The sequence below is a fragment of the Cnephaeus nilssonii genome (assembly GCF_951640355.1).
Source record: "Cnephaeus nilssonii genome assembly, chromosome: 15".
Taxonomy (NCBI): domain Eukaryota; kingdom Metazoa; phylum Chordata; class Mammalia; order Chiroptera; family Vespertilionidae; genus Cnephaeus; species Cnephaeus nilssonii.
The window spans coordinates 53,843,985-54,372,056 of record NC_137086.1 but is presented as its reverse complement, the minus strand read 5'-3'; the positions used below and the strand labels follow the sequence as shown (position 1 = coordinate 54,372,056).

At 45.1% G+C, this 528,072-nt stretch overlaps 7 protein-coding genes and 2 pseudogenes across 22 annotated transcripts; 4 read left to right on the top strand and 5 right to left on the bottom strand.

The window, feature by feature from the left end:
* Positions 1 to 7,431: 7,431 nt before the first annotated feature.
* Positions 7,432 to 57,044, top strand: CHMP3 (charged multivesicular body protein 3). Of its 2 annotated transcripts, XM_079791847.1 has the most exons (6): positions 7,432 to 7,580; positions 24,776 to 24,836; positions 30,919 to 31,098; positions 47,700 to 47,821; positions 49,361 to 49,475; positions 56,524 to 57,044. In XM_079791847.1, exons 1-6 carry the CDS (start codon positions 7,536 to 7,538, stop codon positions 56,670 to 56,672), a joined length of 672 nt encoding a protein of 223 aa, XP_079647973.1. In that variant the 5' UTR covers positions 7,432 to 7,535; the 3' UTR covers positions 56,673 to 57,044. The 2 variants fall into 2 exon arrangements, with proteins under 2 accessions (XP_079647973.1, XP_079647974.1); XM_079791848.1 differs by lacking the exon at positions 24,776 to 24,836 and having other exon boundaries at positions 7,470 to 7,580.
* LOC307111764 (ankyrin repeat and SOCS box protein 16-like) lies at positions 14,281 to 17,767 on the bottom strand (annotated as a pseudogene). The gene has a single exon. The product of its transcript is annotated as an ankyrin repeat and SOCS box protein 16-like (transcript).
* Positions 57,045 to 81,699: 24,655 nt separating the features above from the next.
* KDM3A (lysine demethylase 3A) lies at positions 81,700 to 140,940 on the bottom strand. Of its 4 annotated transcripts, none has more exons than XM_079792039.1 (26): positions 140,823 to 140,940; positions 139,757 to 139,972; positions 133,353 to 133,508; positions 131,822 to 131,932; positions 128,172 to 128,274; positions 127,108 to 127,232; positions 126,796 to 126,868; positions 126,597 to 126,685; positions 119,812 to 119,975; positions 117,570 to 118,087; positions 113,586 to 113,790; positions 110,013 to 110,227; positions 106,658 to 106,810; positions 106,426 to 106,521; positions 105,941 to 106,068; positions 104,127 to 104,295; positions 102,011 to 102,183; positions 101,395 to 101,631; positions 99,506 to 99,677; positions 97,239 to 97,326; positions 96,445 to 96,575; positions 88,235 to 88,354; positions 88,017 to 88,156; positions 86,152 to 86,328; positions 85,939 to 86,073; positions 81,700 to 85,217 (listed from the first exon to the last, which is right to left on the bottom strand). In XM_079792039.1, the coding sequence occupies exons 1-26, from the start codon at positions 140,853 to 140,855 to the stop codon at positions 85,119 to 85,121; spliced, it is 4,026 nt and encodes a 1,341-aa protein (XP_079648165.1). In that variant the 5' UTR covers positions 140,856 to 140,940; the 3' UTR covers positions 81,700 to 85,118. The 4 variants fall into 4 exon arrangements, with proteins under 4 accessions (XP_079648165.1, XP_079648164.1, XP_079648167.1 ...); XM_079792038.1 differs by having other exon boundaries at positions 81,704 to 85,217; positions 104,100 to 104,295; positions 140,823 to 140,937; XM_079792040.1 differs by lacking the exon at positions 140,823 to 140,940 and adding an exon at positions 140,472 to 140,602 and having other exon boundaries at positions 81,705 to 85,217; positions 104,100 to 104,295.
* Positions 140,941 to 207,024: 66,084 nt separating this feature from the next.
* Positions 207,025 to 295,597, top strand: REEP1 (receptor accessory protein 1). 3 transcript variants are annotated; one of them, XM_079791844.1, is made up of 9 exons: positions 207,025 to 207,151; positions 252,662 to 252,734; positions 261,686 to 261,762; positions 262,610 to 262,730; positions 266,000 to 266,113; positions 283,233 to 283,407; positions 287,352 to 287,387; positions 292,691 to 292,842; positions 294,742 to 295,597. In XM_079791844.1, exons 1-9 carry the CDS (start codon positions 207,120 to 207,122, stop codon positions 294,811 to 294,813), a joined length of 852 nt encoding a protein of 283 aa, XP_079647970.1. In that variant the 5' UTR covers positions 207,025 to 207,119; the 3' UTR covers positions 294,814 to 295,597. The 3 variants fall into 3 exon arrangements, with proteins under 3 accessions (XP_079647970.1, XP_079647971.1, XP_079647972.1); XM_079791845.1 differs by lacking the exons at positions 287,352 to 287,387; positions 292,691 to 292,842 and having other exon boundaries at positions 294,742 to 294,881; XM_079791846.1 differs by lacking the exons at positions 262,610 to 262,730; positions 266,000 to 266,113; positions 287,352 to 287,387; positions 292,691 to 292,842.
* A 5,275-nt stretch (positions 295,598 to 300,872) lies between these two features.
* MRPL35 (mitochondrial ribosomal protein L35) lies at positions 300,873 to 309,084 on the bottom strand. Its single transcript, XM_079792572.1, has 4 exons — positions 308,999 to 309,084; positions 305,151 to 305,340; positions 304,341 to 304,485; positions 300,873 to 301,202 (listed from the first exon to the last, which is right to left on the bottom strand). Exons 1-4 carry the CDS (start codon positions 309,039 to 309,041, stop codon positions 301,014 to 301,016), a joined length of 567 nt encoding a protein of 188 aa, XP_079648698.1. The 5' UTR covers positions 309,042 to 309,084; the 3' UTR covers positions 300,873 to 301,013.
* Positions 309,085 to 313,726: 4,642 nt separating this feature from the next.
* Positions 313,727 to 368,504, top strand: IMMT (inner membrane mitochondrial protein). Of its 7 annotated transcripts, none has more exons than XM_079791833.1 (15): positions 313,727 to 313,909; positions 330,259 to 330,332; positions 331,070 to 331,259; positions 337,411 to 337,519; positions 339,406 to 339,507; positions 339,839 to 339,934; positions 344,436 to 344,572; positions 350,513 to 350,616; positions 352,258 to 352,393; positions 352,933 to 353,062; positions 360,786 to 360,800; positions 361,892 to 362,115; positions 365,079 to 365,210; positions 366,549 to 366,678; positions 367,574 to 368,504. In XM_079791833.1, the coding sequence occupies exons 1-15, from the start codon at positions 313,865 to 313,867 to the stop codon at positions 368,185 to 368,187; spliced, it is 2,238 nt and encodes a 745-aa protein (XP_079647959.1). In that variant the 5' UTR covers positions 313,727 to 313,864; the 3' UTR covers positions 368,188 to 368,504. The 7 variants fall into 7 exon arrangements, with proteins under 7 accessions (XP_079647959.1, XP_079647958.1, XP_079647957.1 ...); XM_079791832.1 differs by having other exon boundaries at positions 339,403 to 339,507; XM_079791831.1 differs by having other exon boundaries at positions 339,370 to 339,507.
* Positions 328,266 to 328,595, bottom strand: LOC307112167 (pancreatic progenitor cell differentiation and proliferation factor-like; annotated as a pseudogene). Its single transcript has one exon. The product of its transcript is annotated as a pancreatic progenitor cell differentiation and proliferation factor-like (transcript).
* A 156-nt stretch (positions 368,505 to 368,660) lies between the features above and the next one.
* Positions 368,661 to 408,115, bottom strand: PTCD3 (pentatricopeptide repeat domain 3). The gene is made up of 24 exons (XM_079791841.1): positions 407,985 to 408,115; positions 405,943 to 405,995; positions 405,799 to 405,835; positions 401,209 to 401,254; positions 396,627 to 396,695; positions 396,088 to 396,192; positions 389,946 to 390,069; positions 389,196 to 389,311; positions 387,632 to 387,702; positions 385,620 to 385,707; positions 384,895 to 384,955; positions 384,342 to 384,424; positions 381,093 to 381,237; positions 379,662 to 379,712; positions 376,989 to 377,078; positions 376,699 to 376,727; positions 375,490 to 375,596; positions 374,541 to 374,619; positions 374,352 to 374,442; positions 373,375 to 373,460; positions 372,757 to 372,905; positions 371,427 to 371,468; positions 370,857 to 371,015; positions 368,661 to 370,557 (listed from the first exon to the last, which is right to left on the bottom strand). Exons 1-24 carry the CDS (start codon positions 408,086 to 408,088, stop codon positions 370,473 to 370,475), a joined length of 2,070 nt encoding a protein of 689 aa, XP_079647967.1. The 5' UTR covers positions 408,089 to 408,115; the 3' UTR covers positions 368,661 to 370,472.
* A 357-nt stretch (positions 408,116 to 408,472) lies between these two features.
* POLR1A (RNA polymerase I subunit A) lies at positions 408,473 to 476,845 on the top strand. 2 transcript variants are annotated; one of them, XM_079792431.1, is made up of 34 exons: positions 408,473 to 408,650; positions 409,445 to 409,649; positions 410,777 to 410,926; positions 415,163 to 415,270; positions 416,233 to 416,318; positions 416,445 to 416,543; positions 421,463 to 421,554; positions 423,043 to 423,148; positions 423,446 to 423,608; positions 426,064 to 426,234; positions 426,369 to 426,491; positions 429,357 to 429,587; positions 434,691 to 434,945; positions 441,843 to 442,034; positions 449,211 to 449,360; positions 450,416 to 450,599; positions 451,992 to 452,074; positions 452,187 to 452,345; positions 454,072 to 454,170; positions 455,362 to 455,514; positions 456,881 to 456,963; positions 459,131 to 459,296; positions 460,131 to 460,352; positions 461,124 to 461,338; positions 462,725 to 462,892; positions 463,788 to 463,923; positions 464,366 to 464,523; positions 469,525 to 469,651; positions 470,858 to 470,968; positions 471,479 to 471,778; positions 472,625 to 472,825; positions 474,268 to 474,385; positions 475,201 to 475,365; positions 475,671 to 476,845. In XM_079792431.1, exons 1-34 carry the CDS (start codon positions 408,574 to 408,576, stop codon positions 475,769 to 475,771), a joined length of 5,157 nt encoding a protein of 1,718 aa, XP_079648557.1. In that variant the 5' UTR covers positions 408,473 to 408,573; the 3' UTR covers positions 475,772 to 476,845. The 2 variants fall into 2 exon arrangements, with proteins under 2 accessions (XP_079648557.1, XP_079648556.1); XM_079792430.1 differs by having other exon boundaries at positions 416,445 to 416,548; positions 421,468 to 421,554.
* Positions 476,846 to 528,072: the final 51,227 nt, after the last annotated feature.

Here is a 528,072-nt window from a genome sequence, read left to right as displayed (position 1 = left end):
CCTGATTGCTCCTAGTCGCCTCTGCCTCGGCTCTGCCACCATGGCTTTATTCAGAAGGTCTCCCAGCCTAATTAGCATATTACCCTTTTATTAGTATAGATTTATTAGTATAGATTGTATTAAATCCAATTGTGTTAATAATTGAATTTACTGAATATATTTTTGTACTTATATTACCTGAGCTCTCTGCATGTGGTGATTCTGTTGACTAACTACTCCTTCTTGAAATACCTTTCCCATAGGCTTCTCTAGTATTGCTCTACCTGGTTTTCCCTGCTACTTCTCTTATCCTTCCTTCATAATTTCCTTTCTGGAATCTTCTTCATACCTTGCTTCTTCAGAGTTATTCTTCCACCAGAGTTCTGTTTCAGTGCTCAATTCGTGTGGGTGGTTAATCCTTACCAGAGAGTATTTTTTTCCATTGATTTTTTTTTTTTTAAGAGAAAGAGTGGAAGGGAGGGGGAGAGATAGAGAGAGACACACATCCATTAGTTGTATCCACACATGCCCTAACCGAGGACTGGGGATCAAACCTGTGAACCTTCTGTTCTAAGGCCAGGACTCTAACCACTGAGCCAAATTGGCTAGGGCCATGTGAGTGATTTTATCAGTACTCTTGTTCATGCTGATGGCTTCTGAGTCCACATCTCCAGACCAGAACACACTATTCAATACCAGATTCCTATATAAAGCTATCTGCTAGGCATTTCACCTGGATGACCCAAAAGCATCCATGGCAGACTTGCTGATTGTCACCCTCCCAAACCCACCACCAATTTATTCTTCCATTAATAATACAATTTTAGCTGAACAAATACCCAGCTATCATCTATATGTCTCAGCCCACATTGTAGTGAGATGTGAACAATGCCAATTCTTGCCAATGCAATGTAAGCAAAAGTGATGCATGCCACTTCCAGATCTTGACTTAAAACATGGGTTATGTATATTACTACTCTCTCTTCTCTACTTCCAACCTGCAAGGTATGGTGATAACTGAAGCAACCTTGAAAGTTAGGTGTGACCAATACACAAAGCTACTTCACCAGCTTAGGTCCCTGCATGACCTCATCGAGCAGAACAGCCTGACTATGGAGATCACTATACTATTCTAAATAAATAAATAAACACACTTTTATTTTATTTAAATTATTGCATTTTGGGAGTCTGTTACAGCACGTTATTCTTTAACTATTATAGCATCTCAATCATATGATACCCAAACTTTACTAACCATCCATCCACCTAAATGTCCTCCATCAACAGTCCCAGCATGAGTAAAGATTCCTGCAGTTACCTCCTCATCTTTACTCTCTCAGCTCCTACATCCAGTTTTCCCAAGTGCAGTTCATATGACTTCCTAAAAATGATTCACGACTTCTACTTCTGGCCACGGAGGGGTAACTGGTACTAGACCCACTCTCTTGTCACAAATAACTGTAAAACTAAACAAATATATATGAAGACATTGTTTTCAGGCAGTGGACAACAGGCAGTACAAGGCTGACCCCTGAAAGAAGGGAAATTAACCTAGTAAGCCAATGTTTACCCAGCCCTCTGCATGCATAGGGCAATTTCCTGATTGTGGTGCAGAGAGCTCAAGTCCAAGCAAAGCAAAGTGATCTCCCCACTGAGGTTCAGCCATGATGATGCATGTACCTATCATTTATTTTTTGTATTACTGTGTAGTATATCATTGTATGAATATCCCACAATGTATTTATTCATTTGGTTACTGATGGACATTTGTTTCTAGTTTTTGCTGTTGTGAATAAGCTGCTTTGAATATTACTGTAGCCCACCTGGGGTGGCTCAGTAGTCAAGCATCTATCTATGAACCAGGAGGTCACAGTTCGATTCCCAGTCACACCATATGCCCAGGGTTGCAGGCTTGATCCCCAGTGAGGGGCATGCAGGAAGCAGCCAATCAATGATTCTCTCATCATTGATGTTTCTATTTTTCTCTCCCTCTCCCTTACTCTCTCCGAAATCAATAAAATATATTTTTAAAAAAGAGACTACCCAGTCTACCATAATATTGAATGTGTAAATTGCATGCTAATCTTCTAGTTCTGATGGTGTTTGGAGACTTTAGTAAAGTATTGCTTAAATATTCCAATTGAATTTTTTTTTTTTTAAATTCAGGCTTTGTCTCTGCTGTGCTCTGGGAAAATACAGGAAGATGTGTAAATTCCCCCATGAGAAGAGTCTTCAGTGGTAGAAATAGTGCTCTAAATGGCAATGTGGGTGGCTGCAGTGATTTCTGTGATTTCTCAGGGAAGGTATGCCTCTAAGCTAGCATCAGGCCTCAGGTATCTACTTCACCCTCCCAAGTGGAAACTGTCTCTACTTTGGGGCCACTCATGGAGGATAGAGATTAGTTTATTTTCCAAGGATTCAGCTAACCAATCTCCCTCCACCCTCTATCACCTTCTTTCTTCTCTAAAATGGGGGACCCATGTATATGGATGAGGGTTGTAACAGGTTGAATTTATACTCCTTCAGAAGACATGTTGAAGTCCAGAAAGTGACCTTATCTGGATATAGGGTAATTGCAGAGGTAATTAGAGAAGATGAGGTCATACTGGATTTAGGGTGGTGTGCTTATTATGGTGTCCTTATTATGACTGGTGTGATTATAAGAAGAGGAAGAGAGACACGGGGCAGAACATTGCTACTGACTGAACTGTGTCCTCCCAATATTCCTATGTAAAAGCCCTAAACCCCAATGTGACGGTATTTGGAGATAAGACCCATGGGAGATAATTAGGTTTAGATGAGGTCATGAGGGTGGGACCCTCATGATGGGATTAGTGTCCTCATAAGAGGAAGTGATACCAGGTGAGGACACAGTGAGATGGCCAAGCCAGAGAGAGCGGTCTCACTACAGCCTGACCATGCTGGCACTCTGATCTCAGATATCCAGCCTCCAGAACTGTGAGGAATTAAATTTCTATTGTTTAGCCACCAGGTCTATGGTATTTTGTTATGGCAGCCCAGGCTGAGTAATACAAATACCCTCTGATTATAGAGGCAGAGGATGGAGTGATGCCTCTGCGAGCTGAGGAATGCCAATGATGGATGGCCACCACCAGAAGCTAGCCTGAGGCAGAGAGGATTCCAACCAGAGTCTAAGAGGGAGCACTGCCCTGCTGACACCTTCTTTTGGACTAATAGCTTCCAGAATGATAAGAGGATAAACTTATCCTGGGTTGTCATACTTTATCACCACACGCTAGGAAACTAATACAAGTATCATTGTAAGGTTGGAGGAGGAAGGTTGGAAATGGGTAGGAGATAGCTGAAGGTCTTTTTTTTTTTTTGCCTTATCTCAAGTCATAACTGTGGTTAGGAGCCTGTGGGATCTGCAGGTTAGTCAGAAGTGAAGATAAATCCACTCCAAAATTATAAGTTATGGGAAGGAATTCAACTTTCCAAAGGTTACTTTTATGTAACATTTTAAGAATCTGTTATAAAAAATAAAGTGTATTGCCCAGCCTGTGTGGCTCAGTGGTTGAGCGTCAACCTAAGAACCAGGAGGTCACAGTTCTATTCCCAGTCAGAGCACATGCCGGGATTGTGGGCTTGATCCCCAGTAGGGGGCGGGCAGGAGGCAGCCAATCAATGATTCTCTCTCATCATTGGTGTTTCTCTCTCTCCCTCTTCCTTCCTCTCTGAAATCAATAAAAATAAATAAGTAAGTAAATAAATAAAATAAGGAATTTTAGGGAATAAAGTATATCTTGGTCTTATTGGGCCAAAATTCCTGCCAGGAATTGGGTTGTGATTTTCCTGCCCAAAGCATTTCATTTAATAATCTACCTGGTAAATGGGGAATAGTTGTGAGACAGGAAGCTCCCTAAAATTGGAAATTTAACTGAAATAAGCAAGGACAACCTGGGGTATGGAGGAAACACAGTCCTATTTTTCATGTTAAAATCAGGGAAAGATTTAAAGCATCAGGCATTGCAGGACTTCTCAAGGATATCATGCATTTACAATATTTTTCATGGATCAGGAAGAGAATGCACATACAGCCTTTAAAAATGTGTGTGAATAATAAACATCTATGTGACATATGGCAGGGAATTGTGATCCTGTTAAACACTTGCTGTGCTTGGCAGGAGCAAAGAGCTAGCATGCCTGCTCACTTAGTTCTTCCCACCCCCTCAGATGTGAGTCTTAGCAGGTGGGAGGACCTGGTGCATGCTTCATGAGGTCCATATAGGAAGAAAGCATTGCCCACAGCTTAAGCTTTGTCCAACACCAACACAATGTCAGGACATGAATAGAGGGTATACGTTCCTCTGAGGTTGGAGCCCAGAAAATGTGGAAGATGTACAGTGCCCTTCTAGTTGCTGAGGAGCAACTACATTGATGTGTTTACTAGTAGAGGGCTCTGTATTTCAGTGAGATGCCTCATGCCAAATTAAACCCTCCTCCACACTCTGGCCTCTGTCCTTGATGACCAACTTCAGAACAAGTCACCTTTAGGGACTGAAATGTCTGGGGCCCAAAATCCCCACACGGAGACTGGGAAGGCTCTTGGGGCGCATGCTCTTTCTTTTGCACTGGATACTCTTCATCTCCCTGCTAGCTCATCTTTCCGGTCCCAGCTTACACATCACCTGCTCAGGAAAGATTCACTGATCACCATGTTCTTCTTCTTAATATTTAGAGTTTTGCACACTTGTAGTAATTTACTCAATTTTGTTTATTACCATCATTTTTATTTATCACCACTGTTTTTCTCACAGGATTGTATGAGTTTCTTTTTTGTTCACTGCAGTTTTCCTAGTCTGTAGCATGTCTGAAACATAGTAAACATTCAATAAATACCATTGACTAATTTGGAAGTCCAGTGGCTTATAGTTCATTCTCAAAAAAAAAAAAAAAAAAAAGGATAAGGTGAAGAAGTTCTTAAAACATTCCACAGAACCCTCATTTTCAAAGAGCTCCTTCCCATTTAAAAAAAGAGAGAGAGAGAGAGAGAGAGAGAGAGAGAGAGAGAGAGAGAGAAGGTAGGAAGGAAAGTGGGGAAGGTGGCAGGAAGAGAGACAATTCTATGGAAAATGAACAAAGGATACAAAGAGACAATTCACAGAAGAAATTAAAGTAGCCAATAAATATACAAAAAGGTGCTCATTTAGAAATGAAAATTAAAAATAATACTTATAGTAATAATTGTTAGCAAGGATTTAGGTAATAGGATGCACTTATATACTGTTGGTATTTCAAACTGTGTCTATAATTATAATTTAACTAGGGGCCCAGTGCATGAATTCGTGCACCTTGAAACGAACTGTGGGCCGCGAGGCTGCAGTGGGCACAGGGGCGGGTCATGGCCCCTCCCGCCGCGGCCCCCCCATCCCCTATCCCATCTGCTGGTAGCCCCGCTCCTGCCACCGCTCCCACACACTGACGGCACCAGCCCCACTCAAACCCGCTGATGGTGCAGAGCAATTAGGGCTGGCGCTGTCAGCGAGTGCAAGCGGTAGCTGCTGCCCCGATCGCCTCTCAGGAGCAGGGGGAGGTGGAGTAGCCCTGAGGGGCAATCAGGGCCAGTGCCAGGCACTGGCAGCGGGTGTGAGAGGCAGCTCTGGTGCTGGCAGCAGGTGCGAGTGCCCAGTGGGACCGCAGTGCGCGGGAGCAAAGAATTTTCAGTAATCACCAGAGGCTTGCTCCAATGACAGCACCCAGTGCCCAGCCTTGGTCTGGCATCCCCGCTCACCAGCTCCACCATCCCATCGCGGTCAGCGCCTGCCATGTTCTGCGTGCGCCCCCTAGTAGTCAGCGCACATCATAGTGACTGGTCAAATGGTCAGAGGGGCAATTAGCATATTAGGCTTTTATATGTATAGATTGACACTAGTTGGTGTGAATCCTTTGTGACCTTTACCCATAAGGAAGTATAAATGGGGGGTTTATTTTTTACAATAAATATATACTGCTATTTTGAAAAGAACTTTATTGAGTATGATTGACATTAACTGAACATATTAAGGGTCCAGTTTGTTTTGACATCATATACAACTGTGAAACCAACACCACAATTAAGATAATTTATATAATCTGTAAAAGTTCCCTTTTGTCTCTTTGTAATTCCTCCTCCTTTTCCAAGCCAACCCATCTCCTAGCAACCACTGATTTACTTTCTGTCACTATAGTTTCCATTTTCTGGAATACTATATAAATGAAATCATACACATTATAGACTTTTTTTTCTGGCTTCTTTCACTCAACATAATTACTTTGAGGTTCATCCATGTTGATGCACATATCAAAAGCTTGGTCTTTTTATTGCTGAGTAGTATTCCATTGTATGAATCTATCATAATTGGTTTTATCCATTCACCTGTTGATGGACATTTGAATTATTTTTAGTTCTTGTCTATTACAAATAAAGAAGCTATGAACACTGTGTACAAGTCTTTGTAAGGCCATATAATTTTTCTCCTCTTGGGTAAATAGCTAGCAGTGAAATGACTTAAGTTAGGTTTATGTTTAGTATTTTAAGAAGTTCCAATATGTTTTCAAAGTAGTTGTACCATGTTATATTCCCACTAGAGGCCCGGTGCATGAATTTGAGCACGGGTTGGGTCCGCCCTGCCTCGATCCAGGGGGAGGGGACACGGGAGGTTGGCCGGCCAGCCCCCGCCCTCTGGTCGAACTCCCAATAGAGGGGACAATTTGCATATCAGCCTTTTACTATATAGGAGGATGAAATGGTATGGGGTTGCCGCACTAAATGAGTGGTCTCTTCACCATCATGAAGTGAGGTGACTAACCACCAGCTTACCCGTGTAGTTCAACCATCGACTGGCCAACTAAAAGGGGTCTAGAAGACCTTTTTAGTCTCGGATTCTTCTGAGAATCTGATAAAGGTCACAGTCCATTTGGAGCGTAGGAACACACACACAAATATCACCCACGTTTGAAATGGCTACGGCCTGAGTAAAAGCTGGGATACTTGGGATGGAAAACAAAAGGCTGGAGTTCAGTGTATTGAAAAGTTTACAATCGCTGGCAACTGGTAAGAAGATGATGCTCAGGTTTTAGGGACCAGGTGATGGCGGTGACAAATAGGGGAGGAGCAACTCATCTGGTTGCTGCCTGTGAGTCGCCTAAAGGACTCAGGTGAAGCTGTTTGCAAAGTGGTTGTAATTGTATCTTGTCTGGGCGGAGATTCAGATTTCCGGCAAAAACATCCAGGAAGTACCAGGAGCAGCTGTAATCACCAGGTGTAGTCAATAAATTCCTACCTTTCAGATGACTCCCTTCTATATCGCACGGAAAAACACCTACTTCGCCGCCTCCCTTAAGAAATCCCCTCCCAGAATATGCGCGATTGCGTCAATCTTCCGGACAAAGCTCCGCCTGACCGTGTTGCGCATGCGTATTGCCCTAACTGCGGCCGCTCCCTTCTCTGGGCGTCGGACTCCTTCCCTCTCACGGCCCCGCCCAGGCGGCTGCCCGGGACCTGCCTGGGCGCAGGGAACGAAAAGCCGGAAGGGGCAAGGCGAGTTCAATAAGCCATGGGGCTGTTTGGAAAAACCCAGGAGAAGCCGCCCAAAGAGCTGGTAAGGGCTACGGTGGCGGCGAAGGAATGGGTGGATTTGCGTGGGGCGCAGTGGAGTTGGTAAAGCGACTGGACACTCTTCCACCCCGACTGGCCAGGTACCGCTGGGCCGCCATTTCCGGGGCTTCCCACTCGACTGAGGGGCGGGAGGAAGCGTCTCTAAGGAGACGGTTGTGACCTAAGAGAGCCCCGCTACTCAGCACGCACAACTCAAGAGAGCCGAGTGCTGGAGTGAGGATTGCTCAGCCTCGGCACAGGGCGCGGAAGCAGCCACGTAGTCCTAACCCTAAACCCCCTTCCCGGCGCACGTTGGTACAGTCCCGCCCGGAACCTTTCCCTGGCGCAGGCCCCGCCCTCTCACTTCCGCCGATAGCCAGCCCTCGGACCTCTCGCGCGAAGATCCAGGACACTGCCGCCCCTTCCCCACCTGCTCTGCTGAGAGGAAGGCTCTGTTTTCTCTTTTCCCTGCCCTATGGCATCATGTGGTCCCGACACAATCGTTATAGCAGAACTAGGCCTGGAAGGTTGGTACCGAAGATCACTGACCCTGGCTTTGAATTCTGATGTGTTAACTTAGATATAAGTGTAATGGTTAATAGTGCCCTGCAGGGTCCAGTCTACCTACGTTTGAATCCTGGTTCCCCACATATCAGACTTGCGATCTATTAAAAGTTCACTTTTCTGTGCCTTAGTCTTGTTGGTCAAGTAGAAATGATAATAGTATTCAGAGTCATTGAAGGTGAAAGGGATGTGAGAGAGGCCCGGCACATCAGCACTCTAATGCCTGTTATTTTAGTAGTGCTAGCTAGGGTTCATTCTTCATAAATTTTACAACTTACACTAAGTGCAGACTAATAGCACCAGCGTCACCTAAGAGCTTCTTAGGAAACTCGGGTCCTACCCAAGACCTGATGAGTAATAATTTGAATTCTGACAAGATCCCTAAAATCTTTTATTTAATAAATAATCTCACCTATTCCTCTCTGGCAGGCACATTTTAAAAACCAGTGTGCATCATGAAGTTGCTGGCATATAATGTGTTAAATTTTTTATATTTGTTCATCATCGATCATAGAACAGTAGGTACTCAATAAATATTAATTCCCTCAGGAATTACTCCCTGTAAATACTGTTTTACTCCCTGTAAAATAAACATTGTGGAGCTTAAATAAGGTAAGAGTGTATGACACTTGCCAATATAGAGCACTATATAGATGCCCATTTTGTGGCATGTATGTATTATAAGATGCTTGTTATTTTAGAAGTGTATTTTTTATTTTAGGAAAAGGTCATTACCTTCATTGTTTGGCCTTAGCTTTGCCATTCATAAAATGAGATACAACCCTGGGGAAACAGTCTCATTACTATTAAACTGATCTTGAGCTTATGTATTATTTGTATAACACTTAAGACTGTTTTTAGGCGATAAATATAATTGCTGAGAACATGATGTTAGTATACTGTTCCAGTGAGTTAACCTACCTTGGAAAATAAATTAACACTAGAAAAATATCAAAATTGATGCATGAGATTGTGTGTTTTTTTAAATTTTGCCTGCCAGAGGGAGATTATAAAGATGAAATAGACAGCCAAGGAAATTACCAAGCAAGTAAGATAAGCATTATAAGAACAAGTCTGGATTGGGTACCACATATATAGTTATAGGAATTGGAGTGATCAGCCCCACACTGGGGTAATCAGAAATGATTTGGCTCTCCACTATCATGTTTTCCACACACCTCTTGTCTGTGTGAGTTGGTTCTTGAGTATTTAGTATTGGATTTTTAAAAAATATGTTTTTATTGATTTCAGAGAGGAAGGGAGAGGGAGAGAGTGAGAGAAACATCAATGATGAGAGAGAATCATTGATCGGCTGCCTCCTGCACATCCCCTACTGGGGATTGAGCCCACAACCCAGGCATGTGCCCTTGACCTGAATCTAACCTGGGGCCCTTTAGTCCACAGGCCGTCACTCTATCCACTGAGCCAAACCAGCTAGGGCAAGTATTAGATTTTTTACTTTAACTGGTGCTGGACCTACCTTGCCCAGCGTTTTCTTCAAATTCCCCCTCACAGTACTCCAAGCTTCCCTTTCAGTTCTGATTATATCTTCTTCGAATTTGTCAGAAGAATGTCTGTGTTTACTTTAGGTTCAGCTTCTACCAAGCCCTCTTTCTACCTTGTGATTTATGACCAAGCAAAGTGTTTTGTCACCTGCCACAATTATTTAACATAGAGTTTGTAATTCCGGAAAGTGCCAGTAGAGCAGAGATGAGAAACGCTTTTTTCTCTGTAGAACTGCTGACACACAGACACTGTATTGGGAGCTGTATATGAATAAGAAAACAGGTAATGTCTGATGTTTTAGTTTTCGGTTGTTGGTGTTTTTTTAAGAGGGAGAATGAAAATATTATATGTTCAACTTTATAAAAGAAGCTAGGTGCCCGGCTGGTGTGGCTCAGTGGTTGAGCATTGACCCATGAACCAGGAAGTCACGGTTCGATTCCCGGTGTGGGGCATGTAGGAGGCAGCTGAACAAATGATTCTCTCTCAAAATTGATGTTTCTATGTCTCTATCCTTCTCCCTTCCTCTCTGAAATCAATAAAAAAATATATTTTTTAAAAAATAGAAGCTAGGTAAAAATTTTAAAACAAAATAAGAATATTGACAGAGAGAGCAGAAAAATTAGAGAAAAAAGGTGATAATTTATTAAATGCTGTAGTCTCAGCTGGGCACCTTTTGAGTTAGTATAAATTTATGGTACCCTTTCCACTGGGGACTGGAAGATGAGGGCTTGCGGGTCTTGGTCCCAGCACAGGATAAACAGGGGTCAAGTGTAGCCATGCCACACCATCCTGGTTGTCATTTAGGCCATAAGTCAGGTAACAAGTTAGGACAGGCAAGTAAAATTATGGGTGATGGTCCCAGAGCTCTGGTATAGTGTGCAGCACAGACTAGGTGCTAAATAAATATCAAGTGATGAATGAGTATCAGAATAAGAGAAAGTAAGGTTTAAAGTCAAGCAGTCCTAAAATGAGTAGTGTTCAAGAGACACTCAGAGAAACATTAGCTACACAAGAAGCCTTACAGACTAACGTCTTTGCCCCCAGGCATCTCAGACTCTGATGAAGACATCCCAGTAGTGAAACTTGTTTTATCTTAAACAAAAAAATGTTCAAACTGATTAGATTGGGCCTGCTGAGGATGAAGGAACCTTGTAATTCATTTAGAAACCTGTCACTCTTTTGGGATGGGAAGCAAGAAGACACAAGTTTGTACTGGAAAGAGATATTTCTCTTGGAGTTGAGGTTCTGTTGGAAAATTGCTGTTTTTACTTAGGGACTTCACTGATTTAGCCTTTGGGTAGAGTTGTCTCTTTCCATGGCATCAGAATTCTGAAATCATCTTACTAACTTATAACTTAGACAGGGTCGTGATTCATGGTTGTGGGGCACTAATCATAAAAGTGAAGAAAAGAAGAAGGGAATATGGAGAAAAAGATAAAGCTTCACTCAGTTATACAACAAACATTTATTTTGTTTTGTGTTTGTTTTTCCTCCTTTTTAAATGTTTGTTTTGGTATGCATTGGGTTGGATACCAAGTTTATAAAACTGTATGAGGACTTCAAAGAATACCACATTTACTTATATTTTAGGTTAAATACAGCAACAGCAAGGAATAATAGAATAGAAGTATGTACTAGTACAAGATCTGTGATGTCACAGTGGAGGGAGTGATTAACAGTTCAGAGTGGGGAAGTGATGAACTGGTCAGGGAGGGTATCAGGTCTTGTTAGTGGATGGGTTGGTATAGGATTAGGAAAAGGAAGGCAATCCAAGTAAAGTTAACTGCATTTACAAGGTGTGGAACATAGGTGGAGGTACCTGAAAAAAGTTCAGAGTGGTTGGAAGAAGAGATACTGTTATATCGGAGTGGGATGCAGGAGTGAGGGAGAGGTAAGTTAGAGGGCAGATTAGCAAAGGGCCGTGTGCCATGCCTATGGGGAGCATTCAGAATAGTGATTTGGAGTAAGAATTGGAGGGAAGGGACTTAGGTATGGAGGCCAGTTAATGACCCTGATGAGAGATGATGTGGATTTACAACTAAGTGGAAATGGGGATAGAGAGGATAAGGATGATTTTAGACATATTTAGGATATACAGTTAGAATTTGCTCATCTATTGGATGTGGGATGAATGTAAAAATTACTGGTAGGTTTTTATTTAACCCCACCCCTGAGTGTCGGTACCTTGAACTGAACTTGAGAAAATTCAGGGAAAAAGCAGATTTGATGGGATGGTGATGGTGGAGGGGAGGGGGAGGAGCCACAAAGCTCAATTTTAGGCAGAATTCAGGAGATCAGGGAAGACATTAGAGAGTGGGTTATCCTGGGAAAATATATATATTTTTTCTACTTTGCCTACTCAGCAAAAGTATAAGCTTGAGAGAAAGGATCATGTTTTTCTTTGTTGTCCACTGGGCCAGTCTAGTGTTGAACTCCCTTAATAAGAATAAAGTGCCTATCAAATATTGGCTTGAACAGAAGTAGAGTTGGTGAGAGAACATGCGTACACATTTGAATTACAGCCTAGTTGACCATCTCCTATATACCCATCTGAGTTATCAGAATAGGCAAATTTTGGCCTGAGTTCACTTGTGTTTGTTGCTTTGGGCTAATTCCTAGTTTTACATATGCTTTAAATCTTGAAGGATACCAAAATCCTAGTTTACAGAGATTGCCTTTAGGGAGAGGAGCTGGATAGCTGAGGGTCAAAAGTGGGAGAAAAACTTAATTGTCACTGTATACTCTCATAGTCCCCTGCTGTAACAAAATACCATAGGCTGGGTAGTTTATTCACAGCATAAATTTATGACAGTTCTGGAGGCTGGGAAGTTCAAGATCAAGGCACCCAGAGATTTTGTGACTATTGAAGACCCCATTCCTAGTTGATAGACCACCATCTTTTCACTGTATAAAGAGGCAGAAGGAGGGGAGCCAGGCTTCTGGGGTCTCTTTCCTAAGGGCACTAAACCTGTTCATGAGGGTTCTGTTGTGGCCTAATTACTTCCCAAAGGCCCTCCTCCAAATACCATCACATTTGGGAGTTAGGTTTCTTTTTTTTTTCTATTTTAAAATAATTTTTTTTATTTCAATTACAGTTGTCATACAATATATTACTTTCAAGTGGGGGAGTATGTTTCAACATAGGAACTTTGGTGTGACAAAAATTCTGTTGATAGCAAGGTGATTTGTATCTCCCAACCTGAGACCTGGAATCAGCCATTTCTCCAAGGAGTACTGGTTTGTTTTAATGGGAATGGCATTTAGAAACCAAAATTTTTGTGCTTTTGGTGCTTACTGCTACTGGAGTGTTCTTGCTTCTAGAACAGGGTGGGGAACATCTGGCCCGCAGGTTGTATAAGGCCCCAAAATCATTTGGTCTAGCCATGCCAAGGCATTAGGGGTGAGTTAATTAAAAGTTTGACCAAATATAGCAGGCTAGTTTTTAAATTGATAATTTTGTATGGCCCAGGGATGATGTTATAATCACCCAAATGGCCCTTGGCAGAAAAAAGGTCCCTCACCCCTTTTCTAGACCTTTCAATTGAATAATGATATATACTATTTAAAAAAACTCACAAGGGTGATTAGTAACTAGGTTGTTTTGTATCAACTCTCCTGCTGAAAATACTAGAAGAGCTAGATAAAAAGTATAACTATTTGAAATCACTGAAAGCTACCAAGGCAGTGAAGTATTTCAAAATCAAGATCCTAGAAAAGAGGGAAGCTCAATTATACGAGACAATTATTTGGGACCACTTTACCCCTAAAGAGATCCTCTAATTCCTAATGTAGTGGTTGAGAAACTGAGAATTTGAGTAGAGCTTTTGACAAACCCTGTGGTTAGGGGATTCAAAAATTAGAGTTCAAGGATAAAGGACTCAGGTAAATCCCAGGGTTTTGGTTGAGACTATGGTACACCTTAGCAGTAACAGTGAGCAGGAAATAAACCGACCTTCACAAAGACTGAAGTCCAGTTTCAAATGATCTCTATCCCTGATTGGATTCATTAAGCTTAATTATGAACCAGTTGCCAGTGCTCTTAGGTTAGATGTTTACCAGAAGCAAATGTAAGTCTTGTCTGGAAGAAGAATGACATCATCCAGAGACAGATTAGCCAGCCAATTTTTATATACAATGTTTAGAATTCAATTTTAAAGAAAAGAAAAAGAGACGTTGATTCATAGGAAGTCTTTATATATTCTGGATGCTGTTAGGGCCGCTGAAGGAAGAATGCATGAGGCCAAAGTGGTAAGGACTTATAAATTTACTAGTGGCCTGGTACACAAAATTTGTGCACGGTGAAGGGGTGTTCCTCAGCCGGCCTGCACACTCTCCAATCTGGGACCCCTCGAAGGATGTCCTACTGCCGGTTTACAGGGATCAGGCCTAAACTGGCAGTCAGACATCCATCTCACAATCTGGGACTGCTGGCTACAGCCGCTCACCTGCCTGATTGCCTGATTGCCCCTAACCACTCTGCCTGCTGGCTGCTAGCCCACAACTGCCCCCCCCCCCCTGTGCCAGCCTGCTCACCCCCTGCTGGCCTGCTTGCCCCCATCTTCCCTCCCCATTGGCCTGCTCACCCCCAACTGCCCCCCTCCTGGCCTGCTCACTCTAAACTGCCCCCCCCCTGCTGTCCTGATCACCTCCAACTGACCCCCACTGATGGCCTGCTCACCCCTAACTGGCCCCCCTGCTGGTCTGCTTACCCCCAACGGCCCCTGCCATCCCATCCTGGCCTGATCACCCCCGCCTCCCAACTCCCGCCCCCCGGTGACCCAAGGTCCCAGCCCCTCCTTTTTTTCTTTTTCTTTTTTTTTTTTCAGTGCCTCCTTGAGTGGAGGCCAGGGCTGGCCAAAAGCAAGTATCTAGGATTTATTTATCTTCTATAATTGAAACTTTGTAGCCTTGAGCGGAGGCCAGGGCTGGCCAGGACGGGCAGGAAGCTTGGCTTCCTCCATTGCTGGGGCAACCCAAGCCTCTTGCTTGCTCCAGCTCAGTGGCTGGCGCCATCTTGGTTGTGTTGATTTGCATACTCGCTCCTGATTGGCTTGTGGGCGTGGCTTGTGTACGGATCAGAGTGGTGGTTAATTTGCATGTTTCTCTTTTATTAGTGTAGATTAGATCATCTGGATACCAGATGGGCTGAGCCCCAAAAGGGTGGGGGAGTCAGAGGTTTTTAAAGGACTCTAGGCGGGCTTTTTCTGGGCGGCGAATTCTCTGCAGGTCCAGATCCTGGGAAGATCTGGAGGGGAGAGATAATGGCATAGCAAGTGGAATGTGGTTTTAGCAAGTGGAATGTGGTCTAAGCAAAAGGGAATGTCTATTGTGAAGTGGCCTAAAGGTCAGTTCCCAGGGGAGGGGGTATCGATTCAATTATTTGATCAGACCTAACAGATACAAGTCTTTATAAATGCTTATTTGTTACCATTCATGTGGTTATAAATATCTTCTCCAAATTTGTAACCTTTTTCCTTCCTTTAAATGGTGTATTATGATGAATAAAAGATTTAATTTCAACATAAATAAAAAATATCAGTCTTTTCCTTTGTGCTTATTGACTTTTGGTCTAGTTTAAGAAATCCTTTGCTAATATGAAATCATAAAGGTCTTCTCCTATACTGTCTTTTTAAAGTAACACAGTTTTGCAATCTCTAGTTAAGCCTTCAATCCACTTGGAATTAATTCCAGTGAATGATGATGAGAGTCATTTTGTTTTCCATTTGGCTTACCATTTGTCTCCATGCTATTTATGGAAAATGCTGTCTTGTTTCGTTTCTGTGCCTAGTTTTCTTGGCATGTAGAGACTCTGTGAATTAATTTGAATAAAGTATACATCTTGATAGTGTGAATGTCTCTGTAGATTCCTTATGGTTTTCACAGTATATTATCTAATTTATAAATTGATTTTGTATACTGTACTCCTTGTTTATGTTCTGTTTTACTTATCCAATATAATAAAAGGCTAATATGCAAATTGACCGAATGGAGGAATGACTGGTCGCTATGATGTGCACTGACCGCCAGGGGGCAGATGCTCAACACAGGAGCGCCACTCAGCTAGAAGCTGGAGCGCCACTTAGCCAGAAGCTGAGTTCATGGCTGGCGAGTGCAGCGACGGTGGCGGAAGCCTTTCCAGCCTCTGTGGCAGCGATAGGATGTACATCAGCGCTAAGCTGTCAGTTGGACATCCCCAAGGGCTCCCGGACTGCAAGAAGGTGCAGGCAGGGCTGAGGGACCTCCCCCTCCCCAAGTGCTTGAATTTCGTGCACCGGGCCTCTAGTCAATTATAAATGTCTCTAATTTATTACGAAACTTACTGGTTTTAGATAAATGTTTGTCCAGTTTCCTTTTTATCTTTTTTTTTCTCTCAACATTTTATTTTTTTTTTAGTTTCTGAAATACAAATCAAAGTACATTTTTTGTAATAAAGCATGTTAACAAACGTTACGTTCTTTTCAATACAGGATGACTTAATATAGGTACTTTAAAACTTCCTTTTTAAAAACAACACATTTTATGGAGGGAAACAGCTTATTAAAAAGACACATGGGTACACAGGCTACCATTTTTTTCATTATTTTAGTGCTTCTGAATACCAAACTTGGAATAAAAGGCCCTCCAACTGAAAATTTGGTCCTCTAAAATATGTAAGTATTCCTCCCATAACAAAAATAAATTAAACGTACTGCTAAAAAAACAGCAATTTTTGGTATAGGCCTCTGAGTGAGCTTGCAAAACAAGTTAGGATGTGTTTCAACTAGACAGAAGGAACATTCTAGAATCCACCTTAAAACTTTTGGCAGAACAACTGGCCTGAGGCTACTGGGGTTGTTCTGCCTCAGAGGGTATGTGGGAGAGTGCTAAAGTCTCACAATAGCCACAGAATCACTCAAAATTAACCAAAATTCTATATAGACTATACAACAACAGTAGAACAATTTCAACAGTTATTAAATGCCTGGAAAGCAAATTGTAAACTCAGAAGAACAAATATCTCAGGAACAATATTCAAAATGTTTATAAGACTTTGAAGGTGAAAAAAACTTCATCATTCATGGATGATGTCTTATGCACAAAGTACATTTGTTTCCAGGACACTGGGGACAACCACAGAACATACAAAGTAAGAATAAATCCAAGCCGTTTAACCTTCCACCGTTCCCTTGAGTGTTAAACCCAGACCACCTTTGGCCACTTGCAGGGGTGTCTTTTCTTCTTTATTCTCAATGTAAATACTTGCTCCATGGGACACCAGCAGTTCTGCTGCTTCCACTCTCTCCCCATCACAGGCTGAGTGTAGAGGAGTGTTACCCTCAGTGTCTTGGATGTTTGTGGATGCTTTGTAGCACAGAGGGATATGAATCATCTTCAGGTTACCCTTGGCTGCCGCCCGGTGCATTGCTGTAGCCTCATAATGGGCCTTAGCATCTGGATTAGACCCGCCTTCCAGTAACATGATAGCGATCATCATCATCTTTATCATTCACTGGCATTCCAAGTTGCAGCAAGAATTCAACAATTTCTGTATGTCCTGCTGAGCACGCCCAATGCAATGCAGTTCTGCTATCCTGGTCAGTTCTAGTAGCCAGGGATTTATCGGCCAGGATCTCCTCAACTCCTGCAGCTTTCCGCTGTAGGCCAGATTGCAGACCAGGTTAGACACAAACCCCTCCATTTCGCTTTCCCCTCCTTTTTGTTTTTAATATCCTGCTGTTTATTGTAGTGATCTTGATAGTTATGAAACTTGATATAGTTTCTTGAGTTTTTTGTCTTAGGCTGTATTTCACCCTAACGGAACATTAGAATCACCTGGAGAGATTTTAAGTACTATCAATCATCTGGGCTTTACTTCCAGCCTAATTTCCCAGGTGACAGTGTGCAATCAGGTTGAGAACCATTGGTCTGGGACCTGGCTGCATAATTTTGGTTATTCCCATTTCTCTTAGGTAAGTTTTTCTTTTGCAAAAATCCCTTTTGATTTGTGTAAATTAAAAAAATTTTTGACAGATTTTATGAAACTTTTTCTGTCTGACATTTAAAAACATATAGAAAGTTTCTGTAGATTTTTGTTTGTGTTACTGATGTCTAAAATTTTATGTTCCTTCTGCACAACACATATTCCATGCAGTTAAATTCAACAGATAGTTATTGAACATCTGCTTTGTGCCAGACGTTGTGCAAGGGCTTAGTGAATAAGAAAAGCCTTTGACTTTCTGGAGCATGGAGTCTGTAAGTAATTAAGTATAATATAGTTTACAGAAGGGAGGAGGTATAAGGCTCTGTGTTTATACTGCAAGGGAATTTAACATATCCTGGGGGTGAAGGAAGCCCTCCCTGAAGTAACATTTAAGCTGAGACTTGAAGAACAAATTCAGAAAACATGCTCTTTATTTTCCTGACTATTGCTAACATTTAGGGAAAGAAATATTCTCTGTTGGTTATGTGAAATTGTTCTATCAGCTAGTTGCCACCTCCGACATGTTATTAAATTGCTACAATTCATGCCTCAGTGCTTCTAATAGAAATACTTCAAGTATAAGCATAAGGTAGAATTTGTTATTTTCAGATGTTAATAAAATGGAGATTGTTGGAGAAAAAGGAACCACGGTGCACTGCTGGTGGGAATGCAGACTGGTACAGCCACAGTGGAAAACAGTATGGCGTTATTTAGATGTGTGTGGTTTAATCTCCAAATATTTGGGGATTTTCCAACTATCTTTCTGTTACTGATATCTAGTTTAACTCCATTGTGGTCTCAAAACATATTTTGTATGGCCCTAGCCGGTTTGGCTCAGTGGATAGAGTGTCAGCCTGAGGACTTGAAGGGTCCTGGGTTCGATTCCAGTCAAGGGCACATGTCCAGGTTTCGGGCTCAATCCCCAGTGAGGGGCATGCAGGAGGCAGCGGATCAATGGTTCTCTCATCATTGATGTTTTTGTCTCTCTCTCCCTCTTCCTTCCTCTCTGAAATCAATAAAAATATATTAAAAAAAGAAAAGAAAAAGTTTATAAAAAAACAAAACAAAACATTTTGTATGATTTCTATTCTTGTAAGTTGGTTAGGGTATATGTGTTATGGCCCAGAAAGTCGTCTGTTTTGAGGAGTGCTCCATTTGAGCTTCAAAAGTATATGTATTCTGTTGTTGGACAGTGTGAGTATTCTATAAATGCCAATTAGAACTAGTTGATTGATGGTACTATTCAAGTCAGCTGTGTCCTTACTGATTTTCTGCCTATTTCATTTGTTAATTACCTAGAGAGAGGTGTTGAAGTCTCCAGATATAATAGTGGATTCATCCATTTCCCCTTTCAGTTTTATCAGTTTTTGCCTCATATATTTCAATACTCTGTTGTAGGTGCATATACATTAAGGATTGTATGTATTTTTGTTGAATTGTGTATCGTTATGTAATGTTCCTCTTCAGCAAAGTTTCCTTGTTCTGAAGTCTGCTTTGTCTTAATAGCTACCTCTCCCTCCCTCCTTTCTGTTTTCTTTCTTTACTTCTTTCTTCTTTATTGAGGTGAAAGTCATTTAACATAAAATGAACTATTTGACCCTAAACAATTTAGTGCAATGGTTGCCAACCGGTGGTCCATGGACCACTGGTGGTCCATGAGGTCTGAAAGGTTGGCGACAGCTGATTTAGTGGCATATGATACATTCCTGACATTGTTCAGCCACACCCTCTATCTAGTTCCAAAACATTTCATCACTCCAAAATAAACCCCTGTACCCTCTAAGCAGTTACACTTCATTCTCTTGTCCCCTCAGTACCTGGCAACTAACCGTCTGCTTTCCTGGTCTGGATATCCTATATAATAAAGAGCTAGTATACAAATGGTCAACACCTTCATGCTGTAATGGTTCAGACACCCAACACTGGGGAGAGAGGAATTGGGGACCAGCCAGGCACAAATGAGCTTGCGAGAGAGTGGGAATCAGCCAGGCTGCAGCCCAGGAGAGGGACAAGCCGCCCGCCCCGCGGTGTCAGGTGCCAATGCCTATGCCTGCGACCCAGAAGCAGGACAAGCTGCCTGCCCTGCGGTCCCAGGTGCCAGTGCTTGCGCCTGCAGCTTGGGAGAGGGACAAGCTGCCCGCCCCGCGGTCGTGGGCGCCTGCAGCTGCAGCCCAGACGAAGCCGCCCACCCATGGTCCCCTGTGGCTGCGGCCGGCCCGGGTCCTGGGTGCCTGTGGCCAACCAGAGGGAGGGAAGCCCGGATCCAGGGTACCTGTGACCAGCTGGAGGAAGGAATCCTGGGTCCTGTGTGCGGGGCAAGGCAGAGGTGGTTGGGGCAATCAGGCCAGCAAGGGAGCAGTTAGGGGCAATCAGGCTGGTAGGGGAGCAGTTACGGGTGATCAGGCAGGCAGAGGTGGTTAGGGGCGATCAGGCAGGCAGGCAGGCGAGCGGTTAGGAGCCAGCGGTCCTGGATTGTGAGAGGCAGTTGGACATCCCCCGAGGGGTTCTGGATTGGAGAGGGTGCAGGCCAGGCTGAGGGACCCCCCCCCCTCTGTGCACAAATTTCATGCACTGGGCCTCTGGTCTATATATATAAAAGCCAAGCAACTGGAATGCTGGAACAACCAGGACGACCGGTGGCTTTGATGTGCACTGCGGCTCCGATTGGTGCTCCCAACCCCAATCAGGGGTGGGGCCTGCCAGCCAACCTCTCACATCCCCTACCGCGCTCCCCTGCCCCCGGCCTGCCCGGCCCCGATCGGCCCCAATTGGGGCAGGCTGGCCGGACCCCACCTGTGCACAAATTCATGCACTGGGCCTCTAGTTTCTTATAAATGGAATAATCTTTTGGCTATTGTCAGTATGCTACTGTGGACATTAGTGTACAGGTATTTGTTTGAGTACCTATTGTCAGTTCTTTCGGGTATATCTCTAAGAGTAGAATTGTTGGGTCCTGTGATAAAAAAAAATTGTTTTTGTAAGAGTTTGAGCCAACTGATGATATATGCCAGAAAATAAGATGCTCTAGAGAATAACAGCAAAATACCCATATTTAAAACCAAAATTCTCTTAAAAATTTTTTAATGTTTAATAATAATAACTCAAATTTTTCAGTCTCAGTGTTTTTTTTGTTTGTTTTTTTAATTTTTTTTAAACTCCACCCTTAAACTATTCAATTAACTGGTATTCATATATATATATATATATATATATATATATATATATGAATGAATCACTGCCCTAGGGTATAATTTTAATTACTACTTCCTAAGCTATGCAGCATTACTTTGTATTTCTTTGCATTAGAGGTGACTGAGATATCTGAACAGTTTTAGAAAATCCAATTTGCTATTTGAAAAATCTATTTATATATTTATATGTACATACCTAATCCATCTCACTTATTTATGTAGATACTTGATGCATATTAATGATTTACACTAAAAATATGAATTTATTTTTTCTAATCTTAAATAGTCATGTAATCAAATTATGTATTTTATAGTCTGAGAAAACAGTATGCAATTTCTTTAGAATTTTTATTTTTATTATCTTTTTAAATTTTATTTTATTGTTTTAAGAATTACACATAGTAGTACATATATCTCTTTATTTTTCCCCATTGACCTTCTCCCAGCCTCCCCTACCCCCTGTTTTTTACAGAGAGGAAGGGAGAGGGATAGAAAGTTAGAAACATTGATGAGAGAGAAACATCGATCAGCTGCCTCCTGCACACCCCCTACTGGGGATGTGCCCGCAACCAAGGTACATGCCCTTGACCGGAATCGAACCTGGGACCCTTCAGTCTGCAGGCCGATGCTCTATCCACTGAGCCAAACCGGTTAGGGCAAAGTGTTGTTTTTTGTTGTGTTTTTTTTTTTTTTAATACGTTTTTATTGGTTTCAGAGAGGAAGGGAGAGGGAAAGAGAGATAGAAACATCAATGATGAGAGAGTCATTGGTCAGCTGCCTCCTGCATGCCCCACACTGGGGATTCAGCCCAAAACTCAGGCATGTGCCCTGACCAGGAATCAAACCGTGACCTCCTGGTTCATACGTTGAAGCTCAACCACTGAACCATGCTGGCCGGGCTCAGAAGTTTTTGTTTCAAAGATGAAAGTTATTTTAAAAATCCTCATAGTCCAGCTGGCATGGCTCAGTGGTTGTGAACCAGGAGGTCACAGTTTGATTTCTGATTCCCAGTCAGGGCATATGCTCAGGTTGTGGGCTCTATCCCCATTGAGTGTGTGCAGGAGGCAGCCAATCAATGATTCTCTCTCATCATTGATGTTTCTATCTCTCTCTCCCCCTCCTTTCCTCTCTGAAATCAATAATTTTTTTTTAAATCCTCATATAAACCAATCAGATTGATAAGAGTTAGCTAGCTAGCTTAATTAGGCAAACAGGAAGCGGGTGGCAGAAAGGATGGAGACATTTCTGACTGAGCAATTAAAACAGACATAAACCAAGGACAGAGGTATCTCTGGCCTGAGTAATCAAAGCAACCATAAGGTAGATCAAAAGCAGCCCTAACCTGAGCAGCTGAGAGAGCCATAAGGTAGATCAAAAGCAACTCCAACTTGAACAGATAAGATGGATATGTGAAGGGCAGAAACAGCTCCAAGAGAACAGAATGCTTTAACAGAGGATAAAGAAATGTTGCAGGATGAGGAGGAGATAAAGTGAGAGGCACCACAAGCTTTGAAACTAATACTATGTAGCAGAGTGACTGATGAGGAAAGCATGGGATCCTAAATTAAGGAAGGGTCCAATTACAAAAGGTCAGGTTCAGATAAAGAACTGCAGCCTTTATAAACCCAGAGACAGACTCAGCAGATTTCAGATTTTTGCATTGATTTTTTTTCCCATTAGAGAGAAAGCAGGCTTTTCCCATTTGGGGGCCCCTCCCCAGGGGGGCCCCTTTGGGGACAGCCCTGCCCAGATGGAGTTTGTATATGCTTCCAGTAAACTTACACATTTTTATTAAAGAAGCCTTTAGTCTGCAAGTTATTCTTCAAACCTCATAGGGCAAGGGCCCACTGAAGAAAAGTCTGCACCCCGAACCCCACGTTTCAAGATGTAAATAAACTTTTATAATGAACTCTCAAATCTTTTTAATATCTTTTTCTTGGTATGAAAATAGCAATACTATGATAGTATTGGTTTTTTAAAATTTAAATCAATTGTAATATTAATGGTTATTAGCAAATCTTGATTTTTATTACTCTGTTAAAGCAAGATAGAAATGTGATACTTTAAATATTCTTTTCAATTTTCTATGAGCTATTTTATAGTAAACTAGAGGTCTGGTGCACAAAATTCGTGCATGGGGGGAGGAGGCAGTCCCCTCAGCCCAGCCTGCATCCTCTCCAATCCGGGACCCCTTGGGGGATGTCCCTCTCACAATCCTGGACCACTGGTAACCGGTCGTTCTGCCATCGGGCCGAATGTGAGAGGGCACAGGCCAGGCCAAGGGACCCCACCAGTGCACGATGAGAGCGGGGAGGGATGTGGGAGGTTGACCAACCAGGGAGGGCTCCAGGGCGTGTCCTGATCGGCCAGACCCCAGAAGCCAGCTAACCTACCAATTGGAGCATCTGCCCCCTGGTGGTCAGTGCACATCATAGTAAGTGGTTGAGCAGCGTTTAGCATATCATTAGCATATTATGCTTTGATTGGTTGAATGGCCAACTGGACACTTAGCATATTAGGCTTTTATTATATAGGATTATTTTTAACCTTAACTCTCACAACCATTGTTTACTAGAAAGGTGAATCCTGATCTTCATGATGGGCTTTTTGATAGAATTTCTGGTAGTGATCATGGGCACCAGGGTCACTTAACTCTTGGGGTTTGCTGTGGAGGCAGGCAGCTACCAGAATGGTATGGTCATACTGGATGAGAATGTCTTTGATCTCCTTCTTGGGAGCCTATCCACATATTTTTGGTACTAGGTCACCAGGGTTTTGGAGGTGGACTTGCAGATTGCGTAAATCTGGGCCACGTGACCACCACCCTTCACATGGACACAGCCAGCTCATTGTTCCTTGCCCAGAGGCAGAGCAGGCTCCAGGAGCTTGTGTTGCAGTGTGTAGTTGGATCATGTTCAGGGAGCACCCATTCATCTAATGAGGCAGTTGCCCCGTTTGCCATGTGCCACAGCTCTGGCAGTTTTCTTGTGTCCTAAGACCTGCCCCAACTGCAGAGGACCCTCGGATGGCATGGCTGCAGGTGTACATGAGATATCCTCATTGTGAGGCACTGCAAGCAGAAAAAAAGTCCTATTTTATGTTTTGTTAGCCATAAGAGCTGAGAAACATTGTTATTATAAATAAGTAGATTGTAATGGACATTTTGTTATGTCTGTGTCACTCAGTTCTTTGAATTTCTATGTCATATGCCAAAAAACACAGTGTTGTTTACTGTAAAATTTAGTTGTAGTGATTTATCAGTTGATGATTCAGATTTTCCTTCAGTTTTTTTGAAACTGAAGAATTGGAAAACACTTTATACTTGCATAAGAATTTGATAATCATTAGAGTCCATCATTTTCACTACTGCCTCAGCACTTACACCAGTACTTCCAGTTGCCCTTATATTTACAGCTTTAGAGATTTTGCCTCTCAGGGAAATATATTCAAGGTAATAAGAGACATAGGTTAGAGGACTATCTTTCTTTTTTTCTTTTTTTTCCAATTTTTTTATTAAGGTATTATATGTGTACATATCTTACCATTTATCTTTCTTTTGTGAAATGAAAAAGCATTGTTAAAAGGGAAAAGGAAAAGGTGAACTCTCGTGACATAGGCAGAGCAGTGTTTGAAATAATTATCTGTAGTAGTTGAAAATCTGATACCCTTAAAACCTATCTGTACCCATGCAACTCTTGAAAAATCTTTATGTACCTGCAGGGTACTGAACTCTCTCTGAGATCTTGTATAAAATGCTTTTTACTGCCTACCTTCAGATAAGAATCTTTGAATAACTTGGGACTTCTATGTACTGTGATTAAATAGATGAAAAATGGAATTTGCCCTAAAACTCTTTTTTGAAAATGGCTTTATTTATATTGTACTGGAATAAATATAGAATTAATATAAAATTCTTTAAAATTTGGTGAGTTAGAAGGTTGGCTTCTCTTATAATTCCTTTTCTAAAATCTTTCCCAGGTCAATGAGTGGTCATTGAAGATAAGAAAGGAAATGAGAGTTGTTGACAGGCAAATAAGAGGTAAATTATCATTTTATGTCTCCTGTTCCCTCACTCCCTTAGTGTATTTTGCATTAGTTCATAAAAATAAGCTGCTTCAAAACATAGTTGATTCTTAAATTATTTATAATTGTTCTAACTATTCTATTTTGCTTTCTAATAATTATAAGAAGAACTAACTCTGATGAACTCAAAGAAACTTTATATTTTGTTAGAACTAAATCTTCCTCTGGCCTGGAATTCAGCTATTCAAGGGAGAGGGGTCATGTTCATTCATTTCTGATTTTCTAGAGCTCAGTGTTGGAAACAAAGCAGATGCTCACATACTGTGGTAGACAGAATAATGTCCTCCCAAAGATGTCCACATTTTAATCCCCACAACCTGGGAATATGTTACCTTACATGGCAAAAGGGAATGTGCAGATGTGCTTAAATTAAGGCTCTTGAAGTGGGGATATAATCCAGGGCTATCTGGGTGGGCCCAATGTAATCACAAAGGTCCTTATAAGAGGGAGGCAATATGTTGAGGAAAGTGAGGGGAAAGGAGATGTGACCACAGTACCAGGTGTTGGAGTGATGTATTTGAACATGGAGGAACAGGCCATGCGCCAAAGAACACAGTTGGCCTCTGGAAGCTAGAAAAGACAGGGAAGTGGATTCTCCCATGAAACTTCCAGAAGAAACACAATCCTTCCAACACATTGATTTTTTTTAGACTCCTAACCACCAGAATTATAGAAGAATAAATGCATTGTTTTAAGCCATTAATAATAAAGAACTAAACTCTACTTTAAAGAAATGATTTTATGGAATGCAAATTAAATAAACTTACATAAGTAAGGAATGCAATTTCATTTTCACTACTACAAGCATGGCTGTAAATTGAGGAAAATATATTTATAAGTAAATTGTTGTTAAGTACCACTTAAAAGTAAGGTGACTTGCAAAGAAATAATGACATTTAAAACTTTTATGATTTTTAACACTTTCATGATTGGAGTAAAATTAATACCATAAAGATATCCCAATATCTTTCTTTAAAAAAAGAATCGGAGAGGGGAATTTCATTCCCAGCCACGATGGAGTGAGGGATTCAGACTTGCACTCATTGTAAATAAAGAACAGGAAGTCTATGAAATGTCTGTTTGCAAACATTGGACAACTGGCAATGCAGAATTTTGATCACTGATAGAAGGGAAACAAAGAGAGAGCGCCCTGATAGGTACTAGTATGTCCCTGATTTTCTGCCTGGAGCAACTTTCTGGATCATACATAGTACATGGAAGGGGGTTCTAAACAGAGCATGGTGGTCTCACTGAGTTGGGGAAACAGATCAGGGATCAGGGAAGCTGCAGTGGCTGGACTTTGTGGGCCAGTGTATCAGAGAGAAGGGCATTGTCCAGATAAAGAGCCCCAAACATCTGCATGGGGTCTCATTGAGTCTCTAGCTGAATACTGTTCCCTGCATACTTAGAATGAGATTTCAAGTGGTTGGTCAAAGAAAATTACTGAGAACAGAACAAACTACTAGGAAGCTATAGGCTAAACAAGTCCCAGCACTAACAAAGAATTGAGAGATGGTAGAGTTCTGATCCCACACAATAATGAGACCTTTTTGAACATCTAGTACAGTTAATAGAGACCCCAGAAGGGCCATGCCTTAAAATTAAGGCTAAATAGCCCTAGATTAAAGGCCACCATAAGTCCATACCAACAGAGCTTAGATTCAAGTCTTGAAAGCTGATCTGCAGGCAATTTAAGTGTCTTCCAAGTGAGGCTGCTCTTTAAAAGAAGAACAAAAAATTTAGACACTTAGCAATTTCTGGGAAGAAGCAGGAAAGTGGGAATCAAAATCAAGAAATATAAATAGATCCCTAACCGGTTTGGCTCAGTGGATGGAGCGTCGGCCTGTGGACTGAGGGGTCCCGGGTTCGATTCCGGTCAAGGGCATGTGCCTTGGTTGCGGGCACATCCCCTGTAGGGGGTGTGCAGGAGGTAGCTGATCGATGTTTCTCTCTCATCAATGTTTCTAACTCTCTATCCCTCTCCCTTCCTCTCTGTAAAAAATCAATAAAATATTTTTTAAAAAGAAATATAAATAGACTAAAAAAAACACAGTAATGATCGAAAGCAGACAAGAATTTTATTCAGCTATTATAAATTTGTTGAGGAACTTAAAGGAAAGCGTGAACATAATGAGATAAATAGAAAAGAGCAAAGTGTGCCCTAGCTGGATTGGCTCAGTGGATAGAGCGTTGGCCTGTGGACTGAAGGGTCCTGGGTTCGATTCCAGTCAAAGGCATATGCCTGGGTTGCTGGCTTGATCCCCAGTGGGGGGTGTTTAGGAGGCAGCCAATCAATGATTCTCATCATTGATGCTTCTATCTCTCTTCTTCCTTTCTCTCTGAAATAAATACAAATATATATATATAAAATAAGAAAAGAAAGAAAAGAGCAAAGTGGAACTTCTAAAAATAAAAGATCCTATATAATAAAAGGCTAATATGCAAATCAACTGAACGGCAGAACGACTGGTCGCTATGACACGCACTGACCACCAGGGGGAAGATGCTCAATGCAGGAGCTGCCCCCTGGTAATCAGTGTGCTCAGCCAGAAGCCCTGAGCTGGGCTCACATCTAGTGAGTGCAGCAGTGGTGGCGGGAGCCTCTCCTGCCTCCGTGGCAGCGCTAAGGATGTCTGACTGCTGGCTTAGGCCTGCTCCCCTAAGCCTGCAGTTGGACATCCCCAAGGGCTCCCAGACTGCGAGAGGGTGCAGGCCAGGCTGAGGAACACCCTCACCCCCTAAAGTGCACGAATTTCATGCACCGGGCCTCTAGTCTGAAATAAAGAAAAATAAAATAAAAATGTCACTGAACAGGTTTAATAAGCAGATTAGACACTACAGAAAACAAGATCAGTGAAATTGAAGATACCAGTGCAAACTTTCAAAACTATAGTACAGCTAGATCCCGGGTCCGGGTGAGGCCATGTGCCCCTGGATCCGGGTGAGGCCACGCGCCCCTGGGTCTGGGAGAGGCCACACGCCCCTGGGTCCAGGTGAGGCCACGCGCCCCTGGGTCCGGGTGAGGCCATGCGCCCCTGGGTCCGGGTGAAGCTGGAACCCGGGTCCGGGGGAAGCCGCGCGCACCTGGGTCCAGGTGAGGCCATGTGCCCCTGGATCCGGGTGAGGCTGGAACCCGGGTCCGGGGGAAGCCGCGCGCACCTGGGTCCAGGTGAGGCCACGCACCCCCTGGGTCCGGGTGAGGCCACGTGCCCCTGGGTCCGGATGAAGCCGTGACCCTGGGTCCGGCCGAGACCAAACCAGAGGGAATCGAACCTGCATTGCCACCATTTGTCCACCATCCAGAGCTGAGGGGTCAGTGCCGACATGTACACATAAGGAACTGGTGGACATTGATATTGGGTCTCAAAAGAACTGTTGGTCCAGAAAGAAACTCACTACAGACTGATTCATTTGCCTGTCAGCATAACTATTATTGCTCATCTCACATTTAGTTCATATAAGTATATCTCTAGTGACACATGATCTCGCTCATCTAGGGGAAATGATGAACAACATAGACTGATGAACAAGAACAGAACCAGAAACAAAGAGGCATCGATAGGACTATCGGGCCTCAGAGGGAGGGTAAGGGAGGGTGGGGGGAGGGGGGAGAGATCAACCAAAGGACTTGTGTGCATGCATATGAGCCTAACCAATGGTTAAGTTCAACAGGGGGTTGGGGCATCCGTGGGGAGGGGTGTGGGATGGGAATGGGGGGATGAGGACAAATATGTGACACCTTAATCAATAAAGAAATTAAAAAACAAAAAAAACACTATAGTACAGAGAGGAAAAAAAAAATTTTTTTTTAAATGTATTTTTATTGATTTCAGAGAAGAAAAGAGAGAGAGATAGAAGCATCAATGATGAGAGAGAATCATCAACCAGCTGCCTTCTGCACACCCCACACTGGGGACCAAGCCTGCAACCCAGGCATGTGCCTTGACCGGGAATCAAACCATGACCTCCTGGTTCATAGGAAGATGCTAAACCACTGAGCTATGCTGGCTGGACGAGAGGAAAACGTTTTTTAAAAAAAACGAACCTGTGGAACAATATCAAGTGGTCCAACATGTAATTTGAGTCTCAGAAGGAGAGCAGTTAGGAAAGGATCAGATAAATGATAACTGATGAATACTGCAAACACAGAAACAAGCAGTTCTTCAAACAGGATCAATACAAAACCGTACCAAGGCATATCGCAATTTAGATCATTCATGTTGCCTCTCTCAGATGAACACAGCCTGCCCCCCCCCACCAGACAGGTTATAATATACATATTATTATTATTGAGGCAGAAAAGTATAAATAAGAAAGTTAAAACCACCCTGAAATCCTACCATCTAGAGAGAGCATGTTGGTGATCATCTCTTCCAGATATGTTTCTGTCTATAGTTGCAGCTATACACAAGCACTTGTTTATAAATGGATCATAATACTCTTGTTGCTGCTTTATTTCTTACAGTAAAATATACATAACATAAAATTGACCATTTTAACTATTAAGTATACAGTTCAGTAACCTTAAGTCTATTCACATTGCTGTGTAACCATCACCACTGTTTATCTCCGGAACTAATCTTTCATCCCATACCGAACTCTGTACCATTAAGCGATAACTCTCCATTTCCCCCTCTCCGACATTCCCTCGTAATCACTGTTCTATCTTCTGTCTCTATAATTTGACTGTTATGTTACCTCATAAAAGTAGAATCAAACAATACTTTTCTTTGAATCTGGGTTATTTTATTTACCATAAGGCTTTTAAGATTCATCCATGTAATAACATATATCAGAATTTCCTTTTTAAAACTGAATAATATTCTATTGTATGTCTATACTTCACTTTGTTTATTGATCTGTCAATGGACATCTGGGTTATTTCTACCTTTTGGCTGTCGTGAATATGCTGTTATGAACATGTGTGTACAATTATTTGTTTGAGTCCCTGCTTTAAATTCTTTTGTGTATATACTTCAGAAATGGGTCAAATAGTAATTCTGTATTGAGATTTTGAAGAAGATAGTGTTTTGAAGAATTTGAAGAATTTTGTAGTGTTTTCCACAGGACTCTACCATTTTACATTTTAACATCAATGACTAAGATTCAAAGCAACCACATAAAAAGGAGGATATAGAAGAAAGTCACTGTGCATGCCCAGGGAAGGATGCAGGCTCTGAAAAGACCTGAGAAGTCTTAAGTTTACACCTCAAGCTGAATCTCAGCACAGGCATCCTAATACAATAAAAATTTAAAAAAATAGCAAATCCTGGGGAAGTGGGAGCACCTGATTTTCAGAGTTATGTGATGATTCAAATGTCCCATTTTCAACACCACCACCAACAAAAAAAATCACAAGGCATACAAAGAAACCTAAAGTATTGTCCATTCAACAGTAAGTAAATGAGCAGAAAATGTTCATGAGAAAGACTAGATGACATATTTACTAAACAAAGACTAAAACAGCTGTCTTAACGAGGTATAAAATAAGATGTGGACAAAATTAAGAAAAGTATGTATGGACAAAATGGGAATATCACTAAAAAGATAGAAAACAATGAAAAGAAACCAAAAAGAAATGCAGCAGCTTAAAGGAATAATAATTGAAATGAAAAATTTGCTAGACTTTTTAAAATATGTTTTTATTGATTTTAGAGAGGAAGGGAGAAGGATAGACAGAAACACCAATGATGAGAGAGAATCATTGATCAGCTGCCTCCTGCATGCCCCACACTGAGGATTGAACCCACAACCTGGGCATGTGCGGGTATCAAACCGTAACCTCTGGTTCACAGGTTGACACTCAACTACTGAGCCACACTGGCCGGGCAACTTTTACTTTTACTCTTAAATTACTGTAACGTTGTATCTGGAAATAACAAATGCCCATCACATTAATTAGCTTACTTTTGTTTATATTCTCCTGTTTTCCTATTTAACAGACATATTTAGATCACAGTAAGAACAGATTTGAGTACCAATAAATCTCCTGGTTTACCCTTAATTTTTTGTTGTTTTGTGTTGTGCTTTAAATTTAGATATTCAAAGAGAAGAAGAAAAAGTGAAACGATCTGTGAAAGATGCTGCCAAGAAGGGTCAGAAAGACGTCTGTGTGGTCCTGGCCAAGGAAATGATCAGGTCAAGGAAGGCTGTAAGCAAGCTCTATGCATCCAAAGCTCACATGAACTCTGTGCTCATGGGGATGAAGAACCAGCTCGGTAAGAAGGCCATTACCTACCGCTACCTAGTTAATGCTGATGCTCTTGGAGTTATCAGTACTGGTTTCCATGAATAGGAAGAACAGTCTCAGCTCTGATTTTTTTTTTCATGTTATTTTTATTTTTTTGTCCTCACCTGAGGATATGTGCATTGACTTTAGAGAAAGAGGAAGAAAGCGAGCGAGAGAGAGAAACATTTATTTGTTTCCTCCTGTATACCCCCCAACTAGGATCGAACCCACAACCCAGGCATGTACCCTGACCGGGAATTGAACCTGCAACCTTTGGGTGTATGGGATGAAGCTCCAACTAACTTAGCCACCCAGCCAGGGCTTTGATATTTACTTTTTATCATTGTCTTAGTTTGGGTGTTATATAAAATGCAAAATATTACTATCATTATTTTATTGTTACTTTTCTTTTTGCTAGTGTTGTTGAAGTAATGGCAGTCTACACATAAAACTGCTTTGTTTAAAAGTTAGAATGTGCCCGGCCGGTGTGGCTCAGTGGTTGAGCATCGACCTATGAACCAGGAGGTCACGGTTCAATTCCTGATCAGGGCACATGCTTGGGTTTCGGGCTCAGCTTCCGGTAGGGGGAGTGCAGGAGGCAGCCAATCAATGATTCTCTCTCATCTTTGATGTGTCTATCTCTCCCTTTCTCTCTGAAATCAATAAAGATATATTAAAAAGAAAGTTAGAATGTATTTCCTCATGTGAACAGTGTTATAGAGTGACCTGAGAGTCGAGTCATAGTTAAACTTTGCATCCAGTTGGTTTCTGTTCTTACTTAATTTCTGTTAAATGAAGACATCCTAATGCAAAATTATAGTTGCTGAGAATGACAGCAAGTGACTGTCAGAGATTTATACTTAGTATGGGCTCAGAAATTATGGAGAAATTTTTCACTAAAGAGCATTGTCAGCTCTCTATCAGATACTACATTGAAGAGCGCATCACACTCAAAAGTTAGAAGACTGAATTTTCACTGTAAAGGCTGGTTCCAAATTAGTACCTAATCCATTATTTGATTGTATTTAGTTCTGAAGGTATTTCTTTACATTCAATTTTAATTTAACACTTGGATGTAGCTTTTAAATATGCATAATGTCTACATCATCAATTTCTTTCTCCAGATACTGAGAAAAATAATCATGGGTTGGGAAAGAGTAAAAATATGACAAACTCATTGCACCACATCTTCTTAACTTTTTTTTTTATAATATATTTTATTGATTTTTTACAGAGAGGAAGGGAGAGAGATAGAGAGTTAGAAACATCGATGAGAGAGAAACATCAATCAGCTGCCTCCTGCACACTCCCTAGTGGGTATGTGCCCGCAACCAAGGTACATGCCCTTGACCGGAATCGAACCTGGGACCCTTCAGTCTGCAGGCCGATGCTCTATCCACTGAGCCAAACCAGTCAGGGTACATCTTCTTAGCTTTTAAAAACTGTTATTTCAACCCTAGAGTAATGTATTTAGGCCCTTTAAATACTGGATATATCACTTCTCTCTATGCCTTTGAATGAGCCAAGTGTTCAGTACCATGAAGAAATAGTTTAATCTTATGTCATTTTTTAAAATATATATTTTTATTGATTTCAGAGAGGAAGGGAGAGGGAGAGAGAGATGGAAACTTCAATGGTGAGAGAGAATCACCGATTGGCTGCCTCCTGCAACCCCTTACTGGGGATTGAGCCCATAAACTAGGCATGTACCCTGGCCAGGAATCGAACTGTGACCTCCTGGTTTATAGGTCAGTGCTCACCACTGAGCCACACAGGTTGGGCTTATCTGTCATTTTGAAAACGCAAGTAAATACTCTTGCCTTTTACAGCCAGCTTTGAAAGTTTCATGTTTATTCCCTATTTTCATATTTCCTATTTTTATGCAACATGCTGAAAAGATGCATGTTCAGTTGACCATGAGAAACTTATTTTTCATTATTTTCGTTACTGAATCAACATCAGAAAACATTTTGCTTATTGTGCCTTCTCTCCTCTACCCCATTCTCAGCTCTACCCCACCTAGGAATAGAGCACTGTATGCATGGCCTCTTTTTTTCCCCAATTGCAAAGTTAAAAGTACACAGGATAATATAGTAGAGACTATGTACCTATTGCCTAGAACCAATAAAATTTGATATTTTGTTATATTTGCCTCAGTTTTTATATTATAAAATATTATTACTAAACTTGAATCTCCTTTAACATACCTTTCCAATTCCATTCCCTTCTCTCTCAACCTCCCTAGAGGAAACCAATATCATGAATCTTAAAATTTGTATAAATGGTATTATATTATATACACCATTCAGTATCTTTGTACCATGTATCGTTGTACTTTTGAAATATACTCAATGATAAATATGTACTTTAACTAGTGGATGGTATTCCATTATATGGATGTATCATATTTTATTTTTGTTTCCCCCATTGATGAGCATTTAGGCTATTTCCAGTTTTTGCTGTTACTAACAGTACCTTCACTCTTGCACATGTCAAGTGGTTTCTTTAGGACAGTTATATATGCAGAGTGGAATAGCTGGATTTAAGTTATTCTAGAATTGCAAAATTGCTCTCTACAGAGGTTTTACTAATTTATATTCAGCAGCAGAGGAGAGTTCTTTTTATAGTCAAACTTTTTAAGCTTTAAGAAGTGTTACCTTGCCGAAACCGGTTTGGCTCAGTGGATAGAGCATCCGCCTGCGGACTCAAGGGTCCCAGGTTCGATTCCGGTCAAGGGCATGTACCTTGGTTGCGGGCACATCCCCAGTAGGGGGTGTGCAAGAGGCAGCTGATCGATGTTTCTCTCTCATCGATGTTTCTAACTATCCCTCTCTCTTCCTCTCTATAAAAAATCAATAAAATATATTTAAAAAAAAAAAAAAAGAAGTGTTACCTTGTTTAACATCTCTGGGAACTAGTGAACTTGATCACTCTCTTCTGTCACCTTTTCTCCCTGTGTACTGAGTCAAAAAAAATCTTTTCAAGCAATTATAACTCACAGATCACCATTAATTTACGTGAAAAAAAAAATTTTCTCCCGTAGCATGTACTTTCAGTGGTAAACATGACAAAAGCTTTCTCAGGTACTGCACATAAGTCAAGAGCTCGTTATCCTTTAAATATACATTCCTAACAATATATTGTTTTTTAAAATGTATATTACCCTGTGGTTCTATCACAACTGAAAAGTAAAATATCTGCTCTTCGATCTTTAAATGTTAAAGGGCTATAAGGCCCTGTTTTGGTCCTCTGCTCTCTTCAATCTTCTAACCTCATGATCTCATCTAGCCTCATGCCTTTAAATGCTGTTGATATTTGAAGTTTTGTCTTCAGCCTGACTTCATCACTAAGTGTATAGTTGGCATCTCCACTCATGAATTAATGAGTATATCAAAATTAATATGCCATACAAAAATCCTGGCTGGTCTTACTTCATCTGCCTCCCCACCTACGCCCTATATTCTCCTCTAGGAATCCAAGACATCATATAATTTCAGTTGTAAATGTTTGCACATGGATTTCTAAAAGATAAGAGTTTTATCCCTTATGTTCCTTGATCTTTCATTTCTGGGATTTGTGATCCTTTCTTTTCCACTCACTGCATTATTCTGTTTGTTGTGTGGGGTTTTTTTTAATGAAAATAAAAGATTTTAGTCAGTTGTTAAATTTTCTAGATTGGTCCTTTAATTTGTTAGGTTTCCTATTTTCTATTTTGAGAATAATAATAGTACCTTCCTCATAGGGTAGTGTGAGGCTTAATTTAGTGCCTGGCACGTGGTAATTGCTAGATATTGTAGGTTCTAAATATTATTATCATTGTTATCAATTTAGTCTTTTTTTCTACTTTCTGAGAGATTTCCTCAACTTTATATTCCATTTATTCTCTTGAATTTTTTGTTTTGGCTAGCTTAATTTTTATTTACAGGAAAGAGTTCTGTGATAGTTTCCTTAAAAAAAAATCCTATTCTTATTTCATGAATGCAGTATTGTCCCTTACTTTTGACAGTTTTCTTTAAAAAAATTTTTTTTTTGTTCCTTGCATTGGTTCTCAGAGCTCCTTCTTCCCTATCTCTCTCTCCTTTTTTAAGAAAGAAAGAGAACCCGGCGGGCATGGCCCAGTGGTTGAGCGTTGACCTATGAACCAGGTCATGCACGGGTTGTGCGCTCGGTCCCCAGTGGGGTGTGCAGGAGGCAGCTGATTAATGATTCTCTCGCATCATTGATGTTTTTATCTCTCTCTCCCTCTCCCTTCCTCTCTGCAATAAATAAAAATGTGTTTTTTAAAAAAAGAGAAGAAGAGAGAGGGGGGCAGAGAGGGGAAATGGGGGAGGTTGGATTAAGTGTAAGCTTCATGAGAACCTTCTCCAGTCTCTTCAGCAAATAGACTAAGCTACAAAGAGCAAAATGTTTTAATAAATTTAATAAATACATTCTTTTAGCCTCTATTATGTACCATATATATTGCTGGGCACTGGAGATAAAATAGTGAACATTACAGGCACAGTATTGCCCTCTAGGTATGGGGTGAAGAGCAAATAATTGGATAAGTTTAATAAAATAATAAAATACATGTATATTTATAATTGTGTTAAGCACTAGGAGACTGTAAAAGGGAAATGCAGTCAAAGGTGGCTCCTTAAGGCTCCTTAAGGAGGAGGAGCAATTAAGTGTATGTGTTGGTGGGATGTTCCAGCTAGAGTGTCAGTATGTGTAATGGTCATGGGGCAAAAACAATAGTGTACTCCACGCTGAAGGAAGGTCTGGGAGGTTGGGTACCTCAGCTCTCAAGTTGATGGCCAGTAAGGATGAGCAGGGAAGTGAAAAAGACGGGGGGTTTTTTGGTGTTTTTTATTTTTTGTTAATCTTCACTCAAGGATATTTTTCCATTGATTTTTAGAGAGAGTGGAAGGGAGGGGAAGAGACAGAAACATTAATGTGAGAGAGACACATCGATTAGTTGCCTTCTTTATGCACCCTGACCAGGGCTGGGGATCGATCCTACAATCCAGGTACGTGCCCTTGGATGGAATCAAACCTGGAACCCTTCAGTCTGCGGGCCCACGCTCTATCCACTGAGCCAAACCGGCTAGGGTAAGAAGGCAGTTTTTACAGCTATTAAAAGCAAGAGTTCTTAGAGACACGTTCAAATTGAGATGCCCTGTGGCTACGGAGCAGATAAAATGCAATGGGAGTTCAGGGGAAAAGTATTTGGGGGAGAATCAGGGAGGCAGCTGAGTAGAGGAACTAGGGTGCACAAAGGCTCAGGTGAAGTATTTCAAGCTGTGTTCAGCCAACTAAACTTGATTCAGTTTGATGAGAGTGCATTAAGGGGAGCAGTGGGAGGTAAAGCTGTAAAGGTAATTTGGAGTCAAGCTGAGAGTTAAGCTGAGGAATTGTCATTTCATTTCGTAGGCAGTGGAGAACCTTGGCACACTTAAGCACAGACTGCAGATGCAGCAAGTGGGGCAGTGGGACCTGGTAGGTAGTGGGCAGGCCTGAGTACGTCAGTCCCCTGGGATGGCGTGGAAGAGGGGACTAGAGGAGGAACTGTTCGGCATGCAGAGTACTAGGTGTACCGGTTAATAATGCGGACTTTGTAATCAAAGAAAACATGATGATTTCAAGAGAAACATCAAAAGTGCTTTATTCAAAGTAATGCCCATCGCTAGCTACACATTTCCCCATCTTTCAGGTCATTTGTGGATACTGTCCCAATAGAACTTTGCTTGTTTGAGGCAAACCATTCAGAGACCCAATTTTCCACTTCTTTGTATGTTTTGAAGTGCTGCTCAGAAAGTGCGTGTGCCATCAATCAGAACAAGTGGTAATCTGAAGGAGCAAGGTCTGGTGAATACAGCGGGTGGGTTAATACTTCCCAGGCAAGATCTTTTAATGTGTCTTTAACTGGTTTTGAAGTGTGTGATGGTGCATTATCATGAAGCAAAATTACTTTGCCGTGTCTTCTGGCACATTCTGGTCATTTCACAATCAAAGAGTGGTTCAAGTTGATTATTTGTTGTCGGTAGTGAAAGTATTAATGGTTTCACCTGGTTTTAGAAGCTCATAATACACTACACCTTCCTGATCCCAACAAACGCAGAGCATTGTCTTCTTTCCGAAGCCATTTGGCCTTGCAGTCGATGTTGATGGTTCACCTGGATCAACCCATGATTTTGTGCTTTTGGGATTCTCAAAATAAATCCACTTTTCATCGCCAGTCACAATTTGATGCAAAAAACACTTTCTTTCATGCCATTGAAGCAACATTTTACTGATGACATTTTGGTTTTCCATTTGTCTTTCGTTCAGTTGATGTGGCACCCATTTTCCTTCCTTTAAAATATTTCCCATTGCTTGTAAACCATCGGATATTGTTTGCTGAGCAACGTTTAATCTTTCTGCAAGTTGTATTTGAGTTTGACACGCATCTTCATCCAATAATGCTTGTAATTGTTGGTCTTCGAACTTTTTCGGTTGACCTGGATGTTCTTTGTCTTTCACAATGAAATTATCACTTTTAAAGCGTTTAAGCCAGCATTCACAAGTATCTTGAGATGGAGCATGTTCACCATAAGTTTCCCGAAGTATACGATAACTTTTTCTTCAAAATAAAGTAATGAATTAAAACTTCCCACAAATGCTCTTTTTTTGGCATGAAATTCGACATTTTTAAGCGTAAAAGTATCTATGATGTTAACACCTTCAGCAAATTTGACATATGAAGGTTTGAAGCTTGCTGTCAATACAACAAAATAGCATACATATCAAATTGCATATATATCAACATATGTGTAACTCCATCTATTGAAAAAAATCCGCATTATTAACTGGTACACCTAGTAAGTGGGACTTGGTGAAGGTATAAACAAGCTGGAGATGCGCCAAACCCTTGAACATGGAAAGACTGCAGGGCCATAAAGACACTGGAAACCTAGGGAGAGGAAGAGGCCTAGGAGAGAAAGGAGATTCTGTTGTGTGATCCAGATCGCTGGATGAGGATCACCTGGCTTCCCTGCCTGGTGAGAGGAACCCCCCTGGGAGAGAATTGAGGGGGTTTACAATAGGGTGTTGCTTGTTGATAAATTAAATACAGCAGAAGAAGGTATGTGAGGACAGGGCGTGGGACAGGCAAGAGGGAGGAGTCTACATTTAGGGAGTGAGAAAGGAGAAAACGAGAAATCGTGTAATGAGAGTTCCTGAGAGGTCTTGCTTCAGATGTGCCCCATCCCACCCCCTGGCCTGTTGCTGCTTTGAAAACCCACCATTTGATGCAGTCATTCCTTTTTCTAAAATGCAGATGTCCCTGGGAGGGGTGATATGCTAAGCTTTGTTATCTGTGAATACATTGTCATGATCAGATGCTTTCCAAGTGAAACTTTCTGACAGCAGCTTCCCACAGAATAAGAGATGATGAGTATGTTTTGATTGAGGGGAAAAAGTGAAGAGAGAGGTTCAAAGGTGGGGCAGGAAATAGAATTACCATATAATCTAGCAATTCCACTGCTGGGTGTACACTCAAAAGAACTGAAAGCAGGGATTCAAACAGGTAATTGTGCACCCATATTCCTAGCAGCGTATTCACAATGGGCAAAAGGTAAAGGCAGCCCCAGTGTCCATTGAAGGATGAAGAGATAAAATGTAGTTTATACACAAAATGGAATATTCTCCAGCTTTAACACACGTTACAAATGGCTAGACCTTGAAGGCATTATGTGACGTGAAATACACCTGTCACAAAAGGACAAATACTATAATTCCACTCCGATCAGGTACCTAAGATAGTCAAATTCATAAAGACAGAAAGTGTAATGGTGGTGCCAGGAGTTGGAGGGAGGAGGGAGATAGGAAGTTAAAAGTTAATGGTACAGAATTTCTGTTCGGGAAGCTTGAGAAACGTTCTGGACAGATAGTGGTGATGATGCACAACGTGAATGTACTTAATGCCACCGAACTGTACATTTAAAACTGTAAAAGTTACGTTATAAATGTTTTGCCACAATAAAAACAAAAAGGTAGGGCAGGCCTGGGTGCTCAGCCATGGTGGGCCCTGGCGGCAGGGACTGAGTGGAGCTCTAAGCCCGTGAGTGCTGGGGGCAGAGTGTCTCGAGGGGCAGTAAAGGGAGGGCCAGACAGGGCAGTACCTCGCCAAGGCACCTGTTGTGGTTTCTTCTCTCTTCCTTTGTTTCATTCCATGCTTTGATTGGAGTACTTGGAAGTGAGTGTACAAAGTATGGATCTTTGAGGTGAAACATCACATTATAAAATTTAAGCTGATTTATTAATCAAAGCACATTTTAAATAATTTATTAGTATTTTTAACTTAAAAGTGATGTAGGCTTGCTGTAACTTGAATTCCAGTTGCAGTAGCTCTTCTGCTTAGTCAGTGATTCCCAGCGGGCGGCAGTTTTGCCCTTCAGGGGACATTGGCAGATTTGAGACATTTTTGGTTGTCAGAACTGGGAAAGGAGGAGTGTTGCTGTTGGCATTTAGTGAGGAGAAGCCAGGGATGCTGCTAAACATCCTAGAATATATAAAGCAGCCAATACAATAAACAAATACACAAAATCAAGAGTGAATGTTCACCAGTTCCCCTGTCTTGGCTTCTTACCCACCAGTAACCACTGGGACTGTTATGCAGTTTGCTTTTTTCAGTCTAACAGTATGTCATTTTATATATATACCAGAGGCCCGGTGCACGAAATTCGTGCACGGGGGGTGGGGGTGGGGGTGTCCCTCAGCCCAGCCTGCACCCTCTCTAATCTGGGACCCCTCAGGGGATGTCCGACTGCCGTTGCCCCTAACTGCTCACCCTTGCCAGCCCAGTCACCCCTAACTGCCCTCCCCTGCAGGCCTGGCCGCTCCTAACTGCCCTCCCCTGCCAGCCTCGTTCCCCCCCAACTTCCCTCCCCTGCCGACCTGGTCAACCCCAACTGCCCTCCCCTGCAGGCTTTGTTGCCCCCAGCTGCCCTCCCCTGCTGGCCTGATCACCCACAACTGCCCTCCCCTGCCGGCCATCTTGTGACAATGCAAGGGCGAGGACCACCTAGGCTTTTATTAGTATACTAGAGGCCCGGTGCACGAAATTCATGCACAGGGAGGGGGGGTCCCCTCAGCCCAGCCTGCACCCTCTCCAATCCAGGATCCCTCAGGGCATGTCTGACTGCTGGTTTAGGCCAGATTCCTGGCAGTTGGACATCCCTCTCACAATCCTGGACTGCTGGCTCCTAATCGCTCACCTCCCTGCTGGCCTGGTCATTCCTAACTGCTCCCCTCGCTGGTCTGGTCCCCCTTACTGCCCCTCCCCCCCTGCCGCCCTGGTTGCCCCTAACTGCCCCCCCCCCCCCGCCGGCCTGGTCACCTCTTACTGCCCCCCCCCCCTGCTGGTTTGGTCGCCCCAACCCCTCCCCCCCCACCGGCTTGGTCACCCCTAACTGCCCCCCTCTGCCGGCCTGGTCACCTCCAACTGCCCCCCCCTGCTGGCCTGGCTGCCCCCAACTGCCCTCCCTGCCAGCCTGGTTGCCTCTCACAGCTGGCCTGGTCGCCGCATGCAGCCTGCTGTTCAGTCATTTGGTCGTCCCTCACTAACCCCCCTGCCGGCCTGGTCGTAGGCAGCCATCTTGTGAGGGTGTAAGGGTTAATTTGCATATTACCTCTTTATTATATAGGAGTATACACACACACACACACACATACACGTACAGTATTTATTACCCAGGTCTACAACTCCAAGCCCTTAAATAAGCAAATAGGAACAGACTTTTCTCTTTATTTGGCATTAAACATTTAACTGTCTTCTAGCATATGAAAGATTAAAATTCAGTTTTTTTAAGGCTTGCTAGGCAATAATCTTCTAAAATAAATATATATCTGTGTTATGTATTGTCTATAGTAGTGTTTAGTGGTTTTAAATGTTTTTCTTCAAAACTTTGACAAATTCAAATTTTATAGTGCATAATTATCTTTTTCCAATAGAATATTTTTCCCTTGCACAAACAAAATACAACACTAAAATGTTTTAAAGGGTGAAAAACATCCACCTCCCTTGATTGTTCTCATTTGTTTCATGTTCAGTTTTAGTTGTTACTCTTATGAATGCTGCTTTTATTCAGCTGTAAATAGAGTGTAAGAACACACAGCTGGCATTGAAGTGAGAGTGGCACAAGAAGGTCATTCCTCTAGAAGTTTAAAGTCCTGTCCTTTTAGCACCTAGATAATCAGAAAGCTACACCCCTCCCACCTTAGCTTTGATTCCCACAGAAATGCCTTTACTGAGCTATGTTTTGATAGTATTCCTTTGCTTTATTTAATAGATAATAGCCATATTAAGAATATTTCTATAACTTCTATACAGTTGCTGGTACAGTCAGTAAAGATTGTGATCAGAAGATCATTTTAGAACCTAGTGCTGGGAAAAATTATCTTTCCCAGTGAAGCATATGCTTCTATCAGTGAGGGTCCTTCTGCCCAAACATTATTCATCTTGTGCTCAAAGCTAAATTTAATCCCAGTGGCAGTAGCTCTTCCAGCCTAGATCAATGCAGTTTTGCCCTTAAGGGAAATTTGGCAGTGTTTGGAGACATTTTTAGTTGTCACAACTGGGGTAGGGAGATGTTGTCATTGGCATCTCATGAGTAGGAGCCAAGGATACTGGTAAACATCCAAAAATACATAAAACAGCCACCTACAACAAAGAGCTACCAGCCCAAACCATCAATCTTGCCATTGATGAGAAACTCAGGCCTGCATTTATGGCTTCAACTCACCCTTTTGAGCTTTTGCATAAACTGCTTCAGATTATTTTTTTCAAGTTGTAGCATATCTATCTATCTATCTATCTATCTATCTATCTATCTATCTGGCTAATATGTAATATTCAAAGTGTCCTCTCGGGAGTTCGACTGGGAGACCGGGAGTTCGATTGCTTGCTATGATGTGCGCTGACCACCAGGGGGTGGTGCGGAATGAAGGAAGGCCCTGGCCAGCAGCCAGAGTAAGGCCCTGGCCAGCAGCTGGAAGGCCCCGATCAGCCCTGATCGCTGGCCAGGTCTAGGAACCCTAACCGTGTATGAATTTCGTGCACCATGCCTCTAGTAAATTTAAATTTTGAAAGTTTTTCAAATGTGCAAGGTTCTAGTATTTTGTATGACAGTAAATCCCTTTTATGGCCTTTGGTTTGGGTTCCCCATATTACAGAATGTTTATACTATCTTCTTTTTCTTTTACTTTTTATCTTTATTCTTTATTGGATATTTCCTTGTATATCATTTATCGTTTAATTGTTTTTCTTAACTTTGTTATAAGGAAGAACTATCTTTATTGTTCAAATGATGTTAATACTGCTTCTCTTAGCTTTCACTTGTCATTATTGTGAAATGTTATTGTAAGATTCCATATTTTCTTAAAACTTTATTCCTCTGTTTGTAATTGCCATGTTTAAGTTGGCTTTTAAAGAGCCAACTTAAAAAGTCTAGTTTGAGTGTGTTGCTCTGTTGGATGCTTGCTACCAAGGAGCTGCATTTTTACTGTTGATGCCACTTTTAAAAATATATATATTTTTATTGATTTCAGAGAGGAAGGGAGAGAGAGAGAGAAACATAGAAACATCAATGATGATAATCATTGATTGGCTGCTTCCTGCATGCCCTCTACTGGGGATCGAGCCCACAACCTGGGCATGTGCTCTGGCTGGGAATCAACTCCATGACCTCTTGGTTCATGGGTCGATGCTTAATCCTTTGCACTCGTTTGCTTTTTTCTCGATTTCTTTATTCTAATGCTAACCATGTCGAGTCACACTTAACATCCGAGTGCAAAAGGTTAACCACTGAGCCACACCAACAAGGCAAAAGTGGTTATTGTTTTATTTATTTCTATAAAGAAACATTTTAGAATTTTTATGGTCAGTACAAAAAAAGGAAAAACCTATTTCTAACCTAATACTAAATATATCATTATATCTAGGAGCCTTTGAGTCTCTATAAAACCACCTCAGTGTTGTTTGCTATTAAGACACTAATAAGTTTAACTTTTTTTTTTTTTTTTGCCAATTTGAATATGATAGTTTTTCCTATTGGCTTTTAAATTCATTCCTTGGTTTATTTAACAAAAATTTGGATGTCAGCTGTCTCCGGCACAATGCTAGGCACCAAAACTAAAATCCTAAGTCCACCTCCAAATAAAAAAAAGAGATCTAGTGCTCTCTTCGGCAGCATATACACAAAAGTTGGAACTGTACCTGGAAGATTAGCATGACCCCTGCACAAGGGTGACCTGTAAATTTATGAGTCATACTGTATTTTTGTAAAAAAAAAATCTCTATCAGGTCCCCCCTGTAGAGCTGTCAGTTGGGCCCTGACTGCACACGGAGGGAGGGAGGAACATGTGGAGAGATGCTGAGTTGGAGAGCCTGGAACACGAAGACCCAGAGAAAGGCTGGGAGTGGGTAGAAGAGAGGCTTAGTAGAAAGAGCTGTAACCATGAAGCTCTGCTTATTTTATTTCATGATTCCTTTTGTGTAATTTTTAATTTTAATTGTTAGCTATTTTTTAAAAAATATATTTCTTTATTATTTCAGAGAGGAAGGGAGAAGGAGAGAGAGATAGACACATCAATGATGAGAGAGAACCATTGATCGGCTGCCTCCTGCACACCCCCCTGCAACCCAGGCATGTGCCCTTGGCCAGAATCGAACCTGGGACCCTTCAGTCCGCAGGCTCATGCTCTATCCACTGAGCCAAGCCAGCCAGGGTGTTAGCTATTTTCTATAATTCTATTTAATGTTTTCTTTTTATTTTGAAGATACTTTTTTATTGTGAAATATATAGTATAACATTTTTCATTGTATTCATTTTTAAGTATATAATTAATAGTTCACATTTTGATAAAATATAAGACAATACTTTGAATACTTTGGTTTTTGGCAATTTTATATAGAAATTTCTATTTCAAACTAACATGCTTTCTGTGACTATCTGCCAATAAATAACTCTTTTTTTCTTAGTAGATTGATTGCTTTTCATTTTTTAAATATATTTTTATTGATTTCAGAGAGGGGGAGAGAGATAGAAACATCAATGGTGAGAGAGAATCATTGATCGGCCCTCTCCTGCATGCCCCCTACTGGGGATCGAGCCTGAAACCCAGGCATGTGCTCTGACCGGAAGTCCAAACCTCAACTCCTGGTTCATAAGTAGACGCTCAACCACTGTGCCACACTGGCCGGGTGATTGATTGCTTTTTAAGCTCATTTAACAAGTACAGTATTTATTGTTCATATTCTGTGTGCCACTTATTTTCTAGTATATAATGTTTATTTTTAAAATATAATATTCTAATTGACCCAAACCACTATGCTCAATTAATATTTGACAAAGGAGGCAAGAACCTACAATGGAGTCAAAACAGTCTCTTCAATAAATGGTCTTGGGAAAATTGGACAGATACATGCCAAAAAAATGAAACTAGACCACCAACTTACACCATACACAAAAATAAACTCAAAATGGATAAAGGACTTACACATTAGACAGGGAAAATATCCTTGGGTGAGGATTAACAACAACAAAAAATCTCTGACATTAACTATAATATCTTTTATGTCTCCTCAGGCAATGGCAACAATAGAAAAAAAAAACAAATGGGGCTACACCAAACTAAAAAGTTTTTACACAGCAAAGGAAACCATCAACAAAACAAAAAGACAGGCAACTGAATGAGAAGATATTTGCAAATGATACATCCAGTGAGGAGTTAATATCCAACATCTATAAGGAACTCGTACGAGTTAACAGCAAAAAAAGTCCAATTTAAAAATGGGCAGATGACCTGAATAGACATTTCTCCAAAGAGCACATACAGATAGCCAACAGACATGAAAAGATGCTCAGCATAACTCGTTGTCAGGAAAATACACATTAGTGAGCGATCACCTCACACCTGTCAGAATGGCTATAAAAAAAATCAACAAATAGCCCTCGCTGGTTTGGCTCAGTGGATAGAGTATCAGCCAGTGGACTGAAGGGTCCAGGGTTCAATTCCAGTCAGGGACACATACCCAGGTTGCGTGCTCGATCTCCAGTAGGGGCTTGCAGGAGCCAGCTGATCAACGATTCTCTCTTATCATTGATGTTTGTATCTCTCTCCCTCTCCCTTCCTCTCTGAAATCAATAAAAAAATATTTAAAAAAAAATTTTTAAACAGCAAATACATGCTGAGGAGGATGCGGAGAAAAGCAAACTCTTGTGTAAATTTGTGCAGCCACTGTGGTTAACTGTGGAAGTCCCTCGAAATACTAAAAATAGAGCTGCCATCCACCCAGCAATTCCAATTCTTGATATATCCTACATAATAAAATGGTAATATGTAAATTACCATCACTCCGCTACGCCCACGATTGGGCCAGCAGGAGGCGCAGGGGGCGGGACTCAGGGTGGCCGGGGTAGCTGATTGGGCCAGCAGGATGCTGAGCCAGAGGCTTTCGGAAGGCCTGGTGCACCGGCGGACAGCCGGCCAGCTCCCCCGCCATCAAAAGCCAAAGCGGGGGAGCTGGCCGGCTGTCTGCTCCGGCACAAGGCCTTTCGAAAGCCTCCGCCGCGCCGGAGGCTTTCGGAAGGCCTGGGGCACCGGCGGACAGCCAGCCAGCTCCCCCGCGATCAAAAGCCAAAGCGGGGGAGCTGGCCGGCTGTCTACTCCGGCACAAGGCCTTTCGAAAGCCTCCGCCGCGCCGGAGGCTTTCGGAAGGCCTGGGGCACCCGCGGACAGCTGGCCAGGTCCCCCGCGATCAAAAGCCAAAGCGGGGGAGCTGGCCGGCTGTCTGCTCCGGCACAAGGCCTTTCGAAGCCTCCGCCGCGCCGGAGGCTTTCGGAAGGCCTGGGGCACCCGCGGACAGCCGGCCAGGTCCCCCGCGATCAAAAGCCAAAGCGCGGGAGCTGGCCGGCTGTCTACTCCGGCACAAGGCCTTTCGAAAGCCTCCGCCGCGCAGGAGGCTTTCGGAAGGCCTGGTGCGCCGGCGGACAGCCAGCCCGCTGGTGCACCAGGTGCATGATTAAATCATGCACTGGGCCTCTAGTATATATATATGTGTGTGTACATACACACACACACACACACACACACACACACACACACACATACACACAAAGAAAACAAAAACACTAATTTGAAAAGATATATACAGCCCTGTGTTCATTGCAGTATCCTATATAATAAAGAGGTAATATGCAAATTGATCCTCACACCATCGCACAAGATGGCTGCCCTCATGTGGACACAAGATGGCTGCCACAAGATGGCCGGCAGGGGATGGTAGTTGTGGGTGACCAGGCCAGCAGGAGAGGGCAGTTGGGGGGGGACCAGGCCTACAGGGGAGGGCAGTTGGGGGGGACCAGGCCAGCAGGGGAGAGCAGTTTGGGGGGGACCAAGCCTGCAGGGGAGGGCAGTTGGGGGGGGCCAGGCCAGCAGAGGAGGGCAGTTGGGGGCGACCAGACCAGCAGGGGAGGGCAGTTGGGCCGGCAGGGGAGCTGTTAGGCGTCAATAAGGATGGCAGGGGAGTGGTTAGGAGGTGATCAGGCTGGCAGGCAGGCAAGTGGTTGGGAGCCAGCAGTCCTGGATTGTGAGAGGGATGTCCGACTGCCGGTTTAGGGATTGGGCCTAAACCAGCAGTCGGACATCCCCCAAGGGGTCCCAGATTGAAGAGGGTGCAGGCTAGGCTGAGGGACAACCCCCCAGTGCATGAATTTCATGCTCCAGGCCTCTAGTTATTTATAATAGCCAAGATATCTAAGCAACCTAGGTATCAGTAGGTGATTGGATAAAAAAATATTGGTATGTGATACACACACACACACACACACACACACTGAGTGGCCAGATTATTATGATCTTTGAACGCATAATAATCTGGCCACTCGGTGTATATCCTATATAATAAAAGGCTAATATGCAAATTGTCCCCTTGACTAGGAGTTTGACCAGCAGACAGGCCAGCCAACTGCCCATGTCCCCTCCCCCTGGCCAGGCTGGCCGGACCCCACCCATGCACGAATTCATGCACCGGGCCTCTAGTATGTATATACAGGTTTTCCCTAGCAAGGAACTGTAACCATCTTACGTTGACACGCACATATACTCACTGCCTCTTACCCTGATTTCTCTCATTTTCCTGACAGCCAGCAGCAGGTTCCTCACAGAGTGGCTATAGTCCACAGGCTGGTTTGTAAAGAGCACTATGTGGGTAGCCTAAAGCCTTGTTTTCCAGTGTGGCCCTGGCCAGGTCCAGAGCTGTTCCTCACACGTGTGACTCACATGGATGCCATGGTTATTCCTGGCCAGCTTCCTTCCCTAAGGTCAGCCACAGGCCTTCGGGTCCCTCTCCGCATTGGCCCGTTGATGTGCATGCTCAGTGTTGGCAAAGTAGCACCCAGTTTAGAAAAGTCAGTTTCTTGGTCACCTAGTGCAGTAGTGTATTCTACAGATGCATTAATGGCTTTGGAAATTCACAGACTACTATTTCCTTTTCTTAGAATGGCTTGTAATTTTACTCTCTTTTTTTCATCCTGTGGTCCCTTCTATTGAGCAGTCTTTCTCTTTCAGCGGTTTTGCGAGTGGCTGGTTCCCTGCAGAAGAGCACAGAAGTGATGAAGGCCATGCAGACTCTCGTGAAGATCCCAGAAATCCAGGCCACCATGCGGGAGCTGTCCAAAGAGATGATGAAGGTGACCTTGGGCTAGCCCTGCATCCTGCCAAGTGTCACGCTCAGCAAGTGGCAAAGGCTAGAGCTGGGTTGGGCAGGAATGGACGGACCACTGTGGCCAGACAACGAGGACAGAGGAGCAGTAGTAAATATCGGTTAAAACCACCTGAGCTGAGCATGGCAGAGGCTGGGTCAGATTGCCAGAGTGCCCCTTAGAGGAAGTGGAAGTGTACCCAGAACTCTAGGGGAGGTTGGGATCCAGGGAACGAGTGTTTTGGATTCGGGAAGCTGGAGTTTACAGGCTCCGACAGGAGTACAGAGACAGAAAGAGCCTAGGTTCCTCTGTCTGCTCCAGGGGGATGTTAGAGAAGCTGGCATGGGGGTCGTTCTCCCTCCCTCGCCAGCAAACTTTTGGTAACTTTTTTTTCCTGTGAAGGGCCAGATATTAAATGTAATTTCTATTTTGTGGGCCATACAACTTTGTTATAACTACTCAACACTGCTTTGTAGTGTAAAAGCAGCCATACATAATTTTCTTTTTTTTCTTGAATATATTTTATTGATTTTTTTACAGAGAGGAAGGGAGAGGGATAGAGAGTTAGAAACATCGATGAGAGAGAAACATCGATCAGCTGCCTCCTGAACACCCCCTACTGGGGATGTGCCTGCAACCAAGTACATGCCCTTGACCGGAGTCGAACCTGGGACCCTTCAGTCCACAGGCTGACGCTCTATCCACTGAGCCAAACCAGTCAGGGCAAACAGCCATACATAATACGTCAACAACTGAGAGTTACTGTGTTCCAATAAAACTTTATTTACAAAAGCAGGGAGTGGACTGATTGGATCCTAAGGGCTATGGTGGCTGGTGCCTGTTAGACTAGAGAAGGAGAGGCTGAAAACCAAATAGAAAGCAGTAAACACCTGCCATACCAGGACTGGGCCTTTCAAGGACCTTGCTGCTGGTCAGGGCTCAGGAGGATATTGTTACTGAGCCCTCTGCCAGCCACTGGTGCATCCCACATTCTGTCCTATCAAGTCCACCCAGTGACCCTGTGAGGTAGGTGTTTTCATCCCCATTTTACACAGTAGGAACCTGAATTTTGAAGTTGCCAAGTAACCTACAAGTAATGTTGGTAGTAAGTGACAGATCTGGGGTTGTCTGACCTTATTACCTGAGCTGCCCAGAGGAAGTGGTGTAGGAAGTGCCTTGTGCCGGTGCTTGCCAAGACAGCTCGGGACACTCAGTCATCTGTCAGCAAGTTGTTCCCCAAGCACTGCCGTTGTAGTGGGGGGTACTTTGTGAAGCTCTGCTGATAGCCATGAGAGGCCCACCTCCAGGCTTGGTGCTAAATTTGGAGAAGAGTTTCCTTTTATCCCTTTGCCTTTCTGCAGAGAGGGCAGCATCCAGGGTTTCCTGTGGCCAACGGTCTTGTGTGTTAACCCGCAAAAGGGTGGACTGGCCTGGGAGACGCTGAAGTTCACTGGGCACTCGCCCTTAAAGGTGTCTTTTAAGAACAGATTTAACTGTTGGAAGTGACCTGGTTTATTCTGTGTTTAGGCAGGGATCATAGAAGAGATGTTGGAGGACACTTTTGAAAGCATGGAAGACCAGGAAGAAATGGAAGAAGCAGCAGAAATGGAAATTGACAAAATTCTGTTTGAAATTACAGCAGGTATGACCCTGACATTCATCCCTTCTCACCTCCTTTTATGGCCATTTTTCCTGCATTCACTAAATTAGCTAATAGCTTTTTCTTTAGGCTATAACTTCCTCACTTATACATTTTTAATTTTAGATTGTGCAAGTTATTTCTTGAAAAATAAGCACATTATCTATAAACATCTTCTTTAGGACACAGAAATAAAGAGGTTTTTTTAATTCCTATAGTTTTCAAGTTGAAAGGTGAAGTATTGGTGTCACAACTGCATTTGGGAGTTTGAATTGGTGTAGAATTTCTGGAAAGTAATTTGGCAATAGCTATCAAAAGCCCTTGACCTAAAAGATTGACTTCTGGTAGTTTACCCTAGTAATTAAAGATGGCTGAATGATTTAACTCAAGGATGTCTGTAGTAGTCTTGTTTATAATATTGAAAAGTTCTAAACAAGTTAAATGCCTAATAACAGAATATTGGTTAAGTCAAGTATGTTATATATGTTTTAATGGAATACATTATAGTTGTGATAGGTAATGTAGATATAAATATATTAGTGACATGTAAATATGTTCATAACGTATTATGTGAAAAAAGCCTTTGGAAATACACATTTTTATGTAAAAGTCACATCTATAGAAAAATAGTAGTTATCTCTGAGTGATGGTTAATGAGGTTTATTTGGTTTTTTCCCCTGTTCTTTTTTAAAGTTATTTTTCATTTACAGTTGACATACAATATTATATTAGTTTCAGGTATACAACATAGTGATTAGATAATTATATCCTTATGAAGTGATTACCCTGATAAGTTTAGTACCCATCTGACACAATACATACATATATACATTTTTTTAAAATTTCACTTAATGATATTGTTAGTGAGAGAGGAAAGGAGAAAGAGAAACATTGATTTGTTGTTCCATCTATTTAGGCATTCATTGATTAATTCTTGTATGTGTCCTGACTAGGGATCAAACCCATAACCTTGGTGTATTGGGATGATGTGCTAACTAACTGAGCTACTCAGCCAGGGCACATATATATATTATTGACTATATTCCCTATGCTGTACTTTATATTCCTGTGACTATTTTTATAACTGGTAATTTGTACTTCATAATGACTTTCACCCATCTGCCCAACCCTTCTCTCATCTGTATCTATGAGTTTGTTTCTGTTTTGTTTGTTCATGTACTTTGTTTTTTACATTCTACACATAAATGGAATCATGTGGTATTTGTCTTTCTCTGTATGACTTATTTCACTTAGTATAATACCCTCCAGGTCCATCCATGTTGTTGTGAATAGTAAGATTTCGTTCTTTTTTATGACCATTGTACTAGCATATATGTACCACATCTTCTTTATCCAGTCATGTATTGATGGACACTTAGGTTGCTTCCATATCTTGGCTATTGTATACGAAATGACCTTCTTTGTCTTTTGTGATAGCCTTGGTTTTAAAGTCTTATTTTGTCTGATATAAGTATTGCTACCCCCAGCTTTATTTAAATTTACATTTGCATGAAATACGTTTATCCTTCCCTTTATTTTCAGTCTGTGTGTGTCTTTCCATCTAAAGTGGGTCTCTTTTGGCAACATATGTTGCCTTGTCTTCCAGAACACTGATTTGATCCTCTGCTTCATCTAATGTGCTGTAGATTCTCACTAATATATTCTTCTTCTGCTTCATCTAATCTGCTGTAGATTCTCACTAGTATATTCTTCCTCTGCTTCATCTAATCTGCTGTAGATTCTCACTAGTATATTCGTTTCAGTTACTGTATTTTTCAGTTCTGACTTTTTAAATATATTTTCAATCTATATCCTTTTTTCTGTTTTCTATCTCTTTGTTGAAGTTCTCAATGAGTTCATCTATTTTTTCTCCCAAATTCATTGAGCATTTTTATAACCAATGTTTTGTACTCTGTATCTTGTAGATTTCTTGTCTCCATTTCTTTTAATTCTTTTTCTGAACTTTTGTCCTAGTGTTTCCTTGGGGGCATGTTTTTTGTCTCCTCATTTTGGCTGACTCCCTGTGTTTGTTTCTATGTATTATGTAGATCTGCTATGTCTCCCAGTCTTGAAGAGTGAAGTTATATAGAAAGTGCCCTGTGTGGCTCATTGACACAGTCTCCTTGGTCTTCTACGCCAGGTGCTCCAGGGGTGTCCCCTTCGTGGGTTGTAGTTGAGCCCCGAACGCTGCCAGCATGTCAGCGGTTTGGTTTGACCCTCAGGCTGACTGGCTGTGAGTGCTGGCCGACAGTATAATCGACAAAGTGGTGCAGGGCTGATCCCACAGAGCTGGAGTCACTTTGGTGGGCTCTGGTGCCAGCCAAGTCTGACCTTAGGTTGTGTCAGTTGTGGAGCTGTTTGGTTCAGGCTCTGGTCTGATCTGAAGCTGGCCACTACGTTTGTTGGGTCTGAGGCCTCTTGGGAGTGGCTCTGGTGCAGGCTAAGGTCAGCCACCACTTGTGCCAGGCTTGTGACCCTTTGCTGGGCACTACGAGGTGAGCTCAGGCCAGCTGCGACTCGTGCCTGCCTGGCTTATGGCTGCTTAGTTGGAGCTACTCTATAGGCCGCAACTGGCTCCACTTATGTCAGGCTTGGGGCCACCTGATAGGAGTTACAGTGTATGTTGAGACTGTTACCACGTGTGCTGGTCTTAGGAGCTACAATGCATGCTGAGGCCAGCCATCACATGTGTGGGATTTGTGGATCTTTGAAAAAGTCTGCAGTACAAGTCTAGGGTGCCCACCATTCATGTGAGGTGTACAGATTTTGGGGAAAGTTTGTAGCTTGAGCCAAGGTGGGCTGCTTGTGTGAAAGAGCTGCTGTAAGAGGCTCAGGCCAGGCAAGGGACTTGGGTGGGGCAGGGTTTTGGTATCACCAAGGCAGGATGAGTGGTGTTAGCCAATTTAAACGAGAGAACAAATTTGATACCTTCCAGTACTTCGACCCCTGGAGAGAGTTGCCTTCTCCCCTATCCCTCCAGCTCTTTCCCTGAAATTAGTCAATTTAGTTCCTCCCCACATGCCCCTCCTTCCCATATGCCCCTGATGCTTTTAAAGCTACTGCCCCTGTGCTGGAACTTAGAGCCAGTGAGTTTGTGAATGAGTGAGTCTGTGTGGGCCCCATATAATCAGCACCTCAGTCTCTAGTGGCCCTTCGTATTTCTCACAAGCAATCCCTGCTAATCTTCACAGCCAGATATTACGGGCACTTCCCTTCCCAGCACTGGAAAGTGGTTTGTGGCTGAGATCCCTCACTCTCCAGGGGACCTCTGCAGCCGAGATACCCCTCCCACTTCTTTTCTTTTTTTTAAATATGTTTTTAGAGAGAGAGGGAGAGAGGGATAGAAACATCGATGAGAGAGAAACATCAACATCCATCGGCAGCTGCTCCTGCACACTCCACACTGGGGATCAAGCCTGCAACCTGGGCATGTGCCCTGACTGGGAATCAAACCGGTGACCTTTTAGTGCATGGGTCAATGCTCAACCTCTGAGCCACACAGGCTAGGTTCCCTCCCATTTCTTTTTTTTTTAATTTAAATAAATCTTTATTGTTCAGATTATTACAATTGTTTCTCCTTTCTCCCCCCCAGATCTCCCCATCACCCAGTTCCCTCCCCGCCCCCCCGTTGTCCTTATCCATAGGTGTATGATTTTTGTCCAGTCTCTTCCCATACCCCCCACACAGACACCCCTTTCCCCCTGAGAATTATCAATCCACTCCCATTCTATGCCTCTGATTCTATTATGTTCACCAGTTTATTCTGTTCCTCAGATTTTGAATTCACTTGATTTTTAGAATCACTTGTTGATAGATATTTGTTGTTCATAATTTTTATCTTTACTTTTTTCTTCTTTTTCCTCTTTTTAAAGAATACCTTTCAGCATTTCATATAATACTGGTTTGGTGGTGATGAACTCCTTTAGCTTTTTCTTATCTGTGAAGCTCTTTTTTTTTTTTAATATATTTTTTATTGATTTTTTACAGAGAGGAAGAGAGAGGGATAGAGAGTTAGAAACATCGATCAGCTGCCTCCTGCACACCCCCTACTGGGGATGTGCCCGCAACCAAGGCACATGCCCTTGACCGGAATCGAACCTGGGACCTTTCAGTCCGCAGGCCGACGCTCTATCCACTGAGCCAAACCAGTTTCGGCTCTGTGAAGCTCTTTATCTGCCCTTCAATTCTGAATGATAACTTTGCTGGGTAGAGTAGTCTTGGTTGTAGGTTCTTGCTATTCATCACTTTGAATATTTCTTGCCATTCCCATCTGGCCTGCATAGTTTCTGTTGAGAAATCAGCTGACAGTCGTATGGGTGCTCCCTTGTAGGTAACTAACTGTTTTTCTCTTGCTGCTTGTAAGATTCTCTCTTTGTCTTTTGCCCTTGGCATTTTAATTATGATGTGTCTTGGTGTGGTCCTCTTTGGATTCCTCTTGTTTGGGGTTCTGTGCGCTTCCTGAACTTGTATGTCTATTTCTTTCACCAGGTGGGGGACGTTTTCTGTCATTATTTCTTCAAATAGGTTTTCAGTATCTTGCTCTCTCTCTTCTGGCACCCCAAAAATTCGGATATTGGTACGCTTAAAGCCATCCCAGAGGCTCCTTATGCTATCCTCACACTTTTGGATTCTTCTTTCTTTCCGCCTCTCTGGTTGGGTGTTTTTTTCTTCCTCATATTCCAGATCTTTGGTTTGACTCTTCGGGTGCGGTGGTCTACTCTGTATATTCTTTATTTCAGACAGTGTATGCATAATTTCTGACTGGTCCTTTTCCATTTTTTTGGTATTCTCATTAAGGTCCTTGAAGGTCTCTTCAAGTTTATCAGCGGTTTTTAGAAGATTCTTGAGTAACCTTATAAATATGGTTCTGAACACTGTGTCGTCCATTAGTTTGCTTTCATCTATCTCTCCTACTTGTGACATACTGCGATGTCTCCACATTTTGGCTGCCTCCCTGTGTTGATGGAGTGGCTTTGTGTGGTCGGTGACCTATAGGGGCCGGTAGCTCAGCTTCCCCTATCACCCTAGGTGGTTGCTCTTGGTACTCCCCTTTGTGGGCTGAGTGGAAAGTCTTGGTGTAGTTAAAAGCCCTGATTGCTGTTGGTACACTGGGAGGAATTACCCTCCGGTCCAGTTGGTTGTGAGGGCCTGCTTTGTCTATAACGGAAGAATTGCTGTGCTGGAGACACAGTAGGGCTTTGGTGCTCACTGAGTCTGCCTCTTGAATGTGTCCCTTATGAGAGTGGTTGAAGTCTGGTGTCGTCCACACCGACAGAAAAGTCACTCTCACTCTCCAACCGATGGCCGAGAGTCCCATAAGCGTCTGGGTCCCCCGCGTGTCCCCAGAAACTAGAGTTCAGAGTGGTTGGGATTGTTGGTTTCACTGGTGGGAATTGATCTCCAAGCCAGTTGGCTGTGAGGATCAGCAGTGTCTCCGCTGGGAGAGCTTCTGTGCTCAATTTGGATGGGGCGGAGTCTCAGGGTGGCGCAGACAAGCTTTGGTTTCCCGTCTGCTCCGCCCTTAGAGGGGCGGGTTCTCCGTGCCCGAATTAATGGCTGCGCGCCTCTGAGAGAAGGCAGCTTTCGAGCCTCTCCCGCTGCCTAACAGACCAGTTTCTCCCCAGCTGGGGCTGGATTTCAGTGCAGACCGGAGGTTTTGTTTTTATCCCGAACAAGAAATCCAGTCACTGGGAAGGCTGTGCTCAGCTTGGATGGGGCGGAGTCTCAGAATGGCGCAGACAAACTTGGTTTCCGTCCGCGCTGCCCTAAGAGGGCAGGTTTCTCCGTGCCCGCTTTCGAGCCTCGCCTGCTGCTAAACAGACCAGTTTCTCCCCGACCGCAGCTGGATTTCAGTGCAGTCGGCAGGTTTTGTTTTTCTCCCAAATGAGAAAGCTAGCCACGCAGCGTCTGCTGCCCTCCCTCTCCGCGTGCTGCGAGCAAGCCTGCCGCGTATTCAGCTGCCCGCACTTTCCGCGCTCACGGATCTCCGCACCTCCACAGCTCCTGAGGCTCAGCGTCCCCCTCTCTTTTTTTCTCTAGTTGTAGGTTGTCCACTCTGCCAGCTTTCCAGTGGTTCTGGACGGTGTGCGTTCTGTTTTCCAGTTGTAGTTTCAAAATTGTTGTGGTAGGCAACAGTTAGGTGTTTACCTTATGTCGCCATCTTGGTTTCTCTTCCCTCCCATTTCTTAATTGCCACACCGTGGTTGTGAGGTCTGTTCAGCTAGATGTGAATTCTGTTCAGCTAGTCTTCAGGGGGTTCTCAGTGATGGTTCTATAATCCACTTGTAGTTTTGATGTGATTGTGGGAGAAGGCGAGTGCAGCATCTACTCTGCCATCTTGATCAGAAGTTGAGTTTTTAATCTTTATTTTTACTTCTGGATTTTCTGAGTTTTATGTTTGATAAAATATATATAATTGGTGAGATTTAATTATTGTTTTTTTATTTGTTTTAATTTGTTGGGGGAGAGAGGAGTAGTTACTCCACATTCCAGAAAAACATTTTTTAAAGATTTAGAAACAATTTAGTTAGATTTGAAATCTTCATGAATCTTAAAAATTAAGTATTCAATAGTGTTTAGGAATTTAGATCAAGAGCTTCAGAATCAAAATTCTTTTTTTTTATTTCATTTTTCCCATCACCATTTATTCCCTCTGTGCCCTCTCCCACCCCCTCCCCCCACAATCGCCACACTGGTGTCCATGTCCAAGGGGTCTCTCTTTCTCTTTTTTTTTGCTTAGTCCCTCCACGCCTCTGCCCCTGCCACCAGATCTGTCTGCCTGCTCTTATGAGTCTGTCCCTATTGTGCTTGGTAGTTCAGTTTGTTCATTCACAACCAAAATTCTTAAAATCAAAATCTTTATGGTTATTATGACTTTGGTGTCATTACAAGTTGGTATTTGCACATTTGTCATCATGAGCAAAACCTCAACCAAAACAGCTTGTTTTATTGCCCTTTCTCTGTCAGACTGACCCTGGCCTGAAAGGCGGGACGAGGATGGACCATGTCCTTAAGCCAATGTGTTGTTGATCTGTTCACTGTTTCTTTTCAGGGGCCTTAGGCAAAGCACCTAGTAAAGTGACTGATGCCCTTCCAGAGCCTGAACCTCCAGGAGCCACGGCCGCCTCAGAGGAGGAAGAGGAGGAGGAGGAGGAGGTGCTGGAGGCCATGCAGTCAAGGCTGGCCACACTCCGCAGCTAGGCCCGCCCAGCTGCGCCCTGAAGCTCTTCCATGGCCAGCCCGCCAGGTGTGCGCACACTCCGCTGAATGGCCGCTATTTATGTATCTCTTGCACTACACCTCTGCGAGGAAGCTTTGCATTCTGGAGAAGGTTTTCTTCACTCTCTGCAGAGGTTTTGGGGTCTCAAAGGATTGTTCTGGGGACGTGATGTAATAAATGCATCATTTACAGAAGTAGAAATGGAAGAATCTTTTTGGAGGGAGGGCAAGAATTTGGTCTTCTCGCAAAACACTTCTGAGAATAGAGTTCATTGCCTGATGTTGAGGACTCTGTACATTTTTTTCTCTGTAAAACACTATATGAATGGATTTTAATAAATTTCTGCTTTAACACTTGGTCTCCTTTTAGGTTGTCATGTGCAATGAACTTGCCAAGTGTTTGCTCTTCCAAATTATTTCATAATGGAAATAATTTGGAAAGAGAGTGTAAGACTTGGAAGCTCAGGAGAAGGGCTTCTCCCCTGTTGATGCTTCTCCCCTGCAGATGCTTCTCCCCAGCCTTCACAGACGTAGCATGGGAGCCTCTGTGCGCTTTTTGCCATCTGTTTAACTAAAAGGATGCTTGGGAATTATGACCCTTTGTCCTGTTTCAATGGCTGTTTTAACATCCTGAAGGGTATGTAGAGGGAGGATAGGTGGGCTTTTCTTCCCTTCCTTCCCATTGCAAGTTGTATCCAGAGCAGAGAGCTATGAGATGAGGACCTTTTCGGATTGCCTGTCCCTGCTTTGAGCTGGTTGTCTTGGGTGCATGGGATATGGGTCTACCCATAAGTGCTTTCTCTAAGCCAGGGCTGACCAGTGAGAGGCATGGTGTGGCCATGCATTGTAATCAACTCTCACACATCTGAAATATTCCTACGTCACATTTATAAATAATTCAGTAGCAATTTATATTTGTGTTTGACAGTTTATAAAGCTCTTCGTTTGACACGTGATCTCACTCAATCTTCACAAATAAGAAAAAGAGCTCACCTTGCACAGGATGCAACCCAGATCCCTGTGGTCCAAGTCCTGTGTACAGTAAACCGGACAGGGAAAACCCAGCCACTCATCACAGGTGGGTTTTTGTAGATTGCACAGAGAAATCCGCAAGTTTCAGGTGTCGCCGCAGTGAGGCCGTTCTAGTCTCGTCATGCAAAATGGAAATCTTGAATCCAGGGACCGTCCTATTCTAGATTTTATCTTCAGAATCCACTTTGTTTTTTAAGTAAACATTTTTTAGAGCAGTTTCAGGTTCGTATCACAATGACTGGGAAATACAGAGTTCCCAGGTACCTCCTGCCCCAACACATGCACAGACTTCCCACTTTGCGTATTCACCTCCCACACCACAGAAGTACATTTGCTACATTAGTAATGGCCTCTTTCCATTACTAATATGCATGTAAGTTTTCTCTGTGTCCTTTGGTGGTTTGGTAGGTCATTTCTTTTTATTGCTGAATTTCCATTGTTTGGATGTATCACTCTATCCATTCATCTACTGAAGGACATCTTGGTTGCTTTCGAGTTTTGGCAACTATGAATAAAGCTGTAAATGTCCGTGTGCAGGTTTTTGTGTGGATGTTTCAACTCATTTGGGGTAAATACCAAGGAGCACAACTTCTGGATCACATGGTAAGAGTATGTTTAGTTTTATAAGAAACTGCCAAACTGTCTATACCATTTTGCATTCCTACCAGCGATGTATGAGAGTTCCTGCTGCTCTACATGCTTAGCCGCTTTGGTGGTAGTGTTTTGGATTTTGACCATTCTAACAGCTGTGTAGTGGTATCTCACCTTTAATTTGCAATTCTCTAATGACATGATGTTGAATATCTTTTCATGTTTTTTTGTTTGTTTTTTGCCATCTGTAGATCTTCTTTGGAGAGGGATCTGTTAATCTTTTGCTCATTTTTATTTTATTTTTCTCCATAACCATTTATTCCCCCTATAACGTCTTCCACCTTCACCCCTCTCTCTACCCCCCTCCCACCCCCCAATTACCACCTGTTGTCCATGTCCATGAATTCTTTCTCCCTCTCTTTTTTTTTTCTTTTTTGCTCGAACCCTCTGCCCATTTTTGAATTGGGTTGTTTGTTTCCTTATTATTGAGTTTTAAGAGTTCTTTGTGTACTTGGGGTAATAGTTCTTTATCAGATGTGTGTTTTGCCAGTATTTTCTCCCAATCTGTGGCTTCTCTTCTCATTCTCTTCACATTATCTTTCATAGAGCAGAAGTTCTTCATTTTACTGAAGTCCAACTTAGCAATTATTTGTTTCATGATTGTGCCTTTGGTGTTGGATCATAAAAGTCCTCACCACACCCAGGGTCACCTACATTTTCTCCTATGTTATATTCTAGGAGTTTTATAGTTTTGTGTTTTACATTTAGGTCTGTGATCCATTTTGACTTAATATTTACGAATCATTTAAGGTCTTTATCTAGATTTTTATTTTTGCACATGGACGTCCAGTTGTTCCAGTACCATTTGTTGAAAAGACTGTGCTGCATTTTATTATCCTTGCTCCTTTGTCAAAGATCAGTTTACTATATTTATGTGGGCCTATTTAAGGCTCTATTTTGCTTCATTGATGTATTTGCCTATTCTTTTACCAATACCACACTGTCTTTTTACTTTCCACTCTGTTGATTCATGTAGCTTTACAGTAAATGTTGAAGTCAGATCAAGTGCTCCAGCTTTGTTTTTTCCCCTTCAGTATTGTGTCGGGTATTCTGTCTTTTACCTCTTCATACAAACAGTAGAATTGATCTGTCAACATCCACAAATTTACTTGCTGGGATTGTGGTTGGGATTGCATTGAGTCCATAAATCAAGTTGAGAAGCATTGCCTTGTTGACAAGATATCGTTTTATGATTGCATTTATCTGGCTAGTTTACACACAGCATGATATTGGAATTGAATGTTCATAATCCCTGGGCATTTTGGATCTTATGTGGATAGTCAGAATTTATCCAGGTGGGTGGATGGACAGTCAAAATAAATAATTACCACTGTTCCAGCCATTTAAGTAAAAGGGTCTAAATGTAGGGCTTGTTTTAATTGTTTAGAGGGAGTTCTATATTCCTCATTCCTGCTTTGAGGCCAGGGAAAGAACAGTGTTGGCTCAGTATCATGTTTATATTGCATTTCCCCTCAAACCTCTATTGGACATATTGGAAATAAAGATGAGTCAGATCCTCTCCTGGCCCTGGAAGGATCCACAAGCTGGGAAGGGAAAGAGTGGTGTAAACAACTGCAATAAAAGTGTTCCTCTATGCTCAGGCCCTCCCGGTAGGTCCAGCCCTGGGGGCACCAGCCCCCACTCTTCCCACATTAACTACAGATGCAATCTATCTGGTGCCCTAAAATAACGTCAAGGGTACTCAGAACAGCATTCCACAGCACCCACTCATTTGTTTTGTTTTTAAACACAGCTTACTTTGTAGAAATCGCTGTCCAGCTTGTGGTAGTCACTCAGCAGCAGTTCACTCTAAGTAGATTGTAACCTCTCCCCATGTCATCTATCAGCAATGATAGCTGTTAGCACCCACGGCTCACATGGCCTTAGGCCCCTTGTCTTGCATATTTCCAGGTGTGTCTCATTACTCCTGGAGAGAAGGGGTTATGACTCATATTTGTTCTCAATTAGTACTCTTCACCTGCCTCTTCACCGCTCCCTGACACCCAGCTATGAAAACAGCTGTAAAACATAAAGCTTTCAAAGCTCTGAAGCACTGGGACTGTTTTCCTTGTCCTACCCTAGTGACAGATGCCCTTCAAATGCTAATACATGTTACCAGTTAGCAAGGCTCTTAAGTGAAATAAACTTGGGAAATGTTTGGTTAAAGTAAACATAAATAGGTTCCTTTACAACTTCTCGGTGCCTTTCATATGCTTTTTCCAAATGTATTTGACCAAAACAGTTTCTTTTGAGATAGCAGAATTAACATTTTATAGCTCCTGAGCCATTTAAAAAATGCAAGTCTTTAAACCACAGTAGGGAAATATCTATTTTTAAGCTAAGAAAATTCTACACATAATTAATTATAGTTTTAAAAAATATGTTTACAGAGTGATGTCAGCAAAATTGTGGAGTAGACAGCTCCAAACACTCAGCCCTCCAAAGAAACATTGAGAAAAAAAAAAAAGTCAACCAACTTTGTCAGAACTCTGGAAAGCAAAAAATGTACACTATCCAAATGAATACTGTATGAAGAAAAAAAGAAACTTAAAAACAAAGCCTGTGGCATCTTTACTTGTCCTTGCCTCATCTGTTTCCAAGCTTGGCAGCAGGCTTGGAGCAGCCCACATTGTCAGCATGGAGCCCTTGTTCCTAATTGCAGAGCACGGAGCAGACCTTATTCACACATTATGTTTGCCTACCCTAACCTGCCCGGGGGTCATTCTGAACAACTACCATAAGGTGCTCATCTTTGGTTTGTCTATCTTGGAACTTAATGGTGGAAAACCAGCAGTCATTGCTTTAAAACATGTTAAGGAGATTTTTAAAATGTGCTCCCTCAGGGGAGCATGTCCTTGCCATCCCCTACCCCCTTCCCCCACAAGCACACATCTCCTAAACTCCCAAGGACCCCAAAAACTTGCAACCAGGGGAGCAATGGGCAGTGGCAGCTCATCCTAAGCTAACCCCCTACACCGGTCTCCAAGGCCCCCTTTTCTCTGACTTCCCTGTTGCTTCTATGCTAATAAGCTTTAATAAGCATTCAATCTGAGTATGCTTTTGCTGTGGCCAGTTAGTTTTTTGCTGAAAAAAACCCCACGCAAACAAAAATATACTGGGAAGAAAAGCCAGGCAGAGGGTTTCTTTGGGATACTAAAGTATTCAAAAGCATCAGTGTATACTGGGGAATTTAGAAAGCCACATGCATGCCCATGACAGGAAATATGCTCAGAAAAACCTGACAAGTCCCTAAACATTCACCATGGCTAATCTACAGGCTGTGAGGTAGAATCATAAATGTCTGGTTAAGTGTTTAAAGATTGCCTCAGCAAGGAGTCCATAAAGACAGGGACAGGTGGTATTGATTGTTTTTTTAAGGTCCTGGCATTCAAGGAAGTCTCAAAACACTAGCTGGCTGAACACAGCTAGTCCTTTAATAGCAGACCCTGGTGAGGGGGGAGAGTCTAAATTATGGAATCTTCAATTGTCCAGTTTTCAACAAGAAATATCACAAATCATACAAAGAGACTGGAAAGTGTGGTTCATTCAAAAGAAACCATGCCTGAGGAAGCCCACACATTGTACTTCCTAGACAAAGACTTGAAACCATCTGTTTTCAATATGCGCAAGAGGTACAGAAAATCAGGAAAACAATGTATGAACAAAATGAGAATACCAATTGAAAATTTTAGAAAGGAACCACAGAGCCCTGGCCAAGTGGCTCAGTTGGTTGGCGTGTCGGCCCATACACCAAAAAGTTGTAGGTTTGATCCCTGATCAGGACGTGTACAGGAGGCAGCTCATCAATGTTTCTCTTTCTCTCTCTCTCAAAATCAATGGAAACATTGTGCAGATTTAAAAAAAAAACACCACACACACAGAAATTCTGGAACGAAAACATACAATAACTGAAATGAAGAAAAAAAATTCACTAGCCCTAGCTGCTTTGGCTCAATGGATAGAGCGTCAGCCTGTGGACTGAAGGGTCCCAGGTTTGATTCTGGTCAAGGGCACATGTCTGGGTTGGAGGCTCGATCCCTAGTAGGAGGTGTACAGGGGGCAGCCTATCAATGATTCTCTCTCATCATTGATGTGTCTATCTCTCCCTCTCCCTTCCTCTCTGAAATCAATAAAATGTATTTCTTTAAAAGAAAAAATACACTAGAGGGGCTCACCATCAGATTTGAGTAGGCAGAAGAAAGGATCAGTGAACTTGAATGTATAATAATTTAAATGATCCAGACCAAGGAGCAGAAAGAAAAATGAAGAGTGAGCATAGCCTAAAGGACTTGTGGGAGACCATAAAGCTCACCAATATATGCATTATGGGAGTTCCAGAAGAAGATGAGAGAGAAAGGAGCAGAAATAGTACTTGAAGACACAATGGCTAAAAAACCTCCCATATCTGAAAGATATGAATCTACAAATCCAAGAAACTCAACAAATTCCAAGCAGGATAAAATAAAAGGGATCCACACTGAGACAAGTATAGTCAAGTTGTCGAACAATAGAGACAAAGAGAAAATCTTGAAAGCAGAAGAGAAGCAACTTCTCATGTACAAGGGATCCTTAATAAGATTAACTGCTATTTTAAGAAAGATTTATTAAATTGATTGGGGTGACATTGGTCAACATGAATATATAGGTCTCAGGTGTGGGTTTCTATGTTATGAGATCTGCATATTGTACCATGTGCCCACCACCCAAAGTCAAATCTTCTGTCATCTTATATTAGGACCCCCTTCTCCTCCAACCCCCTTCCCTCTGGCAACCACCACACTGCTGTTTGTGTTTACAAGTTTCAGTTTTATATCCCAGCTATGAGTGAAATCATATGGTTCTTAGCTTTTTTTGTTTTTTAAATATATATTTTATTGATTTTTTTTACAGAGAGGAAGGGAGAGGGAGAGTTAGAAACATTGATGAGAGAGAAATCTGCCTCCTGCACACCCCCTACTGGGGATGTGCCCACAACCAAGTTACATGCCCTTGACCAGAATTGAATCTGGGACCCTTCAGTCCGCAGGCCAACGCTCTATCCACTGAACCAAATCGGCTAGGGCTGGTTCTTAGCTTTTTCTGATTGACTTATTTCACTTAGCATAATGTTCTCAAGGTCCATCCATGTTGTTGCAAATGGTGCTGTTCCATCCTTTCTTATGGTTTAGTAGTATTCCATTCTGTTTATGTACTACATCTTTATCCAGTCCTCTATCATGGGACAATTTGGTTGTTTCCATGTCTTGGCCACCATGAATAATGCTGCAATGAACATAGGGGTGCATATCTCTTTGTGAATACATGATTTCAGGTTTTTCAGGTATATAACCAGGAGAGGGATTGCTGGGTCATATGGTAGTTCTATTCTTAATTTTTTGAGGAATCACCAGACTGCTATCCATGGTGGTTATACTAGTCTACATTCCCACCTGCAGTGAGTAAAGGTTCCCATTTTTCCACAACCTCTCCAACACTTGTTATTGCTTGTCTTGTTGATAATGGCCACTCTAACAGGTGTAAGGTGGTATCTCATTGTAGTTTTGATTTGCATTTCCCTGATTTCCAGTTGCCGGAAGCCAATTCCAGCATGTCATAATTGCAATAGTTTCATCGAAAGGTTGATGGAACTTGGGGACTCAACAAGGGCTGAGTCACATATGTTATCACCTGTTGGGAATGGCTGACAGCATTTCCCCAAACCTGAAAAGGATGACTGTTTGCTGCCAGACAGCTCAGGGCATCTTCATCTACATGTTATTGCCTCCTACTGGCCAAACACCTGAACAGCCGTAGGCTAGTCCCCATTCTGACAATGGACTCTGTATGAAACCCTACCCTTTGAAGTGTATATCTCCACCTTGCCTTAGGACAAATTGTGTTAATAAAAAGCAAGGGGTTCTGAGACAAAGAGAACCTGGTTTTCTTCAGCCAGGCTCCTCTGACCCCCAATGCCTTTCAAAATTATCTTTCTTCTCTGGACTCTTAAGTTACACACAGCCTTTCTCCAGATTGCTGAACCCTTCTTAATGCCGGAACAAGAACCCCCGGCAGCCGGTGAGGTTGAACAATTTTTCATATATCTATTGGCTGTTCACATGTCTTCTTGGGAGAGGTGTATTTTCAGGAAAATACTCTTGTTCACATATCCTTGGAGAGAATAAAGTAGACAGCAAGGTCAGGCAGGGTGTGGTGGAGGAGAGCCCAGACCTGAGGAGGAAGTGGGGAAGTGGGATGGGCTGGCTGCAAGAAGAGAAAAGAGGAGCCTTGGCCCAAGGTTTCCCTGATGAGCCTGGAGGGCCTCCGTGGCACCGCCTTTCCCTCCGCGTTCTCACTGCCACACGTGCACACTTCCTATTGCTAACTTCGAAATTCTGGAAACCGGGGCCTTGGGCCACCCACAGTTGTCTGGGTGGTAATAATGACAGCAGCCGCATTTCTAACTGCAGCCGCCGATGCTATTTCCATATACTTGGTCCAGTGGGGCAGGAGAAGTGCTCAACTAGGAATGCTGGGCTTTAAGGAGTTTTGCACAGAAATAGCATGTATTTCGCAATTTCTGGCCTTCTGGAATTGGTAACTATCAGCTAACTCCCACCTACAACTTAATATGCTTGGAATCTGCCTACAGCCTCAATCTGACATTTTAAATAAAGTTAAAGAAGGGCATTAGGTTGTTAGGTTTAGCAAAGGGGCTGGTGCTCGGAGGCCAGGAACACTGCTGGCTTCGGTTTTTCCCCGTGGCTGAAGATCAGCTTAGATAATCAGCCGCTCCCCAATACTTTCTAGGGTCTCTCTTGACAACGTAGAGGTCTGTCAGTACCATTTTTGCTCTCCCTATGGGACCAGTATGTGGTGCATCTGATAATGGTATCTGTGTAACGCTTCACAGACCTCTGTGCTCGAAGTAGCCATTCAACATGTGCTTATCAAAGAAGTAAATCCCGCTACTGTCAGCGACAGTGGGAGCACTGCTTGAGCACTGCTCAGCTCTGCTGCTCTGAGTTGTTCTGAGTCCATATATTCTCCTCAATTCTTCCCGACCACGCCAGGGCTGGTCCCTTCTCGAGTCCCGCCCACTGTTCTAACTGTTGGGAACGTAGTCCAAGCTCCTCCTTTATCCTCTGCTCACTAGTTACAGATGTTGGGTCCGAGCCCCTCTGCCTAGGGCTGGACTTCCTTGGATGCCGGGTCTTAGACGGAGAAGCCACGAGAGTGGGTGTAGAAGAATGAGTCTTCATTGCAGGAGCCAGTGGCACAACAGTCTTAAACAGGCAAACCAGTTCTTTACAGCAAAGTCCATACAGGCAGGCAGCCGTCCACCAACTAGCGAACAGACACATCTTTCCCACAAAAGCAGCATTAGTCTCTGTACCCACAGCTATTATCGGAGCAGCCACGCGTTGCCCCCTAGACCAGTGGTCGGCAAACTCATTAGTCCACAGAGCCAAATATCAACAGTACAACGATTGAAATTTCTTTTGAGAGCCCAGTTTTTTAAACTTAAACTTCTTCTAATGCCACTTCTTCAAAATAGACTCGCCCAGGCCGTGGTATTTTGTGGAAGAGCCACACTCAAGGGGCCAAAGAGCCGCATGTGGCTCGTGAGCTGCAGTTTGCCGACCACGGCCCTAGACTCACCACCTCACATCGTAGTGGTACCTAAGCTCTCTGGCTCAGCGCACTCCTGTCTCCTTGCCCAGCACACGCTAGCTGGTTAACGTGGTAGCTTTATCTGAGCTCTCTACGAGCTCTTAGCCTTACATCGTGGCAGTACCCGCCCTCAGCTCCGTCTGAGCTCTCTTGCCTCTCCTGCACACGTAGGAGCTACATTCTCTGTGTCTACCGGCTCCGCTTCTCTGAGCTCTCTAGCCTCTGCTCTGCTGCGCTCTCTCTCCTCTCTCTGGTCAGTAACCTGTACATTACTCCAGAGACAAAGAAGGCTAGCTGCCAAGTGACATCATCCATTTGTTACAGAAGGGCACAGTGTACCTGTGTCCTTGCTCCCGCTCATGGTGTCTTGGCCTTGGGCACCCCGCTTAGGCTCATGCTCAGAGCAGCCCTGGCCATTCTGGTGTACTGACAATAAGGCCTCTGTGCTCCCATTGGCCTTGACTATCTGGGGACCCTGGCGTGGTTTCCGCAGTTACCACACATGTAATCACGACACCACCATAACTCACCCCCTTAACTAAGCTAAAATAGATACATTCAACAAATTCGGGTGAGACACACATGATGGATGACATGTCAGTGTTTTTTTTTTAGGCAAAGGCAGCATGATTTCATCCTTTCCTGTTCCTGGTTTGTCCTAATTACACCATCAGCATCACTTTTCTATAATAATAAACCTTTTATTTTTAAAAGACATCTCAGTCGATCATAGCACAGAAAAATGCATAGGGTTTTGACTTTAGCAATGTGTCAGGGATTAATAATTTTCTCTGCTGCTACTGTAACTAAAGAAGCCAACAAAAACAGCCGAGAGAACTAGCCAATTTTCTGAGGAGAGGCCTTCAAAGAACTTAAAAGACATGGCCAAATTTGGCACAAGTATTTCTTTTCATGGCAACGTCTGACTGCCCACCAGATGGCACCTGGTGGGTTTGTTACAGGATTCAGGGCAGGAGGAATAGGGAAACAGAGAGAGACAGGAAAGTTAAAACAAGGCCAAACACTGGCGGTAATTTGTAGCCAGCTTTAAACTTACAAGCCATTATCTTCCCCAGTCAGGGACACAAAGCACATGGTTTAAAAAAAATCTCCCCAAGGAGAGCATGCAGAAAGGGAGGGGAAAGGGGAAAGGAAAAAAGGCAGTTTTACTCCCTAAGCAGCGAAGCCAGCAGTCTCAAGGCTTGGCAAGATAAAGTTGCCAGGTGCTTCTCATGAATTCTGGGAAGGCCACAACAAAGTAAAAAAAAAAAAAAAAGGACCTTGAGACTTAATCTGTACCAAAATATTCAGCAGAGGAATTTTGAGACCTATAGACAGGAGGGTATATAACACCTTGTAACACCTCCCCACCGCCCCCCCCCCCAAAAAAAAACAACAAAAAAAACAATCCCCCAAAACCTGGCTCTTCAGATGAGCTGAGAGCCCGTTTGTGCTTCATAAGCTAGATGTATAGATTGGCTTGCTTTTTCTTTTCTTTCTTTTTTTTTTTTTTAATATATCTTTATTGATTTCAGAGAGGGAGAGAGAGATAGAAACATCAATGATGAGAATCATTGATTGGCTGCCTCCTGCACGCCCCCTACTGGGGAACGAGCCCGCAACCCCAGGCATGCGCCCTTGACTGAACCGAACCTGGGACCCTTTGGTCCCCAGGCCAACGCTCTATCCACTGAGCCAAACCAGCTAGGGCAGCTTGCTTGCTTTTTCAATAAAGGTGCATGCTTTAATTGCTTTAATAAATTGGCTTTTCACAACTCAAAGTCTCTCGTATAAATTCATTTATGTGAGAAGACAAGGATGGAGGTTGGGAACAGCTCTCTCCCACTGACTCAGAGGGCTGTCCTTACCGGTCACACCCCTCTGGTGCCTGTGAGAGGTGCCTGCGGCAGGTTGGGTTCAGAGACCTGGCGTCTCCATCCCGCCCTCCGGAATCCAGCTGCAATTCGGGAAAACACGCCCTGCGGGCGGGCGCGGGCGCTGCGCGCCCCCCTCCCCAACTACATTCTTGGAAACTGTGTGAGAGCCCGCGCAGGTTCCAGGCTGAGTGGCACGAGGCTGGGGGGGGGGGGGGGGGGGGGGGGGGACGGACTCGCGCGTGCGCAGTGGTGCGCCGGCTGGAAACCCAGCGCGCGGAGGCGGGGCCTCCGGCGTCGGGGTCCGGCTGCGCGGCGTGGCTTGGCCCTGGACGGCGCGCTCCCCGAGTGGTGAGCCAGGTGCTGCTGCGCCTCGTGTCCGCCGTCAAGCACCGGAGGACGAAGCTTCTGCTGGGCATCGCGCTGCTCGCCTGCCTCCTGTGAGTGAGCGCGGCGGCCGAGGGAGCCTCACTCGTTCCCGGGGGCGGCGGGGGGCGGCGGGGTGTGTGCGTCCCGGGTGGTGGCCCTGCAGCCCGGTCTCCCTCCCCGCCGGGACCTGCGCTTCCTGCGCCCACCCTTTCCCGGGGGCTTCGGACTCTCGCCCTTTCCACTTTTGCGGCAAAGCAGCCGTCTAACTTGGGCGAAGACGCTCGGCCGGTTAGGTGCGGCGCGGAGACCGGGGGTCCCGGTGCAGGGGCCCTTGCCCCGGAGCGCAGTGACCGCGGGGCCCCGCGCGGCCGAGCGCTGCCGTCCTTGGCCGGCCCCGCGCCCCGCGGCCTCAGCCCACTGCCCCTCATGCCCTTCCCCGACGCGCGGGACTGCTGTCCACGTCGCTCCGGGAGCGGCCGGGGACACCCCGGGGGCAGGCCGCCGTGCCGTTGGTTAATAGGATAAAACTGCTGTTGCCGCTGGCGGAGACCCCGCTTCACCTATTTGCTCCGCAGGACAATTACTCAGCATTTAACTGTTGGGGAGCCAAGTGCTGCCGGCCCCGCCGACCACGGCAGCTCCCAGGGGTGCGGGCGCGGGGTTCCAGTCCTGGCCCAGTGGGCAGGCGCTTCCTTCCGTGTGTGCGGTTTGGGATGCTTAGGAGTGTATTCATGTACTACCGGAATGAAATTCGTATTACTAAAACTAGGTTGCTATAAGTTTAAGGTGTTAAGTATAATCACTAAGGTAACTACTAAAAATGTAACTAAAAATACACAGAAAAGGAAAGAAAAAGGGAAGCAAAATGGCACAGTACAAACTTTTAACTAAATGTTAACTAAGTTTGAAAAGAGGTAGTAATGAAGGAATTGAACATACAGCATATACAGAAAACAAGCAGCTAAGCAGGAGAAGTAAGTCCTTCTTTATTGAGAAATTAAATATAAATTGATTGAGCTCCCCAATTAAAAGGCAGAGATTGGGAGAATGAATAAGTAAAACAAAATCCAGCCATATGCTGACTCAATTTAGATTCAAAGACACAAAAGACTGAAAGTAACAAAAATGGAAAAAGATATTCCATGGGAATAATAATCAAAACAGAGCCAGGGTGTTTACATTATTATCAGACAAAATCTGTTTTAAATAAAAAAGATTACAACAAATAAAGGAGATGAAGTATTGACTAAAGGGCGGATCCATCAAGAGGACATGATATATGCACCTAACAACAGAGCCCCAGGATATATAAGGCAAAGATGGTCAGAACTGGAGAGGGAAATAGTCCTACAATCATAGGACTTTCAGTAATTAACAGAATAGCGAAGCACACAATTAATAAGGAAAGTGAGGACTTGAAGAACACTAGCTACTCAGAACACAGCAGATTACACATTGTTCTCAAATGTAATATTCTCCAGGATAAACTAACTATATGTACAACCAAAAAACAAGTCTCAAGAAATTTTAAAAGATTGAAATCATACTAAATATCTTTTCTGACCACACACACACACACACACACACACACACACACACACACACAGAAACTAGAAATCAGTAACATGGGAACTGGAAAACTCACAAATATGTGAAATTAAAAAACATGAAGGGAGGAAAAATAGAGGAAATACACACACATACACACACACACACACACACACACACAATCCCAAGGATCAAGGAAAAGAAATTACAATGAAAATTAGAAATGTTTAGAGAAGAATGAAAATGAAAAGACAAGCCAAAATATAGGGATGCAGCAAAAATAGCTGTAAATGCCTACATGAAAAAAGACCTCAAATCAGTAACCTAACTGTACACTTTAAGGAAGTAAATAAAGAAGATAAGCGAGAAGGAAGAAAATAAAAACATTAGAGTGTAAATAAATGAAATTGGAAATAGAAAAATAGAGAAAGTCAACAAAACCAAAAGATGGTTTATGAAAAGTTCAACAAAACTTACCTTTAGCTAGATTGATTATAAGGAGGAGGAGAGACAGAGAGAACAAGAAGATTGAAATTACAAAAAGCAGAGGGGACATTACTACCAACTTTATACGGATTTAAAGGATTGTAAGAAATGACACTATGAACAACTATATGCCAAAAACTTGAATAACGTAGGTGAAATGGGCAAATCCCTAGATACACACCAACTACCAAAAGCGAAAAACTGAAACTCTGAATAGACCTATACCAAGTAAGGAGACAATTAGTAATAAAAAAAAAACCAACAACTTCCCAACAAAGAAAATGTCAGGATCAGATGACTTCCCTGGTAAATTCCACCAAGTGTTGAAATAGTGCCAATCTTTCTTAAACTCCCCCCCCCAAAAAAAAAAAACTGAGTAAGAGGGAACATTGCCTAATCCATTCTGTAGCACCAGCAAATATCTCAATACCAAAGTCAAAGGTACTACAAGAAAATAAGACTATAAATATCCCTTTATGGGTATGGCTGCAAAAAATCCTCAACAAAATACCAGAAAACTAAATCCAGTGGCATATTAAAAGGATTGTATACCATGACCCAGTGAGATTTATCCCGGGAATGCACGGGTGTTTCGCCATATGAAAATCAAGCACAGTACTATATCATATGATAGAACAAAGGAGGGAAACACGGGGCATTCTCAGTTGATGCGAAAGAGGCATGTCACATAATCCAACGCCCTTTTAGGAAAGAAGACACTGAACTTCCTCAACATGATACAGGACATATGGAAAACAAGCAGCTAACATCTCAACGGTGAAAAACTGGAAGCTTTTCCCCTGAGGGTCACAACACAAGGATGTCTGCTTTCACTACTTTTACTCAACATGGAACTTGAAGTTCTAGCCAGGGCAGTTAGGCAAGGTAAAGGAATTAAAGGCACTCAGATTGAAAAGGAAGATACAAAATTATCTCTTTTCACAGATGACATGATTTTACGTTGAAAACTCTAAAGTTTACGTGCATGTGTGTATGCGGGCGTGCGTACACACACACACACACAGCTGTTGGAAGTGATAAATTCAGCGAAGTTGCAGGATACAAAATCATGCAAAAATCAATTGCATTTCTATAGCAATGAATGATCTGAAAAAATTAAGAAAGCAATTCCACTTCCCAAACAATATAATGCTTAGGAGCAAATTTAACCAAGGAGGCACAAGACTTGATCACTGAAAATTAAAAATTATTTTTGAAAGAAACTAGGGAAGATACCAGTAGGTGAATTTTAACAATATATAAATGTATCAAGTCACACACATCTTAAACATATACTATGCTATATCTCCATGAAGGGGGGTGGGCAGACAGACACCAATAAATGGAAAGATATGTTCATGGATTACAGGACTTAATTTTAATATTGGTAAGATGACAATACCATTGGAAGCAATATATATATAGTTTCAGTGTAATCTATGTCAAGAGCCAGATGACTTTTTTTTTCAGAAATAGAAACACCAAACATGAATATGGAATTTAAAGGGACCCTGAATTCAAAACAATCCAAAAAAGAAGAACAAAGAGGACTCCATTCTTGATTTCAAAAGAATCAAAACAGTGCTGTGCTGTCAGAGGATAGATGTATATACTAATGAAGTAAACCCTCACATCTATGGCCAGTCGTTTCTGACTATCTGACTAGGGTGACAAGACTGTTCAATGGGAAAGAACAATATGTTCACCTGGAAAATGGTATATCCATATTTTTAAAAAAGGAAGTTTGACTCTTTACACCACATATACAAATTAATTCAAAGTGGATCAAACCTAAATTTAAGAGTTAAACTATAAAACTCAGAATAAAACATAACAGCAAACCTCATTAACTTGGATTTGGCAATGGTTTCTTAAATATAACACCAAAAAGCACAGTCAAAAAAATAAAAAGGAAAATTAGACCATTAAAATGAAAAATTTAAGAATTTTTTTGCAACAAAAACAGTATGAAGAGAATGAAAAGACAACCCACAGAATGGGAGAAAATACTTGAAAATGGCTTACTATCCAGAAAAGAAAAAGAACACATATACTTCAATAACAAAAAGACAAACTTCACAGTTAAGAAATGGGCTAAGGAGACTTGAACAGATATTTCTCCAAAGAAGATAGTTAAGTGGCCAATATCCACATGAAAGAAGGTCAACATCATTAGGGTAATGCAAATTAAACCATGATGACATTTCACACCTATTAGGATGGTTATATTTTTAAGAAATGGAAAATAGCACGTTGGTAATAACATGGAAAATTGGAACCATTATGCATCGCTGGTGGCAATATAAAATAGTACTGCCACTGTGGAAAACAGTTTGGTGGTTCCTCCAAAAATAAATATACAATTTTGTAACCCAGAAATTCTGCTCCCAGGTATATTCCCAATGGGATTGAGAACAAGGATTCAAACAGATGCGAGTACATCAGTGTTCATAGCAGCATTATTCACAGTAGCTAAAAGTATAAACAACCCGTGTCCATCAGCAGGTTACTGGAGTAATGAAATGTGGTGCATACACACAATGGAATATTATTCAGCCACAAAAGAACGAAGTTCTGACATATGTTTAAATATGGGTGAAACTTAAAAGCATTATGCTAAGTGAAGGAACCCAAACAAAGATAAAGATTGTATGATCCCACTTATATGAAAAATCTAGAATTTGTAAATTTGTAGAAATGGATTAGAGGCTACCAGGATTTGTGGGTAAAGGGGGTTATTGTTTAATGGGTACAGAGTTTCTATTTGGGATAAAAAATTTTGGAAATAGAAAATTTTGGAAATAGATAATGGTGATGGTTAATGGACTTGTGAATGCCACTTAATTGTACACTCAAATATGGTTAAAATAGCATTTTATGCTAAATATATTTACAACAAAAATAGTAAAATAATACTTAAAATCTATTTTTACTTTTCTTTTTTTATTTAATTTCTTTATTGATTAAGGTATCACATATTTGTCCTCGTCCCCCCATTCCCATCCCACACCCCTCCCCACACGTGCCCCCACCCCCCTGTTGTCCTTAACCGCTGGTTAGGCTCATATGCTTGCACACAAGTCCCTTGGTTGATCTCCCCCTTTACCCCCACCCTTCCCTACCCTCCCCCTGAGGCCCGACAGTCTGATCCATGCCTCCTTGTTTCTGGGTCTGTTCTTGTTCATCAGTCTATGTTGTTCATTATTTCCCCTAGATGAGTGAGATCATGTGCTATTAGAAATACACTTATAAGAACCGAAAATGAGACAAGCAATAATGGTTATGGTTACAGGCAAATGAATTGGTGTGTAGTGAGTTTCTTTCTGGGCCAACAGTTCTTTTGAGACCCAATTTCAATGTCCAACAGTTCCTTATGTGTACATGTCAGCACTGACATTTCAGTTCTGGATGGTGGACAAATGGTGGTAATGCAGGTCCGACTCTGTCTGGTTTGGTCCTGGGCAATCTGCAGTGATGCACAGCTGCTAACTGCTAGTATGGGAAGGCCACATCAGCGTCTTCCATCTCTGGACTGCTTCTCTTCTGTCTTCGTGGCTGGAGTAGTCCTGTCAATTACTCTCTTGCTGGAATCCACATAGTCTCGGAGTTGTTTTCTGAAAATATACAAACATATTCTCGACCAAAAGTTAATAAAGGAATATTTTCTATAAATTTGACTGGGGATCCTTTTTCAATTTTTGCCCAAATGATTTTCCTCTGGCTTGTTTTGTCACCTTGTGTGTTTTTCATGGGTGTCTTGCTTTTAGCCTTACAATTAATTTTCTAAAGTATTAATTTTCTAGATGTAATTTACTTACAGGATATTTTTCCTTACATGATATTCCTCTACTATCCCCTCCTTTTTTTTATTTAAATGTTAGGAGGCTTTTGAAAATTTTATAATGTAGTCTTGATGGCTTTTACATTTTAATTTTTTGCATTATAATATTACTGTTTTAGGTTCATTATATGGTGCACAATTTTATCATGAGATGAAGTACCAATAAAAATTTTAGTTGACACTTTAGGAACACCTTTTTGTCCAGTACAATTAATTTTTCTAGAATATTCGCTTGTTTCAACTAGCCAATTTAAATTTGCCTGAAAACTTGACTACTATTTTACTGTCAAATTTATTACTCTGACAATAATCTTGTTTTACCCTGTAAATATTGGTGGAAGGGATTATTTGCCTTCTTGAGTAGGTCCTGAGCATTTATTTTTACTTTTCTAAATAAACTTTTTGGCATATTTGAGATGGTCACATGGATTTTTAACCTTTTAATATGTAAATATTCTGATACTAAGCTAGCTTTATATTTTTTAATTATTTTTTACCATAACATACCATTTTTTATACACTGCTGCATTTGAACTTGCCAATATTTTATCTAGGATTTTGCAAGTATGTTTATAAGTAATATTGGCCTATAGGTTCTTTTTTGTACTTATGTAAAGACTCTGTTATGTAAGTTTAGTACAAACTCATTTGTAAAATTGTCTGTGGCTGGTGCTTTTTGGGGGATAAGGATGGTGCAGATATTTTTGATTAACAATTCAGTTATTTTAATAACTAGAGGCCCAGTGTGTGAAATCAAGCAAGACCCAGACCCGCCGCCCTGGAGGGACCCAGACCCCCACCGCGCCACGAGACCCATCAATGCACCTCCTGGTGACCGGTCGTTTGGTCGTTATGGCATTACAGCATTACGGCCACTGGCCTTTTACAATATAGATATCTAGATTTCAGATTCGATTTTAATAATTATTTTCCTAGAATAATGTCCACTTTGTTTGTTTTAAAATTGATGTAAATAACATTAAAATAATTCTCTACCATATTTATAGTTTCATTCCTAATATTGCTCATTTGTGTTTTTCCCTTTTCTTAGTAAGTCTTGGAGAAGTTTACCTAGTTTACTAATTTTTTTCAAACTCAGCTTTTGATATTGATAATTTCCATTGTTTAATTTCTGCTTTTTAAAAAATTAAGTCTTTTATTATTAAAAGTATTACATATGTCCCCTTTTCCCCCTCATTACCCCTTCTGGCCCGCCTCTGCCTCCTGCCCCAGCCCTTCACCACCCTATTGTCTGTGTCCATGGGTTATGCATATATGCATACAAGTTTTTTGGTTGATCTCTTCCCACCCACCTACGCTTCTCCACATTCCCTATGAAATTTTGCAGTCTGTTCTGCGATTCTATGTCTCTGAAATTATTTTGTTCATCAGTTTATTTTCTTCAATAGATTCCACATATGAGTGAGATCATGTGATACTTGTCTTTCTCTTGACTGGCTTATTTTGCCCAGCATAACACTCTCCAGGTCCCTCCATGCTGTCTCAAAGGGTAAGATATCCTTTTTTATTACTGCTGCATAGTATTCCATGGTATATATGTACCATAGCTTTTTTATCCTTTCATCTACTGGTGGGCACTGGGCTGTTTCCAGATCTTAGCTATTGTAAATTGTGCCATTATGAACTTAGGGGTGCATACATTTTTTCTGATTGATTCCTAGAAGTGGGATCACTGGGTCAAATGGCAGTTCCATATTTAATTTTTTGAGGAAACGCCATACTGTTTTCTATAATGGCTGCACCAACCTGCATTTCCACCAGTGTACTAAGGTTCCCTTTTCTCCACATCCTCTCCAGCACTTGTTTGTTGATGGTAGTCATTCTGACAGGTGTGAGGTGATACCTTATTGTCGTTTTAATTTGCATCTCTCAGATGATCAGTGACATTAAGCATTTTTTCATATGTCTTTTGGCCATCTGTATGTCCATTTTGGAGAAGTGTCTATTTAGATCATTTGCCCATTTTTTAATTGGGTTGTTTGTCTTCCTTTTGTTAAGTTGTATGAGTTCCTTATATATTTTGGATATTAACCCTTTATCAGATGTATCATTGCCAAATATGTTCTCCCATACAGTGGGCTCCCTTTTCATTTTGTTGATGGTTTCTTTTGCTCTGCAGAAGCTTTTACTTATGATGTAGTCCCATTTGTTTATTTTCTCCTTAGTTTCCTTGCCTTAGGAGATATACTAGTATCTGTAAACATACTGCTACGAGAGATGTCTGAGATTTTGCTGTCTATGTTTTTTTCTAGGATTTTTATGGTTTCATGACTTCAATAGATTCCACAGTTAAGTCTTTTAACCATTTTGAGTTTATTCTTGTATATGGTGTAAGTTGGTAGTCTAGTTTCATTTTTTTTTGCATGTATCTGTCCAGTTTTCCCAACACTATTTATTGAAGAGACTGTCTTGACTCCATTGTATGTTTTTGCCTCCTTTGTCAAATATTAATTGAGTGTAATGGCTTGGGTTGGTTTCTGGGGTCTCTGTTCTGTTCCTTTGATCTATATGCCTGTTCTTGTGCCAGTACCAGTCTGTTTTTTGTTTGTGTGTTGTTGTTTTTTGTTTTTGTTTTGTTTTTTAAATATATTTTATTGATTTTTTACAGAGAGGAAGAGAGAGGGATAGAGAGCCAGAAACAGCGATGAGACAGAAACATCGATCAGCTGCCTCTTGCACACCCCCTACTGGGGATGTGCCTGCAACCAAGGTACATGCCTTGACCGGAATCGAACCCGGGACCCTTGAGTCCGCAGGCCGATGCTCTATCCACTGAGCCAAACCGGTTTCAGCTGTTTGTGTGTTTTTAAAAAATATATTTTTATGGATTTCAGAGAAGAAGGGAGAAGGAGAGATAGAAACATCAATAATGAGAGAGAATCATTGATCGGCTGCCTCCTGCATGCACGTCCCCCACTGGGGACTGAGCCCTCAACCTGGGCATGTGCCCTTGACCGGAATCGAATCCAGGACCTTTCAGTCCGTAGGCCGATGCTCTATCCACTGAGCCAAACTAGCTGGGCTTTGAAGTATAACTTGATATCTGGTATAGTGATTCTCCAACTTTGTTCTTTTTTTCTTAAGATTGATGCGGGCTCCTTTTTGGTTCCATATAAATTTTTGGAGTATTTGTTCTAGATCTGTGAAATATGCTGTTGGTATTTTAATAGAGATTGCATTGACACTGTAGATTGCCTTGGGTGGTATGGACATTTTAATGTTAATTCTACCAATCCATGAACATGATATACTGTTCCACTTGTTTATATCTTCTTCTGTCTCTTTTTACAACGTCCTGTAGTTTTTCGAGTACAAGTTTTTACCTCCTTGGTTAAGTTTATTCCTTAGGTATCTTAACTTTTTTTTCTTTTCCGTTCTTTCTTTTTTATATATATATATCTTTTTGATGCCAGAGGAAGGGAGAGGAAGAGATAGAAACATCAATGATGAGAGGAAATAATTAATTGGCTGCCTCCTGCAGGCCCCCTACTGGGGATCGAGCCTGCAACCTGGACATGTGCCCTTGGCGGGAATCAAACCCTGGATACTTCAGACGACAGGCTGATGGCTCTATCCACTGAGCAAAACAAGCTAGGGCTACGTACATTAACTTTTTTGTTGCAGTGGTAAATGGGATTTTTTTTTTTTAGTTCTCTTTCTGAGAATTAATTATTGGTGTATGGAAATGCCATTGATTTCTGGGTGTTGATTTTATATCCTGCTACATTACCAAAATCATTTATTAAATCTAGGTTTTTTTGGTGGAGTCTTTAGAGTTTTCTATGTACAATATCATATCATCTGCGAATAATGAGAGTTTTACTTCCTCCTTTCCAATTTGTGTGCCTTATATATTTTCTTCTTGTCTGATCTCTGTTGTAAGGACTTCCAATACTGTGTTGAATAAGAGTGGTGAAAGTGGACATCCCTGTCTTATTTCTGTTCTTACAGGAAATGGTTTTAGTTTTTGCCCATTGAGTATGATGTTGGCGGTAGGTTTGTCATATATGGCCTTAAATATGTTGAGGTATGATCCCTCTATTCCCACTCTGTTGAGTTTTTATAAAAAACTAGAGGCCCGGTGGACAAAATTTGTGCATGGGTAGGGCCCTAGGCCTGGCCAGTAATCAGGGCTGATGGGGCCTTCCAGCTGCCTGCTGGGGCCTTCCTTCCCCAGCTGCTGGCTGCTGACCAGGGCCTTCCTTCATTCTGCGCTGCCCCCTGGTGGTCTGCACATGTCATAGCGAGCTATTGGTCTCCCAGTTGAACTCCCATGGGGACAATTTGCATATTAGGCTTTTATATATATACTAGCGTTCCTGTTGCAGGAAAAATCCTGCAATAGGGTTTCCTGCTGCCGTCTACCCCACCCTGCCTGCTCTCCTCCCTTGTCCCCCGCCCCGCGATCTCCGCCAGCCCCCCTGCTTTTCTAACTTCTCCGCCAGCCCGCTCTCCTTCCTTCTTCCCTGGCCCCGCCTCCGCTCCTCCCTTCTCCCCCGGCCCGCCTTCTCTGCCAGCCCTTCTACTTTTCCCTTCTCCCCCGGCCCCGCCTCCGCTCCTCCCTTCTCCCCCGCCCCGCCTTCTCCGCCAGCCCGCTCTCCTCCCTTCTCCCCCGGCCCCGCCTCTGCTCCTCCCTTCTCCCCCGGCCCCGCCTCCGCTCCTCCCTTCTCCCCTGGCCCCGCCTCCGCTCCGCCCTTCTCCCCCGGCCCCGCCTCTGCTCCTTCCTTCTCCCCCGGCCCCGCCTCCGCTCCTCCCTTCTCTCCCGGCCCCGCCCCTTCTCCCCCGGCCCTGCCTGCTCAACTTCCTTCTCCTCCGGCCCCGCCTCCGCTCCTCCCTTCTCCTCCCCCCGGCTGGCTTGCTTCTCTGCAGCTTTGCTCCCTTCTGCAGCTCTTGGCTTCTTTCTAAGCTGTCACGATATGCAAATTAGCCACCATCTTTGTTTGGATAATTTGCATATTCATCCTGATTGGTTGGTGGGCGTGGCTTGGCTGGTGGGCGTGGCTTGGGTGTAGCAAAGGTGCGGTCAATTTGCATATTTGTCTATTATTAGATTAGATATATATACTAGAGGCCCGGTGCATGAAATTCATGCATGGGGCGGGGGAGGTCGCTCAGCCCAGCCTGCACCCTCTTCATTCCGGGACCCCTCAGGGGATGTCCGACTGCCGGTTTAGGCCCGATCCCATAAACAGGCAGTTGGACATCCCTCTCATAATCTGGGCCAGGCTGTCAGGCCGTTGGGATCACCAGCTCATCCCCGGCTGCTCCGGGCTCAGGCCTGCGGGAAAGTGGGCACCAGAGACTTCACCTCCATGTACGTGCACTGGGCCAGCCGCTGATGGAACGCACTGCCTGCTCGGGACCGCTCATGTGGGCACCAGCACTACTGCTGCCACTGCTGCTGGGGCTTAAGGCGCTGACAGAGGCTGCGAGGTGCGCCCGTGACCTACCCGTCCCGGCATGAGCAGATAGATGGTGGTGATGGTTGAACAGTGTACACTGTAAATGTACTACCACTGAATTATATACAAACAAAAACTCTGTACCCATTAAAAAATAATTCCCAGTCCCCCTTCCTCCTGCTCCAGTAACCATCATTCTACTTTTTTTAATTTTTTTTTTATTGATTTCAGAGAGGAATGGAGAGTGATATAGAAATATCAATGATGAGCCAGGAATAATTGATCAGCTGCATCCTGCACGCCCCCTACTGGGGATTGAGCCCATCACTGGGCATGTGCCCTTGACTAGAATTGAACCCGGGACCCTTAAGTCCATAGGCTGACGCTCTACCAACTGAGCAAAACCGGCTAGGGCCATCATTCTACTTTCTGTCTCTATGAAACTTGACTATTCTAGGAATATGATTATTACTTACTAGAAGCCCGGTGCACGAAATTCGTGCACGGCGGGGGGTTGTCCCTCAACCCAGCCTGTACCCTCTCCAATCTGGGACTCCTGGAGGGATGTCCGACTGCCCGTTTAGGCCCGATCCTGGTGGGATCGGGCCTAAACGGGCAGTCGGACATCCCTCTCACAATCTAGGACTGCTGGCTCCCAACTGCTTGCCTGCCTGCCTTCCTGATTGCCCCTAACTGCTTCTGCCTGCCAGCCTGATCACCCCCTAACCACTCCGCTGCCAGCCTGGTTGATGCTTAACTGCTCCCCTGCCAGCCTGTTTGCCCCCAACTTCCCTCCTCTGCCAGCCTGGTCACCCCTAACTGCCCTCTCCTGCAGGGTTGATCACCTCCAATCGCCCTCCCTTGCAAGCCTGGTCCCTCTCAACTGCCCTCCCTTGCAGGCCGGGTGCCTCCCAACTGCCCTCTCCTGCTGGCCATCTTGTGGTGGCCATCTTGTGTCCACATGGGGGCAGGATCTTTGATCACATGGGGGCAGCTATATTGTGTGTTGCAGTGATGATCAATCTGTATATTACTCTTTTATTAGATAAGATAGAGGCCTGGTGCACGGGTGGGGGCCAGCTGGTTTGCCCTGAAGGGTGTCCCAGATCAGGGTGGGGTTCCCTTGGGGCGTGGGGCGGCCTGAGCAAGGGGCCTGTGGTGGTTTGGAGGCCGGCCACGCCCCCTGGCGACCCAAGAGGAGGCCCTGGTATCTGGGATTTATTTTCCTTCTACAATTGAAACTTTGTAGCCTGGAGCAGAGCCAAGCCTACTGTTCCCTCCGGGGCGGCAGCCATCTCTGTGGCAGTTAATTCACTTTCTACAGTTGAAACTTTGTTGCCTTAAGCGGGTGGGCCCGGCCAGGGTGTGCGGAAAGCTTTGCTTCCCCTGTTGCCGCCGGCAACCCTGGCCTGCTCTCTCAAGCTCCATTCTGTTGCCATTTGTTTGAATTTGTTTACCTTCTATAATTGAAACTTTGTAGCTTGAGTGGAGGCTTAGGCCTGCAATGGCTATGGAAAGCTTGGCTTCCTCTGTCACCTGGGAAACCTTGCTCTCTGTGGCTGTAGCCATCTTGGATTGGGTTAATTTGCATACTCGCCCTGATTGGCTGGTGGGTGTGGCTTGGCTGGTGAGCATGGCTTATGTAGCAGAGTGATGGTTAATTTGCATATTACAATTTTATTAGAGAAGATAGAAGAGTCATACAATACTTGTCCTTTTGTATGGGGCATACTTCACATATTTTCAAGATTCATCCAATTTTGTATCCTTAGTCAGAATTGCCTTCTTTTTTGAAAAATATTCCATTGTATGTATTATGATATTTTGCTTTTTCATTCATCTCTTTTTTTAAAATATATTTTATTGATTTTTTATTACAGAGAGGAAGAGAGAGGGATAGAGAGTTAGAAACATCGATGATAGAGAAACATTGATCAGCTGTCTCCTGCACACCCCCCACTGGGGACGTGCCCGCAACCAAGGTACATGCCCCTGACCAGATTTGAACCCGGGACCCCTCAGTCCGCAGGCCGACGCTCTATCCACTGAGCCAAACCGGTTTCGGCTTTCATTCATCTCTTGATGGACATTTGTGTTGTTTCCATCTTTTGGCTCTTGTTCATAAAGCTACTATCAACAAAGGTGTACAAGTATCTGTTTGAATTCTTGCATTGTTCTTTTTAGTGTATACCTAGGAGTGAAACTACTGGGTCATATGTTAATCCTGTTTAACTTTTGGAGGAGCTTTACCTAGACTGCTTCTTTTAAAAATATATTTTATTGATTTTTTACAGGGAGGGAGAGGGAGAGAAACATCGATGAGAGAGAAACATCGATCAGCTGCCTCCTGCACACCCCCTAGTGGGTATGTGCCCGCAACCAAGGTACATGCCTTTGACCAGAATCGAACCTGGGACCCTTGAGTCCAGAGGCCGAAACTCTATCCACTGAGCCAAGTATATCATTTTTAAAAAAATGTTTTTATTGGTTTCAGAGAGAGGGAGAGATAAATATCCATGAGAAGAATCACCGATCCGCCGTCTCCGGCATGCCCCCTACTGGGGATCGAACCCAGCAACGCATACATGTGCCCTGATCAGGAATCGAACCATAACCTCCTGATTCATGGGTTGACACTTTTTTTTTTTTTTTTAACTGTCTGTAAAAAACAGGGAAGAGAATTTTGCCGTGTCTAGACTTTTGTTTTCAGATATGCTCTGAATAGATCTGAAAATTAAGAATGGCATCTACTTTCTTCTGGTTTCCACTGTTGCTGTTGAAAGTCGTGTTAAGCTGTCATTTGTTTGGAGATCATGTTTTTCTCCCTCCGGCTGCTTTTAAGAACCTATTTCGTGAAGTATTTATTACTATACATCACATAGGTGTGAGTTTTTTTTATTTATTTTGCTTTATTTAGTCATCCAGCCAGCCAGCCAGCCAGCCAGCTTGGGCTTCTTCATTCTGATGAGGTGTCTGTCATCAATACTGCAAAGTTTCAGTCTCTGAACATCACCCCCACCATTCTCTTGGCTCTTTGTCACAGATTACCAAACCTATATTGTGTCTTGCTTACAAGTTAACATCTCTTCCTGGTTTTCAGTGATATATTGTGTATTTTACCACTCTTCCAATTTGTAAAAGATTTTTCTGTTAATTCATCTGCTAAATTTCCATTTTAACCATCATGCCAGCATTTATATGAACAGAATTCACTCTGTAAATTCTGTTTATTGACTTTCCAACTCAGATCATTTCAGGCAATTTCATTCTTTCATCATATTTCCTATACTCTCATTTTTTAAAACAACATTTCAGAATATAAAATAAATATTGGATCATTCCAGAATCTGCAAACTTTGCAAATTTAATGATACATATGAAGAGTCTTTTGATTCTTGCTCATGGTGGCTTTCTGTCTTTATATTTGTTATTACAAAGTATTTGATTATGAATAACTAGCAGCCCGTTTGCACGAAAGATTCGTGCAATAGACCTTCATTCACCTGGCTGCCTGCACCAGTTTTCTGCCAGCACCAGGGACCCAGGCCTTGGCTGTGGCCACCGCCTTCTGCCTTCTTTCAGGGTCGGGGCTTGGCCCCAGCCGGCAGCCTTGGGCTCTGCTGCACCCCAGTGTCCCTGCTAAGGATCATAGGAGCCGAGCCCCGGTGGTTGCCTGCGATCCGTGCAGGCTCCCCGCTGGAGGCTTTCCTGGCCTTGGGCTCCGCTGCACCCCAACGTCCCTGCGACAGTTTCCTGGTGGGCGTGGCTGGTGGGTGTAGCAAAGGTACGGTCAATTTGCATATTACTCTATTATTAGGTAGGATAAGTCCTTGGACTTCTGACTCTTTTGAGATCTGACTTGAAGGGGGTTTACTCTAAAGAAGATCCAAGCTTTCTTTGACTTAGGGAGATTTCTAAGCGATGGTGCCAATTCTAGATGTAACCCTATATAGAAGAGCTTCTTACTACCACTGAATTGTATACTAGTACTTAAAAGGGGAATACTTTTTCTACTGAGTTAGGCAGATATATCTACTTATTCTTTTCAGGGAATTTTGTGTATATTTGACCTCCCAAAGGTAAAAATCCAGGCTCTAAGTCTTGTCTATACTACTTGATTTCAATGTAATTTCTTTTAGTATAGACAGAGCTACGAGAACCTGTGAGCTATAAAAAGGTGACTTCCTGAATTCTGTCCCTTCAGAGATAAATATTTTAGGTACTAGAGGCCTGGTGCACGGATTTGTGCACCAGTGGGGTCCCTTGGCATGGCCTGCAGGATTGGGCTAAAACCAGCTCTCCAACATCCCCTGAGGGGTCCCAGATTGTGAGAGGGTGCTTTGCTGAGGGACCCCATCAGGGCCAGGGAGGGATGCGGGATGTTGGCCAGCCGGGGAGAGCTCCAGGGCATGTCCAGCCCATCTCACTCAGTCCTGACTGGTCGGACTCCAGCAGCAAGCTAACCTACCAATTGGTGCATCTGCCCCCTGGTGGTCAGTGCATGTTATAGCATGTGGTTGAGCGGCCTTAGCATATCATTAGCATATTATTATTTGATTGGTTGAACAGACAACCGGACAGTTATCATATTAGGCTTTTATTATATAGGATTACTGTTCTAAAACTTCTAATCATTTCATTTTTTTTTAAACTCTTGCATTATGAAGGGCCAGAAGAGAGTCAAAAGCATTTTGATCATCTTTACAGAATCATTTAACCAGTCACGATTTGTTTTGTTGTTAATCACCACTTCTAAATTTAGTTTGTTGGTGGTGTTTCTTTGCAAAATTGTGACAGGGTTTTCCACTGAGGTGGGGAGAAACTTATTTCCATGTTAGCATTGTAATAATCATGGAAAACCATTACAGCATCTAATTTCTTTGCTTTTAGAATGAATTCCTGGAGCAATCTTTTACATCTATGACATTTGATGAAAGGTATGTAGAATGCCAATAAACAGTCAAAACATTATATGAATACTTTAATGCAAAATGCTCAACACTTAAAATTAGCAAAGCTTCATTTAAATTAAAATTCCATTTAACTAAAGATGGTTAACCCCAAGAATTGTACAGTAGTTGATTTGTTACAGAATGCCAGTCCTGATTGGAAAGAGCAAGAATGGCATCATTAGCTGTCATTTCCTCCGTTACTTTTCTAAACCCTAAGGGTTGGGGGAGGGGATACTCAGACAGACACAGAACAAAATACAACCCAAATAAACTGCACAGTTTTAACCCATTTTGACTAAGCTGTCCAAGAAAACAGCTAGAGTCATAACTGGAGTATTGTTCCAGAGCTGAGGAGAGGTTTTTATTTTTATAGCTTGGTAGTTCTGCACTAAGTGAGAAGTCACAGTTGAAGGATGCATGTTCTGTAAATAGTAACTACATATACACATTTAGTGTCTGTAAACACTAGAAATATACATTAGACAGAGTACCCTCACCAGGTACAGTTTAAAAAAGATGAGGTAACATGAATCTCAAAGTCCACAGGAATCCTGCCTGAAGAGTTTGAACAGCTGCCAGTATTCACCTCCAATGTACAGGGCTCAAGGCGTCTCGAGGACCCTCGGTTTGCCAAAGCTGGATTCCCCAGCTTTCAGCATAGCAACTGCATCTTTGACTGCATGGTAGATAACATTCTTCACCTAAAGGAACAGAGGAGGTATGGTTAGTTTGCTGTTAAATCTAAAACCTGTTATTAAAAATAAACCTTTCCTGCCTGTTTTCATACCATTCTCTCGGAATTTAAAACTCAATATTCACTATGAAATGTCAGTACCTGAAAGGTCCCTGGGCTCTTTTAAGCCCGTATTTCATACACATTTTAAACCTATGCCTCCTTTGAAGAACTTTAAAGACCCCTTCTGTAGCCTTTGATGCCACGTGGCCCTGCCCCTGGCAAGTGCACAGAGAGGCAAGTCCAAAGGTACAGTTTTATTTTTCAGTTTATATTTTCCCCTAGTTTTCAAACATAAAATTATGTTACTTGGTTGACTATTAAAAGTCCCTAAAAAACCTACCCACTCAGGCCCTCTTTGGGTCCCAGAGATTCTGTTCTGCTCTACCCAAGGGTGAGACTACTGCAACACTAAAGGTCTGTGTTCAAGACCCCCGCCTGGCAGCTCAGCCAGGATCCTCAGTCAGATCTATTCACTTTTAACACTCAAGACTTTCTCTCCAGATAGTCCCTTACAGACCAAGGTGAGATTTCCTGCTTGCTCCTCCTTTGTCTAAGTAGACAATGAAATTCAAAATAAAGCAGTTCATCAAATCACTGGACCAAGAGTGAGTTCACTGACTTTATAAGGTAAGTAATGGGCCATGAAGCCAGAGTCAGCCAATGCCAGGAATCAGTGCTATTTTTACCTGTAATTTGTCTTCATGATTAGTATGAGTCTGTGACAGGTAACGGAATTCCTGAGTAAGCCAGAAGCAGTGTTTCACATGCTCTGGGGAAACAAAATCTTCAGCCACTTTGATACAGCTATATAAGTTATGAACCTGAAAAATACCAAGTCACATCAGTAATACAGAAGTTCTTAGTAAAGCCAGAAAAAAGGACAAAGTACTGGTTCTTGCCTGATGTGGAGCTCCTGCTGGGATAAACACCACATCCCCAAGAAACTGTACAATAGCCCAGCCTTGAACTCCATACTCTTGATGAAGACGCTTCCTTAGGGATCTGTCTAAATACCAACTCTGATCATGAATGGGATCGTGGTCTGCTGGGTTTTCTTGACCTTGCTCTTCTGATACCTAGAATATATTAAAAATATTATGAAACTGAGCAATATGCTAAGGCCTAATGAAGGCATTCCTCCCCGCGAATCGTGTGGGCAGCCAGTAACTGCCATATAGGCCTTCTTTATATAAGTGCCTTATTAGCAAAGATGAGTAGCCCTCAAAGACATTACGTAAAGGAATGAAGGAAAGACTGAAAGAAATGAGGCTTCCCTTTTATCATTTCCTCTAAACAGACTGGTAGCTTCTGTATATGTATATGTGTATGTGTATATGTATATGTATGTGTACATATAGTTAATCTCCACCTGAGGATATTTTTCCACTGATTTTTAGAGAGAGTGGAAGGGGAAGAGACATAGACACATTGGTTGGTTGCCTCCCACTTGCTCCCCAACCAGGGATGGGGATCGAGCCTGCAACTGAGGTACATGTCGTGGACAGGAATCAAACCCAGGACTCTCAGTCCACTGAACCAAACCAGCTAGGGCAGCCTGTATACTTTTGTAAATACAAATTTGGACAGTATTTTGGTCTCTAGACTTTTAAGTATTAGTTGGCCCAAGCTCCATTTTGCATATAATAAACACCTGTATAATCTGAATTATGAAATAGTCACCAAGATTAAATTTGTTTATTCTAGACCCAGTATCAGACAGCACAGACTCAGGGTGACACTATTAAAAGAAACAATATGGTGATTAGCAGGTTTTCTTGAGTCAAATGACCCTTAGCCAGAAACACTTGGATTCAAAGAAATATTGTTCAGGGCTAGGTGTATTCATATCCATTGCTCATGAATAGCTGGAGGATATCAACCACAGGTATCTAAGCTGCCACCAGCAGCCTCATGGCCAACCATGTTAAAAACTGAATACACTCATCTTTCCAGCTGCCTAGAACTTCCACAGACAGCCCTTTGCGAGTAGCTGCCAAGTAGACTCAGAATCTTCAAAACCACTCCCATCTCTTTCCAGTGACCCTTCACAAGCTAACAGCCACAAGCAGGGCTGGAGGCCTTCCTGACCTGCTTCTGTGTGAGGGCAGACAAGACCAACAGTCTTTTGTAACTCACTCAGAACATGGTATCAAGGGCCAGGAATGATACACAACTTATGAAGTGCTTAGATTTTCAAGTCAATAAAAAAACAAATTACATGCTATGAGATGGTCAGAGGAAGTAACTTATAAAAGAGCATAAAAAATTGCAAATGCACTATAATATAAAACACTATACTATAAGAGACAAGGGCTCTTTTCAGAGGTGTGAACCTAATCATTTAAAAATCCTGTTTCTTAGCAACCAGCTTCAGCCTATCCAATCTGACAGGCAGAGATTTAAACTTTGAGGTTGTGATAATTCCCCAGTAACCCAGTCAGTTCTTGAATATGTAGTAATTTATATTGCTACTAGAGGCCCGGTACACACAATTCATGCACAGGTAGGGTCCCTAGGCCTGGCCGGCAGTCAGGGCCCATCTGTGGACAACTGGCAAGGCGGATCAGGGGGCCCCTGCTGGCACCCGCCTTGGCTGGCCTGGGGCCAGCTCCTGCATTGAGTGTTTGCCCAGTGATGGTCAGTGCGCGTCATAGCGACCAGTCGTTCTGCCATTCAGTTGATTTGCATATCAGGCTTTTATTATATTATACAGGATAGGATTTCCCCATGCCTCTCTCCATATGCCATAGGGTAAGGAGCACACCTTTTTAAGGAATTCTCGTATCTTCTCCGTGTCCTTAGCAGCATATATGTGCCAGAGAGCCCCTGGTTTCTCTTTTCCTTCAATAAATCGCTTTATTGTGAGTTCATCAGAGTCTCCATCTTGAATAGTTTTAAGGACTTCTGGAGCAGGAGAAAGCAAACATCAGCACACAGTCTCCAGATAGGAGAGTGAGCCCCACTTTTACCTCAGCACCCTACCTTCTTCTTGGTCATACTGTCCTTTTGGAATTCCCACATAGACCATGACATTAGCTGCATCAGATACATCTAAGTGAAGATTTGTTGTTCCATATTTCCGATCTTCTGGAGTAATTAATCCTGCAAACAGAAAATGCCTTAAATATACTAAAGGTAACAAAGGCTGACAGTCTTTCCTACTCCCTGGAGGGTACCTGGTCATATAATTGAAGAGATGCTTCTCTAATCATGTAAAAATAAGAGAACAATATTTAACACTAGAGCCCAGGTGCACGGATTCATGCACCGGTGGGGTCCCTCAGCCTGGCCTGTGCCCTCTCGCAATCTGGGAACCCTCAGGGGATGTTGGACTGCCAGTTTCGGCCTGATCCCCATAGGCCAAGGCCGACATCCTCCAAGGGATGTAGTAATGCACAAAGCAGCTGGTAGCTGGGGAGGAGCCAGGGCTGGACACCATGCCGCTTCCACTCACCCGGCCCCGCTGTGCCTGCTGCTGCTCCGTAGCACACTGCCATGGAGGTAGGTGAGGTTCGTGCCGCTGCAGCAGTGCTTGCCAGCCATGAACCCAGCGTCTGACGCCCCTTAGTCAGCTGAGCAGCACTCCTGCTATGGGAGCGCACTGACCACCAGGGGGCAGCTCCTGCATCGAGAGTCTGCCCCCTGGTGGTCAGTGCACATCATAGCAACCAGTCAAACGGTCATTTGGTCGCTTAGGCTTTTATATATATAAACTAGAGGCCCAGTGCACGAATTTGTGCATGAGTGGGGTACAGCCAGCGCACCCAGATCAGGGCCGATTGGGCTGGGCCAGCTGGGGGGAGGGGCCGCAGGCAGTTGGCCAGTGGCTCCGCTCCCTGGTTGAACTCCCGATCGAGGGGACAATGTGCATATTAGCCTTTTATATAGGATTATTTTATCCTTTCAACTATTAAAATCATCTTATTTAATATTTAATCATAAATATAATAAAAGAAGTATAATAAACCATCTCCTAATATGAGGGCTTTGGTTTTTAGTGATAGGCAAAAGGTCCCTGACAGACCCTTCTGCTGAGAATAACTAAAAATCCTGGATCAAATAATTGGGAAAATAATTTAAAAAAAAAAAAAAGAATCACTGTGCTCACAAGAAAAGATAAGAAGCCAAAACTAGGAAGCAGGGCACGGCCAATGCTAGCAGGGGAGTGGAGCCACAAGAGCACACTGAGGAGCCATGGTTCTGACACCCAATCGTTAACAAATGACCACTCTTTAATGATGTTTGTGGTAAGGTATAAGGTGTCTGAAAGTGAACACATTTTTATTTTCTTCAATCCCTAACTGCTTACTCTGGATGGAAACAAGTTTGTCACAGGAAAAGCTTTTCTAGAATAATGCTGCCATCTACTGGAATCTAGATCTGCTGCCACCTATTTCAGCAAGCAGAAAATTTACAATCAAACCTTGAATCGACCTTCTCCCATCTGAACAATTTGGTTCTCCACCAAGTTGTTCACAGAAAAAAGTCTTGGTTGTCAAACAAGTTTCAACGTTCTCCACCTGACAACCCTGTCTTGCTGATACATCAACATGACGAAAAGCAACTCTAAGGCCACAAAGGACAGAATGTGAGTCAGTCTACCGTGCTGTGAATATTTTCCTGCTTGTTGGTTTTTGCTTTTGTTGCTGGTAAAATGGACACTTAGCAAGATTTTAAAATATAAAGAGGCCATCAAGTGTGCTGATGTTGCTAAGGGTGTGAAAGTGCTCACAAAACAAGGGATCACAGGCAACTAAAGAGGTAGAAAAACTTTTGTTGATTTGGCCAAAGAAAGCAGTTAGCTAGTGACCGCATTTTGGAGGCAGTGATATGTGAACCAGCAAAGATGCTGCACCCCTGGAACAAGTGCTGAAAGTGATTCATTTAAGGCCAGGAGAGAGTGATTCAATAAATTAAGAAGTGCTTGTATATAGATTAAACAGTACATTAGACATGTACTGTATATAAGAAAGGTTAAAACGGGGAATCATTTGGGGGTCTGGAATGAATTCAATTTACACTCTTTCTAAATGAATTGGTTTTCAAACAAATTGACTTCTCAAATAGCCTTTTGGAACAAATGAAGTTTGAGAACCAAGGTTCCACTGTATTTGAAAACTCAGATGACCACTTCTACCCTTTGAAGCTTCATTTCAATAAAACATGGATATTCACATTATGCAACATTATACCCTTTACTTCTGTGGAAAAATGCTTCATTTACATAAACCCCTACTGTGAGCAGATTATCTGAGATCCTGACTATCCAGCTACTTTGAAGGGCTTGAGTGAAGTGAACTCACTTAGGGAACATGATATGGGCTTCAGGTATATTCAGAGCTCTCTAATCTGAGACCTGAGAAGCAAAGGGGACCTCTCCCTGTGTGTCCTCTCTCCCACAGACCATCCTCACCCCAGGCTGGCAGAACTATCTTAGGCATCTAGTCAGTGGGAGTTCCCCAACCCTGCTCCTGGTGGTGCTCTGGGCTGACTCTACCATAAAAGAATGGTGGTACTGAGGTCCAAACACTTGCTCCCCCAAAAAATGTCTCTGAAGAACATGGCAAAGATGCCAAAGACTTTACTTTCTTCTAGAGGACTGCCATCCCATCCTCAAGTCAGAGATTAGAGTTGGAAGTAATTATGGAAGAAATAAAACCAAGTAACTTATTAAAAAACCTAAAAAATGGGAGTCAAATAGTATAAACTATATCAAATTCACTGAATGATTCAAACAACTGAAATTTCATTCAACAATAAATTGGTAAACAACCCTTTCAAAATGGCCAACTATAATCCAAACCTGAACAAAGATCCTACATAAAACAGGTCAACAGAAGCAGCTGAAATTGTAGAAACCAATCTCAATCCTGAGCAATCTTTATTGAACAGTTTATCAAGTCATGGCCAAAGAATAAAAACCCAATTCAAAGGGTACTTTAACTACTAACTTAACCTTTTGCACTCGGATGTCCAGTGTGACTCGACACGGTTAGCATTGGTAGCAGCTCGTATGTATTTGAAATATAAAAAAATCCAAATAAATAAGTTTGTATGAAAAGAAACTCCAGTTTTTTATTCTACTGCCACGCTTTGTAAAATCTGGGGTATTTAAAAAATTAAATCCCAAGTAGAATAAAGGAATCGAGAAAAAAGCGAGTGCAAAGGGTTAAGTAACTAGTACTACCCATTGACAAAGAACATTACATTTAAGAGTAGATGTTAAAACAGCTGGAATGCTTGTAGAATGACTTGAATGTCCAGCAACACTGAAATGACTAATAAAATGCCATTGATTCAACAATGTACAATACAACTATTAAATGTTATCTTACCAAAGATGACTAAGGACTAATTTGATAGAGTGAAGTCAGCATCATGGTGGAGTGAGAAGACACCTTTGTTTCTCCCCTTAAATTTACAAGTAGCATGACTATAACTCAACAACAGATACTCACCCCCTTCACGCTCAACACACAAACACACCTGAAAGATCCACCCATTGAAACATCTCAAGATGGGGCAGATTGGAATGAGAAGGGGAGACAAGATTGGTGGAACGGATAGCAAGAGTGGTTGCACATAGAGTTGAGTGCCTACCATGGTTCCAGTGAGTTCAGAAGCCAAAATGGGGACAGGGAGGGAGTCAGACTGAAACCCTCACACTATAGCCTGGATTGTAAGAGGGGCAAAAGCAGTAGAACCCTGAGAAAAATTACCTCCCTTCTCCCTTTCCCATCCTAGCAGACCCTGGTAGAGGTGGTTGGGAAGCTTAACCTTTTGCACTCGGATGTCGAGTGTGACTTGACACGGTTAGCATTAAATCCCGAGTAGAATAAAGGAATTGAGAAAAAAGCAAGCGAGTGCAAAGGGTTAAAGCAGCGCAGCACTGCCGACAGCCATTACTGGAATGAGGACAGAGCCACGCATGTTAAATTTGTCTTCACATGCCCACCCATCTAGACAGAGACTGGTGAAGAAAGATGAGAAGCCCAGACAGTGGGAGTACCCACAGCAGATGCTGGCATGGGGGCGAAGCCAAAGATCACACACTTGTCTTCCTATGCCCAGTTCATCCAGCAGAGCCCATTAGAGGCAGTGGAGACACCTCCAACAAAACAACACAGTGGGGCCAGTGATCATTAGTAAGAAGTTAGTGCTAGGAGCTCACTGAACCAGTTCTATACCACCCACCATAAACCCACACCACAGTGGTAGTGCCCCATAACCAAGGTGAGCTGGTCACAGTAAATATGTAGCATTTTTCTTAACCAAAGTGGCGCTGCTTCACCTCAAGAGGAAAAATAAAACAACACATAACAAAAACACCTTGTACTGTAACACCATCTATTGGAAAAAAATAGAAGTAACCCTACCCATCAAGTCTCTAAATTGTTGAGAATAAAACAGCATCTAAACAAAAGAACTCATATCTCAAATGCACAGGCAGATAAATAATCTGTCAAATACCTTGAACCATCACAGTAACATGGAAGTACAGAAAGAAAATGAAATGTCTCCTGACATAAAACTCAAAGTCCTGGGAGAATGTGACTTAAATGACAGAGATAAGCTCAATGAGATACAAGAGAACTCAGAAAGGCAGTTCCATGAACTCAGGAAGGAAATTAATGAACAAAAGCAGCACTTTACCAAAGAGATTGAAACTATAAAAGAACCAAATAGAAATTCTGGAACTGAAAAACTCAATAAATAAGATGAAGAATACATTAGAGAGCACTGGAAACAAAGCAAACCAGATGGAAGAGAAATTTAGTGAGCTCAAAGGAACGCAGAAATGACCCAGGAGGAAGAAGAAGAGAACTAAAAGTTAAAAAAAGAAAAAAAGAACTTGCCCTGATCAGTATGGCTCAGTTGGTTGAATGTCGACCTATGTACCAAGAGGTCATCGATTCAATTCCCAGTCAGGGCACGTGCCTGTGTTGTGGGCTCGATCCTCAGTAGGGACATGAAGAAGGCAGCCTATCGATGTTTCTCTCTCATCAATGTTTCTCTCTCCCCCTTCCTCTCTCTCTCAAACCAAAAAAGAAACCATAATAAAAACTATCTGATTCCATAGAAAGAGCAACATAAGGATAATGGGTATACCAGATGGAGAAAAGGAGAAAGGAACACAGAATCTACTCAAAGAAATAGTTAATCAGAACTTCCCAAGCCTTAGGAAACATATGCCAAATAGCCAAAACAATCTTCTCTGAAAACAGACAAAGTTGGAATTATCACACTACCTGATATCAAACTATAGTACAAGTCAGACAGAGAAAGACAAATATCATATGGTTTCACTTAAATGTGAAATCTAAAAAACAAAATAAATGAGCAAAGAAAACAAACTCATAGGTACAAAGTGATGGTTGTCATACCATACTTTAGGAAGCAGACAAAATTTTTTTTTTCATGAATGGAAGAGGATTGGGGGCTAGGTAAAAAAGGTGAAAGGGCCGGCTGGTGTGGCTCAGTGCTTGAATGTCAACAAATGAGCCAGGAGGCTGTGGTTCGATTCCCTGGTTGGTGCACATGTCCAGGTTGTGAGCTCAATTCCCAGTGTGGGGTGTGCAGGAGGCAGCAGATCGATGATCCTCTCTCATCATTGATGTTTCTATCACTCTCTCCCTCTCCCTACTTCTCTAAAATAAAATAAAAAGGTGAAAGGATTAAGAAGTACAAATTTGTAGTTACAAAATAGTTATGGATATTAAAGCACAGCATAGGGAATATAGTCAGTAATTTATATATAATTATATATATATAAAAGCCTAAGTGACTGGCTGACCAGCTGGAGCTCATGAAGGAACTGCCCCTGGTGGTCAGTGCCCTCCCACAGCAGAAGCACCGCTCAGCTAACATATGGGCACCAGACGCCGGGCTCACGGCTGGCGAGCGCAGCTGGGGCGGTGTGAGCCTCTTCTGTGGATCCCCTGGGCGCCAGAGTGGTGGCGGTGGCAGGCGCAGTGGGGCCAGGATGAGCAGGAGCAATGCGGACATTGGGCTGGAGCCCAATGAGCTGGCGGGTAAGGCCAGGCTGTGGTGGCACAGAAGTCCACTGATCCCCATGGGTGTAGGGCTGAGGGACCCTACTGGTGCATGAATCCATGCACCAGGCCTCTAGTCCTCTCTTATAAAATGGCAATATGCAAATTAACCATCACTCCGCTATATAAGCCACACCCACCAGCCAAGCCGGGTGAGTATGCAAATTAACCCCATCCAAGATGGCTACAGCCACAGAGAGCAAGGTTTCCCAGGTAACAGAGGAAGCCAAGCTTTCCCATAGTGGTTGCAGGCCTAAGCCTCCACTCAAGCTACAAAGTTTCAATTATAGAAGGTAAACAAATTCAAACAAATGGCGGCAGAATGGAGCTTGAGAGAGCAGGCCAGGGTTGCCAGCGGCAACAGGGGAAGCAAAGCTTTCCGTACACCCTGGACGGGCTCACCCACTTAAGGCTACAAAGTTTCAATTGTAGAAGGTGAATTAACTGCCACAGAAATGGCTACCGCCCGGGAGGGAACAGCAGGCTTGGTTCTGCCCCAGGTTACAAAGTTTCAATTGTAGAAGGAAAATAAATTCCAGATACCAGGCCTCCGCTTGGGTTGCCAGGGGGCGTGGCCGGCCTGCAAACCACCACAGGCCCCTCCCTCAGGCCGCCCCACGCCCCAAGGGAACACCACCCTGATCAGGGACACCTTTCAGGGCAAACCAGCTGGCCCCCACCCCTGAATCAGGCCTCTATCCTATCTAATAAAAGAGTAATATACAGATCGATCATCACTGCAACACACAATATAGCTGCCCCCATGTGGTCAAAGATCCTGCCCCCATGTGGACACAAGATGGCCACCACAAGATGGCCAGCAGGAGAGGGCAGTTGGGAGGCACCCGGCCTGAAAGGGAGGGCAGTTGAGAGGGACCAGGCTTGCAAGGGAGGGCAGTTGGAGGTGATCAACCCTGCAGGAGAGGGCAGTTAGGGGTAACCAGGCCGGCAGAGGAGGGAAGTTGGGGGCAAACAGGCTGGCAGCGGAGTGGTTAGAGGGTGGGAGTGGTTAGAGGGTGATCAGGCTGGCAGGCAGAAGCGGTTAGGGGCAATCAGGAAGGCAGGCAGGCAGGCAGTTGGGAGCCAGCAGTCCTGGATTGTGAGAGGGATGTCCGACTGCCCGTTTAGGCCCGATCCCACCAGGATCGGGCCTAAACGGGCAGTCGGACATCCCTCCAGGAGTCCCAGATTGGAGAGGGTACAGGCTGGGCTGAGGGACAACCCCCCACCGTGCACGAATTTCGTGCACCGGGCTTCTAGTATTATAATAACTATGTATGGTGTCAGGTGGGTAGTACATAAACTTATCAAGAGGATCACCTTGTAAGTTATATAAAACTGGAGGCCCAGTGCATAAAATTTGTGCACTGGGGGGTGGGGGGAGGGTCCTTTAGCCCAGCCTACACGCTCTCACAGTCTGGGAGCCCTCACGGGATGTCCGACTGATGGCTTAGGCCCACGCCCCAGGGAGTGGGCCTAAGCCATCAGTTGGATATCCTTAGCACTGCCGCCTCGGCGGGAGAGGCTCCTGCCACTGTGCTTGCCATCCGTGAGCCCGGCTTCTGGTTGAGCAGCACTCCCCTGTGGGAGCGCACTGACCACCAGGGGGCAGTTCCTGCATTGAGTGTCTGCCCCCTGGTAGTCAGTGCGCATCATAGCAACTGGTCGTTCCACCGTTCAGTCAATTTGCATATTAGTCTTTTATTACATAGGCTATCTAACCACTGTGCCGTACATCTGAAATTAATATAATATGGAATGTCAATTGAATTTGAAAAAAATAATAAAGTTGTACACGTGAAGTATGTTTTTAACCTATGTTACCCCAATAAACTTAATTTTAAAAATTTGGAAAGGGCTATTAAACTACATGTAAAGACTTTACAATGTATTAGATATAGAAGAGAGAAAAATAAAAAATTGCATATGCCCAACAACTACAACTATGAAAGTAAATACACAAACATCTGGCCAGGACTGAAAGGAAATATGCAAAAATGAAGCCTACTGCTGTGTTAAGTGTTGGGGTTATACATATTTTTCATCCCCTCAACCAAAAAAAAAAAAAAAAAAATCAGTTTTCCAACATTTTAATTTGCTCTATCCTATTGTAATTTTTTCAAGTAATTTCCTCCTTACCGTAAGCATTATACATCTTGGGGCCCAGATCTGGCCTAACAAAGTAGTTTGGCAGCCTAGAGGCCAAGTTCAGTTTGCCATCTCTCCGTGTGTACTCGGGCAGTGGAATGTTGGCCATCAGGTCATCAAACCTGGTACAAAACAAAGAATTTGAAAAATAAAGTTGGCTTTCTAATTCATTATTATATGATTTGTTCCTTCTACACAAGAGGAACAAACAAAAATACCTAGCTCATGAAGATGGAGACAGCTGAACATTAACAATATTCAAAAATCAGAATTATAGAGGTTATAATCCTTCCTTCACCACAAAAAATGTATCAAAATGATCTGGAATATTTCAGACAAAAGATATGAACAATGAATTTTCTGGACACTCGGATTTATTCATTAGTTCTGAGGATACTTTTCAAGGTTCAAGCTCAAATCAGGAAAATTAATCTACCAATCTAGCGGTCTCATTGTCTAACACAAGACTGACTATATCACACGGAACCCTGGCAGTTCAGATCCCACTACTGCCTCAAATTCAGCACCTGCACACCTCAGCCGCCTCTTCTCTGGCAGAGCACTGCAGGGAAAACACGCAGAGCCAGATCTAAACCTCAGTAACTTATCTCACTTGGAAACACACATCTCCAAAGTTTAGAGAGTAGAAAGGAAAAATCAGCCCCAGTAAAACCATGGCAACTTTCATATTTCCCTGAGAACTATTTTCTCACACCATCTCAAAAAAGAATTTATTCTACCAAGTCAAGAACTGAACCATCTACCCCCCCAACCCCCCATCATACCTGGAAGGCATCATATCTCTAAAATCTTCTCCTGGTGGCCAGTCCTTAAGTTTCAACACCATTGGTTCTTTTTCATTTTTTAATCGGTCTGAAAAACAACCAGAATAACTGAATTGCTCCTATTAACTCAAAAATAGACCAAAATAAATGGCAAATTAGCATTTTATGCGTAACAATGCAAATAAAATTTATTTATCAATGTAAAATTTCATAGCCTGATACATTTTGTATATAAATATTTTTCTTTAATATTCCCGTCCATCAATTGCTAACTTCTACAGTGCAAAGAAATCCATCCATACCCAGGAGGCAGTAAGAGGTAGCAAAATAAAGATCACCAACTCATTTGTATCGGGGCCCTATCTTTTCTAGATGCTTATTAAACTACTACTCATTCTTTGAGATTTCAGCCACTCCTTTTGCCCATTATCTAGGTGGTGTTTGACAGTTGTCCCTCTCACTCTTATCCAGTCTCCTCTTGCATACCGAGTTCTGGAAGGAGTGAGCAGCTCCGCAGTGAATAAACAGCAATGCAAGTTAACAATCAAAGACCACAGGGGGAACAACAAACCATTTTCTGAGGCTAACATGAAATAGAAATGACTTGTCCAGCTGGGTGTCTGAGTGGTTGAGTGTTGACCTATGAACCAGGAGGTCACAGTTTGATTCCTGGTCAGGGCACATGCCCAGGTTGCAGGCTTGATCCCTAGTAGGGGATGTGCAGGAGGCAGCCTACCAATGATTCTCTCCCATCATTGATGTTTCTCTTTCTTTCCCTTCCTCTCTGAAATCAATAAAAATATATTTTTAAAAAAGAACTAGAAATGACTTGTTTTACTCAGAGAGACAGAAACTGATGTTCTGTCTAGGGAGACCTAGGGCCAACAGGGCTCACTCTGCCCCACCCTGGCAGATACAGATTTTAATGAACACTGTTTTTGTATGATAGAACTACTACCTATTGCAGGTAATGCCAAGGAATCAAGACCCAAGGAGCTCTCATTGGAAAAGATATATTGATAATTATGGTTAACAGCAATGACAACCACTTTTGCACCTCTCATTGGAAAAGATATATTGATAATTATGATTAACAGCAATGACAACCACTTTTGTACTTCTTGCTGTGTTCTAGTCTCTGCTAAGTGTTTTAATGATTTAATCCTTGCAACCAAACCAATATCCCAATGAGATGAAGCCCTTTTTAATATTCTCAATTTTAGATGAGGAAATTGACAGATGTCCAAGGGCATCCAGCAGAATTGGAACTGCAATCCAGGTTTGACTTCAGAGAATGAGGAGGAGGGGGTACAGGGTAGTGTTGAAGGCCCTGACATCTCCCACTTCAGCCCAATCTGTGACAATGAGGGGCAATAATAACTCCAGGACTTCCTGCCATACTGGCTGAAGCTTTGTTGAGTCTGCCTTGCAGTTGACTCCTTCTCATGCCAGTTCTGCTTCCCACCTCTCTCTTCATTTCGGATAAATATTTTCCGTCTGAAACTCCATCTTGGCATCTACCTATGGAAAACCCCATCATGTCTTATGTAAGGATTAAGTATAACTTTATTATAAAGTCTGTGAAAGTATGGGCCATGACCTATAAATGTGGGTAACGGGATAAGGAAGCAGGAGAGTAAAATGTGAAAGTATGTCTAAAAAGAATGAGTGGTGAATGAGCATATTTGAATTACTGAGTTTGAGGAATGAACTGGCTGAACCTTCCAGCAGAGATGGGGGCCTGGGGACCCACTGCTGTGCTGATGGGAACCACAGGGCCCAGTGTGCACTTCATGTTCTTAGAAACAGTTTACTGATTGGCCAATCACAGACAGGGCCAAACCTTAGCACAGGCCACTCTAGCCTTCTTTTAGCTACAATCCCTGCTCATCCACATGGAGTAGACAGTGACCAGGAGACCCTGTATTAAATGAATCCACATTCCCTGGCACCTTCAGGTCTATTTACCTTAAGCAATTAAAAAAACAGATAGATGAAGATGAGACACATAACCACCAGCCTCGTTTCATAAGCCCTGGCTCTGTGGTACCCTCCTGCTGGGCACAAGTGGAAGCACCTGAAGGATAGACACTACAAAATGAACTTGTCTTAGTTCAAAAACACAAACTTTGAAGAAGAAATGGGAAGAGAAGACACTAATTTTAAACTCTAAATCCTGGAAAATGCTGCTGTTGCCACTGAAGTGTCTCAGATTCCTGTCCCTCCTTTCAAATCCTCAACACCCATGAAAGATCTTTAATACGTACTTGGAACATCTTCAAATCCATCCCAGAAATCTCCTACTGTGGCTCCTGTGATGATTTCATTGGTCCTGCAATTAACTAGGTCGACTTCCTGACCTCCAAATTCTTTCCTGAAGGATTCAGGTTTCCAAAGTTCAGTGTTCAATTTGTGATGCACTCCTGACACCATTACTGGCTAAAGAAGAGAACAAAGACTTTAGTTTGAACTCCTCCCGCTCTGACCCCACACCTGTGGCAGCTACTGGCTTGTTTGTCTATAGGTCATCTTATCTCAGATCCCAAAGTGCCAGCTTACACTTCTGTGCACCCACAGCATTTCCTGTCTTCATCATATCTGTTACAAACATCCCTTGCTCTCAAACTACCTTAGTAAGCTTCTAGGAGCAAGAACTCCACTCCCAGTATTCACAGAATACCAGTGCCAAAACTCAGGGTAGGCAGAAGATGTGGTAAGACAAAGGCCAGCAGGAGAGTCCTGTCTAAACAGGGCACTGCCACTGGCCTCCAACCTGTTGTTGCTAGGCAGAAATATGGACCTGAGGTTGCCAAGTCCTTTAGTTCTCTAAGACAAGCCAGAAATGCTGAACTTTGTGAAATCTGACTAAAATATTGGCAATCAGTTCAATTAAAAAAATTATGTTATTCATGCTCTTGGTCTAAATTCCGTCTGTTACTGTCGTCATGAGCAAATCTTAGTACACAGGGCTGAAAAAAAATTTTTTAGAATTTTTTTTGTTAAATATATACATTTTTCTGTATGGCAATTCCCTAGCCTTGTCCAAGAGGAAAGTATTCCTTTAGTGAGGACTCCATTTAGCCCGGAAGAAAAGCCAAAGATTCAGACAACACAAACCAAAACAAGAAAGCAGAGGAGCAGGTGTACATAGCCATTCATCTCCTAAACTATCAACCAAAACTTAAGATGCAGTGCATTGACTGGTGTTTCTCAGTGGTTAGAATATCGGCCTGGCACTGAACGGTCTTGGGTTCGATTCCTGGTCAAGGGTATGTACCTGGGTTGTACGCTCTGCCCCCGGTCGGGGTGCAAGTGGGAGGCAACTAGTCAATGTGTCTCTCTCACATCGTTCTCTCTCTCTCTTTGTCCCACCCTTCTTTCCAATCTCTCTGAAAAAAGCAATGGAAAAAGAAATCCTTGGATGAGAATTAAAAAAAAAAAATTTTTTTTAAGCTTAAGATGAAGCAATGCTGCCTTGTAAAGCAGACCCCCTGGGAGACTACACATCAATTACAAGATAAACCACCTGGCTCTGGCCCACCTAAAACTGCCTTCAGCACAAGGTTTTAATTCATGAAAGAGGGATACATGATCATCATATTTTGTCTAATCCCACAAATCCCATAAGCCTCATTGTCATACTCCACTTTTGTTGAGATTTATCACATAAAAATAAATGAGTCCAGGTGCTCTCATCAAAAATCCAGTGACTAGCCTTAGCCAGTTTGGCTCAGTGGATAGAGCATTGCCCCAAGGACTAAAGGGTCCTGTTTTCAATTCCGGTGCAGGCTGGATCCTCAACCCCAGTCAGAGCATGTGGGGGAGGGCAACCAATCGATGTCTCTCTCACATTGATGTTTCTCTCTCTGTGTCTCTCCCCTTCCCTTCCACTTTTAAAAATCAATGGAAACATACCTTCAGGTGAGGATTAAGAACATAAAATCCAATAACTAGTCAAAAGCAATCAAAATCTCACAAGCCATACTCTGCCTTAATTACATTCACTCTAAATAAAAAAGTACAAAAATAGGAGATAAAGTATACAGTTATGCTACTTATAATTGGGGGGAGGGATGGCAGAAGGAGGGGATGTCAGTCTGCCAAAGGTACCAAGAAGGGGGATCTGAACTGGGCTGGGAGAGCAGAGGATTCTTACCTGCCCTTGTTTCCAGCACTCCCTAAACACATTCCAGTTGCTCTTGTTATTGGGATCTTGCAGGCACAGTAAGCGATTGTCACACAGCCAGTAGTGAGGAGTGTCAAAGCCCAGAATGCTGGGCTTGATCGTCAGTCCTTGAGGCCTCTTAGATAAATCAGAGGAAGTTTTATTTTGCACTAAAGAGGCAAAGATATCATCAAGGATTTTTGGTGTATTCTTGAGTCCATTTTCTGCCTGAATTTGAGAAAGAATACAAGTCTTAAATGTCATTCCCTACCATCAAAATGTACACAATATACATTTCATTCCTATAATGGTAGGACAAGTCTAGATCACATATCCAGTAAACAGTCCAAGCCAGGACTCCGAGACAAAAGGTAAGTCTCCTCCCCCCACTTGACATCACAACTCACAGAAGTGGGTACAGGAGAAAGTATAACGGGAAAATTGCCCAGCCCAGTACTATAACCCTGTGAAGCCCACCTGCCAATCACACGGCCTTCTGTACCCATGAATGAAAGCCTAGGATTCATTTCTACTTTCTGTTTCAAATTTTCTAGTGTCATCTATTCACCTTTACTAGGCGGAGTACAAAAGCAAAATAAATGCATACCTTTCCTGTAGAGGAATTCAAGAGATTTCGGAGGAAACCAGAACTGTTGTTGCTTACAGGTGTCAAAATCGTGCTGTTAAAGGTATGGAGGACTGTGCTGGACTTGCTCAAAGGGGGCAGGGGTGGAAGGCATTTGATTTCATTCTTTAAAATTGGCATCATTGGTTGTTTTTCTGAAAATAAAAAACATCCAAATGGAAAAGCATTCTGAAAATAAAATCCCTTAGTAGTCCTCTATTAAATTACTTTGGAACCTGCTTTCATTTATTAGAACAAAAAAACTTAACAGGATAAATACTAATGACATTATTTAGACAAGGATTCCCAACTGGTATTAAATAACAAAGATCCAATATCCAGGGGATACATGGTAAATTATACACACACACACACACACACACACACACACAGATATTTATTTGAGTTTTAGAGGACAATAAAGCTGGAGACAATGAAACAGGGAAGAGCTGGGGAAATGAGCCTAGGCTGGTCTGCTCTGGCTCACTAATAAGTCAGAGAAAAGGGGGCCTTGGGAACAGGCTCAGGGGGTTTGCCCGGGATGAACTGCCACTGCCCATTGCTGCCCTGGTTGCAAGCCTTGTAGGGACCCTCAAGAGTTTAGGAGATGCACGCCTGTGGGGAAAGAAGGAGAGAAGACAAGACGGTGCTTCTGAGGAGGAGGAAGGGAGGCTAAACGGTATTTTTTTAAACTTCTGTTTTCTATTTGTTTGTTCCTAGTATACAAAATACAATTGATTTTTATAAATTAACAATGTAACTAGCAACCATGTTTATTAAATATATGCTTTTTAATTTTTCACATGTATAATTAGATTGTCTGCAGATATCAACAACTTTATTTTTTAAAATATATTTTATTGATTTTTTACAGAGAAGAAGGGAGAGGGATAGAGAGTTAGAAACATCGATTCAGCTGCCTCTTGCACACTCCCTACTAGGGATGTGCCCACAACCAAGGTACATGCCCTTGACCGGAATCAAACCTTGGACCCTTCAGTCCGCAGGCCGACGCTCTATCCACTGAGCCAAACCGGTTAGGGCAGATATCAACAACTTTATCTCTTTCCTTCCAATTCTAATATCTTCTTGTTTGTTTGTTTGCCTTAACACCAGGATTTCCAGTACAATGTTTAATAAACTAGTGATAGCAGGTATGCTTGTCTCTTTCCTGAACATAAGAGGAACACTGTAAAAAAAACACCTATTCAACCAATTAAAAAAATTCAATCACTATTTATGATGACTGATGTCAGTTTTATTGTAGAAACTATATTCAGTAAGTACTAGAGGCCCGATGCACGAAATTCGTGCAAGAGTAGGCGTTCCTTCCCCTGGCTGCCAGTACCGGCTTCACCCGGGAACCAGGCTTCCCTTGCAGCCCCAGCTTCGCCCGGTCTAATTAGCATATTACACTTTTATTATTATATATATTCCCTTCTGTTCCTAAGATTAAAAAAAAAAAAATGAACAAGTATTGAATTTTCCAACTTTTCTGTGTCTCATAATTTTTGAATGTTAAACTACACCTGCATTTCTGATGCCCTTGTTCATGCTGTATAAGTCTTTTATTGATAGTACTGAATTCTATCCACTTAAATTTTGTTTAGGATCTTTGCATGAAAGAAACTTACCATGCAATTTTTCTTTTAACATAAACAGAAAGAGGAATCATGTAAATTCTAATCTAACTTCCTGATTCCAAAGGCCATATTCTTTACACTATCATTGAGCATAGATGAAACAAAAGCACAGATAAAGAAAAATAAAACTGAAGCCAGGACACTGAACATTAGACAAACAAGAACTGTATATAGGATAAGAACAGGAAGGCAAAAAAGTCTCAATCTTCACCTAACTTACCGTCTATCATCAGCAATAGCTGTCCTTGCTGGTGCTGCATTTTGAAAACACTTGCACTTGTGTCAGGTCTCACGGTGACTACAGGGAACCACTTTCCCTTCTACACGACCTCTAACTACTCTGTTCTCACAGCAGCTAAGGCTGTCCAGTCCCTCCCCCAAATGGACTAAAGCTCCCAGGAACCCACAGGAAAGGAGGGAAAGCTCACCCTTATTTTCCTTGTTGACATTCCCACCTGTCAGGTCTGTCAGCCAGTTGAAAGGAGAAGTGCTGCCTGGACAGGCTGGCTTGATGCTGCTGGCTGGCTTGGAGGCGGCTCCCCCACCCATGGCCACCGGCTCCAGCACTGAGGGGTTCTGTTGGAGCGTGGTTCCGAGAGTCGGTTTTTCTCCAGCTAAGGAAATCTGAGTATAAAAAGAGAATTTTACAAAAGCTGAAAAATTATGTTTTCCTTTTCTTACCTTCCTCCTAACAGCTCACCAGTAAGAGAGACAAATACCCAAAACAAAGCCCAGTAACAGCCCTAGACATCACCATGGCTGCAGTAATCTTACAGTAACAGAACAGGATTATAAGGTAGGGGAGACTTTAATTTTTTAGCTTTTATGTATTACTAGTGAAACGTTAAGATATGCTAAGAATTTAAATACAGCAAAATATTCCACCCACACCCCTTTATCTCCCATCTCACTCTTATACATATCCAGAGCACTCCATCTACCATGTTGTTTTAAAATGACCAGTTTGTGCCTATATCCCCAGTGAACTCACCCTAGTATCTGAAATAGACACTCAAAACAGGGGTGCTGAATGAATGAATAAAGGAGGCAGGGTAGGAAAGGTATAGCTGTGATTTCAGAAGGAAACAGGAAGTAGAGAAAACGCCCTTGATTTAGCATAGTGGAATGGGTTTTTAAATGTAGTGATCATTAAAAGAAGTCAAACAAACTGAGAAGAAAAAAAACGTGGAAAAGAGCACACCACTTATCTTTCCGTTACTTAAAAAAGTGCCTTGACAACTGGGGAGGTTATACATACATATATGGAGAAGGAAAAGGATAGTCAAATTCCTGTTTGATCCCGGCCCACCCTTTACATGTGATATGATTTCTGTGATGTCCAATTATTGGTATTGTTCATTATTTCTCGACTAGAGGCCCGGTGCACGAGCGGGCGGGGTCCCTCAGCCTGGCCTGTGCCCTCTTGCAGTCTGGGAGTCCTCGGGGATGTCAGACTTAAGCTGCAGTCTGGCCTCCCTCTGCGGGAGGCGACTGGGCAGGCAGATCAGGGGACTGACCAGTCGTTCCACTGTTTGGTTGATTTGCATATTACACTTTATTATATAGGATTACTGATGAGGAAGCTAAAGCACATATAAACCAGTTAATTTGAGCCACAGTTATGCAACTAGAAAGTGGCAGGGGGAAAAAATTCAAATTCAATTCTGACTCCAGAATCACAACTCTTCTACCCATGCTGCCTTTTATGTAAATGTAAAAACCTCTGATTATTAAACACGATGTGGAATAATGGGCTGAGGGAGCAGAAGGGAGATGTGGGAGAGAGGACGTGATGGTGGAGATGAAGGGTATGACTAGGAAGAGCACCAGCACCAAGGAAATGTACATTCATGTTGAGTGATGGGTACATAAAGATTCATTTCAATATTATTTCCTTCAACTCTTCACATATATTACAGGTAAAATATACTTAGTAATTTAAAACATTTTAGAGCTTAGCTGAATCTCTTTAACTCTGCAAAGTATGAGAAGTTTTTAAAAACCCATATAAATTTGACAGCAACTTATTAGGTAGATTATAATAGAAGAGTTTTTTCCTTTTTCAAGAAACAAAAATTTAAAACCTACTAAAAGTTCCATGATAATAATGTGAAAAGTGAGAATGGGTCTATGAAGTGGCACATGAAACATGAATTCTCTTTCCACAGACAGTGTCCCCATATTTCTTTCAAATATACAGAAGTCATTGGGTTATTTGAAAGCAGACAGACAACAATAAGGATGGTGAATCTAGCATAAACAGTAATACCTGTTTTATGTCTTCCTTTGAGGCTGGCTTGGAAAAGAGTTTGAATTGCCTGTTTGAACAGGGACAATTTGCCTTTATTCCCCATTTTGCTCTTACAGAATGAACAATGTCTCCAACTTCATAGAGGGCTAAAAAAAAGGGCACAGGCAAACATCTGAACATGGATGTCACGTATTTTCAATCTCAACATGACAAAGCAGAAGCTGACGTTTCTGGCAGGATAACTATTTTTTATCAGCATGGTGCTTACAAGTCCTCCTTTTCTTCCTGCTAAGTATGTTTCCCCCCAAATGTACCATTTCCTTTCCTTCCACAAAACTGTTTACAAGACCTTAATCACAAAGTTTTAGGAACATTATTTTACAAATTTCTGGACAATCCACTAAAATAAAGTTAGCCCGTAATATACTATACAAAGTAAAATGAAATCACCTTTGAGCTAACCAAAACAAGGTGAAAAGAAATCATTACACCATGTGAAATACCTTTTCCAGGGATGATCTGTGTAGGCATCAGGTTCTCTGGTTCATGGATCTGACTCTTCACACACCTTATCCAAGAGAAAGTCTTGTAGGCAGAACCTGCAAATAACCAATTTGTAGTAACTGAACTCATGGACTCTGGCCCCAAATACCTCAAGAATCCATCACCACAAACTAATAAAAGGCTTAATCTAAGTGTGTTAAGGGGTCTAGAGGAGAATCAAGTCATCCTCACCCTGCTGGCAATTCTTCCTCTTCATCCGGTAGCAATCCACACATACTCCAAACCCACACCGAGGACACACCCAGTGCAGGTTGAAGATGGTGGTGTCACACACATCGCACATTTCTCGAACACCTTTGACAGCTCGCTTCCAAGCAACCTGTCCTACAAAAATCAATAAATCACTTAGTTTTGGGAGAAGAGGGCTTATGAAATATAACTTGAAGGGGGAAGGGAGCTGATGTTACTCCTCCCTCTGACTGGAGTTCCCATTAGTTCTGTTCAACACCCAGAGCTCATCTCAACTCCACCCCACCCACAGGCCTCTTCACACCATAAGCAGTTGGGGGGTGTAGTTTTACCCCTAGGAAATACTCAGGCTCTGCACCCCTGCCCCTCCCACCCTCCAAAGAGTTCTGCACACCACTGATGTGGGTTAAGTGCCACTGAATAAATCAATAAAAAAAGAAAACAGCAGCGGTTACACTGGAGTTCAGACACAGGTATCACACCACAGTGGTTCTTCACGCTTAGGGTTATGAGACCCTTTGAGAATCTGAAGGCAGCATGGACCATGCTTTCTCCAAAGGAAAAACAAGTTGACTCAGATACACACACACAACATTTGACATAATCTCAGGTTAGTCACAGATGTCCTCAATCCACACAGACTGCCCATTAAAAACCCCAGGGTGCTTAGGGAAATGGGAGGGAGATGCACATTAATTTAGTGGGGGCACAATAGTCCATAGTTCCTTCATGGGACAGTCAGAACTCGATTTTGTTAGTGCCAGGAGTGATGTGGAAACCCAAGACTGACTCATACTAACCAAATATCCAATAGATCTATATATATATAAGAGCCCAGCTACTGGAATGGCAGAACAACCAGAACAACTGGTGGCTATGACGTGCACTGCAGCAGCCAACCAGCCTGATCTGGGCCTTGATTGGCCCCCACCACCCCCTTGGCTGGCCCTGCCCCCAATTGGCCCCCAACTCCGATTGGGGGCAGGGCCAGCTGGCCAACCACCCAAAGCCCCTCCCCCCCCTGCAGGCCCAGCCCAATGGGCCCCCATTGGGGCAGGCTGGCTGGACCCCACCCATGCACAAATTCGTGCACCAGGTCTCTAGTTAAGGCATAATCTAGAATTTTACAAAGTAGAATTTCCCATTCCAATGGCCAAGCCCTGATAACGGGGGAAGGGCCTTCCAGAAATGGGCAGGACATATAACCCACTCCCCCACCTATGCAGAAATGCCAGATCAGATGCTCAAATCAAGTATTAGAAAGTTTCAAGGAGTATGAGCAGAGAAAGGACATTTCCTGGGTCAGAGAAAAGCCCAATGTCTGCTGATAAGAACACTCTTTTCTGTGTGTCTCCCTCTCCTGAACAAGACTGGATCAATACTGCCACATTCTTGTTCTATGGAGAGTTCATGGTTATTTCATTCATTCTTCAGACTGACCACAATGCAAATGACCAACTTCATTTTGCACTGAATTAATCCAATTGCTGAGTGAACTTCTGCCATTTCATTATAATGCAATAGCTCACTGTAGAATACACAGAGCTTTAAGCAGTTTGCAAATGAGATTTTATGAACTTCACCTTGGTCACTTGCATTAGACTGTTTTATTAGAGAACATTTTTGGATCTCTGAGCCACCATTTAATGATTTTTTTTGTCACTGAAAAGACAAAGTATAAACGTTGAGATCAGCCTCCTAATCTCAGGATGAGAGTAATCCCTCTGGAAACATCTTGTGGCATCTTTCACTATCACTCAAAGTGAATTCCTCTCTCCAACTGACCAGCTGGTTAGAGGAAGTAAAAAGGAACAGAGGACTCAAACAGACAAAGAGGAAAGGTTAATCACATTTAAATCTTCAAGGTCAGAGTTGCTTAATTATGCCTATTTCTGTATGAAAAAAAAAAAGCATTTTTCAGATGACCCACCAACAGCAAAGAAAAAACATCAGTTGCTTTAAACAGCCCTGCTGATTTGGGAATGAAGTACTAATATGTTCCAAAGAAGTGTTTCTATATTCTGATCATTATGTGCCACCTTCTAGATCAGCAGTCGCCAACCTTTCGGACTGCACGGACCCGGTTGGCGACCACTTAAAAATTTTTTCTTTAAATCTATTACTTTTACTTAAATGTATATAATAAAGGCACTTTGTATCTCTACCGAAAAGAGAAAACCATCATCACATGTCTTAAATAGAAGATTATGAGAAAACAACGATTCTTTATTAGAGTCTCTGCTACCCAAACAGAATAGAGTGATTGATTCTACAGCTGTTCTTCTCTTCAGTATGACTTTGGCTGTTCCAGGGCTCACAATTCCATCTCCCCACCTGAATTCCTGCTCCTCAGAATGCTGCCCCATTCCTTGGGCTCTGAGATGCAACAGTGTCCATACCTGTCCAATAAATTATTTTTATTCTTAAGCTAGCTTCAGCTAGTTTCTGGTACCTACAACTAAAAACCTTAAGGCTGTATGGGTAGATGCTTGCATTGAAACATTATTTGCCTATGCAAAGTCTGAAAAGCTACCCACCAGAGGAAAGGAAAGATTTCACCTGAAATTTTCAACCTCTTGGGAAAGAAAAAATAATGGAAGAAAATTGAGACTTAACAGACAGATGCCCCTTGGTGCTTCTGGCTGGACACCTCTGTTTTACAGAGGTACATAGACAGACAGAGGTGTGCTGTCCTCCCAGATGTCATGCCCTGAGATGTTATGAAGGAGCTGTGGCTTTAATGTGTCACCACACTGATTGATTCCTATGGTTCATTGGGCTGACCAATGAATGTGAGAGTGGAGGACACCTGCACACACCCATATGGTACCTCCACCTATTTCCTTAAAACCTTGCCTCTAACAGAAGCATTTTCATCTGAGTTTGTTCCCATTCTCATTATTGGGACCCAGCTCCCCAGACTGATTCAACAGGTCTTGGGTAGAGCCTGTCCATTCTAATTTTCTTTGAAATGTATTCATACTTAAGAACCTTTGTCTTAAAATAAACCAACCTGAGGTTTCAACCCCTTTTGGTAAGCCCACACTGCTGGTAACATTGTGCAAATTCCAAAACCACCTCATCTTTGCCTTTCTTAACTAAAAATGAGTTCTACTCCTTTGGTAATCACCCCCAAGTAAACCCCACAGATAGGTAACTGGCTCTCATGAAACCACCAGGTAAAATCTGTTACAAAAGAAAAAATACAACCTCATTATGCCAACGTCATCTAAACTTTGGGGTGAAAATGAAACCTAAGCAATAAGGACTTCGGTGCCATTCAGGAACAAAAATCAAGTTGGACTTAAAAATCCTACCCACTAAGAGATGTTCTTACTGTGTGGCTCAATAGTTGACATAGCTTCCTTTTCAGAAATCACCATTTGACAGAAGTGGTCTCCAATGTTGGCCAGGATATACTTTGCTGTGTCCAAATCGATCCCCACCACGTTTTTGTTTATAGGCAACCACAAGCCAATTGCTTCACTGTCATACTTGTTTGGAGTTAAGAAACCTTCTACTCGCAACACACCATGTTTGTTGAATTTTAACCTAGAAGAAGTAGGGAAAAAACAGGTGCATTTCATACACACAAAATTAATTTACAACTTATAGTTACCAATTAAAATCAATAAATTCCTTCCCAGTTTTTTATAACCTTCATAGCTAATTACAGCCAATTGTTATTTGGCAATGTCAGTAGAAAGATAAGAAAAATATTTCCAAAAGACATGGTGGGGAACACCTGCCAGACTTGGGGGCAAGAATAATCACAAGTCACCAGAGAAGTAAAATGACAAACAGAAGGTGGTAAATTATCTGATCAGATCTGAATACAAATATTGCTTCAAGAAAAATGCTCAGCAAGGGAAGGCTAATGCTAGACAGTCACTGAAGCCATGACCACATAGGTATTTAGCACCCATATGAATCGTAGCTGCAAATTAGGGTGTAAGCTCCTGGAATGAGTGGCAGTGTTAAGATGGGCCTCAGTACATAAGAGAGAAGAGTAAAAGGCAGAATACTTTCTCAGTATTCTCGTTCAATATTTTTGACACCTGAATGTTTTTTCTAAGCTATGTGTTGGTTTTTAATTTATTTTAAATACAACATTATTATGTCAATCTATTTGGAGACACATAGTAGCTAGATAACCATAGTGAAATAGAATATGATAGGTAAAATAATCATTAAATTTTATAGGAACCAGAGGAGGTTTGTGGGGCTAATGTAAAGATAAAAATAGTAACTAAACTTGACCTGGCAATAAAAAGGTAGACACTAGGTAAAGAAAGGCATGGCAAGGAAACAGGGACCTTGATTACTTCACTAGTCACTGGCAGTTACGAAAACTCAAGTCTATGAGACACATGAAGTTGTATTTTAGAAAAACTATTTGTCTAGAAGAGCATAGAATGAACTGAAAATACACTGAAAGTTGAATAAGAGATGCCAGCTTATTTTTAAGCAGTCCAAAGGAGATATGCAAGTTTTTAACTGATAGATTAAATTAGAGATAGTCATTATACTAAAAAATGAACCATTTCAAAGGGGAAGGAGATGGCAAACTGGGCTTTATCACTGAGAAACTACCCTACCCCCTCCTATTTTGTCTGCAGAAGAAATTAATGAGAAACAAACTTGACGAGAAAGCTTGTGTAGCCTCAATCTTCACTCTAAACATTTGGGGTGTGGGGAGAATGTTTTATAAATTATTATGTTCTTTTTAACCAAAGAAATTAGTTTGTTTTACTAGGTTGGCTTCTACTATGTAACATTAAATAAAAGCATTTTCCCCTTCAAAGAGGTCAAAAATGGAAAAAACAGCCGGTCAGTGTGGCTCAGTGGATGAGCACTGACCTATATTAACCAGGAGGTCAAGATTCGATTCCCTGTCGGAGCACATGCCCAGGTTGTGGGCTTGATCCCCGTGGGGGGTGTGCAGGAGGCAGCCAATCAATGATCCTCTCTCATCATTAATGTTTCTCTTTCTCCCTGTCCCTTCCTCTCTCTGAAATCAATAAAAATATATTAAAGGTCATCTATAGCCAGAACAAACTGCTCATTTATATATATATTAATAAACCAAAAATAAGACATGGCTGCCTTTCTTCACTCAGGATCAAAAGTTAAAGAAAATTAATATATAAAAATGAAAGTTTTTGTCTATAAAATTTGAGATTTTTTAAGAAAAGATATGCCTCTTCTTACTGACAAAGGTACACAGAGACAGGCATGCTCAAACCCTACCAGTAGGCATGGATGCAGGTGTAGTCTCTTCCTGCAGGGCAATGTGGCAGAACACATGTATCAAAGCCTTAAAATACGCACACCTGGCCTGGTATTACCACTTTCAGTAATCCTTCCAAAGTAAATAATCAGAGATGTGAACAAGGAAATGATCATTTCTACATTATTTTTAGTGGCAAAAAATATAAAATAATCTTAATACCAACAAGGGAATTGGCTAAGTGAATTACCAAACAATGTTATTATGGGTTCTTACATAGCTATTCAAAAATATTATTAGAAAAATGTTAACATGATTAAGTTGTTCCTACTATGGAAAGTATTGGGAAAGATTCAACATAGTATATAGAAGCACACCTTGGAGATATTATGGGTTCTATTCCAGACCACCATGCTAAAGCAAATATTGCAATAAAGCAAGTCACACAATTTTTTCCCCAGTGCACATAAAAGGTATGTTTACATTATACTGAAGTCTATTAAGTGTCCAACAACATTTTGTCTAAAATATATGCACCCTTATGTTCATAGCAGCATTATTTACAATAGCTAAGATCTGGAAACAGCCCAAGTGTCCATCATTAGATGAGTGGATAAAAAAGCTGTGGTACACTTACACAATGGAATACTATGCGACTGTAAAAAAGAAGTATCTCTTACCCTTTGAGACAGCCTGGATGGACCTGGAGATTATTATGCTAAGCAAAATAAGCCAGTCAGAGAAAGACAAATATCACATGATCTCACTTATATGTGGAATCTAATGAAAAAAATAGGTCTAGAGGTCTGGAAACATGAAACAGACTGACAGATCTCAAAGGGGAGAGGGGTGAAGGGGATGGAAGAGATTAACCAAAGAACTTACTGCATATATGCATTGCCCATTGACACAAACAACAGTGTGGAGAAGGCCTGGAGTGGGGCAGGGGCTGGGTGGAGGGGGACAAAGCAAGGGAAATGGGGCACATATGTAATACTGTCAACAATTTAAAAAAATACTTTATTTCTAAAAATGCTAACCATCATCAGAGCCTGTTGGAAAAATGGTGCCAATATACTTGCTCAACTTAGGGTTGCCACAAACCTTCAATTTGTAAAAAAAAAAAAAAAGAAAGAAAGAAAAAGAATGAAAGGAAGAAAGAAAAGAAAAAAAGGGCAAAATCTGTGAAGCGCAATAAAATGAGGTAGGCCTGTACAATAGGTACGCTTAAGTGTATTTTATGAACCTATGAATATTAAAATGCATTGAAAAGTTAACAGTAGTTATTTGTAGTGGTTTTCCAGAACCTTCAGCACTTTTCTGTTTGTTACTTTTAAAAACAGAAGTTTGGCCGAAACCGGTTTGGCTCAGTGGATAGAGCGTCGGCCTGCGGACTGAAGGGTCCCGGGTTCGATTCCGGTCAAGGGCATGTACCTTGGTTGCGGGCACATCCCCAGTGAGGGGTGTGCAGGAGGCAGCTGATCGATGTTTCTCTCTCATCGATGTTTCTAGCTCTCTATCCCTCCCTTCCTCTCTGTATAAAAATCAATAAAATATATTTTAAAAAGGAATAGTATCTCTACTTTTTTTTAGTTCTAGATTTACTACTGATAGACGAGGAGGGCGGGAGGGATATGCTATAGAGCCCAGATTACCTGAGCTTCCCCCCAGATGACTCACCTTCTAAAGTGAAAGAAGCGACAAAACACAGGCGAATCTTTCTGTTGTTCTTTATCCTTGCGGAGACTGTCCAAGCGACACTCCCGGCACTTGGGCAGCTGAGCGACAATGTTCATGCAGGAGTCATCCTGTACGAAGGCCTCACCGCTCTGCTGCAGCTTCTTGACTTTGGCTGGGTCTGTCAAAACGGACTTCCTGGATGGCGCTAGCAAAACAAAAGATTAAGAAAATGGGACTTCATATTTTTAAAAAATCACATCAATATGCTACTGAATTCTGTTCAAAAGGCCAGTTTTCCCAAAGGGAGAACTCCTCAATAACTGGTTCAACTCTCATTTCTAAAAATGGCTTAACAGAAGACAACTATCAAAACAATTAGAAAAGTTTTACCCACTTTATAATACTCATTTGGTGAACCAATTTGGCCAACTAAAACCCCAAATTTAACAACCAGATTCACAGTTCCAAGCAGTGTATACTTTTATTCACCATCCTAGGTAAGAGAAATATTTCAGGAAGATTTTTCCAAATCAGATACTTAATTCAAACTCACTGCAATATTAGCAAGGCACAGAGATAGGTCCACCTCAACAAACACAACACTGTATGGAAGTCACTTTTACACACCCAAAAAAAGTCCTTATTTCAGGGCCCGAGGGAACTGAGAAAAGGTAGGTAGATTCTTAGACAAACAAATAAATGAAAACCAAAAAACCCCAGAAACTCCTCTTAGGGAATCAGTCCACAGATGGGTGGGAGAGAGTAGTAGTCTTGAGAGGAAATTGAAAGATCTCAAACCAAAGGCGGCTTTAAATAAATAAGCATCTTTAATAATTACCCTAGAAGTGATCTAACCCTACCTCACTTTTAAAGCAGACCTAGAGCACACAGTAAGACTAAAGGGATGTTGTCAGGCCTAAATTCCTTGGACACTATTGGGAAGATAAAGTAAGAAAGGAAATAAAGAGATCAGTAGTTCAAGAGTGGAATTTTAATTACTTAGGTATTGAAATGGCATCATCCTTTGAATTGGACCAGGTTTTCACAAACCATGGGCAAAGAGCCCAAAGGTTATCTTATCTGTTCTGTCCTGGCTTAAAAGAGGAAATATCTAGAAGTAAGAAAGTTGAACTATCTAAATCTAGCTCTCTATTGAGGAAAGCAATAGTTGATCCTATCAGTGATTCTCAGTTCAAAGCAAAGCCAAGGAGAGAGAAGAAAACCAAGGCCAGCTTTAGAGGACCCAGACATCTATCTGACAGAAGAAAAGGCAGCTCTTCACCCCCCGTTTGCTTTAGCTCCTAAGCAGAACAAGGGTGCAAGAGAGAGGAACAGTTTCTAAATGAGTCTTTCCATACCCACAAGCAACACAAATGAAAACAGAGATTCTGGTAGGCTTCTGATCACACTCAGGCCTCAGCCAGAGTCCCAGTAGTTGGGATGCACTAGGATATGACTAGGTTTTTCTTTTTCTTTTTTTAATATATTTTATTGATTTTTCACAGAGAAGAAGGAAGAGGGATAGAGAGCTAGAAACATCGATGAGAGAGAGACATCAACCAGCTGACCAATGTACATGCCCTTGACCGGAATCGAACCCGGGACCTTCCAGTCCACAGACCGACGCTCTATCCACTGAGCCAAACCGGTTTCGGCTAGGTTTTTCATTCTCTTAAAATCACTTTAGCTCCGACCTGTGTACTCGGTGGTTAGAGCGTCAGTTTGCATACCCAAGGGTCACAGGTTTGATTCTCAGTCATGGGTACATACATACCTGGGTTGCTGTTCCATCCCGCCCCGGTGGAGAGGCAACCAACTTATGTGTCTCTCTCATACTGATGTTTCTATTTTTCCCCTCCCGCCCTCTCATCCATGCTCTCTAAAATAAAAATCAATGGAAAAAATATCCTCAGATGAGGATTAACAACTAAAATCCTATATAATAAAAGCGTAGTATGCAAATTGTCCCCTTGACCAGGAGGTCGTCAGGGAGTTCGTCCAGGTGGTGGGGCCAGCTGAGGGGAAGGGAAGGAGGCCCCGCTGGCGGCAGCGGGAAGGGAGGTAGTATCCGGCTGGCAGCCGGCAGCCACTAGGGAACCTACCAGTACATGAATTTCATGTACTGGGCCTCTAGTAATAAAATAAAATCACTTTAGGTGGGGCACAGTTGCACAACATACTGAGTAAGACAAAGCTGGATTCCTAATTCACTTATGTACCTATAATTCTGCTTACCAATGCTGAATTTTTTAAAAAAATATTTTATTGATTTTTTACAGAGAGGAAGGGAGAGGGATAGAGAGCTAGAAACATTGATGAGAGAGAAACATCGACCAGCTGCCTCCCGCACACCCCCCACCGGGGATGTGCCCGCAACCAATGTACATGCCCCTGACCGGAATCGAACCTGGGACCCTTCAGTCCGCAGACCAACGCTCTATCCACTGAGCCAAACCAGTTTCGGCCCAATGCTGAATTTTTATTGTCTGTTCATAGTATTAAAATACTTTGCCTCAAAAACTAGATAAATATGAGAGCTGATGACTCAAAAAGAATAGAGAGTCCTAGCCAGTTTGGCTCAGTGGATAGAGTATCAGCCTGAGGACTGAAGGCTCCCCAGTTCAATGCCGATCAAGGACACATACCTCCATTGCAGGCTCAATCCTCAGCCCTGGTCGGGGTATGTGCATGAGGCAACCAATCGATGTATCTCTCTCACATCGATGTTTCTTTGTCTCTTCTCCTCCCTTCCACTCTCTCTAAAAATCAATGGAAAAATATCCTCGGGTGAGGATTAACAACGAAACAAAAAAGGAATAAAGAAATAGAACAAGGATGTGGTTATAAATACGAACTTTCTTTTGGGAATTACACAACTCCTGAGAACAGTATACTCTTATGCAATTAATTTTATGCAAATTAATAATTATATTAACTTCCACCTCAAGAATGAAGATGGTTTAGAAGTATCACAGGCAAAGGAAGTTCTTTTTCTAGTCCTCCAATTCTATATCAAAAAGATCCACAGTTCAATCCATCCATCTTGCCTTGTAGTTTCAGAGGCCTGCAGTAAAAGCTAGAGTGTGGATATACTCATTTTTTATGTATCCAAATGAATAGTTTTTTAAAAGTTATAAAAACCCACACTAATTTTCCCACACAGCTGACAATTATCAAAGGCATTTTTAAGTTGTAATAGCTCTGAACCTTTGACACACTGAAGCCATTTAGTTCTCTTATAAGAGAGCTTCTGATAAACCATCATTGAAATGCATCCTCAATATAAGTAATGACATACAATGTGCCATTTTCTCTATAATAAGAGTTTTCAGTTTTAAAGTGTGGGTGCAGCAGGGCATTGTTCTTAAGCCAACAGACTCTGCAGGGTGGTTTGGCCTTGTTCTTAGCATCTTTAACTAAACATCCCTTTTGTAGAGGTAGTGATGCAATTCTCTATCTTTTAAAAAAATTTCAGATCTGAACTACCTATGTGAACATAAAGTATCAATCACCCCTTCCACTTTCACCTGGATGTCATAGAAAGATGTGTTGGGTTGAAGATAAAATCATTAGAGTACTTTAGATTTTGTTCCAAATTATTTTCTTACAACCAATTGGAAACCACCTCATTACCCATATAAAGGATCCAGTTAAGTCATATGATAAGTGCCTAAAATGGAGTCCTTACAGCCTTTAAGATGTTGATAAACACCTACACTAATCCACAGGGTAAAGTTGTTAGTATAAAGCCATGTAATAGTTTATCTTGTATTTTTACATACATGGAACCAGGTCCAACAATAAATTATAGTAATCATTTCTGAGATGATTTTAGAATTTCACTTCTTTGGACTTTTCTGATTGCATGAACTTTTTTTACAATAATTTTCATATTTTTCCTTGTAAGGCAAGATGAAATTATATACAGTATATCTACTACCATCTCTTACCCTCGACCAATGAAGATATGGAGAAAACACTCACCATTCTGGGTTTTATTGTTGCTTCTTGTACAGTAGCTTTCATTATTTACTCCTACTGAAGATTCCTTTAAATTCTGTGACTGGCAACCTAAAGTTGAAGGTTCTACCTTTTTCTCCACACAACCATTAGGGCTATCACCATTGATAACTGCTTTCTTTTCTAGCTTAGCTGAAATGAATTTAGATGTGCAAGGGGCAGGTTCTAGGTGCTTCTGCAGTTCAGGAGCCTTGGCACTTTCCACTTCTGCCACAGAAGCAGCTTTTGTAGGTAAGCTTGCCTTCAGAAGGCTGGTTGATGCTTGTGGAACAGAGTCCAGCCTGTGTTCCTGATCAGCGCTGGTCTTCAGCTGGGTACCGCTACCTTTCGCTTCATTCAGGGTTTCCGAGTCTCCGGTTCCAACCTGTGAGGACTCTGAAGAGAGCATCCCTAATGCGCAGACATCAGGTTTTGTTTGCAGTGCATCAGGCTTCGTATTTAGACAGGAAGAAACTACTTCTGGCAAACTCTGTTTATGGCATCTGAAAACATAATATGGAAAACCAACATCTTAGGCCCTTTTTATCTGTCCCCTACCAAAAACAATTCTGTGGTTCCCTAAGGCAACTAAATGAAAGATAGAACTACTTATATTAGAAAATTCAAGATAGGTTTCTGTGATCTAGAGTTAAAAGTAATCGGTCAATGGCTCTGCAAAAATATCTTAAACATTAAGAAAAATACAACCTTAAATCCTATCTGCATGTTCTCATGAGTCCTGAAGTACTTCAAGTTAGTTCTGCTTCTTACAGCATAATGAATCTGAGCTGTCCCTTTAAACCACCAGCAGCACAAAACCCTATCCTGCTATGAACATTTAACCAGCCCCAACACTGGATAATTTCTTTTTTTTAAAAAAATGTTTTTATGCCCTAACCAGTTTGGCTCAGTGGATAGAGCGTCAGCCTGCGGACTGAAGGGTCCCAGGTTCGATTCCGGTCAAGGGCATGTACCTTGGTTGAGGGCAGGAGGCAGCTGATTGATGTTTTTCTCTCTCATCTATGTTTCTAACTCTCTATCCCTCTCCCTTCCTCTCTGTAAAAAATTAATAAAATATAATTTTAAAAAATGTTTTTATTAATTTTTAGATAGAGAAGGGAGAGAGAGAGAGAAAGAAACATCGATGAGAGACACACATCGATTGGCTGCCTTCTGCACGACTGCCTACTGGGAATCGAGCCCACAACCCAGGCATGTGCCCTGACTAGGAATCAAACCTGGGGCCTCTTGGTCCATGGACAACACTCAATCCCACTGAGCCACACAAGCTGGGCAACACTGGGTAATTTCACTGTTGTGTGACCCATATTCAGGACCCAAAGTGAATAGAAGAGCCCATTGATTATTTCCTCCTTGTTCACAGATGATTTGGCAATCCTCCACCCCCAATCTTTATAGGGGTACCCTTAAAGAACTTTTTGTTTCTCTGAAATTCACATTAAAGTGCTTAGTATTTCCTCCTTCTACTTGGAAGACTGCTCCCCCTTCCATCTAACTGTTACATGGTCATCCTCCAAGCTCTAGGCCATGGAGCCCTCTCTCCTCCCAGTGAATGATGTGCTCAAACACTCACCCACCTTTTTGCAGTGGTCTTCCAAACCTACCACTGTCTTTCTGACCCGAATCTTAAGTCTTTACCGACTGCCTGCACTCCACCACTCTTACTAAAAGAGATCCTTCCCTTAAAACGCTTCTCTGTGTTAACCCATTGTCACATCTCACCCATACCTGGGGTATGGGCCGATGAGAACCATTCACTGGAAGCATGTCTCCCTCTTCTCCACACTCCCGTGGACCCCAGATTTCCACATGAACGAATCTGCTCTTTTCCTTGAAAGCAGACATCTAGTCTACTACTATCTGTACTATTTCAGTTGACCATTCTCACTGTATCAAGTCAAGAAAACTGCTCATTCTTTACACCCCTTCATTTCTGTAATGTTTTCTATGTTGTTCTGCATGCCTGATACCTTTTCACTTCTGAAGGCATCTGACAAATTAGGAAAGTCTAATGAAAAACCTCTCTGGACAACCTAAATGTAATGAATGGCAGGCCAAATTTTAGCTATACTAATTTTCTGTCTATGAAGCACTGATGTGGAAAAGGCTTTTCACCTGAGCAATGTAAGCTCAGGTAGGAAAACCATGGCTAAAATAGTTTTTCTTCTTATGATTAAACATCTTTCACAGATAACAGGTCACTCACCCTGGAGGAAGTTTGGCTCCAAGGTTAGGTGGAGAACTGGCAGCGTGGGGAGCACTCTGCTGTCTTGGGTCCTTACTAGGCGGAGTTGCTGCAGTACAGCCGAGTAGTATGTCCTTAAAAACTGCTGTGTGAACAGACTGTATAGGACACACACTGGGAGAAGCCTAAAAGATACCAAACCAACAGATATTAAAAGGAAAAGTCCCTAGTTGGGGAAATACAAAGTGCTAGCAAGATTCAAGTTTACTTGTTTGATTTAGTATTAACCAGTGTAATACCTACACCAGATAAACAGCACAGGAGAACAAGTGATAAATCACAAAATTAAGGATTTATATCTGAAGGCTATTAATTAAATCACTCGGTTTTTTCACAACACTGGTCTTCCTATAAAACATTAAGGACAGAACTTTTTTCACAGACCTCTGACTCATTATGTGAAGAAAATGCAGCCGTGTGGCAATTACTTCAATAATGCAATGCACAGAAGTGAGCTTTTAACAGTCTTCAAATGGTGGCAGCTTCACATGCGTTCAGTTTAATATTATTTGAGTGCCCACCACCCACTTACTGTGTAGACTGGCAGGAGACCAGACCACATAGGACTCTTGCAGGCAGTGTGCCTATTGGATAACAATATAAGCCTTTACAACGCAGTAAAGGTTGAGGACATGATTCTTGTTGTTATGTGGCTCATCAACTCACAAAGGTCATCCCATGCTGCAAAAAATACCAAGTCAGGCTGTGGGACAGGCTGGGACATCCATCTCCTTCCCTTCCCATGTAGTGTTTAATCTTTACAAAACTGTAAGTAATGAACCCACTTCTTCTTAGTTTGTACTATCCACAAAAATAAACTTCCCACCATGAGAAGAGAAGGAAGAAATGAAACTCAACTCCAGACAACTAAATAGTCTATGGCTAACCCAGGTGAAACCCATTCACCATCTTCACTAGCCTCAAGTCATGTGCCCTCTCAATCCTGTCTCTTTCACACCAGTGACCTTCATGTTTACCTCACCCCAAACCTTAACTCTGACGATTCTTCCGAGTTTCATCTTCTAGTCTTTAACCTCTAAATGTAGAACTTTCCTTAGTAAGTTTTTTAACCCTCACAATCCTGAGTAGATTTATTTAATGTAGTCTAGTCATGAATCCTTTTCTCAGACATTTACTCTGGAGACCTTGAAAAGACTGTCTAGTAAATGCTAAACAGGAATATTAAAAAATAAGAATGTACTTAATCACTATTGAAGTTTGGCATACCGTCAGACTATTTTAAAGTACTAAATTATCTGATCAGATACTGTACTATTTAGTCCAATCAATTCTGGTTAACTATTAGTTTAGTGTTCCCCAGAAGGATTTTGGGGGGAAGCTTTGTCTGTTATAAGAATATCCTTGGGTCAGTCAACTTTACCTCTTATAGACCTCAGTTCCTAATCCTTAAAATGAGGAAATTAAATAGTTTATTCCTAAAGTCCTTTTCAACTCTACTTTATAATTTTCCTATTAAAGATCAGCCTCCCAGAGTTTAACTGCCAAGTCATTTCAAAATGCTTATTCAAGCCCAGCTGGCATGGCTCAGTGGTTGAGCACTGACCTATTAACCACAAGGTTACAGTTTGATTCCCAGTCAGGGCACATGCCCGGGTTGCAGGCTCCATCCCCAGTGTGGGGCATAAAAAGGAGGCAACTGATCAATGATTCTCTTCATTAATGTTTCTCTCTCTCTCTCTCTCTCTCTCTCTCTCTATACCTCTCCCTTCCTCTGAAATCAGTAAAAATATATACATATTTTTTAAAATGCTATTCAAGGTTCACTTTTATTAAGCATCTTCCCTCATATCATGTTCCTTATTCTCAATTATGTTTTAGTTGATGCACTAATACAATCAATACCTTTTCTTAAATTACTCTCCCGAGAGTAACATACTTAAGCGATTTATATTATAAACCTAGGCATAATTTTTTATTTTGTATATCCACTGAACTGCTCTAGTCAAAAAACCCTCTGCCTAATTTCCCATATCCAACCAATGAACCAGTAAATGCTGCCTCTATTTCTAAAATATCTGTGGAATCTATCCATTCCTTTCCATGCCACCACTACCACCATCTTTCCCCCGGATTCCATGTCTCCTAACTGGTCTGACTTCCTTCCATTTTTGCCTGAACCTTCTGCCCCAAATTTATTCAACTACAGAACAATCCTTATAAAACATCCATCAACCAGAATATGGCACTCTACTGACTACAAGAATTCTATGTGGTCTGGTCTCTACCAACCCCCTTCACTCATCTCATATTCCACTTGTCCACACTGCTCCAACTACACCACCTTATTTTCTGGTTTTCAAATGTCCTAAGGTCTTTCTTGCCTGCGCCTTTGTACTTGCTACTCCACCTGTCTGCATAGTTTTCATGTGGCTGGCTGGTTCCATCCTTTTGCCCCATCTGCTCAATTGTCACCTCCTCAGAATCTCTGATCACCCTTTCCATAATAGTGCCTCACAAGTCACTCCATTACTCTTTATCATATCACCATGTTTGTGTTTCTCACTGCATTATCACACTGTGAAAGTACCTTTATTTAAATTACCTTTTTACTGTCAGTTTCCTTGCAATGTAATGTACACTCCTATGGGCAGAGACCCTGCTTATATCCACTGTTATAGCTCATAAAGCCGGCCACATAGCAGATGCTCAATGAATAAATCTGGTGTAATGCATGAGTGAATGAATGCTGCTATCATTTAGTATTTCAAAATAGCTATAAATAATTCTTATGAGTTACCTCAAGAACCAGGCATTTAGCACATATTAAATACTCAATAAATATTTGTTGAAAAGAGGGATGGAGGAATGGAGGGAAGGAAGGAGAAATCTGCTGTAACTCACCACACCAAGAAAAAGATTTGGAGAGGAGTGGCAACAGCAGCACAGTGGTAAAGGGTACTAGGTTTTGGTACTGGACCTCGGTTTGAATTCAGCCTGTGACCACTTCTTGGCACATTATTTAACCTAAGTTTCAGTTTCCTCAATAGTAAAATGAGAGCAATGAAATTTACTCTGTAGGGCTGTGCTTTATTGCAGTGCCTGGCACACAGATCAGCTGTCTAAAAGTAGAGCAACATCCTAAAACCTGTCTCAGTTCAGTCACCATGGTTAGAGTTAGCATAACTCAGGATGCTTTTCCTTAAAGAAACAGACGTACATCACTCTACAACTTTCCTAAGGGTTAGCTCAAAAGGAATAGGGCTTCAGTTCCAAAGCCCATCTTAACATGCACACCACTGCACTGGCCTGACTTGACAAGGGTCAAAGTTTCTTCTTACCTGAAGAGTTTTCCCTGAAGGTCTTCTATACCAGTCATGGCAATAGTTCCTCCCTGCCAGCAGACGAAGATAATATAATTGAGTGTTTGATGGTACTCTAAAAAGGACACTGCTGGCTCACACTCCTTAGCAGACTCTCCCAATTAACCAAGCAACTCTGAGGAACAGTCTGCTAGGCAGAGAAGACCTTCAAGGAGCCAGATGCTACTGGCAAACAAGTTTATCTTATTCAAAAGTACTCATCAAAGCAACCAAGAGCCTCCTCTATCTATTCCCAAACTTCTGTCATCCAAAGACCACCCTAAAAGTAACCTTTGTGCCAGTCCACACATCTGGGAAGTGCAAACACAGTGAGGCGTGTGCCATGTGTGTTACTGTGCTCATCTTTCACTCCATTAAATGAACTCTCTTTCCCCACTTCTTCCACTATCTCTCCAGCTCTCTTGAAATCTCAGCCAGGCCAATGTTACCAAAACTTGCCTGATGACAAGAATCACCCAGAATAAAGAAGAGTATTTACTGACATTCACAATATAATGTAAAGGAATCAAGGAGGCTAAAAAGGGTATGATTTTTTAATTTTAAAAAGGAGGGTGAACATCCATGAATAGACAGGGGGGCGGGGGGAAGAGAGGAGGAAGACAGGTATCCCAAAATGTAAATAGTGAGATCTCTGAGAAGTATGATTATATGATGTTTCTTTTTCTTACTATGCTTTTTTTAAGTTAACAAAAAAATTTTTAATGAGAATACTTTTTAAAAATGTGATCATCTTTATTTTGACAAATAAGTGCAGTAAAAAAGAGAATAACTGTTATAATTTTTAAGAAATTTCTAAGAATGTCAATACCCAGATAAATCTCTACCACCTCCAACTTCCTTTAGAATGAAATGGCTAACATGGGCTCAACAGCTGAAACATATTTTTAAAACATCAAATTCAGTTTCTCATTTTAGATGAAGAAGTTAAGACACAAATAGGTTAAGGGAGGACTTAACCCACAGCCAAAGTGCAGGCTTTAAAACAAAACAGCCCCAGCCGGTTTGTCTTAGTGGATAGTGTTGGCCTGCGGACCAAAGGGTCCTGGGTTCGATTCCAGACAAGGGTGCATACCTTGGTTGCAGGCTCCTCCCTGGCCCAGCCCTGGTTAGACACTTACAGGAGGCAACCAATCGATGTGTTTCTCTCATATCAATGTTTCTCTCTGTCTTTCCCTGTCTTTAAAAATCAATGGAAAATATCTTCGGTGAGGATTAACTAACACACACACACACACACACACACACACACACACACACAAACCAAACCAAACCAAACCAAACCAAACCACACCAAACCAAAAAAAGCTTCTATGGTGCCCAACAATTTAGTAGCATACAAACCTACTGAGGTGAACAATATGCTGAGAGAGATAAAAAAAGACATGCTCCCTGCCTTAAAAATATGAACCTGGTAGAGAGGATCACTTATTTTACACACACACACACACACACACTAGAGGCCCGGGGCTGAACGGGTAGGGTCCCCTAGGCCTGGCTAGTATCAGGGCCAATTGGGGCCTTCCGGCTGCCAGCTGCCAGCCAGGGCCTTCCTTCACTCCGCGCCGCCCCCTGGTGGTCAGTGCACGTCATAGCGAGTGATAGAACTCCAGGTCTCCTGGTGGAACTCTGGAGGGGACACTTTGCATACTAGGCGTTTATATATATAGATTACCACATTCCACAAGTAACTCCTTGAAGGTTATAAATTGACTTGCTCAACTACCTGTCCGAAGACTAATAAACTTGACACTTTGAAGAACTGGTACCTTCCCCCACAGGAGGTCCCCACTGACCCCAGTCCTACCTATATCCCAGGTTGCTTCCTCCAGGATCTGTCAGGATGCCATTTGCTATTCCTTGGCCCCCTCCCCACCACAACATCATGTGGCTCTCCTTTTCATCACACCAACATTTATACTGATACATTCTGTGACAGGCAACACCCAATCAACTTCTTCAAACTGGCCTGTATTACCTCTATCCAAGATCACTAACAATTTATCAATGTCAAAACCTTTCTCTTTCAGCTTCTAATGCTGTGGATTACTTGACAATATCCTCTGTGAGCTTAACTCTAAAAGGCAATAATCACTTCCTTGACATCCTTACTATAGTAGTTCCTCTTTATCTGCTGTTTCACCTCCCATGGTTTCAGTTATCCGCTATCAACCATGATCCAAAAATATTATATGGAAAATTCCAGAAACAATTCATAAATTTTAAATTGTGCACAGTTTGAGAAGTATAATAAAATCTTTCCCCATCCTACCCAGGGTGTGAAGCAGCCCATTGTCCAGTGTATGCACTCTGTACATGCTACCCAAATGCTAGTCACTTAGGAGTGAGGTAGGTTATCAAATCTACTGCCATTATATTGTAGTGTTTGTGTTCAAGTTACTCTATTTTACTTAATAATGCGCCAAAATGCAAGAGTAGTAACCCTAGCAATTTGGCTATGCCCAAGACCAGCCATAAACTTTATCATAATTATCTGTAGAGGAAAAACATTGTATATGTATGGTTTGATATAACCCGTGGTTACGGGCATCCACTGGGGGGGGGGGGTGTCTTAGGATGTATCTTTCTCATAGAAAGGGAGGGGGGAACTACTGTACATTACTTCACCCTTGTAAACTTTAAGGCAAAAATGAAAGGTAGTAATACTAATTTCCATAATTACCTCTTCAATCTTTCCTGAACAACCTGATCAGGCCTATACACATGGAAGGAAGATAGTGGTATTAGATACTTTGGTTTACAAAGTTGTTAGTCAAGTATCAAAGTTCCTGTTGCCTATATAAAGGTTTGAGATTCAGGAAAGCCAATCATCCCAGATGCTCAGATTCTTAAGTATTTGTGTAACATAGGAATATGTCCTAACTATTTCAGAACAGAATTAAATCCAATACTTGAACTCACAATGAACTTTATAGAAGCCTATACTTTTTGGGGCAGAAATTATAATGACAAACCAACCACTTCCTTCAAAAAATGAGTATCCAATCATAAATGACCAATAAAACCTTATTATTGAGGAGGTATGAGTCCTATTTCAGTACCAAATCTACTCAGAAATCTAAGGTTCTTGCCCTCTTCTCATTCCAGGAGTTCTTCCCAATTTCATACACAACAACTCAATTTACCTTCATAAACACCTCCATATTGTGAAATTTTCAAATCTATTGAGAATTTTCAGAAAACATCAAACAAAAAATTTCTGCCCAAAAATAGTGAACCAGAAACTTCTATTATCTCCACCTGCTTGAGGGTAGAAATTATGGCCAGGCTCTGAAATAGCAAAGAATAGCAGAGAAAGAAGACAGCTTTACAACCACTAAGCAAGCTAGCCATGCACTGCTAGAGTTAAAGAACACTCCAGGCAAGTGACAAAATAAATCAAGTTACCTCAGAGCAAGATTTTGCTTGTTTGGAAAGTACACTTCCGCTATTCTCAGAAGACTTGCGTTTCACAGCTCCAGTTCTTGTAGAATTACCTAAAATATTTAAAAAATAATTAAGTTGGCTTCCCTATTTCCCTTAACATGAGGATAAAGGGGAAAGACAGGAAGAAAAAGAAAGATTTTAAACAAACAATATATCTTACCACATGTCACAAAGTTATCATGTACAACTTCAACATGAATCAGTGATGGATCGACAATTTTCAGTGCTGGAATCTTAAAAATAAATAAAACAAAGATAATGAAAAATTAGAAAATGCTCTGGAACATACCAGAAATTAGCTTTTTTAACATAATAGGAGCTTCTTACAAATAATTTCTTTTAAGACAATTGTGATATTTCCCTTTCTACTCTAATATTTTAACATAATAAAGGTGTTTAGCTCCTTTAGATATAATTCCTTTTAATAATTACCTTCCCCTGTCATATTGCATGCCATTATCATCATCTTTACCTCCTCACAGTTGACTTGAAGAGTTTTGGATGCGGGGTTTCCATTTATAACGGTTGCGGAAAACCACTGAGTTGATGGGTCCAAGCTATAAATTTTTACTTCAGAACCAACTAAGTTTTTGTCACCTTAAAAGAAATAAAAATTTTTAGAGCAATTTGGATTATCTTTCAACAGCACCATCATCCAGAATAATCTTTTCCGAAATCTTTTTAAAATGTAGTAAACAAAAGTAAACATTAACAGGTATTTCATAAACAAGAGAAGACATTTCCGTAAAGCTAGAAGAAAATTTAAAACTTTTTATTTTAAAGCTCCATTCTTCTGATTTATCTTAGAGTGGCAATATATTTACTTTAGCATTTGTATCAGATCAAATAGTATCAGAAAACTCATTGAGATCTAACTCATTGTCCTAGAGTCTTTAGAGGATCCAAAAATTCAGGAACCCCAACAGAACTGCTAAGTCTGATTAAAAAAGACTTTGATTGTGCCTGATCAGCATGGCTCAGTAGTGTGTTGACTTATGAACCAGGAGGTCACGGTTTGATTCCCGGTCAGGTCACATGGCTGGTTTAGCAGGCTTGATTCCCAGTGTGGGGCGTGTAGGAGGCAGCCTATCAATGATTCACTCTCATCACTGATGTTTCTCTCTCTCTCTCTCCCTCTTCCTTCCTCTCTGAAATAAATTTTAAAAATGTATATTTAAAAAAGACTGATTGTAAAACTGACCAAGAAAGTCAGTAACAGTAAATGGGAAGCTCAGGATTACCAAATTAATGTTTCCTCAATTTAATTTAATATCAAATCCCAGGACTAAATATAGCTGAACTTTTAAGATATCTAGTTTACTTTTATAGTTTTCACATAATCCCTGAACCGTCCAAATTTCAGAGGCTTTAGAATATATTATAGAATACAAAATCCTTCAATCATCTAGTTGCATGGGAGAAAGCAGCAAAGGAATTTCTAAAAAATTAGAAACTGCAATGAAAGGAGTGAAAAGGGCTAAAACATAGCTTTTCTTAGAAGTTAATCATTGATCAACTCATGAACTATCCACATACCTTGTAAAAGATGGCTTTCATCCAAATGTTTCACAATCAAAGCTTGAAATTCTTTACTAACATCATGGTTATCCATAAGGGAAAGTCGAAGACGGTTTACATCCTGAGAAATGGAGGATCATTACATTTTAATGTAACAAGAAGAGTTGTTGAAATGCCAGTGGATATTTCAATCAGTTTAATCAGAAAGGTTAAAGTATTGTCAATTAGCCATTTGATGGCACCAATGAACTGGACAGGTCATAGCAGGAAACCAAATGAGCACAGGTCTAAGGCAGACTGAAGAGAAGTCACCCCAAGATAAGAGCAAGACAAACACCAAGAGTGGCTCAAAGCATAATTTTAAATAAGACATAACTTTAGTTATGGGAAACATAATAAGCAAACAAATGAACAGGTGAATCCATATCCAAAACACCAAGGCAAAAGACACAGAAACAGAGATCCATACTGTCAGCTCACTGACATTGCTGTTTTTATTTTTTAACAAATCATTTCACACAGAATCATTTAACCTAACTAGAATTCCAAATACATTCAATAGTAAAGGGGTGGAGGGTGATGATGACAAAATTTGAATGAACAGCCTAAATCTTCAGTGAGCCAGTTTTGAAACACTAAATTCTTGGCAGTGGTTCCATTTTGGGCACTATTCCAGTCTTCTGGCTTTGTGCATACACTCAGTTATGATAAATGTATACAGAAACTGTCGATAGGAATAAACTGCCAACCCAAACTATATTGCACAGAAGCCCTTCCAGTATCAGGTTGTCATACTTTTCTGCCACTGTGAAATGGCCAAAAATAAGTTATCCATTTCTCCCATTAGAAGAGATAACTAGTCTTTTAGAGGCCATTCTGGGAAAATGCAAGTAACATTAGACTTAACCTAGAGTCTTCATAAGAGCTCAACATTAATTACCAGAATGTGTCATCTGTGAGGGTTTTTTCCCCCCTCATGCTACTGCAATTTCAAAAAATCTAAGTGTGTTCCTACTACTATGAGACAAAACAGCACAATAATGGGAAAAGCCACAAAAGGCTCTTAAATAAGTTAAAATAATTCTACTAGGCTTAGGAGAGTTTTAGGCTCATTAGAAGTGCCAGAGAATTGACCTGGACACTTTGTTTTTTTTCTTAACCACAGATAACTGAGCCAAATTCAATCCAAAAGGCAGACCTTAAGTTTCAATCCCAACCTTTACATAGACTAAATGATTTTCAGGTTCTCTGTGCATTACTTAAACAAGCATCGTACTGCGGTGATCACATCCCCCAACCTAGAGTTTCACACAGTAGAAGCCTGATGTGACCATATCTACAAGGGAATGCCCTGAAGCACCAAACTTTGACAACTGTTGTCATCAATAAAAGTCAAGAGCAGGTCACAATCTCTCTCAATTAATGTTATACAAAACAGCATTCACACTGATGGCCACAGTACATCTCCCTGAGAACAAATAAACTTGCTATCAAGATTTTTCTTTTTCAATCTCAATAGACAAAATTATGAGTTCTATTTAATTGAAAAACTTGAACACCTGCAAGATATAAAACAGAACTATCTGGGGAAAAATAAAGCTAACAAGTAAAATATACTCTATCACTACGTAAAGCAAGATATATCTACAGCCCTCCTGTATGTTCCTGTCCTTAAGAGCAAGTCATTCTTTCTTTTAAGGCAGGAAAAATATCAAGATGCCTTATCTAATATACGAAGGTAACTGGCACCTGAAGTTAAGTAAAAGCATCTCCCCCTGTTCCACTTACTTAAACATTATAAAATAAGCAAGTGAACCTTGTTTTCACTCACTTCTAAGATGTGGAAGTAAAAGTGAGACTTGAGTAGAGGAAAAAGCCAGTGTTCTGGGTTTTCCTATTCAGGGCCAGCAATGGCAATGCCCATTGGCTCTAGATTGCCTTTAAGCAAAATGAACACGGTGAATTGTTCTACAGGCCACTGAATAGAAATAAAGGAGATTATTAAGCTTTATAAGTGACATCTAAAAGATGAGTGTTATTATAAGACCATTATTCCCAAGGTAATGATCTGTGGAGATAAATTAATCTGTGTGTTCTTCCCCTCCTAACATTTTCGTAATAAAGAAAACAATCACATATGAAGAAGATCCAGGAGCCTAAATGTTGTGAAGAAAAAGGTGGGAATTTTACAAGCTAATTGGAAAGCACACACACACTCATATTCACACTCGGTTCTCATCATTCATGGTAGTTATGTTCTATTAAGTCACCACAAACACTGAATTAGTGAATACTGAACCACTGCTCCTAGGGAAAAGATAGGGTTAGGTTCTTTCAAGCCTCTGGTCACAACATTTTCATCAACTGATCAATATATAACCTTGTTTTATGTATGTTTCTGTTGTAAGATACATTATTTAGTATATATTACTGCATTATTAGCCTTGAACTCAAGACCAACAACTTATTTAACACATGTATCTTCTCCCTAAGGCAAATCACAACCTTCCTGTATTTAGGAACACTAGACAAAACTTTAGCACTTTTTTTTTTTTAATTCTCACCTGAGGATATGTTTCTTGATTTCAGTGAAAGAAAGGAAGGGACAGAGATAAAAAAAAATAAAATAATAATAACAACATCCAGGTGAGAGAGAAATATTCATCAGGATGAAACCTGCAACCCTTTGGTGTATAGGATGGTGCTCCAACAAACTGTGCCACCTGACCAGGGCCAGCACTACTTTTGAGGGCCATTTTAAACAGTGAAATCATCAACAAAAAGCACCAAAATTCAGCACAAAGTTATGTCTCAAAAAATAGACTTTTTTACAATACAAGAGATGAAACAAGAAGGCAGAATGCCACCTTATTTGACCTCAGCTGAGAACATGTGTCAGACAAAATTTTTTGTCACTCTGGACATGTCTGTGAAAGCACCAAAACACTGACTTTGGGGTTACAAATATATTTTAGCAAACAGGCAAATTCACAAATATAGAATCCATAGCTAATGAGGGCTAACATATATGTGTATATAGATACATGTACACATAGAATGATAGTCAATCTTTTAAAAATTATTGTCCTATTGCCTAGGTGTTTCCACACACACACACACACACACACACACACACACACACACACCATTAATTATAGTACCTTTGGTACCTTTGTCCTTCCAATTTCATACAGTCGGCACCAACCCAATGACTATCACTGAGGGATAATGCCTAACAATTATCTGTTGATGGGATGGGTTCTTTTCTCTGTTGAGATATCTGCATTAGCCTTAGCTGGTTTGGCTGTGTAGTGAGAGCGTCAACTGGCAGACCAAAGGGTCTCTCTCAGGTTTGATTCCCGGTCAAGGGCACGTACCTCACAGTTTCAGGCTAGATTCCCAGCCCCAGGTGGGGCATGTACAGAAGGCAACCAATCAATGTGTCTCTCTCACATCAATGTTTCTCTCTCTTTCTCTCTGTCGCCCCTCCCTTCCACTCTCTCTAAAAAAAAAAAAAAAATCAATGGAAAAAATATCCTCGGTTAGAATTAACAACAACAAAAAAGATACCTGAATTAGAGCAATCAACATCAGTATTTTAGTTCTCATGTTAAAAGACAATTTTATAAATTCTGTTTTTAGCGTTTAATATTGTATATGTGTTATACCTGTATAGGCTTCAAAAGGTCTTTAGAAAGAAATACTCTCTGTTGATCTCCTAGAAAGCGAATAGAAGTTATGGATCCCAAACCAGCTTTGTCCAACAGAGATTTGTATACCTAAAACAAAACAAAAGAAAATTACTTTGGCATCATAACTGCTGTCAGCATAATTCTGAAAATGGGGACTGGTAATATTGCACTCATGCAGGAAGAGAGAAAGCCATTAAGTTTTTTATTCACTGCAAGTATCTCGTTAACAACTATTTATGCAACCACAAGAGCACACGATTTTTATCCAATCAATAATTTAAACCACATACATATTTGGGAGTTAACATACAAGTCTGGGCCCAGAGACACATGGCTTCCCCAAATCTTATGCAAAAAATTATGTGTACATATGTTTTCCTAGAGAGACAGGACCATATTTTTAGCAAATTCTTAATAGTTGGGAGGAAAAAAAATAAAAAAGCAAAAGAGCAAAATACAACTTTAACCAAAATTCTGCATCTCTCAAAAATCTCTAAAAGCTATTCTGACTCATGGGCAAACCTTCAATTTGACAGCACAGCACACAAGGCCCTTCACAATCTAGTCAGCCTTTCAGTCATCCTCCGAGTCTTTCCAACTACCCAAATCTGCCCCTTCCACCTCACGCCCCAGCTCATGTCTCATAAAACCTCAAATGGCCTCTCCAAACATAGTGATAACTCTTTTCCTCTAACTTAATGATGTGGAAATGGCACAATCATATCCTGACTGTATCTTTAGAGCCAAAGAATATTATGACCCAGGGGGAAACTTAGAGGCCACGATATCAAGACCGGAAACCCTTCCAGGAGCCAGGCAATAGCCATTATTCAGTTCTAGCCAACTGTTGTGATAAAGAACTGCCACAAGGCTGCAGTTTTGCCATATCTTATAGTTTTTTCAAAAGAAACTGGAAATCTAGATTTTTAAGTGAGTACTCCATATTCTTTTTCTTTTTCTTTTAATGTTTTTACTGATTTTTAGAGAGAGAGAGAGGAAGGGAGACAGAGAAATAGAAACATCAATGAGAAACATCAATTGGCTGCCTCCTGCATACCCCATACTGGGGATCAAGCCCACAACCTGGCATGTGCCCTGACCAAGAATTGAACCAGGGACCTCCTGGTTCACAGGTCAAGGGTAAACCACTCCACATTCTTATGAGTAGATAGCTAATTTAAATTTTCTTAAAACACTGTGAAGGTCAAATGAAACAGATCTCTATGTCTGTGTATGTCTACTAATTCCTGACCTCTGAGCTTTGACATTCCCCACATTACTTCCATCCCTAGTTTTCAAGTGAAGAAAGTTAAGGGCCCAGAGCTCCTAGCAGGACTAAAAGAAGATCCAGGGTGCTCTTGTGACTCAGCTACATTGACATATGTTTGTGGTATTATTTTCCAGAGGGCTGAATATAGGTATCACATATATATTTTTCTTGTTTCACTCATAATGGATGAAATGCCCTTTTTTTCATTGAGTTCAATAAGCTCAAGTTTTTACTCACAATCGCAGGCCACTGTAGAGTTCGTTCAGAAATTTCAGGACACTTTCGTTCCGCCAAAACCAAGTTATGCTCTACTAAAAATGCTCTCCTCAGAAGGCCGTAGACTTCTATCCATCTTCTCTTCCTCCAAGATTCCCCATCAAACTCCACACACACCTAGATAAATAGAATGGGGGGAAAGTAGATTTGATTAACAAAAATAAACAGGAAAAAATGCTCAAGTTGAATTATACCCTTTTTATTGTACTCAAATATCTGAATGTACTGTTCCCCTTTCCTGCTCTTCTCTTCACACAATAAACTATCCAGACATGGATCAAGCTCTGGCTCCCAAACCACTTTGGGAAGCAGAAATCAAGGGCTTTGAGGGCCAGTCTCTGCCCCCAAAGTTACCTCTCAGAAGCCCACAAAGCACAGAACCCCCGGGTAGAAGGTTCTTACATATGTTAATTAGACACCAGAGCTTAGAGAATTAAAGATAAATTTAAAAGAAGTACTAATTGCTTGGCACTGTAACTCTGTTGACATTGTGAGCTTAAGATGACTCCCCATGACCACAATCCACCACATGCTTTTGAATTCCCCTGGTATCAGTGGGATTTAGCACAAGGCCTAATAGATGGCAGTCTCAGAAATCCCTTTCAATTGAATAAGCTGGGAAATTTACTCTAGCATCTAAGACTACTTTGCTAACTAGACAAACAAGTAATTGATAAATGACCCCCCAAGTTTCCCAGAACTACCTCTAGCTTCTTATATGAAAGTTAAACTACAATGGAAATACCATTTTCCAAGTAATTGTCAAAATTTCTGCCTCAGACCTGCAAAATATGTTTTAACCTAAAGCTAAAACTCTTACAATTTGTATAAATATTTTAAGACATAAAAAAACTCACTCCAAAAGTGGGTCTCTCACCCAGAAAAAGAAACATTCACAGACCTTTAATTTGATATAAATATATCAAAACACCTAGCTTATTTATTAAGCCATTATGAACATGCTATCCCTTAACCTAAACCTTTTAAAATAGGTTGGGGATTTTTTTGTATTTTAATTTATATACAATAGATGTCCTCAATATTTGATGTAATAGTCACTATTTCTATTTGACTTAAAATTCTTCCTTACTAAAAAGGCCTTTCATTTTTTATTTCAAATAATTAGTTAATAATTCTATAGCACTGTTCATAATTTCATAGGTAATATCTCCCTTTTTAACTTTTCACTTAAAAAAAGTTTAGATAACTTCCATTTATCTGTCAGAACCAAATTTAAAAATCCTTTTCTCAAAGTAGAGAGGCTTCCTTGCTAACTGTACTCAAAACACTGTACTTTTCCTTCCCAGCACTTACCCACATTTTGAATTATTTATTTGTGGTTACCTGATTGACATGTTATAAATTCTAATAGGCCAAAGTCTGTGTCAGCTTTTACTTACCACTGTGTTTCACTGGTATGAGTCCCAAGTCACTATTCAAAGACTTGTTGAATAAATTTCTCTCTGAATTAGGTTCTCACCTTCTGTTTCTCTCACCCATTTAGAAGGGAGGAAGTTCCTAAAAGTCCCGATCCCAAACCTCCTCCAGTTTTATGGTTATCAATGAAATTGAAGACCTAACCCAACCCCATCCCCCACCCCTCAACAACAAAATGTGTATCCCTAACTTCCCAAGCAACTTCCCCCAAGAAGCTGCATATCTTCTTCATATGGCAGGCTTTTAACTTTGTAGTTATTAGAGAATAAGTGCAAATATGTGAATACTTATTATGTGACAAGGCTCCATGGACTCTCTTTGGTTCTACGTATTCCATCCATCACTATAACCAACCAAATGATCCTTTCACAGAGGTGGTCAAAGACTGCCCATCTTCCTTTATTTCTATTTCCCTAGCCACAGAATCCAGGTCTTCTGATATCTCCTCTTCTGACCCATATCACATCAACCTCAAACCCAAGCTAGCTTTGGATGACAGTTTTCCCATCACAGTGGTACAAATTTCAGAAACATGGAGCTCTGGTTTGAATCCCAGCTATACTGAATTTTTCTTAGAATGAATTTTGGAGCATAAAATAAAATGCACAGGATTACAAAGGAAACCAATTAACCTACACCCCAGGTTAAGAACCCTTGCTTAGAGCAGATTTTTGTGTATGACCTGCTGCTCTCCCATACTGCCGGCAGTATTGGAATAAATGCTTATATGATTTAAACAAACCTTGCTTAAATCAAAGCTCTCTGAATCATGTTTTACTAGCTTAAAAATGAAAGTATAGCCGAGACCGGTTTGGCTCAGTGGATAGAGCGTCTGCCTGCGGACTCGGGGGTCCCAGGTTCGATTCCGGTCAAGGGCATGTACCTTGGTTGCGGGCACATCCCCAGTGGGGGGTGTGCAGGAGGCAGCTGATCAATGTTTCTAACTCTCTATCCCTCTCTCTTCCTCTCTGTAAAAAAATCAATAAAATATATTAAAAAGAACAAAAACCAACACTCTAAAAAAAAAAAAATGAAAGTATAACACCTACCCCTTACTGCATTGCTAGGTAGATTTTAAAGACAATTTATATAAAGTATAGGGCAAGGAGACGAGGTAGTTTGAAGACCCCTCTGGCAATTCAAATCTTAACTTATCTTAATTAATCTTAATGCCTTCAGTTAGGAATGGAGGAGAGAGGATCTTCAATATGATTATCTAACATATATACAGCAAAAAAAAGGTAAAGAAGGTCTTAAAGGGATTCACAAAATTTAAGGAATATCACAATTCTTATTAGATCGCTATCTATAAAGCTTACCATTAACCCTCAACCAAAATTTAGACAGGGTCTCTTTACATCCTAATTTTTGAATTATTTGAAAATTAAGTTTAGTTCCTTAAAAATAATTTAGTTTATGACTTTGGAAGTATTAGGTTGCATTGGTCAAAAATTCACATTAACTCTAGTTTGAAAAAAAGATGACTTTAAAATATATATATATATATATATATATATATATATATATATATATATATATAAAATGGTGTGGGGGGAGTGTAGTTATAGAGGGTTCGGTGAGGGTGGAAGAGACATCTGTAATGCTTTCAACAATAAAGAGAAGTTAATTTATATGTGTGTGTATTTGTGTATAAATGTGTGTATTTATATACATATAAAATGAACCCAACAGATTGTGAGCTTTCTTCAACATTCTTTCAAAAGTTTCCTATTAAAACCACATATGTCTTTTATTTGTGTCTGAGGACTGAGTTATATATACATCACCCCACCTCCAAAACACCTCTTCTGCATAAATTAATATAAAATGACATACCAGTAAGAATTCAAATCCAGGGGGAACTAAAGTGTCTGGATCAAGCTCCTACAAGCTGGCAGATGTAACTAGTTTTCGTTCCAAATTGTGTTATTTCCTCCATGTTCCCTTGGTGTATCTACAAAAAATGTTATTTATGCTGTCTGATTCCAAAGGCCAAAAAGAGGCCTATTAATTATAATTCTCAACCTATCATTTCCAATATTGCTATTCCAGATAAAGACAATGTCACTGCTTCATTGTTAGATTATTTCTCTAAACTGCTTTTCCATGTAGAGATAATAATTTTATAATTCCTTCATTTACTCATTCAAATATTTTGACAAACACTACATGCCAAGCAGTGTTCTAGGTACTAAGGATATAAAGGCCAGTAAAATAAAGTGTTCTAACTTCACTGTACCTGAATATTAAAATCTAATGTTTAAGATCTGGAGACAAACTTGGGCAAGTTATTTAACTTCTTTAAGAGTCAAATTCTAACACTAAAATAATGTGGTTTTACCATCTAGAATACTTGTGAGGGTTAAATAAAGTAGTATTTGCCATATAATAAGCATTTAACATTATTGCATCTTCACCTGAACTTATTTGTAATGAACTAGTTACATTGTATCTGAGTGACTTTGTTACAAAGTCTCTCTCAAGGTAAAACAATGTTACTAAGCCTTGACCACAATAGTATCATCCTAACTAACTAAGCAAGTCATAGACAGACCTGTACTTCTACTATTACTAAAAAGTTGGGTCAGTGCTTGAATTTCATTCATTCATATTCATTTCAGGCCCCAGTCCCACCCCAGCCCCCAAAATGAAATATCCCTAAACCCAGGTGTAAGTAAGGATGGTCAGTGACTTAGTTTAATTACTGCCTACATCTGACCAAGTACAATTCCATTCTATTGTTTTAAAATTCTGTTTTTAAAGTTGGCTCTAAACTTAAGCCAATTATTTCCTCTTCTATCAACTAAGGAAGGTAGCAATAAGTCATTATTAGCATAAAGACATCAACTAGATTTGTATCTTACATGAGACTCAGTTGTAAGGTCTGCAGGTAAAGCAAAAATTCAATATAAGTCAAAATTGTTCTTAAATTAAAATTCCCTGCTGTCTCCAGGTTAGGCACCTTAGTTCAGTGGAAAAGACACATAGCATAACCTAGATTCAAATCCTCCTCCCTCCATCACTTAGTAACTCATTATGAAAGTCTAGACAAGACTTGTTTTCCTAATTCTATTTCCTCATTCTGAAAATGATATTACCACCACCTCAAAGGTTGGAGGGCAGGGAGATGTGGAGATTTATAAGTATACTCATAAAGGACCCTCCGAGATTGCCTTCCCAACCCAACAGGTACTCAAACACCCCAACACCTAGTCTCATCATCTTTAGAAAGAACTAAAAACTATAAAGTTTAAATAAAACCTGTGTCCATTCAAATCACAGGTAAACAAATGCACATGAGAAAGTTTTATTTGGCAGGTGAAATAAACCACAACAACTATGACTGAAATCTAGAACACAAAGCCCATTTTATGGAGAAATACTATTAGCTTAAAGCCAACGGTTGACAATCTCTGCACCTCACTACATTAGTTCTGTAACATCAAAACCTGGTTTGCTAGGAGTGAAACAGAGGAGAAAATCAGGGAGTATGATAATTAAGAGGGTGAGCTCAGAAGGCAAAACTTCCTGGTTTAGAGCACAGGCTGTCAACTCCTAGGTGTGTGACCTTAGGCAAGATACTTAATCTCCCCCAGCCCCAGAATTTTTATTTGTAAAATGGAGCAGTATCAGTACCTACCTCCAAAGAACTGCTGTAAGGGCTCAATAAAATCATGGCTATGAAGTGCTCAGCATGATTCCTGGCACGTGGTTAAATGCTCACTGGCCACTCCTCCTTTTCAACACGAGACGAGACAAGTCTCACTACATAAACTTTAAAAATATATAACCACACACCCTTTTCCCACAACCCTTCGCAGAGTAATTCAGGTTTGGGCATGCATGGTCACCTTGAGAGTATTCAAATGAACGGTTTCAGAAACCAAAACATAGTCAACTGTCAATGCTAAAACTCGCTTCCCTTGTTTGAGCAGTTTCAAGAACCAGCAGAGATAATGACCACGATACTGAAATACCCATGACCCAAGTTTAGAAATACCTTCTGTTCTGACAGTGCTTCTTCCTTCACATCATCAACACTTTGAAGTCTTTGTTAGGGACCTTTTTTCAGTTATTTTTGCACAAAGGAGTCTTTGTTGGTGCAAAGTATTCACACCAATACTTCTATTAGGGAGTACAATCAGAATTCATCGCTTTTTGAAAAGATCTAACTGATAACGGTTCTGACTGTTGTGTTCTGATGAAAAACCCCTGGCCGCACTTGTTGTCAACTCATCTCCCTCCCCCGAAACACCAAGGTGGACTATTTCTAAACCATTCCTCCAGCACACCATATCAGGGGCAGCTAGCTCCACCCACCCCTCCATATATGGTCTCTCCCACACCCACCCGCAGGCTAATCAGCACAACCAGGAACCCGCTCCTCCCCGGATCCACCATATAGGGACAGATACCCACCCTCATATGCATAACAGAACCAAGCTCCTCCACCCCCCGCCCACCCCCGCACTCACAGGCAGGCACACTTCTCGTTTACAACAGGATTAAAAGTTTAAGGAGTTGGGTGAAGAAATTAAGAGGAACAAATAAACAAGCAAAAACCCACTGAAAGCACCTCCAAACAACTAGCTTTAAATTCTTGATTCCAAACGTCACCCACTTGCCAACTTCACACTAACAACACCACTCCCCCTCCGGAGAGACACTCGCACAGCCCTAATGGGGCCCAGCGTTGGCAACGCCGAAACATGTCTGGACAACCCTAAAGCCCAAGTTCAGACACCAGCAACTGTGGGCGAAACAGACCTCGGCTCCACGCAGCCATTTCAAACTTTTAAGGTCTCGTTCTCTGCACCTTCCGATGCCAACTTTCTGATCGCCCTTTCCACAAAAGGGCAGCGGGGTGCTGGCAGTCTCGAGACGGGGGGGTAGCTACGAAACGTCCGACCGCCGAGGCCCAGTCTTACCTTCAGATCCTTCTTGGTGACGTCCGTGTGGGAGACGGCGCGGATGGTCCCGGAGAGCCAGGGCCACTCGGCGACGCGCCCCACGTCCCAGCCGTCGTGGCCGCCGTCGCCGCGGTCGGCTGCGGACAGGCTGAGGAATCGCTTCCCCACCAGCACGGGCCAACTTTCTGCGAGCGTGAGCACCATGGTTTCCACGCCTGCAGGAAGGGCTCCTCCCTGCAAAAGCACAAAAACAAAATGCAATGGGGGCGGCAGGTGGTAGGGGGCCGGTGAGAGACAGGCGGGGACCGCGGGAGGGGTCCTAACCCCCGCTCGGAGGGCCAGACCCCAGACGGCGGCGGAGCGAAGGACCCCCTCACCCCAGCGCCCCAACCGCACCCTCTCCGCCCCCCCATTCCTCCCCCACAGCAAACACGGGCCCAAGCGCCGCGTGACCCTCGTTCTCCCAAGTTTCGCTTTCCTAAAACCTTAAACCTCAACGCGGAGAGAGTATGGGGAGAAATGCTGGCGGCTTCAGTGGGTCTTTTAAAGTGATCGTCCCTCTCCCAGAAAGGAAAAGGCCCCGATGCCGAGAGCCTGTCCCAGCCGGCCGAGTCCCCCACGGTTCCGCACTTGCCCCGCCCCGACACCCCGCTTCCCGGACGCCCATCCCCGGGTGCCCCTCGCCCCCGCCCGCGGCGCACGGGCGGCAGGGCCGCGGGGTCGGCCCCCTCACCTTTCTCCCTCTGCTGCTCCTCGCAGCCGAGGCCGCGGCACCCTCACCCCGCCTCCCTGAGTCACCCGCGGCGGCCGCTGTTTCCAACCAGCCAGCCGACTCCGGCTCTGACTTGGTTCAAGAGCTCTCACAAGACACGCACTGCCTCCCCGGCCCGCCCCCTCGGAGCCGCTGCCGCCGCTGATTGGCTCAGCCCGCGGAGCTGAGCGAGGCTCGTGGGGACAGAGCCGATCGCTATTGGTCCGCATGGCCGGGGCGGGGCGAGAGGAAAAAACAATTCCTTGGCTGACTCCTCCCTCTGCCCTCCCCCTTCCGACTCCCGGACGACCCCCATTCGGTTAAAGTACACACAACGTAAGCGAGAGATCCCTCCGCCACAGCCATTCTTCTTAGTTGTTGCCTCACGGAACGCAAAAAAGTCCAGCGAAACCGATTATCAACTTTAGAGCCCAGAGGAACATTGCAGTGGTGCACAGATAAGACCGAATGGCGAACCCGGGCTATAAGCGCCTATTGTATGTGCTCCTCAAGTGCACAGGCTGTCGACCAAAGGTGGGCTTTCTACTTGGCGGAAGAATCTCACAGGAAAGGGGTGAAGGCGGTGCAGAGCCCGTGGGGGAGGAAAGAGACGGGAACGTGCGGTTTCAGGCGTACTCAACTAGAGGGTGGAGCGACAGTGCTCTGGGGGCTCCTGCGCAGGCGCCTCGCGGAGCAGAGGCCGGAGCTGGGGCTGCTGGGCGAAATGGCCGCCGGAGGCGCAGGCGCACGTGGTGCTCCTCATGGAATGTCTAAAGTCCGCCATTTTGAAAGAAAAATGAAGAAAGGCCTGGAGTCACTAGGAAATGACCTTCCTTAAACCTGGAGCAAAGGAGGCCATTCAGTACAATGCAGAATGGGATTTTTTCTTTTTTAATGTAAAGGAAGAATGAAAAGATATTCTGAGACTTACAAGTTGAAAGACTAGATTAAGACCATAAGTTATGAAGAGACTGTGACTTTGAAGGACAAAGGAGGTGAGAAGTGATTGTGTGATTTGGAAGTTAAGTTTTTTTGGTTGAATGAAGAAGAAATAAAATGAAGGAATTGAAGATCTCTTCCTTTATAAAGGCTGGTACTTGACATGGCATCCCATCTAATCCTTAAACTAATGAGTGAAAAATTTATGAAGTGTGAAAACTGAGAATCAGAAAAACTTCGGAAATGTATTCAGAGATTATAGATGCAAGTTAACTCCAGGTATTGCTTTTAAACGTTTAAGTTCAGAATGGTTTTATATTCGTTTTTTTAACGAAGAACAAACACTGAAGAATTAAATTGGATTTATAATTTGCAGACCATTCAAAAGGAAGATAGGGAGCAAAGACAACCTATCCAGTCCAACACAAGTAAAAAAATGGAAACAAGAAAAGGAAAACAGAAGTATGGTAAATAGAAGAAAATAAAATTAGAGGAATAAGTCCAAGCATTATTCACAATAAATATAAATTGGTTAATTTTACTCATAAGTTAAAAGACAATGGATTAAAAAACAATCAGCTACAAATTAACTCCAAGCAAACTCCAACAGCACAGAAAACTTGAAAATTTTGGGTTAAAATATTTTCTAATCAAATGATAATAAAAGGAAAGCAATATCGTGATATTAACATAATTGAAAAAAAGAGAAAATAATTTGTATTAAGAAAGGATAAAGTCCATGAAGATAACTCTTGAACTATTATGACTCTGAAAACATAGCCTAGCATAAGCTAAGACTAAACTATTAGAACTATGAGGAAATTTTGACAATATGTAGTCAGAGTAGAAAATATAAATATATCTATCCCAGAAATAGGCACTTCAGATATATTTTTAAAATAAATGAGAGTAGCCTTAACCGGTTTGCTCAGTGGATAGAGCGTTGGCCTAAAGGGTCCCAGGTTCGATTCTGGTCAAGGGCATGTACCTTGGTTGCGGGCACATCCTCAGGAGCGAGTGTGCAGGAGGCAGCTGATCGACGTTTCTCTCTCATTGATGTTTCTAACTATCCCTCTCCCTTCCCCTCTGTAAAAAATCAATAAAATATATTTTAAAAAATAAATAAAATAAATGAGAGTATAGAGACCTTAGATTACATAATTAATTATTCATTTGAAAAAAAAGTCGCTAGGGACAAATTCTACCAAACTTCACAGAACATATAATTCCTATGTTATATTCATGGTTCCAGAGTTTAGGAAAGATGTGAAGATATCCAATGCATCTTATAAAACTTGCAAAACTCTTACCAAATCTGAACTAGGAAAATGCAAAAAAAGGACAACTATATTTCAATGACTCTTAGGAATTAAGATGGCAAATTCTTATATAAATTATCAGCAAATTAAACCTAGCAGTATATTTTTAAAGCAATCACCATGATTAAGATTATCATATGAATACAAGGATACTTCAAGATTAGAAAATTACTATAATTTACCACAACAGCTTAAAATAGAAAAATATGATCATTTTAGTAGAGGCTACAAAGAGCATGCAATTATATTGAACATTGAGCTACCTATGAAACATGCCCTTGACCAGAATTGAACTTGGGACCCTTTAGCCCAAGGGCCGACCCTCAATCCACTGAGCCAAAATGGCTAAGGTCATATGTTACTTTTGAAATTTAAAGTTAATGCTAAAATCCTATGAATTAAATAAACTACACTAACACTCAAGAGCATTCAAAACAATTTACTAGAACTAATACAAGAGCCAAGAAAGTGGTACAATACAAGATCAACAAACAAAAGTCAAAAGAATTCCTGTTCCATAACTTCAATTCGAGCACCTATTAAATGTTAAAAATATGGAAGCACAATAGAAAAAAGAAACCATTTATGATCATAAAACTACAGAAACTACCTAAGAAAAAACCATATAATAAAATGTATATGAAGAATACTATAAGACTTTACTGACAGGCATAAAAGAAAAATTTAAAATTCCGTCTCCTTATAAAAGATATCATTTCTTCTCAAATTAAACTACAATTTCAATGAGTGAAAAATCAAAATATAAATATATAAATAGGTAAGAGAATACAGGATCATGTATATATAAAAATAAGTTTATGCTTAACACACCATTTGAATAATAAACTATTCAGTATATACTATGGGGTCTATTGGTTATCTATTAGGGAAAAAATAACCAAGTAAGATCCCTACATCAACATTCACAATAATAAGTTATGGGTGGATCAAAGAATTAAATATAAACTATCTGGTAAAATACTTTAAGGTTCCTTTCCCCTTTCCTTCCTCTTTCGCTTTCCCTTCCTCTTCCTGAGCATTTCAGTCCTAAAGCCATTAGGAGTACAGAGCAAAATATGTTTTCATCAGGAGATGCTGCCTGGCATGGAATGTTTGAGCTCAAAAAAGGAGTAGTAGCCTGGCATGGAGAGTCAGAGCCCAAGTGAGGTAAGAAGGGCATCTGTGAATGGCAACTGCCTACTGTGGTATGTTAGAGATGGACCAGAGTGAAGACACTGCCCACATAGGAGGTATGGGAGGAACCCTGGCATGGGGTATATGAGCTTGAGGAATATGAGGAGAGTAGTCATGCAGGGACCAACAGAGGACACTGAAAAGACCAAGATAGATCTTAAAAGCAGAAGGAGAATTAGGAGAGAGGTGCATCCTAGAAACAAAGCAGCAGAGAATTTCAATTTGGAGAAGTCAAAGGATACACTGAGGTCAATTTGGAGAAGTCAAAGGATACACTGAGAATTTCAATTTGGAGAAGTCAAAGGATACACTGAGGCAGATAGAGGACTGAGCAGCAGGATATTGACTCTTCCAACAAATATATGTTAGCCTGGAGGTATCACCAGAACTCATTTCTACTGGATAGTAAAAACTGTTATCCAAGCTCCAGCATATACATTCCAGTCAAAGTCCTGCCACTAACTGAGTTTCCTTTTATCCCAAGGGACCTCAGAAGTTTCCAAAGTCTTTAAGAAAGTTAGCAACTAGAAATTTGGAATAATTTTGGATCTTTGGTTCCTCAACTGCAAAACAATTCAAATACAATATTTTCTGTCTAAATCTGCTTCCCTTAAATAGCACAAAATGGTGTGAAAATTTAAATGTCTTACGCTATTTCTGTTAATGCTGTGCACCTGTGACAATGAAGCAAGCAGAGCATCGGCTTCTTGCTTCTTTTTCGTTATACAGTTTTTCTGTTGAAAGTAATTAACATTCAGAGAAAAGCACGGATCTTAAGTGAACAGTTTCATCAGTTTTATAAGACCATACATCCCCCAAAATCCACACCCATAAAAAGACATAGAACAGGGCCCTAGCCCGTTTGGCTCAGTGGATAGAGCATCAGTCCACAGACTGAAGGGTGCTGGGTTTGATTCTGGTCAAGGGCACATACCTCAGTTTCAGGCTTTGATAACTGGCCTTGGTCAGGGCAACCAATCGATGTGACTCTCGCACATGGATGTTTCTCTCTCTGTCTCTCCCCACCCCTCCACTCTCTCTAAAAATCAATGGAAAAGTATCTGCAGGTGGGGACAAACAAAAAAGATATAGAACAGGGATTAGCCATAGCCCACAGGCCAAATCTGGCCCAGCACCTAATTTTCTTCAGCATATGAAGGATGGTTTTTACATTTTTTAATGTTTGAAAAGAAACCCAGAAGAATAATACTTTGTGACTATAAAAATTATACAAAATTCAAATTTCAGTGCCTATAAATAAAATTAGAACACAGCTACACCCGTTTATATTTTATCTCTGGATAATTTCATATTACAATGGTAAAGTTGAGTAGTTATAACAGGGATAGTATGTCCCTCAAAGCCTAAAATATTTACTCTCCATCCTCTTACAGAAAAGGTTTGCCAAACCCTGGTAGAGAACCTTCCATCATGCCTGAAAGTTCCTGCTTCTTTCTAGTTAATACCATTGCCCACAGTAATCTTTTTTTTCCATTTCTATCACCATAAATTGGCTTTGCCTGCTCTTGCATTTTATTTAAACGACACAATACAGGTTTTACTCTTTTGTATTTAGTTTTCTTTACTCAGCATGTTTTCAAGATTCATCTGTGTGATTATATCTTAAATATATTTATTCGCTTTCATTGCTAGGTAGTATTCCATTGCCTAAATGTGCCATAGTTTGTATATCTATGCTCTGTTGATGGGTACCTGAACTGTTTTTCAGTTCTTGACTATTATGAATAATATGATTATGAATATATTTGAATTTGTCTACTATCTTAGTGTTTGACTTGTTTGTCTTATTTGTTCTGTCTTTATATTTTTAACATTTTAACTCTTTTGCTAGTTTTCATTCCTTTCTATAAAGCCAGATTTCTATACAATTTAATTTCCCTTCAGCTTATTAAACTTTTAAAAGTGGATTAACAATGTATTCAGTAATTAGATGGCATAAACACCAATAAAAGGAATAACCTGATAATGCTCAATGAGCAATTCTGCCCATTGATAACACTAAGCCAAGACTTTGATATTTGTATTACAGTTGTAATACAAATAAATGATACAATAATTAATTTTATATATATATATATATATATATATATATATATATATATATATATATATATATATATATGGCTGATATGCAAAGTGTCCCCTCAGGAGTTCAACCGGGAGACCAGGAATTCGAATGCTTGCTGACCAGAAGCGGGGAGCACAGAACAAAGGAAGGCCCTGGCCAGCAGCCAGAAGGCCCAAATTGGCCCTGATCGTCGGCCAGGCCTAGGGGCCTTACCAGTGCACGAATTTCATGCACCAGGCCTCTAGTACAAGAATAAACTCTGTTTCACATACTCACAACTGTAAACCTACTTTTGCCAACCCCTATATATTCCACTCAGATGCATGTGTGTGATTTGATCAACAAAAAGAAAATGTGTGCACAATGTCAAGCTGCTTTATTTTTTGTTTTTAAGAGCAGCTCAATGATTTGGGGAGGTTATTATACAATACAGAGAAAAATAGGGGAAAAATATAAAATGGCATGTAGCACCAATGTCAGGACTCATCTCATTATGCTTTTAACTAAGGATATCATTAATTTTTGTGTTATTCACTTTGCTTTAGAGCATACATTAAGCCATCAATTTAACTTGAGATATAAGCACAATACACATACAATTGTATGAAAAAGAACACTTTTCATAAGTAACATTACATTTTTAAATATTGGAAACTGAATATCAGATGCTGATTTCTATTTTGACTTAATGGAACCAGAGAAGAGCATTCAACTACTAGTAGTTACACTAATGATAAAGCTCTTAAATACATATGTGTTCCTCTCCCTTTGTGCTTACACAGGCTACACAATGTCCTGAGAGGATTCATTATGAGAAAAATGTCAATCACAGCTTTAAGACCTTACTGTGGAAGAAATGAATGAGAAAGCAAATTGGAAGGCAAGACTTCATCTTTGTTTTTAAATAAGTGATCTTAATTTTTCTTATTAAAAAGTTCAGTTTATTATAAACTTATCTAAACCATTAATTTTCACAGCTTTCCAGTAGAGTTCAGCATGTCTTTTATACTAATTAATTTCTTTTAGTAAATCTTGCAATCAAGTCTGCTGGGGATAAATTCTTTCCGTTTTCACCCATATAAAGTCTCAGTTTTACCTTCACTTTTAAATGATACTTTTGCTACATATAGAATTATAGATTGGCAGGTTTTTTTCCCTTTATCTTTAAAGATGATAGCACATTATCTTTTGGTCTCTATTATTCCTGATGATAAGTCAGACATTATCTTTATCATTGTTCTCCTATATGTAATGTGTCTAAGTCATTGCTTTGAAAATATTTTCTTTATCTTTGGTTGTTAGCAATTTGACTCTGATGTGCCCAGGTGTGATTTTCTTTGTGGTTAACCTATTGTAGGATTATTGAGCTTCTTAGGTCTGTAGACTAATGTCATTAATTAATTTTAGAAAACTTCTCAGCTATTATCTGTTCAAATGTTTTCTGCTCCACTTAATCTATCTTCTCCTTATGGAACTCCATTCACACATATATGAAACTGTTCAGTATTGTTCTACAAAACTCAGATACTTTGTCCTTTTTTTATTTTTTCTCTTTTTCCTATTTTTATTTTGGTTAGGGTAATTTCTAATGACTTATCTGATGCTTGTGTCTGACCTGCCCTTTAAAATAATTATTTGTCTCATATATCATGTTTTTAATTTCTAGCATTGGCTCCTTTTTATAGTTTTATTCTCTCCAGAGAAATTTCTTGTCTGTTAACATATATTGTCCACTTTTTCCATGAAATATTTTACATATTTATTTTAAATTATGGAGTCTGATTATGTTAATAAATGGTACAGTTCTGTGTCTTGTTTTACTGCCTGCTTTCTCTCTCTCTTTTTTAATGTTTTTATTGATTTCAGAGAGAGGAAGGGAGAGGGAGAGAGAGATGAAAACATCAATGATGAGCGAATTATTGATCAGCTGCCTCCTGCATGCCCCCTACTGGGGATTGAGCCCAAACCAAGGCATGTGTCCTGACTGGAAATCGAACAGGTGACATCCTGCTTCACGGGTAGATGCTCAACCATTGAGCCACACTGGCTGGGCATGCCTGCTTTTTCTCTTGACAATGGATTTAATTTTCTTGCTTTAAAAAATCTGTTTTTCTAAACTTGATTTTATTTATTTTCAATCTTTATTTCCTTTCTTCCGTTAGCTTTGGATTTAGTTTGTTCCCCTTTCCTAGTTTTTTAAAGTGTATAGTTAAGTTATTGATTTGAGATCTTTTCTTTTTTTTTTTTAATATATTTTATTGATTTTTTACAGAGAGGAAGAGAGAGGGACAGAAAGTCAGAAACATCGATGAGAGAGAAACATCGATCAGCTGCCTCCTGCACACCCCCTACTGGGGATGTGCCCGCAACCAAGGTACATGCCCTTGACCGGAATCGAACCTGGGACCTTACAGTCCGCAAGCCGACGCTCTATCCACTGAGCCAAACCGGTCTCGGCTGATTTGAGATCTTTTCTTTTTCTCTGAGCACTGTTTTTGCTGCATCCCATGAATTTTGGTATGTTGTGTTTTGTTTTCATTTGTTTCAAGATTATTTTCTAATTTCTCCTGTGATTTCTCCTTTGACTCATTGATTATTTGAGTGTTGTTTAATTTACACTTTGTGAATTGTCCCATTCTCCTTCTGTTAATGATTTATAGTTTTATTCTATTGTGATCAACCAAGATACTTGGTATGGTTTCAATCTTTTAAAATTTATTGAGACTTGTTTTGTGGCTGCTGCTGATCTAGGGGATGGGGGATGGGAGGTGGGTAAGTTAAAATGCCACAATGCTCTATTACAAAAATTTAACAGCCTTTTCAGTTAGCATTCCCAGCTTATTGTAAATTTTTATTATGTTTTGAAGTTCTGTAAAAGTTGATTCAGACAGTTTTTGCTAACTTAATCATTTGAAGGAGGAACATAGTTTTAAACTTCCCAACTCTACCATTTTCATTCTTTTGTGATGCTTCTATTTTCATGCATTTTACTTTTATATTTGTCATAACACCCCCAAATACATTTTTATTATTTTGGTTTAAAGTCAATTATCTACTAAAAAGATTAAGAGGATAAGAAAAAAGTCTTACATGTTTACCCATGTAGTTACCATTTCTGGGCATTTTCAGTTCCTTGTTTCCAACTGGTATCACTTTCTTTCTCCTGCCTATAGCGATTCCTTTAGTGTGAGTATGCTGGTGAATTTAAGCAATTTGATTAGGATAGTTTTCTTCTTGTTCTTATTCTAGAAATTGTTGAGTTTCTTGAATCTGCAGGTTTATAATTTCAAATAACTTGAAAAAACTTTAGCTATTACCTCAAATATATATTTTTTACTTTTTATTGGTTTTATTTTAGAGAGAGAGGAAGGGAGAGAGAGAGAGAAACATTAGTGTGAGAAAGATCAGTTGCCTCCCACATGAACCCTAATCTGGGATGGAACCTGAAACCTGGGTATATGCCCTGACCAGGACTCAAACCCATGACCTTCCAGTGTATGGGACGATGCTCCAACCAACTAAGCTACCCCAACTGGGCTACTTCAAATATTTTTGTGTTTTCTTCTATCTCCTCTCATTCTGATACTCTAATTGCACATGTACTGGGCCACCTGATGTTGTCTCACAGTTCTCTGAAGCTCTTTTAAATTTTTTTCCGTCTTTTTATTCTCTGTGTGTTTTATTTTGGATAATTTTTATTGCTTTGTCTTTAAGTTTAATAATTTCTTCCACATTGTCTAATCTGCTGCTAATCTGTTTCATGATATTTTTCACTTTAGACATTGTTTTTTATATCTCCAGAAGTTTAATTTATTTTGGTATATTTTCCATGTCTCTCCTTCACATCTTCCTGCCTTTGTCTACCTTCCTGATCATATGGATATATTGATAATAACTGTTTTAATGTCCTTGTCTACTAATTCTATCATCTATGAAATGTCTGGGTCTCAATTAATTAGCTTTTCTCCTTTCTATGGGTAGTATGTCTGGTAGTTTTTTTTTATCAGATGCCTGAAATTATGATTTTGCTGTGCTGGGTGTGGGTATTTTTATATTCCTATAAATATTGGTGAACTTTGTTATGAAATGCAATTACTTAACAACAGTTTTATCCTTTTGAATCTCGCTTGTGAACTTGTTAAGTAGAAACAAGCAGCGCTTACACAAGGGTAAATTTTACCACACTGTTGAAGCAATTAGTCTCAGGCTTATTTTGCCTTCTGAGGACTCTACCCAATGCCCCATGTATTCTATTTTTCCTGGTACAACCATGGACTGTTCCTGGCTCTCTGTGAGCGCTGGTGACTGTGTTCCTAGTAGATAGTTATCTTCCTAGCTTTGGGTAGTTTACGTACTCATATGTGCTAATCACCATTTAGCCAACCACATTTATCCCGAACTTTTTCTTTGTGTAGCTCTTTCCCCTCTGGTACTCTGCCTTGTGATCTCTAACTTCCATGACCTCCCAGTCTCCCAACTCTATCTGTTCAACTCAGGGAGACCTCCAAGCTCTGCCTGGGTTCCTGCTCTCTGTACTATAACCTGAAAACTCTCGGCTGGAGTAGCTCAGTTGGTTAAGCGTTGTCCTGTGCACTGAATGGTTGCCAGTTTGATTCCTGGTCAGGACACATACCTGGGTTTCAGGTTCTATTCTCCCTGGTCAGGGTGGGTATGGAGGGCAACTGATTGATGTTTCTTTTCCCCGTTGCCTTCCCCTTCCCCTTCCCCTTCCCCTTCCCCTTCCCCTTCCCCTTCCCCTTCCCCTTCTCCTTCCCCTTTTCCTTTGCCTTTTCCTTCGCCTTTGTCCCCCCCCCCCCCCCCCCCGCCATTCCTCTCTGAAATCATGTCCTTGGGTTAGGATAAAAAGATAAAAAGAAAGGCCCTAACTGGTTTGGCTCAGTGGATAGAGTGTTGGACTGTGGACTGGAAGGTCCTGGGTTTGATTCCGGTCAAGGGCACATGCTTGGGTTGCAGGCTCAATCCCCATTGGGGGGCTTGCAGGAGGCAGCCCATCAATGATTCTCTCTCATCATTGATGTTTCTATCTCTCTCTCCCTCTCCCTTCCTCTCTGAAATCAACAAAAATATATTTTAAAAAAAGAAAGAAAGAAAAGAAAACTATGAAAGTAACCTGGGGCAATTGTAGGGCTCATGTTTCCCCTCTCTCGGTGATCCAGTCCTGTATCACCTAATGTTATATGTCTGTGACACATTGTTTCATATATTTTGTCTGCTTTAAAATTTGTTTTAGGCAGGGGGTAAGTCTGGTCCCTAATACTCCATCTTTCCAGAAGCAGAATTTTACCAAAGGTACAATTCAGATCAGTAGAGGAAAAGATGAATTATTCAATAAATGGTATCAGCTCATGTATTAATCAGGGTTCTAATTTGCAATTATAGAATCTGATTGAGATAGTTTTAACAGAAATGTATTAATCAATATTAAGTAGAATAACATTTCTAGAAGGGTCAGAGTTTGGCTTTGAGACGAAGCATTTGGAAACTAAATTAGCCTGTCCAATCACTCAAAGAACGATGATACCATTTCTGGTGCTGGCACCACTCTTGAAGTTATAGATGTGCTTTGCTGCTGCTGGCTTCTCCACATGTCTCTGCTGTGCCTCATCACCCTCTTCAGGAACTACATTTGGACAGTATCTGTCTCCTCATGATGCTTTTTTCCAAATCAAGACCTCACTTGTTGGAGGTTTTGCCTGTGTGATGAAGCCACAAGAGAAGGGAGGAATTGAGTTTTGGCTCATAGCTTGAGGAGGCAGAGTACATAACATGAGAGTATCCCCAAGTAGAGAAATGAGATTCAAATGACACTAGGTTGCCACAAATAAGATAAATTTTCCCACAACAAAAACTGGACAGTCATCTGAAAAAGAATAAAATAGAATTCCTACTTCCCACCTCACACCAGGTCAAAGACTTAATCAGGAAAAAATAAAACTGTAAAGGTACTAAAAGAAAACTAAGAACAATTTTAAAATACTTCTATTTTTTTTTTCATCTCTGTCTTCTAATCAAGTATCTAAGAGCTTACAGATCTAAAATAAACAACATTAAAATAGGCAGGGGGTAAGTCTGGTCCCTAATACTCCATCTTTCCAGAAACAGAATTTCACCAAATGAAAAGCTAATAACCTGTAAAGTAAACATAAATCCAACTCATTGGCTCTGCCTTGGGTGTAGGCTGTACTAGTCGGATCTATCTGGAGGTGTTTCAGAGTCTACAAAGCTTTCGCATTTATATGATAAAATATCCACAACTAATCAGCTGTGCTTCTGGGTCCTACCCCCTAAGGTCTCTACTTTTGTCATTAGGTACATCTTCTAAGAGCCCCTTTCACCTCTAAAGGGATGACAGTGTTGCTGGAGGTTCTTAATTGCATTGATGGAACAACAGACACAGGAGAGTACAGTGGAAAGGAAAAGGTCTTTGCCCATGAGTTCTGATTAGTGCCTGGTTCCATCACTTACTAAATGATTGGGCACTTCATGGGGCACATAGTCTTCATTGGGCTCAGTTCGTCACCGATAATATGGCTATATTCTCCATGCTGTATGTACTTTACATCCCTATGAATATTGTGTACTACCAATTTGCACTTCTTAATCTCTTCACCTTTTTTACCCAGCCCCTCAGCCCCCTCCCCTCTGGCAACCATTTGTCAGTTCTCTGCATCTGGAGCTTACATGCTCATAGAGAGATGGTGGAAAATAAGTTAGTAAAGTATGCAGAATCTCAAAAGATGGTAAGTGCTCTGGAGAAAAAGAAAGCTAGACTAGGGTCCCAAGTAAGAAGGTGATATCTGGACAAAGACCTGAGGATGTGAGGGAACAAGCCATGTGGGTAACTGGGGAAAGACCTTTCCTGGCAGAGAGGTCAGCAAGCACCATAAAGGAAGGAGGCCTGTGCTTGACGTGTCCCGTGACGGCCAGAGAGGCTGCAGAGGGTGAGCGAAGAGGAATGAGGCCGACAGGTAACAGAAGGCCAGCGCCGGTCCTTGCAGGCCCTGTGAGCACCTTGGATTTTCATCTAAGTGTAAAGCGAAGCCACTGGAAGGTTTTCAGACAAGACGAAGATGGTCTGACATATGTTTGTCCAGGATCCTCCTCGGAGTAAGAGCAGAATTCAGGGTCCCAGTTAGGAGGCTGTTGCAGTGATTCAGGTGAGCAATGGAGGTGGCCGTGGAGGTGGAGCCAGGCAGTCAGATTATAGATGTATTTTGAAGGCTTTGCTGATGGATTGGATGTGAGGTGTGAGAGAAAGGGAAGAGTCAGGGACGGAACTATGCTGATATAACACCCCCAATTCACCCAGTGACCTTACTTGAAGATGCTCTTCATGAGTGGCTTGCCCTTAGTGGCTGTGCTCACTTGTGTGGTTCACCACGAAGTCTAGTTCCATGAGAATCTGAGCCTGACAGTGCCGACTGTGACAGCTTTCAATCAGCACAAAATAACTGAGCCATGCTTTGTACCCTCTTAGCACGACCCCCAAGAAGCACGTGCTTTTGGTGCTTATGTGCTACAAACTATTTTGAAATACATAACTCTTTTATTCTCCCTGAGATTCCCCCCACCCCACCCCCGTTCTCCTTCCTTTATGACAGCCCCCACTTGCACACTGTTGAACTCAGGAGTAACATATGTTGGCAGAAGTGAATGGTCACTTTGAACTAGAAGCTTTAAGAACTAGCAAATGAGTCTGCACAGGTCCTATTCCATAGAGGCTGCTCCATCAGCATGGTCCTGATGTGAAAACGACACGGAGTAGGGCGCTGCTTACTCCTCAATAAACAAGTTGCATGAGGGAGGGGGAAAAAAGCCACCCACCTCTGCTACTATCAGCTATTGAGATGTGGGGGTTATTTGTTACCACAGCGTAATCTAGCCTATCCTGTCTGATGCACTCGTCTAAGGATATATCACCAATAAGCAGGGTTGCTGGGATTCTGGGGCTCAAACCTAGGCAGTCTGGCAGCAATACATAACAATTGCCTCTTTATACAAGCAACAGGTATTAACTTTTTTGGTAATTCAACCTCATTTCTCTTTCAAGCTTCTGCTGCATCAGGGTTGGATCTATAACACTATTTTGTGGACATGCAGTCTGCCCTCCATATCCGCAGGTGCCACATCTGTGGATCCAACTGACTGTGGATTGAAAATATTTGAAAAAAAATGTTACATTTTACTGACGTGTGCTATGTAGTTAGATCTATAATGAACACGTACAGACTTCTTTTTCTGTCATTATTCCCTAAACAATACAGCATAACAACTACATATATAGCATTTACATTGTAATAGGTATAAGTAATTTGGGGATGATTTAAAGTATATGGAAGAATTTGTGTTGGTTATATACAAATACTACACCATTTTATATAAGGGACTTAAGTAGCCACAGATTTTGGTATTCTGTGGCAGGGGGAGTCATGGAACTAATCCTCTAAGGAAACTGAGGGATGATTGTGCTTGTAAGCTAGTAGATACAGATAACAGAGTGATCTTCCTAAATTCTATCACTTCCCTGTTTAAAATTCTCCAGTGGCTTCCATCATATTCAGAATAAAACCCAAACCCTCACCATGGCATTCACCATCCACACAGGCCTTCAATCACTTCCTAGGTTCTAGACTAGTTCCCACCTAGGCCCATGCCACTTGCAGTCAAGGCTGGAACTCTCTGCTCCCAGATCTTCCCAGGACTGGCTTTTCCCATTCATGAGATCTCAAGTCACCATTTATTTCTTTAAAGGGGCCTTCCCCAAAAAGCCTCTCTGTGTTCCCTCCCCTTTCCCCCCACTCCCCACTAACACACTTATTTTCTGGGATTTATGAAACCTAAATTATCTTGTTGATTTATTTACCTGTTTATTATTCATTTCCACCTTCATTCACACACCAGAGAGAAACGGGGCGTGTTTTGTTAACTGCAGAAAACCCTACAGGAAAAGGACCTAGTACATGGTAAATGCTCAATTGTGGAAATGTTTTTAACATTTTAGAGTCTTCATACATATTGTCAAAATGCTTTCCAAAAAATCAGACAACTTACATTCTTTTCCTGCACCCTTGGTAGTATTGAATAAGAAACACAAAAATTCTGTCTTTGCTAATTTGCTAGCAACCAAATTTGAATCTGATTGTTTTAAAACGGCTTTTATTTGATTGTTAGTAAAGCTGAATATTTCTTAACTCTTTCCCCCAAAATTGTTAATCATATCTTTTGTCCATTGATCAGTTAGGGAGTTCATATTTATATTACTGATTTATATGTCTTCTTTCTAAGGAAAGGTATTATTTTAACCTTTTGCACTCGGATGTCGAGTGTGACGGTTATTGAATGTATCAATAATTTGAAATATAAAAAAATCCAAATAAATAAGTTTGTATGAAAAGAAACTTCAGTTTTTTATTCTACTGCCGCGCTTTGTAAAATCTGGGGTATTTAAAAAATTAAATCCCGAGTAGAATAAAGGAATCGAGAAAAAAGCAAGCGAGTGCAAAGGGTTAAAGCCTACTGAGAGCTTGGAACTTATTTTAAAACATCTCATTGGAAGCCTAGGATAAACCTATGCTCAGAAAGATGGTTTGTTTTGTTTTTGTTTGTCATTATTGGAGGGGAAATGCATTTCTAAATTAATACGCCACATCAAGGGGATAATCGTAGGGGTAAGCAAAATGCTTTTCACAATATGGTAAAAACACCTCACTGGAAACAGAGACAGAAACTTACAAAGTGATCAGGCCTCAGAATAAGATTCAAGGTGAGTTCCAAAGGGAATTGCAAACTGAGGCCTCCTTATGAGACCAGGATTAAATTAAATGTGAATGGTAACTCCTTCTATTTAATGTTCATTAATTCATTTAAACATAATTACCACTTAATCCTGGAATTCAGCTCCTAGGTATACCCTCAAAAGAATGAAAAACAAGTAGATGAATGTTCATAGCAGCAACATTCAAAATAGCCAAAAGTTGGAAATAATCCAATGTCCACCAACTGATAAATGGATAAGCCCATGTGGTATATCTATGCAATGGAATATTACTTGCTCACAAAAAACATTGAAACACTGATACATGCTACAACATGTATGCACCTTGAAAACACTGTGCTAAGTGAAGGAAGACAGACAAAAGGTCACATATTATATAATTGCATTTATATGAAATACCTAGAATATGACATTCTATAGAGATTTCTATACCAAAGTAGATTTGTGGTTGTCAGGGGTTAGGGAAGGGGGAAGTGGGAGTGACTAATAGGTATGAGTTTCCTTTTATAATGATTAAAATGTTCTGGAACTAGATTGTGGTGATGGTTTAAGAGCATCATAGATGTACTAATGCCACTGAATTGTAAACTTTAAGATGGTTGAGATGGTGAATTTTATGTTATGTGAAATTTGCCCCTTTCTTCCCTCCACCTCTCTCTCTCTCTCTCTCTCTCTCTCTCTCTCTCTCTCTCTCTCACACACACACACACACACACACACACACACACACACACACACACACACACACATCCCTATGTAAGTGAAGCTGAAAAAGTGCAGGAAGCTGGTTGAGTTTTCTTTTTCCTTCCAATGGGCTCTTCTCCCTGTTTTACCTGTGTTGTGACTTCCTGGAGAGCTGGGGCAGTTACATGCCCAGGGCATAGTGTCCCCTTGGTCTTCACAACAAATCACTGGTCCTCACTCCTCTATCCTCTTTGGGAGGAAGGTTCTCTGTTTGCCATTGGACTGAGCATTAGGTCAAAAATCAGGGACAGCATTCTCAACTGCAGAAGGCTGTCGTGACAGATGGTCCTCTGAGGCAGATCCGAATAATTTCCCCCTAGAAGGAGTTAGGGCTTAAAGACATAGTGCACTTTAGCATGGATACTTGGCTAATCCTTATAGAAGATGTGGTAGATAGAATGACTTCCTAAAGAGGTTCTTGTCCTAATCCCCAGAACCTGTAAATATGTTACCGCACATAGCAAAGGGACTTTGCAGATATGATTAAATTAAGGATTTTGAGATGAGATTATCCTGGATTATTTGAGTGGACCTGATATGATCACAAGAGTTCTTAGATGGAGGCAGGAGGGTCAGAGAGATGTAATGACAGAAATGAGAGAGAGAAAGAAAGAGGAGAGTGAGAGAGAAAAATATTTTTAAGCGCTATCCTGCTGCTTTTGAAAATGGAGCAGGAAGGGGCACAAGCCAAGGAATTTGGGTGGCCTTTAGAAGCTGGCAAGGAAAGGAAACGGATTCTCCCGTACAGCCTTCAGAAAGAATTTAGCTCTGCTGACAGTTTGATTTCAGGACTGTGAGCTCCAGAACTACAAAATAGGAAATGTGTTGTTTTAAGCCAAAAATAAAAAGCATGGCATGTTTGAACCTTTTCTGGCTCTCCTTCAAGAATATAATGACACCTTTAAAAATGTCTTTCCCTGCCTCGACCAGTGTTGCTCAGTGGTTAGAGCGTCGGCCCATGCACTGAAGGGTCATGGGTTCGATTCCCTGTCAAGGGTACATACCTGTGTTGCAGGTGTGATCCCCAGCCCTGGTTGGGGCACATGTGGGAGGCAACCAATACCTGTGTCTCTCTCACATCTATGTTTCTCGCTCTCTCTCTTCTCTCTCTCTCTCCCCTTCCCTCCCTTCCTTCTACTCTCTCTGGAAAGCAATGGAAAAAATATCCTCAGGTGAGGATTAACAATAACAACAATTTTTTTTTCCTGTGCAGCTATAATGAAAATGGACTTTTTTCTCCTAGTGAGCTAATAATAAAGACTATCCTTTGTTGATTTCTTATAACGTAATCTGTAAGCTTTATCTTGTGGTATCTTCAAAATAGCCTAATAAGGTAGATATTCCTACTTTTCTCCTGAGAACCTTGAAGCTTTGACATGCCTTAGAACATGTAGCTAAGACGGTGTGTCAGTCTGTCTTCAAAGCTGGTGTGTCCATTTGCCCCTGTCCTATACTGTTCGTGAACGTCAGTGTGAAAGGGTGCCGGCCCCTGCCATAGCCCACTGTGGACTGCTGCAGCTGCAGCTGCACGTACAGGGGGTGTGAGGGGCCTCCCGGCAGCCCAGTTGGTTTGACAGATTTGGCTGCCAGCTGCTTATTATCGCAGTGTGGGTGTCTCCCTGGAACAGCCTTCAGGGGGCTCCCACAGGGGCTGAGGCCAGAGGACAGGGGTACTGCTCCCTTTCTCGGCCTTGGTCCTGGATCCCCTTTCTCCTCCCCGTGAAGCTGCTGCAGCCCTAAATTCCTTCTTAAACACTCACCCTTGACTATTTTTCACGAGTACATTTTTCCTTAATAAGGTTAGTCTGAAATATTTTTTTAACAATATATTTTGATTTCAGAGAGGAAGGGAGAGGGAGAGAGAGAGATAGAAACATCAATAATGAGAGAGAATCATTGATAGACTGCCTCCCGCATGCCCCACACTGGGGATCGAGCCCACAACCTGGGCATGTGCCCCTGACCAGAATCGAACCCGGGACCCTTCAGTCCATAGGCCGACGCTCTATCCCCTGAGCCAAACTGGCTAGTGCCTGGTACATACATAGTAAGCATATGGCCCATGAGTTAAGAGTGGCTTCTATATTTTTTAATGCAAATAGATGATACAATGCAAAATTTGACTTTTGTATTGTCTTAGTATACTTTCTATTCTGATTTATGTTACTTTGAATTATTTTAAACAGTATTCTTAGTTTTATACCCTTCAAATCTTTGTCAGTTTTGTAATTTTATCTTTTTAATATTTTCATATGTTTTGCTTTACATGTTTCCTTTTAAACTTTTATTTTTGTACAATTATTTTTATTGATGAAGAGTAGTCCATTGTATGGATGTATTGTTAGGTCTGGGAAGTTCTCAATGCTATTACTGTTATTCTTGCTAAATGTTTCTTAGATGCAACTGTAAACAGGATTAGCTGGACAATAACTCAACTGATAAGTGTAGCCAACTGCAAAGAAGAAATCAACATGTAATTGACCAAACAGTGTATATGAGCCATATGGCTAAGCTCCCTTGGGGAGGCAGAGCTTTGGATATGAATCCTGTGACTGCAAGCAAATGAAACTACTTTGCACTCATTTTTGAGTAGAACACCACAAGCTGTGAAACCCTTGAGGTTCAGTAACAGTATCAGAGTTTGTTTTTCCATTTTCCTATTGACAGACATCTGAGTAATGTCCAGATGGGGCTATTGTGAATAAAGTGACTATGAACATTCATGTACAAGTCTTTCCATAAACAGACACTTTGTCATCTCTCTTGTTAAACCTAGGAGCAGATGACTGAGTTGTTGCTAGGTGTGTGTTTTGCTTTATAAGTAACTTTTCTTTTGAATGCAATTTTAAAATATTTTATTTTTCTAACATTGTGTTTGATTTTTAATCTTTTGTTTCTGTTTTTCTCCCTTTAATCTTTTTCTTTTTTAGTAGTAACTATTTTGTCTTCAATGTTTTTGATCTTCTGGTTTTACTTGTTTCAATCATTTTAAAATGCTTTACATTTTAAATTAATTAGCTTCCTTATTTTACTTATTTATAATTTCTATTCTTAAGCTTTTAGTTTCTCTTATTATCTGAACACATTATATTGGCTTTGGGATTTATTCATGCTTAAAGGACATTTGGTGCTTTTTTGTTGGTATTTATTTTCATGTGTGAATTTGTTTAATTCGTGTGAACCATGATTCTTTTCCTCTCTTTTTCATTTTAGTCCTTATCCCCTTAAAAAGAAGCTTCATCTGATCCATTTCTTCTTATTCGTCTACTTTTCACTCTTTGTTTTCAAAATGGTTATCGGGGAATTGGTGGGACTTTGAAAGCTTTGGCCAAAACTCTCACCATAAACTGGAGACATTTCTATCTGCTCTGGCTACAGCTGTCCCTCTGGTTTCTCTTTATAGATTTCACATGCTCCTGGCACTCAAAAGATTTTAAAAAATAAAAGTAAGAGAAACAAATTGCCCCTGAAATGAATGCCCTTCTGGCTGTGCATCAGCTGAGGGGCATGGATGTATCAGACACGTCACTGAGGTCGGGGAGCAGCATGGCAGATGAAGTCAGAGGCAGAGCCAGAGCTGCACAAGGAGGCAAGTGGTGGGAGCGCACCGGGATCATAGGCCCCCTCATTCACAGGTGTAAATATGTCTCTCTTTTCCGCGTCCAGCGCGGCTAGAGAGCGGGTCCAGTTCCTGAGTAGAGGCGGCTGGGGATTGAGAAAAATAAAGAAAAAGACAGACACAGAGATAGAAGGAAAAAGCTGGGACTGGGTGGACTGCTGCCTTCTTCTGATGGAGAGACAGTGACCCAGAGCCGATGCAACGTGTTTATTTTATACTCCCAAATATCAGGAAGTTTTCCTATTCGTTCCTGGTGCTTGGCTGGATTTACATAATAAACCCCCACCCCCACCCCCACACCCGCACCTGGGCTGAAATGAAGGTCAAGCTGATAACACTTCTGCCTTTCGGCAGAATGTGTTTCCAGGGCTTGGCTTTGCCGATTGCCCTGGATTCAGCTGACAATGTAAAGAAATGCCCATGTGCCTTCCCAGGCGCTCTCTACACACAGGGGTATATCCAAGACCCTGAGTGGATGCCTAAAACTTTGTGGAGTACCAAACCCTATATATACTGCTTCTCCTATACATACACACCTATGATGAAGCTTAATGTATAAGTTAGGCACAGCAAGAGTTTATCAATAATAATAAAATAGAACAATTATAATTATATACTATAATAAAAGTTATGTGAATGTGGTTGCTCTCAAAATATCTTGTACTATACTCACCTTCCTTGTGATGATGTGAGATGATACAATGCTTACGTGATAAGATGAAGCACCTGAATGACATAGGCATTGTAATGTAGCATTAGGCAACCATATCACCATCACAGTAGATCTGATAACCAGATGGCTACTAAGTAACTAATGGGGTGGGGAACATACACATGAATTTCTCTTCCTACTGGAATCCATGGCAGACACTGGGATAATTCTGGATCTACTCCAGAACAAGACAAGGAAGTGAGTTGCTTAGTATCTCTATGCCTAAGTTTTATTATTTGTAAAATGGAAACAAAATGGCATATATCTACTAGTAAAAAGACTTGTAAGAACAAAACAGAGTCCAGATAGTGCCTGGTACATACATAGTAAGCACATGGCCCATGAGCTAAGAGTGGCTTCTATATTTTTTAAATGGTTGAAAACAAATCAAAGAAAGAACAAATGGCACATGGAAATTACACAAAATTCAAATTTCACTACCCATAAATAAAGTTTTGTTGGAACATGATCATGCTCATTTGTTTATGGGCTACATGTTTGTTGCTATTGCACTGCAGCAGCAGGACTAATTGTGACAGGGGTGTTTGGCCCACAAAGCCTAGAATATTTCCGGTCTGGCCTATAGAAATTGTTTTCTGACCTCTATGTAGACTGAAGTCAGAGAAGGATTACCTGAGGGTAGTCGAGCAATGCTTACCTTCTGTAGGGGCCCCCTTCCACGGGGTCTGGGCCAGAGAGGGTGATCTGAGAGTCCACTTTGCATTCAGAGCTTAAACTAAGAAGCAGGTAGGTTCTGAGAAGAATGGGGACTCCAGGATACAAAAACATAATGCTCAGCCATATTGACCCACAGTGGAAGTCCGGGAAAACTGGCTTAGCATGCTACCTGGTACTTGGTTTGAGGGACCAGAAGGAGGTTGGAGCCTAGATGGCCTATCTGATGTTCAACCAAGTTCATCTTTAGCAACAAGGTCAGAAATCTGCATTCTAGAATTTTAGTATTGTGTTTTCTTCAATTTCTTAGTATAGTACTTTTTTTTTTTTTTGTATGGAGAGTTTTCTTTTTTCCTGACAAATGACCTGGGAAAATTTTTTTTATGCATAGATTGTTCCTGCCTGCTAAATGCCGGTGGCCTTCCCAGTCACACTAACAAGAAAAACGAAAACAAAAAGCAACCCAGTTTCTGAACCTGCAAATTGTGCTGGAGTAGGATGACAGCACACTTCCAGGCCCTGGAAGAGCTTGAGCGCTGGCTGTAGACTCAGAAGGGAAAACATTTCTTTGGTCCTGTAACTTGTTTTGATTTTGACTGCTTTGAATACTGTGGAAGTGACACAATGTGGCTTCCAAGGTCAGGTTTCAGGGCATTTTCCCTTTTAAAAAATTTTTATTTCTAAAAAAATTTTAATTCTCCCAAGGATATGTTTGTTAAATTGATTTTGAGAGAGAGAGAGAGAAAGATATCAATGTGAGAGAGAAAACATCTATCAGTTGCCTCCTGTATGCACCCTGACCAGGGTATCAACCCCACAACCTTTTGGTGTATTTCCAATGGGATACTGCCTTGAGTCCACTGTGCTCTGAGGAAGTCAAGCTAGCCACCTGAAATGGTCACATGGAGAAGAACCAAGATAGCCCAGCTGACAAGCCCAGCTGAGCATGGCCCCCAACTCACTCACCAGGCCATGCCTATATCACAATCCTATATAATAAAAGGCTAATATATGCAAATTGTCCCCTCGACCAGGAGCAGAAAATTTACCCAGCCAGCCTATGCCTTACAATCACCATGGCAAGTCATTAAAAAATGTCAGAATTAATACATTAGTGTTTTAAGCATGAAGTTTGGGGGTGATTGTTACACGGAAATAGGTATCTGATATACCCTTGTACTCTCAAATGCTAGAGAGATTAGAGCCACTGCATTCCATCTGTATATCCTGACCTAGTTCACCCCCAGTGAGTGTCTTAGCAATGACCTTCCTTAGGGTCTGCTTCCTAGAACTGATTTTGATACCAATTATCTGATGTCAAGTTTCCTGGAAGCAGAGCCTGAGACAGGGATTCAGGTGCGTGTAATTTACTATGGCATGCTCTCAGAAGAGAGTGAGGGAAGCTAGATAACATCGGGTGAAGGAGCTAAGCAAGAATGTGGTCTCATCTGATCAGCCTGATCACAGAGGGACCTCTAAAGCATGAACTCGACACCATGCTGGTCCTACCTTCAGGCAGGAAGCTGAAGGTAGGACCAGCTTTATTGAGATATAATTCACATACTATAGAATTCACCCATTTAAGTGGGTATGATATATCCATAGACGTGTAACAATCACCATGGTCAATTTTTAAATACTTTAGTCATGACCAAGGGAAACCTATGCCCTTTAGTTATCTCCTCCCTAAGTTTCATCCCTGCCTCCCTGCCTTTTAAATAACCATTAATCTATTTTCCTGTTTCTATACACTTTCTTATTGTGACCATTTCACGTAAGTGGAATCAAACAATGTATGGTCTTTTGCAAGTGGCTTCTTTCACTTAGCATAATGCTTTCAAGATTCATCCATGGTTATAGCATGCATTAGTATTGCATTCATTTTTATAAGATGAATAATGCTCCATTGTATGAATAGACCACATTTAGTTCATCCATTCATTGATAGTGTTACCTGACAGGGGCCTGGCCCAGAGCAGGTCAGCCTCATGCCGGCCTGTAGTGTGTGGGTCCTTGGCTTCATGTAAGAAAGATTTCACAACATGAGTCCAGATGGGTTTGAGAGTATGTTTATTAATGCTGAGGACAATGAAATAACGGAAGAAATTGGGGTGGAAGAACACAGGAGAGAGCGTAGGTGGTGCTCTGCTTTGGTTCTCTAGAAATGTTATAGGAAAGAAGTGAGCCAAGGGGCCTTGGAGGCAGGATCCGGGGGTGAGCCGGGTGGAGCTGCCACTGCCCACTGCTCCCCTGGCTGCATGTCTTGTGGGGACCCTTATAAATAAAAAGCTCACGCCCAGGAAGGGGCCTATGTGTGCTCTAGAGCAAGCTTGTATTGAGTCTTTGTCCTAGGGGCTTTTTACCCTTCCTTTTTTTCTGCAGGTGAGAATCTTAAAAGAGGATTTCAGTAGAATATTCATCAGCTTTTCAGGTGCATTTTTAATATGCTGATGCATCAAAATGAGTTTATAGGGGAGTTTGGGATTATTCTTTGGTCTGTTTTACTGTTATCTTAGGTCTGTCTGGCTTTAATGGGGTTTTTGTTATTTATTCCCCAATTTCATCTGTCCTTGGGTTTAGCGGGCACACATGGCATTAATTGGGTCTTTGTTCTCTATTTACCCAGGCCAGGGTGATTTAAGCTAAGTATTCTCTGACTAGGGAGGGGAGATATAAATCATTTGCTCTTAGGTGTCCTTGGTTGGGGAAGATAAGGTCTTGCAATTCACAAGCTGGCTGCAAGCTGCCCAAACTGTTTGTCTTTGTTTAAATTTCTTGTCTCAGTTTCCCCATTCCTCTTGCCTGGTAATTTTCCTAGTTTCTTACTATTCTGCCACAATTGAAACTTGGGTTGCTTACATCTTTTGGCTATTATGAATGGTGGTACTATGAATATTTGTATATAAGTCTTTATCTAGACATGTTTTCATTTCTCTTGGATATATAACTAGATATGGAATTGCTGGGCCTTATAGTAACTGTATGTGTAATTGTTTGAAGAATTGCCAGACTCTTTTCCAAAATGGTGGTACCATTTTATATTTCTACTAGTAATGCATGAGGGTTTGATTTCTCAGGCTTCTTGACAACACTTGTTTTCTCTGACTTTTTGATTCAGTATCTTACTGTGATTTTGACTTGCCTTTTCCCGATAACTGATATTGTTAAGCATATTTCCAAGTTCATTGGCCATTTGTATAGCTTCTTAGGAGAAATGTGTATTCAGTTTTGTTGCCCATTTTAGATTGGGTTATTTGTCTTTTTATTATTGAGTCATATAAATGCTGTATACATTCTAGTAGAAGCTCCTTATCAGATACATGATTTGTAAATATTTTCTTTCATTCTGTGGGGTTTCTTTTCACTTTATCAATGGAGTCCTTTGAAGTACAAATGTTTTACATTTTAATGAAGCCCAATTTATTTATTTTTTATTTTATTGCTCACACTTTTGGTGTCATAACTAAATATTCATTGCCAAATCCAAGGTCACAAAGTTTTATTCTATGTTTTCTTCTAAAAGTATTATATTTAAATATTTTATCTATTTTGAATTAATTTGGTATGTGGTATAAGTTCGGGTCCAACTTCATCCTTTCACATGTGTATATCCAGTTGATACAGAATTTTTGGACTGGAACCCAGATTCTTTGTCCACCGGAATCAAAGAATGAATCCATAGACAGAAAGTGGTATAGCAAAGGTGGGGATTTATTGAAGAACAAGTACAGACTCCCTCGTGGGGAGGGGGAAAGAGTCCCCCTGAGTTCATTTTTCCTATGGCTTATAAAGGCTACAGATCCTGTTGCCTTGATATCCCCTCTGATTGGTCACTATTCCCTTAGATTGGTTACTATAATAACTCCTGGCCTCAAAGTTTGAACCTCACATGGGACATGTGAGTTTCTTCCCCACTCCTTCGTTATTGTTTTTCTATTCCCTTTGGGCTTTCTTCTCCTTCTGGATGAGGGGCTTCCTTCTCTTTATTTTGTAAATATAGACCTTTTGCAGTTTCCCACTTCCTCATTCTATGGAAATGTACCTGTTGCAGCTTTCCAGCTCCCCCATTCTATGGAAATATAATTCTATGGAAATAAACCTTCTGCTGCTCTGCAGCCCACAGGTCCCCTTAATTTCCAAAATTTCTTAAACCTGTCCTATTTTACCCCCAAAATTCCTGTTTCACAGTTTTCCTAGCACCATTTGTTGAAAAGACTTTTTTTTCCCCCCATTAAATGATCTTGGTATTCTTATAAAAAAAATTCGTTGATAAGGGTTTTATTTCTGGACTCTCAATTACATTTCATTAGTCTCTATATCTATCCACCTGCCAGTACCATGCTGTCTTTATTACTGTTGTTTTATAGTAACTTTTGAAATTGAGAGGTTTGAGTCCTCCTACTTTTGTTCTTTTTCAAGATTGGGCTATTCTGATTCCCTTAAACTGTCTTAGAATCAGCTTGTCAATTTCTACCAAGAAGTCCACTGACAGAGATTGTATTGAATCCATACAATCCATAGATAACTTTGGGGAATATTGTCATCTTAACAATATTAAGTCTTTCAATCCAGGAACATGAGATGTTTGTCCATTTATTTAGATCTTTTAATTTCTTTCAACAATGTTTTTATAGTTTTCAGGGTATAAGTTTTACACTTATTTTGTTAAACTAATTCCTAAGTTTTATTCTTGTTGATGCTATTGAAGTGGAATTGTTTTCTTAATTCCATTTTTGGATTGTTCATTGCAACTATATAGAAATATAATTTATTTTTTATATTGGTCTTATATGCTACAATCATGCTGAATTTGTTTATTAGTTCTAATAGGATTGTTGCTTTTTAGTGGATTTCTTAGGATTTCCTAAATATAAATTCATGTCATTTGTAAATAGAGATAATTTTACTTCTTTCTTTTTTATCTGCATTCTTTTATTTACTTTTCTTGTCCAATTGTTCTAAAAGCTCCTGTACAATGTTGACTAGAAGTGGTGAAAGTGGGCGTCCCTATCTTGCTCCTTATCATAGGAGGAAAGCATCCAGTTTTTCACCATTTAGTATGATGTTACCTGTAGGAGTTTTTGTAGATACCCTTTACCAGATTGAAGAGTTTTCTCCTATTCCTAGTTTATTTAGTGTTTTTACCATGAAATGGTGTTAGATTTTTGTCAAATACTTTTTCTGTGTCCATTGAGACTGAAACAGGAATTTTAGGGGTAAAATAGGACAGGTTTGGGAAATTTTAGAAATTTTGGAAATTAAGGGGACCATGGAGGAAGCACAGGGCTGCAGAGCAGCAGAAAGTATTTATTTCCATAGAATAGGGAAGCTGGAAAGTTGCAACAGGTACATTTCCATAGAATGAGGGAGCTGGGAACAGCAAAAGGTCTATATTTACAAAATAAAGGGAAGGAAGACCTTCATTCAGAAGGAGAAGAAGAAAGCCCAGAGGGAACGAAAAAACAATAAGGAAGGTGGGGGGAGGACCTTACATGTCCAATGTGAGGTTTGACCTTGGAGTTCAGGAGCAGGGTCCTCAAACTTTTTAAACAGGGGGCCAGTTCACTGTCCCTCAGACCGTTGGAGGGCTGGACTATAGTTTAAAAAAAAACTATGAACAAATTCCTATGCACACTGCACATATCTTATTTTGAAGTAAAAAAACAAAACGGCAAAAACACCCGCATTTGGCCCGCGGGCCGTAGTTTGAGGATGCCTGTAACCAGTCTAAGGGAATAGTGACCAATCAGAGGGGATATCAAGGCACCAGGGTCTGCAGCCTTTATAAGCCATAGGGATAAGGAACTCAGGGGGACCCTTTCCCCCTCTCCATGTGGGAGTCCATTCTGTGGGACTCTTTCCCTCTCCCCACGTGGAAGTCTGTACTTGTTCTTCAATAAATTTCCACCTTTGCTATACCACTTTCTGTCTATGGATTCATTCTTCGATTCCGGCGGACAAAGAATCTGGGTTCCAGTCCAAAAATTCTGTTTCAAGACGATCATGTGGTTTTTCTTTTTTCTATTAATATGGTATATTACATTAATTGACTTTTGGAATAAATCCCACTTGATCATGGTATATAATTTTCTTTATATATTTTGATACTGTCTGGTATTCTTTTTTGGAAACTTTTGTGCCCATGTTCGTAAGAGATATTGCTCTATAGTGATGTATTGTCTGGTTTTGGTATAAAATTAATACTGGCCTCATAGAATGAGTTGGGAAGTGTTTCCTCCTCTTCTATTTTTTGGAAGAGTTTGTAAAGAATTAGTATTATCTTTTAAATGTTTGGTGCAATTCAACTGAGAAGCTATCTGGGCCTTTGTGTGTAGTTTTTCCCCTGTTTTTTAAAAAATTATTATGAATTCAATCTCTTTACTTGTTATAGGCCTATTCAGGTTGTCTTCTTGAGGCTATTTTGGTAGTTTGTATCTTTCTAAGTATTTTTTCATTTCATCTTAGTCATCTAATTTATTGGCATATTGACTAATATTTACTTGTAATCCTTTTGACTTTTGTATGGTGAGTAAATATGTCCCCTCTTTAATTTTGGATTTGAGTCTTCTCTCTTTTTTTCTTGATAAGTCAGCTAAAATTTTGTTGAGATTTCATAGGACCAAGTTTTGGGTTAATTAATTTTGTATATATTTTTCCAATTCTCTATTTCATTAATTTCTGCTCGCCTCTTCAATATTTCCTTTCTTCTGGTTTAGTTTGCTTTAGGTTTAGTTTGATTTTCCTTTTCTGGCGTCTAACATAGAATATGAGGTTACAATTTGAGATCTTCTTTCTTAATATAGGTATTTACAACTATAAATTTCTCTGTAAGCACTACTTTAACTGCATCCCATAAGTTTTGGAATATTGTATCAGTGTTTTCATTCATCTCAAAGTATTGTCTAATTCCCCTTTCATACCTTCTTTGATCCATTGGTTATTTAGAAATGTGTTCTTTAATCTCCAAATTCTTTCTGTTTTTTTATTTTCAATGTCATTCCATCATAGTAGGAGAACATACTTTGTATTATTTCTATCTTTTATATTTTATTTGGGTTTGTTTTGTGGCCTAGCAAAAGGTCTCTCCTGGAGAATGTTCTACATGCTCTTGAGAAGAATGTATATTCTGGTGTTGGGCTGTATTTTTTCCGTTACAAAATTTAGTGTGCACATGTATGGTAACTGTTATTTGAATAATCTTCCCATAATAGCAATCTTCTTCTTCTGGGAAACTGAACCTCATTCCCAGCCACATGAGTCTGCTATTCTTGATACCTTACACTTCTGGCCAATAGTGAGGGTATGTAGCACAAGGCAGACATTAATTACTCAAGCATAAGAATTAGTAATGGACACATGACCTAAACCTAAACAATCAGAGTTTCCTGTGGGATTTGTCTCATTAGAACTTGGAAAAGAGCTCTGATTCCTCTCTGGTTGTATGCCCTGTGGATGTGGGGTTGAGACTGTTCATGGCCCCCTCCCTTCTCCATGGAGGAGCCAAAACTAGCATGGAGAGGAGAAAAGAGACAAGCACAGGAAAAGAGTCCTGGCAGGGTTTAAGCCCTGGACCAGCTGAACCTGAGTCTAAGTCTATTCCTGCACTTTTCTGCAGTCTTTCTACTTGAGCCAATACATTTCCCCTGTGTGCCTAAGCTAATTTGAAGAATCTTGGCCATTAAACCCCTGTAGGCAAAAACCATATCTTATATCGATTTATGTCTCATGGCATCTAGAGTAAGCACAGAGTGAGGGCTTAATGAAAACTTGCTTTAAAAACTAACACAATTTTCTGAATCAAATTTAATGGATTCATTTTCTTGAAATCTCCAAGGCAGGCATGCAAATACACACAAGCATACACAGAGTTACTTTGGCACTCTCCCTCTAGCGGACCTGAAGAGTATACATGTGTGTACATGTGCACACACACACACACACACACTACTCACACCCAAATACTAGTTTCTGAAAACACAGAAATAATCAAAGGCCAAATTTCTCAAAGCAAAAAGTTTTAAGGAATATATCTAGTATTATGTACAAGATTTAGAAGAAAAAAGGGAAGTTTTGAGCTCGTATTTTCCATGTACTGTGCCTTGTGTTGTTTGATATGCCCTGGTATTTGCTTTTCATAGAATCTTATCTGGTAGATCTCATCATCTTTATTTCACAGACTAGTGGACTGGTGCACGAAATTTGTGTGTGTGTGTGTGTGTGTGTGTGTGTTCCTCAGCCCGGCCTACACCCTCTCCAATCTGAGGCCCTTCCGGGAATGTCCAACTGGAGGCTAAACCGGCAGTCAGACATCCCTCTCAATCCGGGACCACTGGCTCCTAACCACTCACCTGCCTGCCTGCCTGCCTGATTGCACCTAACCACTCTGCTTGCCAGCCTGCTTGCCCCCAACTGCCTCCCCCGCCGGCCTGATCACCATCCCCAACTGCCCTCCCCTCCTGTCCTGATCGCCCCTAACTGCCTCGGCCTCAGCCCCACCACCACGGCTTTGTCCAGAAGGATCTCTGGAAGGTCTCCCAGTCTAATTAGCATATTACCCTTTTATTAGTATAGATGAGTTGGCTGGAGGTTTAGAGAAGTGAAGCTCAAGACCACACAGCTAATACCTACATCTGGGATTCACAAACAAGCCTGGATCCAGGCTGCTTTTACCATACCTTGTGAACAGTGGATGGCTCCTGAGTCAGAACAAAACAATAGTCCACTCCTGAGAACACACCTCATGTTTCCCATAATCAAGAAAGATACATAGTGAGGTATTTAAATCCAATTTCTTGGAGCTCATCTGTGTGGAGAGAGGTGAGCACCCTATTTACAAGTATAGGATGGTGTTTGGGATTGCTCTGTGAAGACTGTGGAAGTTTCAATCACAAGGAACATGAAAAGGAAGAAAGTGTGGAAAACAATAGCACGACCAGAGTTATAAAGGGGAAGTGGGTGAAGGCAAAGATGGGGGAGGGCAGAGAACCAGACCTTGTCACCAGTCTTCTAATCTTGTTCTTTGCAAGTTGATTGTTCTTTCCAATTCATTAACCATTGATTACAAATTGGTATAGTTTCATGCCCCAGGCTACCTTCCCTTCTGCACTCAGTGGACAACAGATGTACCAACTGCCTATTGGAAAAATTTCCCATCACCCCTGTCTTTCAGACTTACTCCTGAGAGAAAATGTAAAATACCAGCTGTTCCCTTGTGGTTATATCATACAAACCCACCTGCAACTAAGCCTGCACTTTTTCTTCCCCTGTGAAATAGTCATAATTTCCCATGAGACTACAGATGTGGGTTGAGAAAGAGCTGATAAGGCAATAGGAGCAACTGTGGGAGTGTGGGTCACCTGTTCATGTAATGTTATTGAGTTTTTAGACTGGCTTTTTTGAGCCTTATGCTGCTCCAACTTTATGACTCAATAAATAATACCCAGATCATGATGGACAGTTTGGGTTGCCTAGTATCTCATGTTTGAGATTCAATCTCTGTCAGGACCTAAACTTAGCCTTGTTCTGAGAATTGGTGCCCAGGGACTTGTGGATTCATGGAAGGTTCTGGATTCTCTTCTCTTAAAGAAGGCACAGGGTTTCCCGTGTGCAAACGAGGCCCTGCACTAAAGCCTAACTGAACATCTTCTCTAACATGGTTTAGTTGCTGCATACACCAGGATAATGAGGACAACATGGTTTTCACTTCTACTATCTTAGTTAAGTTTCACAACAATTTGATCAAGTGGTTTTTATGATCTCCTTTTAATCAGAGAGAAAAACCTAGATATGACTCTAGAAGTTCAATGCCTTGATCAAATTTACATGGCTATCAAGTGGCGACAGCTGGTCTCAGACTGCCAACTGCAACACAGTCTCTTTGCTCACCCAAATAGCTGCCTGAAGGCATGTTTACATCACAGCCCATGGAATCTCAGTGCTCAGGAACAATTTAGATTTATCTACCTTTGGTCAAGGGAAAGGGCACGGGGTGTGGTGGGTGAAGGCAGGATGCCAGTGGGTCTGGGTGCAAGCTGATTTTATTGAGCTCCAAAGGACCACATTCACTAACATGATGGCTTCATTGTAATATATATGTAACTATTTATGAATAAAATTATATTGGTCTAAAATTTGCTTTAAAATGGCTGGGAAGAGAGACATCAGTAATGAAATAAGATTAGGCATCCTATATAATAAAAGAGTAGTATGCAAATTGTCCCCTCGACCAGGGAGGTCATCTGAGAGGTCGACCAGGGGGCGGGGCCAGCGGGGAAAGGAAGGGAGGCAGCCGCTGGGGACCCTGCACTGGTAGGGCCTCTAGTGTGTTAATAATTGTTGAAGCTGAGTGATGAGTATATAACTCATTATACAATTTTCTCCACATAATAAAAAGTAAAAACTGTATTCAAGTCATCAAGATAGACCAAATCCTGGACCATAAAATACACCTTAACAAGTTTAAAAGAATAGAAACTGCTCTTAGACAATGATAGCATTAACCTAGAAATCAGAAACAGAAAGATAGCTGGAAAATTCCAAAATACTTGGAGATCAAACAACATACTTCTAAATAACACATGGGTCAAAAGTAAGGTGACCAGACATCCCGCTTTTGGCGGGACAGTCCCGATTTTTAACAATTTGTCCCGCGTCCCGCGGCGTTTTAAAAAAGTCCCAATTTTTGGAAAGAATGCACGACAAGCTAGGGAACAGCGGGAGAACGGGAAGGGAATATACGGTTTTCGGCGGCCATGTGGCTATTTAGCCAGGATATGAGTTTTATATTATTTTTGTTAATGTTATAATGTTAAACTTTAATAATAACAAATAATTGTTGAGAACTGATTATCGAGAACTACTTATCAAAGTTCGCATTGTTGATCAGTTGTTAGAATTCGACCACCATTGTTTGGACTTAATGAACAATGGCATTTTTTGGGATTGGCAACGACGAAAACATTTTATAACTGTCTCTCAGACGATACACATCGTACTGCGTGCTAGTAAGCTAGTTAAACAAGTGATGTCATTACAAATCAGCTATTCAGATAATTTAGGTAAGTAATTTATTTACTTATTTCATAAATACATAAATTTTCTTGAATTTAGCAGACAGTACTCGTATTATTTATATTTTATAGTGGTGGCAAAAAGTCTAGCGCCGGCCTTGAAAGTGACACTTACGACTTACATTACGGCAAATTCATGACCTTTTAAACAACAATAGCAATCTACTAAAAAAAATTCACTCAAATGAGAAATATGCCAAAGAATAAAATAATACTATACATAATTTTTTATTTATTATATTTGTAAATTGTACTTATGTTGAAATTTTAAAAAATATATTACAATACTATTTTTGCGTTCTATGAAAATTTTTGTTGCTCCATATAGACCAAATTTTTAATCAAGAACCGCCCCCCTCCCCCCCCCCCCCCGCCCCCCGTTCAATGATGTCCCGCTTTACCAATGTTAAAATCTGGTCACCTTAGTCAAAACAGGAATCTCAAGAAACATTAGAAGTATTTTGAACTAAATGAAATGACAAGCTTGAATTTGTTAAAATTTAAAAATTTTCTTTGCCCTGGCAGTGTGGCTCAGTTGGTTGAGCATCACCCCATGTACTGAAAGGTTGCCAGTTCTATTCCTGGTTGGGGTACATGCAGGAGGGGGCCAATCAATGGTTCTCTTTCACACCGATGTTTCTCTCTCTCTCTCTCTCTCTCTCTCTCTCTCTCTCTCTCTCTTCTTTCCTTTTTCTCTCTCTCTAAAAATCAACAAAAACAGCCCTAACCACTTTAGCTCAGTGGATAGAACGTCAGCCTGCGGACTGAAGGGTCCCGGGTTCGATTCTCAAGGGCATATACCCTGGTTTCGGGCACATCCCCAGTAGGGCGTGTGCAGGAGGCAGCTGGTGGATGTTTCTCTCTCATCGATGTTTCTGGCTCTCTATCCCTCTCCCTTCCTCTCTGTAAAAAAATCAATTAAAAAAATATAGATAGATAGATAGATAGATAAATAGATAGATAGAAAAAAATCAATAAAAATTTTTTTTAAAAAATTTAATTGATCTTTATTGTTCAGATTATTACAATTGTTTCTCTTTTTCCCCCCCATAGCTCCCCTCCACCCAGTTCCCACCCCACCCTCTGCCCTTACCTCCCCACCACTGTCCTCACCCATAGGTGTACGATTTTTGTCCAGTCTCTTTCCACACCCCACATACCCCTTTCCCCCCTGAGAATTGTCAGTCCACTCCCTTTCTTAAAAAATTAAAAAATCTCAGTGAAACACAATATCAGTGAGAACACAAGCCACAGATTGAAATAATATATTTGCAAGACACATCAGTTAAAGAAGTATTATCCAAAATATACAAAGCACTCTTAAAAGTAAGCAATAAGAACATGAACTTGATTTAAAAATGGGCCAAAGACCTGATCTGACATCTCACCAAAGAAGATATATACAGATAATAAGTAAGCATATGAAAGATGTTCACAAGAAATCAGAAACACCAGTCAGAAAGGATATGTGCACCCCTATGTTCATAGCAGCACAATTTACAATAGCTAAGATCTGGAAACAGCCTAAGTGCCCATCAGCAGATAAGTGAATTAAAAAACTGTGGTACATCTACACAATGGAATACTACACTGCTGTAAAAAAGAAAGAACTCTTACCATTCGAAACAGCATGGATGGACCTGGAGAGCATTATGTGAATTGAAATAAGTCAGTCAGAGAAAGATAAATATCACATAATCTCACTAATTTGTGGAATATAATGAACAACATAAACTGATGAACAAAAATAGATCCAAAGACATAGAAGCATCAAACAGACTGTCAAACCTCAGAGGGAAGGCAGGGGATGGTGGAGGGGGGTAGGGATAAGAGATCAACCAAAGGACTTGTATGCATGCATATAAGCATAACCAATGGGGTGAAGGCATGTGCTGGGGTGGTGTGGGAGAGGTCAATGGGGAGAAAAGGAGACATATGTATTGTTTAAATACTTTAAACAATAAAGAATCAAAATTAAAAAAAAAGATATTTAACATCATGTTATCAGAAAATTGCAAATTTAAAACAATGAGATACCACTACACACCTATTAGAATGATCAAAATCCAGAATGATGATGACACCAAATGCTGGTACACATGTGGAACAACAGGAACTCACTCATTGCTGGTGGGGATGCAAAATTGTACAGCCACTTTGGAGGACAGTTTGGCAGTTTCTTACAAAACTAAACATATTTTTAACATATCATCAAGTAATGACATGCTCCTTGCTATTTACCCAAAGGAACTGGAAACTTACATTTACATCAAAACCTGCACATGGATGTTAATAACAATTTATTCATAATTGCCCAAACTTGGAAGCAACCAAGATGTCTTTTCATAGGTGAATGTGCAAATAAACTGTGGCACATCCAGACATTGGAATATTATCCAGTACTAAAAAGAAATGAATTATCAACCTTAAAAACACATGGAAGAAACTTAAATGCATATACTAAGAGAAAGAAGCAAATCTGAAAAGCCTTCATATTGTGTGATTCTGACTATATGACATTTTGGAAATGGTAAAACTATGGAGACAGTGAAAAGATATGTGGTTGCAAGGGAAGTGGTGGTGTGGGGAGGGAAGAGTAGGCAAAGCACCAAAGACTTTTGAGGCAGTGAAATTATTCTGTACTAGAGGTCCGGTGCACAACATTTGTGCACTTGTGGGGGAGGGGGTGTGTGTCCCTCAGCCTGGCCTGTGACCTTTAGCAGTCCGGGGGCCCTTGGGGGATGTCTGACTGTGGGGAGCGGGCCTAAGTCACAGTCAGGCATCCTTAGTGCTGCTGTACTTGCCAGCCCTCAGCCCAGCTTCTGGCTGAGCAGCGCTCCCCCTGTGGGAGCGCACTGACCACCAGGGGGATGCATTGAGCATCTGGCCCCTGGTGGTCATTATGTGTCATAGTGACCGGTTGTTCTGCTGTTCAGTTGATTTGCATATTACCCTTTTATTATATAGGATGGTTCGACAGTGGAAAATACATTTCATTATATATTTGCCAAAACCCATTGAACATAGAACAAGAGTGAATCCTAATGTGAACTATGGACTTTGGGTAATAATGGCAAGTTAGTGTACGTTCATGAATTTTACCAAACATGCCACTCACTCTTGCAGGATGTGGAGAGTAGAGTTGGGGTGAGGGACAGAGGTATATGGGAACTCTCTGTGCTTTCCATTCAATCTTATTGTGAATCTAGAACTGCTCTAAAAAAACAGTTGATTAATTAGGAAATATATATATATATATATATATATATATATATATATATATATATATGTGTGTGTGTGTGTGTGTGTGTGTGTGTGTGTATACATTTGTTTATACAAATGATAGTCCATTTTTAAGAGGGCTGAGGTAGAAAAGAGGAAGCTACACAATCAAATACAATGTGTATGAATCTCAGTCTGCTAACTTTATTTTCTTTAAACCAACTCCAATTCTAACTCCAAGAACTAGTCCTTCTTATAAGATGCCCCATGGACACTGTTGGGCCCTGCACCTGCGGGGGGTCATGGCCCTCCAGAATGCTAATACAGAGCCCTAAGAATCAGAGAAGGGTCTCTACTCCCGTTCATCACAGTTGCCTCTGACCTCCTCACTGTTCAGGCCTCTAGTGTTTCTAGATATGATACCTTTCACTTTGTGGGACCCGTGGATCTTTTTTAAGGTTGGAAACTCCCTACTGGGGTCTCAGCTTCCCTCTTTTTCATACTCAGTCCTCCTCCTGAGGCCTGGCTACCATCTCTTGGAAGCTGGAGCAGAGCAAGAGTGACATCTCACAGATCCCCACACCTCCTTCCCTTCCCATTCCATTGAGTGTGGCAAAGGAGGGGGCGTCCTCCGATTCTCCAAGGCCCTGCCTCTCATGCACACTCATAATCCCTGCAGTGGTGACCTATGTTATGACAGCAGACACACCTCCCTCTAAAGACTGGGCTCCTCTGGGGGATGAGGGCATGTATGGGAGTGGGGGGGGGGGCAATGGTAAGATATGTACACATATAATACCTTAATAAAAATGAATAAAATTAAAAAAAAATAATAAAATAAAGACTGTCTGGGCTCTCTGCTTCAAGAAAAGTTCAGGCGGGAAGGACCCCACAGCTTGGCGACTTGGGATTCAAAGGAAAAGGGTGGGGATGATGGGGGGAGAAGAGAAACAATCACTTCTACTTTTCCAACAGCTGATAGTGCCAGGTGAGAACCAGCATGGGCCCTGGGGGTGCTGCCATGAGAACCAGGGGAGCAAACCCAATCTGCCTCTTCTCAAATTTCCTCACCCGAAGCTGCCCAGGAGGCCTCAGGTGCAGAGGGAGGAACGGGCATTTCCCCTGACACTGCTGCCTTGCCACACTCTTTCCTTTTTTTTTTTTTTTTTTTAATTGACTTCAGAGAGGAAGGGAGAGGGAGAGATAGAAAGATAGAAACATCAATGATGAGAGAGAATCATTAATCGGCTGCCTCCTGCACACCCCACGCTGTGGATTGAGCCTGCAACCCCAGCAGGAATCGAATCATGACCTCCTGATTCAATGCTCAACCACTGAGCTACAGCAGCCGGGCCCATCTTTCCTTTTGATCCACTCTGTGAAATTCCCTATTCCTGCCCCCCCACCCCCACCCCGCACACACCCAGAGCAGCAGGAGCCATGTGCTGCAGAGGAAGAGGTGTCCCCAGGCTAAAACTCAGCCTCCTAGAGCTTTCTGCAGTCATACCTACCTGCAGGTGCACCCTGGCAGGTGGCTCACTGGAGCCCACCAGGGGAGTGTGGCCCCATGAACACTCAGGATGCACTGAAACCCCAGACCTCGCCTGCTGCTCTGCAGAGTTGCTGGCCTGGCATTCCTGAAGGGCCCCTGAGTGTAATGCCCCAGGCCCACAGTCATGGGAAAGAGGTGGGGAGTTACACATTCTGGCCTTGAGGAGACTTCACTCAGATTCTGCAAACCAGACCTGATGGGACACAGTTATACACACATTAACTGTGTGGTCGTTTATTGCTGGGTCAGGGTGGCCAGCCTGAACTGCTCACCCCCATCTACCCAAGAGGGCTTTGATGGTCCAGGGACAGCTCTCCCAGGATGTCTCCACAGATTCACCCACTCCTTTATCTCTTCACTATTATACTCACCCCAGGGATTATGCCTGCATGTGAAATAGAAATATGGGAGGTTATAATGCAGTGCTGTCACCCCTCATGCATGCACCACCTCTATGATTTTTCCATACATGCCTTCTTATGATTTGCTCATTTTTCCTTATCATGACTTACTTTTATTTCTTTTACCTAAATAAATGCAAGCATACCTGTTTATTGTGCTTCACTTTGTTGAGCTTTACAGATATTGCTTTTTTTTTTTTTTAACAAATTGAAGGCAAAACTTTCCACCAGCAAAAAGATTATAACTTGCTTTGTGGTGATACTCATTTTATTGCAGTGGGCTGGCCCACGCACACAATATCTCTAAGGCTTGCCTGTATGTAATTCTCATAAACAGAAGAGATATAATAATAAATGCATACCTGGCAATACCATCATCTTCAACATAGAACTGCCAAAGTCAGTCAGGGTGGAGGAGAGAGAATTAGATGACACACAAGCAGTCAGGTCTGGAAGTGGAGACACTATTTCTGTCCATGGCCCATTGTCCAGAACTCCATCATAAGGCTCCAACCGAAGGGCAAGTGGCCTGGGACATGTGGTTTAGTTGTGTGCCCAGGCCACTTGCCCTTCGGAGCAGAAAGCAACTGCATCGGTGGCCATAAGCCAGACTCGGCCTCCCTAATGAGAAAAGCAGTAGAGTAGGTGTCAGAGGTCCCAGATTAGTCGTTCTCTTCGTATTCATAGCTCTACCATCCTCTGTTACCTCATTTGAAGAATGCGAAAAATAACACCAGCCTTGCTCATCTCACTGGGTGTATTTAGGGCCAAGTAACATCAGGATGTCATTTATAAAAATTCTTTTTTTAAAAAAAATATATTTTATTGATTTTTTTTACAGAGAGGGAGAGGGATAGAGAGTTAGAAACATCGCTGAGAGAGAAACATCGATCAACTGCCTCTTGCACACCCCCTACTGGGGATGTGCCCGCAACCAAGGTACATGCCCTTGACCTGAATCGAACCTGGGACCCTTTAGTCCACAGGCCAACGCTCTATCCACTGAGACAAACCGGTTTCGGCCATTTATAAAAATTCTTGTTAGCCGGGGGTTATTGCCACTTCTGCAAAGTATTCAGGGGAATCTGAATATGCAGAGTTCTCAGCTGTGTCTACCCAAATGTTCCCAGCTAGGTATCAGAATTCCACTCCTTTCCTTGCGGGGACCTGCCTATAGACGCCTTCTAGAAGGCCACCACAAATGAGAATCCAGCCTTCCCTGGTGCTCCACAAAGATGATTAAGTCCTGAGCAGCTCCTCTGCTCTGTCTGCCCTTCAGCGACAGTCTCCTTAAATACTGCCACAGAGGTCTCTGGCTTTCACATTTTGCCATGAGTTGGTGAATGACCCACTGGGCTGGCCATTATCTCCTTCAATGATTCAACGGCTCTTAGCAATGGTCATCCAATTTCATAGTCCTTCCAGTCAGCTCTCCATGGGATTATTGTACCTGCCACTGTGTCCCCTTCTATGGGTATCCCATTCCAGTTTAGCACCAGTGCAAGTTTTAACAGTTGTATAGCTACATCATGCCAGGGGCTATTTTTATCCCACCAATGACTAGTTACGGGGTCCTCATTGCCAGCTAACCAGCAAATGATCCATTTCCCAAATCCTTTTTTAGAGCTGGCTTCCTAGGACCCTCCTAGCACTGACTACCCTAGAATGAGCTCCCATTCTGACATGGAGAATTGCACACTGTCCACCCGTCCAGGGCTCATTGGAAACTGTGGGAAATGCACCCATAAGGGAATGAGAAAGGCAGGCCTGGGAGAGAGAGAGAAGCTGGCCTGTGATGTGGTGGCAACTGAGGCCTCAGCACAACCTAGTAGGACCTCTGGAGTTGGAATGACCCTTTAGAATTGTCCCAAAGTGAAGCGAGGGAAGCTGGCCTTTGCATCCCCATATCAGCAATGTGGGCTTCTCCCACCCAGCGGGTTTCCCACAGCCAGGGCAATCCCCACGGAATTCTGGTCAGCAGCTGGGGGATGGGTGCACCCCCTAGAGAGAGAACATGGGGGGAACGCCACAGTCTCTGCATAGGGAGGCTTCCTGCTCTTGGTCCATCTCCTCGTGGCCACAGTCCTGGAGCTCATGCCACTTTCTACAGCTGTGTCCCCCCCTTATGACCAAGAGAGCCTGGAGGTTACTGTTTCTCTTTTAAAATCTAATTTCTGTACTTTTCTGGGGGGAGGGGGTCTTAGGAAAATGTGGCTGGCTATTGCCCCATGCCACTTCGGAGCCATGGGGAGTTAAATGAGGCTGTCCAGACCTCTGTGTCCCTGGGATCCCATGCTGCCGTTTTTACTCAGTGGCTCCCACTTGAGAAACTCCTGCGCATTCCCAGAGTTCTGGAGGGACAGAGGGAACAGAGCTCCCCTGCTCTCAGGTCTCCTAACTTACTGCGTCTCTCTCTGTGCTGCCCAAATGGTAGCCATTAGCCACATGTGGGCATTTAAATTTAAATTAAATGTAATTGTATTTAAAACTCAGTTCCTTGGTCTCAGTAGCCACACTTTGGGGGCTCAACAGCCACAGGTGGCTAGTGGCTACTGTGTGGGATGGTGCAGGTATAGAATGTGTCCTTCGTTGCAGAAAGTTCCACTGGACAACACTCACCTATTGTTTTCCATTCATTCGGATCTAACATGGGTGGGAAAAGAGACCCTCTCCTCTGAGACCCCCAGCAGCCTCCAGTTTTCTTACTTTTCTCCAGCTGTCTTCTATTCCATAAGCCAGAGAAAATTTCCATCTCCTCTCTCTCCTCTCGTGTGTGTGTGTGTGTGTGTGTGTGTGTGTGTGTGTGTGTGTGAGAGAGAGAGAGAGAGAGAGAGAGAGAGAGAGAGAGAGAGATGGGGAGGGGGGAATTGGTTAATTGTTTATTTAATTTATTTATCCTCACCCCAGAAATTTTTTTTTCAATTGATTTTTAGTGGGAGTAGAAAGGAGGAAGGGACAGGGGGAGAGAGAAACATTGATGTGAGAGAGACACATTGATAGGCCACCTCCTGCACTTGCCCCTCAGGGCCTGGGATCCAACCTACAACCCAGGCATATGCCCCTAACCAGGAATTGAACCCAAGACCCTCCAGTGCACCAACGCTCTAACCACATAGCAACACTGGCCAGGGTTGATTAATAGTTAAACACCTCTTCCCTCAGCTTTGCCACCATTCTTCCTCTCCATCATTTTCTGTGACATGTCATTAAACTGCTGGCCTTTCATCAGCCTCATGAGAAGAGGAAGGGTTGGTCACACAGTGATTTATTAAAGTGTCCTAGGAAAATGCAATTCCTTCTATTATATAGGAAGCTATTAATGGATACTGATCAATATTCTTTATTATTTGACATGAACATTAGATTTTATTGTTATGTAGCATGCAAATCTTTACCATAACTGAGTTCTGTTAAAAAACAGGATTCTGGAATGCTATTCTGGCAAGTGAAAATCTGGGGGGGGGGGGGGTCCTCACCTTATCCCCAGTGATTGTTCCAAAGGGAACATCCGCTACAAATAAATTGGTGAGTGTTTAGCAGAGCCGGAGGGAGGTTTTGAGGAGGAGGAGGGAGGTGCTGCGGTCTGTAGGTGAACTGGAAGGCCCTGCTGCCAGCTGGCAGGGGCAGTTCTGTGAAGACCACGCCGTCACACCGCTGCATGTTTTCGCTCTCTCTCCTCTGGCACAAACAGGAACGATTCGAGAGAGACATGAAGAGGAAATGAGGAGGGCAGAAATAGACCCCCCACCCCAGTGGAGCTGTAAGTAGGCAGTTAAATGTCTGCTCCTGGAGAGAAATCAGACCTTGAATGTAGGCTCCCAGGAGGAATTGTGATGTCCAGCCTCCCTCCTGCTTCTGAATGCTGGAGATGTTCATATTCCTTAAGGTGTACCATGCATTTCCTTTTAACGATCAAAGTAACGTAGAAAATGTAGATAAATGTGAAAAAGAAAAGCAAAATTAATCTCTATGCAGACATAAACACTATAATTTCCTTTTGTTTCATTATATATATACACACACACACTTTTTTATTTTAAAATAATTGGGAATATACTACAAATGCATTATTTTGGTCCTTTCCCATTTTACATTACATCATGAGTATTTTACCATTTCATTAAAAATTATTTTAAAATATCTTGTTTAATGACCACATAATGTTGCGTTTTGTCAACACACCATAATTTATTTAACCGTTCTCCTGTTATCAGACTTATAAGCACATTTTCTCTTATAAATAACAAGGCAATGAACATTTTTTTTCAGCCACTTATCATAGGCCTTTATGAGTGGAAATCCTAGATTAAAGAATGTGAATTTTTATACAGTTTTTGATGCAACAAAACTCTAGTTGTACACAAGTTTAAGGTGTTTTCCTACAGGTAATGTGAGCCCCATGCTAATCAAAGGATACCATTTTTCAGTGTCCTGAACACACTAAGATAGTTGCAGAGTGTGCCGTTTATCATTTTATTGCTTTTTCGACTCCAAATTCACCCTTTTTGACTGCTCTGTGAAAATGGGCTGGGACCTTTAAGCATTTTTTTTCTTTTCCACCTGGCATTAAAGCTTTGTCAGTAGAGGGCGCTGGAGAGACACTGCAGAAGGAAAGTGTGGCTCCCAGGTTCCAGGGTGCCTGTAGACAGGTTCCTGCGGCAGGCACAGCTTCTCCTTGCCAAGGCCCCACCCAAGGCCACCCGCTTACCCTGGCACCCTACTCTGGCAGTTTCGTAACAGAGTGCCTGCAGTGACAGCTCCCTGTGGGCAGCTTTCCCCAGCGCCACGGAAGGTGATTCCTGGCAAGTTCTGCGGCTGCAGTGTCTCAGGACCCTGCCATCCGGTGCCCCAGGCAGCCTTCGGGGTAGCAGCTGTTCCTTGTATCTCTGTTCCTATATTCTTTAGAGTTCTCTTTGCTTCTTACTAGCCAGTCCCTTTTTACTCCAATCCACTATCATGGTTCATAACTCATTATAGTAAACTTCGCCTGTTCAAACTGCTGTGTGCCTTCCCTTTTCTGATCCAACCCTGCTGATCCGGGGGCTGAACTACCCTGATCTCTCCCATCAGTAATGCAGCCTGACTCCTCAAGCCAGCCTGGATCTCAGCTCTGACCCAGCCCCACCTATTCTATGTTGTCCGATTAAAACGTGGAAACTCTGACCTAAATTTCATTTTAAGCTTTGAGGTTGAAAGCCTTATTGGCATTTAATTTAGGAGGCAAAGTATAGGCACTGCTGAACGATTGCTCCTTCCTCTTTTTTGATGGCCTCTACTCAGCAGCCACCAAGTTCAGTCCATTACTCCTCCGTTTCTTCTCTCCTTGTCTCTGTTGATGTCTCTCAACTCCCCTCTCCCCACTTCAGGCATCTAATCCTCGGCACACAGCAATGCATTCTTGCTGTCACCCGGTGATTCTCCTTGCTGCACTTTGCTCCTCTACTCAAAATCAGTGGCATCTGAGTCAACATCCTCAGCCTTGACCTTGGTGGTTAGTGACCTGTGGACTAATGGAGGTCATTTATTTTCCCTCTGTTATCATCCACAGCCACCAGCAAATGAGGCTGCCACACTTGCTGGGTAAATAAGAGATACCAAGGATAACAGTTATTCTGCTCCGTTGAGTGTGAAAAGAAAATCCCGTTTAAGGATACTTGAACTGTTATTAATAATAAATTCCTCCTCCTCTGCTTGCTGGAAATCACACACATCCTTCACGGTCCGAATTTTGTGTCACTGTGTCCGGAGTGCTTTCCCTCACTCGTCAGTGGGGACGAGTCCCTTCTTTCCTCTGTGCCCTGATTCTGTTTATCACTCGTCTGCTGATCAGGTCGCAGTATGTCTGGGTTAAAATCAAGGTTCCCATCAGATATGAATTCCCACTGAGAAGGTACCATATCTTGTTCACTTTTGTGTTGATTCATAAGCACCAAATTAATGAATGCTATAGTGTTATATCAACAATCATAACATCCATACTCTGTATGAAACATACAGATGGCAAGAACAACCAGAATATGATGAACACTAGACAAGTGGTTCTCAAACCTTAGCCTCATCAAAATCCCTGGGCGAGGGGAGGGAGGCTGAACACAGATTCCTGGGCCTCACCCACGGACTTTCTAGTTCAGTAAGGAGGTCCCTAAATATGCATTTTTAACAAGTTCCAAGATGAGGCTGACGCTACTGTTCAGGGACCACATTTTGAGACCCACTAGGCTAGCCCGCCCCCATCTTTTTCAATATTCCCTCCAAATGTGCTTCTGTGCGGCTCAGATCAGCCCCGGGTGTGAGGAGACTCCCAAGGTGCACTTTCCCCGGAGCAGCACCTGCCACAGAATCAGATTCTTGACACAGAACTTCAATGAGACACTTCCGAGTTTTCTCTTCATTCCAATTTTGTATCTAAAGCAGGAACCCTTTTGACCATCACGTACTCCCCTCCCTCCCCGCTCTCCCCCTCCACACACACACACACACACACACTTGCAGTTTCCCCCTCTGTAACAGCCCTACGGCCCTCAAGTTGTGGCGCTCTCTGAGTTGGACATGAACACCCTGCGGCCTCCAACCAGCTGGATGAAGATGACGTCAGCTGACCAGCACCGGGACTGTCGCCTGGGAAGCGGGCTCCTCTGGGGAGCCGCCCTTGTTTTGAAATCCTCACTCACCTATTCCCTAGTCATTCTATATCCCCAAAGGCGTAGTATGCTAACAGTCCGGGTTTGAACTTGGGTTTGATTTGCGGACGTAAATGAATTGTGGTCCCTCGGGCAGTGCCGAGAGCCTCCCCCTTCCTCCCCAGACCCTGGTAGCTCCCCCCCTCCCCTCCGGTCCTCCGGGCTGGCTCCTACAAGGGTCGCACCCCACCCCGCAAGTCAGTCCCGGAGAGTTCGTTCTCTGGGCGGCAGAACCTGGGCCTCCTCTTGGCTAGACAGGCCTCGCTGGGGGAGAAATCGGGTTGCCCACACTTGCTTCTCAGCGGGACAGACAGGACAGACGCACGGGGGGGCGGGGCCCTCTGCCTGGGCTTGGGAATCCGATTGCTGGGTCCTGACCTGACACTATGTTCCTGCGTGACCTCGGGCAAGTTACTCCGCCATCTATTAGTGTGGCGATTTAACAAGAAAATACATTTAAAGCACTTCCACCAGCCTGGTACCAACAGTGTTCTAAATGATCGCTGCTAGTCTTAAGTTTGGGTCCATGGACTTCCGTTTGAGTTAAGCATTTTCTCACCTGATGGAAGGATGTTTGCAGGAAAGAGCCAGGGCTGGGATTCTGCGATGAGAGGGAAGATGTGGGCACATGAGGAGGGGGCTTAGCAGGCTGGGGGTCGGGGAGGAAGCAACAGGCATTGAGTGAATACTGTGTGCCTCTTGCTTTACAGACACTGTTTGCTGTAATCCTCAGAGTAAAGCACAGGAAATACAAGGAAACCATTCCTCTACTACAGCTGGGGAATGAGGTGCGGGGAGGTGAAATAACCCGCCCATGGCCAGCACATGGCAGAGGTGACGTTTGAACCCAGGAGCTGAAATGCTCTTCAGAGCGGCATTCCGTGGAAGCCAGGACACTGAGGGAGCACAGTGTGAGCGGCACCTGGGGACCAGCAACGGGGACTCAGCAAGGGGACTTGGGTCTTGGAGGACATTTACCAACTGGGCTGCTTCCCAGACAAAGGCAGCCCAAAGGCTTCCTGTTCCACACAGTGCCCAGCAAGCCGCCTCCCTCTGCCCCTGAAAGGGTATGCCAGCCCTCCCGATGATAACAAATGGATGTTACTTGATTGAGGCAAAGTTTAACAGTGCGGTGCCAGGCTGCCTGAGTTTGCACCCCGGCTCTGCCACTAACCACCTCTGAGCCCTTGGACAAGTTACTCACTGCTCTGGGCCTCAGTTGCCTTGTCTGTTAAATAGGAGAATAAGAATACTCACCTCCTGGGATTGCCATGAGCTTACGTGAGTTGTATTTGTGAGGCCCGTAGCACAGTGTTGGCATGGAGGAAACATAGGCCAGGGTTATGGGAGTGTATCTGACAGGTCGAAGCTTGGTTTGGCTTGGCTTTGCTACTAGCCAGCCTGGCAACCTTGAAGAGTCCTTTCCTGTCTCTGGTCAGCAGTTTCTTCCTCTGTAAGGTGGCACCAGGATCCTTTTGCTAGTACCGGGCATCAGCACTGTTCTATGCTCTTGACATACAATCATCTATTGCTTCTACCCACACTGGAAGATGGCCCTGTGTTACAGTGGAGACACTGAAGCTCTGAGGTGAAGTGATGTGCTCAACATCTCAGGACTAGAAGGGGAAAAGCTAGGACCAGAGTCCTTTCCTCAGACATAATCCCATGATGACATGCTGTGAGTAAAATAAGTTTGGCTCACAGTGGAGGAGGAGGTAGGGAAGGGCCTGGAGCCTGTGGCGTCTGCCTTCTACCCACCTGTCCCCCAGCGACTCTAAGGACCCTCTGGCCCAGGAGACCATGGAAAACTTTCCCAATACATTTTATTTTATTTAGCCACACATATGTCTGTTGTTTTTGTGTTTGTTTGTTTGTTTGTTTCCATCTCTATGCTCAGTGTAGACCCCTGGCTTGGAAATAAAATATACCCACTCCCGAATTACTGCTTAGATAATCTTTCCATTTGGAAGGCTCTGGCTCTGGGCCCCACCCATTTGAATAATCAGAATACCTAATATTTATTGGGAGTTCACTCTATGCTAGACACTTAAGAAAGAAATCCTTTGAGACATTAGCTCATTTAGGCTCCAGAGCACACTATGAGATTGGAACTGTTTTTGTCTCTCTCTCACGGATTTTTCTACACTGCATGTTGCTTCTTTTGCTAAATCACATCCTAAGCACATATCTTCAGCTCTGTTGTTTCCTCCTTTCTTTCTTCTTTTTTTCATGTGTCTTATGTGCCCTTCTCTGTTACTTACTAGCTTTTTCACTCTGGCCACGCTAATTTTCCAAAGGTCTAATGTGAGGCTACAATGACAATGCTTGTAAAGTACTTAGCATGGTGCCTGGCATTCTAAGTGCTCAATAATTAAATTACCCCACACACTTGGGTAGCTCCAGTGATTAATGTTGATCTTATATAGAAGTAACCATTTTATTTATTTTTAAATATATTTTATTGATTTTTCACAGAGAGGAAGCGAGAGGGATAGAGAGAAACATTGATGAGAAAGAAACATTGATCAGCTGCCTCTTGCACATCCCCCACTGGGGATGTGCCCACAACCAAGGTACATGCCCTTGACCAGAATTGAACCTGGGACCCTTCAGTCCGCAGACCGACGCTCTATCCACTGAGCCAAACTGGTCAGGGCTAGAAGTAACCATTTTAAAGTAAACCAATCCTATATAATAAAAGGCTAATATGCAAATCAACCAAACAGTGGAATGACCAGTTCCTATGCTGTGCACTAACCACCAGGGAGCAGATGCTCAATGCAGGAGCTGCCCCCTGGTGGTCAGTGCGCTCTCACAGGGGGAGTGCCGCTCAGCCAGAAACCTGGCTCACAGCTGGTGAGCACAGCTGTGGTGGCGGCAGCACTAAGGATGTCCAACTGATGGCTTAGGCCCGCCCCATGGCGGCATCGCTAAGGATGTCCCTTGAGGGCTCCCAGACTGCGAACAGGACAGGCTGAACCCTTCCTCCATCCCCCCCCCCCCCCCCCCCGCTCAGTGCATGAATTTCATGCACCCGGCCTCTAGTTAAAATATAAAAGCAAAATATTATTTTGTTAGAATAATAATACCTGATCATTGAATTAAAAGAATATAAAGAGCCAGAATAAATATGTGTGTGTACTCATTTAAGCTATCCACTGCGAGGGGATAGAGGCTGTGGTGGCAGAGAAGCAGCGGAAATTTAGGGAGCACTTCCTCTGTGTCCACCCAGGTACCTGCTGCATATGTGTTACTTCACTTGCTGTTATCATATAAACAACCCTGTGGGAGATTCCCAATTTGTGGATAAGAAACTGAGTTTCCAAAAGCTACAATTTATCATTATAATTATTGTTATCATCATCATCATTTCTACCGAGATAGAGTTTCTTTCCTGGATAGTTTAGAATTTATGTTTCCTGAAGGCTGGGGCATGAACCAGGTTTTTATCTATTCTAGAAATTTTCTGCTTGATAATCCACACAGTTCTCACGTTTGAAGGGAAAGCTACATACTTGTTTTTCCGGACTTGTCAGCCAGGTCTTCTGGAACAATGGCATTGAAGGAAGCGTGAACTTCCTTTACATTTCTCAGTGGGACATTACTGAAATCGAATCAGCTCTCATTAGGGCTTCGACCAGAGGACCCTGGCACCCTTTGGAAAGGAAGGGTGTGCAGTGAGCTCCGCTCAGCATTTGTCCAGCCAGATGTTCTACGTTGTCTGAGAAGGTAAAAACAGCAAACATACCTTCTCACAGTTCTGGAGGCTGAGAAGTCCAAGATCAAGATGCCAGCAGATTCCATGTCTTTTGGGAAACCCACATCTTAGTTCATAGTCAGCTGTCATTTTGCTGTGTCCTCACATTATGGAAAGGTGGAGGATCTCTCTGGGGTCTCTCTTTTTTTAAGTTTTTCTTTTTCTTTTTTAATTTTTCCATTAAAGTTGTCATTCAGTATTATTTTATATTAGTTTCAGGTGTAGAGCATCGTGGTTAGACATTTATATAACTTACAAAGTAATCCCCCTGGTAAATCTAGTATCTATCTGGCACTGTACATATTTATTACACTATTATTGACTGTACTAGAGGTCTGGTGCATGAAATTCCTGCATGGGGGCGGGGGTCCCTCAGCCCAGCCTGCACCCTCTCACAATCCAGTACCCGTCGGGGGATGTCAGCCTGCCTGTTTAGGCCCAATCCCACAGGAATTCCTTTGGGATTGGGCCTAAACTGGCAGTCAGACATCCTTCTTGCAATCCGGGACCACTGGCTCCTAACTGCTCACCTGCCTGCCTGATCACCCCTAACCACTGGCCTGCCTGCCTGATTGCCCCTAACTGCCTCTGCCTTGGCCCCCGCCATGGCGGCTTTGTCCAGATGGTCATTTGGAATGATGTCCAGAGGTCGTTCGGCAGTTCAGTCTAATTAGCATATTATGCTTTTATTATTATAGATTCTCCATGCTGTACTTTATATCCCTGTGACTATTTGATAACTACCAATTTGTACTTCTTAATCCCTTCACCTTTTTCACCCATTCCCCTAACCCTCTATAGCAACCATAAGTTTGTTCTCTGTATTTATGAGTCTGTTTATGATTTGTTTTTTTCATTTAGTTTGTTCTTTAGATTCCACATATAAGAGAAATTGTATGGTATTTTGTCTTTCTCAGTCTGACTTATTTCACTTAGCTTAATACCCTCTAGGTCCAGCCATGTTGTCACAAATGGTAAGATTTCATTCTTCTTTTATAGCTGTGTAATATTCCATTATATATATGTACCACATCTTCTTTATCCAATAGTCTATTGATGGGCACTTGGCTTGCTTCCATAGCTTGGTTATCCTATCTAATAAAAGGGTAATATGCAAATTAACCATCACTCTGTCACAAATATGGCAGTGCCCATAGCCACAAGATGGCAGCGCCCAGTCCTCTCAGCCCCGCCGGAGTCCCCCAGTCCTGGGGGGCAGCCGCTGAGAGCAGGCAGCGTGAGCAGCCTGGCGGAATGCTTGCTTCATTGCCACGGCAACGAGGCAAGCATTCTGCGCCGGTTGTGGATGGGCCTCTGGCCAGGCCAGGGCGTTCCACTCCCGGCAACCGATGGGCCTCTGGGCTATGGAGAGCCTCTGGGCAGTGGGCGCGGAGCAGCCAGGCCCTGCAGAGAGCTACTGGCACATGGATTTGTGCACAGGGCTACTAGTTGTAAATAATGCTGCAATGAACATGTGGATGTGTATATATTTTCAAATTAGTGTTTGGATTTTTTCAGACAAATACATAAAAGTGGCATTGCTGGGTCATAAAGTAATTCTATTTTTAATGTTTTGAGGAACCTCTATACTTTTTTCCATAGCGGCTGCACCAATCTGCATTTCCACCAACAGTGCATGAGGGTTCCCTTTTCTCCACATCCTCGTCAACACTTTTTTGTTGATTTATTGATGATATTTATCCTGACAGGTGTGAGATGATATCTCATTGTGATTTTAATTTGCATTTTTCTGATGATTTGTGATGTTGAGAATCTTTTCATATGTCTAATGGTCATCTGCATGTTCTCTTTGAATATCTACTCAGGTCCTCTGTACATTTTTTTTTTAAAATATATTTTATTGATTTTTCACAGAGAGGAAGGGAGAGGGATAGAGAGCTAGAAACATCGATGAGAGAGAAACACCGACCAGCTGCCTCCTGCACAGCCCCCACCAGGGGTGTGCCCGCAACCAAGGTACATGCCCTTGACCGGAATCGAACCTGGGACCTTTCAGTCCGCAGGCTGACGCTCTATCCACTGAGCCAAACCGGTTTCGGCCCTCTGTACATTTTTAATTGCACTGTTTGTTTTCTTGATATTAAGTTGTATACGTTCTTTATATTAACCTCCATCAGATATATCACTGGCCAGTATCTTCTCCCAATTGGTAGGTTGTCTTTTTGTTTTGTTGATGGTTTCCTTTGCTGTGAAACAACTTTTAGTTTGATGTAGTCCCATTTGATTATTCTTTCTTTTGTTTCTCTTTCCTGAGGAGATATATCAGAAAAACTATTTTTCAATCCCTTTACTTTAGTCTCTGTGTGTCTTTCAATCTAAAGTGGGTTGCTGCATATGTATAGGTCTTGTTTTCTTTCTTTTTTGGATGGGGGGAGGGAGGGGGGAGGTGTCTTGTTTTCTTATCCATTCAGCTACCCTATGTCTTTTTTTTATTTTTAGATTACTCCTTACATGAGGATATTTTTTCCGTTGCTTTTCAAAGAGAGTGGGAGGAGAGTGGGGAGAATGAGACACACACACAGCAACTGGTTGCCTCCCACACACACCCTGACCAGGGGCGGGGATCGAACTCACATCGCCTTGACTGGAAATTGAACCCATGACCCTTCAGAGTTTGAGCCAATGCTCTAACCACTGAGCACACCAGCCAGGGCTACCCTTTGTTAATCCTTACCTGAGAATATTTTTTCCCCCATGATTTTTAGAGAGAGTGGACGGGAGGGGGAGAGACACAGAGAGAGAAACATCAATGTGAGAGAGACACATTGATTAGTTGCCTCCACACGTGTCATGATTGGGACCAGGGATCAAGCCTGCAACCAAGGTATGTGACTGGAATCAAACCTGTGACCCTTCAGTCCCCAGGGCTGATACCCTAACCACTGAACAAAACTGGCTAGGGCCATCCTACATCTTTTGATAAGAGCATTTAGTTCATTTACATTAAAACAATTATTGATAGGTATGGAGCCATTGCCATTTTATTATTCATATTTATGTTCTTTCTTCTCATTTTTCTTCTTAAAGAAGTCCCTTTAATATTTCTTGTAATACTGGCTTAGTGGTGATGAACCCTTTTAGCTTTTTCTTGTCTGGGAAGCTCTTTACTTTTAAATGATAGCTTTCCTGTGTATAATAATCTTGGTTGTAGGTTCTTGATTTTCATCACTTTGAATATTTCTTGCCAATCCTTTTTGACCTGCAAAGTTTCTGTTGAGAAATCAGTTGACAGTCTACTAGGAGCATCCTTACATGCAACTAACTGTCTTTCTCTTGCTGCTTTTAAGATTCTCTCTTTATGTTTAACCTTTGCCATTTTAATTACGGTGTGACTTGGTGTGGGTCTCCTTGGGTTCATCTTGTATGGGACTCTGCACTTCCTGAACTTGTATGTCTATTTCCTTTGACAGGTTAAGGAAGTTTTCAGTCATTATTTCTTCAAATAGGTTTTCAATTTTTGCTTTCTCTCTCCTCCTCCTGCTTTTAGAATTCAGAACAATTGTTTCATCAAACATGGTAGATTTACTTTTGGAATACATTTCTAAAAACTATATAACCTTTATTAGGGCTTTTTGCATAGTGAATTATTTGCACCAGGCTACTAACAGTGATTTTCAAACTGTTCATTTTTTAAAATAATTATGAAATAAATATATTTTCAAATTCAACATTTTCTTAGAAAATCTTACATTCTATAAGATTTTTTTCATTTTTCTCTCTGTATTTTAATGAAGCATTTGTTGTACATTTATAAAAATTGTGATCAAAGAGTAAAAAGAGTTCCAGTTGCTCCTTATGCTTGTCAGCACTTGATAGTGTCAGTCTTTTTAATTTTAGTCTTCTTATGGATAGGAAGGATATCTCATTTTGGTTTTAAGTTGTCTTTCCCTTGCACTATTTTAAATTCTTTATTAATTTACTTCTTACAACAACCTTATGAAGCATGTACTATTTTTTAAAAATACATTTTTATTGATTTCAGAGAGGAAGGGAGAGGGAGAGAGAGATAGAAACATCAATGATGATAGAGAATCATTGATTGGCTGCCTCCTGCATGCCCCCCACTGGGCATCGAGCCCACAACTCGGGCATGTGCCCTTGACCAGATTTGAACCCAGGATCTATTGAGCCAAACCAGCGAGGGCTGTATTATTATTATTATCCCCATTTTATGTATGGGGGAAAGGAGACACAGAAATGTTAACTAGTTTGCCCAAGGTCACGACATACTTATTAAGCGGCAGTATGAGGGTTCGATCCAGGCGTTCTGCCTCCAGAGGTCAGACTCTGAATCCCTTTGCTGTGCTAGCATCCCACGAAGTTCTTGGGTCCCACCACGGTGGTCATTTATATGGAGGGTTGGAAACAGCAGCCGGTCACCCGAAGAGAAGAGGTGTTGCGTGAGACAAAGCTCGATAGCCTAAAGATAGAAGTAGGAGGAGCCATACACAAGGAAATAGAAGAAGCGGCAGCTGCCAGCCCACAGTTGGGGCTGGGCCAGGATGAGGGCCAAGGGCCCCTGGTTACCATCTCTGTGCTTCCCTGCTGAGCCCTACCAAAGGGTAACGTGGCAGCTCTGCTTTCAACAGAGAGTGCAAGATCACCCCTCATTCACCCCCTTCCACTGTTCAAATACTGTTGGGCCTAGGGAAGGGCCCTGTCTCACTCAGTAGCAGCAATGCTGTAAGAATCTGTAGTGTGCCAGGGAAATGCTATCCTGCAGCCTTGAATCTTTTTTCTGGAAACAGGTGGGGTATAAATTATAAATGAACACATGTGCTGGTCCTATAAGGGAGTAAGGGACAACTAAAGAAAACACAAAACCCTGCAATAATATCAAGTTTCCAATGCATCCACCCCTGATTCAATGATACTCCAGGAACAGGCTCCTGGACTTCTGCTTTTCAACACAAGTGAAGCTTTTAAAAAAAGTAAGCGAAGGAAATGACATAGTTTGGTAGCGTTTTACTTTGCCAAGAAGGTCATTAATAAAACAATAATCAATAATTTCTAGCACCATTATGTCATAAACGAAAGGACATAGTAATAACTTCAAAAGTGAAAAAGACAATCTCAGAATGAGCTGGTCTTTTAGATGGAATACATTCGCTTATGAAAAATTCAGTACATTGTCCTAATTTTTCTCACCGGAAATGCTACCATTGCCAGGTGCTGGTTCCCAGAAACTACTGGTAAAGTAGGAAGTTTATGGTCTAAAAGCAAGCATGTCAAACTCCAAGGCTAACATGGGCCAAATGAACAAGGTTTAAGTTTATGTGGGCCGCAAAAAAACAAAAGCTTCAATTTTCATTGAAACGTAGGTTTATTTCGATAGAGACATGCTGACTACAAAGGGCTGAAATAAATGAGTCATCGTTAACATAAAATAATAGAACACTTTAATAAAAATTAATATTTTTTCTTGAACATTAACTTATCAGACACTGAATAACTGCACAAATTAATAAGTGTAACACAAATAAACCTATTTTTCTTGTTCTCTGAAAGCGAAATTTCCTGTTGCACACACCAAACAAGTCAGTCCAAGACTAATGACGTGGCCATTGGCTGCTAGAATATTCGCTGCTAGTATTAGTGGAGAGAAATGGTGCGCCTGTGTGTAAGGCACGTAAGGGAAATGAATGTAACATGATTATAGTAATCAGTCATTAGAGAACATTGCAGTTCATTAATAATAATTATGTATAACAGGATATTGTAAAAATTAAGTTACAAAATTTTTATTAAAACGTTTCTTACATACCATTATATTGGCTGGGCCACAAAAATATTCGTTGTGGGCCGCATGCAGCCTGCAGGCCTCGAGTTTGACATGCTTGGTCTAAAGAATCAGAGAAGTAAGTTTAAATCCCATCTCTGTTACTATACCTGGAGCTTTGCCTATCTATTACTGTCTAACAAACTACCCCAAAACTTAGTGGGCAAACAACAACCATTTTATTACACTTATACAGTCTCTGGGTCAGGAATTTGGACAGGACACAGTGCAGCGGCATGTCCAGTTCAGTATTTATGAGAACTCAGCTGGGGAGACTCAAATGGCTGGGAGTGACTCTAGTGACCAGGATCTAGAGTCACCTGGACGCTTCTTCACTGGCATGCCTGGTGCCTGGGCTGGGATGGCTTGAAGGCTGGGCTCCACTGGGACTGTCAACTGGAGTGCCTACCTGTGGCCTCTCCACATAATTTGGCTTTGCTTATAGCATGGCAGCCTCAGTATAGTCACACTTCTTTTGTTTTTAAATATATATATTTTATTGATTTTACAAAGAGGAAGGGAGAGGGATAGAGAGTTAGAAACATCAATCAGCTGCCTCCTGCGTGCCCCCTACTAGGGATCGAGCACGCGACCAAGGTACATGCCCTTAACCAGAATCGAACCTGGGACCCTTCCGTCCGCGGGCTGATGCTCTATCCACTGAGCCAAACTGGTTAAAGCGTCACACTTCTTTTATTAAGCCAGTTGGCTCAGTGCTCCAAGAATGAGTAACAGATAAGGCAGAAACTACATAGCCTTTTAAGACATGGCTTTGGAAGTCATATGATATCACTTCTTATGTAAAATGGTGGAATCATTCACACCTTCACCCGGATTCAACAGGATGGGACATAGACCACACCTCTTAATAAGAGACATATCAAAGAATTTGCAACCACTTAAAAATATTTTTAAAATTAAATTTATTGGGGGTAACATCCTATATAATAAAAGGCTAATATGCAAATCGACCGAATGGTGGGAACGACCAGTCGCTGTGACACTCACTGACCACCGGGGGGCAGATGCTTAATGCAGGAGCTGCCCCCTGGTGGTCAGTGCACTCCCACAGGGGGAGCGCTGCTCAGCTGGAAGCTGGGCTTATAGCTGGCGAGCGCAGAGACGGTGGCGGGAGCCTCTTCCACCTCCATGGCAGCGCTAAGGACCCCTTGGGGGATGTTGTCTGCTGGCTTAGGCCCGTTCCCCATGGGGACTAAGCCAGCAGGCAGACATCCCCCAAGGGGTCCCGGACTGTGAGAGGGCGCAGGCCAGGCTGAGGGACCCCCCCACCACCAGTGCACAAATATCATGCACTGGGCCTCTAGTTGGTTAATAACATTATAAAATTTTCAGCTGTACGAGATTATAATTTGGCGTTTGTACCCTATGGCATGTTCTTTACCCAAAGTCTAGTTTCCTTCTGTTACCATATATTTGACCCCTTTACCCACTTTGCCCATGCCCTTTCCACTTTGGTAAGCACTATTCTGTTGTCTGTATATATGAGTTTGTTTTGTTTTGTTTCTTTTTGTTTCATATTCCACATGAGTAGAATCATGGCATTTTTGTTCTTTTCCATCTGATTTATTTCACTTAGCGTAATATTCTCAAGAACCATCCATCTTATCTCAAATGGCAACATTTCAACTTTTTATGGTTGAGTAGTATTTCATTGTATATATGTACCACATTTAAAAAAATATATTTTTATTGATTTCAGAGAGGAAGGGAGAAGGGAGAGAAACATCAATGATGAGAGCGAATCATTGATTGGCCGCCTCCTGCACACCCCCTGCTGGGGGGGCAAGCCCACAACTGGGCATGTGCCCTGATCAGGAATTGAATGGTGACCTCCTTGTTCATAGGTCAATGCTCAACCATTAAGCCACACTGGCCAGGCCACATCTTTTTTATCCAATTATCTGTCACAGGCAGTTAGGTTGTTTGATTTTCTTGGCTCTCCTATATAATCAAAGGCTAATATGCAAATAAACCAAAAGGCAGAACAACTGGGACAACCAACCAACCAAACAACTGGTTGCTATGACATGCGCTGGCCACCAGGGGGCGTGTGAGGAACATGGCCAGCATTGGCCACGGTGGGATGGTGGAGCAGGTGAGCGGGGGTACCCGACCAAGGTGGGCAGCCTGAGGCTGTCATTGGGGCGAGCCTCTGGTGGTTACTGAAAATTCTTTGCTCCCATGCACCATGGTCCCGCCCAGCACTTGCACCTGCTGTCAGTGCCCAGCACCGGTCCTGATCGCCCCTGAGGGCTTCTACACCTCCCCCTGCTCCTGAGGGGTGATCAGGGCAGCAGCAAGCCCCACTGGCATCTGCTGCTAGTGCTGACCCCAATCACTCCGCGCCATCAGCAGGTGCAAGCGGGGCCAGCACCTTCAGCACATGGGAGCAGTGGCAGCAGGAGTGGGGCTGCCGGCATATAGGGGACCGGGGGCCTGGGCGGGAAGGGCCGGGAGGTGGTGTGGAGGATAGGCCGAGACCCGCCCCTATGCCTACCTCAGCCTCACGGCCCACAGTTCCTTTCAAGGTGCATGAATTCATGCACAATTAGTTGTAAATAATGCTGCAATAAACATACGGGTGCATATATCTTTACAAATAAGTGTTTTCATATTTTCAGGTAAATACCCAGGAGAGAAATTGCTGGATCATATGGTAGTTGTATTTTGAATTTTATGAGAAACTTCCATACTGTTTTGCATAGTTGTAGCCATGTTTTTAAAAACACCGCTTTGAGGTTATCACATTTGATCCTCACATGAACAACACAAGTTATGTATCATTATCCCCATTTTATAGAAGAAAAAACTGAGGCTCATAATGACCATAAAATTCACCCCAAACTAGTAAAGTACTGAACTAATATCTGGCTTCCTACATTTTCCTATGCTCATGGCCTCTCCAGTGAACCTTTAAGCCAGCAGACCATACCAAGCAAGGGAAGGAATCGCAGGTGCCTAACACTGCCCGAGGAGGGGCCGGGTCCTGCCTTTCACTTTGGCTGATTTATTCCCATAAATTAGCCTTGCAGGCCAGGCTCCGAGCTCTGCCTCTTGTTCTTTGGTTCCCATGCTGCCCTTTGGGCTCAGTGTTGGGTTTTGCCTTGCTTGAGGTTTTTTTTTTTTTTTTTTTTTTAATATATATTATTGATTTTTTACAGAGAGGAAGGGAGAGGGAGAGAGAGTTAGAAACATTGATGAGAGAGAAACATCGATCGGCTGCCTCCTGCACATTCCCTACTGGGTATGTGCCCGCAACCAAGGTACATGCCCTTGACCGGAATCGAACCTGGGACCCTTGAGTCCGCAGGCCGATGCTCTATCCATTGAGCCAAACCGGTTAGGGCTCGCTTGAGTTTTAACTATCTGTTTGCCTTCAGGGACTTTGCTCTGACTTGTCCTCTGCCTTCAGCAGGCTGAAGCATGGGGATTGACCCACTTGGCTGGCACCTGTTGCCAGGGGATTTGGACACCATAAGATATTCAACAGCGATGACACAGGTATGATAAGAGTTAGCAGTGACAGCTGAGCCATTCCTCGCTGAGGTCTCTAAGGAGTTGGGTTGGCCAAGGGCCCAGGGCCCTATAGTCAGAGTAATTTATTTATTTCTCTTGCTTGCAAATGCCAGAAGCCCATCCCATGTCCAAAGGACTAGGAGAGGGCTGCAGCAGCATCAGACAATATGTTCTTGCACATATTGTCCAAAGGCAAGAAAGAAAGAGCAGGACTTCTGGCATTCTTTTTTATCCTGACCCGAGGATATTTTTTGTATTCATTTTTAGAGAGAGAGAGTGAGAGCGAGAGCGAGAGCGAGAGCGAGAGCGAGAGAGAGAGAGAGAGAGAGAGAGAGAGAGAAAGAAACATCAATGTGAGAGACACATCAATCGGTTGCCTCCTGCACTGGCCCCATTTGGGGCCAGGGATCAAACCTACTACGGAGGTACATGCCCTTGACTGGGAATTGAACCCACAGCCCTTTGACCTGCTGGCCAATACTCTAACTACTGAGCAAAACCGACCAGGGCAAACAAGGATGAACTATTTCCCAGAAGCTCCCCACCCCTAGACTTCCCCTGGCATTTCAGAGGCCAGAACAGGGTCAGATGGTCACCCTAACCAATTCCTGGCAAAGGGAAATGAGTTATTATACATACATAAAGTTTTAAAAGAGACTTTACTTATATTCTAATGACTATGTATGGTGTCAGGGTGGGGGGTGGGTGTGGGTATTAGACTTATTGGGGAGATTACTTCATAAGTGATGTAAATGGCTAATGATTATGCTGTACACCTGAAACTAATATCATATTGAATGTTAACTTTATTTTTTTCCTTTTTATTGAATTTACTGGGGTGACATTGGTTAACAAAATTATACAGGTTTCAAGTGCTCAATTCCACAACACATCACCTGTACACTATATTATGTGTTTGCTACCGCAAGTCAAGTTTCCTTCCATTTATCCCCCTATACCCTCCCCCATCTCCCCAACCCCCACCTTCCCCCAACAGTCACTACACTATTGAACATCAACTTTAATTGAAAAATTTAAAGAAAATTTTAAAAAGCTTAATGCCAACATCCTCAATGAAATGAATATATTGTCGGAGTAAGTTGTAAAATAAATGAGGGAACTCATTTAAAAATAAGTGTTTTTAATGTAAGGAAGGCCAGTATAAGCATAATTACAAACCTCAGAAGCCATAGAAAATACATAAATATGACCATTTAAAATTTTTGAACAGTGTGAAAAGAAGAAAGTACCATGAACAATCTCCAAAGGGGGAAAAATGGCAAATTGGGGAAAAAAACATTTTCAACTTGGATTGAAAGGCTTATTTTCTGAATATATATATATATATATAATTTAAATCAATCAATAAGAAGACCAATTAAAAAACATAGTTACTGAAGTGGGATTCACATAATATCTTACCTTATAATAGACAAATATGCAAATTGACCGCACCTTTGCTACGCCCAAGCCACGCCCACCAACCAAGCCACGCCCACCTGGAAACCGTTGCAGGGATGTTGGGGTGTGGCGGAGCCTAAGGCCGGGAAAGCCTCGGGCGGAGGCTTTCCCGGCCTTGGGCACCAGCGGGGAGCCTGCACGGATCGCAGGAAACCACTGGGGGTCGGCTCCTGCGATCCTTAGCAGGGATGTTGGGTGCGGCGGAGCCCAAGGCCACCGCCCGGGGCTAAGCCCCAACCCTGAAAGAAGGCAGAAGGTGGTGGCCACAGCCAAGGCCTGAGTCCCTGGTGGTGGCAGAAAACTGGTGCAGGCAGCCAGGTGAATGAAGGTCTATTGCACGAATCTTCGTGCAAACAGGCTACTAGTATCATAATATTTTCTTCTAGTTTTTAAAATTAATTTTATTGAAATATAATGTACATACAATAAAATCCACCAATTTTAAGTGTAAAGTTTTGTGACTTTTGACAAATGTAAATGATTATGCAATCAGGACATAGAAATTTCCCTCTTAACATTTTGCAGTCATTTCTCTTTTCCCATACCTTGCATCTGAGAACCACTGATGTGCTTTCTATCACTATGATAGAATTCAGAGAGGCAAAAGCAGTTAGAATTTGTAGAGCAAAACATTTTGCTATGTTTAGACTATCATGGAAATGGGATTATACAAGATGAGTCTTTTGTATCTGGCTTCTTACACTTAGCATAACGCTTTTGAGATTCATCCATGTTGTTGCAATTATCAATAGTTTGTTCCTTTTCATTGCTGTGTAGTATTCCATTGAGTGGATACTCTAGAGCCCTTTATCTTCAGGAGATACACTCCAAGACACCCAGTGGATGCCTGAAACCATGTACTCAAACCTGTGTATACTTTGTTTTTTCCTATCTATACTAATAAAAGGGAAATATGCTAATTAGACCGGGAGACCTTCCAGACGTCCTTCAGGACAAAGCCATGGTGGTGGGGCTGAGGCAGAGGCGGTTAGGGGCGATCAGGCCAGGAGGGGAGGGCAGTTGGGGGTGATCAGGCCGGCAAGGGGGGCCAGGTGGGGGTGAGAAGGCCAGCAGGCAGAGTGGTTAAGGGGAATCAGGCAGGCAGGCAGGTGAGCGGTTAGGAGCCAGCGGTCCCAGATTGTGAGAGGGATGTCCAACTGCTGGTTTAGGCCGGATTGGGCCTAAACCGGCAGCCGGACATCCCCTGAGGGGTCCCAGATTGGAGAGGGTGCAGACTGGGCTGAGGGACACTCCCCCTTCCATGCATGAATTTCGTGCACCAGGCCACTAGTACGTACATACATACATACATACATACATACATACATGCCTTACTTGAAGGAAGCATTTTATGGCTTCTCTTTGGCATATTTAAATTTTGCCAGCATCACTACTCTTGCACTTTAGGGTCACTATTAAGTAAAATTAGGGTAACTTGAACATAAGTCCTGTGATACAATGACAGTACATCTGATAACTGAGATGGCTACTAAGTGACTAATGAGGGTGGGTAGCATATACAGCCTGGCTCTCCTGGACAAAGGGATGAATCACGTCTCTGACGGGATGAAGCAAGTTAGCTGGAGATTTATTACACTGCTCAGGATGGCACATAACTTACAACTATGAATTATTTATTTCTGAAATTTTCCATTTAATATTTTTCAGATCAAGGCTGACCACAGGTAGTTGAAAACAAAACCCTAACATGCGGCAGAGGGTAGGGGAGGTTGGGGGAAGATCAATGGGAGAAAAAAAGGAGATATATGTACTACTATATGTAATACTTTAAACAATAAAAAAAAGAAAGAAAGAAAAAAGAAAACAAAACCCTGGATAAAGGGAACTAATGTATCACAATTTGTATATCCATTCAATAGTTGAACATTTTTTCCAGTTTATGCACTTATAAATAAAGCTGCTATGAACCTGTCTTTATATGGATGGGTGTATTCGTTTTCCTTGGCCGAATATCTAAAAAGTGGAATTTCTAAGTCATACATAACTATATGTTTAAAAGAAATTGCCAAACCACATTTCCAAAATTGTTGTACCATTTTACATTCCCTCCAGCAGTGTGTATGAGAGTTCTAGTTGCTCCACATCCTTGTCAGAACTGAGTATGGTCAGTCTTTTTGATTTTAGACATTCTTATAGATGTGTAGTGGTATCTCATTCTGGTTTCAAGTTGTATTTTCCTAATGATGTTGAGCATCTTTTCATGTCTTTTTTTTTTTGTATTTATATATTGTCTTTGGTGAATATTTGTTGAAATATTATATATTTTAAGGTCTTTGTTAATTACATTATGTCTGTCATTTCTTGGTCCATTTCTATTGATTTATCCCCCCTGACCCCCATCTTATGAATCATGCTCTTTTCATACCTGATCATTTTTGTTTGCATGTTGAACATTGTGAATTTTACCTCATTGAATATTGGATTTTGTTGTTTTTCACTAAATAGTGTTGAACTGTTTTTTGCATTTTTTTTTCTTGGAGCACAGTTAAATTATTTGGGATAAGCTTGGTTCTTTTGAGTCTTTTTTTTTTTTTCCTTTATTGATTAAGATATTACATATGTGTCCTCATCCCTCCATTAACCCCCCAACCCCTCCCCACTCATGCCCTCACTCCCTGGTGTTTGTGTCCATTGGTTAGGCTTATATGCATGCATACAAGTCTTTTAGTTGATCTCTCCCCCTTACCCCCACCCTCCCCTACCTTTCCTCTGAGGTTACAGCAGCATAGTATTCCATTGTATAGATGTACCAAAGTTTTTTAATCCACTCATCTGCTGATGGGCACTTAGGCTGTTTCCAAATCTTAGCTATGGTGAATTGTGCTGCTATGAACATAGGGGTGCATATATCCTTTCTGATTGATGTTTCTAGTTTCTTGGGATATAGTCCTAGAAGTGGGATTAATGGGTCAAAAGGGAGTTCCACTTTTAGTTTTTTGAGGAAACTCCATACTGTTCTCTACAATGGCTGCACCAGTCTACATTCCCACCAGCAGTGCACGAGGGTTCCTTTTTCTCTGCATCTTCGCCAGCACTTGTCGTTTGTTGATTTGCTGATGATAGCCATTCTGACAGGTGTGAGATGGTAACTCATTCTTGTTTTGATTTGCATCTCTCGAATGATTAGTGACTTTGAGCATGTTTTCATATGTCTCTTGGCCTTCCTTATGTCCTCTTTTGAAAAGTATCTATTTAGGTCCGTTGCCCATTTTTTGATTGGGTTGTTTATCTTTCTTGTGTTAAGCTGTATGAGTTCCCTATAAATGTTGGAGATTAAACCCTTATCGGTGATAACATTGGCAAATATGTTTTCCCGTGCAGTGGGCTTTCTTGCTGTTTTGTTGATGGTTTCTTTTGCTGTGCAGAAGCTTTTTATTTTGATGTAGTCCTATTTGTTTATTTTCTCTTTAGTTTCCATTGCCCTAGGAGCTGTATCGGTGAAGAAATTGCTTTGGCATATGTCTGAGATTTTGCTGCCTGTGGATTCCTGTAATATTTTTATGGTTTCTCATCTTACGTTTAAGTCCTTTATCCATTTTGAGTTTATTTTTGTGTATGGTGTAAGTTGGTGGTCTAGTTTCATTTTTTTTTTTTTTTTTTGCATGTATCTGTCCAATTTTCCCAACACCATTTATTGGAGAGATTGTCTTGACTCCATTGTATGTTTGACAAAGGAGGCAAGGTCCTTTTGAGTCTTGCTTTTAAGCTGTGTTGAGGTAGGCCCAGATCAGTTTGTTATTTTTATTATTTTTAATCTTCACCCAAGGATATTTTTCTATTTACTTTTTTTTATTAAATATATTTTATTGATTTTTTACAGAGAGGAAGAGAGAGGGATAGAGAGTTAGAAACATCGATGAGAGAGAAACATCGACCAGCTGCCTCCTGCACACCCACTACTGGGGATGTGCCCGCAACCAAGGTACATGCCCCTGACCGGAATCGAACCTGGGACCCTTGAGTCCGCAGGCCGACGCTCTATCCACTGAGCCAAACCGGTCTTGGCTTTCCATTTACTTTTTAAAAATTAATTATTTATTTATTCATTTTAATATAGTTTTATTGATTTCAGAGAGGCAGGGAGAGGGAGAGAGAGATAGAAACATCAATGATGAGAGAGAATCATTGATTGGCTGTCCCCTGCACACCCCCTACACTAGGGGATTGAGCCTGCAATCCAGGCAACTCTGTCCATTGAAGCTCGCATGTGCCCTGACCAGGAATTGAAACCCTCCTGGTTCATAGGTTGACGCTCAACCACGGCTGGGCTCCGTTGATTTTTAAAGAGAGAGTGGAAGGGAGAGAGGAGAGAGAGAAAGACAGAGAGACAGAGAGAAACATCAACATGAGAGAGACACATCGATTGGTTGCCTCCCACGCATGCCCCAAGCAGGGCCAGAGATTCAACCTGAGGTACGTTCCCTTGACCAGGAATCGAACCTGGGACCCTTCAGTCCAAGGGCCAACACTCTAATCACTGAGCCAAATTAGCTAGGGCCCAGATCAGTTTTTAATCTAGAGCAAATTTTGCCCCAATACTAAGTTTGCTTTTGAGGACTCTGTCCAATGCTTAATATTTTAAGAAGTCTCTCCATTTTGGCTGGTGTGAAGACAAAATATGCCCAGCCCTGTGTGAGCTCCAGGAAATGTTTGGTGTGCTGCTCTCTGTGGTTCCCTCCCTGGCCTCCTAGAATATCACCCATGCAGGCTCTGAACAGTACTCAGCTAAAGACTTGAGGGGCTCCCTCTGCAGATGTCTGGAGCTCTCTCTATGCCCTCCTCTCTGATAATCCGCTCCACAAATTCTAGCTGCTTCAGTTTTCCTGAACTCTGATTTCTGTCTCCTGAACTCTGTGAGGTTGCTGGGCTCTGTCTGGGTTCTCCTTCCTGCAATGATACCTGGAAACTGTTTTTGAGACAGCAACCTGGGGCAATTGTAGGCCCCACATCATTCATTTCCCTTTTGACTGTCATCACAATCCAGTGCTGCCTGTTGTCCGATGCTTGAAAACAGTTGCTGGATGTATTTTTGTTTGTTTTTCTGGTTGTTTACAATGGAGGGAAATGCCCCTGGCAGCTAGTACTTCATGGATGCAAGTAGAAGTCTCTTTTTTCTATTTTCAACTTTAAAAATCCTAGGGGAAAACTTTGGCTCATCGTATGTCTAGTGATCACTCAGGAACCAATCAAGGTGATAAGAACATGTGAGAAAAGGACACCTTGTAAGACTGGAGTTCAGGAAGAATCATTCCCCAATACAAAATGGAGAGGGCTTCCCAGAAGGAAGGGGAAAGGGTGCAGGCAAAACCAGATATCAAGCATCCATTACAAACAACAGTTCATGTGAAAAAGAACGTCAAGTGAACCAACGAATAGAGCTGTAAGAAGCTCATTGTCTAGAAGGCTGTATCTATTTTCCTGGCCTCATGTTTTCCAGAGTCAAGGACAAACTGGAGGGGGGCTCAGATGGAGAGAAGCAATATGTGTAACAGTTACACTGAAAGAGATAAAGTGAAATAAAAAAGCAAGTTTCTTCTCTGTTTGTTCTTTCCCCAACTCTGTCCGTTGAAGCTTGCTCTGTGGAACACACTTTTTATTCCCAACCCTGAGTGACCTCTGGGGTTGGTCCCACTAATTTTCTGTTCCTCTTCAGATAACAGAAAGACCTCCAGACACTTTAATCCCATGAATAGTCTCATTTCATTAATTTAAATGTCCAGTTCTGTGTAATAGACAAACCTGAGGATTCCATGTATAGAAACAGGGGACATGCTCAGGAGAGAAACAGCATGTATAGGGCTTCTCCTCCATTTTTCCACCAAGAGGATCTCTTTGAATCACAATATTCCACTCCCCTAGATTGTTAACAGCATTTTCTGACCTCTCCAGGAAATGGGGTGGAGGGAGGGGGAGGTCCCAGGAAGGTCCCCTTGGCTTGGTACTGTGCTGCTCTGCCTGGCAGGTGCCCAAGCTTTTTCCTGTGGGACATTGTCTTAACCATATTACCTTGGGAAAGGTATGGTGAGGTTAGACACAGATCAAGAGAAAGACACCAGAAAGTTCTACATTCTTCTTACACTCACAGTTCCCTGGACAGAACACCGCATGCCATGCAGGGCCACTCAGGGTAAACACGGGTGGGTTGCAAGGCAGAGGGAGAGAGTGTAACTGTGGTTTCTGCAGGAGAAAAGGACGAGGCAGGACAAACAGTCTGATTGGCTGGTCTGAATAATTTCTGTGGGCTCTCAGGCACGGGGCTGCCCCTGGTTGTCTCGTACCTGGTCCTGGGGTGATTAGGGCAGGTATATAGAGACCTGGATTTGACAACCTGATAAGAGAGGTGGTTGGGGACGTGGACTTAACTGGCTGCCTAAGAAGCAAAACTGACCCACCTCTAGCCAGGGCCTCAAAACTGGGTCAAGACAGCATTTAAACAAATATTACAGCTGGCCAGTGTTGCCAAGGGGTTAGAGCGTTGGCCCCGTGCACCAAGGGGTCTCAGGTTTGATTCCTGGTCAAGGGTATGCGCCTGGGTTGCAGGTTCAATCCCCTGCCCTGGTCAGGGAGCGTAGGGGAGGCAACCAGTGGAGGTGTCTCTTTTGCATCTGTTTCTCTCTTTTTTTCTCTCTCCCCTTCCTCCCTCCCTTCCACTCTCTCTAGAAAGCAATGGGAAAATATCCCCGTGTGATGATTAACAAAAAAAACCCACAAAACCACACACACACACACACACACACACACACACACACACAACAGGTATTTTATGGGTTCTTTGGAGACCCTTGTCATAGAAGATGTCCCTTTATTGTGGTACATTTCCAGCCCCCTTTTGCCAAAGCTTGAGGTTTCCTTGCCTCTGCCAGCTCTCTCCTGCGCCTCTCATATCTGACACTGAATTATACATCACTTGAGCATCAGCAAAGGAGAGCAGTGCTCTTAGGGAGCACCAGAGCAGGAGGCGAGGAAGGCAGCAGCAGAGCTGAGGAGCAGGGGACAAAGATTTTCCAAGCATAAGGGAACAGTGTGCAAGGACCTACATGATAAGGGCCAGGACTAGGGTGAGGAGAGAGAGGCACTTGCCCTAGGGGCAAAATTTAAGGGAGTGCCATAAAATGCAGTAATCAAGATAAATAAATGCAATATGTATTTTTAAATAAATAAAAAAGTGTGTACAGAATGCACATTTTCCCTTTTGCCTAAGGCTCCAAATGGCTCAGCAGGACAGCGGTGCTATGCAATAGCAGCTCTAGCTTCCTCCTGGCCAGGTTGTACCTCTGAGCAATTCCACGCCAAATGCTGGGCAGCCCCCTATGAAAGGCCTTCCCCAGGAAGCAACCTTCCAGCTGAGCCTTGGAAAAGCGGGGGCGTATGTACAGCATGAACAGGGATTAAGTTCAAAACGTCTCAAGTAAAGAGAGCTCCGCGGATGTTTGGGGAACGGTGGTGGCAGTGAGTCCGTAGGCAGAGATTGCATCAGGTAGGGACTCAAACATTTCCATTAGGGGAGATATATGCCCAGATGTGGGGGCAGATGGGAAGGGTAGGTGTGAGCCCCTCCGGAGGCTAGCGCTGTATCTGAGGCAGGGATGCCTGAATCCCAACCGGAACAGGTAGACAGATTCCCAAGGTCCAGGTCCACGCCTCCGCGTCCCCACCATAGCACGGAGGGTGGGGCGACAGCCAGCTCTCTGCCCAGCCAGCGGGGCCACCTCAGGGTGCCACCCGAGCGGCTGGTGCCCAGGGCGCACGGAGGAACTGCCCGAAACCGGCGGCGGGCCGGGGCGAACGGGCGGGGCGGGTCAAGCTGGTGCCCGACCCGCTCGCCGCCCAATCGCCGCGGGCCCCCCGAGCCCCAGGGGCTGGGGCCGCCGCAACGTGCCGCGGCTGCGCCGACGCGCGGGCGCAGGGCAGCGGGCGAGCGCGCTCAGTCTGGCGGCGGCGGCCGTGCGCGAACGGACGTGCCTGCAGCGCCGCAGCCGCCCCGCCGCCCCGCGCCCGCAGCCGCCCGCCCGCCCGGGCCGTGCTGCCCGCCCGCCGCCCGCCATGGTGTCATGGATCATCTCCAGGCTCGTGGTGTAAGTGGCCTTCTTCCCCGCGCCCCTTCCTTCCCCTCCTTCTCCGCGCGCGGCCCTCGGCCGCGTCCGCCGGGCGCTGCGGCTATTAATACGCGGCGGCCGCTAATTTTAGCAGGTACAGTAGCGGCCGAGGTCGCTGGCGAGCGGGCGCAGGACGCGACTGCTGCCCTGCCGGCTCCGGGGACCGCCGGGCGGGGCCGCGAGCGCGGAGGCGCCCTGACGCTTTGTTCCCCCGGCTGGTGGGATTTGCGGAGGCCCCGAACGGGCGCGCCGCGGGGACACGCGTCCCCCCTTTGGGAGAAGTGCTGGCTGGGGTCGCCCGTCGCCGCGCCCCGCGGGCCGCCAGGCTTTGGTCAAACGAAAATGACAGAAAGAGCCCAGATGAGCCTGGGGCGCTGCCTGGAGGGGTCCGCGCGGAGAAGGGTGGAGAGATGGAGGCGGGGCTCCCAGTGGGGTTGAAAACACTCCTTTTTAGGTTTCTCAAATTGACAGCAGCCCAGGCGAGTCCTCCGTGTCCGATTCCTTTGGCGGGGGCATTGAGAGAGGTAGGGGCAGACATCTCCAGGCATTTACGGGAAATGTCCAAGTGACAGCCACCTGGGCCGCTGCGATGGCATCTCCCAGGCCTTCAGAGCAGAGTCATCTGGGGTGAGGCCTGTGTGAAGTCACTGGGTGTGGGCGTGGGGGTCGTTTTTCTCTGTCAAGCCCCAGAGCTGAGTAGACATTTGAAGAGCTTCCCTCCTGGATTTATTCCCCTTTGGAGATAGACATGGCTGTCCCAGGTCTTCTCTTTCCCTACATTCTCGCCGGAGTCAGGACAGATTTTGATGCCTGCTCGGTAGAACCAGGGCTGACATTGGTGGTGGGGGTGGGGTGGGGGTGGTGTGTGTGTGGGGGGGGGGGGTAGACTGGGAGGTGTCCCTCAGGCTTTTCCTTTGTCTGGACTCTCTTGATCAGGCACCATCCTCTCCCTACATTTGGGAACATCTCCCATTTCCTGCAGTTCTTTACTGGTTTTCAAAGAAGCAGTCAGGGGCAGCCTTCTGAAGTCTCTCTCAGCATTGTCTCCTGGCCACCATTGTGGGCTTTCCTACCAAAGCCAGAGAGTGTGCCTCAGCCCCAGGTCCCTCCTTCCCTGCAGGCCCCTCCACAGCTGTTGCTACTGCTGGGGGTTTGTGCTGTACCTCGAGGTGGCATGTTAAATATTTAAGAGCTTTCTGCGGGCAGGACTGGCATGAATAATACAGGGAAGAAGCTGGCACGCCTTGCCCCACCTCATGCCTGACCAAAGCCGGCTTTGCCTTCAGGGTGGTAATTGCTCTCCTGAAGGAGTGCTGTGATCTTCATCCTTGCCTGTGGCTTCTGGGCGGGCTTCAGGTGGGGCCAGAGAATGTCCGTCAGCCTGGCTGGGGGCTCACTCTCTGTAGATACTATTGGGCTGGGGAGTGTGGGCTTCTGGTCTGGGGTCGTCCATGTGACCATTTTTTATTTTATTCACGTACCCCCAACTACACAAGGCAATTGAAGGGCTGGAGAGGAAGGTATCTATTTGGGAGGGGTACCGGGGACTTGCTTTTACTTTCTAAAACTAACACACTTCCCAGTGGTAGAGCTTCAGAGACCTTAAATGACTATGAGAACTGCCCCTCAAGTCAGCCTAGGACCCTCTTAAGTGAGAGTTTGTGGGGTTCAGATTGTTATTCCCACTGTCAGCTCCAGAAGGTCAGAGATATCACCTGCCCCCCCCCCCCAGTCCCTAGTTCTCCATAGAAACCCAACATGGCGTATCAGTGGGGAATTAGTAAAACCGCTTTAGCCCTGGCCAGTAATCTCAGTGGTTAGAGCTCTGGCCCATACATAGAAGGGTTTTGGGTTTGATTCCCTGTCAAGGGCACGTACCTGGGTTGTAGGTTCGATAGGGAGGTAACTGGTTGATGTGTCTCGTTCACATCCATGTTTCTCTCTCTATTGCTCCCTCCCTTCCACTCTCTCTAAAGATCAATGGAAAAAATAGCCTCCATGAGCATTAACAACAACAAAAACCACTTTCATAAGCAGTAGCTGTTTTTTGTAAATAATACCTGTTCATTATAGGAAAATTAGAAAATAGCTCAGAGATAGCTAATGATCATTTAGAGAGGTATAATCTTCAAGATCTTTTTCTCTATGTATATATGTACATTATATTTATAATTGAAGGAAATCATGGACTTAGCCTAAATTTCACCATACCTCTTAGCAAGGAGTAGGAATACTGCATTGGGAGTCACAAAACCCTTGGTTCAAGTCCCAGTCCTGCTTCTTGCCAACAAATCGCAGTTTACAATAGATCCTGGTTCATAGGCTAGTCCACCTGATGTTTCTGTGCAAAGATTTCAATGACATAATATATATAAATGGCCAAGCACCACGAAGAGCAGTAAATAAATGATGATTTCTTCTTCCTGCCCTGCCGGGTACCTAAGAGGGTGCAAGAGTTCTGGAAGGGGCTCTGGCCGGTTTGACTCAGTGCATAGAGCCTGTGGACTGAAAGGTCCCAGGTTCGATTCTGGTCAAGGGCACGTGCCCAGGTTGGGGCTCGATCTCCAGTGTGGGGCATGCAGGAGGCAGCTGATCAATGATTCTCATCATTGATTCTCTCTCTCTCCCTCTCCCTTCCTCTCTGGGAAAAAAAAAAAAAAGAGTTCTGGAAGGGGCTCTCTGACTTAATCTATTCCTGTGCTTTTCAAACTGGCTTTCCTGAGGGCACCCAGATCTGGGCTCCCCAGCCCTAAGTCAGCACAAGCACCTCCCCTTTTGTTTTATATATTGGGGTTTTAGATAAAATAGAACATGCAGAGTATACAGGTTTTACTACTAATAAAATCCATTGCTCCTGTCCTCCCCTCTCATCTGTAAAACTGCAGAGGGAATGTGCCTTGCCCAAGGACATGAGGTGAGCTGGTAAAGAAACAGGCTCTGGAGTTTTGGTCCGATACCCTCTCCGCTTCTGTCCGGCTTGACTGTGACCCTAAAAATTGATCTCTTTCAAGCTCCCACAACCTCTGGTATGAAGCGCTATGATTTTTGTTCACAAGCCCCATTTTCTATAAGCAATTTTTTCATGGTTTTATAAGCCTCTGTCACATCAAAGAACATTTCAGGAAAACCTAGTACTATGTTCTGAGGATGGAGAGGCGTCTTCCTTCTAACCGGAGGCCTCAGGACGGGCTGATGGCACCTAGGGACAGCCAGCTGGTGCTCTGGAGTCTGTGTCGCCATTGGCTGTGAGTGTTTTGAGGTCAGTGATTGTGGCTCATTTCCCTCTCCAACCTGTTGCCCCCTTACACGGCTCTTCTTTGAAGTACCTAGCACCTGAGCGCACTCCGTAAAGGGTGGTTGTGTTGAAGGAAATCAGAGGTCCTGGGCTAAGCAGATGAGTCTGCCGGCATTATCCCCAGGAGACGGAAGTCAATGGAAATATCCCTGGGATATTTTTTCCATTGATTTTTAGAGAGAGTAGGAGAGAGGGAGGAGGGGGAGAGAGAGAAAACATCTACATGAGAGAGGCAGGTGGACTGGTTGCCTCCCGCACGTGCCCCAGGCACTGCACCCGTGGTATGTGCTCTTGACCGGGAACTGAACCCTCGACCATTCAATCCCTGGCTGACACTCTAACCACTGAGCAAACCAGCCATTTTGTTATCTTTACAAACAACTCAAGACTTAGGCAGGAAAGAATTTCAACTGGGGAGAGTATGTTCATGTGCACTGGAGGGGCACACAGAGGTTGCCCTCTGCCTTCTTGGGAGAATGCTCTGTTTTAAAGCATTTATTCTAAAGAGTAAGTGTTGCCTCATTGTCTCCAGACAGAAATTTGACTGATGGCCAGAATGTTAGATCCAGAGCATCCCACCATTGCTGGGGTTAGTGGACAAAAACTCCAGGTTACACCATGGGGAAAAAGAGAGTCCTACTTCAACAAATTTTCTAAATTACTGATAGATGTGCAGAAAAAAACCTTATTTCCACATTGATATTTTTTTTTTAAATGTTAGTTTTTAGAAAGTACAGTGTGATATTTAAAATAGAATCTTAGTTTGTGGCTGAAAATTTGGCCAAGTGCTGGGACTGTGATTGAAATATGAAGTCCGTGGGTCAGCGATGCACAAATGGGGCGGAGTAGAAGGAATGTGGGTCATCCCCAAGATGTTCCCCAACTGTTGCAAAACAAGTGGGAAAGAAGAGAAAGACCATAAATTCTTAAACATAAGCTTGCCTTTCCTTGGGGCCTGCTTTTAAAAAGTGGAATGCCGAAAAATGATCCTGTTAATGGAGGGTTCAGGCTGGTTGAGGAGTTATTTCCTGGCACTGTGTTGTGATACAGGGCAGGAGCTGGGTAAATATTTAAATTGAATTGTGAGAGGAAAGATGCTGGGGCTGGAAGCATATTTGGGTTCTATCCCTAGCGCTGGTCTGACTCAATGTCAGAGTCCTAAGGCCAAACTGCCCCAGGGCCCAGTTGCCCATCTGTAAGTCAAGTGTTGGCCAGCACTACCTTGGAGGTTTTCTTAAGACATTAGCTTTAAGAGCAGTGCTCCTGCAGACCCCTTCCCCACCCTTCCCCCCAGCTGGCCCAGGGCTCCGTGTTTATTTATAAGCAGGAGTATCCTCAAGGAAGTGAAAAATACCAGTTTAGATTTCGCTGCTGTTCTGCTGCCTTGTCCTTTGTTTAGGAATCCCGCCTGCCTATTGAGAAGTAGCTTTTACGTACTTCTTCCAGCTGTGTCTTATTTGAAGGTTAGCTGACGAGTGAGGGTCTCACCTGGTTATTACTGGCTCAGTCCTCCCCTTCCTGCTGAAGTGGGATCCATCTTCTTTGGGAAGAAGAGGGTGTGTTCTCATTTATGGATAATAAAGAACATTATAAAATTGAACAAAAAGATAGATACAGAGACAGTAAAGCATCAAACAGACTGTCAAATTACAGGGGGAAGGTTAGGGAGAGATGGGGGAGATAAAAGATCAATCAAAGGACTTGTATGCATGCATATAAGCATAACCAATGGACGCAAAACTCTGGGGGGTGAGGGCATATATGGGATTGGGGTGGGGGGGGCAATGGTAAGATATGTACACATATAATACCTTAATAAAAAAATTGGAAAAAAAAAGAAAAAAAGAAGAGGGTGTGTTTATTAAGTGGTGGGAGGAAGAGCCCTGGGAAGAATGGGAGAAGGGTGTCAGGCCCTCGGTTGCCACCTAGTGAATCTGTCACTTTGTGTTGTATTTGTGTGTTTTCCCAGGAGGTTCAAGGGGCTGGGGCAAGGGAAGACTTGGCCACATAGTAGTCAGTGTATATGGTGGCACCAAGGATGAGCCACACACATGCCCATCCTGTTACCAGGATTCTTGGTGTCTGTGGGAATTTTTCTGAGAACCAATAAGAACTAAGGGCGTTTGTAGTGTGTCTATGGGGATGTTTTCTTTTCATTTCTGGGCATGGCAAGGCCCTGATGGAATGGAAGATGAGTAGTTATATACATACTAGAGGCCCGGTGCATGGATTTGTGCACTAGTGGGGTTCCTCAGCCTGGCCTGCAGGGATCCGGCTGAAACCAGTAGTCCGATATCCCCTGAGGGGTCCCGGATTGCGAGAGGGTGCAGGCTAGGCAGAGGGACCCCACTGATGCATGATCGGCCGGGAAGGGACCACGGGAGGGCTGCAGGGCGTGTCCAGCCCATCTTGCCCAGCCCCAATCGTCTGGACCCGAGCAGCAAGCTAACCTACTGGTCGGAGTGTCTGCCCCTTAGTGGTCAGTACACATCATAGCGACTGGTCAAACAGTCGAACAGTTGGACACTTAGCATATTAGGCTTCTATGTATATAGATAGCTTGTTCTGAACTTTTACATCTCATCTATCTTCACACAGAAGCACATTGTTTTCCCTTTTGGTTTTTCAGTCATACCCAGGGGCTTTCCTGGGATTACAGAGGAAAAAGAAATACAGATAAAGGACCAAATATCTAGCACACAATAAGGGTGTCTGAAGGAATCTTGACAAGTAATCCTATCTAATAAAGAGGGAATATGTTAATTGACCCTCACACCATCACAAAGATGGCAGCACCCACAGCCAATAAGGAGGGAGTATGCTGATTAACTGTCCTGCCCTCCAAGATGGCAGTGCCCACAGCCAATAAGGAGGGAATATGCTAATTGACTGTCACACCCTAAATATGGCGATGCCCACAGCCAATAAGGAGGGAATATGCTAATTGACTGCCATGCCCTCAAAGATGGCGGTGCCCAGTCCCCTCACCCCTGCCGGGGTGGCAGGTGCGTGGCAAGGCCGGGCCCGCTCCGTGTGCCTACCTCCAGAGTCCCCCAGTCTCCTCAGCCCCCCAGCCGCCCAGGGCCAGCCCAAGGTGCAGGCAAGCCTCGGATGGCTCAGGTAACCAGGGCTGGCTGAGGCTTGCACTGCTGGCAGTGGCAGCAGCAGAGGTGTGATGGGGCGTTGCCTTCCCCTGATCGCCGGGTCACCTCCTGCCCCTAAAAGCTCCCGGACTGTGAGAGGGGGCAAGCCAGGCTGAAGGACCCCCCCTCCAGTGCATGAATTTTCATTCACTGGGCCTCTAGTCTGGTATAATAGGCCTTCAAGCATGGAGTGCCTACCTAGACCAGGGATGGCAAGTGAGTTTCATCTCTCATGATTGGGTGGAGGCTACCTCGGACACTATCTTGAGGAGGAGGAGGAAGCTGGGTTGGGCTCTCTAGGGAATGAGTCCCTTGAGTGATTCGTGTAGGGAAGATGGTCATGGGGTACACATGTTGGTTCAGTAGTTGCTCTCCCAGACTTAGCCTGCTCCCAGTCAGAGGAGGTCTGTGCCTCTGGCAGAGTTCTATGCACTTTCCTAAATTGGTAAACAGAGAGCAGCATCCTTTACCTGAGTTAACACCTCCTCCTAACTTTCGCTCCCACCAGGCCTTATTCATCACCTGGCAGCTCTAAGCCAAAGGTGCCTCCTTGATGCCTGCACAGGGCATCTAGTCTGCCTCTTTTAGGACACTCCCGCACATACCCCATTTTCCCTTTTTCCTTTGCCTTTCACCAATCACCAATCACAGCTCAGTTAAAGTCTTCCTTGGCTTTGTCTTGTGTAGTAACGCATTCACATCCTTTCTACCTCCTTGTATGGGTCCTCAGATGGTACTTTGGGCTTCAAAATGAGTTTCCCATTTCCTTCTGGTGACATACCCCATCCTGCCTCCTGCCACTGAGCCAAAGGAGTGGGCACATGACCCAGGCCTGGCTACCCATTTCTCTGGGCACAGAGATTGGTCCAGAGGTGGATATGTGGCCCAGACTGAGTCACTAGATCTTTCTCGATTTGAAGCTGGGAGAGGATAGCTTTGCCTACAGAGCCCAGAACTGGAAAGATGTGAAGGTGGGGTTGCTGGTGGCTAAATTCCCTGGCACATGGAGAAGGCCTGTAGACAAAAGGGATGAGTATGACAAAGCGGAGATAAACAGATGAGAGATGGGCAGAGAGAGAAGAAAGCTGGCACAAGTCTTGATTCTAGCTACTCAGGCCCCAGTTCCTGCCACTTCTCCTTTGATGCCTTGAGCTGTTCCATATTCTAGAAGGAAAGCCTTGAGTAGTGCATATATTATTAAATATGTATTATATAGTTGTTACTGGGTTATACTACAGTAGCAACTCCCAAATCCCAGTGACTGAAGACAGCAAAGGTTTATTTCTTTGTTGTTGTTGTTGTTAAATATATTTTTATTGATTTCAGAGAGGAAGAGGGAGGGAGAAGAGATAGAAACATCAATGATGAGAGAGAATCATTGATTGACTGCCTCCTGCATGCTCCCTGCACTGGGGATCAAGCCTGCAAACTGGGCATGTTCCCTAACCAGGAATCGAACCATGACCTCCTGCTTCATGGGTCGACATTCAACCACGGAGCCACACCAGCTGGGCCAAAGGTTTTTTTCTCCCTTTACCTGCCTGCTCACTGTGGTTCCACAGAGGCACTCTGCTCATTGTAATCCTTAGAGTCCCATGCTGACTGCGTCTCCTTTGTCGTAGGGTGCTATCATTGCCACACAAGGCAGCAGGATTCACTGGGGTAGAGAAAGAAAAATGGGAATCATGCACTGCCTCTTAAGTACTCTAACTAGGAGTGACACGTGTCACTTCTGCTCACATTTCATTGGCCAAAGAAAATCATATGGCCAAGCCTGGACTAACGTGGTTGGATAATTACAGTTTTACTAAACATCTGTGGACAGCCCCAGTGACTACCATATACACTGAGTGGCCAGATTATTATGATCTCTGAATGCATAATAATCTGGCCACTCAGTGTATATCCTATATAATAAAAGGCTAATATGCAAATTGTCCCCTCGACCAGGAGTTCAACCAGCAGGCAGGCCAGCAACCTCCCATGTCCCCTCCCCCTGGCCAGGCTGGCCGGACCCCACCCATGCACGAATTCATGCACCAGGCCTCATATATATATATTCATATATATACACACACACTGAGTGGCCAGATTATTATGCGGTCAGAGATCATAATAATCTGGACACTCAGTGTATGTTGAATGAATGAATCCTAGCCAGCTTTTCAAATCTAAATGTCTTTTTTTGTTGCTAAAGTTGGAGTAAAATGGGATTTTCCCCCCTCTTGCAACTGGAAAAGTCCTAACACACTCTTTTTTACTTTAGAAAAATTTCTCACTCCCCTTTGACCCCTTTTCTTTATTCTGTTTGTGAGTTTAAAAAGGTCTGACTTTTGCCCCGGCTGGTTTGGCTCAGTGGATAGAGCGTATGCCTGCGGACTGAATGGTCCCGGGTTTGATTCCAGACAAGGGCACATGCCCGGGTTGTGGGCTTGATTCCCAGTAGGGGGTGTGCAGGAGGCCGCCAATCAATGATCCTCTAATCATTGATGTTTCTATCTCTCTCTCCCTCTCCCTCTCCCTTCCTCTCTTAAATCAATAAAAAATTTATATTAAAAAAACAAAGGTCTTACTTTTGGGGAGAAATTAGCAGTTGTAAAGAACTGGTGGCTGTTCTGTGGCTAAGCCCTCGAAGGTGCCCTGTGATTTTCATTGTGCTCTATGTGTTTGTCTCATCTGTCTTTCTCCATGGCGGCGTGGGCCCCTAACTGAAGAATGACTTCTGTCCTCTGGGTCTCCCAAGTGGCACATTCACATTGTACCTGATGAGTGGTAGTTTGTGCATTTTACCTCCCCTTAAGGACCACATCTGTTTGTCTCCCTCACAGTCCTTCAGGTGTAGTAGGTGCCCACTAAGTACACATTGGGTCACGAATGAGTCAGGACCTTGCTACTCAAATTGTAGCCTGCATACCACCAACACCGGCATCACCAGCAGCTAGCCAGGCATGCAGAGTCCCAGGTCCCACTTGTGACCTACAAGATCCCTATGAAGCTTGAGAAGTGCTGAGTCAGGTACCACATCGCCCTAGTGAAATGAAAACACACGGACTTGCCTACGGTTCCCATTATTGGCTGTAGAGCCTCTCTGTTCTGAGAGATTCCAACCCTTATTTTTTATGAGTTATGAATGGCATAATTGGACTCCCCCCACCCATTGTCCAGCCACGAGCCTTTCACAGATGGGCTGCCTAATTGGGATCTGTGTAAAATGTTGGGGTTTTGACTGTCAAGGTGAAACCTGTCAGACAGAATATTGAACTGAGAGGCACTGTGAAACAGTCAGCTGATGCTGGGACGCCTGGTGGATTTACAGAAAAGCGAAAGGACTTTTACTCATGAGAGCGTGAGGCTGAGCACCAGTGGTCCCCATGTGTCCATCTGAGGACGTCTCAGTATTCAGCAGGCTCTGCATCCTCTTCAGGCCAGGCCCTGTAAGCTGTGGAATTCAATCTTACCAGTGAGCCCACTTAGCTCCACCTTCAAAATCCTCCCTATCCAATCGACTCCCACCTCCACTACCACCACCCTGTTCCAATCCCAAATTATTGCTCTCTGCACCATTTCAAAACCCTCCTAATTGTTCTCCCTGCTCCTCGCCTGTGCCTCCAGTGATTTGTTTAAAATGTAATATAAATCATTTCTTTCACCTGCTATATAAAAGCTGTCCAGAGACTTTGAGTCACACTAAGAGTAAAATTCAAACTCCTTACCATCCTCAACAAGATTGAGCAAGGCCTGGGGCCCCTGCCTCCTGCTCTGACTTCACTTTATATTGCTCTCCCCTCCCTCACTCGGGAGCATCCTCCTCATTGTTCCTAGAATATGACCAACTTGTTGTTTTCTCTGCTGGAACACCACTCCTCTCTCCCTCTTTCCGTGATGGGTCTCTGCTCACGTGTCACCTTTGCGGGAGAGGCCTTTTCTGACCACCTTCTCCAAAATACACCCCACCCACTCTCTCCTCTCACCACTCCCTGAAACGATGCTTTTTAATTCACTTGCTTACTTGTTTGTGGTCTGTCTCTCCACTAGGGTTTGATCTCCTTGACTTTAGAGACTTGATCCTGTTCACAGCTGTTTTCTCAGTGCCTAGAGCAGTTCTAAGTTCACAGTAGGTGTTTAAAAATTTTTTTGTGGAATGATTGATAACTTAGTATTCCCTTTGAGGTTAGAAGATTCTTTTTAAACAATAAATTTATAGAAACTTGATTTGTGACCATGACAAATAACCTAACATCTCTAAGCCTCAATTTTCTCATCTGTAAAATGAAACATTTGATTTCTATTTCTGACAATATAATCTGAAAGCCCTCCCATAATAAGACGGAATTTTAAAACCTCAAATTTTTGAGTAAAATGAAACAGCAGTCCCCTTAAAATGTATAGTTGAGCTTTTAAGTATAAGAGAATTTGCCAGAAGACAAAACAGAGGTAGAATCATTTTGCAAGGATGTAAACTAGTGCTGTAGCAGCTGCCTACCAGAATACCCTGAATTTTAGCTAAAACAAAGCCATTTTGTTTTTTGTTTTTTTAATTTCTTTATTGATTAAGGTGTCACATATTTGTTCTCATCCCCCATTCCCATCCCACACCCCTCCCCACGGATGCCCCCACCCCCCTGTTGTCCTTAACCATTGGTTAGGCTCTTATGCATGCACACAAGTCCTTTGGTTGATCTCTCCCCCCTACCCCCACCCTCCCCTCCCCTCCCTCTGAGGCCCGACAGTCCGATCGATGCCTCCTTAAAACAAAGCCATTTTGTTATCATCTCCCCTGGTTCTGTGGGTCAGGAATTTGGACCCATAACTCACCTCTGCTCCATGATGTCTGGGTCTCAACTAGGATGAGGCAAATGGCAGTGGCAGGCTGGGCATAGCTTTCTTTTCATGGGTTCCAAGGGCTTCTCCTATGATCTTTCCATGTGATTTCCTCAGCTTTGAGGCCTCAGGACAGTCACATTTGTGGTGTCTCAGGGCCCTAAGAGTGAGTGTCCAAAAGCATCAGTAGAAACTGCAAGACTTTTTATGACCTGGTCTCAGAAGTCCCAGGATGAAACTGACGCTGCATTCTATTGGCCAAGCAGGTCACTAAGGCCATCTTAGATCTGAGAGGAGGGAGACCTTATCTGTCAATGGGAGGGGTAGCAAATAATTTGCAGCCATCTTTAGAATACCACGCTGGAGACTACGCCTTTAAAATGAAAAAGGTAAATAAAGGAAAGAATTGAAAATATAAGATGACTGTAGATCTTGGGGTGAACTGGGCAGAGGAATGGGCCCATTAGGAAAAGAAGCAATTCTAAAAGTAAAAAATAAAGTATTGAAATTAAAATCCCATTGGATAGTTTAAAATGATGAGGAATTGAACACCGAGGGAATGATGTTTCCCATGCTGCATCTTGAAGCTAGAAGGGATCTTAGTGATCTCGGGCTGTTGTTTGACAGACAAGGAAGACAGGACCAGAGAGGAGGTCATTCATCAAGGTCACTAGCCTCATGGGCTAGGCCAAGACTTGAGGCCAAGTCTCCAGTTTCTGAAAGTGTTAGGATGTGGAAGAAAGAGGAGCTTTGCTTATGTGGTTAGAGGGTTGGGCTAGGACCAGTGGGTGGCTAGAACACAATTTTTTGGCTTGATAGAAGGAAAGGTTTCCAGTAATTGGTGCTAATGGGAGGCAATGAGCTCCTGGCTTCAAACCCTAAGACTCATGATTTTAATCTTTTCCCTCGTAGTGGTTGAGGAAGAGAGGTAAGTGATATTGGAAAGTTTCTCTTTTTCAGTGGGTAGGCCTTCCATCCTTGTTCAAGATCAATTGATTTCATTTATTTATTCACTGTCCACTTATTGACCATTTGCTTTGTGCCAGGTACTACACTGGGCACCAGGGGTATAAAGATGAATGAGTTTCAGTTACATCTTTGAGACATTTATTAGGTTACCTAGCCAGTCAGTGGGAAACTTGGACTTGAAGTCAAGTTTTTTCCTGCCTGGCCAGTGCTCTTTCCATTGGGTGGGTATTTTGTGGGTGTGTGTGAAGGACTTTCTTGGCTTAAACATGGTATTTATCTCTATTTAGGCCTTCTTTAATGATTTTAATAAAATTTTGTCAATTTGCTGTAAATTTCTTGTGCATTATGTTAGACTTGATATTTGTTGGTGCCATTATATTTAGTATCTTATTAAAATTTTTAGAAGAATGCAATCTTGCCAAATTGTAGATTCTTTTGGGCTTTCCAGACAAAGAGTTATGTCATCGGAGAATAGCATAGTGTTGTGTCTTTCCGGTAACTATTCCTTTTTGCCCCCTTACCCTTACTGTCCTGGTTATGATGTCTAGTTAGTGTAAAATGACTAAAAGTGGCAAAGGCAAACATTCTTGCCTTATTCCTGATTTAAAAAGGAATGCTTCAACATTTTCCCATAAAGTATTGTGCTTGCTGTAGGATTTTGAGAAATGTTCTTTATCACTCTAAGTTTTCTTCTCTTCCTAATCTGCTAAGAGTTTTTATAATGAATGATGTTATACTTTATCTAATGCCACCATTGAGATTATAACTTTTTTTTTGTCTTTAAACTTATTAAGTGGCAAATTGTATTAGTTAGTTTACCATGAACTAACTTTGCTTTCCTGGAGAAACCCAGTGTGGTCATATAGTTAGGTTTATTTTTGTTGTTGTTGGAACAATTCTAGATTCAATTTGTTAACTTTTTTAAAGCCATGTTTGTGAGGGGTATTGGCTGTATTGTCCTAGTCTGGTTTTTGTATAAAGATTATGCTTGTCTATTAAGCTAAGATGGGGTATATCCTCTTTTCCTGTACTCTGGAATAGTTTGTGTAAGATGGGATATCTTTCTTGCATGTAAAATAGATTAATTTGTCAGTAAAATCATCAGATCCAGGTGCTTTCTCTTGGCAAGATTTTAAACTACTGATTGATTTGATTTCTTCAATGGTTATATATTTTCTGTTTCCTTGAGTCAATATTAGCTTAGGAGTTCATTTATTTTAGTAATTTCCCAAATTTGTTGGGTTCCCCATTAAATTGTTTACGTACAAGTACACAGTTTTTATACTAATGGTTCGTGTTTAAGTCTTGTAAAGTTAATGTCTTTCACTCAGATGTATCCAATGTCAGTGGAAGACCAGTGTGACTTCATTAGATGCTTATGACTTCATTAGATGCTTAGTGTATTGATTGCTTTTTTTTAGAGACTGGGGAGGGAGGGGGAGGAGGAGGGAGAGATGGGGGGGGGGAGAGAGAGAGAGAGAGAAAGAGAGAGAGAGAGAGAGACATCGATTTGTTGTTCCACTTATTTATGTATTCATTGGTTGATTCTTGTATGTGCCCTGACTGGGGGTTGATCCTGAAACCTTGGCATATCAGGACAATACTCTAACAAACTGAGCTATCCACCAGGGCCTGTTTAGTGTATTTAGAATGTGTAAATTTGTGCTTTGAACTGTCGTTTAATAAATGTAAAATGGCATCATTTAAAAAATTTGTTGATAGTTTTAACATCACGTCTGTATCCCATTCCTTTTTTCCTCTTTTTGTAGCCCTCTCATTAGATAATGTTAGATGTTCTTACTCTGTCTTCCATATCTCTTCATTTCTTATTTCTGATTCCTTTTTCTGTTTCTACTGTAAAATATTCATAACTTTCATGTCTGTCTTCTTAGCCATATCTAATCAGCTGCTGAAAATAGTCATTGGTTTTAAAATTCCAATTATATTTTGGAAATTTTATTTAGTTCTGTTTTAAAACCAGCCATATTTTGTGGTCTCTATTCCTTCTACATAGTTTATTTTATATTTTAAAAATATTTTTTATTGATTTCTGAGAGGGAGAGAGATAGAAGCATCAATGATGAGAGAGAATCATTGATCGGCTGCCTCCTGCACGCCCCACACTGGGGATAAAGCCTGCAACCCAGGCATATGCCCTGACTGGGAATCAAACCATGACCTCCGGGTTCATAGGTTGACACTCAACCACTGAGCCATGCTGGCCAGGCTCTTTCTATATATTTTAAATTAACTTTTATTCCTTTAACATATTAAACATTTATTTTATATTCTGAGTGTGTATATCTAGTATCTAAACTCTCTTTGAAGGTCTAAATCAATGGTCTCTTGCTTCTGTTGCTGTCAATCAAGGTATATTTAATGCTTTCCAATTTAAAGATTATATACTTATTTATTTATTTATTTATTTTACAATGAGTTTATATTCTTTGAGACCTGTGGTAAAGATAGATTCCTTCAGAGATTTACATTGGCTTCTGCTGGGTGTCTAGAGGCACTACTAATACTAGACTACTAGAACGTAATCATTGATTGGCTGCCTCTTACACGCCCCCTATTGGGGATTGAGCCTGCAACCCAGGCATGTCCCCTGACGGGAAATGGAACCCAGACCTCCTGGTTCATAGGTCGACGCTCAAACACTGACCCACATTGCCTGGGCTCTTGTGATTTTTTTACTTGACCATTTGGGTAGTGTAAATTTAGACTGCAAACTGGTGTGAGGGAAAGCTAGTGGTTACAGAATCGCAGGGGAAATATTGTTTTCTCCCCCCCCCCCCCCCCCCCCCCGCCCCGTTCTCATGGCTAAAGAATGAGCATTTTCCTTTTCTGTACCTTCGGGTGTGGCAGCAGGTTTATCTCTAGGTTACTTTTTTACTGATGGTGTACTTCTTTGGGGTCTGTATTAGGTTTCTAGGGCTGCTGTAACAAAGTACCACAAACTGGGTAGCTAAAAACAACAAATTTATTTCTCACAGTTTGAAGGCTAACAAGTCCAGAATCAATGCATTGGCAAAGCTATGTTCACTCTGAAGTTTCTACAGGAGAATATATTCCTTGGTTCTGGCGGTTGTTGGCAATCCTTGGCCTTCCTTGAGTTGTAGATGCATCCTTACAGTTTCTCCTTATGTTGTCATATGGTTTTCTCCCTGTGTCTGTCTCTTTTCCTCTCCCCTTAAGGACACTAGTTATACTGGGTTAGGACCCACTGTAATGGCCTCATCTTAACTTGATTACAATCACAAAGCCCTATTTCCAAGTAAGTAAGGTGACATCCACAGGTATTGGGGATCAGAACTTCAGTGTATCTTCTTAAGGGACACAATTCAATCCGTAACAGAATCCAGGCTTTACAGAGGGATGCCCTGTGCTAGTGTTACTCACAATGTGATCTGAGGACCCCAGCATCACATCACTTGGGAATTTATTAGAACTCTAAATTTTCAGCCCCTGCCCCTGCCCTCAATGAAAATACCCGCAGGTGGGACCGGGAATCTGTGTCCTGATGAGCACTCCAGGCTTTCTTATGCAGCTGCAGTTGCAGAAGCATTGCCTCAGACTTTGCTCCTGTAGTTGACACCCCAAACCTTGTAATCTGAAGCTCAGTGCTTCAGTTCAGCAAGTGCCCTTAATTTACCTTTCTGAGGATCACGTTTTACTTGGATTTTGGCGTATAAGGTACCCTTACATAGATATAGTATAGCAATATGTCTTTTAAAATACTTTAAATTTATTACATTTTTTATTTGAAACCCACAGAAATAGTCAAAAGGGAAATAACAATGAATACCTGCATTATTCTGACCTTGCATACCCACTCCATCTCTTTCACCATAAATGCACATGTTTCCCTCTTGCTTTAACCATCTGAAAGTAGGTTGCATTCATCATGCCACTTCACCCCGAATACTCAAGGACAAGATTATTTGCCTACACTAGTGGTCCTCAAACTTGTTAGTTTCAGGTTCCCTTTACACTCTGAAAAAATGGAGGATCCCAAAAAACTTTTGTTTATGTGGCTTAATATCTTTCAATATTTACCCTATTAAAAATTAAAATGAAGACATTTTGAAATATGTATTTGTTAATTTAAATAACAATAAAACCTCATTACATGTTAAAATAAATACCACATGTTTTACTAAAAATAACCGTATATTACAGAACAACAAAAAACGGTGAGAAGTAGGCATCATGAATTTTTGCAAGTCTCTTTCTCTTTTTTCTTTTTGTTAATCCTCACCCGAGGATATTTTTCCATTGATTTTTAGAGAGAGTGGAAGGGAGGGAGGACGAAGGGATGGGGAGAGAGAGAAACAGAGACATTGATGTAAAAGAAACACATCAATTGGTTGCCTCTTGCACTTGCTCTGGTGGGGGTGGGCGAGATAGGGCAAGGATCAAACCTGCAACCCTTTCGTATATGGGCCAGTGCTCCAACCACTGAGCAGTACTGGCCAGGGTGCAAGTCTCTTTTATGTCAAGACTAGAGGCCCAGTGCACGAAATTTGTGCACTGGGTGGGAGTTATCCCTCAGCCCAGCCTGCACCCTCTCCAATCTGGGACCGCTCGGGGAATATCCGACTACCGGTTTAGGCCAGATACTAGGATTGGGCCTAAACTGGCAGTCAGACATCCCTCTCACAATCCGAGACTGCTGGCTCCCAACCGCTCGCCTGACTGCCAGCCTGATCACCCCCTAACCACTCCCCTGCCAGCCTTATTGATGCCTAACTGCTCCCCTGCTGGCCCGATTGCCCCCAACTGCTCTCCCCTGCTGGCTTGGTAGCCCCCAACTGCCCTCCCCTGCAGGCCCAGCCACCCCCAACTGCTCTCCCCTGCAGGCCTGGTCGCCCCCAACTGCCCTTCCCTGCTGGCCTGGTCCTCTCCCAACTGCCCTCCCCTGACAGCCATCTTGTGGTGGCTATCTTTGACCACATGGGGGCGGCCATCTTGTGCGAGGGCGTGAGGGTCAATTTGCATATTACCTCTTTATTATATAGGATTAATTGCAATGTGGAATCTGAAATCTAATTAAAAAGGTTGATCTATCTTACACTTTGAATAGATCTTTTATCCATGTATGATTTTGTAGCATCATGCATTAGTTATTTGGAAATGATTGGTTCTGTACCAAATTAAATATAAGTGTTGACATATTTCATTACACATTATCCAAAAATCACATTCACTAATATCGGCATCACTAAATGTTGGGACACTGTCAAGTTCATGATGGTGGATACAGCTTTTCCAAAATTCTAATTGTTGCTTGTAATCTCAAATTTTGTCATTGGCAACAAACACTATTTGATTTTCCTGAAGTAATGGGCTCATTTCATTAATTTTCTAGAAAATTCTTGCCAGATACCCAAGTAGAAGAACTATAGTTTGGCATTCATTCAAGTAACAGTGGTGTTCCATGGGAAAAAAGTGGGTAATCAGCACACAGCTCAATGACACAATTGCTTTTCCTCAAGACAATTGTCATACTTAGGTGCAGCAGTACTGTATGCATACTTCCTATTTCATCACAGAATATTAAAAACACCTTTCCTCAAGGGTTGATTTTTTTTTTTAAGTTGATGATTTTCACTGCATCATCAATGACATTCTTAAACAAGACAGGCATTTTCCCTACTGCATTATGGTGAAGAGTAAATACAGTGGCTACTGGTGAGCTTGGTGCTGGAGCCTTGATTTGTACAAAGGCACCAGCAGCAGTTACCTTCCTTGTTTTTTGCACCATCAGTGCAAATTCCACACAATGAAAAAGGCACATGTCTTAGTATTATTACTATTAAAATAGTTTTGACCTCATGGACCCTCTTAAAGGCTTCCAGGAAACCCCTGAACAGGTTTTGGAGTCTGATATCATATTCTGAGAACTACTCACTAGTCTGTACAGTCAAAAACCTTTACCACACCTAAGAAAATCACTTCTCATTCCCTAGCTTCATCCAACATGTGGTCCATACTCAACCACAATTTTTAAAAGATCCTTTGTTGTTTTTTCTTTTCTTGTTTTTACTTGGATCTGAATAAAGGTCACACATTGAATTTGGCTACCCTAGAACAGCTCCCTCCCTCCCTGGAGTTTGTGAAGAGTCTAGACCAGCTGTGATGCAAGACAGTCTAGATTTGTCAGACTTGTCCTTAGGATTAGATTCAGACCAAGCATCGTGCTGCCTTTTGTCAGGAGAACAGAATGCCAGGCTGTCCCACAACTGGTAATACTAAACCTGACCACTGGGCTCAAGGTTTGCTGTTTCTTTAAATCAGAATTTTTAGTTTTAATGGGAGGGTAATTTGGACTATCTTGTCTGATATTGTTGGAAACTGTGGTCTTTTGATTCTTCATTGTCAAGGTTTGAAGGTATATCAGTTAGCATTCTTTTGGTTCCAAGAAAAAAAAAATACAACTCATGTCCTTGTTCTCCCAAGCTAAAACCAAAAGTTAAATTCATTTTACCATAATACAAATAAGTACTTTATTAACACATATCTATACTATCTGTCAGATGTTGCATCGGCAGTTTGTATTCATCGTTTCACTTAACCCCCACAGTTTCCGGTGGGATAGGTACGTAGTATGACTTGCATTTTACAGATGAGCAATATGAGGTTTAGGAGAGTTAAGGAACTTGCCCAGCTCTTAAATGTTAGAGCCAGATTTCACAGCCTTTGCTCTGTCTGTGTTGAGTGTTGCTGAGTCCCCTATCCCCTGAAAGCACCATTAATAGTGGAAGGTGATGAGAGTGAGGGTCCAGTGCTTCTGCCAACAGTGAGACTCATGGAAGCTCAGATGTTCTGTGGTCTGGACTGGCTGGTGCAGAGCGGCTGCATGAAAGAGGAGTAAATGCTCTTCGAAATGCAGCTTGGATTCCCTTCTGCGGGGAGGGAGGCATGTTCCCAACAGCATGAGGTCAGGTGGAAGGGTGAGAATGTGCCAGTTGTGTTTGAAGGACCCGACGGGCTTGAGTTGAGAATTAGTGTAGTGATATCTTGGGAGTTCAGGTGGGAACGGTAGATTTCAGGTCAAATTACAGAGCTTTGATTTTAGGCAGGGGTGAACCAATGGAGGTTTTAGTAAGGGGGAGCCATGTGAAAGCAGTGTATTGATGTCACGTATGAAGCAACAGAGGTGGAAACAAAGTCTTGGCAGTGAGAATGGAAAGAAAGGACTGAATTGGTAAGTCAGTAGAACAGAAATAATTGACAGAACCTTGAACTGTGCACGTGTGGAATCGGAAGGAATTTTGGAAATCCTCTGTCCCACCTTATCCTGGTGCAGGGACTCCTTCTTTGGGGATATCTGTGACAGCTGTGCACAGAGTCACTTCCAGTGCAGGATGGCAGAACTGTTTATTATATGGCCGTTAGCTTCAACACATAATGGTGACAGTTACTTAGCATCTGCACTGGGGTGAATAGTGTCCCCCCCAAAATTCATGGTTACCTCAGAATGTGACCTTCTTTGGAAATAAGGTCTTTGCAAATGTAATCAAGTTACAATGAGATCATACTGGACTAGCGTTTGTTCTAATCCAGTGGCGGGTGTCCTTGTAGGAGGAAGAAAGGTTGGACACACACGGAAACATACAGGGGCATTCCCATGTGCCAACTAGGCATTTTGGAGTGATGCTGCTGCAGGCCAGGGAGCACCAAGGATGGCTGAAATCACTAGAAACTAGGAAAAGGAGAGGAAGGGTCCTCCCTTAGAGCCTTTGGAGGGAGCATGGCTCTGTTCACACATGGATGTCAATATAGCCTCTATAGCCTCTAGTACTGTGAAAGAATAAATTTCTGTTGTTTTAAGCCATCAAGTTTGTGTACTTTATTACAGCAGCCCCAGGGAACTAATGCAATTCCTGTCACCTTGAAAAAGTCATAGCCTCCTGCTGGCCTCCCTGTCATTAAGAGGAAATAAGGCTTCCCTGGCAGGATTTGTGCTTAGAGAACCTGTGCAGGCTTCAGGTACTTGTCTCTTTCCTTCCTAGTCTCACAGTCATTTTAACAATTCTATCTAGAATTTTACATTGATGGTCAGGGCCCTCCATGTACACTGAGTGGCCAGATTATTATGATCTCTGAACGCATAATAATCTGGCCACTCAGTGTGTGTGTGTGTGTGTGTGTGTGTGTGTGTGTGTGTGTGTGTGTGTGTGTGTTAGAGGCCCGGTGCATGAATTTGTGCATGGGTGGGGTCCAGCCAGCCTGGCCAGGGGGAGAGGACATGGATGGTTGGCCAGCCTGCCTGCTGGTCGAACTCCTGGTCGAGGGGACAATTTGCGTATTAGCCTTTTATTATATAGGATATACACTGAGTGGCCAGATTATTATGCGTTCAGAGATAATAATAATCTGGCCACTCACTGTATAGTTCTTTTTTAAAAAAATTTACTTTATTTTTCAATTACATTTGGCATTCAATATATATTTTAAATATTATTAAACTTATTGGGATGACTTGGATAATAAGATTACATATGTTTCAATTGTACAATTCTATAATGCATCATCTGTATATTATATTGTGTGTTCCCCAACCAAAGTCAAATTTCCTTCTGTCACCATATATTTGACTCTCTTTACCCTCTTTTACCCTCCCGACCCCCTTCCTCTCAGGTAACTTTCATTCTGTTGTCTATGTCTGCGAGTTTTTTGTTTTATTTTGTTATTTGTTGCTTTCTGTTTTATATCCCACATAGAAATAAAATCCTAAGGTTCTTGTCTTTTTCCATCTGAATTATTTTGCTTAACCTGGTATTCTCAAGATCCATCACTGTTGTCAATAATAGCAGTATTTCATCTTCCCTTATTGCTGTGTAGTATTCCATTGTATATATGTACCATATCTTCTTTATCCAATCATCCACCGAAGGACATTTTATGTTGCTTCCATGTCTTGGCTATCATGAATAATGGCTACAATGAACATAGAGGTACATATGTCTTTATGAATAAATGTTTTCAAAGTTTTCTGGTAGATACCCAGAAGAGGGATTGCTGGGTCATGTGATAGCCCTATTCTTAATTGTTTGCGGAACCTCCATACTGTTTTCCACAGTGGCTGTACCAATTTATTTTCCCATCAGTAGTGTATGAGGGGTCCCTTTTCTCCGCAACCTCTTCAACACTTGTTATTTCTTGTCTTGTTGATAATAGCCATTCTAACAGGTCTGAGATGGTATCTCATTTGGCTTTGATTTGCATTTCCCTTATAGTTAGTGAAGTTGAGCATCTTCGCATATATCTGTTGGCCCTCTGTATGTCTTCATTTTTAAATTGGGGTTGTTTGCTTTTTGTTGTTGAGTTCTGTGACTTCTTTATATATTTTGGATATTAGCCCCTTATCAGAGGTAATGCTTACAAATCTCTTCTCCCATTTGGTCGGTTGCCTTTTTGTTTTGTTGATGGTTTGTTTTGCTGTGCAGAAGCTTTTTAGTTTGATATAGTCTCATTTTGCTTTTCTCTTGCATTTGTGGGAAAATTAATAAATCCTCTCTAAAAACAAGATCTATAAGTTTATTACCTATGTTTTCTTCTAAGTATTTTATTGTTTTAGGTATTATATTTAGATTTTTAACCCTTTGCACTCACTTGCTTTTTTCTCGATTCCTTTATTCTACTCGGGATTTAATGCTAACCGTGTGGAGTCACACTCGACATCTGAGTGCAAAAGGTTAAATTTATTTTTAGTTAATTTTTGTGAATGGTAACAAATAGCAGTCTCATTTCATTCTTTTGCATGGGGCTTTCCAATATTCTCAGCACCATTTAATGAAGAAACTTTTTCTTCAAAGTATGTTTTTGGCTCCTTTGTAAAAAATTATTTGCCTTTGTAAAAAATATATGTGGTTTATTTCCAGGCTTCATGTCATTGATCTGTGTGTCTTTTTTTCTGCCAGTATTATGCTGTTTTGATTGTTATTGCTTTGTAGTATAATTTGAAGTCAGTTGGTATGATACCTCCAGGATTGCTGTGTCTATTCAGGGTCCTTTATGGTTCTGTACAAATTTGATGATTTTTTGTTTTATTTCTTTTTTTAAAATATATTTTTATTGATTTCAGAGAGGAAAGGAGAGGGAGAGAGAGATAGAAACATCGGTGATGGGGGCTTCCTGCACGCCCCCCACTGGGGATTGAACTTGCAACCTGGGCATGTGCCTTTGACTAGAATTGAACCTGGGACCCTTCAGTCCGCAGGCTGACACTCCATCTATCCATTGAGCCAAACTGGCTAGGACTGTTTTATTTCTTTGAGAAATGCCACTGGGATTTTTAGGGGTATTGCATTAAATCTGTATATTGCTTTAGCTAAAATGACCATTTTAACTATGTTGGTTCTTCCAATCCTTGAACTCCGAATATCTTTCTATTTCTTTGTGTCTTCCTCATGTCTTTTAATTATGTCTTATACTTTTCAGTATATAGGTCCTTCACATCATTTGTTAAGTTTATTTTTAGGTATTTTATTATTTTGGTTACAATTGCAAATGGAATTGTTTTTGTTTTGTTTTGCTTTTCATTTCTTTTTCTGAAATTTCATTGTTAGAACATAGGAACACAAAGGATATTTATACATTGACTTCATATCCTGCAACTTTACTGTATTTGTTTATTATTTCTAATAGTTTTTTTATCCTCACCCGAGGAAATGTTTTTTTTTATTATTTTTTTTAGAGAGAGAAGGGGTATATGTGTGTGTGTGTGTGTGTGTGTGTAAACATTTACATATATATATATGTGTATATATATATATATATATATATATACACACACATATATATATATATATATATATATATATATATATATATATATAGAGAGAGAGAGAGAGAGAGAGAGAGAGAGAAACATCGGTGTGAGAGAGAAACATCAATTAATTCCCTCCTGTATGTGCCCTGACTGGGGATCGAACCCACAACCTTTTAGTGTATGGGACAATACTCCAACCGATTGAGCCACCTGGCCAGGGCCTAATAGTCTTTAAGGTTTTCTATATAAAGAATCATATCATCTGCAAAAAGTGACAATTTTACTTCTTCATTTCCAATTTGGATGCCTTTTATTTATTTCTCTTTTCTGATTGCTCTGGCTAGATCTTCTAGTACTATGTTGAATAACATGTGTGAGAGTAGGCATCCTTGTCTTTTTGCTGATCTTAGAGAAAAAGCTTTCATTTTTTCACTATTGAGTATGATATTAGCTGAGGGTTTGTCATATACCACCTTTATTTTGTTGTGGCACTTTCCTTCTATACCTATTTTATTGAGTGTTTTAATCATAAATAGAAGTTGTATCTCATAAAATACTTTTTCTGCATCTGTTGATATGATCATATGATTTTATTCTTTATTTTGTTAATGTGGTATATCATATTGATCGATTTGTGTATGTTGAACCAATGGAATGATTTTATGTGAAATAAAATCCATACGGAAGGGAATTGATTGATGTTTCTCTCTCACACTGATGTCTCTCTCTCTCTCTCTCTCTCTCTCTCTATATATATATATATATATATACACACACACACACACACACACACACACATACATATATATATATACCCCTTCCTCTCTCTCTAAAAAAATAATAAAAAAAAACATTTCCTCGGGTGAGGATAAAAAAACTATTAGAAATAATAAACAAATACAGTAAAGTTGCAGGATATGAAGTCAATGTATAAATATCCTTTGTGTGATATGGAATGATTTTATTGATCGATTTGTGTATGTTGAACCAATGGAATGATATTATTGATCAAGAAGATTGATCAAGATGTATTATCTTTTTATGTATTGTATTTGATTTTCTAGTTGTTTTGTTTAGGATTTTTGCATCTGTATTCATCAGAGATATTGGTCTGTAATTTTCTTCTTTTGTGTTGTTCTTGCCAGGTTTTGGTATTAAGGTAATGTTGGCCTTATTATGAGTTAGGAAGTATTGCCTCCCCTTCAATTTTTTGTAAGAGTTTTAGAAGGATAGGTATATTTAATACCTGTCTTCTTTGACTGTTTGGTAGAATTCACCAGTGAAGTCATCTGGTCATGGACTTTTACTTTTTGGGAGGTTTTTGATAATTGTTTCAATTTCCTTACTGTTGATTGGTCTGTTTAGATATTATGATTTTTTGTGACTCAGTCTAGAAAGATTGTATATTTCTAAGAACTTGTCCATTTCTTCTAGGTTATTGGTGGCATATATTCTTCATAGTGTACTCGTATAGTCCTTTGTATTTTTGTGATGGCCATTGTAATGTCTCTTCTTACATTTCTGATTTTATTTATTTGAGTCTTTTTTTTTCCTTAGTTAGTGTAGCCAGATGTTTGTCAATTTATCTTTTTCAAAGAACCAGCTCTTTGTTACATTAATTTTTCTATTGTTTTTCTTCTCTATTTCATTCAATTCTGCTCTAATTTTTATTATTTCCTTCCTTCTACTGACTTTGGGCTTCATTTCTTCTTTTTCTATTTTTTTAACGTGAAATGTTAGATTGTTTGAGATTTTTCTTGTTTCTTGAGGTAGGCTGTAATGCTGTAAACTTACCTCTTATTACCGCTTTTGCTGTATCCTCAAAATTTTGATGTCATATTGTCATTCTCATTTGTCTCTATGTATCTTTTGGTCTCTTATTTCTTCTTTGACCCAGTTATTGTTTAATAGTGTGTTGTTTAATCTCCATATATTTGTGGGTTTTCCCACTTGCTTTTTGTTGTTGACTTCCAATTTCAAAGCACTGGGGTAGAGAATATGCTTGGTATGATTTTAATCTTTTAAATTTGTTGAGGCTAGTTTTATGTCCCAGCATATAGTCTGTCCTTGAGAATGTTACATGTACCCTGGAGAAGAATGTGTAATCTGGTGTTCCGGGGTGAAAAGCTCTGTAAATATGGATTATGTCCATTTGGTATGATGTGTCACTTAAAGCCAATATTTCCTTATTGAATTTCTGTTTGGATGACCATATCCATTGCTGTCAATGGGGTATTTAGTCCCCTACTATAATTGTTGTGTGTTTTTTGTTTTTTGTTTGGCAGTTTCTTCCCTTAGTTCTGTTAATGGTTGCTTTATATATTTTGGTGTTCCCAGGTTTGGTGCATATGTATTAATGTGTTATGTCTCCTTGATGTAGTGTCCTCTTTATCATTATAAAATGACCATCTATGTCTGTTGTTACCTTTTTTATCTTGAAATCTACTTTGTTACTTACAAGTAAGATTACACCTGCTTTTTTCTGGATGCCGTTTGCTTGGAGTATCATTTTCCACCCCATCTACTGTGAGTCTATGTTTGTCCTTGCAGCTGAGATGTGTCTCCTGAGGGCAGCATATTGTTGGGTTTTTTTTTTTTTTCTGATCCAACCCACTACTCTGTGCATCTTACTAGTATTTTGTGAGTTCAGCTCATTTACATTTAGGGTGAGTGTTGATATAGGAGGACTTCCTATAGCCATTTTCCCCCCTGAGAGCTCTTAAGTCTCCAGGTTTCTTTTCTCTTGTTTTTTCTGTTATTTGAATTTGGTGGTATTGTATGAGTTTTTCCCGTTTCCTCCTTTTTTTATGTTCTGTGTCTCAGTTCTAGATTTTTGTGTGTGGTTACCATCAGGAATATGTAAGTTTCATATACAGGGTGGGACAGAAGTAGATTTTCAGTTGTTCGTATGGAAAATAATACAATAATGCCCAGCCGGCATGGCTCAGTGGTTGAGTGTCAACCTATGAATCATGAGATCACAGTTTGATTCTGGTCAGGACACATGCCTAGGTTGTAGGCTCGATCCCCAGTGGGGGGCATGCAGTAAGCAGCTGATCAATGATTCTCTCTCATCATTGATGTTTCTATCTTTCCCTCTCCCTTCCTCCCTGAAATCAATAAAAATATATTTTTAAAAAGAAAATAATACAATAATGAATAAAAAATAATACAAGAATAAACTGTGTTTTGTGTTTTCACAACCCTAGACCTACTATTGCCCCACCCTGTATACATTAGTCCTTTTTCTTCTGATTGCATCTTATCTCCTTCCCTGTGCATGTTCAGTCTTTCACGCCCTCCCCTTTTGTGTTGTAGTTGTCACAAGTTATCCCTTTTATGTTCAATACGAGTGGCCCGGTGTACGAATTCGTGCACATTAAAAGGAAATTAATTAGAAGAAATATTTTAATATTGCTACTCCCCCATTCTCTATAATAGAAGTGTCAACCAAATTCACGATCAACAATGACAGATGGAAACACACGCATGCGATTGGTGCCAGCGAGAGCTTTATATGTATTGTGCATGCCCAAGTCAACTTAGCCTTTTATATATGTAGGATAAACTTGCTTAATTAGACCTGCTTTCTGATTTAGCTAAACTTTTTCCAGCCCAGTGAAGCACCCCAACTTCTCTTTCAGGTAATTGTCAGCAACATAGCAGTAAATATCAACATGAACCAGATTATTGTTGTAGATCATGCAAAGAGAACAAAGGGTAACATATTTAACTGCAGCAGTGTTTGACTATATTCTGCACAGTGAGAAAACCTGAAGTAATTTTCAAAGTCCACCATTTCTTACTTCTTTTCAGTCGGGTCAAGTTTCTAAACTTTCTAAATCTCTGTTTTCCGGCTAATGAAAAGAAAATAGTATTCTACCGAGTCTCCTATCTACCTACTCCAGGACTTCTGTGAGGATCAAATGAGATAAGGCACAGAAAAACATTTCACAAACATTTGGTTAAAGTGTAAACTATTTGCACCTGGCTGTAAAGCAAGTTGGGCTGAAGAAACTCCAAGGTGGCTAGTCGCTAGGGAGAGGAAGCTGGGCGTTGCTATGTAGGGTCATTACCTGGTGCCCTACGGGTCCTGGAGTGCAAGAGGGCACTCTGCAAAGTTGCTGTCCTACAGGGTGTGGCACGCAAACGCAAGTGTGCAGTAAACCAGATTTGGGGCCAACAATGCCCCAGCAACAACGTAATCCACGGCCGAAGATGGAATCACTCAGCCCCGCGAGGATCAGGCTCCCTCCTCTCTAGTTTCGGGGTGCATCACCCGAGAACTGCCGCTGCCAAGTCATTGCAGCTTGGCAGCTCCTGCGTTGAGCATCTGTCCCCTGGTGGTTAGTGCTCATCATAGCGACTAACCAGAGAGGAAGGGAGAAGGAGAGAAATAGAAAAATCAGTGATGAGAGAGAATCATTAATCAACTGCCTCCTGCATACCCTCCCACACTGTGGATGGAACCCACAACCCGGGCATATGCCCTGACTGGGAATTGAACCATGACCTCTTACTTCATAGGTCAACACTCAATCCCTGACCCACACCGGCTGGGCCATAAGTGAGATTCAGAGCTAGCCAGTTGCTATGGACTGAATTGTGTTCCCCAAAATTCATTAGCTGAAGCCCTAACCCCAACGTGATGGTATTTGAAGAGGGGGCCTTTTGGGAGGTAAGTAGGTTTAGATCAGGTCATGAAGGTAGAGCCCTCGTAATGAGATTAGTGCCCTTATAAGAAGAGACAGGAGAGCTTTCTCTTTCTGCCGCATGAGGACATAGAGAGGAGGCAGCTGTAAGTCCTCACCAGGACCCAACCGTGCCAGCTCTGATCTTGGGTTTCCAGCCTCCAGAACTGTGGGAGAATAAATTTCTGTTGCTTCAGCCACCCAGTCTGTAGTAGCCTAAGCTGAGACACCAGTTACGCAAGGGGCAGGAGCTCTAAAGAGCAAAGAGTGAGAGTTGTGGAGGGCTGTGTTCGGCCATGAAGAGCAGGTGGAAGGTGGGCCAGCTCAGAAGGAAGATGAGAGCGATTCAGAGAGCACTGAGTTGGCAGAAATGCTGCATGGCTTTCCCAGGACTCCGCAGTCCCTGGTTCCAGACGCTTACAAGCCCCTACTGCCCTGGGGTTCTTGCACTGCCCCCGTGTCCTCCCCACAAATCCCCTGTATTGCTTACACCAGCCCCAGGCCGTTTCTGTTACTGACACCCAGAAGAACCTCTACAGGACCCTCCGCTTTCCACAGAGGAGGACAACCAGAGCAGAGGGGCCGGCTCGGCCAGGGCTGCACTCGCGAGTGGCAGGGCTCAGGCTGCAGGTCCGGTCTTCGGACCAGCTCTCTCCCATCCCTGCCCTTCCAGGCTCTCAGCGTGAACTTGGTGATCAGACCAGGGAGGTTCTGAAACCAGCAGAAATGCTGTTACTCCTCTGCCGCCAGCCTTTTAAAACAGGATGTGTTCTGTCTTACTTGGAAGTGCCTGTCCAGCATCACAAGGGTTTGCCCCCTTTTCTGCCATCCTGTCAACTTGAGTAGCAGGGCTGTCACCACTCGCGTGTTGACCTTTGAATCGTACATATAAGCGATTCTCAACCAGCGTGCACTGGCTGACAACAGAGGGCTTCCTGACCCTTCTTTCATCCTCCTCACCTGTCTTCCTTGTGTTATGGTAATCTGATACACATTTCTATCAAGAACAGGTGATCTTCTCTGAGCTGTATGATAGGGAACACCTGATACCCATGCCTGTTTAGTTTCTATATTTACTTTAAGATATATTTTTAAATGATCTCATCATTAATTGGAAAATATATCACAATAGAAAGGAGAAGTTATTACTATTCCCCTTCCCCATCCCACCACGACTGCCTATAGCATTATAGAGAATCTTTCCAGGAGCTTTCTACTTGCAAACTTAATTTGAAAAAAATATATATAGTTGTGCCTGGTTGGTGTGGCTCAGTTGGTTGGACATTGTCCTGCGCACTGAAAGGTTGCCGGTTCGATTCCTGGTTAGAGCACATGCCCAGGTTGCGGGCTTGATCCCTGTTGGGGGACATGCAGGAGACAGCCGATCGACTTTTTACTCTTACATCAGTCTCTCTCTCTCTCTCTCTCTCTCTCTCTCTCTCTCTCTCTCTCTCTTCCTCCCTCCCTTCCTCCCTCCTTTCCTTCCTTCCTTCTTCCTTCCTTCCTCCCTCCCTTCCCCCTTCCTTTCTCTCTCAAAATCAATTTTAAAAATTAGAACTATACATACATGTACTAATAATCTTGTGATCACTTTGTGCTGTTTCACACATTTTGTCAATATCAGTGTTAATATCTAGTAAGTTGAGCACAATTAACATAAGTGTATAGTGAATCCTTTTGGGCATGAATGGACAATAAATGAATACATGAAATGTGAGAGCCGTGCCTCTATGAGACATTTTGTTTGTTTCTGATTGACTGTAGGTAATGGCACGGTCTTTGCCTTTGTGTTTCAGATGTTTTCCTTATGCTAGATTCCATAAACTGGATGGCATTTGATACATGTCACCATGTCACTTTTCACAGAGTAGTGTCAATTTACACCTGCTAGCCAGCACTGAGCAAGGCCCTCTCAGAATGCCACTGTACATCTCTCAGCCCTGGGCTCTGAATCAATACACGGGTAGGAATCAACACCTGTTTCTATTGGTGTTCTTTGAGGTCTGTTAGGAGAACTCCCAGCTACCAGTTTGTAGATCAAATGACACTTACCAAGGGGGAGGGATATGCATTTTGTCCTTTCACTTGATAAAGTTACACTAACTGTGTGTCCCCAGTGTGTGGGGACATGTTGCCAATGTGATACTGTAGACAATTTTACATAAAAATCCTTCAGTTGTCTTTTTTTTTTTTTTTTTTTTGGTGGATAAAGATAACCATTGAAGCAAACTGTAAATATTTTATTACTATCACACTTTTTCAAGCAAAAGGTGGGGAAATAGGGAACTGGATTGTCTTTACTCAACTATTTTTGCTGTATTCTGTGTTTTGGGAAGAGAGGCTACAGTGCATTAGACTAGGGTGGGGGGTTGGGAGGGAAGTGTCACAGAAGAAGTAGGACTTGATTTAGAGGGACGCTAGTGATGACCGAGTTAGAACTTCTGTGGTATGTAGTTTGGTTGGATCGGCAGGTGTGAGCCAGATGGTAGGATGCTGGAAAACCAAACCCAGGATTCTGGAAAATTGTTAATACTCTAGATGGAATCATCGAAAGGTTATGAGCAGGCAGGAGCTACAAAATGGTACAGCCACCTAGAAAAGTTTGTCAGCTTTTTATTTATATTAAAGCTATACTTAACATGTGTCACAGCAATTCCACTCCTAAGTATTACCCAGATGAATGAAAACAAATGTCCACACACAGACTTTACTCAGCTGTCCACGCAGCTTTATCCATAATAGCCAGAGGTTATGAACAGGAAGTGGCCTGAGGAGAACTGCCCCGGCAGGGGAATCTGGCCGTGGTGTGCAAGGTGGGCCACTTGTGGTCAGAGCGAAGGGAAGGAAAACTGGTTAGAAGGTTCTCACAGTCCTCCAGGAACGAGATGAGGAGGCCAGTGTTGTGAGAGGCATAGGAAAGAGCTGAGTAGCAAAGTCACTACAGAAGAAAAGTCCAAAGCTTGGAGCCTGCTAGATGTGGGTACCAAAGTGTGGTCCCTGGGCCAGCCGCACCACCACCCTGGGAACTTGTTAGAAATGCAGACTCCCATGCCAGTGTGCTCAGTGGTTAGAGTGTCGGCCCACAAACCAAAGGGTCTAGGGTTCAATTCCAGTCAAGGGCATGTACCTGGGTTGCTGCAGGAGGCAACCAGTTGATGTGACTCACATTGATGTTTCTCTCTCTCTCCTCTCCCCCACTCCCCTGCCATCTACTCTCTCTAAAATCAATGGAAAAAATATCCTCCAGGGAGGATTAACAACAAATAATAATAATAAATAAAAATTATATAGAAAAAGAAATGCAGACTCCCAGACCCTACCCACGACCTACTGAATCAGACACTCTGGGGTAGCCTGGCAGGCTGTGCTTTACCAAGCCCACCGGGGAATTCTGATGCACCCCCAAGTTTAAGAGCCACTGAAATAGGGACACTGAGTGAGGTTATCTGATACAAGAGGAAATATCCAGCAGGCTGTGGGAGATGGAGAGTGGGAGTCCAGGGAGGGGAACAGGCTGATGTGGACCCTGGGGCTCGCCCGACAGGTGCACAGAGAGTAAGTTATGCTTTGAGGGAGGAAGTGGGCACAGGCCCCAGGAAGTCTTGGGGTGCCTGAGTGAGGCTTCTTTGGTTGCAAGTAGCAGAAGTCTGCTCTGGATCAGCTTAAGCAAGAGGCATTGAGGGGAAGGACGCAGGGGCAGCTTCTGGGGTGCAAGGGTAGAGGTCCACCCGACCTCCTGGAGAAACGAACCAGGACAGCTTCTCTCTGAGTGTCTCTCCCCCTCTCCATCTCTCTGTCCCCTTCTCTAAGTCTCTCTTTCTTGATGCCTTGAACCAGTATCTGTTCAACCCCTAACCATGTGCCTGTTTTAAGCAACAATGATGGATTAAAAAACAAAAAAAAGACCCTGCTCTGCCTTCATACATGCCTGTCTGTCTCTCTTAGCTTGAAGTATTCCATTTTTTCCATCTCTGCAGACATCATTTCTGCTTTAGTGAGCATTTGGCCAGATGTGACCACCCCGTGGCTGCTGATGTACAGTCTTCATTTTAAGTAACCTGCAGGTGTCTCTGCCCTGATTCTGAATTCCCAGGAGAGGCAGAAATCTGAGAGGCCCCGCTTGGGCCCAGCGTTGGGCAAATCAGCTCTGGCAGGAGGCAGGGTTCTTGTACACCCCCTGGGGGTGGTCCTCATGAGAGAGGGGACCGGCAGCACGGCGGTGCCAGACCCTCTTCCAGAGTGCACTGCTTTCATCTTTAGTAGTTGCAATCTGTGGGGGAAATGGTTCTTGTTTTCCTTCATAATGAGCTTCTTAACAGAGGACTCCAGCAACGATGCGGCTGCTTCCGGAGGGAGGGAGGGTGGCTGGGAGGGCCCCATGGTGCATTTGAGTGCAATAATTATTAGACACTATTGTTGTTGGGGAGGAGCCTGTTGGTACAGAAAGGATGGCTGCAATTCTCTTTTTCTTTTGGGGATGGGTAGATAGCCTTTAAAGTCGTTCCTCCTACCCCAAGAGCCTGTGATTACAAATGAAACAACAGGGTTTGGGCATCCAGGCCTGAAGGACGGGTCCTTGGCTGGGAGGGGAGAGAAGGAGATCACAGTGGCTTCTAGGTTCCTTTTTCTTAGCCGGAGGAGACTTGCCTTTCATGTAGGTGGTACTGCTGTGGTGACTTTATGTACGTTCATCTTTCTTTGCCATGAAACGTAGGGCTTGGTTGCTAATGGTTTTATAGGAATTGTGCCTTATGTGCCTTGGTTATCCTACCTAATAAAAGAGTAATATGCAAATTAACCATCACTCCGCCACACCAACCAGCCATACCCACCAGCCAATCAGAGTGAGTATGCAAATAAACCCAACCAAGATGGCTACAGCCACAGAGAGCAGGAGGGAGGCTTGGGTTTCCCAGGCAACAGAAGAAGCCAAGCTTTCCTCCTGCCCTTGCTGGCCTAAGCCTCCACTTAAGGCTACGAAGTTTCAATTATAGAAGGTAAACAAATCCAAACAGAAATGGCGGCAGCCACGGAGTTGGAAAGAGCGGGAGGCGAGGGTTGCCCCTGGCAATGGAGGAAACCAAGCTTTCCGCACACTCCGCTTAAGGCTACAAAGTTTCAATTATAGAAGGTACATAAACCCCAACAGAAATGGCTGCCAGCCACGGAGCAAGCAGGAGGCTTGGCTCCGCTCCAGGCTACAAAGTTTCAATTGTAGAAGGCAAATAAATTCCAGATACCAGGGCCTCCGCTTGGGTTGCCAGGGGGCATGGCCAGCCTGCAAACCACCACAGGCCCCTTGCTCAGGCCGTCCCATGCTCCAAGGAAACCCCCACCCTGATCCAGGACACCCTTCAGGGCAAACCAGCTGGCCTCCACCCATGCACCAGGCCTCTATCCTATCTAATAAAAGAGTAATATGCAGATTGACCATCACTCCAACACACAATATGGCTGCCCCCATATGGTCAAAGATCCTGCCCCTTTGTGGACACAAGGTGGCCACCACAAGATGGCCAGCAGGGGAGGGCAGTTGGGAGGGACCAGGCCTGCAATGGAGGGCAGTTGTGGGCAATCAGACAAGCAGGGGAGGGCAGTTGGGAGGCACCAGGCCTGCAAGGGAGGGCAGTTGAGAGGGACCAGGCCTGTAAGGGAGGGCAGTTGGAGGTGATCAACCCTACAAGGGAGGGCAGTTAGGGGTGGCCAGGCCGGCAGAGGAGGGAAGTTGGGGGCAAACAGGCTGGCAGGGGAGCAGTTAGGCATCAATCAGGCTGGCAGTGGAGTGGTTAGGGGGTGATCAGGCTGGCAGGCAAAAGCGGTTAGGGGCAATCAAGAAGGCAGGCAGGCCCCCTCGAGGGGTCCCAGATTGGAGAGGATGCAGGCTGGGCTGATGGATAACCCCCTGCCCCCGTGCACGAATTTCGTGCACCAGGCCTCTAGTGTTGGAATAATAATGAGACACCCCAGGGCATTTGTGTGAATGGATCTTTACATACCTTCCTTGGAGGGGGACCTTCAACTTGCTAGTTCCCTTCACAGTCTTGGTTGTAAATTGCTTCTCTAATCTCCTTTCACCCTGAGCCATTCATTCATTCAGTCATTCACTCACTCATTCATATTTAGCACACACCCGCTATGTGTCAAGCGTGGTGCTGGGAGGTAGAGTTCCTCATACTTTCAGTTGCCAGCCTCCACTTTCCTCTTTAGCTGTCCCTCCTGCCCTCAGCCCTTGGGTGGGTGCTGGCAGAATGTGCTCAGGGGAGTGATAGCAGGTCTGCGCATGCTGCTCTCCCTGCCTGGAATGCTTCCTGGCCTCCCTTCCTCCCCAGTCTGCTAACCCATGGCTGGAGCATCCCCTGCGTGGAGACATTGCTGATTTAGAAGCCCTGGCCTGGCTCACAGGGTGTAGTTTGGGTGAGATGGTCTGCCTGAGAGTTGTCCAGCTAGACTTGAACTTGGTGGTGTTGGGGATTGTCCCACTCGCCTTTATATCATGACAGTGATGGATAAAGGATTGATGCTGCTGTGGGCGATAGGATGGGGGGAGAAAAGGAAAGGATAAAGAAGAAAATAAAAACCACTCATCATTCCATCACCCAGAGATGCATTCTGGAGGGATCTAAGACTTTCTGAATACAAAAGTTTTATATGGTTGAAGTTTCTGTGCCTTTTGCTTTCCCATTAACATTAATATATCAGTATTTTCTTGTGTCCAAAATATTTCTAAACAGGATTTTAGTGACCTTTTTAAATTATATAGTCAATTTTTTGGTGGATATTTATTTCAAAAATTTTTACATAATAAAAAGCCATGAAATGCATGTGTGCCTTCATCTTTGCCTCTGGGATTTCTTCTGGATGGATTCCCAAGAGTGCAGAGAGTTGTTTGGGTGGGATGGACTGCCTGAGTACAGGCGTGCAGTTACTAGGCCAGAGGGCATCGATGCTGTGAGGATTTGAGAAATAACGGCAACTTGCCTCCCAGGAAGATTGTACCAATCTCTACTCCCATCAGCAGCTTTTTGGCAGTTGGGTTTATAAATTCTAAAAGGAGATGGAGACAAAGAGCAAGGCCCTGCTGATCTCCTCATTGGCTGCGGCTTCCATTTGTAGGGAGTGGCAGCTTTCCCTGTGTTAGGAGCCGGGGTGGGTGGGGGAAGTGGCGGGGGGAGGGGGTAGGAGTGTGTGGGGAGGGAATGCCTGTTGCTGCTGAGGCTGTTAGCTTGGCCTTGAATGACAAGGGCCAGCGCTACAGGCACAGCCACCTTTTCCAGGCAGGACTCGATGACTCAGGGAGCCTTCCTGAGAGACTGCAGCTTTCTGAAGCAGGGAGGGAAAGGCGCTGCTCTCCATTAGCCACACACCCATTAATGAGGAGTTCAAGCTTTGGGAAGAGCGTCTGGCGCTGTAAAGCCTAACGGGAATTAAAGGCCAACAGAGCCTGGGGGAGCATCTGTTGCTGTCACTGTCCAGGGAGGTCACTACTCTGGCTTCGTGCATGGGGTCTCCTGGCCAGTTAAGCTCAGGAGCAAATGTGGGTTCCAAGAGGTCATCAGTTGCTTGATAGGGAATCGGACCTGCCTGGGAGCTGAACTTGCAGCCTCGTGTTTCTCTCTCATCGATGTTTCTAACTCTCTCTCTCCCTCTCCCTTCCTCTCTGTAAAAAATCAATAAAATATATTTAAAATAAAAACAAAATAAAATAAGATGATCCTGAATCAAGTGCTTATTTTCCAGCTGGATTGAGTATACTTGAGAATCATAAATTATGTTTTAAAATTGACTTTAGATGGTGACTTAGTAAATTGAAAATTTTAATTAGGATATTTAATATGAACTAGATGGGAGACGAGAAACTAATACCTGGTAAATTTGAAACATTTTAATACTCTGGTCTCTTTAAAATTACCTTGTTTTATTTAATCCTTACCATAGGAGCTGTTGTTGTTTCTTATTTTTATAGACGAGGAAACTGAAACTTAGAGAAATTAAGTAACTTAATTGAAGTCATAAAGCCAGTCAGAGGCAGAAATGAGATGCCAATCTGTCTGTCTGCCCCAGAGCCCTGCCCTCGCAGTGTTCAGGGCGCTGTTGCCTCTGGCTCTGGCAGGAGTTGGGCGAGGTGCTGTGAGCTGCTGCATTGTCTGCTGGAGGGGAAGGCAGGGCTGTGGCTCCTGGGGAGCCTGCTGTGCTTTCTGCTGGGCCGGAGTCTGCTCTGAGGAACACGGTGAGCTGGCTTCAGAGGAGACACAGATAGAGATGTTGGACAGCTTCCAGCTTCTCCGAGCACTGGGGGTGCTTGTGCTTGGTTGGGGTGATGTGAGTTCTTACACCATCGTGGCCACCTTCTTCACTCCTGGTGCTGCACGACGGGGTTTCTGGTTGTCTCCGCTCAGGAACTAGATCCTAACCTTTCGGTGCCATCACAAATTGGGTTGTTGGTGGTACTGCGGTGCCAAGGGCTTTGTGCCCATAGATGCATAAGCTGCTGTCAGCGAGGCCTCCGCCAGCCCCAGGGGACAGTTCAGGTTTGGAGAGGAGAAGGCTAAGGGGACCTGAGCTTTCGGGCATCAGTGGTCAGAGGTCTGAAGGCTGTTTCTTAGTCAAGGCATCTTCCCCTTTTTGTTGCTGCTGTTGCATGAACCAGGATAGATAAAACCAACTGGACTTTGCATGAGCCAAAGCGGAATTCTTCATTATAAAGAGGCAGGGATTTGCAGCTGGATTCCATGGGTGCTCGAACCCAGGGTGGGAAGCTGTTGAGAAGCCTGCTGTTCTCACTCCTTCTTCAGTCCCTCCCCTCCGCCCCCTGCTCCCCCAGGCCCTGGTCTCACTTCTCAGCTTCTCTAGTCACACCTGCTTTATTCTCTCTCTCTCTCTCTCTCTCTCTCTCTCTCTCTCTCTCTCTCTCTCTCTCTCTCCTTCTGTTGTATGTGTTTCTCTCTCTGATTCTGTCTCTACACTCCTACTTTTCTTTCATATAGGATATAGGGCCAAACATAGGCACCCAGAGTAGCAGCCCCTACTCCCGAGTCTATATCTCTTCAGGCCACCTACCCAGCAGGAACTACTAACTCAAGTTTCTCAGCCCCAGTGCCAACCTCTGGGACCAGACTGCTTTGGGTGACAGCGAATTCCTGTGCATGCAAGGTTCAGACAAAGTCAGCAGTAGCATCCTGATGGGATGCGGGGATGGTGGATGCTGAGGCCTTCAGGGCCCCTTGTGGCCATGACAGTCTGAGCTGGGCTGCTACCTCTGCTGCAGATACTGCCCCTAGACTCTGCATGCATGGGGAAGGTTGGAGGGACATATGCAAGTACTTATTGGTGTCCCAGGATTGGAGGGACATATCCAGCATAGCAGTATTTTAACTACTATTATTGCTGAGTGCTTGGATTGTGGGTGATTTTGATTTTTGTTTAATTATTTTCTGTTCAGTAGCCCTCTCTTATCCATGATTTTGCTTTCTGCAGTTTCAATTATCCCCATTCAACTGCAGTCCAAATATTTTAAATGGAAAATTCCAGAAATAAACGATTCTCAAGTTTTAACTCAAGCATGTCCAACTCGTGGCCCACGGGCTGCATGCAGCCCACAACAAATATTTTTGCAGCCCAGCCAATATAACAGTATGTAAGAAATGTTTTAATAAAAATTTTGTAACTTAATTTTTACAATATCCTGTTATACATAATTATTAATAACAAACTACAACGTTCGCTAATAACTGATTAATCGTGTTGCATTCATTTCCCTTACGTGCTTTACGTGCAGGTGCACCATTTCTCTCCACTAATACTAGCAGCCGATTGACACCTCATTAGTCTTGAACTAACTTGTTTGGTGTGCGCAACAGGAAATATTTCGCTTTCGGAGAACGAGAAAAATAGGTTTATTTGCGTTACACTTATTAATTTGTTCAGTTATTTGGTGTCTGGTAAGTTAATGTTCAAGAAAAAATATTAATTTTTATTAAAATGTTCTATTATTTTATGTTAACAATTACTCATTTATTTCAACCCTTTGTAGTCAGCATGTCTCTATCGAAATAAACCTACATTTCTATAAAAATTGCAGCTTTTGTTTTTTTGCGGCCCACGTAAACTTAAACCTTGTTTATTTGGCCTGCGTTAGCCTTTGAGTTTGACATGCTTGTTTTAACTTGTGTGCTGTTCTGAGTAGTGTGATGAAATCTCGTACTGTCCCGTTCACTCCCACCGGAATATGAACATTTCTTTGTCCAGTGTATATGCTGTGCATATACACTAATGTCGCAGTATCACAGTGTTTGTGTAACCCTTATTCTACTTAATAACGGCCCCAAAGTGCAAGAGCAGTGATATTGGTGATTCAGATATGCCAAAGAGAAGCCACAAAGTGCTTCCTTTAAGCAAAAAGGTATGTATGTGTAGGACAAAAACATAGTACCTGTGCAGTTTGGTACTGTCCACAATTTCAGGCATCCACTGTGGATCTTGGAACATCTCTCCTGCGGGTAAGGGAGACTACTGTCTTTAAAATATTTTCTACAGCAAACATAAACAAGGAACATTCCCAGCTCCTGAATGATGGCAGGGCACAGTGGCAGAAACGCACGAGGTGTGCACAGGAATTAATGAAGGGCGTGTGAAGCTGGTGGGCTGGGCTGTGGCTAGATGGTGGAAGCCCGCCTTCAAAGGTAAGCAGTCTGGATGTTTTTCTTTGGGCCGTAGGGAGCTACGGAAGTCTTTTGAGCAGTGGAATTTCTCCATCAAGAATGGTGTCAGTTCTTGTCACCCTGGCTTCGCGTCATTGCTTGCTTGTTTGTACGTCCACAGAGATTAAAACACACCCATATTTTCCTGTTTTCCAGTCCATCCATTCTTTGTTTTCTACCCTCCCAAAGGACAGCTGTCAGCACTCTGCCTTGCTGACCCATGATTCCCACCTGCTGGTGACAAGAGATACAGCAAAAAATAATGACCCCCTTTGACTCCTCTCCTGCTGCTGCAGTTCCCAGGAATACACCAGAGCTACCGGTGACTGTCCATGTCTGGCCTGATGGCCTTGTTACAGCTTTGCTTGTTTTGCTTATCACCACCATTTGGGTGTTTGCTAACATCCTCATGCTATCGCAGGATGTGGAGTGTGTGTGAGGTGGGATAGTGCATGCTCAGCAGTATCCACACAGTTCACGCAGCTGAGCAGAGGCCAGGGCCGGACCTGGGTGAGACCGAAGTCCTGGGAAGAAAGAATGCCTGAGCTGGGGGAGGGGGTGCTCCACCCACCTGTTCACTGCTGGCTCACCAGCGACTATCCCAGGTCGGTACAATATTTACCAGGTCAGTAGGTCAGTATTTCCTGAATGAAAAATGAGATTGCCAAGCCCAGCCACCAGAGTGGCTCGGTTGATTGAGTGTTGTCCTATGCACCGAAAGGTTGTCAGTTCAATTCCCAGTCAGGGCACATACCTGGGTTGTGGGTTTGATCCCTGGTCGAGGCATGTGCAGAGAACAGCCGATCTCTCTCTCTCTCTCCCTTCCTCTCTTTAAGCATGCCCCCGGGTAAGGATTTAAAAAGAGAGAGAGAGCCAAAACCGGTTTGGCTCAGTGGATGGAGCGTCGGTCTGGCATGTACCTTGGTTGCGGGCACATCCCGGGTAGGGGGTGTACAGGAGGCAGCTGGTCGATGTTTCTCTCTCATCGATGTTTCTAGCTCTCTATCCCTCTCCCTTCCTCTCTGTAAAAAATCAATAAAATATATTTTAAAAAAATAAAAAGAGAGAGAGAGAGGCTGCCTAGCTTAGGAGTGGTGGTTGGGGGGGTGGTCCAAGATCACCCCACCAGTTCAGATCAGAGCTGAGCCTAGAACCAGGTTCCTGACCTTCAGTTGGGACTCCTTCCCCAGTGCCACATCCCCCCTTCACTACACAGGAACCCAGAGATGTCATTCTGGGCCCTAGCTGATACTTCTCCCAGACCAGGCACCTTTCCCCAGGGCCCTGTGCTCTAGTCCCTCCTGTTCCTTGAATTCAACCACTTCCCAAACCAACCAGCCAGCTCTTCTTCTCTACCTGCTGCCATGGCAAAGGCACTGTAGAGCTAGCTACACTAAAATGTGGGAGACTTTCAGTTACTTTAGTTATACCCCCAGGGGTATCTCCAGAGATGCCTCAGCCCATGCATTTCTCCACAGACCAGTCAGGGTTGAGGTGGGAGGTAAGATCCTAGAGTTGAAGTTTGCGCCAAACTATGCCATTTATAGTACAGTTTTCTTGGGTCAAATGCACATAAGGCCAAGGGAGTAGTATGAACTTGTCAGTCATCTTCTCTCTCTATCCAGAACCTTCTGGAAAAAGGCATTTCCCTGATGTCACACACCCAGAACCAAGGAGCGAATCACGGAGTAGGATACTTTTATGATTCTGCTGAGACAGTGGAACCACTTCCCACACCTCTGAAAGTCATCTGTGTTCTCCCCCCCCCCCCCCAGGGGGACTGCCTTGCAGGCAGTGTCCGTCCTGGGTCTCCCAGCCCCCGGGCATTCCTGGGTCTTATGGACACAAGTGCTGGACCCAGCCTTACCCCGGGACTGAGTAAATGACTCGCACGGAGGCGTTGCCCCTCCTGGTGGTGGGACACCACAGACCGGGTCCTCAGCTTAGAGCCTCCACTGGGGCGGGGGGGGGGGGGGGGATAATTTCACAGATCTGTGCAGCCTTTTCCTCTTCAACATTTTTTATTGTATGTCATCGCACTTGACCTTCCCACCAGCACCTGTGGGGACACCCCAATGGGCAGAGGAAATAAAAACGGGGAGGCTCCTGGGCACTTATCCAAGGACTCTTGTGTGTTGAATGGTGCAGCACAGACTAGCACCAAGGCCCCCCAGCTCCCGGGCCTCCGAGGTTGTCCCTCCTTCTGTGTGTAGCTTAGGGTTCACGTGGCTTTACAGCCAGGCCATGTCCCCCATTCACAGGAGCTGAGCAGCTCTGTGGACAGGGAAAGGCTCGGGGTGTTCTGAATGTGGAAGGAGATCAAGGGAGTGTTAGGCATGTAGGGGATTCTGGGGGACAAGGGGGAGTCCGCAACACACGGGTATTGTCAGAGTCCCTCACTTTTTCATTTGTTTTCAGCAGAACCCAAGCTGTGTTCCAGTTTGCATGAGCCTCGGTAGGCGGGCTTATGTGTTAGACAATTTCATTTTAAATGAGTTGCTTCTCACGATGACTTAAAAAAAAATTTCCTCAGCAAAGCCAAAGATTCGTGGTAATACAAATAATGGGTGATTAAAATATGTTACTGATTTTGTTCCATCAAACAAGTGGGAGCGTCACTGACTTAGCGCCCACACTGTGAAATCTCACGTTCTTGTCCAGCCTTGCCTTGGACTTCTGTGTGACCTGAGCCCAGTCATTTACATTCTCTGGTTTTCATTTGGATCTGTGAAATGGAGATGATAATCATGCCCACGTCACAGAGTTTCTGTACATGCAAAACGCAGGTAAAGCACCTAAAGCCGTGCCCGGCACCCGGCGAGAGCAACCATTGCACCAGTTATTATGGGATGCTAACTCTTTTTTTTGGTCAAACTGTGACGCTTTCACTTTTGGTGTTGGCTTCCTGGACATCCCCCACGAGGACAATTCTTTCCATAGCCCCCCTGTGATCATGGCCTTGTGGCACGCACAGATGGAAAGAATGCATATTGTTTTCATTCTGAAGCAGACATTCTGAAGGCCCCTAACTTGGAGGAAGAGGAAGAAGGAGGGGGCAAACATAGGAGAAACGTGACAGGCAGATAAATGGGGCCAGTAAGTTAGGGGTGGCAGGCTTCAAGGTCACAGTAAGTGACTGTGGAGAAGGGAGGGTGTGCAGAGCTCTGAGGCTGTGAAGTGCAGTGCAAGACTCCGTCACAGGTAACTGGGAGGAGTGGGTTGGCACAGAGCCCGGCCTCCTCTCTAGAGGCACACACGCCTTCTTCCTCCCCTCTGCTGGGGCTGACCATGAGCACTTAAGTAGCTGTAGATCCTCCTAAGTATTTCCTCTTGACCTTGTAGAGAGAGTTTTGTGAATCTATCAAGTGGGTTAAGTTCCCCAGAGAGACATTTCAATTCTTTGTTCTTTATTCACTCAACAGACATTTTTCAAGTACCCACTTCAGCAGGGGCTGTGCCAGGCACTAGAGACCCCCCTGATCACCTAGGACTGTGGTTTGGATGGGGACACTGAGTCAGCCAGCACAGTTAGCCCAGGAGGACACAGACAGGCCCTGTTGTCAGGCTGCCCAGGTCCTCATCCCCGCTCTGCTCCTGGCTGTGGTCTCCCGGGGCCTTAGTGTCCTCGTCTGTAAAATGGAGTAGACTTGGTGAACGGAGTGGATCCAGAGACATGGAAGCATGGAACAGAGTGCGAAATCTCAGAGGGAAGGTGGGAGAGGGAGGGTGGGTGAGAGGTAATCAACAAAAGGCCTTGTATGCATATATGCATAACCCATAGACACAGACAATAGGGTGGTGAAGGCCTGGGTGGGGAGGGGATCAGTAGGGAAAAAAGACATATGTAATACTTTCAACAATAAAGATTAAAAAACAACAAAACAAAAAAATAAAATAAAATGGAGTGGAATTCTTATCCCATATGGGCGTTGAGGGTTAAGTGAGGCATGTATACAACCTATAGAGCAGTGCCTGGCAGTAGTGCTCAGCGATATTGATATCATAATTTTAAGTGTCTTATTAATATGACAGCATAAGGGCTGTAATGGACTTAAATAATATCAAGAAAATTCTGAGGGACAAGTGATCAAAGACTCACAGAAGTGGCTTTTTTGAGATGGATCTTAAAGGATTAGTGGGACTTTATCAGGAAAAACAGTTGTGAGGCTGTGGGAAGATCCTGCACTAAGATTTAGGCAGGATGGAGAGCAGGCGGGAAGTCACAGTTGTGAGTGATGAGCATGGCTCATTCCGGGGACAGCTGCTGCCCGTGAGATCCGGAGGCCGAGGGAGGGCTGGGGCGGGGGGGGGGGGGGGGGAGTTGCAGGGGCACTTGGTCTGCATGGACGTAGATCCCAACCGCTTTTGGCTTGGACCTGCTTCATTTGTTACTTCTTGTCTCCAAAGTAGATTTAGAAGTGCTCAGCATTTTAATCCCATCCTCCCTTCCCTGGGCAGTGAAATGCCAAGTGTACTCCTCCACCTGCCAGGGCTATTGAGATTTTAGGGACTGAAGAAGCAAGTGTGTCTTGCTGTCCCCATGCTGTCAGGTGGGGGGACACTGGCCACCACTTCCCATCAGGAGCCCAGCAGACGGAGCACAGGCCTCCGCACCACCGAGGGTCCCAGTTCTGTGACCGGAGGTGCCGCTGCTCGTGGGAGCTCACAGAGGAGCAGCAGCGGCGGTTGAGTTTGCACTTGTCTCTCTTCCGCCAGTCGCACACTGCCCCAGGGCAGGGCTGGGAACCCTCCTGGCAGACCTGGCTAAACCGGGGCATCTGTGCCAGCGGAGCCAGTGGCGCGTTGCCCGAGGCTCTGCTGAATCAGCCATTGCCATCTGGCATTCCCTTGCTGTCGAGAGCTCAGTCCCAACGTCATGGATGTGCCCTGGATGGCTCCGCCCTTTAGTTCACCAGACAGAGAACACCGGGTACTTACCGAGCACTTGCCAGGCCCTGGGGCGCGGTTATGAATGAGACAGATACCAGCCTTGGCTCTGTGGGGCATATAAGGTGGCAGATAGACACTGAATAAACCACCGCAAGTGTATGCACCGGGGCTAAGAAAGAGGGATGTTGCTGCGTGTAGGGGCCAGAGAAGAACCTAATCTTCAGGGGGTGATAAGGTCAGGAAAGGCCTCATGGAGGGAAGCAGACTCTCTGGTATTTGAGAATGCTTGGGAGGGGGGCAGGGGGGGATGGCTGGGGAGTCCTCCCTCACCAAGCTGGCTCATTCCTGGACCCGGTGAGCTTCCCCAGGCCATGCCGCCTCCCTGCCCCCCCCCCACTCCCCTCCGGGCATGCCTGGTGCCTTTGCTCTCTGCCTTAAATTTCTTCCCACCCACCTGAGTCCTACCTTTTCTCCTCCCCTTCGGACACTCGTTGTCCCCTCTGCGGGCTTATCTTGCTCCCCGCACACAATCCCAGCCCTCACAGAGGATAGCCTTGTTCTCCAAGCCAGAGGACAGTGTTAGTAAAAGGCCAGGCTGGGAGGAGGCCGCCCTGGCCAGGGCCCCAGCCGACATCAACCAGTCTTCAGAGGCTTTACTCCGTAACGGTCCTGGGACCTTAGACACGCAAGCGACTGCCCGCTCTGTGCGCTGGTGTCCCGTCCGAGAAAGAGGTTCCTTTAGCTGAGGCGGCCTGAGGACTGAGGCGATGCCTGTGTAGCATGTAGGGCCAGGCCTGTGTGAGGCAAGGGTGCGAAAACCCTTTCCCTGTCAGCATCTTAGAAACGGACTCTGTTCAGTTAACTGGTTTTCCCTGGTAACCTGAGGCAGTAGAATGTCAGGGTGCTGCCTGGCCACAGCGCTGTGGGAACGCTGACCACGGCGTGCTAAATTGCATCTGGATTCCGAGTTTTCTGTACGACCTCTAAATACTGATGAGGGCGCCAGGGCTTTGGGGTTCCCAAATGAGGAGCCTCCTGGTAGCTCTGTCTGTGGGTGCTCACAGATGTTGGCTCCTGTGGGGTGGGGAGCCAGTGCGCCTCCTGTGCCCACACAGTTTGCATCTGAATTGACACCTGGGTGACCTTATCTGTCAGGTGAAAGGAATAAACTCAGCACCAACATTCTGTCAGGTCATACATTTAAAAATATCCCTTGCGAGCCTACTATGTGGCAGGTGCTAGAAACACATTGTTGAAATAAAATACATTTACAGTCCAATGGGGAGATCCTGTCAATCAAAAGTCTCACCCAAACACTAGTGAAAGAGCATCCTGATAATATGCACATTGGCTGTGAAGGGGGGTGTGGGGGTGGTACAAGAGTGGGTAGGGACTGACCTAGCTGGAGGTGAGGGAAGGCTTCTGTGACCAAGTCATGATGGAGCTGGGACCTGGTGAACAGGCATGGGAACCAGACACAGAAGGGGAGGAAGATTCCAGAAGGAGACCACAGCCCAGGCAAAGGCTTGTGGGGGGAGGGAGAGGAGCGAGGTGAAGAGAATGAGGTCGGGTGGGGCTCTGCCAGGCAGGCGCTCAGAGGCAGGGCTGAGAGTCAGATTCCTTAATGACCCGGTGCAGCCCTGCGCGCGGGCTGTGAGAGCTGCTGCCCAACAGTCACGCTGGTGTTATTTTTGCTTCTTCGCCTTAAGAGCAGCGAGAAGCAGGTTAATGCGGGTGGGGATGCCTGTGGCGTGGCTTGAGTGGATTTACAATTGGAAAGCTGATTCCGGCCGCAGGATGCTGAAATCAAGCAGGAGAGGCGTGAAATTAGAAGGAGCTTTTAGTGAACGGGTTTCAGTGGTGAAGGAAGCCCACCGTGCCAGCCGCAAGCTCAGAGAGCATCTCGGGGGTTGGCAGCAGGAGAGGAACGGTTGACCTTTAATTTCAGGGGTCTTACTGTTCAGGTTGGCTTCCCACCCCACCCCATTTTTGGCTTCCATGACCCCAAATCACCCTTGTAGGTTGTAACAGGAGGTTCCTAAGCACCTCCCAGCCAGGAGCAGACCTTCAGGGCATTCGGAAACAATAAGTCCAGCCCACAGCAGCACTTTCTGTAGCTGAGAGAACTTTCCTGCCACTGAAGACAGACATTTCCCATCATGAATGAGAGTCACATTTCTGCTTTTCTCTCTCTTCCCTCCAGGCTTATATTTGGCACCCTTTATCCTGCATATTATTCCTACAAGGCCGTGAAGTCAAAGGACATTAAAGAATATGTGAGTAGCACTTTGGGGAGTGAACTGGGTGTGAACTGGTGGGAGGAGGTGGGCGCTCTCTGCTGTGGGCACTGGCAGCAGGCAGAGGAGACCCTTCATCACTCTCCTCATGAGACTCACGTGGTGTGGCCCAGGGATCCTCTCCCATCTACACTTCCTGTTTAGAACTAAAGTGCAGAAGGGGGGAATGCAGGGAGGTACAGCGAGAGGAACCGAGGTCCCCAGTCCTCCACAGGCCACTGTGTGGCCTGGGATGAGTGACTTCACCTCGAGGAGCCTCAGTTTCTTTGTCTGGAAAACACTGTGTGACCAGAACGCACTGTTATTGGGACCCTGGGGCAGGAACAGGGGTCCTGGGAGCAGCAGACCTGGTCTGCGACTCGGGCTCTGTCCCACCCCAATTCTGTGATTCACATGCCCCAGGATGTAAGCCCTATCTACACAAATAAAAGAGTAAGATGCAAATTGATCGTACCTTCGCCATGCCCACCAGCCAATCAGGAGTGAGTATGCAAATTAACCCAAAAAGATGGTGGGCTAATTTGCATATACAGGCGCCAAGTGGCCGGGGTGGAGTGGGACGCTTTGCGTCATTGCCATGGTGATGACGCAGGCATTCTGCACCACCCCAGCCGCTCCGGGCCTCTGGGCGGCATGGGAAGGCAGAAAGGTGGCTCCGGCCGGAGCGAAGGTGGTGCCGGTAGCCAGGGGAAGGAAGGCCCATTCTTGCACGAATCTTCGTGCATCGGGCCTCTAGTTGCTTTATAAGCTTTTAGAGGGCAGGAGTTGTTCATTATTCTGCGGCTATTACCCCACAGCACCTAGCAGAGGGCTGAGCACGTGCGAAGGGGCTCCTTGGTTTGGAGGATGTAGTACTGTTGAGTGATTTGGGAGCCGTGGTCACGGCGCTAGATGTGCTGGGCACCTCTAGACAGAACCACCAGACCACCCCTGATTGACAAACACCTGCAGGGGCCGGGTTGAGGGAAGGAGAGATACCCAGGTCAAAGTTCAAGGATGTGGATTTTGTCATCAGGAGCCTGAAGTCAAGTCCTGGCTCTGGCATTTGCTTGATGCAACGCGGGGCGAGAAGCTGGCTTCCAAGAGCCTCCTTTTCTTCACCTGAGCTGTGGGGTGAAGAGCAACAGCCCTGACCCCCCCCCCCCCACCGTGTAGTGAGGGACGGAGGGTCTTCGCTCTCCCTCTTTGACTCAGAGGTGTCCCTTGGCAAGTCTGGCAGGTAGAGAAATAACTCAGAGAGGGTTGAAAACATCATCATTTCCTTTCCAAGATTTCCCAGGACATCTTTATGATGAAACCAGCCCTCCAAGTCAACTGCATTTACCTCCCTCACCTCTCGGTTTCCTAGAACTGCTCGCCCAGGCTTGCCTTTGCTACTAAGCCGGGGGTCCAGACAGGGCTGGGTTCTCCCCAGAGACTGGGAACCTCAGAGCATGAGCTGTAAAGAGCTGTTAAGTTATAAGCGCAGAGCCTCCTGAGTCTCCGTTGACCTGGCACAGGGGTGAAGCATGAGGCAGCCTCTTCCAGGTCTCCCTTCCAGCCCAGGGCGCAGGGCAGCTGTGCCAGGTGAGGAGGCAAAGCTGGGGTCACCGTGGTTCAAGGCCTGATCTGCTTTGCAGGGGCAGAAACTCAGCTCTGTCAGCTCTTCTGGGAGAGATCAAAGCCTGGTAAATTGTTTTGCTCTGACCAATCTCACAGGAGCCTGCTTTGTAACTAGAAGGGCAATTCATAAATTTAGAGTGAAACATATAACTGACAAGCAGAGCAGCTGTGTGTGTTGGCTGGTGAACATGTGTTTTTCCCGAAAGGAAAGCTTATGAGTAAAGATGAGACGGTTTCTTGGTAAAAATGGAATTGGAAGAAAGGAGCTGACTAGTATTAGGGAGACTGGCACGCTCACACGTGCGCACTCCCTTCTCTTCTCCTTTTGACCATGGATCCATTTGTCCAAGAGGGAAACCTGGGAATTTCCTTGCACCCCTGCCTCTCCCTCACCACCCAGCCATGCACACACCTGATTGGCAACCACGTCCCTCGTCCCCTAATGATCTTTCAGACCTGGCCTCTCCTTCTCTGCAGCCACTCTCTTAAACGAGGTTGTCATCATTTCCTCCCTGGAATGTTGCAATAGCCTCCCGTTAGTTTTTATTGCTGCTGTAACACATTGCCATGAATTTAGGGGCTTAACACAGGCAAGGCTCTAGGGGAGAATCCACTTCCTTGCCTTTTTCAGTCCCTGGAGGCTGGTCACCTGCATTCCTGGGCTGGAGCCACTTTCTCCCTCTTTCAAGTCAGCAGTGTTTCATCCCTGAACATTCTTCCATAGTCACATCTCCCTGTGGCCACGCCCGGCCAGGGTCTCCGCCTTGAAGTACTCATTGACACAGTGGGCCACCTGACTAGTCCAGGATGGTCTTCCCATCTGAAAGTTCTTAGGTTAACGACTCTGCAAAGGCCCATTTGCTGTAGACATTTTCATGGGTTCTGGAGACTAGGATGAGGACATCATTTGGGGGCGGGCAGGGGCTGGTATTTTGCCTACCACACTTCCTAATTGGTTCTCCTGCCTCCTGTCCCTCATCTCACACTCTGTTGTCTATAATATAGACTCTATATAACTTCTAGAAGCCTTTTAACAGTGGAAATACTCATTTCACTCCCCCAGGATCCTTGAATGACTGCTTCTCGCCTGCGAGATCGAGTGCAGACCCATTATACAGGCTTGAACACCCTCTGTCTTGCTCCTCCCTACTTCCCAGCCCCTTCTCTACAAGCATTGAGTGCTCTCCGGCCCATACTCAGTGTGGCCTGTGGACTAGAATGAGCAACATTACCTGGGAGCTTGTTAGAAACAAAGACTCTAGCGTCCTGCCCAGACTTCCGGAATGAAAATCAGACTTTTTATAGGATCCTCAGTTTGAGAAACACTGCTCTCAATATTCATAGCTTCTTATGTCTTTCCAAACACACTGCACTTAAACAGAAAGGAATTTATGGGAATTCCTAGAACTAACTAGAAGGCTGGGGGGAAGATACTCAGAAATTGGGGAGGATCCCAGAAACCTGGTGACAGGTAAGCTTATGCCACAGGAAAGGTCTGGTTAGGAAGCTGCTGCCAGTGTCGTCACCATGGACACTGGCTTCTGGCTGCCCTGTGCCTTTGGAACAGTCCGTGAAGATTCAAAATCCCCGATAAGGGCATTTGATTTTTTCCAAGCCTAGATAATAGGCCTTGCCGCCCAAAAAGACAATCTCAGAATTAGAAGGCTTTGGATACTGGTAATAAACATATTTTTTTATATATTATATGTCATTATATTTAATAAAATTTATGATATTTAATAAAATTAAAGTATAGTATATAATATGACAGTATTTTATACATATATAAAACATATGTATATCCATTACAATTACTTGTTTGGCTGCCCAACATTGATATCCACTCTTTTACCCAAGTTTTGGCTTTTAAAAAACCTTCCAACAAGAATTCTGTGCAACTCATTTACTTGTTAAATCCAAATTTCTTCAGCTGAGTCCAGCTGCAGGTCCAGTACTTCTCTTCCTCTGGCTCTGACAGGTTCTAACCTTAATATTCAGCACTCTAAAATATTGAATTCTCAAGTGAACCATCCATATACTCTATTAGGGGGAGAAGGAGAATAAATAAAAATAAGATTAGTTAAAATATTTAAATCTATACATAACAAAAAAATGAAGAAAATATTGGTAGAAACTACAGTCCTTAATCATGCAAGTGGTCATAAGTTCATAACTTGTATTTATGTCTTTTGTTAAAAGATAATCTTTAAAGGGTAAAATCATGACTCTTGTACAAATATCAAATTAACACATATAAAAATTTTACATAACTCATTGATTAATGAGGGAACCAGTAAGGTGCTAAAAATACATCAAAGGAGATTCCAAAGAGCAGACACATAACCAATCAGGAGGGATGAAATGAATTTTTAAAAAATATTCAACTGATTCTTGGGAAAATGGGGAAATCAAAGTTGTAAAATAGCTCAAAAGACATTGAAAAACATGACACCTGCAGAACCAGGATAATTCAGAAGGTGCTCTGGACACCTACAGTTCCATAGCACATCCAGCGTTTTTTTCCTATTGCTTCCTTCTTCCACCATCTAAGCATGCTCCCTTTGCCTTCAGTCAGCTTTGGTTCAGTTAGAGCTTGAGGTTCCTTATCCAGGGTGTGGCCTGAATCTTCATTCCTGAGGAATATGAGGCCTTAGTAATCCTGCCTCTGTGAGTCATTGACTTGTACCTCTGAATGAGACTGTGGTAGGAGATCCCCCGAGGACCGTTAACTTCCTCCCCCTGCCACTTTGTGTAGCAGCAACCCTGGTTCCCTTGATCATCAGGATCAGTCACCCCATTGAAGCCCCTAAGTCCCTTTATTACCTGCTTCCTAGTGGCATGGTGGTCCTGAAGTGGTCAGGTGACAGTCTAGTCTCTGCTTCTATTTCATTGGAACCAGGTGTATCCCTGCTAGAAGCACCTGTCCTTCAGGCACTAAAATTATTAAAAAATAGAACTCAGAAGTTTAGGGTTGAGAAGCAGAAAGATTGTGAGTCAGACTGTTACAGGCACCTCTCACAGACTCTACAGAGAGGTACGTTATCCGACAGCCCCCTGAGTCAGAGGGAGAGGGCTGTCCCCATCTCAGTTCTTATCTGCTCATATAAATGAATCCAAACAAGTGACTCCAGATAACTGTGTTGTGTTAAAGTGAATTTATTAAGGAAGTAAAACATGCAAATTTATTAAAGGAACAAGGCAAGCAATCATCCAGCAAAAAGTGCCGATGGGCTCTCTCGGCTAATCTGAGGAGCGAGTGGGGTGGAGATTTCTGCCTTATATTTTTCTGTCTATAGATTTTAAAATTTCTCTGCCAGATATCTTGGGTACAGATTAGTTTTCAAGGTCCCCCTTTCACTTTGTTGTGGCTTTTCCAGAATTTGTGAGAAGCACCTGGCAATTTTATCTTGCCAAGCCCCAAGACTGATGGCTTTTCTGTTTAGGGAGTGAAATAAACGGCTCTTTTTTCCTCCCCCTTCCCCTCTCCTTTCCTGCATTCTCTACTTAGAGAGGCTTTTAACCATTTGCTCTCAAGTGTCTTTGGTTGGGGGAAGATAATGGCTTGTTATTTACAAGCCAGCTGCAAGTTGTCCAAACTGCTTGGCCTTGTTTAATTTTCTTGTCTCAGTTTCCCTATTCCTCCTGCCCTGGAATGTTCCTAGCTTCTTTCTACCCTGTAGTAAGACCAGTGAATCTCAAACTTTAACATGAGTATGAATGAACAGAGGATTTCATTAAAATACAGGTTCTGATCCATAGGGTCTCAGGTGGGGCCTGAGACTCTGTATTTCTAACGAGCTCCTCCATGATTCCGATGGTGCTGGTCAGGCACGGACTTTTAACAAATGTCTGCAATCTGGGGGTCCATCCACATCATTTCAAAATGTGATCACGGCCCAGTACCAGTCTCAGCCATCCTTCCATTTACCTCATGGTATTGCCAAATCCTTACCTTGTATTTTAAAATGTACTTGGGATTTGCTTTAATCAGGTATGGTAAGGCATGCAGACACAGAAATGACTGTCATGAAGAAAGACGTTATTACCCACAGCTCCTTAAAAGTGGGAGGCCCAGCATACCACCCAGGGCCACATGGAGAAGCACCAGGATTGGTCAGGAGTCAGGAAGAGGCGGGCAGGTGGGCCACAACCTCTACTGGTTTCTGCAGGGAAGTCGGGTAGGGCAGGGTATCAGGTTTAGGGTTGGCTAGTTGGAATAAGTTCAGCAGGCTGTGGGGTGTGGGGGCTGCCCTAGTTGCCTTGGTACCTGGCCTGGGGTTATTAGGGCTGGGGAATATTGGCCCAACCTATGGGCTCTGGATAGTTCAGTTTGCATATGGAAAGTCCACCCTGGGGCAAGTCTTTTTCTAAGAATTGGCTGGTCCTGGGAAGGGAAGTCTCTCCCCAGTCAGCAAGGCCTCAGATGCCAAGCATCAAGAATACAGAAAATAGCCGAAACCGGTTTGGCTCAGTGGATAGAGCGTCGGCCTGCGGACTCAAGGGTCCCAGGTTCGATCCCGGTCAAGGGCATGTACCTTGGTTGCGGGCACATCCCCAGTAGGGGGTGTGCAAGAGGCAGCTGATCGATGTTTCTAACTCTCTATCCCTCTCTCTTCCTCTCTGTAAAAAATCAATAAAATATATATTTTTAAAAAATACAGAAAATAAGAAAATAGTACACCTGGTGGCAGTGTAGGTGCATGACCTCAGGACATTTCTCCTTCCGGCTAAGCGCGCTGCTCAGAGTGCTGCCTGTGAGGGAATTTCACTTCCTCATTCTCTCAGGACTACCCCGGCTATGCAGCTGTCCACTGTGAGCTCCTGCCAGCAGATGGTGCCGAGTCAGCTGTAAACCAGGCTCAAATTGTTGCTTTCTCGGTCATTAGGCATAGGGAATTCCCTGGGCGGCTGAAGCAGGGTCCAGATGCAAGAGGGAGTGTGAAATACTCAAGAAATAGGGTGACTGATGTAGAGGAGGATCCAAAGGTGAGATGAGGCTACAGAGGTGGCTAAGCCTTCTGCCTGCACAGCCCATGGGGCGGGCTCTTGCAGGCTGCCAGGAGCCTTGGAGGCTTGGTGTTATGGGTCCTGGTGTCTCAGCCCATCTCTGTGGCTCATGGAAGGTCTCTAGGCTCTGCTTCCCACCCTCCTGCTGTGACCTAGGATCACACCTTCTCCAGTGTCTTCACTGCTGGGTCCTGCCCCTGATCAGTCCAGAGGGACTCCCAAGCCCTGCTGTCAACTATCCATTCCAGAGTTGCTCCTGGTCATCACCTCTCAAATTGGCCATAGCTCCCTCTCTCTATTCTGGACACCATCCTGCCCATGCTCTCCACATCTTGCAGGGAATTTTGGATAGAATCCCTCAAACCTGGCAACTTCTCTTTCGTACCTTGGAAAAAATAGCCATCATTTGGTTACTATGTGGTTTGATGGGGGGAAACATTTCCTGTTAATTTATTTATGGTTTCCATCTCTGAGCCACCAGTATTCCATTTACCTTTTGAGGCTCAGTGAATCATTCTCAGACCGTCCTTTCCGCATGAAAGCATTTTAAAGTGAAGGCGTTCATGATGGAAACTTCTTTAGGCTAACACTTCAGGCCCCCTCTCCCCCATGCCTCCTTCATCTTTGGCCATAGCCCCACTCTCCCTCCTGAGATTCAGTCTTGCCTTTCTAGAGGCCTATTGGGCATTCTTCTTAGATGTCTCCTGGGCCCTCAGACTGCCCTCAGGTTCTTGGAGCTCAGCCTCTTCTCCCTAAATTTACCCTTCATTTACTTTCTTGCTGGTGTGAGTGGCTCCATGTCACACCATGCCCTGACTTCAACAGGCCCCTTTCCTCCCATGTATACCCATCATCTATTCAGCAGGTACTCATGGGGAGCAACTGTTACCTTGAAACCATCCTGATTTTCTATTTTCTTCTCAAAAAGCCATGTAGACCAGTATTTCTCAAAGTATATTCCTTCTCAGTCTTTAAACCACCCTTTCTTTCCCATTGACAATGCCAACATCCTAATCCTGTCATTCAAAACATATTTACTGAGCACATACTATGTGCCAGGAACTGTTTTTTGGGTACTAGAGCTACAGTGTTGTGCAAAAATAACTGGCCTCCACTCTCAGGGAGCTTGTAATCTAGTCAGAAAAGCATAGCGATAAACAGGTGCTTTCAAAGCAGTATGTTCAGTGTTACAACGGGAGCATGTATGACCCTGTGAGAGAGAGAAAGGAAAGTGTACTTACCCCAACTTTGGACACTTCCTAGAGGAAATGACATTTAGGCTTCGATCTGAGGGCTGAAATATGGAGGCAAAGGAAGATGCACTGTTCAGGTTCATTATAACGAGTGGAAAATTCAAAAAAGTTTGAGTGAGAAGGAGGGCTTTCTATGAAGGTAATTAGGATCCAGTTCATGCAAGGACGTTTATAACACTTTAAGGAATTTGGATTTATCTTAACAACAATAAGGAACTACTGTATTGAAGACTTTAAAAGCTTGGAAATAGAATCATCAAGTTTGGATTTAACAAGATCATTCTGACTAGAATATGGAGGACAGATTGGGAAGGAGACAGACGTATAGACACCAAGCAAAAGATGGTATTAGTCTGATGAGTTCATGCTTTTGGAAGATTATAGGGGGGTGGTTTGTAGCAGTAGTCGCCAACCGGTGGTCCGTGGACCACTTGTGGTCCATGAGGTCTGAAAGGTTGGCGACCGCTGGTTTGTAGGATGGGTTGGTGAGGGGAAAGCCAAGAGACAAGGGAAATGGGGGAGAGAGGGGACCACTACCTCAACTCGGGGAGAGAGGCAGTGGAATGGATGCTCATGTGGGAGAGACTTTTAAAAAGATCCAGTTTCTGCAAGGGACTGCGGGTGAGGGGCTTCTCACAGGAGAGAGTCTTAGGTGGCCAGTGAGGATTATCACTACTCCATCCCAGAGAGACTGGCCTTGCTACAGTTCATTCCCGGGTGTGTCTCTGTGATGGCCTGGAGAGTTTACTTGGAAAAATAACCTGAGTGAATCCTGAGTCACTCCTGTCCCGCAGGCCTCCCTGGCTCACCTGAGGGCTAGTGAAGGTCACCTAGGGTCCACATTGACCTTGAGCCTGGGTCAATTGTGGAAACAGCCCGTTTGCCTCCAGCCCCAAGGTTTGGAGTGGAACTAGACATGAGCTTGGGAAAGATAGGGAGAGTGGGCTAGAAATGCAGCAGCGCTGCCTGGACGTGCCCCAGCATCTGGGCCTTTTCTTCTCCGTGTTGGGCAGCCAGCCATTCACCCTTGACCTTCTCTACTAGCTTTGTTACTTTTTCGTTCAACAGGTAAAATGGATGATGTACTGGATTATATTTGCACTTTTCACCACAGCAGAGACTTTCACCGACATCTTCCTTTGTTGGTGAGTACTCCAAGAACTGGGACTTTTCCCTCCTAACCATGTTCTCTTCTGGCACTGGCTGGCCTCCTGCTGTCTTCCTGCTCCTTCTCAGGAACATCAGGGCGGGTAGTGTTTGTCTTATGAACTCTTTCCCAGGAACATCGGTATTTCAGTCTTGCTAAATGGAAATCCTGTCTGCTATGGGGTGAATAAATGAATGGTATGCAGGATTCAAACTCCAGAATTGTATGTTACCTGTGCCCTGAACACTTCTTTCTTTGGGCACCAAAAACATAAGCTCTGTTTGCCTGCCCTTGACTGGAGTAGGGTGAGTAGCACCCTCTTTCCTGACAACACTTAGGCTCCCGTCCCTCCCTCTTTGGGGGCTGAGAAGACTGCCACGGAGGGGAAGCTTTTATTCTCCTAAAAGGTTCTTTGTCTGCTCCGCCCTGCTGTATATCCTGCAGGTGCGTGTGCCTTCTTGGCTGCCAGTGACAGTGTCTGGGTGAGTGGCACCCGTGTGGCCTGAGCCTGCAGGCTGGGGCTGGAGCGCCGGCTCCAACAGAAATGAGCGCAGCCAGGCAGGGGTGCCAGCTGTTGCCAGGCATGGCATGGGGTTTGCTGAGAGAACCTGGGACCTGGCTTGCTTTGGCAACAAAAGGAAACACAAACCAGCTGTCAGAAGAGGCCGTGGGCTCGAGCCGGGTGTGCATGTGTGTGCACACCTTCATGGGTGGGGAAAGGAGGGAGGTGGGCCTTGCAGCCCCGTGCAGGCAGGACAGGTGTCTGTGCCGGGTCCGGCCCTTCCCAGGCCCAGGGCAGCATTGCCAAGAACCTAATGGAATGTGTATTTCTCATTTCTCTCCAGGTTTCCATTCTATTACGAACTAAAAATAGCCTTCGTAGCCTGGCTGCTATCTCCCTACACAAAAGGCTCCAGCCTCCTGTACAGGAAGTTTGTCCATCCCACGCTGTCTTCAAAAGAAAAGGTAATTCATGCTGCTGTGCCTTTCACTCCTTCCAGCGAGTGAAAACTCTGAAAAGTGATAAATAAAAAGGGCAGATTATTTTATTGCAGAAGACCCTTGATTGGCTCTTATTTATCCCTGACAAGTTGTTCCATCTGGTCTTTTTTTTTAAGTCTATTTTTCTTTTTTTAAATATATTTTATTGATTTTTTACAGAGAGGAAGGGAGAGGGATAGAGAGTTAGAAACATCGATGAGAGAGAAACATCGATCAGCTGCCTCTTGCACACCCCCTACTGGGGATGTGCCCGCAACCAAGGTACATGCCCTTGACCGGAATCGAACCCGGGACCCTTCAGTCCGCAGGCCGATGCTCTATCCACTGAGCCAAACCGGTCAGGGCTAAAGTCTATTTTTCTGACATGTTTAGAAATAGTTGTGAAATTCTCAGAAAGATATTGTTTGTCATTATTTATTGTAAAACATTTTCATAAATTGAAACAAAAGACAGAAAAGATTCACTCAAAATTCCACTCCCCAAACTGAATTTCCTTCCTTTTTTCATGCTTAGCCTTTTGCAGACATGATTTTTGTTTGTTTGTTTGTTTGTTTGTTTTTTAATCCTCACCCGAGGGTATTTTTCCATTGATTTAGAGAGCGTGGAAGAGAGAGGGAAAGACAGAAATATCAATGTGAGAGAAACACATTGATTGATTGCCTCCTGCATGAGCCTGGAGGGCCTGGGCCAGTGAGGAGCCTGCAACCAATGTATATGCCCTTGACGAGAATCAAACCCGGGACCTTTCGGTCCCCAGGCTGACGCTCTATCCACTGAGCCAAACTGGCTAGGGCCAGACATGATTTTCACATAGACTATTAAAATTACTTTTAAAACTTAACATAGGGAGGAAAACAGAAGCATTGAGAGGTTAAAAGACTTTGACTTGTACCCAGGTAGCTTCTAATAGAGACTGGAATATAAAACTTTCTAGTACAATGTTTGCTTTATTCAATGATGAAATGTATGCTATCAATGAAATACCTGTTATTTTGGTAATTATCAGTTGGTAAATATTCATGAGAACAATCATCATAATTTGTTTCATGATCTTTACCTGTTGTGTTTGTTTTGCTTCAAAGTACTTTACAAACATCCTTAAAATAAAAATGTAAAATTTTTCTAATGTCAGAGATGGGGAAAAATAGGTTTGATCCCTGGCCCTGGTCAGGATGTGTGCAGAAGGCAACCAATCGATGTGTCTCTCTCACACTGATGTTTCTCTCTCTGTGTCTCTCCCCCTCCTTCCCACTCTCTCTAAAAATCAATGGAAAAAATATCCTCAGGTGAGGATTAACAATAACAACAAAAAATTAAAGAATTACAACTTATATCTTTTGAAAAGTAACATAATTGTGGGCTACTTATAAGATAATGTCATTATTTATAAAATTACTTTTATTTAACATCTCCACTGAACATAATTTGCCGAATTTGCTTTCAATGGATTGTTCTATTGTTTTTTTAGTATTTCATACCATAATGAATGCAAAGTCCATTAAAATAAACATTGATTTATCTTGCTAACTTGTTTGATAACTTATTTTTTATGCATACCAGGCTTTATAACCTTTCTTTAAAATAAAATTTTAAGTGCACCAAAAAAACCCAAAAACCAAACAAGTTAACATAGGTACGGCATTTGTATTCTGAGATCATAAGCGTGTTTTTGCATGTAATTCATTTTCACTTGGTCTTCATAATGACCAAGTGAACACCACCATGCGTGGAGTTTAGTTTCTTCTTTTGACTTTTTTGTTTTACTTAGAATAAATTCCCAAGAGTGACATTATTGGTTCCAAATTGTATAATTCATTACTTATATTATGTGATGTTCTAAACTGATTATGTGATAGGCTTCTTTAGCATAAAACAGGAGCACTGTAGGTGGCTTTCTATGTTAATCTGTATTATTATGAAAGTGGAATTCTTTGGACTTCTAGGGGAGGCTTTGGGGAACATGTCAGTGGGGTGAGCAGGCTACTGTAGACATGTCTGAGAATCCCTCTAGAAGCGATGACATGGCACTTCTTACCTCACAGGGTGGATGTTGAGGAATGGCGAGCCCTCTCTTGACCTGGTTATCCAATCCCTCTTCTTCTACCTTCCTTTCCCCGAAGGCTGTCCCGCCCTGAAGCTGCCACTGTGATTTCCATTGAGGTGAAGGCGGCTGACTCCTGAGAACTGCCCAGAATCACTTCCAGGCAGTCAGGTCACAGGAAAACTTACTGTGGTGACTTCCTGGGGAAGCCAAACAAGGAAGGAGCAGGGGTCCACTGCCCACCTGCACCTCCGAGCAAACGACATGCTCGAATGTGCTGAACCGCAAAGGAGACAGGCCACTGTCCCTCTCTCACTGGACTCTGTAATGAGCTAGTGATTACTCAGCAGCTGCTGTATGAAACAGAACAACTGCAAACACACACACAACTGGAAGGAATGAGCCAGAGTTGATTCCAGTGGGAACGAAACCAGTATTTTACTTTGTTTTAGTCATGAAGGCAACCTCGTCCTCTATCCCACCTTACCTTTACCTTGGGGTATGATGCTGAGGTGACTTCTGATTTCTGCCTTTATTTCATTACCTGCAAAATGACCTGCCTTATCAACAGAAATAACACCTATCTTTTTCTATGTCCTAATCCCTCCCGACGATAAACACGTGAGGGGCTGTTAGGATATAGTATGAAATAGCCATACAGTCATAGGATTTTAGAGCTGCAAGGGCCCAGCGCCCGAGGTAAGGAAGGTCTCAGTGTCCTCACTGATGGAAACCGCCCTGTGTCAGACGCTTCATGGGGATGACCTCATGCAATCCTGACTGTGCTCCCCGAGTTAGGTGCTATCGCTGCCCCCGCTTTTCAGAAGACAGAACTGTGTAGAGGCTACGTACTTGCCAGGGTCTGACAGCCAACTAGTGGCAGGTCTGAGATTAGACACTTTATTCTCTGCACCCCAGGGTCCTTCCGTGGCTCAGAAGAGTGGCTGTGTGTAGAAGGGTCAGTCAGTGAGTGGCTGTGTTTCAAAATTCCCTTTTCCATTCCCCTGCACCTCCTCTGTCTCTCCCCCGCCCCCCTTATATTTACTCACACACCCAAGGTGCCCATGACTTCAGTCCCAGGGAGAATCATGACTGGGCAAGGTGCCAAGCCCAGGCCTCAAGGAGAATGGAGAAAGAACAGAGATTCGTCGGAACCTTCCCGCTCAGTGTGTCTCTGTTTTTCCTTTGACAGGAAATCGATGATTGCCTGGTCCAAGCAAAAGACCGGAGTTATGATGCCCTTGTGCACTTCGGGAAGCGAGGCTTGAACGTGGCGGCCACAGCGGCGGTGATGGCTGCCTCCAAGGTACCGTGCTAGGCCCTGACCTCCATGCCACACGAGTGTCTCCATCCCTCCAGCTTGCCCTGCTTATACCTGTGCAACCTGCACAGGATAAGCCGAGGACCAGTCAGTGGATCCTTATCCTTTTGGGGGGTCCCTTGAAAATCTAATAGAAAAAATGGTGAACCTTGCCCCCAGAAAATTGCTGACACGCGCACACACACAACGTACACAATGTTAAGAGGTTCCCAGAGCCCCTGTAGCTCCTCTGAGGGTCCCAGGTCAATATCCTCTAAATTACTTGGAGCTCCGGCCTTGGAGAAATAGAGGAGGGAAGGGAGGGAGGGAGAGCTTCTCTGCAGCTTCCCAGGGTGCACTGGGAGAGTCACCTAAACGCAAGCTAGACAGGCGGAGGCTCCCTGAGTGATGGGCTCCACATGCACGTCAGGTGCTGGTCTGATGTCACTCGCCCCTCTCTGTTCCGTGCTGACCCGTGAAGACCCAGGCTCCCAGAGGAAGTTGAGCGGCTCAGACTGTAGGGCGAGCATACGTGTAACAGCAGCAACGAGAGGTGGAGGAGGTTTGAAATAAACACTGGTCCTGTGGGCTGTTGTGGTGTAAGCTTTACTTCCCTCTCTTTTCTATCCAGCCTGTTCGCAGGTCCTCTGTGTTCCTTCCTAGTTTCTTCTCACATCACTTTCTCCCTGTCATTGTGTCAGTTCCTCATCACGTGTTCAGCCCTGAGAAATTAAATTGGTAGATGTTTCCTCTCAGAATAAGTTCAGCAGATTGTCCTAGTTTTCCTGGTGACTACCCCTTGCCCCAAATCCACGTGTGGGGACGTGAGTTGTACTAGCAAAAGGAAGCTAGTCCTGGGTGGCGATGTGAGGGCTCCTGGCAAAAGGAAGTAGAGCTACGAAAGGGTTTGGAAGAGGGCGATGAGTGCGGATCTTGGTGCTCTGGGGGCTTTGAGAGGAAGGTGTGGCAGAGGGTGCTGACAGCCAGCTGGATCAGCAGACTGAGCGGGATTTTCTGTGCCCTGGTTCAGAGGGAAGCCCATTAGCAACAATTCTGGGAGAAAGACTCAGCACCCAGGACTGAATGTCTGTTTGAAAAGCACCTTCCACCTGAAGTCAAGGAGTTCTGCACACAAAGGCCGGGAGAGACGGAGAACCAAAAGGGGATGGTTCCTATGTCCGAGGATTGGCTCCTCTGTGACAGAACTTTGTCCCACTGGTACCCGCGGGGGCTCGCCCACCTTGGTACAGAAGCTGCTGCCGGGTGGTGGGGCCCAGTGAGAATCTTTGGAGGGAACATTCCGCTTTGGTGTCGCAAGGAGATGTTTCAGGATTTATAAAGAATTCCAAGGTCTTTTCTGTTTGCGATACAACCATTTTACACTTTTATTTTTGAGCTGAAAGAAAAGAGAATTACTGAATTTTGAATTCATCAGGCCAACTTTACAACATAAAGCTACAGAAACCTTCCTTCAGCTCTTCTCTCTGCCCCATCTCCTCTGCTTCGGAAGCCTGAAGGAGGATGCGTTACTGCTCCTCACCCCGCTCGGAGCATAGATGTGGTCCATTCATCAGGGTGGCTCAGTACGGGCCACCTGTCCATTCAGCCGCTGTGCATACATTTTCTCCTGGTGGTGATTCTGTAGGGCCATCCTTTTCCAGGTCTGCTCCACTGGAGCTGCCAGTGTCTTGATTCCATCTTGGCCAGTCCCCGCCCGCCACTCTGACCTCCTGGGGAAGCCCTGAGCCCAGGCCTCCTGCCAGGCACCTGCCGATAACTAACCGGCAGGAAGCTCCAGACGGTCGGAAACTTGTCTCTGGAAGTAACTTCTCCTAGTTCTTTCCAGATGGACTAACGTAAGGAGGGATGCCTGCTTCCTGCGGAATTGGGCTTCAGGGGAGAAAGTTTTCTGCCTTTGGGAGACTTTGTTTTTTGTCTCTAAATATAAATGTCTTGAGAGAAGAGACAAATCTTCTCTTCCAAAAATAGTGCCCTCTATTTCTGAAACAGTTTACTTTTATTTTTTTACTAAAAAAAGAAGTAAACTCCAATTTGGCTGAGAGGCACATCAATGGTTTCCATAGCAGCAATGGATCACTCCAAGCAGGGGTCAAAGGACAAAGACTCATTAAGGGGTGGAATTCAGCTTTCCTGTCCATACCACCTGGGAAGCTTTATTTTTCATTTTTTAATAGGTTCTCAGATATGCTGAATCTGAATCTCAGGCAGTTGGCTCATAAACCTCTATTTTTAACAACTTCCCCAGATGATGTTTTAAATAGCCAGCTCTGTATGGGTCTCTGCTTGAGGCCCCATCCAGAACCATAAATGCACAGGTGACTTGGGTTAAAACCGTTAACCTCTTTAACATTCCTGGGATGCACTCTTAGCTCCTTAGAAGCATTAACCTTGAGAATGAGAAAGCCAAGCGTGAACAACCCTGTTGATTCCCCCAGGGGAAGAGTCACAGCAATCAGTGGTTGAGCATGGACCTGTGAACCAGGAGGTCACGGTTGATTCTCGGTCAGGGCACGTGCCTGGGTTTCGGCTCAAGCCCCAGTAGTGGGCATGCGGAAGGCAGCCAATCAATGAATCTCTTTCATCATTGATGTTTGTAACTCTCTCTCCCTCGGCCTTCCTCTCTGAAATCAATAAAAATATATTTTTTAAAAAGACACCCTGCCTAGTCACCCATGGCTAGGATGACCACGTAATTTATTGTCCAAACCAGGACACATCTGAGAGTGGAAGGGGTGCTATAAGAATGATGCTGGACAACAGGTATAGCTCAGCCTGTCCCAAGCAAACAGGGGTTGATGGTCACCCTGCTCATGGTTCCATTTTACATCTCTTCGACCCTGCCTGTCTTTCCAGAAAGCACTCTCAACTCACAAATCAGTTCTCACTCTAAATACCAACTGTATTTAGCCACACGGATGCAGGAGAGAGTGTGAGGTAAGCGAAAGACTCTTAGTTTGAAGGGATTAAAAGGAGGCTGGGACTAGGTTACTGGGTGAGGGTCACCCCTTCCTTATCCTTTGATGGTTCCCTCCGAGGAAACTGCCCTGCTTACCTGGAAAAATAAAGGTCTTTTGGCTATCCTCCCAGTTAAATTTTTTTCCCCTTATAACTTTGAGCCCTGAACCCTTCCACTAAAAAAAAAAAAAAAAAAAAAAGAATGTTTGCAGGGTTTTTGTTTGCATCACCGTGAAGTGTGAAGAAGTTTTTTTAAAACCATATCATTGTACAAATATAAGTTGTTATTCTTGTTAATATCACATTAGAACTGGAAATGCTAAAACAAAAAAATTACACACGGGAAATTTCTCCTCAGGCCTATGACCCCTCATCTCATCCCAAGCTTTCCCTCGGTGGAACCCCTGTCCCTGGAAGTGTTGTACCTTTTCTGTGTCCTCCCTGGGGACACCCTTCTCCAGCACCTTCTAAGTGTCCCGTCTCGGACTGCCTCCTTCCTGGACATTAGCTGTTTCCCAGCCTGTAATTGTTCCCCCAGGGAAATGGAGCCCCCAGGTCTCGTGGAGACCAGACTTGGATATCTCTCTCCCTTTTTAAAAATAATGCTCTGGAAATTCACTTATTAAGCAAAACACATTCTCTCACAGAAAATCATAGTGAAACCAATGGATCAAGGCCATGAGGTTTCCAGGCCCCTTAGTCCCCCTTGAAACTTGAACCACATCTGAGGTCTCCTCCACCTGCCCAAGTCTCAGACCTGGTAGACCGACCTTGCTTTCCACTTGTCTCAGAACTTGAAAGTAGGCTTTGTTCCTGCCCCCGGGGATCCCATCTCCAGAGCAGTTGCATTGGTAGCAATCCCGTTATTAAAGTCACGTGTTGAAGGCAGCGGCTCTAAGTTAAGCGGGCGATCTGGGAATCAGGGATTCTTCTTCCCCAGAGTGTGTGAGCGTTTCCCCCCCCAGAATCAAATATTTCCCGTTGGGTTGCCAGCTTCTGGAGGTGAGGGGCTCTGGATTCTTTTCCTTTTTTCTTACTTAGAAAACAAAACAAAACAGTGCCCACTTGTTTAGTGTTTTACTGCATAGCTGCTTGTTAAACCTTGATGATTGATTTGAAGAACAAACCTTTTTTATTTCTCCAATCCTGCTCTGTTCAACGTGGTGACCACTTGCCACCTCTGACTATTTACATTCAAATTAATTATTATAAGTAAGTAAGTGTAAAATCCAATTCCTCAGTCCTAGGACCCCATTGCATGTCCTCAGCAGGCGCCATGTCTGGGGCTGGCACAGATGTGGACGTTTCCACCCTCGCAGATGGCTGTCCTGGAAGCACTGCTCCCAGCCCTCTGTTAAGCCTCTTGGTTCTCTTTGCCTCACCTTCACCCCTTCGCCTGCAGTGCTCTGTCCTGACAAGGACCCCCGCTTATCCACTCAGCACTTTGGGGTTCTGTATATGAGGTTCACTAGGAAAACAGGAGATAGAAACTCAGCTGTGGTGTAGCTTTCCTTTCTTCCTCCTCTCCCTGGGCTGGTCCTGCTTTCTTCAGCACCTTGACCATGACCTCCACTGCTCTGACCTTGCCATCCAACTCAGGCACTTTGCCTGCAGTAAAGTCGGCAGCCACCAGGGGGTAGCCAAGTTTTGGTTGTAGCCCTAGCATCTGAACAGCTAGGTCCACGGAGAAGTGTTTTCTCACTCATTGTCTTATTCCTCCTCAATTTTGCTTTAAACATAAAACAAATTCTACAGAACACTCAATTCACAAATCAGTTATCACTCTAAGAAAAGAGAACTGTCTAAGGAAAGAGAACTCAGAATTACTCAGCAACAAAGGATTAAACATTTTTAAAAATCCCCTCCCTCGTATCCTTCTCTCATATCCATCACTGCTTTAGCTAAACCTCTTGCTTGAATAAAATGCTGCTGTGACTTTATTTTTGGAATTAGAAGCTCGTTCTGGGAAGGTCTTGAGCGTAGTGATTGAGGCTCTGGCTGGGCGGACTCACTTGCCCTGGCCCTTGCTTTCTTCCTACAGAAAACCACCTATGTGTGCAGGTCACCAGAGGGGAGGTGTCGCTTTTCTTTTTACAAAACCTCCCTCGTGCTTAGAAGGTATTTTCAAGGAAGAAGAGAAGACAGCTGTCCCCTCCAGATCCCCGGGTCTCACTGCTGTGGCTGCACACCCTCAAGTGACCAAGGACTATAGGAAGCCTTGCGCTTGTCCCTTCACCCCGAGGACCGTGTCCAGCCACTGGCTAGCTCCCATCAAGTTAGCTGCCTTCTGTTGTAGCTGAAGACCGTGTGCCATAAAATTAATATTTGGAATTCACCACGGCAACCGGTTTTAAACACCAAGATTATCTAAACTGTCATGGAAAACCTGCTGAAAATTTTTGGAAGTATTCCCTACCCTCTAGCCTCCCACACAAATGAGCTTCCACCCAGCTTAGCTTTCCTAAACATGCTGAAGTGGAACCAGCCGGACCTCGGACAAGTACGGTTCTGCCACACTCCCCTTGTCATTCAACGCCCCATCATTCTGGATCCCTTTCCCTAAATGTTTCTCCTGGGAATGTCACCTCTCCTCACTCCACTCGGCAGGTGGCAGGTGGACTAACACGCACACAGCCCAGCATCCCAGGCCGCTGAGATGGGAGGGCTGGAACTCAGACACAGGTGCTGGTCTGACGTCACTCGCCCCTCTCTGTTCCGTGCTGACCCGTGGAGATTATATGTAGCCGTGTGCATCAGGGGTCCTAGAGGAAAGAGAGAAGCCTGCCTGCCTGACCTCGGAGAAGAGGCTGGTTGAGCCTCAGGGGTCTGAGAAAGCATTTTTAGGATCACATGTGAGGGGAAGAGCTGTCTCTTGGCTGTGATGATGCGGCAACTTCTTGTTACCTTGTCCTTCCTTGAACTTCTCTCCCTGGGTGTTGGGTAGGATTTCTCCCCTGGCTCTCCCCTCCCTCCCAGGGCCATCAGCTGTCACCTGATGCACCTGCTTCCTCCCTTCTCCTCCTCCCCCTCCCTTCTAGCTATTGCAGTAGCCACCCACGTGGTCGACTGCTCCTCTCCCTCCCCGTTTGAGGCCTGTGCAGTCAGAGCCTGCTCCCAGCCTCCTGTGTTTCCCGCCTTACCTTCGGTTCTTCTTGTGCTGACTCACAGCACCACTGTGCACTATTTCTAGAATTTTCTCTTTCCTGCTCATATTGGTTCTTCATCTGCCCCAGTTTCTGCCCGTTTGAAATTCAGTCCACCTTCAAGGTCAAATGCTGCTGCCTCACAAAACCTCCCCTGATTCCAGGTGGAACTGGCCTCTCTTACTCTTGTAGTCATTTATATTCGTGCCTTATCATCCCCAGTAGGTGTCAGTAAACGTTAAAGGAATGAAGGACTGTCCCGGCCAATAGAGCAATTCTTAGCATTGAGTAGCTTTGGAGATAAGCAGACTGGGGTTAAAAACCCCTGCTCCCCACGTACTGATGAACCACCGAGCCGCAGCCTCTTCACCCGCAGAATGGGCATGCGAGTGGTGCCTCCCCAGGACAGCTGAGACGAAGCACATAGATTTCACAGGAGGTAGAGCTCATAGCGAGGGGTCAATAAGGTTACCTGTTACTCACGTCTGCTCAGGTTGGTTTGCTCTCTGAGACTGATCATGGTCTTCTCTTCACTGTTGGACAGAATAAAAGAAATAAGTCAGGTGCTGCCATGGGGAAGGTGTTTGCAATTCAGAAGAGTTTCCCACTCTGTGGGTAGCCCCTCTTCTCCTGTCCCGGTCTGCCCGGCCTGTGCCGTGTCTCCATGGGCAAGCCACTCTCCCGCCCAGGGCTTGGTCCCACTTGGCTCTGGGCCCAACTTCCCATGCAGTTGCTTCTTTCTCCTCTCAGCCTCGAGGTGAGTGGGTCCCCGTGGGGCAGCTTACAACACATGAGCACCTGTCCCCTTCTCTCCCCCTCCTGTCCCCTCCTGCCCCAGGAGAGAACGACCGTCACACCATGGGTTGCTAGGGCAGGAAGGAACCTTGGATGCCATCTTCCGTAGCCCCTTGCTTCACAGGGGAGGACACTGAGGCGGGGATGTGGAGTGCTTGCCCAAGGTCATACCGCCGAGCTGGGCCAGAGCGAGAATTTCTAGTTTCCAGTCCAGCGTTCCTTGCATCACTCCAAGCACCCCTGACCCCACTCCCCTCCACACACGCTGGACTGATGGTTCCTGACCACTTTCTACTTAGATCACACCACCAGACCCCAAGGACCTGAGCTGAGGGCCTGAGAAATGGGGGTCTTCCCCTGGGAATTTAGAGTCAGCCACAGCCCTGGGTACTTTTAAGGTTGTTTTCCTGCCTTCTGACCATTTTATATCAAACCCCTCTGGGAGTTTAGAAGGTGCATTAATACGCAGAGCCAGCCAGCAAGTGCTGCCAAGGCGGCTCCCTCTTGGCCTCGAGGCTAGGCTGGGCAGCACGTCAGTGCAGGAGGGGGTCCGCACACACCTGTTACCATGAGATCCGGTTCTTTAGCCCTTAGGATAACGTGGGCACGTGTGTAAGTCTCACCACAGCTCCACTTTCACTAACAGCTGAGCAGGCTCACCTGGTGGATGCTCTCTCAGTCCCTCCGTCCTTCTCACTGTCCCTTCCAGCAGGTGCTTGTGCCACCTTTCCCTGCAATGAAGAGATCTGCTGGACATTAACCTCCCCCAGGGCCTCCTCTCCAAGGAGGAAGCGCGGAGCAGGCAGCAGGCGAAGCTCCCAGCTGAGACAGTTCACCTCAGTGGGGGCGTCTCCCTGCAAGGGCAGGGATACCCCCGAAATCCCAGCACCTAGGTGCTGGCCTGACTCAGATGACCAGGCCCTGGTCTGGTTTCCAGGGACCTGACTCATCTCTGCGTATCATTATTCAGCACAGCCCTGCCTCACCTCCCCGCCCCGCTGCTGAGCTCAGCAGCCTTCTCTCAGCCCCTGTGTCCAGCCTGTTCCAAACCAGCTGTCTCTCAGCGGTTCGTCTCCTGTTCAGGGCACTTCCCAGAAGGGAGGCTAGGAAACAGTCTTGCTTCCAGACATCCATGTGCCCCGCTGTAGCCTGAGGGAGGAGGAGAGAGCAGGTATCCTCGGCTCTCCCGGTGCGCCAGACGGTGCCTCCAGGATGTTCTCCTTATTCTAAAGTCCTGCTTCCTTCACATCGCTCACTGCTCAGACCTTCAGTGGGCTCTCATCAGAGCTCACACACAGGCAGCCCCGAACACGTTTCCCAGGCTTCTCTCTCATTACTCACTGGCCTCAGACCCTCTTCTCAGACTGGTTCAGTCCCAGTTTCCCACGTGCACCTCAGCTTTCCTCTCCTGTGTTGGCCCACACCACTCACCAGCCACAGTCTCCTTCCCTTTCTGTCTGATCATGCAGTTCTTGCCTTGCTCAAGCTGGAGCTCCCGTAAGAGGCCTCCCTGGGGGCGTTTCAAACAACAGTGCGTCTCTCCCTCCCCTGGATTTCCCTCACGCACTTTGTCATCTTTGTCATTTGCCGGCCTGTGTGCATTTATGTCCTGATGCCCCAGCTAGACTGTGAGCTCCTTGGGAGTAGAAACCATATCATGTTTCATATTCATTTTGTTTCTCTGCAGAACTTCACACAGAGCTTTGTAAACATCACTGTTTCCTGCAAATAAATGAGTGAGTGAATGAATGAGTGAGTGAATTAGTGAGTCAGTGAACGAATGAGTGAGTGAGTGAATGAGTGAGTGAGTGAATAAATTAGTGAGTGAATGAGTGAGTGAATAAATTAGTGTATGAATGAGTGAGTGAGTGAGTGAATAAATTAGTGAATGAATGAGTGAGTGAGTGAATAGATTAGTGAGTTCTTAATTTATTCACTCATGAATAAATGAGTGAATGAAGAAATGTGTCAGTGTAGGAGGCGAGGGTACCATAGCTCCCTCCAATCCCGTTTTGTAGGCTTGGTGCCCATGGCATTTTTTCTTTTCCCCTTTATCAGGTGGCTGGACTCTTTCATTTTGTCTACTCTTTGGACCTCAGAGAAGGGCAGGTAACCCCGTTGAGAGGTGTGACTAACTCCAGACTGATCCAGTGGGGTAGAGAGGCCAGCAGCCCCCACAACCCACCCGCGCATGATCTGGATCAGAGCCAGGTGCCTCCCGCTGACACCTGTGTGTGTGCATATGCCTTAATCCCAGGGCCAGGCCCCACTTCTCCGACCCTCCGGAGCCTCTCACTGTATTAATTGGGTAGCGCCTAACTTACCCACCTTTCTTTCTTTTTCTTCTCTCTGATGCCTGGGACGTGAATTCAGTTTGATGATTGCTGCTCTGGTGGGAAGAAAGCCTCTCTCTCTCTCTCTCTCTTGTTTATTAATCCCTGTTATGTCACAAACACAGCGGTCTGCACGCAGCATGTGGTGAGGAGTCCGCCTGGCCCGCTGTGGAGCATGTGGGGCTGTGAGGGAACTGCCAGTGAGGTGGCTGCACCGGGGTCCCAGAAGGAACTACTAACTCTGAATTGCTAGTGGGGAGTGTGGCTGTGCTGGTGGCTCTGCTGTCCATTGCCCGTCGCACTAAAACCTCTTGTCTGTATTCTCCTTGTTGACAGTTGAGGGGATTAGACACGCATGAGGTGAGACGGGCTAAAATGTGTGCTCGGCAGCAGAACCCCGACACCCTCCTCTCCCGTGGCGCCGTCTCCCTCTGGAAGAGGGGACCTCAGCAGGGGCTTGCAGACAAGCTCAACTGCTGTGCTGAGTCAGGGCTCGGTGGGCCAGCCTGCAGGCATGCTATTGGCAGTAAACTGTCTCACTTGGAATACCCGGTCACAAGGGTCTGGGTCTTCTCTGACCCTCCCTCCCCTGACTAAGACAACATTGAAACATACAGAATTGGCTGTGTGTTGGCTACATAGCTTTCTTATCCTTTACAAACTGGGGGAAGGATTAGAAATTAAAGCTCTCAGGTTAATAGAAAACTTAGTGGCACACTTTACCTCTTGAAGTTCCATTTTCCAAGAGTTTTACCTAGGAAAAAAAGATTTGTCAGGAATAGCCCTAGCTGGTTTGGCTCAGTGGATGGAATGTCAGCCTGCAGACCAAAGGGCCTGGGTTCGATTCTGGTCAAGGGCATGTACCTTGGTTGCAGGCTCCTCCCCAGCCCAGGCCCTGTCAGGGCTCATGCAGGAGGAACCAGTCAATGTGTTTCTCTCACATTGGTGTTTCTTTCTGTGTTTCCTTCTCTCTTCTACACTCCCTAAAAGTCAATGGAAAAATATCCTCGGGTGAGGGTTAACAACAACAATAATGATGATCATCAGGAATATCATTGCCTTTGCCCCCACGATACTTCTGTGGAGTTTCTGCCGTTCTGTGGAGCACCACTGGGAGAACCACTGGGCCTCATGTGCTGTCCTGCCCGAAAGCAGCAGGTTGGCCAGTTAAAGCGACAGCACGTGAACTGAGGGGAGCAAAGAGCTCAAGAGGAGGTGCTTCCAGGAGGGGGTGCTGAGGACAGTGCTGACTTGTGCTGTGACAGCCCCCGGGGCAGGTGCTCAGAGGTGCCTGGAGTAGGCTGACCTGAGTTCATTAAATGGCCCCCAAATTATTTTCTTAGCTTTTCCTGTGGCTCCTATTCTGAATTCAGTGTTGACGGGGGAATTTATACAAGACATTTAAAAAACACACACACATGTCCTCGCTGGCATGGTTCGGTGGTTGAGCATTGACCTATGAACCAGGAGGTTACAGTTCGATTCCCGGTCTGGGCACATGCCTGAGTTGTGGGCTCAATCCCCAGTGTGGGGCGTGCAGGAGGCCGCCAATCAGTGATTCTCTTCCATCATTGATGTTTCTGTCTCTCCCTTTCCTTTCCTCTCTGAAATCAATAAAGATATTTAAACACACACACGCACACATGCAGGAACTTTTTCACCCTTCCTCAGAGTTACCTTTGGGGGGGGGGAGCAACATGTATTCTAGAGATTTTCAAAGAATTTTATTTTTATTCACTTTTTAAATATGTTTTTATTGAGTTGAGGCGGGGGGTGGGGGCGAGAGAGAGAGAGAGAGAGAGAGACATTGATGTGAGAGGGAAACATGGCTTGGCTGCCTCCTGCACACCCCCTACTGGGGATGGAGTCCAGACTGGGAATCTAGCCGGTGACTTCTCGCTGCACGTGCATGGGACAATACCCAGCCAACTGAGCCACACTGGTCAGGGCTCAAAGCATTTTAGAAACTCTCCTTTTAGGATTGCAGTCAGATTCAGATAGTGAGCCATAGGAGAGGGTTATACATGCTTGATCTCAGAAATCTCCAGTTGGGAGGGAATCTTGTTCCGCCCTTTAGTTTCCCAATGAAACTGCGAGGCTGAGAAGACCCCGTCCTGTGGGCTTTGCTGAGGTGAGGCGCTCAGGGCTGCAGGCCAGTGCATCGCAGTTTCTGAAGGTGCCACTTCTCCTCGGTTGTTTTTGTTTTGTTTTGTTTTTTAGTTTGTTCTTTCTTTTCTTTTTTGATGGCATTTCTCAGCATCATGCAAGCTCTGTGTTCACCAAATGGGGTCCTCCAGGTGATCTTGAGAGAGTGCTGTGGGAGTTGTTAAAAGTGAAATCATAATGACTCCTTAATGGTTAATGCAAGTTCGTGGTACAGAATTCTGAAAGCACAGAAGAGGGCATGCAGTGAGAGTAAGCTCATTCCCGTTACTGCCCTCCACTGACGTGGCTGCTTTATTTTATTTTAGTTTTTGTTAATCTTCACATGAGGATTTCCCCCCTCCCTATTTATTTATTTATTTATTTATTTATTTATTTTTAGAGAGAATGGAAGGGAGGGGAGAGAGAGAGAGAGAGAGAGAGAGAGAGAGAGAGAGAGAGAGAGAAACATCAATGTTAGGGACACATTGATTGATTGCCTCCCGCACCTGCCCTGACAGGGGCGGGGGATCAAACCTGCGATCCAGGAATGTGCCCTTGACCAGGAATTGAACCCATGACCATTTGGTCTGTGGGCTGATTCTCTAACCACTGAGCAACACCAGCCAGGGAACCCTGTAACCTTTCAGCAGGCACTTTCACTAGTCCCTTCATTTGGCCATTAGCGCAGTGTCACTTGGATCCCCATCTCCTTAGCAGACAAAACTTCAAAGACCTCATGTGGGATGGACTGCAGTGGCAGCTCTGAGTGGTGACAGCTCCCACCTGGTTCCCATCTTCACCTGCACCCCCACCCCAAGTCCTCCAAGGCCAGGTCAAGTGCAGTCTGCTCTGGACACCTTGCCTCTCAGGTGTGTGCCCTGTGTCCTGGGCACCTGTAGACCTCTGGCATCTTTCAGACATTCCTGTGGGCAAAGCCTGGGGTGCAAGGCTGCAATAGTGAGTAAACAATCTGGAGGGGAAGGCAAAACAATGAACAATGCTAACAGTTCAATACAATTGTGTGGAGTACAGCAAATACATACAGACTGCGCTGAGGGCATGGCCGGGAGCTGAGCTGGTTAGAGAACGCTCCTCTGAGAAAAGCAGCCATTTTGCATTGAATCTGAAGTGCATTGAATCTAAAGATAATCATCTTAAGGTACCACTAAGGAAGAAAATAGTGCCAATTAAATTAGGACATAATGCTTTTTCATTTAAATGTTTACTTCTCCTTATTAAAAAGACTCTTGGACTTGTTTAGACATCGATTTTTCTGTGTGTCACTTTTGTACACACATTGAAGGGAACATGTAAACACAGTGTATTGGCTGAGGTCTTCCTAACCTCACGTCTTCGCTTTCAGAGTCTGACTCTTCTGCATCACTTGTCAGCTCAGCTGATCGGTACCATTTATGGCCTTGCTGCTGGGCTCGCTGGCCTCCCTGTGTGAGGGTGACGCAGGGCCATCCTCTGGCCGCGGGAGTCAGTGCAGCTGCTGATTCCCCTGCCAGCTGGGATGCCGCCACTTTCTTGATCCTACCAGAAGGTGTCAGTGAAGTGCTTTAGAGCTTAACGACCTGGCCTCATTTTCCTTCTCCACGTGGTTCTTACTTGGTTTGTTAATTGAACACGCAGGCGTGTCGGTCGGTCCGGCCATGGGGAATAACAACCAAGGGCATTTGTGTGCGGGCAAGGACAGCGATGTCACGGCAACAGCAATTGTAAGGCCCACCCCAGTTTCAGATGAAGACTATGTCTTAGAATTGAGGAAATCAATTTAAAAATCTGTAAAAAAACAAAACAAAACCAAAAACATCATTTCCAAGAAGTCTAGGAGTAAGTGGGTGCCGTCATTATTCCAGCGACTTAGTGATGTCAGGGCTCTGGGTGGATATCTCTGTGCATCTCCTCGTCACAAGGTGGCAGTTCTACCCACTGGAAGGCAGAAGCAGGAAGCAGGGAGCCGGGTCAGGCCTTTCCCCTGCGTATCAGGAAGAGACCTACCTCCCCCAGAAATCCCTTAGCAGATTCCCCTTCCCTCCCCTTGGCCAGGACTGCCTCACATGGCCATCCATGGCTACATGGGAGGTTGGGAAAGCTGTTTTTTCCTCATCATTTCAAGAATGGGGTTGGGAATGACGTTTCGATGGTCAACTGCTAGTAACAGTATATCCCACTGCCGTCAGATACATTTGGGATTTCTGAGTTAATCCAAAATACTGTAGGACTATCAAAGCTTTTAATATGGTAATGCGGCTCATTGAATTATGGAGAATATGCTATTCAGCTTTGCCAAACTTGGGGAATCCAAATTTATTTTTCTGAAATGGAGAACCCAGCCCTAACCGGTTTGGCTCAGTGGATAGAGCATTGGCCTGCAGACTCAAGGGTCCCAGGTTCGATTCCGGTCAAGGGCATGTACCTTGGTTGCGGGCACATCTCCAGTAGGGGGTATGCAGGAGGCAGCTGATCGATGTTTCTCTCTCATCGGTGTTTCTAACTCTCTCTCCCTCTCCCTTCCTCTCTGTAAAAAAATCAATAAAATATATTTTAAAAATAAAATAAAATAAAAATAAAATGGAGAACCCAACTTTGCATAATGCCAGTGAACAACTCTTGCTTGTTCCCAGAATGAGGAAGTGAAGGTTCCCTGGAGCGGAGCTGAAGTGGCCCCACTGGAGGGATGGGTTTGTGGAGAGGGAATAGAAATGGGGCTTTGAGTAGAGGCAGGGCAGGGCTGAGAGGCTTAGAGATTAGTGTTGACCATCTCGGCTTCTTTGACGGGTACAGCTAATTTGTTTTCAAGAGCCTTGTGGCCCTGCCGCTGGGATTTCCTCAGAGTCAGGACTAGGTTGGTACCGAGCTATTATTATCTCCTCCTCTTTCCTAACCTCTGCCACTTCCAGTCTTCATGATGCCGGTGATATTGGGGCCAGGCTGGCTGGCTTCTGGGAGTGGATCGAGGCCTTTGTGAAATGGACATGTGTGATGCCTGCTGCCGCTGTCTCTCAGACACTGCTGAGCATTGCGAGAGCTGGCAGACACATTGATGGTTAGTTTCTGGTCACCTGTTTGGGCTTGGGATCATGAAGCCCCTTCTGATCCTTTGGCCAGAAGTGATCTTTCTTTCTTTCTTTCTTTCTTTCTTTCTTTCTTTCTTTCTTTCTTTCTTCCTTTTCTTTTCTTTCTTTCTTTATTTTTAAATTCCCACAGCAATTGGTGTGTCTTAGGCACAGCAGTTACCATCACAGTAGGTGACAGTTGTTGTTAATCCTCACCTGAGGATATTTTTCCCATTGATTTTTAGAGAGAGTGGAAGGGAAGGGGAGAGACAGAGAGAAACATTGATGTGAGAGACACATCGCTTGGTTGCCTCCTGAATGCTCCGTGCCCCCAGCTGGGGCTAGGGAACGAGCCTGCAGCTGAGGTGTGTGCCCTTGACTGGAATCGAACCCAGGACTCTTCAGTCCCAGAGCCGACGCTCTATCCACTGAGCCAAGTGGGCTAGGGCTCCAACAGTTACTATGCATTGGGCTTTGTGGTGGGTTCTTTTATGGGCATAATCTCGTTTAGTCCTCACTGCCATCCTGCCGCGAGAACGTAGTGAAGCGGAGAGTTTCAGGTCCCCCAGCTGTTGGGGATAAGGCTGCGTTTGAATCCAGGGTTGACCCTAGAACTGTTGTTCTTCAGCCTCGCTCTCTGTAGCTTCTGGTCTGGCACCTTTGTCTTACTTGGACATTGGTCTTTCCACATTTCTTCAGAAATCAAGCTGTGTTTTGGGTATTTCCTAACAACACCTACACAGTGCCTTGCCCTCGGTAGGAGATTACGGACCAGGTAAATGAATAAATAAATGGGAGGGTAAATGAAAGAGCGAGTCAGGAGCGGTTTTCCTGAATGTTAAGCTCACATTGAATTACTCCTTTGTAATGATCAGAGTATTTTCTCTCTTTTCAGAATCAGTTTTTGTTCTTTAGCCATCTAATCTCTTCTAAATCCTAGATATCCAGATTCTAGAATGTTCTGAGTAAAATAATCATGGCTCATTGCTGATAGATTTGGAGGGCACTACACTGGGCAGCGGGTCCTCCCTCGTGTTCTTGGCAGAGACCACCCAGCGTTCATGTCTGGACGGTGAGGCCTCGGACCCCGTGTCCCTGGTTCCAGAGCAGGTCTGAGGCGACTGGGGTTACTGCTGCCTTTTTTCACATGACGTCCTCCCAAACCCCTTCACCTGGATTTATCGTTCTGATTGTATATACTTGATTATTTAAACAGGTTTCTTTCCGTTGTTCATTTCTTGGAGGCGTTGTCTTCGTATCTTTGGGAGGTGGAGGACTTACTTACCTTTTCATGTTAATGCATCTCTTTTATTCCGACATTTCTTCTAAACCTGTCCACAGCCCCTGTGTCCCTCCCCTCTCAGGAGCTCAGGCGCACTTGCTCCTTTGACAGCGGCTCTCTCTGAGGTCAGCCGGTGACCTGCTGTGCTCTGGCCCGTTTTCATTACTATTTTCTTATTAAGTAAAATGAAAGAATTCCCCAAACCCTTCTGCCGCCTCTGAAGCCTCTGACAAAGCTTGTTTGTTTCATCAGCACCCGCGCCCCCCCCACCCCCTCCGCAGCCCAGCCCAGGGCACTCCTGTTAGCCTCTCATTGACTTTGTGCTGATGTGTTGTTTCTGTTGTTTGTAGTGCTTTATTGTCCCCAAGCCCTTCAGCCCTCCAGAGCCACTCTTTCCTCGTTATGCAAATGCATGTCCCCTTCCTATCCCCACCCTCCCATGTACCTGTGGGAAGGCAGACGCCCCCCAGTATTTCTGAAGCCCAGAGTTCATTCCTTTGCTTGGTGGTTACTTGCCTGTCACCTTTCATTCAAATCTCAACCCAATTCTCAACAATCCCAGTCTCCTACCAGCCTCCCCCCCCCCCCCCCGCCCCCCAGCTCTCCTTCTCCCCCAAACACGGTCCCTCTGCAGCCCGAGGCACTAAAGCACCGCCCTGTCCCTGTCCGACACCCATTCTCTCATGCAGGCAGCCAGGACCTTCCCTTCAGAGCTGTAGTGGATTGATCTTGCTTCCTGAACGAAAGAAGTTTCCCCCTGAGCTGAACTCCGTGGCTCCCTCCCAATGTGCAGTGGGTACAGCCAGCAGGGGTTTTCCACATCCTATTTTCCTTCCTGATTCATCCCCTTCCGGTATTTCATGAAGCTCAATGCCACCGTGGGAGTAAATGTGCTCATAAACAGTGCCGGGAGCAGAGAAAAGAAATGCTGTTGTCACACAATTAGAAGTACTGTCTGTATTTCCTTTCCTGTGAAAAGGGTACAGATGGAACACGCATATTACTAGGTTTTGCTTTTCTGACCAAATACTAGAGTACTGAGAGCTGAAGAAGAGGCCTCGGTCTATAAACCTGAGAAGCAGCGGTCAGGCCCTGGGAGCAGAGCTGCAGGCCATGGCCACATCCTCAGCCCGGGTCTGAGTCTGTCTGAGGCTCCTAGAGGCGGCCGAGGGGGAGGAAGGAGCCGGAGCTGGAGCCGGAGGAGCAATTGCTGAGCCCACAGTGACCCTGGCATAGTCCCCACCTTGACCTTCAGTGTTTCCAGCAAGTCCCTCCGGGTCTCTATTCCCCACTTGCTGACAGCAGAGCTTCCTGTTGGCTTTGTCTTAGCTTTGGCCCCGGGTCCGTGGGTCTGGCCTCTGACGTGTGCCCCTCCTATGTTGTACCCAGGGACAGGGTGCCTTATCGGAGAGACTCCGGAGCTTCAGCATGCAGGACCTCACCACCATCAGGGGAGACGGTGCCCCTGCTCCCTCAGGCCCCCCTCCCGCGGGGTCTGGGCGGGCCGGCAAACACGGCCAGCCCAAGATGTCCAGGAGTGCTTCTGAGAGCGCTGGCAGCTCAGGTAAGTGTCGTCCCTTCCCCCCGCCCCCCACCTCCCCAGCCTCACTCACTCTGAGGGGCCCATCCAGGGACTTGCCACCAACACAGAGTTCATCAGACCATGCCAGGCCGACCACGGGCAGAGCACTCCCGCGGCCAGGACAGGAAGCTGCCTCTGGACTCTGACTGGGGGCAGGTGTAGGTCCCCTGCACCACATGTGATTGTCTGGGGACTGGGGTGGTTGGGTCGCAGTGCCTGGGCCAAACCTAAAGGCAGCAGGCACAGCTCGCCTGGGCCCAGGCAGCCCTCTCTGCTCTCTTCCTCTCTGACCTCCCGCCCAGGAGGGCTTACCTGTCTCCAGCACCTGAGGGCTTCTCCCACCTACCCAGGACGTAGGGCTCCGTGGTTCCTTTTACCTGCATGATTACTTCCTGTCCTCTCTCCTCTGAGCTCTAAGTCCTGTGGCGGCTCGGGCTTTACGGAAATTGTGCCTCTGCCCCTGCTGTCTGCCTCTGGTTGTCAGACTCCGGGCACAAGGTTGCCGTATTAGGACTGACCTGGGGACCTGGCAGCTGGGCCCATCTGCAGAGATTCGTGAGGTCAGGGTGAGACCCAGAGGCGGTGCAGCGTGCGGGGACATCTGGCCCATCGCTGGGTTTCAGGCTTGTGGAGGGCGGGGGCATGGGTCAGGGTAGGGAGCTGGGCCAGGACTCACGATTTCCCGGGCTGTTCCTTGGGGGGACGCAGGGACCTTGGTCCCCAGGAGCTGAGCACGGCCACTGCCAGCAGAGGGTGCTGGTGAAGGGGGAGGAGACAGGTCTGGATGGCCGCCTCTGCCCTCGCCCTGTGGGAAATGGAGCTTCGGTGGGAATTGGGCCACTTCTTTGGAATCTGTGGCTGTGCTGTGTGCCCGGTGGCTGCCGTGCTCTTACATGTAGCAACGGGGACGCCCAGGCCACCTGGGCCCTGAGGGCGAGGTGCAGCCTGCGGGTGGCACCTTGGCCGAGCCCCAGGGAGCCCTCCTGCCTTTGGGAGGTCTCAGGCGTGGCTGGAAGGAGCCCTGTGGCCTCCCAGCGAATGCCAGCCAGGCGCCCTCCAGGGAAGGCCGGCCAGCCCGGAGCCAGCCCGAGTCCACCAGGCTCCTCGCCTCTAGAATAACCCTCCGCCGGCCCCAGGTGGAAGACTGTGGCTTTCCTGCTGGAGAGGGGTGTTTATTTTAACCCTGGCAGGGCTGGGAGGCGAGGCGTGGCCATGGCAGGGCGGGCCCCCTAAGGGAGAGGTTACCTCCTGGGGAACCCACCCCAGGAGAAGTTAGAATGCAGTCCCAAAGGCCAGGCAGGGAGGGACTCAGGGACCATTTAATCTAACCTCTGATTTTACCAACAAAAGGACCAAGGCCCAGGGCAGGGAATTGCCACCAGGTCACCCGCGGGTGGCCTTCTCCTGTGGCCTCCTGGCTCCTGGGCCAGTGCCCTCTGTTTGCTCACGGACCATCCAGGTTTCCTCAACATCTGCAGCTTCTGACCCACTGGGCACCCTCTCAGGGACCGGGAGGGAGTGGAATCGGGTATCGCCTCCACCCTTGAGCAGCTCATTGGCTACTGAGCCTGGAAGGCAAGCTGTCATTCGGAAGAAAAAAGGGCCCCCATGCTGTGAGGCTCAGAGGGCAGAGCAGGCAGCGATGGCGTAGAGTTCCCAGGGGGAGTCACCTGTTGGCTTTGTGGCCTGGACAAGGGTTTACTCCTCCTGTGCCTGAGATTCCTTACCTGTACACGAGGAACGACAATTCCCACCTGTGGGGTTCTGAGGATTCTCGTGAAATAACCATGTAAACGCGCTTCGGACCAGGCCTGGCACTCTGTGTAGTCGCTGCTGTTATTGTCCTTGTTGTTGTTTCATTCATCTACGAAAGCACTTTGTAATATGAACGTGTCCAGGAGAGAAACGGGGTGCCTGTGAGGCAGTGAGACCCCCAACACTGGAAGGGCCCAACGCAAAGTTGAATGATGTTTGTGTGGGTGTTGGCCACCCTCCACTGCAGGGACCTGCTCTGACGCGCCCCCGGGCAGCGGTGGAGCGAGCCCTGGCTGGAGAACCTGACCCCCTCCCCCCCCCCCCCCCCCCCCCCCCCGTCTGCAGTGCCGCCCAGCTCTCCGCGCTGCCCGCCCTGGGCCTCGGCACCGTGTCTCGGGGGCAGAGCGTGGAGGTGCTGGGCCAGCAGGGAGGACAGAGGCCACGTGGCCTTCTTCCCAGCTGTTCTGGGAGCTAAAATAAAAGTTATCTCAGAAAGAAAGACAGGTGAAAGATGGCCCAAGGCCTGAGCTTGGGGCAAAGGCGCCCCAATCTGGGGCCATCATAACCCCTGAGTTGAGGGGTGGGGTGCCTAGGAGGAAGTCTGGCAAAGAAGGCCCAGCCCCACACACTGGTGTGCCTTCCCAGCACCCCCAGGGGCCTTGGACACGGGCGTGCTCCGGTAGGAGAAAGGCCCGAGTCTGGGCTGCCGTCCTGGCCGGGCGACACTGTCCTGTGCAGGCGGCACAGGCAGCACAGCGAGATGTCACCGCGTGTCGCCACACGTGTTGCCCTGGGCCTTTCTCAGAGTGATAGCCAGGAGGTCGCTGCCGATTTGACCTCAGCACAGAAGAGGAGCCCAATCTTAAGGTTTCTCTGCCAATAAAAGGTCACAATAATCCCTGTTCAGCCCTTGTCTTAGGGCTGTAGGGAGAGCAAACAAATAAATTGCAAACCCTGGACAGTAGCAGGAGTTAAGGCAACCTGGGAAAAGACAGTTGTGTGCAGCCAACAGTCCCAGTGTGCATACTGTTTGATCCTGAAAACATGATGCCTAGTGAAAAAGTACAAAACAGAATGAAATCTTCTCTAACAAGCCATCCTGTATAATAAAAGGCTAATATGCAAATCGACCGAATGGCAGAATGACTGGTTGCTATGACTCACTGACCACCAAGGGGCAGACGCTCAATGCATGAGCTGCCCCTGGTGGTCAGTGCACTCCCACAGGGGGAGCGTCACTCAGCCAGAAGCCAGGCTCACGGCTGGCGAGCGCAGCGGCAGTAGTGGGAGCCTCTCCTGCCTCCATGGCAGCACTAAGGATGTCCGACTGCTGGCTTAGGCCCGCTCTGGGGTGGGGGGGCAGGAAGCGGGCCTAAGCTGTCAGACATCGCCCGAGGGCTCCCAGACTGTGAGAGGGCACAGGCCAGGCTGAGGGACTCCCCGAGTTCACGAATTTCGTGCACCGGGCCTCTAGTGTAAAGTAAAAACATATGCCCAATGTGCAAAAGAACAGTATGGAGTTAGCAAGAACACATTGCCCTCCTTAGAGAATGAACTGGGAGGCGTTTTGTCAGACACCATCTGCTGAACGACACTGGAACCTGTGAAGGGTACAGAGGAAGCTGAAAGGACGATCCTTGCTTTCCCCGAACGTGGAGACACTCAGCATGTATTTAGTGAGCACCTGCTGTATATCAGGCCTGGGTATACACCAGAACCAATGGAGTGCGCAAAGCAGCAAATTAGGCCTTCAACCAAATGGCCAGCACTTCGGGGGGGGGGGGGAGGGGGGTCAGAGGTCGGGCTGAGGTTTCATAGAGGTCACTCCGCCCTGGAAAGTGTAGAGAGGAGGGGTTTCTGGGCAGGCTGCGTGGAGTTATCTCCCAGAGGGAATTGTGACCCCAGCCCCTGCCTTCCCTAGGGCTGCCGATACAAGAACTGACCTCTGTGGGCCAGGCGAGGGCATTTTCCAGCTGCTGGGTTCCTCACCCGAGAGGAAGCTGGATCTGCAGTGATCCCCTCCTCTGCCTTGGTGTCTCTACAGAGACCCACATTCCTGGGACCCCTATATTGAACACTCTGGCCTCCCCACACTTCACTGGGGCCTCCCTGTTTGCCTGGGGCGGTTCTTGTCAAGAGGGGTTATCACTGATGGTGCCCCATCCCCACAGTGTGTACCTGCTGCTCCACCTGCAGGACCCGGAAAGGTGAGTAAGCAGCCCGTCTGCCGTGCGCTGCCCTCGCCTCGGGAGGAGGCTCTAACCTCGAGCTGGCACCTGACCGGGCTCCCTTTCCGCTGCATGGTCTGGGGGCGGGGGGTCAGGAGGTTAACTCCTTAAAACAGCAAACCTGTGTTACCTAACGGTGTCTGCGGCTTAACTAGGCAGATCTGGCTCAGGGTCTCTCGGGTTGTAGTAACATGTCGGCCAGGGCTGCCGTCATCTGAAGGCTAGATGGGCTCGAGGACCCTCTTGCAGGATGGCTGTCTCCGGGCAGCCGCAGTCCCTTACCACACGGGCCTGTCTAGGGCATCTTGAGGGTCCTTACAGCATGGCAGCTGCCTTCCCCAGAGGGACGAGAGAGAGAGAGAGAGAGAGAGAGAGAGAGAGAGAGAGTGGGGGGGGGGGGGGGAGAGGGAGGGAGAGAAAATGAATATGAATGAGTGAATGCAGAAAGTCATGGTACATTCTGCCTTGTTCTGTTGGTTGGAAGTGAGTCACTGTTGAGCCCACACTCAGGGAGGGAATTCATCTTCACTTCTTGAAGGGAGGCCTGGCCAAGGGTGTGTGGGGCTGTTTTCAAACCAGCACAGGTCGTGCTTCCTTGAGCTCCGGGAGGAGGTCACGGGAACTCTGCAGGCCTCCCCTCCATGTGACGAAGCCCTGCAGGCCCGGGGTTTGGTCCTGCTGCCACCAAGGGAGCCCTGGTCCCGCTTTGCCACTTACTAGCTGTGTCACCGCGTGTGGGTCACCTAACCAGGCTGAGCCTTGTTCCCTCAGCTTAAAACGAAGATGGAGATCCCGCCCCCCCCCCCCCCCTCATGTGCTGCTGCGAGAGTGGTGTGAAAGGGGGTTTGGGGGGGTGATGGTGATGATGGTGGCGGTGATGATAATGGCTGTAACCCAGAGCACCTAGGAAACCTCGGGGGAAGGGGAGGAGCCTGGGTCCCCTGGGCCTGCTGCTGTCCTCTGTGTGACCACTGGGTGGGGCCATGGCCACTCTGCCGTTGGCCACGTTGCTGTCCTGACCTGCTCCTGCTGTTTCCCTAACCTTGACTGGAAGCTCAGGGACTAGCAGTGGTGCTAGGCCCACCCAGCTCCCTTCACCCCCCTGCCTGCAGCTGCCTGCCGGTGTGAGGGGGCACGCACAGTGCCCGTTACTGCCTGTGCACCAGCCCCATGCTGCTGAGGCCTGGCACGTCCCTCCCACGTCGGTGGCGAGTAGGAGGGTGTGAAGCTGCGCTATATTTCTTCATTTTAAGGTTTCTCAATGCCAGGACTTTTCAAGGTTGTAGAAGACTTGGGGGTTCGGAGGCCATAAGCCCAATGTGAACTGACAGAGGAGTCATGAGCAGGGGTTGGGGCGACCACCCTCCTGCCCTGGCTATGACTCTGACCAGACACGTGTCCCTTGGGGCCTCCTGATCCACATCAGAAAGGGTAGGGCTATATGTGTAATTATTAAGTCATACATCTGAAACTAATAGTGTTGTCTGTCAGTGACACCTCAAAGGGAGGGCAGGAGGGTGAGAATGAATGAAGGAGGGAGGAGAGAAAGGGAGGGAAGGAGAATGAAGGAGGGAGGGAGGGAGGGGGGCTGGACGCAGCTGCTGCCAGCACACGGCTGGCCGATCTCGGGCCTGACAACCACGCAGTCCCAGTGGCCACAGGCGGCTGTTTTTTCCTGTCAACTCACCCTTTAAGCTTTTCAGTTTGTAAATTCTGTGAGCCATTCAGAAAGCCTCGGTTCTGAGGTCCTGTCACCTGGGGACCAGGGAGAGGAAAGCTGCCTTCTCCAGGAGAGTTCTGTGCAGCTTGCTGGGAAGTACCCCAGCCCCCTACCCCACCCACCCCAGCCCCAGGACACCTGCTGGGTCATAACCAGAGGCTGCGTTTCCAGGGCACGTCGGTGGGACTGCAGGAACCGTGGTTTGCTTTGGGGGAAGGCAGCCGGTGGGGCTCAGAGGAGGCCTCGGCTGCGGTGGCCCTGCCTGCGGTGTGATCTGGGAGCCTTTGCCCCAGGCCTCCCTTTTTCCGGCCCTCTTAGCACCCAGTGGCCTGAGTCCCACTTGCTCCCTAAAGTATGCTGGCCAGGAGCCAGCTGATGCCTCTGCACCCCTCCCTGCCCTCGCAGGCCTCAGGCCCCTCCTCTAAAGGGTAGCGTTGGGCCCACAGCTCCGGCCACCTCGGCAGTGCAGGTGTGGTGGGAAGTGGCAGCAGATCACCGGTGTTAGGGCAGCTCTGTTTTGCTGGGGAGGGGGTGGGGCCTGGAGGCCAGCTCTGGGCAGTGACACGGGAGAGTTCAGCGGGTCACAGGTACTCGGGTCAGAGGGCCCTCCTGGTCCCCAGAACTGATTTTCATTTGCTTCTCAGGTCGCAGGAGAACATTTCCCCTCCCTCCCCGCTTGCTCCATTCCTGCCCCTCTGGCAGTCGATTCCCTGTTGTTCCCTCCATCTTTCTCTGTCTCGGTCCTCTCTCTCCTGCCCCTTCCTCCCTCCCTCCCTTCCTTCCTCCCTTCCTCCCTTGGTGTAACATAGAACTGAACTCTGTGGTGCTGCTGGGAATGAGCATAGAGATGGATTTTGTTTTTAATCACGCGTGTGGGACATCGTTTCCAAAGCAAAGTCACCCCTATTTCCGTTCTCCGTGGGGTGGGGAAGGTGTTGTGCCGAGGGTGGCTGGCCAGGTGTCCTCGGGCTCAGCGGGAGCGGTCCGAGGGTGAGACGTGGGGGGCGTGTGTGCATGCAGGTGGGTGTGCTTGCCTGCCGCACGGTGTGAGTTTCATCTCCAGGACCCTGCCCTCACACAATGTTCTCTTCTCTCCCCTCGGCGGCTGTTGGACGTGGATGTAAGTGTTCCAGGCGGGCGTGCTCTTCACATGTTTGCCGTGTGGGGTGTTTGCTAACCCGGGGCTTGTTCACTGCCTGCTGGGTCAGGGCGCCCAGGGCTCGGTGCTGATGGGTCTGCTGGGCCTCTAAGGGCTGGGAGCCTGCCAGTGTCTCCCTCCTGCCCTCCCCCATCCACAGAGAGAGGAGGAGCGGCCTCCCAGCCTGCGGTAGCCCTGCTGACCTCGCTAAGACGGATGTCAGCCCAGGCCGCGCCCGTGGCCCTGGTGTAGAACCAGAGGGACCCCTGCCCTTTCCGGGGCCCCCAGCCGCGGGCACCGTGGTGGGAGCCCTGCGGGCTCAAGGCCCCGACTGCCACCTCCCGAGACCTGGAGCGGGTTGTTGTGCCAGGACCTTCCACGGGAGACTCCTCCTGTGTCAGTGGTCTCCGGAGCATCACCCTGCTCAGCCACTCGTCCTCATCTTCATCCTGGTGCCCCCCTTAGCAGGACCGTGTTCTGTGGGGTTTCTCTGAGAAAATTGAGGGCTCCTCGCAGAACTATAGATGAGAGATAAGCCGCAGTAAGAAAAGTGGCGCTGGGGGGAAGGGAACAGGCGGGTGAGATGCTGTGTCACACAGAGCCCACTGGAGGCTCAGTGCGTCCAGGGCGCTGATTCTCATGGTCGCGAGGAAGGCAGAGTCTTGCAAACAGCATTCTTGGCGGAAACTCTCGGTGAACAGTGATCAGCAGGGCTCTGTAACTTAAACCCAGAGAAAGCAGGCTGGGGGACACACAAAGCAAAGAAATAAAAGGAATCTTAATGATCTCAGGCTTGGCCCTTAAGGAAAAGTGCTGCTGAGTAGGCGGTTAAGACAACTGTGTTCTCGTGCTGCCACCTGCTGGCTATGCGGGAGTACTGCAGCAATAGTTGGGCAGCTGCTCAAATTTAGGGTTCGGTTGTTAGTTTTACTTAGCCCACACCTGGTGCTTTGTAGTCTAGCGAGTCCCCTTTTGGTGGAGGGGACACATTGGTGGCTGACGGTGCTTTTAGGAGCAGGAGTAGGGTGCAGTCGAGTTTTAGGAGGAGGAGGAGGAATAGGAAGAGCGCTGGTTTCTATCTGCAGGCCTCAGGGCAGTGAGCAGGATGATTGAGAGCCCCTGTCCTTGCATGTTGTGATTCTAGGTAAAAACAATAGATAAAGTACAGAAAGATGCGTCTGTGTGTGTCAGATAGGCTGGGTATGGGCATCTCGACTAAGGCACTAGCTGGCCAGATGGCATGGAACATGCTCAGCCTTGAACATTTAAAAAATGCTGTGCACTCCATGACGTGGGTTAATTCTGGAGCTCTCCCTGTGGAGGCGTCGAGGCCGGCTAAAGCAGGACTCCTGCTGTCATTTTTTAAAAATATATTTTATTGATTTTTTTTTTTACAGAGAGGAAGGGAGAGGGCTAGCGAGTTAGAAACATCAATGAGAGAGAAACATCAATCAGTTGCCTCCTGCACACCCCCTACTGGGGATGTGCCCGCAACCAAGGTACATGCCCTTGACCGGAATCGAACCTGGGACCCTTGAGTCCACAGGCCGATGCTCTATCCACTGAGTCAAACCAGTTAGGGCTCCTGCTGTCATTTTTGAGGTGAAGGCTACTACTAGATTGTCCTTTGCTTCTATAGGACTTGGCCTTGGAAATGAAACATCTGCATAGCTTAGCTTAAGCTTCTCCATGGGACTTCCCGGCATTTCACATGCTGTTCCTTAAAGAACACTTGGAGCCCGGCCGTCATGGCCCAGTGGTTGAGCCTCAACCTGTGAACCAGAAGGTCACGGTTCAATTCCCGGTCAGGGTACATGCCTGGGTTGTAGGCTCAATCCCCAGTGGGGGGTGTGCAGAGGGAGCCGATCAGTGAGTCTCAGCAATGATGTTTCCATCTCTCTCTCCCTCTTTCCTCTCTGGAATCAATTATATTTATATATATATATATATGACACTTGAAGCTGGACATGCAATGTCAGCATTGTAGAATGGAGAACACGGTGCTACTCCCCTCTTGAAATCACTGCCTCTCCTTTTAGAGGAGACACTCTCTCCACAGCACCCTGCTGGTGTCCCAGGTCTAAGCTGCAGGGGCTGACACATCTCCGTTGAGCAGCATCTTTCTTCTCCCAGGGCAGCAGTGCCCCGGCCCGTTGGTAGCTCATTGGTAGATTCTGAACCTGTGCCTGTTCCTGTGCACAGTGTGTGGTCAGTCACAGCTGCTCCCTCGCCATCCGACCCCCGCAGGATCCCCAGAGGACTCTGGCTGCTGCTTCAGAGGGAGGATTGAGCTAACAGGCCTGACGTTCCGTGCTGTGTGCTAACCTTGCCCTGGCTGCACCCCACCCCACCCCGTGCTCCTTTCCACACTGACCCTCCTCGCTTACTTTGTCTCCTCTGTGTAGATTGTAAATGGACATTAAGTGGTTGAGGGAGATGTGGCTGAGGGTGGTGTGAAGGCGTGGGAGCCCCACCAGGTCCAAAGCCCGTTGGCCTTTTCCGACGAGGAGGAGGAAGACCTGCTGGATTTCATGTACAAGTATAAGACACTTCGAAAGACGGAGTTCCCCCTGGAGGTACACGGTGTCTGGGCTGGGGGGGAGCGTGTGTTTGTGCAAGGGCGTCGCCCCGGAGACCTGGGTGTCCTGGAAGCCGTCTCTTGGGACACCCAGCATTGCCGAGCGCCTGGGCGGGAGGCTCTCCTTCCATCCCACAGGTGGCCGGCACTGGGCAGCATCCAGTTATTTGCCAAGGGGCAGAAAAGACCCTAGCAATTCACTTTGGAAACAGGAGATGGAAAAAAAAAAAAAGAAAGAAACGGGATGGGATAGTGTCTAAAGTTTTTTTAATTGGTTTATATTTTTAAAATAAGCCTATGTAAGTGAAAAGCAATCCAAATGAGTGTTTTGGGGGAAGAAGAACTTAGAACATGTTATCTGACAAGGTTTTATAAATATATTAGCTTGTTTATCACTGTATCTCCAAATTCAGCAGAGTGCCTGGTACAAAGTAGATGCTCATAAAGTGTCATTAAAGAGACACAGCGCTTTCAAATAACCAAAAGCAATACACTTGATATTTGAGCTGTTGCCAGGTGTAGATGTGGATGGACTTTGGCAGGAGGGCCAAGCCTACAGCCTCCTGGGCCTTGCTCTGAGCCTTGGGCTCAGGTGCAGGCCTGGCAGAATTGGGGGTCCCCAGAGTCTTCCTCTCGGCCCCTCTCGTCACCTCTCCTATTCCCCATCTGCTGGGTACTGCGGCCTGAGAATCCATCTGAGGCACCCTGGGAGTCCCTGTCCGTGAGGCCCAGAGGAGGAAATGCACTGGGAGGTTCCCCTACACACACAGCAGGCCCGGGGTCCCATTCACACTGGGACTGCAGTCAGTAGCCCGCAGTGTGGGGAGTCCAGCAGATTCCTCTCCAAGGCGGGCCCTCAGGGCAATGCTGAAGTAGAGGTTTTAGTAAAAGGAGTTCTGGGTTTGGACACCGCGCGAGGAGTCCATTAGGGCCCCGGAAGCCCTGGGGAGGGTGCCAAACTCTTTCTAGGGCCCGAGGGTCTTATTTTTTAAAGCTGCACAAGCCGCTTTGCCTTCAGCAGCCTGAGGCAGGTCACTGAACAGGTCACTGTGTTGCTCGCTGCTGTAAGGGTGCCGTGGTCCTGACCCCAGTGCCTGCTGGGCACGGAACAGCACTGGGAACCTGACAGGACCTGCCCTCGGGAAGTGGGGGGCTGGGGAGTGTGGGGGGGGACTGAGCGGGCACACCTGCCCAGGGTGCAGAGCCCCCCTTGTCCTCTCATGTGGGAGCCACTGTGAGGACAAAGGGGGTGACGGTCCTGGTGGTGTGATGGGCCTGGGGGAGGGGCTCAGGAGTGACCTTTGGGGCTGGGTTGTACAGGGGACCAGAAATAGCAGGAGGGAGAGGGAGAGGGAGATGGCTTCTGGTGGAAGTAGAGCTGCGGAAGGACAGTGTGTGCAGATCAAGGTGAGTGCCGAGCAGGCAGACGGGCGGTGTGAACCCTCGAGTGCTAGGCCGGGAGAAAACTACATTTAAAGACAGTGTTTCACTCTGTTGTGTGGTTTGCCATGAATTAAAGGATTTCCCATCCAAGGGGGACTGGGAACCTGGTGATGGAAATGTTGAGCACGCACTGAGAAACATGGGGCGGCGGTTCCAGAGGAAATAACAAAGCGGGGGCAGAGATGGGAGGCGGTTCTCTCTGCTGAGTCACTCGTTCAGATCATTTTGCTCCCGAGGCAGAAACAAGGAAGATGCGTCATCCTTCGCTTGGGAGACCAGGGAGTCGGGAGAGCACGAGGGGGCGGCCTGGAGAGGGGCTCCGCTCCTGCTCTGAGCCCCCAGCCCAGCCCTGAGCTAAAGGGACTACAAGTCTCACCACAGCCCAGCCCGGCGCCGGCCACACGAGTCCACGGTCATGCACAGTGAGAGATGCCTCTTTCTGCTTCCTCGCCAGGCACCGCCTAGACTCCTTCGATCTCGCTTCAGGAAGAAAAGTACCTCATCCTCAGCCACTGAAACCACATGAGTGAGATGAGCCAACAGCACCGGATACACCGAACGTTCCTTCTCTGCCTTAAGAGCTATTCACTAACAACACGGCGTCTGCAAGCTGGTGTGCGGTGTGCAGCCTCACAGACATGGCCTTTTCTCCCCTCCCCCTTTTAGGATATTGTTTTCTCCTTTTCTGTATTTTGCTGGGAAAGGCTAAAGGGAAGGTAGTGTTTGGGGGGTGGTGTGTGACCCTAAGTCTTCTGAGGTTAGTGATTTTCCACAGTTGGGTTGTCATTACAGACAGCAGTGTTTATGGAAATACGAGGGAATCCCCCCACTGCTGAGATGTACATTTGTAATTTATTTGTTGCATACTTCATTTTTAGTCCTGTAAATGCAAACAAAGCCATTTTTTAGAACTGTTTTTTTGTTCTTGGTACTAATACTTTGGACTACAGTGTACATATATTTATGGCTTTTGGCTTCATATAATGGACTTGCAAGGGCTGCCAGAGGTTCTGATAAAACAGAAGTTTAAAAAATATTTCTGACTCTAGAGCACATCTTAGATTGTGCTTAGAAAGCTTCCAAATAAACTCCAGTTCAGCGTTCCTTTCCCTGGGGACGCCGGTCCCTACGCTCAGACAGTTGTTTTGTCCATATGTCAGGGAGAGGGGAGCAGGGAGGTCAGGGACACAGCCCGGGTAAGAGAGTCACAGGAAGCTCGTCTTCCCCTTGGGTTCAGGGTGAGGAGCTTCCGAATCCTTTGGGGGGCGGGGGGGATTACCATTTGCCTTGGGCAGGTGGCTCCCCCGGGGGAAAAACCCTTGGGATGCGGACTCAGAGCCGTTGTGAGGAACCATTTTGAATGTTTCAAAACTTCCTGATGAAGAACTGTTCCTCCTCCATGGTAACCTGTGCTGTGACCAGCCTCCCCGGGCAGAGGGGCTTACGCTCTGCGCGCCTTCTTCTAGAGAATACAGCAGAAACACCCACCTGCCAAACAATGCAACACGAGAACCATGCTTTCAGACGTGTGCTCTGAGACCCCGAGGCCCCCGGGTCGGCCAGACGCCGGGTTCTGGGCGGCGTTGGAGGCCGAGACCTTGAGGATGTGACTTGCTGCTCAGCCCCCTCCGCCCGTTCCCCTTCTGGCTGGTGCAGTGTGAACGGGAGGGAAGTCGCAGGCCTCGGGGCACGCCAGGTCTCAGTGGGCATTTCATACTAGCCCAGATGGCTTGGTAGGAGAATAGCACACCACCCAGGGGGCTCCCTACTTAGTTAGGAACTTTGTTAGAAAAGACGGATCTGCATTAAGTAGTATTTTGGCCTGAGGTAGCTGCTCTCCCCTCGGAGCTGAACCTAAAGGCAGGTGTGTGTTTGTGCTTGGAGCTGGTGTTTTCTCTCAGTGTAATGCATGCAGTGGTTCCAACCCTGTTATTTACAGCACTTGGATTGTGTTTGTTCGTAGATGTGCCCTGAAGACTAGACAGGTTAGTGTTACCTTCCACACAGAACTTCCCGTCAGCCAGCTGTCAGCGCCCCAGGTAAAGGCCTGGGACGGTGGGACGGCATCAGCCGGCTTCCCTAATGACATGCCGGCAGCATCCCAGCCCCCTCAGCGGCTTCTCCTTGAAGTCGACTGTTATCAGACACGCATATTTAAATCCCCTTTTCCCGTAATTACTCTGAGGGTGACTTTGTAATTTACAAAAAGGATTTAGGAAAATAAACCTAAAAACAAATTTGTAATTCAGAGGACAAACGGAAGCTGTCTGTTCATTGTCTGTGCCTCACACCCACTAAAACCTGCTTAGGAAAAACAGAAAGTCTGTTTCCTTTAGGCTCACTGAATAGTTGCAGAGGAAACATGTACGCTTTGGTACGTATCTGTTAGCTGGGAGTACCCAGGATCATCAGAAACAAGTGCATAAAAAGCTTCACGTAAGCAGCTTCCCCCTTCTTCCCCCAAATAATGCCTGTAGCAGCAGAGATTATAATTCCAATGTGAGCAAGCTAGATTTTCACTATTTTGCGATGGACAGTTTTAACAAGTACAGACTGTCAAGTTTGCACTTAACTATGCCAAAAACAAATTCCAAGCGCTCTCCTCTCAGACATGCTGTATTACTTCTCATTCAAGATTTAAAAATACAAAGCTATCCAAACTGCTGTCTTAATGTAAATGTAACTATTTTCCTTCATGTGTTGATTAGGGAGTTGGTTTCTCTCTTAAAAACACTCATTGTACAACTGAGACTAGCTGTCATTTCTGGCAAAATGTGTTTACTTATTCAGCAAGTTGTTCTGTTGGTGTGTGGACTGACATAAAATGTGAACGCCTCAAAGTGTACATGTAGTGGCCTGGTGTTCTGTCTCGAGGATGTAACGAAACGTTTTTAATTTGCTGGTATAGACACAAGCTGTTTACAAAATGCTGGTTCAAAAGTCTGTAATTGTCATTTTCATGTAATAGCTTTTGGTTAGTTGCCATTGAACACCTGATCTGTTTCTGAGGAGTGGTGGGAGTTGTACCTATAAACTGGAGAGTTTAGTCATAATCCCTACTGGCTGTGTGTGAACAGCTTGCTCGTTTCGCTGGATCTGAAATGTGTGTTCTCGCAGAAGCTGTCTGTGTTTGTGATAACAGTGCTTGTCCACGTGACCACCGTTGGCACCTTCCTCCTTCTTCCCCTCGCGCAGTATTTGAAACGGTAAAGGGCGAGCTTCGTTCTCACACAGCTGCCGTGTCGGCCTGTGATGGTGCGTACTCCCCCGTTAGTTCTGTAGACCCTAGAGAACGCTCTGTAATAAAACAGCCAACTGGACTGTGCGTCAAGGGGCGTAAAACCCCAGGATTCCCAAGGCTGATGTTCTGCTGTTTTGTTATAATGCTTGGTATATATCTTGAATAAAGTCTTAACAGTTTTCTTTTAAAAAATACCTTTGTAATATTGGGCTTATGAGGAAAGAGAAAATACTTGTAAAAAAAATGAGAAGAAAACAAACGTGGAAGGTAGCAAGGACTAGAAGCTGAACGCTCACCACTAACAGGCTTGTGCCTGGGGACCTGGCCTGAACCCATGCACAGAACTGCTGCAAGGAAAACATTCAACGACACCCGTGTTTTGAAAACCAGGTGATCATAGGAATAAATCTGGCAGTCTGCTTGCTTTACATTTTTATTTATTTATTTTTTAACAGAAACTCCTTTTTTTTTTAATTGATTTTTTACAGAGAGGAAGAGAGAGGGATAGAGAGAAACATTGATCAGCTGCCTCCTGCACACCCCCTACTGGGGATGTACCCGCAACTAAGGTACATGCCCTTGACCGGAATCGAACCTGGGACCCTTGAGTCCGCAAGCCGATGCTCTATCCACTGAGCCAAACCGGTTTCGGCATTGCTTTACATTTTTAACCCTTTGCACTCGCTTGCTTTTTTCTCGATTCCTTTATTCTACTCGGGATTTAATTTTTTAAATACCAGATTTTACAAAGCGCGACAGTAGAATAAAAAACTGGAGTTTCTTTTCATACAAACTTATTTATTTGGATTTTTTAATATTTCAAATTATTGATACATTCAAAGAGTAATTTTAATCTCGATGCTAACCGTGTCGAGTCACACTCGACATCCAAGTGCAAAAGGTTAAAGGTCGCCATGGAAACGGGATAGCTCTGAAACTAGGGTACCAGTTCAACTGGAAGGCCTGTCGTTTTCCTCTTGGAACCTGTGTCCTCATCTGCAGGCCAGAGGGTGGTGCGTGTGGAGGTGCGCTGGGGGTACGCACGCCCTGGCACAACTGCAGCCCTTGCCTTTAAAATACGGCCCGGCCCACTGCACTTCCCTGGGTGGTCACTAAGACATGGAAACGACGTTTGAAATGTCAAAATGAAACACCTTCTTTGCTTTCAGTCTTATGCTGCATATGGCTGGCGCGGGCACCACAAAGCGCAGCGGCAGGAAAGGCAGCGTGAGAAGACCGAAAGGAAGATGAAGAGATGGACGGGCTGAAAACCACTTACTCATTTACTGAGCCAAGTCCAGGTTAAGAAGTGACAGAAAATTTAAGAACTGACTTGGTGCAGTGTTATGAAGTAGCTAGTATTTACAATGCTAGATTATAGTCCCTTATTGATTTAGGTACTAATTTTCATGTTGTTAGAAGACTCAGGAAAATACACAGGATTCCAAGGAGTTAGACCTGGGTTCTGAGGGACTTATTAGTTGTATTTTGGGTTATTAACCTTCTGTAAGATTCAGTGTCCTCAAATCTAAACTAGGGATAAATAATATCTCCTTGCAAGGTTGGTATGAGGATTAGCAACGTTGTAGATACAGGCCCATCCCTATACCACCCACAAAACAAAAATTACATACATGAAAACCCCCTTTCCCCTAAAGTATTTCCTGCCGGCCCTTCCCTTCCAGGCCCTCTGGATGCTGAGGCCTGCTTGCGTCCTTGTCTCTCCCGTCCCAGCCTAGAGGAGAAACCAAAGTGCTCTAGGCCACAGGGACAGACTCTTGTCCACATTTGCATTCGAGAAGTCAAGGAGGCAGAGAGGCGGGTGAAAGTCTCTCTCCGCAGCTCCTTCGGGCTCGGCCTCCATCCCTCCACCAGAGGCAGGAGCCAGAGGTGGGGATGCCGGGAATCCTTGTCAGTGGTGGATTTCTGAGGAAATGAAAGCTCATCAAAGCAGAATGCCATTCCACGCGCCAGGCTCTTACCGCATCTCAGATCAAACGTCTGTTCTTTATTACTTAATCCCATAAACAGACGCACGTGGCCGCCTAGTTTTAGAACTCGATTGTCACCCCTTTTCCTTTTAATGAACACACTATTTCAAAGAATTCCTCTAATGATCCTAGCATGACATGTCACAGAATTTCAATTTGGTTATCTTTCCCCTTAATAATAGAGGACCTTCGTCTTATCATCAGCTATTAAAGGATTTGAAGCAGTAAATAATGGTTTGTCAATCAGGGAAAGTGCTATTGTTTGAAAATACTTTCCCTCCAAAAAGAAAATTCTTTCCAGATGATCCTGATGGGAGAGCTGAGAACCACTGCCCCAGACTTGACTCGGTCAACTTCTTACCTGACCCTCTTCAAATGAGAAAAGCTTAACACTTGCATCATCTCTAAAATGACTGAGAAGGCTCCTTCCCCTTAGTCTCTACAGTGTACCTTTGGGAAATTTTGGAAAAAGTTTATCCTCACAATTAAAAATAAGAACTCTCAAGTGGATAAACTAACTTTTTAAAAACACAGTATCTTTCCATTTGTGAGTAAAAAGTCTATCTTCATTTGTATAGCCACTTCTGTTTCATGAATGGGCATACTGATAGGCTGTATAAAAAATACTGTCCCAATAAACTACGTGAGAACTGCTGTGAACAGTGAACCTGGTATACTAGCTATGTGTTGCCTCCCGTGCTCACCTCTAAGTGAAACTGCCCTCGTAATTACTTTTTGCTCCACATGAATTGCTAACACAGCCAAGTGAGCCAGGGTGGGCTCCTGACCTAAGAACAGCCAATCCCTGCACTGTTTTCGACCGGAGATGAGACCTGGTGTTAAAAGATAAGCTGGCCAGTTAAGAGCTCTTGGCAATTAGAGACAGGACCTGAGGGTCATGATGTAGAAAGGAAGCAGAAACTAAGAGTAAGCAAAACCTGTGACAGACAAGTTGGCGAGTAGAGAGAGAACGGAGCCTACAGTCTATAAAGAACTGAAACATATGACAGACCCCACCATTCCCTGCTGCTCAGCTCCTGGAGGTGCCTCGAATCCAGGCTCCCCATACCCATTTGTGCTCTTCCCGAGGCTGGAAGTTGGTTTAGTTCTGGGTGGGAGATGGAGGTGGGGTGTGGTTCCTGAGTTCCCAGGCATGTGTCCTTGAAAACAAGGTCACACTGCTTGAACTCTCTTTTTAGCTTTAGAGTCTTTTTATGTCTGTCCTAACCTGAGATTTTTGTGTAACTAAATAAGCCTAATTGGAACAACTAGTTAAGCCATTACCATTTGTTAAAAGTAATCAATAATTTTAAACTTTTCTTTCCCCGAACAACGCTGGGAATGTTTAAGCCATTACATTTTAAAACTCTAAGTTTAATGTTGGTACTATGTTTCCATATCAGTCAGTACATCAACTCTTACATTCATTTTTGCAAAGACATCATATACCCAAAGATGCATATCCGGTAACAGGGGCGTCACAGCACTTCTGACCTACGCTCTCAGGTTTGTTCGGTCATGGTACTTCTGGTAAGGATCGTCAGCATACCAGTTTCGCCTCTTCCAGAACGACGTCGTCATTTTATCTAAGAGTTTACTCTGGGTTTTATTGCAGAACACAAATTCCCTCAGGCGCTTTTTCCTTGCAGCCGTCTTCTTCCATAATTTTTTCTTATAACCAGCCTGTTGGATGATTACAAGGACATTTAAAACATGTTAGCTTTATTACTCATGGTTTATGGGCCCAATGGCAACAAAGACCGACTTTCATTGGGGCTGGTACGTTTCTCAGAAAGGTGTGATTCTCAATGGGGGTTGGATAGAGAAAGCATGTGTAGTTTGAAAAAGAAATATTAATAATTTGAAAAAAATTTTAAGTTAAAACCACAGAAAATAAAGTTAAATAAATCTATGTGCCTGGTGAAGGACAGGGTAATGATAATAGCTTACTTTATATGCATTACCTTATCTCTTTAACAATCTTCAACAACATACTATTATTCTCATTTTACAAATTGAAGAGAAACAGCTACTGACTAGAGAAGTTCTGTGGCAGACCAAGGTCAGAGTTCTTAGGCACTACACTACTTTTATTCCTACAGTGGCGGAGCATGAAGGGCGTGCCGGCTAGGTTGATAACATTTATGCTCTTTTAAGGGGCCAAGTATTATAAGGGCCAAGAAGCACAGTTCTCAAATATATTTATTCTTTCCACACACTAGGAACCAATTTCTGTAGTAAATACTTTTGTAAGGAATAATGAATGCAGTAAAACTATTACTAGGAGTGGTGAAGGAATGGTTAACCCATGTTTAACCCAGAACTGTCACAAATGTATTATTTATTTTGAAGAATTAATTTCTGAAGAAAAAGAAAATTAGATTGCATATAAAAACTATAATCATAGCCTGTTTAAACTAGAAGAGACCATAGGTGCCACCCTGGTTAATGTTTGACTAAAACCACAGAGTAATTTACAGGGGAGGGGAGACGAGAACCCATGCTATGTGTAAGAGTCCTTGGGCACCATACTAACTGAACAAAACCGTAGCTCTTTGCTGAGAAGGTGCCTTGGGTTTCTGACAAGTCTCTGTCATCACTGTGACCAGCAAGTTCCATAGTACAGTGATGCTCAGAAAGAAGTTAAGATGCTCGGCCGGTGTGGCTCAGTGGTTGAGCATCAACCTATGAACCAGGAGGTCACGGCTCAATTCCTGGTCAGGGCACATGCCTGGGTTGTGGGCTTGATACCCAGTAGGGGGTGTGCAGGAGGCAGCCAATCAATGATTCTCTCTCATCATGGATGTTTCTATTTATCTCTCTCTCTTCCTCTCTGAAATCAATAAATATACATTTAAAAAAAGAAATAGCCGAAACCGGTTTGGCTCAGTGGATAGAGCGTCGGCCTGCGGACTGAAAGGTCCCGGGTTCGATTCCGGTCAAAGGCATATGCCCAGGTTGCGGGCTCGATCCCCAGTAGGGGGCGTGCAGGAGGCAGCTGATCGATGTTTCTCTATCACGATGTTTCTAACTCTCTATCCCTCTCTCTTCCTCTCTGTAAAAAATCGATAAAAGATATAAAAAAAAAAAAGACTAAAATAGTAATAAATAAATAAATAAATAAAAGATTAGTTAAGAGTTCTGATTTTAAAATGCCAGAGATTAGGTTTTACTACTCATTGGATTACAACTTAAAATTGAAAGATTCAAATCAAAATCCTCATATTTGTATAATAATTTTGTAGTTTGCAAGCCAAACTGGGTCCCTGTGGATCTCTGACTTACAACTAATATGATGTCCTAGCCATCACCTCCAGTATCATTCGAAGATTATTCCGTGGAATGCAACAAAGTGAAAACATTTGAAACATTTAGACAACCTCTAGGTTCAAAAATGGGAGGAGAGAATAAACAACAAAAATTAGGGTACCTGGATGTAACTGTCCCACAGAAAATACTTCGGTTTTTTTTACACATTAGTGTCTATTAATCTGACCAGATTTGTTATTTTCCTCTTAAAATTAGATTTTGCATATGGAATAATTTCTGGGGCCCTGAATGGGGGACTAGATGTTGTGACTGGAGAATCTGATCAGGTCCCCCACAACAACATGAGGGTCTCAGGCCCTAATAAAAGGGACATGGGAAGGCAAAGAAAACCACCCATTTCATTTGCTCTAGGGTCAGATGAGGACCTGGAAATAATTAGTAGGATAGAAGGGAGAGTAAATGTTTCCAATGGTCCATAATTTTCAAAATTCAGAACTATTAGCTCAACTACTTGGTTCACCTACTTGGATTACACGAACATTTATCGACTAGTGTGGGAAACTACCAGAGTATTGTTCCAGTGGAGAAATGAGCTGAGAGTGCCAATCAACCTATTCACGTACAAATTTAGGGTTGTTTATGAGATAGGGGATAATCCTTTCAACCTATCAAATAGTGACAAAGTCCCACCAATTGTTTACTTTTATAGGGAGGCAAATTTTTATCTTTAAAGAACCACTGGTTAACTTCCAAATAATAAAAGGAAGTTAGGATTTGAATAGTTATCAAAACTCAAAGGTGGTTTTACTGAACAATCCTCAATAGGTATGGTATATACCTATTATATAAACTCTGGTCGTCTGCTGCTTTCTAACGATCAGTTACTGTTTGCATGAATAAGGACATGAACAAAAAAGCCTACAGTCATGCTCATAACACTCTGTGGGGGAGGACAGAGCAGTAACAATTTGTCAGGCCCCCTTAGAGGCTGTGGTCTGTGGCCAGAGCAAGTCCTGGAGTTCTGACTGATGTGGTCCCCAATTATACTCACCAACAGAGAAACACATATAAAGTTAAAAAAAAGTGTATGTGGGGTTAATGTTCTGCCATAAAGATTAAGCCTGGAGAATCCAATTCAAGGTGGGCTGAAAAGCTCTTCAGTACCCAAATATGAGCCACGTGAGTAATTCCTGCTGGAGCCTCCTCTGATATAACACTCTAGGGTTACACAGAGCGTTCCCACAGGTTATTATGCATTGGGGGTTTCACAGAGTAACCCCTAGGTAAGCCAGGCATGTAAGAGACCTGAGATGAACCTGTCCTACATCGAAGACTTTCACCATTGTGACTAATGTTTATGAACGTTTAAACGCGTTTCCTTCACATGGATTCACTTACATGAAGTGATGCCTGCCAAGCCAGTACTTAAGCACAGCCCTGCAACAGCTATTGGTAAGATGGGAGGGAGCTATATCAACGAATAGGCTGAACTCGGCTTCATTTTAATCTGCTCACACTCCTTTTTCAATCAAGTAACAGGTGAAGACCCACCTTCCTCCTCAGCCAAAGGCCAGAATGAAGTCGGAGAAACCTTTTGACGACAGCTTTCACAGTCTTTCTCTTGCCTTTTCGTGCACTGTAGTATGTCACGGTTCTGACAGGGAGCGTCAGGACATCTGGAAGCAGGGGCGCCACTCTAAAACATATTTTTAAAATTTTAACTCAGCAGTAAGAATGATAAAATCCATTTCTATGCTTAGAAATAAGTAAAGCAGTTCCACTGGAACACAGCTAACTTTTAATATACATTGTTTCTTTCAAAGATCCATGAATGTATGCATAAATAAGAACAGCAACTATCACCAACTTGCAGGTCAGACTGTCATCTACCCTCTCAATCCCTAGGAGAGAACTGACTCTATTCTATTTCAATCACCTGATTTTTAATCCATCTGCCCACTAGATTATCACCTCCCAAGGATTTCAACTTGTTTATCTTTGTATACTTTCTGCCAAGTACAGTGCTAGGCAGCCAGGTGTGCTTAACTAAATGTTTGCTGACTGAATGAACACCACATGCAGCCCACCCTGGTAAGCTGAGCATCTCGCTCATCCTCCACTCACTGACAGCTTCCATCCAGGAAACCACACCTAGAACACCAGAAGTGTGCTGTTTGGTAGTCCCTGCTGCGGGCACATAGGCATATAAATGTCAATCATATTCTCCCACTCCATCAGGCAGTCTATACAACAAACTGCAGGCAGGTACACCAAAGTATCATCTATTTCTAAGATGTCTTTGCAGGCATGAATATTTTAGAATTTTTGTCCAAGAACCATGTTTACTGAAATATACCATACCTACTGAGGATTGTTCCAGTGTGCCCCCATGCCAGGTTTCTGACAGATGTCATAAGTCTGGGCGCAGAGGAAACAACTGGAGTCTGAATATGACAAAGATGTCGGGTGGACAGTGCAGAACTAAGACGGGCATTCTTGGCACAGTTTCGATAGGCTGAAGACGCCAAAACATTCAGGGGTCGTAAGATTCCTGTAAAGATAGAAAACCATACATGCTTAATATGACACACCAAAATATGAATCCAGATATTTAAAATTTAAAATTAAGTAATACAAAATTTTTAAAACAACTAAGTGTTATACATTATCAATGTGTCCTGAAGATCAGACTCACCTGTGGAGCTTTTTACCAACTTTATTAAGGTAAACTTACACACCAAAAAATTACCCATTTGTGTGCAACTTAATGCTTTTTAGTAAATTTAAAGTTGTGCAACCAGCAGGATTCAGTCTGATGTGTCCTAGTTCTATGTTCAACAGTACAAAACAAAATATACATGACATGAATTCCCACCCGCCAGATCTTATGCTCTGATGAGATAGAACCCCGCACAGAGGGCAACGGCAGGGCAGACACAAACGCGTGACAACTCCCTGGAGAGACAAGACTGGTAGGAGAAGGTCGCAAAGAAAACAGAAGAGGTACGTGAACTCTCATCTAGAAAATGAACAAGCATGAGAGGAAGAGGTACACAATCCAGGTGGGATAGAAAACATGCAAAAACAAGGCTGAAACAAATGTGAGCCTGGAGTGGGGACTGGACCTGCCACAGAAGCTGAGCACTGCGTGCCTGACTGTATTGGAAATGCCTGGGGGGAAGTAGCGGGAAATAGGGCGGGCAGATCAGAAGGCAGATCATAAAGGGCCTAGATGTGTGGAGTCTCCTTTATCTGGGAGGCAACCAATCGATGTGTCTCTCTCACATCCATGTTTCTCTGTCTCACCCTCTCTCATCCTCCCTTCCACTCTCTCGCTGAAAATCAATGGGAAAAATATCCTCTGGTGAGGATAAACAAAAAAACAAATTTAAAAAATAAGCTGTCACATCACTTTTAAGTGTTTCCAATGGAATCTACATATCATAGTGAGCTGATACTCACCTATGTCATCTATGTCAAAAACACAAGGACAGCCGAAACTGGTTTGGCTCAGTGGATAGAGCATCGGCCTGCGGACTGAGGGGTCCTAGGTTCGATTCCGGTCAAGGGCATGTACCTTGGTTGTGGGCACATCCCCAGTGGGGGGTGTACAGGAGGCAGCTGATCGATGTTTCTCTCTCATTGATGTTTCTAACTCTCTATCCCTCTCCCTTTCTCTGTTAAAAATCAATAAAATATATAAAAACAAACAAACAAACAAACAAAACACAAGGACAATAAATTCAAGTTGATGACAATAAGAATTTCTTTTCATCAAAAGATACTTTAAATAAACTAAAAAGGCAAGCCAAAATGGGAAAAGATATTGGAAAACACAATTAAATGAGAAAGTTTGCATATCTAGAATATGTAAAGAACTCTAAGTCAATAAGACAACTGAATAGAAAAATGGGCAACATATTTAAGTGGGTACTTCATAAAAGAAATTTAAATGGTCAATACATATGGTGTAAAGGTATTCAGGCTCATTACTAATCAGGTAAATGCTATTTAAACCACAATGAGATATCACTAAATATATACCAGATTGACAAAAATTTCTAGGTCTAACAATACTAATAGTTGATGAGGATGTAAAGAATACAATGCTGGGGTGACTTTAAGTAAGCACATCACTGGCAGTAGCAGGCAGTGCTGAATATACACACACACACTGATGCTGCGATTCTACAGCTAGTTTTATATGTATACACACACACCTTAGAGAAACTCTGCACTCGTATAGCAGGACACAAGGTTAATCAGCTTTGTACCTAACTGTCTCAAACTGAAAACACCCAAATGCCTATCAATAGTAAAATGGAGAATTGTGGGGTAGTCACATAAGAGACTATTATTTAGCAGCAATGAGCGTGGACCAGAAAGTCACAGTTGGATTCCAGTCAGGGCACATGCCCAGGTTGTGGGCTCCATCCCCAGTAGGGGGCATGCAGGAGGCAGCCGATTCATGATTCTCATCATTGATGTTTCTATCTCTCTTCCTCTCTCTTCCTCTCCGAAATCAATAAATATATATATATTTTTAAAAAGATGCACAAATAGATGCTGAAACTATTACAAAAAAAGGACAAGGCAATAATAATGAGAATAGTGTTTATATTTGGCCCAAAACGGGACTTTGATTGGGGAGGCTCACAGGGGTGCAGAAGAGGCTCTTGGCTGTCAGTTTTCCGATGTTTGCTTTAGAGTTATAGGCATTCCTTGCAGACACTGTGGGCTCCATTACCGACCGCCACAATAAAGCAAATATCACAATAAAGAAAGTCACACGAATTCTTTGATTTCTCAGTGCATATAAAAGTTACGTTGATTATACTATAGTCTATTAAGTGTGCAATAGCATTGGTGTCTTAAAAAATATATACATATGTTAATTTAAAGTATTTTATTGTGAAAAAATACTAACCATCATCTGTGCCTGTTGGAAAAATGGAGCAAATAGACTTGCTCCACACAGAATTACCACAAATCTTTACTTTGTTTTTTTTTTTTTAAAAAAAAAAGCCCGGCTGATGTGGCTTAGTGGTTGAATCTCTACCTATGAACCAGGAAGTCATGGTTTGATTCCGGGTCAGGGCACATGCCCAGGTTGCAGGCTGGATCCCCAGTAGGGGCATGCAGGAGGTAACTGGTCATCTCTCAACATTGATGTTTCTACCTCCCTCTCCCTCCCCCTTGCTCTCTGAAATATATATATATATATTTTAAAAAGCAATATCTACAAGATGCAACAAAACCAGGCAGACCTGTATTTAAGCCATTCATATATGTTACATAAATTTTTCTTTTTTTCACAAATTAAAAATAACCCACGTAAACAAACTCTTAGGTAAGTTGGAAATTTTACATAGTAGCTTTTAAAAAATATTTATTTTTATTGATTTTAGAGAGGGAGCGAGATAGAAACATCAATGACGAGAGAGAATCATTGATCAGCAGCCTCCTGCACACTCCACACCTGGATGGAGCCCACGGGTCCACAACCCCACAACCGGGCATGTACCCTGACCCACATGGAACCGTGACCTCCTGGTTCATGGGTCGATGCTCAACCACTGAGCCACGCCAGGCAGGCATCTTTTTTATTTCTATTCTTCCACAGAATTTTACTCTATTTTTTGTGAAAGTAATTTACTGTAATCTTACCACATTTGAATGATCTTTAACTTTTTGCAAAAGTCCTTATGCAACTAAATTAAGTTGCTTTCATTCCTGTCATCTCTCTCAAGAAATCCTTGAGCCTGTCCTTGTGCCCTGTCTGCGTGAACGAAACAGCCCCATTCCCTGCACGTCGTGTGACTCTCCACACACACCCATTACTCTGTGCCCGGCACCATGCAAGGCGCTGTGCGTGCTGGAGCTCATTATTATCCCCATTTCACGAAGCTCCGAGAAATTAGATAACTGTCAAGGTCAAAGGTCGCGAGTGGTGGATCCTAGCCCCCTTCGCCCCCGTCCTTCTGGTTTGTTTTCTAAGGAAAGCGAAATGGCTAGGAGCCCGTAAGAAAGCCAACTTCGGGACACGCAGGTACGCGAGGGTCCAAGAGTTTCGGACAACCCTCTGGTTTCAAATAACGAGACACCTTCCCCCCGCTTGTTCCTGTTAACTCCCACGCTAAACACCCACTCCATCCAGCGCAGCCCCCTTCTCTGAAGGCAAGAATCGACCGCATTGCTTTCCCACTGACCTGATGCTACTCTCACAGCCCCTGCAAGAACAGGAGCCGCCATCTTGCCACCCCGCCGTACGGCGGCCGCATTAGGTCTAAAAGAATCAGGGCAAAAAGGCATTAAGGAAACGAGGTGGAGTCCAGGAAGGGGGAAAAAATTAAAGGGCCAGATCAACTTTTATTGAATGTCTTGTACTTGTCAGGCTGTCCTTCATCGTAGGCTCTTAATAAATTTTTACTGAGCATTTGATTGAAAAAATCTATTTAAAATACAGAATATAGCCCAGCCGGTTATGCTTCGTGGTTAAGTGTCCACCCGTGCTTGGGAGGTCACCGGCCTCCCTCTTCCCCCCTCTGGGGGGCGTGAAGGAGGCAGCTGATCCATGTTTCCCTCTCATCGATGTTTCTATCTCTCCCTCTCTGTAAAAATCAATTTAAAATATTTTTAAAAAATAAAATAAAATACTGACTATTTGCTATGATCACACTCATATGTGGAATCTAAAGAACAAAATGAACTGAATAAAACAGATCCAGAGACATAGAAGGATGGAACAGACTGTGTAATCTTAGAGGGAAGGCAGGGGCGGGGGCCGGGGTAAAGAAGGGATTAACCAAAGAATGTGTATGCATATCTGCATAACCCATGGACACAGAAGAGGGGGGCAGTGGGTGCAGGCTAGATGGGGTTAATGTGGGAAAAAGGGGGACATCTGTAATACTTTCAGCAATAAAGATGAAAAGAAATAAAATACATGACACTTGAAACAATCTTTTTGATAATTTTATTAAGTTTGAGAGAATAAAACTTATTATCCTTACAAAACTGGTAGATAGGAAATAGCAATATTATTTAAAATTATTTTTAAGAATTTAAAATTAGTTTTAAAAAATTGAATGCCAACTATAACCAAATAAATGTAAATATTCTAAGGCTATCTCACATACATTTTTTTCTAATCAATTACACTGATTGTCATTAGGTAGAACAGCATCTTAACTCTTACTGAACAAGTCTACAGTTCCTGAACAGTGCTTTATTTTATTCCTGAGAATCAGTGATTGTATGTCTTTCCTAATGTTCGTTCAAACAAACAAAACAAAATAAAAATGAACCTCTCTCCCATTCTTGTTGCCTAAGATAGTCCATGCATATACAATATATTACACTATTTGGGTAAGAGTTAAACACTGGGTCTCAAGGAGTTCACTTTTTTTGGTGTGGGGGTGGGGAGTTCACTTTTAATAAAGAGACAAGTACAAGGCAGATAAATGACGCATAGGGGAAGTTCAAAGTTAAGGAAAAGAGGCTTCTGGTTGGGATGATCAGGGATGAGGATGTAGAACATAACGTGGTTCTTAAAGATTGGGGAGGATTTCAACAAGGGCAAGGTCATTCTTGGCGGTAAGAACACCAAGGGCTGGGGTAAGAGAGAGAGCCAAGACAGGCAGGATTTATTTAGAGAAATGGATCTCAAACGTTTTGGTCTTAAACCTCTTTACATGCTTAAAAATTGAGGATCTCTGCCTGACTGGTTTTGCTCAGTGGGTAGAGCATAGGCCTGCAGACTGAAAGTTCAATTCCTGTCAAGGGCACAAGGGCACGTACCCAGGTTACAAGCTTGATCTCAAATGCTGGAGGCAACCAAATGATGTCTCTCTCACGTGGAAACCTATCCCCCTCCCTTCCACTGTCTTTGAAAGTCAATGGAAAAAGCCCGGCTGGTGTGGCTCAATGGTTGAGCGTCCACCTATGAATCAGGGGGTCACAGGTTCGATTCCCAGTCAGGGAACATGCCCGGGTTGTGGGCTTGATCCCCAGTGCGCGGCGTACAGGAGACAGCCGATCAATGATCCATCATTGATGTTTCCATCTCTCTCTCCCTCTCCCTTCCTTTCTGAAGTCAATAAAAGTATATATTTTAAAAAGTCAATGGAAAAATATCATTAGGTGAGGATTAACAAAATAAAAATTTAAAAATTGAGGATCCCAAAGAGCTTTTAATTCTATGGATTATATATCGATTAGTATTTACTGTATGGAAATTAAAATGGAAAAATTAAAAATACTTATTGTATTAGTTTCCTATTGCTGTTATAACAAATTACCCAAATTTAGTGACCTAAAATAATACAAACTTACTATTTTATAATTCTGTAGGTCAGATGTCCAAAATGGGTTTCACAGGTTAAAATCAAGGTCTCTAGGGTTGTGTTCCTAGAGGCTCTAGGAGAGAATCTGCTTCCTTGCCTTTTCCAGTTTCTAGAGGGTGGCTGTATTCCTTGGCTTGTGGCCTCCTTCCATCGTCAAAGCTAGTAATAGCATCACTCTTACTTCTGTGTGCATTGTCACATCTTTTTTGAGTGACCCTCCTGCCCCTCTCTTTCACTCATCAGTGCGCATGCAATTACATTGGACCAACACAGATAACCCAGGATAGTTCCCACATCTCAAGATTCTTAACTTAATCACACTTGCAAAATAAATTTTTTTTTTGTCATTTAAGATAATATATTCACACGTTCCAGGGATTAGGAAAGTGTGGGGACATATTTGGGGATAATTATTCTGCCTACTACACATTATTTTAAAACAACAATAACAAACCTATTACATGTTAACACATTTTTAATGAAAAATAACTATCCCAAGATTTAGAAAAAGAGTAGTGAGTGGCATTAACCTTTTTGCAAATCTCTTTAATGTTTAAATTAATAGAAAGATGGATTCTGAAATTTGCTTATGCATTCAATCTATTGCGTTATCTGGATAACTCTACAAGATAATGAAAACAGCAAATAATCTTAATATTATGAAGCTAGTTTTCATTTTATGGAATGGTCTGAAAATCTTTCTGAAAAGGTCTGAGGCTCCCCCAGGGGTCCCAGATCACTCTTTTGAGAAACACTGAGATGGTTATCCTTCAGTTTCTCTGGGTTATAGGGCATCTAAGTGGGTGATGAGCTTGGACTGCTATTGTTGCCGTCTTTACAGTTTATTTTTTTAAAATCCTCACTCAAGGACATGTTTTCCATTAATTTTTAGAGAGCGTGGAAGGGAGAGGGAGAGACAGAGAGAAACACTGAAGTGAGAGAGGACACATCTATTGGTTGCCTCCCGAATAGTCCCAACCAGGGCAGGGAGCCTGCAGCCGAGGTATGTGCCCTTGACCGGAATTGAACCTGGAACCCTTCAGTTCGCAGGCTGACACTCTATCCACTGAACCAAACCAGCTAGGGCTATTGTTACTGTCTTGATTTCATACCTACAGCGGCCACTATGAGCTGAGAAACACTACATACACTGGAAAAGTACTGAGACATTTCATAAAGGCTCTTTGAATTGGCAGTGGGAGTCATTGCAGTTTTTGAACAGGAATGTGATTTAAATTTGAGTTACTTTAGGAGAATACATTTTAAAGCCCCCTAAATCATAAATTGCAAGTGGAGAATGAGGATTAAGGACTTTGTTATATGAGAGGTTAGGAAACTATCCTATATAATAAAAGTGTAGTTTGCAAATTGTCTGGGAGTTCAACCAGGGGGCAGGGCCTGCCAGGGAAGGGAGGGAGTACCCCACCAGCAGCCACTAGGGACCCTACCAGTACACGAATTTCATGCACTGGGCCTCTAGTAGAAAATAATTTTGGAATTTGAGATCTTGAATCTAAAGTTGCTACTGATGTTCAGGTTTAAGGTGTGGCTGTGCCATCCATGGCTGGAGCAGACTGAAATTGCTTATTGGCAATGAAAGGTTTATGGCCAAGATGTTAGAAAAGTCGTTACAGTGGCATCTTCCAACATGACAACAGTGGGCAGAAATGGGGTGGGGAAACCAGTTTAATTGCTAAAATTACTAAATAAGATAGACTGTTCTGGAGGCCATTAGGTGATGGTGATATGGAGGGTGTAATTACTAAAGTACATCGGACATATACAAAATTAAGTAATTATATAAAGTTAATTTTCAAATCTATTTTTCCATTTTCCATATGGAATTAGTAACCTTGTATACCTCTAGGGAGAACATCATACTATATAAAATACCTAGTTAAGACTTGAGAGTACTTTGCAAGCACAATTGATATAGTTATTTCGTTCCTGTGATATTGTACTAATAGTATTGAATACTGTGTTCAATATTTGTTATACCTTGATTATAGCCTCAGTGGAGAACTTTGACCTCCTTATCTTCCCAACCCATACCACAGGTTGCGGCCAAATTATCTTTTAACTAAAAACTTGCGCTGTTTAATCTGGAAGAAGTAGATAGAAGCTGTGAACCCGAAGAATCTGGGTTCCGATCCCCGACTCAGCTACTTGTCACGTGAACGACAGACACATTACGCACAAAGGTCTCTCCAGTGTTCGTTCACCCAGTCTCCCGCAACCAGGAAGACTCCAGAAGAACTGTCAAACGAAACCAATGCCTCCAGCCAAGACAACACCGATTTGGCCACGTCGATTCCTATCTACGAAATATCCATCGGACAGAGACGGCTGAGATGCTTTCTTGCTGAATTCTCCGTAGAGTCACACCTATTCGTTTTCCGCGAGGATCGAAGCCTGAGTTTCAGATGCCCTTCCCAGCCTCCCGTTCACCTAGTAACCCCGGATTCGGGGTGCTGACCAGTACCCAAAGCGCGACCCGGAAAAAGAAATCCTTCTTTCCGCCAAGGGCGGGCCCACCCACTTAGAGCTGCCGGGGCGGGGACGCGAAAAGGAGGCTGCGCGTGCGCAGTTGGCGTTGGTGCCCTCCGGTACGCCGGCGCAGGGAGGCGGCGCGGACGCACGCACACACGCACGCACGCACGCCGGCCCTCTCCTACTCGCGCCGCTCCCGCAGCTCCAGCGTACACTAGCAGCGCTGTCCACCTGTCCGAGATGCTGCGGGTCTGTCATTTATCTGGCGTGACCTTCGCCGCCCAGGTGAGCGCGAGGCGCGGGAGAGAGCGCGTGATGAAGCTGACTAAGGGCAGACATCGGACGATGGGGGAGGCTTTCGCTCTGCCTCGGCCCCGGGACTGAGGCGCGTCTCAAGGCCGCTCTCCTCGCGGGAGTCTTAGGCGGGCCCGTCAGGCAGTTAATTCGGGAGTTCGCCGGGCAGGGATGCTTTGAGAGTTATTGCTGAAGCCGGATGGGGTGTGGAAAGCGGGGGAGGCGGGCACAGGGCGGGAGGCTCGGCTTCGGGATGTGTCGTCCAATCAGCCCTGCGCTGCCCCATTCAAGGACCAATCGTGGCTCCTGGCGCCCGGGTCGCCGGTTGAGCGAGTGATGGTTTCGCGCAGCCAGTGGTTGAAGGTCGAGGGGGAGAACTACAGTTCCCAGCAGGAAATGCAGAGCGGAGCCTTGGCTTGTTGCATTTTTAAATAAGGAGGTGCTTGCACTGTTAAGAGTCCGCGTTTTCGGGGTCAAGGTTGTGATTATTCGGGAGGGACTTATTTTCGTCCCTGAGTGATATCTTGTTCCACCTCTGAAATATTCTTAAACCTAAACAAAAAGAAAAGATTGTAGTTTATGGAGTTCAAACTGTTGGTACTTGAGGAAGGACAGGAGTCATGACCTTGTGCTCATTTCTGAGATTAGCCTGGGGTTCTGAGTCTCCCAGGTGCTGGGACTACTTTGGCAGACATCCAAGGAGCCTAGATACCCAGTTACTTCTATTTCGTCATAATTATCAAAGTAACTTTCTAAAATTAAAAAGTAAACCTATTTCCATTGAGCACAATTTTCAGAATATTGATATTTTGGCAAAATGTTGTATTGCAAAACAGGCACTGTGATTCAGGCAGTAATAGAATAACATCCATAGAAGCCAAACTTTATCCCCCCAAGTTTGCTTATCTCCCCATTCGTTGTTAGGGTAGGAGAAGCAGCCTCTTCCAAGGCTATCAGGAGCGTCTCTCGTTGACTTCTATAGGAAAATGGTGTCTGTGTTAGTTTTCTTTTGGTGTGTGTATATTAGTTTTCTATTGCTACATTACAAATACCACAAATTTAGCAGCTTAAAACAACACCCATTGATTATCTTACAGTTTCTGGCCGTGAATGATTTGGGGTTCTCTGCTCAGTGTCACACAAGGTTACTATCGAGGTGTTGGCTCTTCTGTGGTTCTCATTTGGAGTTAAGGGTTCTCTTTAAAGCTCATGCAGTTTGTTGGCAGAATTTATTTAGTCCCTTGCAACTGTAGGACTGAAGTCCTTGTTTTCTTGCTAGCTCTCGCCTAGCCTCTCCTAGAGGCTGTTTGAAGTTTCTTACCGCAAGATCCTCAGAGACAGTTCATAACATGGATGTTTGCTATTTGGCAGGCTATCAGGATCTTCTCTCGTTGACTACAAAAATCTCTCTTAACTTCCATTTCTGATCTCTAGACCCCGATTTAAAGGGTTTCTATTATTAGACCAGGCCCACCTGTAAAACCTCCCTTTAGATTAATTCCAATCAACTGATTAGTAACCTGAGTTGCATCTGAAAAATTCCCTTTGCCACACAACCAATCCTAATCTTGGGCTTAACAGCAAGGGGTGGAGATGAAGGGGGCCACTTTTGAGTCCTGCCTAACATAGTACCCAAGTGGGGCTGGGAGGATGAAGAAAGTAGAGCTACCTCTCAGGGCAGAATTGTTACAAGTTTGTCTTTGGAGCCCTCCTTTCATGGCACACTTTTCCTTATTCTGTGCTCAGATTACGTCATGGTTGTCACTGATCTATCCCCTCTGTCCTGAAGTCCAAAATTACATGGTTTTTTCCCCTTGCCTTTCTCAAAATGTTTCCCACTTACTGGGTTCCCATTTAGGAAATGAGAAGAAAACAGATTAAGACTTCATACTAAAATGTGAACACTTCTGGTTTGCAACCAAGATTTCTTACCTTCCTAAAATTGCTATCTTACAAGATTTTTTAAAACAAACTATATAAAATTCATTCGTTTACTCTTACTATTTCCTCAATCATTCAGTAGCATTTTATGCTGTTGCTTTGTCAAACTCTTTTTACTCTTGGCTTTTCTATGTAATAGCTTCGGGCGCATCTTACCTTCTCTCATCCCTGTTTTCCTTTGTTGAGTGTGCTGCTTTCATGTACCTCTAAGTATACCCCCAAGGTTCATTTGTTCTTTCTCTGTCTCTCTTTTTACTTAACTTAAGATTTAATTTATTAGAATAGTTTTAGGTTCACAGGAATATTGAGGGGAAAGTACAGACATTTCCCATAAACCCCATGCCTCCACATATGCATTCCGCTCCCTCTCCCCATTATGAACATCCTCTACCAGAGTGGTACATTCGTTACAACTGATGAAACTACATTGGCATATCATAATCACCCAAACTCCATAGTTTATATTAGGGTTTACTTTTGGTGTACATTCTGTGGGTTTGAACAAATATGTGATGACATTATCCATCATTGTGGCATGATAGAGTGTATTTTCATCCTCCTAAAATCCTGTCTTCTACCTATTTATCACTCTCAGCCCTTTGCCCTGGGAACCACTGATTTTTAAAAAATATATTTTTATTGATTTCAGAGAGGAAGGGAGAAGGAGAGAGAGATGATGAGAAAGAATCTTTGATTGGGAGAGAGAGATGATGAGAAAGGATCTTTGATCGGCTATCTCCTGCATGTCCTCTACTGGGATTTGAGCCCATAACCCAGGCATGTGCCCTAACCAGGAATTGAACTGTGACCTCCTGGTTCATAGGTAGATGCTCAACCACTGAGCCATGCTGGTTGGGCAGGGAACCACTGTTCTTTTTACTGACTCCATAGTTTTGCCTTTTCCAGAATGTCATCTAGATGGAATCATACAGTGAATAGGCTTTTCAGATTGACTTCTTTCACTTAGTAATATGCATTTAAGGTTTTTCCATGGCTTGATAGCTTGTATATTTTTAGCGCTGAATAATATTCTATTGTCTGGCTATACCACAGTTTATCCTTTCACCTACTGAAGGACATGGTTGTTTCCAAGTTTTGTCAATTATAAATAAAGTTGCTCTAAACATTCCTGTGCAGGTTTTTGTGTGGACATGTTTTCAGTTCCTTTGGGTAAATACCAGGGAGTGTGATTGCTGGATTGTATGGTTAGGGTATGTTTAGTTTTGTAAGAAACTTCCAAACTATCTTCTAAAGTGGCTATATCATTTTGCATTCCCAGGAGCAGTGAAAGAGAGTTCTTGTTGCTCCACCTCCTTGCCAGCATTCGTTGTGTCAATGTTCAGGTTTTGGTCATTCTAATAGGTGTGTAGTGATATCTTATTCCATCTCTTTATATGCTATTACTTGGGATTACATCAATTCTCAGAACTTGAATCCCTAAGCAGATGACTCTGTAGCCTCTTTTGATCTTTGTACCCCAATTTTAAAAATCTTATTTGATTTTGTCAACTTGATGAGAACAACCACTTGTCAAAATTCTTTCCACTTTATCAAACATTTTAAATGTCTTCCTGCTTTTACTATTGCCCCCCTAGATTCAGTTCTTTACATACTAGTTAATAAAGGCTTTTTTTTTTTTTTAAATTCTCACTCGAGGATATTTTTTTCCATTGATCTTTAGAGAGAGTGGAAGGGAGAGAGGAGGAGGTGAGGAGAGAGACAGACAGACAGACAGACTTCAATGTGAGAGAGACACATTGACTGGTTGCCTCTCGCATGCACCCAGACTGGGGCCAGGGATCGAACCTGCAACTGAGGTATGTGCCCTTGAGCAGGAATCAAACGTGCGACCCTTCATCTGCAGACCCTTCAGTCTGAGCCAAATTGGCCAGGGATAGGCTTTTTTTCCTTTTAAACATATAAATCATTCCATGCTCTTTAATGACATCTCATCATATTCAGAAAAAATCTAAACTCTTTATATCCACCAGGCCCTTCATGATCTGGCTTTTTGGATATCTCATTTTTCTACTCTGACTCAGTTTGTTTTTCTGGCATATCCAGCACATGCCCCATTGCCTTTTCTTTTGCCCTGAAGTCTTCCTACACATCTTTGCTTAGCTTACTTCCTTCATTCAGATATTTCCTCAAATATCACCTTTCCTTCAGAAAGATCTTCCCTATCTAAAACAGACCTAACTACTCTCTCCTCTTGCCCTACTTTTGTTTTACTTTGTAGCTCTTACCACTATGTATATAGACGTTTATCAAAAGAAGACATATAAGTGGTCAATAAGCACATCAGAAGGTGCACTCACTAGGTGATGAACAAGTGTTGGTGAGCATGTGGAGAAATTGTAACCCTCATACACTGCAGGGGAATGTAAAATAGTACACAGTTAAACATAGAATTACCATGACACTGAAGTTCTACCCAAAAGAATTGAAGACAGGTGTTCAAATAAAAAATTGCAGATGAATGTTCATAGCACTGTTCACAGTAGCCAAAAGATAGAGACAACCCAAATGTCCAACTGATGTCTGGATAAACAAAATATGTTATATCTATATGATGAAATATTACGTTGAAGAAAAAAAAATTAAGTACATCTATATGCAGGATACATGTCACAACAGGATAAACATTAAAAACATTATGCCAAGTGAAAGAAGCCATGCACAAAAGGCTACATATGATTTTATTTATACAAAAGATCCAAAATAGTCAAATCTATAGAGCCAGAAAGTAGATGTAGTGATTGTCAGTGGATGGAGAGAGGAGGAAATGGAGAGACTACGTAGTTGGCACACGAATTTCCTTTTGGAGTGATGAAAATGTTCTAGAATTAGAGGTTTTGATTGTTGCATAGCAGTGCGAATATACTGAAAGTACACTTTAAAACCGCGGCTTGAAAAAAAAAGTGTTTATTTATTTTTAAGAGAGCGGATGGGAGAGGGAGAGAGGGAGAAATTGGTTGGCTGCCTCCTGGACACCCCTACTGGGGATTGAGCCTGCACCCTGGCATGTGCCCTGACCTGGAATCCAATGGGGGACCTCTTTTTAAAATGTTTTTTTAATCCTTACCTGAGGATATTTTTTGCCATTGATATTTAGAGAGAGAGTGGGAGGAAGGAAGTTGGGGGAGGGGGAGAGAAAGAAACATTGATGTGAGAGAGACACATAGACTGGTTGCCTCTTGCACGCTCTCTGACTGGCCAGGGATCGAACCTGCAACTGAGTACTTGTCTTGACTGGGAATCGAACCTGCCACCCTTTGGTCTGCTGGCCAACGCTCTCACCACTGAGCAACTGGGTGGGGCACAACTGGTGACCTCTTGGTTAATGGGGCCATTCTCAACCAACTGAGCCACAGCATCCAAGTTAAAATGGTGACTTTTGTAAGTGAATTTTACTATACCCAGGGAAAAAAACAACTTGCCACCAGGTATTTGCAGGTGGCTTGAGTTATAGAGACTAAACACACACACGCACATACTTACTTTCTCTCTCTCTCTCTCTCTCTTTCTCTCTCTCTCTCTCTCTCTCTCTCTATATATATATATATATATATATATATATATACTATGTATGTATACTAAAGGCCCGGTGCATGAAATTCATGCACGGGGGGGGCATGTCCCTCACCCCAGCCTGCACCCTCTCCAATCTGGGACCCCTCGAGGGATGTCCAACTGCCCATTTAGGCCCGATCCCAGATAGGGCCTAAACGGGCAGTTGGACATCCCTCTCACAATCCAGGACTGCTGGCTCCCAACTGATCACCTGCCCGTCTTCCTGATTGCCCCTAACCGCTTCTGCCTGCCAGCCTGATCACCCCCTAACCACTCCGCTGCCAGCCTGATTGATGCCTAACTGCTCCCCAGCCAGCCTGTTTGCCTCCAACTTCCCTCCTCTGCCAGACTGGTCACCCCTAACTGCCCTCCCCTGCAGGGTTGATCGCCTCCAACTGCCCTCCCTTGCAGGCCGGGTGCCTCCCAACTGCCCTCTCCTGCTGGCCATCTCGTGGTGGCCATCTTGTGTCCACATGGGGGCAGGATCTTTGACCACATGGGGGCAGCTATATTGTATGTTGCAGTGATGGCCAATCTGCATATTACTCTTTTATTAGATAGGATAGAGGCCTGGTGCATGGGTGGGGGCTGATTGGTTTGCCCTGAAGGGTGGGGGTTCCCTTGGGGCGTGGGGCAGCCTGAGCGAGGGGCCTGTGGTGGTTTGTAGGCTGGCCACGCCCCCTGGCGACCCAAGAGGAGGCCCTGGTATCTGGAATTTATTTACCTTCTACAATTGAAACTTTGTAGCCTGGAGCAAAGCCAAGCCTGCTGCTCACTCTGTGGCCAGCAGCGATTTCTGTTGGAGTTAATTCACCTTCTATAATTGAAACTTTGTAGCCTTGAGTGAAGGCTTAGGCCGGCAACAGGATGGCTTCTTTTGTTACTGGGGAAACCCAAGCCTCCCTCCCGCTCTCGGTGGCTGTAGCCATCTGGTTGGGTTTATTTGCATATTTGCTCCTGATTGGCTGGTGGGCGTGGCTTAGGCGTAGCAAAGGTGAGGTCAATTTGCATATTACTCTATTATTAGGTAGGATATATATGCTAGTAGCCCTGTACACCATTGCTCTCTGCGGGCCCTGGCCGCTCCGCTCCCGCTGCCCAGACGCCTATCTGCTCACGCTGCCCGCTCTTAGCGGCCGCCTCCCCGGGATTGGGGGACTCCTGCAGGGCTGAGAGGACTGGTGCCACTATCTTTGTGATGGAGTGATGGTTAATTTGCATATTACCATTTTATTAGATAGTATATACAACACACACATATACACATATAATTAATATAAAAAGTAATATATATTGAAGTGGCATTAATTGGCCAAAGATGGGACAATTTAAGTTTTTAAAAGGATAATAATTACAATTGGTTAAAATCCACCAAAAGTGTTTGAATTCATGAGTTCATAAAGATAGTGTTCTGATTAGCTATAGCTACATAAACTACCTCGAGCTTGGGGTAAAATAACATTTATTTATTGTCTAAGTTCTGGGGGTTCCTGGGCTCAGCTGGGCTCAGTGGCCCTCATGAGGTTGTAGTCAGGCAGTAGCTGGGGATGGAGTCATCTCACACCTCCTCATTCTCGTGTCTGGCAGTTGATACCGGCTGCAGCTGACACCTCAGCTGGGGCTGTTGGCTGGAACACCTACACATCCAGTATGTGTGTCTGGGCTTCCTCACAGTTTGGTGCTGGGTTCCAAGAGCAAATGTGATTAGAGACAGCTGGCAGAAACTGTATCCCCTTTATGTTCTAGTCTTTGAAGTCACACAGTGGCACTTTCAGTGCCTTCTATTAGTAAATTAATAACCAAGTCCTGGCTTTGTTCAAGGGAAGGGTAATAGAACTCACTTTGGAGGAGTGGCAGGATTCTGGAAGAGCATGTGGTACAGGAAATATTATTGCAGTCATTTTTGGATAATATAGCCTGCCCTTTACAATTTGCAAATACATTCACAACCTACCTCAAAACCCTTCAAAATCTCATCCCATCACAGCATCAGGGTCTTGTCATCGAAATCAGATTCCTCTGCAAATAAGACATTTGGATGTGAATGTGACTCCTAGGATATAGCTCCCTTAAGCAATTTCCTTTCAGCCTAAAGACCTGTTAACTAAAGAGACAAGTTATCTGTTGCCCGTATAACCAACATACAATATACAGAGAGGGGCAAAAGTAGGTGTACAGTTGTAACTATGGAAAAAATAATACAATAATCTATACTAATAAAAGGGTAATATGCTAATTAGACCGGACGTCCTTCCAGACAAAGCCCCAGCAGCTGCTTGAACCTCAGCCCTCGCAGCTGGGTGGTCAGTGCATGTCATAGTGACCTGTTGTTTGGTTAGTTGTTAGGTTGTTCTGTGGTTCAGTCTATTTGCATATTATCCTTTTATCATATCTACTAGAAGCCCGGTGCACGAAATTCGTGCACGGCGGGGGGTTGTCCCTCAGCCCAGCCTGTACCCTCTCCAATCTGGGACTCCTGGAGGGATGTCCGACTGCCTGTTTAGGCCCGATCCTGGTGGGATTGGGCCTAAACGGGCAGTCGGACATCCCTCTCACAATCCAGGACTGCTGGCTCCCAACTGCTTGCCTGCCTGCCTTCCTGATTGCCCCTAACCGCTTCTGCCTGCCAACCTGATCACTCCCTAACCACTCCACTGCCAGCCTGGTTGATGCTTAACTGCTCCCCTGCCAGCCTGTTTGCCCCCAACTTCCCTCCTCTGCCAGCCTGGTCACCTCTAACTGCCCTCTCCTGCAGGGTTGATCACCTCCAACTGCCCTCCTCTGCCGGCCCGGTCACCCCTAACTGCCCTCTCCTGCAGGGTTGATCACCTCCAACTGCCCTCCCTTGCAAGCCTGGTCCCTCTCAACTGTCCTCCCTTGCAGGCCGGGTGCCTCCCAACTGCCCTCCCCTGCTGGCCATCTTGTAGTGGCCATCTTGTGTCCACATGGGGGCAGAATCTTTGACCACATGGGGGCAGCTATATTGTGTGTTGCAGTGATGATCAATCTGCATATTACTCTTTTATTAGATAAGATAATAATAAAAGCGTAATATACTAATTAGACCAGGCTTCCTTCCGGATGACCTGGACGAAGCTGGGGCTGCGAGAGAAGCCTAGGTCCCGGGTTCCTGCCGATGGCTGGAGGGAAGCCGGGTTCCGGGTGGCAGAGGGAAGCCAGTGCCGGCAGCCAGGGAAAGGAAGGCCTGCTCATGCACGAACGTTGTGCATCAGGTCTCTAGTGCTATCTAATAAAAGAGTAATATGCAAATTGACTGTCACTCCAACACACAAGATGGCCACCCCCATGTGGTCAAAGATGGCTGCCCCCAAGTGGACACAAGAAGGCCACCACAAGATGGTCAGCAGGGGAGGGAAGTTGAGAGGGACCATGCCTGCAAGGGAGGGCAGTGGTGGGTGATCAGGCCAGCAGGGGAGGGCAGTTGGGAGGGACCAGGCCTGCAAGGGAGGGCAGTTGGGGTGATCAAGCCTGCAGGGGAGGGTAGTTAGGGGTGAACAGGCCAGCAGAGGAGGGAAGTTGGGGGCAAACAGGCCTGCAGGGAAGGGCGGTTGGGGGGGACCCAGGCCTTGGGGAGAGCAGTTGGGGGGGACCAGGCCTGCAGGGGAGGGCAGTTAGGCATGATCAGGCCTTCAGGGGAGGGCAGTTAGGGGTGACCAGGCTTGCAGGGGAGGGCAGTTAGGGGCAATAAGGCTGGCAGGGGAGCAGTTAGGCATCAATCAGGCTGGCAGGGGAGTGGTTAGGGCAGTGATGGGCAACCTTTTGAGCTTGGTGTGTCAAACTTCGCCAAAAAACTGAGCATAACTCGGGTAGTGTGTCACTTTGAGGAAAAAACATTATTTCGCGATATTTATAGTTTAAATAACATAAATGTATAATTGTTATATATAATTGTATTTAATAAACCAAAAACTAAATATTTAGTGCTGACACGCGTGTCAGAGGTTCGCCATCACTGGGTTAGGGTGTGATCAGGCTGTCAGGCAGAAGTGGTTAGGGGCAATCAGGAAGGCAGGCAGTTGGGAGCCAGCAGTTCTGGATTGTGAGAGGGATGTCCGACTGCCCGTTTAGGCCCGATCCCGGTAGGTGTACAGTGGTCAAGACATCTCTCTAGGGGTCCCAGATTGGAGAGGGTGCAGGCTGGGCTGAGGGACACCCCCTCCCCATGCACGAATTTCGTGCACCGAGCCTCTAGTGTTAAATAATAGCCCTGTTAAATAATAGTGTTAAATAATAGTGTTAAATAAATAGTGTTAAATAATAGGCTGATGTGGCTTAGTGTTCGAAAGGTTGAGGGTTCAATTCTCAGTCAAGGGCATGTACCTGGGTTGTAGGCTAGTTCCCCGGCTCCAGGTGGCCCCAGTCCCCAGGGCAACCAATTGATGTCTCTCTCTCTCTCTCCCCCTCCCTCCCTTCCTTCCACTCTCTTTAAAAATCAATTGAAAAAAATATCCTTGGATGAAGATTAACTAAAAAAAAAAAATGTCAAATAAATGAAAAATAATGAATTAGAGACTTTTTGCGACTTTGAATAAAGTAATGAATGTAGACATTGTACAGTAACACAATTGATAACATCCAAAAAGAGAGACAACCAAGACATTATGTGCCTCCTGATGAAAGAACACAATACCACCTAAAGCTTTGCCAGAGGGTGAACCTGAGCCTGAGTAAGTGTCTGGATCCAACACTAGTTTACAGGAAGTACAGAGGACAGGCGCATGTTAAATTGTATCTTGAACAAAATCCATTCTGGAAATTTCTATAGGTAAGCAACCCAGGTTCTTCAACAAATTAAATATTGGAGGGAAAACCTCTAGATTAAAAGAGATTTAGAAGATAATAAACTTTTTTTTAAGTAGGCAAAACTAAACTGGTGTCGATGGACTTTGACTTGTGTAATAAAACCATGAAAGCCTTAACTTTTCTAACTTTTAATGATCTATTCAGGATATTAAATGCTACATAGACTATGAAGGTAGGCTAATGAATATACTTTTTAAAAAATCAAGAGCCACAGTTTCAGATAAAAATCCTATTAATTTGAGTCATGATATAATCATTTCTGCTTTTTTTCTCATACCGAAGTATGAAACTTTTTATTGCTATCATTTTTGGTCATAAAAGATAAATTTGTTCGTTCACATTTTACCCCTTTTAAATCAGGGTGCATTTTATACTTGAAGGTGTGTTATTTCATTGAAAGCATTTTGATAGCCGAGCTTTTAAAAATCCAGAAATGCACTCCTCTGTTCATTACAGCATTATTTATAGTAGCCAAGGTTTGGAAGCAGCCTTTTGGAACAGCATGGAAGGACCTGGAGAGTATTATGCTAAGTGACATAAGCCAGTCAGAAAAAGACAAATACCATATGATTCGGATGGACATTGGATTTTTGTCTTTATTTTTGTTATAAAAATAAGTAATTTTGCTTGGGAAACAATGTCATTTTGGTTTAATTCTTAAAGTAAAATTTGCAGTATTGATAAATATTGCCAAATTAATCAAACTGTGCTCTAGTAATAATATGAGAATGTTTTCCACAGCCTTCCAACACATTTTTAATGCAGATTCCACTTATATGTGGAATCTAATGAACAAAATAAGCTAACAAACAAAATAGAAACAGACTCATAGATACAGAGAACAGACTGACAGCTGTCATAGGGAAGGGGGTTTAGAGGACTGGGTGAAAAAGGTGAAGGAATTTAGCAAAGAATAAAACAACTCATAGACACAACGGTATGTATGGTGATTACCAGAGGGAAAGGGGTATGGGGGGTGGGAAGAGGGGAATAAATGGCGACAGGAGACTTGACTTGGGATGGTAAACACACTACAATATACAGACGATGTATTATAGAATTGTACACCCGAAACCTATATAGATTTATTAACCAATGTCACCTAATAAATTCAATAAAAAACTTTTTAATCCAGAAAAATCTGAAAAAGAATAGTATTAAAAGAGAGGACTAGCCCTACCAGATTGAAAGCTAATTCTAATATGCAGTAGTTAATACATTGTGGCATTAGTTATAGATAACAGATAAGTAAACAAATTAGGTACTCTAAATGCATCTAGGAATTTAGTATATTTTAAAGGTGGCGTTTCAAATCATTAGAAATAGTGGATTATCTTTCTATGATTTAGGGACAACTGAATAGACATCTGGAAAAAAATAAAATTGAATCTATACCTTATACTTTAGGTTCAAAGATTTAAATATGAAAAAAATGAAACCATCTGAGTAGAAGAGTTTATGGAAGAATTATTGTATAATCTGAGGGTGGCTTTTTAAGAATATGAGAAAATCCAGAAGGCATACAAGGAAATATTGACAGTTTTGACTATATAAAAGTAATTTTTTTGCATGGCGTAAGCTACCATAGGCAAAGATAAAAAACAGATCATAAACTGGATAAAAACATTGCATTTAGCAGATACATGGCTAGTTTCTCTTCATACATAAAGAACATTTAAAAGAGTATGAAAAAGATTAGTCTCATTTAAAAGTGGTAAAAGGATATGCTCTGATACTTCACATAAGAGGAAATAAAAAGGGCTCATAAATATAAGAAAAGATAGAAAGTCATAGTAAAGGAAATTGTGATTAAAACTGCATTGAAAATGTGTTGGAAGGCTGTGGAAAACATTCTCATATTATTATTAGAGACTAGTTTGACTAATTTGGCAGTACTTATCAATATTGGAAATTTTACTTTTAAGAATTGACCCAAAATGACATCATGTTTCCCAGGCAGAATTATTATAACAAAAATAAAGACAAAAACCCAATGTCAATGCAAAGAGGGCTGGTTAATTACATTAAGTAGCATCTATACCAGTGATGGGCAACCTTTTGAGCTTGGTGTGTCAAACTTCGCCAAAAAACTGAGCATAACTCGGGTAGTGTGTCACTTTGAGGAAAAAACTAACTCCAAGACTCTAGTCGCAAATGTTTCATCCTCAGGAGCAGCAAATGTTTCATCCTCGGCATGCGGCCGCGTGTCATCAGAAATGGCTACGCGTGTCAGTGCTGACACGTGTGTCATAGATTCGCTATCACTGATCTATACAGTAGAATACTGAATTTGTAAAATCCACAGATTGTCATATATTGATAGATAGGATGATTTCAAATATGTATTGTTGAAAGAACTTTTGTACAGAACTGTATCATTTGTGTAAAGGTTGTGTGTCAGGAATTCTCTGGCACAAAATGTATCTGGATAGCATTGGCTGCGTGTGGAAAGGGGCTCCGAGTAGCTGGGGGTCAGAAGTATATGGGAGAGTTCACTCTATACACAAGTAAACTGAGTTTTCATTATAAATGTACTAGTAGCCCGTTTGCACGAAGATTCGTGCAATAGACCTTCATTCACCTGGCTGCCTGCACCAGTTTTCTGCCGGCACCAGGGACCCAGGCCTTGGCTGTGGCCACCGCCTTCTGCCTTTTTCAGGGTCGGGGCTTGGCCCCGGGCGGTGGCCTTGGGCTCTGTGGCACCCAACATCCTTGCTAAGGATCGCAGGAGCCGACCCCCAGTGGTTTCCTGCGATCCGTGCAGGCTGCCCACTGGTGCCCAAGGCCGGGAAAGCCTCCGCCCCAGGCTTTCCTGGCCTTGGGCTAGCCGCACCCAGCGTCCCTGCTACCGATCACAGGAGCCGACCCCCAGTGGTTTCCTGCGATCGGTGCAGGCTCCCCGCTGGTGCCCAAGGCCCGGAAAGCCTCGGCCCCTGGGACCCCCGGGAGGGGCGGGAGGGGCCGGGCCACGCCCCCCCAGGTGGCCGATGGACCCCCGGACCCCCGGGAGGGGCGGGAGGGGCCCGGACACGCCCCCCTAGGTGGCCGATCGCCCCAGGCACCCCGGGAGCGGCGGCGGCATGGGCCCGGCCACGCCCCCCGGGGTGCTGATTGCCCCAGGCACCCCCGGGAGCGGCTGAATGGGCCCGGCTACGCCCCCCAGGGGTGCCGAAGGGCCCAGCCACGCCCCCCGGGGTGCCGATCGCCCAGGCACCCCGGGGAGTGGCGGCATGGGCCCGGCCACGCCCCCCGGGGTGCCCATCGCCCCAGGCACCCCCGGAGCAGCGGCATGGGTCCGGCCACGCCCCCCGGGGTGCCGATGGGCCTGGCCACGCCCCCCGGGGGTGCCGATCGCCCCAGGCACCCGGGGAGTGGCGGCATGGGCCCGGCCACACCCCCCCAGGGTGACGATCGCCCCAGGCACCCCGAGGAGTGGCGGCATGGGCCCGGCCACGCCCCCCCCGGGTGCCGATGGCCCCAGGCACCCCCGGGAGCAGGGGCATGGGCCCGGCCACTTGGCACCGCCATCTTGAACTTCTCAACGGCGGATATGCCACCTGGAGTCCCGCCCCCAGCCTCCTGCCGGCCCAATCGTGGGCATAGCGGAGGTGCGGTCAATTTGCATGTTTCTCTATTGTAAGGTAAGATTTTTTTGAAATCCTCATCTGAGGACACACTTTTTTCTTTTTCTTTCTTCTTCTTCTTCTTTTTTTTTTTTTTTGCTGGCTGCTTCTCATTTATTTTCCACTTGGTGCAAGGCACATGGTTATGGGGTGTTAGGCAGGCTTGTGTGTGGCTTGGGTAGTAAAGAGTGGGGCTGTCAACTTCCTTTTTGGTGTTTTGCTGTTTTGCTATAAAAGAACCCAACTGCGTCTGCTTGTTGCAGCCGGCCTAGTCTGCCAGAGGTGGGTGAGGAGAGGGAAGGCGATGGGTGGGGGGGGGCGGGGGAGCGGCGCTCAAAGAGCCTAGCGCCTCTGGAAGTCTGGTGGTGGCCACTCAGGATGGGGGCCAGCATTGGCTTTGCCAGGCTGGCCGCCAGGCTGCTTCGTTGTGACTTCACGAGCCAGGTCACAGATGATTACGCTGCTGGCGGCCTGGGGTGATTCCGAGTGCTCTGGGGACTCCAACACTGTGGCCATGAATGGGAGAGTGGACTCCCCAAAAAAGAAGCTTGCCCACCAGTGACCCAGGTCGGCTTTGGGGAGACCCGGGTGGTGGGGGATGGCTTCCCCAGGGTACTTGGCACTTCCACAGGAGCTGTTCCTGGAAGTGGAACCCAGGTGGCACCGGTAGTAGTCTTGGGTGGACACGAGTGAGCACTGGAGGGGATGGCTGCCATGCTCTTGCTTGTGGACTGGTGGAAACCTTGGCGCGCCATCACGGTGGCGGGGGGGGGTGGGCGGGGAGGGGCGCTAGGCCAGGAGGCCCATTTGCAGAGGAGACGGTGGGAGGCCACACCACGACCAAGATGCGCAGAGGTTCTTTTTAATTAAGAGATAGAGAGAGAACCCAGCTGTTGTGGCTCAGTGGTTGAGTTTCAACCTATGAACCAGGAAGTCACTAGTTCAATTCCCAGTCGGGGTACATGCCGGGGTTGCAGGCTCCATCCCTGGTAGGGGGCAGCCAGGAGGCAGCTGATCAGTGATTCTCTCTCATTGTTGACTAGAGGCCTGGTGCACAAAATTCATGCACGGAGGGGGGGGGGCGTGTCCCTCAGCCCAGCCTGCACCCTCTCCAATCTGGGATCCCTCTCACAATCCAGGACTGCTGGCTCCCAACTGATCACCTGCCTGCCTTCCTGATTGTTCCTAACCGCTTCTGCCTGCCAGCCTGATCACCCCCTAACCACTCCGCTGCCAGCCTGATTGATGCCTAACTGCTCCCCAGCCAGCCTGTTTGCCTCCAACTTCCCTCCTCTGCCGGCCTGGTCACCCCTAACTGCCCTCCCCTGCAGGGTTGATCGCCTCCAACTGCCCTCCCTTGCAGGCTGGGTGCCTCCCAACTGCCCTCTCCTGCTGGCCATCTCGTGGTGGCCATCTTGTGTCCACATGGGGGCAGGATCTTTGACCACATGGGGGCAGCTATATTGTGTGTTGCAGTGATGGTCAATCTGCATATTACTCTTTTATTAGATAGGATAGAGGCCTGGTGCATGGGTGGGGGCTGATTGGTTTGCCCTGAAGGGTGGGGGTTCCCTTGGGGCGTGGGGCAGCCTGAGCGAGGGGCCTGTGGTGGTTTGTAGGCTGGCCACGCCCCCTGGCGACCCAAGAGGAGGCCCTGGTATCTGAAATTTATTTACCTTCTACAATTGAAACTTTGTAGCCTGGAGCAAAGCCAAGCCTGCTGCTCACTCTGTGGCCAGCAGCGATTTCTGTTGGAGTTAATTCACCTTCTATAATTGAAACTTTGTAGCCTTGAGTGGAGGCTTAGGCCAGCAACAGGAGGCGGAAAGCTTGGCTTCTTTTGTTACTGGGGAAACCCAAGCCTCCCTCCCACTCTCTCTGGCTGTAGCCATCTGGTTGGGTTTATTTGCATATTTGCTCCTGATTGGCTGGTGGGCGTGGCTTGGCTGGTGGGCGTGGTTTCTATAGTGGAGTGAGGGTTAATTTGCATATTATTCTATTATTAGGTTAGATGTTTCTGTCTCCCTCTCCCTTCCTCTCTGAAATTAAAAAAAAAGAAAAAAGAGCATATGGCAAATCCCACTTATACTCAAGAAATAATTACCATATATAACATTAAAAGTGCTAATTGATCATAGTCTGATAATCGCTTTTAAAAAAATCTTAAAATTTATTTTATATGACCGTTGGGGTGCAAGAAACATCATTGTTTTTAAGGGTCTATAACTGCTTCATGGTAAATTAATTTCTGAAGGTAAAATAATTTTTGTTTAAAGAAGACATATGTAATAAAAGTATTAGTTCTTAAGTTACCAACTCTAAAAGCTTTCCACATTCCTTTAACTGTATTGGTTCTGATGTTTCCTTCTTCCTCTCTAGAGTTGTCTCTGTGGGAAGTTTATCCTCCGTCCCTTACGACCATGCCGTAGATACTCTACTGCAGGCAGTTCTGGGTATGTAGTATGTCTCACTGTAAACAGACTTTTAACTGTATGCTAAGATGTGTGTGTGTGTGTGTGTGTGTGTGTGTGTGTGTGTGTGTGTGTTTCCTTGATTATGGGAATAGCTGCTTGAATCTTTTTGTTAAGGGGTACGAACACTGAAGCTTTACTGTAATATCTTTGGGTCATTGGTATTTGTAGGTGAAAGTTTGTTACGATTCTCTTTTTGGTTCTTTGGTAATTGGGTGGCATTCAAGGTAGAAGCTCCCCCCTCCTGTGCTGTCTTCCACGCTATGGCAAATAGATTTATATCCAGAACTCAGCACATTGTAATTTAAACAGTGTTTGTTAGTTATGTTTGTTTGTTTGTATCATCTTACTTTTATAAATGGTTTATTATATTTACAGAAATGTTTGATTAAGGGAAGAGGAAATTTGAAATTTAGTGATAGTTCTTTTTTGGGTTCAAAAGAAATTTCATGATTGTGAACATCTTGAATGTTAAGTGTTAAAGGGTAGATTGCTTCATAGCTACCTATCCTAGCTATTACTGTATTTTACTTTTTTTTAGTTACTCATAAATAAATGTGGTTTTCTATTGTGAACATGTTTAAAAAAAACAGGGAAAGGTGATGTGCAGCTGCGCTAATAAACTTGCTGTGATCTGAAGCAGTGGTAGAGATTCCAGGTCTTTGCATAAAGTTAGGAGAGCCAAGAAATATAAATGTGTTCCTATTTCTTTCACTTAGGTTGTCTCCTGCCAAAATTGCTGGGGCTGGTCTTTTGTTTGTTGGTGGAGGTATTGGTGGCACTATCCTGTATGCCAAATTGGATTCTCATTTCCGAGAAAGTGTAGAGAAAACCATACCTTACTCAGACAAGCTCTTTGAGACGGTTCTTGGTTCCTCACCTTATAGTATTTCATTGTCAAAGAAGCCGGTAAGCATTTTAAATATTACTTCAATTTACCCTATGGCATACTTTTAAAAGCAGGTTGTTTTAATCTTGAAAGTATCTTGCATGTATAATTCAGTAGATCTTGCATGTATAATTCAGTAGATGTGTTTGTCAGGTTTTTAAAATATTAATCTGTAGTGTTGGATTTTTATCCCTTTGAAGTCCCATAAGTGCTCCCACTTAGTATACACCATATAGGAAATAATTGGTTGGCACATGCAGGTAAATGGAAGAGCCAGCTCCGGTAGAGGTACCCTGGCTTTCCTGTGAACTGAGGGGGTCCGTGTCAACCCACACCATTGCTGCTGTCAAGCACTGACTTACACTACTGAAGACCAACGTAGAATGTTCCTGACCCAGAACCCAAATGTTTTTGTTAGTAATGGCTCCTTGTAGGCCACAAATCAGAGTCAGAATTTTCAGCTACATACTAATTGGTTCTTCATTACTGGCATTCCTTGGACTTTGTACATATTCTTCAGAGTTTCACCCTTGTTTTCCCCTATCAAGCTTAAAAAAAAAAATCTTAAATGTATTTTCATCCAAACAGTTGCTTGAAAAAGATTTACAAAAGAGAGTGTGGATATTTGGTGATTTAATATTGGGTATTTCTTTGTGCTGTGAGGCTGGACATGGCTGATCAGTTTATTCATAGAAGCTGGGTGGACTTCTCTTCTCCAGTATCTAGCATGGTGTAGAGACCAATCCTGTAACAAAGTTAATATTTAGAAAAGCAAGTATCCTCTGACAATCCCCAGCCCCCAAACATGCTTTTTCAAAATGTTCTTGTTTAGTCTTCTACATCATTTATTCTTTGTATGAACTTTAAAATGTCTATGCTGCCTGAGGGAGATAGTCTTGCATCTCCAATAATCAAGGACCAGAATCCTGTGGATTCATTCTAAAATCCTCAGTCCATGTTAAGCTCCATGACCCAGGAGAAATAGCTGGAAGCAATTCTAGGAGCATGGAGTCAGGCTGAATAGCTCATAGAACTGTTCTTTTCTCACTTCATGTGACTTTAAGTGTCATTCTTTGTAGGTGACATTTTTATCTCTCTCAATAATAACCTTGACTTTTTCTCAGTCCTTTAGCTACTCCTCTGAACATTTCCACTAGGATAACTTAGCAGGTCCATGTTGGACCACCTCAAAACTTACACACTTCCCAATTTGCTTTATTTGTGTTAAGGATAGTACCATGCCATCCGGTAGATAGGTTAGAATTCTTGGATTCATTTCCATAGTTGCCTATATTTTATTAGCTATTCTATTGTGTATAATCTCTGATATTTATTCTCTTTCTTGCATTACTAGTATCCTTATCCCAATTCTGACCTTTATCATTTCACTAGTGGCCCGGTGCACGAAATTCGTGCACATTGCGGGGGGGGGGGGGTGTCCCTCAGCCTGGCCTGCACCCTCTCCAATCTGGGACCCCTCGGGGCAGTCGGACATCCCTCTCGCAATTCGAGACCACTGGCTCCTAACCGCTCACCTGCCTGCCTGCTTGATCACCTCTAACCACGCTGCCTGCTGGCCTGATCGCCCCCAACTACTCCCCTTTCCAGCCTGATCACTCCTTACTGCCCCACCACTGCCAGCCTGATTGCCCCCAACTGTCCCCCCTGCTGGCCTGCTTGCCTGCTTGCCCCTAACTGCCCCCCCCCCCCCGCAAGCCTGATTGTCCCAACTGCTCCCCCTAGCCGGCCTGCTCGCCCCCAACTGCCCCCCCCCCTTGCCGGTCTGCTCACCCCCAACTGCACCCCCTTGCCGGCCTGATCAGCTCCCAACTGCCCCCCCACCCCACCGCTGGCCTGATTGCCCCCAACTGCTCCCCCGCCAGCCTGCTCACCCCCAACTGCCCCCCCTGCTGGCCTGCTCGCCCCCAACTGCGCCGCCCCCCTTGCCGGCCTGCTCGCCCCCAACTGCACCCCCTGTGGGCCTGATCCCCCAACTGCCCCCCTGCCGCCAACCTGCTTGCCCCCCACTGTCCCCCTTCCCCCCGCCGGCCTGCTTGCCCTCAACTGCCCTCCCCTCTGCTGGCCTGATTGCCCCAACTGCCCACCCCTGCCAGCCTGCTTGCCCCCAACTGTGGCGCCCCCCCCCCCGCCCCGCTGGCCTGCTCGCCCCCAACTTTCTACCCTGCCAGCCTGCTCGCCCCCAACTGCCCCCCCTGCTAGTCTGCTTGCCCCAACTGCCTCCCCTCTTCCCGCTGGCCTGATTGCCCCTAACCTGCCTCTGTTTCGGGCCCCACCATCATGGCTTTGTCAGGAAGGACGTCTGGAAGGTCTCCTGGCCTAATTAGCATATTATCCTTTTATTAGTATAGATATGCAGATGATTTTACAGACTAGCTTAGTTCCTCTCCTCCTACACAGTCTTTTCTTTCTGTTTTGTTTTGTTAATCCTCACCCAGAGGATATTTTTTTCCATTGATTTTTAGAGCGAGTGGAAGGGATGGGGAAAGAGAGAGGGAAACATTGATGTGAGAGAGAGACATTGATTGATTGCCTCCCACACATGCCCTGACCAGGGCCAGGGATCCATGGCCTTGATCCGAATCAAACCTGCGACCCTTCAGTCCTTAGGCTGGCGCTATAACTACTGAGCAAAAACAGCTAGGACACACACAGCCTTTTCCATTCTTCTCCCAGTCTCCATCCCCCAGATCTCTCCTAACATAATCTAGGCCAGTGGTAGGCAAACTCATTAGTCAACAGAGCCAAATATCAACAGTACAATGATTGAAATTTCTTTTGAGAGCCAAATTTTTAAAATTTAAACTTCTTCTAACGCCACTTCTTCAAAATAAACTCTCCCAGGCCATGATATTTCGTGGAAGAGCCACACTCAAGGGGCCAAAGAGTCGCATGTGGCTCGCGAGCCGCAGTTTGCCGACCACGGATCTAGGCTATCCATATATCAATATCAGAGAATCTTATAAGTGCTATAATGTGCTAAATTTTATAATCTTATAAGTGCTAAATTTTTATGAGCTCACTTATCAGGAACTTTTGTACATTTTCTATTGTTTAAAAGATAAGATCACAGAATGTAAAAACTAGAGACTTTAGAAATTGTCTCATGTTCTGAATAAGGAAAGTGGATCCAAGAGTGGTTAACTGTTAGCCTAAGAGCTGGTCATCACTTCCTTTATTCTGTAGTTGGTGGTTTTTACTAGTTCCTAGGTTGACATTTGATACGTTTGCCAGTCTGGCTTTCATTTGCCTTTCGGACCTTATCTCTGAATGGTCCTTGGCTTCATGCCAATTTACTTCATAAATATGCCTGTGCTTTCCATTCTTATTCAGCAAATATATGTCGAATGCTTATTATGTACCCAGGTACTGTTCCAAGGGCCTTGGTTAAAGTGGAGAACTACACAAAGATCCCTTCTATTTGCACAACTTTTGCCATTGTGGTCTTCTACCCAGAATTACTTCCTTTCTTTTGCCTACTAATGTTCTCTTCAAGTCCTGCATCCTTCACTACACAGACCAAAGTGAGTTTTCTCACCTCTAAATTAAAATAGCAGTTAGTGTCTTTATTTAAAAAAATTTTTTTTTATTGATTTTTTACAGAGAGGAAGGGAGAGGGATAGAGTTAGAAACATTGATGAGAGAGAAACATCGATCAGATGCCTCCTGCACACCCCCTTCTGGGGATGTGCCCGCAACCAAGTTACGTGCCCTTGACCGGAATCGAACCTGGGACCTTGTAGTCTGCAGGCTGACGCTCTATCCACTGAGCCAAACCGGTTTCGACTATTTTTAAATTTTTACCATTTATTAGCATTCTGAACTGTTGTGCATTGCTTTTATTTATTTATTTATTTATTTATTTATTTATTTATTTAATCCTCAGCTGAGGATATTTTTTCCATTGTGTCCCAACCATGTGGATTAAACCCTTAAACCCACAATGCAGGGATGTGCCCTTGACCAGGAATCAAACCCTCAATCCTTCGGTGCTGTGGGCCGATGTTCTAACCACTGAGCATGCTGGCCAAGGCTCAACTTACTGCTTTTAAAAAATATACATGTTATTTTATGGGAATCCTTTAAGTGCCAACATGGTTATTTATGCACAGACAGTAAATATTGAGAGAAGATAAACTTAAAATCTTTTTGATGGACATGGAATAAGACTTGCCTAAATGGAGACAAATGTTATATTCTTTGTTGAGACTTCATATGTTAAAAATGTCATTTCTCTCAAATTTATGTATTTCTCTCAAATTTCTCCTAAATTTGTATGTAGTTGGAAGATGACATATATATGTACATATACATGCACACACACATAGCTAATAGAATTCTAATAGATTTTTCTAGAGGTTGAAGAATTAGACAAGACGATTTTAGTTCATATAGAGGGATAAATAATGTATCTAAGAACATTTTGAAAAGTATCAGATGATACTTGCTTTTCCAGATAATAACTTTGTTATAATCCTTCTTTAATAAAACAATAAGGTTTTTTTTTTCTTCTTTTTTTTTTTTTTTCTTAACAATAAGGCTTTGACACAGGATTAGAAATTAGAGATAGAACAAATAAGGCTATGCCCTGGCTGGTTTTGCTCAGTGGATAGAGTGTCGGTCTGTGGACTGAAGGGTATCGGGTTCGATTCCGGTCAAGGGCACATGCCTGGGTTTGTGGGCTCAATCTCCAGTAGAGGCGTGCAGAAGGCAGCCAATCAATGATTCTCTCTTGTCATTGATGTTTCTATCTCTCTCTTCCTCTCCCTTCCTCTCTTAAATAAATAAAAATATTTTTTAGAAAAGAATAAGTCTAGAAATAGATCATATTCATACACAAGCACATTTATTGTGAGAGTATGAGTTTCTAGAATCATATATGAAAGTGATCTGTTAATATATGTTGAAAATATTCAATCCCTTTGACCCAGCAATTTCTCTTGGCAAACTCTCTTACAGATACCACTCTATAGTGCTTTTCAATTATATGGATAAGGATGTTTAACAAAACAAAACAGAAAACAACTTGAATGACCAAAAATAGGGGAGTAATTGGCCAAATTATGGGTTTTGCAACTACATTAGGGTATGCAGTTAAATTAGGATATTATACAACAAGAAATAATTTCTTGACTTGGAAGAGAATGTCCATGATATATTGTTAAATGAGAAAAGAGCAAGTTACATGGTAATTTGTGTAATATAACCCTATTTTAGTTTAAAGAAATGAGAATTTGTGTGTGTGTATATGCCTGAACTTCTGCTCAGGGTGCGGGTGTGGGGAGGGTTGAGTTCAGCTATTAGCAGTAGCAACATGAGAGTGCCAGAAAGGAAAGGAGCAATAGAGAGGCAAATTAAAACTATTGCTTTATCTTGATATTACTTTGCTTGTCATAGTGAGTGTGTATTTCGTGATTTAAAAAATAAAATTTTAATAAAAATAAAATACATATATGTTTAATTTCTGGTAGTGATAAAGTTCAGGACCACTTCTGCTTTGTTTGAGTAGTCATCTTTGGGATATCTGAGTCCCACTGCCTACCAAGTTCTGGCAAAAAGTGAGACAACATAGGTGGTAAATGAAAATATTGCTATTACTCAGTAATTTTCTCTAGCACATCATCTGGCAGTCCTATTAATGAACAGTGCCTTAAACTAACCGCAGGTGGTAATTGAGAGAGAGGCATGACAATTAGATTATATATTATAGTATGTAGTTGCATGAATCCTGGAGATTAAAGATATAAAAAGCTAATTTTCATTTTTACTCAGAGCCTATAAAAATCACTTGTTTCTAACTGAATGTATACAGAAGATAACACATGATTTAGGAAGCATATGGAAATAATCTTCTTAATATTGTATATGTAAAAAGAGTGGTATTTAAAGGTAGACTCATACATCATGTACTTTATTAGTTGCCCTAAGAGAAGTCTTTGATACTATTAATCCTTTGGAATGAAATTTTTGAACTGCATTCTTCTAATATGAAGGCTTCTCTTAATATGGTTAATAAAACATTATGTTGTAAAGTGCTAACTGTATGTTAAAAGCCTAAAAGACTTGATTGTTGAAATAATACATGTTACTGTATGATACCTTTTTGAATAAACAGTGTTATATCCGAAATGTTAAATGTTTTTCATTTCCAAGATTGAGTCTGGTCCACTAAAAATCTCCAGTGTATCAGAGGTAATGAAAGAATCTAAACTGCCTGCCTCACAGCTCCAAAGACAAAAGGGCGACACTCCAGCTTCAACAGGTACCTATGTTTATAGTCATTCTTTTGAAATTATGGGTAAATGAATTGTTTTAATGTATTTGTACCCGTGGTTAAGAGGGCGGCCCTTCTGCATGAAGGACTCTCATTTTAGGGGTTGAGAGGTTGGGAGGGATATGGAATTGGGCTTTATTATGAATAGCTGCTCAGTGAGGGTAATGGCAAGAATTGTCTCATCTGCAACAGACTTTATTTTTTCTTTTATATTTTTTCCTTCTGACTTCTAGCTTTCCCCCTCAGATTTACATATTCTCTTTTTGCACCTATTTTTTTCCTGTTCACTAGTTTTTTCCTCCTCTCTATTCTTAGTGATTAAAGTGTCTGATCTAGTTTAGATCTGTAGATATTTTTTGCCATCATGATTTATTAATAATCCCACCTTAATGTACAGCACTGAACCTAACTCTAACCTGTTCAGTGATACACTTCAAATGGGTTACTGAACAGGTTAGAGTCAGGTTAGTTATGTTTGAACTCCTTAGTCCCCTCTGTCCTCAATTAAATCAGTTGACTTTTTTCCATTTGGCAAATATTCACTACTATGTGCCAAGCAGTCTTCTAGGTACTGGGGATATAGCAATGAATAAATAGTAAAAACTAACAAATACAAACTCTGGGAATATTCCTTAGTGGGATGAGGGGAGGGAGATCATATATTAAATACATGAATAAAATGTATATATAGGATGTTAGTGGTAAGTAAGTGTGGGAGGGAATATTGCAGTTCTAATGGAGTCAGTAAGGAAAGGCTCGCCTGGAAGGTTTCCTTTGAGCTAAGGCTAAGAGATGAGGAAGTGAGTCATAGAAGTCTTGACGGGGAAAGGCATCTCAGGTAGAGGGATTAGCTAGTGCAAGGGTTTGACACTTTCCAGCAAGGAGCAGATGAAGCTGGAGTGTGGAACAAGAGAACACTAGCAAATGAGGCCAGCAAGGGAGCAGAAAGCCTACTGTGGCAGTCCTGGAGGCCGTCATAAGAATTTGCTTTAAAAAAAAAAAAAGAATTTTGCTTTATATCTGAGTGGGATGGGAAGTCCTTGGGAGAGTTCTGAGCCAGGTGACTGATATCTGATTTTTATTTTAATAAGATCACTACTGTGGAGAATACACAAGGGTCCAATGGAGAGCAGGAGGCTAATGGATTTTGTGATAATCCAGCTTTATCTCTTAAATGGGACCTTCAGTTCTTTAAAAATTTTTTCTCCATTTTGTTGCTCTTTTCCCTTTTATTCCACCTCTATAATTACTCATTTTCTCTTCACTTTTATTTATAACTTATGAGCGCTTGAGTTTTTTCAACTTTCTTTAAAAATATGTCTATGAAATAATTTTAACAGAGTTCTGTTCTTCACTAATTCACTATCTTTACTGTGATCTTCTTGTGTTTAAAATGTTCATCTTGTTCTTGCTCACACCTCTTGTTTCATCTCTGCCACTCTTCAATTAAAAATGATTTTTTGGTTAGTTACTTTCTTTTGTCTGCTTCTTCATTATAGGCTCTTTTTTCCTTTGTTATTATTTTCCCATGTTGTGTAAATCTTATGTATGTCTCTCATATGTTGATATTTAGTGCACTTAGTACTGTTACTAGATACCTGCTTGAGCATAATGATGGTTAAACTGCAGGTGGAGGCTGGCAAGACTCTTTTCTCTAGTGTTTCCTAGGTGTTGTATCTTGTGGGTTTGGGTATGTGATGGACAGTGCCCCTGTGTATTTGTGTGTTTGAATAGTGGCGGCACATCCATTTGTGTTTTTAAGGGTGGTAGTAGTAGTGGATACCTGTGTAGTCTGTTATTCCGGGAAACTATAAATACCATGAGTAACATATTTACAGCATCGACAGAGGCAGCCAAAATTATTTCTGCAGCAGGTGATACACTGTCGGTCCCAGCCCCTGCGGTTCAGCATGAGGAATCTATAAAAACTGGTCACCCTCACATTGATGAAGGAAAACCCAAGTCTGCAACTTCAGGTAGTTTTAATTATTTATATTGTGGTTTTACAAAAGATATGCTCATCAGAACTATTTAATACCTAGACAACCCCTAGATACTATGTAAGTACACATTTATATTGATTTTAAGTCTGCAGACTTGCTTAGGTAATTTTTACAATTTCAAAGTCTGAATAAATCTTTGAAAACAAGGAGTCTAAGAACTGATTTCTTATTTCTTCATGTTGGAGTCATTGAATGATGCTCTCAGTTGATATAGCTGGCAAGTAAAACGATGGTATTTTTATATCCCTCTGAGCTTTCGAAATTCTATGCTGAAATTTGATTTCCTCTCTACTTTTGCTGCAAGAGGAAGCATCCTCAACTTCTGTAAGGGAGCGACCACCTGAAGAAGTTGCAGCTCGCCTTGCACAACAAGAAAAGCAAGAACAAGTTAAGCTTGAGTGTATGTAAACCAGACAATTTCTGAAGTACTTCGAGTCATCCCTATTAGTTGCTCTCTTCTTCAACCATCAGCATAAGTTTCTCATCTATCAGCTAGTTCTGATTCCTTTTGTTTCTTTAGTGGCCTTGCTCTATTCACCACCTTCATTTCATCATTTCTGTTTTTTCCATCTAAACTTCTTTTACCCAGGTAACAAGGGCTATTAGTGTACCATTGGTGAAAACTCCAAATAATACTTGTACTTTCTCCATTTGTTTTTATTATGGTTAGTGCTAAAGGTTCTTTGTACTCTGGTGAACAGATACTGTTTGCAATGTGCCTGAGTCTTTTTTTTTTTACCTTTTTCAATTACAATTGACATTCAATATTGCATCAGTTTCAGGTATATATCATAAAGGTTAGATACTTACATAATTTGTGATCCCCCAATAAATCTAGTACCCAAGAGGCACCATACATACTTATTACAATATTGTAGACTATATTCCCTATGTTGTACTTTACATCCCCATGCCAGTTCTGTAATTACCAATTTATACTTCTTAATCCCTTTACTTTTTTCATTCAGTCTCCCAACCCCCCTCTCTTGGCAACTATCATTTTGTTCTCTGTATCTATCAGTCTCTTTCTGTTTATTTTTTTAGGTTCCACATGTAAGTGAAAGCGTATCATATTTGTCTTTCTCTGTCTGACTTATTTCACTTAGCATAATACTCTAGGTTCATTCATGCTGTCATAATTGGTAAGATTTCATTATTTTTTATGGCTGAGTAATATTCCATTATATGTATGTACCACATCTTCTTTATCCACTCCTCTATTGATGGGCACTTGGGTTGCTTCCATATCTTGGCTATTGTAAATAATGCTGCAGTGAACATAGGGATGCATATATCTTTTTGAATTCGTGTTTTGGATTTCTTTGGGTAATACCTAGAAGTGGAATTGCTGTTCCATTTTTAATTTTTGAGGAACCTCCATACTGTTTTCCATAGCAGCTGCATTAATTTGAATTCCTACCAACAGTGCATGAGGGTTCCCTTTTCTCCACATCCTTGCCAACACTTGTTGATTTATTGATGATAGCCATTCTGACAGGTGTGAAGTGATATCTCATTATGGTTTTAATTTGCATTTCTCTGATGATTAGAGATGTTGAGTATCTTTTCATATGTCCTGGGAGAAATATCTATTCAAGTCCTTTGCCCATTTTTAAATTGGATTGTTTGAGTTTTTTGGTGTTAAGTTGCATGGCCTAAGAGTCTTTTAATTGTTAAATTCATAAATTTATTTGTGCAGTTCAGAGTGGCTCACCCTCTGCTTTATTACCCAGCCTCTGTGCTCTCACTGTAGTAGCCCTCTTACCTGACATTGGTGGGGGACAGATGTTCCACACATTTCCAATTTCCAGCTAACTGAAGCATATTTATCTTTACATTTCAATTTTAAGTTTTCTGATGGTCTAAAAAAAGATAATAGATGTGTAAAAAATGTATTTTCCTGTATTAAATAAGGCACATGGAACATAATTTATTGTACTGTGCTGCATTATATTGATGTCTCGCGGTAGTGGGCATGTAGCTTTACGATGAATTGAGGAAATGTTTGTTTTACATTTTTTAGAGTTTTGTTTTTGTGTGTTTTTTTGTTTTGTTTTGTTTTGTTTTTGTCTCTCCTTACCCCTTTTCTATTTGTCTTCTGCCTTGAGTGGTTCCTGTTTCCCTTCTAGTGCGTTGGATCTGCCCTACTCTGATGAGGCAAGTTTGTTAGAATTGTGTCAAGTATAGAAGGGACAGAGGAGCATAGGTGTAGATTTGTGTGTGTTTTTTCATTGGTGTGTGTTTTTTTTGAGGATGTTGTATTTTTTGAGGAATATTTTGGCGTTTAAATAAGTGAAATAGTTCTATTTTTTCCACTTTTTAATTTTTCTGAATTCTTTACTACAAATCAAAATCAGTTTTCCCTTATATTTATGTTTTTTATTTTTTACTCTTCTTTTATCATATGGACAACTTGAAGTAAGCCATAAATTTAAGATGGCAATGTCTGCTGCTTCATTACATTCCTTTTTTCGTTGTCTAGTTGTTTTTATCTTTCATTTTGGGCAAAGTGAGAATTTTCAGGATTTTTTTCTGTCACCTCATAGTTTTCTCCCAAACCTTAATTTAAAAATGTGTGTGTAAATATCTTATCAAGAATCAAAGCACAAAAAATCAACAAGTTGGACTACATCAAACTAAAAAAACTTCTATGCAGCAAAAGAAACAGTCAACGAAATGAAAAGGCAACCTGTAGAATGAGAGAAAATATTTGCAAACCATATATCTGATATGGGTTTTAATATCTAAAATATACACTGAGTGGCCAGATTATTATGATCTCTGAACGCATAATAATTTGGCCACTCAGTGTATATCCTATACTAGAGGCCCAGCGCACGATTCAATCGTGCGGGTAGGGTCCCTAGGCCTAGCCTCCTGCGATCAGGGCCATCTTCTGCCTGTTCGCCAGTCCCCAGGCCCAATGCTGCCTCCGCCGCCGCCACTGAGCTGCCAGGCTGTTGGGATCACCAGCTCATCCCCAGCCGCTGCCGCTGCTGCTGGGGCTTGAGGCGCTGACGAAGGGGAGCACGGCAGGGGATCCGGGTGCGGACAACCGGCTCCCCGCCTCCGATGGCAGCGGAGCTGGGTGTCCAGGGTGTCCGAGGCAGCCCCCCTCAGCGGCCGCCAATCCAGCCGTTGAGAGGCGGGGGGGGGAGGGGCGGGAGTCCCGCGCCTCTCAATGGCCGGATATGCCACCCCGAGTCCCGCCCCCCAGCCTCCCACCGCCCAATCGTGGGCGTAGCGGAGTGATGGTTATTTGCATATTGCCTTTTTATTATGAAGGATAATAAAAGGCTAATATGCAAATTGTCCCCTCGATCAGGAGTTCGGCCAGCAGGCAGGCCGGCCAACCGAGGCCAGATTATTATGCGTTCAGAGATCATCATAATCTGGCCACTCAGTGTATATGGAACTCATACAACTCAATATAAAAAGATAAAGCAAAGTGAATAGAACTCTGAGAGGGCCTCAAGCCAGCAGTCTGATCTCCTGGGGTCTGCTAGCCTCTGTAAAGTGGTTTACTTTTATTTTATGCTTGAAATAATGTCCCACCATTAATTCAAGCATATTTCTTTGTAGCCTCTTTATCTCTCTATATCCCATATATTTTCAGTTGAACTTCAGTTGCACATTTGGTATTTTCTTAGTATTAGCTTTATCCTTTTTTTGGTTTGTTTTTTTAATCCTAACCTGAGAATATTTTTTCCATTGCTTTTCAGAGAAAGTAGAAAAGAGGGAGAGGGGAAGGAAGGGAGGGAGGGAGGAAAAAGAGAGAAAGAGAAAGAGAGAGAGATGGATATGAGAGAGACACATTGACTGGTGGTTGGCCTCCAAGAGACACGGAGGTGGGCAAGGAAGGGGGAGCTGGGAGCTAACTGGCAACCCAGGCACCCAGATACATGCCCTTGACTGGGAATCCAACCCATGACCATTTGGTGCATAGGCCTGCACCCTAACCACTTGGACACACTGACCAGGGCTAGCTTTCTCTCTTTATCTGTGTCGCAGAGGTATTGTGTGTGGTTCATCAGGTTCCATTTGTCCTCTAGCTTATGCTGCTTTTGCTCCAAGTCACCTTTTGTTTTTGTCTCAGGTACCAAATATATTTTCCTTTTTTTGATCATCTGATATTGGATAAATTCATATTCTCACTGGCCTTCTTTCTTCAAATGACCATTTTTTCACTTTAGTATTGTATCTAAAATCATTTCTTGCTTTACTTTAAAACAAAAAAAGTTAGGTTTCTTTTGACTTCTGAAGCAGCTGATAGCAATGTTATCTTAAATACTGGTGTCTGCTATTTTCTGAGTTCTTTGTGGAAAACACTGTCCATTTTGAAGTTACCTTTTCTTTTTTTGTTTGCATGTTTTCTTGCTTGTCTTTTTCGTTCTCTTGTCTGCCTGTTATTTTCTGTCTTGGTGATAGAAATAATTTACTGTGAGTGTCCCTTGCTCCTGAGGAGATGAAAATGGTTACCTCTTTTTTTTTTATTACCTCTTTTTTCTCATGGTTCTATATGATTATTATTTAAAATGAAAAATGCCAGTGGTTATGCTGAACGTACAGCTTCTAATAGATGGAAGGGACTATATAGCCCTAAATCTTGTTCCCATTTGAAATAAATGCTAGCCTTCTTCAAGCATTTTTTTTCTTAAAATAACCCCCAAACATTTGTTAATTTGGAAAAATTTTAGGTGTACATAACAATAAAAATAGTATAATGAATCCCCACAAATCTATCATCCAAATTCAATAATTACTAATTATGTGTTTGTTTGTTTTTTTTAACATTTTGGGAGAACTACAATGGAAAACTCAGTAGAAGAGTGAAAGTTTAAAATAAAGTCTATTTATTGGGGGGAGTCTATTTTTTTTTTTAACTGTTCTTTTTACTTTAGCTCTAGCTAAGAGCTTAGAAGATGCTCTGAGCCAAACTGCTCACATCACTCAGCAGGCCGTTGTAGCTCAGAACGCTGCAGTCCAGGCCGTCAATGCCCACTCCAACATACTGAAAGCAGCCATGGACAATTCTGAGGTGAGCCCAAGACCTGTGGTGCTTAAGAAACTTGATGTCTTCCTCCTAGCAGGGGCTTTCTCTCACTCAGGAAGGTAATCTAAAGTAATTGTCTTTTAAAAAAACAACACAAAGGAACAAGGAAGACCTTTAAATGTTCTCTAATGAATTTTTATGTGGTGTTTTATCTCACAACAATGATATGGTACACAAATTATTTCAGATTTGCTTTCATATCTTTTTTTTTTTTTAAATATATTTTATTGATTTTTCATAGAGAGGAAGGGTGAGGGATAGAGAGCTAGAAACATCGATGAGAGAGAGACATCGACCAGCTGCCTCCTGCACACCCCCCACTGGGGGATGTGCCCGCAACCAATGTACATGCCCTTGACCGGAATCGAACCCGGGACCTTCCAGTCCGCAGACCGACGCTCTATCCACTGAGCCAAACTGGTTTCGGCTGCTTTCATATCTTAATAGTGCTTCATTGTATTTGTTGTTTGCTTTCTACTTTTTGTTTTAAAATAGCCAATTTTAAAAAATAACCTTTTTGTTTTGAGATACTTTTAGATTGACATGCAGTTGTAAGAAGTAATACAGGGAGATCCCACATACCCTAAAACACCAGTTATTTTACATGCTTATGCTGATTATTTAACTTATATTTAACACATTAAAGGATAAAGTAATTACATTGATTTAAAAATGTAATACCGGAACTCAGTAAGTTTCCTTTATAATTACATTCAGTTATTTAGTACATAAAAATATATCTTGATACCAAGTCATTTAAATAATAAAATATGTTAACTATAAACCTCATGGATCAGGAGGATCATGCATAATCAGTAAAGTTACTTTTTCACCATAACTATAGTTTTAAAAAAATTTAAATACACTTTACATTGTTTTAGTCACATGTACATATATCACAAAAGAGTTAAATTAGACCTTTGACATAAATAGAAACTAACCTTTGAAAACTTAAAGAAAATTCTATTCGAAGTCCAAGGGGAAAAAAAATTCAGTCAGAGTTCAGTCAGGAAAGTGGAAACCACACAGAGTATTTAATATGCTCGTTATACAAGCAGGTATGGGAAAGCTAGAAGTTGCATATCAGGAAGTTGGTTTCAAACCCAGGTGGGCCAATGTCTTTCAGAAGAACACTGGTTAGAAACTGTAAATAGCCATGGTACTACTTGGGTGGAAGGCTACATAAGAGGGTATTTCTTCTTCCTAGTGAGCGCATAATGTGTAGTGCATGAGGATTAGAGAGTATGAAATTTACTGCAGTCCAGACTTTACAACTAAAGAACACCTTGTAGTAGCAGCTAATTAGATTAGGGAGTATTAGCTGGTATTACAAAATAATCAGAAAAATGTATGAACAAAAGTTTTGAAATGTTATGGATTCCAACTTCTGTTTCTTCTAGTAAAAGAAGCTACAGGTGCATGTGGGCTCCATAATACAGTGCGTATCAGAGCAGTGTTTGGAAACAGAGTTGGCTTGATGGCAGGGGAGTCTGGTGTCTGTTTCACAGGGCGGTTTATCTTTGGTCATCTAGAAATAGAAATACCTTCAACAAAGGGAAACACATTTTGGCCCCCAGGATGTCATTAACACTTACATGATTTATAAGCCTTTTTGAGTTCATTATAAAGGACTCTGTTAATATAATACCAGGTGGCTCTAACAGCATACTATAGAGCCTTGTAAAATTTGATATACATGACAAGATACTGCTATCATCCAGCATACTTTCTTTTTCTATTTATTTATTATTATTTAAAAAAAATATTTCATTGACTTTTTAACAGAGAAGAAGGGAGAGGGATAGAGAGTTAGAAACATCGATGAGAGAGAAACATCGATCAGATGCCTCCTGCACACCCTCTACTGGGGATGTGCCTGCAACTGAGGTACATGCCCTTGACCGGAATCGAACCTGGGACCCTTCAGTCTGCAGGCTGATACTCTATCCACTGAGCCAAACCGGTTAGGACCTTTCTTTTTATTTTTACTTTATTTTTTATTTATTTATTTATTTTTTTAAATCTTTTTTTTTCTTATCTTTTTTTTTTTTTTTAATATATTTTATTGATTTTTTACAGAGAGGAAGAGAGAGGGATAGAGAGTCAGAAACAAAGATGAGAGAGAATCATCGATCAGCTGCCTCTTGCACACCCCCCACTGGGGATATGCCCGCAACCAAGGTACATGCCCTTGACCGGAATCGAACCCGGGACCCTTCAGTCCGCAGGCCGACGCTCTATCCACTGAGCCAAACCGGTCTCGGCTATTTTTACTTTATTTTTAAAAATAATTCTTTTTTTTTTTTTTTTAAGAAGTCCTTTTATTTATTTATTTAGAATATATTTTATTGATTTTTTACAGAGAGGAAGGGAGAGTGATAGAGAGTTAGAAACATTGATGAGAGAGAAACATCAATCATCTGCCTCCTGCACATTGCCCACTGGGTATGTGCCCGCAACCAAGGTATATGCCCTTGATCGGAATCGAACCCGGGACTCTTGAGTCCACAGGCCGACGCTCTATCCACTGAGCCAAACCAGTTAGGGCTTAAAAATAATTCTTTATTGTTGAAAGTATTACATATGTCCCCCTTCCTCCCCCCATCAACCCCTCCAGGCCCTCACCATCCCATTGTCTGTGTCCATGGGCCATGCATATACCAGCACCCTTTCTTAATGTATTTTATTTGGCAAGATGACTAAGGTGGCAATTCACTGAAACATCAGCTTTATTATTCATACCATGACATTAATTTGCTTTATCATTTTGCAACAATTTACGTAGAATATAAAAACAAAAAAAGAGATACAGAAGAAAAGTACCAAATATTTTCTCTAAAAGCTGGGATTCTTCTTTCTTTCTTTTTTTTCTCTTTGTATTTTTTCTTTTTATAATTTTTTTTCTTAAAAATTTTACTTTCCTTTTTTTTTTTTTAAATATATTTTATTGATTTTTTACAGAGAGGAAGGGAGAGGGACAGAGAGTCAGAAACATCGATGAGAGAGAAACACCGATCAGCCGCCTCCTGCACACTCCCCACCGGGGATGTGCCCGCAACCAAGGCACATGCCCCTGACCGGAATCGAACCCGGGACCTCTCTGTCCGCAGGCCGACGCTCTATCCACTGAGCCAAACCAGTCAGGGCTACTTTCCTTTCTTTTTACAAATCCTTGTGTCGAGGGCTGACTTTCAGTAGATCGCAGCGAGGGAGCTGCTCTGCTACGTATGAAACCCCAACTCAGAAGCCGGTCATCCGCGAATGGTTTAGCACCAGGTTCCCAATGAACGTGCATTGCGTGAAGGGCGAGGGGGCGGCCCCCTTTCCGGCTGCACCCCGTTTCTCAGGACTATAAAAGCTGGGATTCTTAAACCTGAAGTTGGGTTTGTGGATACAGTTCAGGGGCTTGAGGAACTTGGATGAAAAACTTCTTTATTTTCCATAGTCTCAAAACCTTTTCCTTCAATTATGAATATCAGCAACAAACCACAGTTGTCTTAGCACTGCTCCTACCTTTGTCCCCAGCAGGAAGCACGGGTATTCTCAGATCACATTACAGTACTTGCAGATCCCTTGCAATAGCATCTATGCTCACCACTACTTCTAAGGTAGGGTATTTATTAGTCTTACCACTGGATCTTGGTTTCTGCTTCACAAAATTAAAGATTTCTTACGACAATATTTTAATGTAATTGAGTTCCTTTGTAATCTTATAGTTTCATTTTAAGCATTTAAAAATAGTATTCTGAGAAACTTTTTCAGATGCCCACAGTGGTCCAGTGGCAAGGTTAAGGGACTTGGCTCTTTAAACTTACCATTGACAATAGATGTCCCTTTAAAATGGAGACCATGCTAGATTAGGTGTCAGTGGGAACATAATGTGGAGAATTGGTTTTGAATGACCCAAACTAGAAGTGTTACTTTTGCTGAGCCCTCCTCCCAAAGCAGCAGGCCTTGGGCTGCAGAAGCAGAACTACTTGTATTTCTTCCAAGGGTATAAGTTGGACATCCATGGCCCAGGTCACCTTACTGAAATGACAGTCATGTTCTGGGTGGGCAGCAGCCCCTGCAGTAGCCCTCTTTGGGCAATTTGAAATGTAATTATTGGACCAATTCAGTTATTTTTTTCTAGATAAAAGTATTTTGTTCTCTGATAATTTAGTTTGTTCCTGTTCATCTCCAGGGTCCTAGCACAGTGTACTTTCAAGATAAGCCATAAAAAAAGAAAAAAGGAAAAAAAAAGATAAGCCATAAGGTAGTTTTGGTTCATATCTACACAGAACACATTCACTTGAATCTATATGCACTTGTCCAAAGGAAAGAGAGAAAAAAATATTTAAAATAGTTCAGGCAGTTCCAAATAACGTTCCACTTACTGTGTATATGATGCAGAATGTGGGGAGGATGGGAGCTGGACTCATGCTTCCAGTGATTGGGGTTCTTGCATGTCATGGTGTGAGCATCTTGCTGCACTGAGTGTGATTATAGTGTTACCGATTGGGAGTGGGGTTTGGTACGATGTGTTTCCTAAATATGAGCAACTCTGCTCAGTTGAAGAAGTGGCAGTCAGTTCCAGTGCTGCAACCAAACCATATTAGACCTGCCTAAGGAGTTTTCAAGGGAAACTTTTACTTATACTAGTATATACATTTTATTTATCTGTGTATATAATTCACATTCTATAAAATTCAGCATGGGAGGGTTAAAAGTTGATTTTAACCTTGCAGATTATAGAGGACATGCTTTAGAATAGTGTTTTGGAGTAGTAAGGACCCTACAAATGCATAAACTTTTTACTTATCCTTAAACTATGATTTTGGTAGACATACCCGTACTTCATTGAATAATGATTTAATCAACAAACATAATTCATAAAAAGTTATTGTTCTTATTAACTTTTTCTGCCTTGTGTCTTCTTTTGAGGATCTAATAAAAATGCTCTTATGCACAGAAGCAGTCTTACAATTTTGTTGGGGGCAGGGTGATGGGAGATGGTTCATGGATTTCTTTGAGCCTCACCATGAACCTTAGATTAAGAGTGCCTACTCTGGCCCGGGCTGGTGTCGCTCACTGGTTAGAGCCTTGGCCTGCATACTGAAGGGTCTTGGTTTCTATTCCCGGTCAAGGGCATGTACCTGGGTTGCTGGTTCGATCCCTGGCCTCACTCCTCCCCCACAACCTTCCTCCCTCCCACTCTCTCTAAAAATCAATGGGAAAAATATCCCTTGGGTGAGGATTAACCAAAAAAATCCAAACAACAAAAAAAGAATACCTACTCTGGATAATGATAATTATTGTATGTAACTTTTTACCTTTGAATTGAATGTCACTTGTTTCTGTATTTGATCCTGTTGGCCTGTCCAATGACAGTAATAGCAGTTATTCATTTTTACATAATTCAGACCTTTTTTTGGGCACTGATGGTATTTGGCGCCTTCTACAGGATGTCCCAAAAAATGTATACACACTTTAACAGCTGATAGTTCAATTATGAAAGTGAAATGTATTAAAAAAAATACATTTTTATTGATTTCAAAGAGGGAGAGAGAGAAGCATCAATTATGAGAGAGAATCACTGATTGACTGCCTCCTGCATGCCCCACACTGGGGATCAAGCCTGAACCTGGGCATGTGCCCTGACTAGAAATCGAACTGTGACCTCCTGGTTCATAGGTCGAACTCAACCACTTAGCCACGCCGGTAGGGCGAAAATGAAATGCATTTAATAAACACTGCCTTTATAATTATCCAAAGTGTATATATACATTTTTGGAGCCACCCTATATTTTTTAAAAATTAATTTATTTTCTAAGTACATTTGGCATACAATATTATATTAGTTTCAGGTGCCAGCATACTGATTAGACATTATAAATCTTACAAAGCAATTGCCCCAATAAAGCTAGTAATTAAAACTTTGTTTAGATTGCAGGTGAGAAGAAGTCAGCTCAGTGGCGCACAGTCGAAGGTGCACTGAAGGAACGCAGAAAGGCAGTAGATGAGGCTGCCGATGCCCTTCTCAAAGCCAAGTAATTACTCATGGACTTTAACAAGTAATTAGGGCCTCCCGGTGGCTTTCTTTGGGCTGGGTGTTCTTTGTATTGTCTGTACAGAAAGAGGAAGCAGAGAAACCCTTTCCTCCCTCTCCACCTGTTCTTGATTTGTATTGGTATTGGTATTAGGAACACACGTTTAAAAAGGAGAGATGAAATGAAATATAATTAGGCCAAAATAAATTTGACAGAAACCTATAAAAGAGATCTTGTGTGAGAAGCAGTTTTACTTTGGGTTATTGCTTAGGTCAGTGGTCAGCAAACCGCGGCTCGCGAGCCACATGTGGCTCTTTGGCCCCTTGAGTGTGGCTCTTCCACAAAATACCACGTGCGGGTGCACACGTACAGTGCGATTGAAACTTTGTGGCCCATGCGCAGAAGTCGGTTTTCGGCCTGGGCTAGTCTATTTTGAAGAAGTGGCGTTAGAACACTCAAGGGGCCAAAGAGCCACATGTGGCTCGCGAGCCCCCGTTTGCTGACCACTGGCTTAGGTGATGCTTCTCCACAGATTTACTGAGCTTCTGCCATAATTTCAAGATTTTTCTTGGATATTTTGTGCAGTTTTATTAGAATTTAGAGAGTATCTCACAATCTCTTTGCCTTAATTACCGAAGTAGTTATATATAAATATAATGGGTTAGTTTTATGCCACCTTGACCTCGATTTCTGGAGGTTGGCTAAAACTAGGATCAAGCATGCAAACCAAATACAAGATCAACCTCTGATGATGGAAACCTACTTACATTTGAATAAAGGTTCTCATCAACATAATGGAATCATTATATGTCATTCAAAATTTTGCTGTCTTCCTTAATGCCTATTAGGAGATTTACTAGTAAGACATTTGCTTACATTACTCTAGACCAGGGGTGGGGGATGTCCAGCCTTCGAAATCATTTAGTCTGCCCCTGCCCAGGCATTAGGGGTGAGTTAATTAAATGTTTGACCAAATACGGCAGGCTAATTTTAAAGTTGATAATTTTGTATGGCCCGTGAATGATGTTATAAAGTAACTAAAAGGCCCTTGGCAGAAAAAGGTTCCCCACCCGTGCTCTAGACCATGAATCAGGGCTCTGGGTCTATGTTTTGTGGTGGCCAGACCACAGTCTCTGGCCTGTGAAACATTCTGAACAGTGAGGTGTCCCCGACACCGGCTACTTGCTCATTGAGCTCTTTGGCTTCCTCCCTTGCTTTTGCCTTCTTTACACTCTCTCATTGGCAGAGGAGTCAGCCTCATCCTTGCAAAAGCCACCATTTGGAGTGGCGTTCATGTGGCAGGCACTGTGCCAGGCTTATGAATTGCCTCTGATCCCTCTTAATGCAAGCGTCCGCAGCAAAGGAGAGGCTGACCTGGGAGCAGAATCCAGGGCTCCTGGTTTTGTGGCCTCTGTCTTTCCTGTGCACCATGCCACTTCCCTGGTTCCCTCTGGGAAGTCTAGCTTCTGACTGAGGTGTTTTCAGTTGTTGGCAAGAACAGCTTCTCTGCCTAATGACTGAGAAGGCATTGTGTTTTTTTCCCCCCAAAAAACTTTAAACAATTGAATGTTGTATTTGAACTCTTTAAAAAAGTTGACAAGGAATAATACTAAATCTTTGTTTGGTTTTATTGTTTTTCAGAGAACAGTTGGAGAAGATGAAAGGTGTAATTGAAAATGCAAAGAAAAAAGAGGTTGCTGGGGCCAAACCTCATATAACTGCTGCAGAGGGAAAACTTCACAACATGATAGTTGATCTGGATAATGTGGTTCAAAAGGTGGGGTTTTACGTCGCTTATAAGTATATTTTACTTTTAAATGTTATCCTAAAGTTTAGACAAAAGATTTTAAAAATTCAGGAAAAGAATAAATTCCTACTATATCTGTCCCTTTTCCCCTGCAAAGAATATTAGTTGTTACAGATTTTACAAACTTGAGTTGGACACAAAGTGGATTGTTCAGTTTTGTTGTTATTTTTTATAATAGGTAACATTTTTGGTTATGGCTGTTACCACTTACAGAAAATTTCCATTGTAGCAGACCTTGCTCTGCACCTGTGATCTGTGTGGGTAGTTTCTGTGAGCCAGAGAAAGAGATACAGGGGCACAGTGGGCTGGGAGAGGGCTTGCCCGCGGTATTGGAATAGAATTAGAAGGAAACAAAGACATGGCTTATGTTTCTTTTCCTGAGCTTTACATTTCTTTCTATATATTGTTTATTTATTCCCAACCAAATGTAAAGAAATAGATGAATATAACTTCTGTGTTTTAGAACATGTATTTGTCACTTTAACCATGTAACCCTTGTGTTTGTTCAGGTTGAAGCAGCTCAGTCTGAGGCTAAGGTTGTGTCTCAGTATCATGAGCTTGTGGTCCAAGCCCGCGATGACTTTAAGCGAGAATTGGACAGTATTACTCCACAAGTCTTGCCAGGGTGGAAAGGAATGAGTAAGTATAATTGAAGTGTTGGCACTTTTCTTTTTTCATTTTTAAACAACTGATAGACTAATTTGACTTCAATCCATTCATCTAGTCCAAACCCCTCTGACATGCATATCTCATTTGGCATACAGTATAGTGTTTTCAACATTTTATTTTGGTCACTGGTGTGACAGGTAACACACCCGTGACAGTACTCTCATGGTTTTAGCCATAGTGAACACAAGTTCTAGCCAGTGTTTGATTCCAATCTGGTCTCTGCTACTCAAAAGAAAAAAGTTGTTTTGTTTTTGTTTTTTATTGATATCCAAGTGAATGAGAGTGATATTATAACCTTAATTCTGTTAGAATATTATATATATGTAAAATTATTCAAAACCTTTGGTACTTTAAAAATCTTCATAATGAATTAAGGTGCCTCTTACTGCTGTGTGACCACACTGTGGTTGAGAACTCCCCCAGGGACACTGCAGTGAGAAGGGAATTGGCTGTGAGGCTCTTGCCTTGCAAATGGCTCAGATTGCAGGGAACTTTGATGGTTAAGCACTTACACAGTGTACCTGCAGGGAATATATTTCATTTCCTGAAGTGCTCTGCAGGTAGTAAGAATTAGAAGTTACCAGTCTCAACAAAATCAAAATACTACTTAAATGTCAGTGTCTGTTAGAAACTGAACATCAGGTAGGACCTGAAGAACTGGTGTTAAGGTGTCAAGGTTGAATCATGGAACTGTGGCTGGTCCAAGGAGCTAAGGTAAAAAAGACCAGTGCAGGGATTTTGTCTGCATTGTGGCCAGCTAGGCAGCTTTAATGATAAGGCTTTCAAAAATTAACTCAGACATTTAGTATTTTTAATTCAGTTTATTGACTTAAGGAGATAACAGACTCATGTTAAAGACAAAAATAAAAGCAGGAGAAACACGTAGTTCAATCTGGGAACAGTGGTTCTTGTTTGCACAAAAGGGCAGTGTGGACAGACTACCCAAGCAGGTTAGTGAAGCCACTTCTGCACATTTCTCTCCTCAATTTCTCTAAGGCTGTGCTTCATTGAGGTAACTGTTACCACCCCAGAGGCCTTCCCTCTTCATCATACTCCAGAAGTCACTCTACCACATTACATTATCTTATCCTTTTGAAATTCTTACTTACTGGTTTTTGTGTTTTTGTGTATCTGTGACATTGGAAGACAGTGTGGAGTCTCAGTTGGCTGAAATAAATGCAATAGGTTGAAAGGGCAGGATAGGGACAGGCTGTGTCTGTGGAGAGTTAGTTATGAGTGCTATCCCTAGGAATTCCCATTCTCTCATTTAAAATACTGCCTTTGGTTTCACTAGGCTAAATTCTGCTAATTTTTGCATGTCTGGCTCAGATTTTTTTTATTGTTTAAAGTATTACATGTCTTCTTTTTCCCCCTGGTTAACCCCTCCCCCCGTCACTCCCATCCCCCAGCACATGCCCTCACCCCCCTACTGTCTGTGTCCATTGGTCATGCTAATATGCATGCATACAAGTCCTTTGGTTGATCTCTAAACCCACCCCCACACCTTCTCCCTGAGGTTGGACAGTCTGCTCAGTGCCACCTTGTCTCTGATCCATTTTTGTTCATCAGTTTATGTTGATCATTATATCCCACATATGAGTGAGATCATGTGATATTTATCTTTCTTTAACTGGCTTATTTTGCTTAGCATAATGCTCTCCAGTTGCATCCATGCAGTTGCAAATGGTAAAAGTTCCTTCTTTTTTATAGCAGCATAGTATTCCATTGTGTAGATCAGGGGTCCTCAAACTTTTTAAACAGGGGGCCAGTTCACTGTCCCTCAGACCATTGGAGGGGAGTCGGAGAGTGCGGCGCACATTCCACACATGCGCACTGCGGGCCCGGGACGAGTCGGCTGCTCAGCAGGACAGGCAGCGGCGGCAAAAACACCCAGCGGGCCGGATAAATGTCCTCTGCGGGCCGCATGTGGCCTGCGGGCCATAGTTTGAGGACCCCTGGTGTAGATGAACCACAGTTTTTTAATCCACTCATCTGCTGATGGGCACTTAGGCTGTTTCCAAATCTTAGCTATTGTAAATTGTGCTGCTATGAACATAGGGGTGCACATATCCTTCCTGATTGGTGTTTCTGATTTCTTGGGATATAGTCTTAGAGGTGGGATTACTGGGTCAAATGGGAGTTCCATTTTCAGTTTTTTGAGGAAACTCCATACTGTTCTCCACAGTGGCTGCACCAGTCTGCATTCCCACCAGCAGTGCACAAGGGTTCCTTTTTCTCCACATCCTCGCCAGCACTTGTTGTTTGTTGATTTGTTGATGATAGCCATTCTGACAGGTGTGAGATGGTACCTCATTTTTGTTTTGATTTGCATCTCTCGGATGATTAGTGACTTTGAGCATGTTTTCATATGTCTCACGGCCTTCTGTATGTCCTTTTTCAAAAAGTGTCTACTTAGATCATTTGTCCATTTTTTTATTGGATTGTTTATCTTCCTTTTGTTAAGTTGTATGAGTGAAGTTTTGAACTTTTAAAAAATTCTTTTGCTGCTTTTGAAAATGCCCATTGTAAAACATGAAAACGTTAAAGCAGTTGTTCCCAACCCGGTCGTTTTTGTTACCCCACCTTCCCTGAAGGACATTGGTAATGTCTGAAGACATTTTTATTTGCCACATTATGGGGGGGTTGCTACTGGCATCTAGTGGGTACAGGCCACAGATGCTACTACATAACCTACACTCTACAGCCACTCACAACAAAGAATTAGCTGGCCAGAATGTTAGTAGTAACGAGATTGAAATACATGGCATTGAAGAAATGTATCATGTACAAAGGGAAAGTCCCCTACAATGCCATCTCTGGATTTTTCTTTTTTTTTTTTGCACAACCTCCATTTAATGTTTTATTAATTTAATTTAACTTTAAAAAATATTTATATTGATTTCAGAAAGGGGGAGAAAGATAAAAACATCAGTGATGAGAGGGAATCATTGATCAACTGTCTTCTGTATGCCCCACCCTGGGGATTGAGCCTGCAACCCAAGCATATGCTCTGACCAGGAATCGAACCACGACCTCCTGGTTCATAGGTCAACTCTTAACCACTGAGCCACTCTGGCCTGGCAGTTTCCGAAAGATTACCTATTCCCATAATACAAAATTTAAAAGGGACAAATGGCCTCTGGTGAAGTTTCCTTTTTCGTGCCCACAGCCACAGTTTTCCTCCCCGTTACTGAGTTGTTGTTGTTTTTTGTTTTGTTTTTAAAAAAATACATTTTATTGATTTTTTACAGAGAGGAAGGGAGAGAGATAGAGAGCTAGAAACATCGATGAGAGAGAAACATCAATCAGCTGCCTCCTGCACACTCCCCACTGGGGATGTGCCCGCAACCAAGGTACATGCCCTTGACCGGAATTGGACCTGGGACCTTTCAGTCCGCAGGCCGACGCTCTATCCACTGAGCCAAACCGGTTTCGGCCCGTTACTGAGTTTTTGTGTAACTCTGGAGATAGTGAAGTATTCCATGATTATCCCAGCCCTTAACCCTTTGCACTCGCTTGCTTTTTTTCTCGATTCCTTTATTCTAATGCTAACCGTGTCGAGTCACACTCGACATCCGAGTGCAAAAGGTTAATAGATATGCTCGCCTCTGGAATATGAGCTCATTTAAGACCTATCCCAGGTCCGGGTGAGGCCGTGGGCCCCTGGATCCGGTTGAGGCCACGCGACCCTGGGTCTGGGAGAGGCCACGTGCCCCTGGGTCCGGGTGAGGCCACGTGCCCCTGGGTCCGGGGGAAGCTAGATCCCGGGTCCGGGTGAGGCCGTGGGCCCCTGGATCCGGGTGAGCCTGGGTCCCGGGTCCGGGTGAGGCCGTGGGCCCCTGGATCCGGGTGAGCCTGGCCCCGGGTCCGGGTGAGGCCGTGGGCCCCTGGATCCGGGTGAGCCTGGCCCCGGGTCCGGGTGAGGCCGTGGGCCCCTGGATCCGGGTGAGCCTGGGTCCCGGGTCCAGGTGAGGCCGTGGGCCCCTGGATCCGGGTGAGCCTGGGTCCCGGGTCCGGGTGAGGCCGTGGGCCCCTGGATCCGGGTGAGCCTGGCCCCGGGTCCGGGTGAGGCCGTGGGCCCCTGGATCCGGGTGAGCCTGGCCCCGGGTCCGGGTGAGGCCGTGGGCCCCTGGATCCGGGTGAGCCTGGCCCCGGGTCCGGGTGAGGCCGTGGGCCCCTGGATCCGGGTGAGCCTGGGTCCCGGGTCCGGGTGAGGCCGTGGGCCCCTGGATCCGGGTGAGCCTGGCCCCGGGTCCGGGTGAGGCCGTGGGCCCCTGGATCCGGGTGAGCCTGGCCCCGGGTCCGGGTGAGGCCGTGGGCCCCTGGATCCGGGTGAGCCTGGGTCCCGGGTCCAGGTGAGGCCGTGGGCCCCTGGATCCGGGTGAGCCTGGCCCCGGGTCCGGGTGAGGCTGTGGGCCCCTGGATCCGGGTGAGCCTGGGTCCCGGGTCCAGGTGAGGCCGTGGGCCCCTGGATCCGGGTGAGGCCACGCGACCCTGGGTCTGGGAGAGGCCACGCGCCCCTGGGTCCGGGTGAGGCCACGTGCCCCTGGGGCCGGGGAAAGCTGGAGCCCGGGTCCAGGCGAGGCCGTGTGCCCCTGGATCCGGGTGAGGCTGGATCTCGGGCCCGGGAGAGGCCACGCGCCCCTGGGTCCGGGTGAGGCCATGCGCCCCTGGGTCCGGGTGAACCTGAATCCTGGGTCTGGGCGAGGCCGTGTGCCCCTGGATCCGGGTGAGGCTGGGTCCCGGGTCCGGGTGAGGCCGTGGGCCCCTGGATCCGGGTGAAGCCGTGCCCCTGGGTCCGGCCGAGACCAAACCAGAGGGAGTCGGACCTGCATTACCACCATTTGTCCACCATCCAGAGCTGAGGGGTCAGTGCCGACATGTACTCATAAGGAACTGGTGGACACTGATATTAGGTCTCAAAAGAACTGTTGGTCCAGAAAGAAACTCACTACAGACTGATTCATTTGCCTGTCAGCATAACTATTATTGCTCGTTGCACATTCAATTCTTATATCTCTAGTGACACATGATTTCGCTCATCTAGGGGAAATGATGAACAACATAGACTGATGAACAAGAACAGAACCAGAAACAAGGAGGCATCGATCGGACTATCGGGCCTCAGAGGGAGGATAGGGGAGGGTGGGGGGAGGGGGGAGAGATCAACCAAAGGTCTTGTGTGCATGCATATGAGCCTAACCAATGCTTAAGTTCAACAGAGGGTTGGGGCATCCATGGGGAGGGGTGTGGGATGGGAATGGGGGGATGAGGACAAATATGTGACACCTTAATCAATAAAGAAATTAAAAAAAAAAAAAGTGAAAAAAAAAAATACCTATCCCAAATATGTTAGTACTAGTTTGTGTTACCAGTTATTTTACTCTTAATTAGTCTTATTTCCCTAAGTTATAAATGTCCTGGTGATATTCATGCACGAATTTGTGCACCGGGCCTCTAGTATAAAATAATAGCTAACATTCTTGAATGTGCCGTGCCAACACGGCTATGGGCCAGCCTGAACTCAGCCCCTGTTCCCCATACTCGGTGTGCCGTGCCAGCACAGCCAGGTTTGGTGAGCCTGAGAGGGGGCGGTGAAGGATTGAGAAAAGACAGACCAGAGAAGAAAGCTGGGTCTGGGTGGGATGCTGTTCTCTCTGATGGAGAGCTAGCGACAGTGCCACAGACTACAAGCCGAGTTTATTTTATAGCCAGTTTCCACGAGGCAAAGTAAGGGAGTGGTCAAGATGTTTCCAACGTTCTCGTGGGATTCGAATCTACTCAGTTACATGCACCTGATCAAGTTTTGTTTACTTGCTGCACCTCCCGCAGCCCATATCACTCAGCCACGTGGGACCACAGGTTTGGACCATAGGTTCAAGCTTACTACTATAGCCTTTGGCTATGCTATAATTGTGCTGGGATTTGCACGTGGCTTTGTCACGAGTGGATCGTGCCCTCTCATTAGTCCCAGGCTTGAACCTGTCCAAATGCTGTAGCTGCTCTCCACACTTGAGCATTAGTTTATGTCTAGCACTGTGTTCTAATTGCTTCACTGGTATCAACTTATTTAAATTTTTATTATAGTCCTATGAGGTGTTTTTGTAGATGAGAAAATTGAGACACAGGTTAAGTAATTTGCCCAAGGTTGGAGATAGAGCCAGGATTTCATTCTTACCCACTAGCCTCACTGTTCTCTCTGCCTTTCAGGTGTTTGAGAAGTGATGTGATTGTAATAAGGAGGAAAATGCATTTTTATGAGGTTGAGGGTGTAGGGAAGGGTGCCTAAGGACAAGGAAGCTAGTTAAAAGCTGTTGGAGTAACCTGAGGGTGAGGGATATGGGCCTCCTAGTAGGTGTGCCAGGAGCACTGAAAATGAAGAATAGGAATAAAACATCATTGCAGTCATCTAGCGATTGATTTGTTGAACCACAATTTATAGTATCTTGTGAAGTTGATTATGTGAATACTTCCTGATCCAACAGTTCAACTCCTAGGTAGATATGTGATCTAGAAGACTCACATGAGTGCCAGGAGAGTCGTGAAAATGTTCTTAGCAGCACTGTTTTTAAGAGCAGAAAAACTGGAAACAGCTCAATGTGCCTCACATATAGCAGTACAAATGAATGAACCAGAACTCTGTCTCTCAAACATAGATGTTAAAAACAAAGAGTTGCAGAATACATAGAGTAGAATATCACTTATATGAAGCTTAAGAACGTGTGGAACAAAACCATATATTGTTTAAGGATGCATCATATGTAAAAGTATAACAAAATGAATGGTAAACACCACCGTGGGGAAGGAGCGGGGGAGCCATTAGGAAGCGCGCTGTTGCCGGGATGGGAGGACAGGGTGCGGGCAGTAAATTGTACTCCCAGGGAGTATCTCCTTTATTGCTTCAAGACTAGTATATATAGGCACATTTACTAGTATTATTTCTAACAAGATTTCTGGTTGAATGTCAGATTAAGTGGCTGAAATTAAGAGTTGTTTTGGATGAGAAATACCTGTACTTGGACTTTTTGGATCCAAGGATCATACCCAGGATGTTAGAAGCTCATACTGAGAGGCAGGAGAGCTGTGGTTCCCTCTGCTGGCAGCTGTCCACACAGCGGTGCTTGTGCCCGTGGTGGGGAGTGTCGTCCAAACTGTGCAGAGTTCTTCTCCTTACCATTGAATCAGACCTTCTTGGCTCTGAGTGTGATTTGTACAGATCCAATGCAACTTTCATGTGAGCTCACGGTTTTCAGATTTCCAAAGAAGAAAGATCAACTTCTTAATTATTTGAAATGTTAGGAGAAGCCTAGTACTGAGAACAGAGTCAGGACTGTGTCGTAGTGAAATACTTTATGAACTAATGCCAATGGAGGGTGGGGTGAGAGTTACAGCTTCTATGTGAAAACTAAATTGATTGCTTTAGCAAAAATAGAGATGATTACCTAGAAATGAAAACTCGTTTTAACTCCTCTTACTTTCTAAGATGTTAAAATTTACCTTGATTTATAGTTTTACAGTCCTCTAAATTTTTAGGAAATAAACTATTATTTTGCTTCCCAATATTAAAATATGGTTTTTCTGTTTGTTTCTCATTCCTTCTTGTTTCCTTTGGGATATTTCTATTTAGTTGTTAATGATTAATAGCTGAAATATGTATATCTTTTTAAAAAACTGTTTTTCTTTTCTTTTATAGCTATTTCTGACCTAGGTGAGTAATTATGTGTCTTTTATGTTTCAAGGCTTTTGAGTCTTAAAAGACTGAAGTCTTTTTGTTGTGCTTATGATTCTTATACTAAACCATCTAAATAATATAAAGTAGAATTATGTTACATGTGAGAAATCTGATTTGGATATTTTTTCATCCATGTTCTCTCATCTACAAAAATGTTTCACCAAGTGATTGGAAACCTGTATGGGTGTGTGTGTGTGCGTGTGTGTGTGTTTTAAGTTTTTATTTTGTAAAATTTTAAAAAGTAAAAAGTCAGAAGAAAACTATAATGAACTCCTATGGACCCATCACCCAACTTCACCAATGATTAACACATGGTTAGTTTTGTCTATTTCACAGCTTATTTTGAAGCAGATTCCAACTATTCTATTCTATTACTTATAAATACTTTCAGCATAATTTTAAAAAATCCACCCAGTCATTATACCATTACCACACCTAAAACAGTAATAATTCCTTAATATCATCAAATGTCTATTCAGTGTTCAAATATCCCGTTTTTTATAAAAGTTGTTTTAATTGTTCTATTTGAATCAATCTACAAAGGTTTTACACATGTTGAATTTGGTCAGTAAATCTCTTATCCCCACTTTGTTTTTTGCTTTTTAGTCTTATTATAAAGTTGAATCATATATCATGTAGTATTTATTACATTCTGTATTTTGCTGTTAGAGCCATAATTTTTAATCTATGTTAATATAATATAGTAAAATACTTTTGGATTATGAAATTAGGGGAAAAGGAGTGTTTAAGCCTAAATCAGAATCTTTGGGCATGAGTACTTTTAAAACTTGTAGAAGTGTTAATTTGGGTTCCTGGAAAAGAACTTAATATATATTGAAAGCTGACCAAAATTACTTTGCTTGGGATTGAAAACACCTTAGTCGTTGGTCATGAGCTATGAATTTCTGACTGCACTGGAGAATCTAAATCTCTTTTCAAATGTTAGCTACTCTTTGCTTTTCTTTACAGTTGTTAAAGTTAAATTTTATAACCAGTTGAAACAAGTTACCTTGTAGATATGTAGTCTGGGTGAAATAATTAACATTTTATTGTGGTTTTCTGTTTAGCTGACAAGCTATCTACCGATGACCTGAACTCCCTGGTTGCTCATGCACATCGTCGCATCGACCAGCTAAACAGAGAGCTCGCAGAGCAGAAAGCCACGGAGAAGCAGCACATTGCGTTAGCCTTGGAGAAACAGAAGCGGGAAGAAAAGCGGGCGTTTGACTCTGCAGTGGCAAAAGCATTAGAACACCACAGGAGTGAGATACAGGCTGAACAAGACAGAAAGGTAGAAGAAACACTTCTACAATTGCCTAATATTTTTAAAAAATAATTTTTATTGATTTCAGAGAGGAAGGGAGAGGGAGAGGTAGAAACATCAGTGATGAGAGAGAATCATTGATTGGCTGCCTTCTGCACGCCTCCCACTGGAGATTTGGCCCACAACCAGGGCAAGTGCCCTTGACTGGAATCGAGCCTGGCACCCTTCAGTCCACAAGCTGGTTCTCTATCCACTGAACCAAACCAGCTAGGGCGTGATTGCCTAGCACAGTGGTCGGCAAACTCATTAGTCAGCAGAGCCAAATATTAACAGTACAGCGATTGAAATTTCTTTTGAGAGCCGAAAACTGACTTCTGCGCATGGGTCACGAAGTTTCAATTGTACTGTACGTGCGCGCCCGCACGTGGTATTTTGTGGAAGAGCCACACTCAAGGGGCCAAAGAGCCGCATGTGGCTCACGAGCCGCAGTTTGACGACCACTGGCCTAGCATTTAAAGTGAATCTAACTCTATCTCTCGAGATAATAGCAGCAGTCACTGACTAAAATACTACATGTAAGTCCTGCCAAACCACCTCTTGAATGGAGCTTTGGTCCTTGTGTAGTCAGGACTTCCAGGGAAAGAGTAGCTGGCAGAGTGCCTTTATGTGGAGCAGGTGCAGAAGTGTAGTAACAAGCTGCTGGTACTAGGGTTATCTAGCTCACCTTTTCCCAGACAGCCTCTGCCCCTTAAAGCAGTACTGGGAGAATCTCTGTTAGGTTCTGAGTATATTTTGCTCTGCCAGTGTTTTTAAGTAGTTGGTGGTTAAGAGTGGGTGGAATTCCTCTTTAGTCTTCTGTCTGGGTACATCATGTATTAAATAGGGGTCTATAGGCTGATTTGGGAACCTGACTACGCATCCTACCTTTGTGTCCTTTCAGCTGCACAGCTGACCACTCCCTCCTCCTTGAAACTCTTCCTTCCCTTCTCCACTAGAACCACATTCTTCTGGCCTTGCTCCCACCTTGCTGGCCACTCCTTGGCCTCTTTTGCTCAGCCTCTCAGATATCGGCATGCATCGGCATTGGTTCTGAAACCTACCCATCTAATCTGTCTCCAGGTGCTCTTATCTAGTCCTGTGGCTTTGAAGTGTAAGCATTACCTGTCACCTGAGACATTTATGTTGCTAGTTCCAATATTTGCCTTGCCTTCTAGTTGCCTGAGAGCAGCACACTTGTCTCCTGCTGGATTCTGTCATTTCAGACTCAGCATATTCACAACAAATTTCTTGATTTTCTCCAATCAGTCTCCCAGCTCCTCCCTCAGCTTGCTTCTCAAATGAACCTACACCTGCCCAGTTGCTCAACAAGAAACCAGCCCAAACTGGTTTGGCTCAGTGGATAGAGCGTCGGCCTGCAGACTGAAGGGTCCCAGGTTCGATTCCGGTCAAGGGCATGTACCTTGGTTGCGGGCACATCCCCAGTAGGACATGTGCAGGAGGCAGCTGATCGATATTTCTTTCTCATCGATGTTTCTAACTCTATCCCTCTCCCTTCCTCTGTAAAAAATTATTTAAAAAAAATCATGCTTAGTCGTTCCTCCACCAATTGCACATCCAGTCCATTGACAGATCCTACCAGATCTCCATCCAAGTAAATCCCAGATCTCTTCACTTTCTCATTCTTTATTCCTACCACTGTTGTCCAGAGTGTCATCTTGACAGGTTCCATGTTTTCATACCCATCTTTCTATGTCTGTTTACACAGGCTAGTAGTCCTTAGAAAACATTCTGATCGAACACCAGGCTGAAAACCCTTCACTGACTACCTGCATTTAGTATGAAATCCAGACTCTTAACCTGTATCAACAAGCCCTCTTGAACTTATTCCTGTTTGCTGTGAGCCACGCTTCCCTCCTTCCCTTACTTACCAGGGGCCCCCGTTTTTGTTATTTTGTGAGGGGTACCTTGACTACATGTTTTTCCCTGGAGTCTTTGCTCTGCCTGATATCTTGTTCAGGTTCCTCTCTTTAAACCTTTCTTCCAAGCTTGGGTGTCACCTCGGCAACTCCATACCTAACCCTTCAATCTAACGTAGAGCCTCTATATTTCTCTCTCATACTGCCCTGTTTTCTTAAAAACAAGTATCACAGTTTAAGATGTTCATTTAGTTTATTGTCTGATTGCCTGAATACCACTGCATCTAAGCATATAGTAGGCACTGCCTGCACAGGGCTCCCTCTCCATAAATATTTATACACTAACTAAATGGATTCATTTATTAATTATATTGTTTCTGAGAATAAGCCAGTTAATGAATTGTAGGTAATCAGCATTAAATAACTTGTAACATGACCCAAGGCTAATGGTTAGGCAGGGCTTTTCATAGTGTGGTTTGATTTGGCCCACGTTGAATCTAAATTAATATAAAATAAGCAGTTTCAAAGCAAGTTTTCTTTGTTTAAAAGTAAGTGTGTTCAGCAACTGCCAGATATTAATTTTCTTAACAGTTTTTCACAGTGGGCGTTATTCACAGATGAGAAAGCGAAGACTTGAGGAGATACATCATTTCCCTAGAGTCACACACATGGTTGTGGTGAAGCTGTGTTTGATCCCAAGTCTCTGTAGTGGTTTTTTTCCCTATGATCTGGGATTTGTTCATTCTCAAGGGGAGTGTGTGATTAGGGAAATGACAGTGTTTGCTTTGTACAGGAGGCAGCCTGGTGGTATGGAAGAAACACAAACTTGGAGCCAGAGAGACTACTGTTTAAAATTAGATTTTTGCCACAACTGTGTGACCTTGTTTGAGTTGCCTTTCAGCGTTCAGCTTTCTGATTCAGATAAGAAGTAGAAGTACTAGTAAAGATGTGTAGGCTTGTGTGGCACATCACGGGAGACCAGGACATGGAGGCTTCTGTCACCATGGTTACTAGTCTTCTCCTAAGAGCGTAAGTGGGGACCTGGGGACTAATCATTACTGTTTGGTTTCACAGGTAGAGGAAGTCAGAGATGCCATGGAGAATGAAATGAGAACCCAGCTCCGCCGACAGACTGCTGCACACACTGATCACTTACAAGATGTCCTCAGGGTGCAAGAACAGGAACTGAAACAAGAATTCGAACAGGTGAGGACCTCTTGTAAAAACATTGGCTCCCCTTCCCCCTTGCCGTTCACAGCGATCTCTCCTTTATTTACTTATATATGTATATATTTAAAATATTTTATTGACTTTAGAAAGGGAGAAGGGAGAGAGAGATAGAAACATCAATGATGAGAACCATTGATCGACTGCCTCCTGCACACCCCTGGGGATCTAGCCTGCAACCCGGGCATGTGTCCTGGCAGGGAATTGAACCGTGACCTCCTGGTTCATAGGTTGACACTCAACCACTGACCCACACCGGCTGGGCTATTTATATACAGTATTTTTAATCCTCACACGAGGATATGTTTATTGACTTTAGAGAGAGAGGAAAGAGGGGTTGAGAGAGAAACATCAATTGGTTGCCTCCCGTACGTGCCCTGACAGGATCGAACCCGCAGCCTTTTGGTGTATGGGACACTACAACCAACTGAGCCACCCAGCCGGGGCTCTCCTTTCCGTTTAACATGCTTTGAATGGCATTCCCTCTGAGGATATGGAAGACTGGGGAAAGATTGCTAATGGTACCTACCCTTGGAGTGGGGCTTTTGTATATTGCAAAACTGCTCCTTTTTACATAAATGTGTATCTTTGTTATTAATCACGTGTTTTATATCTGTCCCGTCATTTGGAGCCTTCAGAGCTTTAAGGAGGGTTAGTACAAGGGGTTTTAGGAACGCAGACACTAATACTTGACAATGAGTCCATTCAGCCAGCTCCGTGCCAGGCAGTGCCTACTATATGCTAGGATGCAGTGGTGCTGAAGGCAGACCATCAGGCAGAACCAATCGTCAGACAAAAGGGACACCTGATGGTGATACTTTTTAGAAAGTGGGACATTGTGAGGGAATTGACACTGCTTCACCCCATAAACTCCTGTGATTGTGTGGTAGTTTCTAGATTTTTATATGTGAGGAAACCTCCCAGAAAGGTTGTTTGGAAATCATTAGGATACCTTTAATCATAATTAGTTTCTGCTCAAGTCCTTTATAATATAGAGGATATTGGATACAAGTTAATATATTTGTGTGGCAGTACAGTTACTTTCTAAACGATTTTCTCATTTTCATAGCCTTCTGCTAGTCTGCCTCCTCTTATGTTAGTTTTCATTAGTAAATTTGTATAAAGCTACGGATCAATCAGTTTTAGGAAATTCTGAGAACACACACGTAATGTAGGCATTTCATGACAACTACTTTGAGACTTAAAAGGCCCCTTTGCTTTTGGAGATAAGCAGCTGCTGGAAGACTTGAGTGTCCCAATAAGTGGTGTGCATTGTGGAAGCATCGACTCTCGTGTGCACTGTTTGTTTCACTGTAGGACCTGTCTGAAAAACTTGCCGAACAAGAATTAGAGTTCCGTCGGCTCAGTCAGGAGCAAGTTGACAACTTCACTCTGGATATAAACACTGCCTATGCCAGACTGAGAGGAATCGAACAGGCTGTTCAGAGTGAGTCCTCGGGCCTCTTAGATCGTTACGGGGATAGTGGGATATATGCAGCGACATGAGGGCACATAAGATGAGATCACTGTAATAAACTATTCATTTGTTAGAAAATTAGCCCCAGATCTGGTAAATTTGGAACATAGAGCATTGTGAGAGGAAATTTAAAAGAATCTGAAAATTAAAATAAGTTGACAGACATGAGCTTACCATTTACAAGGCAGTTTACCCAACACGCTTTGGTTGTCACACATGTCCTGATGGAGAAAAAGGTCAGTGTGATCACGTGCTTGCCTCCAGCTGTGCTGACCTGCCTCCAGCCCTGTTATCTGGTCGTGGTGATGTGCTGGTCCCACCCTCCAAATGGACCGTAGTTATGCTGAGGCCTCCACGTACCACATTGAAAGGGAAATCTTAACAATGAAGATGTTGGTAAAATGGGTTTCTTTGGGGTGTTACAGAAGTCTTTTGTCAGATAAGTAGTCCATTAAGTATATTTGAAGTCTTCCCTTTTCAGGAGGTTTTTGGTGGCCTTAGCCTAATTTAAATGTTTCCTTCTCAAACATTTCTACAGATAAACATCTGAATTAGATGCCATGCACTGTCCTGGATGTCACAGAAAGGAGACTGGGTTGTGCTTGTGCGCGTACATCTCAGTTTTCTCCAGGGCCTTAGGAAAAAGTCCTCACCCAATTGTCATGGCTCGTTGCCTCCCCTGGAGAGGCCAGCCAGGAAAGAACACTCCAGAAATAAGTGGTGGGTGGCTTGGAGGCTTTGTGGCCCCATCTTCCCCACGTGTGGATTTAGCTTATTGAAGGTACATCATTTCTCTGCATGTGTGAGAAGGAACTTAGTCGCGTGGAAAGAAAAATGTTTTTCTTTGCCTTTGTTTTCTTCATAGGTCATGCAGTTGCCGAAGAGGAGGCCAGAAAAGCCCACCAACTCTGGCTCTCGGTGGAGGCACTCAAGTACAGCATGAAGACGGCATCTGCAGAACTGCCCACTGTCCCGCTGGGTAGTGCTGTCGAGGCCATCAGAGCCACCTGTTCTGATAGTGAATTTGCCCAAACTTTAACCGCAGCGATCCCTCCAGAGTCCCTGACCCGTGGGGTGTACAGTGAAGAGACCCTTAGAGCCCGTTTCTATGCTGTCCAAAAACTGGCCCGGAGAGTAGCAATGATTGATGAAACCAGAAATAGCTTATACCAATACTTCCTCTCCTACTTGCAGTCCCTGCTCCTATTCCCGCCTCAGCAACTGAAGCCACCAGTGGAGCTCTCCCCTGAGGATATAAACACATTTAAGTTACTGTCCTATGCCTCCTATTGCATTGAGCATGGTGACCTGGAGCTGGCGGCGAAGTTTGTCAATCAGCTGAAAGGGGAGTCCAGGCGAGTGGCGCAGGACTGGCTCAAGGAAGCCCGGATGACTCTAGAAACTAAACAGATAGTGGAAATCCTGACAGCGTACGCCAGCGCTGTAGGCATAGGAACCACTAGAGTGCAGCAAGAGTAAAGCCTAGAAGTTTTGTCAGAGGAAATCAACAGTAATATGTGAAGGGTTAACAGCAGGGTCCCAGAATTGTCTAGAAAGGGGCAGGTTACAAATGCTGTTCTAAATGTTAACACCTGTTGCATTTATATTATTTCCACTTGCTATCATGTCAGTGAACTCCAGGAGTACTTTCTTTGCAACTTGTGTAATAACATTTTCCGTTTTTCAGGTTTTACTGATCAGGCTTGTGAGCCAATCAAAATGATGTTTGTGATCCCTATTATTATTGATTTTGCCCCTGGAGCAAACTGAATAAAACAGATGAAAACTGAGTAGCTTATCCCTTTTCAGAAAGTATCATTTCTAGCTTGTATGTATAGAAAATTTCTTCGGGAAGCAGCAACAGCAGAGGTAGGAAGTCCTGTGCACTCAGTTCCGGGCTGCGAGTTGGGTCCCAGAAATCCAAGGGTTCTTGGTGGTAAATTCATTCCTGCTGGTCAAACTCAAGAGTGATGTACAAGCCAAAATGCCAAATACATTTAGTTAAGAGGTAGATTGTTCTAGTGATTGAAAGGCACTAGAAATTTAGAGTGCCCCCCAAAATGTATACACATTGAATAGCTGATAATTTTTAAAATGAACTGTATGTTAATAAACACTGACTTTATAATCGTTCAAACTGTATACATTTTTGGGGGGACATCCTGTAGTATATATCCCAAACTTTTTTGATTGGTACCACAGGAAAGTTATATTTTATTTTGGGACGCAACACACACAGTGTACCTACCACTTGGTATTTGGCCGAGAGGCATTTATAAGAGCCTAAGAACCAAGGGGAAAGGGCAGAGTTGGCAGAAGCTTCCAGGTAGCCAGGTTCTTCTCCTTGGAGTTGCAAACCAAGACCAAAAGGCTAATCTCAATCTGTCCTTCCGCTCATTTGCTTTGATGGGTCAAGGAGCTAATGACAATGCACATGAATGCATAAGCAGCTAACTGCTGTAACCCCTACCCCAGTCCCTCAATTAGATGCCTTAGAGCCAATGCTTAGGTTTCTGAGGACAGGAATGGTTCCTGGCCTAGTGAGGACGGTTGAGTTGGGATCAGACAGGAATACAGTGCAGTGCCTATGAATGGCAGTCCTGGAGGGTAAGCATGAAGGTGCTCACCTGCGAGAACTCCTGGGGTCCTCAGTGCATCTGGGAGCCAGGTGAGCAAAGCAGCCTGCGGTAGAGAACCCCTTTCAAAGGTGAGCACACTCCTTCCAGCCTCAAGTTCATGTCAGCTTCCACATTTCAAAGTCATGATGGTAAGAGACAGATGCTAGAAGTAGAGGCAAGCCTAACTTGATTACAGCAACACACAATCATGTTAAGACATTTTAATCCGCTTGTCAGGACAAGCCCATTTATTTCAGAGAGTGAGAGGGAAGGAGGAAACATCAATGATAAGAATCGATTTATTGGCTGCCTCCTGCACACTGGACCAAGCGTGCAACCCAGGTATGTGCCCTGGACCAGAATCGAACCTGGGACCCTTCCCGTCCGCAGGCCGACGCGCTATCCACCGAGCCAAACCGGCTAGGGCAGGACAAGCCCTTTAGACATTGTGATTACAGCACAGCTTAAGGTGCCCAGACAAAACGAGGACAAGAGAGAAGGGGGGGGAGGGAGGATGGAACACCTTGTGCCAGCCCCATCCTGGGAAGACTGGCAAAGGCTATATAACAATGATGGAAACGCATACACATGGACATTGGCTATCTATTTACAGCCTTCATTTTCCCAGTTGTGCAGCCTAAACTCTTGCCATTGTCATTTAATTGATTCTAAGACGTACAGTTTTTCCCCATATAAATATCCCTGAAATTGGGATATGAACACAGTATCAAAAGTGATGTAATTGTAGGCAAACTTCCTTTAGACACATTCTCTAAGGAAGTACCAGCGTCACAGCATCAGCTGACAGAAGCTCGAGTTCAGTACAGGGGCAAATGAACCACACTGATGAAGCAGTGCCAGGTTGGCAGGCAGGCCCCACAGGTGTGCAGAGCTGCTGCAATCAGGAGCTATGCACCTCACAATGTGGATCCAAAGAACAAAATGGTAGTTAGTGCTGCTTCTGTTTAAACCATAACCTTGAATGGATGCTTTGGAAAGTATCAAATACGGAATATAACCTTTAAATAGGTTAGTATTGTAGCAATTGTATTTCAAAGTTCACCAAACCTATATTCTTGTTTCATTCATATCCTGGTTAAATGTTAACATCCTATGCTAGGCCACAGCTTCCTGACTGAACCACTTTTATTTGCCTCCACTGATGTCGCTGTCGCTGTCACTGCTGCTGTCACTATCGCTGTCACAGGCAGGCAGGTGTCCCAGGGCTTCCCTGTAAGGAAAATAAACGCGTTACACCGCAATTCAGTCTTGGGGCCGGGAAATTCTGCTGCTTCACTAAACCATATTAACAAAGGAAAAGGGTCCTACAGCCAAATCTACAGGTCTCCCTGACCCGCACAGCACTGAAACTATTGGTAAATCAACACTTGCTGACACTTTGAAAAGAAAGGAAACCAAGGGGGTAGAAAGCTATACACATTTGAACGGGCAGATTCAGATTTGACCATTTGAATGGTCTGCTCCATCCTGATAATGTCTCCTCATGGGGCCAATACAGTAGCCACTTACTTTTGCTCCTGGCTGAGTGCAAAGTCAGCCATCACTCTCTGGGTGAGGCCCTCACGAACAGGTAGGCTGAAGGCACTCGCCAGCTGCACTATCTCAATGGCCTGGGCAGGGCTGTTGGATGCTTTTGCACTGTCCATAAACTCACTCAGCAGCTCGCTCCTGCAAAGGAAAGGCAAGATGTCAACATTCCTCAACTGAACCCTAACCACCCACTCACAGCTGTATGTGCAGAATCCAGCATCTTGGAAAGTACAATCATAAAATCCTCAACTAGAGCTTTGGAGGCAAAGTTGCATGAAGCCTCATGTTAACGGGCCAAAGAGAAAATGAACAGGCTCTCTGTGCCTTTCCTGGGGGTCTGGCCAATGTCGCCCCAGTGCTGTGACCACTGATCACAGGCAATAGACCTGCGCCTGCCTGGAGGGTGAGAGCGACCGTCCATTTGCTTGCCTATCAGTAGAGCACTCAACTGCTGCGGCTGAGGTACGTGAAGAAATTCCAATCATCCCACGGAAGTTAAGCCCATTTGAGGACGTACCTAGGCAGGCAGGCCTGCTACCTTCAACTTACCGAGGGATCTTATTATGCTTCTTGAAAAGCCCCAGCATTTTCCTGTTGGAGAGGAAGAGAAAGGCTATGAAGGCTGCGGGACGGAAGGCGGTCCTCAGAGATCAGCTGTCCTTCCACCTGCAGGGGAAGCTCTGCAGGTGCCCATCGATGAGCTCCATGGCTCCGGCCCTGCCTGTCCATCACTCACCTCAGGTGCTTAACAGCCTCCTCCCAAACCTCATGTGTGTGCCTGACAAGTTTCACAGGTAAGTCTGAATGTTGCCGGAGAGAGCTGCGGGGTATGTCCTCCGGGAGGACCACTGCAGCCCTCCAGGGAGGGGCTGCATCCTACAGGCAGCTACAAGACAGGGATGCACTAGAGTGTGACCTCCTTCCTCTCTTGCCATCCAGTAAAAGTTCCGTGTATTCTAAAATTACTATGAAGAGCAGGCTCAGATCGAGGCATGTCTCATGTACATGCTCGCCACCACCCTGCCACACGCAGGACGGAGGAGAAACACATACATTCAGCTCCCATGACTCAGCTGAGGTCCGTACCCCTGCGCCAATCATCACAGCCTGATTCATAGCAAGTGTGTCTCAACCTGCCTGAGGTCACAAATCCGAGCGTCAGTCTCTGACTAGCAGCAAAGGTCATGTTCGTGATCCGCTATCCTAAAACCGTGGAGGCAGTAAGCCTTCCCCAGCTTTTCCTGGAGATGGTGAACTGTGTTCACATTAAGTTCCTTTCTTGTCCTGAAGCAGTGCACACAGTATGCCTCTCACTAACTCTCAGAACTAACATTCCCATCCAATGGGGATGACCTCTACATAGGATTCTTCTGCTGACTCCTCCGCAGAAGGTCTCTCCAAGCACAAACACTGAAATTAGTGTGGCACAGAGCAAAAGCGGGCTCTGGTCAAGGCATATTTAATTCATCCTGGTAAATGGCACTGTCCTGAAATCCAAGTCCACAGTCTACATTTTAAGCTGGGTCGTGGGCGAGCACCCACAAGTGAAATACTTGAATAAACCAAATGCCCAAAACACTTTAAAAAATACAATTCTTTGATCACTTTACTCTATCGAAGTGGACAGACAAGTGACTTACTTGCCCAGACAAAAGGTCATAATGGAAAGAAAATTAGCCCCTGTCCTCTCTTAATCACGTATAGTGAGAGGTCTTCTTCCAAAAGTTTGCTTTTCAGTTTTTTTGCAAGTTCCCATAGAAAACCCATTTGACTCCTGATAAACGATTCATCATACAGCCAAATCTGAGACTCTCCTGACCAGGGTAAATGTCCGCTGAGATGCAGTGCTTCTGGCTGACACGCGTGGGACTGGACTCACCAGGCGTCCTGGGTCCTCCCGGCCCGGAGGAAGAGGACAGCTATGCAGTGCAAAGCGCTGGCTGGCCAGTGCGGAGCAGTCCCCCTGGCATCCTGACTTTCAAAAGTAGACTTGATGTCCGCGGCACAGTCAGCGAACGCCTCCTGAAGCTGAAAGAGAGGCTGCACAGTCAGAACTGCTAACTGGTTTGATGAGAACTGAAGTTCAAGAGACTCCACAGGACCAAGAACAGCGTCTGAGCAGTGCACCTGACCATTTGAACACATCATGTCCGTAGCACACAAGTAACATGGAAAAAACAAAGCGCCTGCCCTGGGGTAAGCCAGGGCCTTCTTTCTAGACAGACATTCTAGTTTCATGCGAGCTGCTACCGCCAGGACAGAAAGAAGCCACTTTCATGTTGCTTGCTCTGGACGAGAGGAACAAGAGTGGCTTATAGAATTGGTGTTCTGCTAATGGCTGGGTAAGTTTAGGTGTATAACTCAAACCTGGGTGTAGACAGCAGAATTCACCACCATGTCAGATGGAGCCAGGGAAGGTACCCCTCCAGGGCCCTCAGTGTCAGAGGACATACTATTAGCATACATCCATGCTGACATGACACGGGCACACACCTACCTCTGCTGGCTGCCGATCCCTGGCCATCAGCATCAGCATCTCTTCTTTCAGGTCGCTGCGGAAAGCGTGACCATATTCTTTACTATCTTGAAACAAAAAAGGAACGCAGAGGGAAGTGATCACCATCATGTACAGCCAGTCGTCTCCGACGGACCTTTACCTATTGTCAGCTGTCACCCATACTTTCAGTGGGTAAACTTAAGCTGCTGACATGATCTATTCCAGGAAAGAAATGCAGAAAACTAGCAGCTGATCAGTGTTAACAAAGCTATGCCTGCTCTGGCCAAGTTGTTCACATAGCAGGCACACCACACTTGAGCTGCACCAGCTGTAAATGGCAAGATCTTGTTTTACAGCATTTGAGAATCGCCAATGACCTTTTATATATAACCATTAGTGCAGGATTATGAAGTAGAAGGGCAGGGCTATAGCCTCAGTGTCTCAGACATGGAAACTTGAGGCAGATAGAAACTTACTTTATGATCAGCATCTTCTTCTGTAGCCAGTTCATACACATACCCCTGCCTGTGGCCCCCCCCCCCCCCCCCCCCCACTCACACACAGAGTCAGGGCTGTTTCCTAGAAGCTTAAGTATCACTGTCTGCCTAGCAAGCGAACCAGTGATGAAAAGAAACATGGTAGAGAGGGAAAGGCCTTGGGGTTTGAAACCTGCATTTACTTTTAGGGTGTGCTACATAATTAGCATGGATTCTAATCTTCCCTTTGTCATATCACACAACAGGTACACAAAACCTTAGCCTTTTCCTGTCGCTAAGGAACTACTTTAGGCCATTTAAGAAATATTTTTACTCCTGCAATTTAATATGCAACATAAGCAAGTGATCTTGAAATAAAACAACTAATATATTCAATTTAGTTAAAAATGGAAGTTTCCATCCCTAACAATGTTAACATGTTTGTTAATCAAAATGCAGGACAAGGACGTGAGATAGGCCTGGCCACACAGCTGAACTGACCTTTCCAAACCTGAGGAATCATGTCCAGCCTGTTGGCCACATCCAGTGCTTGGAGCAGGTCGATCAATGCTTGGGAATGGGGGAAGAAGACCTGGTTAAGAGAAATACAATTACATTTAAAACATTAATCAGCAAAGATAACAAAAAAGACATATACAATGACCCATGAGAAGTAATGAATCATCTTACCGAAGGTATCAGGTCCTTATACCATTTCAAGGTGACATCAATTTGTTCCATGAGACAAAGCAAACTGAAGAATTTGGAACTGCAATGAAGGAAAAAGTATGTTTAGTCTAAAATCCCTAAGAGCAGAACAATTAAATTACAGCATCGTTGTATGAGAATGTGTGACACAGAATTTACAAACAATTGACAAATTACAAAAAACTTCAAGTAACATGGGCCCACGCTTAACCCAGGAGGTGCTAACTGCTGTCCGGTCTTCCCGATGAATACCGCTTATCCCCACTGGCCCCCACGACTGCTGCCTCCCGTACTCTTAGAGGCTCATGGGGAGTGGACAGTACCATATTCACTTTAAAGATTCAGTGTGAAGAACGGGTTTGGGCATACAGAAGACAATCACCAATTCCAAGCCAATTCCTTAAGTTCTTGTTTTTATCTGCCTAAAAGAAAATCCATTTAAGAAGCCTCATTGTGCCCTGTCCAGGTGGCTCAGTTGGTTGGAGCGTTGTCCCGTACACCAAAAGGTTGTGGCTTCGATTCTCAGTTGGGGCGCTAAGGGAGACAACTGATCGATGTTTCTCTCAGGTCAATGTTTTTCTCCCTCTCTCAAATCAATAAAAACATATCCTCGGGTGAGGTTTAAGGGAAAGAAAAGACTGATGAAATCTTTAGGGACCATCACTGCTGTAAAGTTAAAAAATATAAAATAGGAGGGCATACGGGAAAAAGATATGTGTTTAATGTTACAAAGGAACTCAGTGCGGCCACCAGCTTTACCACTGTTTAAACTTCCCAGGGCTCCACCCACAGGTACTGCTGAGTCAGGGCCATGCGGCCTGAAATCAGAGATGTACAGGGCGGGCCACCACCAGCTCCCACTCACAGATTCACCTAAAGGTTGCACAAAGGTGCTCCATCAATGCCAAAGGGTACAGACCAACACACTTACTAATAGAAATTACGCCGATGATCGGGTCCAATGAATTTCCGGTTGTCTCCAGTGTTTAAAAGGCCATGTACTTGGTAAGCAAGTTCTAGATCTTTGAGAAAGGAGCACTGAAAATTTGTAGGTAATAAGCATCACTCTTAGAGACTGTTAGCAGCCAAACACCCGCTCATTACATTAAAAAAAAGTATAGTTACTTGTGGGAACATTTATGCTGATTCAACATATTACTGGTTGACACCAAATGAGATAAAAGAAATTGGGGGAAGGGGGAACCCTATACCAACCCCCAAGTTCTATGAAATTTAAAGCAAAAAGATTTTGACCTAGTAACTATATCTTTAGAAATCAATCCTATGAAAACACTAGGTCCCGTGAGAGACATATGGGGTGCTCAGTCAGCAACAGTGCACAAGCAAAAACCCCATGAAATGACTCCAAACCCAGCACAGGAAGAGAGCTAAGTAAACTGGTCCTTCCCTCCTATGAAACACTGAACTGCTATGAACACACACAGCACATGGAAACGTGTCCGTGTGTACTCTCTGCATACGGAGGAAAAGCCTAGGAGGACACACACTAAACTGTGAAGCAATGCTCCTCAGGGAACAGGATATGCTATTTATTTTGCAGCTGCCTGAAGTTTTTCCTATATTAGCAGGATAAAATGAGAAAATAACTTAATAACAACTACCATCAACATAAGATGTTAGCAACAGGCAAATATGAAATACTCTAAAACCTTATCTGAACAAAGGTATGAAAAAAGACAAAAGACAAGAATACAATAAACAAAGGGTAGAGAGATATAATGTGATTTAGTACAGATTTTAGAAAAAGGAAGAGCCAAAGACATCAACAGGCCTGGCAGGTGTGGCTCAACGGTTGAGTGTTGACCCATGAACCAGGAGGTCATGGTTCGATTCCAGACAAGGGCACATGCCTGGGTTGTGGGCTCGATCCCCAGTAGGGGGCGTATAGGAGGCAGCCGGTCAATGATTCTCTCTCATCATTGATGTTTCTATTCCTTTCTCCCCCTCTCCCTTCCTTTCTGAAATGAATAAAAACATTTTTTAAAAAATAGACATTAACAGAAGAGTCAGGAAGAAAAAGAATCAGGTAGAGGCCTCTCCCACCCACTTCAATCACAGATGAATTTAGGAAATGGGTTAAAAGAAAAAAGTTAAATAACAAACAACAAATGGTACTTACAACTTTCATGGCTGACTGAAAAAACATATCTGAAAATCAAAATTCAGAAGCCTTGGTTATGCTAGATAAAATATATTTTCAAGCCATTAATAAAAATCGCGGCAACAATACAGCAATGTGTAAGATAAACCTGAAGGAATAAAAACGCAAGCGGGGAGGAAGCCCACAGCAAAGTGTACATATAATGTGGCTTTCTCCGAATGACCACCCCAAACATGACTGAGCTCAATGAAACCCTGTCACACCAAAGGCCTCTGGTCACCAGTCAGAGAGCAAGCTCTCGGACATACCATCATCCGGGTCCTGTGGCGAGAACTTCTTTCCCACGATTTCGTTCATGATGTCATAGATCACCAGGGAGGAGCCTTTCGGAGAGTTTTCTGCAGAACAAGAAAGCAAACGGGTTTTTATCACGAGTCCACTTCCTGAACCACCTGCCAAGCGCAAGACACCGAGCACCAGGTTGGCCAGGGCTCCTGCTGCTAAAGGAACAAAAGTGCCCACAGAGTAAAACGCTCCATCAGGTCTGGGACAGCCACAGGTCTTTGTCCATGTGCTCCTGACAGAGACATTTCCCTTCTGTCTGTCTCCACTTCAATGAATAATCATAGCTTAATGTTCGTTGAGGTGGAGGCAGATGGACATACACACACAAAGACACCTTTACCAAGAGAACATACTTAGAAAACAAACATGGCTTTCGCAAGTCATCATTTTGTGTTCCTTTTAGGTATAATCAGGGTGACAAGTCCAAGAAAAAGAAAACTACAGTTAATGGATGTGGGCAGATCTTTAAAATCACATGACCCGAGTATTAATAGGTCAGAAAATGCGCCTATACTACACGTGCAATATTCCCAAATATGTCACACTGTATCCACATTTCCTTCCTTACCTTATCCACATGCAAGTGATAATAGTTTTAATGACAGCACAGATGTGTTTTTAAAAAAATATATATTTTATTGATTTTTTAGAGAGAGGAAGGGAGAGGGATAGAGAGAAACATCAATGAGAGGGAAACATTGATCAGCTGCTTCCTGCACACCCCTACTGGGGATGTGCCCGCAACCAAGGTACATGCCCTTGACCGGAATCGAACCTGGGACCCTCAGTCCGCAGGCCGACGTTCTATCCACCGAGCCAAACCGGCTAGGGCACAGATGTATTTTTAAAATTTCCTCAAGCATGTTTCCATTTATTAGTAAGCTTAAGTCCTTTACACATTAGGTGATAATATATTTTCTTATTATTGCTTCATTATTTTAAGCTTTCTCCTGTGGGTAAATTCCTAGAAATTGTTACTGCAGGCAGCCAACTAACATACTTAAGACAAACTGGGGGAAAAGGAAGATAACCTGACACCCCCCCCTTCATCCTAACCCCATGGTCATGGGTGTTGCTTAGGAAGCATCAGTACCACTGACCTTGGTGAGCAACTGAACCAGGGCAATATGTGATGGTACTGAGGAATGAGAGGCTCTCGGGTCAGTTCCACTACCAAGTCACCAAGGATGAGTGAAATTTTAGAAGATACAATTATTTTGGAAACTGCTTACCTATTTCCAATGTAAAGTCAGTTACCCGTTCCCTCCACCCTAAAAGATATCAAACTTCTTTTTAGGTGAGAATGCAGATTTCGTTAAATTAGCCCTCCAGCTCAGTGGATAATGCGTCAGTCTGCAGACTGAAGGGTCCCGGGTTCAATTCTAGTCAAGGGCACATGCCTGGGGTTGCAGGCTCGATCCCCAGTAGGGGGCATGCAGGAGGCAGCCAATCAAAGATTCTCATCATTGATGTTTCCATCTCTCTCTCCCTTCCTCTCTGAAATCTAGAATTAAAATATATTCTAAAAAAAATTAGCCCTCCAAAATACAGACAATGAAGCTCTTCTGTTGTTTTTATATATAAAATCTACTGCAGGAGAGGACTAGAATTATCATTTCTAGTTTCTTTCTCAATTGAGGCAAATGAATAAGAACCAACAGACATGCCAAAGCCGGTTTGGCTCAGTGGATGGAGCGTCGGCCTGTGGACTGAGGGGTCCCAGGTTCGATTCCGGTAAAGGGCATGTACCTTGGTTGGGTGCACGTCCCCAGTAGGGGGTGTGCAGGAGGCAGCTGGTCGATGTTTCTCTCTCATCGATGTTTCTGGCTTTCTATCCCTCTCCCTTCCTCTCTGTAAAAAATCAATAAAAAAATATATTAAAAAAGGAAAGAAAAGAAAAGAAAAAAGAACCAACAGACATAGTGCTTACTATGTGCCCCCAAGCCTGGGACTAGACAATGTGCACAATTCATTTAGTCATTACACCTGATGGTATTATCAAAGCAAGGTATCCAGGGCCTTCAGACAGAGCTGGTAAATGCTAGAGGTGAAATTTCAACTCAGGTGCGCCTTGCTCCAAAGTCCATTCAACAGAGCACAGCTGCCAACAGGGACTGGCTGACCTAAAAGTAGGTGGCAAACGGAGCCTCAAGAGTCTCCCACAAAAGACTTCAAAATACGATGAAGGTTACTGTGGGCAGCACTGTCCCACAACTTCCTGCAAAGATGAAAACGGTCTCTATCTGTATCACTGGACAAACTAGTCAGCAGTCACACGTGGCTGCTGAGCACTGATGCTCAGTAACAATGGAATGTTAAACCTGATTTAACTTTAAATAGCCACACGTAAAAGTGGCTACTACATTGGAGAGCATCTAAAGTACCTTCTGATCGTTTCTAATTGTATGCCAACCCTGTGAGCACATTTAATGACCCCTCCTTTCCCGCTTGTTTTACATTTCATCACAAACAAGGATACTACCGTCAAGAGTTTTTATTCATACTGTAGATTAATCTGTGAATTCTCTGTTCTTAATTCACATGCATGAAGAAAGCCTACAACAATTAACCACATAAACTTAAGTATGTTGGATCAATTTTCTACGTAAATTAATGTAACATAATGTCATACATACCATGTTGATAAAACAACTGAATAATATAGTGATATGTTGCAAGTGAGGGTTCTCCAATTTCAGGTGCATAGAAAAAAAAAAAAAGAAATAAGTCAATCACAGCTATCAAAATAAAGCTTAAAAATGATACATTTCTATTCCTTTTAACAAAGACATTTCCCAACAAATCTGATTAAGGAAACGGTGGGGAGGTATCATAAAGATTGAATCACTTCTAGAGAGCCCAGACACCTATTACTAAAATGTTATCCCTAATGTACTTGTGCATTATGATCCCTCACTTAAAAAGACTAAAGCAGCCCACTGGTGTGGCTCAGTGGTTGAGCATCGACCTATGAACCAGAAGGTCACAGTTCGATATCTGGTCAGGGCACATGCCCAGGTTGTGGGCTCGATCCCCAGTGGGGGGCACACAGGAGGCAGCTGATCAATGATTCTCTTGCATCATTGATGTTCTATCTCTTTTCTCCCTCTTCTTTCCTCTCTGAAATCAATAAAAATAAAATAAAATAAAAAGTGCCGGAAGCCAATTCCAGCATGTCATAATTACAAGAGTTTCATCAAAAGGTTGATGAAACTTGGGGGCTCAACAAGGACTGGGTCACATATGTAATTACCTGTTGGAATAGCTAAAAGGCACTTCCCCAAAACCTGAATAGGATGATTGTTTGCTACCAGACAGCTCAAGGCATCTTAATCTACATGTTATTGCCTCCTGTTGGCCAAACACCTGAACAGCTATAGGCTATTCCCCAATCTGACAATGCTTCTATACCCTACCCTTTGAAGTGTATTATCTCCACCTTGCCTTAGGACAAATTGTGTTAATAAAAAGCAGGGGTCGAGACAAGGGGAACTAAGAACGAAGAAGTTAATAATAACTTGAGACTTTAGCTCCTTTAGCTGAAGCTCCTCTGACCCCCAATGCCTTTCAAAATTATCTTTCGTCTTTGGACTCTTACTTAATCTACACACAGCCTTTCTCCAGATTGCTGAACCCTTTGTATGTAATGCTGGGACAAGAACCCCGGCAAAAAAGAAAAAGACACACTAAAGCATACCAATGTGAACAGATTCCCAAAACAACCTTCTATAAAGTAATTACAGAAAGATATACAACACATCAGCACACAGGTTCAAACACCTACTTATGCTAGAAAATGTCCTGGGGTTTAAAACTAGCTAACTATAAGTGAACAATTCTCACCATAAAAAAGTACCTAAAATACTAAAAGAACGTTGTAGTCTGCTATAATGAACATGGAGACAACAAGGGCGCTCCCAACATGTAAATGCTTATTACATGCGCCAGGTGGAAAGGGAAATCCCTACATATTGTGTAAATGGAAAAAAGAACATAGTTTCCTTTTTGCTTCTCTGGACCTGAAACTTCTCATCAGCACTATCTTGGTTACTAGGAAGCATCCTCACCTATTCCGATGGCTTTCATTTCACGTAATGTCTGCAAGGCTGGTGATTTTCCAAATGCATGAAATCTTCGAAGACATTTCAGAATGGTATTAAAAGTCTGTAGATTTGGTTTCACCTTCTGTGCAACCATTTGATTCAGCAGCTCCTAGTTGAATTAAAAGCAGCAAGTATTTTTTAAGCCTGGGTAGATAACTTGTCCAATAAAGAAATATTATATACTAAAAAAGAACTTGGCTCTCTGGCTATATCTAAAGCAGGTTATTATATCCCTAATTTAAGAATTACCTATTAGTGAGTGAGAACAGTGTCAGTCACCCCACCTCCACCTGATCAAGGTGTCCAATTGTCTTCAGCCCTCTGCCAGGGAATCTGAGACTCAAGCAAAAAAGGAGACTAAAAATTGGACTGTGCCTTTTTCCTTTTTTAAATGAGTTGGTATAAAAGATGTTTCTATCCAATCCAGCAATTTCACTTTTTTAAAAAATAAATCTTTATTGTTCAGATTATTACAATTGTTTCTCCTCCCCCCCCCCCCCATATCTCCCCATCACCCGGTTCCCTCCCCGCCATTGTCCTTATCCATAGGTGTATGATTTTTGTCCAGTCTCTTCCCATACCCCCCACACAGACACCCCTTTCCCCCTGAGAATTATCAATCCACTCCCATTCTATGCCTCTGATTCTATTATGTTCACCAGTTTATTCTGTTCCTCAGATTTTTAATTCACTTGATTTTCAGGATCACTTGTTGATAGATATGTATTTGTTGTTCATAATTTTTATCTTTACTTTTTTCTTCTTTTTCCTCTTTTTCAAGAATACCTTTCAGCATTTCATATACTGGTTTGGTGGTGATGAACTCCTTTAGCTTTTTCTTATCTGTGAAGCTCTTTATCTGCCCTTCAATTCTGAATGATAACTTTGCTGGGTAGAGTAGTCTTGGTTGTAGGTTCTTGCTATTCATCACTTTGAATATTTCTTGCCATTCCCGTCTGGCCTGCATAGTTTCTGTTGAGAAATCAGCTGACAGGCGTATGGGTGCTCCCTTGTAGGTAACTAACTGTTTTTCTCTTGCTGCTTGTAAGATTCTCTCTTTGTCTTTTGCCCTTGGCATTTGAATTATGATGTGTCTTGGTGTGGTCCTCTTTGGATTCCTCTTGTTTGGGGTTCTATGCGCTTCCTGAACTTGTCAGTCTATTTCTTTCACCAGGTGGGGGAAGTTTTCTGTCATTATTTCTTCAAATAGGTTTTCAGTATCTTGCTCTCTCTCTTCTGGCACCCCAAAAATTCGGATATTGGTATGCTTAAAGCCATCCCGGAGGCTCCTTATGCTATCCTCACACTTTTCGATTCTTCTTTCTTCCCACCTCTCTGGTTGGGTGTTTTTTTCTTCCTCATATTCCAGATCTTTGGTTTGACTCTTCGGGTGCGGTGGTCTACTCTGTATATTCTTTATTTCTGACAGTGTATGCATAATTTCTGACTGGTCCTTTTCCATTTTTTTGGTATTCTCATTTAGGTCCTTGAAGGTCTCTTCAAGTTTCTCAGCGGTTTTTATTAGATTCTTGAGTAACCTTATAAATATGGTTCTGAACACTGTGTCGTCCATTAGTTTGCTTTCATCTATCTCTCCTACTTGTGACATACTTCGGTGTCTCCGCATTTTGGCTGCCTCCGTGTTGATGGAGTGGGTTTGTGTGGTCGGTGACCTATAGGGTCCGGTAGCTCAGCTTCCCCAATCACTCTAGGTGGTCGCTCTTGGTACTCCCCTTTGTGGGCTGAGTGGAAAGTCTTGGTGTCGTTAAAAGCCCTACTTGCTGTTGGTACACTGGGAGGAATTGACCTCCGGTCCAATTGGTTGTGAGGGCCTGCTGTGTCTATAACAGAAGAATTGCTGTGCTGGAGACATAGTAGGGCTTTGTTGCTCACTGAGTCTGCCTCTTGAATGTGTCCCTTATGAGAGTGGTTGAAATCTGGTGTCGTCCACACCGACAGAAAAGTTACTCTCACTCTCTGACCGATGGCCGAGAGTCCCGTAGGCGTCTGGGTTCCCCGCGTGTCCCCAGAAACTGGAGTTCAGAGTGGTTGGGATTGTTGGTATCACTGGCGGGAGTTGATCTCCAAGCCAGTTGGCTGTGAGGATCAGCAGTGTCTCCGCTGGGAGAGCTTCTGTGCTCAGCTTGGATGGGGCGGAGTCTCAGGGTGGCGCAGACAAGCTTTGGTTTCCCGTCTGCTCCGCCCTAAGAGGGGCGGTTTCTCCGTGCCTGAATTAATGGCTGCGCGCCTCTGAGAGAAGGCAGCTTTCGAGCCTCTCCCGCTGCCTAACAGACCAGTTTCTCCCCAGCTGGGGCTGGATTTCAGTGCAGACCGGAGGTTTTCTTTTCCTCCCGAACGAGAAATCCAGCCACTGGGAGGGCTGTGCTCAGCTTGGATGGGGCAGAGTCTCAGAATGGCGCAGACAAACTTGGTTTCCGTCCGTGCCGCCCCAAGAGGGTCGGTTTCTCCGTGCCCTAATCAATGGCTGTGCGCCTCTGAGGAAAGGCAGCTTTCGAGCCTCGCTGGCTGCCAAACAGACCAGTTTCTCCCCGACCGCAGCTGGATTTCAGTGCAGTCGGGAGGTTTGGTTTTTCTCCCAAACGAGAAAGCTAGCCACGCAGCGTCTGCTGCCCTCCCTCTCCGCGCGCTGCGAGCAAGCCTGCCGCGTATTCAGCCGCCCGCCCTTTCCGCGCTCACGGATCTCCGCACTTCCACAGCTCCTGAGGCTCAGCGTTCCCCTCTCTTTTTTTCTCTAGTTGTAGCTTTTCCACTCTGCCAGCTTTCTGGTGGTTCTGGACGGTGTGCGCTGTTTTCCAGTTGTAGTTTCAAAATTGTTGTGGTAGGCAACAATTAGGTGTTTACCTTATGCCACCATCTTGGTTTCCGCAATTTCACTTTTATTAAACTTACCTGATAATAATTTTTCGAATATACGTTATTATTGTAATAAAAAACCTATTATGGGAAATAAATGAATAAAGGAACCTGGTCTTCCTGAATTCTAGCTGTATGCTCTGGACAAAGTAACTTTCTTCTCACTGTCAGACACAGGTAACAGGTAGCAGGGTTGGCGGGTGGCGTGAACAAGGAGCCACCCTCTGGGAGCCCAGCAGCGACTGCCATGAAGATGCTCAATGAATGCTGTCTCCATCCCATATATTTCTAGCAAAGGCTATTTCAGGCCTATGTAAAGACACAAGAGCTCCTTCTTACCAATATATTATTCCACTTTTCATCAAATTTCTCATTCATCCCTGCTGTTGCTTCAATCAATGAATTGAAGGTGTATACATCGGCTGTAAAAGAAAAAAAAAAATTGGGGGGTGAAGATTAACCCCTAAATCCAGGGGTCCTCAAACTTTTTAAATAGGGGGCCAGTTCCCTGTCCCTCAGACCGTTGGAGGGCCGGATTATAGTTTAAAAAACAACTATGAACAAATTCCTATGCACACTGCACATATCTTATTATTTTGAAGTAAAAAAACAAAACGGCAAAAACACCCGCATGTGGCCCCGCGGGCCGTAGTTTGAGGACGCCTGCCTAAATCACTCAATTTAAGGCAAACTGATCATGCATGGGTGGCTCCTGGTTCATCATGACGAGTCCACAAAAGTAGAGAACCACTCTTTGCTGGCTCTCTACTCCTGTTTCAAGCATCAATACCACAGGAAAAGATTAAAAGTGACACAATGATTGGATCAAGACCCAAAGATTTTACAGATTCTTGAGAGAAGGAAAGGAGAGGAGAGTTTGCCAAACACTGACCATGGAGTCTGTTGTTTAATAATTCGGCATACAAGTTTAGTGCCTGCACAGGAGCTCGGTGCTGGAAGAGGGGAAAAAAAAATTAAGCTTCATCAAATGCATTCACATTCAAGAAATATCTGCATGTCTCCTGGCCTGAGGTTTGGGGACACAGCAGTGAACAACACAGACGAGGCTCTAGTTCTCGTAAAACTCATGCTAGTGCGTGGCTCTTGGCAAGGGGCCATCTGTCTCCCAGGTCCCATTCCAGCACTGCCTGCAGGTGTTCTGAGTTGTCACTAGGGAGGGCAAAGGGAGGATGTACCCTGGCATGCAGTCGAGGCCAGGGAGCAACAAAACACCCTATGACAATGCACTGGACAGGTCCCACACCTGATAGTCTGGCCCAGTTGTCAATAGTTCTGAGACTGAGGAACCGATTTAGTGGAAATTAAGCTAAAAATATAAACACAGCCATGGCTGCCATGCTCAGTGTTTAGAGGATCAGACTGCACATGGCAGGGTCATGTGTTCAATTCCCAGTCAAGGGCACGTACCTGGGTTGTGGGTTTGTTCCCAGTCCCTAATTCGGGAGCGTGTAGGAGGCAGCCAGTTAATGTGTCTCTCTCACATCAATGTTTCTATCTCTCTTCCCCTCCCTCCCTCCTTTCTACTCTCTCTGAAAAGCAATAGAATAAATACCCTTAAGTGATGATTAACAAAAAAACAAACAAAACAAATGTTACCTTCACCATTCCTCGAATCATTGTGCAGTAGGAATGTGCATTTTTCTCTGGCATTAAGGCAAAGATTCTCTCAGCATTGTTTTTTGCTCTAGGTACAAGAGAGTAAGTGTGATCCAAGGGAGACAGGAGAAGCAAGCATCCCCCACAATCTATCGAGAGTTTACAATGTTCCAGACACTGTGCAAGCACTTTATGCATATAATTTCAAATAATTTTTGCCACCCAGAGAGAGCAAAGTGGTTATCATCATTTTGAAAATGAGAAAATCTGAGGCTCAAAGACCTTAAGTTGTCCAAGGTTTTGCAGTTAAATGGCAGAACCTGGGCTGAAAAGGAATGTTTACAAATAAGTAATATGTAGTCATGTGCTGGATAATGACATTTTGGTTAGCAACAGACTGCATATATGACAGTAGTCTTAAAAGATTATAACGGAGCTGAAAACATCCCATTACCTAGAGACATCATGGCACGTGCATTGCTCCTGTGTCTGTGGGGGTGCTGGAGTGAACAAGCTACCACGCTGCCAGTGAGGTCAGCACATGCAATCACAGGAGGGGCGGCACCATTGCGGCTCGTGTGAGAAAGTGCACCCTATTGTCCACACACACAGGGATAAATCATCTATCGAGAGAATGATGAAATCATTCTCAGTGTTTCCCCACTGTTAAGTGGCATGTGACTGTATACTCAAGGTAAAAGGCAACCTGCACAGGGGTCCACAGTGAAGTTTCCCCGTCCTCCTTCGTCAGGTACAAGTTCCCCAAGGCAACCAGAAAAAAGCAGTTTTTCCTGAATCCTTTCAGTCATTTTATTGTGTATGTCATATTCTACCTAGTGTATCTACTCTTTCTTAAAAGTATAAAAATAAAAAAGGTACCATGTTATACAAACTAAGCGGTACCTCAATTCTCCCTCTTACCAATATGTCTTAGAAATCACAAAGAAACAGAAGTTGAGCCAGGATGTCATTCCAAACAGAAGTTGAGCCATGTCATTACTTTACTATGAAAATTATTAAAATCTAATGAAGAAATTTAATCAGCAATTCTATTTATCACTTCAAAGGAGATTTTAGACATTAATGGTAGCTTTCCTTCTCTACAGTCACATAAAATACCGTTCTTTTATTTAGACACCTTTTTTTTAAAAAAAGAATTTTTAATTGACTTTTAGAGAGAGGGGAAGGGAGGAGAAGAGAGAAGCATCGATGTGAGAGCAGAACCTTGATTGGCTGCCTCCTGCAAGCCCCCTACTGGGGTTTGAGCCTGCAATCTTGGTATGTGCCCTGCCCAGGAATCAAACCGGCAACCCTTTGATACACAGGAGACGGCTCCAACCAACTGAGCCACACCGGCCATGGCTATTTAGACACTTCTATTTAGTTAATTTTAAACTCTCAAATGTTAGTTAAATGGTATTCACCTTTTGTTTGGAAGTGCTAAACTACATTCTGGTATATGTGTATTCTTATGCACACAAAAATACTAAATCTTTCAGAATTGAGGTCTCCGTTGTAAGGTACAACTAACAACGGATGAACTACCAAAGGAACCACACTCGGAGAAAGTTACATGAGTTAAGTGGGGGGAAAACCAAGTGCGAACGTGGTGCTGTTGGTTAGAGGTAAAGATCTTATGAAAACAGATTCACGCACACATGAATACCACTTGGGACATTTATATTGCCCACTAAAAGGAAATTATATTCTAGAATATTAAAGGATCGTACCTTCTTCAGGGGGTGATGGGAACATGCCCCAAAGAAAACTGTAATATGAAATTCTAGCCCTAACCGGTTTTGCTCAGTGGATAGAGCGTCAGCCTGCGGACTGAAGGGTCCCAGGTTCAATTCCAGTCAAGGGCATGTACCTTGGCTGCAGGCACATCCCCAGTAAGGAGTGTGCAGGAGGCGGCTGATTGATGTTTCTAACTCTCCATCCCTCTCCCCTCCTCTCTGTAAAAAATCAATAAAATATATTTATAAAAAAAATTCTAATGATGTGCAACATACCTCCAAACAACTCCAAACTGTTGGCCAGCCCTTTTCTTAGATTTCATGGTATTTTCCTCTGTGGCCTCTTCCTGAAATGAACCATCATCAACAAAAATAAAACAAAAGATGACAACAAAAAGCATTCTCCTCGTTAGACTACCCAAAATCAGGAAGGCAAAGAAAACTTCAGAAAATAAAGGAAGTACTGACCCAGCAGAAGGTGAGGAGGAAACCCAGTAAATGTTTATTAAGAAATGTGCATTTATTAAGCAAAAATCAGCTCATTTACAGATGAAAAGTAAAGCTGGCCTTTAACACAGGGACAGCCTGGAATAACCATGAACCCAGGGCGCTGTGTGGGGCCCTGACTCAGACACTGGATCCTGAAACAACACGCCTGACTCCTGAGGCCAGGTCTGGCTTGGTCCATACAGAAATGCTGTTCATTATTCGAGTGAAAACAAGAGAACACGACATATCTGGGCTTGGAACACAGAGTGTCTAATACTAACCCACACAGCTAAAATTCTGTTTTTATAAGACTACATTTTGTCCTTTGTTATAAACGAAGCTCTGGGGGAGGCTGATGTGGAGCAAGGCAGGCTGGTCAGAACTGCACAGTTAGTAAAGATACTCTTGGCAGACAAGGTATGACTGCAACCCCTGCCTATACACTTTAAAAGGCTTACCTATAATAACAAAAGCGTAATATGCAACTCGACCGAACACCCAAACAGCAGAACGATCATCTGGACAACCATGCTATGACACCCACTGGCGCCAGGCCAGCCAAGGTGGATGTGATGCAATTGGTCGGCGGCGGGAGGGGGGGGGGGCGGGGGGGGGAGTTTGGGGGGGTGCCCTGCCATCACCCCATGATCGCCCTGAAGAGGGAGGCCCAGGCCACCGACCAGCAGGCTGTGGCGGGTGGGCGGGACCTCCCTCTGTGGGGGCGATCCATCGCAGGGCTCCCAGACTGTGAGAGGGTGCAGGCTGGGCTAAAGGATTCCCCAGCAGAGTGCACAAATTTCGTGCACTGGGCCTCTAGTTCTGTACATAAAAATTCCACATTTAGTGGATAAAAATTGGAAAAGATGGACAAAAACACCGATGAGTCCCATCATCCCAAAACACTTAATTTGATTTTTTCCTTATGTATATGAAAACTTTTTAATAAAAATGGAATATGTATTGTTATCGAGCCTACTTTCCCACTTATGCTCCATAAACCCAGCAGAGCGTGCCCACTCCTGTAGGAATTTTTGAGGGGGCTGTGACCAGGGGCTTTCCCTGTCTGTCACACATCACACTGTCACTGTAAGTGACAATACAGGGGTTTTCAAACATTTTTGGTCAAAGCTTTGCCTGCATGTGGTAGGCAAGGTCAAAATATTTTGAAAGGAAGGATTAAAATAATTGTTTAAATCTCTCCCTTCCTCCACATCAGTTTTTATTAAGGCTACTATACCTCACCACAGGTAAGAACAAATCTCTACTACTCTAACACATAACACAAGAACCACCTTACACTGAGGAGTTACTACCAAAATAAACTTAGAAAACTATTGCCAAAAGCCATTACCAACTCTTCTGATTTTTCCCTTTGTTGAACATTATAGTAAGCTGAGGGCTCTTGGTCACCATAGTAACATAGTAAATCCAAGAGACTATTAGTTGTTTCCAAAGATACAGTAGTTCCTGTGGGTAGAAGAGAAAAAGGGAAAGAAACCTTGAAACATCAAAAAACTAAAGCCCATTAGATTAAAAATTTTCTACGAGCCCTATGTTAGTATTATTCTCCATGTTCACAATGGATACACTTCCCATCAACTTGAACACCTAGGATGATACAGGCAAGGACACAATTCCTAGTAATCATATGGTTTGACTAAAAGATTAAGATACAAGATGAAATTTGACCCTGTACTCACTTGTTTTATGTACTCATACCCCCAGAGAAACTATCTCATGGTTTTTAACTACCATTTCCTAACTGAACATACTAAATAGTTGCCACCTGGTTCAGAACCATTCCATTTGGATCCAGGCCCTCACTGAAATATTTGCCCAGAAATACTAGCATCAATTTTCTACCTATGATACAGCACAAGTGCACAAAAACTAACAAAGCTGCAAGTCTCTCTCACCTATAATTTTAAAGTGAAGCTAATGCTGAACTTGAAATATTATTTACTAAATTACTAAAATTATAAACAGTGCCATCAAGCAGCAATGCCATCAAGTAGCACAATAACCCCTGTAACTTTTACTCACAACTACTGGGATTGTATAACTGTTGCTAGGGGGGTTGGTTTTCAGTGAACCTAGTCACCTGCTTGCAAGAGCTGATCAAACATGTCCACCGAAGCTTTGACTTTTTTGAGCTTGATTCGCTCCTTTAGGGCAGCTTCACTTACATCTTCAAGTTGAGGTTCAAAGCACTCAGGCATCAAACACTAGGAAAACAAGATACTGAAATTACTACAAACAGGTGCAGGTGAAAGGACAATAAAGCAGGACAACATTTTTATCACCAACCCACCGAAATAAAACGTCACTGTTCCAATTCACATTTCATGCACCAAATATTATTTATATCATTTTAATATGAATGTCTTTGCAGGGAATACAACTTTAAAAAATTATTTAAAAAATCCTCTTCAGTCTAGAAAACAAGACTATTTAGCTGTCTACTAGCTTGAGAAGAAATATTTAAAAAGCACACAAACATAAATATCTCATTCATATCCAAAGAATTCTACTTGAACTAAATTTCCCAACAAGCTAAACTTATTATATCTCCCTGCTAAACCATCCTATCTCCTTTCCTCCCAAACATTTTTTTAAATATAGGTGTTTTTATTGATTTCAGAAAGGAATTGAGAGGAAGAGAGAGATAGAAACATCAATGATGAGAGAGAATCATTGATTGGCTGCCTCCCTGCACGCCCCCTACTGGGGATGGAACCTGCAACCCAGGCATGTGCCCTGACTGGGAATCAAACCCAGATCTCTCCATGGGACGATGCTCAATCCACTGAGCCACCGCAGCCAGACCTTTCCTCCCAGTCTTGGTTAAGTGTCCAAGTACAGAAACCTGTCACCCTTTATGCTTTTTTTTTACTTTAAACTTTTAATATCACCAGGGCATGCTGATTTTACCTCACTCAGTAACTTATTCAAATACTTATTGAATGCCAACCACTTTACGCCAGATATTGGGGATATAGAAATGGAAGTCATTCTATACCCTCAAGGTGCTCACAAACTAATGGAAAAAGCAAATCCTACATAATAAAAGCCTAATATGCTAAGTGTCCGGTCATCCGTTCAACCAATCAAACATAATATGCTATTGATATGCTAAGGCCGCTCAACTGCTCGCTATGACATGCACTGACCACCAGGGGCAGACAGATGACTGGTTGACCAGTGGCTATGACATGCACTGACCACCAGGGGGCAGATGCTCCAACCGGTAGGTTTGCTTGCTGCTGAGGTCCAGCCTATCGGGACTGAGCGAAACGGGCCAGACAAGCCTTGGAGCCCTCCTGCAGTCCCTCCCTGGCTGGCCAACCTCCTGCGTCTCTCCCCGGCCCTGATCCTGCACTGGTGGCATCCCTCGGCATGGCCTACAACCTCTCGCAATCCGGGACCCCTCAGGGGTTGTCGGAGAGGCGATTTTGGCCTGACGGTGGAACGACCAGTCGCTATGACATGCACTGACCACCAGGGGGCAGATGCTCAATGTAGGAGCTGCCCCCTGGTGGACAGTGCACTCCCACAGGGGGAGCGCCGTTCAGCCAGAACCCGGGCTCATGGCTGGTGAGCGCAGCGGCAGTGGCGGGAACCTCTCCCACCTCTGTGGCAATCAAACATCCCTAGAGGGCTCCCAGACTGCAAGGGCACTGGCCAGCTGAGGGGAACCCCCCCCCCCAAGTGCACAAATTTCATGCACTGGGGCTCTAGTAAGGAAAGAATTATGACGCAATGTGAATGGTAATGACCTAAGAGATCTCAGGGATGTGAGAGTGCTGCCTGCCACAGAGGCAAGGGCCCATGTAAGGTTTCAAGCAAAAGTGATCGAAGCACAGAAGGGTAACTGTTAGTCAAAAATATAAAGAGGAAAGGGTGGGCCAACAAGTGATCAGTCCATGGCTGCCAGCCTCTTAGTCCAGGATTTCAGTCTTTTCCCTACAACCATATCGGCTTCCTAATCTGTCTCTAAGAGTGCGGCTTGAGAAGCAGGAGGGCTCTGTTTGGGTATGTGTGTTTTGAGAAGCAGGGGGACGTGAGAGGGAGTACTACTGGACATGATGTGTCCAAGGTTATAGTTCTAAAAAACACAGGAGGGGAAACCAAGATGGCGGCATAGGTTAAACACCTAACCTACAGCCGGGCACAACAATATAAAAAACACAACTAAAAGGCAAAACGGACATCATCCAGAACCACAGGAAAGAAGGAAAAAGAAAACCACAAGGAAAATCAGAGAAGCCGTAAAAGCTTGAGGTATGGAGACACGGGCTGAGACACGAGCCCGCGCGCGTGCGGGGAAGACGGAGCCGGAGAGGAAGGGGCGGCTGGCGGCCTGGCTGGCGTTCTCTGGCGGGAAGGAGATAAAAGCGCCAGATTGTGCTGAACCCCAGCTCCGACTGCACTGAACCCCAGTTCCCGGCGAAACCCGGGGAAGCCGGGCTCAGGCTGGGGGAGTCTGGGCGGTGGGACGGAGACACAGAGGAGCTGCGCCAGAGCCGCGCACGGGAATGTGCGCAGAGGAGGGTCTGTTGCCTGTGCCGCTGGATTGCCCTAGCGGGAAGGAGACAAAAGCTCCGGACTGTGCTGAACCCCTAGTTCCAACTGCACTGAACCCCAGTTCTGGGAAAGACCCGGGGAAGCCATGCTCATACTGGGGAAAGCTGGGCTGTAAGGCAGAGATGCAGAGAGGCGGCGAAGAGCAGAGCACCGGAGGCGCGCACGGGATTGTGCGCGGAGGATGGGCTGTTGACTGTGCCGCTGAGTCGCCCTGGAGGGAAGGAGACAAAAGCGCCAGACTGAGGTGAGCCCCAATTCTGACTACACGGAAACCCAGTTCCGGGAGAGAATCTGGGAATCCAGATTCATTGGGGGAGAGACTAGACTGTTTGGCAGCGCGCGAAACTCCAGGGCGCTTTTCTCTCAGAGGTGTTTGCTGGGAGTACAGAGGGACACTGAGACACAGGAACCTCATAGGGCGGGGCTGATGGGAAGCCAAGGCGGTAGGCTCTGCCCTGTAACTCCGCCCCATCCAAGCTGAACACAGAGGCTTTTACAATTTTGCAAGTCTAGTTGAATGGGGCTGTCTCCCGGCATAGACACAGCTGATCCTCACAGCCAATTGGACTGGAGGTCACATCCTCCCAGTGTACCAACAGCAATCAAGGCTTAACAACACCAAGACTTTGCACTCAGCCCACAAAGGGGGGTATCAAGAGCGACCACCTAGGGAGATTGGGGAAGCTGAGCGATAGGGAGGCAGCCAAAAGGGGAAGACACCGAAACAGGTCATGAATATAAGGGATGCTGTAATTCCTGCTGAGGGGCCACAGGCAGTAGCTGACCTACACTCCATTGGAGACCCAGAAACGAGGGCATCTAGTGGTCGGTGTGAGATGACACCAGATTTCGACCACTCCCATAAGGGACACATTCAAGAGGCAGACGCAGTGAGCGCCGAAGCCTTGCTGCACCAAGACCCGGCACATAGGCGTGTCTCCCGCACAGCAACTCTTCCTTTATAGACACAGAGGGTCCGCACGGCCAATAGGCCTGGAGGACAATTCCTCCCAGTGACACCAACAACAATCAAGACTTAACTATACAAACAAGGACCAAGATGGAGGCATAGGGCAGAAGCCTGATTGCTGCCTACCACAACGGTTTTGAGACTACAACGGGAGAGCAGAGCGGACACTATCCAGAACCACCGGAGGGCTAACTGAGCGGATGCTATACAACTAGAATAAAAGAGAGGGGTACGCGGGATGAAGCTGATGCCGGTGACCCAAAGACCACACTTTAAAAACTACGGCTCAGGCGACACAATGGCGGCCTGGAACGTGCTCGGCGCAGTTCCCCCAGCGGTCTCCGGCTGAGGGGAAGGCTTCACTCGCTGCCGAGCACGGACAGACGAGCCCCTGGGAGACATGGGGCGGGAGACTACGCGCTTGCTGACCTCCGAGTCCTTCAAGAATCTCAACGCCCCGGAAGCGGCCAGGTGCGCACGCTCGGCGACCGGCCACTGCTGCAGACCCAAGGGCCGACGCAGCCACCCCGGACCAGCCCGCCGCCGCGCACCGGGCACACCGGAGCTTCGCCGAGCCCGCCGCCCAACGAGTTCTGCGGTGGCTGCCCTGGAACTCTGAGAAAATGGCCGAAGGAATTGCTGAGAGGGAATTGACCAACAGGAATTGGGATCAAGAAGACGAAACCCCGCTGGGTCCCGGATCCGGGTGAAGCCGTGTACCCCTGGGTCCGGGTGAGGCTGGGAACTGGGTCAGGGTGAGGCTGGGCCCCGGGTCCGGGTGAGGCCACGTGCCCCTGGGTCCGGGCGAGGCCATGCGCCCCTGGGTCCGGGTGAGGCTGAATCCTGCGCCTGGGCGAGGCCGTGTGCCCCTGGATCCTGGTGAGCCTGGCCCCGGGTCCGGGTGAGGCCGTGGGCCCCTGGATCCGGGTGAGCCTGGGTCCCGGGTCCGGGTGAGGCCGTGGGCCCCTGGATCCTGGTGAGCCTGGCCCCGGGTCCGGGTGAGGCTGTGGGCCCCTGGATCCGGGTGGGCCTGGGTCCCAGGTCCGGGTGAGGCCGTGGGCCCCTGGATCCAGGTGAGTCTGGCCCCGGGTCCGGGTGAGGCCGTGGGCCCCTGGATCCGGGTGAGCCTGGGTCCCGGGTCCGGGTGAGGCCGTGGGCCCCTGGATCCGGGTGGGCCTGGGTCCTGGGTCCGGGTGAGGCCGTGGGCCCCTGGATCCGGGTGAGCCTGGCCCCGGGTCCGGGTGAGGCCGTGGGCTCCTGGATCCGGGTGGGCCTGGGGCCCGGGTCCGGGAGAAGCCATGGGCCCCTGGATCCGGGTGAGCCTGGGTCCCGGGTCAGGGTGAGGCCGTGGGCCCCTGGATCCGGGTGAAGCAGTGCCCCTGGGTCCGGCCGAGACCAAACCAGAGGGAGTCGGACCTGCATTACCACCATTTGTCCACCATCCAGAGCTGAGGGGTCAGTGCCGAAATGTACTCATAGGGAACTGGTGGACATTGATATTGGGTCTCAAAAGAACTGTTGGTCCAGAAAGAAACTCACTACAGACTGATTCATTTGCCTGTCAGCATAACTATTATTGCTCGTCGCACATTCAATTCTTATAAGTATATCTCTAGTGACACATGATTTCGCTCATCTAGGGGAAATGATGAACAACATAGACTGATGAACAAGAACAGAACCAGAAACAAGGAGGCATCGATCGGACTATCGGGCCTCAGAGGGAGGATAGGGGAGGGTGGGGGGAGGGGGGAGAGATCAACCAAAGGTCTTGTGTGCATGCATATGAGCCTAACCAATGCTTAACTTCAACAGAGGGTTGGGGCATCCAGGGGGAGGGGTGTGGGATGGGAATGTGGGGATGAGGACAAATATGTGACACCTTAATCAATAAAGAAATTAAAAAAAATAAAAAATAAAAAAATAAAAAACACAGGAGGGCAGAGGCACATGTTTTGCTCACCACTGTACTGATAGCACTAAGCACAATGTCTAACATACAGCAGACAGGTACCGCACAAATACTCACTCTTAGTGACTACAGAACATAGAGGTAGTTGGAAAAACAATCTGGAGTTCAACGTAGAGGGATGTAGGCCAGATATACCAGAATGCCAAATAAAATACAAGGCTTGAAGCAAGAAGAGTGTAGACAAAGACAGAATATGACTGAGCATGGAAACCGAAGAAAGACAGCAATGCTTAAGGAGTGGATGGAATAGCAACTGAAGGAAACCGAAAACGAACAATCATATAGGTAAAGATCAGAAGCCAAATTGGGAAAATAAAAAGAAGAGCAAATACATATAGAAGGTTAAAAGAAAAGTTAGTATTGCCTGGCTGGTGTGGTTCACTGGTTGAGTACTGACCTATGAACCAAGAGGGCACCTGTCCAGGTTATAGGCTATTCCCAGTAGGAGGTGTGCAGGAGGCAGCCAATCAATGATCCTTTTTCATCATTCTCTCTCTCTTTCCCTTCCTCTCTGAAATCAATAAAAAATAATATAAAAAGTTAGTATTGTGGGCACAAATAACTACACATTAAAAGACTCCCCCCGCGGCCCCCCCCCCCCCCCCCAATATACTGAGGGCATTCAAATAAGTTAGTTCCTCAAATGTTCACCATAAGAGCTTGGTTAAATTTACATTTATATAGTATTATCTGAAAATCGCAATTACCTCTCCTTACCGGTATGTGAGGTTCAGCTATGTCTTTCTGAAAATATTTGGGATGTGAATTAATAATAAACTTTGCTGCATTCTCCCCAGACTTCTTTGCCAATAAAAATGAACGCTATATAAAGAAAACAACAACAATTCAGATATAAATTGGTATTTACATGTAATTTAGATTCAAGAGATCAAAGTCACATCCTTAGTAAGACTTATTATTCTCCCCCTTAAAAAGGAATGCATCAATACACAGAATCCCAATTACAAGTTAAAATTACATAATACACATCCACCTCTGCTGAGTGTGACATGATTTCAGGTCATGTCATATATATACTGAGGCACATAAAAACAATGCATTCAACTGAGTGGATTGCTCCAGAGTGAAATGGCCTAAATACCCCTGCCCCAACCAGCTAGTCTCTAAAACTTTTTTAATGAAGTAGTAAAGGATTCAAAGTTTACCAATTTAGATTTTTACAACTAAGTTAAATTACTTGTACTCAAACCAGAAGATAAAACATGATACTAGAAAAACCACACAAAAGTACTCACTGATTCCACAGAGGAGGTTGGTATGAGGTAAGGATCATCTTGAAATGCATAAGGGACAGCTGTGGTATCCTGTGGAGAAGACACAGAAGTCCCTTTAGCTACATTTTTTATGAAGAGGACCTGACCTTGTAAGTTTCACTAATGTCCAAAAAGTCTATAAAATAAATTTCAATTATACATGTAAAACAATGTAGTAATACGTATGTAGATTTTTATTTGTATGTGTGTGTGTATATATATGTATGGAGAGAGAGAGAGAGAGAGAGAGAGAGAGAGAGAGAGAGAGAGAGAGAAATGGACTAATGGGCTCTCAGCTCTATAAGACATGGTTCTACTTACACACAATTAAAGCAAATAATTCTTCAAACCCCCACAACTGCTTCTTAAGATCCGAGTCTGTTATCAAAAGGGAGTATTGTTATTTTAAACTCAATGTAAAGATCCTCTCGTCAGGGCACCGGTTTCCCACACCGGTTACCTTCAAAGCAAGGTCACTACCCAAAGTCTCGCCTCCAAATGGAGGGTCCTACTAGGCCCTCTCGGCGAGTGGAACGAGCAGCAGCTCTCCGTGTCCTCCTGTCCAGGGTTCTATACTTCCTTCAACTCCAGCACAGCAGGGGCTCACTCAGAACAGCTCCCGGATTACTTCCTCTCCCCCATAGCATCCTTCCCCAGGCCTTATGGAACCTTTGTTCCAGAGAAAAACATTCACCCTAGATCCTGAATCTTCTGCTTGCCCCCTTGATGCCTTGTCTTCCTGACACGACTTCTCTGATGGCTGGGGTGGACCAGCTGGTGAGCGTCCCTGCAGCTCTCAAAGGAAGGCTGTTCATACCAAGGGCCTGGAGGCTTCCTGATGCCACCTTCAAACCCATATTCCTTCCCACTCCTCATCTGAGGCCCATTTCCTCTGGCTATGCCACTCTGTGACAATGAGGCAGGCATGGAAGGCGAACCAGAGAGAGCAGTTCCAGGTTTGCTGCCTGGGCTACCCTGAGAGCACACACACTGCTGCCTGGCATTGTTTCTGATCCTCATTAGCACCCGTATTAAAATACCTGTTTAGGGCCCCTGGTTTTGCTGACATGCCCAATGTCTTTTTAACTTATTAGACTTATTGTATTTGTCTCCCAATTTTCTTCCCCCAATGACTTCCAAGTTCTTCATGGTCTCTGAGAAACAATTCTAGTCTTGCCCTGTAGCTCAGACTCCTCAAATCAGATTTACCCCCAAATGAACTTCCCTGACACAGTCCCCACCCTCACTGAATGGTACATGGTACTGACCACTGCAGTCCAATCCTAAGATCTTCTCCCATTCCTTCCATTCAACTACCTTGTCACCAGGCCCAACCAACTTCAGCTCCTAAATATCCACCTGCTCCCCAGTCCCTATCCCAACCACCACTGCCTTAGTTCTGGGACTTTCCTGTTCATTCATTCTATTGTTATTGAGCACCTCCTATGTGCCAGGCATTATTCTACCAGGGGAATGATAAAACTCTCACTCCCTTATAAAGCTTACAATTGTGTGTGTGTGGGGGGGGGGGGAGGGGGGGAGAGGCGGGGGAAACCTACAGAGTTTAAAATATATAGTATAGTTAAAGGAGATAACTGCTATGCAGAAAAATGAAATAGAGAAAGGGATAAGGAAATACCAGGAAATGATATATGTTATTTTAAATGGGGTGGTCAGGGGAGGCCTCACTGAAAAGATATTTAAACAAAAACTTCAAGAGATCAGGGAGCAGAGGAAGAGCAGATATTAAAGCTCTGACCAGATGCACGCCCACTGGGAAACCGAGAAGTAGCCAGGAGGCCAGCATGACTAGAGTGAGTGAGTGAGACAGGATGCGCAGGCAGAGGTAACGTGTGTGGGAATCACACAGGGCCTTAGGAGCCCGCCATGGACTTCAGCTTTTATCGCAGCTCTGGGTTCTTTGCAGAGTGCCATGATCTACCATTTCAGCAGGGTCCCCTGGCTGCTTAACGGAGGACAGTCTGTACAGTGCGGAGGAAGTGAAGGGGAAGGACAGAGACTGTGTTAACTAATCCAGGTTATTAAGAGATGATGGTGGCCGAAACCGGTTTGGCTCAGTGGATAGAGCGTCGGCCTGCGGACTGAAGGGTCCCGGGTTCGATTCCGGTCAAGGGCATGTACCTTGGTTGCGGGCACATCCCCAGTAGGGGGTGTGCAAGAGGCAGCTGATCGATGTTTCTCTCTCATCGATGTTTCTAACTCTCTATCCCTCTCTCTTCCTCTCTGTAAAAAATCAATTAAAAAAAAAAAAAAAAAGAGATGATGGTTGCTTAGCTGACCAAGGTGATCATGGTGGTGGCAAGTGCTGAGAATCTGGGACTGCTATTCTTAGAAAGGCCTGCTTGCAGCTGGTCCTCGGCTGGCACCTGGGAACCTGGATTTCAGAATGGTTCCCACCATTCCCAGGACTGGTAAGACTAGGTCACTGTGCCCGAACTGCTTGTACAATGTAGTTTATGCTGAACTTCTGCTTCCCTCTGGGAGTCTGGAATTTGGTATGTGCCAGGCAGAGGTGCCTAAATGACCTGCCTCCCAAAAACTCTGGGCACTGAGTCCCTAATGAGCTTTCCCGGCAGACATTGCACACGGGTCATCACTGCTCTGCTGGAGGAATCAAGCAAATCCTGTGCCGACTCCGCAGGGAAAAGACCCTGGAAGCTCGCACCTGGTTTCCTCTGGGCTTCACCCAAGTGCCCTCCTCTTTGGTGATTTTGCTTTGTGTCCTTTACTGTAGTAAAACATGGCAGGAGTGGCCTTGGGGGCTCCACTCACATACATTTTGAAGAAACAAAGGATTTACTAAGGTGGGGCCTGAGAGACAGAGGTCGAAGATGTCTCCTAGGACTTTGGTTTGAGCAACTGTGAGGATGGAGCTGCCATTAACAAGATAGCAAAGAAACGTGTGAGGTGGTTTGGAGGGAAAGGGGTTTGGCTTTGAGATGTTAATTTTAAGAACTTTATCATGCATTCAAAGGTCTCCCATCTCTACATTGCTATCTTTCTAAAATTTGTCTGTCTCAACAATGTTTAAACTCCTCAATGGACTTGGATAAAAACCAGAAGTTACTAGAATAGCATTCATGATTTTGTCTCTTCTCTCATTTCTCTACCTCACACATCCTTGATTCCCACCATACAAACTCATTCTGTGCCTTTGGGCCTCTGCTCATGATGCTGCCTCTATCAGAAATACCCTTTCCCAGGACTGTATCCTAATTTCTCACCTTCCAAGCACCAATCCAACCATCAGGTCTTCTGGTATCCTTCCCAATCTTGTCATGGACACTCTGCTAGTGCTTCTACAGCTTCCCTCTCTGGGAACCAGGCAAGGACTGTCTTAAGTCTACAACCACCAGCACAGTGCCTGATGAGCATCTAAGGGGTTACTGAAGGAATAAATGACTATCCCTTGGATTTTAAGGATCCCAAGTTAGACAATTGTACACTCAATTCTACAACTTCTGGGCCATTCTCACTGAAAAGCTAAGAGCACTCTCAAGAGGCCCATTTCTGTAGCTTACATTTCGGGTGCCTATTCATGGGTGAGTGAGTGGTTGAGTATCTCAATGTCCTGCTACTGCAGAGATGCAGTCTTTAAAATCCTTCCTCAGAACTGGCAGGGAATATCAGTGCACATCTGGCCCAACACCCCGTGAGGTTTAACATCAGCAACAGAAGAGCAATTCTGGAAATCTATAATAACGGCCTTAAGGAGGGTCAGTAGTCACAGAGATTTAGTGACAAAAAAAAGGACTTAATTACTTTTGACATTTCCCATAGTTGGAATGAAAAGTATAGTTTCCAGCTAATGAAAATTACATTCAATCAAGTTCCGTTTGTGAGGCCTTTACCAAGGTTTGTTTCTCTACCAGACTGCCAGCTCGATTCTTGAATTGTCAACAGAGCAATTATTGAAAAACCAATAAGATAGTTGGAGTAAGAATAAAATAGCTAGCATTTATTGAGTATTTCCTTTGTGTTAGGCACTACCCTAAACCCGTCCACAAATACTAATTTATTTCCCACCAAAACCTTGAGGTTTGGTGCTATAATTGATCCTCATTTTACAGAAAAGGGAACAGAAGCATCAAGAGATAAAGCAACTTTGTGATCAAGATCACAAGCTAGTTGCTCTGGCTTCAGGACCCACATTGGTGATCATTTTGTTTCCAGCAGGCAGGTACTGTTATTCAGCTGGTACAGTTCACCTGCATTATAGCATCACACCCAAACCGTCCCCCAGGTACATGCATTTCAACAAGCTCTTCAGAGGATCAGGTTTAATGATCACTGGTACAGCATAAAAACACTAAGTCTGGAAACAAAAGACATGAAACTATGTCAAGGCTTTAACATCCCAACCAGCCCTGAGTCAGAAAATTTAAAAGCTTTATATTCCTCTTTGTTACATGAAGAGACTAGATTAGATAGTTTCTAAGAAACTTTCTAGATCCATAAAAGTTTAATTGTGAATAACAAGAGGTGTGAACATTAAATGTGATATTAGCAGAATTAGACATAGAAACCTAAAAGTCCTACTTACCCTGTTTACTGTGGATGCAAGAGCCTGCAGAACAGCCACTTTATCCCTAAGAATGAGAAATGCAAGTTAACCCTCACCATGGTTTTCACACTCACAAAATGAACAAGTGATTCTACTCTCAGAATGAGCTGGTCAATAACCAAGTTCAGGTCTCACTAAAGCCAGTTCTTACATCTCAAGATCACTAGAATAACGAGAAAGCTGTCTAGTTTAGGCAAAAGGTGGCTAGTACTATGCTTTGCCTAACTTTTGTACCTACCTACCCTAAAACCATCACCCAGGGTTAGGGATTTCCACCCTCATCTCATAAAACTGTATCCTGATCTAATCTCCTCCCCTCGGATGCATATTCACTGTAGCATTCTGGACTGCTCTTGCCTTCATTATCTGAATTGGTGGCTCTTAATTCAGCTATATATGAGAATAAATCACATGCTGTACTCGAGACCTACTGAATCAGAACCTCCAGGTTCCATGGAGAACTCACATGCATTACTACTGAATTCCCAGATGATTCGGATGCACCCTTCTAATTTAGAATGAATGTCTCAACTATATAACCTTTATAAGAATGTCAGGCCACTGCCCACGTACCTATGGGTACAGACCTTTACTCAACTACTGGAAAAGAAGATTTAATCAGAATAACTGACAAGATAATTTGGTTTGAAACATTTTACGACTTTTGTTAAATTTTATGTGTTGCATTTCCAAAGGGGAAAGAGTAAAATGTAATAAACCAAAAATATTAAAAAAAAAAAACTTAATAGAAGTCATCTGAAAATGAAAGCACAGGAAGTTTTATATCACATTAAGGCAGAGTAATTCCCTGATGTAGATATATAATACCCACTGGGTGTTGTTTTTTTAAATAGACTTTTAAGTCACATTTATGTAATTTCAGCAAAAGACAAATATATTCTTTCACCTTTGAGCATTCCCTAACAAAATTTGCACATTTCAGTCTTATAATAGAGCAGTCTTCATAACATACTAAATAAATAACATACTTTATGACATTCAGACTACTCACTAGTTCTCTTTTTTAAATATTTTATTGATTTCAGAGAAGAGGGAGATAGAAACATCAATAATGAGAGAATCATTGATTGGCTGCATCCTGCACGCCCCCTACTGGGGATCAAGCCAGAAACCTGGGCATTGAGCCTGAAACCCAGGCATGTGCCCTGACTGGAAATCGAACTGTGATCTCCTGGTTCATAGGTCAACTCTCAACCACTGAGCAACACCTGCTGGACTAGTTCTCTTTTTTAAAGGGTTATTTTAAACAATCTCAATGAATACATTATCCTTAAGAAATGTTAGAACATTACAGGTTATGCTAAAGTGTATGTTATCATCTTGTAACCCTTTCCTACTTCACTCTGAGTTTGTTGTTAGTATTTCTAGAACGCTTTACAGTATTTTTACCTATACATATCACCATAAAAAACATATACTGTCATTTTGTATATATGCTTTCTAAGTTTGACTGTATTATACATGTTACTACATAGAAATCTAATTTCTTTAAATGTTACATTGTAGCACAGCCTACGTGGCTCAGTGGTTCAGCATGGACCTATGAATCAGGAGGCCATAGGATCGATTCCCTGTCAGGGCACAAGCCCGGGTTGCAGGCTCGACCCTAGTAGGGGGCGTGTGAGAGGCAGCCAATCAATGACTCTTTCCCATCACTGATGTTTCTCTCTCTCTCTCCCTCTCCCAAAAATCAATAAAAACATTTTAAATGTTACACTATACAATAACTACTTTTATTATCTACCTAGTTATTGATGGGCACTTGGGCTGGCTCAACTGGTATTATTCTCAAGTTATAAATAACTTTCTCATCCATGTCTCTGAGTGTATATTCAAGTGTTCCTCTTGAATGTCCAACCTGTAGGTATAAACATTTTAAATTGTGATTCTGGCAATTTTCCCGCCACAGTAGTGTTCCAACTAAATATGCTGACTGCCCTATCAACAAACTTGAGCACCCATTTCTCCACATCCTTTCATGAGCCTAGTTACCTATATGTTGATCATAACTAGGCTCCCTGCTAGCCCTAAAATAACTATACAATTCAGATTAGCCTGTTCAGAACACTACCTTTATCATGTCACATTCATTATGAAAGCTCAAATGACTCTACAATTTGTCAGGGTTTTCTGTGGCACCTGAGTGATCTGGAAAATCATAGCCTCCAATCACGTTTCACCTCTAAAATAAAGCAACAATAACGTGTACTCCCTATGGCTTCTTCCAAGTCTAAAAGCACCAATTCCTGAGCCTGGAATTCAGGGGCTCTCTATCAGAGAATCTCTATCAATCACATTTTTTTTTGCAAAGGGACAGATAGTAAATATTTTAGGCTTATCAGCTACAGGGACTCTGTTACAACTATTCAGTTCTGCCAGTGTAGCATCAAAGGAGCCACAGACCATATATTAACAAATGAGTGAGGTGGTGTTCCAAAAATTGTTTAATTGACACTGAAATGTGAATTTATGTAATTTTCACATGTAATTAAGTCTTCTTTCCTTTGTTTGTTAATCCTCACCTGAGGATATTTTTTCCATTGATTTTTAGAGTGAAGGGAGGGAGGGCTAAGGGAGGAAAAGAGAAACATGGATTGGCTGCCTCCAGCACGCAATCGGCTCGGAACGACCCTGCAACCCAGGTATGTGCCCTTGACCAGGAATTGAACCTGAGACCCTTCGGTGCACAGGCTGACTCTCTACCATTGAACCCTGCCGGCCGGGACTAAAATAAGTCTTCTTTTGACTTAACTATAAAAAAATGTAAAAACCATTCTTGGCTCATGAGCTGTAAAAAAATTGGCCTGTTTGCTGATCAATGCTCTGTATCAACTCTTACTTCCCCTGTTCTAATAGAGCATTTCACAGGCCTGCCTGCTTGGCCTCTTCCCACCACATGACATGACCATGTTTTCTGTATCTGAGAGTCTCATACTTTAGGGTTCATGAGAATTACTTGTAAGAATATGCTTTATAAATAAAATTCCTAGGTGACTCTGATGCTAATAAAAGAATCTTATCTGTTTTAAGGTACAGGTAAGTTTCTACACTTTTCAATAAAACTCACCTTGGTTATTGCAATACAACCACTCTTGATTTATATCATATCCTGTATTGCCTTTAATCATGTGTATAAGTTATGTACAGATGTAATATGAGTATAAGATATAAAGTATAACTATGCATAAGATTGGACTAGATCATAAGCTATCTGAGCATACCCTCCAAAAACTCCTTTTTGTATTCCCTGAAGTAGCTTCTTCAGGGATAGAGGCTGATAAAATGCTTTGAACTTGAATGTTATTCAGGAAAATGATTCATTCATGGATATGTTTATTTCTACTCTTATTTTGGTTCTGATTCTCATGCCAGGGAAGACAGAAATAAACCTCAATATAATAAGATACTACTAGTAATTAAAAATTAAAAGCAGAGTATAGAACATTTACCAAATCAATTATACTAAACTAAATGCATACATATAATTTATATAAAAAATGTCATACCCCAGAACTTTAAAATAACAGCTATCATCTACAGAGCTCTGACAATGAGGCAGGCATTAATCGAATGCTTATTTAATCCTTTGAGGTAGGTACTGTCATTACCCACATTTTACTGTAGCACAGAGATTAAAATAATTTGCCTCTGAGTAGTGTGATTACTAAAAACCTTGTTTCCTTCTGCGTGTTCTATTTATCCCAGACACCTTTTATACCATTAATACTTTTGTAATTTAAGAAAGCTTTTTTTGTTTTTTTGTTAATCCTCACCTGAGGATATTTTTCCATTGATTTTTAGGGAGAATGGAAGAGAGAGGGAAAGACAGAGAGAAACAGCAATGAGAGAAACACATCAATTGGTTGCCTCCTGCACAAGCCTCGACTAGGGCCCAGGCCAGGGAGGAGCCTGTAACCAAGGTACGTGCCCTTGACCAGAATCAAACCCGGGACCCTTCAGTCCACAGGCCAATGCTCAATCCACTGAGCCAAACCAGCTAGGACTTTTTAAAAATTTTTTCTTTATTAACTTTAGTCTTCAGGTCATACTCAGGAAAGACTTGGCTTTTTTTAGGGAAGTCTTTTAAACACATTCAATAGTATCATTACTATAAGAATTTTTGTGAAGATGTTTTAGTTCTTACGTATTCAACAAATCTTGAATAAGCAAGGCAATTTGCTCAAGGATCTATGAGTTAAAAAAGCTAAATTTTGCAATCCGCATCATTTATTTTATTTTAACTTATTAAAGACCATAAAGATAATATTTTTGTCTGCTCTCCCAACCATGAGAATCCCCTTAGAAATTATTCCCATGATTATTCACTGTTATGTAAACATTAACCTGAACTCAGTTCAGAAAGTCTTTTAATTAAGTAAATCTCATTCCTGTTTTATTTTCTTCTAAACTTCCAAGTTTTTCCTCCCTCAACTGTTCTCTTCCCAAGAATGCTCTCCATTGCTCTGTCATTGAATCGTTTACTTACCGATGTTTTGCTCATAATAAGCACTCAACCCCTTGATGAATAAGCACTGACTAAATACTCACCAAGTTTTCCTTTTTGGAATGACCACTTCTTCAATCCCTTAATATGAAAAGTAAAACAGTGAATCAATTTCCCAATACTAGTACTATGAAGAAGTACAATGTGTTAATATACAAATGGAATTATTTCAATATATTTCTATATACCTGTTACATCAGTTCCTTCAACCTTTGGGAGGGCTGCACTTCCAGAACAAAATCTGCAAAAAAGTAAAAGCCCTAAAGTTAATAATCATTAATGGAATTCCCACCTCACCTCCATCTACATGCACTTTGCACCCAAACTTTACAATTTTCATGTATCAAAGTGAGGTAATTCATGCCAATGTACAGAGAAGACATGGCCTCAACACCACATTCAAAACCATTACAAAACAGATATAAGATATGGGCACAATATGGTCACAAATTTTTTAAATGCGGTAATCACATTAAATAAAATAAAGTCAGGGAAAAAAGAAAAATTTTAATAGCACTTAAACAATTGAACAGCTGATTTGAAATAAGGGACTTTCAACTTTGGAAATCTAAAACACTAAAGAGGGACAAGATAATGAGCAAATTTATATGGATAATGTCCTAATAATAATGAGTCTATCCACCTAAAGCAATTATGAAGTTATTTTCATAATTTCAATCCACTTCAACAATCAGGAAAGTACCAAATCAAATATGTATGTCCTAATTTAATTTTGGAACTGCTTTTTTAAAAATTCAAAATGTATAACTATTGACCCATGACAGAGCTATAAAATTTTATCACACTAAAAAACAATCAATATACTACACAGATTATGTGCATTGTTATCTTGTATACTGAATGGTACCATTCAGAAAATTGTCAAGATGTGATTGGAAAATAACTTCCTCTATTGGCATCTGGTCTCAGACATCTTTTTTTTCTTTTGGTTGTTAATCCTCACCAGTGGATAGCTTTCCCGCTGCGAGAGAGAAACATCTATGAAAGAGACCTGCATGTGGTTGTGCATGGAATTGTTAGGTGCAGAAACAGAATATTAGAAATTAACTATAATTATATGAAATATTAATTATGCTGTTAACCATGATTGTTCTTTTCTGATTAGAGAAAGCACATTCTAACCTCGGTGAGAGTTGTACGCCCCGGGTCATGGGAGCTAACATGGGAATGCAGTCCCTCCTCCTTCCTGCCTATCTTTATGGAAAGATTTACAACCTCGTGGCACATTGTCCTGGAGGCACCTGCTCTTTACAACCCTCTGCCCCTATTACCTGTAATGTGGTCCCTGGGCACCAGCTCTCAGTGACTCCCCACAGCCCGGATGACTTGTAACCTGTCATGATTATCCCATGCCCACTTTCCCACACCTGTAATTCCTACTTCCCCACGTAATCTTGACTAATCTTGGCAGTTAGCTTATGGTGGGGTGCAGAATAAATTTTTGTGGATGACCTGCTGCTCTCATACTGCTGGCATTATTGGAATAAACCCTCATATGATTCAACCCTGTCTCTGCTTAATTGGCTGAAGTAGTGACAGGCAGCCCGGACCCCTTGGTTGTCCGGTTACAGAACCTGCAACCGGGGTACCAGCCCTTGACCCTAATCAAACCCCGAGACCCTTCCATGCGTGGGCCGAGGCATTTTTTTTTTTAAACAATACTATTTTTGCTAAGGATCAACTCTTTCAAATCATGTGTGTGTTTTTTTGTTGTTGTTTGTTTTTAATGACATTAGGACACCCAGAGCACTGTTGTCTTTGACAAGGTGAACATTCTGAGATGTCCTAAAGCACAGCAGGCTGGGGAGAAACAGAAAAGGGAGAGCTCGTAAACTACCTTTAACTTGGAAAAGTCTTCAAGAGTTCTCCCTGTTCCTACTGGTGGCGTGAAAAGGAGACCAAATCATTATTTTTTTAAAACTTGGGATAGGATTGCTAACAGCCACACTAACTAGAATGTTGGCTCCACGACAGAAGGATTCTAGTCTGGTCTGCAGTTATACTCCTGGGTGGGCCAGCCAACCCAGAAATATCTTCCTCAGAAATGCGTTTTGATCTTTTCCCGAAGCACGCGGCTACGAGAGGGCGCACGCGCATTCCACTGCATCGTGCCTCGTTACTCAGCTCTCAGGGGTGGGGGGGAAAAGGGTACACACAGGATTAGGTTGACACCTGGGTCTTCCTCGTGGGTTCCTCAAGCCTCTCTTACCTGCACCTAGGGGCCGGTTCACATGCACCTGTCCACCGACCCGTCAGCGGCAGGCAAAGCCTGCAGCGGACCCTCAGCCAGCGAGCCGAGGCCACCGCCGCCATCTTCGCTTTCTTCGCATTGCATGTTGGGAAAGCATGCGTTCCACCTTCTGGATCACCGAGGTGGGGGCGGGGGGGGGGGGAGGTGGACCGGAATAGCCCGGCTATTGGCTGAGACGGAACAAGACGAAAGCAAACGTAGTAGAGGTTACAAGCTCATGGTTTGAAACACTTCGCTACGGAAGTTAAGACTCAATACGCCTCAGTTGCATCTAAGAGATTTTTCTAAAACGACCATTCTAATGGTATATATATTCGATTGTTTTCAAAATAAGAGGGCTAGTGAGAGTCATGCAAGTACCTTCCTTTCCCCCCCACCCCTAGAGCGGAAATGATCTCGTCCAGGTAAATCTCCTCCCAGCGAGCATTTCTCGCGCGCAAGCGCAGTTTAAGTCACATGGCGGCTGCGGGCTCGTAACTGTGCTGGGAATTTACTGGGGTGATTGGAACTTCTCTCTGGGTGTCAGAACTCGAAACTGACCTGGAGGATGTTGGGCTCAAAGAACATGCCCTGGCGGCGGCTGCAGGGCATTTCCTTCGGGATGTATTCGGCCGAAGAGCTCAAGTAAGTAGTTGGTGGGAAGCGTGCGCAACTTGTCTCTGAAGTTGGCGCCTTTATAAACTACTATTCCCGAAATGTCTTGCGCCCAGTTTATCTTCTGAGCCCTCGGTTGTCGGGCGCGTGGCCTGCCGGGACCCGTAGTTCCGAGAACGTCTGGGGCTGGCGCGCACTGTTTAGAGTTGGTGGGGCTGCGAATGAGTTTGCTGTGATGAAATCTTTAGTAAATCAGGCTATATTTCTGCATATTTGTGTTTAATGTATATCAGTTTACTATTTCTGCATACTGTACAGGGATTACTGGCTCACCTCTCCTTTATTGACCTACGTGAGCTTTAGAATTAGTCTGGTCCATAGCCTCCCTGTTCCCCACTTCACCTCCTCCCTTTCTTGCTGTGTCACTTGGGTGAAATCACCTGACTGCTCAGAGCCTGCTTCCTCCTTAAAAGCTGTGTTTAGTGATGCCCATCTCAGAGGGTTAAAGTCAGTGCTGCCTGTAAAGCATTTGGCATGGAGTAGTTCCTTAACTCTTTTTGAGACAGTATACTCGGTGCAAGATTTGCACGAAGTCTGTTTTTTAGTGATTTTACTACTCTTACTCATCCAGCCTATATTTATGGAGCAAGTATTGTGTGCAGTCTCCTCGCTAAGTGCTGCGCTGCAGTCGTGAGCGCAGCAGGCACTGATCCTGTCCTCCGGCTGCCAGTGTGTCTGAGGAAACAGTTCTCACTTGATGGCAAAGAGGAAACGTCCGAGAAGTCGAGTAACCTGTCTTCCCTTATTCTTCTTTATCTCCTTAGGAAACTAAGTGTCAAATCCATTACAAACCCTCGGTACCTGGACAGCTTGGGGAACCCGTCGGTCAACGGCCTGTACGATTTAGCTCTGGGCCCTGCAGATTCCAAAGAGGTGTGCTCCACCTGCGTGCAGGACTTCAACAACTGCTCCGGCCACCTGGGCCACATCGAGCTCCCACTCACCGTGTACAATCCTCTCCTCTTCGACGTACGTTCTGCCCCAGGCCACCCTGGATGTGTGGGTCTCAGGGCTGCTGGGGGGATTTATGAGGCCACCCTTCTCCCCACAGGAGGGGTCTGAGGAGGTTAGCTCCGGACACTTTGAGCTAAAGTTGCTCTTTACTGTGAACTTTTAAACCTTGAGGAGCCAAATCCAGGTCTTCAACTTGGCATCTAGTTCTACCTAAGTGTATCTTTTGATTCCAGTTGAGAAGAACCACAGCTTGGATCTGTTCACAGGAGGGGAAGAGAGCATCATCCATCCTCTGCACTTTTTTTTTTTTTAATATATTTTTATTGATTTCAGAGGGGAAGGGAGAGGGAGAGAGAGAGAGAAACTTCAATGCTGAGAATCACTGATTGGCTGCCTCCTGCACGCCCCATGCTGGGGATCGAGCTTGCAACCCAGGCATGTGCCCGTTACCGGAATCGAACCTGGGACTCTTCAGTCCGCAGGCCGACGCTCTATCCACTGAGCCAAACCGGCTAGGGCCATCCCCTCCACCTTTTGTTTCAGGGGCTTGACACTCTTTAGAAACATAGGCAGAGCCACCCTGGCAATAGGGGGTCCTTTGGGGTTCTCCAGGCCCTGAGCTCTTAGGGGACCTTGTAGGCTCTGCTTGGTGGCAGGAGGAGCAAAGCCCCGGAAGACCCGAGGGCGCTAAGAATGAAGCTCCTGTTTGGAGTCCTACTGGTGCGTTTTCAGCGCTCCATATTGGTTAGCACAGCACCCAGCATTTGCTTTAAGCTATACGGATGATAGCGTACATGGACATGATTTCTGTCTGTTAATTGTATCAAGGAAAGAGAATTGTCTTAGTTAAATACTAAATATTTGACTAAATGTAGTATTCAGTACTTAGTTAAAATAAAGATAGTTCCCTACCTCAGACCCAAAGTAAATTTCAGATTTTAATGGTTTAAATGAAATCATACAGAAAATATGGAGGAATAGTTATCTAGTTCTTAAAATCACAAAGGCCTTTGTAGGTATACAGGGGAAGTGGAATTCTTACATGAATAAACTGACTCCATAAAAACAAAAATTGGAAGGACATTGAAAATCACCCTGATTACTACATTTTCTAATATCCTGCTTTTTATTCCTTCCTTCAGAAACTCTACCTGCTGCTCAGGGGCTCCTGTCTGAACTGCCACCTGCTGACTTGCCCCCGGGCTGTGATTCACCTCCTAGTCTGCCAGCTTCGAGTTCTGGAAGTCGGAGCCCTTCAAGCAGTGTACGAGCTGGAGAGAATTCTGAACAGGGTAGGTGCCTGGCTCTCACGGAAATCAGGCAAACCAAAGTTAGGAACAAAGGCTGTTTGTCGTCCCTTCTTACATCTTGTGACTGGATACCAATCATTAGTTGTGAAAACATGAAGCCGTAGAGTAATTGGAGGAACGTTAATAAAAAATATATAGAAATACCATTTACCCAGGAGCTTTTTTTTTCTCCTGGACCCAGGATCCAATCAAGGTTCGTACATTGCTTTGGATGTTACATCTCTTTCATCTCTTTCAATGTAGAAAATGTTTTTTTATGATACTGACTTTTTTTGAAGACATTAACACTTTGTAGGATTTCTCACATCCTGGATTTGTCTGATTATTTCCTCATTAGATTCATGTTTTGGTAAGAATACTACCTACACAGAACAGGACACTTTGTGTTGCATCATTTTAGAGGCACATGCTGTCATGTTGTTCTATTGATAAGACTTAGTTTAATTACGTAGGTAAGGTGGTGAACATGGGGTCTCTCTATTGCAGACCTTATTTTCTTTGTGACTAATGATTACTTCAGATTTTCTGGTGCTGTTATCAATATCTTGTTTAAAATTCATTTTCTGTTTGTAGATCAAAATCTTATTCATTTTTGTATATTGATTTTTGTATGAAACAGCCGGGCAAAAGCATCTCATCAATTCTGATACTTTATGTGCACATTCTTTTAGATTTTCAACACAGTCATCACCTGTGAATTACAAAGCAGTTTTATTTCTTACCGATCCTTACATGTCTTGTTTCTTTTTCTTACCTTATTTTGGTGGCCAGGATCTACAGTATTGTGTTGAAGGGGTAGCATGCATCCTCGTCTTGTTTCTTCTCACAAAGGAAAACCTTTCACCTTTCTTCTTCCCCTTCCCTTCACACCTTAAGTGGGCAGAGCACATAGGCTTCTACACAGAGGTGTGGCCAGGTGTAGGTTGTCAAGCCAACCAAAGTGAGAAAAACATTCAAGGGGAGGGCATCTCTGCATGTGCGGGCAGCCCAACCTGGAATGTCAGAGTTCAAATAGCATGAGGAGAGTGTTCATTTAGGGTAAAAGCTCAGCATGGGAGGTGGGCATCCAAATCAGGTAAGAGGGTGTCCATGCTGGATGGTCCAGTGTGGTGTATGAGAGCCCAAAGAGCGTGAGGGGGGGTTCATAAGGAGAGTGGCCTGTAGCAGGATGGGAGCCCAAGTTGGGTGTGAGGGGGTTATGCACAGGAGTAGGTGGTGGCAGTGATGGGAGAGGGGTTACATACAGGGAGGAGGAGTGATCAAATTTAGAACATACAGTAAGGATAATAACGGCCAGATTTCACACCACCAGAGGGGGAAGTTACAAATAGATGAATGAGAGAAGACCCAGAGTTAATCCTGTAGTGTTGGAATGGAATTAAAAGTATTAGTGTGAAGGGTGTGTGTGCATATGCACATGTATTCCTAGTTCTGTCCCTGAGAGGGTCTGGGAGTGCTGTTAGCAATGAGCACACCTAGTGCCTATGTCTTGGCTTCTAAATACCATTCTTCACTGAAAGGGCTTTTTGGATAACTGGCTGATTCTAGGGCTGATGCAGAAAGTACAAGATGAACCTGGAATATCATGTGCCAGAGAGCAAGTCGATACTCAGAGAAAGAAGGGGACATGCCAGAATGACACAGGAGCTATCTGAGCTCACACTGGCCAAATCTAGAACAGTTTTTGAGCATCAAAGTAAATGATGATAGGAACTATTATAACCCGGTGGATAAAGTAAGAATCCATGAAATCCATGAGTTCATACTGATAAAAATGTATGAGTGAACTGAAAGTATAAATAACAGGCTACTTATACAGTTTGAAAGTACTCCCCCCACACAAATAATCTTTATTAAATACAAAACGGGGGAAATGGTAACTTGACAGTGGAGAAGTCTGGCAGTCACCTCCTTATGCAAGTGGTCAAAGTGGGCATCACCCCGTGCAACCGATTGAAATCATGCCCCACCTGATAGGTGTAGTGAGAAGAGCAGAGCATCCACTGCTTCTGAATCTTCCTGCCAGAGATGCACAAGCTGAATCTGATCTCAAGGAGACAGCAGACACCCAGATTTAACTCGCCTTCAGTTCTTCAAAGTGTTAATGTCTTTAAAGTTAGACTAGGTGCCTGAGGGAGATGCAAGAGACATGACAAGCAAATGCAACAGGTGGCTCTGAATTGGCTGTTTTTGCTATAAAGAATATTCCTAGAGAATTGGCAAAACTTGAATGGTGTCTGAGGATTAGATGGTAGTAATTTATTAATGTTAATTTACAGTTTTTTATTATTGTATTGTCATATTAGAGAGTATCCTTGTTTGTAGAAAATGTTCACCCAAGTATCTGGACAGCAACTTACTCTCAAATGGTTCAAGGAAAAAGGTTGTTGTATGTACTTGCAACTTTTCTGTCAGTTTGAGATTGTGTCAGTATAAAAATAAATTATATTAAAACAAACAAATGGGGAAACATTTCAGCATTTCACCATAAGTATAATATTGGCTGAACTTTTATAGTTTTTATCAGATTAAAGAAACTTTTTCCTATTCCTATTTTGCTAAGATGGCTGAATGTTGAATTTTATAAAAAACTTTTTCTGCACCTACTGAAAGTTTCAGATAATTTTTTTCAAGGTCACATGGTGAAATACTCAATTCCTTTTTTCATATTAAACTAACCTTGGATTCCTCGGATTCCTTGTTCTCAATAATTTGCCTTTTTAATACGTTGCTAGATTTGAATTCCTAATGTGTTGCTTAGGATTTTGCATGTGTGATCATGTCATTGCTTTGTAGGTTTCCTTTCTCATGTTGTCCTTTTGAGTTTGGTTATCTAGATTATGTTGGCCTCGTGAAATGAGGTAGGGAATTCTCTTTCCTTAAAGTGTCCTGATAGAGTTCATGTAAGATTGGGTGCTGCCAGACGGTCTCTCTTCAGTGGGTGTTCTCACAGCTGACTAAGTCTAGTCTTCTTTGGCTCTCCAAGTTCAAGAGCAAAAGGACGCGATTACACCAGTGGACATGGGAGCCACCCTGGCCCAAGAGCCCCACACCCTAAGTAGGAATCAGTATCTTTTGTGACAGCTCCATGGGCCCAGCTTCCAGAGACTCAAGGGCATGCCTAGTTAGCACCAGGGAAGCTCAGAGCTGTGGTGTTTATAATTCATTCAGTCTTTCTGGTTCAGATACAGTCTAAGCAATAGAGGTCATTTTTGCCATCAGCAATGCTACCTAATGACGCGATTGACATTTCCACTTTTATGAAGTTTCTAGGGAACAGAATTAAAAAGTTAACTCCAAATCAAACTAGTTCAAAAGAGAGAGGAGAGAGAGATTTTCTTAAATCTTTATTCAGAGTAAGTTATATTTTCTAGGAACTTGTCCATTTCATCTAAAGTTTCAAAATTATTGGCATAAAATTATTCATGATGCCTACCTTAAGAAAAATTTTTTGTAAAATATACCCACTGAAATGCATTAACCATACATAAAATCCAACAAATAGTTAAAAGTGTCAAGCTATTGTCCCTGTTCCCAGAAACACCCTCTCTCTCCCCTGTCCTGGTGTGCTCATTTTTGACAGTTTGTCATTGTACTTAAAGAATTCTTTGTGGAAATAAGTTGAGGCCTCAGGTGCTGCTGCCTTCCTCCAAAGAGGCTTTTGCCATATGCTCGATGGCCCGGGACCATCGTAGTCTGGGTTCAAAGCTGATGGCTCTCGGGACTGCTGGGTAATTGCAATCCACGAGGCCCTGTTTGAGGGCCAGTTTATTTCCCGGGGGCACAGCCCCTGGATCCTCCCCAGCTGGACGTAACTGCCCTGAGGGGTGCCCTGGAGCCCTGCGTGCTGCAGCCCCGCATCTAGCACCTGGGCCCCGGGCTCCTTGACCTGGACTCCTGTTTTCCCTTCAGTTAGGCCTGGATCCTCCTCACTGTCCTGTCGGCTCTTGAGAGCTTCAGCGATAGAAACATATTTTATCCTGTCTTGGTTCTTTTTAGTTTTGGTATGAATAATGTAGCCCACCATTATTGGAAGCAGGATATCCTCATGGGGTTTTATTTAAACAGCCTCACTGTTTTGAGAATGCAGCACAGCAACCATGAAGTGTCTTTCTCTGCTCTCAAACCGAACTCTCCCCTCTTGGAAAGGCTGGCCCTGGTGCTGCTAATGGTACACTGGCTTTGTTTGATAATATGGTTTTTCTCTTTGTTTTTCAGTTTCTGGAAGAAAATGCCGATCCTACTGCTTTTGAAATCCAGGAAGAATTAGAACAATATACACGTGAAATTTTACAGAACAACCTCCTTGGATCCCAGGGCTCGCATGTGCGTTATACCTTCTTTCCTCTCAGAACACTCGGTTTTTCGCCCTATCACTTACGCACACATTCGGTTTCCCGTAGTTGACCTGGGTTTGAATCCCAGCTCTGCCTCTTATGAAGCCTGTCACCTACAAATTGCATAACTAATCCTGAGCCACTGCGTTCCTCAGTATTTGATGCCTGCCTACGGGAACGAGGAGAAGATTAGATGAAATTAGGTAGTGTAGGCACAGCGTCCAGCAAGGTTCTGGCTTGCAGTCTCACTTTGAGAATGAGGTCCATGTTTTCTTCTTTCTCTCTGTAGCACTGTAAACTACTGTGAGCGCTGATCCCACCCTCTTCCCTGTTTCCCCATAGCATCTATGTCAGTGTTCATTTGTTCAGTGAATGAATGATGTCAATAATCAGCCTGCAGGACTAACTTGAAACTGGATTCACCTCATGCCAGTTTTATACCAGAGATTCCGATTGAAGTGGCCTTGGGGAGGGCCCAGGTGGCTCTCATTTGCAGCCAGGCTCAGAGCCACTCATGTAGCTTCATGTGGACGTACTTTTCTCAGAACCCTGAGGTCCAGCCCAAGAGGGAGCAGTGAGGGTGCACCAACTGCCTCCAAAGAGGTTTATTTCTTTTATTTTTTATTTTCAAATATTTTATTTATTTCAGAGAGGTTTATTTTAAATTAAAGTAAGGGAACCCAGCGTTTATGAAGTACCTTGTGCAAGCCCCCCACTGCATTCATCATCTCTCTTAGTGACAGCACAGTGAGGCTGTTTCTCCTCTTATTCACGTATTATAAATGAGGAAAGAAGCCACTCAGTGATTGGCAGAGCTTGGCTGTATTAGGGTTCTGTGGAAATTTTTGTCTAAGAAGGTGGCTTCCTCTGGTTTTTCAAAAAAGGTAAAAATCACTGAATACATACTGGGTTCTCTTCAAATGGCACTCCGAGGTTCGTTCTTTTCAACAGGTGAAGAATGTCTGTGAGAGCAAGAGCAAGCTCATCGCTTGCTTCTGGAGGACACACATGACTGCTAAGCGATGTCCCCACTGCAAGTGAGTCTCAGGGCGCTGGCCTGTCCCTTTCCTCAAGCGAGAGGCCTCTGGCCAGTCCCTCACAGCTGTCAGTAAATGTCCTGGTGGGTTCCTCCTCTCCTCGCTCACAGCTGTCCTCTTGTCTAGGACCGGGCGGGCAGTTGTCCGGAAGGAGCACAACAGCAAACTGACGGTCACGTATCCAGCCGTGGTGCACAAGAAAGCTGGCCAGGAGGACACAGAGCCGCCGGGTAAGCAGCCGGGCCCTGGGCGGCCCTCGGCCATGTTCCTCAGGCGTGGCCGTTGGGTGTGTCCCAGACCTTGGGAACAGCAGTCCTCTGTGCCACGTGTCTCAGCTGTGTGCCTGGTGAGCCGGAGGCGGAGGGGATCCTGGGGAGTGCCCAGCCCTGGCCTCTCGCACAGCTGATGGGCTGGGCTGCATTTTGAGGGCTGAACAAGGCACCTCTTGCTTCAGGTGGTCATTTTCTGAAGTAGGAAGTTCAGAGATACATACTTGGCAAATTTTTAGAACCATTTTATTGTCCAAAAAGTGTGGATTTATTTTGAAGTAAAATGTATAATGTAGGTGAATTTTAAAGAAACACTACGAGGTCAAAGACCATTAGCACCTCCTGCAGGCGGCTCCTGGGGTCCATAAATTCCTGGGTAGTGTCTCCTCCTCAGCTTGGTTCCGCCCTTGGGGTCCTTGAGGAAAATGTTTAGAGACTGACTTGGTCCTCCTGCTTTTGTATTTTTGTTAGTTGTAGGTTTGTTTTATGTTTTGAAGTGGTGAAGATTATATCAGGTATCCCGTTCGAAGTGCTGAGCCCTGAGCCTTCTATGCAGTATGTGCTCTGTAGATGTTCATTGTTCATCTTTATTGTAAGTGAGCGTGCCAGGAAGGGAAGAGCTTGACCTCGCTTGACTCCGCGCTCTGCTACTGATTCTGAGTAGGTCTAGCAGTTCAGTCGCCTTATTAGAGAAGGCCACTTCTGGGAGCTTCTGTTTCCAGCTCTATATCGTGGCAAAAACAAAACCCCTTGCCCAGGGTTTAGGAAGTTTCATGTGTGGAAATCCACAGCATATTGCGACTGAACTTTATTGCAGAGCTTGAGAATGTGGAAGAGGCAGGGAAGGAAGTCTCTTCCCCGAGATGCATGGCCTGTCTTTACATTTGAGGATTCTGGCGAGGCGGGAGTAAATAACTTAGTCTGTCCAGGCTGCTGTAACAACACACCGGAGACTGGGTGCTCATAAACCCGGGCATTTGTTGCTCACGGTTGTGGAGGCTGGGAAGTCCAAGGTGGGTGCTGGCGAATCCAGTGTCCAGTGAGGGCCCACTTCCTCATTGACAGCCACTTCTCCCTATGACCTCACGTGGCAGAAAGCGGCAAGGGAGCCCTCGGGGGTCTTCAGTCCCATTCATGGACATTCGTCCTCATGACCTAATCATCCCAAAGCCTCCTGACACCTTCACCTTGGCGGTTAGGATTTCAACACCTGTGATTTGGGGGACACAAACATTCAGACCATAGCAGTAACACACCCGTTTATTTTTAAAAAACCTTTTATTTTAGGCTAATTTTAGACTTGCAGAAGGGTTGCAAAGATAGTACAGAGTTCCCATGTACTCTTTACTCAGTTTGCCCTAATGCAGCATCTGAGATCGCCATGGTGCACCTGTCAAAACTAAGGAATTAGCATGGTGCAGTGCTGTTAATGAACTACAGGCTTTATTTGAATTTTTCCAGTAATGTTCTTTTTATGTTCCAGGATTCAACCCAGGATACCACACTGCATTTTAAAAGCCTGTTTAATTTTGTTTAATGGTTTATAGTTAACCACAGGGTAGATTTTTCTGCACCTACCTATAAATAGCCCTTAAAATAATTTTTAAGGCTGGAAACTGCTGCTCTATTCCTTAGGGTGCCTTAGAAAATGTTCACAGGTTGAGAACAAAGATGGTCAGGGTTCTAGAAGATAACTGTTTCTTTGGAGCAAATATCTGTAACAGATAAGTCACCGTTTAAGTGTCTTTGTCAAATCCATCCTTTGAAGTAATCTCTCACTACAACTATGAGAATATGATGGTGCCAAACAAAAGTCTGCATTAGAATCAAGCCAACAGTTGTCTTCCATGGTTCTAGGTTGGGTTTTTAGTATTTAACAAACGTTTACTTTTTGGGACCTCAGCCTCATGAAACATGTTTGTGGCTGAGCATAGTGCCAGGGTGGAGACCTGACCATGTGGCCTCCGCTCTCAGAGGAGGCTACCGGGGTCACAGATCAGTAACTCCAGAGAGCAGGTCATCTGGCCACATTCCTGATACCAAAGGGAGCCAAGCAGTGACTGCCTCAGTTGTCCCCACAAACAAGTCACCCATGAGGAGAGCCATAGCTTGAGAAGTGCTACATACACTCGGAGTGCACCTCGAGCCCCACAGTGCACACTAGCATTTTTTTTATTTTTTTGTTAATTTTTTTAAAAAAATTATTTTTAAAAACCTCACCCAAGGATATGTTTCTAGATTTTAAAGAGGAAGGGAGAAGTGTAGGAGGATGAGGGAGGGAGGGAGGGAGGGAGGGAGGGAGGGAGGGAGGGAGGGAGAGAGAGAGAGAGAGAGAGAGAGAGAGAGAGAGACAGAGAGACAGAGAGAGACAGAGAAAGAGAAACATCAATTGGCTGCTTCCCACACACGCCCTGACCTGGGATTGAACCCACAATCTAGGTAGGTACCCTGAGTGGTAATAGAACCTGCACTGCAACCTTTTTGGTGTACAGGATGATGCTCCAACATACCAAGCCACCTGGCCAGAGCCACATTAGCATTTTTAAATGAGAATTCTCATAGCCAAGACGCTCCACCACTGTGATTGAGTCTTCCCCAAGTTATATAACCTTCCTTTGCACATGGCAGCTCTCAGAGCTGAACGAAACACATGCCAGCGATGTTCTGAACTCCCATCTAGGCAGCTTTCATTCTGGCAGGCTGTTAGGAGGGGTGCAGCCCATGCGAGGTGGTAGCTTCCTGCAGGTCTCTTCTGCTTCGAATCCTGTGATTGAACAACTGTAGTCCGTTAATGAGGGAGCGGGAGGGAGGGCACTTCATGCCTGGGAGACGGCAGCTTCAGCTGGTCTTCCCCAGCCCTTCACGCCTGTTTAGGAGGAAAGAAAGCACAGAGAGTTGTTTCCAGAAATGCCCACAAAGTTGTTCCTTAGGTTAATAGCATCCTCTTTTTTTCCTTCAGAACATGCGATGCTTTGGTTATTCCTGAAGGTCAACACCTTTTTGTTTCATAACCCCACTCCCTTCTGTTACATTAACTGATTGAAATGTTTTGCTTTTATAGGAATCAAAATGTTAAATGTAGACTCCTTGACCTAGCAATTCAGCTTCTATGACTTTGTCCTAAGAATACCCACAGTGTTGTTTAAGTAGTTTAAAATTGGAAATGGCTTAACTGTCTATTAATAAGGAATAGTTAACTAAATTATGGTATATCTATTCATTATTATCCAAGTTACTTGGATAATAATGAATAGATAATAACTTGTGATAACAGCCCAGCCAGTGTGGTTCAGTGCTTGAGCATCGGCCTATGAACCAGGAGGTCACTGTTTGATTCCCAGTCAGAGCACATGCCTGGGTTGTGGGATGGATCCTCAGTAGGGGGCATGGGGGATGTGGGAGGCAGCTGATCGATGATTCTCATTATTGATGTTTTTATCTATCTCTCCCTTTCCTCTCTTTGATATCAATTTTTAAAAAAATTTTAAAAAGAAAGAACTTGTGATAATGTAACCTTTGCGGATGGTCAAGAAACTAATTAGAGAATTGGAGGTGAAATGAAGCTGGATTGTACAACTATAGAAAAAGGCAAAAGAATGAGGTTTTTAAATGTAGATTATCTTAGCATATCTTGAACATGTGCATTCAGGCCAGTAACTTTTTAGTGTCTGACACAATGTACTGGGCACTGTGTCAGGTGCTAGGAACAGACAAGATGGGTTCCTGCCCTGATGAGTGCGTAAAAAGGGAAGATGGAGCAATATTTAATTTCCATGAGTGTATCCTGGAAGAAGTTGATAGTTTTAAACTTAGACGTTCACATTACTTATATCTTTGTTAACCATCTAAGTGCCTGGAGTCTGACCTCCCAAGTGGCAGCCCAGGTCTGATTTTCTGACCCACCCTGGGTATAGCTGATAGTATCCCAAAGTGATTTTGCTTGACCCGAGAAACCAAAACCAATCTACTCCTCACATAGGAGGAAAATATTCAGAGCTGTGACTATGCTGTCCTAGACTTTGATATACATAAGAAGAAATGGAGTATACAGATACCCATAAAAATGTTCATGCCCAGTTGGTGTGGCTCGATGGTTGAGCATGGACCCATGAACCGGGAGGTCATGGCTTGATTCCTGGTCAGGGCACATGCCCAGGTTGCGGGCTCCATCCCCAGTGCGGGGCGTGCAGGAGGCAGCCAACCGATAAGTGTTTCTCATCATTGATGTTTCTATCTCTTTCCCTCTCCCTTCCTCTCTGAAATCAATAAAAACATTTTTTTAAAGGAATCAACAACTGTTTTAAAAAAAATGTTCATGTCCATTTACCTATAATTCTATTTCAGTGAACATTTCTTATAAAAGCCATGTGCATACACGTGTTTTTTTTTTAAATACAATGTTACTTATAATAGGAAAAAACCCACATGTCCAACTATAAGAGTATGGTTAAATCACTTTGGAAAACATCCTCTGAGCAGATTTTCAAGCAGCCATTAAAAACGATGGCCAGGCAACATGCTCACTAGAGCCAAGTATACAAGTAAGTCCACGGCTAACATGACAGTGGCCTAACACACTGCTTAAACCGAAGCATGGAAAGGGATACATAAAGGTGATAATAGTGATACAATGTAATGTGATGGAATGGTGGGTGGGGTTTTTTTTCTTTTGCTCTGTTGATTTTATAAAGGTAGTTACATTGTTCTCATGACTTTAAAAATTAGATTAAGGGGGAAAATATGCAGAGCTGAGGCTATGCTGTCCTAGAGTTTTTATGATCAAATTGCAGGCTTGACAGGATGGGGAGAAAGAATTGATAAATCCCAGTGCAAAAGGAGTGCCTGATATTGACTTAACCTGTTTCCCTCCTCTGCTCCAGGAATTGAGGAAGCTCAAATGGGAAAACGAGGGTACCTGACACCCACCGGCGCACGAGAGCATCTCAGCGCCCTTTGGAAGAATGAAGGTGCTGCACCAGCCGAAAGGATAACGCTTTATCTCCTCCCGGCTCTCATTCCCTGGGCTCGTTACCCTGCCTTACTACTTTCGTTTTTTCATAGTTGTGGTTATTGTAAATCTCCCCTGAAGCCAATGCATAGGTTAGGGTCAGCCTTCAGGTCCCTTTTCATTGATGCATTATGGAAAGGAGAAGGCCTTAACATCCAACTGTGAGGTTTCTATGGACATTCCTTCTGCAAATCAAAAAATGAACTTTAATACGTAGTTTTAATTAGGATTGTTATATCTTAACTCCCTACAGAAAGGAAAATTCTTCCCTTTTGAGTGTATAACAAAACCTATGCAGTATACCCACACCCTCATGTCACCCACCTCTGAGAGTGTGTCCTGGAACACTGGTGTAACCATTGTGTGGGGATAAGCACTTAACAATGAAACTGGTGCCAAGCTTTGTCAGGGGCAGGAAAAGAGCACTCAGGGTACCATGGTGGTGTATGTGGCAGGCCCTGACGCATTTTATTCATTCTCCCTGCGTTTTCTTTAAGGTCACTGGAATATTAGCTTTGAATCCACAGAAGAGCCCTCTTGGTAGCATCAGTGTGCAGGGATTTTGTTTTGATTTTAAGGCTAACTTTTTTGGTTTGATCCCCCCCCCCCCATATTTCAAATATCATCATACATAATAAAATGGTAATATGTAAATTACCATCACTCCGCTACGCCCACGATTGGGCCAGCAGGAGGCGCAGGGGGCGGGACTCAGGGTGGCCGGGGTAGCTGATTGGGCCAGCAGGACGCTGAGCTCGAGCTCAGCGTCTGTGCCATGGCCGCGGCGGAGGCTTTCAGAAGGCCTGGTGCACCAGCGGACAGACAGCCAGCCAGCTCCCCCGCGATCAAAAGCCAAAGCGGGGGAGCTGTCTATCTGTCTGTCTGCTCCGGCACAAGGCCTTTCGAAAGCCTCCGCAGCGCCGAAAGCCTCCGCAGCGCCGGAGGCTTTCGGAAGGCCTGGGGCACCAGCGGACAGACAGTCAGCCAGCTCCCCCGCGATCAAAAGCCAAAGCGGGGGAGCTGTCTGTCTGTCTGCTCCGCCTCCGCTGCGCCGGAGGCTTTCGGAAGGCCTGGGGCACCAGCGGACAGCCAGCCAGCTGGTACACCAGGTGCATGATTAAATCATGCACTGGGCCTCTAGTATGTTTTATAAACACCAAAGTAATTGTGTACATGTGTGTATAAGTCTGAGACAAGCGGCCTTTCTTATTTCCCATCCCTCCCCATTTCAACCCCTGGGCTAAGCACTGTTGTACCCGTAGTAACATCTGTGTGCAGGCTCTCAGAGGCTATTTTTTCTCATTTTTATAAAGAAAAATGTGATTTTATTCTACATATTGTCCCATATTCTGGTGCGTTGTGTTTTTTAGTTCAATTAGTAAAACATTTTATCCATTCATGTTCCAACATAGATTTAAATGATCTTTTTGGTTCATTTCAAACACAGGATTCTTTCTGAACTTCCTTTTTTCGGGTCTGGAAGATGTTGACATGGAGTCTAGATTCAACCCCACTATGTTCTTCCTGGATTTCTTGGTGGTGCCACCCTCAAGGTGATGCCCTTTAGTTGACTTTATTTCACCTGGAGAGGGTGCACTGGGTAACTGAATGATGGCCTCGGGAGAGGATGGAAGGGTGGCGGGCACGGAGAAATAGAACAGCAGTTCTGCTTCCAGGCGGCAGGTGGTGGGAGAATTTCCCTCCCGTTTGTCCTGAATGTGGTAGGAATGTTGGTTGTCCTTTGAGTGTGGTGGGGTTTGAGATGCTTATAGTAGGGATGGGGGAGAGGCTGAAGAACATGACCCTTCCCCCACACTAAACATTCACTGATTCCATGTGTCCCCCTGCAGGTATCGTCCTGTCAATCGCTTGGGGGACCAGATGTTTACGAATGGCCAGACGGTGAATTTGCAGGCTGTCATGAAGGACGTGGTTCTGATCCGAAAACTTCTGGCATTGATGGCCCAAGAACAGGAGCTGCCATGGGAGGTGGCAGCACCTGCCACAGATGAGGTCAGGGCTGTCTTGGAGCTGATGTCATAAATGCCCACGCTGAGTTCTAACTCTCCAGTGGATGCAGAATGCTGTGGGTGCTGGGAGGGGCTGGTTGGGCTCAGTTTGGGAAAACATAGGTTATGTCGGGGAAAGCACGGTCTGAGCATGGAAAGGTCTGAGTTCACCCCAGTGACCTTGGTTGAGTTGCTTTAATTTTGTGGACTCACCTCTACTGTAACATGGGTTTGGTCTGCCATGAGGTTTTACGCATAGGTTGTTCTGGGCCACCTACCCTTGGCAGCTCTAGAAAGAAGAGTTTGCTTCCCTTGGGCCCTGAGAATGTTCCTCCTGGGTTACAAGTCCAGATCCCAACTCACCCAGTGGTTTGGCTCATTAAGATCTCCAGCACTGGGGTCAGGAAGGCAGTGTTGTAGATTCTAGGAACTTCCCTGAATAAGACTGTGAGGTTTGGGGCCTCAGCTTCCTACTCCATAAGTGGTGGAGCTGAATTCAGTTTTTCCATTTCAGCAAACACTTCTCGAGCCCTTCAGTGTGCCAGGTGGTCAGTGGGTATAGGAAGGCTTGCTGACGTCACTGAGGTCCTGCCCAGCGCTGGGTGCCTGTAGGAAGGGCTTTCTCAGGCCTGAGGAGACTGGGCTCAGGCTCCCTGCTAGCTGCTGCAACAGTCCTGCTATGAACGAGGCCCATCACCAGGTGGCGCCAGCACTTGTCCTGGACACGCAGTTGTTACCGAGCCTTTCTCCTTGGGCTTTCTTTGGGTTCCTTAAGTTTCTGATCTGCACTGTAGGTGAGCTTTTGTTTGTTGTTGTTGTTAATCCCCACTCGAGGATATTTTTTCCATGGGTTTTTAGAGAGAGTGGAAGGGGGCGCGGGGGGAGAGAGAAAGAAACGTCCATGTGAGAGAGACACATCATTTGGTTGCCTCGTGCATGCACCCCAACTGGGGCTGGGGATCGAACTACAACCCAGGTACGTACCTTTGACCAGGAATCAAACCCTCGACCCTTAGGTGTGCAGGCCGCTGCTCTAACCGTCCAGGGCAGTGTCGGTTGCTTTTAAAAATCCCAAGTTTAAGAGAAATCGGCCATCTTCAGGCCCTAGTCCAGTTTGGAGGAGAAAGCAATAGGACAGCCAGGTCCAGTGACCAGGGATTAGAACTTTATTTTGATGTCCCTTAAAAATAAGGTAGTCCCTTGTCAAAAACCCACAAACAACAACAAAAAAGCTGAGTCTCTGAAGAAGTAAACAGTATCCTCACTGATTCCTAAGATCCTGTTAGCTGAAGTCACCTGTCATCGTACAGGTGACCATCTCTCCCTGCCTCGGCCAAAGCAGAAAATACATCCATCTCTCCCTGTAACTAAGGACGCCCCTCTGTTGTCAGGTTGAGGACAAGCCTACTTCATCACTAATGGCTTCCGCAGCATTCCCGTGTACTGGGTCTTCACCCTTCCTATGCCCTCCAACACACTTCCAGGTTTCCTCTCTCATCGGACCCACACTGAGGGACATGAAACCCTCTGTCAGCTCCTGTGTCATCCTCAGCCAGATGGGCCCGGTGGTGGCTGGACAGTGTCAGTAGGTGGTGCTCTTAGGCAACTTAAGGCCTCAGGGCCTATCTCCCAGCAGGAGGGAGAAGAAAAGGAGGCATAGTCAGGGACAGAAAAGGATTGGATAAATATTCCAATGAAGCTTGGAGATCAGCCAGCCCCTCGACATAGCCCAATCGGGGACCCACATCCTGACTAATGATATAAAAAATCATATGGCAAACGTTTTTCCCTTCTAAGAAATTTTCCACCTGCATTTTTGTAAGTGCTTTGGATCAAGTTTTTCCAAGACTGTAAATGTAGCTGTAACTCCGTCTGAGAATCCGTTACCTGGCAGGATAACAGTTTCATAAAAAGTGTATGGATGGGGGAAGAATTTCTAGGGTTGCCTTAAAAATGAGACATTAAGGGACTTCAGCAACTGCTGCTAGCAGTTTGATGAAACAAGCTACCATGTTAGAGAACCCACAGGGCAAATAATTGAAGGTGCAGCCGACTAGGAACTGAGGCTCAGTCTGGCAGCCCTTGAGAAATGATATTCGGCCAACAACCGTGTCAGCTTAGCGTTAGATCCATCCCCAGCGAACCTTCACATGAGAGCCCAGCACTGGCCGATGGCATCACAGCCTGGGAGACACTGAAGCACAAAAGCCAGTGAAGCTGTGCCCAGATTCCTGACACAGAACTGTGAGATAATGAATGTGTTGGCCTAAAAGAAAAAAAAGAAGCCTGCTTATAACATTGAGTTCATTTTACTACTGGAAAGAGACTGGCTGGGAAGTATGTAATGGGGCTCATGTTTCGTGGATGTGAACTGACGCTAGAGTAAGCAAGAAAAATAAAACCAAGCCTGCATTTCTGAGGGTTTTCCATCATGCTTGTTTTCTTGGTTGTCTTGCCAGGAAAAAGACTCTTCGAATGGGATGGACCGATCCTTTTTGAGTATGCTTCCAGGCCAGTCCCTCACAGACAAACTTTACAACATTTGGATTCGCCTTCAGAGCCACGTCAATATTGTGTTTGATAGCGAGATGGACAAGTTAATGACGGAAAAGTACCCTGGTATTAGACAGGTGAGCCATAAGTTGGATTCCCATTGCGATCTGAAGGGGTCAAATAATAAGCATTTGTATCGAACCAAGAAAAAATAAACCTACTTGATTTTTTTTTAAAATGCCTTCTTTGGACTCCCCTTCCCCCCATATAGATCCTCGAGAAGAAGGAGGGCTTATTCCGAAAGCACATGATGGGGAAGCGAGTAGACTACGCGGCCCGTTCCGTCATCTGCCCAGACATGTACATCAACACCAACGAAATCGGAATCCCCATGGTGTGTGCGGAGGGGCCATGTTTGCTGCTGTTGGGCGGCAGATGGGAGTGTGGAGGAGGGCTGGAGGGAAGGCGTGTGGCAGGTTGTGTGACTTGAGGGGGGACAGCTTCCTCTTCCTGGTTAAGTCGTTTGGAGGGGATGCGAGGCTGTGTGATGGCATTGCTCTCACTCCTTGCCAGGTCTCCAAACACCTCCTCCCTCTAAGGAAGACCCACTCCTGGGCCACCAGGGAGCTGACTGTCGGGTGTTCCACGTCCCACCCGCATCTCTTCCCTCTGCCTGTCTTGGCCTGGTCTTTACACCCTCCTAGTCAGCGTGGCTGCACAACAGGGAAGGGGATTTCATCCCATAGACTCACCTGGTGCCAGGAGTCAGGGATGTGTGCCTTGGTTGCCAGGGAGAGGGAGGAGAGCGCGCTGCCAGAGAGGAGGCGTGTGTGAGTCGTCCATCCTCCCACTTCCTCTGGGTAAGCGGTTCACCCCTTCCACCCATTAGTGTTTCCTTAGGGAGCCAGTTTCCGTTTCTCACTTCCCCACCAGTGCAAGCTGTGGTGCTCATTAGCAGCAGCCCTTTAATCGGCTTCCTCCTTAATGGGCCTTGAGGTCAGTAATAATGAAGATGGTTTAATTCCCTCCGTGGAGAGTGTCATTTCTGCATGCACTGCCCGGCTGCTGCTGCTCTCGGGGGAGTGCTGGGAATGAGCGGAGCTCTCTGCCTCCTCTCTCCTGGCACACTAGGGCTTCCTCAGCAAGGGCATGACGGTCGAGGGGACGAGAGTCAGGGGACATGCAGTCCTGTGCCCACCACCTTCTGGGAACTTTAGGTCTTTGCTGGGAATGGCATCATGGAGCCAGTGGTGATGCCCATGAGTCTGAGGCCCCGGGAAGAGAGGCCACACCTGGTTGGTTGCTTTTTCTGGGCAGAGGGCAGGGGCTGCCCCTCTTGGCTTTGGCCTCGTGGTGCCTAGAGTGTCCCAGGTTTGGGAGAGACTGTTAGTGCTGCCTTCTCTTTCCACATTCAGAGCTGCCAGGCCTCGTTCTTGGATCGATTTAAGCTCATTTGGTAATGGCCGTCCCCTTACGGGGACTCAGAAGTTACCTTAAGGCCCCCCTCCCCCCCCCCAACCTGCCTCAGGTCTCAGGCGCCATGGAGGCCCAGGGTTGTCGCTCACTGGTGGCTGTGAGGAGCAGAGCGTGTGAAACTGCTCTTGGTCCTTGTGGTACACCCTTCCCCCGGCACCTGTGGAGAGGTGTTACGGGAGCAAAGGAGGTGAAATACGACTCAGTAGTGAACCCCATAGACTAGAGTGTCCCCATGAAGCTCACATGCCAGTGGTGGAGACACACAAACAGGTACACAGGAACGAAGCACTCAGGCAGTGTCAGTGCATCAGCGAAAGTAGAGTAGGCTACGGGAAGGAGCGTAGGAAGGCCGCTCACAGGGTGCTGTTGGGGCCGAGAACGGGACAAAATTCAACGAGGTCCCTTACGTAGGACTCAGACTCTCCGAGGTATTTATGTGCATTTAGAAGCATCAAAGAGTTTAGAATATTCAGTAGCTCAGAAACTCCCTGAAGCAGGGAACTTGTTTTCCTTGGAGTGGACATACTGCAGTCCGTGTTCAGTGGGGCGCTGCGTCATCTCAGGAAGCCGAGTTGGTTTCCGGTGCCACCTTGACTGTGATGGCTGCTGGAGCTGCCGAGTAAAGAGATCCTGATGCCGTGTCTGGGCGCAGGGCAAGAGCCTCAATCAATTGGTAATGCCTGCTGGGGTGTGGTGGTACTTGAAGGCCAGCACTCGCCACCTCTCTCAAGCTAGTGTCCCATTCTGTGTTCCCTTTGGGGTCCATGAATTTTTTGGCAGAGGAGGAAATGATGATGTTTTAGAATGGGTTAAAAAATTCTTACATGTCCAGCCAATGTGGTTCAGTGGTTAAGTATCAACCCATAAACCAAAAGGTCACAGTTTGATTCCTGGTCAGGGCACATGCCCAAGTTTCGGGCTCCATCCCCAGTAGAGGGCATGCAGGAGGCAGCCGATTGATGTTTCTGTCTCTCCCTTTCTCTCTCAAATCAGTAAAAAAGAAAGAATGGGTCTGTGAAAAATGCTGCAGTGGACATATAGGTACATATATCCTTACAAATAAATACCTCAAATTAAAAAAAATTCTTATGTGTAGAAGGCAATATTCAGATCATTCTCTTCAGACAGACTTCTGGGACAGGGCCCAAACTCTGTTCCCTTAAGACAGGGGTGGGAAACATCTGGCCCCTGGGCCATATAAGGCCTGAGAAATCATTTGGTCTGGCCCTGCCAAGGCATTGGAGGTGAGTCAATTAAATATAGCAGGCTCATATTTAAAAAATATTTTTTAATTGATTTCAGAGAGGAAGGGAGAGGGAAAGAGAGATAGAAACATCAATGATGAGAGAGAATCATGAATTGGCTGCCTCTTGCACATCCTCTACTGGGGATTGAGCCCGAAACCCAGGCATGTGCCCTAACGGGGAATTGAACCAGTGACCTCCTGGTTCATATCTAATGCTCAATCACTGAGCCATGCCAGCCGGTCTAGCAGGCTGATTTTTAAGTTAATTTTGTATGGCCCTCGAAAGATGTTATAAATATCTAAATGGCCCTTGGCAGAAAAACAGTTCCTCACCCCTGCCTTTAGGCCTCGAATATGGAGATATGGCCTGTGGAAAAGGCAGACAGGATGCTGCTTTCTTCCTTAAAGAACCTTTTTTGGATAAGACCGCACCTGCACATCTTTGAGAAAAAGTCACACAGCTTGTTGAGTCAGACTTCGGGTCCATGTAACCTTTCTTGCCCACCCTGAGTTTTTATATCCATTCATCATTTTCAGGTGTTTGCCACAAAACTGACCTACCCTCAGCCAGTTACCCCCTGGAACGTTCAGGAACTGAGGCAAGCAGTCATCAATGGCCCCAATGTGCACCCGGGAGCCTCCATGGTCATCAATGAGGACGGCAGTCGCACAGCCCTGAGCGCTGTGGACCTAACCCAACGGGAAGCCGTGGCTAAACAGCTCCTGACACCGGCCACCGGGGCACCGAAACCCCAGGGGACAAAAATTGTGAGTAGTGGGCAGATTTGATCAGTGAGTGCTGGCTGTTGGCTATGGCTACAGTGAGTGATGGCTGAGGGGCTGCTGGGGCTGCAGTGAGTGCTGGCTGAGGGGATGCTGGGGCTGCAGTGAGTACTGGCTGAAGGGATGCTGGGCTACAGTGAGTGCTGGCTGTGGGGATGCTGGGGCTGCAGTGGGTGCTGGCTGAAGGGATGCTGGGCTACAGTGAGTTCTGGCTATGAGGATGCTGGGGCTGCCGTGAGTGCTGGCTGTGAGGATGCTGGGGCTGCAGTGAGTGCTGGCTGTGAGGATGCTGGGGCTGAAGGGATGCTGGGCTACAGTGAGTTCTGGCTGTGAGGAGGCTGGGGCTGCAGTGAGTGCTGGCTATGAGGATGCTGGGGCTGCAGTGAGTGTTGGCTGTGAGGATGCTGGGGCTGCAGTGAGTGCTGGCTGTGGGGACGCTGTGTGAGCAGTTTCTGCCTCCCCGAGATAAAGCTTCTCCCACATGTGGCTGTTCCTTAGGGGCTACATGGTGCTTACTCTATCTCTCAGCTGGAACCGAAGCTCCTGGGCCCCTGACACCAGGATTAAGGCTTCATTTGGCTGTCTCACACCATGCAGCACAATGCTGGGCACACATCAGGAGTTCAAGAAAGCTCTTTAATACAAACTCAGTTGTGGCATCAGCAGGAGAATTTGCTGTCCTTGACTAGGGCTACGCAGAGGGTGGTGCTCAGATCATCATCAGCATTCCTGGAGCTTGAGAGAAATAGATGTGTCCTGCCCCCCTCTCCCTGCCCCTCACCTACAGAACGGGAATCGCTGGGAATGCGGCCCTGGTGTTTGTGTTTTCACACGCTCTCTGGAGGGTTTCTCTGCATGCTAAAGTTTGAGAACTGCCCCAAAGGAAGGAAATACTCTGTCAGTAATAACTGACAGGTTTTATCGGCTGCTTCAGTTTCAGGCAGTTGCTGGTGTTGGTCTATGGTACCTTTTTAAGGGATCCTGAGTCTTATCTAGGCTCCACTGGTAAGAGTAAAGGACTGACTAGCCTTGTTGGCTGAGAGCGTGAAATCAGCAGGTGACAGCATTTGTCAAATAATAGCCATTCGTGCCGGCAGAGGGTAGCAGATGATTGAGGCAGAAGTTGTTAGAGTTCTATAGATTCAGTCTGGGTTTCTCACTGACAGCCCAGCGTCGGGGGGCTGACTGGGTCTTTAGCAATGGGTCAGTGCATTGTTGTTTGCTCAGCCCTGAAAGAACTTTGAAAGAGAAACAGAGGAAAAGGAAGTACTTTTGGCATTTTTGTGGGACCAACAAGGTTTCCACCATTCTTCACCAAGGCCTGTCTGCTTCCTCCCATTTTCAGCTCTCCCGAGGTAGAGCAGTAACGTGCCACGTGGTTTCCACTTTGGTGGCAGGGAACACATGCAGAAACAGAACAAGTCACCAACTTTTCTTTCTAGTGAATTCAGATTTGTGTTTAGGCTCACAGGTTATTCTGCTCTCTTTAAGTGCTTGGTGTTTTTCTAGGAGAGGTGAGAGGTGCAAGAGAAGTCCAGGTGTATTTCATTGAATTTACAGTAAACTCAAGTCGAGCATGTGAAACAGCCTCAGTAGGAAATTTTGAGAGAAAAGTTGAGAGAGGAAAGCAAAGTGGGGTCCACTGCTGCTACGTGCTGCCCTTTGCCAGTCACCAGAGACAAGGTCCCACCACCCTGGAGCTAAATGTGTTGCCCACTGTTAAGTGCTGCGGCAGACACAATGGGGAATAGCAGTGGAGATGGGGACTTGATGTACGTGAGCTTGAGAAGAAAGGAGTCTGAGGGCAGTGTTGCAGGGTGGACTGGAGGGAGGGTTTGGAGACATCAGGAGACAGGTGAGGGCTACAGGAAACCTGTGGAGGGACGGATCCAGGCTGAGGTTCAGGAGGCTGAGGTGCGAGGGACCACATTGGACCTGATGATGTGACCCAGGGGCAAAGGCAAGAAGGGACTTATGAAAGAAAAGTGGTTCCTACGTCAGAATCTGAGGACTCAGGATGATTATCTTTTTGTTGTCATTAATCCTCACCTGAGGATATTTTCTCCATTGAATTTTAGAGAGAGTGGAAGGGAGGGGGCGAGAGAGAGAGAAGCATCGAGGTGAGAGAAGACACATTCATTGGTTGCCTCTCGCATGTGCCCTAACCAGTGCCGGGGATCGAGCCTGTAACCAAGGGACATGCCCTTGACCAGAATCCAACCCACGACCTTTCAGTCCGAGGGCCAATGCTCTAACCACTGAGCCAAACCAGATGGGGCAGGATGATTATCTCTATTCTCCAAAATCTCAATAATGTCACATATAATACTTACACAATTCATCAAATACGCGTGCACTTACAGCCTATTTGCAATTTGTAAGGACTTTGGTTAATGGCGTTGTGTATGGATCAGGACCAGGCTAGGGCTGGGTGAAGTGACAGGTCCTGGTGAGGATGAGAGGGTTAAGAGAGAAGGGGAAAGGGTGGCTGGGAGACCCATTTCCTGGGAGGTGTGATGTCTCTGCTGCTTCCGTGGGCCTTGTAAATGGAGGAGGAAGTGGCCAGGAGGGCTGAGTCGTAGTTCTCAGCCCAGCAGTCTGCCAGAAGCTGACTTTGGCTCCGGGTCTGCCTCTGAAAGCTCTGACCCGGGCACTGGGCACACTAATTTTCACTGCAATGTTTATTTAGAGACAAGAGAAAGGAAGGGCCTCAGGTTTGCGTTGGCCAGGGGAACACCCTGTGCTCCAGGGTTTCTGTTTGGATTGGCTGGTGCCTGCCCGTCTGGCCTGCGTGCCTTCCCAGCTGTGGGCTTTGCTTATACTGGAGGATGTGTCGAAGCTGTGAGACTCAGATCCAAGGCCCAGCCTGGAGGTTTGGGCCTGGGCCACAGGTCCAGCAATTTCTCCCTTGAGAGCCTAAGGAAATATGACCTTGAAAGTCAGCTCAGGCTCCGGGGCATGCCCTGCGCAAATGCTCATGGGGATCTTCAGAATCCAGGTCTCCTTGGAAACATGGATGTGGGGGCAGGAAGGCGGAGTTGGAATTTCTCAGGGAGCAGAAAGACTGACTCTACCAGGTGCTCTTGGGCCTGCCTTTCAGGATGTGAGGGGTTTTCCCCGTCCTTCCTGAGCTGGAGGAAACCTTCCGTCAGGGGAGGAGGAATCGGGGGAGGGAAGTGGGGAGCATCTCTCGTAACCTCTAGCCCCTCTGTCTCCAACCTTCTGATGCAGCTGCATAAATGTGGACAACTAAGATTACACTGGCCTTGTTGTAATTTGTTGTTCCCCAGACTGTTGTCTGCTGGGATTTAGAGGAAACTTGGGGTGCAGAGAAGTCTCACCCCATCTCCATGATTCCCCTGGCTGCCTAGGGGGTATGCAGATTAGTTGGAGTAGCAGTTGCCTTTATGCATTTGTTCTTTATTTTTAAAATATATTTTTATTGACTTCAGAGAGGAAGGGGGAGAGAGAGAGAGAAACATCAATGATGAGAGAGAATCATTGATCGACTGCCTCCTCCATGCCCTCTACAGGGGGCCAAGCCTCCAACCAGGGCATGTGCCCTGATTGGGAATGGAACCGTGACCTCCTGTTTAATAGGTTAACACAACCACTGAGCCACACCAGCCAGGCTCTGCATTTGTTTTTTAAAGTAGCATGTATATTTATCATTTAGGAAGCCCGATGGCTAATGTAACATAAGATAAAGGCAGTAAAAGGCTTAATGAGCCTAATATTAAAGCCAGCTTTGTGGAGGGAGGTGTTCTGTCAGGAGGACATGACCAATAACATATCTGTGAGAGGGAAAAAGCAGAAATGATGGTTATCTTTAAGGGGTAAAATTAGTTGTGGTTTTTATTCTCTTCAAATTAGTCTGTTTTCTGTTTTTCCCTCATAGTGAGCATACCTATTGTGCAATAGTTCTTGCTTTCTTAAAAAATAGTTTAAGATCTTTTTAAATACTCTTGTAGAGGTAAATAAATGCTCATTGTAACATGAGCAATAATCAGATGTATAAAGGTAATACAAATAATGTAATGATAATCTGTGCCTTACTCTCCTTCCCCATGTGCCCCTGCCCCTGAGGAGACCAGAGTAACAGGTTGTTGAGAATCCAAGCCCCCTTTTCCCTTGTGTATATAAACATGTACAGAGATGGGGTGTGTTTTAAATTGCCTCATTCTATCACTGTAGACAGCACCTAGATATGTTTTTCACACTGGAATACATTATTGCCATCACTTCAGGACTAGTAGAGATTTAACTCGGCCCTTTTCATCACTGCATAATATTCCATAGTGTACACCGTGATTTATTCCCCTGGGCCCCTTCAGTGGGGCAGCCAGATTATTTTCAGTGTTTGCCACTGAAAACAGTGTGCTATATAAACAGTGTTTATATAACCATGCATTGGCGCTCTTTTTCTTCTGAAAGGCCAAAAGGAAATGAGTTTTAAATGTTCTAGAACATATTTTCAAATTGCTTTCCCAAAGCCTATGGCAATTTAAACTTTTTAATAATTTTTTGAGTGTACTGGGAATCAAGAACCCCAGCGGTCCTGGCTCTGCTGTTTGAGGTTGGGCAAGGTATTTGTGAAATGTGGAATTTATATTTAGAGTAACATACTCATGTGTGAGCGTCGGGGGTGAGGGGATGCTAGAGTTCTGCCAAATCCTTTCAAACCCAGGGCTCTTAGGATTCTATCCAGATATGCTGCCTTCAGAAGTGTTCATTTCTTTCTTCAGATTAATTCTCTGAGGAATTCAAGGCTCCAGAAAGGCCATGCATCTCTGAAGGAGACAGAGATACCTGGACAGGGGCCTGGAGCCTTGTCTGTTGCTATACCTGAGCCCAGAGCCCAGATGGAGCTATGCTGGACTAGTAGCGATTTCTCAAAGCACCAGAGGGACCAACAGCTATTTCTCAAAGATTTTTAGAATTTTGCTCCAGACTAAAAATTCTCTTTTATTTGGTTGAATAAAGCATGAAACAGAAACCATACTCGGCCAGGCTGAGGTGAGCTCTTGGGATAGTGGTAATGATGTTGAAGTTGCCGCTGATCACAGTCTGTCCTACGCTCTGGCCCAGGTGTGCCGGCACGTGAAGAACGGGGACATTCTCCTGCTGAACCGACAGCCCACCCTGCACAGACCTTCCATCCAGGCGCACCGCGCCCGCATCCTGCCCGGAGAGAAAGTCCTCCGGCTCCACTACGCCAACTGCAAGGCCTATAACGCTGACTTTGATGGAGACGAGATGAATGCCCACTTTCCCCAGAGTGAACTGGGCCGGGCCGAGGCCTACGTCCTGGCCTGCACAGATCAGCAGTACCTTGTTCCCAAGGTAGGTCTGACCTTGAGGCTGGTCCGCAGTCATCGCTGGCGCAGCGTGGCCCTTTTGATCTGGGCCCTCTGCAGCTCCTGGGGTCAGGGGACAGCTTAGGGCAGAAGCATGTGGATCCTAGGGTCCTGGCTTCCTCCAGGTGGGGTTTCGGCCCTCTAGTTGCTTAGAGCCAGGGAAAGGTTTCTGTGTTGTTGCCTCTTAAAAATAGAAATCATAAGATTCATCACCAAAAGTTACATAATAGGTCTTGTCTTCCAGTCTTATGTTTATTACCCTTGGCAAGGAGTAGCATCCCAACTGTGCTGGTCCCCATGGTTCTCAGACGACTTTGATCCTTTGAATTCTGATATGCGTGAGTTTTAAGAGAGAACTCCAAGGGCTGAATGAGAGTGCTTCCAGGCCACGGAGGCCTCTCCTCTTTGAGCCCCTTCCTTCTCATTCCGAGGTTGGTTCTCAGAGGCAGACCCATGTGAACACGGCCGTCCAGAGGAACCCTGGGAATGCAGCTTCCCTCCCCCTGGCCTGGCCAGATGACACATTCCCATTAAGTGGCAGAGGCCCGAGTCAGCATGCTCAGGGGAGGAACAGAGTGGGGAAAGAGCCAGTCCCCCCTCACCCCTTACCCAAAGGTCTGAGGTCTTTTAAATTATAAGCCTTTGCATCACAGTGATTCACAATAACACATCATCCACTTGGACTGTGGTGGAGTATGAAAGAACTAGTAGTGATAGCAATAGGATTGTGGCTACCATTTCCAAGTACTTTTTCAGCGCCAGGCACTGCAAAGGACTTTGGAGGCTTCTCCTTTCACCCTCCGGCAGAGGGTGGAGTAGGTGCTGTTGATGTCCACATTTACACAAGAGTGTTGTTGCTTGCCCCTGGACACAGCTGAGAAGCATGAGGAAGTACAGGAGCTCCCAGGTTCTCTGGGGTTTTATTCGTATCCCCTCTATGGGCCCTGCCCGCCTTCTGCAGAAGGGATGGAGACCTTTGCACTCAGGGATCCCTGGAGGCTGCTCAGAGATGTCCAGCATCAATTAGTGCCCTCTCCTCTGGGAACTATTCTTTCCCCATCTCATCTGCCTCCCTGGGAGTCAGGCATGTGGCCAGGGGCCTAGTATCCCAGCTTCTTTTCCCAGCAGACACACCACAGTAGCTTCATGTGGACCCAGATGTTTGCGTTTAACTTCATTTCCCTCCTCTGCCCACTTTAGCCAGCTGTTGATTAGAGAAGGTCTGAAAGTAGGAAGGAAGAGAGTTAGGGCCCACTCAGGTCACTCAGAAATTAGAAGAAATAGTTTTACTAATTTGACTAGTAATTAGAAGATACACTTGGAATAATACGATTAATTTGGAAATTGGCTTTTTTCCTTTTCATGTAAAACATTGGTGGTCATAGCTGTGGTAGTAGTGGCAATAAAAGCTCATCTGTTGAGCACTCCCCGTTTGAGGGCCGACATTCTAACGACTAAGCCATGTAGGCAGGACCCCTTGACTATTTTTATAACTGGCAATTTTACTTCTTTTTATTTTTTTTAAATTTAATCTTTATTGTTCAGATTATTACAATTGTTCCTATTTTTTCCCCCCATAGCTCTCCTCCACTGGTTCCCACCCTGCCCTCTGCCCTTACCCCTACCACTGTCTTCATCCATAGGTGTACGATTTTTGTCCAGTCTCTTCCCGCACCCCCCACACCCCTTTCCCCCTGAGAATTGTCAGTCCACTCCCTTTCTATACCCCTGATTCTATTATATTCACCAGTTTATTCTGTTTATCAGATTTTTTTATTCACTTGGTTTTTAAATTCACTTGTTGATAGTATGTATTTGTTGTTTATAATTTTTATCTTTACCTTTTTCTTCTTCTTCCTCTTCTTAAAGAATACCTTTCAGCATTTCATGTAATACTGGTTTGGCGGTGATGAACTCCTTTAGCTTTTTCTTATCTGTGAAGCTCTTTATCTGACCTTCAATTCTGAATGATAGCTTTGCTGGGTAGAGTAATCTTGGTTGTAGGTTCTTGCTGTTCATCACTTTGAATATCTTTTGCCACTCCCATCTGGCCTGCATAGTTTCTGTTGAGAAATCAGCTGACAGTCGTATGGGTGCTCCCTTATAGGTAACTAACTGTTTTTCTCTTGCTGCTTTTAATATTCTCTCTTTGTCTTTTGCTCTTGGCATTTTAATTATGATGCGTCTTGGTGTGGTCCTCTTTGGATTCCTTTTGTTTGGGGTTCTGTGTGCTTCCTGGACTTGTAAGTCTATTTCTTTCACCAGGTGGGGGAAATTTTCTGTCATTATTTCTTCAAATAGGTTTTCAGTATCTTGCTCTCTCTCTTCTTCTGGCACCCTCATAATTCTGATGTTGGTATGCTTGAAGTTATCCCAGAAGCTCCTTACACTATCTTCATATTTTTGGATTCTTTTTTCTTTTTGCTTTTCCGCTTGGGTGTTTTTTGCTTCTTGGTATTTCAAATCTTTGACTTGATTCTTGTGATCCTCTAGTCTGCTGTTGGATCTCTGTATATTATTTTTTATTTCAGTCAGTGTATGCTTAATTTCTAGTTGGTCCTTTTTCATATCCTTGAGGGTCTCACTAAATTTATCAGCCTTTTCTAGAAAATTCTTGAAAAACCTTATAACCGTGGTTTTGAACTCTATATCCAGGTGTTCGCTTTCCTCCATTTCTTTCATTTGTGACCTTCTGTATGTCTTCTTTGGAGAAGTGTCTATTCAGGTCCTCTGCCCATTTTCTAATTGGATTGTTTGGTGTTTTGGTGTTGAGTTGTCTGAGTTCTTTATAATTTTAGAAATTAACCTCTTCTCAGATGTATCATTGATGGATATGTTCTGCCATTCAGTGGATTGTCTTTTTGTTTTGTCCATGATTTCCTTTGTGCAAAACTTTTTAGTTTGATGTAGTCCCATTTGTTTATTTTTGTTTGTTTGTTGTCCTTGCTCAAGGAGACATATCAGAAAAATTATTGCTAAGAAATGTCAGAATTTACTAACTATGTTTTCTTCTAGGAATTTTATGGTTTTGAGCCTTACATTCAAGTCTTTAATCCATTTTGAGTTGATTCTTATATATGGTGTAAGAAAGTGGTCTAATTTCATTGTTTTTCATGTATCTGTCCAATTTTCCCAACACCATTTATTTAATATACTATCTTAACTCCATTGTATATTCTTGTCTACTTTGTCATAGATTAATTCACCATATAGCTGGTTTATTTCTGGACTCTTTATTCTGTTCATTTGATCTGTGTGTCTTTTTTTTCAATGGTAGTATCATGTGGTTTTGATTACTATGGCCTTCTAGTATAGTTTGCACAGATAGCATAATACCTCGAACTTCATTTTTCTTTCTCCATATTGCTATGGCTATTTGGGCTCTTTATGGGTCCATATAAATTTTAGGATTATTTGTTCTAGCTCTGTGAAAAATGCCATTGATATTTTGATAGGGATTGCATTGAATCTATAGATGCTCTGATGTTAATTCTTTCTATCCATGAACATGGTATATGCTTCCATTTATTGGTATATTCTTCAATTTCTTTCTTCAGTGTCTTACAGTTTTCTGAGTACAGGCCCTTGGTTAAATTTATTCCTAGGTATTTTATCTTTTTGATGCAATTGTAGATGGGATTGTTTTCTTAGTTTCCATTTCTGATAGTTCAGTATTGGTGTATAAAAATGCAAACAATTTCTGAATGTTTTTATATCCTGCTACTGTACTGAATTAACTTAACAGTTCTAGTAGTTTCTTGGTGGCATCTTTAGGGTTCTCTATGTATAATACCATGTTGTCTGCAAATAATGACAATTTTACTTCTCCCTTTCCAATTTGGATGCTTTTTATATCTTTTTCTTGTCTAATTGCTATGGCTGCTACTTTTAGTACTATGTTGATTAGGAGTGGTGAAAGTGGACATCCCTTCTTGTTCCTAATCTTAAGAAAAACACTTCTATCTTTTCCCTGTTGAGTATGATGTTAGCTGTGAGTTTGTTACATGTGGTCTTTATTATGTTGTAAAATCACTATAGTTTTTACTCACTCCCTTCATGCTTGTGTTTTTGTCATTATTTTTTACTAGTTTTTTTTTTGTGTGTTTATCCCTTAATTTATGTTGTAAGTATCCATGCTCTTCCTACTTTTGTCTTTTAACCTTTGTAATAGCTTTATAATTGGCTTAATAAATTAACCAACATAGTTGGTTTAACAAAATAGTGAAAAATTCTAGGGAATGATCTGAGGATTTGCTTCACTTTTAGTCAGTATCTTTTGTTTTAGGTAAAGAGTTTTTAATTTTTGATACATTTCATTAAGTCCTTAGTGTTAATGCCAAGAGGTGGAATCCTTATTTTTACTAATGGTTATAAAAATGCAGCATGTATTGAAGTATTTTGGTGGCAGTGTCCTAAGAGAACAAGAAGTGGTTTTGTTAAACTAGGAGAGCCATATATTTTTTAATGTTTTTGGTATATCTTTCTTTGCCTTCATTTCTCTTTGTTCATGTTTCCATTCCTTTTACATTTCCAGGTACTCTTCCTTAACTAAACATAATACACAATTAAAGTAAATTTTTTGTTTGTTTGTAAGTATATATAATAGAGTTGTGTACTGTCTGTTTACTTAAAATGAGTGGGACTTTATTTCTTTTCAGAAAATAGTTAAACTTTTTATTTATGTTTCTCTTTGTGAAGTAACTTTTTTCTTTCTTAAATTTATTGAGGGCCAGTGCTTTGTGGAAATTATTTTTAACAGGGCTTGAGAATAGTTTTCCGACTTCTACTTAGTCAGCTAGAAGATTCAAGTCATAGAAAACCCTAATTCTCTGAGCATCCTGACCAAAGACATTACTTGTAATGTCATTTTGCTGTGATATTAAATGTAATAGGATAGCTACAATTATCTGGGTTTTTTATTTAGAGATGGTCTTTTGATCCTAAGCAGGAGTTAGGAAATCCAGAATCATAAGTTGACCCTTAGTCAATTGCTTTAATCAGCATTCCTTCCTAGAACTCATGATTATTGCATTGAAAACAATTTAATCATTAAGGTAATTTTCTAGTCATGTAGAAATCTGGACAGAGAGAGGAGAAGGCATGGAATGGATCACATAACCTGTAATTATGTTCTTTAAAGGAAGAAAACAAAAGGAAAAACCTTTATCTGCCTCCAAAGATTATGGGATGAGTCAAATGTGTAATATTGGTTTGGGTTTTCCCCCAAGCAAAATAAAATCATGTCTTTGGAACAAGATACAGAGTATATATTTTTTAATCTTCACCTGAGGATATGTTTATTGATTTTAGAGAGAGGAAGGGGGAGAGAGAGAGAGAGAGAGAGAGAGAGAGAGAGAGAGAGAGAGAGAGAGAAACATCGATGTGAGAGAAACATCCATCAGTTGTGCCCCCCCATACGCGTCCCAACCAGGGACCGAGCCCGCAACCTTTTGGTGTAAGGACAACGGTCTAAGCAACTGAGCTATCCGGCCAGGGCCAGGGTATAATTTTTGTTGAAGTTGGAAGAGCTATTTGCTCTATCTGATCTTGCCTAGATTGACAGCATTTATCCATCCATTTGTAATAATTAACTTTAAATTTACATAGAGCCATTGTCCCCGTACTTAGACTATTTTACAAGTACCCTTTTTAGCTTTTGAATTAGTACTTGTGGTTTAATTTCGGATGCTTCTCCAAGGCTGCATTTGTGAGTCCTTTAGCCCTAGTTATGAAATATGGCCATAATATTGGGTCATATTTGGCAAATAATCAAATGCTAACCATCTTCAGGGTTTTTTCCAAGTTCCCATAAACATTGAAAAGTTTGCAAAAACTGCTTCTGAAAGAATGTCAGTGAGCACAGCTATTCTTACTTGAGTGTGCCTTACGTTGCCGTGAACACAGACCTGCAGAGAGGGTTCAGGAGGCTAAGGATCAGAAACCCTGTGGCAAGAGCCCAAGGAGATGAATGCACCCACCAAACCCGGGGCTTTTATGAAAGCCCTTGTTGGACATCTGGTGGAAAACAGCCTTTTTACGGGCCCACCGTGAACACGGGCTGCATTGCAAACACACTCACAAGGGACGTTCTTTCCTTCGTCAAGCATGTCAGGGCCCTCCCATGACCCTCTCAGGCGCCTCTGTCTTAACCCCTGCCCCCTGCACTGCTGACGCTTCGTCACTCTCAGGCCTCGCTGTAATGCTGCCCCTCAGAGAGACCACTCCTGACGATCCCCCTACCTCAGATCTGTTTGATGATCCGCTCTGTTATTTTCCTCCATATCATTTAAAACTCTTTGTGCCAATGTATTTATCCAAACATCTGCTTACTGCCCAGCTCTTCCTCCTCTTAAAGGATTGTGCCTGTTTGGTCCATAGAAGTAGATTGAAGTTCTAACCAAGTGATTAGACCTCCCAGTAAGCTCTCAATAACTATTTGTTGAATGGATGACCAATTTAGAGGAGAACCAGGCCAGAAATGTGTGAAAAATACTAAAGCATAAAACCAAAATATAAAAACAAGAACATAGCTAACAGCAGCCAGACCAAATTTGTGCATAAATGCCAAAAATATTCTGGAGTAACTAGAACCAGATGGGATTATGGCAGAAAGGCTTGGGGAAATGGATGGTTTTGACGCAGTTTTGATATAGAACTGTGGGCAATGGCAAAGGTGGAAGGTAGCCCTGGTCACGTGCTCTGGGCGGCAGTTTGCCAAAATGAGAGGCCTCAGCACCTGCCTCCTGAGGCTGTGGGAAAAGACAACATGAGGCCATGAGATAGGGTTGTTGCTAGGAGGCGGCCTCCAAGCAGATGATTAGGAATTAGAATGTGACTTAAACTTTATTCTTGTTCTTCTTCCCATTTCTGTTTTGATTTGTAGGATGGCCAGCCGTTGGCAGGATTGATCCAAGATCACATGATTGCCGGTGCAAATATGACCACTCGAGGTTGCTTTTTCACCCGGGAGCAGTACATGGAACTGGTATACCGAGGACTTACTGACAAAGTGGGACGCGTGAAGCTCTTTGCTCCTGCGATCCTGAAGCCTCTTCCACTGTGGACAGGAAAGCAGGTAATTGGGAGAAAACAGCCAGAGTATACAGTATATCGGAAGGCAACCGGCCACTCCTATATAAGGCTTCATTCCCAGAGGAGCCCAGCCAGGGACAGACAAAAAACAAATCAGACAACAGTGTGACTTTCTCTTTGAGAGGCTCTTGGGTCATAAAAAATATGTATGTGCTTCTGCTGTTTCAGTGGAGTCGTAGGCTGCGTGGTTTCTGTCCTTTGCTTCTAACTTAAACGTGATGTCCTTGTAGTCCAAATAGCTGGTTATAGGCAGTGGTGTTGGCGGTAGCATTAGTAGTAGTTGTTGGGAGGGGCTGAGTGCTTTGCTGAGTGCTTTAGCTATGTTATCTTACTTAGTCCTCACAACCAACTCTCTCTCCCTCTTCCTTCCTCTCTGAAATCAATAAAAATATTTTTTAAAAATGTGTATGTGCTTCTGCTATTGGTAATGCCTCACAACCAAGTAAAGATTATCCCAGGAATGTGAGGTTGGTTTAACAACGAAAAACCAGTCAAATATGAGGTCCACAGACTTAAAGGACTGAAGAGCAGAGACTTTTTAAATCATCCACCTGAAATCCTTTGTTTAGACTAAACTTTTTATTTCTCTAGTACATACATATAGGGATACTATTCAGGTTATCTTTTTTGTTGTTAATCCTCATTCGAGGATGTTTTTTCCATTGATTTTTCAGACAGTGGAAGGGAGGAAGGAAGAGAGGAAGAGAGAAAGAGAGACAGAGAGAGAGAAACATCAATGTGAGAGAGACACATCGCCTGGTTGCCTCTCGCACGTGCCCGACTGGTACTAGGGATGGAACCTGCAACCCAGGAACATGCCCTTGAAAGGGAATCGAATCAGTGACCTTTCGGTGCATGGGCCTTTGCTCTAACCATTGAGCACACCGGCCAGGGCAGGTCATCTTATTTCTTGAATGAGCTTTAATACTTTGTTTTCTCAAGGATTTTGTCCATTTTAAATAAGTTGTTGAATTTATAGATATAAAGTTATTCATAATATTCCTTTGTCATCCTTTTCTATCTATACAATCTGTAGGTGGGCCACCTTTCTCATTCCTGATATTGGTAATTTATGTCTTCTCTCTCTTTTTTCCTGATCAATTTGCCTAGGGTTTATTGGTTTTATTACTCTCAAAAAAGCAGCTTTCATAGACTTCTATTTTTCTGTTTCCTGTTTCATTGATTTCACTTTGAACTTTATTATTTCCTTTCGTTTTCATTGGGTTCTATTTGCTTTTCTTTTTCTAGTTACTTAAGGTTGAAGCTGACATCATTGTTTTGAGACTGTTTCCTTTTTTTAATTAATACTTTATGTATAAGTTTCCCCCCTAAGTTCGATTAATAACATCCTACAAATTATGATATGTTATATTTTCACTTATTTCAAAACTAGAAGCCCGGTGCACGAAATTCGTGCACGGTGGGGGGTTGTCCCTCAACCCAGCCTGTACCCTCTCCAATCTGGGACTCCTGGAGGGCTGTCCGACTGCCCGTTTAGGCCCGATCCTGGTGGGATCGGTCCTAAACGGGCAGTCGGACATCCCTCTCACAATCCAGGACTGCTGGCTCCCAACTGCTTGCCTGCCTGCCTTCCTGATTGCCCCTAACCGCTTCTGCCTGCCAGCCTGATCACCCCCTAACCACTCCGCTGCCAGCCTGGTTGATGCTTAACTGCTCCCCTGCCAGCCTGTTTGCCCCCAACTTCCCTCCTCTGCCAGCCTGGTCACCCCTAACTGCCCTCTCCTGCAGGGTTGATCACCTCCAATTGCCCTCCCTTGCAAGCCTGGTCCCTCTCAACTTCCCTCCCTTGCAGGTCGGGTGCCTCCCAACTGCCCTCCCCTGCTGGCCATCTTGTAGTGGCCATCTTGTGTCCACATGGGGGCAGGATCTTTGACCACATGGGGGCAGTTATATTGTGTGTTGCAGTGATGATCAATCTGTATATTACTCTTTTATTAGATAAGATAGAGGCCTGGTGCACGGGTGGGGGCCAGCTGGTTTGCCCTGAAGGGTGTCCCGGATCAGGGTGGGGTTCTCTTGGGGCGTGGGGTGGCCTGAGGGAGGGGCCTGTGGTGGTTTGCAAGCTGGCCACGCCCCCTGGCAACCTAAGCGGAGGCCCTGGTATCTGGGATTTATTTTCCTTCTACAATTGGAACTTTGTAGCCTGGAGCAGAGCCAAGCCTGCTGTTCCCTCCGGGGCGGCAGCCATCTCTGTGGCAGTTAATTCACTTTCTACAGTTGAAACTTTGTTGCCTTAAGCGGGTGGGCCCGGCCAGGGTGTGCTTTAAAGCTTTGCTTCCCCTGTTGCCACCGGCAACCCTGGCCTGCTCTCTCAAGCTCCATTCTGTTGCCATTTGTTTGAATTTGTTTACCTTCTATAATTGAAACTTTGTAGCTTGAGTGGAGGCTTAGGCCTGCAACGGCTATGGAAAGCTTGGCTTGCTCTGTTACCTGGTAAACCTTGCTCTCTGTGGCTGTAGCCATCTTGGTTTGGGTTAATTTGCATACTCACCCTGATTGGCTGGTGGGCGTGACTTGGCTGGTGGGCGTGGCTTGGCTGGTGGGCGTGGCTTATGTAGCGGAGTGATGGTTAATTTGCATATTACCATTTTATTAGAGAAGATACTTTCAAATTTCCCTTTTTTAAAACACATGAGTTATTTAGAAGTCCATTATTTAGTTTCCAAATATTGAGAGATTTTCCATATATATTTGTTACAGATTTACTGTGTAAGTATTTTGTGGCAAAGAATATACCTTGGATGACTTGAATTTCTTTAAAATTACTGAGATTTGTTTTGTGGCTTCAATTATGGGCTGTCTTGGTAAATGTTCGGTGTGCCCTTAAAAATAATGTATAATCTGTTGTTGGATGGACTGTTCTGTAAATGTCAGTTGGGTTCAGTTGATAGGTAGTTCAAGTCTACTCTATCCTTGCTGATCACTGTCCTTCATTACCTGCTGTCCGTTGTCTTGAAAATCATTGTTTCATATTCTTGTCTGCTTTTGTTGATATTTCTGGTGGGAGAGTAATCAGGTCAGCATTGCTACATCCTGGCCAGAATGGAAGTCAATTTAACCGAATACCACAGGCAGTTCTGCAGTTTGATTAAAATCTATAACATGGATAGTTTAGTTCAAGGAGTTGATAAGCTTTTTCTGTAAAACCAGATAGCAAATTATTTTAGGCTTTGCTGGCCACACAATCCCTGTTACAACTACTTAGCTCTGCCATTATAACATGAAAACAGCCATAAACAACACATAAATAAATGAGCATAGCTTTTCTCCAATCTAACTTTATTTACACATAGAGGTGGTGGGCCAGATTTGGCCTGCAGGCTCTAGTTTGCCTACTCCTGATTTAGTTAGTTGGCCATATGTATTTGTCCACTTTATTCCTATTTATATGTCTTTAGTTTATAAACTATCTCAAGTTGTCTTGGAAGTGAATGTATTATAAGTCTTAAGTAATTTAATGCCCAGAATGTATTAGAATTATTTTTAAACATAAGCAGTGTGTTCAAAATAAAACCAAATAGTGGACAAAGGATATATGGGGTGGGAAAAAGTAGGTTAATAATAAAAATAAATAATACAATAATTAAATAATAAAAAGAGTAAACTGTGTATTGTAGACTCACAACTGTAAACCTGCTTTCGCCTACCCTTGTTACCTAGAGCCTTAAATATGTTTGTTCCCTTCGATCTGGAAGCCTCGCTTCTGGAAACAAGTGGAAATGTTGAAAGGCTACTTGAAAAGCATTCCATAACACTCTGGGTTATAGTGGTAAGCCTAAAGCAGGGGTCCTCAAACTTTTTAATCAGGGGGCCAGTTCACTGTCCTTCAGACTGTTGGAAGGCTGGACTATAGTTTAAAAAAAACTATGAACAAATTCCTATGCACACTGCACATATCTTATTTTGAAGTAAACAAACAAAACGGCAAAAACACCCGCATGTGGCCCGTGGGCCGTAGTTTGAGGACGCCTGGCCTAGATACTTAAGATTGGAGCTAAGTAAATTGTGGAACATTCATTTATTAATATATTGTAGCCCTTGCCGGTTTGGCTCAGTGGATAGAGCATCGACTTGCGGACTGAAGGGTCCCTGGTTCAGTTCTGCTCAAGGGCACGTACCTCGGTTGCAGGCTCCTCCCCAGCCCGGGCCCTGGTCAGGGCTCGTGCAGGAGGCAACCAATCGCTGAGTTTCTCTCACATCAATATTTCTCTCAGTCCTTCCCTTTCTCTTCCACTCACTCTAAAAATCAATGGGAAAATATCCTCTGGTGAGGATTTTAAAAAAAAGTTATTGTATAGTTGTTAAAAATAGTGGATTCCCAGTCGGGGCACGTGCCTGGGTTGTGGGCTTGATCCCCGGTAGGGGGCATGCAGGAGGCAGCCAATCGATGTTTCTCTCTCCAAAAATCAATTTAAAAAAATCTTTATAATTAATTAATTAACAAATAAAAGATGCTGTTGCCAGTTGCCTGCTCCCCCCCCCCCCGCCCCCGCTCCTGGTGCACGCGCATGAAAAGGCAGCTGCTCTCCTATCTGCCCCAACTCCGTTGTGCACTGTGAACGAGGCTACTTTGTGGGACCTGGCATGGGAACACTAAGAGCTGTTGATGCCAGCTGATGGCTCCCAGCCCCTCCTCAGCCCTCTGGGCCTGTTCCACCAGCCTGCCTGCCCCCTGCCTACTACATCTTTGGGAAGGTTTGCTTTGGGAATGTATTAGCATATGGTTGTCCACTAGGTTCATCTGATCTCACTTGGATTCTCTATGGAGCAGTTGCTTGAGAAATTGCCCCTCCTGGCCTCCTGTTAGCAGCCACTTGCTGAGTGGATGGCCACACTGATGGGCCAGTTGGGGCAGCGGACAGACCCCCTGCCTTTTAGTGGCCATGACTAATCCTAGTCACGTAAATTTATTTCTTGTGTCAGCTCTGTAACAGCTTATTGTGGGGAAGCTGTCAGGTTGCCGCGCAGTCTCCTAATGACTGTGTCATGCGCTGTGCCTCACAGGGACTCCCACCAGGCCGCTTTAATAACCGCTTCTAAAATACTGGTCTGTCTTGTCAGTGTCATGTAGGAGGCTTATCTCTATGGCATTTATTTAGCTTCAGGGTCTAGACCAGGAATGTATTTGGATCAAGTGATCCTGTTAAAAGTTAAAGCAGAGCATGTCACCCCTGTGATCAGAACCTCCCACATCACTTTCCTTCTCATCACACGAAAGCCTCAGCCTGAAACGCAGGAGCTGCCCGCTGCGCGGCTCCCTTCCTCCACCGCACCGTGCGGGGCCTTCTCTGCCCATCTCACTTAAAACCCCAAATACGCCTGTGCTGCTCTGGGCCCTTCCTGCTCTATTTCCTCCAAAGCATGGGTGCCCCTCAGGAGAGAGGCTCCTCTGAAGGCAGAGACCATATTTTATTTACGTTCTTCCCAGCACCTGGCTCATAGGAAGTACTCAGGGTGTAATTACTGCCGGAATGACTGGGCCTTATCTGTGCTCTCCAGATAAGCAAAGCTAGGGGTGAGGGAGCGTGGCCACTTCCCCGCAGCACACGGCCGGCCGTGATGGGCGGGCACTGGAACACCTTGTCCCCGAAGCTTCCCTGCAGTCTGCTTCTCACTCAGACCCCTCGGGCCTCTTCAGCGAAGCCCGCAGAGGAACAGCTCTCAGTTCTTCATCTTCGCATCCTTTCCCTTTGACCAGGAAGTCAGAGCTTTCTGTGGGAGGACATTATTTTTTTTCTCAGTTAGTTTACATTCAATATTATTCTCTACTAGTTTCATATGTTATAGCATAGATAATCATGAGCTCTACAGAGTAGTACCCCCAATATTTCTAGTACCCACTGGTCCCATACATAGTTATTACAGTATTATTGACTGTACTAGAGGCCCAGTGCACAAATTTGTGCATGGGTTCCTCAGTCCAACAGCGCCTGCAGCTCCTACCTGCCGCTCCCGCTAATCCTGGCCCCACAGTGCCTGCCGCGGGCTGGCGCCCAATCAGTCGCGATCAATTGGGAGAGACTCGAGCAGCCACAGCAGCACTCGCCAGCCATGAGCCCTGCGTCTGGCACCCTCCCAAGGGGAGTGGCCTGCAGGATCGGACTGAAACTGGCTCTCTGACATCCCCTGATTGCAAGAGGGCGCAGGCCAGGCTGAGGGACCCCACCGGTGCATAATCAGGCCTGGGAGGGACTGTGAGAGGCCTCCAGGGTGTATCTGGTCCATCTCGCTCAGTCCTGATCAGCTGGACCCCAGGAGCAAGCTAACCTACCAGTTGGAGCATCTGCCCCCTGATGGTCAGTGTACGTCATAGTGAGCGGTTGAGCAGCCTTAGCATATCATTAGCATATTATGCTTTGATTGGTTGTTCGGTTGTTCTGCCATTAGGTCTATTTGCATATTGCCCTTTTATTATATAGGATTCCCTATGCTATGCTTTGCCTCCCTGTGACTATTCTGTAACCACCAATCTGTATTTCTTAATCCCGTCACCTTTCTCACCCAGGCCTCCCACTCTCTCCCCTCTGCCAACTGTCAGTCTGATCTCTGTATCTGTTCATCTGTTTTGCTTGTTTGTTTCCTTTGTTCCGTGGGAGGGCACATTGACTATGTGTAATAATAGCCGTGGATTTGGATGAGGCCTGGAGACAGGGAAGAATGTTCTTCAGCCTCTGCCTCGTCCTGGCACTGGCGGCCGCGGACCACCTCCTCCTGGCAGGGGCAGCGTCGTGAGCCCACCTCCTCTCTCGGCCCTGCTGTCTCTGTTTTTACCACACACTCGAATCTTTGTACTGTGACCCCACAGCAGTTGACTGCTTTTCTCCTTCCTCTGGCCTGTTCAGGAACTGGATATGTTTTTTCAGGTCTGGGGGATTGTTCACTTTAACAGCAATTATTTTAGGGACTAAGAGTCCCAATGAAGTCCTTAGTGGCGTGTGTATGTTTCCGCCCCTGAGCTCCCTCCTAAATCACGTAAGTAGAACAGTGAGCCCTGAGATCCACTGGTCCCACAGAGCTGGAACCGTTGTTGCCCTTGCTTTACCTACAGGCCACTAGAGTGGACCTGCCTGGCTCTTCAGGATGAACAGGGACAGGAAGTCCTAAGGGAACTCTCATCTTTCCTTCCTTTCCTTTACAGGTTGTGTCCACGCTGCTCATAAACATAATCCCTGAGGAGCACAGCCCACTGAACTTATCCGGAAAGGCCAAGATCGGTGGGAAAGCCTGGGTGAAGGAGTCTCCTCGGCCCGTGCCTGGCTTTAACCCCGACTCCATGTGCGAGTCCCAGGTATGGCTGCCCAGCCGCTTCCATTGGAGATTGCGAGTCCTGGGTTTAGGCACATGGATTTAAAACAGGCACAGAGAGAGAGACACACATGCGCAGAAGGAGGCATTGTAGCTCATAAGAGAGAGTTGTGCCCAAGTTGGTGTCAGCTTTGGTTTTAGAGAGGTTCAGAGTTGATTGCTAGCGTTGGCCCTCAGCGTGGAACTGGCAGCCAGCTGGGGAAGCTTCTTCGGCAGGAGGCCTGGGACCTGACTGCAAAGCCTGCAGATGCAGAGCCTGAGTTTTCCCTGGAGACCCCGAGTGGCTGAGATCGTGGGGCTGCGGTGAGGTTCACTCCTCCCAGCTTCGTGCCTCGGGAACAGGCCTCAGGGAGGCAATCCAGGACAGTCAAAGCGGCACCGCGCTGCCGCCAGAGCGGAGATTTCCGAGGCCTCTGCGTGTTCTTGGTGGGGAGTATCCCCAAGCCCCGCTCACACTGCTTTGTCACCGGGTCCAACACAGTCCATTAGAGCTGAAGCTGCCGCTCTTCCTTTATAGAGCCCATGCTTAAGGCATGCGGCATTTTGCAACCAGAATCCTCCTTTTAGTTAGCTTCTAATTCATTAGCCCCACTTGGTGAGAGTACAAATCCAGGCCTTCCAGGACGTTGGAAAAGTTATGTTGTTCTTACTCTCAGGGCATGGGGAGGGGAGTACCTTGGTCACGGTCATGGTTATGAAGTTTATACCAAATGTTCTCATTTCCAGTCACAAAGTCATTGTAAGGGTCCCTGACCTCGAGTCAGTGTGGGCGGGGTGGGCATGGGAGGACTTCTGAACACACTGACACATGTCTGTGTGTGCTGCGGTCCCGGAGGGACTTACTTTAATGTCTGCATGTGCCCACCTCCTTTATTAAAAAAAAAAAAAAAAATCGCCTACCTCCTTCCGTCAAGGACTTGAGGCAAGTTACGGTGAAGGGAAGGGTATGGTAAGGTCCCTAAAGCATGGAGTGAAGGGGAGGGGTGGCTCGCGCTGGAGGCGGCACCTCGTCTCAGGTCGTGGCCGTGCCCTCTGCAGGTGATCATCAGGGAAGGGGAGCTGCTGTGCGGGGTGCTGGACAAAGCGCACTACGGGAGCTCTGCCTACGGCCTGGTGCACTGCTGCTATGAGATCTACGGCGGGGAGACCAGTGGCAAGGTTCTCACCTGCCTGGCCCGCCTCTTCACCGCCTACCTGCAGCTCTACAGAGGCTTCACCTTGGGTGAGTGCTGCGGGGCGGCTCCTGGGGCCCCTCCCGGCTCTGCTAGCAGCCTCCAGCCTCTGGGGCAGTGGCCAAGCTGCCTCTACAAGGACGTCCTCCCTTGCAGCCTTGCATCTCGTCAGTGCTTCCTGCCCCTCCCCCATAGCCAGTGATTCTTCACCATCAACCTCATAGTGACCGCTCTGTCTCGTTCTCCACGCCATCCTTTACAGTTTTCAGTCCCTCAGTCTGATTTTTCACACTCACACGCACCTCCATTCTTTCAGAATTCCCTGGGCACCATGCTCTGCAAAGGGTGCTTAGCATATGGTAGAAAGAGAAACTGGCCCAAGTGCAAAGAGCATCCTGATGCCGCCAGGCTGAGAGGGAGCGTGGCCCAGCTGGACACAGAGCTCTGAGGGAAGGGCAGGCTAGAGATGGTGCCTTCACTCCAGCCCTCAGAGCCAGAGGGGTCAGGGAAGGGACAGTGGTGGCCTGGAGCTGACCCCATGGAAGGACCCACTGTTGTGGTTATGGCTTCCTCACAGAGGGAATATTTCTTTCCCCTTCCACGCACACATGTTCTGTAGAGCCCTCAAGCTTCCAGAACAGTGTGTTGGGATTCCAGATATTTTAGCCCAGCTTTTAATAGTGCAGCCATTGTTTCCTTCCCACTCAGATCTTGGCTGAGGGACTTTTGGCCCAGTAACACTCACAGATACAGATAGAAAATAGTTGATTGAAAAAGGAAGTAGAAAGACATCCTGCCTAAAGTGAGGAATTCCTCATCCCTGTGGAGCCGGAAAGACAGGCCTAACTAGTGACCCAGGCTTTCTTCCTGGACAGAACCTGTGGTGTGGTCCCTGTCACCCAGGCTTCCGTGTGTGTGTGTGTGTGTGTGTGTGTGTGTGTGTGTGTGTGTCTGCACACCCATCCTCACAGCTGCATGGATGGTCTCTGGAACACCCGACTTCTGGGAATCAGAGCCAGGATGTACTCTCCCTCCCTCTCTTCCTTCCCTAGCCTTGGTTTTTCATCCACAACCTCTTCACCCGTAGCCCATTCATGAAACATGCATTTATTGAGTTCAGGCAGTAGAGCTGTGCCTAAGAGCACAGGTTTGGACTCGGGCCTGGGTTTGCTTTTTACCTGTGTGACCTTGGGCAGGTAGCTCGAGTCTGAGCCTTAGTTGTGACATGTGTAACATGGAGATTGTAATGCGTGGCCCTGCACTTGCTGACGGGATGGGAAGCACTTAGGAGAGCGAAGCAGTCTTGTAAGGATGTTAGGTGACTGTTATGCAGGTGCTTCCTGGGTATGTGACACTGTGCTCCATGCCCTGACCTCACTGAGTTGACGTCCTGCTGAGAAGCCAGGCCCCGTGCCACCTGAGCTTTCTGTCTCACTTCACAGGCGTGGAAGACATTTTGGTGAAGCCACAGGCGGATATCAAGAGACATAGGATCATTGACGAGTCTACCCACTGCGGGCCCCGGGTGAGGAGGGCTGGGAGGCTGGGCCTGCCGAGGGGTCAGCTCTCCGACAGAGTGAAACCCACACCTTCCTCACTTGGCTGCTGCCTCCGACGTGTCCCTTTTCTCATTCCAGGCCGTCAGGTCTGCATTAAACCTGCCAGAAGCCGCGCCATATGATGAGGTCCGAGGGAGATGGCAGGATGCCCATCTGGGCCAAGACCAGAGAGATTTTAACATGATCGATCTGAAGTTCAAGGAGGAAGTGAACCATTACAGTAATGAGATTAACAAGGTTAGTCTGGCAGTGAGCACACTTATCCCCACCATTTTAATGCTGGTTTTTAAAAAAATTACATTTTGATTTTCACTCGGGGCCCTTTAGAGCAATTTGGCTATTTAGCAGCTGACTTGTTGAGATGTGAGGTGGGATGTGCAAAAGTCATCGCTTTGAGGAGCCAAGGGCTTCATTCCCTCACCCAGTCAGGGTCTGGGAAGAAAGGTCTTTGCTGAATGCTGAGCGGGAATGCTCTGCACTTTTTTTTGTTTGCTTTGTTTATTATTTTATTTTTCCCATCACCATTCCCTCTATGCCCTCTTCCACCTTCACCCTCTCCTCCCCTCCCTGCCTCCATCCCCTGTGCACTTTTTTTAAATGTTTGTGTTTTGGGATTAACTGCATTAAAAGGGACTGAAGACAAGGGCAGTTTCCGATGGTGCCACAGCCAGTGGAGGAGTAGATTGAGGGACCAAAAACACCATTGCTGCTTGTATATTGGGGCCAGAGCTGAAGGCCTGGTTTAAACCCTAGCTCTGCCCTACCCTTGCTGTGCGACCTCAGGCAGGTGGTGGAACCAGTCTGTGTTTTGGTTTCCACACCTGGAGGGAGGGATGCTAGAAGCACCAGCCTCACTGGGTTGCTGAGAGGGTTAAGGGCCTGACCTATGTAGTGCTCTTGGCATGGCAGGAACGCTGCGGAAGTCCCCCCAAATCCCTGTCTGCTCTTCACTAAGCCAGTTCCTGTGCAATTAAGAAAGGAGAGGGAAATCCCTGTACGAGCCAAGACCAGAGTCTGTTTCTCTCCATCCTCTGGTCCCAGAGCTGGGCTCCCAGTCCTGTGGCTGGAAGCGCCCTGCCTAACCCTCACCCTGCCTCCTGGGCCTCGAGGCCCAGCCTGAGAAGGAGAGGAAGAGGCAAGGCCAACACTCAATAGAAGTCCGTGTTTGAATGGCTTTCAGCAGCCCTCAGGCTCCCAAGAGCACAGACCTCTCATTCAGTACAGGTTTGTCCCTGAGAGGTTTTGTTCAGAGGAGCCTTCCCAGCTCCTCCCAGAGAGCCAGGAGGCGTGGCTTCCAGCGTTGCCTGGGAATGCGGGGGTGGGGGCATTGCGGGGCATCGTCCCAGTGGCATCTCTGTGTTGCTTCTTGTCCCTCCAGCTCACCTCTTCCCACTCCTGTCTCCCCTGTGGTGGACTGGGTCTCTGCAGCTCTAGGCAGAGGCTTCAGTAGACGCGGAGCTCCCTCCCAGTGTCTCCCTAGGTTCCACCCCGGGTGCTGCTCACTTGCCATAGCCCGGAGCCGAGGCAAGGCTCCCACATGGTGCTGGGGCAGCATGTTGGCAAATGTGAGTCCGACAGGGACATTGGTCAGCATTGCCAGGCCAAGTCCATGCTCTGCTGGGGGAATTCGCCAGGGCATAGCCTCAGATTTTATTTTTAACCAGCTTCTTGTTAGAATCACAGCTGCCTATGCTGGCCCCTACCTCTCCCTGTCAGCCACCGTTTGCCAGTGACGGGAACCTCGGGCGTCCTGACAAACCGTGTCAAGGGCAGCGCATGGGGCCGATGTTAGACTTTCAGAGCTTCTAGCGAGAGGGTTCATGCCAAATGGGACTTCTTGTCTCAGGTGGCGTTTGGTGCTTCTCTGAGTAAATAGTGTGTGTGTGTTGCTGCCACATTCTGAGTTGACCTCTGAGCCTGGGATTTCAGAAGGGTGTGCTCACTGGTGCATTTTAATCCGCAGGCATGCATGCCTTTTGGCCTTCACAGGCAGTTTCCAGAGAACAACTTGCAGATGATGGTGCAGTCCGGAGCCAAAGGTTCGACTGTGAACACCATGCAGGTGTGAGCACAGGGCTGGCTGCTTGGCCGAGGGTGCGGTATTCCCAGGAGGTAGTTTCTGATTTGTTTCTGATTTTAAAAGGATCCATTTCTATATAAAATGTGGCAAATACTGAAAAATATAAAAGCGCATAGAAGTCAGTAAAGGAACTTGCCACTGTTAGCAATAACATCGTGAACAAATATAGATGTAAGTATCCAGATATTACGTATAATACAGTAGATACTGTAAATTTACTCACTAGATTACTGTGTTACATATATTCACATTATATAGAAACACTGTGTGTGTATAATCTTAGCTGAGACCCTGCAGTTTTGCATGATCTGCTTTTTCCCATTTCGTATTATAAGTATTGTCCTAGAGCAGTGGTCGGCAAACTGAGGCTCGCGAGCCACATGCGGCTCTTTGGCCCCTTGAGTGTGGCTCTTCCACAAAATACCACGTGCGGGCAAGCACGTACAGTGTGATTGAAACTTTGTGGCCCATGCGCAGAAGTCGGTTTTCGGCTCTCAAAAGAAATTTCAATCGTTGTACTGTTGATATTTGGCTCTGTTGACTAATGAGTTTGCCGACCACTGTCCTAGAGGTTTCTAACCCTTCATTTGAGGCCCATTACCTCCTCAGATGACCTCAGTGCTATGGCACCTTCTCACAAATCGTAATTTTTAAAAAAATCTTGATGACCTTGAGAGGGTCTTAAGGACCATCTCATTGTTTGGTGGCTCAGAGCAATAGGAATGGGCTTAAAGCCTAAAGGCCATCAGGAAGTCCCTTTGATTAAAGTGAAAGCCAGACACAGTGTTCTCCCCAGCCCATCTCCCCACCCCCAAAGTATGGTCAGTATTATTCTCTTTTGGCCTTAAAATTTAAGGCTCACTGTAAGTTACTTTTTCCTGCAGGCCTCAGTTTCCCCATTAGGACCAGCACTTAGGTCCCTTCCAAGTAGAGCGTAATGATTCTTAAACATGACTTCTTTAATAGCCCATTTGACAAAACACCAAATGTGGAAACTCTCCCATCAGCCAACAAATTGGAAACAATTATTTTCTCAAAACACAAGTTTCCCTGGTTCATTTACAGATCTAGGTTGGCCTTTAAGAACTCAGTTTCCATGCAGCTTTTTTGAAGGGCAGGCCTCCCTCTCCTGCTAGGACGAAGCATTGCTTAACAGATGTTTCCTTTCCCCAGATCTCCTGCCTTCTGGGCCAGATTGAACTGGAAGGTCGGAGACCCCCACTGATGGCGTCTGGCAAGTCACTGCCTTGCTTTGAGCCTTACGAGTTCACCCCCAGGGCTGGCGGCTTCGTCACCGGCAGGTTCCTCACTGGCATCAAGCCTCCTGTATGTATTTTGGGTTTTCCTTTTGGTGTTTCTTCTCATTTCTCATCAGTGGTAGAAGGCCTTTGACTTTCCCCAACAACTTTGAGCAAGGACAATCAAGTATAAATACCAAGTGGATATTATCCCAAGCCATTTGGTGCTTACCCACTAGACCCTGTGGCCCACGCGGACCATAAGGACACAACCATCTCATGTCCACCATTGTGACACCAGAGCCTAGCACAGTGCCTGGCACAGGGTGGAGCTCAGTGTTTGCTGATAAATGAGAAGATGAATGACCAATCCCAGTTCTACCTTTTCCTGCTGTGCATCCCCCTTATCCAGTCTTACCTGCCCTTGAAGGTGACAGGGAAAGGGAGGCCCCACACCCCCACTGGGGTCTCTCCATTGCCAAAGGGACCTCATGGAGATTTATTTCCCAAAGCCCCCAGCAGAGCTTCCCACGGCTCCTCCTCCCATTGGGAAACTCACTAGCTGTCGCAAATGTCCAGTGTTCCTTGGACGACAACAGAATCTCCCCTAGGGGGAGGGTTTTCTCCTCAAACTTGTCAAACGCCTTTTTGAATATTGGCACCTTTTGTCCTCTGCCGAGTGCATTTCTGCAAGGATGACCCTTGTGGTCAGACAGCTAAGTCCAGGTTGTGAACAGGAGCGACCCTTTGTTTCAAGGCTGCCCGCTGCCCCAGGGCTCGTGCCTCGGCCCCAGTGGTCACCCCTGGCCTCTGGCACGGGATGGTGGATTGCCGACAGAGGCCAGAATTTTTAAAACTGGTTGTGACCCCGTAGTAAGTCATGAAACCACTGCAATAGATAGTGATGGCATTGCTTATGTAAAGAAACAACAGGATGATACAGAGAGCACAAGGGATGGGGTAGTTTCAGGAAGTTCTAGTTATATCTTTATGTGCATTTGTGGATGTGTGTGTGTGTGTGTGTGTGCGTGCGCCGCGCGCACTGATTACTGTTGTAAATGTATTTCTTACTGTGGGTTACAATCAAAGAGTTTGGAAAACACCCTTACCTCTGCTAACACTGTGGGAAGTGGAGTTCAGATGTGTGGGCTGCACCGGACAGTGATGAGGCACCAGTGCCTTTCTGTTGGGGAAATGGGTAGGGTGGATGCACACGTGCAGGCAGACACCTGGCCCCTGGAGCAGGACCTGTCACTTCTCATCCACGCTCCCTCTGCTCTCGGGCAGATAAGACAGCGGTCACCACAGGGGAGGGCAGAAGGCACTGGGCCATTGGAGCCGTCAAGGGCCCCAGGAGACGAGGCGGGGCTGCTGGAGGGTTGGCCTGAGCCGTCCTCCAGAAGCTCCCCGTCCTCACTGCCGTCTCTGGGGCCTGGGGCCCGCTTCTCCCGCAGGAGTTCTTCTTTCACTGCATGGCGGGGCGCGAGGGTCTGGTCGACACCGCTGTGAAAACCAGCCGCTCCGGCTACCTCCAAAGGTAACGCCCCTGCTCTGCACCGCTCGGTGGGCTCTGCGCCTGGCACCATTCACGTCAGTTCTTTCACATTTTCAGTGACAGTTCACTTGGAATTTCTTTGGATGGAAAAACATCTTTAAAATGCCCACGGTTATCCTGAGACAGAAAATAGCAGATATTCTTCCCCTTTTAAAGGATTAATAGCACACGAGCTCAGACAAAGGGCCCCTGCGTTCTGAGGGAAGTTACGGGTACGGAAAGGTCTCGGTGGTGATGGGCTGGTCCTCCGCCCCGGGAGGGCTCGGCAGTCCAGGACAGCCAAGGGGATGCCGGGCCCGGGTCCCTGCCTGTGCGTCTGTAATTGGAGTTCCTGTTGCTCCGGATGTAGGTGTCACTTAGGGGTCCCCAGCCTAGACCTACCTGTTTCTCTCATCTCTGGGAGGAAAGAAAACAAGTAGCCACTCTCCCGGGCCTGTTGAGCAGGTTGGGGGAATGAAGCTTCAGTCTGGACAAGGCCTGACTCCAGAGGGCCCGGCAGAGGGGGTGGCAGATGCCTGCGTCCAGCCTCCCTCTCCTGGGATGCAGCCAGGGTGGCTGTCCCTTGGGGATTTGGGGTAATGGTTTTTCATGAGCCCAGGGAGACGGTGGTGGGAAATGGAGGGGCAGCAAAAATAAACGCCGTGCCTCACAGGCCTGATTTTAAGCACATTCTCAGGGAACTCGCTGACTGTGCACAGGAAGGCAGAGCTCCTTTCTTCTTGCCTCAGAGGCCTGTCCGTCCCTCCCGCTTCTCCTGTGCTGCTTCTGAGCTCCACATTCCCAAAGTGCAGCCCTATTTCGGTCCATTCCCCTTGACGCCCAGAGCTGCAGCCTAGGGGGTTGGCTGTCGGAGAGGAGCCCATCTGCAGAGCTGGCTGCTTCAGTACAGTGGGGTGAGCTCCCCTCCATGGGGCATGGATCACGTGGCCAGTTCCTCCCAAGAGCAGGGGTGACACCCCACCTCCATCCTTTTAAATCATTCAAGAACACATGTAGAGTAGAACAGGCTAGAGAACAAATGATCAGCTGTGTTTGGGGTGGAAGGACCCGAGGCCACTTGAATGCAGTGTGGGAGGGAGGAGGGTGTGGGGAGCCACGGGACAGAGGGCACAGACACCTGCTGCTGGAGGTCCGGGTGGAGGAGGCCGGTGCAGTGCTTCCGGCGATGGGTGAGGAGCCAGTGCGGCTGTGCGGAGCCCAGGCTGGGAGCCCTCGAGGGTGGCAATGGGGAGGAAGAGGCAGATGTGGCAGACGTGGGGCAGCTGGCTGAAATGCAGGAGGGAGGGCAGGGAGGCATCAGACCAGCTGTTTTCAGGCCTCCGTGGCAGCCCAGTGACGGAAAGCCAAGGGGAGAGAAGTGTGGGTGGCGCGAGGTGGCAGCAGCAGGGCGTTCAAGTAGACACGTTTCAGTGGCCCTTAGATGAGGCCTGATGCTTGGGAGAGACCTGGAGGTGCAGCCTGGAGAGGCCACTGCTGTGCTGAGCCGGAGCCCTGGGGGTGTGTACAGCCCAGCATGGGGGGGCATCTCCGCGTGTTCAGCATGTTCAGTGGGTGCTCAGCGTCAGCCCGGCAGGTGGGCTGGGTGCCAAGGGGACGGTGCTGATAACACTGAGCTCTGCCCTTGGGGCCTGGGGAGCAGTGGCTCCTGGGAAACCTCCTAAAGTGGCAGGAGGAGAAACCAGGGCCGAGTGGCCAGAAATCAGGTGAGGGGCCATCACCGGGCAGCAGAGGGGGAGAGGAGGGAGGCCGCTGACCGCTGGCAGAACCGAGGGAAAGTGCCTGGGTTAGGGATGTCACATCAGCATCTAGTTCCTAATGTCCTCTGGCCCCTGACTGAGTGTCTCTGGACTGGGAGCATTGCAGAAGCTTTGGGTGGGGACACAGCCCCACTGCTCTGTCTGCCTGTGGCTCTGAGGGCACTGGCAGCTGGGGCTGGAGAGGGAGCCAGGGGCCCGCAGTGGCAGCCAACCTCTCGGGCACAGGGCTGCAGCCTCCAGCTGGGAGACCGTAGCTCAGAGCCTGGGCCTTGGAGGCTGTCTGTCCTGGAGTCCAGCTTGGCTGTAGAGCAGCAGTTCCTTCCCACCTCCCACCTCCTCCCTCCCTGCCCTGGGAGGTGAGCTCGGTGGGCTCTGAGCCAGGCCTCCCACAGGTGCATCATCAAGCACCTGGAGGGCCTCGTGGTCCAGTACGACCTGACGGTCCGCGACAGCGACGGCAGCGTGGTGCAGTTCCTGTACGGGGAGGACGGCCTGGACATCCCCAAGACGCAGTTCCTGCAGCCCAAGCAGTTCCCCTTTCTCACCAGCAACTACGAGGTGGGTCCAGGCCCCGGCGGCCAGGGTGTGGGCTCGGGGCTGTGTCACGGGCCCCGTCCTGCAGGCTCTGCCGCCCAGTTATCGTGGCTGCTGAGCAGTAGAGGGGGAAGAGTTTAAAACCACCTCGATGCCGTGCGACACTCACCATTTCCACAGCCGTCGGTGGGCTTGGAGGTGGCAGAAAGGCGCGAGCACCCCAGACAACAGCTGCTGTGAGGGGCGTTGGCCACGAGCGGGACCCTAACTCAAGCTATGGACACTGTCTGGGTCTCATCCTCGTGTAACCTGGGGAAGGAGGCGCTCCTTCCTCTGCCCATGTCACAGCTGAGGCCACCCGGTCAGAGCTTCAGTGCCTGGCTGGTGAGGGGCGGAGCCAGCGTTTGAACCCAGACCCAGACACCAGCCGTACCTCACTGCCCAGGGTTGACCGCCACTGTTGACCAGCAGTCACCCCGTTTTGCTGGCTGGGAAGCTGAAACTGATGGTGGCCTATCCAGGGTCGCGCAGGGATGGCCGAAGGAAGATTACACTTGGCCGTGCTCCTCCATCCTGGCCCTGGCCCCGAGCTCTGGGCCACACTTCTCCTTCCTGGGCCCTCCCCTGTGTTCTGAAGGGGCCCTGGGTGTGTCTTTCTCTCTCCTGACTCCTCAGCTCCCGGGACCGCCAGGTCCAGGTCTGGTTTGCACAGTGAGGGCCCCGATGGGTAGCGGGTGCTCAGCCTGTGAAAGCTGCCGTGACCGCTCCGCAAGGCCCTCTTGGTCCCGTGACGTTGTGTGGCATGGCCCTTGGGTCACCCTCATCTCTTGGTCTTGTGTGTGTGGTGTGTGTGTTTAGGTAATCATGAAATCGAAGCATCTCCATGAAGTGTTATCCAGAGCAGATCCCCAGAAAGCTCTCCGCCACTTCAGAGCCATCAAAAAATGGCAGAGCAAGCATCCCGGCCCCCTGCAGAGGACGGGCGCCTTCCTGAGCTATTCCCGGAAAGTCCAGGCAGCTGTGAGAGCCGCGGACCTCCAGGGCGCCAGTCAGCCCGGCCGCAGCCCCGGGACCTGCCAGGTGACTTAGGGGACTGTGCCTCTTCGGCCAGGGGCTGAGGGAAGGAGGGTGTTTCCCTAATGGAAGGTGTAATCATGAAATCTGGCTTCATTCACTGTCGGGAAACACATGGCAGTCAAATAGTGATGTAAGGAGGCACTGCAGAGGTGTGGGCAGGGTTCGAACCAGGATTGTTGACTTCAGTTCCGCACCACCCCAGGCCCGAAGGGGCAGGGAGGTAGCTGTGGGCAGAGGCCACTCGACAGGAGCCCTCAGTAGAGGGAGGTGGCCCACTCGGGGCTCCTGTGAGAGGGTGGGAGGGAGACGCCAGGGTTCACTCTCGTCCCTTCCCCTCTGCTGATGAGGCCTCCTGGCCAAGCACAGCTGGGAGCCGAGAGGCAGGGGCATGCTTTGAAGTGGCACTGTGGGACAGCGTGGGCGCGGGGTCTGTGAAAGCCCAGGTAGGGGCAGACGATCACCTGGCTCTGCCGCCTGTCCTGGCATTATTAGCATCACTGCCCTGTTTATTCTAAAAGAATCCCAGTTTGGACATTCACTCCCTGTCATTGGTGGGCCAGGACGAAGAGCCCACAGAATCGGGTGGAGCAGTGAGCCCTGGACGGATCCCGTTTCCCCGTTTTAAATGTAGAGCTGGGTTCTCACTGCAGTCAGGATTCTGTCTCCGCACTCGCCTCTGAAGCCAGTGCCTTTGATTCTCCTTATCCTCCCGTGTCCCAGGAGAAGTAGCCATTGCTGGTGCCTCCGGTGTGGCTGAGCCGCCCTTCCTTCCAGGTGCTGAGGATGTGGGGCGAGTTGGATGAGCAGAGCCGAAGGAAATACCAGAAGAAGGCAGCCCCTTGTCCTGACCCCACCCTGTCCGTCTGGCGCCCGGACATCTACCTTGCCTCGGTGTCAGAAACATTTGAAAAAAAGATGGACGACTACAGTCTCGAGTGGGCATCTCAGGCAGAGAAGAGTTTTGAGAAATCAGAGCTTTCTCTCGACAGGTAACGACATGGATGCGTTGCTCGGTGCGTGCAGAGGGAAACCTGCTGTAGGCCCTTCCCTACCTCAGGAGAAGGCAGTGTCCCGGGCTCAGACCCCAGCAGGAGGGAGGGAAGTGAACCGGAAGGGCAGCCTGCACGCCCTGAGGCTGTGGGACAGGAGCCAAGAGCAGGTGTGGGCATCCCCTGCGGCCGAGAGGAGAGAGCTCTGCCGGGACAGCTCTCAGAAGCGGCCTCTTCACTTTGTGTGATGCTGGTCGGGAGTCAGGGAACCTAATTGCCATTCAGTGGCTTCCAACTCCGAGAGCAAATAGTTCGCTGCCTTATGACACCGTGTCTTAGCCTTCTGTGAGGGTTGGGTCTGATTAGTCCACTGGTCCTTTGAGCTTTGGGTTTCGAAGCCTTAAGGAAGAAGGAACACATGTTTTTCTCACTTTGAGCCCATTCACACACACAAAACAGGAAAAAAAATCCTGTGGTGTAGGTGGGTGGGAAGCCAGACAGGAACCAGCACCGAGCCACAACGGGTTAAAACACCAAAAGTGCCCCAGGGATGCCTGGTGGGACTGGTCTTGGGGGTTGTCAGGGGTCCTGCCCTCGCTCAGTAAGTCTGGCCTGCGGCGCTGGACCACCGAGATCACCTGCTGTGTCTGGGCTGCTCATCCTGCTCATACTGGTTTGAGGTACTTGGGAGAGAAGACACATTGGGTTAATGCAAAGTCTGACTTTTAAAAAGAACTTGCATAGAGATGTAGTTGGTTGCTTTCTTCTGCATTTGCACACCTGTCCATTTAGTGTCCGTTTGTTGAGCCCTTCCTTGTTCCATGTGTGGGGGTACGACAGTACTCCCTGCTGTTCTAAAAGGAAGAAAAGCTAATAACGACAAAATTGTATAGGACCCACACTTCTGACGTGGCAGCGTTTGCACTAATTAAGAAAATACAGTCCCCGTCCCCTGCCCCCCTGCCTCACAGCTGCTTCGTGGACCTCGTCCTGGTTTGTACAGTAGGAGGTTTAACCTTTCCACACTGTCACAACCAGTGGGGGAAAGGGTTCACGGAGGAAAACGTGACTGGGGAGCTCAGACATTCTCACTGCTCAGGGGGCTGGAAACCGGTGCAGAGTGGACACGCGGCATCCTCAGAGCGTGAACAGTCCAAGGTGGACGTGCAGAGCTTCGGTCACCCCACTGGGGTCCCTCCCGGCTAATGAAGACATTCCAGGATCGCCAGCAGGAATTTAAGGATGAGAGGATGATTTGTTAGGAAATAACCAGCCCAGAGGAGGGAGAGGGACTAGTTCCATGCACCCTAGTTTGGAATGTTATGGACACCCAACTGGCAGGTGGGTGGTGTCCGCTCCTAACCCCTGTCCCCGCCCCACTTCCAGGTTGCGGACCCTGCTGCAGCTGAAGTGGCAGCGCTCGCTGTGCGACCCGGGAGAGGCGGTGGGCCTGCTGGCAGCCCAGAGCATCGGGGAGCCCTCCACACAGATGACGCTGAACACCTTCCACTTCGCTGGCAGAGGGGAGATGAACGTCACCCTGGGCATTCCGAGGTGGGATGCGGGCGGTGTGTGTGTGTGTGTGTGTGTGTGTGTGTGTGTGTGTGTGTGTGATGTGGGGTCTGTCCTAGCCCGCTCCTGGGGAAGAACTCATTTAATTAGAGTGTGTGTGCGTGACCAAGTCAGGGCTCATCCAAGTGGTGGGGATGAGGGTTGGAGCTTGGGGGACTCGGCTCTTCTGTGCAGTTTCTTTGGCTGGCCTCTTAGAATCCCCATATATCCCTCTGCCGGCTCCTTTATCAGAGTTACCTGGATGCTTGTCAGTTTCCCACTCCCGGGGGCGGGACTCAGGAAGCTGTTGCTCACAAGCCCCTGCAGGGCCACCTGGTTGCCCAACTCTGGGGCACCATCCACATAGAACATGACCCACAGCAGCCCTAGCCCTGCAGGTAACTGTATGCAACCTGCAAGATGATGGCCAGTGGGTGAGAGGAAACAGTGGGGGTCAGACCCACCTGCATCCATACCTGGCCCTGCCATTGCCCTAGACGGGTTCCTTAGCTTCTTCAGTCTCAGGATCCTTACCTGCGGGGCCCACCTTCCCGCGCAGTCAGGCTGTGCAGGTTGACTGCGCTCATGGGCAAGGCCTGAGCAGGGTGCCTGCACCCAGTAGAAGGGGCGTAGACCCTTGCATTCATTTAGTAAGCTCTTAGTAAGCACCTGCTGTATGCAAGGCACAGGTGATAGGAAATGAGAATAAGATGCAGTGTCCTGTTCTTGAGGAGCTGCGCTCCAGTGGAGGAAACGGACAGGGGAGTCACTTGCTGTCACACGGGGCCAGAGCATACTTCCCTGCAAGATCCCAGGGTCTGTCCCACACCCCAAAGGGCTCTGACAAGAAAGGGGACCTGGGTGCCTCTTACCATCAGGTGTTCTTGTTCTGTGACAGGTTGAGGGAGATTCTCATGGTGGCCAGCGCCAACATCAAGACACCCATGATGAGCGTGCCCGTACTCAACACCAAAAAAGCCCTGAAGAGAGTGAAAAACCTGAAGAGGCAGCTCACCAGGGTGTGCCTGGGGGAGGTAATTGTCTCCCGGACCTGCTGCCGCCTGGGGGACAAGCTGCCAACTGGGCGCCCTGCTGCAGACTGGGCGAGGCGTTCTCCCCACGGCCTCCTGTCAGGACTGTTCAGAGCTGGGTTCAGACTGTCACCAATGAGAGGGGAGCTTTCTCTGCCAGGTGCTGAGCAGGGGCGGGGCTGAGCTGGAAGCCTTAGAAGTAATCATGCAGCGTTCTCGTGTGCCTTACAAATAAAGAGACGTCCTGGGTTAGCTTACCAGCCCTGCTGGAGCCCATGCCCTGCAGCCGGGGCTGTTCTCTGGGGGTGACCTGTTGGCTGGGGAATTTCTTTGGGGTTTTGGCCAGTGGTCCCAGCCTGTCCCCCAAGCCCTCGGGTTTCCCATATTTCACCTGTAATGCCCTGGTACCTGAGCAGTTGGGTTCTCCCTGTGTATCTGGTCCTAGGTGTTGCAGAAAGTCGATGTCCAGGAATCCTTCTGGATGGGAGAGAAGCAGAACAAGTTCCGGGTGTACGAGCTGCGGTTTCAGTTCCTGCCCCATGCATATTACCAGCAGGAGAAGTGCCTGAGACCCACGGACATTCTGCACTTCATGGAGACAAGGTCAGGACTCGGGCCACTTTGTTGTTTGACTTGGTCGTGGGTCTTGAGCCCTCCTGGCTTCAGGACTCCTGAAGGTTGGGGCTCATTTGCCCAAATTAGTTCTTCATGGGAAGTGCTTAGGGAGCAGTGGGCCCTGCAGCCTAATCTGGAAACCTCATCTCCCCTCTGGCTTATAAGTGTGACTGTATTGACCGCACACCACTTCCTAGACCCCGTTCTTGCTGGTTGGTGAGCCTTGTCTTCTCGGGCTTGTAGGCTTTCAGGCATGGAAGAAGGTGACCGCAGAGAGAACGGCCGGCCACAGCGGTGCTGCTGTGATGTCGGGCCGGCACTAGGTGTTCATTTCTGACATGATGTGATTCCAGGCAGATAATGTAGTTCCTGGTACTTGTATCTCCTGGTGGTGAGCAGTACACCTGTGGCCTGCTGCTTGTAAATGCCATTTCTGTAACTGGTTACCTCCAGCTTCTTACAGAGAAATTCTGGTTGCCTTCTGGTAGGAAGAATGAACATCCTTTTTCTCTCAAGTTCAAGTCACTGTTGGACATTTGAAAAGCACAATGCTGAGTACACAGGAATGGGAGGTGGGCACATCGGGGTGGGACCAGCCAGAGTCAACAAAGCCCTTTTGATTTGCCAGCTGACCCCAGATTGAGGAGAGCAAACACGTGGCTGCAGGGCCTCGCAGGTAACAGGCCGGTGAGGCAGATTGGGAAGCTCCTGGCAGACTGGAGTGCGCAGAACCTGCCTCCAGGGGGAGGGAGTGTGAGCCGGAGCCCGATCTTTTGATTGACAGAAGAAGAAAGTCCCCGCCCCCATCTTCTGTCTTTGGTTGTTCCGTTACTTGCTTTTATTTTTACAAATAAGTTTCCTGATTTTTAAATATCAGCAACCAATTCATATCTTTTTAAAAGCCTGGTATGGCCCAAATAGATCCCATCTGTTGGCAGGATTTGGCCACGGACCACAGACCATCTGCCTCTAACTTAGACTGCTTGGCCTTCTCTAAGCTGCTCAGAGAGAACCAATGGCAGAGAAGCAGCGGAAAGTCCATGAGTTCTCTTGTCCCACAAACCTTGCCCAAGTGACGCCCACTCGAAGAAGGTCATGAGGCAGCGTGGCCAGGAGAGAGCAGCTGTCCTCTTCCCTGAAGAAGTGAGCTGGCTTAGGGCTGGGCCCCTAAGCAGGTGGCATTTAGGATGATGGGTATTGTGGCAGATGGGGAGCTCGGACGTGAACTCAGCCCTTTGGATCCTGTCCCAAGGCACGTGAGCCCTGGGTGAGGCTGTCACTGGCCGGGCCTCGGGAACACCTCCATCGCTGTCCACCTGGCTAAGAGGTTTGTTCTCTCAGGCGGGCCCGTGCTCTCCTGGTGCTGGGCCATGTCTCAGGAGACCCATCTGTGCTGCAGCCTGCCAGCTCGTTAATTACCAGGGAGGAGATGCCTCCCCGGGGCCCGCATGTGTGTGCTGGCCACGCAGCCCTTTTCTGGGAAATGGGAGTTAGGACCACGTGGCCTCTTGAGCATTAACAAGAACGTGGAGTTGGATGCTCTGCCCCATATCTAGTCATCTGAGGCCTGGGAGCAGGTGGGTCTGCAGGAGGCTTGCACCAGGCTGTGTGGAGAGTTCCCTTTACTTGCCTTATCTTGGGGAGTTGAAAGTCCATTACTTTTTTTTTTTTTTTCCAGAGAGGAAGGGAGAGAGAAAGAGAGATACTTCAATGATGAGAGAGAATCATTGATTGGCTGCCTCCTGCACACCACCTGCTGGGGATTGAGCCCGAAACCCAGGCATGTGCCCCTGCCCGGAATGGAACCTGGGACCCTTCAGTCTGCAGGCCAACACTATCCACTGAGTCAGACCAGCTAGGGCGAAAATCTATCATTTTTTAAAAATTTCTTCTTGATGAAGGACAGGCTTGGCTTCTTCCAGCAGTGTAAGACTTTCCAACTCGCACTTTGTACTTTGCTTGTGCACTTGAAAAGCTGTGATAAAGCGTGTGCAGTAGCTCTTGGTGGAGCTGCTCTGTGACCTCAGCAGAATGGGCCCGAGGTGAGGGAAGGAGCCGCATGTGGGCTGGGGCATGGCTAGGACCCCTGTTGTCAGGTGTGGGCAGTGAAGCCCCCAGTAAGGCCTCTTACAGACCCCAGAAAGTGTGCGTGTGCTGCAGAAGCGTGACCCTCCCACACGCAGCTGCTTCTCCTTCATTTCTCCCTCCTCTCTCCTGCCCCCTTTTCTCTCTTCTCTTCCCTCCCTTTCTTCCCTTCGCCCCCAGCTGGGGATCGAGCCCACAACCTGGGCACGTGCCCTGACTGACTGGTGAATCGAACCAGTGACCTCTTGTTTCATGGGTCGATACTCAACCATTGAGCCACACCAGCCAGCTCATTCTTTTTTTATATAGATACTCAGTAGTAGTCAAATTGCTGGTTCCTTTTTTGAGGAACCTCCATATTATTTCCTATAGTAGCTACACCAATTTACATTCCCACCAACAGTGTATGAAGGTTCATGAGACTATTTTAACACAGATTAGGAAACAAAAAATATACACAGTGACACATATTCGTACTGGCAGGTAGCTTTGAACACTTAACTAAATTATCTGGGGGGTGGGGTGGGGTGGAGAAGTAGAAAGAGCCTTGAACTAGGGAGTGTGAGATCTGGCCTCCGGTCCCAGCCATGAAAGGACCAGGCGGGCCATCTGCAGTTAGCGCTTCTGTGAGTCCGACTTGGAAAACAGCAGGTGGTGGAGCTATTGGCAGGCACTTTCGGAAACAGCCAAGGGTCATGTTCTCTGTTTATAATCATTTATGTGGAATGGGAGCTTTCTGTGCAGCCTCCCCTGCTGTTCCCTTTCAGTTGCCACATTCTGACAATCGGCCAAGCCTTCCCGGGGCAGTCACTGGGGCCTTGGTTCCCTTGCTCTCGGCAAAATCACGGAAGGGCACACGGTTTGCACCTCCAGGACTCGCAGACTGTCTGCCACTTACCAGCCATGTGTTTAGTCTAGTTTTTCACCTTCTCATGTGTTCTGCACCAGTCCTGTTCAACAAATTGGCAGGTGAGGTAGAAAGGATTCCCAACCAGGGAGACTAGAGAAGGCCTCTTGGAATAACATCTGCACTTAGACCCAACCTTGGGGTGGGGTGAGGTGGGGGATGCAGCTCCATGTTAAATAAGGGGCTGGGAAAATCACTCGCAGAGCAAATGGCTTGAGCATGAGCTCATAGCATGCACAGAGGTGGGTGGGAGCAGATGTGTAATTGGGGTTGAGGACAGTTGTGGGGGGACTTGGGATGCTGAAGGGAAGAGCCGCAGATGGGTGATATTGCCACAGAGTAACCACCTGGTGAGTCAAAGCAGCAGGCCCTGTGCGCAGGCCAGTGCTTCACACCTGGTCCTCTCTCTCCGTCTCCCGCACTCTGCTCAGTGGGCGGCAGGGGCTGGGAGTGGTCCCACTGTGCCAAGGAGCTCAGGCCCTCCTCTCTAGCTCAGGTGGAACAGGATCTTGAACCAGAGCCTGTCCTTTTAGAGACTTCGCTTCCCAGTTGGAGTCTCTTCTAAAGGTAAGCCTGGCCTCCCCGCATCGGGCCCTCAGCTCGGTCCCCAGTGCCCAGTGACCAAGCTCTTCCCCAGATGAGTAGGCGAGGAGCCCTTTTCTGCCCTTGGGAAAACCACATACAGCTAAGTTTTAAAGAATAATGAGGAGGGAGAGTGGCAGTGACTTTGTTTATAATTCCCCCAATAGTAAACATTTGACCTGCCTGCTTCTCACATTAAGACGCTAAACTCCTGGCTTTCATCCTTGCTGTGCCCCGGGGCACAGTAAAGGCTCAGAATACTGGCTGGCTGCCTGGACACCGGAGGCACCTGGTACTTTACATAATTAAGAGCAGTCCAGCCCTACCCGGTTTGGCTCGGTGGATAGAGCACTGGCCCTCGGGCTTGAAGGGCCTCAGGTTCGATTCTGGTCAAGGGCACATACTTTGGTTGCAGGCTCGATGATCCCAGCGTGTGTGTGGGAGGCAACCAGTCAATGTGTCTCTCACATGTTTCTGTCTCCCCTTCCCTTCCATTCTCTCTAAAAATCAATGGAAAAATATCTTGCGGTGAGGATTAATCAACCAACCAAACAAAGAGTAGTCCATTTGGTATGGTTGCAGCCTGATGAAGCAGGTAGAGAGTAATAAACACAGAAGCAGGGGTGGGGTGGGGTGGGATGGGATGAGTCCTTAAGGGAATGAAAAATATCTCAGGAGGAAGGTGATGGGGGGGGGGGAGGGAGGAGGGGCAGGAAAGGCCCCCTAGGCTGTGCTTGATTTGGTTCTTTTAAATTGGTTTGGTTCTAACCTGATGACAGGATTTATTGCCACAAAGTAAGTTATTGCCTTTGAAATTCCAATGAGCTTGTCCACATCTTAGCTCTTCCATCAGATTGCCGGGCTTGCACACCAAGGAGTTCTCAGGCCTGAGCTGTCCCACTTTCTGGAGATGCAGGGGCGGGCAGGCAGGGGGAAGGCCCCAGTCCTGGCTGGACCCTCTCCTTCTGCAGATTCGGCCGTTTGCTAGACGGCAGCCACAGCCGCACAACAACTGTCGTTTACTGAGCATCACTCTGCCAGGCCCTGTGGCAGGTGTCAGACATAGTGTGATTGCTAAGCCTTAAAACAAGATGCATGAAACATATTAATACCCACTTTTCACAGGCGAGGGAGTTAGACTGTCGTGCTCAGAGCCACACTGCCTAGGATGGGCAGAGCACGTGTTCAGAGCAGGCCTGGCAGTCCGGGGAGCCGTGTTCTTTCTGACATGCCGTGTACCATTCAGAAACAGCAAGATGGAAAACGTGAGCTGATGGGGGAGGCCAGGTCTCGGAATAGCCCCAACCAGTATCAGCCTACGTGGTGTGAGATCCTCGGACAGAACATCCTACCCCTGCAGCAGCGGGGAGTGGAGATGCTGTTCTTGAATGGTCTGCATGGCCTTCTTGCTTTAGATTCTTTAAAATCCTGATGGAGTCCATCAGAAAGAAGAATAACAAAGCGTCAGCTTTCAGAAGCGTGAACACTCGAAGAGCTACCCAGCGGGATCTGGACAACGCGGGGGAGTCGGGGAGGACTCCGGTGAGTGAGTCCCTTAGGGGTCCTTGGGGACTGGCCCAGGGAGGGTCTTCTCTCCTGGGACGGGTCCATGACTGTTCTCAGCGCTCCTCAGTCCCTCCCTGGTGTTGGCCCATCTCTCCACTTACCTTAGCATTTATCGGCTGTGCTGAGAGCTGAAAAGCAACATTGACTTTTCAGGTCTGGCAGGCCACGCAGGGGAGCAGTGTGGTCTGATTGGCTCTGGGCAGGGCCCCAGGTCATTCATCTGTCTGCCCCTAAGGATTCCACTCCCATCACCCTCTATCCCCGCCCTCCCCCCCCCCCCCCCAAATTGATTTTTTTATCCTGAGGACAAACTCAAAATAATGGTACCTGCTGGGCTTTTGGAAGTGTTTTTGGGTTTCGTTGTTCTCTGCCTTTGACTTACCTAGGCCCAATGCACTGAGGCCAACGGGTCTGGCAGGGACCAGAGGCATTTTGAAGCAGGGAAGTTGTACTTTTTGGCCAAAAAGGAAGGAGCCAGGGAAAGCCTTTGGACCCGAGGCAGTGCGGGGGCAGGTCCCTGAGTGTCCTCTGAGCCGGGGTTTGTTGAGCTGTACTTAGGTGGGGCTGCAGCAAAGACAGGCACTGCCCCTGCCTGCTCTGGGCCTCAGTTGTGCCACCTCCTCTCTCTGGGCCCGTCTCCTCATCCCTAAACTGAGGGGCTGGCCTCGACCAGAGAGCATTCTGGGTCTCCTGCCATGGACGTCTACCTGTTGGCTAACTCAAGCAGAGATGGGCATGGACTGTCTTTGAAAGGCTGCCCAGTCCTTATCATTAAGTCACTCAGAAGGAGACTGAGAAAGTAGGAGCCAAGGTCAGAAAGAGAAAGGTATAAATACTTGGTTTTTAAAATGCTCAATATTCCACCATGACAACCCTTACTCTTCATCTCCACCTACAACAAAATTATCTGGAACAATATTTTGCACCATCTCTTTTTAGTGACTTGGAGAGTCTGGGCCCTTTAAAAACTTTTTTTAAACACAAGATTTTGCAGGTGGTCCATGTGAAAACAGACCAAAAGGAGCTGTGGAATCAGGGTTACACAGAGTAGATGCTGGGTGGACGCCTGGGTTGGGTGGGAGGGTAGGTGGGAGGTAGGTGCATTGGCTGGTGGGTGGACAGGTGGATTCCCCGGGCAGTAGGAACTGGAGCGCATTGTGTTCCTCCTCGGCCTCCCCGCAGGGAGAGCAGGAAGGCGAGGAGGGAGAGGAGGAGCACATTGTGGACGCCGAAGCGGAGGAGGGAGACGCCGATGCTTCTGATGTCAAACGCAGGGAGAAGCAAGAGGAGGAGGTGAGGGGACTCGGGCTGGGGTGAGGGGCTGTGGTCACGCCCCCCTCCTCCGTCAGACCAAAGGGTCATTCCGGACACATGAGGCTGCTCCTTTGTCTCTGCTGGGACCTGTCAGGAACCTTGAAGCCAGACCAGCCTGCCCTCCTCACACCTCAGCTGAGAGGGTGTTCTCGGGGCAGGCGTCGGGCGGTGCCATCCAGGGCTGCCCTGTGGGTCTGGCTGCCCTGCACCTGAATCAGTGTCTAGGACCCAGCGGCCTTTGGCAAGGAGGCAAAGTCAGGCTGCCTCCTGTTTTTAAAATGAAAAGATAACACCTCTGTCCTCTCCCCAAACCAGTCCTCTGCTGTCATGGTGGCTTAAGGACAAAGGGCAGGGTGGGGGCGCTGAGGGGATTCACAAGGTGAGGGTGAGGAGGGGCATGGGCACTGGGGGGCTGGCATTTCCAGGGGACGGGCCAGCGGGGCAAGGAGGACGGCGGCCCAGCGACAGCCTGTGCTCCGTCCCTGCCAGGTCGACTATGAGAGTGAGGACGAGGAGGAGGGGGAGGAGAATGACGAAGAGGATGTGCCAGAGGAAGGAAACATCCGTGGGGAAGGCGCCCCCACGGCCCAGGAGCAGGACGAAGAGGTGGGCTTAGGCCCCGAGGAGAGCTCGGCCCCTGCTCCACCCTTGAGGCAACCCCGGAAGCCCAGCAGCAGCCAGGAGCCCCAGGGAGCTGAGGCCGTGGAGCGCCGGGTGCAGGCCGTCCGGGAGTCCCACCCATTCATAGAGGACTACCAGTACGACACCGAGGAGAGCCTGTGGTGCCAGGTCAGTGGTCAGTGCCGCAGGTGGGGGGGGTGAGGGTGGGGGGCCTGCTGCTCAGCGCCCCCCTGCACGGCCGGGCAACCATTTGGGGCCCGTGAGAGTTGGTGTGTCTCTTTAATCCCAGAGCCTTAAGCTCACATGTGGTGACAGCTGTGGACCCTCTGCCCCAGGTCAGGCCTCACACATTTGACTTTCCAATCCCTGGAGGGCCACTTCTCTGACTTCTCAGTAGGAGTGTATGTGGGGTCTGACCTGCCAGGCCCTATAAGGTGCTTTCACACGTCGCCTCGTTCAGCCCCGGTTCGGCAGGTTGTCAGCACACGTGGAAGCTGCGTGGGGAGCAGGGTACTTATTCCTGCCGCCCGCCGCCCCTGGTCTCCAACTGGGGACCTGGCTCCCTCGCAGCCGGTGGTGTGGATGCCCAGACAGTCCACACAGGGCTTTCCTGTGCCCTGACCCGTCAGGTTCCCCTGTGGCCGTGCAGGCAGGAGTCACTGACCAGGATCACACACAAACCCCTGTGTTGCTTTGTGGTCACTGAAAGGGTAGTGAGGGCGATGTTGGGCGACGTGATTTTTACATTTGTCACCGACACCTGTGACATATCACTCTGCCGTTTCCACCACGTTCTGGGGAACTGGAGATGGCTGCTGTGTATGGTTGGCTTAGCCACAGGTTCACGGTGCAGACGCACTGACTCAGCTCCCCCAGCAGGGCCACCTGTCCCCGGCCAAGGCGCTTAGTAAGAGGGCTTTGGAGCACCGCAGGGAACCCGGTTGGCGCGGCCTCTGCCCTCTTGCGGGGCTCGGGGGGGCCATCTCCCTGGGCTCAGCTCTCCTCCTCTGGCAGGTGACAGTGAAGCTCCCCCTGATGAAGATTAACTTCGACATGAGCTCCCTGGTGGTGTCCTTGGCCCACAGTGCTGTCATCTATGCAACTAAGGGCATCACGAGGTGCCTCCTGAATGAAACCACCAACAGCCAGAACGAGAAGGAGCTCGTCCTAAACACAGAAGGAATCAACCTTCCAGAGCTGTTCAAGTACGCCGAGGTACGGCCCCCCAGACCCTCTGCTGGCCTCCGAGGTACGGCCCCCCAGACCCTCTGCTGGCCTTCGAGGTACGGCCCCCAGACCCTCTGCTGGCCTCCGAGGTACGGCCCCCCCCAGGCCCTCCGCTGGCCTCCGAGGTACGGCCCCCCCAGGCCCTCCGCTGGCCTCCGAGGTACGGCCCCCAAGGCCCTCCGCTGGCCTCCGAGGTACGGCCCCCAGGCCCTCTGCTGGCCTCCGAGGTACGGCCCCCAGGCCCTCTGCTGGCCCACAGCCCGTGTTGCCTCTGCCTCAGGCACTCAGGGCCAGGTCCACCGCTCTGCTCTGGCCCTTACTGAGACGATGGCGCTTCTAGCCCAGGGTCCCCAAACCAAGTTGGCATGGCCTGGCCCACCTGTATGGGATCGACAATGCTCCCAATTACAGCTTGCAATACAGAAACCTGCTTAACTGTTACCCCGTTTCTCAGACTAGTTTGAGTACAGATGCTTTTCCTTGACATTAAACCTTCCCAAAGCACTGTAAGACAGAGTTGGCCGAGTGGCTGGCCTGGGAGCTGCTCACTTTATCTGGTGAAGCAGGCCCTGGGCGTAGAGGTGTCCAGGCCCAGCCCCCAGGCCCTGTCGGCAGAGGCCCATGTACCTGTCCCACCTGCTCCGCCAGCAGGTCTCTCCTTTCACCTGAGCTCTCCTGGCTCCTCCCACCTCCCCGAGTCCCCCCAGCCTCTGAGATTGTCTCAGCCCCTGTGCACAAGTGTTTCCCACAGAATACTGGGAGCTGGGACCCCTCTAACCCGGGTCCCCTAGTCCCCAGCAAGCCGCAGAGCTCTCCCGCCTCGCAGACTTCCCCCACAGCAGCTGCCCACAGAGGCCCCTTCTGGAGGGCTCGCGCCTGCTGAGAGGCAGCCAGGGCGAGCTCCCTGTCATCCTCACGAGTTCGTTTAAACAAACCCAGACGAGCCCCCAGGTCCTCCGAGTTTGTCTGTGGGGGTGACTGCCATCTCATGGAGCCCCATTGGGCCCCCAGGGCGGCCGAACTGGACCCTGACAAGGCCCAGGTTACACCCTGCAGCTGACTGTCCCTGCTCACGTGCCCTGGACAGGTGTTTGTACTTCCACTAGGGAACTTTCCTCACCCATCGAGGGTGTATCGATCCTAGGAAACTGGCCTTTCTGTTAAATAAACAAAAACAAAACAAAAAAATACCTTGACTCTAAAGCGGGCACCAAGTCCCTCAGCTCTGGCAGTGAGGAGCAGACCTGGGCCCGGCCAGCGTCCTGTCGGCAGCTCTGCCCACACTGTTTCCTCTCGATTATCCTGGGCCCCGTGGTGGCCACTTGTCATCAGTTGTGCTCGACTGCCAGACACGGAGAGAGCAGCCTGGGTGTCGCCTGCGGACGGAGCAGAGGCCGGGCCCTCCCAGTCAGTCCCTCCTCCCTCCCCAGGTCCTGGACTTGCGCCGCCTCTATTCCAACGACATCCACGCGATGGCCAGCACGTACGGCATCGAGGCCGCCCTGCGTGTGATCGAGAAGGAGATCAAGGACGTGTTTGCTGTGTACGGTAAGAGACTGCGGACAGCCATTGGGAGATTCAGGTGTCGTCCAGCAGCGCCGGGGAACTGAAATGGGGTGCCGTGAGCGTGTAGCTGTAGGAGGCCCTGAGAGTGACCATGGGGAAGGGGCGATGTGTTTCAGTGTCGTGTGGCAAGTCCCATCATCGAGGGCCACCACTTGTGTCCCGCCCGCCGGCCTCTGAAAGCTCCTGCCTGGTAACTGTTAGGTCGCACAGCAGGAGCCAGGCCAGGAGACGTGAGCGTTTAAGAAACTATTACATCCTCTCACCGCAGCTGAGGCCAGGTGTCGGCGGCGGCAGCACCGAGGGAGAGTTTGTGTCCTGGAGAGGGGCTGGGTCGGGCTTGTGCCCGCAGCTGGGGTTGCTGCCTGAACAATGGGGCACCTGGGAAGATAGCAGGATGTCTGGTGGGCACAACTCGGTCAGGCAGAGGGGAGCGTGCGAGTTGTCTGGGGAGTGGATCCTCTGCAGGTGCGGGCCGTTTGCTTCAAGCTACGGGGAAAACCTTACAGCGGTACATGTCAGAGAGCAAACCAGGGGCAGCACATCCTAACGACAACTTGGCCTGTCCAGCCCTCAGGGTTTCAGTTCTCGAGTGAAGGCAGTGCTGTCACTTCTCACGCCCCGTGTGGAACCTGTTTCCTGTGCGACTGGTGGCAGTGGAGCAGGGAGGCAGTGCAGTGAGGGAGAAGGGGGGACACGCCCGGTTAGGGAGGGAATAGGTGCTGGAGCTGGGGGTGGAACCTGTCGGGAGCCACTGCCCCAGCGCTGCATCCTTCCTGACGTTGCTGCCCGTGTGACAGGCATTGCGGTTGATCCCCGCCATCTCTCCCTGGTCGCCGACTACATGTGCTTCGAGGGTGTCTACAAGCCGCTGAACCGCTTTGGGATCCAGTCCAGCTCGTCCCCTCTGCAGCAGATGACGTTTGAGACGAGCTTCCAGTTCCTGAAGCAGGCCACCATGCTGGGTCAGTGTGGGCGGGCGGCACTCCTGAATCTGCTCCCGGCAAACAGGCTGCTCCTGGGGCACCTTTCCACACGCCTTCGCCTTCCCCTTCGCCTTGCACGCGAGCGAGATCTCATGGAGGAAGTGGTTGGGGAGGGTGGGCAGCAGGTAGGGAAGCGCCTCTGTGTTTTGAAGGGAAAAGGGCCTTCTCTCACGTGCAGGGCAGTCAGCCTTCGGGACCCTGGGCTGCTCCAAGGTGCCCCATCCACCCCCACACACAACCCCCAGCTTCTCCCTCAGCCACCTAACAGGCGCTCTGTCCCCCAGGATCCCACGACGAGCTGAGGTCTCCTTCCGCCTGCCTCGTGGTTGGGAAAGTCGTCAAGGGCGGGACAGGCCTGTTCGAGCTCAAGCAGCCCCTGCGATAGCCGCCACAGCCAGCTGCCTGGCCTGGAGTGGCCCAGAGGCCCCGGGAGGGCCGGCCTGGCCTGCCCGTCAGTGAGAACCAGGAGACCGGAACCCGGGGGCCCAGTGACAGTGCGGAGCACAGCAGTGACGCTGGGTTCGGAGGAGCAGCTTCCCCCGGCGTTGGTCATCCTCGCCCTCTCCGTCTCAGGACATACACACGTTCAGCAGGGCCTCGGGGAGGGCCCCCTGTGGCGCAGGAGACTTAGAGGTGAGAGCCCTGCTCCTCCAGGTAGGAAGGTGAGGGCCCCGTTGCCCTGAGCAGCCAGTGACTGCAGGCGGGATCCTGGGCTCCGGAGCAGGGACAGCCGCCGCCCACGCCCGGCCCTGCGGACAGAGCCCACCGCCCACATCCAGCCCTGCGGACAGAGCCCGCCGCCCACGCCCAGCCCTGCACACAGAGCCCGCCACCCACGCCCGGCCCTGCACACAGCCCGCTGCCCACGCCCGGCCCTGCGGACAGAGCCCGCCGCCCACGCCCGGCCCTGCGGACAGAGCCCGCCGCCCACGCCCAGCCCTGCGGACAGAGCTCGTCGCCCACGCCCGGCCCTGCTGCACCAGCCCTGCGGACAGAGTTCCCCAGACTCCACCCAGGCTCTTTCCTGGGCCAAGCACAGGGTGGCACAGACCTCCACCCACCCAGCTTCTGGGCCTGGGCCAGGGTCGTGGCCCTGCTGGCATGTGGCCACATGTCCTTCTAGGCCAGATTAGCTCTGAGTCTGGGCTGGTCTCTCCAGGGCCCCAGCAGCTCACCCTACACGTAAAACCCTGTCGCCAGCCAGGCTGCACGGTTGGAACGAGTTGCTTGGCTGTCTTTCTCTGGCTCTGCTCTGAGGCCCACGCCCCTCTGCAGACCCTGCTCCGTCTGGCCTCCCGTGGTCTCTGGCACCACAGCCAAGGGCCCTGACGTGAACTGAAAAGTCAGGACTGTACGAAGGCTCAGTAAAACCAGAGGCTGTTTCTATTTTTGTCTAAGGTTATTCCAGCTCAGGCTGAGTAATAAACATCACTGGAACTAGCTATTGGGAGAGAAAAAAAATTTAAAGCTTGGTTTTTTTTATTCTTTCCTTGGTTTGTGGTTTCTGCATTTGTGATTTGAGAGCTCAGGACTGGGATTTCTCAGCACAGTCCTTTCTCGGCTCCTCTTCCTGTTCTTGGCAGAGGGCCTGGGGGAGAGCTCAGCCCCACCGCCTTCCCTGTGACCCCAGCCTGCCCCTTCCGCTGCAGCCTGCCCTCCTCAAGCCTGCTTCTGGCCCCAAGGCCAGGAGAGCGGAAGCCAGGGGGGAGGAGCTGTGCGTCTGGGTGGGGAGGAAGGCCTTGCTGGGGAGAGTGACCACACTGCTTCCTCTAGTCATGTGCGGAAGCCAGCTGGGCCTCCTCTGCCCGCACCGGGGAAACCCAGGAGCAGGCTCGCCAGCTGGGGTACAGGAAGGAGGGTCCCGTGAGCCCTGCACCACAGGTGAAGCTGCGTCTTGGAAGTAAGGGGCCACGCCTACTTAATTTCCCCTCATCCCCAATTGTGGGAGCCAGTCAGTCCTCTGTGGTCTGAGGCACACGGCTGCATGGCCCAGGGCCGGGCATCAGCACAGAAGAAAACTCGGCGCCAGGGGGCCCTGAGGATGCAGAGGTGAGGGAGCAAGCCCAGAACACAGACAGGCCGTGGCCCCACATGAGGCCAGACCCTGACCTGTGTCCAGACCGAGGGGGCCCCTGTCCTTCCTGCCCACTCCTTCCAGGTGTTTCCTGGGCAGCTGAGTTCCTCTCCTAGAATATCCTTATTCCTGGTCTGGGAGCAGACATCCAGAGCTTTCCTGTGGCGGCCAGGAATCTCGCCCTGCTCCCCTCAGTTAGCAGCCTCGTGGGCGGCCTCCCTTCTGTTTAAGACAGCATGCTCCCTGGAATGCTCATCCTGGAAGTGCTCTTCTCTGAGGGCACATTTGACTTTTTTTGAAACAGATGAGTAGGCCCAAGCCAGAACGGATGAAGAGGATGGGTCTCGATGCATAATTGTTCTCTAATCCCAGTGGCCTGGAGAGTGATTGGCGGGGCTCACAGGCCTCCCGGGACCCTGAGGTGGGCCGCAGCCCGCGCTGTCGGAGGTCCTCCCCTCAGGCTCCAGGTGGCGGCGCCCTCCCTCCTCGCTTGCTTGTAACAGGTTGTGTGTGTGCGTTTAGGCTGACTGGCTGGGTTCTCATCAAGAACACTACCAGCTTGATTACAAGTCCCCTGTGAGTCTGAGACATTTCCTGTCCGAATCGGGAGGAAACCAGGCACGTCGGAAGTACCTGGTCCCTGCCCCATCTGGAGCTTGGAGCTCTCCTCTCTAGTCCCCTGCTCCCAAGTAGGAGCCGAATGAATACAGGGTGAGCAAACTGGTTTACAGTTACCAGTGCACAAACACAGTTTATTCTTGTACTATTTATTAATTCCTGTATGTTCCAGACAAACCATTGTGGACCCACTTTGCCCACCTGTATGTGTAAGCTCCTGCCGGCCTCCCTGCTCCTTCCAGCCGTTACTCTGATAAACCACTTTCGGTGCAAGTGTGGGCTCCTGTGTGTGTGCCCATCGCTGGCTGTGTGTGTGGGTGGGGGAGGTGGGAAAGGGTGCGGGGGTTTAACAAAATTGACCATCTTAACCATTTTTAAGTGTGCAGTTCAGTGGCATTAGGTGGTTACATTGTTTTGTATCTACCACCACCACCATCCCTCCAGAGAACTCATCCTGCAAAACTGAAGCAGCCCCTTCCACACTCCCCATTCCCTCCCCCTCCAGCCCCTGGCAGCCGCCATTCTGCTTGTTCCTGAATTTGACTATTACTCACCAATGGAATCATTGTATTTCTCCTTTTGTGATTGGCTTATTTTGCTTAATGTGACACTTCATCTATGTCCCATGTGTCAGAATCTTCTTTTTAAGGCTGAATAGTGTATCATTTTGTGTATAGATCATTTTTAGTTATCCATTTATCCATTTGCTTCCACCTTTTCGCTGCTGTGAACATGGTGCACAAATATCTCTTAAGTCCCTGCTTCTGATTCCTTTGAGTTTCAACCCAGAGCGGAATTGCTGGGTCACACAGCGATTCTGTTTTTAATGTTTTGAGGAGCTGGCCATATTGTTTTCCACAGCCGCTGTACCGTGCTACATCCCCACCAACAGCATACAAGCACAGCGTTTCCGATTTCTTCATCCCCTCACCAGTATCTTATTTCCTGATTCTATAAATAAGTATACATGTAGGTTATAGATAGTAGCCGTTCTAGTAGCTGTGAGGTGATACGGATTAGATTTGGGTGGTTTTAATCAGATGTTGGGTCCCTTCGTGATCTGCACCTACACAGTGAGGAACGACTTAGGAGTTGTCTCTGCTGCTTGCCCATCTCAAATTTGGAGTCTACAATCGGATCGGGCTGTGAGGGTCCTGAAGTAGGAAAGGCTGGTACTTTGAAGGCTGGTTTGGTGACATGCTGTCCATCAGTGGCCTCTGTGCAGACTGCTGAGTGGGGGCCCGGGCTGCAGGGTGGGAGGCACCGCACCTGTGCTTGGTCCTGCAGCCCTCCCAGCCCTGGGGCACCTTTATCTCCTGCCTCATTTACAAAGGGCCCTTCCTTCAGTCCCAGCCACCAAAGTAGTTGGAAATTTCAAAATTCCTACAGCATCCAGTCCCCTGTGTGCCAAAGTCCACCGAGAGCAGAGGTTCTTAACTCAGCATTGGAGCCACCTTGGGAGCTTGTGGTTTTTTTAAAAAATAACTGATTCCCGGGCTCCTCTCCCAGAGAATCTGACATCAAGGCTGGGTGTGGCCTGGGCGCTGGGGGAGCCCAGGAGCCTCATGTGCGGCAGGTGGAGAGCCCACGGCTGGAGGAAGCCCTACCTTGTGCCTGTCACAGCCGCCATCGCCTCCCTGAGGTGTGATGAGCTGAGGAGCGAGTCATTGGCACCTGGTTTCCCCACTAAGACCTTAAGCTCTGACCTGCCCTCCAGGAGGAGTGTGCGTGTGATAGCGCTCTCAGGGCGCATGTGCACATCTGCCTGGAGACGGGGTTGGCAGGATGCCCATCAGCTCCTCCCTGCCAGGGAGGGGGCTGCTTGCTCAACCTGAGCTCCTGCCAGCAGAGCCCCTGCAGGGCAGGAGGGGGGCACGTGACGAGAGTATTTCTTAGAAGCCGCTCTGAGAAGTTTCCCTTTAAAAAGTTAAGCCTTGATTATTTAATGAAGATCGCACCTCACGTTCCCTGAGCAGCACCTGTCCTCCCAGGAGTGTGACCAGGGCGCTCAGGTCAGCCCAGAACCCCCTCCCGCTCTGGTCGGTCACAGGCCCAGGGAGCAGCCGGACGGTGCAGGGAACAGGGCTGAGCGCCTCTGCGTATCTTGGCTGCCTCCGGTGTCACGGGCTGCTCAGGTGACTGCCCGTGAGCAAGTCTAAAAAACAGATTTGGGCTCAGAGGTCTGGAAGGCATGTTCCAACCCAAATATCCTGACTGTTTCCCCTGCTACCCTTCCCTCCCCCATCCTGCACCCACCCAGCCTGGATGCCCACTGACAGGCAGCCAGGGATGCAGGAGCTACTGCACAGGTTCTGCCCTCAGAGCTCGTAATCCAGTGCCCCAGACAAGCCAGCAGGAAATCGGCCTCACCGTGGCCAGGCCCAAGGCTGAACCGCCAGGCTTCATGGAGCTGGCACACCCTGCTGCAGCCCCCCACTTGGGTAGGACCACGGCTCACTCAGCTGGCAGCAGCAGGGCTTTGGGGGAGGGCCAGAGGGAGGGAAATCAAAGAATCAGGCCCAGGCTGGCATCACTACCCCTCCTCGTGCGCACACTCACCCCACAGCTCCACCTTCCCCCTGAATTGAGGAGAGGCCGCTCTGGTTCAGCCAACATGCTGCTGGCTCTAGGTCTTTGCAAGTGGCTGTCAGCCTTGCTCAGGAGGCTGGTGGCCCTGCAGGAGGCTGCCTCCTGGGCCGGCTGCCTGGCGATGTCATCTCGGGCCAAGCCAGCCTGCAGCTGGGGCTCACCGTGACGGTTTCAGGCACCACGGAGCTCCGCTGGACCACAGCAAACACTCCTTCCCCGACCGTGACTCTTGCCTGGACACATGGCCCTGAAGTTCCCGCACCTTCAACAAGCCAGACGACTGTGGTGGAGCACCTGGATGTGTTTCAGGCAAGAAACAGCTCTGAAATCAGACACCCAACTGACACTGTGACCCCGAGGAAGTCCCTGGGCCTCTCTGCCTGTTTCCTTGTCTGTAAAATGGTGATTAAAATTAAATGAGCTCCGCCGTGGCCAGTGTGGCTCAATAGTTGAGCATTGTCTCATGCACCGAGAGGTCGCCAGTTTCATTCCTGGTCAGGGCACATGCCCGGGTTGTGGCTCAATCCCCAGTAGCGGGTGTGCAGGAGGCAGCCCATCCATGTTTCTCTCCCCTTCTCCCTCTCTCTCTAAAAAAAAAAAATATATATATATATATATATCAATAAAACATTTTCTTAGGAAAATATGTTCAGAAAAGGATACATGGCTGTAAGTGTTTATATACAAAGTGGTTCTGTATATGCACTGGGAACGTTTGACAGTGTCTGGAGACACCTTTGGTTGTCCCAGTTGGGAGGGGGAGGGGGGTGCTACTGTCATCTACTGGGTGGAGGCCAGGCCCCTGCTGCACAGCCTGCAGCGCACAAGACAGCCCTGCGGTGAGGAATTGTCTGGCCCCAAGTATCAGTGTGCGGAAGCTGAGAGGCCCTGCCACAGGCATTCGCATGGGGGTTAACATTGCTTCTTTACAAATGGAGTCACTTAAACTTTGGCCACTCTGATCGGTAAACAGTGGCATCTCACTCACTTTCATTTGCAATTTCCCATTAACAAATCTGAGCATCGTTTCCTGTGCTTATTGGTCATTCTGATGTGCACTTCAGAGAAGTGTCTCTCTGTGTCCTTTGCCCCTTTTTCTATTGGTTTGTTTCTATTGACCTTGACTGCCAAGTTTAAATAACTTATTTACGGACCAATAACTTAGCTGTGGGCCACGCAGGGCTGTGCTCACCGCTGGACTCCAGTTAGGGCTGCAGAAGCACCTGGGAGGTACACAGATTGGTTGGAAAAGCGAATTCCCCGTTGTGTGGGACTAACCCACAGTGCTGAAGGGAGCACTATAGGAGCCAACAAAGTCAGGATCACAACACAGAGCCCTGGGCTCCTGTGTGGGCTCCTGCGTGGCCTCGCTCAGGTAGGTGACAAGTGCTGACGCCCAGGCTCACCTGGAGCTCACCAAGGTCAAGTCCCTTAGCATGCAAGTCCACCAGATCCCCCTCACCGCATGGCAAGCTGCAGTGTGCCCTCCCTTCACGGTACCTTGCCCACAGTATGTTGCCCACAGACACAATCAGCAGTGGAGGCTCGAGGACCTGAGGCCAGGCTGATGGCTCTGGAGTCTGGGCTCCCAGTCTCCTCACTGAGCCACCACTCCGTCCAGGAAGACCCCAAGGAAGGGGTTTCATATCAGAGGCTGCCTGCATGGAGTCTGGCAGGTAGATGTGAGGGCACCAAATCCTCACCCCCTTCCCCCCGCCAGGCCGTCGGAGGCAGGGCCTGACTCAGGCTGAGCAGCACAGGGAGTGGGGCCTGACCGGCTGCGTTACCAGAGGAATCTCGGAAGCTGGGGCCAGCCAGCCCTTGGCTGTGGAGGCGACCGGTAAAGTTGCCAAGGACTTCTGTGATACTATCTCATGTAACCCCACAGCCCTGCTGGTGCATCCTATTGGCTGAAGAAATGGATCTAGAGGAGGAGGAAGCAATGCCCTGGAGTTAAAGCAAACCCCACGAAGAAGCCCGGGCCGCGTCCCTCGTGGAGCTGCGTCTCTGCATGACGTGGCTCCTGGCATTTTCATCGGGCTCTGATGACACAAGTTTTTTTTGTTTTTTTAAAATAATACATTTTATTGATTTCAGAGAGGAAGGGAGAGGGAAAGAGAGATAGAAACAGCAATGATGAGAGAGAATCATGGATCGGCTGCCTCCTGCACACCTCCTACTGGGGATCGAGCCTGCAACCCGGGCATGTGCCCTGACCGGGAATCAACCTGTGATGTGGTTCACAGGTCGATGTTCAACCACTGAGCCATGCCAGGTGGGCCACGGGTGACAAATCTTAGTTTCCATTGATCAGATTGGTTAGCGATCTTGGAAAATAGGAAGGGGAGCCCTGAGGAATGAGGCCCTGGTCAGTTAGGGAGGGCAGGGGAGGCCCACGGAGTCTGGTGGCTGAGTCTAAGGGAAGGTGAACTCCGGGGTTCAACATGGGTCCCAGGGCTGGAGGGGGCACGAAGACACTGGAGCAAAGGGGAAATTCAACAACGTGGCACCTACGGGCCAGAGGCCGGCTGCTCCCTGTGCTGCTCGGCCTGCTGTCCAGCCTGCCGCTGAAGGCCTGGCTGGGCAAGGGCCTGGGGCCAGGCTTCCCACTGGGTCAGGTGCCTCCCCCCCAGATCAGCTGTTCACCCAGCATCCTGCTGCCTGGGGACCATCCAACCAGGAGTGGGGGGGTGGGTGGTGGGGTGGGGGGCTGCCCTGTCTTTGTGCAGTGCCCCGCCTCTCACAGGGCCTGGCAGGCTGCCCTGGCGCCTTGCCCAGAACATGGTATTTCCCCTCCATTGGCGGCTGACTCACTCGACTCCTCCGCATCTAGTCACACCACAGGCCTGGCCCCCGGCAGCCAATGGCTCTCTGGTCAGCCAGTGCATACTTGTGCTCTAATAATAAATGTGGGACAAAGAAGCAAGAAAGAAAGAAGAAAGAAAGGAAGTGGAAAGGAAGGGTGGAGGGAACGCCTGTGTCTGTAGTCTTCAAAATGAGCATCCTTTTCTCCTCCATTTTCTAGAGCAGAGGTTCTCAAAGTGGGGTCCCCCAGACCAGCAGCACAGCAGCACCCAGGAACTTGTAGAAACATAAATTTTCAGTCCCCACCCCAGACTTCTTGAATCAGAAACTCTGTGGTGGGCCCTGGCCAGGTAGGTTACTTGGTTAGAACATCGTCCTGATACACCAAGCTTTCAGGTCAATCCTTGGTCAGGATGCATAGAAAAATCAACCAATCCTATCTAATAAAGAGAGAATATGCAAATTGACCATCACACCATAACAAGATGGCTGCGCCCACAGCTGAGGCAGGAATTCCATAACGCAAGATGGCTGCGCTCACAGCAGAGGAAGGGATCCTGTAACACAAGATGGCTGCGCCCACAGCAGAGGCTGAGTTCTCATAACAAGCCTTAAGCAATCAGCAGGGACTTGAGGCTGCGTGGTGCTGGGCCAGGGCAGGGGATCTGAGGTTGCACCCCCCCTGCCCCACCTGGGAGGCTTGACAGGGGACCTCAGGCTGTGCCCTCTACCCTGGAGCAAGGCTGGGGGACTCAGGTCATGCCCCATGCCCCGGCACTGGGCCAGGGGACCTCAGGCCGCACAACCTGCCCTGGTGCCGGGCTGGGGGACCTGAGGCTGCACTCTTGGCCCAGCAGGGCTTGACGGGAGATCTGAGGCCGTGCCCCCGCCCACCACCGGACCAGGGGCCTTGAGGCTGCACCCTCTGCCCAGCGGGGCTTGACGGGGGTGGGGCCGGCCGGGTCTGGGTCTTGTGTGATTTCGAGGGATGTGTGGGTGGGCGGGGACTTGACTCTGGGTCCTGCGGTGCACCCCAGACTCTGACAGGATGAAGATTTTCATATACATTTTGAAATACATTTATATTTCATATAAATTTTACTAATTTTCTTTCATCTCTGACACTTCTATTATAGAGAAAGGGCAAATAGCAATACTAAAATATTAAAATATTTCCTCTAATTAATTCCCTTTTAATGTGAAAGTTCAAGGTGCTGGCTGGGTAGGTTTCTTTCCTTGGCTTGTAGGCAGTCGCTATCTCACCATGTGTTCACATGATGTATACACACAGGGAGAGAGAGAATGAGCTCTTCTTATGAGGACACTAACCCTATTGAACCAGGGTCCCGCCTTCTGTCTGAATTTAACTATAATTGCTTCCTTAGAGCCCCATCTCTAAATACAGCCCCACTAGGGGTTAGGGCTTCCACATATGAATTTTGGGAGAGGACACCAACATTCAGTTCATAACGTTCAATTATGAGTGGCTCCCTAGGGATCTCTGTTGAGAATTCTGAGTTCCTTCCCAGGCTTCCTGGTTAAGAGAGCTGTGCTTAGAAGAGAGAGAGTGTGATGGCTCATGTACGATGTATTTTCTTTCCCTGTTCTATGTGCTCCTCTTTGCCACCCTCTCTCAGCCCCCGTGCAACACCTGACACCTACTTGGCCCTCAGCATATTTTTTTATAATGAATCCACAAGCGAGCAGTGGTCTCAGCGCACATTCACATCCATGATTTCATTTAAGCTCCACGGCAGCCCTCGAGGTAGGGCCTAATGACCCAAGACGGCGGGAAATCTCATCCCTCACCGGTGCTGGGGGTGCTGCCTTTGTCTTCAAGACTGGACTAGGGTCTAGCTGGATCACACGTGGCTCTTGCTGTCCCTGTCCCCGGAAGGAGCCAAGGCCTTTGCCCCTCCTGCTGCCCCTCACCCCGGGCTCCCACTCACTCCAAGGCTCTCACCCCCACCCTCTGGCTGCCGTCACTTTGAATGAGAAGCAGATAGGTTCTGTGGCCTTGGTAGAGCGACGGAGAGATCGATTTGCCTTCTGATGGGAGACAGGGCGCCCAGGAAAATTGAGAGCAGGTGAGGGTGAGTGTGGTGGGAAGATGGGTACATGTTTAAAGGGGAAACATGTTCCTATCTCAAGTCTACTTGCTAGGACCCAGCTCCTGTGGATGGAGGGTGTGTCTGTGTGTCTGTGTGGGCCTGCTCCTTCCCGTTCCCGTGCTTAGCCACACTGCCTCAACCAGCTGTTGGACCTGCCTCCGTCAGCCTGGCCACGTGCCAAGTGGCTAAGCCTTCTGCGAATTGCTGCACGTGGACGTTTTACCCGGCTCGGGCCTGATAGGGCCTGCCGTGGCCTCTGCCCCCCGGGCTCTGATTCTCAGCCAGTGCCGCGCCTGCGCGGTTAGAGGTGGTCCTGCCTGTGAGGAGCCGGCGGCCTGTGTTAGCAGCAGGACCGCCCCCTCCTGTGTGCTGGGAAGGCCCGGGGCAAGGACCCTGTCTGCTTGCGGGGGGGGATCACAGATAAGCCTTCCAGACGGGAAGGGCGGGTGAGCAGGCTCAGGGCTGTGTGGGCTTGGTGAGGCCAGTACCTCTCCCTGTTGGCCTGCAGAGGAGGGTGGGAGCGGAGGGCAGGGGGAGGAGACGGGACAAGGCGGGGGCAGTTGGGGCTACACTGCACAGCAAACAGACAGCTGCTCTGTGGGGTTTGCAGCTTCGAAAACCGAGTGAGGACTTTCTGTGGCTGGTTGATTCGGGTTTTGTCTCCTTACCCAAGGGCACGGTCTTACATAGTTACCGTGGGAGAGAAGGGAGCGGAGCCCTGCTCTGATCAGGGTCTGAGGGGACTCAGGGCCTGGCCTCCAGCGAGTTTCCCAAGTCTGGATAAAGCCTGTGATCACTTCCCAGGCCCCTCACAGGCCTTCCCAGGAGACTCACCAGAGGGCATCGGCCTTTCCATTTCCTCAGCATCTTCCTGGAAGTCCCACTAGTCCAGTCAAGAAGGCCTTCTTTATTTTTCAATCCTCACCCGAGGATACGTTTTTATTGATTTGAGAGAGAGAGGGGGGAAGGGGGAGAGAGAAAGAGAAAAAGATCGATGTGAAACAGAAACATTACTTGGTTGCCTCCCATACACGCCCTGACTGGGGATCGAACCTACAACCTTTTGGTGTACAGGATGACACTCCAATCAATTGAGCCACCTAGCTGGGGCTAAAACTCTACTTTCATACACTCCCCATCTCCCACCAAACTTTTATGTCAAATTTTATGTCATTTTATTTTACATATCACTTAACTAATTGTTGTAGTTATATTTTTACTACTTTCATCTTTTAACCTTCATATTAACTTTATAACTGGCTAGTTTGCTACCTTTACTATATATAAATTTACTTTTACTGGTAAGATTTTTACTTTCTATATTTACTTGTTACTAATTAGTGCCCATTTTTTTTCAGCTCACAGAAGTCCCTTTAACATTTCTTGCAAGGCTGGTTTAGTCACGGTGATCTACTCTAGTTTTTCTTGTCTGGAAAATGATCTCTTTTTATTCTGAACTAGTAGCCCTGCACACGAATCCATGCACCAGTAGCTCTCTGCAGGGCCTGGCCGCTCTGCGCCCGCTGCCCATAGGCTCTCCACGATGAAAGCGTTCCGTGCCCCGGCCTGGCCAGAGGCCCATCCGCGGCCAGGTGCGGAACAAGCAAGCATTCTGCCAGGCCACTCACGCTGCCTGCTCTCAGCGGCTCACCCCCCCCCCCCCCCCCCGCCCACCGCTTGAGACTGGGGGACTCGGGCGGGGCTGAGAGGACTGGGCGCCGCAATCTTGTGACTATGGGCACTGCCATCTTTGTGACGGAGTGATGGTTAATTTGCATATTACCCTTTTATTAGATAGGATGATAATCTTACTGGTTAGATTGCAACTTGAATAAAACGAAGTTGCAAAAAACTTGGTGGCAAGTTTTCTCTTGCAGCACTTTGAGTATATCAAACCACTCCCTCTGGCCTGTGAAGTTTCTGCTGAGAAATCTGAATACAAAGGGGTTGGTTTTCTTTTGCTGCTTTAAAGATTCGCTCTTTATATTTATCCTTTGACATTTTAATTATAATGTGTCTTGGTGTGAATCTCTTTGGGGTCATCTTATTTGAAGGCCTCTGGGTTTCTTGGATCTGGATGTCTGTGTCCTTCCTCAGGTTAGGAAAGTTTTCTGCCATTATTCTTCAAATAAGTTCTCTGTCCATTTTTCTCTTTCTTTTCCTCTTGGGACCCTTCTAATGTGAATGTTGTTCTGTTTTATGTTGTCCCATACTTAAACTATCTTAATTTTTTTTCTTTCTTTTTGCTGTTCTGTTTGGGTGATGTGCACTGATCTGTATTCCAGATCACCATTTTTTTTTCTTCTGCTTCATCTAGTCTGCTGTTGAACCCCTCTACTGTATTTTTTTTCAGTACAGTTTTTGTATTCTTCAGCTCTTGGACTTCTGTTTGGAACTTTCTTTTATTTTTCTATCTCTTTGTTGAAGTATTCATGGTGTTCATTTGTTTTTCTCCTGAGTTTAGTGAGCATCTTTATGACCTTTCCTTGGAACTTTTTCATCAGGTAAATTACTTACCTGTGTTTCATTAAGGTCTTTCTCTGGGGTTTGTCTTGTTTTTTATTTGGAACATATTCCTCTGTTTCTTCACTTCGCTTGACTCTCTGTGTTTGTTTCTATGTATTAGACAAAACAGCAATCCCTCCCCATCTTGAAGAAATGACCACGGGAAGGCTGTGGATGTGTTTCAGTCTGTTGTCTGTGCAGCGCGCTGGGAGCAGTAGCCTGCCCAGAACTGTCTCTCTGATTGTTTCAGTCCTGTGGGACCCAGAAACACAAGACCCCCTCCTCCCGACCACCAGCACCAGACGTTCAAGGGGAGTCCCCTGTGTGGGCTGCACAAACCTTCTGGGTTTGGTGGGGTGAGGCCACGGTGGAGCACTGGGTAGAAAGAGGCTGCCAACCTGGTTTGGCAGGGTGGGGCCACAGCAGAGCTCAGGGTGAGGCAAAGTGATACTATCAAGGTTGAGAGAGATGGCCAAAAATGGCACTTGCCAGTGCTGAGCTTCGCTGTTTTGTTATCTAACAAAATATAATGGCTGACTCAGGGTTTGTCTTCCTAAAGTACCTGTGTCAATAGACTCCCATTCTGTCAAAGTTATTCATTACCTATAGACTCGGGCTTGCAGCCTTGAACTTGAATGAAACTTTTCCAGCCAGAGCTGAGTTAAAGAATATGTGGCTCAGAGTTTCCAGTTTCTGCAAAACTGCTGAACCAACCTTGGAACTCCTACCTCCAGGCCTTTGGTACGTGATATAATTAGACATATTTACCATTTCAGCCCAGTCATTTGAGTTTTTGCAGCTAAATGCATTCCTAACTAGCACAGGAAACTCCCTAAAGGATTTCAGGAAAGCACTTCCTATAGACACATTTTCCCTTCTAGGGTTTCCTATCACAGCTGCTCATGTCAAGTCTGGAAGACATCACTTTATATTTTTATATTTTTATATAATATATATATATATATATATATATATATATATATATATATATATATATATATATATATGTGTGTGTGTGTGTGTGTGTGTGTGTATACATATATATATTATATATATTATATATTTTTTAATAATTTTTTATTGTTGAAAATATTGCATATGTCCCCCTTTCCCCCCCATTGACTCCCTCCAGCACCCCCCAGGCCTTCAGCACCCTATTGTCTGTGTCCATGGGTTATGCATATATGCATACAAGGTCCTTGGTTGATTACCTTCCACCCACCCACTTCCTCTGCCTTCCCTCTGAGATTCCACACTCTGGTCCATGCTTGCATGTCTCTGGATCCACTCTGTTCATTTTGTTTTGTTACTTAGATTCCACATGAGTGCGATCATGTGATACTTGTCTTTTTCTGACTTATTTCACTTAGCACGATACTCTCCAGTTCCTTCCATGCTGTCTCAAAGGGTAAGAGATTCTTCTTTTTACTGCTGCATAGTATTCCATAGTATAAATGTACCACAGCTTTTTTATCCACTCATCTCCAAATATATTTAGAATCAGTTCATTCCTTTCCATTCTTTGTCACCAGTGGAGTCCCAGCAACCATGTCACCCCTTGCCTCGGCTATTCGGTAGCCTCCCAAATGATGTCCCTACTCCCATGCTCACTCTCCTTGAAGCAGCCCAAATGATCTTTAAAAAGTATAAATTTGATCCTGGCACTCCCATCGTTAAAGTATCCCATAGATTCTCCTTGGACACAGGATAAGATCCTAAACCCATAGCCAGGTATATAAATATCTTACTGCTGCATAATAAATTATCACAAACTTAGCAACTTAAAAGAACACACATGTATAATCTCACGGTTCCTGTGGGTCAAGAGTCTGGGCATGGCTAACCTGGGTCCTTGGCTCTGGATCCCACAGGCTGCAGTCAAGGTGTTAACTGGGCCATGATCTCCTCTGAGCCCCAGGCTCCTCTTCCATGCTCACTGGTTGTCAGCAGAACTCAGTTCCTTGCAGCTGTAGGACTGACCCTCAGTTTGCTTCATGTCTCCTACATGGCCCTCTCCACAGCATGGCAGTTTACTCCCTCAAAGTCAACCTAATACTATCTCTGTTGCTTTTTCTGTCTTGGACATCTAGACCTTTTAAATTGTGGTAAATATACATAATATAAAATTTACCATTTCTTTTTGTTGTTGTAATCCTCACCTGAGAGTATTTTTCCCATTTATTTTCCGAGAGAATGGAAGGGAAGAGGGAGGGGAAGAGAGAGACAGAGAGAGGAGAGAGAGAGAGAGAAACATTGATGTGAGACAGACACATCAATTGGTTGCCTCCCGCATGTGCTCCAACTAGGATTGTATCTGCAGCCCAGGTACATGCCCTTGACTGGGAATCGAATCTGCGAGCCTTTGGTGCATGGGCTGACGCTCTAACCACTGAGAAATGCTGGCCAAGGTGTAACCAATTTTAAATGTATAGTTTAGCAACACTGAGTATATTTACATTGCAGTGCAACTATCACCACCATCGATCAACAGAACCTTTTTCATCATCCCTAATAAAAGCTCTATACCTGTTAAGCAATAACTTCCACTTTCCCCTCACCCCAGTCCTGACAACTACCATTCTACTTTTTGTTTATATGAATTTGGCTACAATAAGTACCTCATATAAGTAGAACAATATAGTATTTGTCCTTTTGTGTGTGGCTTATAGACACTCTTTTAAAGGGGTCACCTAACCTACTCAGCCTGCTCAAGATAATTTCCATTTTGATCAATTTAAAATCAACTGATTAGGGACTTTAATTACATTGGCAAAATTCCTCAACCTTTGCAATATAATGTAGCCATCACAAGAGTAACATCCCATTGTATTCACAGATCCTACCCAAACTCAAGGGGAGGGGATTATACAGGATGTGTACACAGAGGGTGGAACTCTTGGGGGGCTATCTTAGAATCCTGCCTACCACAGCCCTGGCTAAGTAGCTCAGTTGGTTAGAGCATCATCCTGAAATGCCAAGGTTGTGAGTTCAATCCTGGATCAGAGCACATATAAGAAGCAACCAATGAATGCATAAATAAGTGGAACAACAAATCAATGTTTCTCTCTCTCTCTTTCATACTCCCTCTCCCTCTCTCCCCCTCTCCTTTCCTCTTTCTCTCTAAAATTAAAAAATAATAATAATAAAAGAATTCTGCCACCCAGCTGGCATGGCTTAGTGGTTGAGCTTCGACCCATGAACCAGGAGGTTACAGTTCAATTCTTGGTCAGGGCACATGCCCGTGCTGCGGGCTCAATCCCCAGTGTGAGGTGTGCAGGAGGCAGCCAATCAATGATTCTCTCTCATCATCTATGTTTCAATCTCTCTCTTCCTTTCCCTTCCTCTCTGAAATCAATAAAAATAAAAAATAAAAAAGAATCTTGCCTACCACAGATGGCCTTCAAGGCCCTGCATAATTGGACTCCTATGTTTCTCTCCCTTCTGACCCAATTCAAGCTATTGTCCTTAATGTCTGCCCTCCTTTGGCCACACTAACCTTCCTGTGCCCGAAGTACCAACCTCTTTATTACCTCTAGACCTTGGCCCATGCCGCAGGAACACTTCTCCTGACCTCTTCACCTGGTTAATTCCTACGCATTCTTTAGGTGTTAGCATAAAAGTCTCTCTTACTGGAAGGCCTTCCGGAGCTCTCCAAACTAAATGAAGACCCCACTAGAGCCTTGTAAGACTTACTATACTTTTAATTCAAAGACAAATCAGAATGTGTAATTAGATGTTTATTTGTGGCATTTCTTTAATGCTGGTTCCCCCCACGATGTGGGAGGCTCCATTAGAGCAAATGCCCATGTCTGTTCCATTCCCCATTGAATCTCCAGCACTGTGAATAGCTGCTGGCACGTGGGTGGCTCTCAATGAACACTGATGGACTGACGGACCAAGAAATGGGGAAAAATGCCAGTAGGGTCCACCACAATTTTCTGTCCCATTAATCTTCAGAAGCAAGAAGCTGAAGAATATTCTTAGTAGTAGGTTTAATTATTATATTAGTAAAGATGCAAGTGAAGTTGCAGTAACAAAGATACCTTGAAATACAGTGACTACAATGGCTTAAACAAGATGGAAGTTCATGTTTCTCCCAAAAACTGGTAAGAAGGCCCTAGCTTAAGATTTGGAAACAGCCTAAGTGCCCATCAGCAGACGAGTGGATTAAAAAACTGTGGTACATCTACACAATGGAATACTACGCTGCAGTAAAAAAGAAGGAGTTCTTACCATTTGCAACAGCATGGATGGAACTGGAGAGCATTATGCTAAGTGAAATAAGCCAGTCAGAGAAAGATAAATATCACATGATCTCACTCATTTGTGGAATATAATGAACAACATAAACTGATGAGCAGGGACAGATCCAGAGACAGAGAAGCATCGATCAGACTGCCAAACCTCAGAGGGAAGGTAGGGGAGGGTGGGGGAAAGGAGGAGAGATCAACCGAAGGACTTGTATGCATGAATATAAGCCTAACCAATGGACACGAACACCAGGGGGGTGAGGGCATGAGTGGGGCGGGAGGTTGGGGGGTTAATGGAGGGATGAGGACACATATGTAATATCTTAATCAATAAAGAAATTTAAAAATAAAAAGAAGGCCCTAGCTTAGTGGTTTGGCTTAGTGGATAGAGCCTTGGACTGCAGGCAGAAGGGTCCCTGGTTTGATCCCGGTCAAGGGCATGTACCTCAGTTGCAAGCTTGACATTCCTTGATTCTCATCTGCAGTATATCTTTAGTCAGTCTGATGACTACAAATAAAGAAAACGAGATTAGTTTGGCATGATTTATTCTTAGTAAATTATAGTGCATCCCATGACGAGTATTTTTTTCTTAAAAAGCATTCCAATTTAATTATTTTCATTTCCATACTGTTAGTGATCACAATCTAATGGTTAACTAATCATTCTGGAATTCTTTCAGGGATAAAAATAACCTTACAAGTCTATGGTTTTCTTAAGGCATGCATAATCGATTACCAAAAATTAATCGCATGGTATTCATCGTTACAGTGTTGTAGAGGCCTTTGTTATGTAGTTGAGGCAAGTGCAAACTCTGGATTGAATGATCAGAAGTGTGATGAATGCTCAAAGCTGTGTGTGTTTCAACCAAAAATGGTTGAAACCAGCTGAAGTTCAACCTCAAAAGCAACCTCTATGTGGGCGAAAGAAGGCACAAGGTTTCCTAAAGCCAGGTCAGGACTCCCTGTCCGAAGAATACGATTGTGCCTTTCCTGATGCCCGCTTAAAATTCCAGAGAAATAGGATCAGCCCAGTGTCCAGGAATCCTCAAGACTCCCACTTAACCTTGGACCCAAGCATTCAGATGAGAAAACCAGGGGCTCCAGGTTTGTCTGTGAAGAGGGAGGCCACTGGCACCACCATGTGATGAAACCAGAGAAGGCAGAGGCCTGAGGAGACATGGCCTCACTGGAAACCGAAGGGTCTCCCCTCAGTCCCTCTGGGGTGGAGGTGGCCACACTTACGCACCGGGAGGCACACAGAGGCAAGCACAGACACTGTCATTGGGGCGTGAACTCAGCGATCCTTCCCTCAGCTCTTCCCCCGTGACCTCTGAGTGCTCCTCTTCTGAATGGTAGGGTTCCATGTGAGAAGACACCTCTGGCCGAGTGGGCAGGGAAGCCCTTCCTGGGAAGTGGGATTTGAACTGCATTTTAACGACGAGATGGGGGCGGTGTGTGTGTGTGTGTGTGTGTGTGTGTGTGTGTGTGTGTGTGTGTTTGTGTGTGAAGATTGGCAGGTCAGTGAGGAATCTGACTTGTCAGGAGTGGGAAGTTCCTGGAATGGGGGGTAGACCAGAACGTTGAGCAGAGGCCTTGCCTGTCAGGCTGCATGCAGCAGGCAGACACTTCCGCAGGGGGCCGTGGAGTACGTTTGATGTGGAACTTGACCTGCACGGGTCTGTGTTAAGCCAAGACTAATTTGACAGCAAGCTGTGGAACAGACTGAACAAGAGAGACCAGGACAGGGAGGCCTGTCATAGGCCACTGTCATGGCCAAGTCCACGGGGAGATATGCAGGAGCCAACTGGAAAAGGAAAGGAGAAGACGGAGTTTCTGGCGACCAATCCATTGAATTTGGGAGTGAAAAACACAGGGAAGTCGGCAACTTAAAAGTAGTCTCTGTTCGCAGCCTGCATGACGCTCACTTTTAGGCAGCTGTGTTCTGAGAAAGAGAGAGACTTTCGCTGGATTGGCAGCATATTTCCAACTCTTTCACGTGGGCCACAATCCTCCAGGACGATGGAGAGTTTCTTACAAGAGAAGTCATCTCCGCAACCCCCATTCCACCCCCCTTCCGTGCGCGCCGCCCCCCCCTCCCCCCCCCCCCCCCCCCCCCCCGCACAGCAATTGTACTGTTTTTCACTTCTAGCAGAATTCTGGGTGTCTTCTCAGTTCTGCATATCTTACCTGTGATGTTTATCTCAAAGAGTTTCTAGCTCCTTCATCCACTTCCAACAGGAACCAGAGTGGGAGATGAGGCCAGGAGACGCAGCTGTCTTTGCCCTCAACCTTCCTGTGTTCTCAGAGTGCCCCCAGGAGAGAGACGGCCACTCAAAGCCACAGGGTTGCTTTTGGAGAGAATTAAATGAATGGACTATTCATAGAGCTGTGGGCAAGATGGAAGGAGGCCAACAAGGACTGCGCAGCACCTCTGGTCGTAGCCGTGGAGAGCCATCACCATGGGGAGCCTGAGGGACAGGAGAGGAGGTGGCCAGGGAACCTGGACAGGCTGTCGCTGAGGAGGACGGCTGGGAGGGTGCTGTGGCCTTCCGTGTGGGAACCAGCCACCCCGCGGCCAGCCCATCGCCACAGGCAAGGAGCTAGAACAGTGAATGCCCGGCCGGCTCTCCCTCCTGCGCTCCCTTTTCTTGCTGGTACCCACCGGGGGCTGGACTCAGCCAGCACCCAGAAGCCGAGGAAGCTCAGTGGAGACAGTGCACACGGGTCAGCCCCCAGGGACAGAGCAAGTGGAGAAGCTGGAGCAGCCCCTCTGGAGGCGAAGTGGGATGTTCCGCGTGTTCCTATTAACACGCACACCAAAGGAACACGCCCAGCCGGCGGGGCTCACTGGTTGAGTGTCAACCTATGAACCAGGAGGTCACGGTTCCATTCCTGGTACGGTGTTGAGGGCTCGATCCCCAGCAGGGGGCAAGTGGGAAGCAGCCAATCAATGATTCTCTCCCATCATTGATGTTTCTGTCTCTCCCTTTCCCTTTCTCTCTGACATCAATAAACATTAGACACACACACACACCAAACCCAAGTAAGACAGCAGAAGCCGCCCTCATCTACTGAGCACTGACGGCGGACCTAGCAGCCTGGCTGTGGGTAACTGGAGAAGATGAAGCTGGTCGGCCGGGGGAGGAGACTGGCCCTGGCCGGGCGCTGGGAGGAACGGGTACCCCAGGATATGAGGTGCCAGGAGGATGGGTACCCCAGGATATGAGGCGCCAGGAGGATGGGTACCCCAGGACACGCGGAGACAGAGCAGGAAGAGAGAAACAGCAAATCCTTTTCGGGTTCCTGGTTTCAGTTCTCGGAAAGGCCTCGATTCCGTACCACAAACTTCTCCTTGCCATAAAGCAGCTTGAGGAAGTTCCTATTTCTTACAACCAAAAACTTTGGAGTTACTTCATTTGACACAAAAGAACCTTGAACACACGGCATCCCATTGAACCCACATGACAACCGTGAAAGGTAGGCATCCCCCCCCCCCGACCCCCATTTGAAAGATGAGGATATTCGAGGTCCGGGCAGAGCAGGGGAACGCCGCTCAGTGCGCGGGAACCCACCCTGGGGCAGCCTGACTCCAGCATCCGGAATTTTCTAGGACTCCCACAAGCTGCAAGGCTGGCCAAAAGCAATTTCCCAAACCAGAACTGAGCTCCACCCTTAACCCGGGCACCCCTGTGGGGAAATTCTGCAGGGGAACTGGCAGGCCTGGCCACTCAGCGCCCACATGTTTGACAGCACAAGCAAGGGCCAGCCGTAGTTGAGTTTCTTCAAGTCCTCCAAAAGGAGTGTATTTGTAAATGCTGTCATTGCTCAGCTAAATACCACAAACATGGAAACACCTCTGCACCCCCAAATATCCAGTATCCACAACCCCAGAGGAACACCGGGTGTTGGAGAAGGAGGACCTGCTCATCTCTAGCCCCAGGAACCCAGGTGGGGCTCTCAGCCGTCTCCACCTCAGAGCAGGAAGGTGAGATGAGGTAATGTCTCCGCTAACCTCTAACCCACAGTGGCGAGGAGATGAAAGAATCTCAGAAATGCTGTGTTTAATTTAAAGCAGACCCAGCCTGCCTCACCCAGGCCGCAGTTTCACTCAGAATAACCACTTTGTTTTTCTTGGACATTCCGGGAACTGACCGGCCACCCCCTGTTAAATCCCAAAAGGAATGTTAGGGAGGCCCCTGGACGGGCCTTATGCCAACTACGATTCCACCATTGGCCGTCTCCTCCTCCTGCTTCGGGCCGGCTGGGCCTCTCGGGGGTCACGCGGGGCCCTCCCTTAGGTGGTGCCCAGAGTTCTGGGGTAAAAGGCTGCGTGTAGATAATAATAGCACATGATCCATCATCTGTCCGCAGGATCTGTTTATCGCGTGCTCTCTGCAAGCCCCGCTGAACGCTTCCTATCTATTCGGCCGTCCTTACACCATCCCAGCAAGGTGTGGAGACATCTTTTACTGCTCTCTTTTCACAGATGGTGAAACTGAGGCCACGGGAGGTTATGAAACTTGTCCCTGGTCACCCGGCTATCATCAGAGCCCCCCAGCTCTGGGTCCAAAGCCCAGGCTGCTCTCAGCTGCCCGCCCGCCCAGCCCAGCCCCTCCCTCCGGGGGCCTGAGCAGACTCAGGTGCTTTGCCAGGTGCCCTCATTGGCCATGTTGGCGTCTGTGAAACGAGCGCGCTGGGGACGTCTGGGTGACTGTTGGGGGGAGGGGGCGCCGTCGTCACAAGCCCTTCCTTCTAGTTTGTGACACCCCCACTTTGGATGGGTTGGGTTCGGTTGGGTTGGGAGCTTCCAGCCCCTGTGGGCTCTGCTGCTTGCTGCGGGCTTGTGACTACCAAGTCTGCTCAGAGCTCCAGGGAGCAGCGCCTGGGAAGTCAGCCGGAGCCACAGGCAGGCTCCTGGGCGCTGGGCTGGCCCTGGGAGCCCAGGGAAGTCCCTGCCCCTTTCCGGCCTCAGCTTCTCTGCAAAATGGTAAAGGGGGGTGGAGATGGGGTGGGCACAGGGATGAAATTCCTCGGGCCTCTTCTGGGCCGGCTGTGCTGGGATTTTACTCTGCATCAGGGTCTCTGTCCCAGGAGACAGGAGAGGGAGGTGGTGGGACGAGGGACACTAGGGAACAGTTTCGGAGGAAGTTTCCAGGACTTGGGAGAGGAGGAAAGAATGGGTGGAGCCTACAAGCAGAACCAGGGACTGGGGGTCCAGTTCCAGAGACATTTCCCAGAGCCCGGCCTTCCTCCCTGGGGGGGGGGGGGGGGGGCACAGCGGTGGCTCTGGGGCTGCCCAACCAGAGAACAGATTTTCCTTTTTCCTCCCTCCCTCCCTCCCTCCCTCCCTCCCTCCCTCCTTTCCTTCCTTCCTTCCTTCCTTCCTTCCTTCCTTCCTTCCTTCCTTCCTTCCTAAATCATCACCTGAGGACATGCTTTTTTTGATTTAAGAGAGAGGAAGGAAGAGGGAGAGGGAGAGGGAGAGGGGGAGGGGGAGAGAGAGAGAGAGAGAGAGAGAGAGAGAGAGAGACATCGATGTGAGATAAACATGGATCGGTTGCCTCCTGTATGCACTCTGACCAGGATTGAACCCAAAAACTGGGTATGCGTCCTGACTGGGAATCGAACTCGTGACTTTTTAGTGTACAGAACAATGCTCCAACCCACTGTCCAGGGCAGATTTTCTTCTTTTCACCTTCACAAGGGGGACTGTGTGCTGGGAACTGACTACCTGGGTTGCTTCTCTCTGCCTGGTGTCCTCTCCACTCTCAGGGCAGCTGAGAAATGAGCTTTCTGGCCTCAGAGTGGGGCTGCCTTTGAGTTCAAGGGAGTAGGCGGGGCAGGATGGGGTGCACTGAGGTGGGTGAGGCCTCTAGGTCCCCGGGCTGGGCCAGCAGAAGGAAAGCTGTCGCTGCTGTGGGGCAGGGAGCTGGAGGGGGCTGTAGGGCCTCGCAGGGAGGGCGGGCTTGGAGGATAATGGACTTAGTGTCCGAGGCCTGGGCTGTTGCTTTCCCTCTCTGCTTCCAAGAGAGGTTTCCATGGCACCCAGATCCTGACTGGCCACTAGTGTCAATGGGGGCATTGTGTGGGAGTCCTTGAGACCCAGCCTCACCCTTGGGGGTGGGGAGCCATCTCCCCTGGCTCTGCAAATGCCCCCGAGCACAGAGCTGTAGGATGGTCTCCAGGGTCCTCTCAGGACCCCTCCCCCCTCATCCTGGAAGGACAGAGATGTTGGGGGCTCTCCTGGTGGGTCAGTATGCGGTCCCCACCTATATTGTGCAGGACTTGCTCACCTGGGGAGGGGAGCAGACAGGTGACACATACCCTTTTTGTGCATTTTCCCCAAACCTAAGACATTATATCAACATTCCCCTCTACTATAGGACTCATCTATAGGAATGATAGGTTTTGGTGCGAAGTCTGGGGAAATAGGAGGCATTTTACATGTTACCAAGCCGTGAGGGCATGCCACTGCCTTTTTATTTTTAAACTAGAGGCCTGGTGCACGGAATTCGTGCATGGGGGTGGGGGGTGTCCCTCAGCCCAGCCTGCACCCTCTCCAATCTGGGACCCCTCGAGGGATGTCCAACTGCCCGTTTAGGCCCTGGGATAGGGCCTAAATGGGCAGTCGGATATCCCTCTCATAATCCAGGAATGCTGGCTCCCAACTGCTCACCTGCCTGCCAGCCCGATTACCCCTAACTGCCCTCCACTGCAGGCCTTGTCACCCCTAACTGCCCTCCCCTGCCAGCCTGGTTGCCCCTAACTGCCCTCCCCTACAGGCCTGGTCCCTCCCAACTGCCCTCCCCTGCTGGCCTGATTGCCCACAACTGCCCTCCCCTCCCCTTCCCAACTGCCCTCTCCTGCAGGCCTGGTCCCCGCAACTGCCCTCCCCTGCAGGCCTGGTCACCCCCAACTGCCCTCCCCTGCAGGCCTGGTCACCCCCAACTGCCCTCCCCTGCAGGCCTTGTCCCTCCCAACTGCCCTCCTTTGCAGGCCTGGTCACCCCCAACTGCCCTCCCCTGCAGGCCTGGTCCTCCCCAACTGCCCTCCCCTGCTGGCCATCTTGTGGTGGCCATCTTGTGTCCACATGGGGGCGGCCATCTTTGACCACATGAGGGCAGCCGTCTTGTGTCTTGGAGTGACGGCCAATTTGCATATTAGGCTTTTATTACATAGGATATTTTTTATTGATTTCAGAGAGGAAGGGAGAGGGGGGAGAGAGAGAGAAACATCGGTGATGAGAGAATCATTGACCGGCTGCTGCCTGCATGCCCCCTACTGGGGGTTGAGCCTGCAATCTGGGCACATGCCATGACCAGGAATCAAACTGTGACTTCCTGGCTCATAGGTCAATGTTCAACCACTGAGCTACGCCAGCTGGGCTCACTTTTTTTTTTAAACCAAAGAAGTACTATAGCTTGTTAACCTGCTTAACCTTTAACACAGGCAGCTAATGGCAAATGCTATCGTCAAGGGGAAAAGATGCGTTGGCAGTGACCTGGGTGTTCTAGGAGGCTTTATAGAAGAGCTGGAATCTGGGCTGGGCCTCAGCAGGCAGGGTCAGTATGAGCAACGGTGCAGAGTGCACAGAGGTGGGAACATCTAGTGAACTGTGGATGTGAGTGCGCAGAGGTGGGAACGTCTAGCGAACTGTGGGCGTGAGTGCGCAGAGGTGGGAACGTCTAGCGAACTGTGGCACCTGTGATGAGAGTTGAGGTTGTGAGAAATCACAGCGCCCTGGATTAGACTTATCCAGGCTTGGTTGGGCAGGTGGGGGAGACACTGAAGGTGTTGGGGGCACTATTTGATTAAAATGGGGCCTCAGAAAGCCCACTCTGCTAAAGCGCTGCAACCAGCAGCACTGCTCTCACACAACTGTCCTGAAATGGCTAATTGTGACAGCAGTCGTTTACCCCGTTTCCCCAGTAAAAGGTGAACCCCACAGGCACCTGTGCCCTGCTGTATCTCCCTCGCCCCCAGCACGGGAGAATGCTGTTGGGTGAAGTGTGGCGGGTGAATTGGGGAGGGGGGCTCAGATAAGGGGTGGTGGAAGTGGGGCTGTGGAGGGAAATGGAGGGTGATGGGAAAGACACAGGGGGTAGAGTGGCCTTGGAAAAGGCCCATTTTACAGATGAAGAAACTAAGGCTCAGATAGGTAATACAGATCTGGCTTTGCCTTTTTGCAAAACTTGCCCTTTTCCTTCGGAGACTCTGAGTGCCAGTAAGCAATTCTCTTGCAGGATGAAAGTGCAGAATCATGGGGTGGGGGTGGGCGTGAGGGAGGGGAAGAGCGTCTCCCCTCTCCCCAAGAAAGTCCGGGCCTCAGCCAGGTCAGAAGGGAAGGACTGTTCAAAGCACACATGATGCTTAGGGGTCATCCTTCCTTTCTTCCCCGGGCAGGTTGGTCCCCTGGGAAAGACTGAGATGGAGATGAGTGAGCAGGCAGCTTATTGTGGTGTGCCCAGCGGCAGTGGGGGTGAAGGGAAAAGCAGGAGTGGGGAGCAAGAGAAATAGGGCAGCCAGGCCGTCTCAAGGAAGGCCTCGGCCAACCCCACGAGCACGGACTGAGAGCCGCCCTGAGTGGGGACAGAAAGGCTGGCGGCCAGGGCGTTAGGTTCTTCCGTCCCGGAGGAGGGCCCAGGTGGCTCCACGCAGCTCACGTGGGACCAGCGTCTCCACCAGATGCAACTTCCCTCCGAGTCATGGAGGCCGCGTCCCTGAGAGGGAGCCTGGGGCTGACCCAATTCATTGTTCTGAGCCGGGCCAAGGCCACTGGCCAGAAGTCCTAAGCGAGCCATGAAGATTCTCAAAGCCAGAACTTTCTTATTTCAAAGGAGCAGTGTAACTTCTGCACAGGGGAAAAAGACATTTAAATTGTAGAAAGTTCTGATTTTTATTTGTCCATTTATACGTCTGTGTGTTGGGAGGAAGAAGGAGAGTTGTGATGACTGCAGGATGTAGAAAAGGATGTGGGGAAGCGGTAGGAGACGTGTCTGGCCGTGTGCAATCTGTCCTGGCTAAATCGATCACCCGAAAGGCCTTTTTCACGTTCAGCAACAGGGTGAAGCTCACAGATGCACCGTTGAGCGAAGATGCTAGACACAAAGAGTACAGCCCGTGTGATTCCATTTATCTGAAGTTCAAAGACAGGCAAACTAACCTCTGGCGGCAGAAATCGGACAGCGGTTACTTTAGCGGGAGGATTTTCCCTGGGAGGAAGCAGGGAGGGCTCCAGGTGGAAATTTTCTTCGTATTTTTCAGAGTGGTGCTAACCTGGGGGTGTATATATGTACTAATAAAAAGGCTTTAAGTCATACTTTTAACACATGTGCTCTTTTTATACATGTTACACTTTTGTTTTTAAGGGGCGGGGTGGGGGGGGGGGAAAGAGCCGTTTTCTCCTGAAGTTACTTGCATTTCAGTGGGGATCTAAGCCAATAAAGGCATTACCTCTAATGACAGAATCTTACATTTTTCTGGAGGGCCAAGGGGGCTTTGAAAACATCTGCGAGACGAGAGACTGTTTTTAGAGACTATTCAAGGAGAACTTCCTCTTGACTCAGCAGGACTCCTATCTCCCGCCTGCAGAATGGAAGCCTGGCTGAGCACCGGCTCCTGGAGGTGGGCGGTGCTGTGGAGACCTGCGCAGCCCCTGGCCCTCCGCTTACTTTTAGAGACTCTGTTCCGATGACACAGCAAACATGTTAAACACAACCCACACTATTATGTACCTTCCTGACAAAGCCGGGGGCTGGGCCGGCCTAGAACATTTCCTGTGAGAATATATCCTATCTAATAATAGAGTAATATGCAAATAACCATCACTCCGCTACGCCCACGATTGGGCAGCGGGAGGCTGGGGGGCGGGACTCCGGATGGCCTATCCAGCCACTGAGAGGTGCAGGGGGCGGGACTCCCGCCCCCTGCGCCTGTCAATGGCTGGATACGTTGCCGCTGAGGGGAGACCTCTCAGCGTTCGCAGGTCGGAGCGGTGGCGGTGGTGGCGGCGCCCCGGGACCCTTGAACGCTGATGGGGGCGGGTCCGGGCACCACCACCGCCGCCGCCGCCGCCCCCGGAGAGACCCCTCAGCGTTCGCGGGTCAGAGCGGTGGCGGCGGTGGTTGGCGCCCCCGGACCCGTGAACGCTGATGGGGGCGGGTCCAGGCACCACCGCCCCCGGACCCGCGAACACTGAGGGGTCTCTCCGGGGGCGGCGGTGGCGGTGGGGGCGGGGTCTCTCCAGGGTCAGCGGCGCCCGGACCCTCCCCCATCAGCGTTCATGGGTCTGGGGCGGAGGCGGCGGTGGCAGCAGTGCCTGGACCCGCCTCCATGCACCTGCACTGGGGGAGGGCCTGGTCAGCAGCCGCTGAGGCTGCTTCAAGGGTCAAAGAGGGAGGCAGGGCCAGACCCCAGTGGCCGCAGCTGCTGCGGGGCCGGGGAGCCAGTCAGGGCTGGACAGGCAACCTCAGGGTGGGCCTGGGGGTGGGTCCAGCGGTGCAGCTTGACAGCACCCAGCAGGGCCTGCTTGGCTGTTGCCGCGGCGACCCGGGAGCAGACAAGCGCAGCTGCAGGCAGCACCCAGCAGGGCTTGCTTGCCCATCACTATGGTGTGGAGCAGGCAAGCCCCAAAGAGAGCAGAGAACCACAGGGAGCGGGCCTAAGGTCAGCAGGACATGCCCTGAGGGCTCTCAGATTGGAGAGGGTACAGGTCGGGCTGAGGGACCCCCGTGCATGAATTTCATGCACCGGGCCTCTAGTATACACACACACACACACACACACACACACACACACACACACAATCACTCACATATGTCTTTATATTTTTATTATAAAATATTTTTAAAATATATTTTTATTGATTTCAGAGAGGGAGGGAGAGAGAGAGATAAAAGCATCAATGATGAGAGAGAATAATTGATTGGTTGCCTCCTGCACGCCCCCTCCTGGGGATGGAGTCTGCAACCTGGGCATGTGCTCTGACCAGGAATTGAACCATTACTTCCTGGTTCATAGATCAATGCTCAACCCACTGAGCCACACCAACCGGGCTGTAAAATATTTTTAAATGGTTTTAATAATTTTGCTTTTTGAAACAATAGTATATGAGCGACACACTATTTCTTGACAATTCTATACACTTTTCTTTTTTAAAAAAAAACTTGCTTTAATTTTTTATTAATTTTTTTGAGAGAGAAAGAGAGAAACATCGATTTGTTGTTCCACTTATGTATGCATTCATTGATTGCCTCTTGGACTTGCCCTGACAGAGATCAACCTGAAACCTTGGCCTATCGGGACGATGCTCTAATCAACTGAGCTACCTGGACAGGGCCTCCATGCACTTTTCAAGAATTCTTGCAAAGGAGGAAATGTTACTTTCAAATCATTTTTCAAATGCAATGAAATTTTTATAAATACTGAATATATTAAATTAATAAAGTTGACATAATTAAACGTTTATTCATTTTGATTATGCGATTTTTCTTTGTACATTTTGGAATAAATTAACTCTTCCCTAGAACTCAGACTTTTCCTGTGAGAATAGTGGCCAGTTGAGAAGGTAGGTTTGCCTGAGAAGTCACCTTCTGGGTCAGGTGGGTGGACCTGGCCACGGGGTGAGGATGGACAGCAGAGCCCACAGTGGGATGTGCAGGACAGGGTGTGGGTTGTGGGCAGTGAGCATGGGATGGCCTTAGAGAACAGGTGGCGATTTCTCAAAAGCTCGTGAGTGTCATCTTTTCTGGCCTGTGATGATGGGGAGAAAGTAAAGTTCAGCAGACATTTGGTGTTCTATTGAATCGGACCAAACTATGAGGAGCCATTTTAAAAAAGTCCTCTTACGTGGTAGATCTTTATGAACTGATGTGAAGTAATGTCCAAGGCAGAGTCAAGGGAAAGAGGCAAATCTTACCACATAATGAGTAGTGGCACCCTGCACCGTGTGTGTGTGTGTGTGTGTGTGTGTATGTGTGTGTATGTGTGTGTGTGTGTGTGTGCATGCACAAGCACAGACAAAATCCAGAAGCATATACCAAGGACTAGAAACACTGATTATATCTGGAAAGCAGTTATAGGAGGAAACTTTTGCCTTTTGAGTCACCCATGTCTGTAATGTTGGAATTTTTACAATGAGCATGCATGTCCAGCTCTTGATTTATGGGATGGGTAAGTCCTGAAAACTATGAGTCCATTCAAAATGTTTACCTGAGTGCTGGCTGGTGTGTTCAGTGGTTAGGTCAGCGGCCATCGGACTGAAGGGTTCCCAGTTTTGATTTCCAGTGAAGGGCACGTACCTGGGTTGCAGGTTTGATCCCTGGCAGGACAGGGCATATGCAGGAGGCAACCAGTCAATGTGTCTCTCTCACATCGATGTTTCTCTTTTTCTCTTCTCCCTTCTACTCTTTCAAATATCAGTGGAAAAAATATCTCAGGTGAGGATTAACAACAAACAAAACACACAAAACAACAAAACAAAACAAACAAAAAACCCCATATAAACATCTATACTAATAAAAGGGTAATATGCTAATTAGACTGGCTAGACCGGAGGTCCTTCCTGACAAAGCCGGGGGCATGGCCGGCCTGCAAACTGCCAGCGGCCCCTCACCCAGGCTGGTCTCACCCCCAGCAGGGACCCCCACACTGATCAGGGTGTGGCTGGCCTGCAAACTGCCCATGGCCCCTCACCCTGGCCAGCCCTGCCCCCAGTGTGGACCCCCCATCCCGATCTGGGGCCCTCTTCAGGGCAGGCCAGCTGGCCCCCTACTCGTGCACCAGGCCTCTATCCTCCTATATAATAAAAGGGTAATATGCAAATTGGCCCTAACAGCAGAACGACCAGAATGACTGCTGGACCAGTCACTATGAGGTGCATTGACCACCTCTTGGTCCCTTTCCCTGGCTGTCAGGCTCTGATCACATGATGGCCACCCGCAGCAGGGGTGGGGCCGGCGAGTGAGTGGGAACAGCCAACCTCTCGGTCCCTTCCCTTGGCCATCAGGCACTGATCACCCGGTGGCGAATGGGGAACCGGGGATTTGGGGGGGGGGGAGGAAGGGGGGCCGCTGCTGGCAGCTGGGGAAGATGGCCCTGATCACAGGCCAGGCCTAGGGACCATACCTGCGCACAAATTTTGTGCCCTGGGCCTCTAGTATATTAGTAATTATTCAAGAAACAAACGGCCACCTGGCAAAGACTACTGAAGCTGCAGGTGGCTTTGGCCTACAACCATTAAATATGTTTCTTCTTTTTCTCCGTTTTAGAAAAACTTGTTTCAAAATGTTTGTCATGGGTGGCTTGGGAAGTGGGCAGGCTCAGGTCAGCTGACACAGGAGACTGGGCTTGGTCGGGAGCCAACAGGAAGACCCTGCCCATTTCTGATTGGGAAAGCAGCAGGTGAGGGAGATGGTGGTGGTGCTGGTGGCGGTGAGAGGGGCCACAGGAAGGGAATCCAAGGCTGGGAAGGGGCAAGGTTGGGCCTCTTGTGGCAATTATGCCAGTAACGAGGGACACTTTCCTTTATAACCCTTGAGAGCCAGGGGCTGAATCTCGGCCAGGGGCCATTCTCGGAGGAGAGAATGAGACTGCAGGCAGGGCGGGTGTGGGGAGAGGACCACGCAGGGAAAAGGCCAGCCGTGAACTATCCAGGCCGAGAAAGAGGATCCATGGCCGTTGTCTCCAAACTTTTCGGGTCACACACCCATAAGACATTTGGGGGCGCATACCCTGGCATATGTATTGTTATGTAGGATAACTTAGGCACTTGCACAGCTCTATTGCGGTTATTATAAAACAAAAGCAAAAACAACGTTAGGAGAAAAACTAAAAATAAGGATAAGAAGAAGTTCTGAAATCCTCTTCCCGCAGCCCAGCGGACTGTCGCCTGGTGCGGGTAGATCTGGAACCTGGTGTCTGGCCAGGAAAGCCCCGGCCAGGATCTATGTCCCCAGTGGCCGCTCAGCGCTGCCCTTCCAGATCTTCTCCAGGAAGCAGGTCTGGGCTGGGGTGCAGCGTGTGTTTCTGTGTGGGGAGGGCTGTGTGCAGATGCGGTGGGGGCAGCAAGTGCTGACTGTTGTGTCAGGGAGGTATCTGGGAGGGGAGACTGAGGAGTGTCAGCCAACACCCGTGGGCAGGAATCGTTACCCCCGGGTTACTATGAGGGTGCCGAGAAGTCCAGAAACTTGCCCGGAGTCACACAGCCTGCGCCAGGACACGGACCCAGGTGTGGCTGGCTGTGGAGCCCGTCTGTCCCTCAGGGCTGCACCACCTCCCCTGGGAACTTTCGGTCAGGCCTGTCTTTCAGGAGGAGCAAGGTGTTGGGGTTGAGATCCATTGTCACAACAGGCTGGTCACCCTGGGTCAGGCAGAGCGCTGGAGCAGACACTGCGGGCACCCTGTCCACGCGTACCGAGGGCATCTGCCCGCAGGCCGTGACCGCCATTCATCTCAGGGTTTTGTCCCGGGAGAGGCCTAGATGAGAACCAACGCGGGCTGCCATTAGTGCCGGGCCTGGGGCCGCTTAGAGAGGGTACAGGGCATGCCGAGGCCAGAGGCTCCTTGTCTGAGAGATTTTTAGGAAAGTCTGAAGCAGGAGCTAAGACAGGCCATTCACGCCACTGGGAACAGGTCGGGTGGGGTCTCAGGGAATCACCCAGGTGGGTGGAACGGTGTTAGCTGGGCTGATGGGGACTCAGGCACGGTACTCGCCTGCCAGCCCTGTGGGAGGTTGGAGGAGAACTCAGCAAAGGAACAATGGCCTCTGCCAGCACTTCTGTCTGGGGGAAAGCTGCCCCTCCACTTCTCACCCCAATGCCAGATAATTCCGTTCCTTCCCATATGTCCCTGGTGCTTTTTGAGCTGCTGCCCCAGCTCTGGAACTTAGAGCAAGTGAGTCTGCATACGTCAGTGTGCAGGCCCTTTAAGAGGAACTGCTGGGACTCTAGCAGCCTCCATCTCACTCAGCCACACTGCCTCCTGGTTTTTACAGGCAGAAGCTACGAGGATTTCTCTTCATGGCACTGGAACCCTGGGCTGGGGAGCCCGGTGTGGGGCCGGGTCCCCTGGATCCTCAGGGGGGACCTCTGCAGCAGAGCTCCTCCTCCCAAATGTTAACTGCCACACACAGGTGTGGGACCAGCCTGTTCCACATCTCCACCCCTCCTACCAGTCTTGATGTGGCTTCTTCTTTACAGTTTGGGTTATAGTTCGGTTGTCCTGTAGTTTAGCTGTAATTTTGACGTGGTTGTGGAAGGACGGGCGTACCTTGTGTACCTATGTGGCCATCTTGGTTACCCCCACTCCATTCATTAAGCGGCTGACGAGCCAGGCCCTGTGTCCTTTTTGGCACCATTGCGAATCCTCACTGCTTCCTTTCTGGAAATACTGAAACACCCAGGACATTTTCATGCCTCCTCTGCATTGAAAACATTTCTGGGATGTGCTACCACTTTTTCAAGTGTTTCTTAAACTAGGAAGTCGGGCTTCTGCATTTCCATGCAATTTGAATGTATTTGCATTCAGTCCAGGTTGTGAAAAGCCCTGTTTACTTTGTGGTTTCCTGTGCTTGGAATATGCACCCTGGCCAGGTGAAGCTCCTGCAAGAAGCTGCCAGCCCTCAGCAGACCCGGGTGCTCACCACAGATGGTCTTTGCTCAATCTCCCTTCCTGCTCCCGTGGCTGGCAAGTGCCAAAAACCCAGCTCTGTGTAGGCCCAGTTTTTGCCTTTTTTTTTTTGCTTTTTTGTTTTAAATCAAAACTTTATGCTTTTGCCCTTTAAGGACAAGAAATCTATCCCAGCATCCCACACATAAGGCACATACATTAAAAAAAAATTTTTTTTAGCAATAATCATGCCCCGGATAAACCTCTTTGGCTACGATACTGCCACTGCGTAAAGCTATACAGCACATACTTAAACGCCCCCTGAAGTGGTGATGGAGAGTTCAAGTTGGGTGTCCCCTAGGGCTGAGGGAGAGGAAGGCCCAAGGCTCCTGGAACACCGACTCCGCTCCTGTTTGGGCTGTGCCAGCTCCTCCAGATAATGCTGTCCCTGAGGTATTGCTTCACTCCCCTATGGTGTTCCATTTGCCTCCCAGTCTCAGATGACAGTGTTTGAAGTCCTGGCTTTGTCATTATGGAAGTCTTGCTTTGACCTCTTCTGTAAATGAGAATTCCACTGTCTTCCTCCTAGAATTGATGTGGGACTAAATAAAACGAGAGAACTCTCAAGAATTCTCATAATGAGGCCTCCCCTCAAATGAATGAGCTACCCCAGAAGGGGAGGCCAATGGCATGTGTTGACTGCCTCAGTGTCCCATCTGTAAATAGAGCTGGTTACACTTCTCTCACAAGGTGTTCTTGTGAAATGCAAATAAAATATTCTACATAGAAGCTCCTGCCCAATGAATGGAGATGATTAGTTCCCTATTGCAGACAATTGCTCAAGAGGCCCCTGTTGTCACACCTAATACCACAATGTTTCTGAGCTAGCCAACAATTCAGCTGAGTGCCAAGGTGTGGAAGCCCCTTTCACGTCCCGCATGATTCAGGGTTCTGGTTCAGGGTTCGGGTTCTGGAGAAGGCCGCACACAAATGAAAAGAGACTTTAGAAAAGATTTAATTTGGGAAATGGGAGCCAGGTGGTAGTCCAGCTCTAGTGGGAGGACTACTCCTCGCTCTGGCTTTTCCATCCCTTTTATTAAGATTAAAATTATAGGATACACCCATATCCCCTAGGCAGGAAACTCCAATAAAAGACAATCAGTGAATTTAGGACTAGCAGGTGGGGGCTTCTTCAACTACCAATATCTAGTAATTAGCTCTGACCCTTTAAAGCAATTAAGGTTGACCAGCCCTCCAAATTCCCTGTCCACAACTCTCTATTATTAAAACAACTAGAGGCCCGGTGCACGAAATTCATGCACGGACGGGGGTTGTCCCTCAGCCCAGCCTGTACCCTCTCCAATATGGGACATCCCTCTCACAATCCAGGACTGCTGGCTCCCAACTGCTTGCCTGCCTGCCTTCCTGATTGCCTCTAACCGCTTCTGCCTGCCAGCCTGATCACCCCCTAACCACTCTGCTGCCAGCCTGTTTGCCCCCAACTTCCCTCCTCTGCCGGCCTGGTCACCCCTAACTGCCCTCTCCTGCAGGGTTGATCACCTCCAACTGCCCTCCCTTGCAGGCGTGGTCCTTCTCAACTGCCCTCCCTTGCAGGCCGGGTGCCTCCCAACTGCCCTCTCCTGCTGGCCATCTTGTGGTGGCCATCTTGTGTCCACATGGGGGCAGGATCTTTGACCACATGGGGGCAGCTATATTGTGTGTTGTAGTGATGATCAATCTGCATATTACTCTTTTATTAGATAGGATGATCTTCTTCCAGCACCAAGGACTAGGGATCAGAGGTGAAGGTGAGAGATGAGACACCATGGTGTCTTTAAGGAGCTCAGAGGCCAGAGGAGGAAGACAGATTGGGCCCTGACATTGACAAACGATAGAAGGTGTGCAAAGCAGAGTGCAGGCACAGGCAAGGGAGCCTGGCTGGTCTGGTGGGGGCTGGGGAAACTTCCCAAGGGAGACCCTGGCACTGGAGTTATGGGCTTGAGCTTGTCAGGCAGAGGAGGGGGAGATGGGATTCCAAGTGTAGGGAAGAGAGTGACAATGACACCTGAGCAGGGCATCACTTGGAGAGGAGCGGGAAAGCTCGTGGCTTAGAACACAGGGCGAAAGGTGAGGCTGGAGAGGAGGCAGGGTTTGACTTTTACTCCAAAATCACTGCTAGGACAACCAAGTCTCTGCCTTCCATGTTCCCGATTTGTCCAGTGTCTGGTTTCTGCCTCTCCAAGGGGAATGAGTAAAGCGGGACTTGAAGGGGGCGGGAAGACAGGGGGAGAGGTAGGTTTGGCATTCTATAGGGTAGTCAGAGAAGTCGTCTTTGATACGATGACATCTGAAGTAAGGGAGTAAGCCCTGTGACTATCTGGGGAAACTGTCCTAGGAAAAGGAATATTCAAAGTACAAAAATCCCAAAGTAAGACTGTGCTTTCTGGATCTAAGAACAGGGACCACTGTGTCTGAAGCAGAGTGGTGTGGGGGAAAAGTAGGAGAGGAGGTCAGTGGAGACCAGATAATAGTAGGCCTGTGGGCCATTGTAAAGATTTGGACCTTTACTCTGTATGAGATGAGAAGCCTACAGAGGGTTTTGAGAAAAGGAATAATTTCATTTGAATTGAGTTTTTAAAAGTTTACTTAAGCTGCTTGGTGGAGAGGGGATTATAATGATGAGGATGGAGGCAGGGAGACCAGTTAGGAGGCTACCAAAATAACCCAGGTGAGAGATGATGGTGGCTTGGGTCATATTGGAAGCCGTGGTAAGAAGCACTGGGTTCTGATGTATTTTGAAGGCACATGAACATGATTTATTAATTGGTTGCATGAGGGCATGAGAGGAAGGAAGGAATCCAGGATGACCCTGAGATGCTTTTGTCTGAGCAACTGAAATTGTTCATTTTGTGATGAAGGTGATCGAGAGGCACACATTGGAGGGATGGGTGATACTAAGTTTGGGATGTCCATTAGATAGTCAAGTAGAGAAGTCAAATTGTAAATTGAAGATCAAAGTTTGGAGTTTGGGGTAGAGATCTGGGCTGGTAGAGATTTAACTTTGGGAGTCATGCAGCCCATGAGACTGGATGAGATTAGAAAGGAGTGTTAGAGGTACGGTCCAAGGCCTGAACCTTGGTATACTCCAAAGTTTAGGGTCAGAGAAATGTAAGGAGATGCAGCGAGGTCAGAGGAGATCCAAGGGGAGAGCATGTCCAAACCAGGAGGGTGGAGTGATCTGCTCCATCAAAGGAGGCTGATGATGAGGTCTGAGGCTCGCCCACTAGATTTGACAACTGGACGTTGGAGCAAGGTAACAAAGTCAATGATTGTGAGCTCCAACAAGAAGGGGGAAAAGAAATTGATGACAGGAATTGGACGCCTCTTAAAGAGTTCTAAAGGGGGTAGAGAAATGGAGCCATGTCTGAAGCAGGATGAGAGATAAAGGAAGAGACATTTGTTGCCGCTTTGCTTCTCCATCTTGTTACTGATTAGGTCAGCCATGGTTGAAGTTCTGACAGGCAAATGCAATGGAGAGAGTTGGGGTATATGAAAGGAAGTTCTGTGATGATGAGCTGTGAAATCTAAGTTGAGGGCAATGAAGCAATGAAGGGGGAAATTATTAGCGAAAGCATACTTGAGTCATAGATTGTAGGTCTCACTTGGAAGAAGAATTATTGGAGTCTGTGAAAGAAAAGGAGAAAAATACAAGCTCTGGAAGACAGGGCCTAGTGGGTTGGGGCTGGGACATTAGAAACTGAGATAATTGAGGGCTGCAGTCAGTGGCAGTGACAGGTTCCAGGGTATGGCTGTGGGAGGGAGTAGAGGTGACAAGGCCATTGGTGTAGAGTAGGTCATAGAACTGAGAGGCTGGGTGCTATAAACGGAATGTTTGTGTTCCCCCAAATTCATATGCTGAAACATAACCCCCAATGTGATGGTATTTGGAGGTGGGGCTTTTGGTTATGAGGGTGGAGCTGCCATAAATGAGATTAATGCCTTTATATAAGAGAGTTCAGACAATAGTTTGAAAGACAATCTTTTTTTGAACTCGCATGTGGTGCTGACATTGAAAATTTTAGCCAAACCACAATTACCCGTTAGCATAACATTAGGACAGTTTTTCTCCCCATTTACTCAGTAGGTATATACTTGTCATCGCCAGAGCTTGAATTTTACAGTGACCTTTGAAAGCCTTGTTTACAAAAACATGCAGCTCTTCATTGTGAGATTATATCCTGAGGAAGACTTACAAAATCTGTGTTCAAATTTCTTTACTCATTTTTTTTCACCAGTGTCATCAGATAACCTTTACAAACAAAGTAGCAGTGGGGTCATTTCAGGCTAAGGTATCTTCCCCAAACAGTTGTGACTACTGAAAAAGAGGAAGAAAAGAAGGAAAAAAAAAAAGAAGGAAGGAAAAAGAGAAGGAGGGCGGAAGAAAGAATGAGAGGGATGAAGAGAGGAAGGACTGAAGGAAGGGTGGGAGGAAGGTAGCCTGCATGTAAGCAAGGAGGCTACGGATTCCAGTGTAAGACTGCTTGGATTGGTCTTTTCTGAAGGAAAAATTTCAGAAAAATACCCTTGCCTTTTACTCAGCCATCTCTGGTGCTGATCTTTGTCTTCTAGAACGGTTCCAATAAATGTTTGTGGAATGAATGAACTAATTGTTATTGAACTAAAGATTCCCCCATGGTCCTTAGGGCCTTGGGCTTCTGGTCTTAAGTGACATCATCCTTCCTGCCCCATCCCACCCCCCAGCCCCCACCGACACCCTCCAACCACATACCCTGCTTCTGCTTAGCTCCTGAGCTCTACTTTGCTTCTTTTTCTCCTCCAACATGTGTGTTCAGAAGCTCTTCGGCTTTTATTAAATGCAGCACTATTGTCAATACAATAAAGAACTTAATCTCATGCCAGCCACACCCTGGCACCCGACCCGGCTGGGCAAGGGGCCAGATGTGGAGTGAGGTTCTTCTTGCCAGTGATCAAGTTTGGTTCAGAAGTGAGATATTCACTGCGTCTAGGATGTTTTTCTAGCTGCATTAGGACTCGGGTAGTTTCTGCCTCTGGGGATGGAGTTTAGAGGTCATCTGAACTGGGAGTGATGAGGGACAGGAGCTGTAATAAAAATGTGTAAATAAAACAGGTGAGGGCAGCGAGGGGAGCTGGGTCTGGCCAGGGGGGGTGTGTGTGTGTGAGAAAATAAACTGTTGGAAGCCTCTCCAGTCTTCTAAACCCCTAATACCATCTCCCTCTAGCAAACCATTGTCTGGACTAGACCTGGCTCTGAGAGTTCTACCAGTGTTCATCTTGATAACACATGATGAGTTTCATATCAAAGCATATTGAGGTGGTTGTTGTGAGGAAATGCATGGCTAATTTTGTAGCCTCCTGTGGGGTCAGGCAGCTTTGAAAGCCTTCCAAGCACGGTGTCTCAGCCATGAGTCATCACACCTTGGCTCCTGAGTACATGCTAGAATCCTCATTTGAGCACACAACTTCTTTTGAGCTCCAGTGAGATGAAAGGGAAAACCTCCAAAGTGAGGCCCACAAGCGCCTTTGAGGATGCCCTGGGTGAAACATCCATCAACAATAATAGCACGGAGCGGCCAGAGTTCTTCCCACCTTGGCGCCCCCTTCCTAGAACCGGGGCAACAAGGGATGGCTGGGGAAGGAGACTATCGTTTTAGCATAACAAAGTGTAGCAGGAATGCAGCCCCGAGGGTTGCTCTTTGTAGATTGAACATCTGATGCTGTGGATGCACCACCCTGAAGCTGATCATCACTTTAAGATCTAGCCAAACCCAGAGGAATTTCCCACCATCCCACCTCCTCCTCCCCCCGCCCATTAACCAGCCATGGAACCAAATGGGTCCCAGAAGGACCGGCCACCCATACTGAAGGCCAGGCTCAGCGGGTAATGCGTTAAAAGTGCCAAGGAGCTGGGGGGCGGGGAGAGCTAGAGGAGAGAGAGACGCTGGGGGACAGGAGAGTGGTCTTAGCTCATCAAGAAGGTGGCCACAGGCAGTGTCCCAAGTCTTCCACACTGGGGCGCGGCCATAGCGGCCCATTCAGCAGAATAGGGGAGTCACACCAAACCCTGATCCCATGGATTCTCTATGGGAAGACCTAACGCAAGGGACTCTGGGTGCCCTCCATGTGATGGAGGCCAGCAGAAAGACCTCTTGGCTTCCGTTCTGTACCACACTGCCTTTCACAACAAGGACCCAAAGGGAGGTGACTTTAACTAGTCTCCTAGGTACCAGGCACTTTAACACTCATAATCATCTCGGCTGAGAGGAGCCACGTCACCCACCCAAGGTCAGCTGGTGAATGCACAGCAGGGCAGCAGTTGACAGGCTAGTGTGCGCACCACAGATAAGAAGCCTTTTACAAAAAAAAAAAAAAAAAAAAAATTTAAAGCACAGGCTGGGGCCCACCTCCAGTCCGAGGCTCCATAACACCCTGCCAAGATCCTCTGAACCCAGCTGCTTTCCTGCCTGTCTTGGTCACGTCAGGAATGAATCCACTTTGCACTCCTCTCTGATTTGTTCCATGCTGCCAAACACACCACACCCGGCATTTCTATGGAGGCAGAAATATGGAAATGGCTTTTCTGTGTGAAAAAACATGTTGAACAGAATGCTTTGAGAATAAGAAAGTGAGAAAATATTTTTTGATGCAATTTCCCCTTTTCAGTCTTGTTTCCTCCTTGGAAAAGGCCTTCAGCACATAGCAGTCACCCCATTTTGGGGAAAGGCAAGATCACAGAGGCTGGTCCACTCCCATGTCCCCTTATTAGTCCCTTAGAGTAGTACTTCTCAACTTTACCGTGCTGAAGAATCTCTTGCAGAACCGGCTAAAACAGATCCTGGGCCCCATCTCCAGAGATTCTGTTTCAGTAGGCCTGGATGGGGGTGGGGGCAGAATTGTCATTTATGACAAACTCCCAGATAATGCATATGATAGGGTTCAGGACCCATTACCCCAAAACATAGCACCTTGGCATGTTGGATATCTTAAGTGTTGAAGGAGTGTGAGAAAATAGTGGAAGCGCAAAGGTCACTCTATTTCCCCTAACAGATCATAAGAATTCCCTTGTGAAAAGTCCTTTTATATATCCCTCTAGGGATAAGAAATCTGTATCAACAAACCTTGTTAGACTAGCTCATGACTTCCTAGTTACTTTTGCACCCCTTACTACCCCTAGCCCAGACTTGTCAGCTCTTCACAAATTTATTTTGTCTAAAAGGTGTGAAAGCTTCCTGCTCTGGCCACTGCTTTGGATGTCCATTCTCTTGGGAAAGCTCCCATATACATGTAAAAATTTATTTTTAAAAAGTTAAGCTTTTCTCCTGTTAGTCTGTGTCAGTTTAATTTTCAGACTGAGCCAAGAACCCTAAGAGGGTCAAGTAAAACTGCCTTAGGGATATCACAAGTGAATCTTCTCTGTTTACTGGCTGCATCTGTCAGCCAGAGCTAGAAGAAGGGAGAGCTTTCTAGATCGCCCTGAGGGGTCCTGGGAAATGTCCCTAGGGTGTTACTATCACCCAGGAATCTCAGGCTCCCCCCAACTTTCTATTCCTCACACCAACTCCATAGAGAAGCTTGGAAAGAAATGAAGGAGATGCTAAAATACACTTTGCCGAATGGTAATTTTGCTGCGAACATACCTGCCAAAAGAATTATCCTATATAATAAAAGCATAATACGCAAATTGACCCAAAGGCTGAACAACCGGTCGCTATGATGCGCACTGACCACCAGGCAGCAGACGCTCAACGCAAGAGCTGCACCCTGGTGGTCAGTGCGCTCCCACAGGGGGAGCACCGCTCAGCCAGAAACCGGGCTCACGGCTGGCGAGCGAAGTGGTGGTGGTGGGAGCCTCTCCCACCTCTGTTGCAGGCGGGTGGTAAGGAGCGAGGGGTCCCGGACTGTGAGAGGGCACAAGCTGGACTGAGGGACCCCCCCCCTCAGTGCACGAGTCTCATACACTGGGCCTCTAGTCCTATATAATAAAGAGGTAATATACAAATTGACCATCACACCCTCACACAAGATGGCCACCCCCATGTGGTCACAAGATGGCTGCCACAAGATGGCCAGCAGGGGAGGGCAGTTATGGGTGATCAGGGCAGCAGGGGAGGGCAGTTAGGGGCAACCAGGCTGGCAGGGGAGGGCAATTAGGGGCAACCAGGCTGGCAGGGGAGGGCAGTTAGGGGTGACCGGGCTGGCAGGGGAGGGCAGTTGGGGGCAATTGGACCGGCAAGGGAGCAGTTAGACGTTGATCAGGCTGGCAGGGGAGTGGTTAGGGGGTGATCAGGCTGGCCGGCAGAAGCGGTTAGGGGCAATCAGGCAGGCAGGCAAGCAGTTGGGAGCAAGCAGTCCTGGATTGTGAGAGGGATGTCCGACTGCCGGTTCAGGACATCCAGCAGTTGGACATCCCCTGAGGCATCCCAGATTGGAGAGGGTGCAGGCTGGCCTGAGGGACAGCCCTTCCCCCACCCCACCCCCAGTGCACGAATTTCGTGCACCGGGCCTCTAGTCTATAGATATAAAAGACTGATATGCAAAGTGTCCCCTAGGGAGTTTGACCAGGAGACCAGGAGTTCAATCGCTTGCTATGACATATGCTGACCACCAGGGGGTGGCGTGGAATGAAGGAAGGCCCCGGCCGGCAGCCGGAAGGCTCTGATCAGCCTTGATCGCCGGCCAGGCCTAGGGATCCTATCCATGCACAAATTTTGCGCACCAGGCCTCTAGTTAGAAAATAATATCTGTGTTTGATCAAGACCTGAAGACTTGATGTTGAACATGCATATCAGTTTCTTTAGTTGTAAGTATGGGAAATACTACCCCCTTGGGGATTGTTGTGAAAATGAAAGTCTCAGCTTGTAAGTGTAGCACCAGAGCCCAAATCTGGTTTCTCAGAGTCTCATTATAGTGTACTTACTAGTGACAACAGTAACAGTGGTTCCCTTGGAGCAAGCACTTACTGGGTCCAGACATTGTGCCAACTCCTTAATAAACAATGGACACCCTACGGAGGAAGAGGTTATCTCTATTGTACCTGTGAGGAAACCCCAGCTGAGACATTAACTAACTTGCCCAAGGTCACAGTGCCAGGGGTTGAACCCAGGTCCCACTCACAATGAGGCTGTTACCACCTCACTGAACCCCAGGAATCTTCCCAGCAGTGCCTCTCAAGATGATGTATTTCCAAGTAAATTGCAGACATCAGTATATGCCCCCTTAAATATTCAATATGCATATCATAACTAGGTTCAATACAGATTCTTTGCTGTAAAATCTAAGTATAATGAAATACACAAATCTGGAGTGTATTTTGGCTAAATTTTGACAAATGCTTTAAACCTGTGTAATGCAACCCCCCATCCTATCTAATAAAGAGGGAATATGCTAATTGATCACACTGCCCTCAAAGATGGCGGCACCCACAGCCACAAGATGGTGGTACCCAGTCCCCTCAGTCCCACTGGGGCGGCAGGCATGTGGCACAGCTGGGCCCACACCCAGGCAGGTCCAGCCGCACCTTGCACCTGCCTCTGGAATCCCCCAGTCCCCTTAGGCCCCCCCCCCCCCAGCTGCCCTGGGTCAGCCAGAGGCACAGGCAAGCCTTGGCTGTCGGCTGCCTAGCCGCCCAGGACCGCCCGAGGCTCAAGTAACTAGGGCTGGCCAAGGCTTGTGCTGCTCACAGTGGCAGCAACAGAAGTGTGATGGGGGCATCGCCTTCCCTGATTGCCGAGTTGCCTCCTGCCCCTGAGGGCTCCCTGACTGTGAGAGGGGGAAGGCTGGGCTGAGGGAGCCCCCACTCCAGTGCATGAATTTTCATGCACTAGGCCTCTAGTCAAGATACAAAGCATTACCATCACCTTAAAAAGTTCTCTCATGCTCTTTTTCATCATTGATTCCCCCCCCCCCATGAAAGATTAGTTTTACCCAGAACAGGTTTTTTAAATTAACATTATTGAGGTACTAGAGGCCCATTGCACGAAATTTGTGCATGGGTAGGGTCCCTAGCAGATGCCAGCTGCCAGCTGCCAGCCGGAGCCTCCCTTCCCTGGCTTCAGGCTGCCGTCTGGGGCCTTCCTTTGTTCCGCGCTGCCCCCTGGTGGTCAGCGTACATCATAATGAGCGATCGAACTCCCTGTCTCTTGGTCAAACTCCCGAGGGGACAATTTGCATATTAGGCTTTTATATGTATAGATAATTTATATACAATAAAATTCACTAATTTTAAGCACACAATTGGATGAGTTTCGACAAATGTATACAGTTGTGCAACCACCACCATCATCATGATATACTAGAGGCCTGGTGCATGGATTCGTGCACCAGTGAGATCCCTCACACTGGTGCACGATCAGGGCTGGGAAGGAGCGCAGGAGGGCTCTAGGGTGTGTCCGGCCCGTCTCGCCCAGTCCCAATCAGGGCCAATTGGGGTGGCCAGCTGGGGAGGGACCACGAGAGGGCATGTCTGGCTTGTCTCGCCCAGTCCCAATCAGCCGGACCCCAGCAGCAAGCTAACCTACCAGTCAGAGTGTCTGCTCCCTGGTGGTCAGTGCGCATCATGGCAACTGGTCGAACGGTTGAATGAACGGTTGGACACTTAGCATATTAGGCTTTTATTATATAGGATTTCTTCACCCCATGTTTCTTTGCAGTCAATCACCATTCCCCAACCCCTGAGCCCTGAAAGACACGCGTCTGTTTTCTATCACTATAGCTTTGCCTTCTCTAGAATTTCACAAAATGTTATCATACAGTATGTTGCCCTTTGCATTTAGTTTCTTTCACTTAGCATCATGCTTTTAGATGTGTGTGTGTTGCAATAGTTTGTTCTTTTCTTATTGCTGAGAAGCCTTCCATTGTATTGATGTACCACAATTTGTTAATTCACTAACCTATTGATGGACATTTGGGTTGTTTTCAATTTTTGGAACTAAAATTCCAAATGAATATAACGTAGGAGTGGTAAGGAGAAAGGCTTGAAAATTGGAAGAAAGAAATAATCTTTATATTTATTCTTTTTTAAAAATATATATATTTTTATTAATTTCAGAGAGGAAGGGAGAAGGAGAGAGAGATAGAAACATCAATGATGAGAAAGAATCATTGATTGGCTGCCTCCTGCATGCCCTGACCTGGGGATCAAACGTGCAACCTGGGCATGTGCCCTTGACCAGAATCGAACCCTGGACCCTTTTATCCACTGAGCTAAACCAGTTATGGCTATATTTATTCTTATCTTGTTTGGAGGGAGATGCATCTAGACCAGAGACCAGCAATTTTATTCAATAAAGGACTAGATCATAAATATTTTAGGCTTTGTCACTGCAGCACAAAAGCAGCTCTAGTCAATATGTAAACAAACAAACATGGCTGTCTTCCAATAATGCTTCATTTAGGGACACTGAGATTTGAATTATAGAAGTTTCATGTATAACAAAATATAATTATTCTTTTGATTTTTTTCTACCATTTAAAATTATTATGAAAGAAATAAATAAAAACTTAAAAAATTATTCTTAGCCTGTATGTTGTACAAAGACAAATGGCAGGATTTGTCCCACAGGCCAAATGGTAACCTCTAAAAGAATAGAAATAGAATATATATACTTTCCAATCCACAAGAGAAAAGACAATGGAATAAGAAAATCTAATCAGCTGAAGAAAAGATAAGGAAAAAAAAGAATTAAGAAGAAATTATGATAAATAAAAACATGAAATAAAAGGACAGGAATAGGTCTAATTATATATGAAATCACAGTACCTATGAATATGTTAAGTTAGCCTATTACAGGACATAGGTTTTCAGTTTAGGTTAATAAAAAGATAAAGTTGTATCCCATTTCCAAAAGGTAGATATAAAACAAGATTATACAATATAGGGAAATCTATACCACCTAAATAGGTATAAAATATTGCATAATTGCTATTAAAACAGAAACAATGATTAAAAATTAAAGCATCACACCCACTTGGATAGCTACTATTTTTTTTAAAAAAGAACAACAACAACAAAAAGAAAATAACAAGTGTTGGTAGGATGTGAATAAATAGGAAGCCTTGTGCTCTGTTGGTAGGGATGTAAATGGTACAGCTTCTATGGAGAACAGTGTGACCTTTTCTTAAAAAACTAAAAATAGAACTACCATACGACCCAGCAACTCCACTTGTAGATTTATATCCAAAGGATTGAAAGCAGGGAGTGGAGGAAATATTTGCACACCCATGTTCAGAGCATTACTCACAATAGCTAAAGGGTGTCCATTCATGGATTAATGGATAAGCAACAAAACGTGGTATGTACACATACAGTGAAATATTATTCATTCTTAAAAAGAAAGAAAATTCTGACACATGCTATAACATAGATGGACCTTAAGGGCATTAAGCTCAGTGAAACAAGCTAGCAACAAAGGATAAATATTGTATGATTCCACTTATATGCAGGACCTAGAGTACAAATTTATATAAAGTACAATGGTGGCAGCCTGGGATGGGAGACGGGAGAAGGAAGTGTTGTTTAATGGGTCAGAGCTTCAGTTTTGCAAGGTAAAAAGAGCTTTGCGGATGGATGGTGGTAATAGTCACACAACAATGTGAATGTTCACTTAAAGATGGTTAAGATGGCAAATTTTGTTATATGTATTTTATTTTATTATTATTATTTTTAAAATATATTTTTAATTGATTTTAGAGAGGAAGAGAGAGGGATAGAAACATCAATGATGAGAGAGAATCATTGATCAGCTGCCTCCTGCACTCCCCCCACTGGGGATCCAGCCCGCAACCCAGGCATATGCCCTTGGCCGGAATCCGAACCTGGGACCCTTCAGTCCACAGGCCGACACTCTATCCACTGAGCCAAACCGGCCAGGGCTGTTATATGTGTTTTAACACAACTTAAAAAAATCAAATAACTATAAAGCATCACAGCAAATAGGATTAGTTCATATTGGTAAAAACTACAATTTACCAAAAAGATATAATAGTCATATGCCTCAGTGCAGCTCACAATAGAGTTCTGAAATTTAATAGTCGGGGTGCATGTGGGAGGCAACCAGTCAATGTTTCTCTCTTTTTCTCTCTCTTCCCCTCCTCCTTCCCTTACACACACACTCTCTCTATAAAGTTCAATGGCAAAAATATCCTCGGGTGAGGATTTTAAAAAAAGAAGCTAGAATAAAAGGTCATCAAAATAAACCCAAAGAAAGTAGAGGGATGGAGTATAAAAATTGACGGAATTTAATGATGTGGGACACTCACATAAAAAAGAAATAAAACAAAAACTTAATCTTTGAAAAAACCATTACTATAGATGAATCTAATTAAATCTCATAAATAAGATATCTGAATAAAAATTTTAGAGATATCATTTGAAATGAGACAGGATACTATCAATGAAATTTTAAAATATTTTAAGAAACTACTAAAAAGAAATTAATCTTAATGAAAAAATTAAAATCTAGATCAAAATACAGAATTTTTGGAAAATGCAAATTACTAACATTTATACAAAAAGAGATAGAAAACCAGAATTAGCCAATAACCACAGCAGAAATTATAATTATTGTTAAAGTTCCTTCCCTTAAAAGAATAAAATGCCCTAGCCGGTGTGGCTCAGTTGGTTGGGCGTCCTTCGGTGCACTAAAAGGTGGCCCGCTGAATTCCTGGTCGGGGCACATGCCCAGGTTGCAGGCTTGATCCCTGGTAGGGGGCATGTAGGAGGCAATCGAGCTATGTTATGCTCTCACATCAATGTTTCTCTCTCTCTCCCTCTCCCTTCCTCTCTCTCTAAAAATCAATAAAAAATCTTTAAAAACAAAACAGGCTTAGGATGATTTTGTTGGTGAATTACATCTAATTTTCCAGGACCTGATCATTTCTGTGGTACATAAATTCTTCCAGAGTATAGAAAACAAAAGTCTAGTTGCCAAACTGGAAAGGGTGGCATAGGCATCAACTGGGGGCTGTGGGAAGCAGCTATTGACTGGAGGTAGGCATGCAGGCAGTTTATTAGTGAAGAGCACCTGTGAAAGGGAAAAGGTGGCATCCAGATTGGCAGGAGAAGCTGTCAGAGCTGTAGGCAGTTCTGTCCAAACCTCTGTCTGCCCAATGAGAAGCTCCAGAGCAAAGGTTGCCCATTAGAGGAATCCTGCGTTGGGCAAAAATAGCTCAGCCCTTGTACCTTCCTCAGTTTTGCTTAGTCATTATTTGAACACATCCTGAGAAAAGCGTGACCTTGGCCTACCACAGCATGTTAAAAAAGAAAAGAAAAGAAAAGAAAAGAAAAGAAAATGAAGAAAGAAGGAAGAAAAACTATAGGCTACTAGCACTAAAAAGTGAAAGGCAAAAATTCTAAATAGTCTATTAGCAAATTGAATCTAATGGTATCTTAAAAGGATTATACATAAAGAATGCAAAGATGTTTTAAGCAGAGAATCTATTAATTTGTTACATTAATGGATTAAATGGGAGAAAAGATATTCCCATAACAATAATAAGTGGTTTTGATAAAATGTGTGCCTATTTCTAAACAAGAACATAAAATTCTTGGCCAGCTGGAGGTAGAAGGAAACTTACTTTTTAAAATCCTCACCCGAGGATATTTTTTCCATTGATTTTTAGAAAGAGTGAAAAAGAGGGAAGAGGCGGGGGAAGGGGGGGGGGGGAGAAACATCGATCTGGAGCAGGGATCATCTGAATCTGAAACCGAGGGACATGCCCTTGACCGGAAATCGAACCCATGACCCTTCAGTCCACCGGCCAATGCTCCAACCACTGAGCAAAACTTGCCAGAGCAGAAGGAAACTTTCTTATCACGACAAAGAATAACCACCCCAAACAGTTAGCAAACATCCTATTCAGTGGTGAAAAATCAAGCAATCCAGAAAAGTAAGGAATGAGACAATGTTTTCTATGATCACCATTACTACTTAACAGTCCACTGGTGACCCTAACCAATTCAATTTCTTAGAAAAGTAATTTAAAAATTGCTATTTGCTGTTCTAAAATTGATTGTGGTGGTAGTTGTAAAATTCTGTGAATATCCTAAAAAATCATTGAATTGTATCCCTTAAGTAGGTAAATTGTATGAGATATGAATTATATCTCCATGAAGCTGTTAAAAAATCATCTTGTCTAATATAAGATATTTATTATTTAGAACACACCTATCTACTTAGAAAATCAAAGAGAATAAACTTAAAAACTCATAAAAGTGAGAGACTCTATACAGGTGGCCAAGAACAATATCAACATACAAAACTCATGTGGTAATAAACAAACAATAGCCACTTTCAAAACAATCACAGGAAAAGGAACACATTTACTATACACAGAAAGATTAAACACCTAAGAATAGATCTAATAAGATATGTAGAAAACAAATTTTTTTTTTTAAGAACTTTTGTGAGTTTATTTGAGCCAAACTGTCGACATATGCCAAGAAGCATAACCTCAACGAATTAAGATAATGCTCCGGAGAATGGTGGGTTACATCTGTATTTATACATTGCAATCTAAGGAAAAGGATGTAGGTGGGTTACAGGAAATCCATTGGTGATGGACTAGAGAGGTGGGAGAAAGCAAAGCAGGGAAACCCCTGGGTTTGGATAAAAAGTAAAATAATAGACATGTACTTGGTGGGTGCAGGAACAATTAACATGATAATAATGAAGGAATTTGTGGTATCTGTCCTGGCGCCCAGCACATTAGGTTGTGCCCCAAGGGGTCCAGAAATAGGGAAGTTACAAGTTACCCAGACATTTCAAAGGGTATGTTATTATAGATGCAAAAAGACAGATAGGCTCAGTTAAGGTAAAGGTTGACCTTATCAGTGAAGATACTGGCCTGGGATGTAACTACCCAGAAGATAAATTTTTAAAACAAAACAATTTTACTGACTGACAGACATAAACTGAGGTCTAAAGCATGGCTGCCAAGCATCCCCTGCACCCCAAGCCCCACTTCAGGAATGGCCATGGGGATTCCCACTAGAAGAGCAAGCAAACATCACAGGACCATGAAGAACGTGATGAATAAACTCTTTAAAAACTGAGGAATAGAATAGGTCTAGAGGGGCTATCAGTGGAATTGAGGTTCTTAGGGTACCACCGAAATAAGCTTTTCTGGAGGCCCCACTGGAGAATGGAATGGTAGAACGCTTTATTTCCGTGGCATTACAGCCCTTCAGTAAAGCTAGAAGCAGAGTCAGAGTCCAGAGTGTCCTCTCCACGTTAGAGCCGGGTCCAGTTCAGTATCAGGCTAGTTGCAGTCTATGTGTGAGAATAAACAAGTCATCCTTTCTGTCAAAGAACAGTTTAGACAGCTGCCATTTTGGACTGTGTGACTTGGCAGCCTCCATGTTGGCTGCATGGCTTGCAGCTCCCCTGGGGGCCACCATTTTGAAACAGCAAAGGCCAACCCCTCTCTTTGAATTAGCCAATCTCAAAAGCCTGTGCGCCTGAGCTCCAATCAAGAGCAAAGGACAGGTCACGTGCGTCAGGGATTATAAACCCGAGTAGACCACCTGCTCGGTGTGCGTGCTTCCAGACCATGTGTGCGCACCCTTCTACGTAGAAGCAAAGATGTTTGCCTTGCTGCCTTGGCTCCCGAGTATGTTTTGTGTTCTACCAGAACCCCTGACTGGGGGGGGCTCGCCTTATTTCTAACACGAGTCCACTGTGTATGGGGTCCGCATGGCTGTGGGCCAACTGGGCAAAAGCAAGGGAGCCCACAAGCGCAGAGTCACACAAGTCCTAAGAGTCCCAAGAGCAGCAAGAGGAAGCAAGAGAGCACAAAGGGGCCATTTCTTTAGTTCAGGGGATTAAATATCCCAAGTTTTGAGTCCTTGCATCAGTCACGCCCATTCTGCCCAATGACCTTTGTTCTCAAGTGTGACTGACAACAAGTACCTTCACGAATTCCCCCATCTTTACTGGGCGTGTGTATATCGCCCCTTGGTTGGACCCCTGGGGAGTGTAGAGTTGTAGCTTCCTAGTGAAGTTGCCTAAATGACATGCCTATAATATCTGGCTTACCCCTTTGCTCCTTTCCTGTTATTAATAACTAAGTTAATTACAATGGTATCAGCGGCATGGATGCATGGAACAAACTGACAGATCTCAGAGGGGAGGAGAGTGGGGGGGGGGGGGAGGGACCAGGAGAGATTAACCAAGGAGCATATATGCATATATGCATAGTCCATGAACACAGACAATAGCATGGGGAAGGTCTGGGATGGGGCGGGGATTGGGTGAAGGGGGGCAAATGGGGACAGCTGTAATATTGTCAACCATAAAAATAATCAATCAATCAATTAATAAAAAACTAATTACAACCACAAGTGGCAAAGTGCTTTAAGAGCCAAGGAAGCCCTAGCCAGTTTGGCTCAGTGGATAGAGTGTCAGCCCACGCACTGAAGGGTCCCGGGTTCCATTACGGTCAAGGGCACATACCTCAATTGCAGGCTCAGTCCCTGGCCCTGGTCGGGGCACATGCAGGAGGCAACCAGTTGGCACATCGATGTTTCTCTCTGTGTGTCTCTTCTTCCCTTCCACTCGCTCTAAAAATCAATGGAGAAATATCCTCATCCTCGGATGAGGATTAACCAAAACAAAGAGCTAAGGAAGAACTCTGGGGACAGGGCAATGTATGTCATCCTAACTTAAGGGTTATGAGGCTCATTATAATGAGGAAAAGATAGAGATAATAAAAGAGGTGATGCCGTTAGACTATTGGGATTCTTAAAGTCTGATGTTCTTAGGCGTTTATCTGTCAGGTCAGCCCTGACCTGACGAATGGCACCACCCAGAACTAAGCAGGGAATGAGTGACTAACAGGGGAGTTTTTACTCATTTATTCATTCATTCAACAAGTAATTACTGGGCTCCAAACTGTTTTTAGCACCTGTGAGATCCCCTTTCCACGTCCTGCGTGGTTCAGGGTTCCGGTTCAGGGTTCGAGTACTGGAGAAGGGCCGCACACAAATAAAAAGAGGCTAGAAGAAATTTAATTTGGCGATATGGAGGGCCAGGCAGTAGTCCCAACTCTAGTGGGAGATCTATACACACTGCTCTGGCCCTGCTATCCCTTTTATTGAGGCTTTGGGGAAAACACCCATAGCGCTTAGGCAGGAAATAACAGAAATTTACATAGGACAAACAGAGGTGGAGGCTGCTTCAGCTAACAATGTCTCAACTAAAGGGTGAGTGGTTAGAGCAATTAATGTTGTTGACAGCCTTCCTGGCTTCCTGTCCATATCTCTCTATTAGTGAAACAGTAATTGGTTTCCGGCAAGCACCTGCAAGGAATTCAAAGGGAAAAGGTGTATGACTGATAAAGACTCACTTTCCAGTCTTGTAGAGTGAGACTAGGATACCAGACCAATGGATGTGGACACAGGGTCAGGTAAGAAATTTAGAAGCAAGGTCAGGGGTAGGTAACTTTAGGAGCAGGCATGTAGGAACATGACTCAAAAAGAGGGCCTGAGTTGGGAACAGATTTCAACAGCTGTCGTCACTTTCCGGAAGGGCACACATGTCAAGATTGACAATGCCAGCTGTTGTCAGTTGTGCAAAGCCGACTCTCACGTATTGCTGGGATGGTGACAATTTGGGCCAACCTTTCTGTAGGGCAACTTCACAAAATGTGCCAATGTCTAAAATGTACATACACATGACTCAGCAATTCCAAACCAGGTATTTATCCCATGGGAATAATTGGACAAATGAAAAAAGATGCCAGTACCAGCATAGTAGATTCACTGTATCATTGCTTGAAGAAGGGAAAATTGTAATCAGTGGATCAGGTCACATGCTCATTTTTGGACCAGTCAGGATGGCCAGAGGGATCAAGTCCTCTGGGGCAAACTTCAGTCACTCATCTCTCCTCTATTACCAGGGAATAGAGGAGAATCATCATGGGCAGCTGAGGATTAGGTCTAGGAGAGAGGAAGTTCCCCAAAGAAAAAACAAGGGAGAGCATTGTTACCAGAAGACTAGGGATGAGAAAACCTGTTAAGCAAACAGAATTTCTAGCTACCTCTATCCAGTATAGCAGGTAGTATACTGGATAGAGGTAGCTGGTACAGAGGGAGGAATAGTCAGGCATTGGGAATAGACTATTCTTAACAGAGCCTCAGAGAGCCTCTGCAGCCTGTGATGAAACTCCTTGTCCTGAGAGGATGAGGAGGGATGTTGAGGAAGGCCAGCCCTTCAGAAGAAGACCTAGACAGGTCAATCAAACATATGGATAATTGAATAACTTGAAAGATGTGGTTGAGGCTGTTGGGGAGTAGTAAGAAAAACATAAACAATATCATTGGGGCTAGGAAAGGTCTTGACCTCGTTGGACCCATGTCATGCCTACACATGTCAGTGTGATGTTGGCCAGCACCGTCGGAACCGCTTGCTGTCTGCTGATCTTGGACAAATGACTTAACCACGGGAAACCTCAGATTCCTCGTCTCTGAAGTTGAGAGAAGGAAACAATCTTATGGGCTGGCTGGGAGAATTGCATGAGGTGGTGTGGGTGAAAATCCCTAATATTGTGCCAGTCGATGCGAGATGAATCTAAGCAAGGAGAAGGGCATGCCAGGAGCAGCCCTCAAATGGAAACAGAAGACATTCATTACGGGGTCCCAGGAGATCCGAAAGCCAGAGCTTTGTTCTCCGGCAAAGGCAGCCCTCGAGTTTAATTTGGGGGAAGTAATGAGGGTTAAAATTCTACTTTGCATCTGCAACTATGTTGAAACACCAGAACTTGCAGATGGGCAAGTTCTTAACTGTGTATAAGTGTAACCGCTGTTTACTTTTGCCTTTTTGTTCTTCGGGCACACTTTCCTGGCCAATTAAACACTTCAGAACAGGAGCTACTTAGACTCCCCAAGGCAAGGATAGGGCACCCTACCCCACCACCCAGTTACTCCACTTCACCCTGTGCCAAGAATTCCGTAGGCCTGGCTCCTGCCTCAGGTGCCCTCTCTCAGGACCCAGGATGGGCAACACATACAGTGGTTGTCTTGTCTCCCCTCTGCAGACTCACACCCAGTGAGTCTTGTGCCAGCAGGGTGGCAGGTGAGTGCTGCTGTCCGTGT

Bases quoted from the DNA above. Each gene is read 5' to 3' on its own strand.
- REEP1 (XM_079791844.1), top strand. From the start codon at position 207,120: ATGGTGTCATGGATCATCTCCAGGCTCGTGGT. The intron at 266,114-283,232 runs GTACCGTGCTAG...TGTTGTACCCAG, and splicing joins CGGTGATGGCTGCCTCCAAG to GGACAGGGTGCCTTATCGGA. The intron at 283,408-287,351 runs GTAAGTGTCGTC...CCATCCCCACAG, and splicing joins TGAGAGCGCTGGCAGCTCAG to TGTGTACCTGCTGCTCCACC.
- CHMP3 (XM_079791847.1), top strand. From the start codon at position 7,536: ATGGGGCTGTTTGGAAAAACCCAGGAGAAGCCGCCCAAAGAGCTG. The intron at 47,822-49,360 runs GTGACCTTGGGC...TTCTGTGTTTAG, and splicing joins TGTCCAAAGAGATGATGAAG to GCAGGGATCATAGAAGAGAT. The intron at 49,476-56,523 runs GTATGACCCTGA...GTTTCTTTTCAG, and splicing joins TCTGTTTGAAATTACAGCAG to GGGCCTTAGGCAAAGCACCT.
- KDM3A (XM_079792038.1), bottom strand. From the start codon at position 140,855: ATGGCTGTGGCGGAGGGATCTCTCGCTTACGTT. The intron at 119,976-126,596 runs GTAACTTGATTT...GGTATCTTTTAG, and splicing joins AAGCAAAATCTTGCTCTGAG to GCTTCTCCCAGTGTGTGTCC. The intron at 106,811-110,012 runs GTAAGAACATCT...TGATTTTTGTAG, and splicing joins GTCAACTATTGAGCCACACA to GACAGGTTGCTTGGAAGCGA.
- IMMT (XM_079791831.1), top strand. From the start codon at position 313,865: ATGCTGCGGGTCTGTCATTTATCTGGCGTGACCTTCGCCGCCCAG. The intron at 362,116-365,078 runs GTAGAAGAAACA...TTGGTTTCACAG, and splicing joins AGGCTGAACAAGACAGAAAG to GTAGAGGAAGTCAGAGATGC. The intron at 365,211-366,548 runs GTGAGGACCTCT...GTTTCACTGTAG, and splicing joins TGAAACAAGAATTCGAACAG to GACCTGTCTGAAAAACTTGC.
- POLR1A (XM_079792431.1), top strand. From the start codon at position 408,574: ATGTTGGGCTCAAAGAACATGCCCTGGCGGCGGCTGCAGGGCATTTCC. The intron at 442,035-449,210 runs GTAATTGGGAGA...TTTCCTTTACAG, and splicing joins CACTGTGGACAGGAAAGCAG to GTTGTGTCCACGCTGCTCAT. The intron at 454,171-455,361 runs GTGTGAGCACAG...TCCTTTCCCCAG, and splicing joins CGACTGTGAACACCATGCAG to ATCTCCTGCCTTCTGGGCCA.
- MRPL35 (XM_079792572.1), bottom strand. From the start codon at position 309,041: ATGGCGGCTCCTGTTCTTGCAGGGGCTGTGAGAGTAGCATCAG. The intron at 305,341-308,998 runs GTCAGTGGGAAA...CTATCTTTACAG, and splicing joins GGCTGTGAGAGTAGCATCAG to GAATCTTACGACCCCTGAAT. The intron at 304,486-305,150 runs GTATGGTATATT...AATATGTTTTAG, and splicing joins ACTGGAACAATCCTCAGTAG to AGTGGCGCCCCTGCTTCCAG.
- PTCD3 (XM_079791841.1), bottom strand. From the start codon at position 408,088: ATGGCGGCGGTGGCCTCGGCTCGCTGGCTGAGGGTCCGCTGCAGGCTT. The intron at 396,696-401,208 runs GTAAGTAGGACT...TCTTCTCCACAG, and splicing joins TTGCATCCACAGTAAACAGG to GATACCACAGCTGTCCCTTA. The intron at 371,469-372,756 runs GTGAGTCCAGTC...CCTCTCCAACAG, and splicing joins GGGAGGACCCAGGACGCCTG to GAAAATGCTGGGGCTTTTCA.